This window comes from Pagrus pagrus (assembly GCF_965226575.1).
Source record: "Pagrus pagrus genome assembly, chromosome: 14".
NCBI lineage: Eukaryota > Metazoa > Chordata > Actinopteri > Spariformes > Sparidae > Pagrus > Pagrus pagrus.
The window spans coordinates 16597345-17164255 of record NC_140198.1 but is presented as its reverse complement, the minus strand read 5'-3'; the positions used below and the strand labels follow the sequence as shown (position 1 = coordinate 17164255).

Sequence of the window (566911 nt, the reverse complement as noted above, 5' to 3'; positions counted from 1 at the left end):
CTCAGAACTGTTTATTAATTACATGACTGAATAAACAAGCTTTTCTGAGAAGAAAATAAGGTCCCCAGAACACGGTTTGAAGCTAGAAAGGTGGCAGGGTCCGCCACATATAAACAAAGTAAAACAGTATGATATTGCATTGTCCTTTCAGGTCAGACTCTTTAAAAGATTTATTCAGTCATGAAAATAAATAGTTTGTTTAGGCATGAAAACCAGTCAAAGATTTTTCTCTTCTGATTAAAGGTACTTCCCAAAAACTACACATACACCGCCCCAAAAAGCAAAGGTTTGCTTTGAAGACTGTCCTTCTGATGATCTGAAAAACATCCTATTTATAACCATTTTATCTTTAAACACAAAGTTAATAGTTCAACATCACCAATGAAATGTTATTTTGAATTTATGAATCAGTAGTGATCTGTGTTTCTAGTGAGTAAGGAGAGAAGAAACACGTTCTCATTGTTCAGGTCAAAGCAACGTCGTTTCATATATTTTTTTAACAGACTCACAGCTCAGCACATTTAAATTGTACCTAACATCAGTGTTTTTCAGTGCTCCAACACACCTGATTCAAATGATCAGCTCGTCATCAAGCTCTGATGATCCGTGATAATGATGACCCACTCATCTGCATCAGGTGTGTTGGAGCAGGAAAACATCTAACACATGAAGGGCAAGAGGCCCCGAGGCACAGGATTGCAAAACACTGCCTCACATGAAGAGATGTACCTTTTGTGTTTCTGCCTTCAGCCACCAGGGGGTGCAGCTCAGCCGGCATCTCAGGTTCTCAAAATAAGGATGAGAGGATCATCCCAAAAGATTACCTTTCGGTGAATCCATTTATTGATGAAAATGTAATTGTGTTGCATGTGAAGTAACAGTTGTGACTTTTAAAGCAAAGCAGTGTCACATAGGGAACATGGAACCAGTGACAGGGACAACCAGATTTTAGCACCATCATGTGGTTGAACACCATTTTATATTTAATGTGTTTATCACAAAATGTTTCATATTTAATACCCTGCATAGTCGTGGTAAACCCATACAGGTGATTTTTATTAGTCTGCCTGATCAGGATTGTGTAGGCATGTAAACAATATATGATTGACATCTTCTTTTATCTTTGTTGCACCTTTTTAAAAGGCAGAACAAATACACCTTCATCATTCATCACATTAGTACATGGAAGTCCAGTGACCTCACTTAATCCCAGCGGCTCGGCCTGAGCAAAGACATGATCAGAAAGAAAACCAGGGGGTTTGGTGCATGCCTTTTAAAAAGTCATAAGACATAATAGTAATAAGACATTTATTTTGGAGTGTTGAGCTTAGACCCCCAGTAACAACATGTTCAAGAAATGTAGTTAAATCAGTCATTTAATAGTCACTTGTCAGAATACAAAGAAATGAAACAGACTGAACTGAGATCAACGTATTTTATTTTTCAAACAATTCTGTATTAAGACATGAATTCATTCAACACAATCTTTTGAAAGTTTAAAGTTTATCAGTCTATGAAATACAATCTGGAGTTAACCTCTCACAAGTAACACAGACGCGCGCACACACACTAAAACATTGCAAAGATGTTCACCGTCTTAAAAAAAAAAAGGTTATTGAAAAAGAATAATAGATATTGTAGTTCCGTCCAAAGATCCACGTCGCTTTAGAGCTCCCCAAGTTTGATCTGCCTCACTCCCAGCTACAGCTGCTAATCCATTCATACGTCAATGATTAGAAATGTAAGCTATGAGAGAGGAGTGCCTCGTCAGAATATCTATTATCTATATATCGATGGTTCAGAAAGGCAGTTTCTGGGATTTCTTTACAGCAGAACAAGAAGAAGCTTCCCCACAGGTGATCGTGTTAAACCGACAGAGAAGCAGTTGTTTCTTGTGATTACAAATTAAAGTACAGAACGATTTCTGTAGCGAGCAACACAAAAACCTGCCGACATTCAGTCTGCCAAAGGCCACTGAAGAATCACCTCCTGCAAGTCCCGCTGAGAGGATTTGTTCAAATGCTTGTATTGCTTCTAAAAAAAACTAAACGTCATCACGTTACAGGACAGCTGTCTCTCAGGACGATGCTCTACACCTTCAGCAAGCCACCTGCGACTCAGTGGTGCGTCCTTTTGTCTGATAAACTTTGTGTTACTCGAGTTACATAAATTCAGCTCTCGAATGTGTTCATGACACAAAGTTTCCCTCATGAGTTGTGAGGTTCAGGTCTTTAATGGCTCTTGGCAAAAAAAAATAATTAAAAAATGAAATAGCACTTATACACCTTCAGGTGCTTTTAGAGAAATAACCACCCATAACTACTCTACTGTGATACAAAGAGCCCATTATCAGAGTATCTGCTGCATAAAATTAGACAACAAGCTTAATATTTGGAAGTGACTGATGATGACCTCACACAGAAACCAGAGGCAGAGACTAATCACAAGGCTTTGAGATCAATATTTATTACATTAGTAAAATGAGTGTGTTCTTAAAATAAACGTGTCCGTTTTAACTGAATCAAATGATCTGCTTTCAATGCCGTTCAACTGTTAACACAAATCAGCCGATAAAGAGGATTAAATAATTCTCATGTCCTTCTATTTGTTCTATATTTTTTTTATAATGAACATCTGAATATCTCCTATGTATTTTAGACATTTTATCTTCTTTAACTGCAAATGTAGTAGTCTGATGTGCCACACTGAGCCTGTGCAGCACAGCCGAGGTAGAAACACATTGAAGTATTCCAAGTAAATTTTATACTATGCAACTTATTATGCAAGTATGTGTGTTAAAGGAGAACTCCACCCATTTCTTTCTGATCAAGACAGAGCTGCTTGAAGTCTGCCTCATGTGATGTCACTTAAGGCAGTGTCATTAGGAGCTGATGACTACAAGTTGTTGGACTTTACAAGACCACTGTAGGCCGTTTCTCATCTCTGCCAAAAGATTGGGGCCACAAAAGCTCCTACTCGCATGACACAGCCAAAACTCTGAAGTCAGCAGTCACATTGCATTGTGGGTAATGCAGGCGCCAGTTTTTTCTTTCAAACTATTCGAGAATCCGACCATGTTATACAAGTACAGTTCTAAATCGGTGGAGTTCCCCTTTACAGACTTTTATACCTGGTGACAAAAATGCATAAAACTTAAACTTCTACAAAAATTATAACCGACTTCTTGTCTTCATATTCTGGAATTATCACTAATCGATCAACTCACTTTTCACTTTAATAATGTCGTCTTTGATCAGAGCCCGACAGATACTTGATGTCTGGGGCTGATGCTAATACCGATATTAGGGAGTGAAAACTTCCGATATCAACTTATGAGCTGATATGCGCACATTTTTTGCAATTATCCCTTAAAATGTGGTTATCAAACAAGTAAATTAATCAACACACTGAGCTAATTAGCTTCTCTTGTTAGTTTATAATCCTAAATTACCCCAGGCTTCTTTGTCTGCATTATAATTTCAAAAGAAAAAAAAAAAACATGTAGGCCAATACTGATATATCTGTGATAGACCAATATTGGCCCATGATATCGACCAACTGATATATCGGTCGGGCTCTATTTTTGATACCAAAGCCAAGAGCCAATGACCTCACATCACCACTGCACCCCCTGTCATCACCTGAGCATATTAACAGCCTGTCTAACCCCACATAGGCAATTTACACCCGAGGCGAGATCAAACACCAATCTGTGAGTCACCACGTGTCTGAATCACAGCCGCAGTCGACTCTTCTTACAAGAAGACAGTCTGTCTTCTTTACTGAAACGTTGCAGTGATGTTTGCACCGTCCACATACAGGCAGCTGCCTCAGCGGACGACTCGATTCACTATAACCTACTACTTGGACTGATTACATACCGAGTGAATGAGGAAAAAGAAACTCCATCTCTCTGTTACGCTCACCTATTACTTTGATCTCTCTGCCTTAAAATACATTGTGCTTTGATTAATAGAGCGGTACACGTTTTTATATAAATACAAATCTGTCTTATAGATGTACATTCACTTTTTATTTCTCAATATAGACTAATTTACATATTTTATAAAATAGGCTTCTCAGAATATGTCAAGCTAATTTCCTCACTACTAAGATCACACAATCAACATCGTTAAAGAAGAAGCGCTTACCTCATCTTTGCTGCAAGAACCTACATTTTCTGAGCAGACGTCACACACAAGATTTAATCTGTACTAAGTTTTCTCTACAAACACGTTTTATACGTATGGCTTTTCTCTATGCTGGCTCCCACTGTCAGTAGATCCTTAACATGTCACTCTGGATTAGTTGGACATGTATTAACTTCTTTGTTATTGCAACTTCCTAGATGAGATTATCGTCCGTTGATAATTTGTGGTTATTTATGTGGTGCCAAAAAAGCATTTCAAGTCCATCTACAGGGAATTCTGGATTTGACTTAAGTGCACTTAACTGGCACAGGACATAAATCATATGATCAGAATGAGGGAGCAAAATATAGTTGTGCCTCTTCTTTGTGAGATTTCAAGTAAGAGACGTGTGTGTGTATGTGTGTGTATATGTCTATGTGTGTGTCTGTGTGTGTGTGTGTGGGGGGGGGGCTCATAACCCATCCTCAAAACTTTCGCCTTCCCAACTCCAAGGCACTGCTTAAACTGTAAACATGGCAGATTGATAAAAAATGATGATTTGACCATAAAAAGCATGAGTGCCAGAGCTCCTGGTGGATTGTAACTGTGATGTCATGGCACATAACAGATATCTAAGCATAAAAACACATTCGCTAAAGGGGAGAAACAACTTTGATACAGTACTATATACTCTATTTCAATGGCTTACATGCACACCAAAAGGATCTGCTCGAGATCTATCTGTAAATGTATGTTTACTGACGTGAAAGTGCTTTCCATGCCCATTTACAGCTTTTTTTTAATAATCTCACCATAAAATTAGCCATCTCTTTATATAATCTTTGATTAATCGCTCTCTGCCCTGACTGTATATACTGCATTCTTAATAGCTTTCCTTTGAACTGTATAAAATATACCTCCTTAGCTCAAAAAGCATCTTTCAGCAGACTATCCCACTGATCACCAACCAAGATTCCTTTCAAAAATACTAAAGCTTGTCATACTTGCAGTTTCACCGGAATACCACCGAGGCATTCTCTAAACATCAACATGTCAGCATTTATTTATAAGCAGATGAACTAACTTCACACTGATATGAGTGGTAAAACCACCATGACTGTAAATATTAAAGTGCTGTGGCAGCATGTTGTTGTTGTAGCCAAGTGAATCATGTGTTGACCTACCCACTGCTGACAGAAGCTACTTCCTGGTAATACTTCTATCGTACTGCCTAGTGTATGAAGACGCACCTAAATTCCCCTCAGAAAGGGGGGAAAACCTACAAACTACTCAAACAACTCACAACAAAGACTGATGATCTATAGGAAATCCAAAGAAGCTAAAAAAAGCAGTCAGTCAGCTGAATTTTGGATGTATACATTGAAAGGATCATTGGTTGGCGATCTGTAGGAAGAGTTCTCAAATCTCTTGTGTCCCCCTTTGGCCTTGACTAATACTCCCCGTTGCAGAATAATGCTGTGAACTTTGGCAGAATGTATAGATACAAAATATATTAAGTCTCGTGTTTCCAGCCGTGTTCTCCAAAGTGCCTGATGAGATGGAGCCCTCTGTGGTATTGTAGAGTCACCCTACTGACTGTACATTAAAATCTTTCCACTGGCCCAAGACAAATATGAACTGTTCCACACCAAGAGCTGTTCTACTGTAATCCCCTGGACAAACACGTCTCACACAAATATCCACACCAGCGAAATAGTCTAAGAACTGAAATATGATACAGTAGAATAGATCACTGTGGTAAGAGGGTGAAAGGCCCCCTGAAAGTGATCCCCCTTAATCACTATAATCTCAGAGACACCCTACTTTCATGTTTTCCTAACGTTCCCATTTGTCATCACTACCAGCCAAAAACATGAACTCCCCTCTTCAAACAAAGACTCCACAAGAATAGCGTATATTGCAATATAATAGCAATATAATTACAGTAAAATTAAGGATAGCAGTAGGCTAATACCAATACAGAATCACTACATATAAATAACAAATTTTTGTATTCTGTAAATCTATGAAAACAAAGTTTAGATACAAGCCTGATGGTTTTCACTTGAACCATAGAAAAAAAGGCAAAGCAGAAGATTTCACAGTACTGATTATGTGTACTGCAAATGTATGAGACGTCTGATTGTTGTTTTTTTTTCATTATTTATTCATTTTCAAAATTTATTTTGAAGCATTCACTTGCTGTGATTAAGAGTTGCAACATCATTTGCCATTCAGGTCAGGAAAAGTTGGCAAAAAGCAGGACTTCAGGTTACTGTCTAGATAACTAAAAATATTTAAACAAGCTACTTTGTCCTGACTTCAGTGTCCCTTTGTAATGTTTTTTTTTTTTTTTGCACCAAATCCTTCCTTTAAGCCTCCCTGAAACAAAACAATAAGGGGGTCTTACAAGCCACTGCCGATGGACGTTCCAGCATTTCCTTGTGTGACGTCCATGTGTCAGGTGGCAACACACTGAATGGAGGCTATATAAGAGGCCTGCAAATGATTCAGATCTAAGTGTAAGGTGCTACCTATTTACAGCTTCATTTTCGACATACAGTATTGGTAAATAATGCCTTCTTCAAAACCTACTGTAGAACCATCACGGAATGTTTTTAACGTACTTCACAATTAGGAACTAAATAGTCACAACTGAACACAGGTCCACCAAGTAAAGTAAATCAAGACAAGGATATATACAGTACAAATTAAGAGATGGTATTAACATGTGAAGCTCATCAGTGATTTTTCATGATGATTCAGGGGACAATGTTATCAGAGGGCCTCAGTAGAAACTGTATCTTAAGGAGTGCAGGCTGGAATGAATTTAGACATTGTGTTTGTGTTTGTGTGTGTTTGTCTATGAGAGTTTGCGTGAGTGAGAGAGAGCTGGAGAGAAAGATAAGAGAGCTGTTCACATTTGTGTGCATGCGTTTTGTGAGAATTTCAGATGCACTTCGTTCTCCAAACCGTGCGGGGTTCCACACACTGACCACAGCAGCTGTTCCTTCACCAGTTCATGATGCAGTTTCTGTTCAAGGTCATGAAGTACACCTGGCTGCTGCCTCCGGACCGAACTGAGGCAAAGAACACCTGAGGAGCAGCACGCACACCAAGGACATATGTGTCAGTAACATTTTTAAATCCACCTGCTATTACTGACCTGACTGTCCTGAATCTCTCTTACCTTGTCATTTCTCTCACAAAGGAACTTCAGCCTCTGAGCTCTTTTGTGCATGAAGACACCGTCCAAGTGGCCGGTCTCCACAGAACGGATCTCAATGGCCTTTTCTCCCCATCCCATGATCTGATTTGAGCAGATATGAGCTGCAAGGCAAAACAGTATTATTAATATTAGCATTAGGCAAGCTGATTACAGTCTATTAGAGATGCACCAACTGTGAGATTCAGTGCCGAAACCCATATTTATGAAACAATTTGACCTTTAGCCGATGCTGATACTAATGTTTTTTTTGTTGTTGATTTCATTGTTTTTCTCTATTTAACTGTTTAAACTCATTCAGGCCTTCATTAAACCGTCTTTAAAATAGCATAAATTTGCTTTTCCATATTTATGAAACAACCTATATAAATCTAATAACCTAATATAAACCTTCCTTCACAGGAAAAAAGTAGCAATCTGCCAGCACAAACTGATGCAACATAACAGGTAAACATTGGAAACTGCTACCAGTTAATGTCAACCTTTTTTGCTGTTAGCAGCCAATAAGGCAAATATCGTCCGATACCAATGTTTGGCTGATAAATTGGTGCATCCCTACAGCTTCTACACATAACACATCCATTTTTATGTATTATTATCTGTTTTTGGATTAGACCCCCACCAACAGATGTGGGCATCTCGCCCCACTGCAGGACCACATCCTTGATGATACGTCCATAGGTGTTGACGTAGACACCCTCGTCCTCGTAGCACAGCAGCATCTCCATGCCGTCTGAGCTGGGCAGGAACACAATTGCGTGCGGTGTCACGTGGCTCTGGATCTGTTTGACACAAAAACAGAAGGGATGAGCTCCCGTAGGCTTCGCATCACACAAAACACTGCCATCTGACAGCTGCACAACTTACATGAACGGGGATATAAATGTCATAGTTGTTTCCAGAGTCCACGTCGATGGCATGGAAGCCAGCACAAGAGCCGTAGATGACCTTCAACCTCTGACCCTCCTCCACTGTCAGGTCGACAAGCACAGGCCTGTGTGGCAGGTCTGCAAAAGACTGGTTTCAAAGAAGGGGAGGGGGGTGCGAGCCGAAAGTGAGTGTGAGAAGATAATCGACTTGAATGCTCGTCTGGTTGACTGATCTTGCATAAGTAATCCAGCTCGCAGGAAAGGGGAGACTTACCTTGAAGGCCATGAATTTGTGATAAGGCTTAGGCGCCCAAGCATACACTTCCACCGCATTCTTCAAAGCAATCACCAGGAACTTTATCCTCTCATATTTCACTAGACAGAACAACCACAAGGCCATCTGACATCAGATACTTGTAATCAATAATTCAATGGGCCAGATGCATTTATGAGAGTTGATCTGACATGGAATAGACAGCGGCAATAAATAGCCATTATCTGTCACTCACCAACTTTGTAGTGCACACAGCCCTCCATCTCCCCCACAGTGGTCCAGCCTTGCTTCTTCTCCACCTCAGGGTCATTGTGGAGGATCTTGTTCCTCAGCCAGGCCAGGTAGTAGACACGCACCTTGTTTTTCTTGCCTTAATAGACACAGTGGATGATCAATTACAAAGAAGATTCAGTTGAGTAATTATTTAAATACACCTAAACTGGTTTAGACCATCATTTATATGGTTCATCCTTAAATATGGCTTAAACCATAATAAATATATAAAATACAGGATTTTCCTAAGAAAAAAACAATGGATATACTTAAAATGTTGTTATATGTAATATCTGACAATAGCATCCAATCATCATATCTGGTAATACAGTATATTGCAATTGATATTTTGTACCATTTTTAGAGCTCAATTGGCTTGACACCCTGATGAAAAGGAGTAATTGAAGTCCAAAGTCAAAATGCGATGCAAAGTCCCTCTAAAGGCACAAGCATAATTTGGCATCTAGTGTTTGGCATCCCATTAAAGACAGTAGTCTTTTGCCAAAAGCAGAGACAGCTTTAACCAACTGTAGTAGTGAGAGCAGACTGGCAATGAGCAGCAGTAATGACCTGATATGGTGATGAGCAGGTTGAGGCCCTCTAGGACGTCCATCTGTTGGAACCTGCGAGAGTTGATGAGGGGGTAAACCTTGCCCTGACCACTGCGGTCCAGCAGCTTCAAACCGTTCTCTGTGCCCACCAACAGGTTCACACCTGGGGGCACACATATGCACAATTAAATGTTTTTTTCATTTTGCATAAAATTAATGGATTTATCGCATTTCCTTGAGCCACAGCTATATATTTATGTAGTATATGCTGCTACAATTTTCCAATATTATTTCCACACCAGAACTCTAACGCCATGACATTTCATTTTCTTTGGAGGAGAAATAAAAATATAACTTTAATGAACGTTAGTTGTAATTGTGTGATGTCACCCGTTGACTCAAAATCGCTGTTCGGCACATGAAAACACAATTTTCAGATAACTTTTTTCCTCATTAACGATGCAAAGACACCTTGTGAAAAAAGACTGGAAAAGCAGCAGTTGATTTGACAAAAATAGTGAAAGCAGAGACACCATGTTCTCTCCTGAAGAGTTATTAATGTCACACACTGAGACTAATTGAAGGTACACCAGTGGCCTCAAATCTAATTTCCATGTGACAAGTTTTCAGTTTTGGTCATGTTTGCAACCAGAGCACTGCCGAAGCTGACATTTGTCAAAGACTAGGCTCTGACACAGCAGCAGGAATCTGACTGATTTCTCTGTACACTTAGTTTTCAACCCGAGTCTGGCAACTCCAAACATAAATCATATTTTGAGTTATAAGTTAGTTTCAGGTATCTAATCTTGCTTGGTGTTTCTTATTTTTTGTGTTTACACACAAGTATCGAATCTGTTCTCACCCCAGAGAGCAGCACACAGGATCTCAGAGTTGAACCTCTTCTTGTACTTGCGGATCTCAGGTGTGTCATTGGGAGGGCGCGTGTTGGTGGGATTGACATTCACCATGGATCCTTTCCTCACCTCCATCTTCAGCTGTTCAAACCTGGAGCCTACATAGAGAGGTAGCAATAGAAATGGCTTGAGTAGGAAGGAATGCAAAAAGTTGATGAAAGCACACACAAAAATGTAAACACTCGGTGCTGGACAGAAGCAAAAGTAAAAAAACATAAATACAGAGTCTGCACACTAAATAATGCTCCCATGAATATTTATTACATTTACATGTGACGATTTGGGCTGAAGCCCTTCTTCAGATTCCTATAATGCCCAAAACTTCACAAGTGGAGGTAATAAATATTAGTGGGAGCATTATCTAGTATACAGACTTTGTTCTTATATTAATGACGAGGAAAACACAACCAGGGCAACATATGGCATACGTTTTGGAACTAGACACAAATCTCCTATTCATTATGTTTTAGTGGAAACTACAGTCGATTAAAACATGAACTATATAATTCATGTTGTTGTGTAAGAGAAAATATTCTCTAATTCTTGAGCAAAAACTGCATAATTTCACTTTTACGAAGTATTTCATTGTACAAGAAATAATGTCAAGGGTTAAGATTCTGAATACTTTTGCAGTCAGATGTAGCTGCAGTTGCAGATGCTGCTGCAAGTCGGAAAAAGATTCTGACTCACCAGTGACGGACATGTTATCCCCTGTACTTCCTGGTGACTGGTACATGCCCAGATCCACAAAGGTGGTGAAGGAGGACTTGCCCGATGCTTTAACCAAACCTCTGGACTGATACTGGTGAAGCAGAGAGGGTGTATGAGTTGTACAGTGTAGTTTAAGTCAACATCATGTCTATGGAGTTTTTATTTTGTCAGAAAAACATTTTAAATACTGATGCTTATGTGGCATTTAGCAGTTCTAAAATCTGTGTTTTTTCTTATGGTGTTATAGTGCGCTGTTACTGGACTGTTCGGTTGGAAAGATGGCAGAAAGGGAACACATAAAAATAAACCAGGAATTCAGGACTGATATACTTAGCATCAGTAAAACTCACATCATAAACAGAGTCCTTCCCAGGGGAGGAGTGAGTGGCTGAATCAGTGGGGGAGTGGGAGGGCTGAACCACATCTGGCAAGTTAGTGTACCCATTATGACTCCTCTTCTCTGGGGTCTTTCAGGTAAAAGACAAACAAACACACACACACACACAAACACGTATTACATAACGTCAATGACGTACTTGGATCTAGGCCAATCTGCTGCACCAATTACCAGGATATGACCTGCCACAGTAACCACAAGAAGTAAACTGACAGTTTTGACCAAACTTGCTTTAAAAAGTCAAGCTTGTGTTGTTAAAGGATTAGTTTGGTTGTTTTGAAGTAGGGTTGTACGAGGTATCCACAGTCGGTGTATCGGGACGCCTACAGTTTGGAGAAGCAGACATAAGCATCGCTGTTGAATCTAGGTGATGTACTACTGTCGATGGGGGCAGCAACAAAATGTGTTTTAGCCACCTTAAAAAAAGGCCCACGTAAAAACAAATCAATATCAGGTTAAGTGTTCGCTATATTTAGAACATATTCACCACTTTACCTTGCCATCAGACAGCGCTTTATGATGGGAACCTGAAGGCGTATCCATCTATTGTCTCTCCGAAGTCACTTGACTCATTTGACATTTTACCTTGTAAAACACAGGATTTGCTGGTATACCACTGCTTTAAATCAGTTAGTTTGTGTTATTATTTCCATTTGGTGTTTTAAAGGGCTAGTTAAAATTTGACCAAAGTCGCATAATTACACAAACAAACAGATTCATTGAGGCAGCAGCAGACCTACAACTCATATGTTGTGCAAGGGAAAATTAATGGTTTTGTCGCAAAAGTCTGGTGGCTTTGGAGAGAGCGATATAAGGGCATAGTTTCCCATCGGAGATGGCTGTCTGACGGCAAGCTTAAATGGTGAAAATATTCTAGATATAGCGTACACTTGATATTAAGATTTTAGGGCCTTTTTTAGGTGGCTAAATTTGGTTTTACTGCCGACCTCATCCACAGCAGTACATCCCTTAAACACCGGGAGAACCAGCTACTTTTGTCTAGCGTCACTGATGCTTCACTGTTGATTTACACACAGCAGAATTTGGTTCTGCTTTCTGTCACCATTGTCTAAAGGACTCCCAAAAGTTATTTGACTTGTCCAGGCTCTAGCTGCTGCGCACAAACTAATGTCAGTGGATACTTCCCAGCCACATATCTTATAGCGAAAACTGAACAGGCAAAAGTTTGAATGTCTTACTGCCAAATCAAAGAAAAAAGGGGGAAAAAAGTGGTATTGATAATCTGAAATACTGGTTTTTACACTTACTGGTGCTCTCTGCTAAGATCTGTCTCCACAGCTTACAAAAGTCCAAATAAAAAACTTAAATAACAGCAAAAAGGTCACCAATTTGTCAATTCTATTGTCAATTCTCAGTTTATAAATACTAATCATGTGACCAAAAAAATATTCATGTCAAATGTACTGTATATGCCCACAGTAAATGATGTTCTGAATCTCCTGAAGATAATTTACACCCTCTATTAGGCTCAGTTAAAACCACATCTAAGGCTAACTGAGTGGTAGAGCTGAAGCGATCAATTGATCAGTTGTCAACTATTAAATTAACAACTATTTTGATAATCAAATCATTTGTTTGAGTATTTATTTAAGAAAAACAAAATTATCTGATTACAGTCCCTTAAATGTGAATATTTTCTGGATTATTTACTTCTCTGTGACAGTCAACTGAATGTTTTTGGGTTGTGGACAAAGCAAGACATTCGAGGACCCTCATCTTGGGCTTTGGGAAACACTGATTGAAATTTTTCACCATTTTCTGACATTTTGTAGACCAAAAAACTAACTGATTATGTGACAAAATAATCAGCAGATTAATCGACTATGAAAATAATCATTTGTTGCTGCACTACTCAGTGGTAAATGGCATGCAACTCATTTGTACAGTGCTATTACACATGCCCTCCTGAAGATAATATTAATTTTTCTATTAAGAGGGTGACATAAATGTAGGACTGCCACTGTTCTAATGTCATGCAGCTGAATGTGTGTGCTGTCAGTGGGACACGTTTGAAGACTTGCTTGAAAGACAGACGGCATATTTACTGATTGTGTAAAAGTAATCGAAATTCTTCTTCTTTGTATGTACTTTATAATCATGGCTGATAAATTAATAACTCCATATCTTTCTGATATTCCATAATGTAACTGTAACTAGCTTGGCACAAATATTTGACGCTTCTTGCATATTCAAAATACACACACACACACACACACAATTGCACTTGAAGGTGACACTTCCCACATTCAACTAATGATGAGCCACCTGCAAGATGCATGCCGTCTGTCACTGAATCATATTACTGTCTCTCCAAAATGTCAGACATTTATGCCAACCCAGCACAGGGTGGCTTCAGGCAGTTTACAAAATAAAAACAATATTCAGCTGCAGCATTACTGACACATACACATTTACAGTGCAACTATGTACGACAAGCTTGCAAAAAGTTCTCATGGTCAACCTTGGGCCGAGTTCCTGTGATTTGCCCAGTCCTGTTTTCAGTCACACGGCCAAAATGGGAGGAAATACCAAACTCAGATCTTCATGTGAATGTTGTTTCAGCTATATTCTCACACAAAATGTCCCACTTTATTCTAAAATTATTAAAATTTCCAAAAACAGATTTGCAATACTGAACCTGTGGCCATTTAACATTATGGTCCGTCAATGGCAAAATTGTGCTGAATTGTATGTCTGCCTCTCCTGTGGTTAATTTCTTCCTGTGCCTGTTGAACATTGGTGAAAAATGTTGAATCTGCTCTGTGGCTTTCAGTGGAGTGAGCAATCTGACAGTCATTGCTGATGGAAATTGGCTCCACATAATGTCATGTCTTCCTCATTTGGTCAGCCAAAAAACAAAATGGACCCAGTGCCTAGTGTCTTTCTGCTCTCACATGTGTTGTGTTGATTTCCCCATCAAGTCACAATGCATTTTAAGCATCATTATGTATACAGATGACTCACCCTCTGCACCAGCATGGTCTGATCCCCATAGCCTCCAGCTTGCTCTGCCTCTCCTCCTTCGCCTTCATCTTCATGAACCACCATGGTGTTGACCGAGTCGGTGTCTGCATCCCTGTGACTGAGATCAAATGATGCAGAGACATCAAGGATGACATACAGGAAGTATAAGTATATTTAATTTAAAGTATATAAAAATACATCTTTTCTTCCTGAATTGTTAGTGTTTGTAGGTGTTAATGTTACCGATCTGTGGGGCTTTCTTCCTCCTCTGCTCCCTCGCCACTCTCGCTCTCCTCACTGCTCTCGCTGCTCTCCGAAGAGGAGGAGTAATCGTTTGCCTTGACTGGGGGCCTTGGCTGCTCCTCAGCACGCTCTTTGGCAAAGAGGCCATGGTCCTACACACAAACACACCATCATTAACTTTAAGAATGAACTCCAAAAAAGTTTTAATCATCATCTAATCTACTTAAGAAAGTAGCCAAAAAGGAGAAAAATTTATGAAAAAGTAATTTTAGAAACAATCCAAACACAGCTGAAGGCGAGGGATGGATGAGCTCAAAAACTGAATACTGTCAGAATTCAGAGCCTGCTGCCTGATGATTTTCTGGGATGATTTTGAGAAAACGCCTGTGTTGGGGTGTAGGATGTCCACATTGTAACAGAACCAATGTAAACGCATTCAAAATGATTTTATGTAAAGAGTGGAATTTCATTTAAAGACAGAGCATGATTAACCCAACAAATGTAAAAGGAAAGTGTAGAGCATGCAGTTCAGTCGAAAGTCATGCATAAGTCAAAGACGAAGACACATTGATACTAACCTCCCCTATAGCTCTCTTGTAACTCTGCATTTTTTGAGGTAAAGCCAACAAACAGGGATTTGAGAAGAGTAGAAACATGAAGGGAAACAGTAGTGGAGTACATATAGTGTAAAGGAAAGGTAACGTCAGGAGAAAACCTTCAGTTAGTAACAGGTGGTTTTGAGTACAGTAAGTTAGTGCTTTTCATCTTGTAACTTCTAATATTATGTATTGCATGCAGCCCTTGACCAATGTTAGGGCTAGTTGTATTTGTGAGAGACACAGCCAACATACTGTCTGTTTTAAAGAACCACTTACAGCAGGGCGCCCAGGGCGTGAGGACGTGCGAGACTCCCCTGGCTTATGGCGACTATCATGGGATAGAATGGGTGATTCCATTTTGGAGGAACCTGCAAAAAGCAATATTGTAGAGTGTAGTTATACTTCTGAAATCAGACTGCAGAAAAATAGCACTGGGGAGGCAGAGACTCACTGATGATGCGATGCCTCTCTAGAGAGCCAGTCTGGGGCAGATTGGATATGATGCTCATACTGTCTCCTCTCTCCCAGCGATCATTGCGGCTGAGATCTGGATTGCTGCCATGAGGATACATTGAGTAATTAGCCCGGGTTGTCATTAAAACCTACTGCCATTTGGGAGGCACTAATTTAAGGAAATATGTGATCGAATCATTCAGCTCTCTCTTTCATACCTGGCTCTTACTGGATGCCTTATGCCGGAGGTCAGGTTGGTGTTGAGAGCTGTGGCAATGGACGCTGTCCTCTGTGGAATCTAAAGACAGCAATGTATGTAATGTATTATAATAAATATTGTGTTTTTTGAACATTGAAGCATGAACAGTTTCTAGTAGACACCCAAAATAAAAGTATGATCCTGTAAATGAGCGTAACATGGGACCTATAAAATAAGACCTCAATGTCAGTTTACTAACTGTAGTTCAGCTATCTTTGTATCCGTGTGAAGATATGGGAGTACTGTTTAAAACACAAGTGCACTTACTACCAATTCAAAACCAGTCACTAGATCTCACCTTGGGTGGGAGTTCCACATCTGGCAGGCGGATCCAGGGGCCGCGATCCTCTCTGATTTGGTGTGCCTGTGGTGCAGGGGTTTCAGAAGTAGGGTCTGAGTTTTGACGAACCAGCTCTCTAGAGTGGATGGGGCGGGGTGTGGGGGTAAGCGAGGGATCCTGGGTGGGGAAGGCGGACATGGTCTTAGTGGGCTGGTCACAGAGGGACTGGGAGCGAGGGACAGGCGCAGCGTAAGGCTTCAGTGGAACCAAGTGAGCCATCTGGAACTGCAGAGGACAGCAGCAGCACACCAGGAGGGAGGAGCAGCCGAGCAGAAGGAAGAAGGTGCAAGACAGTTGGAGGAGCAGGCCAAAGTGGAGAAGAATGCAAGGTTGTTTTTGTATTCCAAGGTGATGTTTGTGGTTTTTTGTTTTTTTTTCATTTATAAGCGATTTCAAAAGGGAGGAGAGGGAAAGGAGACACAGAAGAAGGACAGAGAAGAAAAAGAAGGTGTGAATAAGGTAGCATAGACAATAAAGGGTAAAGCAGCGTAAGAATTGGGGGGAAAAGGCACAAGCTGTTGTGTCTTCTCTCCTATATTTAGGAGGATTTAATGAACAGAATTTTAAACACTTGTTAACACCCACCTTGCCCTGCCCTCCTTGGGGTTCAACAGGCCTCTGCATCGGTGGGGTCTGAGCAGACTGGACCACTCCTGATTGGCTGATTGAGTCAGAGCGTGACTGGATGGCAGTGTCAGAGACAGTGGTGCAGATCTTGGGTGAGCCCTGTCTGTTGAGCTTACTTCGCTCCTCCACCTGAAATAAGGACGACAGTGAAAGAGTGTTTACTCTGTAGGCTGCTGCACAAAGGTTTCATTGTGGTGTGTGCGCGTGCTTCAAATGCAGGCAGCATCGTTACCTCACGGGCCCAAGTTGGTTTGTTGTTGGGCTCCAGGTTTTTGTTATAGTGGTAGAGCTGGGGCTTCTTTTCTTGCTGCTGTTGCTGCAGAGACACCAGGTAGGCATGCTCCTGCTGCAGCTGCCTCTGCAGCCGCTCTGACTGACGTTGTTCCTCCAGCTGCTTCCGCTTATATTCCTGAGAAAAAGCAAGACACTGCTGTCAAGATTGGACAACAGGCGGGCCAGGCTGGTCATAAATGAACCACTACATCTGCAAAACAGCAAGTCTGCATTCAGTGAAAATCGAGGCAGAGGTTTACATATTTAGCTGACCTAATACTGATTTCATCCACTGAGATAATATCTGTTTTGGGCAGATCTTATCATCTCTAGTGTACTCCTATTTTTAGTGCAGCGGCCAATTACCAACCCACATGAAAGAATATTGATCTACTATATTGTGCTGTATATCAAACAAGTGTAAAAGTGAGTCCGTTGACATATAGACTTGTTTCATTGTTAGTTGTAGGCACACTGCGTTTGTAAGGAACAAGAAATTTGATAAAAATGAAAATAGCTTCAACCATGAGTCCCTTACATGTAGACTCATTTCACACAGTTTTTTCTAACAGCAGAGATTGGTTTTACAGAAAGTGGAATACTTGTTGTCATTTGCTCTTCTTCTTCACTGCTTAGATTGCAAATCACTGTGGGCCACAAAGCAAGCACTAGATTTCAAAGTCAATCTTCATTTTGATGCTCACATATGGCCCACATGGTCTGGGTAGAGAGTGAAAGCAAACAACTGTGGATACAGACAACCAAAATATGTTTGTGTGGTTTTTTTTTATAAAAAGGATCTTTTTCGAGAAACCACTGTGGTGTTCCTCCACAGTGAGAGAGCACTGTCTGGCACCTAGTGAGGATAACTCAACCAGGTGCTTCCCTGTGTAGGAGGAGACTTAAGACTCGACCAAGGACACAATTGACGGATTACAGTACAGTATATCTCTCAGAGGGACACTGAATAAGCTCCTGTGGAAGAGGAGATAAAAGCTTGCTGCCCTGCTGTACAACATGGATATATTCAATTTCAAGTTAAGTTTCAGAGACAGGCTAGTGATTGTATTAACTATTTTCATGTAAAAATAAATCAATCAAAACAAAGGCCCAAATTATCCTTTTTTATTGATAGATTATGGCCATACAGTGGCTTCATTGTCTTGAAATGTACTTACTGCCTGACAGACAGCAATACCAGAAAATGTCAGAATTTAGATTTAAACCAACTTCTATCAGCGATGAATTGTGTGTGACTTCACACTTCCTGCAGTTGCCCATCAAAGCTATCCAGCAGTTCCTTTTTCATCATGCCTTTTGTTATATGTCCTAAGATTTTCACAGGTGGTTGAGTTCAATTCTACTCACAATTTGCTTCTCACCCTCTACATAACATCTAATGAAAGGCACTACAAGAAGGATTTTATTGTGAACCAGCTGCTGGAAGTGTTGAGTTTGCATGAAAATATTTGATTGAAACAACAGGATTCATTATTACAGTTAGACACATTCGACAAATCAAAATAATCATTTTGGGGTGTTTGTGACTGTCAAAAAATGTATTCCTGTTGAAACGACTGTATATGGGATATAGCTTTCATCCATTTTCATAAGACCCTGCAATACCAACCTAGGCCACAATGCCAACATTTTCTCATCTTGGAGAGTTTGCTGCACATGTAATCTCTGTCAATTGCCCCTTGAGCATGGCACTGAACCCCTTAAACTACTCCAGGGATACTGCCTTTTGAGTGTGCTCTGGTCTTAATGAAGATATGCATATACACAGAGATTATGTGTATGTGTTACCTACCTGTTAGAAGGATATGTGAGAAACTATTGGAATTGTCACATGTATACAGTAGTGAGGATTTAGCTCTTTCTCCCCACCGATAAACAGGAACAAAAATCTAATGCTATGGCTCAATTCTAATGATAGCAACTTCTATGCTCCACAGGAGCTAGCTCAAACATAGATGACTGAAGTGTGTAAACTCTTCTGAAGTCAGCCCAAAACTGCCCCCAAAATCTAGGTCAGTGCATGCCTTTTCAAGATATGCAATATTGTGGGATATGCACCCACACTCTGCATAATGTAGAACATATCTACATCAAGAGGCTGCACATGTACAACCTGAATATGCTTTATTTTGTAACAATACAACTAAGAGCTGTAAAAGTATTCATCTTGTTGCCTCATACCTTCGGTTTTGACGTAAACAGAAACAAGCCACATTGTTGCAAGTATACACACAGTGTTCTCCTTTACGGAAGAGTTATAATAACCTATAGGACATGGAAGCTTCTGCAGTCACAGCAAGAAATGATAAAGGGAGTAGTTATGACTAGTTACCATAAGCAGTGCTTGCTCCTGAAGCAGCTGCTGCTGGAGGATTTCTAACTGCCGCTGCTCTTCTTCTAACTTATGTCGGATAAACTCCTGTGGAAAGGTAAGAAAGCAGGAATGATAGACATTAAGGTGGGAACAAGGAAATGAAAATATACAGGGGAGAGGTAGATGATAAGGGCTGTTATGTACAGTTATGTAATGTCATTCCAGTAAACAACAGAAACTATGCGTTGCCCTGATAGCAATCACCACTCTAACACTGAAATTTCCTGACAAGACATGCACCGTCCCTGTTTAGAAGCACAAGAGACAGATAAAAGTACCATTAAAAACAACATTACTGCGCAACACTACATAGAAATTGTGAGACATTACTTTATTAAGAATTATTAAAATGTTTAGCTGTACATTGTGATTAAAATAAGCTAACATACTAACATAAAATCAGTATTTGGCACTACAGGTAATGGTGCTCTGATGCCAGACTCTTGTGTTACTGAGGGGAGACTGGAAACAGAGCATAAGAGACGCAGAGAGCTCACCCACAGAAAAACTCATCTCTGAATAAATACACTAATTTAGACCCTTGCTGCTATGGCAACCTACTCGTGGAATTTCACCACCAGAGCAACTTGCACTGTGTTGCCGGTGGACACACCCACACTTCACACCGATAGGCTGATTGTAGCCCCACGTCTCCTGTGGTTGGTTACCTGCTCCCTCTCAGCCAACCTTCTATCTTCCTCCCGTCTCATATCGTCGAGTCTCCGATGGGGACCCTTTTCTTGCTGCCTCACCATCTCTCGCTCTTTTCTCTGTTGCTGGGAGAGAAGGGTGACAGGAAAAAGAGAAATGAGCACAGAGGCTATGTTTGCACTGGGGAATTTATAATGGATAGCCTGCTTATAAGCAAACCTTCGCTTGTTTTCTGTGCAAAGAGCTGTAAAAAAATAAAAATAAATAAAGGAAGGAAGCAGGGTTGCAGGGCTGTGAGTCATTCACACACGCACACGTGTGCGCACACACACAGACACACAGACACACAGACACACACACACACACACACACACTGCACACACATACCTATTGCATCCTAATTATCTTCTGACTGCTGCTTTGATTTAAACTCAAACTGATCATAGTTTTTCACTTTTGGCATGGACCAGTCTTTATCTGCCGTTTTAAGGGACATGGAAACAACACAGTTTCTTCTTAGTGGTGAAATGAGAACGTCCCACTTGGTAGTGACACAAAACACTCAGAGCTCTATTGAGTTCACTCAACTGTTGTTGGCACTTAGCAGTTGAGCAGGAGCCAGAGAAGAGGAGGTGGAGGTATATTAGGGGAGTTCAGTCTCACTGCAGTAAAATACCTTGCCGATACTGCACAATACTTGCAATAGTGTGCGCTTCACTCAAATTACCTAAAACTCCTCAAACACTTCACAGCTGCACCAATGAACTGAGTTAAACAGGTACTGTACTGTATGTCTTTCGAAATCAAAAAACAATTAAATCACAGTACAAACACAAAATCTTTATTTTCATTGTCTTCACTTCTGCATCAATATAAACTAAAATACAATATGGAGAGTGACATTGTTGTAAAGTTTGTTTGTTTGATGCATGCGGTAATATGGCCACCGATATTATCTGTTGGCCGACATTATTAGCCGATGTTGGCCTATCATTACCCTAACCCTATCACAAATACATCAGTATTGGTGTACATGTTGCCTGATATTTGCTGATATGAATGCTGTCTTTTTTACAGATTATAATGCAGAAAAAGATGCTTTAGATAGTGAATACAAATGTATTTCCCAGTAAGTAAACTGTTTCTGGTGCCATTTTTAGTTTATTGCAAAATATCCTTCCTCCGTACATATCTTTTCGCAAGTGTTGAGAACCACCTTTGAAGGATCTGTACAGCAGAGCTTTCAACAAGGCCGTTTTTCTTCACAATTTGTCACTATGATGAGACTTTTCTTGTCAACTCTATTAGATACAACTTCAAAGCAAGTTCAGTTTCCTTCTGGGCAGAGATATATATATACATATATGACATGTTGATACACATTCAAGGGTGGTGAAATATTACAACATTTCAAGTATACATTAAGGCTTTGTGTCAACTGTTATAATATTGCTCCAATAATTGTACTTTGCAAGCATTTTACTCACTAAAGTCAGTGGGAATTTGTATTCATCTATACAGTGGGGTGCTACACAGTGTTACACATTGTACATACACAATGTACAAATTAACTTGTCAAGTAAAAGATTGCTTTGGGTAGGAAGTTTGCTGGTAAAGGGTTATAAAAGATATTAACATATGAAAAAGGATAAGCTGATTATATTTCATACGTCTCACTCTCAGCATGTACTTTTTAACTGTGAAAGTAATATAAATTGTATCTGTATCTTGGTTACACTGTTTTTATTCGTAACTTCACTACAGCTAGCTCATTGGTCTGCTTAATATCTTTAGAGGGTAGACTGAACACCTTAAAAACATTATTTAGATGTTATTATATTATAAAACATAGCATGCGTATAGTTGTTATGCATTATGTTAGTCAAATTATTACATGGAGTCTCCAGTGCTGGTTCACAGCCTCAGAACAAAAAGATTAGTGGTCTTAGGTTGGCGAAAGTAGGAATCTTGAGCCACTAATACAACTCACTAATCTCTGTACTCCTTAAAAGGTAAAACTGCCTTTATACAGTTTCCATGCTTTTTACAAACTTCAAACTCACAAAACATCTCATTCTGGGTGAATGTTTGCAGAATTAATAATTCATACTGGAGTTGCAAGGAGCCAGACTTCCTTTCACTTTGAATATTCTCACTCTGTTCCCCACTGTTTACATATTTGGGCTGACAACTGGATAGGTTTTACAAGCCCTGCACAGGCTTCATTATCAAATTTCACAATCTATGCTAAGTAAACGTTGTGACTTCTACATGCTACAATTTATTTTTCTTTTAATTATTACTATTATTTTAATATTTACAGTCATAGTTTTAACATTCACATTATCTTATATCAAAAGGTTTACTAGAGCACACAATAGAATCATAAATGCTGTGACATGAAACTGACATGAGGACTAGAGATTTGATGAATGTCAAACTACAGGGCAACAGCAAATAGTTTAGTGGCTGAAGGTAGGATAAGAGCAGACACATTACAGACAAGGAACCTGAGATTTTGGTTGCTTGGTGCAGCTTTGCTTTGAACTAAAAATGTACTGTCGTGTGTTGCATTATGTAGTAGTATCATGAGCCTCTGGCAAAATGTGCAGGATTATAGCTAATTACAAAAACAAGGTCAACGATGGGAATAAGGTCCACGACACCACTGATCTATCTGGCAAAATCACATATTCTTGCTTTTAATAAGTGAATGAAAACCAACAACAGGAAACAAAAAGACGAACCAAGACAATAAGCTTTGAGAAATGTGGGGCAAATGTAGTATCTGATATTATTAAGTGCGCATGCACACTAAAGACATCCAATGAATGGCTCTAGCTTGATAATTAGTACACAGATATGATATGAATTCCCTGGTTGATTCATACCTCTTCAAGTCGGCGACGCTGTTCCTTCTGCTCTTCAATGCGTTTCTGTCGGTCATGCAACAGTTGCCTCTTGTGTTCCTCGGGGTCCCTACGCTGAGCAGCCAGTTGGGCCTGCTGCCTCTTGTGAGCCTCCGAGCGCTCTTTGTTTTCCTGCTGCAGACGCTGGAAGTCCCGCCTCAGGGTGGACTCACCAGGTACATTGAGGATTGAACTGATGAGGGAGAGGATTTGGGGGATATTTATTCACACAGAGAACACGAGTCAAACATACATACTTCTTTGATAGAGACCATAAATTGTAATTACCTTGACTCCCGGTCATCTCCGCGATTTTCATCCTCTTCATCACTACCGCTGTACTCATACTCTGTCTCTTCTATAAGAAAAAAATGACAATATGCTTCAGTTGATCACTGTCCATGACAAGACAACATAAGCTGGCTTTCAATCTCATTTGCTTACCTTTCTCTCCTCTTTTCTTGCGCGTACGGTCGATATGGTCTTTGAGCTGGATTCGGACCTGCCGCTCAGTGGGCTGATCCCTGATGAAGGAGTGCTTGAGCAGCTGCTCTGTGGATGGTCGGCTGGGATATGTCTTCACGAGACAGCCCTCTATAAAGTCAATGAATTTCTTGGACCTGGGATGAAGGGGAAGTTTAGAGGATGATAAACTAGTGAGGGAGAGTGGGAGGGTGGGGAGGCATGGAACAGTTGGCAACTGGGCTGTGATTGCCCAGAATCCTGATCCAACAACAACCAAAGAGATTCAAGTGGGACAAGGTCTGTCTTTAGCCCCTCTCACATGAGGAATGTTGTGTGTGACATTTGTATTAAATACAGTTGCTAACTAAAGCCATTAAGGTTCCCAGTTCCTTCTCACAGTCTCATGTCGAACTGAACAACATCACAACATTCTGCACCGACCCATTTTATACAGTAATGTCTTTATGGAAATTATTTGATTGACAGGGAAGCTAGGAGCTGCCAGCACACACAAGTAAACTGAGTGAACAGTACACTAACAATCTGAAGTACTTTACTCCTATCTGTTACTTTCTTCTTACTTAATTTCTCTGAAACTGGAACTAAAATGTGAGCACATCATCACCATCAAATACAATTCAATGCATTACAATAATCACGCAGGAATATCACCTGTATGAGTTCAACAATGTTCTTGCGTCCATTGCTTACTTATGTATTTGAATAATTGTTTATTGTGAGTCACACCATATTGACTAAAAGCTTCTTTAGGATTAGAATTATATAAAACATTGTGAAAGAAACAATGCATTCTGAATGCAGTGGGAGCATAAACTCTACTAAGTGGGTCCATTAACGAGTAGCAGGGAGAGTAATAGGAGCAACAACACAGGGTAGGAGAAAGAATATGACAAATTAGTTTAAATGTCTACAGCTTCTTGTCTTTCTCACAATCATATCTGTCTCCATACTGGAACAAAGCACATGACCTCTCATACTAAGTGAGGGACAGCAAACTCAGATCTCTTTCCTAATCGAGGGACAAATACAACCAAAGTAAGCCGGAGCACAGCAGCTGCTTTGAGAAGTCACACTTCTGTAATTCTGCATTGGTTCTTGTTGAAGCAGCATTCTTTCCATTCAGTCCTGCTCTCATTAAGCGTCTTTTTTTTATATGCACATAACCTGGTTATTGTTGCTCTGCAGTAACCTGTTTTCTCAAACATCAAGTAAACAGAGCAACCAAGTTACTACACTGCTTGTAAATGTGCTCTCCAGCCATGACCCGATTTTTTCCACTTTGGTATATTGCATGTTTTTGGTGGATTTAGCTAATTGATTATTGCAGAACTTGTGTTATTTCAATACAAAGAATTATATTCTTCAAATGTTTGTCTGATGCACCACATGCAATGGTTTCCATGTAAAATGATAGGGATAAACACTGGAACAGAACTTATCTACTACTGTGTGTAATGTACTGCACAGTACCAGAAAAAGAAAATTATACATTCATCATTGAATTAAAGTTCTACTTACCACATTTAGTCATATCTGCTTGTAGTCAAAACTAACAACTTAAAATGTGTACTTAATATTTTTTATTATGAAAGGAAGAAAGTCTTCTGGGAAATATCATTAATGTTTCTGCAAACCACTGATACATTCACATTTGTACTTGTTGTAGGCCAATGGACCATACTGGCATTTTTACAAAACATGCCATATCACATTGACATTACATGTGTATAACTTGAATTTCAGATCGGGAGGTGGAGGGGATGACGAGAAGGGGTTGTGTTTGTGGCAATGAAACCAGATAATTTTGACAAGAAGTTGATACATCTCCAGCAGTGTTTGTGGTGACAAAACCTCTGGAATGCTCCTTTTTCTCTCGGCCACCTTGAGGGGCGTTTTGCAGTCTGTGTTTTATTGACAGAGACTGGCATGTGGCCAGCCCGTGCTACACTGTAGGAAACGAGTGACAAAGTGAACAAGCTTGTGTTGCAGCTACATGTACTGAAGAGTACTAGGCGTACAAAGTGGTTTTAGCTTTGAACTTTAAATGTTTGCTTATCTGTATGTTGCAACAAGCTAAGGTGCAGGGCAAGACGTGCATTGATGGTTGAAGGTTTGTGGTCTGGCTCAATGTCACTGTCTGCTCTGACTATGACAGAAAGTGGACAATACTGTTGCATGCAAGATTTGATTGGCTGAATCAAAATAAGGCCTTGATGTGCATCGATGGATAATTAATGGTATTTGCTTGAATTAATGCATAACTAGGGGATGCCATCAGAAAACCAAAGTGTTTCAAATAAAAATAACTCCCACATGACGTGTGATTTGCAGAGCAGATATGTATGCTGCAGCAGACAAAAAATACATTTCAGTCACGTTGAGGGTTTGAGGCTTTGAAACACATTTAACACCATGTGAAGGAAGCCTGTGTCTAGGTTATTACACATGCAAATAAGACTTTGGGCTCAACGAGACAGCAGGTTGGTTGATAACTCACCATTTTTTCGATTTAAGTTTGGGAGGGGGATTCCTGGGAATCAGGAAGAGGGCTCTCATCGGGTGCATGTCACACAAGGCTACAGAGATAAAGAGATAGTGAGAGCTGTTAGGTATTATTAAATCCACCTACCCAAGCTTAGAGCTACAGCACTAAAAAGAAAAACAGGAACATCAAAATAAATTATATGTTAGACAGAATACGATATATACCCACACGGCAGTTTGTAATACTATCCACCATTATACATACTTTTTGTATCAAACATGCTGTTACCCAATATTTCCTGGTGCCCCAGGCTTATGTTGCATTGAATGTAAGAGCAAGGCCTGTGAGTCACTGTGTTCCCAGCGTAGGTAGCTAAACCTGACTGGTTAGCTTTACACTTTGACAGTGAATAGGCTTTTATAACGCAGTCTTTAGGCCATATGCAACGTGACTGAGAGAGCCAAAGACAAGAGGAAATTTCATTTCAGCATTTTAAAAGGGCCACATTAAAACAGAGGGCTGTTTTAATTTAGCTGTACTGATAAAGTGTGCTTCAAATAACATGCATGTTCAACATGCATGACACATAATAATAACGTTCATACAAAATTCCGATTTGTTTAGTTGGGATGAATGTTTTTTTTTCCATTTAAAAGGAATGGATCACCCACTGACAGGATGTTGGCAGTTGTGTCAACATCCTGTCACTGAAAAGGAGCAAGTACACAGAGTTACATTCTGTACTGCTGTCTCATTTAATGTTTCATTAAACACCTGAGGTGTTTTATTCTGTTTGTTTAGATTTTAGCAGTTCAATTGTACAGAGTCCAAAAGCTTTAAGTTCTTAATGTTTAAATCTGTTTTTGGGGGCTTGTTGTGCAAATTATATGTGGCTTGGTAGGAAATATGTGTCCTCATACTTTTAAGTCACATTTTCAAAACAGTGTTGCACTAACACCTTTTGCTAAATAACACAATTTGGAGAAAGCTGAAACAAAACAACTGGACAAATCTATCCAAAACACTTCCTCAAAGTTAAAATACATAAAACTTACTGTGTGCGATGTACAAACTATTTTAAAAATCAAGCAGAAACATGCTAAAAAATTTGATTAGCTGAGATTTTATGTGACATGCTGACAAGCAAGCAATGTTGATGCATAACTGTAAGGCTAATTAATACATTATTGTAACTGGTACAATGACACATCTTAATTAAATTGTGACAGATATCACATATACATTTTGCTCAGTCCTGTCTTTTTATATTCTATAGATAAACTGACATCTTCCCCAATTCTATCATGGAGGACACAAAGGAATTTTCAAAAAATGTAGGAGGTCTTGTGATCAATACAGACATTCTAAGGAATAATTTTACTACAGATAGCAATTGCAGTTGTTTATTGAAAATTGACTAATGCTATAACTATATATACTCAATAAAAAACAACCATTGGTTGTTATCATTGTCATCATGGTGATCATGGTGATCAAATAAAGAAACACAAGAGAGAGGCAACAACTAAGGTTGCACCTAATAATGATTGTAATCATTAAACTGATGAATTAACTATGTAATACTCAGCTGAAGTTATCTGACACAAATGTGGTGTCTGGACATTGCTTGTTTTGTCTGACAAAACTGTTTTCCATTGTTTTCTGTTGATCAGTGGATCAATTGATTGGCAAATGGTTTCAGCATCACCAATGGGGATAAAAAGCATGTCCAAAAACAACAAACATTGTAACTTAGCAGAAATATACTTTAGTAATGAGACTGATGGAGTGAGTAACTAACACTGCATAATTTATGATGACACATCAACACCAGCTTGACAGTTGGCCTGTATGCCTTATGTCATTCACAGCAGCATCAACATGGTGAAAAAAAGAACATTAAAATGTTTGCAAGTGTCAGTGGTACAAATTTATTCTGACTCAGAAAACCAGACTCCACTTGACCTTTAAGATTAAAGATCCCCTCTGGGAAATATAAAAATACTCGCTGCTTGGAATAATGATTTGTGTCTGTTATGTTTTTTTCCATTGCCTGAAGAATTCTTAAAAATACATCTACCCCCTCTCACTCAATGAGAAATATATAATCTAGGCAGATATATATTTGTTATTAAGTTTAACTACTAAACAAAAGGTTTTCAGTGTTTGTTAAGTGAAGGCAAAATGTTTCAACATCACTCTTGTGTAAGTTGCATATTGGACCATGATTGGCTTCCAAACCAGTTCATCATAACTGTAGGCTGATGCCTTAAACTCAGACTAACGTGAAGTTTCCTCCATCAACAGATTAATGCGAAAACAGTCTTTTAGTCTTAAACCCCGCAAATATATCATTCTACACTGTAAAGTATCAAAAAGCAAAGGTTTTGAAAGATTTAAGTGGAGGAGGAATATCAATTTGACTTTAGTGTAGTTACTGTTCAAAAAAGCACACTGTGTCCCCAACTCAACAATAAGCTGCAGGCGTCTGTAAAACTCAGACAGAGTGAAGACACATTCTGTAACAATGCAGAGCTCATAAACGTCAGCTGCATATTGCAAGTGTTTTTCTGCTACTACTTTAATCTCAAATGCAATACTTAGTAAACCAATAGGTAAAGAGTGCAAGTCGAATCTTGCTGCAGGGAGGGTTATAATATTCTTATTATAACAACCACCAGCTGGTCAAATGTAGCAGTATACCAAGCATGATAAGTCACTGATGGTGAACCACTGTTTAACATGAATTTTCTTTACCAAAGCTGAGGTAATGTATTTTGCTTCTACTCTTAAGGGAGATTTTCTGTTTCTTAGTCAGATTTGACACCGAATCCCAAGGCAGACAGACCAGAGAGAGAGATCTGTGCAATCAGCCTCCACACACCAACTGCCAGCTCACGACTACACTACCTTGATTACAGTGAGTCAGCTGTCCATCTGAAGGCACAGACAACAAGGCTGCGTATGCAAGACAAGACTCATTCATGAGGTCTTTCAGAATGAATTTTGAAACGATGAGACACGATCTGTTGCCGAGTACATAGAAATGCATGGTATAACCAAGAACAAGTAAAACAGGCGCACTTACGAGGAGCTCCCTCAGCCATCTCAATGGCTGTTATCCCCAAGGACCAGATATCACTCTGTAACACACACAAGGAACCAGGTCAGTCTGTCTTTCATATGGTCTCACAGTATAGTGCTCTCAAACACAAACACAGTGCTGCTGTTACCCTGTAGTCATAGGTGGAGTCAGGGTTCTCATCACAGGCAATAACCTCAGGTGCCATCCAGTAAGGTGTGCCGATGAAGGTGTTCCTACGCCCAACGGTTCTGTCCAACTGGGCACTCACCCCAAAATCAACTGAGTATCGACAAAGGAATCAGACGAAAGGAAAGGGTGTGAGACAGTGAGGGATAGCATGCATTTTGCAACCAAACGACACAAGACCCTCAACATACCAAGTTTGACCTCTGCATTCTCTGTTAGTAGCACGTTCTGGCCCTTGATGTCTCTGTGGATAACTTTATGGGCGTGGAGGTGAGAAAGGCCCTGCGAGACAAAAAAATGCTCAGTAAAAGGCAACCTTTGCTTCAGATTTGTTTTGACTGACAATTTCTCACCCTTAGAATCTCTCTGCAGATGTAAGCAATCCAGTCCTCCTTTAGAGAGCTGCCCTTAGTGTTTTTCACAAGGTCGGTCACTGATCCCGCCCCACAGAACTCCATCACCAGCTACATGCAGACAAACGCAAGCTTAGTGAGCACAATCAATCAGGCATATTTTTTTAAAATGATCAGACCAGGCTTAAGAGTAGACAGACCCAAAGTTGGTCATCATGTCCGGGTGGACTCTTCTTGACAAAGGCACCATAGTATGTGGCTATGTTGCGGTGGTGGCTGTATTTTTTCAGCATGTTGATTTCTGCTTTGATCTCCTCTTCTTCCTCCTCTGTAACATCCATCACCTTGATGGCCGCCAGCTGGCCTGTCTTCACATGACGGCCCTGATTCAACAACAATTTGGATCATGGTTAGAGTGGTCAGCAGTTTAAAATTAACCTGGGACCGTTTCTGAAACTCTTTGAATTTTGCCTGTTAAGTGTGGCTAATTGCTTTATCACCACATTTCACCCTTCATATATTACATTTTCTCCAACTGGAGTCTCTTATCTTTCTGACACAGCCACTTTAGACTTTTCAGTCTGACACCTGAAAAATGCACTGACGTAGCAGAGAGATAAATCCGCTGTAATCTGAGAAATTAATGCACAGAACATTTAACAAAAGAGCAGGCAGTAGGGTGGGCTTAATAGCCACACTCCAGCCCGCTCAGTTTTACAGCAATGCATCGCACAAGTGACAACTTATGTGTTTAATGCTTCAATCTCCAATAAAAATCCTACATCATCCAGATGTGACACAGGCATCAGGTCTCACCTTGTACACCTGCCCATATGTCCCATTGCCGACGACCTCGACGAGCTCAAAGATTCCTGCCGGATCCTTTGAAAGAGAGAGGAGACAGAAGAGGGTCAAATACACAAGGACATTGATGTTTTCTGCCTTGTCGTGCCACATCAACTAAATGTTTTCAAAAAATAAAATGCTGCATATAAAAACAGCATTTCATTTTTGCCTTCTTTATTGCAGATTTGGGGGTAAAATTAAATGAGACTACACTCAAAAGCACACTATATTTATTTTTGTTTTCAAGTGGGTGATGATGCTTTGTTCTTTTTTGAATCCTACACATCTACACTTCAATGCCAACCCTAAGCGGAGGTCGTATTTCATGTTGTTACACTCATGTTTCTTCAGTTAAGAGTGGTCCCTGACTACTCAAATCCTACTGAACTGCACCTGTTCTGGTAATTGCTGCAATCTGGCTTTCGTAGTGTTGGCACAGAGGCTGAATTAAAAAACATGTCTGAATTGAAAAACACTGTTGAGGACACACACACACAAAACAGGTCAACATAATTTGAGTAATTTTTCTGTCATTTAAATTTTAAGGTGGAACAGAAACATTTTAAATATTTTTATATTATTTTTATTTAATACAGTATTTAGTAAGACACACTGTTGCATTTAGAATTATTCTGTGCAACAGATGTGTACGTCCATTAGAAAAAGAGGATAGCTGCTATAAATATCTATAGACTCCCTCAAGAACACTGTCATATAAATACAAAGATAAACATCAGCCTCAGTAGAACATAAATTATACATAAAAACATATGAAAAACAAATAGCAACCGTTCCTTAGCAAATTTATATCCAATACTACAATTCTGAATTTCCATACAAATCATCTGAACTCAATCTTCCTAGCCGCCCACCTACTAACACACTCACCGCCCACCCTCAAGACAAGAAACAGACAAGCAGATACACTAAACATTGATAGTAGATTAGATATACAAAGATGAATTCAAACATTGACAGGACATCTGGCCTTTTCCAGATGTGTTCATTTGACGTGTCAATGCACTGAACACATATTACTTTAATAATGAGCAGGTTGCTTTGAAATAATTATGCAACCCCCTCCCCCAAAGACAAGGGAAAATGACAAGCAGTTCCACTTTCATGCAATTTCAATATGGCTTTAAGAAGATGTGTGGGTGGTGAGACTGCAGCTTTAGGTTTAGAATGTACAGCATGACCTATCCTGCTTTCATCTGTTTCCAATGATGGGTTTTCTGCCTTCAACAAGGAGGGGAAACATTCCTTTGAGACGAGGAAAACGTATGAGGAAAAAAGCATGTATATATTTGTGCAAAGTCTGGCAGTAAAAGTGGGAAATGACAACACTTTTGCTCATATGATGACATAAACACACTGGCCAAATTTTGAAGCATGTTATGTAGAAGGAAACAAAAGAGGGGGGACCGTGACGTCAAGTAGGAGGCAGGAGAATGATGGTATGAAGAGAATAATGTAATGATAGTGTGGGTGGCGAGGCAGGGGCGGTAGCTTCACCCACGTCCAGCGTGGAGAGTGGGATGAGAGGAATGAAGTGAGAGAAGGGGAAGGGTACAGTTATGTTACAGGAGTAACACAGCATCAGCAGTCAAACCAATCGTCGGCGATGATTGCAAAAAACGCGAGGAAGCAGTAAAACTACTGGAGGAGAAATCCACAGGCAGCCTGCTTAAATTATCAAAGTGGCAGCTCTGACACTTCTTGTGGATATCATGCTGCTGTGTTAATGTGTAAACTCAATATATTAGAGAACATCTGGGAATAATGCTATGAGCGTTCAAAAAATGTCCAACATGCCTGTCAGTTCAACGAGGTATGAACTCTAAAAGACACTGGTAATAGCCCATGGGGACGCTGACCACACAGTTCCTGCAGGGGTGTCAACTTAGCTTACAGAGGAAGTCTTTTTAAAAAAGCCTGCCATATCTGTGGTTACACAGCTGCAACAATCGTCAAAATCAAAACTCAAACACAGCATTCCCTGTACATCATCAGAGCACAATTTTCTAGTAGACCTTTCTTTCACGCCTTCATAAATAATTAAAGTATTTTACTAACAATAAAACATTTACATTTTTAAACTCTTCAAGACTGCCATAGTTGAATTATGCTACCATTATGGGCCTTGTGTCAGCAAATGGCCTACATTTCACCAATCCAAACAGTTTGATACATGACACATGATAACATTCACGATTCATCAATGTGAAATAAAGCTAACATGGAAGAAAGGTAGTTGTAGGCATTTAATATGCAATGTTTTACTGGTAATTACAGTGAGGCTTTGTAAATCTTAGTCAGAGCTTCTCTTAATATTACACCATTCACTTTTCTCACACTTATGTAAGGTAAGTTATTCCAAACATAGCAAGGATAGGCTGTTTCACTGCAATAAAACAAAATCACAAGACTACATTTCTCATGAGGTTTATTTCCAGAGGGCATGTGTCCGCTAAGCAGCATCCAAAATTCATCACACTCTCAAAGTTTCTATTTTAAAAACCGAAAATAATCATACAAGTAAGTTTCCATTTGTTGTAAATTTTCAGCAAAACTGTGAAATTCAGCAGACATTTTTATTGGACTATGGCCTTGTCACTTGTGTTTTAGTCCTAGGGAGCTTATTAGGCCTTCTGTAATCAATACAATTGTGCAGGGGGTTTGGTTTTATCCAATTCTACTGGCGTGAGAACAAAGTGTCTGCACAAATGATTTGTTGCTGCCTGTGTTCATTGGACTGTCATTATGTAATGCTGGAGTCCTTCTGCACTCTTTAGCAAACTTGAGAAATGGTGTGATTGAGCCACTTAAAGGTTCCCTGAGGAGTTTTTGTACTCTATTAGTGCTATGGAACTGTTTTTCTCTGGTTGGTCTCCATTTTGTTTATCTCATGCGCGCGCACAAGGACGCACATGCATGCACGCACATGTAGGTGACATGGTGCACAGTCCTGCAAATGGTTTCACACTATTCCACTGATCAACAGGTGGCAGTAACAGCCAAGATATGCACCAACAAAGACAGAGAAGAAGAAGACTGCTCGCTCATAAACATGGATGTAAACACTGGATTTAAATTTAGAAAATTGCCTTTGCAAATGTTTTATTAGGAGGGAAATTAATTCAACACATTTGTTAGTGCTCAATGATACATACGATGCATTTTTTTGAGTAACACTTAACACAAACATAAGTTTTGTTTGTTTACAAGAAAACTCCACAGAGCACCTTTAAATGGTCAGTTCACCCACATCACAAAGACAGTTTCACACTTATCTCTAGCAGTTGCTGGCCATGCATATTTTGGCATTGAAACTTTTGCCACCTAAATATAAAAAGGAGGTAAAAGGATTTCCTTAACTCAACAGTAATTTCACTTTGTAACAACAGCGCCTTGACTAATCAGGAGTCGCCAGTGTAGCAATGAGGACAAGATCCCCAACCTGTTTCTCAAACACAGACACAGTCAACTGTGTTCAGTGGACTGTCCAGCAAAGCCGCACGTAACATTATCGAGTATCTAACCCCAAACCACTGAAGGGGTGGGCAGTAACTACCATGTCCTCTACCAAACTGCCCTTATAGACATATTGTTAACCAATAGAAATTACATTCAAACATTACTCCAAGTTAATGTACAATACAGCAGTACATAAACTGCAATGCCATTTGACAAAAGTCACTAAAAAATGCAGTCACTTCGGCCAAAATATCCAAAACAAAACACTGTGACAGGGAGATTCCAGACTGATAATCCAATTTCCAAATTCAATCAAGTGAATGTACTTCCATTGAAGACAAGTGGGCTATATTCACAACTTGCCACTTTATACAGATGTATTATAAAGAACTGGGATTTTAAAAATTGAGGGATTCTCAGGTGAGCTCTCCTTTGAGTCAAGGTAAGAGGTAACACCAACCCAACAAACTAGGATTTGGATAAACTACCCCTGATCTCCTGTTAAGCCTCACAAATCGGTTAAAGCTACACCAAAGTGCTGCCAAGTTTCCTGATATTTTCAAAGGGTACAGGGAATTTCAATTTTCCTCTTGTATATTTCTTGGAATAGCTTGTATTTTCTGATATGTTTTTAATTTCAACAGCACAATTTCTACCTGCGATTTCCTCATTTTGGTGATGTTGTCACAATTATAAACTCAGGTTCTTAGTTCTTACATTAGACTTGGTGCCAGATGCACATTTTCAGAAACATTTTGGTCTTTTTAAATCTAGACAAGAGATTTATATAGGCTATCTAATATAAAAGTGAATGCTATGGTTATGTTTAAAAGCTGTACCTAAGAGGAAAGAGACAGGGCTGTAATCCATGCAAAAAAACAGTGACTGAATGCATAAAATATGTCTTTATAATGCTAATACGGTTCTGTCTTAAGGGAACTGACTGCTGCAAAATGTTTTATTTTTTTGACACCTGCCTTTGAGATGTAGGGATACATCAAAAGGGAGTAAAAGATCCGTGGTCGTGATTCAGAAACTCTACCCTTTTTCAACAAATGGGAATAGTGGCAAGCATGTTTGTTTTTTTTCCATCTGACTTCATTTCTTGCCAGGCAGGGCGGTTCTAATGTTAGAGGAAGGAGGTCAAAAGAGCCAGGTAGATTTTTTTAGACTGAGGCCTTCAAGGTGGACCACTGAAATCACAGGGAACGAAGTCCAGGACCTCTTTGTTCTATCCTTGACAAAGTCTGATTTGTTGTTATTATAGACATGCAGCATGAGAATGCTGCCAGTAATCCAAATCAAACTCAACTAAACCAGAAAGACCAGATCCAATTTTCCAAAGGGATAGTTACAGGATTTGTCATTCAAGTTGGGATCTGTCAGGTCCCCATATGAAAAAGCACTTCCAAAACAACAACCACATAAACAAAAGGGACAGTGTTTGTGCATTGCTATCTATAAAAATAGAAAAAACAGCCAAATCAAACAAAAAATGTTCAGCATGTTTGTGTACATAATAAAAAAATAACTAAATGGCAATCACAAAGTGTTAAGCCCTAGAGACAGGAGCAGCCATGATTTCATTCATGTATTTTGATATTAACACAAGAATCACGAAAAGTTGGTAATACTGGAGAATGTGTCTCTTTGTTAGATGGAGAAATCAGACAATATCTTTGATGGGAATCTGTGCTACTAAAACAGCACAGCTGCCTACCAGGCCAAGGGATGTTTATCCCACCTCAACTTTGTTGCGTGGGTGTGATGTGGTCGTGCTTGTATCAGAGACAAACTGACACTCTGGTTCATATGACATAACATCTACTGCGTCTGTCTGCCATAATTTTACATGAATAGAGTGCAGCACACTTATCTTGTAATAATACTCACCCTGAGAGCGGCGAGGTCTATGTCATCCAGGCTTCGTGTGGGGGCGTTTTCAGACATAGCTGGCGAAACTTGGAACGTTAGCTAACAAGTTAGCCAGTGATTTGATAAGAAGTACTTGGGCTAAGTGGCTGCTAAAACGAGCCTATACGGGCTTATCTATAGAGGAAAATATAGCAAGCGGGCAGTCCAGTATGGTGAAACTGTTGCGGAACAACACGGTAGCACTTAGATTAGCAAACACATCGCAGATAGAGCTGCCACAGACGCACCCAGCTGACTAGCTCACGTCAACTCCGGCCGAGAGCTATGTTATCCGCAGTTGTTTTACAGAAAAGCCGGCTGCAATTTGTGAGCAGAACACGTTCAACTTAAAATAAAAGATTTCAACAAACAGTTAACGTCACCGTTAGCCGGTCGTCGGTGCTGTTCTAACAGCTGGCAGGTTTTCAATGCGATGCACCTCCACTGTTGTTGAACACCTTGCTGCGTTCATTTTGACAAGACGCCGCGGCTCTGCTGCTGTACAACATCCCAGCTAATCTTATATTGATCAAAACATGCGTGTCGCGGAAAAAAAACTACCACAAACGTCTGGTGTGCCACTGAAAAAATCCTCGCTGGACTGATGTGATGTAAAATATCATTTACAGCTCAGCAACGCAGCGGTTGTTTTTGAGGAGAACGCAACGTCTGATGTGATGGCGTCCGGGTCCGTCCGCACCGCACCAGAACCGACCGTCAGGCTCTCATTACTCGCCTTTAATTAAGTCCCACCTGAATATTACTGTGGGGTAAGTGCGGAAAATGAAAATAATAGCCTCGTTTGAAATATATTTCTTTGCGACCTCAGTTGTCAAACTTGTTAACACGACTTAAATATTCCTCAATTTTGGCTCGAGCGCGCTGTAATCCGAATTCCGAGTCAGGTGCGCGTGATCGATCCAACAGTAACTGGCTAGCTAACGCAGCTAAGCTAGCATGCTAAATTGTCTTTTTCCAGAATAAACTTTCCGTCTTCATCCATTTTCTGTTGACAGTCGCGCCTAGCACTGCCAACCTTCCGGGGAAAACACAGGCAGACAGGCAGGGACTATGTTCTCTCCGGCCACCGTAATACTTGTAAACTGTGGCCCTCGACTATTTAAAGATAAACGTTGTTTTCGTAGCCCAGCGTCCAGATTTTATGAACTTGTAGTTGTAGTTCCAACACGACAGATAAGGTGCAATTTCAAACTGCAGCTAACAGCCAAACTTGTTATTTCGCCATGTTTTGCTTCCCAAGTCCTCCCTCCCACTCCCAGCCTTGTTGTAGTCTTGCGGAGTTGGTACTGACGATTGGCTGCACAGAACACTCCTCAAGTGGTTTCGCCTCTTGGAGGGCTACGGTGCTTCATATGGGACAAATTACCTGAAAAATTACAGTGGACTCAACCCACGCAACTGCCTGTCTGCTGTGAGCAGCACCGCTGAGGTCATCCTCTGACATACCTGTCCTGCACTGACCTACGTGATCAGTCAACGCACACCATAAACAAAGTTCAATCGAAATTAAAATCCGGAAGAAAAAAAATCAGTGCAATATAAAATGACTCATGTGTCTTTTGTCACCTCATATCAGCTTAGAGTGCTTCCTGTTTTTGTTTTTGCCCTCATGTGTCTTCCACTCTTACAGCTCTATGCTATACTAATTTTTTCCATTAAGGCAGGCCTACCTTATCTCCAACAGATCAAGATGCTTGTCAATAATACATGATTCACTTCCAAAGCTGTTCACCAGGAGCTCAAGAGGATAATCAGGTTTGTCATAAGAAAACTGAAGCTACTATATGGCAATAACCTGAGGATCGCAATGGAGTTGTAATAAACATTTTAGTATTTGTAAAAATTGACTTCATTTCATTTTTGTGGTAAATAATGTACACTTCCTGTAAAATGTTCAGTCTCTGTGTTCAAGTCTCCAATTTGTTCTCTGAAAAAACATTTTTATTATCTAAGAATATACAAACAGCAAAGGATGTTGCAGTAACTTACATGAATAGTGATAGTAGTGGTTTAGTAGATTTAGTACAATAACAGAGAATTGTTTTTCTCTTGCAAATTGTCCCTAGATGATATCAGTTTTCTGGCAGTGAGCAATTTTTATTGATAAAAAAAACAAAAAAAAACACACCTAAACAGACACTATTGTCAAGATCTTAGGAACATCATGAATATCATTATTATCTATGTAATATTTTAAGTAGACATACCATAGCATAAAATGTATCCTTACTTTCATACTTGATATTTAATTGTCTTTAAACATGTTTATATATTTACTCACAATCATTACAATTACAATTATACTTTAGTCTTATAGAAAGACTACATGGGAAGTTTGCTATTTTGAAGAACCATTTTGACTAATTGACATTTGTTAAATCAAAGCTAATTTAAAAATCCATTAAAAAAAAAGAAGTTTCATGAGGAAACAAGAGAAGTAACATACGTTTAAGTATAAGTTCTTCACAATTGTTCTCAAGCAGTTCGGCAAGAATATTCATTATCTCTCTACCCCTGAGTGTTAGTAACTTATACATCAGCAACTTTAAGGTAATGACCTACATCTACGGATTTGCATACACACAGGCTTTCACATGGTGAATGTTAGGGATTATAGGGATGAGTTAAAAACACAAAATTAGAATATTAATAATATATACATACAAATATACTGGTAATGCTGTTCATTGGTCTCGTAAAAATAAAATTCATGATAGAAACAGTATAAGGTCACTTCTCAGTACATCACAGACAGTTCAGCAGAATCTTTAAACAACGAATATCCCTCAAGGCGACCATTTTGTGCTGTATTCCCAGCTTCTAGTGTGCAAGGGCTCATGGTGTTTTTTTTAATATCCTCCAAAGGAAAGTCTGGATCATTCTGAAGTCAGCAATGCATAATTTCTAAACACAGATGGTTTTTACTCGCTCCTCTGTAAAAGGTGCTGCATGTTGGGCAAGATGGTGATCATGTGGGACACTCGTCGTCTGTCACATTCACAGACAAGTTTGCAAAGAAACAACTTATGAGGCAGTCTGTACAATTTTACTGGCTCAAACACAATTTGAGCCAATCTGTCAACATGCAGGTCTCTTTCAAATAGATGGGACGAGGTTTTTTTTCCCAACTTGCATCATCCGATGAGAACACCTCCGAAAGGCTAAGAATATAAAACATTAGGTCCAGAGGCACTGCATGCTGCCTATTGATGCTTCTCTGCTGGTTGCTGTCTAAAAGCTTTGGCACGACACCGGTGTTTTACAAAGGCACTGATAAAACGTGTGCTATGTAAGAAACCTTCAAACATGTAAAAATGCTTGAAGTAAAATAGTTTAGCCCAAGTGTTCAATGTCGGGTTAAAGAATTAATATTTTCCCCTCATCTTGGTCAAACTCCATTCCTGTCATCCATCTCTTACAACTAAGGATCGTAGAACATTTTGTTACTGCATAAAAATAACCCAAGTCCAGTTTCTCTACACAAGGAATGTTACATCTTCTTTTACACTCTTTTGAATTATTACATGATATTTCCAAATCAGTTGTTGCCAGTCTACATCCGCCACCTATGCTACATATTTGTCTAATGCAAGACTTTTTCAGATTGCTCAATAATAGTCACTCAGTTCCTTATGGCTCAGTAAAGGGAATTAACAGGTGTCAAGAGAGTAACTGATTTGGTTTTACATCAAACTAAACCTAAAAATATTATCTCAAAATGTGTCTTGATTATGGGAATTGCAGCATGAACAAAAGCCACATTATATCACTTCTCAGTTACAGTGTTATGGCTGAATGTAATGTGTCTAAACAATTGCCAAGGACGTTAACATAGTATAGATATGGAAAACATTCATGGCACCTGGATACAGAATTGTAAAGCCCACATGGAAATATGCAATGGTCAAACAGTCTGTGTCTCTGCTTCACGCAGCTTTTTCAAAGCCAAGTGGATAGTCGAATGTTCTGTTCTCGACTGCTGACAAATAATAATTCACTTGGTTGTCATGGTGACTTAAAAAAAAAAAAGCAACAATTAACGGTAAATCAACATAACACCCTTGAATTATCTTGTCCTCCTTTTTCTTTCCCTCCCACACTTTTCCCACCTGATCATTTATCCGAAACTATTAAAAATGACTGACTTCCGGAGAAAAAACTGCCAGTCCTCTTTCAACATATCACCTTCTATCTCCCGCTTCGCCATCCTGATTTAGTAACTTATCCCTCTTATCGGTACTCTCCCTTCTCTGCCCCATCCAGTCTTTATTTCAGCTACGATCCAGTCATCTCTTTATATCCCGTCACCATAACAACCACAATGTTCTGACAGATTTGCTGGCACTGCAGCGAGAGGTGAAGCCTCAGAGGGAGAGAGTGAGAGCGAGCGAGCGTGAGAGAGAGAGAGTGAGAGCGAGCGTGAGAGAGAGAGACAGAGAGAGAGACAGAGAGAGCCACCCACCCACCCAAAAACCTTGCACCAATAACTGTACACTATGTTCCCAGATCATGTGAGATGCTTGATTTCCAATACAACATCGCCATCCTCTCCTGACTCATACATTCATGTCGTGTTGCAGACTCTGCCATTGTGAATAAACTGGCCTGTGCATGTTCATGTACTGTTCTAACAGATAGTCATCATAAAATCTAGATTTCAGTGGTTATGTTTCGAGTATGCCATTGTCAGTAAAAAAGACAATATAAAAACATCAATGAGTAACAAATAAATTGTGTTAAAGTGATGTCTTTCCCTCACCAATGGAGTGCCAGTGCTCTAACTGTGCTGAACATTAGGTGAACTGGACCTACAGGAAGGAGAATGTGGTGCAGCAGCCCTGTAGCTGTGACGTAGTGGTCTGATCTGGGCTGATCTGCGGTTATGTCCACAGCCCTACAGGAGCCATGCCTTCTTTAGTGGCCAGTGGAGGCAGCAGGTTTTCCTCACACAGGAACTTCAGGGGGAAGTAGACCAACAGACCTCGGACGGCCTTCAGCTCCTCTATGGCCTGCTCCGGGTCGGTGTCGCAGAGGCGTTCCTCGGCAGAGTAATCTTTCAGCTCCCGCATGTTGTGCACAGAGTCGAAGGGCAGACATTTGAAGACCTGCATCGAGAACACAGGAGGGGTGAGAAAACTGAAACTACACATTTCAGCTGTAGGGAATAAGCTCTAAATGTAATGAGTTACTGTATGATACACCATTTCTGCTTTAGATTATACCTTGTCATAAATGGTGGCATTCAGTTTAGCAGCTGCGTTCCAGGACAAGAAGAAGAAATCGTCGCTGATTGGATCATCAACATTGATACTGGGGTCTGAAGAAGCTCCAACAAGAACACTGGAAGGGAAAATAAGTAATGGCCATAAGTTTAGCAGTAACAGTGTATTCAAACAACAAAAAGGCTCTGTTCCTGTAGACCGTCACAATATGGTTCTTATCAGTTCTTAAGCAAAAAGGAAACTATATAGGTTTTTGATAAGATGGGTAATAAACTACACATTTTGTCCTGACCTGAAGCACTCTTTGCGCAGAGCGAGTGTGAGAGGTCCTGCCTGGTACTCCTCCCCTCCCATGACCGATGGTACCCGCTCTTCATCTTCCACAAACACGGCCATCTCGCTGTCTCTACTGCCCAGCATGCTGCGGTCATTGATGTTGGCTGATCCTGGAGCACACGTGGAAAGCACAAGCGTTTACGATCTGTCCTTTCAGAGGCATCATTCTTGTCAAACCAGCATTTATGGAGCAATTATCAGAAGGAAATAATGAATGATATTGAAAGTATTCTGTAGAGGAAATTCAACCTTGGCACACAGAACATTTTAATCTAGTTTAACAATCAAAATTGTGCTTTAAAGTTACGATCCCTCAGATGTGAGTCCTGGCTGCATTTATGATGAATAATTGCCATCAACGCTAATTTGTTTACATTTCCTGTCATTGCCTCGCAATAAAACCCACCTGTTTTACCGGTTAAATGAGCAGCAGTTAAAAAAGTAGTATCTGCATTAGAGTAACAGTGAGACTTTATGTCAATAAAGTAAAATTGCAAACATTAACACTGGACTACATGCATCCATTATTTTCTGTGAATCCCTTGTGCGTGTAACGGCCATTTTAATCCAGTACGGAAATGGCGGACCCCGCCACTAAGAATGTAATACTATAAAATAATTACAAAAGTTGCAAATACATTGCATGCCTTGCTGAAAAAAAATTACATAAAATCAAAAATGGGGTTTGATTAAATAGGTAAATGAAATACCTATATTAACGAGAGAATCTTCTTTCCTATTAGTGCAGTTTTTAAAAATTCATATTCTGTCATTAACCACTTGATCTACTGCCCTCCACCACTGTTTGTTAACTTGCATATATTTAATTTGACCACAGGTGTATCTGTCGGTTTTTAATGGTGTTAATATGTACTGATGTGATTTCATAGTTTCATTAGAAGCATAGAGTACATTATAATACATCAGTTTAAATATTTCAACAGGAGTCTGCACTCCTGTCAAGCAAGTCTCAGTGCTGTGGAGGGGGATAAGCTATTTTGCCATGGCGCTCGATGATGATTCAAGGTGACTCACCAATGATATAGCAGCGGTCGTCAGCAATTAGGGTCTTGCTGTGAACATAGATGAGCTCTGTGACGAGCGACTCGGAGAGTTGAGAGTGTGTTCTGAGACCGCAGAGTGTGATGTATTCTGTCCACTTGTCCTCAACTGGGGAGGAAAACCCGGATCACATTATTCACAAGAGACAACACAGAAATAGAGTGAAGATTTATTATTATCTCACACTGACATGTAGCCTGTCAAAATAGATGTGAAAAGAAGATGTACAAGTAAAGGATGAAAAGGGATACTGGGCAGATACCTAGTACCAGTGGCTTCAGTTTAAAGGAGCAAAGTGAGGAGAAAGAAAGACACACGTCAGAGAAGAAACAGGTGGAATTATGTCACTACTGTGATTTTTTTGTTGAAATGCGATAGATGCCGAAAACTCACCTTCACGAAGTCTTGACAGGATGGAGTGCTCTCCTCGGCACATGGTCCTTAGACATTAAAATTACATTTAAAATGATAGGACAATGACATAACAAAAAATAATAGAAAGAATTAAACATTTATGATGGAGAAACACCTGTGTACTTGTATAACAAAGTAATGGAATAAACCCTCAACTTTTGTATTTAGTACGTAAATAGAATAGATAGGTCTATAAGGACTATATTGGCAACATGCACTGAAACAAAACAAAATAAATATGTCGTAACAGTCTCTGAAAGGGTCTCAAGGACACGAAACATGTGATCCAAATAATTTAAGCACAAAAGCAAGTCAGTGACAGAGCTGAAGAAAATCTATTTCAACTACAACTCCACATGATTGGAAACATGACTGAGCTTGATGAAAGTTCAGAGGTTGACTTTTCCCATGGCTGTCATAAGTTGTTGTGTTTGTTCTGGTCTGTGGGCTGAGTGAAGAAGGTAATGGGAGGAAAAGGTTCTCACCTGTAAGTGAAGTGCAGAATAGCTTGGATGGCATTTCCACCTCCTGCGCTGATGTCTCCCTCAAACCCAGGAAGCAGAGGAATCACCACAAACACCCTGTACTTCTTCTGCTCTCTGCAATAAGACACAATGTCAACATGCACACTGTTAACAAGTGGACTTTTCCTTTCACTCATATTTCTATTCATTTTCATATTATGTTTCACTTAAAATGGACATATTTTGAGCACAGGTTTCATGAATGGGTGCTTTATAGCTTCAAGGTTAAAGAATGTGTGTATAAAAAATGAAGCGCCACATAAATCTGGCTACTATACTCAAACCAGACCTGTGTGCACGCAAGATTCGGTTCACAATTGCATCACCGATCCCATTGTGGACGGTCTTTCCATCAGCACAGCTGATGAAGAACTGGTTCTGAGGGCAGAGAGAAAGCAGATGGTGGCTCGGCATGAGGCGAGGGCTAAAACAGGTTAGGTAGGTAGCTGGCAAGGCAGGGACAGAGCTGAGATTGCATTCAGACTCATGAATCCTCATGATTAGACACACAAATATGAAATTAATGAGTCAAATGGTGCGTAAATAAGTAAGAATCACATGCTGAAACATCAGAAATAAAGTTAGAGGGCAGTATACTTCAATTAAAGAGTCCCATCTTAGGTGTTGATACTAAAACGTTACAAGGTTACAATGACAGTTTTTGCCATGCCTGCCCTTTAATGTATCAGTTCTATCATGAGGAGGACTATGGGAGCCTAACACATGGCAGACTCAAATGGTTTAAACGGGATTTGACTGTTTACTTGTTGATATAGAACATATATACAACTTGTTATAACTAAGCTCATTCTACACTAAAAAGACACATATTTGTCTGTAACCAACGGTGCATTCCTGTGTTACCTCGATGTAGACGTAGTGCTCGCTATTCTCGATGGTGTGGACGTAGGCGTTATGGATCGAGCTTTCACACGTTCCGGTGGACCAACGATCAGCAGAGCGCAACACCTGTAAAATTATATTTATGGTGAATAATTTCACCACATTTCAAATGAAATATCCTACAGTTTTGCCTTTCCTACAGTTTCAGCCCAGTGTTGTGGAAGCTAATTTGGAAGAACTACAGCAAAGCTACCCAAAGGAGAAATCTAATTTGGCTAACTTAAGCTACTTAAATGGACTAAATAGTAAATGGACTGTACCTATACAGAACCTTTCTAGTCTTCTAGTCTCTAGGCAACCACTCAAAGCGCTTTACAGCTCATGTCAGCATTCACCCATTCACACACACATTCATACACTGGTGGCAGAGGCTACCATGCCACTGCTCAGCAAGAGCGGTAACCATTCACCAGCCCCCAGAAGCAATTTAGGGTTCAGTCTCTTGCCCACCGACATCATCCAACCACCGACCTTTTGACTGGTGGTGGACCCCTCTCCCTGCTGAGCCACAGGCGGTCCTCAGAAAAAGCAGTTCAAACTACTTCAACTTGCACGTATCATAAAAAAAATATTTTAAAATGTTTATAATCCAAAAACAGTCACATGCTAGCAAAAAATGCCACTCAGTTGAATTCATAGCAAAAAGTGACGACTTGCTCACAGGTCATACATATATATCAAATATCCCACTATTGCAAAATGTAGTTAAACTACTACAGTTTTGAAGTGTCTTTCAACTCTTAATTGTTTTACACTTTATATAAATACAGTATATTATAAGTAATTTTTTAAAGCTTCAGCTGCATTTTATACTTGCAACAAAAAGAAACCTGAAACTGCTTTTAAGTTTTTTTAACTTCTACTTCACTTGCACTTTGTAAGCTCTATCATAGTATGACAACTGAGGCAAGTCCCTGAAGCCTAAATAAGGGATCAACAACACCTGATAGGAAAGCTAGGGCATAATAGAGAGTGAGCGCTGGTTAGGGTTACAGGCCACCGCCCGTGATAGAATAAGAAAACAGGCAAAGCAAAAGCTATTGTTACCCAGCACTCACTGTAGGAACACTTCAGAGCCATAGCATATGATATTCAAAGAGAATGGACCACATTTCCCATGAAGCCTGTTGCAAAAAAGATACTACCACTTGTCGTCCCTCCTCGTTTTTGGCAGGGCATTTGTTTTCTCTGGCTTTACTAAACAGGACAAACATGTTGGAAGTGATTTTTCTCCACAGGCTTCACTCTTGTTCCACCATCTGCCATTGCAAAAAACACCACTTGAAAAGCCAGAACAGTGTCTCTTTGTTGTACTGGAGAGAAATCCATCTGATTTCCTGCTACATCTGACTTGGTGTCACACAATGTAAAGCGCAGTGCTGAAGCCAGTGGGGCTTTCAATCCTCCTGGCAATGGTGTTGTTTGTTTACAGTAATTACATTTCACTAATTCCTCTAAATTAACACAGAGGTGACCAGCAGTGTGATTTCTTTTATGAATGCAAAGTGTGTGAATGTACCGAACGGCCACTTTAAAGATCCATAAATACTTCTGTGTTGTCATCATGTGTGTAAAAGGTCGATTCTCTATGCAGCACAGGTATCTGGCGGTCTCTAGTGTGAAGCCTATCTCTGCCGTTCTCTTTAATGTTTGCTGAGCTTGTTTCACAACTGGTAACTGTTCTCCGGCAAAGCTGCCGCCCACGGTGAATAGAGAGAGAGTCTGATCACGTGGGAACAGCTTTGGTATAAGAGACGGTATGTTCTGTATGTGTGAAGGCTAAAAAGCATGTTATCCCAAATAACTGCATCTGGCAGTGTTGTGAGTTCTATACCAAGAAAAGCACTATAACTTACAACAACAACAGGCAAAGACAATCTCTATACTTTCATCTGGCTCAAAGGCATGTTTCCAATCATGTCGGGTTATAGATGATATAGATATATTCAGATCACTGTCACTACCTCCCATTTGTGCTAAAATGATATAGATCACATATTTCATGTCCTTGAAACCTTTTCATAGACTGTTTATACCTATATATTTATTACATTATTTAGACTTTAAAGGGACAGTTCACCCCAAAATCAAAATAACATCTTCTTCCTCTTGCCTGCAGTGCTATTTATCCATTTAGATTGTTGTGGTGTGAGTTGCCGAATTTTGGAGGTATCGGCCGTGCAGATTTCTGCCTCTCTCTAATATAATGGAACTAGATGACACTCGCCCACACGCCCAAAGCGCCACTGTGCAGAAGGAAGCACCTACTCATGGACGAAAGGCTAGCTAACTTGTCTAACTCAGCTAGCTAACTTTACACCTTGCCAAGGAAAACGAACATGACAGCCTCTCATCCTTGAGTAAATGCATTTCCTTCTGTACAGTGATACAGTTGGCGGGTGTAGTTTGGTGGAAAGAAAATAGTTCCCACATAGAATTGCTCACAACAAGGTCAAGGAAATCCATCCAAGGAAATCAAGATAATCCATCTTGACTAACTGGTCAAGATTTCTGGAAAGAGACATTGCTGCTGAATTTTTTTAATGTATTTCTGGTGCTTTGAGCACCACAAGCCGAGCGCCACTTGGTTCTATTATGATCAAGAGAAGGCAGTAATCTCTGAAGCTTGGCAACTCACACAAAAACAATCTAGATGGAATAATAGCACAACAGGTAAGAGGAAAAATATGTGTTTTTGATTTTGGGTGAACTGTCCCTTTATATAGCATTACTTAGCATGCACATTGTCCATTATTAACTGATTGTAAGATTTACATAACTGTTTTTTTCTGTTTTCCTAATGACATAAAGCATTTTGCACAGATAGTGACTTGATCTTTCGTGAATGTGTGTGCATAAATACCTGCACTTTAGCCTTCGTGGACCCAGGCACAGTGTATGACAGCGAGTCGGCAGTACAGTGAGACTTGGTGAGAAGGTAAGGGTAGAACTCGTCCTTGTACTTGTTTTTGAAGATCTAGAGAAGACAAAACGAATGAATGGAAGCCAGATTTTTGACCTTCCTTTAACTCATGTTTCCTACAGAAGCATCGTCTAAAAGTTAAAATAAGATTATCTTACTACTAACTACCTGAGACAAATTGTTGTAGTTGCAGCTAATTAACCAAAGAGGTTAGCATAACATAACATATTAGAGAATGTGGACAAAGGCCTACAAATTCCAACAGGGCCATAGCAGATTTCCTTAGCTCTATGTGATGACAATATGAACAAATATTAACTTTTGTTCAATTTTAATTATAATGAGAAGAAGACACTTTATTTAATTAGCGCTTTTCATGATACTCAAAGACACTTTACATTATCACATTTTAAAAAGGAACAACACATTTAGAACAAGTGGAAAACATTTTTTTACTTTGATTAGACCTTCAACTGACTGCTTCGGAAGATTCATTTGTAAAGCTGATTTCAGCAGAGCACTCATGCTCCAGTCTCTTAAACAATGAGGAACACCATGCTAACAAAACATTGAAAATAAAACTCAGGTACAGTTGCTTTATAAAGACACAACAGTCGAGTCTTACCTTGGTGAAGTTCCAGCGCTGGATAAAGTGGCGGGCTACATCTCTGGCAGCATGGCCATGAACGGCTGCAGACAGATCACGCCACGGCATGCGAGGAACTTGAGTACGGTCAATGTTATCTGAAAGAGTATCAAAAGCGATCCTTTGAGCTCTGCATACACAGCCTCTCTGTGTATCTGCATGAGTGCATGTGATACTGAAGGAGATTTAGATAATATACCTTCAAACGGTTTGTCCAGTTGGACCCAGTCTTTCCTGATGAAGTTGCTGTAGTCTTTGCCAAGCCACAGTTTAGTGTTGCCAGTCAGATTATCAGGCTCCTGCTCTGCTTGTGTGTCTGGATCTGACGGTTTTGGACCATCAGCCACACCATTGTCCTGATAGACAGAGACATGTGACATATTTAAAGCACACTGGTTCATGACCTCCTGTAAAGGGCTTTTTAAGAGTCAAATTCAGGCACTTTTCAAGCATTTTCAGGGCATCTTAATCAAAAGCCAAAGCCTTTATCATCAAATCTAAACTGCTACTGTAGATACAATAGTAAAACAAAAAAAACTTTTGTTCTATACCTTTATATTCAAAGCAATCAATGTTTACTGTGACTTTGTTTTGGTTACCAGCTGCTGCCAAGACACATACAAATATGATGAAGGGTTCGTTTTATTTAAAACAATTAGAGATTTTGGTTCGCTTGTGAAGATGAACCACCAGATTATGTTGAATATTCACCAATTTTCAAGGCGGCTAGTTAATTCCAAGCAAATTCCTGATATACTGGCTATGAGTGAGCATTTTCCAAAATTTCCAAACTTTGTATGAACCCTGTAAACATTTCCGTGCTTCATCGTTGACAATTGAAAGACTAAACAGAACATTTTCTTACTACTGTATCTCCTTTGGGCTCCTCCTCGGTTACACCGTTGGCCATCTCTTTCAAACCCAGATCGGTTAGCCGGTAGTGGCTGTCATCCCACCTCCCAAAGGCCAGGTCAATCCCCCCTACAAAGGCTACTGTTTGGTCAATGGCCACCATCTTTTCATGGTGAGCCCACAGGAACACCACAGACGACACGTGGTCAGGGTGTCGCATCACCTGATGGTCAATGGGGGATGGAGTCAATGTTAAAACATGAGACAATGCCTCTGTTAATTGCATAGTCGTAGCTTGTATATCAAATCAAAAAACAGACCTTGATGTTTGGGTGCATATTCATAAGAGTCCTCTTGCTGTGCTCGCTATTGATGCCGAGTGCCAGCTCCACCTCTTTGTACAGCAGAATGCACACTTTGACTCCTTGTTCCTGCAGGAAAAGGTTCAAAGAGACAAAAATGATCAGCACTGATAATGTGAAATTTAAGTTTTAATTAATTTAAATTGACTAAAAGAAAAGAACAAGACAGGGAGAATCATTACTGCTTTGCGTTTGAGTATCTCATCCAGGCGCCAGTAGTTCTCAGTTGCTGGTCTCTTTAGGAACACTTCAGGGCTGAGCCTACGAGGAAGGACAAATATCATTGACATTATCAATACACTTTATATGTAGCTTAAATATATCAATGGAGCAACCTCTGTTTGCTAAAATTAAGCATCTTCATCACCACATTACACTTACCACCAATCTGTGATGAAGATTTCATCCCTGGCTTGTTCGAGAGCATCTGCCAGGTCTGCAAAGTAGCCTTTCCCATTCACATACCTTCGAACAACGATCATGAACCATAAAATGTTAGTAAATGAGAATGAAACCTGTAGACAGAAGGATGTAACTCTCAGTAACACTACATATCTTACCATTTAGTGAGTGTGTTCTCGCGTGGTGGTGCGAACCCATCAAAGCGCTGTACTTTGAGGAAGTCACAGGTTTCTGCAAGCCGGTTGATTTCATGACTCCACCAATGAGCCTGTCTGTAGCTGCTGCACTTGATGATCAGACTCCTGAACAAAAAACAAACAGGCCAGGCATGCATCACAAACACAAAATAACCACAGGCATAAATCATACTCTGGAGCTGTCAGTGCGTAGGCAAACACTTAGGTAACCTACCGAGTGAAGTTCTCGATGCAGACTCCATATTTGGTGTCTGTGTAAGCCGAGCCCACTTTCACTTTGAACTCCGGGTCAAAGAGCAGCACAAAGTTGATCCTGCCGTTGTCTCGGTTCATATACATCAGGAAGGAGTCTTTCACTACCAACCAGCGCCGTGACCAGCGGAAACAGAACTGATGATGGCCAATGCAATTCAGACCTTGGATCCGATGGCCCCCCGACCTCTTGAAGATTGGTCCCTCCCTGAGATAAGTTGACACATAAAAATTGCACAATAAAAATCTATCACACGCCTTATGATTTACTTTTCCTCGTGTCTCATACACTTAAAACGTTTGCTTACAGGCCTTTGGGTCCCAGATCGGTGACGAAGGAGAGAGCACCGACAGAGAGGAACTCCAGCTGAAAGAGAAGGAGATGAGAAAATGTTATTATGCTTCATGACATCCACTTTGTGTGTGTGTGTGTGTGTGTGTGTGTGTGTGTGTGTGTGTGTGTGTGTGTGTGTGTGTCTTTGTTTTGAAGCTGTTACCATGCTGTGATCATTCTTGCAAAACACATTCTCCAGCAGGCCATTCAGGTACTCCTCGAGGTATTTCTGCAGTAGAAAAGCAGTTTATAGTTTTACATTTTTCATCACACAACAGTCAGTTAAGTCATGTGCAAGAGCTGTTGTGTAGAGCTAATTTGTTACAATATATTCATGATATAATTCAAAAACTATTATTATTTACACTAAAGATCCCTTTTTAAAATACTTTTTTTCTTTATATGTAGTTCTGAAAGTACACCAATCTTCTTGAAATAAAATGTATTATATAATTTAAAAATAAAAGTATGTACTGTATATATTACATATGTATTGGATTGGTTTGTTTGATACCATTTTACTGGAGGTCCTTCTGGTTCGTTCAGTCCCGTGCAAGCTGGGCATTTCCTCTGACATGGCTCTCAGCTGCTGCCTCTCCTTTGAAAACCTTTGAGAGAAAATTTGAATATTCAAACAACTGAATACTGACCATGATAAATTCAATGCAACCTGAGAGATGCACGGATTGGATCACGCATCCCTAAGAGAGATTGAGAGGTTTATTTACATGGTTACGACAAACAGGCCTGTACACCGACCTTCCGATGGGCAGCAGGTGAATCATCATCTTGTGCTTGTAAAGGTCTCGATGCAGCTCCTGGAAGTGCTTGTACTTCCTCTTCACTGTCCAGTGGAAGTGGCCGTGTGTTAACCGCACTGTGTACAGGGTGCCTACATGGACCTGGAGGGGTATTATTGAAAGGATGTAAAAGCATGTTCAAAGTTCTAGTTTTGATGAAAATCAAAGGACAGAACAGCAGGATTTTAAACTGTTATTTCACCCTTTATTACCAAAACCTTTATCTAATGAGCCTGGGTATTATTTTCATAGTTTTTTGCTTTCCTTCTTATCAGTTATGGACACATTTTTCCTCTATTTTTTGTTGGGTAACACCACTAGCCACAACTTTACCTCAATGCCCGATAAGTGAACAGGTCAGGAAGCCAGACGGTTTTATCTCTAAAGAACTTCTTTAAGAGTTAGAAATGAAAGTTAACACACCAAAAGCGTCAATTATACTGTAGCTGTCCACTGCCCTATAAACCTGCATATAGTGAGTGCAGCGGATCAGGGTTGAACTGTAGTTCTTCCAGACCTAATGGGCACTTATACTGAACAGTTTTAGTAACATTTTCTTTACAATAGTAGTTAAGAGAATATTGTTAGCATGCGGACTTGTTACGAACACAATCACATGGGGATATTTCTAGGTTACCAATTCCCCTGACATGAATGTCTTTGGACTGTTGGAGAAACAAATGGAGAACTAAGACAGAGGACGGACATAAAAACTGACTGAGCTACTATTTTTCTCAGCTGTTACCAATTAGTGCACATTCTTTCGTGAGTGACCTAAAAAGTGCAACGTGTGGTGCTTCTCTGGTTCCACGCTGGATACCATTACGCATGATCTTGTTTGTTTATGTAAATACCCATTATATATGTAGCATGATCGATACAATACTGGAATAACAATCTTTGGATAGCAAGACAGCAACACATAATACAATGATCCTTTTAGTAAGAACACACAGTACACATTGCTGGTTAAGTAAATGTCACTGAACAGACACCAACACATTTTTAATAATGTCAGTGGTTACTGCAGCCATAGGTTGAAAGCATTGTTACTTTCCATACTATAGAATGTGCACATCAATTCAAATCACACTGTATTGAGAGAGGATCGAAGTATCGTTACTTTTGACAGCCTTAATGTGTCGAAGTTATAAAGTGTGCTCCTGATAACTCACATACTTTGTGAAATGAGGCCCCTGCCTGCAGTAAAACCTGGCATCCCTGAAACACCCTCTTCCTCAGATGCTCTCAACACTATACTTACCAGTTTATACTTAAACTCAACACAAAGAATCTTAACATGTCATTTTCAGTCTACTTCTCTATCTGAACTACAACAGGCTAATACAACAGCTGAGCCTGCTGGATTAAAACAAGTAGCAGTTCAATATGACCAATCATCACAATAAAAACCACAATAATGCTGAGTAAAGTGTGATATGCATATTTCACTGCTTTCAAAGTTTCAATGTGACAAAGTGTCATCATGGTAAAGGGCAGTCAAGTTTAACTTCAAGGGGTTTTCAGCCAGGATTGAAAAAAACACTGAAATCAGACATTAAAAAGTGATCACAAGTCTGACGTTTAACTGTAGAAACCGGTTTCACGTGATCATAAAGAGTGACTAATAAAGTTAACGTGTCATCTGAAGCTTTCTATAAATATCACAATCCTTTACAAACACCAAGAGAGAGAATATAATTGATTTTCTAGATACATAATAAAAATAAACTTATGTACCTTTGAGCGAGTCGTGTATTTCTCTGTGTTGTCCACTCTGCATGTAATGGGAATGCCAGGTATTAGGTAAGGTATACCCTGCTCCTTTAGTTCAGGAAGATGGTGCACCACAAGGAAAGGACGACCCTCTGTGATTTGGGAGATTAAATCATTTCAATTACATTTTTATGATACAGCTATTACAGTTTCAATGGGCAGCCCATACCTTTAAGTTAATGTATTCATAAAAGGGACTGCTTTCTTACCACTGCTGGACATGAGCCCATCTAGCTCGTCTGGACTCAGATCATGGAGGTCTTTCATGTAACGCCGTCTGCCCAGGTTTTGGGCTGTTGAGCTTTGAGCCACTGGCTCAATCACATCCTCTGGACTGGCCATCGCACGGTTGTTACAAATGCCAGCTGCCCTGCTTCAAAGACAAAAAACAAAAGATAAGGGGGGTTTACATTTCCAGTCCAGAGTTTGCACACCTTCTCACCACTAAGCATACATAATGTGCACCACAGTGGTATGCATGAGAAAAGTAGTGATCACACAAACGTGAAACTGCGACCAATCTCTTCATAAAGACCACAGCAGATTGAGATTTTAGAGCACTGAACTTGAAGTTCACATCAACATCAGACAAACAACAAAGTGCTTTATTGTTCCAGTAAAGGCAAAAGTGCCACAGTCTGCAGGAAGCAGGACAACTCATAACAACCACCCAATAGACTGAATGTTTAAGGTGTCAGCTGCATTAAATAATAAGATTATATTTTCTGTACAATGGTTTCATAATGCCTGATTGAAGATTCTGTTTACAATAAACTAATACAGGGCTCAAAAGTAGCACCAGCCAAATGCTGTTAAAATATGAAAATGGCTAGTAAATTTACTGCACTCACCAGCCAAAACAAAAACCAGTGGCGATGTATTGTATGGCTGGCAACATTTGACCATTCACTCGCCGTTCCGTAGTGGACAAAAAGTTAATTTTGCACTGTCCATCTTTACTGGCAGCGCTTGTCAGCGTGTATGCTAGTGTAGCTAAAGTTCAGAGGGCTGTTAGCAACTTTCATGTATCAATTCCACTGCACTGTTCATCGATATATTATGTTTTAAAACATGTCATGGCATAAGTCATTTTAAAGTCTCTCTTTTGCTATCTGAAGCAATTTATTTATGGATAACATGCTTATAGTAATCATTTAATTGAGGAAAAGTAGTAGTGCTTTTGGTGGTGCCAGTACTACTATAATGAGTATTTAGGCCTGTCACGATAATTACATTTGTTGAATGATATATTGTCCCCGAAATAATTGAAACAAACGATAGCATCGTCATGTTAAGACCATTTTATTCCACTGGCAAAATGAGAATATAATAGCATAATAATGCTAGTACACCCTTTCAAAGGGAAATTACTTTTAATTCTTAAAAAATATTCATACATTTGTATTGGAATGTAAAATAAATACCAAAATGTCCTAAATAAATAAAACATAAATAAAGTAAAACCACACAACCAAAAAAATACATAAAATGCAGTTAAAAACGATAAATACAGTTTTTAAAAATTGCACCTAAATAAATATTAAACATTTGGCACATGGGCATAGTTATTCATTCCTCAAAAGGCATCATACTGCCAATACAGTTTATGAGTCCTGACTTGAACCCCATCGAGAACATGTGGATATGAAACAAGTCCGTGCCAGAAAGCCAACAAATTTAGTTGAACTTCACCGATTCTGTCAAGAGGAGCGGTTAAAAATTCAGCCAGAGGCCTGCCAGAACCAAATATTAGAATTACTAATGTATATTTTTGAGCCAGCAGATTTGGTCACATTATCAGAGGACCCATAATAAATTCAGATTTGAAGCAAACTTCATGAATGTTTTTTTGTGACAAGGGAGTATGTGTTCCTCTCATTTCTTAGCAGAAAAATGAGAGCTATAGAAATCAATGGAAGTGAAGACTGCCATGAAATACATTTTCTTTAGTGTATGTAAACTTTTGACTGATAAGTTGATAAGACACGTACAATAAGTTGATAGCGTAATTATCATGACAGGCCTAGTGGTATTTTGTGCAGATGTGGGTGTGTTCAGATTATCTTTGATGCAATAAAAATGTGTTTCTTCCAGTACGTTTTAGTGCCATAGTTTGATGATTACCAGGATAATCTAAGATGAAATCTTCATACCATCCCATGCCTAGTTGCATAATCAGCAGCCACAGCAGTACTTGCATTAGTTGTGTTAGTATCAGCAGCTGCGGTGTCAGTTGCATTAGCTGTACTGAGTAGCAGTAGCGACAGTAACACTTGTAGGAGTAATAGTAGTTGTAAAGGCAGCAGCGATACAATAATTAAGACAATACAAGCAAGAATATTTATAATATATTTATATATAATTAATAATAATACAGCACAGTCTGGAGATACAGTTAGTGTCTGAGGAAGCCGAAGAGTTAGTGAAACAATCAGCAGTCAAGCAGGTTTCTGCTAATCCTTGAGGAAAGCAACATATCACACCAGTCAACAACAGACTGGGTAATGTCAGAAGTACCACTGATAAAATGCCACAAACAGAGAGCATTCATACACTGCAGGCGTCTTGTGCTGTTTACCTTTTGATCAGATCATCGACATTGCGACATATGAGAAGTCGAGGAGACAGCAACCGGTGAGAGAAAGTGTGTGTGTGTGTGTGTGTGTGTGTGTGTGTGTGTGTGTGTGTGTGTGTGTGTGTGTGTGTGTAAACCTTTTTGTATAGTGTGCTGGTAGGCATTTCAATGAATGGCTGAATGTTTCCTGGGAAACAAGTAAAAGGAGGGTGTGTGTGTATGTGTGTGTGAAGAGAAAGAGAGAGAGAGAGAGAGAGAGAGAGAGAGAGAGAGATATTGAAAATTGAAAGCACCCAGTAATGTGAGGCAGTAATAGTTTCAGAAAACAATTGAGCAAATTTCAATGCTTAATTTTAAAAAATACCTGTAACAACCATTTGTACTATGTAACACATTACTTTTTGTTTAACTGCAGCGGCAGCATTATCGCTGAACTTGCCTTGTTGCACTTCTACTAACACGTATAACTGAAACTTCCTAATATTAGTGCTGGAGCTCTGGGTCGAGATGTGTGACACTTGTCAGCACTACATTGAATAAACGTCAGCCAGTTAGAAAGGTTTGAGAAGTGCTTGCAAAAATGATGTCACATGGATTATACAGAGAAGGAAAAGAATCAAAAAACGTGAACAAACCAAGGCTTCACGGAAGCTAAAACCGACTTTAATAACTTTAATTTTGTGCATATAGGCGCATGTAAAATCAACTTTATGCTGCCTTTCCAGAGTGTTTCCCATCTGCACCCAGCATGCAGGAGCAACTACACAAGAGCCTGAATGATGGGTGGGTACTTCACCTGTACTGTACGAGCCAAAGGCTATTGGCAGCATCTAAAGACTCAAGGAGTGGCAATAAAAACAGACTGGAATGAAACAATCACCAGTCATTGTAAACACATAAATCTCATTACAAATGTTTTGTGGTTGTTTTTGTTATGGCACTCTAAGGTGACCACAAATCGAAAATGTTTCCTCCCAGATTCCTTGCTGATGTACTGTAACTTATCACAGCCTGGAGCCAAGTTCAAAACATCAACAGAGAGTTTTTGGGAAACTTCTGGATCTTTTGAGAAGCTACAAGGCGCTAAATCTAGAGCTGCAACAGTTAAAGGTGCAAAAAGTGATTCTGGAGAAAAATAGGTGATCGTTGAGTCTCACTGATGCTGTGTGTACTGTAGGTCGTGCCAGCCCCCAACTAAAAACATCAGTATGTGACAACCTGGAGATGACACTTAACAATTAACCATCTTACATATCACACTTTCAATCAATTAGCTGTGAACTATTAAATTAATCGGCAACTATTTTGATAATGGATGGATCGATTTGAGTAATTTCTAAAGAAAGAAACAAAATTCTCTGATTCACACTAATTAAATGTGTTCACTGCTTTGTGTTTACTTTACTACTCTATGACAGTAAACTGTATGTATTTAGGATGTGGACAAAACAAGACATTTGAGGACATCATGTTGGGCTTTGGGAAACATTGATCAACATTTTTCACCATTGTCACAATTTATAGACCAAAAACTAATTTGAGGCAGTAATAGTTTCAGAAAACAACTGAGCAAATTTCAATGCTTAATGTTAAAAAAAACTGTTACAACCATAAGCACTTTATAACACATTACTTTTTGTTTCACTGCAGCATTATCACTGAACTTGCCTTGTTGCACTTCTGCTTACACCTATGACCAAAACTTCCTAATATCAGTGGTGGAGCTCTGGGTCGAGATGTGTGACACTTGTCAGCACTACATTGAATAAACGTCAGCCAGATAGAAAGGTTTCAGAAGTGCTTGCAAAAATGATGTCGCATGGATTATACAGAGGAGGAAAAGAATCACAAACATGTCAACAAACCAAGGCTTCACAGAAGCTAAAACCGACTTTAATTTTGTGCATATATGCACGTTAAATCAAAAGTATGCTGCCTTTCCAGAGTGTTTCCCATCTGTCTATGACAGTAAACTGTATGTATTTAGGATGTGGACAAAACAAGCCATTTGAGGACGTCATGTTGGTCTTTGGGAAACATTGATCGACTCTTTTCACCATTGTTACAATTTATAGACCAAAAAACGAATTGATTGGTTAAGGAAAACAATGGAAAGCTTAATCAACATTACTTTGAAAATCAGCCCTCAGTGCAGCACGGATGCTTCCAGTTCTGCAATAAATTTGCTTTTTAAAAGTAATCCATCACAAAGGATGGACATGAGAAGAGCATTTACAGCTATAGTTTGCTGGATTTTCCTTAAAAAAAACAAAAAACGAATTGACTCATAGCTGCTTTTTGTTGGCAAAACAGTATTTTTCCAAATAGGCTCTTTGGTCTGTTAAATGCAATGAAGACTAAGTTTTTCCCTGATCCATCTTTACTGTCAGATGAAAGGCAGAGATAATGAGCAGTACCCTGGCATGCATGATAAAAACCGAATACAATCAAATAAAAAGATGAAGTCAATATCTTCATATGGACCACAGCCAACTGAGATTATCCAGAGATAATATACTTTTACTCTATGACCTGATAAGATCTTTTTGTTTTTTGCTTTTTGGTGTAACTGTTTTGTCTTCACTATTCACTCAGTCCTCCACAACAGAGGCCAAACTGCCATCTATCACTGCAAGCCACACCTTACACAACAAATAGTCACATGAATGTAAATCTGTGTGTGTGGATCAGTGGTGCTGGATGAGGTATAGTACCACTTTATGCCGCGAGTAGCAGTGACTGACAAGGCCATGAGAGATTTAAAGCCCCTTTGTGAAGAATTTGAAGATTTCAGACTTAGATAACTGACTGACACGAAGGGAATACAGATGGTGACAGAGAGAGATACCGAAAATGATCAAGCAATGCACAGACTAACCCGTTTTCATTGTGATTGTCTATTTTTTCAACAAACAAAAAGCTACACCACCATCATAATTAAAGTTTCTATAATAACATGAAAGATATAGGGGCTTTCAAGAGCGACTTTACACCAGCTGAAGATTTTGTTGTTACTGCTAACCAGATCTCTAATAGTTGTTCTCACGTTGCTGCAGTGATGTAGAGGTGCACTCAGGGTGTGGTTAGTACACCTTTACATCATTGCTGGGTTACAGGTGAAACTGAGCACCTCTGACAATGCATCACAGAGGATGTCATTAATACTGTTGCATAGTGGATTGTTTCCATCACAAAACGTGCTCCATTTAATTTATTTAGCCATTTTTTCACAAGCCACCATGACAAGACTTAGCGGAGATCTGAATATGACCTAATTCATTTATTGTTATAATTGATCTGAGTTATAAAATGGTAATGAATCTAAGTGACTGCTCTGTTTGCACATTCTTGTAGGGGCAACATGGTACAAGCACTGCAACACAGATTAAAGGATTATCTTGACCTAGACTTGAGTTTATGTTCCCAGCTATAAGGGAAAGTTATGATCTTTAACAGAAAACATACAGTCCTTCATGGGGCCTTTAAAGACAGCAGAACATTTGGCACCAGACCCTGAAACGTGCCAAATGACAATTGACAGGATCTGAGTGTGTCATAAATTCCTACATGACTAAAACAACAGTGCTGCTGAGTCAACTCCTGCTGCGCTGGTCCCCAGCGGATTTCCCCAAATGTGCACAATTGTCGCCTAAAAGAAGGAGTTTTCCCCTCACTGATACAACGTTTGACGACATTATTAACCCCTTTCAAGTAAACATACTATAGTTTTGTAAAGTTTAAGACACGCATTTGGAGACAAACACGCACGTTTTTGAGAGTTGGTGTAAGTTTGGATAACGTGGTGGATGTGTGGCGTGCTGCTCCACCAGGACACGTTTTCTATATATTATATGTATGAGCCACTTTGTTAAATGGAGCTGTAAAGTCGTATTTTAAAAAACCTGAACATCAAGGTTTACTCGCTGTGGAGGTTGAAAATGCTGAAGGCTCAAGTTTTCTCGTCTCCACCCATCCCCTGGTTTCATACAGCGGCGCACGTCACAACGAAAACTACACCTGAATTAAAATTAAATAAATAAATAAGTACGCCACAAATGTGACAACGCTACTGAACGTACACATGACCCCGGCATTGTGGTGGTGTCCGTGCCTCAGGGATGTTAAATATGCTGCTGGGCAGTCTTCGGTCGGCAATGCTGCGACAGCTCACACGCACACACAGGAGAGAAATATGCGTCAAAGTTAGGCCTAAAAATACTTACTCTCACTTCAAGCAGCACCGCGGCTCAGCATACACAGATATCCCAACCGTTAAACAGGAAGATGACACGTAAATCCAGCTTAAAAGTACTGTTTCATCGTTTTCCAGCCAGAGGACCTCATTTGTATTCCCCGTAGGTGATGTGCACTTAAGTCCCTCCCATCGGGTGTCCAGTGGGACAGTATGGAGGAAAAGAGAAAGTCAGGAAATGTCTCCAAGTGTCGCAGTTTTGTCGCCAGAGGCAGGTGGTGCCCTGCATATTAATTCTCGTCTTTTTACTGGCATTGTGTTTCATTTGTTTTTACTAAATCAAGAGGTTTTATGGTCAGTTGTGTAGTAAAATAGTGCAGATGCCCGTGCAGGAAGCCGATAAACGGGTAGGATGAGATAAATGGCTGTTGGTGTGGATAAGGGTCTGCCTGCGCTGCCACGACACGACAACATGAACTTTTGTTTTCAGGGGACAAGACAAGTCCAGACTGGGCGCCATCAGGTTCATCACACACAGGAATGTAGACACTCACGGGGAGGAGGACAGGGGTGGAAGAGCGGCGGGAATCACGCAACATATCACGAGATCTCCGGTCAGCATTTTCAAAATAAAAGCCTTGTTCGCGAAGATGTCACGGGATATTAGTTTAAACACCAAACTCACCTCTGGTATGTGTTTATAGAAACAGACAAATGTTTTGTGGCAAGGAATTTTCATAAACGTTACCCACAATCCTTCAATAAAAATAAAAGACACCGCCATCGGAGGCTTTTAACGTTGTAAGAAGTGGACACACCGGAAGTACATATCGCGCCAGCTTCAGGTACCTTGAGCTTTTCCTGGCTCGTTTGGTCAACTTTAGACGCAAGAAATAGCTATGTAGAAAGGGCTGTAGCTGTTATTTTATACGAGATGTATATCAGTTTGAGTACTGATCTAATCACCGCGCACAGACACGAGAGAGCAGACTGATAAGTGCTCTGTCATGGATGTGATGACACATGCAAACTGGCCTAAATCTGGGTCGTGATTTGCATGTCACCAGTCTATCAGTGGCAAAACACACCACCTCCAACCACACCCATATCAAGACCATTGTGCAGCATATTGTAACATAGATACAAAGGATTTAGGAACCTTTCACAAAATATGAATTGTTTCACAGGTTACCAGTGAAATACTGTGACTATTACATGTTTGATCTTTGATTGCATTGGTACAACTATTTTCTGGGACTCTCCTTATTTTATTGAACATGATATTTACTATCTAATCCTCCTGACTGAATCTTTCTGTTGGCCTCATGTGAGCTACAACATTGAGTAAATTTGTTTGTAATTACCCATTTCCTTAATGCATAGGACCACGTCCCATATCCCCCCTCCAGATTTCTCACATTATTTCTTTATCTGACCAAATTGTTGTTGTTGTGTGATCTTTTTTTACCTCTTCCTCTTAATGAGTATTTTTGTTTGTTGTTTTTTGGCCTGCATACTGAATGAGATCTATTGTATAATTTTAGACTATACCCACAAACTGACATATTTATGAGTGTGAAATTGTGAACATTCACCAGATATAAGTAAATACTTACATGACATAAGTAAAAGCTGAACAGTTTGGTGACAATTGAGTCCCTCAGACAATTTACACTTTACCGGGTTATGAAATAAGGAAGTAAGCCCTACATTGGTGCAGTACCTTCTCACACCACATGGAGATGCTCAACCACCATGACACTTTACACAAAGGTATAACTATGGACTTAAATCAAGATCCTCAAGAGAAAAATAAATGTTTTCTTAGTTTTGTTTACCTTTTACATGTCCAAGGATATATTGTTATGTCATCATAAAGTCATGTGTTATATTTATTTTGCCTGTATTAAATTACAAGACAATCAACCTTATGTTGTGTTGCACTTACAATGAAATACATTTGTTGAGTATCTATTTTATATACACGTTGTAACTAATGATAAAACCTGGTGACAAATACAAACTCATTCAGTGCATGTAAGCTCATGATTCTCACATGAACAGACTGTAAATAGCATTTATAATTTATAATAAGAATGTCCCTCTCAAGTTCCCACTGATGTAGCTTTGAACACAGCTGGACATAAACAGAGTGAAGACGATGAACTTGAAAAAGTTCTTCAACGAAGAACAGCAGATGACTATTATCTCTCTCTGAAAACATTTCTGAGATGTGTGTGGTGCAATCAGATGTAAGACGTGTTCTCTAACACTCAATTCAAGAACAAAACACATTTCCCTAATTGTATGTGGGGTTTTCACACTCACACTTGAAATAAATTGACAAAGCAAGTCTCAATGCACAAAATAAAATATTTATTTAAAAAACATGGTACAATGAATCAAGACAATATGCCTCTGAGCCATCTGACCCTAACAAGACTTCCTAATAAATAAGTCATAGTAAGAAGAATAAGGCTTTGATTCAGAGTCACTGGCTCAAGTTGCATGCACAGTTTCTTCACATAAGACATAGTACATGCAGGGAAACCTATCCAGACATCAGCAGATGTGTTTCTCAGTTTGATACATGGATGATTCTTGTGAGCCCATGAACGATGAACAAGTTTTGCAGACCTCATGTAAATAAAATCAGATCATCAGTTTATTCTTTTTTTTTTTTTTTTTTACTATTTATGAATACACACAGTGTATGTGTGCTTACGGCATAATGATGCTGCAGCAGTTTTAATCTGAAAAGTTCTTCAGTGCAACAGCAATAACTTTCATAGCATGGTGGTGAATTGCCTTGACCTGAACATTGTTTTATAGCCCAAAATAGACAAATATAATTAAACTTGGTATGATTTAAAATATGATGATGACAATGATGGCAATGATTTAAAACATACATTTCTTAACTACACCTGGTCCACCCATTCAATATACACATCCAAAGGACATACATTAACACAGAGAACGCAGAACTTACTTGCAAGTTTGAATGAAAACCCTCGGCTGCTTGACAAGCGCTCACAAAGACAAGTCTGAGCCTCGAGTGTGAACACTGATAGATTTGTTGTTACATCTCTGTCAACTCAACCCTGAATCTGAGCCTTGGACTCAATGAGCAAGACCGCTCAGCTGTAGGGACAGCATGAGGCACAGTGACCCTTGGTAATGTTTCATTACAGCGAATATATTTTTTTTAACTGGGGGCATATTTTTTGTTCTCCCCAGGAAATGGAAAATCAGGTGCCCGGTTGAAGTGTCCTGTTAAGAAGATCCCCACTGTGCCAATGATGAAGAGGAGAATGGCAGCCCAGAAGCAAACCTTGTCAATCATCTTCCCGATCAGGACCCAGCTTTCAATTTCCTTTAGACAGAAGTAAAGTGAATCGAGATTAAAACTTACTAAGATAACAATTTGCCTTAAAAATATAGACAGGAAAATATGTAATAAGTAGACACATCCAAAACATTAATTATACCTACAAATTGTTGGCTAGGCAGATATGTTTAACACTCACAGATCCAATATCATTTTGTTGTCTTGTACTCTCGGCAATGAAGTTGCAGGCATCCACACATTGCTTGATCTCAGGTGCAGCTTGGGCCAAACTTTTATACAAGTTGGCTGTGCTGCTGACATCTATGTTATCCACTAGGCGGAAGGAAACGCAGACAATTAGACAATAGTATGCCACTGCATTATCTGAGGCAAACACAGGCACCATAAAAGGTGCTGAACGACACGTAATATGCATTTACTACACACATGACTGGCTAATATAAGGGATATGATGCATAGTTTAAACGTAGAACTTTATAATAATGGAACATTTCTTTAATTATCATGAATTATTGCAGTAATAAGCATTAAATAATAGTTAATTAAAAGGGTTAACTATGTCTATACAGTATACAGTATATAACTATGTATAATAAGAGATGGCTAAGTATTGTCAAGTAATGCTTATATAACCTGATTTATAGGTGAGGCTTTAAGTTAAGGAACGTCTACAAAGGAACAAGTGAACATAAAAACCATGGAGCGTCTCCATTGATCTCAACCTTGACCAAAAATAAGTCAGCAGACAAACAAGTAAGTGGATAATCATTACCCTTAAATAAGGATTTATAGAAACAGTTTTCACTTATCAATAATGAAATGGCTTCGCTGTGAACATCTTGATCACCCATATGCTTATATTAGTTAGTACCTTAATTAACATGTAAACCCTTAATTAAAGTTCATATTATTAACATTTTAATGTAGACAAAGCTCGTAGAAAGGCACAGAATACAAACTTTTACTTACAAATATTATTATGATTGTTATTCACGTTTGTCGGCTCCAAAATGATTGTTTTGTTTATCTCTGTGTATTCTGACAGATGGTTCCAGCCTTTTAGGAGGTTTGTGAGCCAGTAGTATAAAGCTCTTGGTATCATGTGGTATCTGTGTTTTGTCAGTGGTAGTTGCCAGTTTGTGGGAACAAAATGTAAAAAAGGTTCTACAGTATGCACCCAGCCAACTGTGCTGACCAAACGTTAGCCAGCTAGCTGCCTTTTACTGTATTACCTAACAGTTAATTAATGTACCCTAAGTGCAAAGTGGTAAAAATAGTTTTAAAAATATATGTCTTACCAACTGATCTTGTCAGACCATGCCTCTCTCTCTGTTTGTCAAACATCATTTCACTGCGAGGCTGTTTCAGTACATATTCCTCTGCTCTCTGCATGAGGCCAAAGGAGCTGCGCCGCCGCTCCCTCACTCCATTTACCTCTGCTGTCACCTCACCCTCTTCCACCAGAGGGGACATGCCTAGGAAGCGAGGTACCATTTCCAGGAACAACTGGAACACAGGGCAGAGAAGATAGCAGTAGTTAGTTCACGTAAAGTAACTCTTGAATACACATATTTGACGCAACTGAACATGATGTACTTACATGTTTGATGGTATAGGACATGGTATGAGTGCTTGGGCTGCGCAGGGAGAAGTTCAGCACCACAATTTGATTAGTGGCAATGAGAGTAGTGACACTCATCACAAAGATCAGGTACCTGAGGAAGACATCAGAGAAGATCTGTGTTGGACAGGGGGCTAAAGCTGTAATGATTAAAGACTAGAGGCCCCCAGCAGAGGTCAGCATAGAACACACGCTGACTCACTTGCCGATGAGAGGAACAGAGAGAGATGTCTCAGGGATCTTCTGAGCAATAAGAAAGAGGAAGACAGTCTGAGCCAGCAAGACAGAGATGGACACAGTCAGCTTTTGTCCCCCAGCTGTGAAGGCGACAATAGAGACTTAAGAGAAGGACCAGACCAAATGCAATAATCATACCAGTTTTAGGACGAAATACTTTCGGTGAATTCTCCATGCTCAGGCACTATACAGTATGCAGTAAATAAGGTTATGTAGTACAATTAAAAAGGGCTTTGGTCAAGGATAGGGGGATAAAACAGTACACTGAAAAAAGATTTGGTCTTAGAGATCTCTCAACTGAGCTCCATTTTAAAGGAGACATATTGTGCTCATTTTAAGATGCATACTTTTATGTTGGGTTACTACTGGTGCTGACTTAATTTTCAAGACCTTTAACATGCACAAGAATCTATATAAAACACTAAAGGAAAGGAAAACTAACAAAAAAGCACAATAGGTCTCTGGTCTTTAATAAATGAGTGGCATAAGAGTCACTAAAATGCATTATTTTTTATATTTCATTATGAGACTAATTCAATAATAATGCCCTTTTTGAAACAATAATCTATGAATAATAGCTTGAGGTTGTTAAACAACTACTAAAGACCTTGTGCAGGTAGAAAGTAGGCCAGTACGACCACTGAAGAGATGAGGGAGCAGGGCAGGATGATGTTGATGATGTAGAAGAGGGGCTTCCTTTGGATGATCAGATTGAACGTGATCTCCTGGTACTCTAGGTCATCTGGGGAATACCGTTTGTTGATCATCTTCCTGGCTGGACGATGGACGATGGCCCACTCACCGTTCTCTGAAGGGTGAGAACATAACAAGCTGGAGATGAATTGCGCGTTTGAATATTGGAGTATAATGATCGTGGATGAACTGTACCTGTGAAAGCCTCAGGATCGATGTCCACCCACTCAATAGTATCTCCTGTCTCCTCAACAGCCAAGATGAGGTCAACCTCATTGGCACTGTACGTCTGGGATCTAGAGGTCGTGGCAGTGACGATGGATTAGAACAGAAAAAAGTGGCAACCTGGATGTAACTCCAGTTCTATGAGCAGGTTTCTTGCCTTTAAATGGGGCAAATCACTAGAAAAAGCCCATTATAGGGCGAGAAATGTACGAAATAGAACAAACTTATAAATCAGCAATTATCTATAGTACATATATTTTGAAATTATGTAATTTTACCACACCTGAAAGCTAGCGTGCAGTTCTGATAATCGAATGGGAAGTAGGTGATCTCTATGGCACAAGTGCTGCGATAGATAGCAGGTGGCAGCCAGTACATCCAACCACTCTTGTCTATCAACACATTGGCATAATAAGCCACATCAAACTTGCCATCAATGCTGCAGAGATTGAGGATAAGGAACAGAAACTGTTAATGCCAGACAACAAAAAACAGTATAATGGCTCTTTGTTACAGCCTTACTTGTTCTCAAGGACAATGTCAGGAAGCCAAACAGTGTTGCATGGGACACGAATAACCTCAATTCCATAATAATCGGATGCGTTCCAGGCAAGACGATAATCAGTCCATTGCTGTAGATGACATTTGAGAGAAAGGTCACCTGTGTCATGAAAACTAGACACAGCCAAGGGCTGAAAAAGTGAGAAGGACCAAGTCCTTTGGACAAAATTGTCTTTAAAGGAGACATATTATGCTCATATTCAGGTTCATAATATAATTTACATGCTTTAAATCTCAAAAACAGATCAGTTTTCTCATGCTTGTCCCCCTCTCTCTGAAACGCTCGTTTTAGCTCCTGTCTCTTTAAGGCCCCCCTCCTGTATACCCAGTCTGTTCTGATTGGTCAGCTTACACACACCTGACCCAACATCGCTTACTTTGTCACACTGTACAAATGTGTGACAAAGTGACATAGTGTGATGTCACAAAGACTTGGAGTTAAAGGCGGGACTTCTGACGAGGTGTCTCAGGCACTTTAGGAGCAGTGTTTTTCTGTGGGACAGAGGAGGTCCCATTGACACCGACTTTGGGCTTTTTAACTTTCAAAACCTTTACATGCACAGGAACCAATGTAAAACACTGAAGGAAAGGGAAATAAAACAATAAAGCATAATAGGTCTCCATTAATACCAAAAGTCTTGTCAGAATTTGTACACACAAAAACAAAATATGAAGAGAGGAAAAACTCACAATCTCAATCCACACATTGGTCGTAAGAGTCTCCTCCTTTTCGTTCTGTGGTATAAGTTCAGAAGAAGCATGAATATTTGAGCACTGCTAAGTTAATACTGCAGTGAGCTAACAGCATGATCATGTTCATATCTAAACCCACCAAGAATCATGATTAATGCTATTGTCCTATGGGAATAATGGTGAACTTGCGGTCATGCACCTATCTTAAAATTGTGTGTATTTGCTGTTTGGAGCAGTTCCAGCCAAGCTTTGATGGCAACAAGTACGGGTGAGCCCTCACCAGAGAGATAAGGTTTGTGAGGGTCAGCTTGATCTGAACCTGCAGCTTGTCTTCAGGATGAACCACCGGGCGAATATTCTTGTTGTAGCCTTGGAACAAGTGTCTGATCAGATGTTTCTCCTCATTACACCGCACTGCATGGAAAAACAGATGAGAAATGGAGTTAGTTTATGTGTATATGTGTTGGAATTATGCCTGATTGATATTTCATAACAGGAGCGGGAGAAACATTGGAAATAAGCAAAACTATGCCAACTACTAGAACTACTGCCTCATGGTTGTATATGGTTGTATAAATAATTTGACCGTATTAAGTTTGTTGGTCTGCTGTTTCATGCGTAATCAGCGTATGACTCCTTGAGCTATGTGAGGTCACAGTGACATGTGACCTTTGACCTTTAAACACCAAATTCTAATCAGTTCATCCTTAAGTCCAAGTGGACGTTGTGCCAGATGTAATTAAATTCCCTCAAGGCATTACTTTTTTTTCTTTTACTATTGGTTAATCTCTCTAAGACGATATAGCCTTTTCTGTCTTAAACATTTTATTTAATCTTTATAGCAAATATGACGTGTATGTATCTATCCGTGTATCTATAAAGATTTTCCAGTAGTCTAAAAACTAATAACCAACCCAAAAATGTCACTTCACAGCCTGTTACCATCACGCTGTCCTTCTTGGTTGCTCTTTGTGTCAGTATAAACTCCAAGAGAGACTAAGAGAGAGAAAGGCAGCGGTTATTTCCGACTTGTTGCCTCTTCCCTCCCAGCTGTCACGATCCATAGCTCAGATTACACAGCAACTGGGAAACTCTAAGCCCGCACTTTAAGTCACACTCAGGTCATCTACAATAATCATCAATATCACCATTAGGCAAAAATGATGACAGTAGCATGAACTACAAAGCAGTAAAGGTGTCGTCTCCCATGATCGATTCATTTCCAGGCCTGCCGGGTCCAATATGTCACATAGATATGAGCTGTAATCATAATTCTCCCACGAGACAATACCTGTTGTAGGCTGTGTAATGCTGTTGATGTCTCACTTCCCAAGGATTTGTCAATTGTTAATTAATTGTTCTCAAATATTACACTGAACACACGGATGAGAAAACTGATGACAGTCATTGAAATTTGAAACGTGAGAATGCAGAGGTATGCTGTGTGTCATTCCCTTCTGATCTGTTTGTCAACAGTAGTACTTCCTCCAATTTCATCACAGAGGAAAACAAAGACATATAATAAGGCGATTATACAAAGAGAGTATGAAAGTATATATCTTGAAATGGAGACTGCATACTGACAGCATGCACTACTAAAATAAACTATGTAAAATCAGCGTAACATTGCAGTTATTCTTTGGTAGGTAACGATAATAACGTGCTGACCTCATGGCACCCTGCAGACTGTGTCTCTTTGGCTTTACTACAATATTTCCATAAAATAGCACTCATGATTTTGTATTTATCTACAAAAAAAACAAAAACACAATTATTAATAAGATAATTATCAAGATTATTAGGATAGGATAGATGGCTGCAAGCAATAATGGTGCTGCATGTGTTTGTACCAGAATTCAGACAAAATAAATGTAAGTACAATAAATAGTATGTCATGTTGCAACACAGAAAGAAATACACTGACTCTGACTGTACTCCAAACTAATACGAGGCAGCATATTACCTTAGTAACTGCAGCAAGCAGCAGTTAGGGGTCCAGACTGGGAGCTCAGTGTGGTATTACGAAACAGGACAGGCCTGGGCTAGCTTGTTAGCATGCTAACTTCAGTAGATATCTCGGCAACACAATTCATAGACCTCTTTGACATGATGTCAAAACTCCCAATTCTTCACATTCTGTTGATAATTTTAGTTAATTCTTACACATTCTTACATAATGCACCTTTAATGTGTCTCATTTATATCTGTCTAATTTCTTGTCAAAATATATCAGTACACTTAATATAAGACCTAGTAAGTGACAACGCAGTGAGATTAGGGGCTTGTTTTTAAACATTTTCACTTGCATTCACTCGCATATTAATTCTTTTAAGCTTACTTTTAAAGTGGCATCTTTTTGCACCGTGTCGTGTTATTCTAAATAAAGTTTGGTCAAGCAACTTACGTGGATCAGTTTTATTATCATGTGGATCCAAAGAACAGATAATGTTTGGAGGGGAACAGGGGAGTGATGACTGGAGACTAGAGGCAGAGCTACAAGTGACCACTGAGGGCATGTGGGCTCTGATCTTTAAGTCATTAGACAGCACAGGCCAAAAGTGAAAATAAATTGTTTTATTGTGATACAGCTGAGCTGACCCTTTGAGGTGACCAGATGGCAGTTGGCATTATGGGTCAGAACAACATGGCCACACAGGTAAACATTGCACCATCTCTATTTGACTGGGGTAAAAGCAAGCCAACCTTACCCCAGCTGACCGTGCCCCTTCGTCCAGCTCGCTCCTGCTAATGTCACCACTTTTGAACATGAGATGCATCCTTTCTTTCAGCCCCACAACACAGTCCTATTATCAGTCGTTTGCATTCCAGTTCACATTCTGATCATCATAACTCGATGATGATGACAGACATAATAAAATAAATAAAACTGTTATAGATAGCAATTGTGGTGTGACTGTTTCTTGTGCTGACTTTGTATTATTGTCCTGCATGTGTGTAACTTATATCTTCACACTCACACTCTGTGTTTGTCAGTGAGTGTGTAAAAAGCAGAGAGAAGTGCTGTTCCTCTTGGAAACTCGATATGATATTCAAGTGAAGTGATAATGCTCAAGACCTTGCCACTGGGTGATTTTAAACTACCCCACAGTGACCTCTACCAAGGAGATGGAAGTATTTCCCCACAACTGTTGAGATCGACCGGTCATCCTGTATGACCGGTCAGTCAGGGAGAGGAGAGGTATTAGTGACCAAATGGATTTGCAGACTCATTTAAGCTCACACAAATCATATTTTTATAATCTTATCAGAAGCTTTTACTTCTTCTTCCACTGCAGTTGTAGCCTTCCTGCCTATCAGAACAGCTTTACACACACCAGAAGTACTGCTGCTGTCATGACGAAGCACAGATGACCTTCTGCCTTACTTCATGCTGACTGACACTTCTCTGCCCATCTGAAAACACATCACTACGCTCAAAGCAGTACTAAATCATGTGACAGTCCAGGAAACCGATGATCCTCCTCAGCATCTACAAGTGCACTTAGTGTATACAAGCAGACAAAACCACAAAATGCTTTGTAATGGGTTACCCTTTAATGCCAAATTGAAAAAAGCCCGGCAAACTTAAAGTGAAGCAGCGTGTACTGTACATGTATACTACATATCAGACCTACACAAATGGTAGCCTGTGGGCAGGATGCAGCACTTTAACAGCCTCTTTCTGGCCCATTGATCAATAATTAGTTGGCTTATTGGCTGTCGTTGCCAAGCGCGGAAATTTCATCAGGGAAATTCAAACCCAGGCTGTTTAAACAGTCAATCCTACTTCTAGGATTTAAAAGGTGTACTGATTTCTTTCCACTTATATATATACACATAACAATTGTGATAATGCTACTTACTCTCGTACTTAGTCTGTCATATTTAATAATTGTGAGAACTAATAAAGTAGAGAAAAAATAAGAATTGTTTGCATTGTTTTAACACATTTAATTCCTATCTTTAGAGGTCAGATATGCTCTCAACAGTAGGAGGAAAGAAAATAAACTTTTCAAAATAGGTTAAAATCCAAGTAATCTACATTAATTTGATAATTTACAACTGCATGTTGTTCTTGTTTTTGCAAGTCTTAAGGAGGTCTAAAGTATGTTAAGTTTTATCTGGCATGACACTTAATGTAGTGTTTTAGAGCTGCCCTTGCACACGACATGCATGAGATCATTTTGACAGATAAGGCATTCAGCCAGTTGATGAGGGTGTGCCAAAAGTTTGCCACTGCGCCACTTACCCTGAACCACTAAAGTCCCGAGAATAGCCACAACTCCAAAAAATATCCCAAAACTGCGCGCTGCCATCATGTTTCCAAGACCTCTCCACTGCACAGCACTGCACTATATTTAAATATTAAGTCTGAGAGAGAGAGAGAGTAAAGACAGAGAGGAAGAGCCCTAAATCCCTCCACCAAACACCCCGACTGTCGCCCACCCCGGCTGTCGCTATCCATGGCTCAGATTACACAGCAGCTGGGAAGCTACTAAAACCAGGACTTCAAGTCACACTCCGGTCACCCACAATAACCATCATCATGATCATTAGGCCACAGATATCTGTGGTGATGCCAGGTAGGTATATGAAGGTATTTCTTGCACAACTATGAGACCCTGTGCTTGTTTTTTCTTCCATACATCTCCAATATACCTGCAAAAATATGTTACAGATAGTAATAGTTGATATGAAAGACTGTAGGATTACTGTGATTGTTTTTTTCTTGATAAATCTGTCATTTGTCAAGCAAAAATGTCGAATATCTGCTGGTTTCAGCTTCTGAAATATAAGGATTCTGCTCATTAGAGTGTTGGTTGGACAAAGGAAGCAATTTGAAGAGTTCACTTTGAGCTTTAGGAAACTGTGAAAAGCATTTTTTCTTTATTTTGTTGACATTTTATAGACTAAATTGTCAAAATAATCTGCAGATGAATCGATGATGAAAATAATCATTAGCTGCAGCCCTGGTGTGCAGGCTATGCGTCCAGGGTTTTAAAACATACAGTGGAGCCTTGCCACTTCAACAGCTGGAAAGTGTGCAGACCAGAGTTCATGGAGACAGAGACTTGTATCTGCATCAAGATAAATCTTCCAATGCTCCAAAGAAAAGTCTAAAAAGTACAAACCAGATTGTAGATAGAAAGATATCATAATTAGTGCTGTGAGTGATATACGTAGTGTCACCGTGCATTGACAAGGGCAACACACTGATTTCAGGAATGTGCCATGTGAGTTGCACAGTATGTGATGTACTTCTAAATATACATTTAGGGAAACAGAGATGAGCTTCTTTAAGGTAACTGGAGCCTCCAGAAGGCAGATTATGTGTTTCACACTCGGGCAGAGCTCAGAGACAGAAGGAGGGCTGGATCTGTCCTCCTGACTTCTCAGAGACACAGAGCAGAGCTGCTGCAGCAAAACAAGACGCCTTTTAGATTTAGCAAATTAAAGATCAAAGGTGAAAAGTATTTTTGGGGACATTTTAAGATAATGGGTCATTGGTATTTCCTCAGGACATCCAGTCCAGGGTTTGTTTTTCCAGCGTCTTCGCCAAAAGCTGGAGCTTTTTCTCTCTCAGCTCCAGCCGCTTAAATTAGTCAGTCGTTTATATTAACTCGCATGGAGGTCTGTCAGTGTTCAATGTTCAACAGACATGTGTAACTGTTTTCATTACAAGTGCTATAAATAAAGCCACAGTGAAGCAGGGGGTTCAGACCGGCGTAGAGTTCATTCAGTGTGACCAAGAATTGTACTTGAGAATGTAATGACAGCAGATATTTAAATCAGCAGTGCCTGTAAATGCAAATAGAGGAAATTTCATACCAAGGGTGTACTTCAGCCCACGAGCCACCAGGGGTCACAACCACAAGAATCAAACACAACACCTTTCAGAAAACAGACAACAACGTTTCATTCTTGCTCAAATCTGACATGCTTACATCCTTTTGTTCTTACTAATTTTAAGCTGATGTTCATTAACTTGCTCCTTTCCCTATCAAACAAACAAACAAACAAACAAACAATGTTGTGCATGTTTTCTGGTTTTCACAAATGTCTGTGAAATATTTCCAATATCAAGTCACAGCTTGATTGTGATGAGAGGATTAGACATCAGCTAGGCACATCAATATTTTGACATAATTCTGATAGTTTTGTATATATATATATATATATATATATATATATATATGTACATATATATATGGTTGCACTTGCCATAGGAGAGTGGACTATTGGTCTTAGTGGAGGTCTGTGCTCTCTGAAGGCCCTCATTTGCCTCTGCACCATTGCCATTATATGAAATTTCTAGCTGTGCAGAAATCTGTTCTACTTAAATTTGAGCTTTAGACTTTCAGACAATTTTAAGAGGCGACCAAACTGGATTACAGAAGTGTAATCCTGGTACTGGGGTTTTTAATCTCCAGATGGAAATTCCTGTGTGGCGGCATCTGACAGTGACAAAATACCTCTTTCCTGCTCTGCTGAACTCACATACATAAACATGCTCAGGCAGTGTGAATTGATGCCATGTGTTTTAGTGTGCGAGTACAGAGTATTTGTGCACCATGGCAAGAATCAACTGCAACTATATCTATTTTAAAAAGAGATTGTGTTATTTCATTAGAACATTAAGTGATGAACTACCAGCTGTGTGGAGTCAATCACTTCGAGTCGTCTGAAAGGGTCACATGTTTTCAGAGGTATTTAGTCTCCCCTTTGACAGCCTGTTTCAGACGGGATCATCCATTGGTCGCACAGACTAAAGGCCTCATGACCGGGCCCCTCCCAGTCCCTGCTTTCACTATTTTCCCGCTCGTTCACTGCAAAATACCATTGTTAAGTCCCTATCCGTGAGCACACATGTGGATCGGCTTGAGTGTTGAGTTCAATGTCTGTTCAGCTCCCCCCCACAGCAGCATCAGCAAAGCCAGTGATAGTGACTAATCACTGTGTTTTCCCTGATAATGATAATCACATGAACTGCATCACTCCTGTTGCTTTACTCTCAGACTTTAGACTTTAGATAATCCAATGAAGTCATGGGATAATCAGCATTTAGAAATACAAATTGTTATTAGTTAGAGAATATCAATACATTTTTAAAAGAAAATGATGACAAGAGAGAGGAAATTATATTTTTAATACAAAATAGATTCATTATTTTGTAGAGCTGTAGATGTCTTTGTCATATCTAGAATTAGATTACCACGAATAGGCATTTTGTACCTTTGCAGTCTCAGCGAGGATAAGCTTTGTTAGACTGTTATTCATTGACAAACATGGATTTGGTATCTCTGTTCAGCCACCAAAATGAGATTGTGCTATCTCTCAAATTAATCAATACAGAGATGTATTCTAGTTTGTAATGACTTTAACAAAGTAGTACATATAAATGCTGCGGATGAAAATGTTTTCAGAGCAACATGCTTTCAGAGATGTGTGTGTGCAGCACTGCTGTCGTGGTTGCGGTGGTGCTTTCTAATGGTGTGTGTGAATGAGAGGGGGGGAGGAGGAGGGTGGGTGGTGGTAGTGGGAGGAGAGGAAAGGAGAGGAGAGGGAGCATGTGTTTACTCGAAGCTGACCAGGAATATAGCGCAAATCTAGAAGATGAATCTGGAGGAAGGAGGTTACTGGCGGACAAGCTGCATTGGCTCTGCTTTATCAGCCAGTTGCTGCACCCGGCTGATCTCTGGACCCTCAGATTGAGCAACACAACAGGAATCAGGCAGCTCCCAAATCAGTCAGAAACAAAGGAGGGATAGAGGAGAGACGTGAAGCAAGGAAAGTCCAAAGAAGACACAACAGGCTGAGTAGTAGTGGTAGTAGTGTGACAGGGGGAGAGCAGCAGCTGTAACAGAGAGTTAAACATTGATAGAGGCTCTGCTGGGTGTAATGGTTTACAGAACTTTTCATTTAGGGTTTTTGGGGCGATTATGAGAGATTTAAGAGGACAAGGAGGGGTCAGAGGCAGGGGTTTGGTGGTGAGTGATTGTGGTGGCAGCTGGTACAAGGGGACAAGGACTCATGTGAGACACAGGAATTAAAATATAAGGACAAAGAGAAGGAAAGGCGAGGGACCGGCAGACCCAACGCTGGACATCAGAATGGGTGTGAAGAGCAAAGCTGCTGCTGCTATCGTAGTCCTGCTGCTGTTCCTCGGCTCCCTGTGGCTGCGTGAGTATTTCTGTGTGTGTGTGTGTGTGTGTGTGTGTGTGTGTGTGTGTGTGGTTTCTATGTTGTCCTAACAATCTATACAATCCCTCCCTTGTTTGAAATGCATGTGCTCCAGATCAGGAATGTGTCACATGGTGAGGTGGCTGAGGAAGCAAGCATGTTGGTCAGATCACTTTCTGCCCATAAAGGATTTTAACAGCATGACAGAAACATGTGTGTGTGATCTGACTTGTGTGACTGAATGTGAGAAACCAAAATGACTCGTATTTTTTTCATCTAAGCTATTTTCAGTCAAATCGGATAAACTATAACCTAACAGAGGTTTTTGTCTCACACGGTTTTGTTGTTTTAGACAAAGGAATCTTTGTCTGTTTGAATAAGCCTCCCAAAAATATTTAACTCTATCTTCGCTTGCCTTAAAAATATAATTCAACGATGTAAAATACAGCACGTGAGAAAAAGTAAAGAAGTTGTTTAGTATGTAACTTCAATGGTTTAGTCCCATTTCAATCCATAACTCAACAAAACATTTTTTTATGAGGGGGAAAAATGCGCTGGTAAGCAGTGTAACAATTTTCAGCTGTGACCATGTGATCTTTTCCTCAAGCTTGGATTAAATTCAAAGATTTGAGATGTGAGTCAGAGAGCAAACTGAGCAGAAACGCTCTCACATGGAAACATGAACAGCCAGCTCTGCCTCCTCATGCAGAAAGAACTCAGTTAAGAGACTTAAATTTAGTTTTGTCGTGGCAAGACTTCACATCCGTCTTGGCATTTTTGGCAACGTCCACATTGGGTCACTGTCAAGTCAAAATTCATTTCTGACAGCTGTTAGACGAGCTTTCTGTTTGACGTGAACCGAGGGAGTCTGGTAGCTCAGTGACAGGAAGCTCAGTGGCTCAGGAAAGTCTTCTAGGATCATTCGGGGTCTTTCTGGGACTCATCTGTGACTCACTGCTGCAGTCACTGGCAGTATCTGTTGCTTTTGGTTGCAAGGTGCTAGGGACCACCTTGTGTGGTCTAGAGACCTGCAGGGGCCTCTGAGGGAATGTCAGGAGGACCAAAATAAAACAAAGAAATAGTTTGACTTCAGTAAGATGGATTCTCTCAGACATATAACAGACATTCATTAAACAAAGCATTCTGGGAAATTTACAAGTGAAAGTTATCGTGCTGAATAGTATAATAATGGGCGGCATGTAATTCGTCAGGGCACAAATGCATCCACATGTGTGCACATGATGTGTGCTGAGGAAGTTAGTGTATTGAAATCACAGGGTTTGCTTTGTCACAGGCCGGATTGAGTTCATAAAGGATTAACGCTCACCATCACAGTCTGCTGTCAGAGGAATGTGACTTTCTGCCTTAATAATACATGTCTTTGTGTTATATGCTGCACAGAATGATCTTTAAACTGACTGGAAATAATCAAGAATGTGGGACAAATAGAGTCAGACTTTCATAATCAGTTTCTCATGATGACAGGATAACAGTCCTGACAAGCACATGACAGAGGTGCTTGTTAATGAGCCATTATAACATAAAGTATACTCTCATCTGATTAAAACAGCTGTAATTCTTATCTTCATAATAGCAATGTATCAAATTAGTCAAAACTACCAAACTAAATAAGTGTGTCAAGTTAGCACACGTTAGCAACCAGTTAGTGAACAGTTAGCAAACAAAGATAGCGAACAAATATAGTGTGAAGTTAGCAAATGTTAGCGACAAGTTAGTGATCAAAGATAGCGAACAAAAAACGTGTGTCAAGTTAGCAATGTTGGCAACAAGTTAGTGAGCGGTTAGCAAGATAGTGAACAATGATAGTGTGAAGTTAGTAAATGTTAGCGACAAGTTAGCGGTCAAATATAGCGAACAGAGAGTGTCAAGTTAGCAAATGTTAGCGACAAGCTAGTGAGCAGTTAGCAAACAAAGATAGTGAACAAAGATAGTGTCAAGTTAGCAAACGTTATCGAATTTGGCATACAAAGGTTGTGCTCACAACTTCTTCCAGCTGCACTCAAAGGGCAAAAAACAGCTACTGCAGGTCTAATGTGCTTGTTAGTCCCATCAACCCTTAATTCTTTGTAATTAATATGGAGATGAAAACCTATAGATATACCTAACAGATATTGTATTTCTCTGTGTTAATGCAGAATTTCCTTGTGTTTGAACCAAACATTGTTTTTTTGTTTCTCTCTACAATGTGTCGCTGCAGAGGGAGGTTTGGATTACCACTGGGATTCTTGTTTAAAAGGTTATAATCAGGAGAATAAGGTAAGAGCACTTGCAAATTACAAAACTGGTCATGACATGCTACATCTCCTCTGTATAGGGCCGAGTCTGTGAAGCAGATGGCCGACTTGAATGTGGCGAATCACTTCCGCGTTCTCTCTTTCTTTGTCCCCCTGTCAATGGCCCCCCCAAACTCACGCACCTCCCATCCCCCTTCTGTCAGCTACCCCAGCTGTACAACAGCAGTGGGGTCGACGGGGCTGAGGGTCCACAGGTCCTGGAGGGGTGCCCTGGTCAGACCTTCCAGGTGTCGCTGCTGCTTTCCCACCTGCTGGCTGCTCCAGCCGACACCTCCGACGTGCTGCTGCAGCCGTATCTGTCCAGCTGGGATGAGCTTGTGAAGTAAGATCATCAGCTAAAGTAAAGGTTCAGTGAGAGAGTTAAATTAAAGGATAGGTTCACCCAAAAAATTTAATTCTGTCATTGTCACTCGCCATCAAGACGATGGAAAGTTGGGTGAAGTTTCGTAGTCCATAAAATATTTCTGGAGTTTCAGAGCGAAACAGCGGCACAGCATTCTGCTAAACAACTCAAGTATATGAGGACTTGTTTTAAAATGTTAAAAAAACAACTTGAAATGGCTCCATACAGCGTAAGTAAAGTCTTTGGAAGCACCGATATCCCAAACTGATGTGAAAAGACTTCATTTATAGCAGCTACAGCGAAGGTTTCGGTTTAAAAACTTCGCTGCAGCTGCTTAGCTAAAAGCGTTCGCACCGTCTGAAGTGGATGCACAAGTATGAAGGTGTAATTAACGTCTTTTCAAATCAATTTGGGATTTTAGGGCTTCTGGAGGCTGGGATTACGAGCTGTATGGAGCCATTTATGTGTTTTCTTTTTCATTTGAGTTGTTCAGGGGAATGCTACAATGCTATTTTGCTGTGATGCTAAATGTTTTGTGGACTACAAAGTTCAATGGCTTTAATTCACAGCCACTAAAAAGAAGGAAGTCAGTTATGGTTTATGACATAATCTGGACTCTGTAATGTGATTCATCCTGTTTTATGTTACTCCTCCAGGTTTATGGAAGCTCTTGGCCCGATGGTGGGACTGATATCTAGCGAGATAGAATCCAAGACCTCTATAATCCGACAACTGGCCCTGCTGTCTGAGAAGAACCCTGAAGCAGAGCTCAGCCCAGATGAAAACTCGATAAACACCGAGAATGATCCTGAGGCCTCTCAACACCTCGGTCCCTACCACTCTCTACGCTCCATGATCTGGATGGAGATGAACAAAGGACTGGTGGACTTCCACCATCAGACAGACTCTGGATGCCGGACTATTCTGCGTCTGCACCGTGCTCTGCTTTGGCTGAAGCTCTTCCTGCAGAAGCTGGCTGAGACGCCGGTGGCCGGCCGGCTCCGGAGCCCCTCAGAGCTGTGTCGCGAGTCCTACCAGAACACCCTGGCGAACCACCACACCTGGCTTGTCCGCAGGGCCGCCGAGCTGGCCTTCATCGCTTTGCCGGAGCGGGGTTACTTCTACAGGCTGGTGTGCGTGCAGAGCCAGGAGGAGCTGAGCATAGTGCTGAACAAAGTAGTTCAGGCTATTGAAGAGGTTTATGACAGGACGCAGAAAACTCTGGAGGAAAATGGCATGCTGGACCTGCCATAGAAAAGGAGACTATCAGACTGGACATACAGCCTCTACTGTCTTAACATGTTTTGCACTGTCCTCGTGATGTCCTCGACAACACACAGAAACTTCTAGCTACAAACAAGGTTTAAACTCAAAGAAACATGAATGGACTAGAATTCCCCTGTGCCATCTCCTCCCAACCAAAGTGCTTTGTCAATCAACTAACACTGAAAGCCAATCCGTAGACATTCCTCCTTAAATTTCATGAGATCATGTCTCACCTTAGAGGCATTTATAAGGCAGCTGATGATGCATTTAGGCTGGCCTGACACAGACTGTGAATTATTTAAGCAGGTTGACACAATAACATGAACGCCACACATCTAAAGCGACCCATTGCTAACGGTAAACACAGCATTAGTGAAGCTCATAATGTTCGTTGTAATGGATTGCATCAGATAACACAATTCGTGTTTTTGTGCCAAACCCCACCCACATTTTATTGTCTTTTTTTTTTTACATTCTGTTCAAAATGTCTGCTTTTTTAATTGTAGTTAGTGCTCGGTGATTCAGTACGCTACCTCAACACTGATGCCTTGTAACCCTGAAATCTGGGACCAATCTATCCTGCCTATAAAGACTGACTGTTTCACAGAAAAATCAATATGTGCTGAACAAAGGGCAATATGGTGCTCCTCAGTAACTGTGGTGAGAGAGTGTCCGGAGTATTAATTTCTCAGTTTTACACTGTGCGCTTTTGTACCATGTTCAGAATGATTAAATATCTGTAAAAGAAAGAAAGCCGAGAGAATCTAGCTGCATATTTTCTGATGTTGTCCCGTCCAGTAATGTGAGAACTCTGACATTTAAATGCCACTGTTGTGTAATGTTATCCACCATCCAGCAGAGCTTCCAGTGCCAGAGGTCCACTTTCCTAATATCATAATATGCTCTGTGACGGTCTTACCTGGACACATTTTGTGCAAGCAAACAGGTTTTTCAACCTAAATGCAAAGGTTTCCCCCCTCAAAACATGAAATGTCATTGCTTAAATATTTCGTAAAAGTCATGATCTGAAGAATATCAAACTGTAGATTATTCAGGATGATGATACACAGGACGTCTGTGTGTAACAGCGAGAATAGCATGTTCAAGTATCAGACGCCGGCGCTACTCTTGATCAGACTATTTTAAACCCGCAAATACCTCTAATGCTACGTAATCCTGGCTTTCTCTCTTTTCCTGCACTGCTCTGTCTCTATCTGAGGAGGAGACGGTGGAGAAAGGAGAGAGGAGATAAGGACAGAGCCTGAAGCCACGGAGAGAACAGGAGACAGGAGAGCTGGCTGAAGGTCAGTCGGAGGAAGTACACTTCGCCTGTAATCTCGTCAAGCAGTTGGCAGCAGACTGTATTAAAGCATCTCCTGCAGGGAAAGAACTAAAACGACATCCTGATATTTCTGAACCTGGACCGATCAATATTTATGATTATGCTCGACTGTTCTGTTGTACATGACGCCGCCGAGTCTTCAATCTGAGACCTTTGACCTGTGATTTGTTAAAGAGGATGACGTGTCGCTGCTGGTATTTGCACTACTTCCTCTTCATACTCTTGAGATTCTCTCTAGTTCATCTCTCACTTAGTGACTATCACGTCACACAGCACGATGGATCTCATCTCTTTTTGTGCTGCTTCTCCTTCCACTTGTTCCCATGTTCCTGGTACGAGTGCACAGGTTAACGCTGACGTCCACTGTAGGCTGTGGGGATTACAGAGAATGAGATTACATATATCCACCTAATGCTGCTTTTCACAATGGTTGCCCTGTGCCTTTCTGTCCACCACAAAGGTCAAACTACATTTAACTACATTCATAGTCAGCCATAATAACAGGAACTACTGTACGTTGGCGTTATGGCCATGAATATAAATCCCCTCTCTCATCCAATGATGGCACCAAACAAACAAACATAATGCTCCTCGACTTTGTGACTTTAAGCAGTTTAATGCATATTTTCCGTCTAATATTTAATACAAAGGTTTGCTATCATGTTGAGTCAGTACTGATAAATAAATAAAAAATGTGTGATTTATAACAATTTGAAATACATTGCTTTCATGTGTAATACTCGACGCACATTATGTTTGTGTAGAAGTTTCCTTTAACTTCATAACTAACAGCCTAACTGAATGAACACAGAAGCTTTATTTATAAGTCTGCATTTAAGGTACCACAAGTAAGAATTTTAGTTTAAAAAGAAATTACTAAAATGATCAACAGAAAGTAAATGAGAATAAAAGACGTCTATGTATTGTGTTGCAGAAATATCTACTTAAGTTAGCATGCTAACCAGCTAGCCCTGGTCTATCCAGTGTCATAATATTACTCGGAGCTCCCAGTCCGGACTGCTAACTGTAGCTGCCGTTAGCTAGTTGGCTCAGTTAGCTACGGTATTATGCTGCCTTGTATGAATTCAGAGGGTGGCCAATTCTTACTTATTGCACCTTTAATTTAACCAGACAAAGTTATTCAATTTATTCAAATCGACAGTAAAACTTGTGACACTTTTCATTCAACTCGTGATTAAATTAGATGGATGTGACTAAAATACACTGTTTTGAGGCAAATTATGTTTTAAGTGGGGGAGGTAAAAACAAAGTGTGAGTCTGAGTTCCCTTAAATGACATTTATTTATTTCTCTATCTTGGTTTGCAGTAAACATGAGCAAAAATATACATACAGTAAGAGCATAAAATAAAGATCCAGAACAGAATTATCATCCATTGGGGCGAGAGTTATCCCAACAAATTTCATGAATTTCATTCTTCAGCTATCCTTGCACCACGGTCTTAGGCAATAGTACGATTTAAGACGAGGGGGTTAGGTGGGGGTAAAATATCCCTTATTTAAAACATGAATATTTGACTCTCTCTAACGTTTGCTTTGGGAACTGTTGTAGTATTATTCTGAAAAGTTTCTGAAGGTTCTGCAGTTGAAGGCTCTCTGAAAGCGCCTCTCGTTCTTTTGATTTCCTTCAATGGCTTAATTCTGATACAGCAGACCTGGACCTTCAGAGAACGTTCACTGCAAGCTTAATTTTGGAAAGCAAAAAGGACTCAAACGATGACAAAAAAATGTTTTGACATAAAAAAACCCAAAAAACTTCTCCAATCAAGCTGTTAACATTTTGCCATTCATTGAATTAAAGTGATAAAAACCTCTCAGATATCTCCCTGATACAATCCAAGCTTATACATTCTTTCCTCTTTACAACAAAATAGCGATAAAAATACTCTTTTATAAACAAAAAACACTACTTTTTATACTCTTGCATCATGATAATGCACACTGGCATAACTGCCTGAATGCAATATCTGCACTTTCCTTTCTTCTTCTTCATCCTCGATGATACACGTTGCACTGATTTCATTACAGCCTTTCCAGTAAATACATCATACAGCCACAGAAGAAATAAATATATTGCTTTTTGAGGACATCTCCAAATTATCAGAGAAAGGGGGAAAAAAAACAACAACAGATAAATGGAGATAATAGGAAAAAACATTCTGTGACACTGGGGGAACGACACTGTCTGTCCACCAGGAGGCACTGTCATGTTGTAGTGAAACATGTTCCTGTTGTGCGTATTATTCTTACATAAGAGCAGGCCTTTTAATAACACAGGGTGTTTCGCATGAGATCCTTACTCTGCTGAGGATGTTTCAGTGCAGCACAGACAAATAAAACTGTCATGAAGATCTTTGGTTGAAGAACTACTCTTCACATGCACATGAGTAAAACAAGAATGTCCAATTGAGCGATGAAGCAACACATTTTTATTTAGCCGTGTTGCCATTTAGAAGGGCTTCGATTGATTTAATGACGAATAGGGAAAGCATAGGATCGAATGCAATGGAGGGGGATAAAAAGAGAAATGAACGAAGCTTGCTTTATCCATTTTGAGCACGCTGACAGTGAATCAGGCGTTTGACACAAGGAGGAGGAGCGACAAAGTCGGGTAAAGAAGTTCAGCGTGCCTGCTCTGGATTAGCCAACCAGATTAAGAGATTACAGCGAAATTAAGTAACTGTTGCAGGAATGGCCAGAGGAGAAATGCATGTGAACTGTCAGTGGACTGTCTCAAAAAGCAAAAAATAAAGAGGCTTGGATGCCTGTTGGAGCACATCCTTCATAATGAATAACCCCTCTGATAGAGATCAGATAATCACATTAAATCCAATTGTCTTTCCCTCTTTCTGGATCAGATATCCTATTAAGACCAGTGTGAGATATTTGCGAGCATACTCTGAGAGAAATTACGTGGTGGAAACGAGCCAGGTCTTAATGTGAATGAACAGATGCTCGTGTTCCACATTCGCTGCGATGACATGGCACGATCGCAGTCGCAATTGGTACAAGTTTGTAGCCGTGCCAAAAAAACGTGCCTGAGTTTAAAAAAAGTGTGACTCTGCCTACGACTGCAAGTGTTTTGTACAATTATGTGAAGTAAAACAGCTCCAGCACCAAGTTCAGACCTAATGTGTGATCGTTTTAAAGAGGTGTGTTAGTAAAACTGGTTGTCTAGATATCGCGGTGACTTTACCTTCAGACTGATTCAGTGGAGAACACTACAACAATAATAAGAAAGGTTTTTTTTTTTCTAGGTGGAAGCAAATCTCCAGTTTTGTTCATTTCCTACAGGCCTACAAAACAAAACCCTAACAACTCACATTCTCAAAACTCTATTAACCTTTGAAAGAATATGTGAAAGATACATTTCGATACCGTGGATGAATATTAAAGAGGACGATAATAGATTTGAATGAAACAAAGGGAAAAAAAACTAGTGTTCTACATCCTTTTCTCCCAAAAATGTACAGTATTCACCAAAAAAAAGGGAAAAAAGCACACTTCCAGTGCAAATCAATACAAAATATGACAATGGCATCTATTTCTGATACATGAAATAGATGCAATACACGCAAAAAAAAACAAACCCACCTCTAAATATTTAAGTTTAAATTACTTACAAATTGAGACACAAGAAAATGGCTGTTTTGGAACAAGGTGACGGACACAGTGATGGAGAGTGTAACTGCACAGCACGAGGATCACTTCTGCTGTTTTCATTTGATATTCACATGGTTGTTTGGGAGCCTGGAGGCTATAAAGTCACTAACTGACAAAAAAATAATCATGTTTCATTTAATTTGACATCCCAAATATGAAACCCATCTGTTTGACAAGCTGTTCTGAGGTCAAACAACCAGCGTGAATATCAAATTATCCTAAATAATAATCATTTAATAAAGTCTTCAGATGTGAAGACTGGACTCAAGCATTCATAAAGTACGCCACTTAATGAATATTGCACTTTGCATGCAATTTCCCGACCTACAGTATGAAATGGGATCTGTGAATGGAATACACACACACACACACACACACACACACAAACACACACGAACACACACACTCTTAAAGGTTTTGACCTCTACCGTCACTTTGGAGATTGATTGTTGTTATCGACACACACACACTTGCTGTGCGTGAGGTGTAGTAGATTACAGTGTGGTCCCTCCTGGTGGTCAGTGGTTTAACATAACCTTATTTCACACTCAGCAGAGAGGTGGGACATGAGGGGCCTCCTGCCCTCAGAGCACACTAAAGACAATACACATGCAAAATGGCTTCATCTCTGCATCCATCCGTCAAGATATACGCGAGTCTGTTGGATTATTCTTTTAAGTGCAACAAAATAGACGTACTGATATAAGGTTATGATACCATATAAATACTGTAGATATACACATCTTGTATTGTAACTTGTGTATATTCATATATAGAGGGATACTCTATAAGGAGGCAGCAGGAGGGGAGCAGCAATAACGTGGTAATGTTGCTGATCCTTGCAATCTCTGAAAACACATGTTCACATCCTTTGACATCCCCTAGTTTGTCATCATGCAGTATAAATAGACGTCACCTCAAACTAATTTACAGAAAAGAATTTGTCCCAAAGCTCACAGACAGAAATAATGACAGGATTACCACCCTTTTGTTCTCGCCTCGTCTCGTCACACGGCTAGACTAACGTTTTCCCCAAAAATCCGGGGGTTGTAAACAAATCGTACAAAGGGTGTGAATACTGAGATTTGTTTCTGTGTATGTGCAATGTTGCGGAGAATGGAGTTTTCAGGAGAGGGAAGAGGGTCAACCTAGTTGGGGTTAGTGTTGATCCTCAGCTTGAAAGACACTCGTCCGGCAAACTTGTCCCTCTCGCTTCCGATGGGAATGTTGTTGGCGTTGATCTTGCACTCGATGTTGACATCCTGATTGGTAGTTATGTTAAGGAACTTGACAGCAACCAAAGGCTGAGAGTAGTTCACCTGCGAGAACAGACCCAGGGACATTTTCAAACACAGGAGCCAATGCGTTCTGCCTAATGCATATTTAATAAACTGCAGATGCATTACACAAACTGCTCAGTTATTAACAGCCATGTTTACCAAATTAGCTCTTATATATTTGGATTTAAAGGAAACCTATTATGCTTTTTCGTCTTTTTTCCTTTCTTTCAGTGTTTTATATAGATTCTTGTGCACGTAAAAGATCTTGAAAATTAAAAAGTCTACTGAAGCTCCTCTCTCCCACAGAAAACACTGCACCTGAAACACCTCGTCAGTAGTCCCGCCTCTAATTCCGTGACTTTGTGACATCACACTACATCAACATGTCACACACTTGTATAATTTATGCTAAGCTGCTAGTTCGGCACCTAAGAACAAATTTAGGGAAACTGCTCTATTGTTGTTAGCAGTGCTGGCTCAGGTGTGTGTGTGCTGACCAATCAGACTAGACTGGGTATTCGGGAGGCGGGCCTTAAAGAGACAGGAGTGTTTCAGACGGAGGGGGAATACAGCGCTGCAGTAAACTGATGTGTTTTTTGAGCATCACAGCATATAAACCTATTCTAGAAGTAACCCAAAATTAAATTATGAACCTGAAAATGAGCATAACATGTCTCCTTTAAGACACAGTCTTACCTGAGCTTTCTTGCCATAGTAAGGGTAGTACATGAGGTTGAAAGTGCCATTTGGAGGGAAGAACATCAATTCTCCAATTTTGTCAGTATCTTCTCTCTGAGGGGGTGAGACAGCTTCGTCAGAGATCACTTCATATATGTAGAAGAGGATTAATCTCTTTTCTCTAAATCTCATGCCTACACTCTACCTCAGCAGCCTAAGCAAAAGACCTCATCTTGCACACACACATATATATAGACACAACTACAATTTACACTACGGCTTTGCATGTTTAAACATAATCTAAAGCCTAAAAACACCGACTCTGACTCGTTCTTACCCATTCATCTTTGCCAACTCTGTATCTCTGAGAGTGGACACATTAATGGAACACAATGGGGGGAAAAAAAGGAGACGAGCAACAAAGACAAGTGGTGTAAATGACATGCGGCATGCGATACAGATATGAGAAGTTGAAAGAATATAAGCACAGACATGAAATGGGAATGGAGGTGAGTGGTAGGTGGCATGTTGCAGATGAGAGTGAGGGACAATAGCTATGAATGGGCTGAAATACAAATTGTTGTGTTAAGCCTTTCATTGTGAAAGACAAAAGTGGATTACCTTTGCACCACAGGTGACAAACGGAGCTTGTCCATTCGTTCCTGGCAGCATCCCAATCACCTGGGGAGATAGAAATTCACTCTTACTTCAGCCACGCTTATGCAAGAGGGATTGGAAATCATGTTTAAAATGGCAGGAAATCAATGATAACTGATATAATCTTGATACTTTATTTCCTCGACTGGGATAATATTTTCCTCATTCCCAACCAGTTTCATTTTCTCAGTCACTCCATGTCTCCTAGCAACAGCATCCCTTTCCCTTTCCCTCTTTCATACCCGATTCAGCTTGATGATGATGCACGGCTTGCCCTCCTGGTATCCATAGTAACGGTCATTGATGCCAGAGCAATCCTCCAGAAAGGTGCGGTTGAACTGACAGGAGCGCTTTGGGTTGTTCTTGACGTCGCCGCTGTCCTCCTGCAGGAAGTGCTGGTCTGGGGTGCACTCGTCATTTTTCTGGGCCTGTACACTATTGTTGTAGGCTGCAGGGGGAGAGGGTGAGCCCGGGTTGGGGTTTAGTTTGTATCTAAGGGCTTATGACTCAACTGAAACCCCAGGCAATTTGCTAACCGCTGACTTAAAGGAATTATCTCTTATTAGGTAAAAAAAAAAACAATTCAGTCTGGATGGTTGGATAATCCACAGCAGTAAGCTTTTTTTGAGTACGAGAGAGTCAGACTTACGTGCCAGGAACTTGTCCAGGGCCTGAGCGTACATGTCCCAGCTCTCAGTGTTGTGGATGTTGTAGACAATCTCAAAGGTCTCATCTGCTTTGGGCCTAATCACCATGCCTGTGAGTGACAGAGGGACAGCAGAGGTCAAGACACTGAGGCACGGGCCGTGAGCTGTCGTCAAAGCACTTTGTGTCATTAGTTACTGCACCTGGTGTGGAGAGCCGGTCCTGCCAGGTTGGTTTGTGGTCATCCAAGGTCTGCAGCATGACATACATGGTGAGGGTAAACAAGCCGGCCAGGAAGATGTAGAAAACTAAATAGAAGAGAAGAATAAGACCTGCAGACAGAAAGAGAAAGAAGAATTGTATCAACCGTATGCAAACTCAGTGAGAAATTGAGCACTGTCACAAAAGTATTAGATTAAATTATTCAGTTTAAAGGTGCAACGAATGTGAAGAATAACAGTTTTGACGTTATGACGTCTGTGTATTGTGTTGCAAAGCATGTTTAGCATGCTAACCAGAATATACAACATGTTTTTTGAAGTAATATCTGACTACATCAATGTGGCTAGTTGGTAGCTAGTTAGCTAAACAGCCACGCTAACTATTGTAAATGCTAATGGTTTGATTTTTATAAATGTTACTTTGGATGAAATACAATTATGAAACTATGATGTACTCCCTCAAGTATTAACATACTATGGGTTTGCAATCTGTATTTATATCTGTAGCCTAGAAATAATTCAATTAAATTCAGTTCAACTCCATAACTCTGGCTTTTTTAGTAACTAGCATAATTATCTAAGATCAAAATGTCAATGTATTACAACAATTTTTTTTGGAGAAAGAAATTGAACCCTTCTTTGTTCTTATTTCCACATCCTAATGCCAAAGACGCACTATAAAGCAACACCCCTTCCCTTATGATGAGATGTGATCAGCATGGATATAAACACGCAACATTTTCGCCCATTTATTTCTTTGCGATGATTGCTGTGTCCTGCGACTTCGTTGCTGAGCTGTGCGTTACAATGGAAAGCTTTCTGATTTATGCATGAAGGCTGCATTAGACTGAAAGCTGCAACTTTAAGTAAGTGCAGCCCATTTCATAATTACCGTAATGCGCAAACACATCCTGAATCATGAATAATCATGCATTTGAATTGATAATGGCTCGGTTTTAATAAAATGCTGCGGCTGTGTTGTGTTGTGTCTGTGTGGTCACTTTCCGACCAAACATTTCCGACCAGGAGGCCAGTTAATCCTCATTAAACTGGGACTGCAACATCTGCCTCTTTTTTCTCACTCACACATGAACGTCCTTTAGATGCTTAAAATACGATAAATTATGTTCTAAAATGGGGTTATTTTTATCACTTCATAGCCAAAACAGGAACTGTATGCTTGCTTTCCCACATTCTCATACTCATGACTCAGACGGGACCGTGGTCAGTCCCCAGGCATGAAAGCGTTTGAATTAGACCAGGATTGAATGGCCCGTCTCTGACCATTTTGAGTATAGAGGGGGGAGGAACGATGACAGAGAGGGATATAGGAGGAGGAAGAACAAGAACCCCCTGGAGACTGGGCCGCAGGGTCAGGAGATTACAGGCCGTCATAGACGAGGACTATTCCTGACAGTGTAACAAGACCATGGTGATAATGTAGCCACATCTACTTATTAGTTTGTTGGGATTATTTCTAATATATTGATATTAATATTCTCCATCGTCTGTTTGCTTGTTCTGTCCAATCAAAAGTCCAAACTCAAAAGACAGAACATTTCTAAAATGTGAATCACAAAAGCAGGAAACATTCGCATTTGAGAAGCTGGAACTTTTGCGCAATTAACAGCAACAAATAACCCTCTATGAGAGAGTATCAGTCAACCCAACTACACAATGATGTGCTGTTTCCTGCTCGGAAATATCAAATAGTTTTGAAGCAGCTGTTTGTTCTCAGCCATTCCCGTCTACATAGAGAGCAGGAAAAACATAAATAGCATTTTCAGTGACACATCCCTCATTTCAAGCATCAACACCTGAGGCCAGCACTGGGTAGCAACTGAGCGCCCTGACCCTGTGCCTCTGCTGGATGGCCCCCAGCGTGGAGCTCCTTCGCCCTGTCAGCGCTGCATCTGCCTCCCCACACGGCCAGGCTTACAGGAATCCATAACAAAATGTCAAGGGGAAGCTGCTCCAGAGGGGGTAATTAGAAAGGGGCATCTCGATGATTTAGAGCTTTTCTGTGTGCGTGCATTATTTTTTCCTCATCCAACTGTTCCTAGAATTATTGTAATCCAAGGTGAATTGAATGAATGGTTGAGTGAGATGGCAGAGAGCATCCCGTCTGTCGCATGGAAAAGACCCAAGCTGAGTCATTAAATATATACAGAGTCAGCTCTCCGGGCCCCGGACCAAGCCGGAGGCACTACAGCAAGGGAGGCATCAGAAATGAGATGCGACAAAACAAAATGTTTAAGTGTTTTTCTCTGTCATCCAGAGGGGGTGTTGCGCTAACCGCAAATATGACACCACCCAGGGGAGACTGGATGATCACACGTGCATGCAGGGTCGAGCGTGCAGGCGGGCAGGGTGGCTTCCCCCCTGGCAAAGAGGGTGTTAGGTTTACAGTCTGCCCTCTCTGGCCGCGCTGATGATGGACAGTGGAGCATCTCTCTTTCGCCCTGGTTTTGTTTGCAGACGGTGGCTGAAAGCGAAGAACAAAAGGCCGGTGCGCGCTGGTCCGGCATCCTGTTCTAGCTCCAGAAATAATGGCAGGAGGTGTCTCTTTTCTTTCAGAATTAATTAGGAGGACATGCGGCTCAATTGCTTTGTAAATTGGTGATCAAACAGACCTCTAGAAAATGAAATGCTCCGGAGGACGAATTAATAGCTGCGAGCTGTTGTTCTTTTAATCCAACCATTTATTATCTTGTATATGGTCTGAACTCTTACAGCGAAACCAGCATCACGGTGTTGTTGAGGCCCTTTGAGGCTCTATTCTGTAAGAGCCCTTTGTTGTTTTTTGGAAGTGGGAGGTGCAGAACACTTAATTAGCCCTATTTTAAATAGAGGTAGTTGTTTGACCGTGTTTGCCTGGTGTCAGCTGGTGGCAATGTAACATCAAAATTGCAGGACTGCTCTACTTTATCAAGGCTATTTCAATATCATTACAGCTCTTTACACAAAGCAGACGTGTTCTGTGTTTCATCCTCAAAGGAGCCTTTGATCTGACGCTCTGAACATACATTATACTGCGTAATTATAAGTGTGAACAACAAATTTGCTTTTTAAAAGAGACTGGACCCCCGACTGGGCTGTTTTCTCAGTGCATGTAGAGATAAGCAGATATAGAAAATGGATGCATGGGCTTTAGGTAGAGCCACACACTCAGACAACTGGAAGCTAATGCATAGAGTGTGTGTGTCATTCGGAGAATGAGAAAGTGCGAAGGTGAAATGCCAAGTTTAGCAGACCTACATGTAGTGACAAACTACAAAAATAGCCTAATTAACAAGCCTTAGAGAGCACAGCTTAAAAAGGCCACCAGACCTTAAAGCACCTGGGACGCACTGAGCTGGATTAAGTCGTACACTGCGGGCGGATTCCAGCAAAGGGAGCTACAGTCAATGATTCCCAGCTCTGCATTAATAGTAATGTCCATTCATGAAGGATAATCACAAGAAAAGCACTGCAAGAAGAATCAATTTCAACATTATTCCACCCAGACACTCTGTTCCCACTGAGAGAGGAGAGGAGAGGAGAAAAGATAAAAAATAATCAGAGTTCCTGAAAGTGATTCTACTTCCTGAATTGATACCTTCCCCAACAGCCAATGAAGTCATTAGATTAGGATTAAAGCCCTCAGTGATTTACACTCACTGGGAGGGGCCGGGTTGGAGGTGATACAAATAGCATTTGGCTCCCGGCTTTACCCAGATTAAAGCGCTCCAATGTCATTAGAACAGAGCCATATGCGCCCTATCATTTCATGAATCTTTGAAATAGTTGCAGGCTGGCTATCTGGCAGAACACAGTTATGGTACGTTACGGAGAGGCTGGGATTGGATCTTCCTTCAAAATCTCCTGGGGGGTGGGGGGGAAATGCCTGAAAATGAATGACATCATGTAGAACCTCATTAAATAAAGCTGCAGGCGGACAAACCTATTTCTGCTTAACTTCAGCAGCCCTTCAGCTCTGCCTGCAAAAAAAAGTCTCCTCTGCAGCAGAATTCATGTTCCAGCTAACTACAGCACCGCACAGTCAGGAGGCTGATGATATGCACTTTGAGTTGGACACTGTCTCAGCACTGCTGCAGTAATCTGCCTAATTCAGATGTAAAATAAGACCATATGCCTCCACCCTTATGTTGAGCGCACTGCGCAAGGAAAGCTGTGCCATAAATTAATAAATAAATAAAGATAGAAGGCAGGAGGAGGATTTTTTTTTTTTCTTCCATTTTCTTTTTTTTTTTTTTTTCTTTCATTTTCTTCCCAGGCCGGCTTCTACTACAGGAGCGCTGCCGCATTCAGGGTCCAGGTAATAGAGATAACATCTCATCTCATCACCTGAACACTGAGGGGAAAGATCTCGATCAACGTACATTCACATTACATATCACACACACACACACACACACACACACACACACACACACACACACTCATCCCTCTCTCGGAGCACCTTTCGTGCAGACTATGACAGAGACCTGTTACGGAGCCCAGGGACCGGGGGTTTGCTGCATTGCTGTAGCTGGACACTACTACAGTACTCACCCCAGCTGCTCGCCGTCCTGCCCAGAAACTCCCTCGTCCTCGGGTTCCATATATATTCCTTCCATTCGCCTTTTTCTCCATCCTTTGCCATTTTGTCATACAAGGTGGGACCCGGACGCCTCTGATAAAGCAAACACGCACCGGAGACTGAAACAATTAGCCAGACAGCAGAGAGAGAGAGAGAGAGAGAGAGAGAGAGGGAGAGAGAGAGGGAGAGAGAGAGAGAGAGAGCTACTGTACCTCCGTGGATATGTGGTGAAGAAGAAGAAGAAGAAGAAGAAGAAGATAGGCAGTTAAACACTCGGATGAATATATAAAGTTTAAAGCACCACTGCAGCCTGTCTGATAGCTGCAGAGCGGACAGTAACAGTAAGAGGCAGCGACCCTACACTCGGCTCGGACCTAGTAAAGTGCCCTCCCCCCAAGCTCTTGTCTGCATGCCGCAGAGTTTTGATGAGTGGTGCAGAAATCTAGTGATACTGCGGTAAAGCACTCCCTCCGCCTCTCTCTGCATGCACCCCCCCTCCCTCCTCCACCACCACATCCTCATCCATCCTCCATCCCCCCCCCTGGCAGAGATGCTCCCTCCTCCTCCTCCTCCTCCCTCTCCTCCAATCGTCTGCGCCGCATCCTCCCTCGCGACGCGTGAGAGACAGCCCTCGTGGCGAATCGCGTGCTGGCTGAGGGCAGCGTTTTATTGGCTCTCAGGCACCGGATCGTCACCAAGACAAACCAATTAATATCCCTCTGATGTTCCTAGAGGACTCTCTCAAGTGTCAGTGATGGATAGTTGTCCCCGTTGTTGCGTTCAATGATCCGTCTGTAAAATCTACGTCGTATTCAGAGTATAAGCGCACAGGGGCGTCATGTTTTGTGTCATGTTTTGTGATTTGATTATATGTTTTCTTTCTTTCAGCCACATTAAATGAGTGTGACACTTTCCCCTCAGTATGGTGTGTTTTCAAGTGATTTTGTTTTACTCATAATTGGGAAATTGTGAGACAAATACTGTATGTGCAGAATGTAGCCAATATTACAGTTCAGCATTGGTTGAATATTTGAAGCTACAGATAACAAAACATTTTGCTAAAGATGGCTTATCCTGGTTGCTGTTAGGATCCCATTTGATCACCATTCAACTGAGCTTTTTTTCCCCGAATAATAACTAACCCTAACCCTGACCTTACCAACCACACACCTAACCCTAACCAATTCATACATCTCTATTTTACTGATCTAACCTGTACAGTCTAAACATCTCACATTTGAAACACCATTACAACCACGTGATAATAACATATACCCTCTCCCACCACATCTATATTTACCTTAACCAGTCAGCCTGTGCCTAAAACCTAACCATAGCACTCATCCCAACCCCGCACCCTCACCCCATTTGATCTTGTCTTTGTCTTCACATCTTTTTAATCTGCTCTTCTGCCTTTTATGTAGGCTACAACATGAGGATGACTAAACAGATTACCAGTGCCTTTGCACCCTTGGGTGTTGGGCAATACGTCCCCTAACCTAACCCTGACTATGAATGCTGGATAAAGTATCCCTAACCCAACCCTAACAATGAATGTTGGATAAAGTATGATGGACTATCTGAGTCTGTATGCAGGTTGAAGCAGTGACTGTATTATCCTGCATGAAGCCACACCAGCTGCAGCAGCAGCAGCAGCAGCAGTGTGGAGTGAAGCTATCGCCCTCACATGGACACTGAGGGTGCTGCAACACCTGCTGCAGAAGTGCAGAGGGAACATGATGTCCACTTCCCCACCGCCTCCTCTGTAAAACCACAGGAGGCATGAAAACATGCAACAGCTCTGTTTGTTGTGTAAAGTTCATTATATAAAATTTATTTTTAATGACAATATCAATGCAAATATAGCACTACAGTGATTTCCAAGGTACACCGTATCTTACCATATCAATATAGTATGGCACTCATATAATGGCCACTGTTTCAGAAGACACACAAAACCAACAGCTTCTGTAAACTAGTTTGGAAATGATACCTAGGGTTCCACATCAGTCTGTGAAAGGAATAAGGTGATGACTCGGTATCTGAAATTAAAACTGGGCACGATAGTCAGTATCATTGGAACATTTTTCAGTGTAAGGAATCTCTGCATGCATTGCACTTGCCCATTTCCTTCACCCTGATCTGTGTTTGTTTGAAAATGGACTCAGTGAGCTCGAAAAAACTTCATCCCCCAAACACGAGCAGGTGGAGCTTAAAAAACAAAAAAAAGGCCAAGCAGTGACTCTCAAACATTTTAGATAGGTCTTCTTTTCACTGAGTGTACTGTACTGTACAGCTTGGTGCTAACTATCATAAAAACAACAACAACCAAGAGACATTCAAGTGCCTTATAATACTATTACAGAAGGGCTCACTCTTCAAGGTACAAACTTCATTTCACGTGGCTTTCAGAAAGAAAACAAATATGTAACAATAACCACTATATTAATAATGTTTGTCATGTAGTTGAATGAACAACACCAGTAGTTCAGGATAGCAGCAAAGTATTCAAAATGTCAAGACGACGAGCTGTTGAAATCTGTACATGAAATCAAAATGGATGTAGAAAACAAAAGAAAGGCATAAATAAAATGATTAACACAGCTTAAAGGGAGTCTTGCATAAATTTAAATAAACAACTGTTGGACTGTGCCTTTCTTTAGAGGGCTTACCATTTATTAGTAGAACTATAAGTAATGCATGGACTGGCTGCAGCAGATAAAGTACTTAATTCTTTTAGAAAAAACAAGTGAACAAAGTTATGTTTTATACAGTATATGCTACATAATATGTATTGATTACAAGTATGAAAATGGAAATAATTGCTACATTTTCAATACAGTTGTACATATCTATTTACAGTACATTAGGGTTTAATTTCTCCTAAGCATATACCATGTTTTTGTGCAGATTGTTCCAGCATTCTGTTTGAGGTGATCAATACTCACAGTCTTATCAGTTGCACCATATTGTACAGTCTGTGTTGATGGGTGTCAGTGCTTGTTTTTCTGTGTGGTGGAACAATCACTAATGTGCAACTGTGGATAAGCATGAGTGATGAAGTCTTTTTGTACCATTGATCTGTATCTATATTTGGCTGGATCTGTCACACCACCTTTACTAATGACACCCCCCCACCCCACCCCCGCCCCGAAGCGATATATTCATCTTTTTGTACAACCACGTGTTATCATAGTGAAGATCTGCTGTATGTAAAAGTCGGACATGATCATCTCTACACATATTCTTTTACAATACTGTATGTCTATCGTGACATGCAGAGAATGACACAGTAAATATGACTTATTCAAGTCTTAGATATGTATGTTAGGCTAGTTGACACAAGTTTTAATTATGTTGCTCCGCCATTTGGGAGCATATTGCTATAAAACTGCAGAAACTTTGAGAAAGTAAATAGATTTACATTACAAATATGCAAACAGATACAGTAGGTAGCTTTAACTCCTCAGTGATGATTATTTGCATCCACAATGACAATCTATTGATACCAAGACATCTCATATGCATTCACGATTTCAAGAAACACTTCGATAACTTATCAATGAGCCTCGCCTTCAGAGCAGTTTCTACGCGTTGGACAACTGTGTGTTGGAGAAAATACATGGTTCTGTTTTTATGTCTCAAGTAGTCAGGAGGAAATTTGGCAACACCAATCTCAGAAAACATCCCACCCATTATTATTGTCTTTGTTTTGTGGCAATAATACTGGTGTTTTTGTGGCAAAAGATCATTGGCAATTAGAACACATCAAAAAGGACGTAGTACAGAGCAAGTACAAATCACCCAGGTGAGAGATTAATTTAGTCTGATTGTAACATTCCCTCTTCTTCACTTCTTTTTTGTTTTTCCCAAACAAGTTCAGTCCTCAATAACCTTCTTTACTGTTCTCAAATCAGTTTATCACACAAGTAGAGCACATTTCACTCTACTGAACCTTCTTATTTATTGTCCAACCATCTCCAGCTCCTCTGTGTGTTCATTCTCTCTTCAGTGCGGTACTTGCTAGCCTGTCTTTCCACCTCAGATAGCCGTGTCCCACACCACGGCCTGCGGCCTTTGGCAGGGTGGCGTGCCAGTCTTACGAGGCTCAGGTGTCCGTCTCCAGCTAGGGAGGATGGGCATGCTGTCCTGCTTGCACAGGCTTTTGTCAGGGCGCCTGTGGGCCTTGATCTCTTTGCACAGGCAGCGTTTACGCTCAATGACTTCCAGCAGCTTGCCGTCTCTCTGGGTCTGCGTTGCGGACGGGGTGGTGCCCCCGCTGACAGGAGGCTGTCCCTGTGCCAGCTGGGCAAGCTGCTGGAACTGCAACTGCAGGTGGTGCTGTTGCTGGAGCTGCTGCAGCTGCTGCTTTAGCTGTAGCTGCTGCTGGTGGAGCTGAAGCTGCTGCTGCTGCCGGGACACGCTGGGACTGCTGGGACTGCAGGGCGCTTGAGACTGGGCCAGACCATGCAGCTGAACAAGAGGGGAAAAAGGGAAGTCAGTGAATTAATGCAGTGTTTATGATACAATTTAAATAACCTGCATGATCACTGCAGTGCTCAGCAGAGACAGCACATGTTGAATAAAACTGTAGTTCTTGTGGACAGCCACCAGGATGCAGCGCTGCTTCACGTATTACAGGTTGAGGGAGGGTCAACCAGCCGCATGAAGACAGTCTCTGCAGCACACTCAAACTGCGTCAGCACTTGCTATGCAGCCAGAATCTGGGCAAAATGTGCTGCTAGAAGACTGCAGCTCATCACTCCAAAACACAGAACAGCATGTTCCCTCATCCACTATTCTGTCTCATTTCCTGATTACATATTAGCCTACGTCATACACCTTTGTGGCTCTTATTCTTTTGAGGCAGGCCAGAACCTTATTCTGCTCAGTGGGCATATCTAGCAGCTATAAATAGATGTGCTGGAGCACTGTCTCTAGCAGAAGGGGAAGTAATAATGAGAACAATATTAATGTTCACTCCCAAATCTACCATGAATGAAGTTAATAGAGTCTATAGTTATGAGGCTGGGTGTTAGTAATTCACCTGATTCAGGGCTTCTCGTGCTGGTAGGCTGCTCTGTCTCTGGACATCTCCTCCACCCACCTGTCTCACTCCAGCAGCAGAGGAGGAGCGGCCCAGCCGCCCCACTTCTGGAAGGAAACAAACATTACACTGTGTGCCTGCTAATGAGAGCAGAACTTTTCATTTTAACACACAGAGTAACACTCATGTGAGTCGAGACAGAGCTTTTGTACATTATGTGCTCATTATATTTTAACCTACAAGATAATTATGAAATTAGCTTATTCTTATGAACAGTGGATGTTGAAGAAACGCATTTTATCAATAATAAGGTATACTTAGAGATCTGCTCTTTGTCTGTTTGTCTGTCAGCTAGATATCTTACATCAGCTTGTAACCAGATTTTCATAAAATTTACTGACTGGAACACGTAATATAATTTAGGGAGCAATCCCAATCTGTAGCTTCCACTGTGCAACAATTACTTTATCCAGACTTAACCAGAGTAAGATCTTCATTCGATTTTCTAAAGAATATATTTGCACAGTTAAAAAATAAGTTTAACACTGAAGTGACTGAAGTGAGTGAAATTAAGTCTAACTGTTTAGCATTGGTGGGGCTTGCACTCCTAATATCATGTTATAAACTGCACCCTGTCTGTATATGTACTTAGCTTAACTAAATTCAATTTTAAAGTGTTATACAACCAGGTTGGTCACGATGTTCATTGTAAACATCACAAAATGGGACCAGGGCTTATGTGCACCTTCTGTTACTGGCTCTGCTTCAAGGAAAGTATTGCACATTCTCAAGGTAAGCTGTGTCTCTGTGTTTCTGGGGAAAGGCCCTGAGCGTCCATGCAAAGAGACTGACAAAGATACAAAGAGCTTCAAGGCTAGTTTCAGTAGAAAGGATGTAATGGAGGTCGTCTCTGCTGGTTTGATTTTTCACCAGAGCTGAATAGGAACTTTAAAGCAGGTAACTATCTTTTCACTAACTTGGGTTGACAGTCACATATGAAGTCAAACAAGGGCAAAAAAAAAAGTAAGCTGTCCATGTTTAAGATACAACAGCAGAGCCAGCAGAAGGATCCCCGTGTGAATGCAATGCTATGGTTCCTTTCTAAATAGGATGCTGTGGTTTTGAACACTAAGTGTTTGCCTACCTCCATTGCGACAGGCAGGGAAGGTCTGGCAGGGAAGAGGCAGACCAACTCTGGGCAGGGCTCTGAAACCCGGGCTATCCACACCGGCCAACGACTCACTATGCGCCCTGCTGCTGGCACTGCTGAAGTGGACTGGGATGCCTGAGTGGCCTCCTCGTGACCCCATGCCGAGGTCCTCCTTATCCATCCTTAACAGAGCGTCAGCACTGCCATTCCACGCACGCCCTTCGTCCTCTGAGACAGGAGAAGGAACAGAATGAATATTTCAAAGCATATTTTACTTAAAAGACTTTGCACTTTGTATTCAAAATGACCTCTGACTTACTCTCTGTCTCTCTGCTCCCATGACTGAAGGACAATTTCCTCTGCATAGGCCAGTAAGATCCCTCATCTGCAGCTAAGCTGGCACTGCTATCCCAAGGCATGAAGCCAACTTTGGACTGGAGGGACGCAGCAGACCCTCCGTTACTCTTGGATGCCCCTTCTACGCCGGTGAGACTCGAGGGCTGTTGCAGAGACGGCGTATGAGAGCTCCCTCTCAGGCTCTCGTAAGCCGGCGGTCTCCGGAAACCACCGGAGGGGTAGGTCCACAGCAAGGGGCTGTCCGAGGAGGGAGGCTTATATGCCGGCAGGCCGTGTGGAGTGTGAGAGCGGAGATGGGGACGAGAATGAGGACGCTGGGATGAGGATAATGGCGTGGGGGTTGAGCTGGTGCTGCTTTGAGATGTGGAGGGAAGGTGATCCAACTGTAAGGAGTACGGCCCTCCATCCCTGTCCCTATCTCTTTCTCTGTCTCGGTCCCTATCTCTTTCTCTGTCTCGGTCCCTATCTCTTTCTCTTTCTCGGTCCCGATCTCTTTCCCTGTCCCGATCTCTTTCCCTGTCCCTGTCTCTTTCTCTGTCCCTGTCCTTATCCCTATGTCTGTCACTGTCCCGGTCCCTGTCCCTGTCCCTGTCCCTATCTCTATCTCTATCTCTATCTCTATCCCTATCTCTGTCCTTGTCCTTCTCTTTGTCTCTCTCCCTGTCCCTGTCTCTACCTCTATCCCTATCCCTTTCTCTATCTCGGTCCCTGTCCTTATCCCTGTCTTTGTCTCTGTCTCTGTCTCTGTCTCTGTCTCTATCTCTGTCTCTGTCCCTATCCTTATCCCTCTCTCCTTTATCAGACTTCAAGAGGAAGCTCACAGACTTCCCTTCCTTTCCTGTACCCGAGGTTTGCGTCTGGACCGTGGAAGTCTGAGAGCTGCTCTTGTTCGGAACAGGCGAGTCTCCTCTCTCTGGCTTACGATAGTGGTGGTAGTGCGAGGGGCGGTGGTGAGGGTGGTGGTGGTGATGGGAGAAAGGGGAGGTGGATTTGGAGGAGGGGGGCAGAGGCGTGGAGTGGCTCCTGGCTCTCAGTCCAGGAGCAGGACATAACTGTGAATCTCTGCTGTGTTTGTCCTGCTGGGATGCACTTCCTCCTGATGACTCCTTGGAGCCAGACAGGGACGTAGGAACATTAGAAGAAGTCGAGGAGGAGGTGCTGGCTTGAGTTGTCACGCTGGATGTTTGAGTTCCCATTTTAGCAGAAGATCCCTTGTTTTGCACTCCTACCCCGCTGGAGGCTGCTGCCGGCTGAGGGAAGGCCAGCAGCGGGGGTCGATGCTGGAGAAGATTGGGGAAAGGGGCCGGGATCTTTGTGTTGGTCTCTGGCTCGGATTTACTCCCCTGCAGCAGGTAGGGAGTAGGAGCTCGTGGAGTGTGTGGACTGGCGGAGAGGACCTGGGGGACAGGGGTGGAGGATGCGGAGGAAGGCAGAGGAGACGAATGGGAAATCGACACAGTAGCTTTGGGTTTGGAGTAGGAAGGCGAGGAGGAGGAGGGGCGTGGCAGAGAGGAGGAGGTGCTAGAGGAGGAAGGGGTGACGTGAAAGTGTTTAGAGTTTCTCAGTTTCTCGTGTTTTGGGGGGAGGTGTCTCTGGGACTCTCTGTCCTCTTGCAGTGGGTATTTCATCTCCTCATAGATGGCCTCACTCTGGTCTGAGTCAGAGTCAGGCGTGGTGGCCACAGGGGTGACAGGGTGGGGGGTGGCCGTCTGGCTGTCTCTGGTGAACACTTGGCCCACCATCTCTATATAGACCGGCTCGTCCTCCCCATCTCCTGTCTGGATCTGAGAGTCTGCTGCCTGGAAAGGCAAGGATGCGGCAGAGGGAGGCACACGTGGAGGAAGAGGGTCAAAGGAAAGCTGGGTACTGGGGCTTCTCTTGGGCTTTAAAGGAGGCACCTTCTTTGATCCGATCTCTCCAGAGTCAGACTTCTTCATGGCTGTTGAAGAGAACAAATGCAGTTCAAGAAAAAGATCATTTTAATCTGTAGATTATGCAACCGAGAACAAATTTCTCACCATTTTTCTTCTCTGAGTGTTTAGACTGTGAGTGACTGGACTGAGGAGGCGGCGTATCGGGAAGTCCTCTGCTGTCGGCGGATGAGGAGCTGAGGCGTGTGCTGGGGTGACGTTTGGGTTTGGCCGGCGGGCAGCGACCACCATGTTGGGACTGGGTGTCAGAGTAATCTCCATTCTCCAGACTCGTATCTCCGGCGCCGACAGCGTGGCAGGACTGCGAGCGTGGCGCCATGGCGGAGGCACAAGAGTGAGGGGACAGGTCCTGGGAGGCCGGCATGGTCATGAAACCCATTCGGAAGTGCCGGCGGAAAGAAGCCAAATCTCTGACTTTGCCAACAGTGGCTGAGGGGTCGTTTTGGGTGGAGCTGCAGTTCAGGAACAGGGATGGGAAGGAAAATAATGAAGCATGACGGAATCATAGTTAAGAGCAAAACATTCATGTACAAGCCTTTATATTGACCTCCCTCTTTCCCCACTCTCTCTTTGCTCTTCAAACATGGCCTGTGCAATAAAGAAATGCCTGCAGGGTTTTTTCCCTGCAAAAGTGAAAGCCCTGGAGGCTCCTCCGTCGTTCGCATTCGCATATCTTTCCATCTGAATTCCTCCACATCTGCTTCCACCTCAAACACATTCAATTAGGAAATCAATTCCCCTGTCAGAAACACTCTGTGTGTACTCTGTGCTGCTGGAATTCCCTTATTCTTCATATCTTTATATCCTCAACCCACATCTGTAGTCTGCTCTCATGATCGCCAGAAGCCTTTAATCCGTTACCATGGGAACAGTTGTGATTTTCATGTATTTGATAGTTTTTTTCTTTGAAAATCATCAATGATATGAGCTCCCACAACAATAAATAAAACTGTCAAAGAGAAAAAATAACAAAGTGTTACAAACTGAAACCGCACAGTAGTCGGAATTTCATCTGTTATATTCTCATTGGGCATGTTAAATGTACTTTATACATTTTATTCTGTTTACGATATTGGATCCAGATCCTTATTATTATCTCTAGTGATACTAGCATGCACAGAATGCTATGGTCCTGTTTGCAGTTTACAAAAATTCAAATAAGTTATATGAAAATATAAAAAATTAATGTTGGAAGGCATCGTATTTATACAACCCAGACCCACAAATTTGGTGAAATAATTATTTTAAAATGACGAACAGGAAATCAGAATAAACAACACATTTGAGGCATCAGTGTCAGCTTTCCAAGCTGTTGACATAAAACTGTGAGGGCCCTGCTGAGTTCACCAAAGCCTTACAAAATTGCTTCTGATAACCCTCTGCTTGCTCCTCTGCTTCAGAGATGTGTGCTGCAATGGTGTGATGCCCTCTCCAGGGGTGTTATGTTGCTTCACCCCACAGCAACACAAGACAAGCTCCTGGCCTTTAAGCTCACTTCGATTGAATAGGGTTGACTTACTTTCCCTGTACGACAGACTTTTCCTCAACATGGCTACTATGAAGTTACTATACTGTAGACTGTCACATCTGTGTTGGAACAAGCCATTAAAAGGATTAAAAAGATATGAGCGATAAGGTAAGTATCCACATTTCATCAGGGTGATTCCTATTCTACGTTTGTGTTGATCATATCTCAGCCACAGGGACTCAGGGAGCACATCTGGATATCCACATCTGTGTCTACACATTTGAGGCTGCAAGAAATTGTGTTTCTGAGTGTGTAATTAAATAGCTCAAACGCACGATTATTCGGTGTGTAAAAGATTCATCATGGCGACATATGACTACGGGTCATGCAGCGCTCTCTTTTAGATCAGTTGCGGCCCCCGTGAGGCAGTGAAGCACAGAAGGAGACAATTGGAGCTTACAATTTGCAGTCAACATGGCAGGCAGCAGAAGCAGAGCAGAGGCCGCTCATCACTGGGAACACAGAGGCTCCTATTGGCTCCCTTGTCAAATCACTGTGTGTGAGGCAGCGGCTGTGTGCGCCTGTATATGTTGTTTTTATGCGTGTGGTATAGCAACAGAACATGCTTGCATCTGCACAAGCATGTGCCCTTGAATGTCTGTGGAGATGCGCTTGTGACTCCTCACAATCGACATAGTTACTACAGGGCCAAATTTAGCCCAGAACAGAGGCTCAGCAGCTCCTTGAAGTGCTCTGTTTGTTTTTTTCTCATTTCTTATAGGGCAGAAGAAGCTCTAAACATCTGAAAGCCAAAGACTCTGAGAGTATCTGGACTCTTAGCCTTTATTCGCTTCTCTTTCTTGCTACTCTACATTGTATGCCTAGTTTATAGCAATGGGCACTAAAAGCAGTAGTTTGACATTTTGGGAAATACGCTTCTCTTCCTGAAGGTAAGACTGAAAATGGGGAAACTGTTAGCCTGACTCCATCGTGCTGGACGCTCGTAAATTGCATAAAGAGGCACAGTGGACCCTGTAGATCCTGTGGACACGTACCACCATTCGCCCGCTCACCTGTTTATTCCCCTCATCAGCCCTGGTCGTCTGCATTTGGGTCGACTGTCCCTCTGCCCTACAACTCCTCAAATTCTGCATTTTCTCTAGTGTTTCATGGTTCTTGTGCACTGCTTGAATAATAATTTGAAGAGGTTGAGCCTTGATAATTCATGACAACATGAAAAGCTCGTTAATTACTTGTATGATCTGATTCCTGTGCAAATATCCATCTTCACATGATCTGATGTGCTGTTTTATTCATGAATAGAGCCTAATCAGTAACAATTAATCCACCAGAGTTAATCAATGAGAAATAGTTCAAGGAAGTTTCCTCTCCTCCTCTTGTGCAAAGTTCAAGTCTGGAACTTACTTATCTGCATACAGAGACACACATACACTCGAGAACAAAAACAATCTTTGTGCTGTAATAAAATCTTGTCTTTTATATCTTCAGAATCACAAGACTGGCAGCAGATGAAGGTTCCATATTCATTGAAACGAGCACTAGAAACAAGCAGGGAGGATTGAACATCATTGCCGCTGCCAATCAAACCATGTGAGGTCACCCGCTGCTCCTCTGTAGCCTTCTGAACAACACCTTTGGTATATTTATCTTTGGACAGACTCTTGAATACCACCTCTGCCTCAGAGTGCCAGATATTCTCAAGAGCTTGTAAGACTGTGGTGATAAAGGTTTTGCTGCAAAAATCCAGTTTAGATAATTCTGCCCCCAGCAGCTACCGTCCTATTTCTAATTTACCTTTGTGGGCCAAAGTTTAAGAGTAGGTTATGTTTAAACAGTGAAAAAATATTATCTTTGGGAACATGCATTCTGGTTTAAGGGCAAATAAGAGCAGTTAAGTCATCTCTTGTTAAAGTCTGAGATGGGTTAAGGTTGAGCAGCTGACGTTGGGTGTGCAGCTGCCCTCGTTCTGTTGGACCTTACTGACATATTTGACACAAGACATGACACTTTAATTGATTGCCTTAAGTTATGGGTTGGCTCTAGCATGGTTTTAAATGGATCTGGGAGAGTCAGGAAGAAAATTACATAAAAAAATCAAACCGCCTGGTGGTTTGACTCAAAGCAAGAAAGCACTATTGATTTTTCTAACAGTATTATTGTAGTACTGTTCACCAGCATGTGAGTCACATGTTGTAGGTGCCCTTTAAGCAACCAACATACATGACTACATCTCCACAATGAATACTTGTCTTTGTCTGCCTGAAATTCAAGTTTAGATTTTACCTCAATTTTGGGTTTTTTTTATTTACATGACAAAGACTTTTCTTCTCTATTCACACCATAACTGAATGAACTTTACAGTAGAGTGGGTTTTGGCAGTGCTCTGAATAATGATGAAATACCTCTCATCTGTGGGTTTGATGGACGCTTTAAAGGGACAAAACAGGAATGTGAATCTTGGACTGACTCCCCGTTTATCTAAATATATAGCAGGCAATTCAGAAGTGACTCAGAGTATCAGGTCAATGATTTGATACAATTGCATAAAGTTAAGACTCGATCTGAATTTGGACAAATTTGATGGAACAAATGTTACTTCTTTGTTTTAAATCCCAAGCTTGTTGTAGAACAGCAACATTGTTTATATATTAACAGCATGCAACGGCATGACTAATGATCACACTCAGACAGTGCTATCCAATCAGATCAATTAAATAATGTATCCATCTCCTGGAAAAATACAGATCATGACTGAATTTTCATTTTTGGGTGAACTCATCCTTGTTCCTCTAGCTGTTAGCCTCCTTGCCACTGGGTTCTCATCACTGAAAAGTGTGCTGATGACACTGTATGTTGGATATATCATTATGGATTTACTGTACAGAGACCCCCAATAGACACCCGACTGCCAGGCTGGATTATTCAGCTTCTCAAAGAGCTACGATTATAGTGAATAGCTCATTGGAAAGCTCTGGCTTTTAGCCTCCTTGCTAGCTGGGTCTAATCGCCGACAAGAGGACAGAAGACACTGTATATTGGATTTATTATTATGGATTCACTGAATAAAGACCCTCAAAAGACACCTGAATTCCTGGCTGGATGATAAAACTGCAGTAAGAGTCGCATCAGAGGTCTCGCTGGAACAGCACAACCATCAGCTTCAGGGAGCAAAAATAAAGTAAAGGAGCTACGACTTATGGTTCAAAAGTTATGAAATCATTCCTAAATGATGCCAAGTCTCGTCATAGACGACAACGCCGGTAGCGTTAACTGTGACTTAAGCGCAAAATCATGTATAAGTACATTATAAGACCTTAAGTTTGAAATCCAAATTATCTTATTTCTGAAGTCTAGACTTCACACAAGTGATCTTCCTGCTGGCTATGTAGGGTTACTGCAGTTTGGGATGCATGTGGCATTATTTGTCAACCCACCATTTAATCCACCATATAATATATGTTTCCTGGCAACGATCTAACCTAGCTGTGATCTTGTCTTCCAAAAAGTAGAGTTTCTCTCTTCCTCCATGCCTATTCTTGGCCAAATCCTCATTTTTGCTTGCAATACAGGGGAAATCATAAGGCAGGTTTCCATCAATTAAAGTTTATTTGAGATGTATTTATTTTCTTTTATGATCCATTTATGATTTGATTTATGATTTATGATTTATGATTTATGATTTATTATCCATATCTGCATTGTTTCTTTCAAATCTTTTCTTTCAAATATCAATACAAAACTCATACACAGTGTCCTTCCCAGCAAATACATCTTATCACTTCACCGCTGTAAAGCCAACATGACCTCTTTTTAAATCCCGAACAGACTGCAAGTTGTTTCTCCAAACCTCCCTGCTTGGCTTTGGACTTGATTATCTATGGAGGACCAAGACAGACTAAATAATTGTCACAAAACAATTTGTAAACATTGATAAATTACATTCTGACATTCTTCTAAAAAAAATAGGGCAGCAAATTGGATGTATTTTGACAGATTTTATGATTGTGATATCATTCATGTTCAGTGGGAATTTTTGTATTTTTACCGAAAAAAACTACTAAAATCATAATGATGAGACATTTGTTTGGTCTGTACCAAACAAACATCTGGATATCAAGATTTGTTGACCATCTCTGCAGCACCACAGTACTTCATTATACAGTCATTCTGTTTTTCTCACATATTTTACGTTCATGAAAAAATACAGCTTCTTGCAATTTGGATATTGCACTTGGCCACATTGCATTTTGATAATATTCTGATTAATTGTGCAGCCCTTTAAAAAAAAAAAAAGAATCCTCTTTTAATTATGTTTACATGTGGATTCCAACATTTATTTACCTTTAATTAGCTGTACGGTCTTTTTTCAAAATTAATTGATTGAATTTGATTTGTATTCTTAATCCTTTTCCAATTTCCATGATTGTAATGATTTCTTTCATTTATCTTTTATTAACCCTCTTTTTGAAATTGTCAATCTGAACATCAGTTACTGAACTGCCTTCAACGGCTTTAATTTGCAGGTCTTTTTCAGTCCTCCATATATCTTTACATACACTGGAGGTGCCAGGCTCCACCCATGGCAGCCCATTCACTCCGGTCTCATAATTCTCTGTAAGAAATAATAAAAGCCTCAGCTGGCAGCAGGGTTTTCTGCCACCAGTCATCACTACTGGGAATAGTCTGTCTGCCTGTGTTAGCGCCACAAAAAACAGTCTCTATTTTTAAAAACTCATATTGAAACTCACCTATTTACCATTCTGTATCTCCACAGCCGTCTCTGCTTTTTAAATGTGATTTCTCTCCTGAGGGCCTCGAGATCTCAAACTGTCTACTGGTGCCCTTCATACCTCTTCCTCTGTCCCTCCACCCTGCCTCACTCCCAGCAGCTCTGCGGTCGCTGTCGGTCCTGCCTCGAAGTCTGTTTGGTTTCCATCCCCTTCATCCCTGTGCGGTTTCCTCCCTGACCCTGCCCTGTTCGTAATCATCACTGGTCATGTCCTGCTTCTCACCTCTGCTGCTCTGACTCTGCTTTCATCGCTCATCATGTCCCGCTGTCCCACTTGCTGCCCTACACCTCCACTGGCTTGAAGCTGCCATGACGTTGATCTCTGCTGCCAACACGAGTGCCTCCAATTACTGCTGTGAGTCAGAAAGCAGCGGACGGTGCCTCTAAACAAACTGAATTGTTGTCTTTGATGCTCTCCTTCTCCTCTGCGGCACAAATAGGCCTGTACACAGTGTGGAGTTTGGTGAATTATAGGTGACTCACTTTTTGAACAGTACATCTCTCCGCTGTCCCTGAAACACTCGCTCAGATACACAAAATCACGGGCTTGCACACACTTCACATCAAAAAACTGTCACCAAACTGTGATGATTTATTGCTGCCGACACCTGTTTTATAGAGTGACTGAATTACCTCTATAATGAATAGTTTTTTTAATGCTTGAGTTTCTTTCCGTATGTCAGTTTAAATAAATTAGATTTCAATCTAAAATCACATTAAATGTTTATCCAAGACTTAATTGCTATTATCCTTATTATCATTATTAATATTATTGACCAGCACTTAGTCTGCGTTGTGATTTATTATGATTACTTTTCCCCTCTGCTGGAAGACGTCCAAAGAGAGAAGCTGGAGCTGATGCATCAGCAGCTAACTGTGGTGTAATGGTGGAGAAATTAGAGCCCTGAACACACACTGCACCCTGTTTAACAACATCTCTTCAATCCTACTGAAACAGCGCTGGCAGGGTGTGGTGGAGGAAGTATTCAGATTCTTTTACTTATGTAAAATTACTTATGTAAAAGTACCAATACATCCATCTCCATTATATGCAAAAGTCCTAACCAAGGGTAGGTTAGTTGTTGTCGGGTAGTTTAGTCCAGTGGTTCCCAACCTGTGGGTCAGTGCCCCTCCAAAGGGTCACATGATAAATAAGAGGGGTTGTGAGATGATTAATGGGATAGGACAAAACTAAGTTATGATATATAAGTTTATGATCATTTTTAAAAATTGTATCTAATCATAGCTTTTTTTGGAATATTGGATAATTCTACGCATTTGGGCATCAACCAGTCATTTAAATGAAACTCTCTATAAAGTTTACAGGGTAATTAATTATTTGGTGGAACATCTGAAACATGACAAAGAGCCCCAACTAACTTTTTTCATAGATGTCACAAGTAAAAAAGGTTGGGAAACACTGGTTTAATTCTCAATATAGTAACAGTAGTATAAAGCCTTTTGTGGCTCCAGAGGAAACTGCATGTGCTCTTATAATTTGCCTCCAGTGACATCACTCAGTGGGTAGGCTGCATTGTGGGTAATGTAGGCAACAGATTTTAAAAAGAAGAATGTGTGGAATAAAAAGGTGATATCTCTGGAAATACTGTATCAATTGTCATCATTTGTTTAATTGTCCAAAACGCGTCCAACAGTTAAACGAGTCAAAAGCCAAACCAGGCACCACCATTACCCATAATGCAATTTAACCACTGAGTGGTTGATGGTTATTTATCAGATTACATGCAGCTTCCTCTGGAGTCACAAAAGGCTTTATACTAATTTTCTAGATGAGAAGTACTCCCCAAGACCTGTAAACACACTTTAACGTGAAAATTGGCGGAGTTACCCTTTAAGTGGCATAAATTGGAAACACTAAAGTAAAGTAAAAATACATCAAAAATGTATGTAAGTATAGTACTTGAGTAAATGTATTTGCTTTCCACCATTGATGACAGGCTGAGCTTTGGACCTGCACTTCCTGTTGTTACTAAATATTCCATAAAGAGGTTTCTTAATCCACTTCCTTTTGATAGAAAACAGTTTGTATGTGCTTGAAATAAACTTTTTGGCAACCTACACAGCGCCTGTCTTCACTGATACAACCAAACTTCCATTTTTGAATTCTTCTCACTTCACAGGACAACTGGATTTTCAAGTGTTAAAGGAGCAGCTGACCCACATTCCTCCTCCTGTTCTGTACTGTATTCAGAACAAACTGCCTCACTGAAGCTTAAAGGTAAGACCCTCCGAGGAAAATACACAATGCAAGACAAAATAATCACACGTGTACTCAGATCAATGTTTCTTCAGTTTTGCCCTCTGACATTTTGCCTTACATTATAGTAGTTTATCTCAACTACAGAACATATTAAGTTCATTATGAAGCCCTTCTATGCAAATTTGCCCAAGGCGCGAACCCTTCTGGCTTCATGAACTGTGCTTGGAATTAAGATTTTGAAATTAAACTCATTCACGCTGGCTAAGAGGTTTATATCCCCGGTGAACTGAACCCTAATGTAATCCTATACATGCAGAGCTCCTGTGAGCTGATCCTCTCACCTCTTTTTACTGCCCTCTTGGTCCCTCTGCCGCCAGTCCAAACGGCTCTTACGATACAGCAGGTTCATGTCGCTGCGGGGTCGCTCCTCCTCGCAGCCTATCACAGCGCAGTGTAGCCGCTTGCTTCGCCTCTCTATGTCACGCAGGAAATGCTCGACTGCCACATCCTGGGCAGAGCCAGAGCTCATGGTATAGAAGAAGACTCGGGAGAACGGGACGTATGTCACAGGCAGCCTCCTCCAACTCACCTAAACAAGAAGAAACAAGGGCAACGTTTGAGCTCATTAATCTTTAAAAAATGTGTTCAACAGCTTCCCAGCCTACTTGCAGCTGACGAGATTGACAGTGATTACTTTGTGATGTGGAGACACACTATGAAACCCAAATAATCAAACCCAAATTACTGGCAGAACTTTAGGGGAGTCATTGCTTATCATGCCTGCTGTGTCAGAGCGAACAATCCTGCCCATTACTCCAACTGGCAGCCTTCAAAGCACAGACACAGTGATGCATGATGATGGAGCTTGCAGTTTTGTTTACCCCAACCTCTAGCGTATCACATGAAAACTATTTATATTTTCATTATCCAGTTATGAATATTTGAGTAAGCATGGTAACTCAGCTGCAGAGCGTCTCTGGCTGCAGGCCCCGGGATGGCCTAGCTAAGCCTGTCTGCTAGCCAGACAGTAATGTGGTTTGTCATATGTAGCGCATGCACAGCTTCCTACTCACGCTCACCCCATGAGAAGTCAGGCTTGTTGTGGGGCAGATATCGGAGGGCCCAACTGTGTTTCCACATTGGAGAATGTGAGTGTGCAACGCAATTGGCTAAGAAAAGCGCAGCTGTCAGCTGATGCACGTTTCCAGTGTTTTTATAGAAACAGATTGAATGTTTTTTATTGGTGGACACTGGAGCATTATTATTGGTGCTTTGGCAACTGTTTGTTTTGAGTAGAGCAGCATTGTTGGTGACCAAAGCTGAATCAGTGGCTTCATATGAGATGCATTAAGCTCCACAGTTTCATATATTGTGTTGGAGGAAGTAATCAGATCTGTTACTTAAGTAAAGGTACAGATACATGCTGCATTGAAAATGTCAATCATTCAAATAAAAAGCAGCAATTGGCAAATAATTTTCTGTCAGTCGAATAATTGATTAATCCACTGAATATTTCTTGTATAAAATGTTTGGTAGTTTATGAAAACATCATATTTTATAATCTCATCATATGTTTTGTGTGGACTTGTGCAGTACAGTAAGTAAACTAAAATAAAATTTGTACTCGGTATTTAAAGAGTCTTCTGTCTCACAAAAGCAGAAAGTAAAATGAAATATATTACAAAACTAATCATGCTCTCTACTTGATACGTTTTAAAACCACAACATGTTACAATGAAACAGCCCATGAATCCAGTTTAATGAGCTCTAAATTATGCTTTTATACTCCTTGACTAAGGATGCGAGCAGCATAAAAAGGCCATAAAAAATACATGACATTTACACATTCCAGCAGCATAATAGCTCTCCTAATTCTGTACATATTCAGGACCATTTAAACCACATTTACCACCAACTGCACAGCAGCCTTACTCTTAGAACAATATCTAAACCGCATCGCACCATAAAACAAACTAGAATTACTGCCTTGTGGATTTACGCCTCTTCATAGTCAAGCTGGGGTTTACATCCATGTCGGACCAGCTTTGTATAAAATACGTAGGGAAGACTTTGAAGAAATGTAATTAAAGGTATTAAGTGTAATTCTTGGCGAAATAGAAGTTATCACTTTATACACATGTATGATTTCAAAGGATAATTTCCAGCCATAAACATTCTGTCTTCACTGAGAGTGGAGAGTCACATTCATCAAACCCATGAGCTTAATGCTGGTCTGCTCTGTACAGATCCCTCCTCTGTTGCTCTTCCAGAGGTTTCTTCCATTTTGCCCATAAATGGAAGATATTCCTCATCCAGGTCAAGGGTTTAAGATGGATGATGTCATTTGCTGTAAAGATTGTAAAACCCCCCTTGTGATTTGTCATCAAGAATTTGACTTTGAATTGCTTTGTTGTTCTTGTTCTGCTGTATGTGTAAGGTCTTTAAAAAAATAAAAACAGAGTCAAATTCCTTGTACAGTATGTGTTCACATGCTTGGCCAATAAAGCTGAGTCTCATAGAGCACAAAGTTGTAGCCATGACAGTAGACAATCCTTCAAATGTTGATGTTGCTGCAAAGAAGCGACAAATTCTAAAATGGGGATGCTTCACACCAGACATGCGTCGTAAGTCATTTGGTTCAAGACGCAAACAAGTCCCAAGTCAGTTTTTCCTCGGCGAGTCTAGTCCCAAACATCGAAACATTGTGAATAAATGTATTCTTGCCAGTTAGACAGTGTATGGGAGTTCGCTTTTTGCAACATATAAAAGCTTCTTTGTTTCCTAATTTCATCTCAATAAAAACAAAATCCCCTCCCCATCACTCTTAAACAGTGAAATACTGACAGCCAGATTAAAGAAAAACTAAACTGAAACCAGAAAATGAGCACAGCCATCCCGAGTCTCAAGTCATTCATTTTCAATCAAGTTACAAGTTACAGGACCTCAAAACAGTGACCTGAGTTGTCACAATGACTCGACTCGACATCCCTGCTTCAACCCATCTTCATATTTTGATTGCATAGTTCTTCCTGCAGCACGAGAGCTCAACAATTTCAAGGTTTCAAGTTATTGCAGAACTTTATGATGTCACAGAGAAGTTGACCTTTGACCGTTTGCATGGAGAATGTCATCACTTCATCATGTTATCCTATTACAAATGTATGTGAAATTTTGTCATGATTAGCGCAGACATTCTTGAGTTATGGCCACAAACACAAAAACGTGTTTTGTGATTTCACAGTGACCTTGACCTGAAGACATTTCATCATTCATCAGGCATTCCTGAGAGACTGCATCCACAAGAACGGGATGGACGGACAACCGAAAACATAATGCCTCCGGCTATGACTGTTGCCAGCGCGGAAGCACAAAAAGCCACAGTGGGAGCATCAGGCGCTGTCACCTGGACGAGGTGGCATGTCGAGCTGTGTAGCAGTGTGTGATTCTTTTGTCACAGCCCAGTGTGTCATCCAGTGTGTCAGCGTGGCTACTGCTATTCTTGTATCCCACAGCCCTGACCACAACCTCGACCGCTGCTGCCGCCATGCTTGCTGACTCAATGTTAATTAGGTTAGGGAGCTGCGACTGTAGGTTGGGCTTTTGTTAACTGGAGCTTTGATTTGGGTTTCTAGGATCTGGCAGCTTGAGCAGGCAGCCCTGCAATTGCCGCATTACATGCCGTGGGTTGGTGTGCAATTAGCCGAGTAAAAGAACCAGGAGACCCTCGTGTTCCATCTACAGGCAGGTTTGTCTCATCAAACTGAGCTACAATCTTTTTTACAGGCCGACACAAAACATGTAGTGCGCTCATATAGGCTGGCTGTGATCAATCCCTGGAGTCACTTTAAATCTTAAATAAATTCAGAGCATTTAGCAAGTTGTTTCAGGAGCATCTGCAGGGTCAGGAGTCGCTTGAATTCCTCTCATTAGAACCAGGAGGCAGATGGAGCCATGATTCATGTCGCTGGATCTGCATGCAACGCTGCAGACTACTCACTCATGCACATAAGCAAACAGATCACACACGCATACTCATATCCGCCGCACATGCTAAGCACACACATAGGGTGCGCGGCGGTAATTGCAAATGCACAGCAGCTGATTTGTTTGCGGGTTACTGATGACGGAGAATCTAGATCATGATCGACAGAAAAAAATCGGAAATGCTCTAAACATTCGAGAGAGTCGAGTTATGAGTAAAATATTACGCAGTCAAAGGACTTGCTTCCCTCTGTCTAAAATGGTCTTTCACTGCCACTTATTTAACACTTCTGGAACGCTGTGTGCTGCAGCCCGCTGCCATTCAGCCTCCACCTCAGCAAGTGGTACTGTGGTGTTGCTGCAACTCACTGTGAGTGAGGCAGTAACGCTGCAGAGCGGAGGCACACATCACAGCGCTGGCCGGGCCTCGATGTCGGGGCAATATTTCTATGAGACATTTTCAAAATACACATTCAATTACTTCGGAGTATGTAATCCCTTTGTGTTTCAGACAGACATCCACAAAAACGGTGATTTGAAACAAGATATTGTTACCAAAACCTGCCTGCCTCCTTCTTTTAATGACAAAGAAAGAGCATTCATAAGATGTATTTGCCTTCGCAAAGCAGCTTGAACAGAAGTAATTAGATTTAGAGGGCAGATAGAACATCTTGTTCATTATACACATCTTATTTCTTCTGCACAGCCAGTCCTCGGACTGACATGCTCTCATATGTAACAGGATGTTCAGATTTGAATCCCTTCAAGGCTGAATTAAATAGAAAGTAAGCACAATTACACTTTGTGCTGAGTATGCAACAGTAAGTGGGAAAGAAATCAGTGGGACACGTGTTTACGTCTCATTTAATGAACGGTGTAGGTTCTAGAGCTGCAAAATTAATCGATTAGTTTTCAACTGCTAGATTAGTTGCCAACTATTTTGATCAATGATGAATCTGTTTGAGTAGACTTTTAAGACAAAAAAGTCTAAATACTTTTTAAACTTAAAGGGGCACTATATAGTTTTGGAGAAGAAATTCAGACTCAGATTCTTTTTATTTATTTTTTTCCATAACTGAATAAATAAGAAGAAAGGCGGCAGGGTCGGCCAAATATAAACAAAAACAGTATGAAATTGTGTATTTAGTTTGTTCAGGCATAAAAAAATCTTCTGATTAAAATGTCTTCCCCAAAACTACATACTGTACCTTTAATTTCTTTGGGTTGTGGACAAAACAAGACATTTGATGACTTTTCTTCTACAATTTTCTGACATATTATAGATCAGAGAACTAACCGATTAATCGAGAAATAATAACCCAGCAGGTTCCATACATTTGAAGACCATATGCCACATAACCTACATGAGTTTATTCGATTCCTCCCTAACACCACAGCATATTCCTGCCCACTGCTGTACAGTGTCATATATTGAACCCACAGCCACGCGGTACAGCCCGAGCCCGACGCACAGCGATGCAGAGAAACAAACAGAGAGAGAAGACGAGAGAGGAAGCAGTGGATTGAGTGAAACGTTGAGGAGAAGAACGAGCAGCTTGAGATGCACACAGCTAGAGAGGAGGAGGCAGCAGGAGGGAGACAGAAGGGGGGGGCACGGTGAAAAACGGGGGAAGCCAATAAATGGAGAGTCACAGAGGGATCAACGGGGCTGAAGATAAATATGATTAGGCGGAAAACTGGAGGCAGACTGATGGAGGAGGAATATCGAGGAGGGCAATATGAGAGTGGAGGGAATAAGCAAATGGAGGCGAGCACGAGGAGGAGAGGATAGAAAAACAGTGAAAGGCAGCCAGACTACAGAATGGGGGAGGGAGGTGAAATCAAGCCTCTCACACTAGTCGCTGTGTGTGGTCTCCTAGCAACACTGTCAGCCATGCATCTCTTCCTTAGCTACTGAATATGCACAAAGCAGGACGTCAGCCTCGTCATACGTGATGATCCCGGCGTTGAACTCCACTGCTGCTTCGTGTGTACCTGATCCCCCAGAAACGACACATCTCATGTATGTTAAATGGAGACAGCATCTGTTTGCTGCTAACATTCATGATGCTGAGCCGCACACCGCACACTCTCTGGAGCTGCTACTTTGCCATAAGCAGTCCACTCCACATAAATCTGACTAATACACTCAAAGGAATAGCATGACATGTTTTTAATGAATGCTTTCAAGGTAGATGTGAGTTATTTTCTTTGAATCCCTCCTCTCGCTTCAGCCGCACGTTTGGATGGAAGATGCCAAATGCGAAGCAAGAGAATCAGGTGTAAATCTTTGCAGTGGTAACATTTTATCACCTGTCAGAGTCGGAAAATGAGCATTTGAAGGGAAATAAATATTAACATTAGCTCGGAGAGTATATTCACCAGCGGGAATACTAAAGCAGGAGAACTATGAAATCACAACCTTACAGAAAAGATCCTGTTTGTCCGACCTTAGGATGGAGACAATCCAGAAGCTCACTATCCTATCTGAGACCTCGTATCTTAACTTAAGAAATCCCAACTATAATTGTAAACTTAACTTGGTCATGCCTGTATCTGTGTTGAAAATGTTCATGAGACTGCCTGTCTCCATGACGACCACTGTCTCACTTCACTTGTCACTGGCTAGCTGGACAAATAAAGACAGATGTTCAATTTCAGCTTTGTCACGTTGGTGGAGGAAAGGATATATAAGCCACCCACTGATATATGGGACATTTTAAGCTAACAGGCTAACATCAGTGTTAGCTTCTCCTAAAGGCTAAAGTCATTGTTAGCTTCACCTAAAGGCTACAAGCAGGAGCCTGTGTGACCTGACTAAAACGTGTCATTTCATCACTGTTGAACAGTTGGCAAAGCAAAACCAGCTTTCAGAAGATCAATGCCGACCAGTGATGAAGGCCCACAGAGGATTCATTAAATTCCTCCTTATGACCTTCATCTGAACATCTGGTTTAAATCGACTCTTTCACATCCAAATACACAACTAGCATGTTGTCAAACTCTTGAAGGGGAGTGACTGACTGACTGTGATTATGTCTCATGATAGCATCTGTCCACTGAAATCACTAATAACTAATGTATAATAATTACGTTTGTGAGCTGCATTGTAAAAGAGGGAAACTAAAAAAATAACTCTGACAAAAGCGACAAAGACTAGTTCATACTTTGTGCTGACACAGTACAAACATGCTGACAAAATACCAATGGCCAGATGTCACACACTTTCTGTGCACAGAAGCTCAAGTGACAATGAGAGAAACTATCTGAAACATTTAGTCAGTCAGATAATTTATGTTGCATCACATCATTAACCATTAATGTGTTCAATTTGGACAAGAAATCCCCTCGCTGCTGAGCAAGGGAACACTGACGCACTCAAACCTTTCATAACATCTACATCATTATCGTCACAAGTGCAGTGAAGAGTTCACCTGTTGTCTGTACATTGTCATGATCCCTGTATGGATCCACAGATGATGTTTATGATTGTCTGTTTAGTGCCTGACCATTGGGATAACCGAGTAGGGCGGTTGGAAAAATGATCAAACACCTCACCTTAAACGTATAATATGCAGGATCCTCTGACAGCTTTATTGCATGTGTGCTGTGTGCAGACTGAAGAGATGCTGTATGTCTGCCTTTAAACCAAAATCCTTGAAAAGCTTGAACTCTTCCAGGCTGAGCTGCAGGTCAGAAGCACTTTTCCAGCAACAGCTACAGCGCTTTGAGAGCTTTTACACACAAGTTCAAACTAAATTAACTGCAGTCTTCCTCGCAACAAAACGGTCACCTGAGGTAAACCCTGCTGCCGCTCGAGCCCACCGCGCTGTAGCGTGCTCGACAATCAAAACAACCAGACAGATGCTACTGGTAGTTTGACCTGAGTCGTCCTTTCCCTCGCGTACCTTCTCTTCTTCACTATCGCCTGCTCTCCCAGAAATTGTGAATACGCCACATATTCTGATCTGCTCACCAGGCTCAAAGGCGCCGTGTGGATTTTAAAATATGGATGGTAAAAAAAAACCTGGGAGCAGATTTCTTTTCTTGCACATTGAGCCTAATTAATATGTATTTTGAAGTGTGTCTGCGGTAAGAGGAAAAGGAGATTATTCAAATAATTCCCTCATTGTGCATCACTAAACCAGAAGCCACCATTTTCACCTTTGGGTTACACAGAGGGGCTCTGTGCTGCTGCTCAAGCATGCCCCAACTTCTCTTCATGTACTGCTGTTGTGTGCTGCTGAATGCTCGACAATATTGCATTGTGCAGTGAAATGCCTGTGGCTGATGAGAATGGACAGGAGGAGGAGGAGGAGGAGGAGGAGGAGGAGGAGGAGGTGGAAGAGGAGGAAGATGTAGAGGCTGATGTATCACTCCAGGCCAGGGATGGAAGGCACATGAGAGGCGTAGAGGAATTTTGCTGGATTTTTTTTCTCATGACCTCTTTTCTGATGTTTTGGACACAAAACAAATAATAACCTCAGTATTTTATAAGTAAGGTCACCGGGAATAAAGCAAACCGAACCGCACGCTGCATCGTTCTTTTTTAAAAAGGTCAAAAACCCAAATGCATTCACTTAAATATACATATACAAGACACTTTGCCCTCTCCGGATTCTCCTCCTTCGCGTTGTACGAACTGAGTGACCGCTAAATTTTTCATGGACTCCAACCAAAAATAACCGACAAAAAAAGCTTTCCGTGTTCCCCGTCACCCCGTGCTGCCAGGACACAAGCCTTGAGCCACAACAAACTCGCAGAGATGCTCGATGTTTGCCTCACCTACAGTGCGCACCTTTTCTGCCAACAAATTACTCCTATTATCGGCAGCGTGTGTGTGCATAAGCAAACACGAGCCCGATGAGCGGATCATGAATGGCTGAAAATGTGAAGAGCTGCAGTCAGAGAGTGCTACCTGCAAAAATATCAAAGAACACAACACTTATCATTAGCTCTCTGGTCAAAAAGAGGCGACCAGTGAATGACCTCTCAATCCTCGTCTCGCCCTTGTCCTCATTTTCTTCTGCTGGAATCTGCAGTCACCAAGGTGACCCAATGCACTTAGCATACATGGACACTTAGCGGGCTCGCAGGTCCGCCAGTCTTTACACAACACTGGATGCGCTTTCATTCAGTTTGATGTTGTTTACCTACTCTGGCGCACGTTCAAAATGTGGAAATACCACATGATATCTACAGACAAAAGAGGCACCCAAGGCAGACCTCGCCCTGGGAATGACATGTGGGGAGAGATGAGGGGAAGAAATGAATCCGAATGTTGGGATGCTCAGGATATGTTTCGTATGAGAGCTGTCAGTAGATGTGATAGATTTTTCTGCAGGGTTTCTTCAAGATAACCGGCCTTTCAGACACATTATTCAGCGATGTGTGTAAGTAAACTCTCTTGTCCATCACATACCAAAAAAAAAAAAAAAGAGGGAGATCACATCATATACAGAGAGAAAGTCTCTATTTTGTGTGCTCTTTGTATTTGGCTACTGAATCCCAGACTGTGAGGTACAGCGCTGCAGGGAAAAGAGTGAGAATTGAAAAAAAAGAAATGGAAAAAACCTCCATGCTCACGCTCGTGCACGAGGGGAAGAGCTCCACTCTGCAGCTGCACACGCTTCACTGAGCCAGCATCCCTCTCTAACCAAGATCTGACTTTTTTTTTTTTTTCAGATGTGGATTACCCAGCAATATTGCCTCCCTCCCTGTTTGTTTGTTCACTTTGAAGTCTTTTTGATCATAAAAAGAAAAAAATCCAGTCTGTCTGTCACGTAGAAGTGATGGTGCTCTGTTGAACTATTAAGCAGGACTACATGTTTAACATTAAATCTTTATACAGTACATGATGTTCCTTCCTCTTACAGAAGTGAGAAATGACTTATCAGAGTTGACAACGCTGTACACAGGCTGTGGACAGCACGCATGATCTCTCTGAGCCGAGTCAAACCCGGTTGAAGCTATTTTATAATCCAGAACAGAACTACAGCCCATGTGCTCACTGACTACTGATTCTGTTTCAAACGTTTTGTTTTTTTTGATTCACCTTTTAAAAAACAAAACTAAAAACATCATTGCCTGCAGCACTTTAGGCTGTCCCTGCCCCAACATGACAAACCTCATAAACTATTCAGCAACAATTAAGCAAAGCCCACTTGCCCAAAGCAAAACAGGGATCAGCTGAACATCACTGTAAACTAGACATCTGATTTGCCTCGCAGCGGCTTGCAGTGGGCTCTACTCACGTCCTTGCAGAGCGAGTATGTTTTAAATTGCCTTTGTGTGCAGAGGCTGAAGAAAGAGAAAAAATGGACACAGATAACCTCTAAAAATTGCTAAGGAAAATCCAAGGCACTTTCTTTTAAACTGTTCAAATGTCTTTATTGTCAAAACAAACTCCAACACATTTTGGCATCAAGCCTTCGCAAAGGGAGTCGTACAGTCTGACGAAGGCTCGATGCTAAAACGAATAGTTGAGGTCTAACGTGACCATGCCGAGACAATAAAGGCATTTTAATAGATTTGAGGAGCTATATGTAAGAATTTTAGTTTAAAGGAGACCTGTTATGCTTTTTTCCTTTCCTTCAAGGTGTGCGTGAAAGTTAAAAGGTCACTGTCTACACCAACAGAAGCTCCTCTCTCCGACAGAAAACACTGCTCCGGAAACGCCTCGTCAGTAGTCCCGCCTTTTTCTGTGACTTTATGACATCACACTATAACATTTACATAATTCATGCCTAGCGGTCGGTGGCTCAGGTGTGTGTGAGCTGACCAATCAGAGCAGACTGTGGGGCCTTAAAGAGGCAGGAGCTAAAACACAGTATACAGTGCTGCAGCAGTGGATAATATGAGAACACAGATGTGTTTTTGAGCATTAAAGCATGTAAACATTCTAGTAGTGAGCTTTAATGGAAATGACGAGCCTGAAAATGAGCATATTTCTCCTTTAGGACATTTAAAGATCAACAGAATGCGGAAAAACATTATATCAAAAAGTCTAAGTGATTGAAGTGTAGGTAAAACGAGACCAGTCCAGGATGTGCTCCTACCCTTGTTTTTTTTTCATTAACTCAGATTACCTCTGTTCAAAAATCAATCCAGACATTATGGAAAGACAAATCAAAACACACAAAAGAAAGTACTATAACAAATATGCTGCATTTGCTGAGCCGCCTTTTCTTCTGACTGTAAGATGGAGAAGCAGCAGCAGCAGCGTTGGTGTGATTAGCAAAGCCAGGTAGGCCACAAGTGGTCTTCCAACATTCGAATCATCCTACTCCTTGTGCACAAAATCCCCCGATAAGCCAGTCATAGCGTAGGCTGCGTAGGATAAGCACGCACACACACACACACATGCCCACACAGAGCTCTCCCACTCATTCATCTCATTACATACAAATCATGTCTCTCATGGCTCGGCTATTTGCACCCCACAGTGTTTCAAGTTTCTGGTAAAACACACACACTGCCACCTCGAAAGGTTTTTTTTTTTATATAGGCACTTTCGAGAGTTGTTGAAAATCAGTAAGTCAGACATGTCTAAGAGCATTTCAAGGGTCTGCAAGCTGAAAACCAAGAGAAGTGGTAAAATGTACAGGCTTGTTGGGCTTACAGGTGTTATTGGCAGGTTTTCAGCTCAGGGTCTCACTCGAGCAGTTCCCATTGCTGTCATTCCTGCTGTTCGCTGCACTCACGGTTATGAAATGAAAAGGCACTAACTGGGGCAAATGGCAGGTGATAGGAGATAAGGCACTGTAGGGTGTCCGATTCAGGCAGTGTTTTCTTACATTGTCCTCCTCCTCAGGACACATGGCCAAAATAGCAGATGGAGAAATGTCGCTGACTTTAACAGGATGATTATGAGTGGCTTGTGCGGAGACCTGCTTTGGCCCAGAGTGGCTCCCATCCAAAAACATTTGTACAGTCTCACCTCTGATATATCAGGTGCAACCGTGTCATTGTTTTTGATGAACCAATGTCTTGTTCCCCACTCTGAAACGGCTTTGTTAATTTACTAGTAATTGTGCACAAAAATTGCAATTCTGAAACCTTTCAGTCAGATTTTCAACCTAATTCATCCAATATTGAAACTAAATGTATAGTCTTATAATAAAAACATTGCATTGAACAGGCCTAGAGAGGATGAACATTAAAATCAGTGTTGTGTTCCTTTACCTTAAAATAAATATGTATATCTACAGAGGGAGTGGGTCCTCTTCCAGAGTCTGCCAAGTTGCTACAGTAGCCCAGAAGGGACAAACCAAACACCGGCTCTGGAAAGGGCCTTTCAAGCTATTCCCGTTTTCCGCAGCGACCACAGGTGAGGGTAAGATGAAGGTTGTTCAGTTGGTTGCAATCAGCAACCACATTGCTAGATTCCACTAAATCCTACGCACTGGTTCTTTAAATATGGTTCACTGCAAATATACTATGTTTGAAGAATAGCAAGTAGTCACACAGTGAGAAAAAATAAATCATGTATAGAATTTTAAACATTTTGATGAATCAAGATGCATTAATAATAGAGATGCATCTGAATAAATACAAATCACATTTACCTTCCATTTTTAAGTGTCATTACTACAGTATTTCTTGAAATCTGTGTAATGATAGCCGATAAATATCAAAGATAACACAAAGTCAAATTGCTTTCATAGACTTCACAAGCATGGCTTGTTGTTGTGTGATAAACACAGGAAAAAAAGATGAAGAACAACTGCAGCACACAACACATGTTCTACAAGAGAAGGGGAAAAGGCAAATCTAGTCTAACAAATCATAGACCGATTATCCATCTTTGCTCACTACATCTCAGCCTTAATCACCCTAAGGTGTGCATAAACTACAGGCTAGGAACTTCTTTTTAAAACACATTGGTCATCTTATTAGCATCGGCGAAGAGAAGCATGTAATTATAAGTAATCTGTATCGGCTGAAAAATTATCCATCTTGTGCTCCTAATGGATAATCATTTTATGATCGTGCCTTGAGATTCCCATCGCTACATGAGCTGCATGAGGTTTGTCCCCAAAATCCCACCAACCTGATGCCTTATAAACCTCCCGCATCTTTGTGGATCGAGTCAGAAGGTAAAACGTGTTCCTTCTGCTGCCGCCCGAGCAGCTGGGATTCTTACCAGCACAAATGAAGATTGCTCTGACATTTACAACACATACTTAAGTCACCCTGCATTCACATTTGCATTTCTAAAGTCACTGTGTACACTCACCTATTTCACACGCCGATGCTGAACCCTGAGTTTCTGCTGGATTACTGCGACCTTTAGGAGTGTGGCACACAACGAATTACCACTGCGAGGTACTTCTGCGACCACTGTGCTCCACATCAGTTTCAGACCCATGTATAGGGAGGACACAGTGACACGCGAGGGCAACAATATTTGTGGAACATATACTTTCATTGTTTGTGCCAAGGAAACAGCATGTTACAGCCGCCTAATGATTATTGACAATATTCAAGGTCTTTTGAAGGGCTTTTACACAAGTGTTGCACATTAATGAGGGAACATTAACGACTATTCTGGCACACTTTGGTCCATTTATGCATGCCTCAACATGTATAATTCAAAATACATCTACAATGTGCTCCTCTGGTAATTGCAGATCTTGCCAATTACTGTTCTCACATAATGATGCTGAAATGACTTTGCTACGGGCTTCTTGAGACGAAACAAAAGATAAATGGCGCACAAACATATGTAAACATGTTTGCTCTCTGTCCTCAAATTGCATGTTTATCCATGTGGAACATCCAGCACAGATACAGATAAATAGTTGGTGATTAACATGGCTTGAGACCGCGCTCTCTGTGCCAACAAGAGAGGAGTAACTGTTTGGCTCCTAACTTTATTTATTTTGCACGGTACCATGCAAATGGCTTTGAAAGGTTCAATGAGAAGAAAACAGAAGGGAAATGAACAAAGATGAGTTGCCCCAAGGAAATCATTACCACACATCATTACTCTTGACTACACACTGCAATGAAGACTGGATGCTGTAAGACGCTTACAGTCCAGAAGGAAAAGCATTTAGAGGGAGCGTTTGATTTGAGGTTTTTCTGGTTAATTTGGCCGTATACATCCCAGACATCCTTCGGTCAGACGAGGGACACGCATGTTATGATCCTTTAAAGTGTGGAGCACCCAGCGAGACGACAGCATCTGACAGCGAGGCTGCAGCAGAGGGAGCTCCCGAATAAAGCACCAAGAAGTCAACGGTCGTTTGTAGGGCAAAATAATCTGCTCTTTCCTCAGTGGGTGCAGGGGATGTCGGCCCGTTTAGATTTTGCCTCTGCATCAAGTGCATCACGTAAAAAAAACAGAAAGTTACGATGAGACAAAATAAAGTAGACATATCCAAAGGAGAGCGGGCAATCTGTATGCCTTTATGATATCTATTCAGAAAGAGTGTGAGCTGAAAAAGTCTAATGGGATTCAAGTCTGTTTTTTTTCTCCCTCCCTCTCTTTACTGGTCCAGCCTACGAGCAAAGAGCCAGAGAAGACAGAAGACAAAGGGGGATGACATCTAACAATGTCCAAGGGAGGATTTGTACCCAGGACATCGCTGGTAAATGGCATGCCCTTTAATCAAGGAGCCACCCGAGAGAATCCCTACACCTTTCAACCTATTTATAACTCAACACTGTGACTGACTCAAGTGCATGAAAAAGTTGATTTGATGTGTAAGAAATGCAGAGTTTAGGTTCAAGTCTACAGGAACTGGTGACGTGATATTAATTTAAAATTGAACCAACAAAATGATGAATTCATGTGAATATACGATACAAATACAATACAGAGGAGGTTGTTCAAGTCATTAAATCAATTTGACCTACATTAGTGGGGCACGCTTTAAAGGATAAGTTCACCCAAAAATGAAGATTCATTCATTTTCTACTCACCCTAAAACATTTCTGGAGCTTCACAGCAAATCAGCATTGCAGCATTCTCCTAAACAACTGAAGTAGATGGGGACTTGTTTTAAAACATAAAAAACTATGAAAAAAAAGAACATTAAATGGCTCCATATACCTTGTCCGGTGTGATCAAAGTCTCCTGAAGCTTGAGATCCCAAACTGATTCGAAAAGATTGTTATTTACATCCTCGATGCACCATCATTGTGCACCCACTTCAGCCCTTCAGGGTGCTTGCTAACGCTTTTAGCTTAGCTGCTACAGTGAAGATTCAAATTTTAAAAGGGTGTAAATAACATCTTTTCTAATCACTTTGGGATCTCAGGGCATCAGAGGACTTGGATTACACCGGACAAGCTGTGTGGAGCCATTTCATGTTAATTTGATTTGGTTGTTTTTTCAGGTTTGTCCAACAAGTCCGCATCTACTTCAGTTGTTCAGGAGAATGCTGCTAAGCTGTTGTGCTGTGAAGCTCAAGAAAGGTTATGCGGACTATGAAACTACACCTGACTTTCCATCTGTATGAGGATAGGTAGATAATGACTGAATTTTCATTTTAGGCCGGACTTATCCTTTAAGGTTAAAGGGGAACACCACAAATGTCCACAGTTTCTGTGAAAACAACTGTATGATGACATCTGTTGCTCTCTGAGGAGCTTTGTCAAGTCTCAGAAAATAACCCTGATGATGTCAGACTGATGTCACCGATACAAACTAGGAGAAACGTTTACAAGGAAGGGAGTGTCTAAGTCACAAGATCTTTTGTAATCTGTCTCTTACAAGTCTTCCAATGTTGTGGAGGTGTAGTAAAATCCAGGATTAGCCATTTTTCAGCTTTACTGAGTCCCTTACTAAAGAGTGTTATACATTTTGTTCACAAGGAATTTTAAAAGCAAGATACAACAAAGAAAATACCAAAGAGCCATCTGGCACTTTATCAATAGATTTAACAGCCTGCTGATTTTAACATAATGTCATAACACTCAACCAACGCCTCCATAATATATACAATTTCTAGATACCAGCCTCCAACTTCTACGCACATGAAAAGAAATAGTACAAACTTTACTCAGTCACAGAGTGTCATCTGGGCGGCTTCCCAGCGCGTCACAGATGTAAACAGACACACACATGATTAGCATGATTGGCGGTGCGGATTTTAAAACACAGACCAGTTGTGTTGTCATTTCTTAAAAGACAACACAGATGTTGGGCTGAAGCTAACACCTGATGATAATGTCTTTCTTTTTTGATTAATCATTCGGTCCACGAAAGGTCAATCGCAACTTTGCAAAGCCTGACGTGACGTCCTCAAATGTCTTGTCTTGTCGGACCAAAAGTCCAAAACATAGGTTATTCATTTTACAATCATATTATAAAAAAAGAGAAGCAGCAAATCCTCCCATTTCAGAGGCTGGGACATTAGACTCTTGTTCATCTTTTCTCTATTTCAGCTTGAAAACTGACTGAAACTATTATTTGATTATCAGAACAGTTGCTGATTAACTGTCTCGATTAATTGGCTAATCCATTCAGCTCTAGTGGGCTGTTCAATCACTTTTATTAGTGTTATTTACTCAGCATGAAAGTACAGGAAGAAGTGAAGCAGAGTGATGGGAGAGGAAACTGTGGCAAGATTCAATCCAAAAGCACAAGAGACAAACTTTAACTGCCTCTGAGCTAAAAATGTCATCTTTTCTACGCGGAGTAAACAAAGCAGACTACTCCTTCGACCAAATAACATGACATTTCTCGACTGTGATGATCAGGATCCAGACGTAAACTGAATATCCAGGAAGCCAGAAGCAGATTTTATAAATCCTTCATTTCTCTACTGATAGCAGTCACTCACACTGCTCGTGTGCTGCAGCAGAAACAGTCGTCCTCCGTCATTTCTGATGCCATCTCTCTCTGACGGAGCCGAGAGATTCAAGATGGTGAAACCACAGATGGAGGAAGCACATGCTCTCCCTTTAAGAATAAATAACAATGCACACTAAAGCCAGCTAAACACAACCACGGCAGTATTGATTTAGAAATACCTGCCCGACTGGCCGGTGGCAGCCGTTTATATTACTTTTACTAACCTATTGACCCGCTGCTGCTCAAACTCAAGGGAAACAACCTGTTTGGCTGCTCCATGAAATCCACAGAAAAAAGAAAAAAAATCCATTACTGCTCACCCAGACAGGGGTATCCACTCGACTAGAGAAATGGGCTTAAAATGTCAGCATCTGCCACGTCTGTCGCACATCCATCAGTCCCTTTCTCCTCTCTGGCCCTGTGTGGGCCTTCCCTCGCCCTCTCAGTGCATTTGTGTATTCAGTCTTCCCTTCTGGAATCAGACGCTGCCGGTCAGAGCATCTGAATCATCCACTTCCTGGAGAAAAGCTCAGATTTAGTCAGAATCCTTTCTCTCTCAGTGAAAACACTCAATAATATCTCAACCACGAGCTCTGCCCTATTTCATTAACTCTCAACCAAAGTCGGTGTATTTTGATTATTCTACAGGCAGCACGTTCTGATTTATTCTCAAGGATTAAAGGTTTGCAATGAGGCATATTCCATTAATTTCCACGCTGCCACACACATCACATTTCTGCTCTGAGTTCGGGATCACCAGGTGAGCGCCGGCAGTTAGCGGCAGCTTGTGCGAGCCCCTGGTTTCCTTCTGCATTCAAGGCACGCTGCACGGTATGTGTGGCTCACAGCCTGCACTCAATGACCCCCAAGTCACAGCTGCTCTCACCCATCCCTGCTTTCCTCTATCTGTACCAACATAAAAACCAAACAGCACAAGGGACGTCTCAGATCATGTTTATCTTCATCTGTAGCCCGAGGAGGACTTATAGCCATGCACAGGAAGATTTTTGTCATGTTCAGCTCCAAGGTCAAGCAAAACTGGCTGGTGATTAGTTTCACTTTTGATTTCAGCTCAATTTCGGGCAGATAGTAAAGTCAAATCATGTTCGATATTCAAATGTCTGTAATATTCAGCAGGATTTGCAGTCTTCTGATAATTGCGCCCGATCCTTTCCCGTGCTCCTGCTGTATTTGTTTTGTAACAGATAGCCTCATAACTGACATGACTGCTTCTGTCAAAATAAAATGTCCACTCAGTATTGATGGAACGTCTCCTGCCAAGTCAAACAGCCTCCCCTGATTCATCCAAGTCCTATTGGAAGAGGCATTAAAGCCAGTCGGGTAAAGAAACAACTAGCATTTCAGCAGCTTAATAAAGACTGTTTATTGAAAATGCCATAAGCATGTGGTGGAGAGGTGAGGGAGAAATCTCTAAGTGTGAGTGATGCTCGTTTTGAGTGGCTGTCACGCCCGGAAAAAAGGGGGGGAGGAGGAGGAGGAAGGTGGTGGGGAGGGTAAAAAAAAAAAATCAGTGTTGACTACCTTTAATTTCACAACCTCTGGGCCCTTATGGATGGTCTCGTAAATGATGGGATACTGCGGCAGTTTATTGGGTCTGATCTGATGGGTTTTCCTTTAAAAACACACACACACACACCAGATGAACTGGCTCCCCTCATCCAGACGCCTGCCTCTCCCGCACCTCAAAGACGCGCCAACACATCCTCACCTGGCTGCGAACACACGCACACACACACACACGCCACCAGTGTATTCACCGCCCATTCACACACACACTGCTGCACACTTATTATCCGTAAACATGCAGATGTTTTCCATCACGGCCTTGCAGAAGGAGCCTGACTCCGCCGCTTGTAGATGTGATGCTGACGGTGTGGGCATTTGATTAACAACGCCGTGCATGCTCGGGTCCAGCATCACCAGTCAGCTGATGGAGGCTTGTTTTTCTTTTTCTTTTTTTTTCTCTGGGTGAAATATTTATAAGCTCTTGTCACGACTGAACTCAAACACGGGCTTGTTTTGGGGGGTGTTCACGCCGCGCGTCCTGCCTCCATACCTCCCCACGTCTCCTTTTGTGTTTTGTGGGCTCAAACACAGGCCCTTCACTCACCGTCACGGGCTGCGAGGCTTCAAGGTTGAACAATTTGGCTCGTGGACGCACGGCAGCTCGCTGTCACCCTTGTATTTCTCGAGGTTTGCACGCGTAAAAACGCCACCAGGCCGACCCCGACGTCTCCTCCGCAATACAGCACCATATTTTCTGCTGCTAATTAGGCAGACAGTGCATTTACGGCTGTGACAGCTGGGTGATGTAAGCGACTGATGCGGTGATTTATGGAGCAGAAACATAATATTAGGCTGGTATGAAGGTGTGAAACCTACCTTAGTAACCGGGTAGCCTATGGCTGGCGCAGAGGCAGACTGTGCCGATATCCAGTTGCCCAGGCTCGTAAAAATCAGACAACAACAACACCACGCCGGTTGTTGATGACACAGCTGTCTTGGTAGACGGCAGCGGAGAGGGGGGTAAAAAAACAAAAAAGAAAACGCTTTCCCAGATGTGTCAATTGACGTGGAGATGAAAAATCAGATATTCAGACGCATTTCACCGGGATGACGCCTTTTCTTGACGCGAAAGGTCTTCCATTTTTATGATAAACAGCGCACTGTACTACCGAGGCTCGGTGCGTGGAGCTGGCCGGGCTGAGATCTGATTGAAAACCATGATGCAATTCAATGCGACGTTACAAAATGTTCCTCTGCAAACACTCAGGTGAAACGCCATCCTCGCGCGTGTGTCCAGAAAGCCTCCCACACGACCCCCGCGAAAAGACAAACATGCTCTCGGTTCAGTCGAGGCATGAGGCGGGAGGGAGAGGAGAGGGGAAAACGTCAACAGAGAAAATGCGCAGATATCGGCGCGCTGGGCATCCTCAGTGTGTTTGCATCCATATTAATATTCAGACAGGACTTCCTGAGAGCAGAGCAGCGGCTGTTTTTAGGAGAGGGGAGAAAAAAAAACGCATCCGAGGTGGTTTTGAGTCCAGCTGCGACGAGAGGCTGTTTTTTTTTTGTTTTGTGGCTGTTATCAGTGGGGCGAAATGAGATTTCCCTTCAACAGTCATAAGAGCAGGAGATTCAGCGGCAGGCTCATTACATGTCCCGGATGGCTTCTTCATAAAGTGGCGGGCGATTTGTTTAATTTTTTTTTTTTTTTTCAACTTTAATAACCCGAGACTAGTATTTTTGATTTAATGGACAAAGGCAAAACTGTATGGGGGATGTTATAGGCGCGTTATGGTGATGTAATAGGGGATGAAATACTATTAAGTATAAAACGCGCTCGAAATAAACCCATGAGCACCGCAGACATAAAGTAGGCTAAGCCCTCATAGGAATATTGGTATGACATCTAGTTTGGAGTGTATCTGGATGACCAGTCATTTCAATCACAGCCAAGGGGAAGAGACACAATCACATCTGAATGATGTGTTCACTGTCCATGTGGGGAAACACCCCACTGCCTAACAATGTATTTTATTTTAAAATGGTAAATTATAACTTAACTTAAACATATACATTATGTGGTGTTTTTTGGGAGGGGGAAAGGTGTCACATGACCAATAGACAACACATGGCCTGTGTGAAGCTGACACGCCCCCTAAAGTCTATGGGAGATTGTATAGGTGAGGACAGCTGAGAGTGAGACCTTGACTTTAAAGGGGAACTCTGCCAATTTGACACATTAAAGTGTGTTTACAGGTCTTGGGGAGTACTGCTGCATATGTGAAAAAAGTAGTATAAAGGCTTTTGGTAATGTGATTGATAGCCTCCAGTGATGTCACTCAGGGGCTAAGCTGCATTGGGTAGTTGCCAGGTTTTGAAATGCAGTCCACTGGTCTCCCACTAGACTCCTACGTACTGTTGGACTCATTATGGGCTGTTTAAAAACAAATGATCAAAATCAATACAGCAGAACCAGAGAAAATCGCAGTTTTGCGCCTGGTGCCTACATTACCCATGATGCAACGTAGCCACTGACTGACATCACTGAAGGCAATTAAAAGATATGTTCACCCAGAAATGAAAATTATCTGAAAAAAAGCTACAGATGGAAAGTCAGGCGAAGTTTCGTACTCCACAAAACATTTCTGGAGCTTCACAGCAAAACAGCGTCGCAGGATTCTCCTAAACACCTGAAGTAGACGGGGACGGCTGAAAAAAACAACTGAAACACAACATGAAATGGCTCCATACAGTGTGTCCATCGCAATCTAAGTCTCCAGAAGCCCTGAGATCCCAAATTGACTTTAAAGACATTATGAAAAAGAGGTAGTAGTGTGCTCCAGTAAACACAGACCGGTTTCAACCTTGAAAGTCTTATAAAGACTTTCAAGGTCGAAACCGTCTCTGTGTTGTTGTTCTGTAGCCATGTTTTGAATAAAGGCTTTTAAACCTGATTCAAGTGTTTTTGTTCCAGCTCTACGCATGAGTGCCTGAAGTTTGTTTTTTCCTTTAAAATCAATTTAGGATCTCGGGGCTTCCAAGGATTATGGCGGACGAGCTATTTGGAGCCATTATATATATTTCTTCCGCTGTGTTTTAAAGTTTAAAAACAAGTCCATATCTACTTCAGCTGTCCAGCAGAATACAGCAACGCTGCTCTGCTGTGAAGTTCCAGAAATGATACGTGGACAAAACTTTCCCTGACTTTCCATCGGCATGAGGGTGAGTAGATAGTGACTGGCTATTTTTTGGGTGAACTTATCTTTTAATCAGATTACATGCAGCTTCATCTGGAGGCACAAATGGCTTTAAACTACTCACATACGCAGAAGTACTCCCCAAGACCTGTAAACACACTTTAATGTGTAAGATCGGAGGAGTTGCCCTTTCAGGAGGAGATCACCTCTCAAGACACAAAGGCCTCTGATTATGCACGTTATTATCAGAGGAATCTTTGGACTGTCACTGCCACAGGTAAAGAATGCATGCAGCAGTGTGCAGAGGTCAATGACAGTTGGATCCAAAGTCTACATCTAAATGTTTTAGTGATTGATTCACCTTCCTTCACAGAAGGGTCAAAGTAATTAAGAGCAGATAACTGAGTTTATCATATTTGACCACTACTGCAGTGGTGTGTGGTGCAGCAAGTGCTGTTGGGGCCCAGTGTTCAACACTGGTCGGACCCACCTGGGGAAAGCAGCCACTAGGAAATACGAAATACATAACAACCACCTAATGGACATGCTAATGCTGTATACACTGTATTCAGTGGTGGAAATAGCCATTTTTACTGGTGTAAAGATTCTCTATTAACAAATCCTAAACAAGTGCATTTCATGCATTGCATAATGTATTTCTCTTAAAATCAAGAGCTAAATGCTAAAGTGTTTTTCTTATTGGTTTAACTCGTCACCATCACGGTTATAACCTATAAAAAGTTCTCACTAAAGTTACTTAAAGTGACAAAGATGGCAGAGATCGACTGATCATTTTAAATTGTAACTATGGCCTGAGTATTACAAGTGTACTTACTGCTGTTTGTTTTGTTTCCCTTGTTAGGGCGGGAAACCTTATGCTAAACTTTATAATGGCTCACAAAGGTCAGTGACATCACATAACACCCAGCAAAGCTCCACCCAAATTGAGCCTGACTAGAGAGCTAATTAACAGAGTAAATGAAAACACATGCAGGTGTGCGGGCCCTTGAACAAAATAGGCCCTTCCTCTTTCTTTTGGCCTGTCAAGCACAGGTGACAATAATAATATTGAGAAAAGGCTCCAGTAAGCTGTGTCAGTATGCATGCACAATACCAAAACCACCATGCAGCAGCTGCTGCTGCCGTTTCCTTGCTCTGTTTTAAATTAAAAGCCCTCTGTTGGTTCAGGCTGCAGAATTCACTTCCAGGATGGATTAAATTGTGAAACATCTGCAGGAAGTGGTGAGTTTCACTAACAGCAGCTTAACAGAGAGAAGCATAGAATTGATTGAGTTCAGATTGACTGAAATTGATCAGTGAGCAAGAACAATATTACTGTTTAAGTGAAACATTTTGTTCTGCTGAAACTAGAGTGTGAATAATATCAGCACAGTTTAAACAACTTATAGGAAATCCAAGAAAGTTTGTGACATGGTTGCCATGTTGTTCCAGGTCCCTTTAAGCTGAACAACATGAGCAGGACAGAGTGACACGTAACCTTTTCAACCACTAGAGTGACCAAAAGCAAAAGAGGCACCTCGCACGTTGCAGTGATCCGATCGTGACATCATTACATGTCCTCCAGAGGACGCTACGAAGATCCAATACACAACAGATCCAACTATAAAACTTTGTCATGTTTATCTCTGGCATTGCTTGCCTGTGTGTCAAAGTATCGGGGGGAGTGGATTTGTTATCAGCAGCTTTACATGATCTGGTCAAAGTGCATCCTGCATTTCGTGCTTTTCCTGCACTGGTGAATCTACATCTTTTTAATTTAACTGTGGAATAAACTCTAACAAGGTAAAGTGTAATGCTTTATGTTCAGGAGTATAACCATAAACCTTGTCTTATGTTGTTTTAATGACTTTTAGCCAAAGGTGTTCTTTGGTCGTACAAACTTGGCGGATAACTTTTATATTGAGCGAATTAAAAATCCTCTTGTCTTGGTTTGCCTGTGAGCCTGTTCACGAGTAAGTCATTTCATCATGCTGCCGCTGCATGCTTTGCAAGTTTTTAAGTTTATTACTGCCCTAAAGGAAGATTAACATCACAAGCTGTAGTGCTGATTATTCAGGGAATCTGATCTCTATTATAAAGACATCTATCATGAATGTATTTCAGATAAAGTTTTTGTCATTTCTTTAGGCATTAAGTACATAACCTTTACACCCATGACCTTTTACTGAATGAAAGCACAGTTAAAAATGTTATTGATTGCTAAGAACTGATATTATGGCCTCCAGGTTGCAGGGATGACTAAAGAGAAAACTCGGTGGAAGGAGTTTTTAGAGACAATAAGTGTTCTGCAATGGGTGCTAAGCTTTCTCCTCTTAGGTAAGATCCCACTACACTCACCCTTCATGAACTTGTATATCAGATAATGTTATAGTGATACTGCTACAGTTGCATTAGTTCACCTGTTTATTCACTGTGAAACAACACTGTATTCACTGTTATCTGAGCTAATTTAAGGATCTCTTGTTCCCCCGATATGTGGACACATCCACCTTCAGGACTGTCTTGTATTATCTTGATGGTGTATCTTATGTTTACCTCGCTGTGGCCGCTCTCCACTCTCTACTTCATATGGCTGGTGATGGACTGGGAAACCCCTGAGAGAGGTAAAGGAAATGACATCATTCAAGTATCCGTGAAAATAGAAGAATCCTGTACATATACAGGATTAGCAGGTTATGGACTGAGTTCACACTGGAGGAGTGACAAAATAAGAGTAAAGGAGTTTACTGAAAAAAGTCAGCATGTACACTAAATGACACATTGCATTGTGGGACATTAGTGCCCATCAACAGCACATCCGAGGGTTTATTGGTGTATATACTGCCTGTCACTTTATTAGCATGAACACACTTCATACACAAAGCCTGATTAGATTAGTTGTGTAGAGTTGGGACACAGTAAACTAACTGTAAAAACGGTATACTATGACAGTAAGTTGTACAGTGTATACAGTTAGTATAGGTGAACAGTCTGTGTCTCTAAGATGTATAATGTCTCCATCAGGAGGCAGGAGGACAGCATTTGTGAGGAAGTGGAAAGTATGGGAGCACTTCAGAGATTTTTTTCCAATCAAAGTAAGTTTAACCTTTTCTTATCTTCAGTGTCTAGATGACATGTGGTGTTCTGGTCATCATCTGATTTGATAAAATTAGGTTGGAACGCATTGATGTGAGTGATTCAATGTGGCCGGACGGTAGCAGAACAAAACTAAATGGTTTGTGTGGAATGATAAGCACTAACTAAAAATCAGATGGCAATTATTTTGACAGATATTACGATTGCAGTACGATTCACGATTAGTGGGAATCATCATTTTCGCATCACAATTTTAATTTTCACTGGAAAAACTGTTAAAAGTGTTAAAAAGCTTTGCCTGCCAGGGTATCCCTGCAGCACTACAGTGCTTAATTATAATGCTATTTATCACACATTTTACCTTATTTTACATTATTATTATTATTTGTATTAAATATTTAGATGTAAAACATCTACAAGATAAAAAGCAAGAGCATTTTATTTTGGAGGCCTTTAATCATACCACTTCCACCAGTTACCCAGTCAAATGTCTACAAGAACCAGTAAACACAAGTGTCTTTTTTTCCCAAACCTCTCATCCAATGAGATAATATAGTCAAAGTGGGTTTTTACTTTACTGTGATCAGCTCTGTTAATCCTCCTGTGAATTTTCTTGCTCAGTTGGTGAAGACAGCCGAGCTGAGTCCAAACAAAAACTACATCTTGGGTTGTCATCCACATGGTATCATGAGTGCTGGAGGCTTTGCCTGCTTCAGCACAGAGAGTTGTGGCTTCACTGACATGTTTCCTGGGATGCGATGCACCCTGGTGATACTGGCAGGAATGTTCAGGGTACCATTCTTTAGGGAATACATCATGGGTGCAGGTATTTATAACATGCTCATCTATCGACACCAACCATATCTAACACTTAAAGCCATCCTGTTCTTCCTGTGCCTTTAAAGAAAATACTCCTTCAGTTGAACTAAACTGTTGTTACCGTCTTACTTTGTCTGATCAGGTCTTTGTCCAGTCAGTAAACCGAGCCTTGCCCACCTCCTCTCAAAGAGTGGCAAGGGTAATGCAGTGGTGATTGTGATAGGGGGCGCTGCTGAGTCTTTGTCGTCCTCTCCTGGAGCCAACACAGTGGTCATGAAGCATAGAAAGGGATTTGTCAGGATGGCCCTTGAGTTTGGGTGAGAATACTCTTAAAAAAACACAGATGAAATAGCGGTCATCAGTGGCTATCATTGTTCTCACATCTGGCCAGAAGCCCACGGCAGCACACACTGATATAACCTCCGATGGTCCTCCACAGGGCTGATCTGGTGCCTGTTTACTCGTTCGGGGAGAATGAGCTCTTCCAGCAGGTGATTTTCTCAGATGGCAGTCTGGGTAGGAGGTTACAGGACCTGTTCAAAAAGATTGTGGGTTTCGCCCCGTGTCTGTTTGTTGGTGAGCGCATGGCAGTCATGCCCTACAGGACTCCCATCACCACTGTCGGTGAGTATTTCACTCTTCTCTTTACAAGCCTCACTTTGTGCACTGACCCATTTTATTCAAACACTCTGCTTCTTCTAGTGGGAAGTCCAATCTCAGTGCCAAAGCTTGTTACACCCACCGAGGAGGAGGTCGACCACTATCACAGACTTTACATGGACGCCCTGTCCAAGTTATTCCATGAACACAAGGTCAGCTGTGGACTTCCTGAAAGTCACAAGCTTCGGATTATTTAGACATTTTCTGTCATATCCACATGAACTGTGTAGCTGTTTCTTTGCTGCTTCATGTGGGGCTTCAAACCTGCAGGTTTCTTCATTCATACTGAAATTATTCAACATGAATATGTGCCTTTTAAAGGGATAGTTCACCCCAAAATCAAAAATACACATTTATCCTCTTACCCGCAGTGTTAATTATTCACCTTTTGTATCACAGCGAAGATGGAAACGTGTATCTACACATGGACGAGAGGCTAACTAGCCAACATCACAATTAATGTTTACACTCTGAGCTGTTATTAGCCTCTTGGCCAATAGTAGATGCTGCTTCCTTCTGCACAGTGATACGGTTGGCAGGTGCATTCAGTGGAAGGAAAATAGTTCCCACATTAACCTGCTCATAAAAAGGTCTGTGGATTATCTTGAGTATCCTGGTCATGATTTCTAGGAAAAGAACATTACTGTTGAGTTTTTAAATGTATTTTTTGGTGCTTTGAGCACTAGATGCTTATATAATTACATTATATTTGAAAGACGGCTGATGTCTCTATGTTGGATCTCTCTAAAACTCAGCAACTCACACCAAAACAATCTAGATGAAAAAGATAGCACAACAGGTAAGCGGAAACACATGCATTTTTGTTTTGGGCGTGAACTGTCCCTTTAAAATGATCATTAAACTGTGATGAGCTTTATGTGGACGTGTTTTCAAAGCAGTGTATACACTATTTTCTTGGTATGTTGTATGTGTATTGAACCCACCTATGATCACACTGCACATAAAGAAGTGTGATAAAAAGGCAGCTGCACATAAGAATAAATTATTGGTTGTCAAAATGTGTTTGCATTTTCATAAATTGCATAAATAAATATCACCCCGACAAACGTGTGCAGTTTCTTTTGTGTTTACACACAGCACGACTAGGACCAACTTCAAAATGGTAGCTTTTATATTCTATTTGTTAGTTTTAGTCCTTTAGGGGATAGATATTTTTACTCAAAACATATTAAACATATCAAAGAGGCTTTTTCTGATCCCTGTGTATAATGAAATGGCCAGCAGACAGTTGTGTAATTCAAAGGTTGACCCACTAGAGGGTGAGCATTCTTCACATCTGCTTCAATTCCTTCACAGGAAGGGGAGGGGGTCTTGACACATACAAGAGAGAATCAAGAGCGTATACATGTCACAATATCTTGTTGTAAATAAAAAAACTAATGTGTGTCTTTTAACAACATGCAGTTGTTCAAACAGTATCAGACCGTTTCTGGCTGCTGTGTTTGATACCAGCCTAGATCCAAGGCTCTTAAATGCAAACCTGACCACAGAAGGATATGAGGAGGCATCTGGGATGAATTCCCTCATCTCTATCTGGTCCTTCAAAGTCTGACTGGCTGCTTTTCTGTATCATTTGGCTGCGCTGACCTGCCTCAAGTCACACACAACTAGATTTTATTTAATAAATCATTAAATACATGTGAATGTAGTTGGATCACACCTTTATTGAGGAACCAGTTTACAACAGAAATTTGTTCTAGTTGCACAATAATTACAAAAAATTGTTTAGGGGGAAAAAAATCAGTTTACTACAGAGAGCAAGCAGAACACGACACAGGCAAAGAGCGGAGACTGAAAGGACCGAGTGAACTTTCTAAAAGAAGTCCATATCATCCGGAGCATCCAGGTCACGATATTCAATGATGTTGCGTGGGTCACCGCGTGACATTCTGAGATAGTTGAAGTTGTAAAGAGAAAAACAAGGAAAGAAGAATAGAATAGTTCATAAAGAGGTCCAGAACTCTACATTAGCCAAAAAAATGACAGCTTATGACAAAAAGAGATCACACGTACAGTGGTCTCACCTGATGTTGCGTGGCTTCCCCAGGTAGCCACCTTGTCCGCGGAAGTTGTCATAGTTGCCTCTCCCTCCTCCGTATTGGTTGGGGGGGTAAGGAGGTCCACCTGTTGAAAAAGGAGTTGCCGCAGTTAACACAAGAGTAGTTATATCTGGCTGACAAACACATTTCAAAGTACAGTCAGAGAACATACCACCATAGCCCATCAGTGGAGGACGAGGCTGTCCGAAGCTCATGGGACCCTGAGGACCCTGAGGAGGAAACGGCATGCTGGGAGAAAGCAAACCTGTAGGACAACAATGTTCATATGATTCCATTATTTAAGCCTCAGTGCAGCACAGTGAACGATTCATTCATTCAGTCTTTGTTTGAGTCCTTTATTATGATTTTCTGTGTTGATTAGATAGAAATTTTGTCTCGACCTTGACCTGGGCCTGGAAGAGGAGGAAGCTTCATCTCTGGCAGCGACGGTCTCTTGGCGTCCATCAGGAAATTGTTAAAGAACGACACTTCCTTTTTCACCTCTTCAATTTTGTCCCCGTGTTTGTTCAGGATGTGTTTCCGTACAAATTCTGGTCCCTTGAAATTAATTGGAAATGCAGAAGGTATTGGCATCACAATAAGGATCCAGTAGCATAACAGTGAATGACAATGCAGAAATGCAGCTAACGGACGTTGGAAAATCACATCACAACATCTCAAAGAGTTGTACAATCCCGAATAATTTGTTTTACGAGCCCTCACCTTAAATTTCTTGCCACTTAGAGGGCAGAGCCATTTGTCCTTTCCCAGCTCTTGAGTGTTGGCTGACACGAACTTCTCCACCTCCTCCTCAGGGTCCTTGCGTCCCATCTTCCCTGCCTCATCCTCAGACAGGATTTCTTTTAAACTAAACAAAGGACTCAGCTTCTCCTCCATCATCTTCTGCCATTGTTGCACTGTTTAAAGTTACAGATGTGACAACGGTTATAAGAATGATTTAGAGCCATAGTTTACAAAGAACCACAGATATTCCATATTCTTTTTTAGATAAACAGAAATTAGACAATACTACATCAAAATACATTATCAAAAAATATATGTGCAAGTGTAACACAAAAATTTAGGATGTGAAAAAGCTTGTGTTTACTGTGCTGTCAGAGCCTTTAGGGTAAAATAATGTGTAAGAAAACTATAGTTCAATCACAGCAAATGTTTAACTAGAAGAGATATAATGGTTAAAAGATGCTTTTAAAGTCCAGCACACAATGGAAAATATTTACATTTCTCTCATCCACTCCTCGATGTTATACAACACAAACAAGACACACTGACCTTCTCCATGTGTGATGCGGTTTGGAGGGATGGGTCCACGTACATGGATCATGCCACAGCGATTGGGCATTTCATCCTCACTGGGGTATTCACAGGTGTTGTAATAGTCGATTGAATGCACAATACGTAAATACAGGACAAGACGATCCAAAACCTGGAACAAGGGGGACAGCAAAAAAAAAGTTTTCAAAGACTGAATGCAAAGAGTTTATTTACTAAACTAGCAGGTTTTAGAAAGCCATCTCGATGACAGACAGGGACACAAATCATATCTGCTTTCAAATGAGGGCAGAGAATAAAGGGATGAAATACAATACATTGTTTTAAAAGGGAATTGTGCAGTATTTGTACTTATATCTAACCTTGGCTAGTTTGTCATCCCTCTCCACAGTTGTCTCTGCAGGGTTTCCCTCCTTGGCACTTTCCTCAGCTTCCATCCCACTCCCAGAGCCCAGGAGCTCCTCCTCCTCAGCACTCACCTCTTCTATCAGGTAATCTGTGATATTCTTCAAGATGGGGTTCTGAGCTGGCAACTTTTGAAATCACAAACAACACATCAATGAATAAATTATATTATAGCAAGACCACCTGAGAACAAGCTGTTTAAATTGTACACACACATGCAAATGCATGAACTTGACAATCAGCGCTGTACCTCTGTGCTCTGCCCCTCTTCCTGGAACTTGATGCTCCACAGGTCTCCTTTGTCGTCCAAGGCATGAATGAGCTTGGCAGCCAGCTTGATGTCATTGCGGAGCACCTGCTTGTGCTGAGTGATGCCATTAACATTACGCACCCTCCGGGCCAAGTCCCTGTTCACCCCTGGTGCCAGTTCACAGTCTCGCAGCTGTGAGGGGTAGAGAGTAAAACAGGGTTTTAATGGCCTCAGCTGCCATTTAGGAGATTATACAAGTAATAAAAACAGGTGCAAAGGACTATCCAAGGTTCCCCCAAGTCCAACATGTTGAGATGAGTTTAGATGTTTTTCAGCTAGTGACAAGAACAGTGACCTTATCATAATATAATGAAACAGAGGAGAAATACAAAATTAGTGTAAAGCCATGCATCTTGTATGAGAACAGAGTCTAATGCCAGCAACACATTATGCAGTACACTTGGACTGCACCTAACGACTATTTTGTTTTATTGATTCTTCTGTCCATTCTGTCCATGATTAATTGTTTAAATCTATAAAATGTGTTACACATTCTTTGCTACATATTACAATCGCCGTAAACAGGAGTGTCAGTAGCTGAGACTGGCACACTTACTCGAATATTCTGAAGGTTCCAGCAAACTTCTTTGATGTTGACGCTGCGGTCAAACGTCACCCAGCAACGTCTGAAAAACCTGCAGCAGCACAGTGTTCATTAAAACGTTAAACTGTGTGTAGTCTTCCTGCTTCACACAATGCGAATCCAACAAACATTTTCAAAGTGAGAATTTTTTTTAAACTAACCTGCGCTCTGGATGGGGGTCGGACAAGCAAACGCGCAGGAAGCCAGGGTATCGCCGACAAAGCTGAAAAGAAAAACAGATAAGGAAGCTGAGTTTAAGCAAAGATGCAAATTAATCAGAGTCCTCAGTGAGTCTTCATCTGCTGGTCCAGTTACACTGCCATGTGTGTTCAACTTACAGCAATAATCTCAGCCTTGGAAATGGTAGGAGCGATGCTCCGCATGAACAGAGAGCAGGTTCGGTGGAGAGGCCGCGGCCTGGGAGAGTCGTCTTTGGGCTTCTTTTCTTCTTTCTTGTCCTCTTCAGCATTCTCCTTTGGTTTCTCGTCTTCATCATTAGAGGAAACAGAGAGCAAAGAGTAGGGAACAACTCTTTCAGTTATGAATACTGGGAACATAGTCTTTCTGATTATAAAAACCAGATGATTGAGGTTCCATACCTTCGCCTTCCTCTTCCTCCTCATCCTTGTCTTCCTCTTCTTCCTTCTTCACGGGTTTATCAGAGCAGTTGGAATTTGAATCTGAATCAGAGTCGGATTCACTCTCTGAAGCGCTGCCTTCATCATCGCTGTCTCCACTGCGCTTCCTCTTTCTTCTCGGCTAATAAATGAGAACAATGAGGGCTATTTGGATCATTTCTGTCTCTTGTTGGCAATAATTTAAATAATGAAAGCAACACTTACTTTCTTGGGTTCAGGCATTTCTTCTTTGGCAGCTTCTTTCTCTGCCTCCTCTTTCACATCCTCCCCTTCAGTTGCAGCCGCTCTCTCTGTGTTGGCAGAGTCGCTCTCCTCCTGTGGCACAGTTTACTTTCATCAACATGGCACTGTGAAATCTCTAATAAACACTGACAGACAAGAAAACATACCTTCTCATTTTTGTCTTTCTCCACTGACGGTTTGCGGTCACCTTCCAAGGCTTTGAGGTCTTCTCTCTTGGGAGGTTCAGGGCCTCCTAAAACAGATGCAGACTTCTCCCTTTCTTCCTCCTCTTCAGATGGTAGGTCCAAGATACGGAGATCATGATCCGTCCCTCCCTCCATCTTGATCACAGCTGGGGGCAAACAAAAGGGAATATGGTTCAAGCTACAGCTGATGACAGTGTCTTGTCTTTGGGTAGTTACTAACTAAATCTACTTATCGTCACTACTGTTTGAATTGTTTTTGAGGTCTCACCTGCATCCAGAACCTTGATGATCGCTGGTGTCTGTTCAATGTCCAGGGAGACATTATCAAACCAGCTGTTCTCCATCAGGAACATGAAGACATTCAGACGGTTGTGCAGGGCACCCTGGGCCTCTGCCTTAAGTCGACTGGCCTCATCTGGGTGATACTTGGACCTGAACCTGTTTCCAGAATTGGGTCCACAAAAAAGTGGGCAGGGAATGACGGGGGTAGGGATGAACGGGATGTAAAAGTTAGAGAACAAATACATATCACATATTTATGTTGCAACTGTGGTGTCATACAATGGCGCCAACAAATGTGATTTAATTGCACATAACAATTTAACATATTTAAAACAAAATATTTTTTTGATCTTGATGGATGAGTTGTTTCTTGGTAAAAGTTAAAAATGCCAAATTAAGTCAGTGGAATTTAAGTATCTATATAGACGTTTATAATTCAGATTGTGATTTCTGTGCTGTGGACAGACTGGTCCTTGTGTTAGGTCTTTCAGTGTGTGCATGTTTTCATTTTGTGATGACTGTAGCCAATTATTGCACATTATTAGAAAGTTTGAGGTCAACTCACCAAAAAAAAAAGAGAAAAACACAACAGAGAGATTATATAATTAAGCATTCACATATTCAGAATTTCACATTAGAAATGTTGATCATTGAGTGGACTACAGTTACCTTTTGTTCTGCCAGTTTATTAACAAATAAATACAGAGAGGGGGTCTCTTCTGTGAAAGTGCGCTCCACTTCACCCCAATGGTGTGTCTGTATACACACAAATTCGGTTTTGGGATTGGATTTGATCCGAATATAAAAAGAAAATCGTGTAGAAAAAGCATAAAACAAGAAAAAAAAAATCTCCACGCGCAGAAGACTGCTTGACTGTCTATCTAAGCTCCCTGATACTGTGTCTCTACGAGCAACTGCATTGTGCGCAGTGCATGCCCTTGCTGTCTAAGACCGATTGTTGCTGATGAGTTCCACTTTTTCTCATCTTCGATAAAAACGTTGTCAACGTGGTAGTGGGAATGAAGGAGGGAAAAAATTGGTTATGGCAAAACAGAACAATTTTGCATGATACCTGTGAAATAAGTGTAATAAACATTAGCAGGCATTATATAACTGTGAATCTTGGAAAGGTTAAAATGCCAAATAGGAAAAAGGAAAATCAACCCAAACAATAACTTTGACATTTTGCCAAATCTTCATGAAACTGAACAAAAAACAACCTTTAATCTGTCAGTTATGCAATTGTGAATAGAAATGAAAGACAAATGCTTTTACTGATTTACTGAACAACATAATAAAGAAGACAGGGTTTATTAACACCTATCCCTCTGCCCAACACATTTATAATCAAACAGAACAATCTAAATGTAGCCTCAGGTTGCATTTGGGTTGATTTTCTTGTTTAATAAACTACTGTAACAAAAGTAATGAATAACAAACTGATTGTTGGCCTGGTCCTATGGAAGGAACTGCCCATGGGATATTTGGCAAGACACTGAAACTTCCAGTGGAGATACAATGTTATGTTATATTATATTAAATTATGTTATATAGCAATAAAAAATGACTACCTTACTGCCCCACGAAACACCCACCATAGGACCAGACCCAACCTATTAGATTGTTATTAAAAAAGCAACTGTAACTAAAATAATAATGACAAAGAAATTAAAGCCAAAGAAGAAGAGCTGTAAAAATTTGGTAGTAACAATCACAGATACAATGACTATAATAGTTTAATGAACAGAATGACTAAAGTGCAACTTCATTAAAACCTACTAATACTCATGATTAGGGCTTCTGTGATAAAGACAACTGAGATCGTACCACTCTTCATCTTTATGAGCCAAAAAGAAGTCCTGCATCTGCTGTCGGCGGAAGTCGATCTTGTACTCATTGTAGCGTTTCACTGCCTCAGTCTCATCCACAGAATCATCCAAAGACAGCAGGAACTCCTTAAAGCTCTTCATAATGGGAGGGGGTGGACCCAAATCCATGTCATGGATGTTGCCGAGCCTAACGGAAGAAAGATGAGTTGGATGGAGTTTCAGATGGGGCTGCATAACTAGTAGCTTTTAAAATCCTTCAATATGTAACACTCTTTTAACCCTGATTCCATCTCTTACCTTGCCTGAATGGGGATGCCATGATGAGGCTGCATGAGATGCAAGTCAGGATGGCCCCAGTGCTGCGGAGGGCCATAGCTGGGCCCTCCTCCACCCCCATAACCCAAGTCATATCCCCCACGGTAAGGGTCTCCACCATGGTCATCCCTGCCAGGACAGACAATATTGAGCAACAGCAGACACCAGCTGCAAAGATTGTGTATTAATGTTGCTTCTGATCTCACCAGTCTCTTCTCATGCGTTTCTGTTGGGGACTCATGTCATGCCTTGGCGGGGTGAATCTCTCCCTACGACCTCTGTCATAATCCCGGTACTCTCCACGGTTACGCCGTTCCCTGCCCCTGTCCCACTCCCTGTACAAGTGATTATAGGGAAAAACATGAAATAGGAAAGGGACACTCAAATAAAACAAACATTAGTCTTCAGAAAACCAAAGAGCCACCATTTAGTTGGATAGGAGGTGGCTAAGTGGCATTTCAACTGAATCCTCTTTGTGACTGATGTCTCTTGTTTTACCTGTCATTCCAGTCATCTCTGCGTCTGTCTTCTCGCTCTCTTGAACGGTCATAGTCACTTCTCTCCCGTCTGAATTTGTCCCTTCTCCTGCGATCGTATTCGTCATCACTGTCTCCCATCTTCCTGATGAAAAGAAAAAACCTTTAGGTCACGATGTGGTATGATAGGATAGGATTTTATTTAGCCTGCCTCTGAGTCTAATCATTGTACAACTAACCAATGTAGTCAGGCTAAACTTGCTGATTTTACTGACATAACATTGGTGTACATGGGGGCTGCTTAAGACAAGCACACAACAGGAAGAAATTACTTGGCTAAAATGTTGCTTTAATGGAGTCTTGTGCCTCTTGATCTGATAATTCAACCGCTTGAGGGGAGGGGAGAGGAACAGAAGAGGATACAAGAGTACTGATGTGAAATGCAAAATAGCTTCGGCTACCGCAGACTGTGGTGAGGTAGCTAGGCCAGGACCTCTATATTCAAATTACCAAAGAATCTGAGATTAAAATGTAGCACAATGGAAGGTAAATGTGTGGCTTCTCAAGTCGAAACAAAGGGGACGCGTTGTTGTTGTGGTGTGAGTTATCTTGCCAGTGCTAGCAGTGCTGCTAGCTAGCGCTTAGCTAAGAGGCTAGCTACATTAGCAAGCAAGGAAATAAACGTTCAAATCCTACTTATGCAGGTGGCCATTCGTTTTCCACACAAAAATACGATAGTTTTCTTTCTAGCTGAACGACCAACAATACAGTACTTTACAAACCAGCACAATGATACCTTAGTGATTAACTATTTGCTTGGGAGATGTTCCTCCTCGCTTCCTCTGCCTTCCGCTTCCCTGTCTTCTTCTTGATGTATTACGCGGCGGCGGCGGCGGGCAAACAACAAAATGGCGCATTACCGCCACCAATCGGTCTGAAGCTGAAGTGCGGATCAGAATTTCCCCAGTTTCGCCCTCTGGCTTCCACACTGTCTGCCAGTGTCTCAAATAAAACCCAAGACCCGTGTTCTTGAATCTCGATTTAGAAAAAATTATTTAATTGACAATAAACTAATTCTAGACAAAGATCTTGCCGCAGCCTGTGTAATTCATTAACCTGACCTGCAGCAACATTGAAATATGGTTATTAAAGGATCATTTTCCATGAAAATAGCTAATAAATGGTTGTGGCAGTGGGGTGTGGTTGAGGCGCCGGCTGCTGGAGGAGAGGGAGGAGTGGCTCAGCCGGTGCTCAGACAGCTGGACAGAATCAGGTAATCAATCACCAATATAAGCACGCTTGTAACCTGGTTCTGGTCTCTTGCAGTAGGCTGGGTCCTGGGAGAGGACCGAGCACCACAGACGACAGGAGACGGCAGGCAGTCATTCCCCTTGGCCGCGTTACCCTCAGCCGCGACGGCTGTTCCTTTCTGTTTATCTGTTTTTGTGTCTGCCGGCTGGTAAATAAAACTGTCACCATCTTCACCCCACGCTGTTGCCTCCTTCCTGCCCTTCCTGTGAGCACCGAGGCTCACAATGGTCTTGACAGTGATTTTTTTTTTTTTACTCTACTAGGATAATGAAGCCAGAATTAGATATTTAAAAAGAACATTTCAATCATAATGTTTCAATATTTGCAATTCAATATCAATTAAAAATAAATAAATAATTTTTTTGTTTAAAAAAATCAAGTCATTGCTCATTTAAAGAGTTATTATTGGTCCATACTGGCCCCTCTTAAAGTGATATGAATGTAGGCCTAAGTTATGGTAGCATTTTTAAGTTAATGTGAAGATTATATGAGACTTCAGCAGTCTGAGTTAGACAAATGATGTGGGTACTCTCTGGAAAACTCAAAATCATATTTTCTACACTGAAGTCTTTTTAGTATGAAAAAAGTCTCTTTTAGTATGAAAATCCCTCTTTGTATTTTCTCCAGACAGTGCTTCTTTGCTGAGCTGGGGCTGCAACAAATATGCAAACAACATAATATTGTACCAAAAACACTATCTTTGGAGCTTAATTTGTGAAAAAATGTTAACCTATCCCTAAAGAGGTCAGTTCACCTAAACTTTTTTTAAAAATGTAGCTTTAATGTAGCTTTACTTTGAGGTATTCATCGCTGACATTTCCTTTCATTATTTAACCTAATATTGCTTTTAAAAAGCAGGGTTTTAGTTGTATAACATGTATTAAAACAACCAATTTGGGGTCATTAAGGCTATTTGGAGCCCCTTGTTTTAAGTGTGTACACAGCATTCATATCTTCCACATTACTTGTTAACAGCAGACGAGAGGAACAAGTGTAAAATAAAGTCACAGCAAAAGGGTTTGACATTCCAACAATATTTTAATAGATATATAAGCTCTTATACTATTTCATTTTACTTTCATCCCCCAATTAAAATCTAAGTATTTCCTTTTTTTGTGCTTTTCTTTGTCCTTCCTCTGAACCTTAACTGGTGCCTCAAATAATCCAGGACAACACTTGGCCGAACTTTAGTAGACTGTGTTTCATCCTCAATGATAAATGCAGATTCCACTTGGAGGGAACGGCCATCACTGGATCCAAATGCAAAGTCTCCTCCGGGTCCCCCGTCGGCTGCCAAAGGACTGGAGATGAGGTGCCGAGGGTAGAAACTACGTGGGTAATCCTTTGAACGTGCAAACAATTATTATCTATAATTATTATTTATCATGAATGGTGATATTATTATTACTGTGGAGGAGGTGATTTGATTTTATTTGTCATTAAAAAGCCAAACTGTGTTTGATAATAAGAGTATATTTTCATGACTCCTCCATAAATATCCTTTGAGACCAGTTATATTTCAAATGTTTGTAAGATGGAAAAAAAGAACAAGAAAAAATTATTCACCATTTAAAAATGTTGACAAATATAGAAAATGTGTTGTTATGGTAGATAATAATACATCACAATGATTTATTTTTTCAGTGATGAAGGTAGAAAATGAAAAATAAACTGATAAGAAAAGAAAAATTACCTCGTTGTGGTCTTGAGGAGGTTCTCTTGAATCCAGCAGCATAAATAAAGATAAAGTCAAGAACAGCAAGAAAGACGTTCTCAGCACAGAAGAGCTTAGGGCCGGTGATACTGACATCTTCTCTCAGACCTGCATTGGCCAGTATCCAGAGAAAATTCAAATATATCTAATGTTTTTAAATATAGCTCACCAAACTCAAGCTTGAGTTTCTTTATGAAAAATAGCCTTTTTACAGATGCCACTACATTTATATCTCAGCTTGCATGGAGCAAACTATCCAATAATAGGACCTCACATGCTATAATCCAGCTAATGGTAAGCCTAAGTAAAGCTACCTTCTATTTGGTTAGTTCAAAAAGGTTAATTCAGCTTGAATATGAATGATCTTTTCTTCCAAGCAGCAGGTTTTGTGATTAAAGGCACAAGAAATCGAGAAACTGAAAAGACATGGAGCTCGTTAGGAAGGACTGAAAGGAAGTCATCATCTGCAGGAAGTCTTAATGAATCACCTAAAGGCAGGTAACTGTTTAAAGGCCCCAGAAGAAAAATGGATTAATTAGTGATATATAATTAATACATACATACATACATTAATAAGTTATTTTTTGTCCATTGATCCAAGTCTCACTCCCAATTCGTTTGTGACGAGACAATAATCTCTTCTTTTTTGTTTGTTTTTTTGTTTATTTTTATCAATTTACAAAATGCAAAGTGAGCGAACAAACAAAAACTCTAAATCAAATCAATATTTGGTGTTACTACCCTTTGCCTTCAAACCAGCATCAATTCTTATAGGTACACAAAGTCAGGGATTTTGAAGGCAAAGGGTGGTCACACCAAATATTGATTCGATTTAGATTTCTCTTCTGTTCATTCACTGCATTTTGTTAGTTGATGAAAATTAACTATTAAAACTTCCATTTTTGAAAACATTCTTAGTTTACAGCATTTTTTCACACCTGCCTAAAACTTTTGCACAGTACTGTATATGACAGGCCAGACATAGAGTAGTCTACAGGTTGATTTATATTCATCTGTATAAAGCAAGCTGTCATTGTGCTGCTGTGTTTTTCCAATGGTGTATTCACTGATGAAAATAAAGGGCTAAACTCAGCAGGGTGTCCCTGTTCCTGCCTAATTAGTTACTCATGCCAATAGGATCAGAGACCATGCATTAATTCCCACATTTTCTTACCTGAGACATGCTTTAGTTTTTACAGAAGCTAAATCCATTTATTATTTTTAATGGAAGCACCTGTAACCTGTAGTTGCTCAGCACACTGTGGGCAGCTGAAGGAGACGGTGCAAAATGCACTGAGTTTAAGGGTAACTCCACCAATTACTGTGGAGGTCTTGGGGAGTACTACTGCATATGTGAAAAAAGTAGACTCCAGGGGAAGCGGCATGTAATCTGATAAATTTGCCTCCAGTGATTCCCTCCATAGCTAAGATGCATTGGGGGTAATGTAGTCACCAGAGTTTTAAAAGGAAGGTGTGGGGAAAAAAGCTGTGGTGTTTCAATTATAATCACTTGTTCTTAAACCGTCCATAATGAGTCCAACAGTGTTACAGAAATGCAACACGGACCAGTGGACTGCTTTTCAAAGCCTGGCTCCTACTTTACCCACAGTGCAACTTAGCCAGAGTGACATTTCTGTAGGCAGTTTATAAGATTAGAAGCAGCTTCCTCTGGAGCCACAAAAGGCTTTATGCAACTTTTTTTTATTAACACATGCAGTAGTCGTAGTAGTAGTAAAATTGGTGGTTACCCTTTAAGTATCTATATAGGTAAGTGTACACTCTCATTGTAAATGTAGTATTCTGAGTAGAATGAACTAAATCCTTTGATTAAAAAAGGATAATCAATTATTTTATTCATAATTTCTGTTAGCAATTCAGCAATTTTATCAACATTCTGTATAATAATTATTTGATGTTAATTAAATATCTATACATATTTAAAAATAATAACATTATGCCAATATTTTCTTTATATTGGCTTATTGTATAAAGGCCATTGTAAGGAAGTGTCCGTCTTAATCTAAACAAAACAAAGTGGCACCACAGTCCCGTTTCAGTATCATTTAATCTTCCACAAATCACACATTAAATGCATCTTTCCACAGACTTTGTTTAGACATCCTAAGGATTCCCAAACCTGCATTATACATGGAAATTATACTTGACACTGTACATTTATTTAGTATTTAGTATTTGAATGTGATAAACTAGGCACATCCTAAAAGAAGAAGGGAAAAGAATCAATGAGTCTGGGGATTATATTTTTCCATTCATTTCAGTTAACAGTCTCTAAAATCGAGACATAGAGAGCAAAAACAACAAAAAAAGTACAGTACAAAAAGACATTTGAAGCATACTGTAAATAGGAAAACAGCTGTTCTATTTTACAAGACAGACTATTGCCAACAAGTCCCAATCAGACCTTGATAGTGTGGAGTCTTTTCATCGATCATCAGTCAGATATAAAGATGGAATGTATTGATTTCAGTCCTACTGCTTCAGACAAACAAGACATACGTATTGTTTTATCCTTTCCTCTGTTATCATACATAGTTATGGTGTTTGGGGGGAATATGTTTGTTCCCCTCTCTGATGTGGTATAGATCTGAGTTTATAGTTGAAGTGATACAGTAGGACGAGTTATTTCAATCGATGAAACAATTTTGAAAACATCTGGAGCACTTGTTTTTGCTGTAGAGGACAGTGACTTTAGAGTTCCACACCCCGTAAGGTTATTAAGCTATACATTAAAAACAAAAATTCCAGTTATGATTTTATGATAAAGGTAAAAGCTGTGCATTTATTTATGTGGAGCAGTGAAACAGTTTGGCTAAAACAACTTTTTAAGTTTTCTATTTGTACTGCTCTTTATACAAATCAACAGCATGGACCTCGCAAAGGTCATCTTATAAAGTAGAGAAACAAGCCATATCTTGTTTCTCAGCCGTCGAGTGAAAGGTGCAAATCAAGCAAAGTGTTGGCTGGCTATCTGTATCGTCACTAGCACTAAACATGTGGAAACACAGGCGTTCTCGTTCTTGTTCATCAAAACAAATCTGGAGCACAGTTTCAGACATGGAACTAGATCAGCAGTATCATCTACAGCTAGACAAGAGGAAAACAAAAGGAGTGTGAATCCTGTCCCTTCAATTTCCCAACATTTAATTTAACATACACATGTACATCAAGGCCAATGTAAGGCCAATGTAAGGCAATGCTCTTTTTTCCGAAAAACACCTCCAGGGTCCCATGAATCAACATGTTGTCATTCTGTTGTGTATAAAAATGGAAAAAACGCCTATTAAATATTCATGAACCTATATTGTACTGATTTAAAAAAAGGTATAACAATTCATAAAACCAAAACCTATTATTTATTCTCGCTATGTTATTCACTTACAATACCAACTGACCTTGACTTAGTTGCTATTAACCTGAGTTTGTTCAACTTGACAAACTGGATAAAGCTAAAAATATGTTTCTTAAACTGACCACACAGTATTTTCGATAACAATGTGAAAGCAGCAGAAATGTATAACATCTTTGCGATATCCTATGATTGCGTAATTTACTGTGGTTTTGAGAACAATTTGATATTTCAAAGAACTGAAATATAGCTATTAAAAAATGTGAAAAGAGAGCCGAGGGGATTAAAAAAATAAAATGAAGACAAGCATTTCCTCTCGACTTGCATATCGTTGTTAGGGAAAGAGTCGAAGCTGGAAAAAAGGTCTGTCAGATATAAAACAATTATTATAAAGACAACAGAGAGTCTTCAGACTGCACTAACCTTACTTAAAACCTCACATGGAAAACCTAGAAGATCCACTTTGAGTGCGAGCACAAAATTTGTTCTGTTTAGCAACACAGGCTTCATCTACTAGTCACACTCTTACTCTACAGCACATCATATTACTGAGATGTGTAAGTGGCCCATTTATTGTGTGCAGCACTAGTGGTTAGGTCAAGTTATGAATTAAAACATGCATTAAAAAAGACGGTCCAAGGACAAATATTGGAGTGAATGTGTGTAGAAGTAATTCTCAATGTTGGATTTCGGTAAAAATCGATCGATGCATGTGCTGCATGTGCTTTGACACCAACAAGTAGACCTCCTCTGGTTACTGGGTAAAAGATTCTGTTACTATAAATGTCCTAACCACAAATCTGAGTTTATCAGTGTGATAACAGTACGCCCGATGACAAAGACCCTTTTAAGTAAACCTAAGTATTCTCTTTCCAGTCATCAGATCTCCACTCTATCCCTACCAATGAGCTGAGCAGTGTCGTCGTCAGTGTGGTGCCTGTCCTCTCCTGCGTCATCGCTTTCTGAGTCTGTGTCCTCCAGGGGGGAGTGGTAGCCCTCAAAGCCCAGGATGGGCGAGTCGCAGTGTGCAGGAGAGGCGAGGCACTGGGCAGTGGTGGTGGTGGTGGTGGCTGAGTAGGCCCCTGGGCTTCCTGTGGGGGACCCCGGGTTGGAGGGCCGGAGCAGAGGAGTGCGTTCCGAGTCTGCTTCACCCTCTGTCCCTTCTTCCTCCCCACGACCCCCAGATTCAGACTCAGACTCGGACTCGGAGTGCTCTGTGTTGCTCCTAGTGACGCGCTGTTTGCACACAGGACACGTCTTCTTGGTCAGTGTGAGCCACGGGTCTACACACTTGCAGTGGTAGGCTGAAAAGCAGAAATGAAGAATTTATAGGTTTTTTGTTTGTTATGTAGAGTAAATAAACAAATATCATCAGAACAGGTTATTGAAAGGGCCTCACGTGATCTTTAAATTCAGCCTCAAGTTAAAGTATACAGTTACTACAGGTTGGGTAGCATACACTGCTCGAGGCGTCCAGGTGTCACAGAGGGAGATGTGTTTGACAGTGTTTTAAAAGATGGAAGCTCCATTGAACATACTTGCTTGTGTTCACTGATGGGACTTCTCCTGACTCATGTGTCTACAACGTCTCAATATATCTACACTGACCCAGGCCAAGATTTTTAGTTAACATCAAGGAATACGGAGCAGGAAATGGGGATTCAACATTTGGAGTAAAAAAGGACAGTTTTTGCTTTCTGAACATTTTGATCACTTTGAGTATCATATTGTACTTTTTTAAAGGTACATTAAGTACTAGACAATAGGGTATATTCATGCACTTAATGTGAAAATAGTACAAGGGCTTGTTGCTGAATGTGTGGTAGAAGTATTTTTCCAAATGTATCCTAACATGCAAATCTCATAATAACAGCATTTAAATATTTACCATGCGAACAAGGTAAAACTCGCAGCTTGTCTCCCTCTTCATACTCATCCAGGCAGATGGCACACACATCATAGTCATCCCCTGAAATAAAGGAGAAAAGATATCAAATTAAACCATTCAAAATTAAGAGAACGACTTTAAATTTAATTATTTTCCAAAATTAGTAACAATTCAGCATAAGAACCTGTTCTATGAGAAGAAATCGCCACGGATGATAGAGGAAACTTTATAGACTAAAAGCAAAGTAGTACAGTTCAGTAAAAAGGATACAATATTTTTACCTTTACGGAACCGGTGTGTTGGAATCCGCTTCAGTTGCTCCTTAGACAATCGATTTTTTCTCAGCCTCTTCCTGTACTGTACACATCGTATAATCTGAGCAATACAAAAAGACAATGTTACTGATGGCATCAGGATTACATTGACACTCAACATGGTTGGATGGGCCCTAGACCCCAGGGAAGTAAGTAAGGAGCTACAACATGACAACATGTCAAGGGGAATATTAGCAGCGTCTAGCTTTTTCTGAAATACCATTAGGAGATTATTTTACAAGACAAAGAGGCATATTCAAGGCTATGCCTCTGCTACCCATGGGCCAAACAATTTAAAGTCTTGAACAGCCTGTTCAAGGTGAGACTGTTGCACCACTGGTCCCCCTTCCTTTTCTTTATAAAAAGGTACAAAGGCAGAATGGGCTTTGTTGTTCCACCTCTAAGTTGGCAGTCGAGGTAGTAACAGTGCTGAATCAACGTCAGTGTAAAAAGAGTGAGCCAGCAAACCCAGAGGTGTGACGTTTGGACGAGGTGTAGTGTGCAAGACACACAACAGGGAGATTTCAAAAGCAGCTAGCGGCAGTTATCAGCTAAGTCAAAGAAGAACAGCAGCGTGCAAACAGGGGAGACAATACAAGGTCAGGGAGCCTCTTACCCTCTCAGCAGAGGACCAGATCAACCACCATATAACAGGGACAGTAGGTCATCGTTATTGCCATGTTATGATATTGTTATTGATTAGGAAGCCTTCTACACATACACATCGTGTGTTACATGTCAAATAGACACCAATGCTGTTGTGTAACACGTCATGACCATCATGCCTCGTGTGCTTGCCAACACTAGCACACTGCTTTATATCACAGACCGGAATAAACACAAAGCCAGCGTAAAGAAGGGTAAACCTTTTTCCATGGTAGCAGGATGCTAATCGTCCTTTGCAGAGCGAGAGGCCTTATCATTCACTAATGGAGAGCTAGGTTAAAGAATTTCTCAGTGAGTACAACTAACACTGATGTTTATTGCTTTTCCCACTTAGCTAATGCTAAGTGCCCCAGGTGCCTATACTTGTCTCCCCAAAAACCTCCCCAGGAAACTCATGGATAGAAATGATTGTCCTTTCAATTCCAAAAAGTGTAAACTTATTTTTTTATTTTATTTATTTTTTTTTTTTTTATGGCAGTATATTAAAGATGGGCAACATTCAGCTTAATAGAACTCCCAAGGAGGCACTGCATCATGTGCATACTTACCAGAACGACACACATCACAATAATGATCATTCCGACTACTCCAGTGAAGGGAATAAGGTAGTACGAGAGAGGAAAAGCAAACTCCGGCTTGAGGATCACATAAGCCCTGTAGGCCAAGAAGACAAACAAGGAAAAAGTAAATGTGTATTAGTCCATGCAAATCTAATGCTGACTGTTAAAGGTGGGTTTGGTCTTGATAATTGTTTAGTTCAAAAAGTTTTTCAGAAATCAAATTTTAAAAAATCGCAAAATGTTTCACTCACCCTTGTTCTGGAATTATGAACTTCCTGAGAATTTGGGAGGCGTAGTAGCTGGTGAATACAGAGGGGATCTCAATCTCCTCAGCAATAGTATCTGGAAAATAAAGAAACAACAACAAGAAGATTTTAATTTAAAGGTATTTCAGTAAGATTGTATGAATATGTAATGTTTGATATGGTGCACATTTAAGAAAAAAAAAAAAAAAAGGAGAATTACCATTGCTGTAGTTCATATTGAGCAGGGTGTCTGAATACATGTTGTGAACTACTGCAGCACTGAATCCGGCTTGCTGTGCATGCAACACCTGAAAAACAGTTCCTCACATTAGACCAGTTTCCCTCACTGACACTACAACATACTCAGTATCAGTCAGATATTACTACATTACCTTTAAATCAAAATTGCAATCATAGCGTTGAATGAGAGCAATGAATTTGGTGGTGTTGGCATCGTAAGATGGTGGCAATGGAGGAGGAGGGTCCATTGCTGTACAACCATTAAGTGGACGGGACACCACCAAAACTCCCTTTCACACAAAGAAAAAACAAAACATCATTATAAAACATTTAGACTGGTATTTTTCTGTATGCACTGCATTCTCAAATACTCTCACCATTAGTCCATCCTTAGGAAGTGGGGCGCCAAACAAGGCGGGCAGGTCCTCAAATAACATGGAGGTCATATTGCTATAATGCTGCCAAAACAATAAAAACATAAGGACCAACATAATCTCTCAGAAGGATCATATTACAGCTGAAGTTTTCACAGTCCATGAGCTAATGCTCCAAGGTTACTTACAGCATAGATATAGGCATGTGTGGGTGAGGGAAGCAGTACGCTGCAATATAACACTATAAGGACACTCCATCGAGCTCCCACGCACCACACACCAGTGTGAACCATCTTCAGTCACTCTCAGTTGCACTAAACTGTGGAAAAGATAAGACAGAAGCACATAACAATGAAGACGGAGTAGTCAGATTCAGGTCTCAGGCTGAAGCTGATTGTACAGTTCGATCGCAGCCTGGCATTAGCATACTAATGCTAAACAGACGATTCAGGTGTTAAGACTGTGTAAATGCATACATGAATATGCAAATAAGGGGCTGCAAACAGGCTCGTCGGCATGCACTGACGAGAAAACCTATGCAAAGTAGTTTTAGGAGTGATTGTTATTCTGTTACAATGAGAGAATGCAAATGGCCTCTCAAGACAAGGCTTTTACAAACAACAGGGCAAGTTAAGCATAAAACAATGAATGCATCGTATTGACTTTTGACTGTAGTCACCACAGATTTGCTTTTAGAAATGTTGTACAAAGTAACCCTCTTAATGTTGTTATCTAAACATGGTTAAAAATATCCCTTAAACTTTTGGCAAAGTGTATTAATTTGTTTTTGCGTTAAGTCTTTAATCGATCACCTGGTCTCCAAATCCTTGTATTTCCTTAGCTGAATTAAGTTTTCTTACTTTGGTTGTTACCAATATTTCTACAATTATATCCTCTTTAAATATCAATGTTGCCACATTTACGTTGAGTTCACCTCAAACAAACAAAATAGAGCGGCAGCCAATATACATGTTTATGTGCAGCAAGCTCTTCACCTCTGTTAGTCTGGATGACTTTTTTGGTGTTGTTGTGTTGTTTTTCTACTAAGTAAGCGTATAGCAATAATCTGTCTTTTACATTATTCTTTCAGGTTAATGCACACAGTCAGGAAACATTTTCTCACATAAAGCATAAGGATTTTGCTGCCAGCCTTCTTGTTCAAAATGAATACAACTTCCAAGTGCATAGTATTTATGAGCCTTACTCCAGTAGCAGTGTGAGGAAAGTGTTAACAAAAAACTTTCATTCACATTCCAGTGCATCTCGTGCTTTGCAGAGGTACTTACAGGTTTTACTACAAGACCTGACTACAACTCTGTTGGCCATTTTGTTTACAAATACAGGCAAATTAATGTGTAATTAAAGTCGATAAGATAATTCAGTTCAGCAATTGAGCATTACTCTCCTCCCATGTAAAGAGATCTCAGGAGAACCAGGGGTCTGAACTGAGTCTGCTATTACATGTCAACTTGATTTAAAATATCAATTAATAAAGTATGATGTGTTATATGATATGATAATAACAGTTCAGAAACTTCTTACCCCAGATCTGGTTAGCGCTGCGGTTTACGTTTGTCCAAGTAACTAACTTGTTTATGTAACGTTACAGATAATCAGGGTTAAGAAGCAAACTGCATTAGGACGAGATGAGGTTAAATAGGCGCAGTGCTCAGGTTATTTGTGCTTGGAGGCGAGATGCTATCACAACAATGAAGGACAAGTTCACGTGCCACGAGGACTGTAAATAGGCTAACTTACTTTATGGCCTTACTTATCAAGTTGCTCCATGTACTCTGCCTCCTGTTTGTACTATCATAAAGACATGAATTTTAAGCCGCCCGCAGAAAGTTAGCGAAGAACAAATCTGTTCCCGTTTTGTTGCATCTGTCGCAATGCTAAACCTGGTAAATATGTAGCTAAAGCCATTTCCACACCACATCCCGAGAAACATTACTAAGCTAGCTAGCGATATTATCTCGATTCCCGACAGGCGATTAAGTAGTTAGGTAACTTACATTTAAGTACCCTGACACGCTGGACTGCCATTAGTATTTCACTCAATTATTAAAAACCTCTGACTGTATTCTGCGAGAAGAAGAAAAAAAAACAAGAAAGAAAAGATATTACAAGTCATCGGGGTGATGTTATTGTGTTGTTAGCTAGCTACATACCGTAGTACGTGCTAAAATAGGGACCTCGAAGGTTGTAATCTAATTGAAGTTTCTCATGTGTGTCACTTCAGTTTCTTACATGTCGCCGCAAATCACTTTAAGTTTTCTTTACAACATCTCGCTACGTTCTCGACAATCCTTTAAATCCAACAGAAAACGACAAAAACAGGAAGGATTAACGTTGGCTAAGCTAGCCGACGTTTAGCTACTGTTAGCAGATGTTACGTACCAGTTAAGCAGTCACAGTGACAGATTCCTATACGTCTTCTTTGTAGTCCGTGTACATCGTATTATACACGGCTAGTGGTGTGTAAACAATTAATGTGTTTTTCCAGTACACCAGACACTTTTCCTGTATGATGATTTCTAAAAGTTGCGCTAGTTCGCTGCTAGGTTTGTTTGTTATTGCTTCTTGCTCTCTGGTTCTTCTTGCTGTTGTGATGGAGGATTGACTCACCAGCATCGTGGCCCACAGCGCCACCAGCGACCAAAAGGAGGTACGGCAAGGAACAAAATGTCCTGACCGGCAGGCCTCATGTTCTCCATGCGCAGTGCAAGCTCTTGGCTTTCCTTTGCTCACCTGTGGTTTACGTTATTGTGAAATGGCAAACCTAGTCGACACAAATGCACTTTTAAAAGTCTGTACTTGTGTTATCTTGTAGAGTATGTCTGAAAAAGTGAATGCACATATTCAGGATTGTCAGTCTGCATTTCATAGAAACAGAAGGGGACAGACAACAACCGGTTTCCCTGCATTCAAAGAACCAGATTACAACCAGTCAGTTCCCTGATTACAGAAAAGCATTCACGGGTCTCATGCATGACAGTTGCAAAAGATAGGACTCCTGCGACTAATGACTCAGTATCATTTAGAGGGCAACATTGCTGTCTGGAAAGACAGAACTCACAGTCATCAGGCCACAACTTCATCAACACTGCCCTCAAGTGGTAGTTTCACTGTACTATCAAACCATTTCTTGTCATAATACTGTCTGTCTTATTTCAACAAATGACAACTTAGGTACAAATGAAAAAATAAATAAATACTGAGCCGTGTAGTGGCACTAGTCTATCAATATATAGCAGTTGTAGTGTCAAGATAGTCAACAATTTATAAAAACATTTGTGCCAGTGCATCTCATCATTTAAATAGTAGTAGCAATAAGAGAGTCATCAAGAAGACGGTGAGATGATGGAGATGAAGGGCAGTGACATTACTGACTAAAGCGAATAAAAGTAGAGGATGCTGATAGTTTTTTTTTCCTGTGATGCAACCAGATAGCCGGTGGAGTAATCCCTGCTACTGCCAATGTCAAAGACTAACACTCACTGCAAGGCGCCTGTGATGCCCGCTGCTGCAGCTTTTGTTTCATGAGCAATACAAAATGTGCGTAGAGCTGTGGCCTTTTGTTTAAGAGACAAAGACGCTTCACAGAGAGAATAGACTAACCACGTGTTTGCTGTTGACCTGCTGATCTATATTGGCCTATAAATAAAGTCTCATAAAACATGATTAAACGTTTTAGGGCACAGAGGTTGCAATAGTCATATCCTGGAACACAAAAATGTATAGGATGGATCATACAACAGTGATGAGTTTCTGGGTCAATGTTTTCCTGCTCTCAAACTTCCCACCAAGGAACCACCTGTCTTTTGGAGTTATGATGACGTCATCAGGAAGTCAGAACACTGTAACAGTTGTAGTAGGCTCCCAGAGCTGGATATACAGACCCTGATCCACAGGATCTCTCTGCACCATCACATAAACATGTCTAATTGATGGAAGACGGATTATGTAAACATAATGAAAATGAATGTAACACCTGGATTTGATATCAAGCAACTAACTTTCCAGCATACAGCAAGATATGGTGCACACTGCCTAACGAATCAAAAGATCTAAAGCTAAAGATCTCCACCATGTGTGCTGTATATAATAGTGTTGTTTTTATTATGAATATGGATTTAGGTTAATGAATGACATACAACTGATGTGATTATGTGAAACAAACAGAAATGTAATCTCAACTTTTTCTTCTTCTCTTGTCTGCATTTCTGTAGCTTTCAGCTGCAGCCATCTTTCCCAATATGACTCAACATACAGCTCACCCTGTACAGGTGGTTAGGGTTGCTTTAGGGTCGGCTCTTTTGAAGAAGCATTTACAATATCTTATGATGCACAGCACCAACATAACCGGGCTATTAGTTGAGCTGGAGAGAAGCGGTAAACATTGGTCTTTTAATATCTCTCCTTTTTTAATAAAGCTGTGTGTCGATGTCACTCACGTTTGTTATTTGTTGATCTAATGGAGGCAAAATAAAAAAAAACATAAGGTTATATAAAATTTTAAAAAAACAAGTCAAGCCAGCCCTCCTTTTGTGTAGTTGTTCTTACTCATTTGCATTTTCTGAGAAGCCTGAAATGTAATTATGACTGGTGAATGAGCCTTTGTTGGTAGCCTTAATGGCAGCATATAATATAAGACATAATCACATAGAAAGTAGCACTGGTAGATATTTTTTTACTCATTACAAGCAAGAAACGCCATCTATGCACTGTTTTTTTTTTTACTTCAGAGCAGGCAAACAAAATCCATATGCTTCTTCTTCACCTTATAATTTTTACATTTTTAATGCAAAAATCTTAAATTGGAGATGCAAAATGTAATTTCAATGTGCCCATTCTAAAGTTACAGCTTGGACAATGGAAAATAAGTGTATTTCAAGGTGAAATTCAGAGTGAACTTAACTTAAGTCAGTTTGAAGGGGCTCTGTGGAAGCCAGCTGTTAGTTATGTTGGCGAGCTGCATTTCTGAAATAACGTTAGCTGCCTCTGCTCTCTGTTAGCAGAGTGGAGAGAGGCACTCGAGAACGGACTGTCAAGGAACCAAGTCTTTCACAAAGAAATCCAGCAGCATTAGGTCATTTTGTGAACAAAGTGATAAATCGATGTATATTACTACACATTGTTAAGAGATATATCTTTGAAGAATGTAAATGTATGAATCAAGAGGATCAAACATGGGTCCTTTTGAACAGTAGGGATTGTAGTGTATGCTGTGTCATTTGCCTGTAAGACATTTAGCTTGGTTTCTCCACTTACTGGTCATTATAGATACTAAAGTGCAGGGCCCCTGCATTCTTCCTCTCATAAGCATGCAGCTAAATTAGATGAATAGATGGAATTTGCCATGCAAGTGGCAGTCTTTCTGCCCAACAACATGTTTAGTGTGTACACACACGACTAAGCAACAAAGAGGATCTGTGATTGTAGATGAAAAGTTACATGTAAATAAAATACAAACAAGCAAAGAGGTTAAATGTAATTTTTTACTCCACCTCAGCCATTTCAGCTGCATTAAATCATTAAAGAAAAACCTACACGGAGTTAATTTAATGCTCCAACATGTCCAGTCCACCGTGTCACATCAGAGTAAAAAGCCAAATATGATCCTCGAAACAGTGTCTTCTGTCTGCTTCATCTTCCACAAGTCTTCCAGTGTTGGGGACCAGACATGCATTCCTGTCTCATGGCATTCAGCTCTCATAGAAAATGAGACACACAGCACCTGGGAAGTAAAAAAAACAAACAGTTTATTATATATTATGAGTGGATTAATGTACACAATATATCCACATATTGTATCTGAACATCAAAACTTACAAGAAGCCTTTTCCACAGCCCAGAGGTCCGAAGAACAGCTCTGTTGGGAGGCAGACCTTTCTACACACTCCACTCAGACTGGGGCAGGACCAAGGAAAGGATGCAGCCTCATTCTCCACAACTGTAATGATGGAAAATACTTCAGCAAAATACTTTGTGCTGTAGAATAACAAAATATACTATCCATGGAAGCAAAGAAATGTGCAGATTTGAGCCGCAAGAACATGTAGAGATATGAAATCAAGACTTACCATTAAGCAGCAGGACGACCAAGAGCGCCAAAACAACCACACGATAACAAGACATTCTTGCGTTCGATACTGTCGCTCCACAATGAGATCTTGGCCAGGTCTGTTTGTATTTTGGTCAGAGGGGAGGAGTGAGGATAATATGAAGCAGCATACTGGTCACTGGGTTTTATATTATGGAATTATAAACATCCTAAAGAGAACATGCTTCTCTTAATCTCATTTAGGAAACGTAAATTACTGTGCCCAACTCGTGACAGAGTGTTGTCATGAGACAAGAGACAAACATTCCCAAGCAGGGAATTTTCAGCTGATTTAAAACACATGCACATCCTTAAGCCTCATTGCTGTCTGAGATTGAGAACATGAGCCCAGGGGCCGGCTTTTTTAGCATCAGAGAAGGCATTTTCTCACAAATTATTTCTGTCGAGGAGAAAACATCTGCAGAGGTGAGCATTTTGTAAACAACATTAGCATTTCAATTTTGAGATTCAGCGTGTAAACTTTACCCAGACAGAATAAATCAAGACCATATTTTTTAAAAGAAATGATGGCAGGATCGAATAACTGATCTGATAATCAGTTCGATCTCCTTTAGTGGAAAAATCTGTCCGAGTGTGACACTGTCACATTGTTGTCATTTTCCAATTAAGTGGCTGCCAGATGTCATCAAGGAGCTTTTCTAATGTGAGCCTGGCAGAGGAAAACACATTCATGAAAGTTGAAACTATTTTTATTGAGTCTGTGGTGGACAATGAATGTCTGCCCTCATGAAGTAGGATATTGCTTAGTTTCCGTCTGCATCTACATGTGGCCCAAATGAAATGAAATAATAGAGAGCTACGACAACCGCACCGCCGGTCATCAGGCCGAGCTTCCACGACCCAGAGTCAAATTTGCTGGGGTTCAGGTAAGACATGTGCCCTTTCTTCAGAGACAGCATCCAATGGTTGGAACCTCATAACTATCTGGTGAACCAGTCTGCAGTTTCACCAGTTTTGAGCACAACCAATGTAAATAAAGATATGTAATCAACGAAAGCCACTATACAATGTACACTGGTCGAACTTCTCCAATCAGTTCCACAACACAAAGACCACCACCTCCCTGGTCAGTGGATTGTTCCTGCTACTGGCTGGATGTACATGAGCCCACTAGCATCTTGATTAAGTGGAGCACGACTGTCGACATCACCAGAGTAGCACTCAACATTGGCCTCTTGAGTCCACCAACTTGAGGACTATGGCCAGGGGTTAGAAGCAGCACACCCAAAAGCAGACATCCAACCGAGAGGGATGTCAGGATGCCAACAACCACTGCTGGAGTGGTAGGAGGCGTCTCATATCTATAAGAAAACCACAGCCAGGTACTTGCAGTGGCTCATCATCATACAGACTATGACTATGTGGCTGAGACCTGTTGTTGGAGAGACTATTATTGATGAGAGAGAGGGGTTGTCACTCTCCAAACTTAGATTACAATTAAAATACTTGTGCAATTGAATATATTCAGTGAACAACGTCGTGATAATATCTCATTTTGAGCAACGTTCACTGCCTCAGTGTTGAGAGACTAGAATATTCAGTGTTTCAGGGTAGAAACACATTGAAAGACAATACAGTCATCAGAAATCACATTCACCTCCTACTCTAACACTTTAGGGCAGATAAATTGCATTAATGATAAAAAATGTTTTATTCATATAGCACCTTTACAAACAGAGTGCTTTGACAGACAAAGCAAAATCAGGACACTCAGGAGGCAATATAACAACAGAGAGCCAAATGGAAGCAAGACCAGATTAAGGAAAGGAACAATGCTGGATGTCAATCTAAATTCATACAAATATGAATAATAAAAGCGATAAAAGAGATGAAATCATATAGATATATGTCATATAAGTTTACTACTGCCCACTAATTACCTCCACCAAGGACGTAATGTGTTCACCCAAGTCTGTTTGTTGGTTTGTCAACGGGATTACACAAAAACTGCTGGACAGATTTCAACCAAACTTGGATGGTGGATGGTGGATGGGTCTCGCCCCAGAATAGACCTCATTGACTGTTGGTGCTGACACAGATAAAGGGGCAGGTTTAGGAATTTTTCTCACACTTCTCTGTTACCTTCATGCTGTTTAGGGTCACCGGTAAAGTAGAGGAGCCGTATCTGAGTGGAGCTGTGTATCACACATTAAACGCCAGTCTACAATTTACATTTATTTACAATAGATGTTGGTCCCAGGTGTGATTGTTACCTTGCCAATCTATCCCACATCTTCCAGATCACAGTTCATCTATTTTAATTTTGCTTATTTGCTCCTAACTCACCACAGGCCACCCCACTGCACTCCTCATGAAGGACTTATATGTAAATCAATATTTTAGATTGGTGGGTATAAACCCATTTGATGAGATATGCCTGAATAAATTATTGCTGTGATTTGTTTTTTGAGCTCAAAGGTCACGACCCCTCAGACACAGTTTCATCGGTGTTGCATCAGTGCTCTCCAAAGGGAAGTCTGTTTATTTTTCACTCCTCGTCCCTATTCCCAAGTTGCTGTCCAAAGAGGTCTCACCAGTGGCAAAACAGTGGCGTCTAATTGCTTTCTAGAGGAATGGAAAAACAAGGTGGACTAATGACCTCCGAGAGTGTGTTTATGGCTTGCATCATTGGTGCTGAAAACTTTTTCTTTAACATGTGGATACAGTCTGTAGTGGTTCTTGCTGATAACACAATACTGTACCTCGACACATAAATACATTTTTAAGACATTCCGTGTAATTTAAATTGACGGTGCATAATTTTCTGATTTCTGATTAGTCGAGGTCACACAGAAAAAAATCAAATCCAAGATAAATTGTAACACTCGGAACAAATTAGAGTAAAAGTACGACAAATTTAGTCATTTTTAACACAAGCTAGTGAAGTTACGAACACCAACTTAACATTTAATCATCACTTTTCTTACCATTCTTTTCTTTTCTGCTACAGAGAGGCAGGCATGTCTGTCATTTGACGCTTACAGACACACAACCATGTTGTAATATGCAGTAGTGCACAGCCTGACAGTACAACTGACTTGGTCAATGTAGTTTCAGGGAGGCCTTGTCTCTGCCGAATGAGCAGATAGACCAGGTACCAGTTCTGGTGCAGGGCCACGTGAACTGAATCCTGAAAGGCACCAATGGAAGAATTCCCCGTCTTTAAAATATGTGTGAGTGCAGCAGCTGCACCACCCTTTAACTTTCTCACTATTTGTCCCTAACAACTTCCGATGCAACTTGATGCTTTTTGGCTTCCCTCTCATGTAGGTGAGATGTAGGATGTACAGTTCCCACAATGGCCTTTGAGTATTCTAAAAAAAATTGTCACAGGGCCCGGGTAATGCACACACAGTAGGTGTGTATAGAGTATACCGCACAATTATCTGATGATGTCAAACCTCAGAAAAGCTGCTATCCTGCAAACAAGGCTATTCTATGGAGTCAAAGGAGTGCCATAAAAACAAATAAATCTGTAGAAGAATTAGAAAATAAATGTGCAGATATAAAGTATTTTTTTAAACACAGTACGTATATAATAAATTGTGGACATATAAAGATAAAGGAACTAAATAATAAATGAATTAATAAAATGTAGAAATATTACGAAAAACGAATAAATAAATAAATGTTACAATATAAAGACAAAAATATAGAATAATAATTACAAGAATTGATTTATTTGTTGATTTATATATTTATGTTGTTGTTTTTTTTATTCCTTGAAGGGCCAAGCTGTCATTTATCTGGCTTTAGGTCTTTCTCCTTTCTACATTATAATAAGTTTTACACAGTCTTTGAACCCCGATCACACCCTAGGCAGCCATTGTTGCATTTTTTAGTTTGTCACCTGACACCCTGAAGTCTTTCTGCCAGAAAGCCTTTATAATGTGGTTAAAGTTGTAAAAGGGTCTATTTTAACCCAAACCCTGATCTAATCCTGAACCTAATCAAATCTTGAGTAAATCTAATTGAGCAGTTTTCTTGTTAAACCTGAGAAAGTGGTTTTGTCGCTTAAACTTGCAAGTGAAAACTTTTTTAAAAACCAACAAAAGTGAAAAAAGTAAATAAATAAGTATAACTAACTAATAATGAGTAAATAAGTCTAAAAAATAGTAATTCAACAATATAACAATACATTTCATAGGACACAAACCCCAGCCTCCGCAGTGAGAGTCGTGTTTAACCCATTAAGCCAGCATGACCTGTTTGTTGTTTTTTATACCACCTAAAGCCTTTCCTCCCAAAATATCAGCTACCTACCACACTACGCTACCTAGCCGAAAGAGATCCTGGTACTAAGAAGTCAGGGGGTGTAATAAACAGCTAAAAAGTAATTCTAGGGTGTAGGTTGTGGTGGCTGAATGGGTCAAATACATGGCATTAACCCACTAAAACTTGTGATATTGTTGACATTTCATGTGTGCAGTAATTGACTTCTCAGCCTGCCCCTGAAGGAATAGCCAAAGCAATAGTCCAAAGAAAAGAATAAGAAAAAATTAAGGGATAGAAATATCGTAAATAAATTACTTTATATAAAAAATAAATAAATTGTAATACAAAACAAGAAAAAATAAAAAGATATTTAGAACAAATAGAATAATCTATATACAAAACATAAATAAATATACATTTTTGAAAATATGTAAAACTAAATATACACTAATAAATTAAAATGCTTTTGTTAGTTGCCTTTATATTCTCAACATTTTGCACTCATATGACTCCATACAGACTTCTACACATTAGTCACTCATATGTGCTCTGTGTGAAGAATCTGTTTAAACCAGGATCAGCAAATTGTCCTTTCTTCACCAAACACTGACATGTTCTCTATTGTGATGGAGCTCAGTAGACGTAACACACTTAGGTTACCATGGGAACACCACTAGTCCGCCTTGAGCAATGTTAAAGAAGGCACCTCAAGCTTCGGCGGCGTGCAAACTCTGCTGTGCTGGGAGGAGCACGACCACTCAGGTAACTGTAGACACATGAGATCTCAATGAGTCTGTCTGTACTCTGATCCAGTGACACTTTCAGATAAAGTCTGGTCTAAATTATAGATGATGTTTGGTAGAGTCCAATCGTAAATAATATTTCTAGTGTTATAAAAGCATTGTTTTCCTATTTCTGTTTGATTTAATGAAACTGTTTGTCATATAATGCATTTATCTATCCATAAAACTGTGAAAATCTGATGTCTTTTCCTTTTCAGAGCTGAATTAAAACATGGACAACACAACAGCAGTAACATTCACAATGACTGCATACGCTATCATGGAAAACAGCAAACACGGGCTGTTTATTGTGTTCCTTCTGCTCTATCTTATTCATATCACTTTGAATGTACTGCTCGTTGCTGTCATACAACGAAACCAAGAGCTGCATCAACCTATGAATGTGTTCACATGTATGTTATCCATCAATGAACTCTATGGCAGTACTGCGTTGTTGCCCACAATAATGTCTGTGCTCATATCAGAGAAATATGAGGTGTCTGTGAGGTGGTGCATGGCTCAAGTCTACTTCCTTCACACATATGGAAGTGCTGAGTTTTGTATTTTAGCTCTTATGGGATATGACAGATATGTTGCCATCTGTCACCCACTCCATTACCACAGCATCATGTCTTATTCAAAGACAATCAAGCTCATTGCATTAGCAGCTCTGTACCCAACCATTTTGTTTGGATGTTTTTACTCACTAACCTTACGACTGAGCTTCTGTGGAAAAATCATACCAAAATTATACTGTGTGAACATGGAGCTGGTCAAGAATTCATGTTCAAATGCATCCTACATAAGCATTGTGGGACTGCTGCTTATTCTGGTGTTGATTATGCCTCAGGTAGTGATGATTGTTTTCTCTTATGTGCAAATTGCTAGAGTGTGTTGGAGACTATCAAGAGACTCCCAGAGCAATGCTCTTAGAACATGTATCCCACATTTACTGTCTTTGCTAAACTTCACAATTGGCTCCTTATTTGAAATTATCCAAACTAGATTTAACATGAGTCATGTGGCTGTTGAAGTACGGATCCTCCTGTCTTTATACTTTATCGTCATTCCACCTTTTGCCAACCCAGTGCTGTACGGACTCGGTACTCAAATCATAAGAGTTCATTTGCTGAAACTGTTTTTCAGACACAAGATCCTGTCAACAAAGTTAGCAAAGGCAGTGTTTGCAGCTTAAATCTATTTTACATTACAGTGTCGTAATAATTGTTTGTGTTTCAGGCACTAAACTAAGGGGTAAAACCTCCTTTTTTATCTTCCTCCCTGATCATATAGGATTGTATTTAAGTGATATTCAAGTTCATTTGATCAAACAATGATATTTATAACGGGCGTCTGGGTCCCCTCAAGTTTTGCTGCCCTTTTCCCCCCCTGCAATTGAGTCTTTATAATTATTTTTGAATGGTGCTGATGATAAAACAAATTCAACTGCAGATTCAAAGTCGTGGTTCAAGTTTGAAAGTTAAAAACAGAAATGCATATTTTTAAACGCTTGAATATGGCTGAATTGTATATTGCTTTTGTGTTAACTCATATTTACTGCAGGCAAAACTTATATGAACATGTACACTACATGTGTACATGTGATATTTCTCTGAACAGGATTGTGTTTGTTTTGTCGTATTTATAAATAAGACATGATTGTGCATTTTTAGCCATTACTGACATTTCTCCATGTTTGCATATATTATTTGTTACTACAAATGCTGCTTGCCTTCAAATATCAGAAATTAGGATGCTTTGTAAAAGTTATTAAAAGTTATTGCCTTCATTTAAATACACATGTGCCAAAATGTGTTTTTTGGATGACCATGATGTAATTAGGTAAAGGTACTTTAAAGTGTTGTCAAAATTTGACATTTACATATAATCTTAGGAGGACCCTTGTTAGATTATATGAATCTCCTCAATTTAATTCAAATAAGCTTTATTGACATGAATATTTGAAAAACAGTTTAACCATAGTCATAGTAACTTTGAGACATAAAGTGTAGAGTTTTATTCTCTTGGTTCATGAAAACATATTTTGCAGCTAACACTGCACACTTCTATAAAATTCAAATTTATAACGTGGAAAAGGTTTTGAGATAGTTGAACATGATAATAAGGTGAGGACTTTCACCAGCACATCACTTGTCCTCTTTACTTCATGAGTCATTCCACCTGACATTTGCTTGTAATTTGTTGCACTGCACCTGAAATAAAAGAAAATATATTCTAATTTTGTGACTTCTTTTTGTTATCATTAAAGCCAACACATGTATGAATAAAAGGGGTTTTAATTAGGCAATACCTGTATTTGAATACTTGTATAATACCACATTTTCTGAGCAGCCAGTTATTCAACAAAAACATTTTATACTTTTCCTTTTTTTCTATTTTTATCATTCTTGAAGGTTATTTAATAGTTTAGTTGTTGTAGTGTCACTCTGGCTGCAAAGCTTCAACCCTGCTGCTGCCAGTCAGTCATACTGTGATATGAATAATTTTAATTTATGCAGCACCAAACTTAATATTTCAGCTCAAGGCATGTAGTTAATATATGCTGTATTCATACATAATTAATATTGAACTGTTTCCACACAATCAATCCTAGAGTTGCATCATAAAGCCTAATTTTCATTATTTGAAAGCCTTAAAACATCTGCTGTCAAGCATACAGGAAGTTTAGTGTTATCTCTAAAGCAGTGCCGCCTGTCTCAGATGACATATTACGCTAACACACGTCCATTTCCTAACTACTATTTAACATTGTTTGCATTTAGAAATAATAAATAAAGCAACAACAAACAGTGAAAAACCAAAACATCATTCAGGGTCAAGTGGAGTGACAGCTGAAAATCGACAGACACGTGTGTGCAATTAATGGGGCACTGTGTAGTTTTGGAGAAGAAAGTTAAACTCAGAATTTTAATATTTCCAATATTAATGAGGTAATAATACAAACTCAGAAATATTTATTTTCTCCATGACTGAGTAAATAAGCTGTTCTCAGAGGAAAATAAGGTCCCTAGAACACTGTTTGAAGCTAGAAAGGTGGCAGGACCCTGCCACCTTTCTAGCTTCAAATGCCACATTTAAACTAAGTAAAACAATATGAAATTGTGAGAGATTGTTTATTTAGTCTGTTTAGGCATACAAAAATCAGTCAATGAAGACCTTTCTCTTCTGATTAAAATGTCTTCTCCAAAACTACATAGTGCACCTTTAATATATATCATCTTGTCATGTTTTAGTTTAGTTTAGTTTAGTTTAGCTAATCTTATTTTAGTTTCATTTTGTTTGGTGTTACTTGGCTCATTTTGTCATATTGTAGGCTAGTTGTCTTAGCTTAGTTTAATCTATATAATCTTGTCATGTTTTAGTTTTAGTTTTAGTTTTAGTTTTGGTTTTGGTTTTGGTTTTAGTTTCAGTTTAAGTTTAGTTTATTTAAGTTTAGTTTTAATTGTAGTTTAAGTTTTAGTTTTAATTTTAGTTTTAGTTTTAGTTTTAGTTTTAGTTTCAGTTTAGTTTGAGTTTTAGTTTAGTTTTGGTTAAGTTTTAGTTTTAGTTTTAGTTTTGTTTTAGTTTTAGTTTGGTTTAGTTTTAGTTTTAGTTTTAGTTCAGTTTTGTTTTAGTTTTAGTTTGGTTTAGTTTGGTGTAGCTCAGCTTATCTTATCATTTATTTAGGTTAGTTTGGTAAGCCTACATGTGAAAGACGGGTATGCCAAGAAATGGGAATGGGAAATATACTGGTAGGGCATGTTGCCTGTGACAGTAACTGTAAAATGAAACGTTAACAAGAGTGGATGTTAGTTGAGAAAAAGAATTAAGTTCCTTAAAAGCTTATCTTCACCTCTTGTGCTACTCTGTACAGCAGAGTGGACCAAGAGCTGAGGAACATTATTATCAATACGTGAAATAATACCAGGAATTATTTTAGCCTCACACACGTGTATAAAGTGTACTCGTTGTGTTCAGTTTACATTTAAACCTTGTTTTAACACTTTTGAACTTGTCTATCACTATTTGGAATTTTTCTTTATCATGAATCAGCGAGAGACACCAGGAAGCAGCTACATGGATCAACATGCTCATTAGTGGTCAGTGTGTAAAAATCCCTTTGGAAGCAATTAGGAACGACTTCATGATGAAAATGAGACCTACCTTGTTGTCGTGATGAAACAAGTGTAAAAACAGGTCATTATCAATATTGTTGGCTGATAACATTGATGAAAAAAAGATTTTTTTACGAAAGGATTTTCAAGTGATGAACAATTAGGGGTTAATTGTGTTTAATGTACGACCTCTAAGGAGCAGTTTAGCCTTGAACTGGCAGAAGAAACATGACTCAGAAAATGTAATCATGTTTCAGATCAAAGATTGAAAATATTTGCATAAAAGAAAATACAAATTCCTTTTATATCATGTATTCAGGAAGGTAGGTACATTATTAACAGCTCCGAAGAAATTTGTAAAAATCAACAGTGATCTGTCAAACATAACCATAGCCATACAACAGACCACCACTGAGTTTTAAACAGATGTGCAACAGATGTTTGTGTGAAACTCTGCAGATGGAGAACATTTAAAGGGGCACTGGAAGGCCCCAGTATTGTGAGGTGTGGTTGCCATAAGAAAAGCGGTATTAGACAATACGTTTTCTGCATTATGGTGAATTTTTATGAATTGTCAATAACCACAGCACCTACCTGACAGCCAATCAACTGAGGGCGCCGTTGTCTCTGAAAAGGGGAACACAAAATTCACATGCCAGACAACAATATTATTTATTAATTCATAAAAGCATGAAACTTAGTACTGTTGTAGAGTTTCAGCCCTGAACATTTTCAGATTTGGAGCCATCACAAAAACGCCTTATTGCGGCCTTTGAGACCATTTTACATTCTGCCGTAACTGAATTGTGTATTTTTTGTCATAAAATTTCTGCTCTAAACATGATAACAGAGAAAAGGTGATGTCTGCGTCCAGGTTTTGAGAATGATACCATATACAACATCATAAACTGCACAAAGATTCATGCTTTTATGAAAAAATGAACGGTTGACCTCAAATGTCACCTGGGGTATTAAGCAAACCAAAACTTTTTTTTGTTTGCAATGCACAACTCACTTAACACTCGAGTGTAAATTGCAGGATTTAACATACAATTCCTGTGAAATCATTGGCTTGTAGGTGTGACCACATGACTTCATCTGACAGGGGAAATGTACAGAGTATTAAAGCTGCTCAGTGCAGTTAAATGCACGTGGGGGCGGGGGGGCTGTACTTACAGGTAAACCTATTCCATCTCTGACTGTCGAGTGCATCTTTGTAGACTATAATTTGGATTACTCAGCTGCTTTAAGATAAGTTTGTGACAGCATGACAAATTTCTCTGAAGTGACATCTTTACACCTGTCTGTTTACTATGGAATGGGGGATCTGAAGCCGTTGTACTTCTGCATTTTCCTGATTATATACATAACCATTGTTGCTGAAAATGTGGCATTAATCGGAGTGGTCTATCGTGAGAAAAGCCTGCATGAGCCAATGTATCTGCTGCTGTGTAACCTGGCTGTGAACGGTCTGTATGGAGGCACTGCTTTGCTGCCAGCTTTACTGAGCAACATACTGTCACACTCACATGAGATATCCTTACCGCTCTGCCAGACACAGATCTATGCTATACACACATATGCCATCACTGAATTCACAATTTTGGCAGCGATGAGTTATGACAGGTATGTGGCTGTTTGTTACCCACTGCATTATCATACAATCATGTCAAAGAGACTTGTTAAACTTATTGTTTTTACGTGGCTTTATCCCTTGTTGGCGTTTCTCATTGTTTTAATTTTCACTGTTCGGCTGCAGATCTGTGGAAGGACCATAGAGCAGGTGTACTGTCTGAATTACCTACTGGTGAAACTTGCCTGCTCTGATTCATCTATTGCAAGCTTGGTTGGCTTACTATCTGTACCTCTATATACAGTTCCACAGATTATCATGATCTTTTATTCATATGCACACATCCTGAGGATATGTATATTGTCATTCGCCAAATCCAAGTTCAAAGCCCTCCGGACTTGCACCCCCCACCTGTTTGCAATAATCAACTACACTATCGGGTGTTTTTTTGAAATAGCACAAAGTCGATTCAATATCAGTCACCTGCCATACCAAACCAAGCTGTTTTTATCTCTGTACTTTTTGATATTCCCACCGATTCTTAATCCAGCAATCTATGGATTGAGTATTCAACTCATAAGGGTGCAACTGTTGAGGCTTTTCAGCAGAAAAAGCAGGCAAGTGACGAATATTGGAGCAAAGAGGGCTGTTGTTACTGCACATTGAAAGTGTCTCTCCATGTCGTTTAATCACATTTGCTGTCCCGTTTACTAAAGCACGACCAAGCCAGGCAGCATCGAGACAAACATTTGTAGTGTTGGATGCTTTTCAATGTGAGATTCCTGGAGAATTAGCAGGCTGAAGCTCAGGTTTTGTGGATAGTGAGTTTCAGTCAGTTTATCTGTGCCTCCCTGCGCGCTAGATAGTACTGCAGGGATGCTGTTAAGACACATTTTTTAATCTCTTTATTCTTTTTATTTGGTTTGGTGCAGTAAACAAACCTGTCAAAGTTATACACCTTTGTCTGTTGCACTTTGTCCTGCCTGCAGTTGCAAATAACATCTAACATTTTAAACTTGAAGTTTTTAGATAATAAATGTGTACTGCAGGGTTTTGGTAAGTGTATGTTATCCTTGTTCACTAAGACAGGGTCTATGTATGTATACAACTGAAAGCGTGTATATGTAATGCTGCAATTATTAAAGCATAAATATTTGAGTCACTACTTGACACTTTGCTTTCATTATTTCATTCTTCTGTTTTGCCTCTTGCCTTGTGTTGTTGTACTGACAATAGTAATTTGAACAATTCACTGAAATTATTGAACATTTGAATTTGTGTGAAATGTCTATATGTTTACTTCGAGGGAAAAGAGATTAATTTACTTATCGATAACTGATGTAGCCCATTACTAACAGTTTTAAATGACAATCTTCCATTCAAACAATCAAAAACATATATTTATGTGCCCAATCCTGATTCCTTTTAGATAAAATATTCAGTATATTACTGAACATTTGTTGTGTAGTTGTTTTATTTGGGGAGACTCTGATACTTTATTTTCAAAAGCGTCCAAATCTGCTCTTTAGCATAATTCTTCCATCAGCCCTTGTCCATACGGGACAACTGGGTAAAGAATGTGACTCTAAAACCACCTGAGGTCGGCGAACATGCCGAAGAACTCACACAGTACCATCATGTACAATATATATCAAAAGACATCATCAATATGGTGTCACAGTTTTAGAGAAATGAGGCTGTGGCAGTGAAAAATTGTATTTCTAGAAACAAGTTGTTTTTTTGTTTTTTTTACAAATAACACAGAGGAAAAAATCATATGGCATGTAAAAAAAAAACCTTGTTTCAACTGAGATACGACTCAATACAATGCTCATGTTTTTTAAGATTCTTTAACTTGACAGAACATTCAAGACAAATAAGCCTGTACAGCTCACTGAAATGTCACCTGTTTGTTTATTGTGTCTTATATTAAATGATATGACATATTTTGCCAAGAATTTAAACAAATATACTTGGTTGCCAGATTGTGCAGATTTAAAAGATTCAACCAAAGCAATAAACTGGCTACACAAAAAACTAAAGACATTGTAGGACACATGACGTGACACCCTTGTAATAATCACAATCTGTCTGCAACTATTTTCTTCTGTGTTTTCTGAATTACTGCAGGTGGCAGCAAAATGAAAGGAATCTGTTCTTCATGCTCAAGTCAAACACTTTTTGTCAACAAAGTAACGCCTAAAAACAAAGGTTATGTATCCATGAAGAGCATGACTTGGCATAAAAACTATCACCATCCTCTCTCACTAAATCCTTCGTCCCAAATATTTCTTGTAACCAGAATCACTTGCTGTCATCAAGAAATTCACAGAACAACAGTTCCCTGCCTAATGTATTGAAAAGTACTAATTCAAAGACAGGATTTCCAGGCCATTGCAAGGCCATCATGCTACGCAATTAAACTAGATCGTGAGCAGAGAAGGTGAAATGTATGTCCCCATACGAGTTAATAATAATATGTGTGGGCCTCACACGGTGCAGTTGTACTCTCATTATTTTTGTATCTCGAGTGAACCTTGCCTTACAGGACTGCGGCAAATCTTCCAGTTTTTCTTCTCACCTCACAGCATCTTAAACCGGCAGTGAAAAGATGTATTCCTGTTTACTGTTCATAATACTAGAGATATTTGTTTACATACTTACACTGCAGAGAGGGCACTAGTTTCCCGTTCTCATCCTCTTGTGTTATTCTTAATTACCATATCCTACAGACTAAAGATGCCTGAGGCTTCGTATACACTCAGTGCATGTATTTGCATATGATTATCATCCTCTGAGTCAACCTTTGTTGTGCCTATAAATAGGCATGTGAATCTAAAATGTGATCATGAGCAAAAAAAAACAAAAAACATTTAACAACGTCTCTTGCGTGTGCCCATGCCATACTTTATTCAATAAAAAAAGTAAAGTAGCTACAACGCGGCACACTTGTGCAATGTCAGTCAATTTTCCAGTGGCATGGTAATGTGTTTTAGTTATACAAAGCATGCTTGTACATTAAACACTTAATAATAAATACAGTTATTACTCATTATGTGGCGAACAATTAAAAAAATCTGGCAACTTGCTGGGGCAAATTGTAAAATAAGTCTTAAAAGCAAAATGTAGTAGGGGCAGGGGCGGGGGTTGGGGGGTCGACACCAGTAGTCTCCAGACCAAACGTACTTAGAAATACAAAACTGTTTTACAAACAATTAGGTAGACGGCATGCATACAAAAATAGACAACTATTCTCATCATTCCTTTGTAATTTACAATACTAGTTCATTATTGCCAACATTTATTTTTGTGCCCCCGTCTTGAGGAATAGCTTGCTTTCTTATATCTTCTCTCGTCTCTCTCGGAAAAGTACAATGTACATTCACAATCACTGAGGCACAGCACTTGATTTACAATTTGTATAAGTACCCCAAAACATTGTGTAGTCACTGTAGTAATGTAATATTAAATATATATATATGTATATGCTTAACACCCTGTACACTCATAAAACAAACACACCCTTGAATCATACACACATGCATAACAAAATGTCGTGTACATCCAAAATAGCTTCTCTGTCTGAGTGGCTGTACACAACTCCAGCATAATGTTCAAAACGGAAGCGAGGGGAGGCGGCCATGCATGTGAGCGATGACTTACAAAGCTCTCCAACAAGTCTCGGACACAAAGTGCTAAAACCCTGTCATAAAACCCTGTTATTTCAGCAGGCCACACATCTCTTTTGCAACAGCCCTTGTCTTTAAAAGAGAGAGCAATCGAGTGGAGAGGGACACCAAGTCTTTGTGCTCCTGCACGGTGAGCGAGGTTTAAAGAGCAGATAAAGGAAAAAGGAGAGCAGAGCGGGTAAAGGAGGGTGCCTTATATCTCCAGCAGAGGGATGCTGGCTGTGTGAGGCACAGGCAGAGGCGATACGCTTGAGGTTCCATCAACACACTCGTCCTCACCCTAAAAAGCCCAGTGACCGGTTTGTGTCTTGCAGAGGGACATTCTGTAACAAAGGTAGAGGCATCAGTTAGTGATGAAACAATAAACAACACACTTGTGCAAAGATGTGAATGCTCAAAACATGTTGGTGTACCTTGAGTGAGCTATGGAGGACCCGGAGGCGATGAAGCTTGTCGTTGAGCAGGGGGTCGTTGACTCGGCGGACAAATGAGCGCTTGTATTCCAGGCGGCTGGATGATCTGTGGTCAGCCGAGGTGGACAGACTGGTCTGCTCCAGAGCCCGGTACAAGTCTCCCAGAGAGTCTGCCTGCATCCTGCAGTCACGTCCATGGCCTGGCAAGAAGGACAAACAGAAAAAGGATGAGAATTCACACCTTTTCTTTTATAGCAAAATACAAGTAAACAGCCTTCAGAGATTGACAACATCCATTTAGCAGTGAATGTCTCACCACCCCACCGTATGAAACTGTGGGCAGTCTCCCTCTGCCCACACGTTCACACAGACCCATCGTATGCTACAGTACCTGCCCAGCATGGACTGGCAGTGAGCCGAGGCTGCTGTAACACCTGGCTGAGGAAGGGACTTGAAAGTTTTGCAAGTTGAGCGAGATCAGCGTATTATGTTGAGCAACCAGGACATTTTCCTGGAAAGAAATGTTGCTGTTGAGTTTTTTCAGATGCTTTGTTTTTTCATTATAAACACAGTTTTAGTGATTTGAGAGCCACAGCTGAAGACTGAGCTAACAGGACTGCAACTAATGACAGTTTCTACTCTGAATTAATCTGCTGATTATGTGCAATGCTTCAGAAAATCGTGAGATTTACCGAAAACCAAAGTGACACCTTCAGACTGATTGTTTAGTCAGACCAACAGTCAAATTTCTTAATTTTCTACATTTGTTTTGTGTTTTAACATTTTCACTGTCATTTATTTTAGACGTTTCCTGCTGCTCCAACACACCTGATTCAAATGATCAGCTCGTCATCAAACTCTGCTGACGCCTGCTAACGATGCATTCATTTGAATCAGGTGTGTTGGAGCAGCAGGGAAACATCAAAAACAGGCAGGACAGGAGGCCCTGAGGACCAAGACTGAAGAACAATTAATGTATAGCAATGTATAGCAAAATATGTGTTATTTGTAATTTAGGTAACACTTTAATTTACTTCTCGTGCAGAAAATGTTCTAAAACAAATAAAAATGTGAGGAAAGTGAGCTGAATTTTAATAATCATAATAAGTTTTTGCGTGTTTTCTGACATTTCTGTTCTGTTTAACCCCTCATTCTGTGGCTCATCTCTTCATTGCGGTCTTTATCTTAGGAAAAACTGACCTTAAACTTCCAACCATGAGTGCACAGCTCATACTTCACCCTGATAAACTACCAGGGTCTCTCTTGTCTCCTGTTTACATACACTGCCCTCTGTTGGCATCATCTAAACACTACACTAGTTCTCTGAATCTGTTAGTTGCCACTCTGTTTTGCGTTTTGGAAGCAGGGTGGCTCATTCTGCTTTGGGGCTGTGCTTTGAAATGTATCATGCTTTATTTGCCGCCTGTTTTCTGTGTCTTTCTCCTCTTTACAGGCAGCGGTGGAGAGAGTGAACGGTGGAGCGATAGATAAATGAGGACAAGAGCATAGGACCCTTAGGCGTGTTTCTTTATCCTGCTCAGGATTCAGCGCTAACATGGGCTGAAAGGATTCCTCCTCGCTTCACCATTCAAACACTCGCCGAGAGGCACAATGACATCTCGATCGGGCACGAGAGGGAGAGGGAGAAGAAAAGAGAGCGAAAAGGGGCGAGCGTGAGTGTGTGAGGGAGAGAGTGGACTGCCAGGATAAATCACTATCAAATAAGACACTAAATTTCATCTCACTTAGACAACTGTCCTGGAGGTCTGCGAGGGAGGCAAGTGGGCTGACTTCAGATCTCATCAAATAAAGCAATAATTGGGAGTGTTCAACCTCTGACATTCGCTGGCTCTGACTGCCTGTTAGCAGCTTTGATGAAATAACCGACGACAAAAGTGCTCTTGCTGAACATTATGAAGATTTATCTGCATGTAAAGTGGACAGGAGAGGTCCCTTTAATTGAAGACTTTGGTATGATTTGGGGGATATGAAATACCTTGATCTCCTGCAGTCGTTTCCAACCTTTTCTGTCCAACATTCTCACACAGCCCTGTCAGATTAGCCCAGAACTCTTTCATGTATTATATGAAAGTGGATATTATTACACTTTTTTTAATACAAGACATAGCAATCCTGGATTTGATCTATATTTAGACTTGTCCTTTCTTCTATAAATCTATTTTGACTTCTCTGATCACTTTGAAATCTAGTTTTTACAAAGTCTCAGTCAGAGCAGCATGTGGTGGTACAGGGACAGGCCGGCCCTAAATGAAAAAAACATGTTTTTCCTTACTTCCTTGTGGAGTTTTGGAGATATCAGCCGTAGAGATGTCTGTCTACCCTCAAATATAGTCAAATTAGATAGCACCAAAGCTAAATACATTACAATAACTCAACAGTAATGTGTCTTTACCAGAAATCATGAGCCGGTTACTCCAGAATAATCTACAGACCTTGATGTGAGCAGTTCCACGTGAAACGATTTTTTTTCCATATCGCTACTCAGGAGGAAGCACGCATCTACTCATGGATAACTGAGCTAGCTAATGTTACATCCAAGCCAAGTAGGACGACAGTAATGTTAACGTTCCGAATTTTCACAACATGATGAACAGCACTACAGGTAAGAGGAAAGATATGTATTTTTGATTTTTGGGTGGACTGTCCCTTTAAGGGGCTACATGCCCTGTGCAGCTGATTTATACCAAATATCAGTGGATTTGTAATCCTAGGTCAACAGCAGGAGCACGCCGCCCATACACATGAACACAAACAAGTCGTCGAGTGTGAGCACATTTCTGGTTTACGAAAGAAAAAAGCTCCATCATTACGTGAGTGATAGGGCTGCAACTAATAGTTACTGATATCTTTTTTCTGTTGGTTATTTTTTTTGCAATTAATCAACATATCCTGTAGTTCAAACATTTCCCACAGTGACCAGATTTTTTGATAAATGATTTAAACGCATAATTGATTCATCAAAAATGTTCAACTAATTGATTAGCCAACTGGTGTTTTAGTTTAGTCTAGTGTGATCCTAAATATACTGTATACATGAAATGTCAGTGAAGAAATGTGTCTGACCAGTGTCTCTGGGCCGGTCCAGGTGGTAGTGATGGGGCTCCCTCTGATCCGACGCAGCTGCAGTAGCAGCCAGGATAGCGTGCAGCCCGCTGTCCCTGGGTAGCGTGAAGCTGCGGGGTTTCCCTCCTGCATCTGAATCGATACTGGCCCTGAGAGGCAGAGGCAGGGCCCTGTACTGTTCCTGCAGCAGGCTGCGCTGAGCAGGCAGGGTGGACTGTCGGCGGTACTCCATTGCCAGCTGGTCTCTGTCCTCAGATAGCATGGTCTCCTCCACGGGAAACGTCTGGAGGTAGTGCATCCTCGCATTGCTCTCCATCTGGTCCTGCCATGAGTTTCTGTGGCTGCTCGTCTTCTGCTGCCCGGGGGAGATGCCGTTGTTGCTGCTGCTGCCGTCCAGAGGCTCTGAGTGGAACTCCTCATGAGAGGAACGGGACTGGAACGTGTCGGAGGAGGAGAGATGGCCACGTTTCGGCTCCAGGTATGGACTCACCTAAACACAACACACGGTTAGGAAGTGAAACATAAACACCATACGTTTGCTACTTATGGTGATATCTTTCTGGTAAACTACAGGCTGACAGACTCACTGAGGATGCTCTGGGATAGGTGTCGTAAGGTGGCGGCGGACTGTCCTGTTTGGATATCGAGGTCATCTCCATGTCCTCATGGTCACTCTCACTCCAGTAATCTGTCATGAACAAACAGACTGTGTCATGTTTTCAGTCAAAACCAAACTGTTTTATAACCATTTACTTAAAAAAAAAAAAGGAGGCAATCACACTGCAATCAGAATCTTCCCGCCTGGATTAAGATCCGGACTGAGACTTGTCATGGTTTTTCTGCTGGTTAAAATCATGCACACGTACAATTTATGATAGATTCAGCTTCCAAACTGCTGCGTCAGGTCAGAAACATCCGCTGTGCCCATATATGAGTGTTTTGAAAGGTGTAGCTGCAGTGTAGGTGTGGTGTGATGTAACTCCAGGTCTGACTACTGCAGAGTGTGAAGAAGGATGAATCTTAAGATGTGAGAACTTCCTGTTAAGTCGTCTGGAGGTGTTAAGGGTCCAATTTAGCAACTTGTCTGTGAAGGATGAAGCCCCCTCTTCATCAAACAAATGACAAACCCAATCTCACCCGCCCACCATGGCAAGGTTTCTACGTAAGCTCCTCGAAATAGCTCAAGGGTTAGTTACATTATTTCCTGTCCATTTGTAAGGAGGCAAAGAACACCAGAAAACGGAAATAACAAGGCAGCCTTCAGCCCCTAAAATTAGCATTAATGAAGAAGAAGCACAAAGAGGAGACGCTTGAATCATATGTGACGTAGAAGTGAAAATGAGAGGTGTTGAAAAGCCTCTGCCACTGATCTGGAAATAAGATCTATTTATTGAATTCTCTCTATCAGGACTTGTTTTTCCCGGTAATTGCATCACATCCCAAACTTCCATATTTATTTTCTTATAACCCTTTTAACTCTGACAGTCAAATAACAGCAAAGAGGAGGAGACGTTATTGATGAAACCTGAAGTAAAATAAAACGGTGACAGTCTGTCTAGCAACGGAGAGATTCAGGACAAAAAATAGCTTCCAAACTCTTCCTCCCACTTTAAAGGACACCTACTATACTTTTTTGTTGTTTTCCTTTTCATGTTTTGAAAGTTAAAAAGGCCATCTACATTACATTATCCCAAATGTTTCCAACAATGCTCAAACCCCCCCGACTGCTCATGCAGTAAAAGAGAAGAAACACTTTCTGGTGTCCCTGCCCACTTTATCCAATCAGGACAGAGAACTCCATAAAGAGGGGGTGCTGTCTGCATGTGATCGCACAGAGAGCAGGATCCTCCTGTTTGCTGCTATGTCTGGTGATTAATGCTCCACATTACATTATATACTACATTTAATATGTATATATCAATCATTATTTAGGGAACAGCGTTTTCTCGAGACATATAAGTCATTGTGAGCTAATAAGCTGATTTCCTTCTGTGATAAAACTCCTTGTTTGCAGCAGTATAAGATGGAGCTGAGGAGCAGATCATTTTTACAGGAAATGCACGGCTATGAAACTGTGATAGCAAATTAACACCTCGCCAAGTGAAGACTATGCAAAAATAATCATGCATACATTCGTCATTATTTAGTTATATATGATGCCTCAATCTAAGAGCGACAGCGTTTAGTCCGACTGTTTATATAAGTGTTGACCAGCGACCTGCAACAGATGATGAATCCTTCGCAGCACCGTGAACAGAGCCTGTGACTAATCTCACCTTGGTCCTGGCGAATTTTCTCCTGCTCCGAGTAGCCCGCCACCGCCATACTGAGACGACTCAGCCACCTGCGGGGGTGAGTAACAGTCATGACGCACAGCAGCTTGACAGCCAATACAACTCTGTGTGCTTTTGTGTGTATGTGGTTTCCCTGTTTGACCAATCACCTTACAAAACTGCTCTGTTTCAAGGAGAGGAGGCAGTCTGGTAGGGGAATTTAATTTCCGGCCAGCAGGAGTTAAAATGCGGCCGCAGATGTAGGATTGGGGGGAGTTTACAACATGACTATCACAGCCTCATTTACTCACCGGGACATGTCGTCTACATTTTCCGCTGCGAAGTAGAAGGTCTTTATCTTCGGATGGCAAGCCTTAAAGGCGCTGAAAGGGAACCGGGGGTATATTTAATCATATGTAAGCACAACAACAGGCACATATAGCGCACATTTACATGTGAATACAGAGGACTGCTGAGATAAACGGGCACGATCACACATATAGTCATTCAGAGTGACACAAAACAGCAAGAATTTGCATCATAAAATAAACTGCTCTGCTTTTTATGTGGAGTTGTATGTGAGTCTGAGTCACTTTATTTAAATATACTTGCAAACACGATCCTGAAACCAGAATGTTGAATGTAAAGCCATATTTATGAAACACAACAGTCTCCCAATCGTTTTGACGTTGTTGACTACTAGTGAACAACTAGTGAACAACAAACCCATTAAAGCACAATACCAGTATATGCAGTAAAGAAGCACATTCAGTATCTGAGCTGTATTGAACTGTCTGGATGGGATTTGCAAGAATCTTTGTTGGGCTTTCTGAATTTGAATCTTTAAAAGCAAGCAGCAAAAGATTAGGCTTCCTTTACCAAGATCAGAATAAAATTAAGTATTTAGAAGAAAACTCCACAGGGGACCTTTAGTTCAGCCTTCAGGACACTACAGCAGTATGCACCCTGAGAAAGTAGCTTTGCACTGTTTTCCCACAGATGTATCTTAAGTAGCGAAGGAGTTCCTGTCAAGTTATTGTTCTTTAGCTGGAAAAAAGACAAATTAACCGCAGTCACGTTTTCATGTTTTCCTGCTCTCTGTGTCTTCATAAAGTTACGTGTCTCACTCTTTCTTTTATAACCTCTCCGTCTTACTAAACCTTCTCTTTATCAACACTAATACTAAACTGAAACTTCTTACATATTGCACCTTCACCAAATAGTTATGCCACTGTTAACAAGCAATTAAATACTTTATAAAACATTAATCAAGAATTTGTTTATTGTAAAGCTACTACTGCTAACTATTAATTAAAGATTAATTAACAATACATTTATTAAAGGTAAATTTACCATTTATAACAATATCCATTTTCATTGTCTGTTATCCTAAATTATTCAATATATATACCAATATTTTATTTTTAAGAACCAGTATAGTAACTCTGCACTGATAATACATTGTAGGATTGTATCTTAACATGCAACATGAAGTCTCTGCTGTTGGTTTTGCACATTTTGTGAAGGAATCTGCATCAATATGTCTAATTTTGGGTCTAAATGGATCTAAGCAGCATGATCCTGGGTGTCCAGGTGAAAATCAGTACTCACTACTTCCTTCTGCATTCAGTGGCACGATCAATCTTGAACTCCGGGAGGCTGACAAAACCCTCTGCCTTCTCATCCTGTGACGAGCAGGACCAGAGTTAAATCCAAGTGCCACATAATAAATAAAGGCTTTATGATTTTATGTTAATTGCTCTTCTGTAAAATCACCATATTCACCTCCTCATTCATGTACCAGTACAGACATGTGTCCTTCAGGATGAACCAGTACTTCTTCCACTTCTGCGAAAAATAGGTTTTAGCATCCTTCTTTTTCCAGAGCCAGCCCTCGCAGTCCCCCTGACCAAGGTCCCTGCAGGAAATCCGCCTTTTGCTGATAGAAGACATAGGACTTCCAGCTGCAGGCGCCAGTGAGGGAGCAGAGCAGACGAGTGGGTCAGAAAACACTCCTCGCCAAACACCTGCTCGTGTTTGGGTTTGAGTACATGTGACTGCTCAAGCAAAACTCCTGAAACAGATGCTCTTACCTTTACTCTTCTTCTTTGACCTTGACAGCAGCGAGGATCGTTCAAACACCTGCAAGTAAAGAAAAAAGAATAAAGTTAACACTTTATATTAAGGTTCTTGTATTAAGCATTAGTTAACAAGGTAACAAGGCCCTTATGAGTCCTTATACTTATGCTTATTAACATTAATAAGATTATATATGTTTAAATAATAAATGTGATAATTATGCTATTATTTACCCTTACATAGTCTTATTAATGCTCATAAGCATCTTATGAGGACTTAAAGGGCACCTGTTAACCAACTAACCCTTTTTGCCACGCCCTTAATTGTTACCAGAATGACATCATACAGAGGATCCCAGTGCTGCTATATACTCCCACTTCTGCACTATCTTACAACTTCAAATTATTACAGATTATCACAAGGGACTGACATGGTAGAGGGACGCAGAGTCGGAGCTGGATGTGGACAAGGAGACTTCCATCTGGAGGGCGGGGACGAGCGTGTAATGGGTGGGGCTGCCTCCTCGCTCAGTCTTCCTCCTGTTCTGACTCAGGCTGCGTCCCAGCAGGAAGTCCTCCCCCGGGGCTTTATCTTCACTCGCAAAACGCAAGAGGGAATTCTCTGCAGGGACACAAGAGAGGCACACTCAGCACTGCACACACTTTATAAGATTAAACTTATAAAAAAAGGTATCATTTACATACTAAACACTCTGCATAAACCCACACAATGTATGTACATTTGAGGATACTGCATCGTCTCAGTAAGCTTATTATGCAAGTCTTTTTCCCTCTAGATTCTGGACTTTTAAGCACATATTAGTCGCTACAATGGTGACAACAATGATCAGACTTTTTTTTGTAATCCACTGTACGTCAGTTGCCTGTGATTGAACCCTCTCTCTCTGAGATAAGTGAATGCTGACGTTTCAAAGGACTATCAATTTGAAAGGCATTAAGAATCTACAGAGGAAGGCTGTTGTCAGGCAGGAAGCCCTCAAAACTTCCAAATACTGTCTCTTGTTGATAAATATAGCACAATCGCTTTTTCTGAAAAGCCCAAAGGAGCAACATATCACCACCATTCCCAGAGGAAACAAACACATCACTCAAGTCTTTCTTTGAGACTGAAATAAAGCGACTCAGTCTCCTCCCACTCCATTTACCACCTAACTCAACAGTCACCAACAAAATGTGAAAATCTCTGGATATATTTCTACGGTTGCCAAAGCAACAGTGTACTTTTTATATCCAAACAGAGAGAAACGGCACAGCTGAGAGCGAGGAAGAGAGAGACACATGGAGAGAGGGATGAAGGGGAAAAAAGGAGCAGTGATAGATTATGAACATATGGAGGAGATAGAGGCAGGAACTGATATCCAGCATGTTATCAGTTTTGACAGGCCAGCTCATCCTTCTACTTTTTGGCTCGGAGATCTGAGAGGGTGAGGATATTATGAGATATCCGCCCACTCACCTCAGCTCCCTCTGTCCCTCTCTGTCTCCCTCCCTTCTCTGCCTCCCTTTTCTTTTTCTCTCTCCCACTGCCTCCCACTCACCTCTCCTGCTCTCTCTCTTCATCTTGGCCAGGTCTTCGTTGTCTCCCACCCAGTTGTATTCCACCGGCATTGAGATAGGCCTGAGCCTGCCTGGAGCAAGGAGGCGCAGGGAACGTCAATATTACACAGCTGCCCCCCCCTCACACACATAAATACTCACAGCTGCAGACATCTCATAAACACCTTGAGAGCATGCAGACGTCACTTTGAGCTCTCACGATTACAGTAGCGGGTCTTCAGACGAGGATGAGGTCTTACCATAGGTGGGAGTGCTCCCCCTGCGGACTGATGACACCTCCTGGTTCTGGTCGTACTCGTAACAGTATAGTATAGCATCTTCCTCCACCAGGGGAAATCGCCCCCGACACTCCTGGTCCAGGTAGGAGTTTGGTGACTCGGACCTCTCTGCAACATGGACGTCCGTTTGAAGATCGTCATCCGGCAGATTTCCCTTGTCATCTCTGTCAGAAAGCCACATTTTCAAATTAAAGTATAAGATTTGTGAAATTCATTCAAAATCATTTTTGCTGTCAACTAATCCCACGAAAAGACCAAGGCATTAGTCAGTACTCTCACATGTCCAGCCTATCTGTGGCTTTTAGCATCAAACCCATTTGTTCCTGTTAAAGACATAAATAAAAAGAGACTAAAATATACCAATATATACCATATGTTTTTTAAAGGGCTAAATAACTTGGGTTAACAGAGGTTACCCAAACAGGAGTAAACTGTGAATTTGTTAGGGACCATTTTCAGCTGCGATTTAATATATACATGCATTTGGTGCTCTAGTGAGTCTACACAGTGTATGTGATGTCTGTATATCAAGTCAAAATAAAAGTACAGAGTCCATGTTCAGGGTAATGAGGGAGAATGCCTCTTTGATGCATTTATAAAAAATAAAAATCTAAAATAAATCTCTATGGAAAGAGGAATAGTTGACATGAGGCTTTGGCTACTTAAGAAATACTTGTTGGGAGGGTGATAGTTTTAGTCCTTAACTTTACTTTACTTTAAGTTAAAAATTTACAACAAGACCAAGAGTTAGTTGAGCGTGTTAGCATGCTATTCGTTATCCTGAAATTAGGACTAAACATATCGAGTGCAGCTGAGGCTGTTGGGAATGTCACTAGTTTTGGACAAACTGAGCTGTTGTCCAGATGATCGCGCCAGACAAAAAGTCAGGGGGTTAACAAGTAACTGTTTACATTCAGTTTGCTCATCTGAATTGCACCATAAATAATAAATAAATGTGTTAATTGAATTTGTCTCCCTATAAACACCTAGATCAACTATTTTTTAAATATTTCAAATCCTGCATTGTTTACGTCACTCTTTGCTAGCTACAGTACCTGTATTCTTCTTTCCTGCTTTTGTTGGTGCATTGCTACACCTCTTTATGTGTTACCACTACCAACTATATATAAGTTACTATATACATACTACATATAACGTCTCACGTCTTACTCCTTATCAACTTACTCCTTACTCCTTGGTGGTCATAAACTCCACGGGGTACCTTTAATATCTGGTGTTGCAAGTGAACCTCATGTGAATTTATGCACAATTTTGCGTTCACCTGGGGGTGTAGGGTTCTGCTGGAGGAGGGGGGATGTATAGGTCCTGCAGGGCGCAGCTACTCCTCCTGGATGGAGTGCTTAAAGTGCTCGTGGGCGTGGCGACGCTGCTGCTGGGGCTCTGAGGGAAGATTGGCTGTGTGAATGAGTATGTGTGTGTGAGCATGTGTGAAAGAGAGAGGGACAGGCAGACAGAGAGGAAGAGAGAGAGGAACAGTTACAGGGATTGACACATTGAAAATTTGGAGTTTGCAGCAGTTCAGTCAGTCAGTCAGTCGGAGAGCATTTGTTCAGTTCAGACTGTGCCGCCGAGCTTCTCGACCGTGAAATGAGCAGTGTACTGTACGTTTCTGATGCTCCAGTTCTAGCTGGTGCACACAGGAAGACGGGCCGGTGTGCAGTCTAGTCATCCCTCTCATTCAGGTCAAGGAAAATCTGGTCGTAGCCTACATAGTCTTTTAAACATGGAACATTAAGATAGACTGCTTCTTGTTTACTTGATACCTTTATATCAAATGATATCTTTTTGAATATGTTCTTGTCGCATTTATGATGTCAGAACAGTGGCATCAACTTAACTTGAACAGTCAGAGAGATGTTATCCAGTCACAACAGGCCTGTTTTTCAGTGACAAAACTTCCCAAAAACACTTGTTAAATGAGTAAGAAGTGAAATTCTTTCAACAATATAATACTAATTTGTCACTTCTCAAACTATGCTAATGTGTTGCATAACTCACAGCTGACTAATGTCAGTGATGTGCTCCATCATCAGACCATTATCTGTGTCAGGGCTACTGCAGCATGTTCTTCTCAATAACTTAACAGACTACCTTGACATTCTTAATTTCAGTCACATCTCAGAGCAGGAAACATTACAGCTTCTATGTCCTTTTCCCCCACTTTTCTGTCTTTAAAAACGCCAGCAGGAGAGCAAATTTGATTTAGGTGGAGGAGAGGAAGGATGGGGATGTGATTTGAAGTGGGGGGGGGGGCGAGCAGGACTGCGCTTCAGGGCCTCGAGGGGAAAGAAAACATTTTCTCTGGCCTGAGACTCAAAGAAAGGCTGGGCTACATTAATACGCATCCCTCTCATTTCCACCCATTCTGGCTCAGGCGAACGGTCCTAATAATGTAACTGGTTTGGCCGAAGTAGGACAACAGATGCCATGACGGGCTGAAATGTCAGCTTGTGAATGAATGATGCTGGAACCTTCAACCAATTAATGGCGAATCGTGGTACATAAAGGAGCTGGATGCAACAAAAACAATACCTGTACCACACAGAGAAAAGCCCACAGCTACACCAACTCGCTGCCAAGAATCCTCTCTCTAAAAAATTGAGCATTATAATTTTTACAAAGCTAATGTTTGTTTCAGGGCTCTTGTATTATAAAAGTGCTACTTCAATGTATCCTGATCTCCTTTTTGTCTTATATCTCGGCTAGTTTGGTGTCTTGCGTCCGCAGTCTGTGCAGTCTCATTTTTAGCACGAGTGAGGACAGAAGCACGGAGATACACACAGAAATATCTGCACACAAACAGACATGCACAAACATATCTGTGGAGGATGAAGATGGTCATCGTACTTGCAGAGCCAACGGTTTCCATCTCATGTTCTTGAGCAGAGCCGGGGTCGAGGTGAGCGTGCTCTGCGGGCGTTTCTTCAGCGTCAGGGTGACGCCCGCGGGGTCCCCACGCAACAAATTCACCAAGTTCTTCAGCTGCCAGCCCACCTAGTGAACAACAATAGCTTGATAAAGGTTTCCTCAACACACAGGCATCCCCGTGACTCAGACTACAGAAATAATAAGCAGATATTTCAATATGAACAAACAGTTAGTGACTGATTCAGGGATTCAACGTTCATTCCTTTCACACATGATTTGGATTATTTTTTTTTTATGCCTAATCCACTTAGTGCTGAAGTTTGCCAAATGGGCATTTTATTCAAGGTGCTGTTGTGGTCGTTATCCTAATTCTACTCGTGGATCCTGATGGTTGGAAACTGCAGCCTGTGAGGTTCACGTTGATGAGGATGTTGAATGCAAAGATGGATGCCAGGGGGCATCTTGTACACCTCCTGTTATATCAATCTGCGGGTGCTGTCATGATGTGGTAAGCCCGGATGTTGTGCGTCGTGAACAGCTGCACGCCTTGTAAATAGTCTTTAACCCAGTTTTAATGACATTTGGCACTAAAAAAATTCCGCCCAGAGAAACACGGTCGGCAGCTGAACTAAATATGCCAGGTCCAGTTTGGGGAGAAAATATCCTGCTCCTGCTCCGCTGGCTGCACTGAATTCTAGTACATCTTGCGTATTTCGAGCAGCCTGAGAAAAACGGGCATTTTTCAGGCACTGACCTAGCAATCACTTTGTTCCTTTCCAAGTCATTTTTCACCTTGACAGCCGCAACACAGAAATTCTTCACACGGAAAGTGCATTAAAGAGACAGACAGGCTGAAACAGACACTTTTATAATCCAAAGCATGCTTTACTCCTTGATGAAAAGATTGTGCTGCTGTGTCTGGCCAAAATGAAATGTGTGTATTTAAAGCAGTCAGACCCAGGATTTTTCAGCTTCTTTTCAACTAGCTACTGCTCTGCCTCGGTGTAGAAATGTTATGCTTTAATGTGTTTCTATTGAAGCATCATGCCACTGGTTTCTTCTTTTTGTTAATTTCCTTTCGGGGATCCTGGTAACACTCTCCAGTGTTTACTGTCCTGCATAGAGCTCTTTTATGTGTATGATGTTGACCATTCCTCCATCATTGCTGCCTTGAGTTACTTATTTCTTTGTTATGCGTATTTTTATCCAAGAAAAAGAGCATTGTTCACTAACCTTTACTGACAAACAAACATCCCTATAGGCAAAATGATCAGTGGTGGAAAGAGTACTGAAAATCTGTGCCCAAGTACAAGTACAGTTACATTACTGAAATATTACTCAATTACAAGTCAAAGTACTGGTATTAACATAATACGTAAAGCAACACTATATAACTTTTAGCAGAAAGATAATTGATTGTTGAATCTCCTTCTATCCATCCATCCATCCATTTCTGTAACCACTTATCTTTTGCAGGGTTGGAGGGTGCTGAAGTCTATACAAGCTAACATCGGGCAAGTGGCGGGGTACGCCAGTCTCATGCCCAGATCGTCAAAAACCAATCAAAATCAAATACCAAATTGGGTCTTTGGCGTTGGACCCGAACCATCAACCCAAAGCGTTGGTATCTGACGATCTGGGATGAAATCTCTTCCCAGAATGACTTTAAAAGTTACATAGTGTTCCTTTACGTAAAAGTACAAAGTGTTCCTCTCAAACACTACTCAGAGTATTAGTTACTTTTTAAATGTTGACGTTAAATGCATTATCAATAGCAGGCGTTCAATCAAACAAGTTTCTGTTTCTCCAAATCTTAAATCTAAATTACTCAGGGTTTTCATTGTGATCACCTGTGATGTGCCTGACTGGTTATATACATATTCACATGACTCAGCATTTGACTTCGAAAAGTATAGATATACCTACAATATACCATATACTTAGAAATAGAAATAAAATCTGTGGATGTTCAGGTATATAGGTTGATTTAGCATCAGTTGTTATCACCACCCTCTGTGTTGAGAGCTCAGTGAACAGTCCCTGTCTTTATTTTTACAGCCTTTCATTCTCATGCACAATAGCACTGAATAATGTGCCATTTTCTCTTCAGCTCACTTATTCTGCATGTGTTCAACATTTTCAAAGTTAACCACGACGCAACTTCTGCCTCGGAGGATTTTTCCTTCACTCACTTCCTTTGGTTGATGTAACTACTTTTGCCTCAGCAGCCGTTCTTACATCTGCTTCCCATGGAAAAGCAAATCCAGTGAACTTAGTTCATGTCTTACTGCTGGACTTCTCCCAGCTGCCTTAATTATAGATCCCTGAACTGTTTCAAGCATCTTTTCTTTCCTTAATGGTATTTTTTAAACCTTGACATTTGTTCTTCTATTTCTCTCTGCAGTAAAAACCTTTTCAGCACTTCTCTCTTATCTTCTAGGAGAGATGCTGCACAACATCCTGGGCCACCACGGACATCTCGTTCGTCTTATCAAATGTGCCCCTAATGGGATGTTCACGAACAACCAACCATCAATAATTTGTTCTTAACTAAAGGTCACACTGAATTAAACATATTAACAGTATTTAATCTTGTTATAGCAGTCATTATGAGTGACAGTGCAGCTTTGGATCAGCAGACAGCTGAGTCAACTGACTTTACATACCACCATCACCCACTTAAGCTGTCAAACTCATTCAGCTGCTGCTCATTTCGACAGCAGCCACAGCAGGACATCTTTCCGTCATCGCCACCTACTCCCCTGCTTCCACCTTTGTAACCGTGTACCCGTTCCATAACACGTATAAAACATAACTGATTTTTACAGGAAATGAACGTACTTTACTGTTGTGTGATTGAAATAAGATACGATGACGGATGTCAATCAAGCTACAACTTTGAGAAGCTGCTGTCAATCAGACTGCAAAAGAAAGCAAGATGCTTTATCAAATTCACAGGTGAAACAACTAACTACAACTATAACTATAAATCGTGGCTCTGCTCCATTTAGTCATTTATTGGTATTGCGCATGCATGGCCATCATTAATTACCCCTGTGCTTCTCCTGCTGTTACAGGTTAAAATATCTGCCACAAAAAAGGTCTGTGGGGATACAGTGTACTCCTTTGTGCACTGACACCTCCATGCTCCCACTTTTGGCAGCCTTTAAACTCTGCCTCACAATGAGATGAAAGAGTCTTGACGCCATAATCAACTCTGTATTTGCACTTATTCCCGAGAAAAATGGCTGCATTCAGTGGGTGAGATGACTGACTGAAATGAAGCTGACTTGAGCTGTGTAATTACCATACGTCTTGCTGTTGCACATACACAAGTAGCAATTATTTTAGACAAAGGGTGCTATATTTAAATGGTGCACCACTTGGAAGTTTTTTGCTTTCATTTCCACTGAATTCATACTATGTTGTGCACACTTGCGCAGTTTTGTCTCTTTGCAAAAAAAAACAGTGACAGGCCAATTATTTTGTCTGACTAGCGCTCTGCTCAGAAGATAAGTTGAAGTCGAGCACAACTGAGAATCATGTGAGGTCACTAAATCCCTTTATCAATATAAGAAGGATAAACTTGGGGTGCTCTGATGGTTGAGGGCTTTAAGTTGGCAACCATGGAAACATCCCCATCTTGAGTCCCAATTTCCTTTGTCTCCTGTTGTCTTTCTACTCCTCTGTGTTCGATAAATGCATAAATTACATCCCGAAAAATGGACATGAAAAAAAGGACACAGTGTGTATTGCTCTGACAGCAATGCAACTAATTGGAAAATGTAGGAGATGTCAATCAAGCGCGGTCCTGAGGAGACATCTATTTAACAAGTAGAAACACTTGCATGTGTGGGTGCATTAACAGAAATCACAATGAAACCGGTGCTGTTTTATCCACATTTTTTAAGAGCTCTAAGCAGGTACCTCGTGATCGACTGAAGTGCTCTCATGAGCACAAGTTCAACGATTTCGGCTGATCGTCCAGCTGACACCGTGACGAGCAAAACAACGCATCCACCCAGACAGGGTAACACATCCACATCCTCTAAAACTACCTACAAGAGGCTCTACATGCAGCCACTTATACAATAACAGATCCAGGCAGTCGCGCTGCAGTGGCCCACTGTGGGTGTGTACAAAGGAACTGCAAACACGTTCACAGCATATGCACAATCTGAGGCAGGTAGTTCTGTGTATGTGTGAATTAAACAGACATTTGCATAAAAAAGAGAAAGAAAAAAAACATATGCAAATTCAGACATCAAATATGAAAAAAAAAAAGCCTAAGAGCAAAAAACATGGACTCACCACTGTCTGATGATTGACCTGAATGACTTCATCTCCAGCGTGGATTTTCTTACAGCGGTCCGCCAGGGACTGATGGGCAGACAGAGAGTCATTAACTGCTGCTCCATTACACTGCCATGACACAGCTTCCTGTGATACAGCCACCTCACTCTGCATATCACGCTACAAGTGGATGAGCTGTGAGGCAATAATCTACACAGGTGAACACAAAGAGGCTTGTACTTACACCTTCTGTCGTCCCGGTGATTACGTGCAAACCGTCATATGTTGATTTGATATACATGCCCTGTTGGAATACAGCAGGAATATGAATTATTACATTTTTTGAATACATAAGGCTCATGTGAAACAAGGCAGCAACACTGCCATTTGCAGAACAAACCAGGGTCATTGCATACTCGAGAATCTTAGTATTTGTTTTAATCTGCTTGTAGTTCAAAATCTGAGGAATTTGGATTCATCTCAATTTTAGCAGCAGTGAATACCATGAGTGTTTTTCATATTGAGCTTGGATTTGCCTGAACGGACAAATAATAAAATAAAACAGGATGTACTTTTCAAACGTACACGGAACAGTCTGATTTAATATTAGTCTCCTTCAAGCAGACTGAAACAAACATGGAGGATTATTTATCTGCAAATACTGTTTGGGCTGCTGCAGAAAAGCTACAACTTCCACTAAAAGGGGTCTAAAGTGCACAGCAAAGACAAACACACAAACACACACCCAGACACACATCCACACACAGATGTGCATGAGCGCACATGTGCCCTCGCACATACACGGATACACAGAAGCAGCATGCCAGTCCTCAAGATGAGTGTAAGAGGTTTATTTTTAGGCCACTTGGCCCACTGTTGTGTTCAGGTTTCATTGAACGGATGAGAGAACTTCCATGCCCCCTTGGTAGCATTTATGTTGGGGGTGGGGCATTTATTGTGGCCCCGAGCAGGGCGCTCGTGCCTGAGTGTAGGTCAGCGCAAAGATGGAGTCCGACAAAGTGCTAATGGCGGCATAAATAAGTATATTCTCTGCCGATAAACACTGACTGACTCTGCTGATAAGTTTTTCCCAGAGGTAAGTGTACAGACGATCACTTTGCAGCATTTCAATCTGTATATTCGAGCATTTTGTATTTGCTAATTTCAACAAGGGCAACATGTTCTGTTCGTGTTGCTTTGTGTCAGCTGACTCATTTGCCCACAAGCTCAGCAAAACCCAGTTTTGCGACAGCTGCAGTGAGCTGCATTAGACACTGGACAATACAGCAGCACACACTGTTTCACCTCAATATTCTCATTATTTGGGCATGTGAAAAGATGGCTCATGTTTCGAGTGCCAATTTAAAAATATAACAGCCACTTGTCTTGCCAGAAACAACGTCTCTGATAACCGAATGAAAACGTTAACAGAAAGGTCTTCTTATTAACCCTGGTAGCGGGACACAGTCTCTGGAAAGAAATCTTTGTGAATTTTTTATGCAATTTTTCCAATGGTCTGAGCACTGCAGATGAAATTCCCTTCACCGACATGGTTGATATAAGGATATCTCAAAACCAAAACTATGTGCATCTGGGTCATCCAACCCTTTTAGTAAATAGCTTTTGTACTTGGTCCCAAAAAAGGTGTTTGAATCACGGGAGAAAGTGTGATATAGCTGCAAGAAACAAACCAGGCAAAGTTAGTGTTAGTTAACTGCAACTGATAAACTGTCTTTGCAGAGAGTGAGATTCATGCTGCAAGATGAGTTGCACATGCCATATTTGAATCAAACAGAAGTCAGAAATCATGCTGTCTGTAATTAGTAGGCTTCTCCATCATTCAGCATTATTAGTAGCTTTGTACTTTACTTTTATCGGTAGCTTTTTCCTGTGTTCATTTCATGAAACCTGGAAAACAATTTCAAATCTTCATATTTTAAGCATATTGAGCTGTTTTCAAGTGTACTGAATATAAAGTATATTGAAGGCCTGCTTATGTGCACATACCACAGTTGTGGTGGGTTATTGGGTTTGTGTGCATCTGCCAGATGGTTGTGTTTACCATGAAAGAGTCTGTGCAGTGTGATGTGGCTGAATAAATAAAACCCAGCAACAGCTTTTAGAGAGTTTGGTCCACAGTAGCTACCCAGAATTTGACTGGATGATCGACTCCATAGATCTATCATATCCCCAAATGAATTATGTACAATTATGTTTTACCGAGCACCAGTTTATTTTAATTAGACAGTGCACTTTACAGTTCACAATTCATGTCAAAGGCAAATGCAGTGAAACTGGTATTTACTATTTCTTATATTTTCATGGAGAAACTACCTCTATATTCAAATAAACGGTTCACATTTTACTTTAAAAGCTATTTGAAGGTCAATGTGTGCTTGCGTGTGCGTGTTTCAGGTTTATCCTTTTTTTTTGGGTTACTACTAGAATAGGTTTACATGCTTTAATGCTAAAAACCACATTAGTTTTCTAGGTCTCCTTTAAAATTAACACTTTAAAATTAACACTATATTTCAGAGAAATGATGCAAACTACACGATAGGCCATGGAAAGGTAATTACAGGTTAGTTACAGCGAAATATGTATATAGGTGTAATGGACGCATCATGTCAACCTTGTATTGGGCAGATATTATATAACCCAGTAAGAACTAAGCTTTATAATACAACTGCTGAAAAAATATATATATTAGCTTCTCAAGTCATAACCTAATATTTCAGGGTATCATCTTACAATTAAAGGACCAATGTGTAGGATTTAGGGAGATATAGGAGCAGAAATGGACTATAATATTCATAATTGTGTTTTCATTGGTGTATAACCATTCATTACCTTAGAATGAGCCTTTTATATCTACAGAGCGTGCAGGCCCTCTTCCACGGAGTTCACCATGTTGCACCAACAAAGACCAGAAGGCACCACAAGAGAGGGCGTTTTTGGCGTTGTTAGTGGCCATGGTAGGGGAGGGTGAGACAAGCGTGGTACCTTGTTGCAATCTGCAATCGCACTGCTAGATGCCACTAAATCCTTCACAATGGTCCTTTAATATCAATGCAATTACTTGCAACATATCTTTTTCTACTATAATTTTAAGTTCCGACTATCAACTCATTATTGCACAACAACCAATGTAACGTATCTTTTCTTTTAGGACATACTGGGAAGGTTGACCAATGAGAAACTCCCCAAAACATAAGTGTGTTTCTTAAAGTCTTACCAGTCCTTCAGTGGATTTTATGTTGGCTAGCTGAACAACCTCCAAATGTGCCGCCTGGGACACCATGGGATCCGAGGACAGAGAGATAATGTGGTCGCACACTCCAGACAAAGTTTTACACTGGGGAGGACATATTACGAATGAATACAATCTTTAATTGTGCAAATTACAGCTTTATTTACATCCGATGCAGTGTAATAAAGTCAGCAACTCACCACATGCAGGATTTTGTTTTCTGTCTCATATACGGAGCAGTCCTGGGGAACATTCAGAGAGCACTGTTACCTCAAGAGAATGTGTCAAAATGGAGTTATTATTGGCATTTCTGCTGTAGGTGGATATAAGCAAAAAAGCGAGCAGCTTGGCACCTATAACCCCCAACACTCCCACACAGGCATGCACAAACACAAAACAAATGAATCACCAATGCGGAGGCATGTCTCTCTCTCTCTATCTCTGCCAGTCTTCCTCTCTCGGCCTTCAACTCTCTCGCTCTCGCCCTCGTTCACTCCCACCTCTCATTTTTCCCACTTACATTTTTCTCTTAACTGCATATAAACATTATCCTCCAGAGACTGTCCAAAAACCTGTTCAGCATCATTTCTCTCATTACTTGCTAATCTTTAAGGGTCTTACAGGCCTGACTGTGATTGTCAGCATTTGCAGATCAAAGACAAATACACTGATATCAACAATAATTAATCATTAGTACTCATGTTTAAATATGGATGCAGATATCTGAGCTGTGTTGGGGTATAAAAGGAGAGGCTCTAGATTGGATGTGTGCACAAAGAATTGAGTGAACAGCTGCTTTAATTCTTTGTCTGTATCAAGCATAGATCAAACTGTTTCTGAACTTTTTTTTCAAAATATGTACCATGTACAGGTGTTTCTAAAACTCTCAAAACTATAAAAGCATTGTGGACGCTACAACCAAGGAAATGTAAATGCATTTTGGCATCACCGTAATACTCTCATGTGGAGATTCAGGTTTCTCGTGCTCTGTATTTTGATCAAAAATCGTCCAGTTGCCTACGATACAGCACTTAGAATCGAAAATGTAATCAGGACAAAAAAGTCTATTGGGCCTGAGCTGAATATCATAATATAATATCAAACAATTTATTTACCTGTTGTACAATTGTAGTGAGTTCGAGACACAGCTGGATAACGTTGTTTCTGGTCACGGAGTAATCTGCCACCGCAGCGAACGGAGACCTGAAAAAGAAGGAGCACCTGGAATGAACCATTAGATCATCCGTCCTTTGAGACTACATCATTGGTAAATCTGTGGGAACATTCACAAACGCAGGACTTCAGCACACATACACACAGATTACGATTATTTTATTTCAGAGAATCATATTAATGTTTCCTACATGTATAGTGTGTCATGTCTTGGTTGGCTTTTTTGGTTTAGTTATATTTTCCTCACTTCCTTGTTAAGGTTACACCCCGCCTTTCCAAAACCCCGCTGTTCCGAAAATAGACTTCTATTCTTCGTAATGGCGTGGTTTCCCATTTTTTCTAAAGATCCCGCTATTCTGTAAAGGCTATTGGGGAAACCTTAACCCTAACACTATTGGGAAGTAATTTGAAGTTGAAAGCCGGAACAGCGGTGTTTCGGAGTGGAAGGCTGTCCCCCCCTCGTTAACCATAACAGTCAGTCACTTATAAAAGGGAGTATGTGGATTAACATAAGGTGGTTAATGTACATAATGTATATAAACAGCATCTTCATTCATGAGCTGACAGTCTGTAAAAATTAGTCACTGTCAGCTTTTTTGTTTCATTGTGACATCAATACATACTGCACGCAGCCTAAAAATCGCAGTTTTATTCAAATTTCCCAATTTCTGTGCTCTACACTCCAAGGCATAGTAAACATGACTCTGGAGACATATTTAAGCTGCAAAATGTAGTTGTGTCAACAACGATGCATTCAAACATTAAGATGAAACACAATAAATTGAATTTTAATTACGACGGATGCTGTAGATTATGTAGATGATGATGTTATGGGGAAAAGAAACAGCGATTCACTTTGTTATTTCTGTCGAACGCTGTCTGCTTTGAACTTCCAAATTCCTCAAACACACACACAAACACACACACACGCACACAAACACACACACACACACACACACACACACACACACACACACACACACAAACAGACGCAACCACATTGGCACAATCCCACAGAGAAGAAGAGGATAAAGCAACATATAAATAGACTTGCTCAGTGCCTTTTTGGCCACCCTGTCAAAATCGACTTATATAAGGCCTTTACTCATCTTTTCTTGTCAGCTGATTGGTCCTGGGCAAAATATAAAAAACAAAACTGGTCTGTGTTGTGGGGAAAAAAAAGAATAGAATCCTGGAAAACTCAATACATGATAGTCTCAATCCTTTTTGAAGCCAGTTGTTATATCTTCAATCTGCCGCGGGTTATTTTCAACAAATGTGTTTAATTCATCTCATCATATTAAATCCAGTCATATCCAGAGTTCATATTTTTGCTTGAAAACAGAATCAACACTGTGATTAATATTGAGGATTGAGCAAGTACACCACTGAAACTATATCCAGTGCTTACTTTTTATATGAATACTAAAATCATCTGAGTAAAATATGTCCGTTTCCATACTCCTGGTGAAGGAAAAGCCTCATTGAACTGCTTGTTTAATGAGGCAGCCATCTTCCTCTGATATCAAGCTCAGGAAAGCTTAAATGCTGGGACGATGTTATGCTGCTGTGTTCTAAGTTGCAGAGCATATTAGTGAATCTGATGAATTGTTATCATGTCACCACTTCCCAATTGTTTATCAACTAAAGGGACGATATTCAATAGCCCATTAGCTAATGTTAACCTTGATGTTCAACCACTTGCTAACATTACTGTTTGAGTACATCTGGTGCATTTAAATTCCAGGCTTAAATAAATGTGTCCGAGATGTGTGTTCAGTTAATTTAATTTAACTGACAGAAGCTAACGGGTATCAAATATGTCGTTTTTATCTGAAGCTCAGTTCTCAGGCTTTTCTGCAAAAAGTTTTCTTATAAATAATAAATATACTTAACTTCTGATCACCCCAAATAAATTTCAGGCTTAAATTAACAAACACATATTATTCCTGCCCATGTTGGAACGAAGCACCACCCACTTCCAGTTTGAATCCCACTCATTCTGAGTACGGAAACAGATACAGATGATGGTGTACTTGCTCATCCCATCCCTAATAAATATGCACCTAAGATTAACTTCAGGGCTTCCCCAAGGACCATAATCTTAATCAAAGTGGTGCAAATTTGACACCATGTTAGTTAAGACCAGTGCTGCTACTGTAACACTGCACTTTGTGAATGACTCAGTGTGTGTGTGTGTGTGTGTGTGTGTGTGTGTGTACATGATTATGTTTTTTATGAATGTCTATTATCACCGTATATCACAGGTGCACCTCTTTGCAAATCTCACCTGTCGAGCCACGCCAGAAGGCTTTTGGCTGCAGCGATCAGGTCCACCACGGAGGTAAGAAAGTCGTTGGGCAGCTTGCGGGTGGCTCGGCCGTCGTAATGGCCGCTGCGCCGCCTGCCCGTGATGAAGTTCTGCAGGTTCTTGGCAGATGCATTCAGCTTGTGAGAAAGAGTCTTGAGATTCTCAGTCTCCAGCCCGTAATTCTGGAGGAGAGAGGAAAGTAAATTCTCTCTGTTTGACCAGTTTGTCAGTGTTTGTTTTAGCTGTGACGCATCCCAAGTATTTCTACCACTGTGGAGGCTTCAACTGACACTTCTCTGTGAAAACAAAGAGCGCTGGCAGAGGAAGCCACCTTGTCGCACTACAGACACATGTAAGGAGGGAAACCACTGACCCCTCCACCCTGCCCCGCTCACCCCCAGCTGTCACTTTGCATGTCGAGGGATTGCAGAACATTCATTATTACCCTGAACAGCGAACTGCACGTGCAGGCCTGTGGGCGTCTGTCACGTCAGAGTTTCTTGGGAGGGGAGAGCGCGGCAGGAGGGCCACTAATCATATTTAATACAGCAGTGCCTGAGAGACTTAAAACTAAATCCCAGTTACGTAAAGAGCTTTGGGGCTGAAGCAGGGCCCCCCGTGCAGCGATGCAGGATGAGAGGACTTTAGATTCAGATTGCATCTGTGACCTCAGTCCACTAAATCTCCATCCAGCCTCTCTATGTGTCTCTTGGGCAAGTACATCTTCGTCTCCGTTCCAGCCGCTCTCTTCCATTCCTACTTCTCATTCATCTTCTGACATCTTCTCCTTTTATATTTCCTTAGTCAAGCTGTTCACATTTAACGCCCCCATGGATGTGAATTGTTGGTATGAGAGCAGCAAATGTAATGACAAATACCACCAATGTGTACTTTTTATGATTGTCTGACTCTCCCCTCAGTCTGCTCAAATACAGCTCTGATTCAGCAGGGTACCACAGGTGGATGACACGCCTGCAACCAATTCAAAAAATATTCCTTTATACATTTATATTAACCATGATATTAGATTAGATTATAACTGTTGCTGTGAGGAACAAAATGAAAATTCCTTCTCTCCTGAGTTAATGTCTACTAGTTCTAAATAGACAGCATACAGAGCAAAAGAGCTGCAAATACTGATCGATTAATTGATTAGTTGTCAACTATTAAATTAATCACCAACTTTTTAAATATTCGATTAATTGGTCCGAGTAATTTTTGAAGAAAAAGTCTTCTTCCAGCTTTTTAAATGTGAATATTTTCTGGTTTCTTTACTCCTCTCTGCAGTGGCAGACTCAGAATGTTTGAGGGGCAGCGGCACAGAAAAATTAAAAGGGCACCAGCTGTTGCATTATTATCATTATTATTATTATTATTATTATTATTATCATTAGTATTATTATTATTATTTGAGGCCCTAATCTGAACTTTTGTGAGTTAACGGATGCCTGAATCAACTGAGAATGATCCCAAACTCTAAACAGGCGTAGGAATATAACACACCAGTGAGTAATGAAAAACAGTGATGCTGCAAATTCAAGGCAAAAAAAAAATTTAAAGCATTTTAAAAATGACTAAAAAGACTAATGCATATTCATATTCATAGACAAGTGAAGAGATTTGCAAAAAGAGAGGACATTTTGTGAAAGGCTCTCCTCTGGGAGAAGAAGTATATTCTTTGATTTAATCATTATGTTTTTGACTAAATTGAGTGTGGCTGCATTTCGCACTGGAGAAAAAGACTCTCCTGAACAGGAAGTTGCATTGTCTTTGGTTTCATATGTCTCTGCGATCCTGCTGACCTGAAGGTAACACAAGGCTGAGGTCGCTGCAGTGGCACGTGGAGCGCTACAAGCCACATAAACAGGAGGCTTTGACTGTTTGAGCAGCAGCACATGAGCCCAGTCAGACTACACAGCGGTCTATCATGCTGACACACGCAAAAGTTGTGTTTCTGAGACTAAGAGGAGAAATTACTTGAAGAGGACGCTGTAATCCTTGTCAGCACTAATGACAGCTGTAAGATTTGCCTGTAGAGGATATTTTGTCCTGATTATCAGCTCTGGTAGATTTGTGGTGATGTTTGAAAACTGAGGCAAATTAAAGCCTTTTCCCTGTTGTGAAGTTTAAAGCCGTCATTTGTAAGAATATTGTGTTTAAGACTTTGTGGGGGATGACTTTTTCATTTGAAATCTTACAAAATGTCAATTTTTCAGTCCCAAAAAAACCAACTTATTTTCTAGCTTGACGATGCCACGTTTTTGAGGTTAATCCAGTGAATTTTAAAAGTACTTGATTGGATGAGGAGGCACCAAATGTGCTACAGAAACTTCGTCCAACAGCAGTGGTCTCTTTGAAGTGACAGTACAGAGTGGTGGGAAGACAGCGTGGGAAGCTTGCACTCACCAGAGCACAGAGTAGATCCACAGCCTCCAGTATGAGCTCCTGGTGGCCGATTCTGGACACTCCCAAATCCTCCAGCTCCTGGTGGGTGATACGCAGCAGCTGGTCCCCCCCTACTTTCTCCCTCTCGAAAGTCTTGATGTACTGCTGCAGGCAGTCGTCCAGGCCTGAGGGAACCACAGGAAGACAGGAAAACTTTTCAGTACAGCAAGACAATTTTTGTTCGCTGTTGGTATCAGATTTTTGATTTCCTGTGAAACCTGTCATTTGCATAATGTGTTCTGATCGGGCTCAATATCACTTTCCTTGCCAGAATGTGCTGTAAATCTCTCGAGTGTGAGCACAGGTTGTAATTTTGTTATGTCCAAAGTGTGAAACAGTCTGTGTCAGATAAGAAATCTGACAGATTCCCCCTCATCAACAGTCCTTAGGTAGATGTTCAGCTTTAAACAAGAACAAGCTTTCAACTTGAAAAGGGATACGTGTCTCTGCTCAGCTTGGTTTAAATCTTCCTCTGCTGCAGCAGGTGTGAAGTCCTTTAGTGAGGCAGTTGATGAAGCGCAGCAGACTAGAACAAACAGACGGATTCTGCATCTCCTGTCTGCTCCGATGGTTTCTCAGTTTAGGTTCGAAACTGGAAATTATACCTAGGCTGGCATAAATCCATTATATACAGGAAAAAGACAGAAAATTGTCTTACAAAAGAATCAAATACAACAGCTTCACAAGAGTCAACAGTTACATGTAACAGGTGCTATTTATTTCACAAGTGTTGGAGGGGACAGCCTTTTCTGTTTAATGATATTGTGTTCACCCTCTGTACTTTTGCTTCCTATCACTGCCCTAACGATGTGTATAGGCAGGATGTCACATTGGTTGCTTCTTATCTGTCTACATCAGTGTCTTTCAAACTTTTTGTGCCCAAGACACACCAAAGGACAAGCCAAATCCGATCCGTCTTCATATCCTTGCAAAATAGCCTCTGTAACTCGTGTCGTCTAATCACTCTGCACACATTTCATTTTTATCCAAACATGCCGAATAAAATCTGACAAACAACTACATCCCTCATGAAATATTTATTAACAAAATGATGCAAGAATTCATTTGAAACTTGAGGGTTTGCTTATAAAAGCAGCAACACACGCATTTAAACCAGACAGGTCACGAAATCAAAAATGATGTGAACTGCTGCGCACAAGAAAGCGATCCATTTCCCCCCTTGTTATCCTCCTTCACACTGGCTGTCAATCAGGGCCTTTGATGTGTCACACACTTATCATATCCACCATGTTGCATGAACGCCAAAATCAAGGGGTTCTCCGGATTTTTTTTAGTATGGCTCCATATTGAGAAGGTAACTTAATCCTCATTGAAGTATATAAACTACATAAAGTAAATATACACAAAGACGTGGTGCATATTTGGAATTTTTGGCTGTAATTGTAAACAGCAGCAAAATGATGGTGATGATAATGTGGTCGGCATCTTCACATCAAAAGTTCGACATCAGGGAAACAATGTCCATCAACTTTGACTGTGTGTGAGCACCAGGCATGTGTACAAAGTACAAAGTACTTGTTTGGTTGTATGTTGAAATAATAATGTATGAACAAGCAGAATTAGGCAAAAAAGGGGCACAATGTGTTTTTGGAGACGGAATTCAAACTCAGAATTTTAAATATTTACAATATTAATGAGGTAATAATACAAACACAGAAATATTTATTTTTTCCATAACTGAATAAACAAGCTGTTCTCTGAGGAAAATAAGGTCCCAGAACACTGTTTGAAGCTAGAAAGTTAAACAGTATGACAGTCCTTTAAGGTCAGTTTGTTTATTCAGTCATGAAAACAAAGAGAGTTTGTTTATTGAGTTTGTTAAGGTATAAAAAATAATCAGTCAATGAAGATCTTTCTCTTCTGATTCAAATTTCTTCATCTTGCACCTTTAATTGTGCTGCCCCTCCTTTCTGGAATAATCTGCTGAAGGGCCTGAAATTGAAACTGAAGTTATTTTAAAATAGTGGTCTTGGTCAAAGAAATTGAAGTTGTCACTGAAACAGTTTTAACAAATTGTACCTGTTAATGCATCCTATTGGTTATACTTGTTTTTGTCCTTGATCTTGTAATGTACATTTTTGCTGAATGTCGTCTTCACTCATCTGTAGTGAGTGACAGCTTCACTTTTATTGTATCTATTGTTGTTAAGAAATGTCACACTTGAAAGGAGATTTTAATTTCAATGAGGCTTTTATCTGGTTACATAAAGGATATTTGTTACAAATAGCAAATTGATTTTATTCAAATTTTATTCACTTTCATATCAAGCAAACACAATATCCGAACTCATTTTAGGGCTGCCAACTGTTTTTTTCAGAGTCTTTTTTGTCCTTTTTCTTGCAAATGTTTGAAAATGGTGAATTGTTTTAACCAACCAACAGTCCAGAAACCAAAAAATATTCATGTTACTATCACTGATGGAAATGAAACCAGCGTATACTGACATTAGAGAAGCTGAAAGCTGTACATTTTGGGGATTTTCGTTTTAAAAAATGACTTAAACAACTAATCATTTTAATTAAAACGATACATTTTTATTTATTTGGCTGCTAATACAATTTCCGTCAATATAATACTCAGTTAATTACCTGATCATTTCAGCTCTCACTTATCTATACGAGTATATATATCATAGCTTTATGTCACTAGAAAGCGCTCTGCATGCTAACCCGCTATCCTTTTAGCACTGCAGACAGAGAGTAGCCTTTGTAAGGCTTTTTCTATACACTCGGTCTGTTTCCATCTTCTCAGTGAGCGAGAGGGACAAACACACACACACACACACACACACACTGACAACTCTTCCCTCATCTCGTCTTTTCATCGCCATGGACCAATCATGTACATGTGACTCAGTGCTGTGCCTGAACCTGATCAAGCATTCAGACGAGGTTTAGCTGGCAGCTAAACGGTGGCGAGGAAACGTAGGGGGTTTCATGGTTTTGCATCAAATTTAAAGGCTTAACTAATCAGCCTCCTTACCAAGTTAATTGAGACTCATTATGTCAATGAAGTATTCCCCCATGTTGCCATAGAAACCATGAAGCAGGGTTTCGGCAGGGATCTCCCTGACCGCAGGAGCACATAAAGAAATAAGTGAAGAGAAGATGCTTTCCAAAGAGTGACCCTTAGACATTTATCAAACGTAGCTATCTACTGATTTCATTTGCGATAATTCAAAAGCTCTGATAAGATTTTGCATTTTGAAAAGACATTGTAAAGCATTTTGTGGCATTCTTGATGGGTGCTGTATATATATGGTTATAAACTGAGACGCACATCAGAAAGTGTCACGAAATGTGACACGAACAGGCTGTTCGTGAATGCTAAACTTTGATATTTCCCCCTTTTAAACTTGAAATGTCATGTCCAATCTCATATCTGTCCTCGTCTGACTGTAGTGTCATGTAATGGATTGCTGACTGCACTAACTAATCTCCACGACGTCAATTTTCCTGTCCACTTTATGCACGGGTCAGATTAACAGGCACGCGGAGGAGAAATTAAAAGCGCAGTGCTGACACATCCTGATCTCCATCCTGGATAATCCACTGGTAATGTGAGGTTGGACCAGATATTCATCTGTATATTATATTATATTATATTCATTCAATGTGACTTGTCATCGATCACTGTCGGCGTGTCATCAGAAGAGGAGAGAGGAGAGTGTGTGCAGGAAAGATAAAACTGATAAACTTCACAAAACATGAATTATGTTAATGCACACTGTCAGGAAGAGATTACACTAAGCCTGCATTCGATCTGTGCGCCTCACATACAATTCATGAAAACAACACTGAAAATGCACCTATCGTGTGTGTTTGCACAGCCACCGTGCACTTGTCAAGAGCAAAATTTCCGGTCAAAGCTTGAATTCCTCTCTCTTTTGTGACCTCTTCTTTAAAGCGGCTTTGTCGCAGCTGGGAATAAGAGCATCTTGCTCACACAAAACACTAACTGGGGGGGGGGTTGAGAGAGAGGGATTGTGGGAAGGTCACAGGGTGCCCCTATTTGGCCTCCAGTGACATCACGGAGCGGCTATGCTAATAATGGAACCTGTGAATGCTTGCGACAAAACGCTGCCAGTCCTCAGGAGCTGAGAATGGATGTGAGACAAGAATGAACCCCCTCCTCCTCCTCTCCTCTCTCTCCTCTTGGTCTCTCAGTGCCACTCTGTCCCTCACTTTAAATTACCATTACTGGGCTCTGGGCACAGAATCGTCTCTGCTCCACTTGTCAGATGTGGGACACCGAAGAGCCCTCTCTCATATCCGATCTCCGCTTCTTGCTGCCTGAATCTCTCACTTGTGTGACCAGCTTATTTACAGCTCATCTTAGATCTCATGTGAACTGCTGTGGTCATTCTGTCTTTGCCTTTTCTGCACATCATATACCATCCTCACCCTCTCCTTTGTCTGTATGAAGCTATACACTTGCCTTTTGTGTCTTAACTCAGCTGACACACCCACAGAATCAGCCTGTTTCAAAGGCGGCGTCACATTCAGGTACAATCTGTACACACACAACTCACACCAAGAGAGGCCTGATCTTTGCAATCATAATATGTCTGAGCCAGCAGAAAAGGGCCTTCAGGCGCAGAATTATGACTAAGGCTGTGTGTGTATGTGTGTCAGCTCGTGTGTGTTTAGGCGGTAAAGATGTATGTTTCATCCGGAGCGTCTCTGACGGGCTGTGGCCTGACACGTGAGCACGTGGCTCTGCAAAACAACACACAATACTGACACAATCGCTGTGCTGACAGACAGTCTCGGATAGCATCTTCCTCCTGCTGAGTTTAACATCTCTCTACTCACATTTTGTACATATTTGATGGCAGCAGACTGCCGGTGGTGATCACTTTTAATGCAGGCAGACAAAAAGCAGAAAATGTAATGAGTTCTCTGTGCCCTGAGAGTCTCCTGACAGGCTTGTGTGGGCCCTTTATAGGTCTTGAGCAGACAGTTTAGCTCCAGAGGAGCCTTTCATCCAAATACCAAATATACTTATGAGTGATTAATTCAATGCAACAGCTGAATATGAATCTCTCATATTTAAACTGAATGTCCCGACCTTACATTGATTACAGTTCGGTATAGTTTTGTTTCAAATGCTTGGATCCTATCTGCTGAAAAGATTTTGTGATTCTGCTCAAATGCCTGACTATATCTGACTTAAATTAGGCTGCAACTTATGATTATTTTCTGATTAATCAATTAGTTGTTTGGTCTATAAAATGTAAGAATAATGGTGAGAAATCCGCAAATCAGTGTTTCCCAAAAACCAAGATGACGTCATGAACTGTCTTGTTTTGTCCACAACCCACATATATTCAGTTTACGGTCATAGAGCAGCAAAGAAACCAGAAAATGTTCTCATCTACAGGTGCACTGTGTAGCTTTTGGGAAGTCACTTAAATTATTATTATTATTATGATGTTTTTTATGCCTAAACAACTTAATGAACAAGCTCTCTTTGTTTTCATGACTGAAAAAACTGAACAAACAAACTGACCTTAAAGGACAACACAATTGAATGATGATTTACTTTCTTTATATGTGGCGGACCCTGCCACCTTTCTAGCTTCAAACAGTGTGCTGGGGACCTTATTTTCCTCTGAGAACAGCTTGTTTACTCAGCTACAGAACAAATGAACATTTCTGAGTTTGTATTATTACCTCATTAATATTGTATATGCTAAAATTCTGAGTTTGAATTTCTTCTCCAAAACTACATAATGCCCCTTTAAGAAGCTGGATTGTTGACTTCTTGTCAATTTGATTATCAAATATCAATTTAATAGTTGATGACTTATCGATTAACTCCAGCTCTGAACTTTAAGTCAGAGCTGATCTGCTCTTAAACACTGATGGATGTGTATTACCTTGGGTTTCAGTGCAGTATGAGGTGTTAAAACTACTTAAGCCAGGCTTACATGATGCTTTTCCAAGTCAGCTGTGACTTCTTAATGACTTACAACATCTGTGGATCAACATTTCTGCACAGATGGCTGCACCAGCTCTGATGTACAGAGCTGTGAGGGCTCTGATTTTACACATTGCAGATAGAAACCTTGCTCCTTTTTTCTTCCTTTTTTTTCCTGGAAATACAGATTGTGAGCCCAGATCCAGTGAGAAGGGTAATTATTCGTGTGTAATTACTGGATCTCCGCTGTGTTTCCCAGGCTTCCTGCGAGGCAGCCCCGCGTTAACAATAACCACCTCAGGACACAATAGAGGTTTTTAAAGCGTTTTGAATGTGCGAGGCTGTGGAGAACATGTTGGTCTGAAAGGACAAGTCGTCTCCACGCTGAAACTGCGCGAAAAAAAATCGATCAGTCGCTTTGGGGCTGTGATTTAAAGCCTTTTAAGAGGCGCATGCCGATGAGGCAGAAAGCCGAGGCTCAGCAGGTGTTTTTGTTCTCTTTGGGGATCTCGGCTGAAGCTGTGTTCAGAGAGTCGTCGAGCCTATATTCATGGCTATATAGCAGTTTGGTGTATCTGGTGCCTGAAGCCCTTACCTTTCATCCAGTCCACCACTTGACTGGAGCTCCACTTGCTCACTGGCTCCATAACCAGTGCCATGGTAGAAGTTTGTCTTGGTCACGCTTGACAAAAGAAAAAAAAAACACTCCCAACAAACCCACTCCCGCCTGAAAAAAAAAAAAAAAATTCAAAATAAATAATATAATAAAGACCAGGCAGTTAAAAGACAAATCAAGGGGCTCTCTCTATTCTTCTCTGCTGTGTTTACAAACAAAACGAGGTAGGTCCAAAAGGTCCAAAATGTCGCTCTGAGGAGCCTGAGAGCAGCCCAGCACACTTGAGCACATTCCTGTGCTATTTGCTCGCTTGAATGAGCTTTTACTTGTCATTCATGTCAGGCTCAGTGGCGGGGATGATGGTGGGTCGCTGCTGCCCGATCCCCTCCTTCCAAAATACATCCCAGTACCATCCGGAGCTGAGGAGAACAACGCGCAGACTGTCACTCCACACTGCTGTCTGGGAAAGGTTGGGTTCGCTCTGAGCATCCTCCCTCATACACAGACATGGAGTCACAGCCCTCACCGTGCTGAGTGTGTGTGTGTGTGTGTGTGTGTGGGTATGGGTATGAGGGCTGATTAGTGCCACAGAGAGGCAGGCAGCAGGAGTGAGCTGGAGATGTGTCTCAGCCCCTCAGATTAAGAGCTGAGTCTATGAAGAGCAGACATTTAGAAACACATCGATGATGGTGCTGAATGCTTCAAAAAAGAAAACACTTTTTAAAAAAATGTAAAATTTAATTTTTTTTTTAGATTTTTACGATTTGTAGATCATCCAGCCACTTACTGCAGTACAGGAAAGCAGTGGTGATAATACGTTAATGTACATCCTTTAAAAAGACCCGTGTTGATCAGAGGCTTGACAGTCCCACGTCTCTTTAAGTACCCGGTCCAGCCCAGGATTGGAAAGGTTGGCAGTGCAACCAATGCAGCTGCTCTAGGGCCTATGGTTGACGGCCCCTCTGTAGGCCCATCATGGCCCTCCAGATGAGGCCCTTCCCCCTCTCAGAATGCATATCATTGTTACTATCACATTTACAACCTGTATTCACCATTTGTAATTCATTTACTGAGCATGTGCTTACAAAAGGTGACACAATATTTTCATAGAGCAGTTTGTCTTTGTCAGCAATCAGGTGCTCCATGAAGAAATTGCTGTAGATTCTCATGATGCTCCAGTAGTTTTAATGCTGCCTGCCACACAGTCAAGAAGTCTCTCTGAACCAATTAGGTATTCAATTATTTCCAGTTATAGCTACTTTTCTAATTGATCTTTGTTCATTAAACACTGTGACAGTCTAATTTGAAACCACTGACATGTTTTAGAGCTTTGAACTGGCTTTTTGACAGCACAGGAGATGCATAAGAGATGTTGTTGTTATTGTGAGTCTGATTATTCGTGTACATGTGCAGTCTGTTTTCCAAGTAGTATTGACCGATCATGTTTCAGCAGGCTTAGTAGTTTACATGTGGCGAGCAACAGAGGTGAAACGAATTGGTCAAAATGCATTCATGGAACCTCTCTGGTATCGTCTGACAATGATTGAGCTCCTTGTTAGCTATTTTACTCATATGCAGATATCTGTTAGAGATCAGTTAAAAAAATACTGGTGCACAGAAGAAGTCTCGGTGCAGATATCTGTTATCTGGTGACTGTTATCCCTTAGCTACACCGAAAGCCCTGAAACACAGTTGTCCCCAGAAGCTAAATCGGTCTCAGACCATAACTGATTACTGCTGAGATTGGTGATAGTCTGACTTCCAAAACTTTTAGGTAACTGTGCTCATAGGACCATTGTTCAACCCTCCCAGGTTCCATATCCCTCCATTAAGGAGCCCCAACTAATCAGTGGGAGTCGCTAAAGCCACAAAAAGGCTAAATAACCGAGTTGGAAGCATTGCAATCATGGATTGGGTTCGGGTCTGTGTGGGTGTTCGTTCAATAGATTTTCAGCATGAACAACTGCACAAGCACACCTTTGTTTCTGCACAATAAACACTGATGGCAGATATGCTATTTGAAAAAAGAACGGTCCATTTATTCTCCGTACTGCATACATAAAACAACGTGAATACAACATAAGCCACCAATAAATCTATTCAACACAATGGCAATGCTGATACCCTCCTCCTCTGAGGCCTCGGGCACTAATCACCCCTCATACAGCCACTGTTTCCTCCTGCCGTCTTTGTCGCTGCTCACGCCTCCGTCACACAAAGCTCAGTGTAGCGGTCACTAACGAGACAAGGATGCTGACATGCTCCTCGCTTTTTATCATGTATTGGTAAACAGCTTCAGGGTCTGAGCCTATATTCACTGCTCGTACACTCACTGTACTGTAAACACCACATTTTAACTGAATGTCACACCAACCAACACTGATGAGTGCATGCACACGTCCTGTTTCTATATGTTTGTCAACCTATAGAGACAGCACTGTGATTGAACAACTCAAAATAACTAATGATTATTCTACAGCATAGATAAACGGTGAAAAGTGGCTTTAGAGAAGGAGCAGATCATTTAATTCACACTGGATCAAGAGGGTACACTAAAGTTTGAAACGCACAACAGCATTATGTGACTGAAAATAGCATGCCTGAAACCAATAACTAATACATTTGTCAAAAGTGTTGCCAACAATATCAAACAGGCAGGTGAATGAGAACAATATAGCAACAATAACAAAAACAACTCCCAGCAGTGCAAGCACTGACATTCAAGATAATCAATAGTCATACATCAGTCCAGGGACAAGAAGCTTTGCTGTGAGAAGCTTGAATTCAAACAAATAATTTCACGCAAAGGCACATCTTGTTAACACCAGCTGATTTTTTTTTTAAAAACTTATGAGTCAGTAGATATCCAGCCACAGACCATGCACACAAACTCTGATGAAGATGAAAAGATTTGTCTTGTTGAGAGCTGCAATAAATATTAAATGTATTACTTGAAAAAAGAAATACTCATGATGCTTCCTTCTCCTTTGTTTACTTGTTGCTACACACACAGTCATAAAGAAAGTTAAAGGGACACTCTGCCAGTTTTAAAAGTCTGTTCAAAGGTCTTGGAGGTTACTATTTGCATATGTGAAAAATGTTGTATGAACCCTGTTGTGGCTCTTGAGAGGATTCAAGTGATGTGATCAGTTGCCTCAAGAGATGTGACCTGAATCAGTGTCAGAAGAGGGTTGAAGACTACAGTGTGAAACTGAAAAATATGGGGGTGCAGGACTTAAAAAAAAAGAAAAAAAGAAAAAGGGAGCTATCGTGACTTCAGTAGCCAGCTCCTCCCTGATCTGTCAGTGTTTGAGTTGCATTGTGGGTAATGTAGGCACCAGGGTTTGACAAGGAAGAATGCATTTAATAAAAAAGATAATATCTCTGGTCCTGCTGCACTTTGTTTGAATTTTTCAAGGTGGCTATCGTGAGTCAAACAATGTTTTAGGAGTGCAGTACTAAAGTAGACAGCTATGGTAATAAGCTGTTCTTTGGTCAATAATCAGGCCGGATTTGGGCCGGTTATGCACCTTCTGATGTCACACATGATGTTCTGAGTATTTCATTTTATTCTATTTGAAAGTCAAAAAGTGAATCGTTGTTCATCTTTAAAATTATTATTATCATTTTTATTAGTTGCTGTAGTAGTGATAAAATAATTTACTTTATTTTTGATTGCATTCATTTCCTTAGGCTGTCCAAGGTTGCTTTGCCATTTTAGATTTATGAATTTAATAAACAGTAATTAAATGGCTTATAGACACAGACTAATAGGCTGGAGTAACCATTATCTGCACTAAGTCTGATGAGATGGTGAGCAGAAATTGACTTACAAAAAAACCTTTAGACATTGTTAATGTGCTTTATTCTCACAGCAGAAATTTGGACTCACAGCAGGAAGATCAGAGGTGTCGCTGATGACATATACGATGGCTCAGTTCTACTGTAGGTGTAGTCTAGTGTTACAGTGAGCTAGAAGGCCTATACACAGTCCCAAGACAATGAAACTGAAGCAACTAGATGAAATTTAGCCATCACTATTAGTCTTATCATTTACACGTGGGCTTTTCCTATGACTTGTAAAAATGTCTTTACTATGAAAAAACCCTATTGCTGTCAAAAAGTCCACACATTTTGCTACGGTTATTATGCAGTAAATTGAAGATTACTTGGTTCTGCATGCAAGTTTCATATGTATGTTGCAGAAACATATTCTTAAACCTTGGTTATTGTGGGCCTTTAAAATAATAATTTAGAATAATGAGCTTCAGTGCATATACTGTTTCACGTCAACTAAGCTTTAGACATTTTTCACAGAATTAAATCAGCATGCTTAAACCCAACAAGGATAGTCATTTGGCAGGATATAACTAAGTATTTTTACTCAAGTAAAATACTGATGTGCAATTTCGAGGTTGTTGTGCTGTACATAAGTATTTCCATTTTATCATATGTAATATTTCACTGCTTTTAGATGCAAATTTGGCACCCCTTTTTCCATTACAATCATTAGTCAGCTATAATCACTTGCATGTGTGACCAGCTTATAAAATATGATGCCTTGTTATAAAACAAACTACCCAGAAGGTTTTTGAAGTAAGTAAAATGAGCTCCCCCTAGACCAGCTACAACATTAAAATGCTGCTTATACATTTAGGCATCAGTATTAATAAAATAATAGCACACTATGCATAATAATTCAACATTACTTTACTTTTAATACTATATTTTCAATGGAACTTAAACATTTACCCGTCATTGACTGTTCATTGTTGTATTTCTTCTAGAGCACTTCCTCCACCACTGGTCGTGTTGGAGCAGACTGCGTGTACATCACACCTCCGGCCTGTAGGGGGCAGCGTCTGCTGTGTGATGCGTTTCTACTCACGCGGTTTGTCACGAGAGAAGAAGAAACTTAGGCTTCCTGAATCGAAGAAGTGAAACGAAGGTAAACGTGTTAATGTTTATGTGTCGTATACATTAGACAATGATAATAATGTATTTATGTAACTCCAAATGCGTTTATATTACATTTTTTTCCCAATATGAGAGTAATGTTGTAATATTACATAAAATTCTTGTCGTTATTCCTGGTTGGAGACTCTCTGGTCGTCCTACTGCGCCAGTCTGATGGCGTATCTTCACTCTCAAACTCAAAGTTTTAAGCTAACTAACGTTGTTTTTAAACCATGAACACGTCATGAAATCCAGTTGACATTAACTAGCGTTACATAATATATAATCAAATGACATGTGGAGATGAAGGTGTTGGTGAGACATTCAGTCGAAGCGGAAGTGAGAGGTTAAAATAGGAAAAAGTCCAACTAAGCCAATAACCATATAACATGTAGCTAAAGTTAGCACGATCCGTCACTCAGACTGAAGGTAATGCTACAGTTTTTACATATTAATACATGATAATCCCAAATATTTGCTTATTCCTACAGGTGGTTTATGTGTTATAATCTTCAAATTGATGTGTCTCAGTTTTCACAAAGCCACAGCAACAGACTTCTGTGTGTGGAAAAACACAGCATACTATTCTTTCAATTGGGGCTTAAAATCTTGTACAACAGCATGCAAAATGATAGTTACTATTGTATTATCAAACGATAATCACTATAAAGCTTCATCTGTTTATCAGAAACAAACAAATCGCATCAAGAAAATGTGCTTCTTAAAGTAAGATGTCCGTCTGTAAAAGGCTAAATGATCAAATGGTCACATTTCTGTGGTCTGGATCAACCACTAAGTGCCAAACACAAAAGTCTCCAACTCAAGAAACCTGAAAATCTGGTTTGGTGTAAAGTTCTTAATACACCCTGACAGAGATTGTGAGATCTGATCTGTTTATTTTCTCTCCATTGTTTTTATTCTGCAGGTACAGACAGTCCCGACAAAAAAGTGCGTTTGTCATGTTTGTTGATGGCTGACAATCTCAACAACATGATGGACGACAGTGATCTAGTGGACATGGCCACGCCGGCAGGCAGCTCTTCCATCGGGGATGCAGTGTCCGGTAGAGAACAGAGTGTGTCTGGTGGAGAAGAGGATGACGATCTCTACTACATCCCTGAAAGAAGACCCTCTCTGGACTTGGGACCGAGTCCGATGGATACCAGCCAGTGGTACAGAGATTTTTTTCACTTACTAGCCCTAGGAGTCTTCTCTTACACTGTAGGGTTGTAAAACTGCTGAGTAGTGACAATATATTGAATGTAGAAACACAACCAGCACTGTCATTTACTTTCTGCAGATGATACAAAACAAAGTGAAATATCACTTACACCTTATATGTAAGAGCAAGGGTGGTGTGGCAGCTCAGCAGTTTCCCCTAGTGGACTGAATGACAATAACAGAATGCGTAACTGAGTGTAATATAATTGGATTTATTGTGGTGAATGTATCACATTGAATCCCCCTTGTCCATCTAAATTGTATTTGTTTTCAATAAATGGTAAGTTTATACTTGTTGAAACTTTAGTTGATATTTATTACACTATTAACAAACAAAAAAATACTTTATGAACCATTTAATGAGCGATCGTAGAGGTTTTTTAACATCAGATGTAACTTTATAATGGTCACCTAAATAAAGTTTATAGATGAACTACAGAGTATTTATTAACCCTTTATAAAGTGTTATAAATATCAAGTGATGCATCAGTTGATTAATCAATGGTTTATAAAGCATTTCACTGTTTGTTAACAATAAAATAACTATTAACTAAAGTTTAACTATAAATGTATCGTTTATTAAAGATGATTATAAAGTGTTACCAAGAAGAAAAAAAAAAAAAGAATAAGACAAGAAAACAGCAGCACTTGAGTTATCTGGATATTTTTTGACAACAGTATATGTACAGGGTTTGAGCAGGCTATCTTTACCTGTCTAAGTCTGTTGCAGAATTATAAGCGTTGCCTTCCTAATTTTCACAGAAAGCCTAAGTGCTCACATGACTTCACAAAAAAGTAAATCAATTCAAAGCCCCAAAAAGGAAAATTATATAATAAAAAAACACAATGTGGGGATAAATCCATCCTTGTCCATCAACCTTGATAAGTCCTTGTAGTCACCAGTTAAAATACCCAAGACTTGACGGCCTTGATGCTGTATGAGTTGGAGCACTAAGCTTAAGATGTGCTGCTTATCTGGCTTGTACCATGGAATCCTGTGATTGCTTGTTACATGGTGACTTAGCAATTAACAAACTGTCATTCTGCCATCCATTTTTTATTTTTCAGGCATTATGTGGATCAGGCCTCGCCTCCAGCTCTGGGCTACTGGTCAATGACAAGTGAGGAGAACTCAAGCGACATGACTGACGAAAATGGATCCTCCACGAGGTACACACCAGACGAAGTATCAGGAAAAGCTTAAATCACCATGGTTTACTTGGTTCTCTAGGTTGGGGGGGGGGGGGGGAGGAGTGCGTGAGTGCGTGAGTGCGTGTGTGTTGATGAATGTTGTATGTGGTCTCATTTGTGTATATCTTACTGTTTATTGTTAAATGTTGTATGTTGTCTTATTTGTGTATGTCTAACTGTTTTCTATATGTCTATCTGTTTGTTGTATAAATCATAAAATTAAATAAAAAATTGATCACAAAAGGAAAAGCTTAAATCCGTCTATGAATTCAGGCATTCATCACATTGAACACAGGAAGCAGTTGTGCTTGTAATGTGTTCCTTCTAATATACATTACCCAGAGGTGGTAAAAGTACAAAAAATCTTTACTCAAGTAGAAGTACAGATACTTGTGGAAAAAAAGACTGGTGAAAGTAGACGTGCTGATCCAACTTCTTTACTCAAGTAAATGTAAGAAACTACAGGCTCTGAAATTTACTCAAAGTATAAAAGTAAAAAGTATCCCTCTTCTAGACTACTAAACTCAAAGCTAGAATCAATGGGATTTGTCAGAGGAGTTCATAAATGTACTAGAAAGATATTTGATTGTTAAGTCTCATTCCCTGGACGTCAAATACTGACAGTTTGGGTTGGTAAATCGTCCCGAACATGGTAAAAGAAAAATCAGAAAACCCAGGCAGAGGGCTTCAGGTACAGCCACCATACGCCATTTCTTCCCATTCGACTCTCCCTCTTCTGTCTGCTTCTGTCTTGCTACATCTGCCGTGTGTGATATGCATTGAAAGGTTGAAATCAGGTTGTGATGTTGGGAAGGCTGCGTGCAATGACACAACCTAAAAATAAACGATAATTCCCCTTAAATGCATTAAAACTGAAGTAACGAGCATGTTTAGAAAATGTATGGAGTAGAAAGTACAGATATGTTTGTTAAAATATTGGGAGTAAAATAAAATATCAGAAAAATAAATACTCATTTTAAGGACAGATACTTGAAAAATCTGCTTAGGTACAATAACAAAGTATTTGTACTTCATTACTTCCCACCTCTGGCTTTACCTTGTTGTTGCTTTCATTCTTTCCAAGGGAAACTGTAATGGCATCTTGTAGTTACATTGAATATGATTCGAGCCCTCCTGTCATCCTGTTTTTAGGGTCCAGCTGGACAGAGCTGATTCATTCTCTAGCTGCTACTCCATGGACAGCGACGACTGTGAAAAGAGAACCCCTAAGTAAGAAATACATCCAACACATGGCAGTTAAACATGTTGTGTGATTGTGATTACATACTAGATTGACACTAAAATATGTTTAAATCTCTGCTGTTGCCTCACCAGGGTTAAAAACAAAGATGATGCCGCCTCAGAGCCTTCTGACACACCTGAGTTAATCCACGACCCAAATGAGATAAGACATCCTTCTCTGACGGTGAAGTTCACGTTTAAGGTCAGTTCACCTTTTGTCTCTATCAGTTTTAAAGACATGAAGTAGAACATGCCTTCTTGTTGAAAACAACAGCATTAAATGTTGTCCTTTCTTTGGAATCAGGCTATTTGTACAACCCTTGGGAAGCTGTCAGAGGAAGACATCAGAACATTCAAGAGGATGCTGTGGAAGCGTTACCCGCAGTCATTCAACACTCCTCCCCAAGGCATGGACATGGTGGACCTTGTGGACCGGCTCCTTGAGTGTTTTGACCTGGAGGTGTCCTTACAGATCACCAAAACCCTTCTTGAAGCAATTAGCCAAAAGAAGTTGGTTAGGTTTCTTGAGACTTTGTGCATCAGAAGTAAGTAGGCTCCAGTATGTCTTTATAACTTATTACTGTTGCATGGATGAACTATTTACATAAGGCAAAGGAGATAATAGTCTAAGTACAGCAAGTGCTGATTCCAGGGTTGTCATCCAGTCCACTGTCCATTGAAACAAATAAGAATGTTACATAAATTTACATGCACATTTTTCCTTTTTCAGATGAAGTACGTCACGATTTATGCGAGACCCTGAAGAGTAAATTCGGCGAAGAGGATTTGCAGGGAGAGAAGAGACCCTTTGATGATGTCTTCACTGATCTCGACATACCCTCAACATGTGATAATGGCCCAAATATTGAACATGAGGTCATGACCATAGAAAAGCTGGACAGCAACCGCGAAGCAGGGAAACAACTTTCTACTAAAGATGTTATGAGCGCCAAAAGGCTGGAGCGCTCAAGCTTTAAGCTTATTTTGCTCATCGGAGTGGCAGGGTCAGGGAAGTCCTTTGCGGTCAGAAAGTTGGTCCTCGATTGGATGGAAGAGCGATCCCACCAACATGTGGCTTTCTTGTTTCCCTTGCTGTTCAGAGATCTCAAACAGTTTGAGGGTTCGAAGATCTCCGTGTTGGACATATTACACACACTCTACCCCGCAACGAAGAAACTGAGGGATGAGGATTTTACATCCGAGGACTGCAAAATAATGTTTATCTTTGACGGTCTCGATGAGTACAGTGATAACCTTGACTTTCAAAACACTGACATTCTCAGTGAACACACCGATGCCACCACCCTGAACGTAATCGTGGTCAACCTCCTCAGAGGGAGGCTGCTGTACCGCGGCCTATTCGTGATCACCTCTCGGTCTCAAGTAAAGCGCTACATTCCTTGGGACACGCCTTACGATGAGATCGACGTACGTGGATTCCGTGACTCAGAAAGGGAAGAGTACTTCAAGAAGAGATTTCCGGACCCAGATCAGGCAGCTCGGGTTATCGCGTACATCAACTCTTGCAAAACCCTCCGCATCATGTGCCACCTCCCCTTGTTTTGCTCTCTGGTTGCTGAGGAGCACCAGCGCATATTTAAGCAACAGGGGGCACAGGCAGAGCTGCCCAGTGGCCTCACCAACATTTACACAAAGCTGATGCTTGCACTCGTACGCCAACAGCGCAAATTTAGAGCTCCAGATCTTAGCCCAGATAAAGAGAGAGAGTTCCTCATGAAACTTGGAAAGGTGGCCTTCAACATGCTGGAAAAGAACCAGTTTAAGATCATTAAGACAGACTGGAAGGAGACTGGACTCTGCGCTGAGGAGGCGGTGATCAACAGCGGCCTGTGCATACAATACATCACAAAGCCATTCGTCTTATTTCAGGAGAAAGTCCTCAGCTTTATCCACCCCACCATGCAGGAGTACATGGCTGCTCTGTATGTGTTTCTGTCCTTTAGAAACCAGGGGAAGAACGTTTTTGAGCAGCACCTGAAACAGAAGGTTCGGGGGATCCTAAAGGGACACAAGGCATTAGAGCTGTACAAGAACGCTGTGGACAGAAGCCTGCTGTGTGAGGACGGCAAACTGGACATTTTCCTGCGTTTCCTGTTCGGCATGACTGTCAAGGCCAATCGGGAACTTCTCCAGCCATTCTGCACATCGTCTGCGAAGTGGTCAACATTCACTGAAGATGCTGCTGCACTCATCAGGAAGAAGATGAGAGAAAATCAGCATCCTGGCAGAAATAGCAACTTGCAGCACTGCCTGGAAGAGCTGGGTGTGTGAGCCTCAGAGGCGGCAGCGAGCTGATGTAACACTGATCACTGTGCAAAATCATTTTGATTCTAAACAAGTGTCAAGATGTCCACTGTCAGTAGGAGGAAATCTGTTCAAGACATGCTTCTGTCCTGATGATGAAACGTGTTTCTATTTCTAAAACACATGCACTAATGGAGCCAAACGTAACCACTTCTGAAGTTACACTCATGTGCCAATGACGTGGAGAAACTTTTTTGGAAATGGAGATGGAGGTGTGATTTAATATGTGTTTATATTACAGAAGCTGACAGATTATTATTTGTCTTGTTTTTATATGTTGCATATGAAATCAAAGATGTTTTCATATACATAAATTATTGCTACTGTTGCCAGTCTACCCTCTGCTGTGCTTCAAAATGTCTGTTAAAATTCCTTCAAATGACTTCAACTGCACTTATAACACAGTATCATGAATGATATGATTCCCTTGAGCTAAACTAATAAACTAATTGCTTGTTGGCTGTTTGTTAATGTTGCTCTGTATCCTAAAAAAGTAGCGGTACTCTAACTCTTGTAATCCTGTTACCTGTTTAAAGTAACAAACAATAAATCTCTGGGGCAACAACCAAAGGGTCCCATCAGAAAAGCACACTTGAGTTTGTGAGTAAATTGATTGATGCAATGTTGTCTCATTATGGAGTATATTTTATTTTATATTAGTATATATTTTATATCTGTTCAAAAGTATAGAGACACTGGAATGATACAGTATCATAGCAAATTACTGGTACAATATTTTCTATACATTCTGCAGTCAATCAATATTACATTTGTGTGGCACAGTCATGTAAATAACAGTAATTTAGACAGTTCACTAAAATTGTAAGCAGGGTGCATTCAGTTCCACATGAAATGTTGAATCCGGACATTGTGTTCCCCTGGATAAAGAAGCTACTTGTATTTTGTTCCCTTCCCAGAAGATCAGAAGGTGTCGCTTTCTACATTTTCACGCTACATTTCCTCACTGAGGTGAAGCCATTAAAAGAACATGTTGTTCCACTGTGGAACCGAATGCACCTCAAGTTTCACATTTCCAACTTTTCGTCAGCGCAGTTCTCCCACCCAACAGTATCACATCATAAATTCACAGATTTGGTTGACTCATGTCAAATATGAGTTAATTTGCGAGTGAAACATTGCTCAGAAAAAAAAAAAATCTAAATTTTCCTGCAGTAACATTCATTGCTTTCTGGTTTTTCCCACATTACAATTACTTCTTTTTGTTGCTAGTCTTGTGAGCTTTTGGGCTGTTCCATAAGCATTTGTCACCACGCAAGTGAAGGTGGATTTGAGGTCCTCTGATGTGACATTCTTCAACAGCAGACTCCTCTGAAGGATGGCACCCTCCTCCAACGTGGATCTGAAACAAACAGACATTACAGGTCAGCTGCAGGTTGTTATTTTGTCCTGCTTAACAGCACTGCACTTAATCGGCTAAGAGTTCATCCTCTGTAAAGGTAATTTACATTCAAGTTAAAACTCAATACTCACTCCTCTGACTCTAGTATTCGGCCACTGCTGGGTGTGTCTTCAGGGAAAGAGCCATTGACAAGCCAGTAGATGACTGTCTGATCAGCTTCAAAATTTGCAAACGCTTCACAGTGAAGAATCAGCCGCTGTCCTGTGAGGCAGAATACATCCAGACCCATCAATTACAGTACAGCTTTGATATGTATACAACAACCCTTTAAAATAGCTTCAAGAATCCACCTGAGCTGTCACCCAGAAGCAGTTTATGTGTTACCTGGCTGAGCTTTTATTGTGACGTGATGTGGCCCGATGATCTTTGGAGATTCATCCTCAGAAACTGTAGAAGAAATTTAGGTTAGCACAAAATAAAATCTGATTACTCAAAAAATTTAACTGTGTGACACAAAACATGCTGTACCTGGAAATCCATCTGCAAGCAGCAGACACAGAGATCCCAAAGCTGATGCAGAGATACAATCACAATCACATCCAATACCATAATACAGTTAAAGTTTGTTGGTATTAATGAGTGTTCCTACCTTTGACAACAGACGACAGCTTCATATTGACTCCTCCAGTGTCAGCTCTGTGCTGTTGGCTGTCGACTGGTGTTTGGCTTTACTATATATACACACAACTAACAATCCACTTCCCCTTCGCCAACTCATTACATATGTATTAGACACACAGTGCAAGGGGATTTCCTCAGAACCATGCACTGTCATGTACTCTGTTGAATTGTTGACACACACTTACAATGACATAAATCGAGCGTGCTGACTCATTCACAGCTCTCGCTCTTGTGACTCCAGTTATGTCAATGTATAGTGTCACCCGGGGAACAATCCCTTGGCTTTACACGTAGGAAACGTCTAGACATGATCTGAACCACGTGGCATTTATTCAATTGATCGCATTCAAAAACACTGACAACAAAACAGAATGATTAGGTTAGTGTTGTTGCACACAGACCCTTTCCTGTGTGACATGGTAGAGAGGCTCAAGAAAAAGACATTTGGTATTATGAAGCCAGCAAACTTGGGACTGGGAAAATCCACATAACAGATCATATAAATATAAGACTGGCACCATCAGCGCTCTCATGGAGTTAAAGGATCATTCTGGGTTGTTTATTATGTTTTTAGTGTTAACAGTCATTGTTTTAAGTCAAGGTACTTAACGGTATCAGAGCTTTGGAACGATCCCAAGTCAGATCAGTTAGAAGTTCACCAAAAATACAAAAACACGTTTTCCTCAGGAGGTCTCTAGCCATGCAGATAGTTTGATTTTAATTTGGCCCAGCATTGTGACATCTGTCTCTGAGATTTCTGCTCCCATCGCAAGAGAATGGAACAGAATTAAAGGATAAGTTCACCCAAAAATGCAAAAAAAAAGTGAAAAGTCATTATCTACTGCTCCATGCGGATGGAGAGTTGAGTGAAGTTACAGCAAAACAGCATTTCAGCACTCTCCTCAATAACTGAAGTAGATGAGGATTCGTTTTAAAAAATAACCGATTAAAAAAAATTAAATGTCTCCTGAAGCCACAAGATCCCAAATCCATTTGAAAAGACGTTGTTTATACCCTTTTTAAAGCTAAAATCTTCACTGTAGCTGCTAAGCTAAAAGCGTTAGCACACACCCTGTCTGACATGGGTACACAAGCTCAACTGTGCGTTGAGGGCGTAAGTAACGTCTTTTTAAATTGATTGGGAGTCACAAGGTTTCCAGAGACTTGGATTATGGCAGATGAGCTGTATGGACCCATTTAATGTTATTTTTAGTTGTTTTCTTTTACCATTCAAATGAAGTCCCTATCTACTTCATTTGTTTAGGTGAAAGCTGCAACACTCTTTTGCTGTGAAGCTCCAGAAATGTTCTGTGGACTACAAATCTTTACCTGACTTTTCATCAGCATGGGGGAGAGTGCATAATGACTGAATTTTCATTTTGGGGGGAAATTATCCTTTAAATGTTGTAAGTAGCACTCACAGCACTGAAAAATGAGGTTTAAAAATATCAACAGCGACAGCAACAAGGACTTCCTTTTTTTTTGTAAAATGAAACCGCTTGCATAGCCAAACCAAAACCATCATCATTGCTACATATTTTTGAATTTAGGAGAATTGCCCCTTTACACACAAATTGTGTGGGTGAAAAAGAAGATGGTGACATTATTCCGCATCACATCCTACAAGTGTAATGAGTTATAGTGTGAGGAATAAAGATCTAAACAAACATAACTGTTTTGCCAGTTGGTAAGGATGAGTGTCTATGAAAACAATTAGGGCATTTTAAAATGCGGTAATATTAAAAGTTCCATCTTAAACAAGCGCTGTATGAGGAATCCTCCGTTTGAATACGGTTAGCACTTCTTTCCTCATGGTGACGAAGTGAGAGGAGATTCTCACATGACGCACAACGGTCTGTGCTTAGTAAACTCTCTCAGGTCATTTAAGTTCAGAATATGATAGGGTCAATGTTGAGCAAGCCAAGCAGCCTTGTGAGCGATCACATTAAATGAAGCAGTGGCAAAATGACTCCAGAGGAATCTGTGGACACTGGAGGCACAGGGAGCGATTACTTGTGTTGATTTTCATTCAATATTTATTACTCATGTGTGATAGCCATCAGACATGAGGAGGAAAAACTCCAGCAAGATCCTTTAAGTAAGTGTTAACAAACATTTAAGACATAAATTAGTAAAAAGAATCTCTCTAATGATTTTTGACAACCGTTTTACTAGGCCATAAGATGCACAAACCAATTATTAGGATGTGTGAAGCAAATCCTGGAAAACTGACACAGACATCCAAATTCAAATTACCAATAAAATTCAAATAAACCGTAAATACAGATATTGTGTGCCTATAAATATATACAAAACGTATAGACACTTTTTATTGGTGTTTTAGTTCAATGTTAGGCCCTCAGTCCTTTGAGCCAGTGCATATCTTCTCCATATGGCGTGTGTATGTCCATTTCTGACAGTCGAGGGTCACTCCAAGCCCAGCACGTAGTTGATACCTTGCACAAATCCAATAATAACAGGCTGCCAGGCCACCAAGTACCGAAGCCAGTCTAAAAGTTGTCCATACATGACATGTGGCCTCTCCCAGCTGGAAAGAAAAGGTTAAGGAAAAAAACCCTCAACAGAAATCAAACATGTTCAATAAATAGGGGTAGTGGGTGCAAATATAAAGCCTAAATAACATATACAATTGATTTAACACCAACAAGATGTGAAAACTGCTTTCAGTTTCTCTAAAGGCTATTTATTTTGTTTGTGTTGCATAGGTTACAGTTTCAACTAAAGTGTAATCCCTGAACCACAAAAAAAGGAACAGGAACTTGTCACATAACCTATAAATGTTTCATATCTCGTTCCAAATAGCCTGCAGTGAGCAGCCGGAAAAATCCACCTAAACTTTACTGAAACTTCCTCTCTCTCTGTTCCAAGAAAGTTGTCTTTCTACCGTAACTTAGCATGACTGGGTTTCCTGAATGTTGTCTCTATGTCACCTGGGGAAATGTCATATGAAGCCCATGTCCTCCTCTATTGCATGCCAACATTTTTTGTGCATGCTGCGCATTGTACATTACTATATATGATCCCTGAAATTAGAAAAATTACCTCAGGAATTGTTAGGACATTCAGACTCAAACAGACTCATTAGCTGTGTTTCCATCCAATTGTCAAGAGAATTTGGAGCCGACTCTTGAAATGTTGCACAAAACGCACATTTCGTAATGCAATATTTCAAAATTCACATAAGAACACATCGATGGCAAAACAGGTTGTGAAACAATGCAGCACAGGAAACAACAACAGATTAAGGTCACATGTGAGCAGTACAGATCATAAGGATACGGGTTACTGAACATCCTCTTCAGATCCACTTTCTCTTTGCAGTACGGGCACATCTGCTTCTTTCCGACGATACACCATCCTCTTATGCAGAACTCATGGAACCTGGGTGTGGAGTTAAGGCTCGGCACTGCAGTATGTGAGCAACAGTTCAAACATATACTGACAAATGGCAGCTTATTGTCGAAATATGGAAACTTACTATATTTGTAGCCATTCTGCATCGACTGAATGATCAACATTAAAGGCCCGATTTAACCAAAGGCAAAAAAGACACTACGCTGGTGTAAAATCCATTAATATTCATTCAAACACATAGTTGTATTTAAAAGATCTAATAATGCTTTGTAAGGACAGAAAATTAATTTATACATTTGTTTAAATACCAAACACAGTTTCTGCACTGGCAGACAGTCAATAATTGTGGCCTGCTTATATGTGATTTGGGCTCTGTCATTATTACTCACAGCATGCATTTCTTAATACTTAGCAGTAAAAGTTTTGTAGGTTTAATTTGATTTGATTAAATTCAGCTGTACAAGAGGAGGTTTGAAAGAACAATAAGTTGTAGGAGACAAAATATAAATTAAGGTATAAACACATCTCTGTGGCATCAAATAAGGTTTCGTGTCATTTACAGTGTGCAAACAGCAGAAGATAATCACGGGGGGAAGTGATGCCAGGTCAAATGAACATACTATCAAAACATCAACAGTCTGATATAAAGGTCAAGTGGACTCTACCAATTCCCCTTTGGGCTGCTGACTGAGTACACGGTACAGTTCCAGCACAGACTATAATTTTAATAAACATGAAAATGCTCCATCACACTACTGAACTTCCCTTTTCACTGATAAGAGACAGAGAGAGAGATGGTAACAAGAAAATGTGTCTGTATTTATATCACAAGGAAGGATACACATGGTTGCAGGATAATCTGTACGTGTTCTCGATTATGCCCTCCTCGCTGACGTCTACAAGGATTGGCTGACCGCACACAGCACAGATATTGTCGGAGAGGTGCTTGGTTGGCATGCCGGATGCACTGTAATACTAAAATAAGAGAAAGAAAAACAGTCAAAATTGCATTTTAGCTTCCAGGCATCGCAGTTACATACAGTGCGCCTGCAATCTGTCCGCTCACCCCAACGGTTGAAGCCATGAAGTCTGCACACATCTCAGCGAAGTCTCTTCCTAGGACTCCGTAGTACAGCCCGTAGAATAGTAGAGAAACACCGAAGTCCATGGCATCCTCCGGCTTTATCCTGGACAGACGAGGCATGAGAATCATGGCTCAATTGGGGTTCAACATCAACTTCTATTAAGTTCACTACTGATGGAAATGCAAATCAGCGCGGCTCAGTATAACCAAAAGTACTAGTGGAAAAACGGCATTAAAGGAAGCTTTAATGTACATTCCTTCTTATCAGCCTACTTCTCTTTAGGCAGGGTAGACAATCCAGCACACTGTAACGTCAACTAATAAAATAATAATGATCAGAAGATGTCCCAGTTTTTAATGTAAAACGTTAGATATGTAACATTTTCTGTGTGTTTAGTTAAAAAAAATGCAAGTAGCTCCTGTTAAAGGTTCCTTGTCAGTAAGTTAACCGTCTGCTCAGTAGCTACAGAACCTGTTACAGCCAGCCCTTTGTTCCTTCAGAGGCTTTAGTCAGTGGACTGATTGCAGATTTAATCTAATCACAGATGGATTACATCTTAATCAAACCAAAGCTGTCAAATATTTGTTTTTTAATCAACCATTTATTTTTAGCACAGAGCCTCCTTTTCCAAATAAGACCTGGTCAAGGCATAAAAGTGACTGACAACGCAATACTAAAAACCCAGGCATAAAAGCAAAAACTACAGTGAACAGTTTCCACTGTCCCTGTAGAAGATGTGCCTGAAGCAGAAAACGTAAAAGCTTTCTGTAGCACTTTAGATCAGGGAACATATATTAACCATTAACTACGTGCTTAGCAAGCATATGAGGAACAGCCTGGCTCATTCTTAGTCATCATCCAGCTGCAAGATCTCTTTCTACAGCTACTAGACCATTAACTAAAAGTTTTCCCTCAATAACCCCCTAATTAAGGTTTATTGATATAACGTATATGGAAGTTGTTGGACATGAATTATGATCTTAATTTGCTTTGCTTAGTATAAGCCTCATAATCTGGTAGAACCACAAGAATATTTTCTCTCATTAACACTTCATAGTCTATTTTTTGTAACAAATACAAACTACAAGTGTCTATAGTGTCTTAAATAAGTGTTATTATCTACTTATCTACTTAATACCTAATACCTGATTCACTAGTAGAACCTGTGTGGGTTAGTAAGCGTTTAACTACTAACTAATAAAAAGCCAGTCTACTACTAATATGCAGTCTAATGAGTCACTAGTTCATGGTTAGTATGTGCTCCCTAATATAAAGAGTTAGAAAATGTTTTTTCTCATCTCCCTCTCTGACCGTTAGGAACAGACAGAAGAAACATTGTCATTTCCTCATCTAAACGGAAGTTCCTCTAATAACTACGCATGTTTTAACGTCATTGTGAGTGATAATATCCACTGTGACATGGTATTTTTAAACGTGTCATGTGATATTTACTTTCATGTCGTACGACCAGATTTTAACCTTAAATACATAGCACCCCTAGAGTTCAGCTATGGATTATGTAAACCCCATGAGACAGAAAGTAAAGAAAAATGGAATGCTACATGTGGGACAGAAACCAGTGAGACCAGTAAGAAATCCAAAAAGGGAAAGTCAACAGCAGCCTATAGTTTGAGGTTTTTCTTTTCAACGGTGTGAGCTAATATTCAACAACATTTTGGGGTTATGGTCTAGGTATGGTTGATACTGAACTGATAATACATACCTGAATATTAGGTTTATACCAAAAAGTGTAAACATGACGACACTGTAGCCAACTATTCCTGTGGCATAGCTGATCTTGTAGAGAAGGAGGAACCACTTATACACCAACCTACAGCAGTCAACAAGAAGAAATATGTTATTAATAAAAAGGCAGATTCTTTAATTTATAGGGTGTGATCATGTGTGAATGATGGTTATACCTCGGTGTGGTGCAGGCCAGTGGCTTGCGAGTGGCACGGTAGGAAATGTACGCTGTGATGACAGAGAAGATAAACCAGGTGGACAGGAACCTCCACCAGTGAAGTTTGGTAGTGAAGTAGAGAGGAACTACCCACATCTGGAACAGAGTCACCAGCTACAAGACAGCAGAGAGAGTGCACATGTTAGGAGATACGTGTACAGAAGGGACAAAACATCATCAGACAAAAATAGAGACACCACTGACAACATCTCATATTTGGATAGTTTGGGACAAGAAAAACAAGGAAAACCCCTGATTTCTCCTTATTTGAGAAGGCATGTATTGATACAGTCATGTGCTGCCACATAGATGGAAAATATAAGAATATGCAGACTTGTCAGGGCCAAAGCTGTGCTAGAAGAACGTTCAGAATGTGTCTTCACGTTATATTCTTCAACTTTCCAAAATATTTTGCTTGCACAGCTTTTGTGTCTTACATTGTATGACTTTGGATGTCTCTGTTTCCACTGCACGAGGACTAGCTGGGCGACGACAAGGGTCACTATGAGGATGAGCACCATCTCTGCGTGCATGGCCTCATGGCCTTTGTGTTTGGCATGCATTTTTGCATGCTCCACCCTGTGGAAAAAGAAGAACATACTCAACCATGTTATGTAGCTAAGAGACAAAGTATTTGTTGTTTCATAGCAATGCAGGATAGGCGTGTCCTTAAAGGTGCATTGTACAGCTCTATACACTGGTGTCTCCTAATGGCTATGACTGTGAACTGTTTGGTTTTTCTGTCTGAAAGCATATTCGAGAGAAAATAATCATAATATAAATTTTACAAAAAAAAAATACTTACCTCCACTTCTCCTCTGGTGAAAGCTTCGACACATCAAACTAAAGAAAGGAAAAGACAAAATAATGACTATTACTGTAAAAAAAAAAACATACGTCTTTCACACTGTATTTTAAGGGAAAACTACACACATCAAACTACTCTTAGTGTAGCTGACAAAATAATATAATTTGTTCTACTGACCCAGATTTACTAATAACTAACGAGTTTGGGTTTTTTTTAATTGTCGGGACTGCTTATTAAAACAACAACAAGCACCAAATTGCTGTGTTGAGCATCACCTCTCACACAGTTGGCCATAAAGCCCTAGATCTTACATTGCATACCAATTACAGAGACGCTAAAAGAACTATTTGAATTAAAACATTTAACCTCGGGTGAGTGGCAAAATTAAACACATGTTCGTCAAAGCTGGACGAGGCAAACCCATGGTGAAAATTTTCTTTGTAAGAAGTAATTAACATGCACTATGTGTGTTTAGCAGTTACACCCTCTTTAAGTTGATGGGCTTGTCTAGCTACTTTACATGATTGAAATTATGAGCCGGCAGCAAGAACTGATGCAATGCTCTTTGGTTATTGGAGTTTCCCATTTGCCAAAAAGGCAAATAAATTAAGGCTGGAGGGGACTACATTAACATATAACCTGCTACGGGTTCACAACGCGTTCTTACTCAAATAACACCTCCTGTACACCACAGTACACCATCATTCACAGCCATCATTTTAAATGTTAATACAATAGGCAGTAGTAGGACGAGATAATAATCCATGCTGTTGACATGTAAGTGAAATGCCTTGTTCTGTGTTTGATTAAAAATTATGTATTTTCGTTCAGGAGATTAATATATTTCTGAGAATTTTTAAGTTCTTCCATCACTTTACAGTAAGAGGCAGGAGAGAACAGGGAACATTAAGTCACCTACAAAATACAGATCTCCACTCAAACTACATACACTTAAATCATCAGTGAACTAAACACAAGGATCTATTGTGTATTTTGTCAGCCTGTTGTGATGCCAGTCAAGCAGATATTCTGCCTGTGCTGCACATTTAGTAATTACACCTCACATTGCAAACTGTAACACTCACAGCAGTTCACTCTGTGGTGTCTGGCACACTGTGAGCACCTGTTTGACATTAAGGTTTGGTTAGACCTGAACTCTGAAATGCCAAAGGAAGTGGTTTGATTGCCTTCACTGTCTTGATACTGATGTACCACTTGGCCTTAAGCACAGGAAGGACAATAAGTGACCTTTGACCCGATCAGCCACATCAGCGTTATTTGTAGCGTTAATAGATCGACCGATCAGACATTTCTAAACATAGCACTGAACATACGCGTGCGGAAATGCTCGTGTTAATGCTAACTTTATTTTTTTAATTTATTAGTTAACACCTGAGCTACTTTAGCCAGCTGAACGTAAGCCGGCTAGCTAGCTTAGCATCGCTAACTGGGTTCCAGGGCGTTTCTCGCCTGCACTGATGTCTTGTCGATCGTATACATTCAATGCACAATGCATTTTCTCCGGACACCATTCCTCTGCTTGGTAACAGATGGCTACAAGGTGGCTAACTGCTTACGGTAGGCTAAACCCGTGAGCAGTAGCTAAGCTAGCTAAAACAGAGTTCGGAGTTGGCAGCTAGCATCCCAGTAAATAATAACCCCCCATCTGTTATATCTGTTACATTATCCCGTCGTGGGGAAGTACTCTCACCTGGTTCGGTTCGTTGTGATGCTCCAGTCCATGGTCGTGCTCTACACCATCAACCTCCACCTCAAACACCCCGGCCATCTTCGGAGTGCTGCCTTACCGTTCCGGGTCCATTAGCATTAGCAACAAACCAAAGAGGGTCACATCCGGTCTTGTGTGGCTTTTTTTTTTTTTTTTTCAAAATAAAGCTCTGAAATGTAGGTCAAACAGTACAGCTGTGACTTCATGTATCAGCTCGTGTTTAAAGACAAATGTCAGACCAGTTGTGCTTAGCATGATATGTTCTGCTGATTTGTCCCAGAGAGGATGTTTTTTACATTTACACAGAGCTATTTACAAAGATTTACTGATCGAACTGGATCGTGAAGGGGTAAATGTGATTGGTCAATTAAAGAAATGAGATGCTTAATAATCTTTACTTTGAAAAATCTAGAATAGAAAACACTTATTCGCACTTACTTGATCTACGTGATTACAAGATGAGTAAAAAAGGAGGTAAAAATGAAGACAAACATTAAATGAAAAGGTGTTTCCAAACTTTTGTGTACACTGCAGTGTTTCCTTAATTGTAAATAAAGCTGTGCTAATTATAATACTCATAATTAAATTAGCAAACTTAATTATTTTATGTGCAACTTTTTTTTAAAATTACTAATGAAATTGGCTGATGATTATAATTATTATGAATGTCATCCATATTGCAGAACTTGTCTCGACTTGTTTATAACTTTAGTGACGTTCACATGTTGTTGTTTCTCGCCTTACAATGCTCGCTAATTTCCAACAAAACAGTCCAGTCCTGCGGCTAAAACAAAACTGATAATTACATCTTACTTAACCTGTTGTTTGGTAAATGTCCCGCCAGAATTCACCCAGAAACGACGACCGGAAGCTGTAAGGGAGACCGTGTCATGGATTGTGATTGGCTCGAACGCGTGTTGGGGTCTCCTCTGATTGGCTGAGCCGCTGTCACAAAGCAGTGTAACTGGCCTGTGAGTTGTTGGCGCCCTCAGTTTGAGATTCAACTGAGAAAGCCGGCTGTCCTCACAGTGTAATAAAGAGCAAGAACAAACTCCACTTTATCCGCTTAATTTAAGCGTCCAGCTGAGAAGATAACACCGACAACTGCTGACTCAGGAACCCTGCTGCTGTGTTGCCAACATGCATGTCATTAAACGAGGTATGTAACTTTATTATTCTTCTTGTCAAATACTGTCGGATAATGCTGGAGGTGATGTAAAGGTCCTAAAAAACGGTTATAATGCGTCTGTAAGCTGCTATAAATGTTAATATTACAAATAAATACCACAGTTAAACCTACAGCTCAGTTGCATTCATATTAAAATGTGCTTATTGTTTCTTTGTTTGCTGTGTTTCCGTTGAGACACCAAACAAAGACTTGACAGGACAAAAGCCTTTTCTCTGTTGCTCGACACTGTTTTGTCTTTTATGTGACATACAACAAATGGAGGCGACACCGCCGAGGCTTTAATGAATGTTTATGCTTGTTGACCCAGTTTTGCTCTCTAGCTTTCGACGTTTAAACTTTCCCTCCCCAGTTTTTTTCCACAGTAAAGTCGTTGGCAAACTTCCTCTATAAGTGGTGTGTAAGACAAGGGTTATTATAGTCATGTATTGGTATCTGTGGTTCTGGCGCGAAGCAGCAAGGTGCCTCCCTATTGTTGTTATAATAGCTGGTTAGACAGGTGTTCAGTGCGTGTGCATCCCTCTTAATTGATCATTGGAGGGAATCAAATTTACATCTATAGCAGTGATATTTCCTGAGTGGTCACTACTGCAGTTTTATTCATTATATCTCCTGAGAATTGATATCAGAAATTGATCCATTTTGAGGACTAATGAAGTTATATTTTTGTATTTCAGATGGACGTCAGGAGGCAGTCACTTTTGATAAAATCACATCTCGCATCCAGAAGCTTTGCTATGGGCTCAACACTGACTTTGTGGACCCTGTAAGTTCAAACCACTCTAAAGTTATCCACCAACATTTAAAAAAAGAAAAGACACATCAACCAATGGATTGACACCGTTGGCACATTCAAAATTTAGAGATATTCTACCATAATCCTTTATATCTGTTTCCGCAGGCTCAGATTACAATGAAGGTGATCCAGGGTCTGTACAGTGGAGTCACCACCGTGGAGCTGGACACTCTGGCAGCAGAGACAGCAGCCACCCTCACCACCAAACATCCCGACTATGCACTCTTGGCCGCACGAATCGCTGTGTCGAACCTGCACAAAGAGACCAAGAAAGTATTCAGCGGTGAGTGCAAGTTTGAAGTTACTGTTCTAATGCAAGTTGTGTGACTTTTGTGTATGTTATTAATCTATTACACATCTATATCTATGCTACTTTGTATTGAAATTAAATAACAGCATTAATGCGCTAGACAATATTGACCTTGTGCAGTATTCTTTGTAAATATATGGCACTGGCTGTGAAAAAGCACCCCTATAATTTTGTATTACTATGTGTATTGTTTTTTATAGTGTTGGTGAAGGCATGAATTATTGTACATAGATGAAGTGGTTTAATTATTGTTACTAATATTACACTTTCTTTCCTTTCTGCTTTGCAGATGTGATGGAAGACCTGTACAACTATGTGAACCCCTTAAATAAACGTCATTCTCCTATGATCTCCAAGGAGACCCTCGACATCATCATGGAAAACAAGGCTGTAAGTCACATTTGATGGTATATTTTGTGCATTTGATATCACTGTTGAGCATTATTTTTAACATGATATTCTCTGGTCTTTGCAGCGCCTCAACTCTGCCATCATTTTCGACAGGGACTTCTCTTACAACTTCTTTGGCTTTAAGGTCATTTTTTAATTTCATTTGACATTTACACATCTCATGCAGGTTCTTTGGAGTGTATATCTAATTCATCCTTTTGCTTGAACAGACTCTTGAGCGGTCGTATTTGTTGAAGATTAATGGCAAAGGTAAGAGTTGAAAAGCATGTTTATGGGCGCAGAGACTCACTGTCACAAGTTATTTGTTAAACGATGTATTAATTCATGAATTGATGGATTCATTGCTAATGTATCTCTTTCTGTAGTTGCTGAGAGGCCCCAGCACATGCTCATGAGAGTGGCAGTTGGGATTCACAAGAGAGACATTGATGCAGCCATTGAGACCTACAACTTGCTGTCAGAGAAGTGGTTCACCCACGCCTCACCTACTCTGTTTAATGCAGGCACCAACAGGCCACAGCTGTCCAGGTGAGGACTCTGAGCAAAGTGAAACACATCTATGATGCTTTCTTTTACATTTTTTTCCTAATTTAATTTGTGGGTGTTTTACAGTTGTTTCTTGCTAGCCATGAAGGACGACAGCATCGAGGGTATTTACGACACACTGAAGCAGTGCGCCCTCATCTCCAAATCAGCTGGAGGTATTGGACTGGCAGTGAGCTGTATCAGAGCAACAGGCAGCTATATTGCTGGGGTGAGTTAAATATGCAGAGATTAAAATCAAACAGGGATTAAAATCTGTGTCATTTTTTGTATTACTTACTGTGGTTCTTGTTTTTCAGACAAATGGTAACTCCAATGGACTGGTACCTATGCTTCGAGTCTACAACAACACAGCACGCTATGTGGACCAAGGTGGAAACAAGGTAAAGATTTAGAAGATTTACTAAGACAAACTATAACAGAGCATGATGTTGTTGACATTTCAGGTAGTAAGTTAATTCACCCTGCTCTCCTTTCGCTTATTCAGCGACCTGGAGCCTTCGCTGTGTACCTGGAGCCGTGGCATTTCGATGTCTTTGACTTCTTGGAGTTGAAGAAGAACACAGGTAAAGATGAGCAGAGGGCCAGAGACCTGTTCTTTGCCATGTGGATCCCAGACCTCTTTATGAAACGAGTGGAAAGCAATCAGGTGAATTTTGTCGGAAATCTTTAATAGGTTACAGTCTGAAGTAAGCTATATGAATGTTATCTTTTCTGCTGGTTTTGGGGGAAACTTATTGCTTCTCTCCTGCTCTTGTAGGACTGGTCTCTATTGTGTCCCAGTGAATGTCCCGGGTTAGAGGAGTGTTGGGGAGAGGAGTTTGAGCAGCTCTACACTCGGTAAGAGCAGCACACCAAACTCTGTTCTTAACAAATTACTCATTTCTCAGTGCTGACCCTCCCATGCCTTCTGTTTATCCTCAGATATGAAAAGGAGGGCAGGGCTCGGCGTGTGGTGAAGGCTCAGCAGGTGTGGTACGCCATCATTGAGTCTCAAACCGAAACCGGTACGCCATACATGCTGTACAAGGATGCCTGCAACAGGAAGAGCAACCAGCAGAATCTGGGCACCATCAAATCCAGCAATCTTTGCACAGAGATCGTAGAGTATACAAGCAAAGATGAGGTGAGGGCCAGGAGATATTATTTTACAACCTATAGGGTTTTTTTCTGTAATGTTATAATCCATTATATTGTCTAAATGCTCTTTTTCAATGTGGTTTGTTCGCAGGTTGCTGTGTGTAACCTGGCATCCATTGCCCTCAACATGTATGTCACCCCCGAAAGGACCTTTGACTTCAAAAAGCTTGCGTCTGTCACCAAAGTCATTGTCAAGAACCTCAATAAGATTATTGACATTAACTACTACCCAGTGCCTGAGGTTTGTTTTCTTCTCGAGTGTTGATTCTCTGCCGACCATGCAGCTGGGTCTTATGTGCTCTGTGTTAACAAATGGCTCCACTCTCCTGCTTTACAGGCTGAAAGGTCGAACATGCGCCACAGGCCAATTGGAATCGGTGTGCAGGGTCTGGCTGATGCCTTCATCCTTATGCGTTATCCATTTGAAAGCCCAGAGGCCCAACTGCTCAACATTCAGATCTTCGAGACAATCTACTATGCTTCCCTAGAGGCTAGCTGTGACCTGGCAGCCGAGCTCGGCACTTATGAAACCTATGCCGGCTCTCCTGTGAGCAAGGGGGTGAGTAGATTTCACAATGTCTCAAATCCATCCTGAGGTACAGTTTATCAGTTTGGGATCTGAGCCTAACTAATTTTGTTTTCCAGATCCTTCAGTATGACATGTGGGATAAAACTCCAACTGATTTGTTGGACTGGAAAGCACTGAAGGAGAAAATTGCCAAGTAAGTCTTCCTGAATGTCTTTCTTGTTGTTGATGCTTCGCAGGTCATATATAATGTATGTGGAGAAGGTAGCTCATCCTTGATTCAGCTTCTTCATTGCCCTTGTGTGTCCTCAGACATGGTGTGAGGAACAGTCTGCTCTTGGCCCCCATGCCCACTGCTTCCACTGCTCAGATCCTGGGAAACAATGAGTCTATTGAGGCTTACACCAGCAACATCTACACCCGCAGGGTGCTCTCAGGAGAGTTCCAGGTCAGCACTGAATGAAGTCGCTGTGTCTCCAAAATAGTGTGTCCAAAGAACAAATTGTCACCTAGAAGAGCTGCAACAGTTTGTTAATTAATTGAGTAGTCTATCAAAAGGAAATAAGGTACTATGTTCATAATTAATTACTTGTTTAAGTCATTTTTCAAGCAGAATGGTCAAACATTTGTCGGTTCCAGGTTCTTGAACGTAAAGATTTGCTGCTCCTGAACAAAACTAACTACTTTATCAGTCAATGAAGAGTCTTAGAATTTTGGATTGTTGGTTGAACCAAAGATCAGATTTGAAGACGTCATTTAAGGCTCTGGAAAATTGTGATGAGCATCTTTTACAATTTTTTGACATTTTAAACCAGAAGGTTAATCAATTAATTGTGAAAATAATCAGCAAGTTAATCGTCAAAGAAGAAAATCTTTAGTTAAAGCCCTGTTGCTGAGTGTGTTTTCCATCTCTGCCAAAGATTGTGAATCCTCACCTGCTGAAGGACCTCACAGAGAGAGGACTGTGGAGTGATGAAATGAAGAACCAGCTGATTGCTCAGAACGGGTCCATCCAGGTACAGAGTCAAACTGATTAAATTAATGTCACTATGATTTAAAATGTGCACTTTTTGGTGATTTAAACATGTCTTGACTTGTCCACAGGATATTGAGGAGATCCCCGATGATCTGAAGCAGCTGTATAAAACTGTGTGGGAAATCTCCCAGAAGACCGTCCTCAAGATGGCAGCAGATCGTGGCGCCTACATTGACCAGAGCCAGTCCCTGAACATCCACATTGCTGAGCCAAACTATGGCAAACTGACCAGCATGCACTTCTATGGGTGGAAGTTGGTAAGTCAAGACTCAGGGATTGCAGGTTTGATGCACCATAGCGCCAGGAAACTGCATCGTAATGATAACCTGCCTTCTTTTCCTGTGCAGGGCCTGAAAACTGGCATGTACTACCTGCGGACGAAGCCTGCTGCCAACCCCATTCAGTTCACGCTGAACAAGGAGCAGCTAAAGGAGGCCCAGACAACCAAGAATGAGGAGGAGGAGACCAAAGAGCGCAACACTGCTGCCATGGTCTGCTCATTAGCAAACAGAGATGAGTGCCTGATGTGTGGTTCATAAATGAAGTGTCGTTCACTCAAACACACTTCCCCTCATCCACCAGCATATACACCTGGTTCTTTTTATTTGTATATGATGTCATAATGTGTTTTACATATGCCGCTGAAAGTCACAAATCCTTCTGGTGCTTATTTAATATTTACTGGGTTTGTATCATGAATTTTGTATGCATGTTTGTATAGAATTAATAGTGTACGTAAGGAATTAATATTTGCCCTTTGTTTTTTATCAATGCAGTTTTGTAAGATGTGGGTCACATTAATGAACTTCATGATTGTATTTTTAGATGAGTGGAAAATTAAACTTGTACAATCATTTTTAACAAGTCTCATTAATTTTTTTCACAATTATCAAGACTACCTCAAAACCTGACCATGGTTATGTATACTTTGTTATTAAACACATTTAGACGTGCATTTATTGAGGCAAGAACAGCATATTTCTTTATATTTTACTAATGTAAAATATCTACATCCAGAGAGAAAATTGGCAAAATAAGAATGGGTAAGTAGTCAGCATGCTGTTCTTAATATTGTTTATCAGGAAATGAGAGGCAGGGAAATTAAGTATGTCTGTCACTGGGGATGCTCGTGCCTGCAAAACATTTTTTTATTTTTTTTTACCCGTGAATAATATTGTGAGGCTTTTGTGTCAGAAAACAAAGTATATTTTAATTCTCTGGTGAAGCTGGCAGATCAGGAGAACAGAGGAAGCTAAAAAAAAAAAATGAAGGTTAATGTGGTCATGGCATCAATTTTGCAACAAAAGACTACATGCCAAGCTGTTTTTCCAGTGCAGGCGTCTGGATGTGTTGTGTCTTGGGACAGGTGATGATGCAGGTGATGAATTAATGAACTGGTGTGTTCATGCATGCAACCTCATGGGAGGAGCATGTGTGAAACAAGCTGAGACCTGCACTGTCACACAGTTGCAGACTGTAGGTCTGCTGCCTACTGAAAAGACACATTAAAGTGTTCAAACAAGCACAACGTTATAACCTTAGTCAACAGAGACAGGGAAACAAGTCTATTTACAAATGTTTTATTTGTTTCACTGAACACAAGGCTATTAAGAGAAAACAGAATGACCAACAGAGGCTTTAGAAAATGGCTGAGTAGCGCCTGCCACACTTGCCTCACTCGACTGACCAATGAAACAATGTGAATGTGAGTGGAATAAGCCAGAAAGCAACAGGTTTTTGCACCCTGATTGACTACACTTCATGAGAAGTTTCTGACAGTAGTGATTGAGATTAAAGGAACTGTACAACCTTTTTTTTTGTGGAAAGTTACCACTCTAATGTCTGCACAGCAAATATGAAGCTAAAGCTAGCAGTTGCTTAGCTTAGCATTGCCCAGCTGAGAGATGCATTAATGAGTCCTACTGCTTTTCTTGCTAAGACCTGCCCTCCTCTGCCTCGTTTAGAAATTCCTGAATGTATCTGTCTCCAGACAAGAGGGCTCGTCAAGGGCTCGTAAAAATCACAGAATAATTCACAGAGGAAAATAAATATGGCAATCCAGGCTGTAGCTGAAATGTGTTGCTTTGGACCAACTTTTCGGATGGCCAGACTGACGGACATCAGTATCATCAAGCCCTGTCAGTAACAGAGCCAAAATTATGAAGCTGGAGACAAATCTCCAAATTGTCAATGATTAACTGCAGCCCTAAAACAAACCCTCTTGTCAGATATTGAATGGGGTGATTAAAGGGCCGAACCCTGTAAATGTCAGTGTGGTCCTTGACATGGGAAAACAAACCAAGGTTACGGTCTCACTAGCACCCCATCTATCGAGCCCTCTCCCTCCTGAGAACCAAAGCCTGTGTCCTGGGAGCTGCTGCTGCCTGTCGGAGAGGGAATGGTTTTCTTGGCTCCGGGTTTGTCGCTGCTCTCCCTTACGCCACACTTCTCTGCTACATTATACTCAACCTTCCTACCCTTCATCCATTTTGCGTCGACTTTCTTTTCCTGCAGCTCTATGTCTTTGAACTTGTTTGATACACTCTTTGTGTCTGTCTTCTCATTGTTGACTTTGATGCTTTCAGCTTGCTTGGGAGGCGTCTCTGTGTGCTTTTCACCCACCTTTGCCCCCGTGAGTATCTCTCCTCCCGCTTGTTTTTCTGCCTCAACCTGTGTGTCCTCGGCTTTTACCTTTTCTCCAACATTATTAAAACTTGTCCCTGCCACCACCTCCTCCTCTTTCACTTTATTGTCAGTATTTTCATTTTTGTCTCCTTCCACCTGCTCTTTTTTCTCAGCTTCCTTATGATCTCCCAGCTCTGCTGTAGCTCTGCCTTCCTCCATTTTCACCACATCACAGTCTGTTACCTGCTTTGATCCAACTGTTCCACATTCACCCTCCTGATTCTGCTGTGCGTCTGACTCCTGTTGTACATCTGAGTCAACCTTTTCTTTATCCGTTCCTTCCTCTCCATGCACAGTCACTTTAAGTGGTGTGTTGTCTTCTTGTCTGTCAGTAAAACCTCTGAAATTGTTCTTGGCACCTATGATGTATTTTCCTAGTACAGAGGAGCCATCCTTGTTCAGTGCATCGTTGCATCCATTGTGCTTATCATCCGTCAGAAGCTGCTGAACCACTTTCATATCACTGTGAATCCTGACGATCGCTTTGCTCAGCTCAGTAATCCGATTACCGATATCTGAGGAAAGAGGATACTCCAATCACAACACGGCACGCAGGCACTTAAATAATAAATAGTTCTATTCGGTCTCTACAGGTTTTTCAGGTGGTTCAGTTAATCCTTTAGAAAAAATTAATGATGTTTGTGCATTTAAACATTTAACACAATTTCTTGATCTGTTTTTTTATTTCTTATTAATTGAATATTGAACACTACTCACTGTATCACAATCCTAAAACACTCCAAACCACTCAAAAGCACAACATTTATATCATTTATAATTTAAACATTTTTATGAGATAGCCAGTAGAAGAGAAAGACTACAGCGATGGAGGAGAGACAGCGTTACTGTCTGACTCTTCAGCGCTGACAGAGTCCTACCTTTCCTCTTGGTCTCCTCAAACTCCCTGCGAGCCGACTCTATGTAGCGCTGCACCAGAGCTCTGGTCACCTGCTGCCGATAAGGTAACTGGCTTTCTTCGGATCCATTAACATTGTTCTTAAAACACACATTTAGCATTTAAGTGCACAGTACTTCTGAAATCTAGAAGATTATTCTTACTACAGTCTCTCCAACTCCTGTAACAGACACTTACCATAGAGGTTATTGGAGGATATTTTTCCTCAGGATTACAGTTGAAGCAGCAGCAGAGTCGTCTAAAGATACCCCTGGAACAGAATTTAAAATTAATAATTAAGTGTATAGATAAACATGAGATGTCTTTGCAGGTCATGCTTTGTTTTAGAGCTCACCTTAACAAGTAAAAGACAGCTTTGGGTGAGGGGATAATATTAAAGGGCACAGGCATGGTGAGGCCCTCTTTGAAGTAACTGAGGTACAGCTTTGACCTTGCAAACTTCCACTCAACATCTGCATCATCCTGAAATAAAGAAAATTAGTCTCAGGCTTCTGCTTTTATTGCAGGAGCGTTGCGAAAACATGTCGTTACCTCAATTTTCTGAAAGGAGTTGGTGATCATAGCAATGAGCATGTTGAGCAGGACGATGACGATGACGAGCGTGAAGATGCCGTAGAGAATCCTTCCTACAAACTCTGCCAACACATACTGCGGCATGTCCACGTAGTCCTGGTTGGCAACACCGAACATGGTCCAGAATAAGAAGTGGAACGTCTCATTAAACCTGCAGAAGTGCAGAGGAGAGTGTCATGACACATGTTTTAACAAACCATGAGGATTTGTATTGAATACGCTTATTTTCAGCAGCCATTCATTTCACTCTCTCATCTTAGAAAAAAAGTACTGTGACATCACTTCTCATCTTGTGAGATAAGATTTGTGGGTGCATCTCACAGCCTTTTCTTCATGCTTGGATGACAAAGTAAAGAGAGCTTGTTGTTAAGATTCAAAACAAGAAGGATGAACAAGGAAAATGAAAGAGAGATTTTTCTTCTTTAGGGACAAACGTTGCATGATTTGACGGACCAAAAGCACAGTTGCAGTGGTCAAACATGTCAATACATTTAATTTCATCACAAAATTACAGGTTAGTTGTCTTAAACAAAATATTCTGCCTTGGAAAATCAAATCTGCTGCAAAGTAATGTTCCCTTCCTGAAGCACAACTCAAGCTTTCCTACAATCATCCAGCTAAAAGAAATTAACATAAATAGAGGACATTTTACTAAAAGGTACATGTCCTTGTAGGGAGAATAGCAAAACAGGAAATAAAGCTCATTCTACATTTTGCCTCACAAAACAAAGTCTGTTCTCCTCTGGGGTGGCAGGATATGTATGCCAAATTGTTCTGGATTTCTGAAACTAATATTGACATTTAAAAATGACATTTACATTTAAAAAACACTCCATGTAACTCTAATACTCCACCAGTTTATACGCAGTGAGCTAATATCATCTGAAATACTGACCCAGGCGATTTGTCTGTCCAGCTCTAATATAGAACAAGTTTTATGTAGGCTGAAGGCTGAAGGCCTGAGGGGATAGTTGATATTTTGGAAATTGGCTTATGGTGGAAACACAGACTTCCTGGAGTCTTTGCTTGTTGCCTGGCATCCTCACAGTGATGAAAAGACTCCAAGAAGTCAAATGTTTGTATAAACAAACATGATATAACACAGTGAACAGGGTTGTATAAAGTACTCAAAGAGTAAATGTAAAGATATTGTGCTCACATGTAACTTTGGTAAAAGTGAAAGTAACCAATGTGAATAATACTTAAATTAAAAGTCTTTAAGTATCTGATATTAACTGTACTTAAGTATCAGGAGTCATTTTCTGTCAATAAATGTACTTAGATATCAAAACTACAAGTAAAAGTAATTGTTCATATATTCACATGTACACCGTATACTATGGGTCGACTGATTATCGTATTGGATATTCAGCATTTTTCTATTACAATATTTGCCTCCAAAATGTAGCGGAGTGGAAGTACAAAGTAGCAGAAAAAGGCAATAAGTCAAGCACCTTGAAATTGTACTTGTACTAGTTACATTTCATCACTGGCCATCAGTCTTCATGCTAAGATAACTTCATATTTACCATACAGCCATGAGAATGGTGTTGATCCTCTTATCTCAGCAAGTGAAGTGAAAAAAGCTAATTTGCCAAAATGTCACTACTCCATGAAAAAGGCCAGAGCATTTGTCACCAGCACATATATTTTTCAAGACTGAAAAAAAGAGAGCCCCATTTTGAAGCACTTTCATTTGCTGCGTGACATTGCGAGCTGAAGGTTCTTCTGGATCTCTCTCTTTTTCAGCCCACCAAGGTATCTTCTGATTAACCCATCCCATTGGCCAATGGGATGGGTTAATCTTTTTTTAAAGTCTCTTCTTATTGGCGACTAGAGAACTGGTGGATATGCTTGAATGCTTATATGAGAATCCCTGAGCTGAAACAACAATATTTCTGAAGCTGAAGATCCCATATTCTTACCTGCCAAGATGTGGAGAGATGACATAAGGAACGTAGACATTGTTGATGCCACAGAGGAAGGCTGTTCCAATGATCATCAGTATAAACATGAATCTAAAAAAACAGAAGAAACAACATTCTCACTGGCTCTGTCAATATGTGTGCAGATGTTCATACATAGGGCAAAATGAAGAGAGCCATTACCTCATCATGTCATCAATCATCTTCCCTATGGAGATCTGCAGAGTTCCCAGAGACTCATGGGCTGGCAGGATGTACGCCAGACGTGTGAAGCTCAACATGCTGGTCACTGCAAACAGCACCTCTGCAATCAGCTGGGGGTCCTCCTGATGCCAGTCCTCACGCACTGCAAAACAACCAAACAGAGCAGTTCAGCATCAAGAGCACTTCTGCAACAATCCTGAAATAATGATCTCGTATCATTTCCTCACCAGTCTGAGTGAAGTAGAAACACTCGTCTGCGCCGCCGTGATCTAGGCAGAGGAAGTAACCTTTGAGCATGATGAGAACACGCAACGCAAAAGACGCCAGGTACATGCTGAGCACCATCACGTCCAAGCAGTTCCACCAGTCCAGGAAGTAGCTCCGCAACCCTTCGAGCCACACTTCCTTACACTCATACCAGAAGAATCCTACAGGAGAAAGCATCATGTTATCCCTGAAACCTGATTCAAACCACCTCCAGGCATCCGTTTTCTATTTGTACATCATAGAAGGGAGTCAGAGTGAACCTACCAACCACCCACACCATGTGGAAGGAGCTGTGCAGGATGTTCTGCTGCCGGGAAGCAAATTTGTCTCGATACAGCTCCATCGTTATGGATTCTCCAAGTAGCGTGATAAGAAACCAGAGATAGGAGGCTGAGTGGAGGAGGAACTTGATCACAGGGATCTTTAGTATCTTTCCTACCTGGTGAAAACACAAAAGACGATGTGATCTGTCAGGGCCAAGGCACACCTCTCATTACAATAAGAAAACTCTCTCTACATAGGCCAATTTTTGCACCTTCGACCTGGGTGCGATCCAGTAGATGAGGCAGAGGAAAGGCATGGTGAGGAAGATCCCCACAGAGACAAACAGCTTCCAGACCGTGCGGCTGCCTCTCCAGCCTGCCAGGTGCCCACACCAGATAGATGACAGCACCTGCTGGCAGATTGGATGGGCCACAAACTGCACAAAAAACACAGAGAGGGAGAAACAAATTATAGATCAAGTATACATCTTCTTTAACTCATCTCTGGCTAACAGAAGGATTTAGTACCTACCTGCTTCTGGTTGTAGTTGACAGCGAGCCGCAGACGTGACAGGTTGGGTATTCCCTTCTCGAAGGCCTGCTCCTCGAAGTCTTCCTGGCTGTCTTCTCCACAGCTGTTCAAGATGGTGGTCACCTCGCACTGGTTGCGACACATGCCCAGCAACTCAACGGCAAAATCCTGACAAAGCTGCTCCAGGCCCAGGTACTGAGGCTGCAGGAGAAAGTGGCACCAGGGGAGAGTCAAGAAACAACCCACACACAAAATGGAACAATATCTACAGATGTCATCAGACCTTGAACTCTGGCTCTTTCTGCGACAGCATGCGGAGCTCTCTGCTGAGACCGAAAGCCTGGAGCATGGCATCTTCGGAGGTGACGGACAGGTAAGCGCGGCTGGCGATGCCACGGTAGGTGTTGATGCGAGACAAGGAGAACTTGAGCAGGTCGTACTGCCGGCCGTTGCGACACTCCAGACAGGCACAGGATATCTTATGAGGCCATGGGATGATGTGACCCTTTTGGGTGAGCATGGTGACTATTTCATACAGGTCTTTCTGGCAGGCTAATGTCAAAGGAGTGACGCCAGGGGCAAACTGGGAGTTGTCAATGGAGCTGTCAAAGATGGCCTGAGAGAAGGAGCGCACGTCCATCTTGTTGCCTTTCTCCTGGTCCAAGCGGTCCAGCAGACGCTTCACCACTCTGGGCTGGTTGGTGTCAACCGCGACAAGCAGGGCCTCGTGGATCTGCCGGAAGTCAAACTTGACCCCCTGCAGGAGGGCGTCCATGCAATCCTCGCTGCCCAGGCGGATGGACAGGTTGAGGGCTTCCCTCCACTGCCGGTCCTCAGACTCATCCAGCTGGCGGATTATGCCATCCCCGGTCTTCAGCAGTCCAGACAGCAGCTCTGTTTTCCCTTCCTGAATGGCAGAGATGAGCTCCGGAGGGAAGCGCATCTTCTTGTTCATAATCTCGCGCCATTGTTCTGGCTGAGGGACAGGACAGGACAGTTGGCAGGACTGTTAGAAGTTGATTCATGCATTTTTCATCAGGGAACAAAGAAAGTCTCAGAGAAAATTAAGGAATTTACCGAAAGAAAAAAATGTGGCATAATGCACAAAGGACACAAACACTTTCTGGCATCAAAGAGAACACACTGAGCCACATTTTTTCACTCCTCTCTCAAACTTTTTTAACTCGGATCTATTGAATGACAAATTCTACGGAACCATGTGTAAATAAAACTCTTCTTACCGTGAGGTTTTCCATTCCTGATGAAAAACAGCACAATTTTGAGCAGTGATCCTAAAGTTGAAGCGCAATCACATTCTCTTGAGACATGAAATATATTTTTTTGCAAGCTATTTTGAGCTCCAGCGATAAAGGAGAGAGATATCAGTTGATTGCACAAGCAGCTCCACTCAGAGAACTGAGCACTTTGGTGTCCTACGATCATGTGCTACCGGCTGACTGCATGGAATCAGTACCCACAAACTCAATAACACACTTCAATCCCCCATGGGGCAGGGCCAATTAAAACGTAACGGGTTCAAAGTGTTTCACGCTTGGCTGGGCCCAAACCAAACTGTTTCTGTGCTCAAACAGGAATTAACTCTGGTCTCCCCATTGGAAACAGTGCCATAGCACAATTAAGGTAGCTGTTACTGAACAGGCGGCAGCTGTCATCGTTTCCCCTAGAGGAGCTGGAAGGAGTTCACAGCAGTGAGAAAAACAAGGAGCTGCAAGGAGAAGACATTCTGATTATTTTCACTCCTCTTCAATCACGCAGTTCTCTTTGAAGCTGAAGCATCTCTGTCCAGTTACTAAAATTATACTTTTTTGTGTATTTTTGTCTCGGGACACAAATGTGAGGTTTTCTCTCCGTGTAGTTTACTGTCTATATTTAGATTTTTTTTTTTTTTTAATTTTGAATTTTTCGAGAAGCTTCTCTTCTTGGCTCTTCATCACTGTACAACAAGTCATATTACCTGTATGGTACATTTTCTTATGTGTGTACTTTAGAACAAATTTGAGGTACTTTGAGTATTTTCTTTTTCATGCCATTTTAGGCTTTTTCTCAACATCAACTCAGAGGGAACTGTACTGTTTACTCCACAACAACTATTTCACAGCTAGTTAGTTCACAAATTAAGTTTTTTGCACACAAAACATAACTATTTTGATCGTTTTCATGCAAAAAAGATCCAAATGTTTCACATTTCCAGCTTCTCAGTTGTCATGACTTTTCCCTTCAACTACTTTAATACATCTTATTTATTCTTAACAATGTTGGGGTTTAGACAAACATTGTGAGGGTGTCACTTTGGGCTCTGGGTGATTTTGACAGCATTTCTCACAATTTGGACAAACCAGCCAACCACACATGCAATCTATTGATGGAGAAAATAATCAGCAGAGCAATCCATGATGAAAATAATCTTCTGTTACAGTCCAGTCAAAATGAGCTCCGCCTCAACCAACTATAACAGGAAAATCCTGCTTTAACTTTAATGCATGAGTAATAATAAACAGTATGACACTGATGTTTTGGCACCAACCCAAAGCGTCACTATTTGCTGATCTGAGGATGAGACTCAAGAAGCGCCTACATTTTTCCATAAAGTTACATATTGTTGCTTAAGGTAAAGAATCTGAATACTTCCTGCACCCACTGGCTGTATGTGCACTGATGGGTTTGGGCCAAATTCCTGTCCACAGGACACGAGCTGTATTTACAGAGACCATGCTATCATCATTAGTTTGCAGGCTGTTGTACAATACAAATGTCTGAAATGTTTGTCTATCAGATTGCTGACGATTTCAGTCTCACCAAAGACATATTAAATTCAAAAGATGGCTGAAATCATTTTCCAGGGAGCAATCTTGAAATAAATGTCAATTTTAAGTCCTTCCCAGTTGATCATGATACTCAAGAATAAATCCAGTACATTTTCATCAGTCATTACTCAACTGTAATCTTGTGTAGAAGTGAAGCATGACCGGCTGCTGACTGTAAGCATAATATTGTACAGCAGAGGGAGGGAGAGAACCGTTGTAGACTTCAGTCTCTTTGTTATGACAGAAATTATTTTTGTTGTGATTGGATTCTTTACAAGAGGTAAAATAAAATACAGATTGCCAATTACCATCTATTTTCAGTGAATGTCCTGTTTTTTATTGGTTGGTAATCACTGCTCAAATATTTTTGTGATAACATTTTTTTCTGGTTATAAACACAGTGAGGAGAACGTCTTTAAATCTTTATGAATGATCTAAAGGATGAGAGTATGCAAGTGTTCGAAGCCAAGGTTCCTAGTATTGATTTTACAAGCATCTTGGTCTTGAGATGCTTTTGGGAAATCTGGCCAGGAAGTAATACATTTCTTTTGTCATAACTAAAAAAATCAAGTTATGTTTCTCCAAAGGACGTCATCACAAAAATCTTCACAACTCTCCATTAATCAAGAACAAAACGTTACAGCATGCGATGGTGTACAAAACTGCATCAAAAAAGAACAACTCTCTAAAAGCTGTGTGATGTTCTTCAGTCTACCAGCTGGTTACTTAAGGCATACTAGTACTAGCTACTGTTGGCTGCAAAGGGAAGAAAGTCATGTGAAAACTCTTAAGAAGTACAAAAACAAAATATTTTCAAGGAAATATTTACTACAGTTTCAAGAAAACTAATTCAATAAAGTACAATATAAACATTTTAATTTATAAACTCTGGTTTATATTTTTAGCAATGGTTTACCTGGGTAAATCTGTCTGGTAAACATATTCATCTACTCTATGTGGCATTCATTCATGCTCTATTCATCGCTCTAATTTGTTCCCCTTTATTTTCCTCAGGATCCAAATCCCATATCCAAAATTTAAAAATAAACCAAATTATGTGTAGAAAAATGTGACTGAGAACATGAAAAATATTCCTTTAGTTGAAACATTTGTTTGCATTTAATATACAATGTATATTTTTTACCATGTAAAAGTAAAACAACAGTTGCTCTAAAACTATATTACACCAAAGAGAAACATTTCCTGTAACAAAATCCTTTCAAACAACATGAATTTGGGTTGAGTACAAATCATGTAGGATCCTGGTGCTTGTTACTCAACCAATTATTTAAAAACAAGGAAACCAGCAATGGATCTCAACAAGGCTCTGAACAATTGAGAACATTGAGAGGGAAAGCTATGATTCCTTATACACACACCCTCAAATTAATAGCACTCTTAAAAACAAACACACTTTATCTCCAAAAACTCAAATGAAATTCAATGACGTCTTTCATTATTCAGTTAAAACACTCAATTAAAGCGTCAACAAAAGGAGAAGAGAAAGTCCTCTATATTCACATATGACTCCTCAAAGTTAAATACAAACTAAAAGCCAATCCTAAATGTACAGAGAAACTCGTGTTTCGCTTTGTGTGTGAACAAAAAGTAGTGTTCACGTTGTGATAAACAGTGCAGGCCAGTTCAGTAGGTTTTCGAGTCACTCCTTTCTCGATTCTGTGTCCTCCTTCATCTTCTGCTCCTGCATGCGACTGCGAGTGGAGCCTGAATGGAAAGAATTAGTATGTTAGAGGAACATACATCCAGTAGCCACACGATCGATAGTGACAACATGAAGAAGAAGAATTGAGAAAATCAAAAGGCAGTGTTCACTTACTCATCTCTGCAAGCTTCTGTATCAGTGTGGAATCTCCTCCAGATTTGCTGTAAATTAGCATATATAAAGTGAGCATCTTTGACTTTGAGGTGCAGATTATAAATCAGGCTGTTTACATGCCAATGCAAAAAAACACCATTTGTTACCAACCTGCCATCAGCTTCATCCTGCCCATCCATATCAAAGCGTAACCTCTTCAGAGGCTTTGGAGTGGCAACGAGATCTAGAGTCCTCTTCAAGGAGCGGTCGCTGCTGTTGACCATCTGGTTGATCTTCTGGAACCGGTTTGACAGCTGCAGATAAAAACAAACCAGACAGATAAAGTGAGTGAGGAAAAAATGACTGAAATGGAGATTATTAATATGCTACAATGCAAACAAAAAAGGGCTCTTACCCCGAAAGATTCACCGATTGATACCAGCATCCTATAAAAGGCAAAAAGCACAGATGATGAGAAAACAAAAGGATCATGCTACTTCACAGACGTAATTAAGCTCTCCAAGGAGAACAGCAGTCTGCCATGAAAATGGAAAACTCACCTAGAGCGAGGAGTCATGATCCCTGGGGACATGCGTGGGCTTTTCAGAGGGGAGATGTATACGTTGTTGCTGCCGGGCACACGCAGCGGTGAATTGGGGAACTTGTAGGGGCTGCGTGGGATTTGTGGGATGGGAGAGAGGGTGGGCGGCTACAAAAACAAAAACAGTAACAATGAGAGGGTAGCGCAGACATGCACACTTGTCTGATTGTGCATTTTCTTTAAAGTCCAACTGTAGATCCTTCAAGAGAGGTGTCTCACCCTAGTAGACGCATACTGCAGGATGTTGGTTTTCAGCTTCTGCATGAACACTTGGTTGTAGAAGACGATGATGGAGTCATAGTGGCCCTCAGTGATCAACACATGCTTAAAGGTCTGGAATAAACAGTGTGACACAGAGAGATGCAACAATTCAACACAATATAACAGTATAAGGCCTGGGCTTAAAATAAATAACTAAATATATGTCATATATATGTATATATATTTCTATAATTCAATTTATATTTTTAACAATGCACCAGGTTACATTACAAGTTCTCTCAGAATCTCTTGAATATTCAAGCAAAATTGGTATTGTAAGTGAAATAAACCCTAACCAAATAGATAGTGAATTTAATCAAATTGAAAATCGAAGCAAAACGGAAATTTGTGGAACAGAATCAAATTGATTTGGGAAATCAGTGGCTCAACAGCAAAAATACCAGTCATTAACAAAAGGCGTTACCTCCTGGTTGGTGTTGGGCATGTTCTTGTACGCTGTGACGATGGTCTTGAAGCGCAGATCGACACTCTTCACTTTACATATGGCGTACATGGCCGACATCATCAACTACAAGAACAATGAGAGCAAACAACAAGAAGACATGAAGAAAGAGATGTAGACAGAACAAGAGCGCAAGACACAACTTGAGTGAAAAAAAGACAGAGAAAGAAACTTAATGAGCTAGTGATAGACGGGTTACCTGGTCGAGGTGACGGTCTCTCATCAGCTCGTGCTCATGCTGCAGAGTGTGCTGGAACAGGGTCCATATGATGGGCTCCAGCTCAGGGTGGGAGGACAGCAGGTAAGAGCAGAGTATCTTCAGCCTCATGTAAGCCAGGCGGTACACTATGGAGAGAGGATTTTGTCAGAAGTAATCCAGAGAGACCTAGTGTTCTGTTTGTCCTCTGGAAAATATAACTCAACCAAAAGGAATGTGCATTGATTGAAAAAAAAAAACAATACGCGTGAGAGTTTGAATGACATCATACATTTTTTATAGAAGAGGCTGAGGGAGTTGGACTTGGGGGGTCGTGGAGTCTGGCCTGCAGGCTGGGTCGGAGGTTGAGCGGTGGCTTGAGAGCCGGGTGGGGCCGGGGACTCGGGAGGCAAGACTCGAAGGCCCGGACGCATTGGGGAGAGATATCTGTAAGAAAATGGAGAAACCCAATTATAAGATTTAGGGTAAACTAGAAGGACAGGTTTAAAGCGCCACAAAGTAAGCCTTCAGTCAGTGGAAAGAAACAGATTTTTTTTTATATCATGTTGCAAGCTCTGGTACAAATTACTCAACAGTGATTTCACAACTGCTTCAAAGGTTTTAGGGTCTAAGACGTCTCATAGCTCCTGCATACCAGCAACTAAAAGACTGACAGAGAGATTTGATTGACAGCGGACTCACAGGTCAGCTGCGGTGTGGTTGTGCTGCAGTGGTTGGCTGAAACTGGCTGGAGTCTCCACCTGCTCTGCTGCTCCACCCTCATGCTCCTGTTTCAGCAGCTCAAACAGCAGCGAGCCCTGCAGAGACACAAACATACAGTTAAACTGGAGTTCAGCTGAAGACAAAACATTTGAACAACAGGGAATAAGATGATATGACAGTTTTTCAACCCTTCAGTGGTGCACATTACACTTTTACTGACACCTGAACCTGAATACCTGAAAGTTTTGCTAATATCCAAAAACAAAGCAGAGTTTAAATATGAGTTTGTACGTGAAGACTTTTGCCACTCTGACTTGCATTTTTATCTGATCTAAGAGAACAAATTGATACAGTTTGTCATTTTAATCACAGCACCATCATCGGAGTAACTGTCTGTTCATCTGTCTGATAATGTCAACTCTGCAGTTTTACTGGCATGAAGAATCCACCGGAGGAACAAGAATAAGGGAAGTTATGAGAGTAATTTTTTATGAGTGGAGAAAATGAATATAATTGCTCAAAAGAGAATAAAATCAGAAGTGGGCTGTCAGGGCAATTGTGTAATATAAAATCTGAATTAACACTGACATTATGTAACATACATTTTTATATTAGTTGCAGCCCGTGTATATTATCCTACTAATGTCATGAAGAGCTGATCTAGAAACAAGTGCAGCATTGAAAAAATATCAGCGCAATCAGGAAGACCAAATCCCCATTGCAAAAATCTGTTCCTCATTTCATGTTGACCAATGGATGATCCCTATAGTAGATCCCTGATTTCAGTGATAATCATCAACAGTTCTCTCTACAGATCACGGCAGCAAAAGCAACACCTAGACACACATGTTTATCACTGTCAAACAGTTGATTCAAGACTCAAAGACATGCAGACCAGCGGTGCACGTGAACATCAGCATTCACACACCAAGAGAAAAAAAAGCCATGAGATCATACACGGAAGTGGGTGTGGTTACCACTCTGCTGTTAACACAGTGACTGCAGGTACAGACTTGCTATTAGCACATTCTTTATGTCATACGTGCCACGCCCGGCCGACGCCACTGACGCATTTCAAAAGTACACTCACTTGGTATTTGATTGCTGCAGCAGCATTCAGTGATGAATAATGGACTCCAGCAGTGCAATGTTTTATCAGGTGTAGTAAAATAATTGCGAAAGAGCCTTGTGTTCACTGTCACCTTTAGATTCACGTTGGACTTCTCTAAAGTTACATGATCATTTGTTTGAAAGCGTAAAGTGAGACAAACAATCAAAGTCAGTAAAGAAAGTATGATAAAGCTCTAACATATTGTTATATTGTTATGAGACGTTGGTCTAAACACATCTATAGCAGTCAATAAGACAGAAACCTTCATTTAAGTGGGTTATTTAAAATAAAAATAGAAATGTATGGCCCATGCATATGTCTGATTATTCAAATTTGAGATAAGTGCAAATGGGAGGACTCTGGCCCAGCTGCAGGCTCCTCCCTTTGTGTTTCAACAGTCCACTGAGTGCTTTGTGTTGAAGCCTCTGACTATCAGCCTGTTATGAGGCGTCTGATTTACGACCAGACAGGAACAGAGTAAAACCTCTAGAGCGTACGAGGAACGATCACCATGCACCCCCAGGGCTGCTGCAGGAACAGACAGGAGCACAAGAGAGAGAAAGAACCACTCAACTGTTCACAGAGCTGAGGAGAGGCACATGACTCTGCTCTCAAAAAGGGATAAACATTTCAGTCTGAGAAAGACAACTGGAAAAGACCGACAACTTCACCTAAATGAGGATTATTTGACGTGCAGGACAGCTTCCACAGACAGAAAACTGATGTAAAGGACTTTGGATACTGATACAGGTATTTTGTGGAGTTGCTGTATAATTTCCTTCTCAGCATTTCAGAACATTAAATGACACAAACTGAGGATTCTTCAATATTTGAGGACTGTTTTTCCTACCCAAATGATTAGCAAATGTTTCCTGCTTGCTGCACATGGTTGGATTAACAAGTTGGATTTTTACGACGGACCCAAGAAACAAAGGAGACCTTTTTCACTCTGTAAATGTTCCAAACTTTCCAGCCTGGTCTAAAAATGTATAACAGCACCATACAAACTTATAACAACAGCATAGTCAATCAAAATCTCATGAACTGCAACAAGAGTGATAACTTCAAGTACCCTCTGTATAGCGCAGTTTTCAGCCTGGTGTTTGTGGTTGGACTTATCTTCAACATGGTGGCTTTATACATTTTTGCCTGTACGCTGAAGCTGAGAAACGAGACCACAACATACATGATAAACCTTGTCGCTTCGGACTCTCTCTTCGTCCTCAGCCTGCCTTTTCGGATTGTTTACTTTGTTAAGCGCCAGTGGCCTTTTGGAAGTGTGCTGTGCAAGATCTCTGTGGCCCTGTTCTACACCAACATGTACGGCAGCATCCTCTTCCTCACGTGCATCAGTGTTGATCGCTTCCTGGCCATTGTGCACCCGTTCCGATCTCAAACTATTCGAAGTAAGAGAAATGCCAAACTGGCCTGCTGTGCGGTGTGGGTGATGGTTCTCGCTGGAAGTGTACCCACTGGGTTCCTTTTGGACACTACTTCACAGAAAAATGTCGACTCCTCCACACACTTCTGCTTTGAAAACTACTCCAGAAGTCAGTGGAAGGCTGAGCTGTCTAAGGTGGTGGTGTTCATTGAGACTGTGGGCTTCATCATCCCACTGTTGGTCAACTTCTTCTGCTCCGTCATGGTGCTACGGACACTAAGGAGACCACAAACCATCAGCCGTGGAGGGAACCTCAACAAGGCAAAAATCTTGAGGATGATCATTGTTCATCTGCTCATCTTCTGCTTCTGTTTCATTCCATACAATGTTAACCTCATGTTCTACGCCATGGTCCGCTCCAATGTCCTAAAGGGATGCTACGCGGAATATGTGGTCAGAACCATCTACCCCATTGCTCTGTGCATAGCAGTTACCAACTGCTGCTTCGACCCGGTCATTTACTACTTCACTTCAGAGACCATTCAGAGCTCCATCAAACGCAAGTCCACAGTGTGGCACAACGGGGCCAAGCTTTTCGACAGACTAAATCACGACAGCTCACAAAGCAGTCCAAATTCAACACCCAGAAGCCTGACTCTTAGGGCTCTGAGGTCCAAAGTGTTTGACAATGAGTCGACAGTCTAATGACAACTCTGTTATGTAACAAGATTAAGAATTCAGGAAGCATTGCTCGAAACTGGATTTGAATGGGAGGACACAGGTGGAAGCCGAATGGCCTTGAAGATGATAACAACCCATAAACAGACTGGTTACTATGGAGTCACTCACTCATCGACTGGACAAGAAAGAGACTTTAGACTGGGAGTGATCGCTATTCAGTCAATAAAAAAAGAGGAATTATTTGAATTAATACAGGGTGTTGCAGCAGGAAATCCAAAGGTGACAATTCACAACCCATAAGTTAGAAAACTCTTAAATCTGTTAGCGAATGAGTTTATAATGTGTTCTAATGGAAATGTCATAAGCCAGTCATGCACGGTGCTGAAATTGTAGTCATTTTCTCAGAGCAGATTCTCCTTCAAAAAAATTCTGCTTTGACAATGCTGAACCAGTATTACAGCTGTTTTTATGTGCAGTAGTTGTGGCCTCACTAACGCTTTTAAGCACTTTATAGAGCAGCTTGTTCTATAACAGCTTTTACACCTTATACTGAACGTGAATAAAGGAGTTATTAACTTAAAAAAAAGGTTTCTGAGTCTGATATTCACTACTTGTTTGATAGAGTGGGGCAGTAGCAGGTTATCAGTTGTTTGTATGCCATTCTCTTTGGCTGCTACCAAATCATTTGTCTTGACTGATTAGTCATACAGTTGCTACCAGCACAGCACCAGATGCTGTGATTGGCCAATGCCTTGCACAATGAGTCAATAAATTGCATAATGTAGATTACAGGTGTGGTCAATATTTAAACAGCTGCACGCACAGCAACGGCCAAAATGGCACCAACACTGCCACTGGCTTAGTTCTTGTGGAAAGTGTTGGGATGTTAAAACATATCAGGATATTGCTTTTAGTGTTTCGTGCAGTGTTTGGAGGATTCTAGGGGAACTGCGACAATAGGAATTTCCCCCCAAATTCAGTTCTTACTACATTTCGCAGTTACTGAAGTTTGAAGAGAATCCTTTAAAACAAATTCCAAGTCAGTCTGACAATGTGTATGTTTCCTATGAAGTAATAGGTGAAGTGAAAACACCTCACGGTGTAAAGGGAATATGGTGCCGCTTGAATATCTGTTCCCTCTTGTAAAAGTGGCAAGCCTCAAGACCGAGCGCTTCTGCATTCCTGTTGAGAGGCGTAGCCTGGGGGTCTGCACTGACAAGGGTCGACTCATCACCACCACTGCACTGATGAGGATTGTGAAAGCAAAGCAGACGGGCAACAACATGCCTCTTGAAGGAGAAGCACGTTTACAAAACAGAGCACAGTGGAGGCTGCTGCAATCCTAACACAGACCCAGTGAATGATCCAGAATATCCAGACGTTCCTGAGACAATTGAAACAATTTGCGGTTTTAAAGTCTTAACTCTCTTTTTTTGCATTCATTGCACATCAACATGGTATACAAACAGGCTTACATTCAGGAAGCAGCTGGACTTTCTCCACCCTGCTCAAATTAAATATCTGTACTGATATTTTTTGTGCAGAAAAAGTCATTCTGCATCAAATCAGAAATGAGAATGACATAGCTTGTGATGACATTAACACAGTATGCGCAAAGAGGGCTTATTGAATTAAACTGTAAAAACATACCATCTTATATCCGTTTTTAATGATAATCATAACTTGAAGGAAAGATTTATGTGCACTGAAGATAAATCTTGGAACAGTTTTTTCACGCTCATAGCATGTTTTGTCCTTAACTTGATATTTATATTTCTATCTACTTAAAAAAAATTTGTGTAGCTAAATTGTAATATGTGCCATATTAGCCTGATTTTCTCCAAATTAAGATGAATCAAACAGAAACTCAACTAGTTCAACGCTGCTTTCATTAAATCACAATTTGATTTGTAAGGTTCAGCTGTCTGGCTGTGGACTAAATAAATAAATGTGATGCAGGTAAAAGGTTAATTACTGCTTTTCTCAGGTACATTTTGACACGAAATACATTTTCAACAGCGTCAAAAGACTCGTCTCAATGGTTTTCAGTTTATATCCGACTAATTAAGACAAAGATTGCATGATTTTCTCTGGTTTTCTCCTGGGCTCATACATCTATGAACTGCGATCTACACTGACTTAGGGCGCACTCACACTAGGCAATCCGTACCGTGCCCAAGCATGTTTGACCCACTTCCTTGGTACTCTTCCTTGGCCCTGTCATGGTTTGAAGAGATGTGCTTCGGCATGGTATGGTTGCTCATGCACAAGCACAAGCACTGTTGCCCAACGTAAACATAGGTATAATCATGCTTATTACAATCGCCTTACATAATCAAGAAATCCAGGAATGTGAGAGGGCAGTCTATGACCAAAACATAACAAGATAAGCCACAAAAAAAGTCAGTAGAGTTACAGCCATGTTCTCCATTGTGGTGCGACCGCGCCACGATGTGATGACATATGTACAAGAGGTAACCGGTTGCGGACGGAGCAATGTGAGTGCGCGCCAGTGCGGGACTAGGAGGGACAGCCGTGCATCGGCACGATACGACTGGGCCAAGTGTGAGAGCACCCTACTCTTCTGGTCCAACGTACACTGCTGTATTAATGCAGCACCTTCTTTCTGTGAATTATTGCTATTCCCCTTTCAGTTGGCTGACAAATACGGTTAATGATTAACTCCAACCACTCGTGTAGGTTTTTAACAAGCAGCCATAAACACGACTCGTGAACATGAAGGTAATGAAACAACCTAGTTTAATTATCAGGCTGATCAAAAAAACAAAAAACAAAAATCAGTTCAATAAAAAAAAAACTAGTTGGTTAAACCAGATAACTGATCTACTCTAAAGGCAAAGTAAAGATCAGTACTTTTGAAAGTCATTAAATATTTTGACCAATTGAGATAAACTTAGGTGGTAAGAACAAACGACAAGAAGAGTGTGTAGGAGAGGAGAGAGAGAGACCCTGACTTGTGTTTGAGTGTAGGCGGGAACTGCTTCATCAGTAACATCTGCACCATTACAGCCTCTAACAACCGAACACTGTCACTGCTTCGACGAGATCCTGATGGTGAGTGATGACGTTTTTTTCTTTTCTAAAAATCTCCTCAGTTGTGAGAATAGTGCTTTGATTTACACTACATAACAGATTTAAGGTAGGCCTATGTCATTTTTATAAAATGAAGACAGCAATTTGCTGTATCATTTAATCAAGTTTTGGTATAAACTTACAATTTAAATGATAAAGGTCTACAAAGATTATCTGAAAACTTAACTTGATAAGGAATAATATATATTTTTTGTGTCATACTTTAGCCTTTAATTTGTCTTGCCAAAGCAAAAGAAATTCTCATTAAAAAATGTAATGTGATGAGATAAAGAGTAACAGAACTGCTACATGCCAATTGCAATTCTTCAAGATCACATTAAGATCAGTTGGACAGTTTGATACTCATCTGACACTTGATAACTGAATTATTATCACGAGTTATCAGATCACCAAAGCAGACGACAGAAGCAACTCAAACATGTCAGGAGAAACAAAAGATTCACTTAATCATTTACAGGATCGTGGATACTTTATCATAAAAAAATAATATATATGTCTCAAATAACGTTACTGAGAATAAAACATTTTTTATTGGGGGACGACTTGACTGATAGTGATGATAAATGGGTCTGTATTCAAGATAATTTCATAATTGTATTGAAATTAATGTTCAAACATCATGTATCATGATTCCATTAGTGTTAAAATAATAGTAAGAGATCCCTTTAATTCCTCAGTCAGCGGTATTGATTCAAGTATGCAGAGTTGCCGAGTTGTTCAACAGCGTAAATTCCCAGTGAATTGGTCACAAAAAGGATAATTATGTAAGATGACATAGGAAAAAGTCCTAAAATACTAAACCCGGGAAAAGACATTTGCAAAAAGTGTTTATAATCAGATCCTCCACAACGCTGAACATGCCTAACCTGATATTTGCTTACGCTTACTGAAGTCTTAAAAAAATGTGATTAACACCTCAGTCTCAATCAAAGATTAACTTTATGAGCCTCGCTAAATGTGTATTTACTGCAGTGCACTTGTATAATATTGTGGGGTGTTTCTTCTTCCCTCCCGTGCAAGTAATGAAACAAAATGTTTGCTTGTTTTATGAGAGCAGGAAGTTGCATTCTATATTAAACTGACAGCATTTGCCTGATGTTCGTCTTGCTTATGATATATTAATTCAGCCATGTTAGCTGTAGACCTAACATGGCTGTAGGAAGTGTTTTCATTGCACCTCAGCAAATTTACATTCCATAAAACAGCAGACATTTTGATTTTATTTATCTTTTACAAGCCACAAGTTTAACTGCTCCAGCAGATGCAAATGGACACTTCCTCTCATCTTCTGTTCACCTCACTTTAACCAACCTCATTTCCTTCAGGTATGAGAGCAACACAGTGATTTAAAGTGTCGGAGCAGCGGCTCATTCTGAGACATGGAGCTGTGGAATACGACCAACTGCACAGTGGACACCAGCTACCGCTTTACCTTCTACCAAGTGTCCTACAGTCTCATCTTCCTGCTGGGGCTGCTCACCAACAGCCTGGCTCTGCGCAAACTGTGTCAATCTCCCTGCCCAGTGAACAGTACAGCCATTTACATGATCAGCCTTTCAGCTGCCGACTTGTTCTTTATAATCTCTCTTCCCCTGAGAATCTACTACTACCACCAGAAGGCAAGAGCAGTGTCCTCCAAGACTGAGGACATGTCCAGTTGGACCTCTGGAGTTGTATTATGCCAACTCACTTTCACCCTAAAATACATCAGCCTGTATGGGGGCATCTTCTTCCTGGTGTGTATTGCTGTGGACCGTTACTTTGCTGTAGTGCACCCCCTGGCATCATCACTACGCAGGCTGCACGTTGCACAGCTGGTAAGTGGGGGAATGTGGTGCCTGGTGCTGGGGCTCAGTGTGAGTCTGCCTCTGCTGCGCTTTGCAGCCACTGACCAACACCAGCCCTGTCTGCTGGACCCGTCCTTGCAACACCACCGCACCATCATTCTGGTAGCTCTAAGCTTAGTGCTTGTGTCATTTCTGCCCCCCACTGTGCTACTTCTCTACAGCTACTGCAGGGTGCTGAGCGTGCTTCGCCAACCAAGACGGTGTTCCCGCAGCCAGCACTGCAACCGTCAGCACACTCTCAGAGTTATTTACTGGGTGCTGGGTGTCTTCCTGCTGTGCTTCCTCCCCTATCACATCAACCTCCTGGGATACACCCTCACACATGTGGGGCTGCTGCCCCATTGTGGCCTAGCCAAGGTGACAATGGCTCTGCACCCTGTGGTGCTAACGCTTGCAAGCTCTAACTGCTGCTTCAACCCACTCATCTACTATTTTTCCAGCAGGCTGGTGCACAAAGACGCGCCTGGTAGCAATGGCAGCCAGTGACAGGGATCATCCAAGACTACTTCTGCCACTGTTTCTTTAGATAGAATAGGGTCTTTACTTAATGTTCAGTGCACTGAATTGAATCACCAGGACTGTAAACCATACTGCGTCTACTTCTTTAGAAGTTAATCTGCACTGTATGTATTAAAAATAAACATTGCTCCTGTTGGAAATTGCAGCAAGAGTAAGCTTGATTTTGAAAGTAGCCAATTGTAAATATCCAACCCCTCCCTTCTGACCTGCGTCCAAAGCCACTCATCAAATATTTACTCCAAATATTTATTGTAGCCATTCATATGTAATCTGTATTTATGCATGAATAAAACATGAATATAATAATAACAGGTTTTGTGTGTTTACTTTAATGCATCGCTGAGGGCGGCATCAATGGACCAGTCTGGGCTTCATGTTAAGAAGCACAGCTTAACTTTTGTTAAGTGTATTTGGCAACACAACAATCTTTTTTTTAAAATACTGATGTGCAATGACATTTTTCATATGTAGTGCATGTTGAATTTACGTGGAATCATGAGTGTTTTAATATTTATCTCGTCTTTGTTATTCTTGAACTCTAGTAATAAAACGTTAAAAAAATCTTTTCCTCTCATTGACCAACAAGTAGATACATTTACAGTATCTTCATGAGGTTATGTTATCAAACTATTGTGACATTAAACTACTGTAATGGTGATAAGAGATCAAACTGACCGTCCTCCATGCAATCCTCTCCATGATGAGGTTTTCGCAGGTCTCCAGGTGTTTGACGATATCTTTGCTCAAAGTGGGGTCTGCCTTGATGAAGCTCTCGATGACTTTGTAAAAGTCAAAGGCAGCGAGGTTGACCACATCCAGTATCCAGGGGAAACATACGTTTGTTTCAGCTGCGTCACCACCGCAGCCGCCATGGTTGTATCCTCCAGTCTTAAAACTGCTCTCTAATTGTGAGGAGAAAACAAGATTATTGCAACTTGTGCATACTGTAAGTGTAAACATTTATCTGTTTAACACCTAAGATACAACACAATTATTTCAGATTTAGCTTGTAACTGCATCTGTTAGCAGGACGCACACACCTCCATACGTTGCCATGACCACCTCCAAAGCGCAGGCCAAAAGTGATGTGTGGAATGTGGAGTCGTTGAGGAGTTTACTGTAATGGAAATCATATGACTCAGCTCAACGCTTCACTTACATTGAAAACAACAAAAAGCATGTAGCACAAGTGAACAGAAACACAAATGACTGCTTTTATACAGTGATTCCATATTGCTTTAATAAAAACTGGGAAAAAAACACACATACCTGAAATTTTGAACTGACAGTCGCTTCTCTTCCTACAAAATAAAAAACAGGGAACAGGAGGTTCATGTGAGTTGCTTTCCCTTTGACAGATTTCATGTGCTCTCTAGTGTTACATAGATTATAAGGTTGTGGACATTGAAATGTAAAATGTGTTTGATAATATATGTAATATGCAGTACATTCATCAAATATGGTTAGGTTCCAATAAAATCAAACAAATCAAGTACCGATTTTAGCATTGCCTCCATGACTTTATAGTAAAGTTTGACACCAAGGTTAAACCTCTGAAAGACAAAAGAGAAACACACGTCAGACATAAAATCATTTCACCATGGGAGGTAGCACCATTGATTCTCATTGTTGTCTTCTTGTGTGTTAGTTTATACCTGCCGGCCGAGTACTATGCAGCGTGGGCCGACTGCCTGACCGAACCTTTGGCTGAACGCCTGTCCGAGTGTCTCCAAGCGCTTCAGCACGTCTTGCGTCGGGTCCACGGTGCAATTCTGATCGCAGGAAAGAAGAAAACAGGAAACAGGTCAATATAAGATGCAGTTTCATGAGTTGTTTTAATTAGTGACACTTCTAAAATGCTTAAAAGGCTTCTAGAGACCTACTTTGAAATATGTAGCCAGGTTAGTTGATGGCTGGTCCCCAGTGGAGGTGAGATCGCCCCTCAACTGCTGAATGGAGGTCATTGCAGCTCTGATGAGACAAAACCACAATCAGACAGTGCTGAAGACAAAACTATGAATAATTCACACAATGAAATTTCCCCAATAGTCTGCATACAGTACAATTAATCCTAGAGCAATGTCAAATGATTGGCTTTTAAATATTTTTCTATATTCATAGATATCGTTTTATGATTGAATATTCTGATAACCAAAATATTATTAACACCTATCACTCGCTTTATCTTTTTCCACACCAACACTGACCAAAAAAGGTTAATGTGTCCCATTTGGATTGTGATATGTTGTGTTATGTACCATTTTTGCATATGCAAAGACAAATGTCTGTCTTTCTGCACACAAAAAGTAGACAATAAACTATTTTCTGTTCTATTGATAAAGGCTATCGACTTAAAACAATATGCAGATACGCCTGTCAGATTGGAAAACTTTGTCTCTAATTAAGTGAATTCATAATTGAGTACATTATAGGGTACGATGCATGGATAAAAATTAAAACCCAAACAAACAGAAAAGATTTGATTTTCGCTGTAAAACGGTCTACTGCACAGTTTGACAGCTATAAAAAAAGGTGCTGCTAAAAGGGAACACGAGAACTGAGACCTTCTCCTGATAAACACTGATTGAAACAATGAAGATCAGGGACAGTTCACTGTTCACCTGATTGGAGTCTGTGGAGGGATGAGTACGGCATCTTCATCAGACAGGTTCTTCTTTGGCGTTCTCTCCACCTGTGATCTGAATGCAGGAGGAGATTATTCAACACTTTTCTCTAAATTCATCGTTCATTCATTTAAATTCAAAATCAAAACACTGAATAGTGAAGAAAACAAGAACTTACATCTCGACTTTAGGCGCAAGAACAGTCTCATCTCCGTCAAAAAACAGCCGTCCATCAAATTCTCTACTCTTGAGGTAGTGCTCTTCGTACTGTTGGTTGATGTCATTCACCTGTGGTGGAAATTAGAGCTTGAGGTTACTATTAGTTAAGTGCTCCCCGATGTACAAAATTAAACATCACAGTGCCCCACTTTGCACCAATGATATGCAAGGTTGTTAAAAGAAACAGGTGCACTGTACATATCATACAGAAATGGAATAGTTCTCCATTAAATTAAATATTTCACCTAAATCCAAATTTGCTTAATACTAAAAATGTATTGCTGCATTTGTTACCAGCGCTTTATCTGAGGAGGAGAAAATAACTTGTGGTCACAGACATGACATACTTTTGGAGTATGTAGGAAGGAAGTGCGCATTATACTCCTGGCTATCTTGAGCTCTAAACTCACCAAACCGCACCAAACTTCATTAGCTAAATGCAGCTTTTAGATGTAAACTTGAGCTGCAATTGTAGAAATCAGACAATCCAAGGAAAGAGAAACTAAAAAACATCTAGGATTGATTTCTAAAAGCCTGAAGACTCGTACAACTGTTTCATTACACAAACATAAAATCAACAACAATAATTTGGCTTTCATCTTTGTTGGCCACAGATGCAACACAACTTAAAACTCACTTCACACACTCGTGTGGTCTGGAGACCTTGTTGCACTTGTACTACAGTCTGTCTGCATCTGCTCAGATCTCAATCTTAAAATAATATGAACATCTCTGAAATAGGGCACGGCTCCAACTTGTCTGCCACTACTGTAGATTAAGACAACAGACTGAGTCTCAGACAGCTGTGTTTAGAAGATAATCCGGGCCAAAATCTCACTCAAAACTAAATGTTTTTTCCAATTTACCCAAGCCACTCATAGGTCAGATAAATACAGTGAGACTTATACATTATTTACATATGGCACTAATGTTAATAATACACATTGCCTGTCTGTTACTGGGGTAATGGCCTTTAAAACAAATATGTTCAGCATCCTTCTTCAGAGGAGTGTTTTCGTGTTAGCAAACAGTAGCATCCTGTCTCCGTTGTTTTCTCCATTATACTACCCTGACACACTAAAAATGATCCCATGCTTGAGTACACATTTCCCCAACACCATGTATGTAAAAACAAACATGTATGAGCTGCAAAGAGAACAACCAACAGCTGTCAGACACTCAAATATTCAACAAAGGCACCAGCCAGCAGGAAGAGAAAACTAATGGAAACAGTACTTGAAGAGAAGCCAAATAGTAGAGCAGGTGTTGTGACAATAAGCTCCCCTACCTGAGGAAAATCTGGAGATCTTGAAAGATCCAGGGAGTCCAGGAAAGCAGAGAAACTGGTCTGGTACACATTCTTCACCTGCAGACACAATTTGAGTGTCAATGAGGCCAAATACACACAAAGCAGAGACAATAATGCTGACAGTGAGATTCATACAAAGAGAGGGGCTCAGACCTCTTCTGCATTGCATTCATTCTCTGTGCACAGGGTTTTGAGAAGCTGCAAATCCACCTCCGGCACCGGAGGTCGGGATTTGGCTTTGCTCTGGTTGCGACGAGACGTTCGTGTTGGAGGGCTCTGAACTTTGCTGATAGCGGATTCTGAGAGAAAAACATTTCAAGGGATTAGAAAATCTCTGGGAGCCAAAAACAATACCAGAACATCCAAAGATGATACTCTGTTTTCTCATTTTGCATGGCTGGAAAACACAAAGGACAGATTTTACTCTGTGCTATACTACACTAAAAACAATACAGATGTATAAATAGCACTGCAGGTAAGAGGTAAAATATGTACTTTGGATTTGTCCCTTTAAGATCTGTTACAATGAGAAGTCCTTAAACTTAATTAAATAAAGACAGGTTGAAACTGACTGATACTGAAACTTACTGTAAAGAGGCTGCAGAAGGTCTGGAGGGCAGCGTTTGATGCACAACTCCAGCGTACAAAGCAGCAGCTGGAACGATATGACCAGGTCATCCTCCATCTGCAAGGCTCTTCCTGTAGACAGCAAAGATGCAGAACATGAGAAGCTCTAGAAACAACACAACCATGAGGAGCAACATTTTCCAATTCATTTGAGCTCTACAGCCGAGCTCAAAGGCCGAAAGATGAAAAGAAGAAAATGGAGCAACATGAAAACTATTCCAGCCAGAGAGTGTGTGAACAGCTTGATCCGACTTGTTTTTGTTGTTGTGGTTTAACCTACCCTTGGCCAAAAGAAACATTGTCCAGCAGCTGCGAATCGTCTCCCTCTCCCTTGGAAAAGAGACACTGAATGAATAATCAAGTATCTGTTTTACATGTTTTACTGAAAGCAATGCAATTATTAAACACAAGACCATAAAGATACTAAAATAGAATAATTACAAGTGGTAAATAATTATCCAACTTACTTGCCATCAGGAAGCAAAGCAAAGATTTTCTTGCATGTTCTGAAGCAAAAAAGAAACAAAAACATCATCAGTTACAATTTTGCCCATGAACAGATCTACATGAATCAAGCACCTTTACTATTTTGATGTGTTCACTTACTTCTCAAACCTCTGGTAGAGAGCCAGCGTCACATCATACTTCTTCTCCAGTCGTGTCAGCGCTGAATTCACCTTGGTGCTTATAGTATCCAAGTTCACATCCAGCTTCCTCACCAGACTTAAAAACTGCTTCACACTTCAAAAAAAGATTAATTTGTGTGAGGAATATAATAAATGTAACGAAACAGAACAATAAATTCAAGAATGAAATTGTAAAACTACACAGAGATTTTGGATTTAATTTTACAAATAACAAAAGCTTGTTTTGGACCACGGTGCGTACAGCAACCAAGTGTTTCCCTTTTACAGAGTGCATTACGAACAAGTGTTATTACATGCATTAATGTGGTTAGCCATTTGCCAATAACATGCTGTTCACATGGTGAACACTTACTTCAGACTGACTGCTTTCAAAACTTGAGTTAAGGTGAAGCAGCTGACATCCATGTCTGTGGTTGACACAAACAAACAAGCCCCCCACAGCCTTTTCTGAGTGTCCTGGAAAGAAATGTAAAAAGAACGAAGAAGATGTACAACTTACAAATATTTTAACATCAGCCACAGGTTGAGGGGCAAAAAAACATACTGTGGTTATTACACAATTACTTTTGAAGGATGAAATATTAAAAGTTTGATTTGAACATCTTGAGAGAGCGTCCAAAGACGATCACAGACATGGAGTGGATTTGGTTGTGAGGGCATCTTCATTTTAATGGTTATTTCTATTCTGGGTGTCATTGTGGCCATTTATTCTGACCAAACTGTATAAACAGTAGGTGACCTGTCGACTAAGGGGATACTTGTCTTCTCTCATTGGGTAGTTTTAATTTTTCCACCCATGGTTTTTCCTTTTTTTCCTTCAACAGGCTCTAAACATTACAAACCTTCTGTCACATATCTATATCAAAATACTTACAACTACTTCCTCCATGGAGTCTTGAACATTTTTCCACAGCCTCCAGGCACTGTCACACACCAGGTCTGTCACGTGAAGGCTCTTGCACAGGGTCACAAACTCAGCATCCTTGTCTCTGTGTCTAAAAGATGGAGACAATAAATCAACATCATGGAGAACACAAACACAGTTTCAGGTCATCACAACACGCTGCACAGATGACAACAGCCTCCCAGTGCAGGACGTCCACACTGTTAGCCAAAGTCAGACATGGGGTGTATGTTTGTGTTATAACAGCGTCTGTTACATCTTTTACTGAATGGGTTTACTCTGTGGTTAGCTGTATAGGCGTGAAAATACACAGATATTAGCTCTAACACAGGCCTGACTTCGTTTGAAACACCTAGCTAGTCAGCCTCTCGGTTAGTTATATAAGCTAGCTAGCAAGAGTAAAAGCACAAACTAGCTAAACATTTAGCTGCAGTGTAAACACTTCTTACAGAGTAACAACTACTTCACGGGTTGATAATATACTAGTGAAGCCTGGATTAGGAAGCATAACTTCTCTTACTTTTTAAGCGTTAACTCTGGACTCTCCTTCTTCTCTGGAGAGGCACTTTCAGCACTGGGCTTCAGCTCCTTGCTCTGTGGAGTCCCAGAGTTGCGCTTTTTAGGTGGCATCTTGCTGTCCGGTTACCTAACAGGCAAATATATTAATTTAACACAGAACTTTGTTTTGGGGGCGATAAATTCGGTTAACAAAGTTTAAAGCCCACTGCACACGTCCCGTGGCAACAATACAACAAAACCTGACCGACTTCCTGAAACCGTGCTGAAGTGGGTGCTCGTTTTGTGTCACCGAAGTGCGCGGCGGAGTGCCGGTGCTGGCGGTGTCTCAACTGTTAGACGCCCTCCAAAGTCAGTGTCCACAACCCCGTGTGCACTAACCTCTTCACTGGGCTTGTCTGGTCGTCTATCTGTATTTAAACCCAGTGCAGTCAACTCTTACATTAGATAAAAGGTGTATACTTATGATAAGCTCTCTCCTCTGTGATGACAAACTGAGCGCAGTGTCCTCGCATTGGGATCACGTGACACACCGCAAACGAACTAACCCAAACTCACGATGTGAAAACGCGGGAAAATATCTACGACACATCCGCTCATTAACATTTATCCCGCCATGAGCAGTTGCTGTAGAAAGAAAGTAGGCGACTCTTAATATAAACTAATCTAGTGTGATTATAAAGTCCTTACAATCAAATAGACCGTGCATGTTTATTCAGCTGGCCCTCTGTCTCTGTCCCTGTCTCTCATTGTTCGCGTTGTGTATGTTTGTTTTCGCTTGTTTTTAATATGTTAACGCACTAATTCTTCACTTTTTCACTCAATAACACCTTTTTCACAACTGTAGCCTACAATCAATTATATGTGGTCACTGCAAAATTATCTTCTTATAATAGTGACAGCAAATATGAAGTCTTAGTTAAGGACCATGGGTTTAATGTGCATAAATCTATGGCTGCACACAATTTCCTAATGCAACCATTGCCCTCTTGTGGTAAAGTTCACACATTGTTTTCTCAAACTACTGTAAGGTTTGATAATAAAAAAGCTTCTCTTTGGCTCCATCTTAAATGTAATGTCCTGTTTTCATTGTATGTATTTGTTGTCCTATCCTGGATGTGTGTCTAACCTCACTTAAAATGATCCCCAGCAGGCCTCCACATCACTGACTGTTTTGATCACCATTTGATAATTGTTTCCAAACTAATATTGTAAAGGCAACTCTGAAAATTCTGTTAAATAAATCTGATCTCATCTATATACTCAAATCACAGTAGTATTCACAAGACATCTATGAAAGAAAACTAATACATTGTAACTAAGGGAATGATTATATAAAGATATAAAGGCAATGACAATATTTAATCATTATGCACAGCAATATACAAATGAATGGCAACAAGGTGTACTAAGGCATAAAGACATTATCCTAAAACACAGGACAATAAAACGTTCTTAATCGAGAGGTCTAAATCTAAATCTACCTTAATCTAAAGGTAGTGATCCTGTCTGGAAGATGCTTTGAAAGAGAAAAACGGTAACTCTTATTATAAACACACACAAAATTAAAAGTTTCATGTGACGGAGAGGGTTTAAAAATGTGGACATTGCAGATCTGACAGGTTTCTTTTATCCATCATCATCATCTTATTTGCAACAGGACACAACAGGAAGCACATACTGTGTGCCCTGGAAAACAGTGGGGAATTTTCATCAATAGCCTCACATTCAATCTTTAGACATTCATTATCAAAACGTCAGTCCTCTGTGAGGGAAGTGCAACTAGTATGATAAACATGTTATTTATCTGGCTGTCTTACAGTCTATTTCAATCAAATCACTTCAAAGAGGTAAACGCATTCATGTGACCCGTGTGTCCAAGTGAGCTGTCTTTTTGTTATCTTCATATTAATCCAATATCCTTAATGTGTCACATTTAATATCAAGTCTAGTAAAACATACATAGCTCCGATTGTCAAGAAACATTTTTAAATTAAGTAGTGTGGCCATATTGCCAAGAAATAACATTTTAACAACTGACTTTGATCTCTTCTTGAAGCAAGCCCTCTAATCAGTGACATTTGGACCCAACAGAGTTGTGAAAACTGTTTGCAAGATTGACACCATGACAGCAAATACATTCAACCGATGAGTACCTTTCCAGATAATACATTTCATCACAATGACTTAAGGAGGGCTTTCTGCTAATAAATAGCAATGTTTTATTAAACATTAAAATCTAAAACCTACATAAATATGTGTACATACCCACTGACTCCTATCACTTTTTTCTAAAGATGCTAAAGGATGGTTACGATGCAATCTGCAGATATTCAATACTATTACAGACTTGTGTTGTAAATGTGACATACTGAGCAATAACTTTTTCACTAGGAGTGACTTTGACTTTGAAACGCTGAGTGTCTGCTATCATACCGACACAGGAAAAGTACGTAATAGTTCATTTGGCAAGTTTTTTTTTTTTTTTTATGTATTTATTTATTCTAACGATAAGTTCAGCAATTAATCCTCTTAAAAAGTAGAATAGATTAAAAGTATCCCTTTGTGCGACTGAGTCATCAGCACTATTTAGTCCAGCAGTCTGATGACTTGAGGTCACCTCTCCAGGTCCATCAGTGGCTGTTGAAGGTAACAGTCAAGCATCACTGTATGTTTTTGTTCCTTGTACGTGATAGATCTGGTACCTCAGCCGCTGTTGACTGCTACCAGTGAAAATTCATTCACTCTGCTACTATGATAATAAATAAGATCAGCAGATACACTGCTAATGTCTCAGTGGAGTCCTAATATGCATCTATGAACCTTATTTTCTATACAACGTAAAAAAACAAACAACAAAAGTTAAAAAATATACAATTTAAACATACATAAAACTATAAATAAAGGAATTAATCCACACTGCCCTGCAGGACACACAGTCCGGCCACCAGAACCTAGCTGGTGCACATATTAAATTAAGTCCTCTCAACAACTCAGTTTGTCCATCACTGCTCTCTCCGTGCCGTCACGCCTGGCTTCCCTGCTCCCACGTCATAGCAGTAAAGTCCATGTCTGTGAGCGTGACAGTGAACGGAGCCTCAACTCTCTCGGGCTCCATGCTCTCCTGTGCTCCGGCGGCACTGTTCACAGTGTTTACCCTCCAGGAGTTTAGAGGTCGAATTGATTTCTGGAAACGCTGCAAAAAAGAAGGAGGAGACAGTCATCAACCCTCCTAATGTTATATCTTTAAACAGATACAGCAGTGACAGTCTGTCTGAGCTGTGCAGTTAGTGTGGCAGACATGTAACCAGACCTCACAGTGACAAAAAAGCAAGAGTGGTGTTACTGACCTCTTTCAGCGTTCCAGTTTCCTTGCTGATGGCCACAATGGCCCAGATGAGGATCTGTAGACAGCAGGTCGCACCTATGCACACGCCCAACGCTTTGCCCCACCGTGGATACACATAGGACCCGTATTGGAGCGATGTGTTGTACATCTCAATGAAGATGTAGGTCAGGATGAACTACAGCCGCAAGGGGAAAGGCAGAGTGAGCAGAGGCTACAGGAGGGAAGTCAGATTGAATGTCAGTTTCCACTTTTAAATTATTCACAACTGTGTTTGTGAGATTTTCAGCACAGCTGGCTTTACTTCAAACACTGATGTTATTTCAGATGGTAATTGAGTTATCATCTTTGTTCACCCTCAGTATACGAACTCTTCAGTCGTTTAATGTGATATTTTTACCTCACTGGGGCAGCACAGTGTCTCAGCCCTCATCAAATTACCCTCTGCAAGTGCAACAAAACATGACAATAAAAGGTGACATCAGACAAGTGGCCTTACTGTAAACAGTAATTCTGCTTCTGGTCAGAGGCAGAAATAATAGAGGAAGTGAGGTAAAATGGGTTTTGTAACTGATACATACCAACGATACTGTGAGGCTATAATATGAGCTGTAGCCCAGCACCAACATGAAGGTCATTACATGGACACAGACATGAATCTTGATTACAATTGTTCATGTTTTATTTTTAATGACTCTTGGTCTGAAAAGTTTCTAATTCCCTCAAAAACAAACAAGACTTTTTAGTATCGGTGCATCTCTACTCCCTAGGCTCCGTTTATTTTCATCTAACCAAAAAAGCAGTCATTTGAAAAGGTTTTGAAATACATGAAGAAAATCAACAACAAACTCTTGCTAAATTAAATAAAGCAGAGAATTGCTAAGAACCAAATGGAGGAAAGAGGTCATTAACTATCTTGTGACCCCTAAAAAAGTTTTGCCACCAGAACAAATTAACCAAACTGTTAGACCATATAAAAATCCATACACTGTACTCCACTGCCATGAAAACATTGCATCCGACTCTAATGAACTGGAACAACCTGCCCCATTCCAGTTAAGCAGCCATATAGCCGAAACATGCTTTCTCTTTCATTCTTAAAGTTTAAAAAATCCATCAACATTATTGCATTTGGATTTTAGAAAATATAACAGACACAATAATACATATCAAATAGATATTCTGAAAAGCAAAGTTAGAGATAACCAGTGCTAATGTCACATTGTACCTGCGTCTAATAAAATATTGACATTAATACAGATTTGTTTACTCACCAGCAGAAGAAATGGCGTGCAGAACACCCAGCATGCTTTGAAGTAAAGCAGCACTTTGCCGCACCAGGGAGGGCAGTGGCAGATCATATCAAGAATGTCCTGACAAAACTGGTTGACTCCTAACAGAACAGTTCATTGAAAGCTGCATATTAGGAACAAGCAAGATCATCGGGACAACAGGGAATAGCAGAACATGTGGTGAATATTCAGCAGCTTAAAAAACTGTTCAATATCTTTGCATTTTTAAGATTTGACATAGACGGGTCAAGGAATGATGTGATGTAAGAGGTTTCATGTGAGGGTAAGGGGTGTGAGATGGGCTACCATAGAAGAAGGAGATGCCAATGCACATGAAGAGGGTGATGATGATGAGGCCGAAACTAGTGCTGAAGGAGTCAATGAGAGTGAACCAGTAAATCCCACCCTATAAGGACACAGACGGCATGAGGAATGAGTCACGTGATCACAGACGAGATGCAATTTGCAGCCGTGTTCCTCGCTCGCTAAAAGCACACTCACATCAGTCACTAACAGGAGACCCAACAGGTAGAAGCAGAAACACAGAGCACCCAGGAACATGGCCTTGTGCAGCGAGTTCAATCTGAGGTGCGGAAACTCGTCCAGCACGGCCGTAGTGATGCCCTCCATGTTGCCAAACTGTGAAGCAGCAGGGTAAAAGTCATTAATAAGGCAGACATGAGTATTTTTATTTCTGCTCATATCTTTGTGTGGTGTGTAGGACCTTACCAGCGTATCGATCCCCAGCATAAAGAGCATGAGGAAGAACATAATGGACCAGAACACCGAGCCTGGCAGCAGAGCGAGGGCCTCTGGGTAAGCGACAAAGGCCAACCCAGGACCTGAAGGAATAAAGGAATACATCAAGTTCAGGAAGGCAGTAAGTGGAACATAATTTGTTTTCAGAAGCAAATATTTTTAATAAAAAAATTAGACAAACACACACAAACGTCCCATTAACACTGCTATAAGACTAATTTTCTATGAGAGAAGGCCCCACAGAGAAGATTTTTTAAAAATTGTGCATACAACAACAATAATGTTGTTCAAAACGCTTTGAGTTAAGATGTCTGGATTGACGAAGATCCACATGATTACTGCAAAAAATGAGTTTAGTAACTACCTGTATCTGCCACCTCTGCGACAGGCACTCCCTTCTTCCATGCCATGTGACCCAGGATTGAGAATATAGCAAATCCTGCAAAGAAGCTGGTGCAGCAGTTTCCTGTGGTGATGACCAAAGTGTCCCTGAAATCCAAAGAACCATGATCAATGAAACTGAACCCATCATGGCTGCAACAACAGAGCCATCATTACAGCAGAGCAGAAACTCACCTGATGACGTTGTTGTCAAACTTATTGTAAGAGGCCATGGAGAGCAGCCCTCCAACTCCAATACCTAAGGAGTAGAAGATCTGAGAGGCTGCGTCGTTCCATACCTGAAATACACAGACAGAAATATGCTTAAAACAAGGAAAATGTCTTCACACACTCCTCAGCTTGTCCAGTGCACCATCCGAAGTACCTGTGCATTAGCTAATCGGCCCCAGTCTGGTGTGAGGTAGAAGGCGATGCCCTGAAGAGAGCCCTCCAGTGTGGCTCCTCTGATGATCAGGACAATGAGCACAAAGTATGGGAAGGTAGCCGTTACATAAACCACCTGAAATCACAGACAGTACAAACGTTAGTCCGACAGGGTTTGGCAGCAAAGGGCAGGTTCCTGTCTGTATGTGTGTGTGTGTGTGTGTGTGTTTTGTGAGAGCTGACAATAACAACATTGTGTTGGTTCACCTTGCCAGAGCTGCGGATGCCCTTGAGCATACACAGGAAGATGATGATCCAGGCAGCCAGGAGGCACAGAGCCAGGGGCCACCGGACAGGGCCCGGGTCGTGAAGGCCCTCGCTGTTTACTACACCCAACACACGCTCACTACAAGACACACAAGTCAAACACAAGGTGTTTAAATATTTATCTTACATCAGTGCATATTTTTAGTCCAACAGAGAAGCTCTAAAGTAGAGGAATAATAACACCAGTAACATTTTGTATGAAGCCCATATCTATAACGTACTGGCATAATGTGCTGTAACACTTACAGTACATAATGCATCATAAGAGCTGCTGTAAGCCTTCATAATGTAAGATACACAGTATAATTTAATATACAAAGTCTAAGCAGTCAAAGGGCCTTACATATACGATCACAATATTGTACAACATCGAGTGTCATAAATGCTTCAAACTGCTTAATCCATTTTGCATAAAAGGTTATAAAGTGTTATGAACACAGAGCTATGAATGTTTCAGAGTGTGTTTGGTTTTATGTTGTAATGCCTTCACAAATGGCTCAATTGAAACATGAAGGATAAAAAAACAGTAAATACGTCAGTCAGCAGAGGGAAGTGAGGAGGGGAAGTTTCCACAGGGTGAGTGGGCAGAGTTCAATACAGAAAAATGTCCTCTATCAATGCCTCTGAATGCCTGCCGCACCTTTTTTGAGTGTATGCTGTTGTGATAGGGTCAACAAACAGTCTTAATGAGATGTTGTGTCTTGCTGGAGTCCTTCGGTTTGTTTGCTGTATGTCAACAAACCTTTACTGTTACCCAAAGAAGCAGACAGTAAGCTGTCATCAAGGCCTAGTGGCTGACCAAAACAACCTTTTCATCGCGTTCATGACACTGTTCAAACTTTCATGCAAAAAGTATCCAGAGAACTGAGAAGTGACGGTGATAGTTAACTTACAGTATTGTATTTATAATGCCTAAAAATCTGTTGTAATAAAACATCATAATGATGCGGGTGTGATATTTCAGGAAGTCCTTGGTCATATTTACCGAAAAGGTAATAGTTTAACCAGCTTGAGGTGTCCAGTCGTAGTTCACAATACTTGTCTTTGTTGAAAGTATGTACACAAGGAGTGGTCACGTGTAATATATCATAACACTTGAATATTGACATGAATAAAAGTTGCATGGAGATGTACAGGAGACATACTACAGTCTGAAGAAGATGATGAAGGACAGAGTTGTTTTTATCATGTTTTTACAAATACAAAAGGTGAATGATTGTTTGACTTACTTCCAGAACATCTCTGTGGGGCTGAGGACTTTACCAGTGGAGCTATTACCAGTTGTGCTGTTACCACAGAGACCTGCATTGGCTATAGCATCACAGGACCAGGGCAGAGGGCTCTGGAAGGAGCTGCCCAGGTAGTAAAACGTCCATGCTATAATGACGTTATAGTAGAGACACACCAGCGTAGACACACACAGCATCCCGATGCCAATACCTATGGGAGGAGACACAACCTTAAGCCTTCAGATACATACTGTTGTGTAAGCATGCCGTGTGAGATATCAGTTGGTAAATTTGAATATGCAGATAGCTACGAAGCCATGACAATTAAATAGTCATCAACATTCAAGACACTTAAAGGGACAGTTCACCTCCAAATCCAAAATAAATACTTTTCCTCTTATGCTATTTATCCATCTGGATTGGTTTTAGTGGGAGTTGCTGAGTTTTGGAGATATGGACTGTAGAGATGTCTTCTCTCCAGTATAATGGAACTAGATGGCACCAGGCTTGTGATGCTTCAAGGGCCAAAAAATACATCCGAAACACTCAACAGCAATGTCTCTTTCCAGAAAACATGACCCAGTTACTCAAGACAATCCACAGACCTTTCAGTGAGCTGTTTCATGTAGGGACTATTTTCTCTTTGTGCCGCAGCGCTAAGAGGAAGCGTGTATCTCCTCATGGACGGGCGGCTAGCTAAATAAGCTAACTAAACTCACAACTCAGTCGAGGGGGACGCCATTAATATTTACATCCCGAGCTGTCACAAACATGAGCTTCTTATCCATGAGTAGGTGTGCGCGTCATTCTGTGCTGTGTTATCAAAGCTATAATTTGATATGACATAAACTACATTACTCTGTTTATGCCTGGGTGTTTTGTCCTTAGGATGGACACTGAGGCAGAAATATGTCCATCGTAAGGACAAAACACCCAGGCATAAGCAGAGTAATGTAGTTTATGCTGTTGAGTGCAGCCAGGACTGCACAGATTTGTACACTGGGGAGACAAAACAACCTCTCCATAAGCGAATGGCACAACACAGGAGGGACAACTCCTCAGGTCAAGACTCTGCTGTCCACTTACATCTGCAGGAGAAAAATCATTCCTTTGAGGACAACAATGTAAACATCTTGGCCAGAGAAGACAGATGGTTTGAAAGAGGAATAAAATAATCCATCTATGTCAAACTGGAACGGCCGTCTTCGAACAGAGGAGGTGGCCTACAACATTACTTATCACCCACTTACAATGCAGTACTGAGTTCGCTCCCCGGACAGCTGAACAACCATTCTCACCTGGGCTCACCTAGCCCTAGAAACCCACATGAAGGCCAGTTGAGTCAATGACCCACAAGTGGCCCCAGCGACTCTGAAACTCAGAGTTCACACGTGTCCTTAACGACTCTGTAAGGACACTCCCACACCGAGTTTAAAAGCCTGCAACTCCTCTCCAGTTAGTCAGAACTGAGGAGCCTCTTGAATGAGAGGTGAAACTGAAACAAGTCCAGTTGCCTACGAATCAGCACTTAGAATCTCTACATATGTACTTTTGATTTTGGGGTGAACTGTCCCTTTCATGTTGTGCTTGCTAACCAGAAGCTGCTCATCTCATCTTATTACACTTGAAACTCTCTTGCCCTCGCTGAGAACTCGCATTTCCAATTGTTTCCAAAATGACCGAGCCTTACGCCGAAACCTGCTTTTCTGGCTCTACTTTTGGCCGTAAGATAGTTCCTGCAGGTGTCTTCGTCAGGCGTTTATATTTAGCAACCAAGTTGCAGAGCTCTCAGGAATGCTTAGCGTTGACTTGTAGTGACGTACAGTATATGCACGACGACGTACAGTGGTGATGTGGCACACTGGTGTGAGTCAGCCAGTTATTTTCCTGGACTCTGAAGTTGAGTGACTGGTGACACAGGTATCAACCCCAGATCCTGCTGACTCAAATCATGACGTATGGCTCAAACTGGATGCTCAAGATTGCTGGAGAGCTACTATATTACTGTGATAGGATATTTTAAAATCTAACACCATATAGCTAATTAAAAGTCAGTATCAAGCCGCATTAAATCACCACACTGACTTAATTATATCTAAAAGGTTTCGAGGTTGTGCGTCTCTGAATAACAAGTGTATAATTACATTATAAAGGGCATTACCTTTGAGCAGAGGGCAACATTTCCATACGGTGATGGGGCCGGCTGCTCCGTACTGGCCTAAACTCAGCTCCATGAGGAAGAGTGGGACCCCCGTGAAAAACAGCATTATGAAGTAGGGGATGAGGAACACACCTGTGAAGATTAAACAGCTTGATGAAGGGTGGTGTGAGGTGACAAAACCAGTGAAAGGACTCGTTTTATGTGGGTAGACGGCCTGTAGAGGCAGGCTAACTTCTGTCTAGGTGGCAGCTTTATTGACAAATGTTTTTCCGCTTTACAGTGAGTCAAGCTCCAACATGTTTGATTTCAGATGCATAGCACGTGAGGCTGGGTTAGAAAGGCAGACCGTACGTCTGCTGTGTAATCAAGGAAAACTGTCTCTACTTATGGGATTAGTGGATGCTTTGTGTTCAACTCCCAGTACCAAAGGCTGCAGTGGATAGCTCTGGACTGTGTGTGCAAATAAGCCAGCATGATTAGGAGGAGAGCGCACACCCAAGGGCAGGGCGAAGAGTGCCTCCTGCCCAAACGGGTGTAACAAATCACTACAGACATACACCAAGGCATTTTAAGCGCTTGAGACTTCAGAGGGGAATGAACATGCCGGCAGACTGCTCACCTCCTCCATTGCGATAACAAAGGTAGGGGAATCGCCACACGTTCCCCAGTCCCACGCAGTACCCGATACAGGAGAGCAGGAACTCATACTTCCCTCCCCACTGCTCCCTCGGGATAATCTGGGTCGGAGTGAGCGCAGGACTCGTGGGTCGAGATTCAAGCTGTGGTGAAGGTGTGGAGGTGTGGCCATTCTGAGTGACAGTATGGCCATTCAAGTGAACCGAATTCTAGAAAAGGAAACAACAACATAGTTTTAAGACAGTGAAATGAGAGGAGTGAGGAGAGTTAGTCAATTCCCTTTGCTGCTTCATGACAGGGGAGTCAAGTTGTTTAGACGTGAGTTATAAAGAATATTAGAGAAAGTTGATTGTTGCAAAAAAGAATCGATTCAATAATTAATCACTGTTTGAGTACATTAACAGTAAAAACACCAAACATTGGCTCAGAGGTACTATAACTGTAAAAAAGCTCAATGTTGCCATGTCATGAGGTGTTCAAACCACCAAGCAGACTTCCTCTTCCTTCCTGTAGGTCATCTATCTCTAAACATGAAAGGACCTATTTTCTCGTGTCAGGTGGCGGAGAGGAAGTCAGATTCAGATAACAGCAGGGCTTCTGCTTTAGATACTGCTGCTGCCATTGTGATGTGTATAAAGATAGATAATTAATCAGTCATTCTAATGACACAAATACAATAAGCACAGTTATATCAAAGTTATGCCCCAGTCTTGTGTCATCCAAAATGTAACCTCTTTCAGATTTCTTGTATCTCTAGGTTTTACACGCACAACGAGAATACATGATCGTGAGTAGAAATAAGGAGGCATCGAGACATCGAGACATCAATGTCTGATACAGGAAGTTGGGGCACTCCACAATGTGTTGACAAGTTGGCTTAACAGAGGAATATGTCAGACCGACTGCAGCACTTAGCGAACCAAGTGTGGTTACAATGTTGTGGCAGAAAAAAAACTTGATTTTTTTCCAACAGCTATAATACTGTAGATTCAATACCTTAGATGAGCCACTGTACAAAGTATAACTGTCGACTTTCAATAACACAGCAACCCTTGAACCAAGAGGACTAGTAAGAATGAATGAATCGCATCAAAGGCTGTGCTACAAGTTTAATCATCAGCATTTGATAAAAGATCATTTGAAAATAAACAATACAAGGAACCTTACATTTCTACCAACTAACGATTATTGCCAATGTCGATTCATCTGCAAAAAATCCTCTGTTATTTTCTTGATAAATCGATTTATTCAACCAGAAAAGAGCTCTGATGAGACGAGAAAAAACAGCTTAACAAACATACTCATACTGTAAAACATAACTATCATTTAAAAAAACAGCAAATCTTCACAACTGAGTTGCTGAAATTAATGTTGGGGCATTTTTCTTGAAAAACTGACTGCAACAATCAGTCGGTTATTTGTTGAAGATGACTTTTTACTCCACTAATCGATATCGATAATCAAATCGATCGACTCATTTCACTTCTAAATGCTCTATTGCTGAAAATAAGACAAAAAAGGGGGGGCAAAACCATCTGCCCCCAGTAATGTGTCCATTTAACACCCGGCCCTGGCTACACCTCTAATCATCTTTAATGATCACTTGCTTTGATTATGTTAAATAACTGAATGCAACATCATGAGAGCAGCTGAGTGCAGCTTGTGTATGTGGTGGGAAACCCTGAGAAAAGTCTGGGCAGACACACGTGTCAGTGAGTACACTGTGGTGTATCTGTCCTGTGTGCAGTGTGTCTGTGTAGGTGTAGCTGAGGACTGAGGAGAGTAATGTGGACAGACAGGTTGGACGACTTCATCTCAAGAAATTTTATCTCTCCTGCCACGACCTCCGGGATCTCCGGAAGGTGAAATTAAACCTTTTTCTAAGTGTCCCACATCCTTTTCAGAGTATTAAACCCGCACAGACTGTATGTGTGACAACAACAAACCTCCGCTCCTGCGTGCCCTGGGGTCGCTCTGGATTCAGCGGGGCTCCCGGGTGCTGCTTTGCCGCTTTCGTCGTGCATTTCCCCGCGGCACAGGTGCTGCTTCACTGCTGTATCTGCCGCTCGTTAATCCACATTTTACACAGTGAGGTCCGCTTGAAAGTTCACCGCGCTGGTGTAGTTTCTGGTTGTGGTTGGAGACGTACAGCCGGCGTTTACCGAGTCAGGCTGTGACACAGCAGGGAGACATCGACGATGACGATAAGGAAGCGGGCCGGTGGGTGGCGAGGTGAAGGGCAGGAGGCAGGGCGCAAGTGCAGCTCAGACACGGAGGAGGAGAAGGCACCTCCTCCTCCTCCACCTCCTCCTCCTCACCTGGGCTTTGTTTTGTTTAAAGGGCAGGGTTGTTTTGGGTTGGGTTACTAGAGGAGGTAATACCTGGGATGGGTAATTTGATCATTTATAGGCTCAACTAAGCCAAACACCTTGTTGCCAGATTTGGCTTTTCATTTTATTTTGAAAGGAACAACAAGAGAGCTGCTTCATCACACCAGCAGGCTGAATGTAACTGAGTACTTTTACTCACGTGCTGTACTTCAGTACTTTGAGTATTTCTGTTTTCTGCGACTCCACTACATTTTGGAGGCAAATATTGTACTTTTACTCCACTATATTTATCTGATAACTTTAGTTACTTTGCAGAATGCATGTTTTTACATACATTTATTTAATCAGCAATTAGATAACAAAACAATAAAAAGCTGAATCAGATAATCAGAAACATTTTAAATATTGAGTCCAATGAGCCGTTGTGTCATAGTGTACAGAAGGCTACAGTATAATATATGTGTACTTTTACTTCTATTTCTACTTTTCATAATTAAGTACATTTACTGCCAGAAAATTAATTTTGATACATTTAATATTACATACTTTAAGACTTTTACTCAAAGTCCTATTCTGTTGGGTGACTTTTACCAAAACAATATTTTAACTTGATGTCTTTGTTTTTTGAGTACACTAAACAATTAAGCTTGATTGAATATTAATTGTATTTCATGTTTGTTTGTTTACAAAGTGCATTGACTCTGGTGTTTACAACACTGAAGTAGTGATGTGAGGTGGGGAAGCACTTTTGTACCTTTGTATAGCCTTGTTGGTGCAAAAGCACTGCAACAACTGTGTTCCTCTAGAATCAGTATTGTATTGGCCTCTTACACATTTGTTTTCCTTTCTGGAAGAAAGTGTTGATCAAATGTGACTGAACTGGTCTAAAAACTGAACAATGAATAAATTTCATGAGACACTCTCGAAATAAAGTGTTTGAACATGATGCGACATGAATAGTGTGTCATGTGAATGGTGGTATGTCAACATGTCAAAATGTATGTGCCCTAACCCTAACCCTGACCCTAACCCTGAGCTCAGCCAATTCCAAAAATATTACATAATGTAAGGTGTCAGTATCACTTGATCTCTGGAGTTTGGTTGAGAAAGGAGGAGAATTTGAGGTTTCACATTGTTGTGAGGGAAGCTGTAAATCTTGTGTTAATCTGCCTGTGTGTGTGAGACACAGAGAGACAGAAGTGGGGCCTGACCACACTTCTCACCCTGACTTCCTCAGGTGTGTTGAGTGACTCAGGCCTACCACAAACAACCACAAAACATTCAGCATTTAATTTGAGAACCAAACAGCTGCACATGACGCAGTATCTAAAGCAAAATGAACACTAACTGAGGCACTGTCTTGATGTTGGTGGTGTCTTTTTCTTTCTTAGTTGCAACTCATGGACTCTTTAATCCACATAAGCTCATGCTGCGTCTCTAAATCCATCCAATCTGTCGCGTGCCTATACTTAACAACCCTACTCAACAAACCGGGTCAATAGATGCTACAGTGAAGTGACACAGTTGCTGTTTGTGAAGAGCCAAATTACTGTAATTGGACCTTTAATTTAGCTCAGTTTGGTACGATTCCTGTTCGGCAACATCCTCATGATGGAGGGGTGAGGTGGAATAAAACATTAACTGGATGAGAGCCTGAAGAAGTGAGAAGATTTGAGGATTTCACAGAGAAAATGGAAGTCCAAGAGGAAATGAAGAGCGACTGGAGCCGGTATTTTTGCAATCAGCCATCACCACCAGTGGAATACGACACAAACCAGCTCTGCAATGAGTTGAACAGCAACTCTGCGAGGCTGGAGGGCAACTCAGATCCACTCTGCAGCATCTGGACCTACGCTGAGCAAGCACAAGGCAAGAGTTGTAACAGTCGGTCATTTGTCATGGATGCTAGAATAAGACTAGATAGTTTGAAGTCAGGGTGTAATTCACCCGTGACGCTCCGTGCCGGGGATGGGAAGTTGTTCAACTACAACAGTCAAGAAGACTCCTGGGACAGTGACGAGTCAGAGGAGGAAGAGTCTGCTTTGGACTTGGTGGATCTCCTCAATGTAGAGGGCGACGTGAAGGATGAAGAGAACTGGTAGGTCCGACTTTAGTAAGGGTGGGACAATGAGCAGGGGTATGATTGTTTCTTGATGAATGAAGTATTCCTCACAGGTTGTATGAGTCTCCGAAGAAGCAGGAGATTGTGGAGAGAAGTGAGTCTGCTCTCGGATGGTGTCGACACGTCCTGGATAACCCCAGTCCTGAAACGGAGGCGGCGTGTCGCTCACTGATAAATAAGCTTGATCAAAGTAAGCAAGTAGTGCAGAATCACTCAAATATCCCGTTTCCTGCAAAGGTCAAAGGATTATTTTAAAGGATAAGTTCTTCTTCTCACCATCAAGCTGATGAAAAGTCAGATGAAGTTTCGTAGTTCGTAGTTAGCATTCTACTCAATGACTAACATAGATGGGGACTTGTTTTAAAATGTAAAAAAAAAAACCAAATACATAAAATGGCTCCATACATTTCATCCAATGTAATCAAAGTCTCCCAAAGCCCCTAGATCCCAATTTGATTTGGCACTTACAGCCTGGACATGTGGTTAATCTCATGCATCCAGATGGTGTGCTCACTAACCCTTTTAGCTTAGCGGCTGCAGTGAAGATTTCAGCTTTAGAGAGGGTGTAAAGAACGTCTTGTCAAAGCAATTCGAGATCTCGTGGCTTCCGGAGACTTGGCTTGGTGGTGACTAGATGACGACTGACTTTTAATTTTTGGGTGAACTTATCCTTTAATTTGGCCAACTCTCTGTCTTGTCAGGATCAAGCAGCCACTTCTACAAACGTCCTGCAGTTTTCCATCGTACTGGTGATATGGCTGTGGGCTCTTCTATGGACAAAACATCTGTCAGCACGACGCACAAGGTGTCCGACAGTACAGGTAAAAAAATCATGTGTTTCTTTTGTACAAAACACCCTGAGAAATAGATCAGAACTCTTCCACTGATCGAGGAAACAAAATCATGAATCAAACGTTAGAAATTTTGCAAAACCTTTATGTTGATCCAATAAACTGTCTTTAACTTCTTATATTTTTTAACACATGTTTTGCGTTATTAATCTGCACAGACAACAATGAGCCGAGCAACCCCAGTGACTCTGTAACCACAACCTACAGGCTGCAGGACATCACAGATGTTCACATTATGGCTCGTTTACAGGAAGCCAGTGAGTATAGAAGAGCGTTTTTGATGATTTAGTCTACACTGCACACTAAATGGAGGTTGCAATAACTTTGGTGCATATTTCTCAGGTTTAAGGCAGGATTACGTCTCCACACCTGCCGCTGCTTCACCTCGGAGAGGCCCTGAGCCGACACTAAAGCTTCCATTTCATTTTAACACCACTGTTGAAAATACTGATGACTTCAGTCCAGGAAATCAAACTGAGGCGTCACCTTCCTCTTGTTGGCAGCCTGGTCTATCGTCACTTACCTCATCCTCTTGTCAGTCACCAACATCAGAAGCTAAGCATGGCTTCCAGAGTCCAAAGCTGGCCAGACTTCACCAGCAAGTCACACAGTTCAAGCTGCTTAAGCTCGCTCAGAATCAAGGTACACAAAGCTTAAAATATTCTTGAGAAACTTTAAGTTGAATGTCTGTGTGTGAACTATGACCCCTGATGTGCTTTGCAGCAACATCACCAGGCAGGACCAGGTCGCCCCTGCGGACCAGCCTCCGCTCCCTGCAGGCTGTCAGGAACAGCAGAAGTTTGGAGACAGACGACTACCAACCGGCTGAATCACAAATCACTCAACCAGCATCAGGTATGGATCTGTTTCCTCGCATTAAAGAAAAAAGAAAAAACCCACAAAACACGATAGACTGCAGATATACGTTGTCAATCCTTAAATGTGTCTCTTTTAAACATTTTTTTCACTACATTTTTCCTCAGGTGCATCACCTGTCAGAAAGGTGTCAGGGTGCTGGTCTCCATTACTTTCCATGAGAGATTCCTCAGACCGGACGTCCGCCATGAAGAGACTGCAGAGGTCTCAGTCTGCCAGCCCCTGCAGGATCCCTCACCCTGCTAAAGGATACCTGTCTGTTCATGGGCGTGTTTTTGCCACACCTGAGAGGTCCACCACTGTAGCTTGGGGCAGAAATGTGTCATCCACACGAAGGTGAAAGCTGTCACCAGTGGGTCCCTGACAGAACTAAATGGGTGGGGTAGATTTGAAACTACGTCATATGTTGAATTAACTTACTTATATGGGTGCCTGCATAATCATTTAAATAGCTTTAGATTGTGAAGGAATTAAAGTCTGTATCAGAATCCTTTATAGCAGGGTATGTGGCTCTGGGTAGGGATAATGTATATAGTTTCCATCTCATGGGCTGTGATCTGAGTCATGTTTGTTTGCAGTAAATTGAAGACAAAGGCGGCAGAATGTGAAGCAGGTACTGTCGTAAGCAACGCCTACAGAAGCATCCTGTTGGGCTGGATTTGATATTACTATGACATCCTGTGCTGTGAAATCAGACAGTAAAAACTCTAACAATGCAGACTATTGTAATTCATAAGAATGTAGAAGTGTCTTAGCCTGCTGTCTGGATAAAATCCCCAAACTGAGATGCTCTTAAAATCATGAAAGTGAAGAAGTATGCTCTGTGCTGCAGCAATCAGTATGTGCATGAGCTCAGCTACTCCTAACCACTGAACATGATACGCTTGGGTAGAGGTGTTGACACGATGTGAGCAACTAAACGTTTTTCATCACTGGTCATAACAGTGATTCATGTAGATTTCAATGAACTTTAGTGCAGCTCATTTGCAGAAACGGCTGTTTTCTGCAAATGAGCTGTTGCAACAGGAAGTGTGCAGGTGATAATATGATGTATGCTTGTTACAAGAAACAGAGCGTGGTTTTGGTGTGGTTTTCTTTCTAACATGCGGTGTCTTTGTTGGGGGTTACATTTTGCTGATGCTTTTATGTTGACAACATGATGTAATCTAACAAATTGTGTCCTCTTTCTATTCAAAACCTCCTGAATACTCCTCAAATAGGTGATTATTTAAGGAGAACATGTTTAGATGTTTACATAAAGCGCAGGTCTGACAGATATCATAACTCCTCTCATTAAGGTACATTTCTCTTATTGTGTTGCAGAGTGTCACCTGATATTCAATGCTGTTCACATTGCTGGGGTTTTCAATAGGTCTGATTCATAGCAAATGTATCAAAAGTCAGATTCTGTTCAGCTCTCTTTGATCTCATCTGCTCTTTGTGCCTGAATGTGATTCATTAATACTCCACATGCAGCACACGCTCACTGTTAAGCAACAAAGACATATTTAATAGTCTTTATACTGGAGGTACAGTTTGGAGATGGAAAACCCTCTATAGTTCATATTCAAGACAGAACATAACTGCGTATAACTGAGGAAAACACTAATGAAGAAATAAACTAATATGTTCTCACAGTGTTACAGTTTAGTCTTTATATTGATTAATAATACTGTTTATACCTTATGATTATAAACTGTATTATTTTAATGTAAGTGATGGACCACTTTACCGGTGTAACCAAAAACATTCATGATGGCCCCATCCAATTCAAGTGTCCACTACAACTGTTATTAAATTATTTGTTTAAGCTTTTTTCTATTCAAATCTTTGTCAATATATTTGGGTTTCTAACCATTTCCTGGTATTTTCTACATTATTATTGGAAACAAATATTTGAGATTGTGAAAAAAGTCTTTAGTTCATATGCGAGCCAACATGCCCAATGCCAAGGCTCTATAATAGGCTCATTTAAACAAAAAGCTGCCTTTAACGACATAACTTACACCTGTGCTGTTCTTGTGGTGACATTTCAAAATGGCTGACGTGATTTTCCTCCACTGAACACGGTCAACAAACGCAATCATATTTTACCGTGCATTTTACTTGCTAAGTTGCTATGCGCCTTTTGATTTGTGACTTCACACAAAGCATCTGTATTGATCATGGGTAAAATAAACTGAGGTCGTCACTAGTGGCATTTCTTCATCACTATGTAAAGACACATCTGAACCAGAATGGAGGAAGAAGTAGAAATAAAAGACACTAAATTATTAAAATGTGATGTTTTTTAAAGAAAGAGCTGTTTGTTCATTTTCAGTATGTTTAATTATTTTTTAATGAGTCAGTTTGGTAGAAACGACCAAGTCAATGAATCATTTATGAGCGCAGGGTATGAATGAATTTAAGCAGTATACGTCATGGTAACACAAGAATCACTCAACATATAAAAGGCAAACTGCAATGTACAATGTGCTGTCTTCTCACCTATACTGTAGGTACAGAAGGAAGCTATAAACATTAACCATCATTTACAAAATAATGTACAAAACATTCTTCTTCTGAGATATCTCATTTTCTCAGTTTTAAATCTGCAACTATAAACATTGTTTTCTTGATTCTACGTATATATATATATATAAAAAAAGGGAAAACAGAACTAGTTGTCAGAGTCCATGTCGCTGTCTCCTCCTATAGATCTGAACTCTTCGCTCTCTTCGTCTTCACTGAGCTGGACCTGTGAGAGCACAGCTGGTCCTCTCCTCCGAGCTTCATCCTCTTCATCTTCCTCCTCCTCCTCGCTGATGCCGTAGTCTTCTCCGTTTCCCATGCTAGAGGGCTGCATCTGGCTCCGGCTCTCTGTCTCCTCGTAGCTGCCGTAACTGAAACAGTAGAGCCGGAAGTCAAACAGGACGATAAGAAGCGTTTCAAGTTAGAATCATAGATTCTAATGATTTTAATGCAATCAAACCCCATTTTCTCTATTTTGCTATTAAACACCATTTAATGTATTTACATGCTGTAATAGCTTGTCTAGTGACACACAGTTATTACTCATACAAAGTTGTTTTACTAGATGAAGATAGAAATCTAAACGTTTACTTTCCATGAAGATGAATTCTCAAAAGAGTAAAAAAGCGCTTGTACGTTTGTGCTAAGCTTCAATGATCTGACTGTTTTTGGCTCCTGGACCAGTTGTACCTGACATTGCTGTCTTCCATGTGAGGCTCATCAGGCCCGTCCCCTTCATATGACATCATGCTCTCTTCCTGCTCCATGCCCATGCGAGCTGTGTCTTGAGCCCTCCGTGGGGGTGCAGGTCGCACATCCAACTCTCTGTCAGAGTCGCTACCGCTTTCCGACAGTTGTATGGCTGTAGAGGACACACAACGACAAAGTGAACATTTGTAACACAATAATGCAGTGGCCTTATATTCTCCTTTAATTTTCCCTGTTTATAAATCGCTCTATTTTTTAGTATATCTGTCACTGTTTCAGTGCTGCAGGCGGACTTACAGGAGAAAGGGTTGTCGCCTTCTTCTTCGCTGGCATCGTCCTCTCCGTCAGACATGAGCAGGTCCTGGTAGAGCACGCTGGCCTGGGCCGGGCGATTCAACCTTCCATCCTCTTCTTCCTCCTCCTCCTCTTCATCCTGGTCATGCAACCTCCTGCGCAGGGGCAGCAACATCTCCTCTTCGTCATCATCGTCCTCTAGATCTCCGTCTGCGTCCTCTGCCTAAAAAGACACCACAGACATATTAATCATTGACAAATAACTTTGAAGTAAGCAAACTGAAAAGTAAGGAAATACGTAAGTAAATAAAATTAAATATTTTTTAAGTTTTTGGGAACTTACTGTCTGACACACAAAAGTTGAACATTTAGAAAGAAAATGATTGTACAGTTGTATTTCCTAAAACGGAGTGAGAATTAAATAAATATACACAAATCATTTTAATAAAAAATCACCCATTTCAAATGAATCAGGTCACCCAACTTTTAAATGAGACTTTTAGGCCAAGACAATGGCATGACATGAAAATTCAAGTAATTATGATATAGTTAATGCACTTGGAAGCAACTTGTGTTTAACTGTACAGCAGTGGTAACTTTAGATCAACAGCATAACCTTTCAATAAATCAATATGGCCTTACAGGAGCAGGAGTCTTAGGTTTGCCATCATCTTCCTCCTCAAAGCCTTCAATATCCACATCTGACTCTTCCTCCCCGGGTCTTCTGAGATGTCGACCCTGATGTGTAAGATAATTAAAGTCTGAGAACACTCTTAAAACAAAAGAACTACTCTCAGTTTACACTGTAATGTTATCTGTAATTTTATTGTGTCAGAAACAACTATAACATGAGCCTGTAATGAAGCTGGGTGCTCTGAGCATAGTTTGAAGAGGGGTGGCATATAGTTGCAAGCCTCGTTTCTGTCTCTCTCCATACCTGCCCCCCTCTCTTCTCTGGAGCAACCACTAGAGGTCCCTCAGAGAACAGGCTGCTGGGCTCTCTAGGCAGACTCCCTGAAGCACCGCTGTCAAACAGATCAGCAGGCTGGCCAACACCACATAGAGCGGCACAAACACACACAAATGGAGAGACAGGACAAGATGGCAGGAGTGAAGGAGAAAGGAAACACTACAGTGAGGAAACTAGATTGTAGAGATAAAAGTCTGGAAAAGGAAAGTTAGTGCAGAGAACAGGTGAAGAGATACAAGGGCTGGGAGCACTACAAGGTGTGGCGAGGAGACTGCTCCAAGGGTAAGTGGCAAGTTAAAAACAGCTAGAGGCCTAAAGTCTATTGACAATGCAGCCAGACATAGATACCCAGGAAACCACCATTCGCCAAGCTAGTAAACAAAAACGGGGCCCTGGCTGCTCTCCTACCTGCGGTGTGTACGGTCCAGGTGTCATTGGGTCCAAACACTCCAAGTCTGCTGCATCAAGAGCTGCTTCTTTAGCAGTCGAGATGTCCTTCTCCAGCTGGGTCAAGTGCTCATCATACTGGAGGCACAAAAACAGGCAACTATTACAACATTGACTGATGTTTTTCCTGCTCATAAATATACTATGAATTATTAGAAAGTCCATATGGAATAATTTTCCAAATTTCACTCTGAAGAGATAAACTTCTTCCTGAAGCAGGGAAAAATATATGTTGTCATTGTCTGAAATTAATCTAAGTGTGTGTGCAAATTAGATGGGAATTTAATAAAATGTGTCACAAAGTAACAAACAAGTCTTCACTGCCAACGTTGCATTTTTAATAACGCTGCATTTTCATAACTAATAGGGTGTGTGAAGTGTGAATTTATTATAAATGTGCATTTTTACAAAATCTCTTCACATTGCTCGCATCATTGCTTTTGAACTGTTCTGATAACACTGTAAAGCCCATCACAATGCAACTTAGTGCATTAAGTAACATTAATAATTAATATGACTCTTCCCCTGCTATTTAAAAGGCAAACTAAAAGAAACATCATACCTCTGCCAAAGTTTGCTTGCACACATTAACGATGTCCAGGGCTGTCTTGGTGTACGGACTGTCTGGACCTGTGAAAGACACACAATGGGTGGTTGTGATTCAAACATCTTTACGACCACTTTTTATAAGACCAACCTCAGAGGTCACAGTAACAGTGATGATAACACTCTTACCATTGTACTTAATACTGTTGGTGTGGATGTGACTGACATCTGACAGGAATGCGTCTCGATTCTGATATTTGTGTTTGGAGATGTTCTGTTGAAACATGAAATACAAACAAACACAAAGGGATATTTTGTGTTAAATTTCTTTGTATTGTTGCTTTTTAAAATATCAAAGTGAGTATTTATGTTTGAAGGATGACACCTTGTGTGACTCTTACCTTGCGGATGCTCTCCAGATCCATGGGGGTTACAATCACCTTATAATAATCGGGCACAAACTTTTTGTTGACAGGATGGTGAAACGGCCACGACTGTAATAAAGAGAGACAGATCAGTAACTTATTCTGCATGTGAACTGATCAGCTTTCTCAAATTGATTGTTTGAAAAGGGTAAGGTGGGATGACTCACATCAGGCACCACCATCATTTTCTGGGTCACGATGTTGTCAAGGATGAAGGAGAAGGCCACTTGATCATCATCATCCAGCAAGGGGTTGATGGCTTTCTCCAGCCTCACCAGCCTGTCCTCTTTCTGCACACACAAAAACAGAGGGTTAATGGTTCATGTGGAGCGAAAAGGGCAGGAAGATGTGAAATAAGACAAAACATTCCCGTTAACACTCACCTCTTTTAGTTTAGAATCACACAGGTCGAGCATGGACTGTGCTACTTGTGTTATTGGATGTTTTGCACCTGGTGGATGGAAACACAAGAGTTTGTCTGAACACTTTGATGTGGGTTGATCGAAATTGATCGTCTAACTGACACCAGTGTAAGAGTCTGTTTTCAAGACATAAACATGTACTCATAACTTTACCATTGTAGGTGGCGCTGTTTTTGACGATAACTTCCACTGCTTCACGGAACTCCTCCCTAGACGGGTACATTCGCTTCCGTACATTCTCCCTCAGCGTCTGCAGGTCCATGGGCCGCGTGATGATCTTATAGTAGTCCTTCACCACCTTGGCATTGACTGGCGTGTGGAAGGGATACGTCTGCAGAGAAAAGGCAGAGGGAGTAAAGGTGAGACAACAGAAGAGTGAAGAAGACGAATGGGTACACTGACATGTTGTTGAGGCAGATGGATGTGTGCCTGATAGATCTTACGTTGGGGTGATCCCGCATGTCATTGATGATGCTCTCTAGCACAGAAGACAAGGTCACCATGGGGTCAGTGCGTCTTCGGTGGATGGCCTTGTGTGGTTTCTGTGAAAAAAAGTTTTAAAGATCAGCTTACGGGACTCTCAGTGTGAAGTGTGTTGGAACAGGCTGCGAAACACTGCTTACATTGAGGTAATCGCAGTGCACAGCGCTGCCTACACGTCTCTTCTTCTTTGGTGGGAGCTGCTGCTTGGGGAACTTGAGCACCAAAGACTTCCTGCGCACCTCATCAGCACTGTAGGAGAAATAAAACAGTAAAAAAACTGCAGGAGGTAGAGAACAAAGTGGACACATTTTTCTTTTTTGAATGCTAGGAGAGGAGAATTGAGGATAATCTGTTACCTCTCGATGAGCTGTTTGCCCAGCACGATCTTGGTGCCCTCCACCTTGATCAGTTCCTCATTGTCATTGTGAATGACTGTTTTTTCCAGCTCCTCCTCTTGCTCCTCTGTCATGGCGACTGGGTTAGAAGGAGGGGCGTTGGTCTGATAGTACAGCGGGCAGAACTTGTTGGTCCTCATGTGTCCGATGGCTCCACAAGCGCCGCACTTAAGCTAGCGAAAACAGGCAAACATTAAGGAACATGACCAATAATTTGCCTGTGTTATCTGATAATGATACTGAAAGAACTATACTATACATTGATTGTCATAGGTTTGCATTTAGCTGTGTACCAAAGAGCTGGTAAAGAAAGTAAAAGAGAGTATAAAAGCGAATCAGCAGGCTTACTTTTACCTTGAGGTCTGGTCTCTCTTTGACCTTCTTGGCCTTCTTCTCTGGGGGTCCCTTGATCTTGTCTTTCTCTTGGTTTCTCTTCAGCCTCCTGAGCTGCTCCTGAATACGCCGGCGCTCCTTCCTCATCTCCTCTCTGTGCTGCTCATCAAAGAGGGCGAACTTCCGTCTGCAACCACAAAGACACAAAGTACCGGCTGTTTTACATTCACTGGGTCAGCTGAGTTTGTGATGGACCCAATTAATTGGCACAAAATAAGCTCTGGTTTTAGCTTTAATAAGCTTAATTCATCTTCACTGTAGAAAATACAGCAACTTCAAGCTGACCTGCTTAAAATTTGATGTATTTCAGACATCCATACTCTTTTGAACCGTTCAGGCAATTTGGACCAAAAATCGATCAGTTCAGATGAAGAAAAGTTAATTCCCAGTTGGAACCATAAACAGCAGGTAGTTCCTTGGCTGAAAGTGCAAACCAAATTGGGCATATCCTGTTCTACAGGTCATTGTGTAGTGTGCGACACCCTCTGTTGATGGCGCATCTTTGATTACAACAGTTCTGCTCACATGAACATGTTGACATAGTTCAAATAATCCTGAATGGATTATTCGTTTCGAGGACCTAAGCTCTTTTGGTGGAAGAGGGGCCATAGAGAGGCACAAATTAAACATTTAACAATATGTTTTTAAATGGATGTTGTCAGCCGTATTAAAACAATTATAAAAGTTGCAGAGCAGACTTTTAAAAAATGTCTTATGACTCACATGAAATCATCATCCTTGGTGGTTCTGATCCTCAAGTAGGCGTCGATGACTGAAGCCTTGCGTACTGTCTCGCAGCGGACATATTCCTTGCCGTCCTCATCCTTGAAGGTGCGATAGATCTTCAGTCGCCGCCCTGTGGCCGAGGAGTTTAAGCTGGTGACAGAGGACGTGTCGTCATCCTTGTGGGAGCTGGTGGATAAGGCGCTGGCTATAGAACAAAGAGACATAAAGCTTACAGTTACAAACACAAACATTATAAACATGTCCTTAATGCACTCTGACTTTCAGAAACTCACACAAGCCTTTGCGCCGCTCCTTGCGCCCCTTGTTGTCACGATCGCTCTCCTCGCCCATCAGCATCCTCTGCAGCTCCTTCCGCTCCTGCTCCTCCCTCTCACGGGAAAGCTGCGAGCTGGTCTTCTTGTTTTGCAGCATGTTCTCAATGTTCTTCCCCATCTCCTCAAAGTCGCTGTCCTCTGCTGAGCTGCTGTCGGTGTCTGTGGAGAGCACCTCTGTCGACTCTAATACTCTGTGGTGGGGGTGCAACAAGGAAACAAACTCAAAGTGTGTTCAGACAGAATCCTTATTAACATATAAACCTGAATAAGTGTCTCACTTGTTCTGCAGGTCAAAGATCCGCTGACATTCTTCCTTGTAGCGCTCCTGGTGTTCAGCAACAGAGAAACGAGAGCCTCTGGCGAACTTGCTCATGGGTCCCTCGCCTGAACGCGCCTGCTCTGTGGACATGGTTCTCACCACGTCAATCACCTCCCAACGTGAGAGCTTCTTGATCTAACGCACATACAAACAGACAATCACTTTAACAAGCCTGAAAGAACTTTCTTGCATTTTTAAACATTAACAAACCTCCAAAACTGTGTAAACACATAACTGCAAGCAGAGCTTTTTCAGATGTTCCTGTCCGAGTAGATAAATGATGTCCTTCATCAGCATTTCACCTTCGTCTTAGTCTTACCTCTTCCTCTGGAACACCAAACTTGCGCAGCAGCTGCTTGGCATTCTTCAGTGAGAGTCTCCTCAGGTCAGCGTCTGTTCCCGTCACCGTCTTCTTGGCGGGCTGTGGCTCTTTGTCATCCTGAAAAAAAGCATAGGATCAAAGATTTCACCCTCTGTACTTACACAAAGCAGAGTATGTGGTGGAAGACCATTGATTTTAGCCGGTCAGACCTTCTGTTGAGTGGGCTTGTTGGGCACTTTGACGTAGGAGAAACCTTCTCCGCAGCCTGTAGGGTCAGCCACACCTGTGACCTCCAACAGGCACTTCCCCTTCATGGCAGAAATGAAGGCCCTTGTTGTGTTCCATGGAGCTGTCCGCACCTAGGATGTATGAGACAGGATTAGCATAGTGACAATCTTCAGAGCTGTTTTTTGTCTCAAGTCTGGCTGAAAAGGGTTTGGATCAATACCTCGTCATCAATCTTCATTTGAAAGTCCTCCTCGTTCTCTTCCTCTGGAGCAAAGAAGGATTTCTCACCGTATCCAGCATCCTAAAGAGGTAGAATAATTTGTAGTGAAGCCGTGCAACAATACTCTTCACTTCAATAATACTCTTTCTGAAATGATTTAGAGGAAAAAACAGTGTTACCTTGAGTCTCTGCTCTGCCACCAGCATGCTATAGTAAGCGCAGCACTGCTCCGGAGAGACCATGGCCCTGATCTCCTCCTCTGTCGGCAATCTGAAGTCAGGCTTCAGCACCCACCAGTTAGAGTCCATCCCTGGCAAGAGGATACTGTTAGACATTTTCTCTTACCTGCAACCTCACTCTAAGATTATTGACTGCCGTATTATAAGCAGTAAAGTAGAGAGTACTTTTTATTTGTTGAGTATGTAATTCAAAATGTAACAACAAAAAGGTCTTTCTGTGTGATAATTCTATATAAACTATTAATTCATTGAATTTAGAGGAAAAAGTGCCAAATCATGATATGCTTTGTTATCTGAATATGAAATTACCCGTATCAGGATATTAGATTTTGGTTATATTGCACAGCGCTTAATTATTGATGTAAACACAACACATTTGTGTCCTTACTGCCCTCAGACTACATCTTACCTGCACAGTAAAATCCACTGCAGGTGTAAAAAGCTCTTTCCCTGCTCAGATTCCTGTCTGTCAATTCAAGGCACGCACACAGCTGAGCTCACACGGCTTCAGACAACACTCTCTGTAACCTCAACATTGCCCTAATACAACACAACTGGGTTAAGGGTTAGTCCAGCAATGATAATGATTACTGCAATGGTGCATGCACAGGGCGGGGAGGTCTACCTGTACGTTTGAAGTCAGCACAGAGTTTTAGTCGTTTCCTGATGCTGCTCTCCGAATGAGAGGGGAAAGCTTTCTTTATATCCTCCATGCGGATTCTCCGGGGCCGATCTTTGCTCTTCCAGAACAAGCGGTAGATGAACACCTACAGAATACAGATGTGACAGGTGAGCACTTGCAACGACGGCAACTCAGGTTTCTGGGAGAGGTGAGGCAAATAAACATACCTGTAGGAAGTCTCGGATGTGAGTGTTTGCTCGCTTGGAGTTGGGCCCTGGAACCTCATACAACGGGCACTCCTGACCAACTACGATAATGTCCACAAGCTCTCGGATGTAGTAGCCGTGTCTCGTTCGCAGGACCAAGAAATCAGTTTCTGGCATCTTGTGCAGGTAGATTGGAGCGCGGAAAAGATTGTTTTCAAAAGCCTAAGCGAAAAAGACATAATGTCTCATTGTTAGCCATGATGACAAAACATTTTCCTCATTTGACATTTAATCTGATTTGTTTTTCTTTATCTCTCGTGTTGTCTAATGTATCTATGTTCTTATATTTTAAATCTTTCACTTTTTATACCTTATGTTTCCTTGTTAAAATGGTATTCAGAGTGGAAGTGCAAAATACATTTTCAAAAACGTTTTGACGTTGCTGACCTGAAGCAGCTGTCCAGGATGCAGAGAACCCAGGAACGGGGATGTGTGGCAGTACACAGTCTCTCCATATTTACAGTCGGGTGCTCCAGGATCCTTTCCAGGTTTCTGAAGAACACAGTAACACCATAATGTGTTTCAACAACTCTATCCAACAAACAAGTGACAAGTGGAATATACTAAACCATTCAGTTACTATTTCTAGAAAATACTAATTACAACATTTTTTTAAAAAGAAAAGGAAAAGAAGGAGAAGAGGAGAAATCAAGAGTAAAAAAGGACAAGGATTAGACTCACCCTTTTGTAGTAGTTTTTGATCTTGGTGGCCATGCCCACTTGCATGATGAGAGGGGCATATTCTTCACTGTACTCTGCCAGGATCAGATCTCCATCTTTTCCTGTCAAGTCCTGTGGAGTTCGCATGAAGAACATGTCTCCACCTCCTGACGCCTGCCGCTCCTGCTCTCGCATCTATAGACACACACAAAACAAATTTAACACATACACTCAGTAAACCATCGTAATAGAGTAATACTGCTAGTTGTAAGCAGGGCTCCACCTTGGCCTTCTTCTTTATGTGTTTGAGCAGCGGCTGGACAGCATGGGGACCGGGCTGAGCCAAAGCGCCAAACGAGTACTTCTTCAGAGTCGGTCGATGAAACTGCCGCAGCTTCATGGGCCCCATGTGAGTGGGGAAGAAGGGCTGCCTCAGCTCCAGCGCGGGGATGGAGTGCTGTTTTAAAGGACAGGAAATGAAATGACATTCTTCACTTCAACTTTTTACATTTCACAAGTTATGGCTTTGTTATGGCTCTCATCTACTCTAACTCTGTCTTTATTTTTGTGGGTACCTGAATGATGTTGCCACCGAAGGTCCCCCTCAGGCCCTGCTGTTTAGGATAGTAGAATTCATCATTGGAGAGGTTCCAGGGGTCCTTCACTTCAGGCTGGGACATGTTCTGAGTTGAGAAAAAGAAACCTTATTCAATAAAGGTAATGCTAGTCAAACATTTTCTATCTTTGAAATGAGTTATTAGAATACCAAAATTTCACAGCACTGATATTGAAGAATTTAATCGCCTCGGGCATATGTATTCTTTCAATTTCATTTCACCATAATCTGTTCCTTTATCATGAGGCCTTGATCTTCATCATAAGAGGCATATTTTACCATTTTCTGTTTCAAATGACCCACATCTCCACTGCAGAAGCAGCCCTTGTAATCTGCTATTTCATATAATCAAGCATGAGCCGTCGCCTACCCTGATCAGGCGGCGTACCTGCTGTGGCTCGTCTTTTATCACTCCAGTCTTCCCCAGCAGGATGCGGCTCTTTTTGATTGCCGTTTCCTTCTTGTTCTCCTTTGATGGGGAGTGCGACGTCATCTCCTCCTTTTCATTGGGCATCTCTACAATAGGAAAATAGTTTGTCAAAGTAAGCAGACTAAAAATAAAAACATGAACATGTATGGCTTGCAGCCATGCATCTCAGTGTAGTAACAACATGATTCTTTCAGGCACCAATAATACAGATCCCCTGTAGTCCCTGCAATACTGGTTTACAGAATTTGCACTTTTTTGAGATGATACAGGGGTGTAGTGTATTGTTTCCATCATATAAAAAACGAACGCTGCAAAATGAATGAAACATGTACGCACATAAATGTATATTTTGTTTGAAAATGGCAAAGTAATCCCATCTCCTTGTTATTGTTATTGTTCAGCTTCCAAAAACATGATGTCCCCGTAAGACCGTTAAATCTTCAGAAAGGTCACACTGTGTATTTTACATCAAATTCCAAAGCAAGATGTTTGAAAAAGCCAAACAGAAATGATGAAGCCCGACAATAAAGGAATTATGAATATACCTAGGATAATATTTTCATCATTGGGGTCCAGTGTGAGAACAGGTGGCATTAGCAGGTGATCCATCTCCTGGTCATCCCAGATAATGTTATCTTCCCAGCGACCGTACACCAACTCCTCGTTGTCAATGGGGAAAATGGAGAACCAGGGAGAGTCTTCTTCATGAGAGGCTGCGAAGGGATAGAAATCAAAGAATTCAGAAAATTAGCAGTCAGCTTGTGAGATAAAAAGACCTGGTGGATTTATTATTTGTAGTGCAACCTAAAAAAACCCCCCCACCTTGACTATCATGGCTGTTTTTTTCCCGCTTGGAGCCAGAGATTGAAGAAACTTTGGGCATGGGTGGAGGCGTAGGTGGCACCAACTGGGAATTACTTCTAGTCAGACCTGTAAGATTAAAACACATTAGAATATGTTTTTTAATTGATCAACAATTTTATTATGTTGATAGTCTGCTCTTTGTAAAAGTCACTTTTTAAACAAAATAGGGCAAACATTGATTGTTTAAACCTCTCCGATGTGGAGACTTTCTTCTTTTCCTTGTCTTACATACTAGTGAAATGACTATATTGGTGTTCTGGACAAAAAGCAATGTGAAGGAGATTGTGATGATAATTGTATCAACCAAATCCACGTTTAAACAAATTCTATGCAGAAGAATTGACAATGAAAATAATAATTAGTTGCCAAACTGATACAATTCTCTTGATGTATAGGCTACTCCTCAACTTTGTTTTAAGTATTTAAAAGAAGGATTCATTTTTGATATCGGCAGGGATCTTTTTTCTTCTCAGTCCTTTGGTCTTTAAAATGTTCAAAAACAGTTTCACATTTGCTCTACACACATGAAATATAACAGCACTCTGCTCCACCATCATTACCACTGTACACTGACACTTTGAGAATGTTGTGAGGTGTTAGCTGCCTATGTGTTTTGCTGCTACAATGTCTTTCAGGTTTTGTACACTATTTGCATTGCAAAAACAACAACAGCGCTATTTAAGTCTGTATTTGTATTTCCTGGTCTTACCCTGCTGTGCGTTATAAGCATTGGCATTGCGGGTCATGCTAGAAGGCAGCCACCCCGCCAGACTGGCTCGCTGAGTCTTGGTGCCCTTGTGTTTTATGTCCTCCCCGTTCCAGATGATATCGTCCTCCCATTGCAGTTGAGTGACCATCAGGAAGAGCTCATTCTCAAGGGTTTGTTTCTTCTTATCTCCATCTCCATCTTCTTCATCATTATTTTCATTGTCTCCATCATTGCTGTCTTGCCTTAGAATCTAGAGATACATCATGCACAATATCAGCAACACTTTCAGTGTAATTTTCGTGTTATGGCTGCAGATGTTCATGTGCATACCTCAGGGGCAGTCTCTATTATTTCTTGAGGTGCGTCTTGCTTCTCAGGCTCACTGGACTCCTCGTCTTTTAGCCTGAACCCGTAGTTGAAGTTGCTTCCGTCCTCAGAGACGCCGAGCATGTCGTACCACAGCTGGGCTGGACCGTATCTCCATTCTGCTACTTTAGGTCGAGACTCGGCCTCTTTGTCTCCATCACCACAAGTCTGCGAGAACTTCGATTCTACTGGAGCCATCATGGTTATCTGGGCAGCACAGAAAAGCGTGTGAGGTACCGGTTACGATTGCATATTGACAGAATACTACCAGCTAGTACTATAAAAACACTACCATGGGATATTTACCTCATCATCAGAGAGACACTGCTCTGGGGGTGGAGGGGCAGCGTACTCGTAAATCCATCCAGATGTCTTCTCCTGACTCTGCTCGGTAGGCTCTCCTTCTGGAGGAGGGGTCCCCGGCTGAGGGTCTCGGTGCTTCCGCTTCTTCTTCCTGCGGGCGCTCCTCCAAACTGATGGCATGTTCTTTCCAGGACCGAACAGCCGTAAGAACCTAAGCACCTGGTAATACATCCAACACAGTTGGTGTTAGCGAACCCCTTCATTTTCAAATGATGATGAAATAAACCTTTAACATGTGTAATGATACATTTCAGCTCAGGACTGTGTCTGTAATGATGCTTTACCCTTCCAGGCCTGAACTCTGGGAAGAGCTCTGTGACACCTGGCAGCGCTTTGGCGGCATCTTTCTGCATGATGCCAGCAAGAGGGAGGGTGAGTCTATCTGGGGGTCCTCCAGCCCCTAAGCCCTGACAGGGACGGTCAGTTTCTGACTCAGAGTCTGAGGAGCTGCTAAAGTCAACCTTATCAGCAGTAGAGGATGGCGCGATGATGGAGGGAAGGATGATGCCATCACCCTCTTCTCCAACTGTGATGAGACAGTGAAGCAACAGTAAAGTAAAGAAAATCAAACTTCATCCTCAGATAATTGTGATCTAAAACACTGGAACATACTATTGTTGGTAAATGATCATGTTTAGTATCTGTTCTTCAGAGTCAAACTAAACCTGTGTGATTTCACTTCCTTAAAGGCTCCAGAATAGCAGTTCTGTAAACAGGTTAAACCTCTGTGGAAAAGGGAAATTTCTCTACAGGGACTAATTATAAGTCAAAATGTCCTCACCATTTGTGCTCTGAGGGGAGGGTTCATCTTTCTTAGCAGATGTTGGAAGACTTGGCGGTGGTGGAGGAGGCATGAGCTTTGAATCAATGTCCTCGCAGTCTGCATCGTAGTCGTCCTCATCATCTAAGATAAAAAAAAATCTTAAAATAAATGATATACCTTAACACAAAGTTTAACAACATTTTGAATCCTTGGGAGGGATGAATAAAAGTTATGGTAAAACTGAAATGCTACACAGTGGAAAAAAATACAAAAAGAGTTGCTTGGACTAAAAATATCTTTATAAAAATGAAATTAGTTCAGATTTCTTTAAAAAAAAAAAAGGAAAAAAAGAGGGATGTAGGTTGATCACCTGTTTTCCTACTGGGCTGCAAAGTCCCCATGGCCTGACGATACTTCTTTGTCTCATCCTCAGCAACCTCACTGATGTCAGAATAATCAACTGCATCGTCAGTACTTTTCACCCAGCCTAGATGAAGAGAAATACCGAAAATGAAAGCCCATCCTGTGCCTAGCAAAATTACTGCAAAGTTGCCTTTAATATTGAACCTGACCTGCTGCATCCACACTACCAGAGTCTCTGCCTTCCTCTTGATCTTCCTCCTCATTAGCAGTGATCTCTGTGATGAGTGAGCCCAGACCCAGAGTACCCAAACCAGCCAAATGCTTTTTGGACTCCTGGGGTGATAAGACACAGAACAGAATGTAGATTTAAGTAATCGTACCAAGCGTAGAAAACAGTCCTGTGTATATAATTTAAAGCATGAATTCAATGAGTTTGGTGTACACCCACATTGTCCAGAACACTGTCATCCTCTAGCTGTCCATCTTCGTTGATGTTTCCAAAGAGGAAGCCAGTTAGCGAGAAAGGGCGACCTTGGTCGTCGTCACTGTCGGAGTCCGACATCCTAGATAGATAACAATTAGCTACAGTTTAGTCATTTGGCCCATCTTCTTATCCTGAATGGATTTACATGTTAGTGAGAGACATCACTGTGGTCCTTGAGTGATCCTGCATGTCTGACGCACCCACACTGAATCTCACAACATTGTAGCTACAGTAGTTGTGCTTTACTAAGGTTGCACCCTGCTGAGGTTTTGATAACGATATTCATTTCATGTAATTTTCCTCGATTAGAAAAACGTCTCTTTACAATAAACCTCTTGAATGTCAATTTCTGAACTTAAGCTCTGTAACGGCGAAACCTAAACATGTAACTGAGTGCAGCCTTAGCTAGCTTCGTTCGCTAACCTTTAGCTAGGTTGTAGCTACATGGTGAAAACAAACTATCAGACTTGTCTAAGATGCAACTTACACTTACCTTTCGGGACCTGACTTTCAGATATTGTAGGCTCGGGTTTTAGCCAGCTTGCTGTATCAGCTGAAGGCTAATGTTAAGTAACGTTACGATTCATTAGCAGCTCAGTCAAGCAAAGTTAGCTAGCTAATGTTAGATAGACAAAATAACTTGTAATACGTTAACTGAAATCTATGTAAACATATGTTCTGCGTGTGCCTGTAGCGACTCTGCGATGTCAAAATTAAAAGACGCATAGATTATTTTAATTCATTCTTTGCACACGCTGTTTCGATATAAACTTTTGTTTTTATTTGTGTATGTCGGGAGCACTTCAGTACCGCCACCGCCTGCTATGCTAGTTAGCTAGTGTTGAAATGACCCGGATGAACAGGGTGAGGCGTTCAAGCACTCCCCGTAACGTGGTAATAATGTCACGTTTAGCACAAAGAAGGAGATGCAAAGAAGCGGACTATCCAGACGTATTATTTTGCAATACAGCCTAACATAACAGAGCGCCACTGCATTTGGTGAATTTCTGCCCGCAATTGTCCTATAAAGTCTTTCATTTTCTTCTTTATAAAGTTGTATTTTCCCTAAAATCCTCCTGTTCTTCCGAGGTGATGCATTTCACGGTATGCTTTGTAGCTAGCAGTTGTGTTCAATGTCCAGTGAATGGTAACAATTCACTGTGAATTCGTGCACACATTGGTCATATGATGGGACGCCGGTGGTTGTAACTCAGCATACACTCAACCAAGTACTGCACTTTACTTGAGTATTTCAATGTTATGCTTTTTTATACTCCTACTGCTCTACATTTATCGTAGCCTACTTTTTTTTACTCCTCTACATTTGTCTGACATCTTTAGTTACTAGTCACTTCTCAGATGACCTTTTCCATCCCCTTTCTGTCCATTGAAAACCATGTATACACATGAACATCTTTAGCCATAACATGTATGTATCTCCAAATGTTGGGATGTTGAATATTTGTGATACACTGAAGGATGAAATGTTAATTTTAGGATTATAAAATTCTACTTCTTTAGCAAAGTAACCCTTTTCAAAATGCTCTTGAATGAGCCGGTCACATTGCTGAAAATAGGCTGATCTTTAAATAATGAATAAATGTGGTTACTGAGGGCACCCTCATGTGGGGATAAACTGAAAACTTTTCTTGCTGGTTGTTGCAGCTTTCCTTGTCTCGCAGCTACAGTAGAGCTTCTTTGAAATATTCCAGTGAGGATATTTTCCCCAACACATAATATAAACTACTTAAAAGGTATTTTTTCCTTATTGTATTTGTGCTTGTACTTGTAAAGTGCTAAGAAGCCCTCAACCTAAATGCACTAATTTAAAATATATTGGTTTGTTTACATAATATATATAAGAAATCTCAAATCTTTAGTCCTACTTCTTTAATTAACCTCTCTAGACTGAAGCGTGCGTCCTGAAGTAACATTATATTAATTGATAATAATAGTGAGTGTATATAACATGTTTGTCAGCCTATGGATCCAAAAACGATATTTTTATTTGGGAGGATTCTTACCAAAGTGCAATCTTCAAACACACATCTTAGTATTGAATGTTTGTTGTACATATTTATAATGTAAGCACCATGTTTTTACCGAAGATATATATTTATACTACTATATCATAACTATAGAGGTCCCAAACACCTAACATGTCACATCTAAAAAAGTTAAACAGCTATATGTTCAATAAAAACAAGCACACAGTAACAGTTTAGCCAGTTTTAATAGTTTTAAAACACTTGGTTTGGAAAAAAGTACAAAAGTGATCCTGGACGCCACAGTATGAAACCAGCCCAATAATGCAAGGTGACAGGTGTGTTCCTTTAAAAAGCATCTTCTACAGACATGTTAATTTCAACTGGCCTTACCATACACATACTGTACTCACTAAAACACATACAAGCAATAGTTTAAATACAATGGCTGACCCCAGTAATACATTTACAAGTGATTCTTAAAAAACTAATTACAAGGAGGGGAAAAAAGAAGTCCGACCACAATGCCAACCGGTGTCTGGCAGTAAAATCATGCAGTATTACAATCGTTCCACTAAAGAGAAACAGCAAAAATCTGACAGCCTTTCAAAGTGTTCATTGGTTGTTTTATGAATTGTTACTGAGAGAGTACTCTACTGTTGAGCAGCAGCTCAGTGGTCACCCTTCCCACGTTTGCATACATTGTAAAGTTGCGCAGGGTCTCCGTTGAGGAGAACTTGTCATCCACAATCAATTTAGAAAAATATAACTAATCACTATTGAAGAAAACCCCAAAATGTGGGATATTCTCTTAGTATGTTGTGAGGAAATAAAAAAGCTAAGAAATACATTTGAATAAATAAAATTGCATGACATCCATAAAAATGAAGTGGATACACTGAGTCGACAGAATGCTATCCACATATGCACACCATGCTTTTAGTTTTGGCCCGGCAGTGTTAAAAACGAGGGCTCCATCCTCCACCTCCACCCAAAGTCACATCCTAGGATCCAGTGGAAAAGTCGCCATAAAATATCTAAAATATGTTGACATTTAGAGAAAGGTTTCTTTGATTCAACGATTGCCATGTACAACATGGTCTCTTGCTTTACCAATTAAGAAATAATCGATGTAGATGGCAATGAGGAAACACAGGAGGGAGACTTTCACAGTGTTACAACAATGAAGCCGTTCTGTGTTGTTACCCGCTGGCCGGCCTATTGTTAGGGCAGCAGCAGAGAGCTTCCTGTCCGGTCAAACTTTTTTCCTTTAGAGAGGGCAGCCACTTGTTTCATCAGCTCCCTGTTCTTGGACTGAGGAAACAAATGATAAACTGTGTTAGAAATGACATGCATCATCCTGAACTTATTCTTAACACCGTAGTGTGGTATCACAATTCATAGTTACATTGCAGTTTACTTGAATTGGCTGTGATTTTAATGGCAGTAAGCACATTAGCTGTCTTTAGGACATTACAGTTTGAAAGAAGTTATTACAAATCACTTATGGTAGCCATCATTCATCAAGTGCTACAAGCTACATGGGTTTCCTTAACTGCTGACTGTACTTATATAAACCCATCTGGTGCGTCAAAGACAGAGCGCACACAGACCACATCCACCACAGAGTCACACTTACAAAACAACCACAATGAAAATTTACCTCTACAGAGTTAGACAGGAAATGGCTCAAATGATGCACCCATTCGTGTCCATAACAACAGACTGAAAACTTACGCAACAAGTGATTCATCCGAGTTTCACACTAACACATACATGGCACACAAGTGTGATACAGGACCAGACACTGATGATATAACTAATAATAATACAATGTGTTTTTATATACAAATGAATGTTGTACTTGAAACAATAATCTCATGAAGGGAGATTTAGATGGGACTAGCTTTGCTTGAGGGTGTCTGTACTGGGCTTTTAAGAGCAGATAAAATAGGCTGGTATTAGTAAGCTGGTGTTAGTTAATGTGAGAAATCATTTGGATTCTAAACTTCTTCAAACCCATATGACCTATAACATTGTACCACGTATATATAAAAGTATTTATAAATATAGAAATGAGTAGTTTGTAAAAACTTGGGTAAGACAGCTGCTGATTGAAATTTGATGTGCGTCTATTTGTGCTTTTACAGTTCCAGTGCTTGGAGAGGCCGAAAGAGATGCAAGATACTATATTATATTGTTATACGACATTTGTTTTAATTAATAAAGTTTAATTATATTTAAGAATCCCACATGTGGGGTTTCCAAGGTTAGTGAATCTTGATTCAAATTGTGTCATAATGGTGCAGCCCTACAGTAAATACAGATTGCATGTTTTTGAGTGCAGACTGATCATTCATTTTTTTTCTTTTTACACCACCAGTCCTGCACTTAAATAACACAAGATCTTTCTCCCCAAATATTCTACAGGCACTTTGCGACATGTCACTTGTGCATATGTAGTTTCCTACCTGCTGTAGCTCCATAGCATCTTTGTGTGATTTCTCCATTTGGTTCATCTTCACTCTCATGTTGGACTCCTGGTACTGAAAGTCGGCTTTGATCTCTGTGAGCTGTAGAGGAATTTAATAATCAATACTTCAAAAAAACGTAAGAAAACCAACAGTGATGACTCATTATTGTCGAGGTGCTACCTTGCGGTCCTTCTCCAGAATGGTCTGATCCCTCTGCTGCAGAAGTCTCTTCAGTGACATCACTTCCTCTTTCAGCTGGCTGATGAGGATGAAGTTGTCTGTTCCTCCAGAATCCATCGACTGGGTGATGGAACTACTGTTGGGAGAGAGGAAAGAGCTTGAGGCCAGGAGAATAAATGTGACACTTCGTGCTTTCCCAAACAATTACAATACTTATTGTACCTGTCCCCGTTGGATGGCTTCATCTCCAGTTTTGGTTTCTTCTTTGGAGTCTCCTTCTGGATTGAAGACGATTTATGGCTGCAAAGAAAATCAAAACGTCAATGTACAATTTGTGCCTGACAAGTCAATTGATGCTTTGTTTTCTGATGTATATTAAGTGGTTCAAATGAAAAGGAAGAGTTTTACCTCTGCTTCCACAGTCCCTGCTCCTGCTCAGGACTCAAGCTCCCACTCAGCCTGCGAACGATAAGTTAGCTGTGAGTTGCCTGGATCCAATTATCTAAGTTCATTACCACATAATGGCACAAAACAGACACAAATCTCTCCATTATTCTAAAAATCAACAGTCTGGCTCGGCATCGCAGGCACTATGAGGGGGAGAAGTGACACAACAGATGACATACTTGTGATGAGAACTGCTGTGTCTGTGTTGGTGGTGGTGGTGATGGTGATGAGGTCTGGAGTGGTGGTCTTTCTCGTTCAGGGAGGAGGAGTTGGAGGAGCCGAAGCCCTTCCTCTGCTCCTTGGTCTTCTGCAGGACACGGCGATAGGACAGAGTGCAGAGCCAGCACAGCAGTTTCCCATCCACCTGTAAGACAGGTAGGAGACAGTGGTTCATGAGACTCGCTTTAACACATCTGCTGTCAAATTATGTGTGTACGGTTCATACCTTTCTCCTGCCCTCTTCCTTGCGGTCGAAGGCGCACTGCTGTTTGCACTGCTCACAGGTCTGTGGGGGTCCATATTTCTTCTCTGAGTTAGTACAACGCTGGCACTTTGTCCCAATAAAAGCCGCAATGATGTTACAGTACTGGCAGGGTTTGGGCTGTAAAGACAGACAGAAGATGTGATGTTAGAGAAATTTAGACTGACAGAAAAATAGCTGGAATTTTAGTTGAAACCATTAAAGAAAAAAATCCAACGAAAGTCATAAACAGATTGTATAGAAATAACAGTTTTGACATTATGACATTCATGTTTTGTGTTGCAGATATCAACAGAAGTTAGCATGCTATCAAGCTAGCCCTAGCCCATCCTGTAAACAACAACAGTCCCTGGGGATCCGTACTCCTATCCTGGACTGCTAAATGCATGGCTAACTGTGCTAACTAACTAGCTTCAGTTAGTAGCAGTTAGATATTCTGCTGATTTGCAGCCCCCTATTTGTTTTCAATATGAATCAAGAGGAAGCCAATTCTTACATATACATATACATATACATATACACCTCTAAGTAGGCATTTTCATGCGAGAAGGCAGAAACACACTAACATGTTATATGTGCGACTTCTATCAGTGGATGAAAATCAGAGTAAAAGGTTTATCAGGGAATAAACTTGGTACTCACGGTTCCAAACTGTTTGACATTCTGGGCACATTTCTTGCAGATTGTATTGGTTTTGCTGTAAACAATAAACAGGGGTTAACATCCAAAGAAGTTCACTTTATTAGCATAAATAAACACTGAAATTCATCAGTGGGGCTGAATATATCTCACCTCTCCTGCTGGAACTCAGATCTGCAGTATGTGCACTTCACTATTGGATGTGCGATGCGACACTCCTGTGGTGACAAAGCAAAGGAATGTCAGTGTTCTCGTGAGCGTCTGTTGGCAAAGGCTGCTGAATAAATTCCAAAATGGACACATCGGAAAACCACAAGCTGTGAAATATAACCACAATCTGGACGTTTGTTGTAAAAACACCTCGTGGCTACAACATCTGTGGAAATACCAACACCTGATTATTTGGGTGAATGCAGAAAATAAAGACTACCATGTGACTTTAACTGCCATTCTCTAATATTTGAAAAACCTTGATAGAGAAACCGCACTATAGTGACTGTTCATCAGTTGACCTTGTGCTTTAACTATCCTGTGCAAAAATATTATGAGTATTCAAAGGGACAACTCTTTCCACTTTGTATATATAAAAAGAAAAATCAGTGCACACTTACAGTGAGGCAAAAAAAAATGTGGGAACAGAGGGCTTGTTATTGCATCAAGGCTCTGAGACTGCCCCCTCTATTAAAAATGTCTGTTCCTCAGCTGCAGCTCTTCATCTGAAGCTCCACAAGAGCAACAAGTTGGCAAGTATGTGCACTGACGGCAGTGATTTTAGTGCTTGGTGAATCCACATTTAGCAGGTGGTATTATTGTGTTATTAACGTTACTCTTGAATAAACAACATGGTCGGGAGGAATGATCTAAACAAGGTTGGTTACTGTACCAGCGCTTCCAGGTTGGAAAGATAAAACCCTGTTACATAACCTGAGCCTGCCTAACTTGCCGCCCGTCGTTACACCATCACATCCAGTCGAAAATAACACTCGGACACTTTCACTCTCTGGATTGTTTGTGGTCACACACAGACACAAATAACGTTACCTTGCACAGCTGCTGGCCCTGCGACAGCTCCTCGAAGGGGTACCGCTGGTTACACTTCGTACAGGCGTACAGAGCCGACGTTGCCATTCTCGCCCAACTAATGTCACCGAGCTAGAAGAGGTTAGCGGAGTCCGGCTGCAAACTGAACGGATTAACGGTGCCGTTTCCTTTCTAGCCGCTTGCTAATTGAGAGCTAAGAACACACACACACACACACACACACTATGTTGGCATCCAGCGTTAGCTAACGTTAGCTAGCTCGGCTAGGTAGGGCAACACAGAAATAGCTTAGCTGGAGGGAGAAGGCGAAGAACAATAAACTCAAAATATCTGGTAGCTCTCACTGCTCGGACGTTAGCCGCTCAGACTAACTTAATGTCGATCGTTGGTGACGCGGTCACATGGGCAATCCGTTCATATAGATCTGGCTATTTCTATTAAGTTTCCACTGTTCTCGCCAAGAAATGTATTTTCCTGTTTTCCTTCTCTCTTTTTTGTATCGACGCCGTCGCGTCGTCGTCATGTAACCGGAAGTGGCTGAGGGCTCCCAGAAGAAGAAAGGAAACCTATCGCGACAAAACATCCGTCCGCGGGATTCACATTTTGAAATGCGCAGAGCCAATCACATGTCCGGATTCATTCAACACAGCTCCTCATTCTGAATAAACATGTCATTAATTCATGCAGTTTTTAACTAATTTGCTCTCTAAACTGACGAATACACCAACTGAAAGTTCAGCCATACAAACACTGGACACGTATGTTATTATTCCACCAGGTTTGAGTCTTTTAATGTGTAATTATTGAGTCATTAATGTCACATTTTTTCATATTCTTATGAAGTCTGCTAATTCTCAAGTTTCTACAATATTTATACATTGCTGTGATGAATGATGACCAACCATGCTTCAGTTCAATTAAGGTCCCAGGGCCTTACACTGTCAGAGGATAATCACAAGTCGGAAAATACATTTGCAACATCTTTTAAATCCTACAGTACGTGGCCATGTAGATAAATTACCATTATTTTTCATTTTTTGATTCATTAAGGAAACAAACCATTAGTGCCACTCTGTTTTTACAGAACACATACCCGTTTATTCCATACATGCAGGGTACTTACAGGCCTATTGTTGATTCGTTTGTAGTTTTTAATTTATAATTTTGTCTGTGTATGGCAGAGCTTTTGTACACATCAGCCTGGCCTTTCCAGACAAGATATGTTAAATAATTTAGCTACTACTGGGTCAACAACCTTAATGTTTAATGTCTTGGTTAGCACATCATGCTTTTTTCAGCTTCCCCTCTCCCATCCGTGTGTGACTTCTTGGAATCAGTTGCTTGTTAATTAAAGTTGCATTACGTAAGAATTTGAGTTAAAGTCATTCAAAAGTTAACGCAAGTTATCAAGAAATAACGGTTTTGACATTATGACATCTTTGTATTGTGTTGCAGAGATATCTACTTAAGTTAGCATGCTAACCAGCTAGCTCCGACCCATCCTGGTCCAAAGCTCCTGTGCTAGCAGTGCAAACACCAACATCCCCCTGGTACCCGAGCCACAAGCCTGGGCTGCTAGCTGCACGGCTAACAAAGCTAACTAGCTAACGGCAGCTACAGTTAGTTATTCTACTGATATGCTGCCCCCTCTATTTTTAGTTTTAGATACGATTTCAACAGGATGCCAATTCTTACATATTGCACTTTTAACAAAACACACCCAAGGTATGAATGTGGGTTTTCATTCAAACACTTTTTTTGATAACACAATACAAACAGAAAAAGTTGACTACTTAATATCAGCACTTTTATTAATTAAACATTTTGACGTTTGACAGGACAGTTTGACATTGCTGTTGCCTGCAGTTGATCAATTTCCAAAATCAAGTTTTGAAGCAATGACATGCATACAGCATTGCAGTGTCATCTGAACCGTTTGGAAAAACAGTCATACTTTAAGAACTGTACATATTGAAAGGGCAAGAAATAAAAACCAAAATAAAAAGCGGCAGTACAACTTAATTTTAAACAGGCAAAAACTAAGAAGTCAAGGGAAGTATCTTAGTGTGTAAAGGATGCCTTACAGGCAATTTAAGGCTATAAGTCTAGTATTTATGAATGAGAGTTAAACAGCTTGAATATGACTATGCTAATGTTAAAGCCATTGCGGTCTAATATTACACTCCAGCACAGTCACACTGTAAATTTCAGACTTCTAAATCACTTTCATATTTCTTCAAGGCACTCTTTTTCTTATATTATGGCAAGACCATATTCATAATTAAATATAATTAATGCTAATGTAACTGGGATTCTGCTACCATTTGACAGATACTGAAACCAGGGTGTAGTGTTCACACCAGACTAATGTGACAAACCGTTCTGACTCCTTGAATTTGAGTCCTGTGTTATTGCAGAGGAAAGGATAACTAACACTGTATTAACTGTTTGACCTTGGCGTTTAAGGCGTACACATACATGCGCACGTTTCGCTAGTGTTTCTCCCAATCAGCTTTTCACAGCAAGTCACAGATTAGTTCCATTATTAGTTGCTGCCTATAAATTAATATTGGCTGACACTAATCTGTGAGAAATATCCACACACAAACATTTTGAGTACATGAATACCAACTGGAAATGAACTATTGCATATTCGGCTGGGTTATTAATATTGCATGGCGACATCTCTGATCAATGACATGAGTGTGACACGAGTGTGTTGGTGATCCATAAATATAAGTCTGGACTAAAAGCATAATAAATAATGTTAACTAGTTAGAAAAATGAAACTTACAAAACTTGTAACTCACTCAATGAGCAAAATGCCATACATGACACATATGCACTCGTAAACGAAAAAAAGATATTTGGTCACAACAATCTAAAACTTGTGGAGACAACGCACCAACATTTTTTAATGCACTCTATGACTATTTCTTAATATTAGAAGAAGCTAACATTACAGCCCTTTAGCTACATTTCTGATTATTTAACAACTCCCAAGCCATTTAGTTTTGTTTTCGTACTATATGTTTGAGCTCAACAGAATCTTTGCAGCAATGTAGATCTTCACAATTGGTTCAACGGTATTGCTTCAAATCAAGATCCAACAAACATTTGCAGTGTAGAGGAATGAAGTGAGTGTTCCTATAAAGTGTATAAGGCGTATATAATTTACCCGCGTAATATTTTAGTGTACTTACAAAAACGATCAACACTGATTGTAGGTAGTTTGATATGCTAAACAGTACTCACTATTCTGCATACATGTCCTCTTAACCGTGGAGTACAATATGGCTGTGGTAAAGCAGTCTGAGACAGACACTCTTCTTTTGCAAGCAGACTCTACATGACCTGTGAGAGATGCAAATACAGTGATCTGCTCAATTTATGTGGTAGTGTATGAACGCGGTGTGTCAACCAAAGAGGCAGTTTGGCGCGCAGGTCCGGCCTACTGATTACTACTGTATGGCACTTTCTCACAGGTGAGATTCAGCTTCTGCGACCGCCATGAGGGTCGACCTGTGTCAAACGAAGGTCTGCACCGGAGTGATGGAGCGCGTGGGGGAGCCCGCCCTTTCAGAGGAAGAGGAGGCCGAGCGATTAGTCACCTCTCGCTGTAACTCGTCCACTCTCTTCTGCAGCTCGGCACGCTTCGCCAATAGCTCTTTGTACCGCTGATGAACAGGTTCCTGGCCAAGATAAAAACATGTTTAAGGCTCAAGATTACCGACTTAACTGTAGCACGTATGGAGTGCAGAAAATTATCTTTGAAAACAGGTCTTCAGACACTTTAACATACCTGAGGTCTCATTCGAGGGTTCCAGCGAATGTAGTAGCCAACCCAGAGTTCAAGGTGACGTAAGCTGACTGCAGGGAACAGCACATGGTTGGAATAGTTCACATACAAAGGGTTGGTAAATTCCTCCAGCTGGCTGTTTATGTACGACCACAGCGACACTGTCCTCTTGGGAATCTCCTGTCAAACAAAACGTGTAGTTTTCATGATAAGATACATTTTATTGATACCACATCAGGGAAATTCATCTGTAACAGCACCTAAAGTGCCAAAAGCGGAAGGAAAAAGTGATGAATGAAAGTGAAGCAAGATAAAGACATGACAAAAATAAATCTTTTTTCAACAGAAACCGCAATCATGACTCACTTCCTTCAACCTCTGCTGTTCGCTGTTGCACAAGAATGTCCCAAACAGGCAGCTGTACAGGTGGTCCAGGATGGTTACCAAGAAGTATTCGTTGAACTCAAACGCTGCAGGAAACTTCAAGAAAAACAACTTCAGTAGTGTCCTTGTTGTTATACTGGAGAATTTTTTCACACGTCAGCAACACTTATTTCTTACCTGCCGAGTCAACTGCCACACACAGTCAATGAACTGAATGAAAACAGGTGAGCGGTCTGCGTCTGTGTGGTTCTTATCCCCATGACCGATACGCTTAGAGACAAGACAGAAGAAGAGAGGGAATCAGTGATGCAACTGGACAGGTACCTTGGGTGATTTCTGACAAAGTGCATTAAAGTTTGTTTACCAGCTGGAAGCGGTGACCGAAGCTCAGCCACTCCTTCTCGAGCAGCACCTCAAAACCGCGGATGGTGCGGTAGTAACCGTCCAGCATGAGCATGGCCAAGGACGTGAGCTGGCCTGTGCGGTCCCAGCCGTCACTACAGTGCACCACCACCGAGGTTTTCCCGGACTCCACCTTGTCTGCGACCCGCAGTGCTCCTGCCATGATCAGCTACAAACACACACACACCTTTTAATATCATTATGTTACTTTTACTTTATATTTTTTGGCACTAGTGTTAGCATTTACTCCTTCTTCACTCTACATTTTCTACTCTTTTGTTTCTTATTCTTTTGTTATTGTAATTTCTGGTAAAATAATTTCTTTCAGGATTAATACATTTCTATCTAATCTTATCTTACATACAACAATTTGGTCAACAGGCTGAGAATCCTCATTCATCTCCTAGTCCACAGTCGCAGTAATGCATTGTTAAGCTCACCTTGATGTGCTCAAGCCAGTGCGTGGACTCCAGATTGGAGAGCCAGCGGGAGTCCTCGATGTTGGGGTAGACCACATCCTTCAGCTTGCGGAGTGACTCTCTCATCACATGGATGTTGTGAATATCCAAGAACACCAGCTCAGCATTTTGATATGCATCCTCACTTTCATATCCACCACCTTTCATCTGAAGAAGAAAAAAACAAAATAAGTGAGATCAGGGTAGGAAAGATGGTTTTCCTTTTTTAAATATTCCTGTTGTTAATTAAGATCTGGAAACCTTGTTGGCAGCAGCGTTGACACTGGGCCTGGCATCAAAAATGAAGAGTTTATGAGACTGAGCATTAGCGTCCATGATCGCCTGGAGGTATTTCTCATCCTCTTTGCTGCGCTTCCCATTCACCCCAACCATGGGCTGACTGCAGCGTGTCACCGTCGCCTGGCTCTCTGGATGGATCCATGACAACACCTGAGAGAGCATCACATCATATTACCACAGGTAGTCAAACACACCAGCTGCACAGAAGAGAATAATGGGATTCATGTTAAAGACTCACAGGTATCCGTCCCTTTGCTCTGAAGGCAGCCACTCTCTTCAGCTCTTCGTCCGGTATGTTGACAGGCACCGCCAGAGTCGAAGGGTAGGTGTCACAAACCTCGTAGTGATCGTTTACTTTTGTTATCCTCCAGCTTTCATTGGGTATACCCTTTAAAAACATGCAAGCCACCCATGTAACAGGCTTTCACTACCATTGAGCAAAGCAGTTTGATCGTGTGATTTCAAATACCTGTCTTTTGTATTCTGAAACAGGGTCGTACACCTTCCATCCATTTTCAGGAAAGACTTGCCCGTATTCAAAGGCAAAGATTGGCTGTGGAGAGTGGGAGAGAAACTTATCAGTCAGCGCAGACAGTGCAGAGCTTTAGTGTAAGGGACAGTGTGGCTGAGTATCACTCACCAGCCCGTTGGAAACAGGAAACGCAAATTTCATCAGCACTTCGAAAATGGACTTCCTGAGTGTGTCCTCCATTTGCTTGTGTGCAAATCGTAGATTACGCATATCCTGTACAGAGCAGCAGGTCATGGTCAACTCAGTGATCACCAGCAGTATATGAATATGATAGTAAAGACACAACATGCAGGAAGTGGAGGTTCTTGTGATTGTAAACTTCTGATTTGCCATATAAAACAAGTGTAACTGTACTAGACCATTACCAAACATAACTCACCTTGCAAACCAGCCCATAGGACACATCACGGCTTGCATTTCCAATCTTTTCCACACGACTCACCACCCCGAGTGGCAGGTCCAGCACAAACGCTGGCTCCTAGAAACCAAACGATATCCGGTATTAACAAAAGAAATGATTCCTTCAAAATATTTGCAGTGCTTCATTAAAAAAAAAGTCCACTAAGCATACTCTGTCGATGCATTTGAAGAAAAGTCTGTAGTTGGTAACCGTCACTGTTCCCCTCATTGCTCCAATGAAAGGACAGAAGTAGGTAATATCTTGTGCTGAAGATTAAAAAAGAATATTGATTTAGCATAATATGGAAAATGTATTGTTTTAGTGTAGAAAAAAATGCCGTGCCTGCATACTGATGTAAGCAAGCTGTTTTTATTTGAGCTGTGATTGCAGCAAAGAGAGAACCTACCCATGTCTTGCACCATTTCATTTGGAAGTAACTGTGGTTCCTCTTTGTCTGAATCTCTGAGCACCTTCTGGAAACATTACACAAAAATAAGAGCTGAACATTGAGCAGTCTCTTGACCTGACCCATCATAAAACATTATTCACAGACACGTGTTGGTGTAGTATGTAATTCAAAAGATGGCATACCTTGGCAGTAGCTTTGGGCTTAACCTGAAGGGTGCAGAAAAGAGGAGAGTCATGTTTCGGTCATTATCATTAACAATTAATAAAGCAGCAGGATCTTAATGAAGTACTTGCAGGATACTTACCCTGAGCTCTGGAGAGAGCTCTGCAGAGGTGGACACAGAGTCAGAGGACATGGCTGAGGGTGGCTTGGCCTGGGCGGACCGGTCGGAGCGAGAGGTGGAAGTACTGGTGAGAGATAAGGTGACAAATGATCAGAGGAAATACTTTGTCTGAGCAGGGTGTAACTGCAGCTATTCCTCATTTCAACATTTTATGAGCGGAGTAGAAGCTTTTTTTTTTATTAATGTTATTCAGACTAAGTATGCAGACTAGTGCTTAGTTCTTTATTTATTTGTCACTTGAAAATTAATAATCAACAGTCCTGATAATCAATTTTTGTGAGCAATATATACCGTGGTTCCAGTATAGGGCTGCAACTAATGATTATTTTCATTGTCATCTAATCTGTCAGTTATATTCTTGATTAACTGATTAGTTGTTTAGTCTATAAGATGTCATAAGATTGTGAAAAATGACAATTAGTGTTTCTCAAAGTCCAAGATGACATCCCCAATTGTCTTATTTTGTCCACAACCCAAATACATTCAGTCTACTGTCACAGAGGAGGAAAGAAAACAGAAAATGTTCACATTTAGGAAGTTGAAATCAGAAAAATGTTACTTTTGTGTCTTGAAAAATGACTGAAACCACTTTTTCTAGATGATAAAAATAATGTATTTAGTGGTCGACACAAATCGATTAATCTTTGCAGCTCCAGCTTCTCAAACATGAGCACCTGCAGCTTTTCTCTGTTTGATAAACTTGTCAGTTGGGTATTTGAGTTTTCTTGACAGCTCCTCGGGCAAAACAAGCCATTTGAGGGCGTCACCATGAACCATAAGAAATTCTGATGAGCATTTTTTTTCATAATTTTGTGGTGCTTTGTAGTCCAATCGATTAACTGACTGGTTGAAAACATAATCAAAAGCTCAGTCGATAATGTAGCTACTAAGGCTTTAGCTGTTTTGGTCAGACTGAGTAAGCAAATGCACGACATTACCTTGGACTCTGATACATTCCCAAAGGACATTTGTTGTATTTTTCACCATCTCACAGTGTAAATTATTCTTCAAGGCTTCCTGGGACGACAGCCGTTAATGACAGCAGCCATTATATGGTGCCCTAATTTACTGTCAACATCAGTGGTCGTCTCATGACAGTTTGTTCACCAGCTCACGTTATTAGTGGTTTAACAGTCACTTCTGAAAAGCGTTTTAGGATTAGACATGGTCACGAAAAAAATAAAACACAAATAGATATCCTTGTGTTACTTTGAAAACTTTTATCTCGCTCTAAAAGCCGTGTGTTGTGGTGGGTTTAGCTACCTGGACAATGAATCAACACTCGGCTGTCGGGAAGAGGAGCGCTTCGAGCCCAAACTGTCGACGCTCCCGCTCTTCTCCATGTTCTCCTGCCTCAAAGTATCGGGATAAACCGCAGTAAGCGCTGGAGGACAGTGTATCCTGTGAAGAATGTCTTTAAATCCCCCCTCGGAGTACTGTAAATCCCCACACACAAAAGGAAGCTGCCATCTTTTCCCAGCAGTCTCCCAATCCCTGTCACAAGGAAGCGAGTGTCCGACATGGCGCCCCCTGCCGGCTGCCTCGGACATCGACCTGTGCCATGCCGCCTTCACTGCTCCTCTGAACGCCTTCGTATAATATGTTCCACCCGTCTGTTTTGAAACGGCGGATAATATTTCAAAAGGATAACTACGGGTTGCAATGCACTAAAAACTGAGCAACATCATATTCCTGCTTATTTTCTGATAACATCATAAGTACACATCATAACTTTGTACATCTTTGTAAGGTCTCAAAGTTCCCATTTCCATGATATTCAGTAAATGCGACATCTGTATGACTTCATTGTTTTAGTTTTTTCAAAAAAGCACAAAAAACTTTTTTGTATCTACTTGCTGCTGGATTACTACTACTACTACTACTACTACTACAACTACTACTACTACTACTACTACTACTAACACTATACTACTACTACTACTAACACTATACTACTACTACTACTACTACTACTACTACTAACACTACTACTACTAATACTAACACTACTACTAAAACTACCACGACGACTACTACTAATAAAACTACTACTTCTACTATTACTCAAAATGCGTTAGGGTTTATGGGATAACAGATTCTTATTCTCTATATTATTTGCATTCAAATATTAGAGGTTGAATTTGAGTATTTCATAAGTTTTTGGTTAATCCCGACATTTTTATGGAAACAAATCATTAAAATGAATTGTGATCATTCGTTCAGTGCGGCATCCAGTGCTGTACTTAACACACAAACTCTGTTTACAGAGACTGAAACATAGTTTATTCACCTTTTATCATCTTATATTGGCCATTTTAGCCAGTTTTAGACACTCATTGTGAACACACTTTTTTAACTACCTGTCCACCAAGGCCTGTGGTCTTGGGTAATTCTGTTATCCACGGAAAACATTGCAACAATTATTTTCTGTTCTTGTGTTTTGTTTTTAATTCCTCCATGTATAAACCATCCTCGAGTCCTTTGAAAGGCATTATGAAGGGTTCATTTTACATGATTTTACATACTCGTGGGGAAATGCATGTCATTTCCAAAGACAACGCATCAAAATTGCTCTGGATACTTAAAAATAATAATGCTTGGCATATTGTTGAATTAATCTGATTGGTAATCAGGGAAAATAATCTCAATGTACTTCCAAATTGTTAAAAAACGAAAAACATACAGCACGTGTACTCTGATAAATAGAGCAGCTACAAACAAAGGATTGTAATAGGGTTGTGATTATAAATTTCAGAAAAACCAGACTGGGTTTTACACCAGCACTCAACTTTGGAAGGTCACTAAAAACTTCTCATTCATCATTATTCAAATGTCAATCAAGAAATTCTTGTGAGCCATTTTAAACACAAATCTTTGTTTATTGAAATGAAATTTTTAAAAAATCCTACAGAAAGACAAGGATGGAGCTCACCAACTCATTTATATACAACATTTTGTGTGTTGACTGTACAAATACTAATGAATTTGAATACAGAATGCAATTGAATGCCATCTGTCATTCTTGGGACAGAGGGCTGAGACCAGAGAAATGAGACATAAAAAAAGAAGAAGCAATGAATGAAGACACACCAAGTCCTTTACTTTACATATTTCTCCATAAATTTCTTGTGGAACTCTGAGCGCAGCGTGTCATTGACAAAACGTTTCTCCTTTCGTGCTTCGTCCACTCCTTTGGCGCAGTTCTTGAACACAACATCATCATCCCACCTAGAAACATATTATCAAAGTGTTGGTGATTAGTGGGAAGTGAAGAGAACATCTTTCTTTAAATAAAAATCTTATATCGTGCATAAATATGTGTGTTTGTGAGATACCTTCTTTTCACTCTGAATGTGTTCTGAGTCGGGTTCATCTGTTGTTGCTGTTGTTGTCCTGCTAAATTAATCAAGGGATTGCCACTTAAGATATTCTCCATGCGAATCCTCTCCTCCTCTGCCTTTTGCTCTCGCTCCTAAAATGGCAGCAAAAGAAACAAATTCACTCAACACAACAAGGTAATATTTATTGTTATTATACACTGTATAACGAGAGCTCTCCAATCTCGTTATACAGTGTATAATGACAATAAAGACCATTCATTCGTCATTTATCCTCTCTAAAATCATTCTTTTGTTGATTGGGCTTTCAGCAGGTCTGAAATTAGCATTTACTTTGCGTTCTTGCTCTTCAGCCCGCTCCTTCCTGATCTTCTCCAGTTCTGCCATAAGAGCTGCAGTGTCATCGTCATCACTGTCCTCCTCAGAGTCCTCGTCCTCATCATCCTACAAACAATCAAGCATCATTGGCGAGGGAGTTTAATGAATGCTAATCACCACTAAGTGTCCACAAGGTGTTGCAGTGCACGCACTTACATCAGTGAGAGGGTCATCAGCGTCCAGGTTGGCTGCTGGGATCTGATCCAGTCTGGGCCTCTTTGAAGAGGATGACGAAGATGATGACGATGTGGTGTGCTCTGGAAAGTTTGGGTCAATGCACTTAGTATACATATGGATGTTTTGTTATACAGTATGCTCCTGACCATTCACCATTTCCTATCGTTTCAGATTCATTAACTTATTTATTCCGTGTATGTGTACAAATAGTTATAAACTTAAGAAAAGGTACAAACTTAAGATAACATAAGAGACTTGTTCACAATATACACATAAAGTCATTTTTAATAAACGTTACGTCGAACATCGGCAGTAAGACCAACCTCTTGGTCCCCTCTCTCTGGTCTTGTCACGTGCAGCTACACGCTCCCTCTCCTCCAGCTCTCTGCGGAAGTCACGGGCACGCACCTCCTCAGGGACATCCTGGGTAGGTTGCCTGAGAACAGGGTAGAAAATTTGGAGAGAAAAACAAATATATATACAATTTTACTTCCAGCATAAAGTGAGTGAGCAGATAGAAGATTTTGTAGAAACGCTTCAGAAAGTATCAAACTGGATCAAATTCAGTTCCTGGCTAACCAGCCAGCAGTGAACTCACCGGCACACTGCTTACAATCCAAAACTCAACTCTGTACTGACCTGTACTTGATCTTGGTGTGACCCGGAAGATCTCGACTGGAGTACTGCTTGGACAGGGCACTCAAATCACCTTCCCCTTTACCCCTCCCTCCTCTCGCTGGCTCAAATGTTGGCCTTGCAGCTGTAGTCATCTTTGATGGCTCTGCTGTGGCAAAACGTGAGGAGAAGAAACACAAGATGAAAACCAAGAAATGTTCAAAACAGCACACACCAAGTTCCCGACACAAACATAACACCAACTTATGAATTACTAAGCAGCTGTGCCCTCCTTTCAGTCTTTTATACTGCCATATGTTTTAACACAACAGAGATTATGGAGATTGGTCAATCATCATATATGATATATATATATCAACATATATGATTCTCCCATTACAGTCAGACAGGATTAATGACTTCTGTTGCTGAAATCACAGATTTTCCACCTGAAACATGAATTAATATTCATCATTGGTTCATATATTAAATGATGGAAGAAATTTCAGCAAAAAACTACAGCCAGCAACAAATTAAATCGGTCAATAAGCGTTTTGGCCGATGAGATCAAAAACTGTAACACCCCGGTTATTATTATCATGTCTTAGTGAGACACATACCCTCTATTATTGGGCAAATAATCTGTTTTCTTATTACTGATAAAGTACAAAACACAAGGTAGCCAGCTAGCCACTATAGCTAAGTGGCTAGCAGGCTAACCTGCTTAACATCGCTGTTAAGGAGGAAAACAATGCTATTTCGCCCCTCCGACTGATTGAGTACCATCAAACAACGAATACTTTTTAAAGTTGTTGTTTTCAAAGTTAAACTGAAATTCTAATTACTGTATTTTTAGTAATTAAGTTTGTTGTAATAACACTTACGACGCTGCTACCACACGACAAAAAGAAGCCCCGACACAGGGTGTGACGTCACTTCCCGTAGAAACCTGCCAGTGGAGAAGATGCATTCATGAACACTCGGAAATGTATAAATCTACTTACAAACTAAACGAACAATTCGTTTTTAAATTATTTCTCTAATTGATGCTCAAACAATGCGTTCCTGTGATTAAGGCGTAGAAGTCTTAATAAACGAAAATTCTGCAGTCCTAGATCTCACCAGGTATTCTACCTTTGCAAACATTTAGTGAGAACAAATAAAGTAAAGTAAAAATGTGCAGTGTTCAGGATCAGATGATGCATTAGAATGCAACCTGTCCCTGATGTTATCACCAGCTCCAGTTGAAGGAGGTCAGTAAGCACATACATGTCTGTTATGTTACCTTTAAATTATAAACCACAGTTAGTTTAAAGCATGTACATATGAAAGTCACAAATTATGTTTTGGTTGCATTGTAACCCTGACTGCCAGGTGTTCAAGGTTGTATTATGGTTCTTCAGGTGCGTGTCAGGCAATTCAGATGGAGTACACATAAGTACACATAGCCAAAGCAAAATGTCCACAGGAAAACAAATCTATAAAGTTGTCAGTACCTTTCAATGTAAAATGTATTGGCCACAAGGGTGGATTTGTATTGTAGCCATGTGAAACACACATAGTTGAACACAAGACACATAAATCATAATAAAATACATGAACAGACATAACAGAACAGTTGGAAGTCGGTAAAAACAATGCACACACAATTGTATTCCCCTGTGTTGGCACAATCTCAGATTTGTTAGTACAAGGAATTTCTTTTTGTTTAAAGACTCAGAAAGTTTTATTTCCTCTCCTCACTGTTGCCTTTGTACACAGCATGCAACAATGCGGTTAAGAACAAAATGTACCCTCATGTTCCTCTTAAAGAATTTACATTGAGCAATCCACCCAGTCCCATTGTACCGTGTCAGTTCTGTATACACTGCATGCGATATATCACTGTGACGACCTCCTTGTTGTTTTGATAGTGTGCTGTCGGAATACTAAGAATTTCTACTGAAGATGTTGGCTGAAGTTCAAGAATGCAAACCAGCTGGGAGGTTTTGCTGGATTCCACACAGCATCATCATCATGTGTATACAAGGTGTTATGGTAGGTACATATGTAAAGGGGAAGTACAACCAGACGATGCAGAACAACGAAACTATTTACAGTGCGACTGTGATTTCCTGCGAGCTATACTGTGACCTCTTTGTCTGAGTTGATCTAATTCATGTTATATAGGCACCTGTGTGTGTGAGTGAGTTATTGAGAAAGCGAAAGGATGTGTGCTGTTACCTTTCTGAATATGCCTTTTTCAGGTCAGTCCATCGTAACAAAATCTCATTTATCTCTAATTGAATCAAGCCATGCAGATAGTTTTGGTTTGATGTGTCCAAGTTTGGAGATATCTGCTTCTACAAATTGGCTGTGGTGCTTACGGCATTTAAATTTCATTAAGAATCAGTAGTCAGAGTCCCAGAGGCTGTAATTAATCCTCAGACCAAACATTTCAGTTTATTAAATTGTAAAATACTAAAATCACTCAACATAAAGGACTGAGTTTAAGTTTTGGTGTGCCTGTTTAAGTTTCACTGGAGGACATGCATATTTCACTTGGATGTATTTTGGTGTAAATGACAATGAAAGGTTCTGATCAGGGAGGAGATTAAATTCCAAGAAGTTTACAGTCAGGTCCCTCTTGATTCCTGTCAGCCTCCAACTGGAACAGCGTGCCTTTACTCGGAGCTAAGAGTGAAACAGCAGTCAGATGAAACTGATCAAATGTCTTCAGCTAATGAGCCGCAGGGTTTCATTTCTGGCCACATTAATAGTTTGATAAGCTTATTGTATGAGGAAAAAGAGCTCCACTAAGTAAAAGCCAGAAAAACAATGCATGAAAAAGCTGTGTTTTTTTTCTCCGTTTAGTTCGGAGGAAATAGTGTTTGTGACAGTCTGGTAGATAAACAACTCTGGAATGTAACATTTCACCATTGCAGAAACACGAAACTACTAATTAAAACAACAGCACCTGTCTCCCCCACTCTATGATTGTTATGAAAAGCAACCCACCCACTCGATCAACCTGCACAGTAGCATCCATGTGTGACACTGCAGTTAAACAAGGGGTGGAATTTGTAATGAGACGGGGGTGGGGGCTCAGGTTGTAGTGCCTTTACCTGTCTGTCTGTGAGGCAGAGAACCAGACGAGGCTTGACATCACTCCAACAGCGCTGACGCAGCTGACCAGAACAGGTGAGAACACAGCTTAGTGCAGGAATTGATTTCACACATGCTCTGATTTCAAGTTCATTGACTATGCAGGGTCACTGCAAAGTCAGAATCGCTTTCATTTTCCATGCATAATGAATTTGACCTGGTTAATTGGTGTTGGCACATCTCCAGCGAGGCTCATTATCGGAGATTAAAACACAGAGTGTGGGTCAAAATGTTAACAGGGGCTCAGAAGGGTGTGACAGGACACTGTAAACACATTTTGGGATACAATTCTGAGCAAATGACTGAACATGGAGTCTATATAGAGCAACATTATTGCATGAATCTGCCAGGTTTTGACATAAAATGTGGTGAAAAAAGCATACAAAAAATCGTATCTAAATATCTAATTTCAATGTTTCTATACATGTTCTTATGGAACAAAGCTGTCAGGAATGATTAGTAGCAGATGATAAATACTTAAATGTCACTTTTATGATCTGGTTGAGTTGTTTCCGTGCTGAATGCAGTATTACTGGTTGTGTCTGGGTCATTCAACAGACCTGAAATCACTTGTGAGAAAGATAGGAAGCAGATGTCGTGTGTCACTGTTCTGCAAACAATGAGCACTGTTTTATTTGTGTAAACGTTTTAAAACTAAACCTTGAATTGTTTTTTTCCTTTTGCATCTTCAGATAATCTCATCAGGTTGAACATATCAGCATCATGGCACAAGGTAAGTCACACTTGAATCCAATATTTCATCCATTTATCTGATTCAATTTGGTGTGAAAGCATTTCTGGTACCCAGTTTTAACAGAAAGTGTGTGTGTGTGTTGTAGATGTTGACAGGAACACAGTGTTTCAAACCACCAGGGTGCGGACTGCACTTAAGAACGATGTCAGTTGGATCCAGGGATCAAAACAAGGAAATAAAGAGCAAGACAATGCAAGGTATGCCAATAGCGATTAAGACACAACCTCAAAAATGAAGTGTTGATTTGAAACAATAATTCAATTCATTACATAAAATTAGAATCTGGTGTTGTTCTGCTTTCTTGCATTTCATGTCCTACGTTACATGTAGACTTTTAGAGAGAAATGTTGCAACAAACATGCTGCATATTAATGACAACTTCTTCTGTCTTGCAGGACGGAGCAGGCTGTGGAGACCAAACCCGCTCCAGTCAGACAGAATTCATACGTCCAGCTCACAGCCAAGAAATTTGAGTGAGTGTTACAGTACAAATATTGAAAGATGTCAATATTAATGCCTGTTCTAATTTATTTTAAAAGGACAAATGCCAAAAACCACGTGACCATCCCAAACAAGGCCTCCTTGTTTGTAAAACCTGTTTGATTATGGTCTCAGATTTAATCCATCCACACTGATGCAGTGCACGGTTTGGCCAGCAGATGTTGCCCTTTTTGATTATGTCAGATGCTTTGAAACAGTGAATCATTTTCAACACAATTGCTTCATAGTGATTGATGACGTGATGACATCTGATAAAGTGGCATTCGGCAAATGTAATTAACAAAATTGTGTCTGAAGCAGGTGCTCACTGAATTTGTAATTTCTTTTATATATTTAACTAGAAATCTGGCAGATTTTTTGGGTTGAAAATGCAGTAAATAACAGAAACAAATGTGATATTCAATTATTCAGTCTAGTGAATAAGTTGAGTCTCATTTTAATACAAGAAACAATGTGGAGGTAGTCAAACTGAAATGATCCTTTAACTCCCGTTGGGTTGGTGAATAAAAACAAAAAAACAAAAAATGGCTTCAGGCACAAATCACCATAAACATGAACTTAGCCCTGGGCAGCTCTGCCGCACCTATAAATTCCCACAGTACACTGCAGGCAGACCTGTTCTTTAGCTGGTTGATAAAGTATTAATCTGAAAACAATCCTTGCTTACTGAATATTTACCCTCAAGGCACAACTGACTTAACACTGGGATATTTGCCCTTTAATACCAAGAGAGTTAAGCCTTCTAGCAAACATTATAAAAATATAAATCCCCAATTTGAGTTGTACAAATATTTAGTGATCAAGTGTTAAATAGTACCCATTGTTTTGCTGAGCATAAAAACTAATTTTCTTTCAAATGGTTTTCAATGATTCAAAATAAGGCCATGTTCAAAGACACCTACTTTATGTTTAATAAGATTGTAAACATGTAAACATTCGTTAACTATTTACACACTAATTGATTAATACATGCAGCAGTGTTCCTGCCTGTGTATTGTTGCCAGCTGTACCTCTTGCATTGATATTACATCACCTGACTTGAAGACGTACATGACTCAGACAAACACACACATACTTGTACTTATGTACTTGTGAGGACCCTCATTTCCAAGCTCCTCACCTTAAATTAATTCTTACGTTACCTTTATGGCCAAGTATTAATCTTCAAAGAGTCCTTTAAAGCTGTGAGGCTCAGCCAAAATCCCCACTTTCCAAAAATCTCATCACTCTGTGAGGTTAAATGTTCTGGTCCTCACTATGTAGCAAATACGCATGCACATACATGGACACACACCCCTTTGGTAATTAATAAATGAGCTTAAGACAATTTGATTGTGCTGCAAAAATATTTCAAAAATACTTTTATTCTGTTTTTCTACCCAGAGCTCATCCTGTAAGGTCCATTCTTCTTTGTGAATACAAAACATTTCAGTAGGAAAACATCCCTCTCAAAATTAAACAAAGGGCTCAATTTTCCTTGATAGTTCTTCTGTTTTTTAGATAATATTCCTTTTCCAACTACTAAATGGGCCAATTACATTCAGAATATGTGAACAAGGACATGTTTTCATTTCCCCTCTATCGATATAAAAAACATTGTTTACCCATCAGTGCTTTCAGTGTTTCACAGCAGGCCTGAACACCACAAAGGAGAAATCACTTAGTAACAAATTTCACGAGTAGTTCTTTTGTTTGAAAATGTTCTGCATGGATACAGAGCCAAGACCTCACTACCTAACTACATTTTCACAATGTGCTAGTTATTTATAGTCAATTGTGAAGAATAATGTGGCTAAGATTTAAATCTGTCCTTTTATCTTCATAAGCATGTCCAGAAAAATGAGGTGAATCTGTTAATATATGAGCTGCATGAAAACAAACTGAACAAATAAACAGCTTGTTTGATCAGTCCAGAGCAGGATAAGAAAAACTCCCCCACAGCATACACTTTGTAGACTAGCATGGGGTTGGGCGATGTCTAATGAATTGGCTTAGGAAGATGCACGCAGTGAAACATCGTGATGGACGATGACACTGTCGTTGTTGCTCTGACGGCACCCTCCATCTGTCTCACACAGCAGAGAAAACTGTCTCCTGTCACCAACGAGGGGAGTTAGAGCAACTCTCTCATGCCTGCCAGGCCAGCAGCCGACATTCCCGTGTCGGGTCGAACAGTGTCTTCATCTCTGCACCACAAGCCCATAACTAAGCTGTGTTCAGGCTCAGAAGCTTGAAACAAGATTAGCTGGCTGGCTATACTCAGGAAGAAAGAAGAAAAAAACAAGAAAGCGCAAATAACGGCCAATTGATAGAAATAAACTAACAGCGGCTTGCAGAAAAAAACACCATGGCCACCAATGTAGTGGAGCGTCTTGGGTTCGCAGGTTTGATAAGAAAATTATAAATGGGACATGGAGGCGTCAGCCACTGGCAATGGATGAGGGCAGTGTCTATCAGTCCAACCCTACTAGCCTACCATCAGGCCAGACATATTGCTTTTAACAACGCGTTCAGGTATGCATGATGGCTGGCTTGCATATCCTCTGTCCGTTTGTAGCGGTGGTTGCGCATGCCCTCAGAAATTAACGCTATGCATCCACAAGATGCAATATGCACATAAACACTGGGAGTAGTGTAGCTCCAGTATGGGGGTGTGACAAGTCAGTTAGCACGTCAGTGGCAGCACAGACAACAACAGACACAACTTCCATTTTACTCAAACTTGTTAATGTGAGTTAGCTTAGCTAGCTGGCTGACCATCAATCACACACAAGACAGAAGGACAGAGCTTAAGTTCATTTGTTGTACAGCAGCAGTTCGAAATCTTTCCTGCTTCTGATCACTCCTCACAGGAAAAGACCCTTTTCACGGCAGACATTTTGACTTATCAAAGCAGGAAAAGCACAGGTGGGAGCAATGACATTAACGATGGCTCCATTCCATTAAGTGTCCCCATATGTCATGTCAGTAAGTGAGCATGCACAATACTAGAGCCTAAGAACTGGCGCACCTGTACTGAATGCAGCCATCATTAATTTATTGAATTTCACCTGTGCTTTTTCTACTTTGGCAATTGACACTGCTGTGAGTCATTTTTCTGCCTCAGCTTGTTTCATTTGAATGTTTTTTAGAGGCCTGAAGAGGTGAAAGTAGCCAATATTTTACAAGACAAATACAATAAATATAGAAGTCTTAAAGAATATAGAAATATATATTTTTCTTTCTTATACCTTAAATAATCTTTTGTCCTCTAGACCCCTAGTCGGGACCCTGGCCCGCTGTTGTGCAGCATTTAAAAATTTTCACTCAACAACACAATCTGAGCACGTTGAAATAATATCAACACAACCCTTTCTGGTGAACTCTGCAGTGAGTCTGTGGGAAGGTTTGCACGGTACTCTAGCACGAGTGTCCATTCAGTTTTTGTTAAATTATGCAGTCAGTCTCTTTCCTCAAAGCTACTGACTGGTAGTCTTAGGTAGTAATGAGTTAGGAGGAGGGTCCAGCAGCTGTGAGGTCTCCCACAGAGTGCATCCCCTGTGCTGATGTGGACAAGGAAGGTCCAGCTCCCGGGCCCATTGCGTGGGACGGCATTAAATGACCCTCGGTAATGGCGAAGTGGTTCAGTGGGTACATGCCACATTTCCTAAAGCCTTCCTTCACAGTCCTGACACCCTCCTCCTCCTTCACTACCTGATACGTCCCTTTAAATACACCTGAAAACTCCTTCTTGCTGACAGCAAAGTGAGTATCAGTGGCACAACCGTCACCTATTAGCGCTGCAAAGCGCTGCTTCAGGAGGAAAAAGAGACCCGCGTCAAATGGCTGCAGGATGTGAGAGCAGTGAGGCGGAAGGCACAGAAGGATGACGTCCTCCTTACGTGCTGCTTCCACCACCTCAAGGTTCACAGGAGACTTGTGGCCGTCAAAAATCAACAGCAGTGGACGCTCTTTCGGTGTGTGCAGAAGGAAGTGTTTGAGGAACCATTTCTTGAAAAGTTCAGAGTTGACACACCCCGAGTCTGACCAACCATAGAGGGCATTTGGAGGTCCTTGTGTCTTGTAACATACTCCCCCTGGATAGGCCTTTGAGTAGATAATGAATGGGGGAATGTCCACTCCAGTCGCACTAAAGCAAGCCAGGACGGAGATGTGGTCCCTCAGGCCTGGTGCTGGCTTGTAGCCCAGACTGGCAGATTTTGGGAGTATCACCCTCTTCCTGCCCAGCTGAAAGCCCGTCTCGTTGCAGTTAAAGATTTGGTGAGGCTTGTCTCTCAGTCCACGAGTGTCCACGACAGTGCTCAGCAAATGAAAAAACTGCTCCACTGCTTCCTTCCTCACACACACCGTCCTCCCACGGACAACATTGTCTGCTGGCTGAATGGTAATATTCTTTTCTTGCCGTTTTCTAAAATTGAGCCACCAGGTCTGGCCCAGTTTAGAAAACGCCACCCTCCGATGCTGCCGCTTATAAATGGACGATGCGAAGGACACTAGCTGTTGCTTGGTCAGTGGAAATCCATGCTTGGACATGTATAAAGAGAACTCTACCAACAGGTCCTCGTCTGCAGATGTTATAAGCTGGGCCGGCCCACTGCGACTCCCTGGTGCCACCCGTCCACTGACTCTGTCCCCCAGTGAAGATTTAGGGACTCCAAACTCCTTGGCAGCTTGTCTCACCGTGCACCTTCCAGACTTCACCTCGATCAGTGCACGCTCCATGGCTTCCTCTGTCCATTTCTTCTTCTTCTTCCTCCCGATTTTGTCAAGATGATTTCTTGATGGCATTTTTTTCTAGGATGGCACAGGAGATGCAGGAATGAATAATGCATTAAGCAAAAGTGATTCACACAGAAAGACTGAACACCTTAAGTGCTTTTCATCCTCCTTCGCCTACACTTTGACCTTGCCAGCACACAGCTCCGTCAAGCCGTTTTCCTGACTGATAAGGGGTAATACATAACTTCCTTATTCTGAGCCGAGCTTAGTTTACAAGATGGCTGTTTTTATTGTGGTTTCTCACAGGTGCAATGCTCAAAAACCAGAGCAACAGATATCCTGCACCCAGCATTCATTTTCACTTCATACAGTTGATTAAGTCTCATTCTCAGGTCACTAAATACCAAAGCTTCACAAAGCATCAGTATTTGGGAGTGAGCCTCAATAATTAGTTGTTGTTGTTCAGTCAGTACTTGGGGTTGACCGATATGGCTTTTTCCGGGGCGATACCGATTATTAGAAATCAAGGAGACAATAATTGGAGCGATAATTGGGGCTGATATTCATTTGCAGTTTAATTGAAACTCTGTCAAAATTTTGAAAAACCAGTGATAAAATAAATACAAGTACAATTTAGTCAAGTACTATTCTTAAGTATAATATTAAGCTACTTTACTTGAGTATTTCCATTTTCTGCCACTTTATATTTCATTTAATGTTTAAAGGCTATTAATTATTGTTGTGTGCGGGACATTGTGCAAGAGGATGCTGCAGCAGAGCCAAAGCAAAACATGTTTATTTTATCAGCAATCTGACAGAAAAATTAGCGATACCAATAATCTGTACAACAAAAACCAATCATACACCATCCCAAAGCGTTGGTATTTGAAGATCTGAAAATAAGACTCAACAATCATCTGTCTTTTTCACCTACGCTGATTCTGATTTATCAAACATGTAATAGAGAGACCCTTAGACCCTCTTTCTGATAATCCTCTGGTCAATTTGTCAAAAGGATCGTTGTGTCCCCCCAGACAAAAAAAGCAGCTCTAGATCTAAAGACTGTTCCTACTTCTGGAACAGGAAATAATGCATTTTTGCTGCAGGTGCATCAAAATACGAAATACCTACAATGCTGACCATTAAACTCATACTAGTCCAGGTTTTCTTGAGTGATTGGTCCATACATTGTCGTTTTTATGTTTTCAGAGTTAATAGTTTCAAACCTTGACCAGTATCGAAAACAATCGTTTTGCTCTTCTTACAGTAAGTTTGCTTGTGACTGTCGGACAATACTAAGAGCCATAATAACAAAGCATTAGCATAGAGAGCCTACTGTGAGCACGTTTCCCTTAAATTCCCCTTTCACTGGAGACCCAGGAGCTACCCTGGTGACATGTTGGTACTGAAATGATGGTCTACTTGTATTTTATTTCATGCGTAGGGAAACCAGTGAATATCCCATCTGACTTACTGGTTTTGGGGGGTCGTCGTGTTAATGTTGTAGTGGGGTTGTGACCACGCCGCACACCGTTACGTTACTGTTTGAAAACTAAGCTTACAGTCACTTTTCCTTGTGGTTTTGAGACTAAATTAGGCTTTAAAACACAGCGCAGGTGTCCGTGTTTATGCTCCTGTCGCTGCTACACGTCTGTCGGTCACAGGAAGCTGAAATAACGCGGTAACGTTTACTCAAAAAGCCGCACGCTTTCCTACTTGCTGCCTAGCATGAACCAGCTACATAACAACACGCCAGGGGACAGCGGAACCAAGCCGGAAGCTGGGTAACAGCGCCTTCAAAATAAACGCTCACAACTTCCTGTTACAAAAATAAGTGTCTAACTGCAGGGGCATTCATATAAAATCAATAGATTACATCACGGAGCTCAATGACGTGAAACTATAGCTGTAAAGTTGTTGGTAAATGTTGTGTAGCACCATATCACCTCATTAGATACAGGGCAGTTGGTATCAAGGCATTGGTGTACTTTGCTAAACTGATTAAAGCAAATGTCAGTGTAGCCAGGTGCACCATGAACATACAATATATTAAGAGCTATATCATTATCAAGGTGTTTTTCTTTTGCAGGCACTAGTCCAATTTTGTTTACCCCACATCTATTACCAGCAATGTTAATAAATGAGAGGCACAAACTGGGGCTAAATTAACTCACGCAATTATCTAGATCACATTTCTTGTTCAAGCAAACAGCAACACCCCGTCTCTTCACTGCGGCGTGTTTGGTGGTATTCACATTGTTAATAAAGATTGTGTTGACATTTAAGGTTGAATTTGTCTGCTTTGCCTCATGAATCAATGTAGCTGGCCCTATTTTTTAATAAGCTGGTGTCCTATATGTGTAATTTGTTTTACCTCCAGAGCAGGTCAGAACATTTTTTTGTGCAGATTATAGATGATCCCCTCACTGATATAAAAGAAGAAACTGAGTCATATTATGAACACCTGACACCCGACAATAACATTCTGACACTGCACTCAGAAAGTATATGCTACACAGAAAGTAAATGCTTTAAAAGTTGTCTGTCTTTATGTTGTACATTTACATTATCCCTAGTGTAAAAAAAGGATAGAAAAGACTCTAAACACTTTGTTATGGAGCATTTGGCTTTGACGGCAATTCTGAGCTATAACAGTTTAAAGCTGATGAAATCTTTCCCTGGTTGAGAGAAATTCATTAGCAAGACATAATTTTCATCAGCTCTGTAGTCAGTTCTAAGGTTATAAATGCCAAGGTCCTTTTCAAGGTGTGCTTCTTATTCTTACCCTGTAGATCAGTCGATCCTCCACCGAACCCTCCTCTGCAAAACACGGAGTTTATTCCATCTGAAGGGTATGTATGTGCTGAATTTGAATAAAAACTGTGCAAACTAATAGCTGCCCCTCTGCAAATCCACATGTTTTGATAATTGCATTGTTAATCTCAGTAATATCTGAACATGTAAAGCAAAAATTGACTGTTAGTGCTGGATATATAAATTCTGCAAGTCTATTATTTTCTGTTCTTTCTTTCAGCGATTCAGCTAATCAGGAAAATTGTGAAGTTGTTCCTCCTCATAAAGATGCTCAGCCTGAGGGGTCAACAGTGGAGACCACAGACGATACAAAGTTAGTATATGAGAGCATCTGTCTACTGTAACAGCAAGTACATTTAAAAATGCTGAGTGTAGGGACTTTTGTTGTTATGTCTTTTTTTGCATAGTTGGGGATAAGCAACTCCTTCTGTTACAGGTCCCAAGCAGTCACAGATATACCTATCCAAAATGGTGAGGCACAACCAGGCACATCTGTAGAGAACACAACTGCAGAAAACAAGGAAGAAAATGCTGATACAGCAGTTGAGCTGTCAAACGTAGAGCAGAGTGAGGGGGCTGCTGAGGTCTCTGCAGATGTCCATGTAGAAGAATATGTCCAAAATGGCGAGGCACAACCAGTTTCTTCAACAAAGGAAAATCCAGAATCAGTGTCTCCTGTGGCGCCAACTGAGCAACAACTCGTCAACACAACATCAGAAATCAAGGGAGAATATGCCAATACAGCAGCTGACGAGTCATATGTAGAACAAAATGAGGTCAAAGTCTCTGCAGATGCTCATGTGGAAGATCACACAGGGGAGAATAAAGATAGTGCTGTGGTCCCTGCTGTGCTTTTAGTCGAACCGAAAATTGAAGACCAACCTTCAACTGAAACAGAGCCAGCAAAAGCAACAAATGTGGAGAATTCAGGAGTAGAATCAACTGTACAACCTGCAGAGGGGAGTAGTGAGAAATGTCCTCCAAAACAGGCTGCAGGAGAAATAGTTAAAGCTGTAGATGTGGCTGTGGTGGAGTCGGCACCTGACAAGATTGATGTGATTAATACAATGCCAGGAGGAGAGGCTGTTCTTCAGGACAGTATTGAAACAGTCCCCAACTTTGTGGCAAATCCTGTATCTGAATCGCCCACTCATCCTGCTGCTGAAGCTGCTACAGACAGGAGTTGTGAGACAGGTCTGTCTGCGGAAACTGCTGAAGCTGTAGTTGAGGGTAAGGTGGAGTCATTGCCTGCGCCACTGGCTCTAACCAACACAGCAGGAGACGAAGCTGCTTCCCAAGACATTGTGAAAGAAGTCCCTGACTTAGTGGCAGATACTGTATCCAAATCGCCCACTCAACCCGCTGCTGAGGCTGCAGTCGAGCCTGTAGAAAGTAAAGTTGTGTCTGCCGCCTCAGCAGAGCCAGTTTTACAGACCAGAGCTGACGAGGTTGTTAAGTGTGAAGTCCAGCCTGTTCAGAGCACTGTTGCAGAGCAAAGTGTCCAGCCAGCAACTGAAAATGCATCAGCTCAAGTGGTGGAGCTAAGCATCATGGATGCACTTGAGCCTGGAACAGCTTCAAATGATAATTTATCTTACAATGCCATGGAACTGACGGATGCATTAGATATAGATGTGAAGCCACCTGCAAGTGATGCCGCTCCTGAACCTGCGGGAGATCCAGAACAAACCCACACCAAGGAGAAGCAACTGATCCAACAGTCGGATCATACCAACATGTGAGTAAGCCCTTATGAGAAGGACCATAATATTTACATGTGTGTGCATATAAAATAAAATGCATCTTATTCTTTGCTGATGACAATTTTTTATAGCTCTGAAATGTCTCAAAAGTCAGTAGAGGAGCAACGATCCACACGGACGCTGAGTGAACCCAGGTAATGTCTCATTTTAAAGACAACACTATTAAGAATTTGAAAAGTTCTTCGTCTTCTTCTTCTTCTTCTTTTTCTTCTTTGGTTTTATTTTTACTTTTGGACAGTCACAAAGTTCATAAAGTTCAACAAGATAATCTTTTCTCTCTAATGCAGGACTACCAAGTCTGTTTGTTCATTCTGTGACAAAACCATTGAGGGAAGAGTCAGGCTCATATTCAGTGAACCTCTGATGGACTGCCACCCCGACTGTCTAAAGGTTTGTTCTGTTCTCCTCTTTCATATCTGTGGGTACATATTGAATGACAGGCACATGTCATGTATAATGTTAATTTTCTGTGTGTTTCTGCAGTGTGGCGTGTGCACTAAGGCCCTGGGAGAACTGCTGACCCCCATTTTTTTGCGTAACCAAGTGATCCAATGTGATGGCTGCTTTGCGATAGCTCTCAAGACCTGAAGCCTAACTGGGACAAATATGTCATCAGACAAGACCCAAGGCATGCTGTGATTAATGTGTTGTTTGGACTGAGAAACCTCACCACTGTTGCCTTAACTCTGTATTCTGTCTTTTGAACCAATTTCTGAAAGTTTTTTAGGACATATAGCGTATTGCTAGGATTGAGAAATCTGTAATGAAAAGGTTTGGCAGCATATTTTTATTTAGTAAATGCTTCAATGGAATACAATTTTTAATTTTCTTTTGCTGTATATGGTTAAAATAAAATCACATATTCTTGCCTCAGATGTAAATGGTTTATTAATTTCAAATGAGCATACACAATGAAACCCAGCTCAGTAAGTAGCAGGGCTGCACATCAAACTCGAGTCACCTGGAGGCACATTATGGAAGCATCAACACCTCAGTAACATAAAATCCACTTATTTAATGCATTAACCTAAAAGAAGCTCCAGGAAAGTAGATACAGGTCTCTGCACAGTGGCATCTAAACAAAGCAAAAATGCATTATGAGCGAATGCAGAGTGCATGTGTTGTAAGGGAGGTGAGAGGGTACACCTAACCCTCGCTGAGAACTTTTGTACATTCAGCTTCACTTGCTTTAGTTCACAAGATGGTGATAATGAAGCAGCGGCAAAATCATATTCAATGTATGCATCAGTAAACACTAAACAGAGGGCATGCAGTTATGATTTGCGAGGCGAGCTGTCATTGCTCTTAATTATTCATGAAACATCATACATCGCGATCTGACGACAGCATCAGCGGCAGCGAAGCTTCACAACAAAAGAATCAAACATGAGATACAAACTTGCAAGAGAAAAAATGAACAACAAAGCCAAGAGAATCATCTGAGGGGAGGATTTGAGGAGGAGACCAGAGCTTGCGGCTGGCTGTGAACGATCTTCATCTCTCTGTCTGTTGTTCATACAAAAAGTGATGAGAAACACGTCTAAAGAAATACTATAGCAGGTGATCCAGGTTTGGAAGTTGCTGTTTCCAAGAGGATGAATGGAAATCTAGTGTTGCATGTGTCAACTGTCCATCTCATAGCCAGAGGCTGGGGTTGACCGGGTTGGACATGTTACACTTAGCGGATCCCTTTCCTGCCCAGAAACCGCAAGACTGCGTAGTTGTAGGTGGTGGCAACCATGTACACGAACTGCAAAGGAAGACATTGAGATGGAGGTGAGAAGAGTAGAAAGTAAAAGGGATGAAAATATGGAGGAAAAAAAAATCTTTTCAAGGGTCGGTTCACCCAAATCATAGAAAAACATGTTTTTCTTACTTACTTGGAGTGGTGTCTAGCTGTGCAGATATTTTTGGGTAGGAGTTGTTCAGGGTTTGAGAAATCTTTTTCAGAGATTTCTGCTGCCAGCCAATTGCAAACAAGTTTTCTGGAATTTTGTTTGTGGTGAAAACTGACTTTGATGGTGTTCCTGTTACTGCAGATAACCCACATACTTTGCTATACAAAGTGTTCGTAGGGAACTATTCCTTTGGCAAAAAGCATTTCCACTGAAAACTGTTCATAGAGAGGCACTAGTACCAAAAACTACATTCCATTCATTTCCATCGTACTTAGGTGGCAGCAGTAATCTCACAGACAAAACATCTCAAAACCTGGCCGACCAGATAAAACCAAACCAACATGCACGGCTAAATACAACTAAATGTGTAACTTTTTTTTCTCTCCGTAATTTAGCAGAACGGACCCTTTAAATGTGATTCCAACTGGACGTATTTAAAAGAAGAAGCTTAAATGTGACCACTGACGAAGCAATTGCTCACCAGTGCTAAGAGAGTGATACCGGCACCCGCAAATGCAGCAATGTACAGGTCATAGGTGACGTAGAACTGTAAAATAAATCAAACACAGGTTAGTTTAATATACATTCAGAGAATTTAACCCATCTCTTACATTATGGAAGCCTTGAGAGGCAAATAAAAAAAAAAAGGGCGATCCATTCTCTGATCGAGGTTTCTTCTGTATACTTAAGAACAGGTAGAAAAGGTAAAACATTTTCTGTTAGTTTATTTATTCTGCAAAAACAGGTAAGAAAAAGTTTAAAAAATATATTTTTTTGTTTTTTTCTTGCTTTAATACTTGTTTACTTATTTACCTCCTTACTTATTTAGGAGGCTGAGGCGCACCACTAACCCGTGCTCTAAACAGAACTAAAACAATTCATGTTTTCTTCCAGCTGAGTTTTAATTTCACAGTGCACTCTAAACACAAGGTGCATTAGTGTGTGTTAGCAAGTAATGTAGTGATGACATTACTGTGGAAGTAGCTGATAAGTTAGCCACGCTGATTCCTCCCTTCTAATTTTCCTCCTTGAGAGAAAATAAGAACAGGGGGCAGTGGTGCACTAAAGAAAAAAAAACACCTACCAAACCATTTTTTTCCCACCTGTTTATCAGATTAAATAAATACATAATGAATGAATGAATAAATAAATAAATAAATAAGTACATACATAAATTCATAAATGCATAAATAAATAAGGAACTTAGAAAGATTATCCTAGCAGAGAGAGAAAACAATTATATCAGACTCAGATCTTTTTTCCTCACTTGCCTTGGCCTTCCGTACTTGCAAGCGCGTGTCATAAAAGATATTCACATTCACAACCATTCAATTATAATTGAGAAGAGACTTTACATTCTTTCTGCACACTGGTTTTAATGTGAGGATGCTGACACGAAATACTAAACTGTGTAAAGTGGAGTATTGGATTCATCTACTCACTTCGCTGGTTTTGCAAATAGACGCCAAGGTCATTCCACAAGCCTTCCCTGGCATCGCATTCCAAGGGAGCAGACCTAAAATGAAGACATGACGTAAGTATCACTCACCATTGCTGAATCATGATGAGTTATTTTGACGCACTCCAGTTCCTTCTTGCTCACAGCATATCAGAGACACAGCAGTTAAGATTAAGATAAAAGTGTCATTATCTTCATTATTTCATAACTTATGCAACACCCAATTGTGCATCCACTCTCTGATGATTAATTCATTGCTTTCACGGGCGCATTAACATTCTCATCAGGGGGACATGCGGTCAGTCTTTATAAGAGCAACGCACCATACTGCCTGGCGTCCATGCAAATCCAGCCGTGCTGATTAATGCTGGGGGTTGTTTCAGCCAGGATGTTGATGTTGTGGCAGGTCTGCTCCATGTTGAACAGGAAGAAGACCGGTATGGCGGTGAAGGCGAACACGGCCAGCCAGATGAAGGCCAAGATGTACGTCACTATGATAAACTGTTGGAATGAGGAGTGCAGTACGTTAGGTCACAGAAATGTGGCGCTGAGGTTTCAGTGTGATGAATGTGGTGTCTTTAAATCAGGTGTCAACCATATTTCACTGGAGAAATAGAAGAAACAAAGAACATTTCATTGAGCTTTAAACAAACCAGCATTCAGCATCTTAACAATGACCTGACGTCATCTCCCCCCCTCCTCCCTGCTCTCACCGTCAGGCTGAGGCAGCGGCCACATTGGGTGCTCCTGAATTCACCAAAGGTCTGCTTGACGGCGCTCGTGGCGTAGAAGCCCTCAGCCAGCAGCAGGATACCATAGAGGAAGAAGAAGGATGCCAGGCCGTAGATCACGTACTGGAAATATTTGATGCTGGGACAGTCACAGGGAGACGTCAGGTCAAACAGCAAAATCAGGTAAAAAAATCAGAATTCAGAGTATTTATTGAAGCGTCACTCACAAGGAGGCCATGACCGCAAAGTCCTGAACATTGCGGGCGAAGTAAGTCTCGACCAGGACTTCAGTCTGGGTCAACGCTTCGTGCCCGCAGCCACAAAATAACGCCATGCCAGCATAGCATAGCAAGGTGGCCACCAAGGATGGATAGGGCACTGCCCCAATGCACCGGATACAGCAATCATAACAACCTGAGGGGGCATAATAAATCAGCACACAGGCGGCACACACCGCACATATAACCACACAACACATCTACGCCACGGCGGAGAACTCTTTCACCCTGTGGGGGAGCTATGAAAAAGGCCTCGCTCTGTCTGCAAATCCATGAGCATACACCAAAAAATACCCCACCAACAGGCAAGAAAGCAACAGAAGAAAAAAAATTAGTTCAAGCAGCGATTTCCCAATAAAGCGTCCCAACAAAAAGCAGTCACCACTGACTTCACGACAATCTCACACACTTCTTCCAGTGTAAGCTGCGCTGTTGAAGCAGGTAGCAAATATCCACAGTGTTAATAAAAGCATTGGCAGAAATGGGATAGAGGAAAGCACCTAAGGCTTTGCAAAGCCAAGGCTGCCTGACCGGAAACATTTGCTGCTTCTGATCCTGTACTCTCCCGCGACAAGAAAGATCCCAGTGCCAACCAGTGATGTACAGTGCTGCCTACAAGGTATTGCTATAGTATAATAAGCCTCCCTGCGCTGACTTCATCCGTATGTGAAAGCTGCTATGCTTCTACCAACACTACTAACTCCTGGTCCTGCCCTCTGTCTCCAGGCGTCACCAGGCGAGTGAGAGATGGTGGTGAACACTGGCTTCAGGGGTCTGAAGAAAGAGCTTCTTTTTGTGGCTGCAGATACAATATCCATTGTCTTTGCCACGATCAGGGTGGAACAAAGGGCAGCGATGTCAAACAAACAAAGACCATAGTGCCACAATGCACACACACACACACAAACACACACAGTAGTATGTGGTGGCAGAGTGGTCACCAGGACAGTCTCGACACCACTGGGCACCTCAGGCCATCCTCCATCCACAGCTGGTTGAGTGTGGTACCATGGCACTGAGTGTCAATGCAGGCGGGGGCTGAGTTCAAGTGTTCAAAGAGTGGGTGGAAGCATAATGAACGAGAGGGGCAATTTGAATATTTTCACAACAACAACAACCCCACTCAAAATTTGAGTAATGTCGCCACTCGTTCTGAAACTTCTCAATTTGATTAAACATTTGGATCATTTTTTTTACAGATTATGGGACTGTAGTTGGAAGGAAAAGAGCCAGTGAGTTAAACAAACTGCTACCAAAGTATAAATAGTAACAGCAGGAAGACTGCTAGAGTCCCATTAATGATACTGCCTGCAGACGCCCACACTTCAGCTCTGCCCTGCTGCAGTGGTGGTTACAGTGACAGAGTGATACAGGCCATCACGGCTTCTATGTGAAATCAGTGCAAAAAGGTGCATTTACAGTAGACGCCAATAAACAGTCAGATATTCAAGCTGTTAGGAAATGTGTGAAAATTAGCACACATGTTGTTTGCAAGGGAGGAAAAACGGTTAGCAGAACTTGTTTCGGTCCGCAGTTCTCATGCAAATGTGCTGATTTATACCCGTCACACATGTGGGAGTATCTGACCTCTTTCACACGAGTGACCTGGCATGACCTTGGCATGATGAGAGGCCGTCTGACTCCAGTCTGGTTCATGGTTAAAAGGGGTTAAAGGAGGTAACGAGGAGTTCTCTGTGTATTGAAAAGTAAGTAATCCTGGCTGAGACCATGTGCTGTTTTCTTTTCAGTCTTCAAAAATCATCACTTTGTGTTAAAATATGTCATATATTAGGACATAAGGGGCAAAAAGTGAATAAGTAGTACATCAATAATCCATATATGGATATTAAAATACTACTAAAAACCCATAGGATTAAAGCAGCAAATCTTGCCCACAGTGGGACAGAGGGCAACATGATGTCTAAGGACAGAAAGGACATATTAAAGGCAACATTAGTAAGTTATTGAAATTCACATTTTCAAATCACGTTAATAATAGATGATAAGAGTTATTAAAAATTCTGTGCACTCACCCATGTCCAGAAAGAAGTGCTGGGGTTATTGAAGTTTTGCTGCTTGGCTTTGTGACTGTGATATGAGGATATGAGAAGTTATTCCCCGCCACTCCTATATGAATCTGACTCGCGCTTTTGTCTCATCAACAATAGATAGACCACATCTCCCCGAGTCACATCTTAAAGTCACAAAGTCCCATTTCAGCTGCCAGTCATTATTTATAGAGCCGTGGGTCCAGGATTGGGGACAGAGAGCAGCTCACAAATTCAAATATGAGTTTGTTTCTTGGCATTTGGTGATTTTTACTGTGTTTTAGCATCTTTGACTATACTTATGGCTTTCTTTGATTACTCTAAAATATGTTGGTGAGAAGAGTTTCTGCACACAAACCTTATACAATATATCAGCCACAAAGATTGAAGATTAAATCAATTTATACAATTTGGCTAGTCTAAAGTAATCTATATTGAATTTTTAAGGCCAAATTTGCACTTTTTAGTTTAATATGCACAATGCTAATCAACTAACACAACTATAAAAGATGTTTTTTCATGTTTTTTATTATGCACATTCTTTCGGAGGGTGCATCTCATGAGCTTTCAATACCTCATCTGTCTATCGTCAACATGCATGTGCCGTGTGGCTGCACACACACACACATGCTAGATGTCAATGAACAGCTCTGAGGTTCCCCCAGAGCAGCATCACAGAGATGAGAGGTGTGCACGGACAAAAGAGCGAAATAAATCGAAACGCCAGTGACTGACATGGATGAAGTTGACTAACAAGGGTGACATTGACGGTCGGGTCCAGCTGCTGCCCTCCTTCCCTCCCTCCCCCATGTTTGACCCAGTTGATGTCAAAGCTGGGATCAGTACAAAGGAGCCAGTGTCGAGTGGGAGAAAACACCATGCTATCTTTTTTTTTTTTGGAGAAGCCCCTCATCCTATTTTTGCCCGCCATTTTATGGCCATCACAAAATGGAAATAACTGACATAGAAGACATGAATTATTACCTTATTATATTACGTTATATTGCATTAAATGAAATCCATATTTGTAACGATCACTTGCTCAAGGAGCTACAGCTGCCATTTTACCAGAGAGGCCTGATAATCGTCCATTTAACCACTGGTGGAGATTGCCCCCCTGGTGCCCTATGTTCGAAAAAAACAAAAAACAAAAACAAACTGTGAAAGTGTCCTCTTGGACTACCATAGAGTTGTCAGCTCTATGGTAGATAAAACATGGTAAAGTGCCCTCGCCCTCTGGAGTACCCCTCCAGTGGACAAAATGTGATAAGGTGCCCTCTAGGGTGCCCTTCCAGTGGACAAAACGTGGTAAACTGCCATCACTTCACTAAAAATATATCATGACTTTCTGTGTGCTGGCTCCCTAGCACAAGCAGCTGGTGCCCTTTATATACTTTTTGCCCCTGCCCCTCAAACAGTCCGCCACTGCATGTAACCATCATCTGGTCCCCTCGAAAATCAGGACATTTGAGGCACTGATCTGTTGATGAGCGTAAATTCACTCCTCTTTGGGGGGGAAAAGATAGCCTTGTGGATTTGTAAATTGTTTGGTTTGAATGCGAGCCTTTTGTTTGGTGGAAACCCACAGTAATAACAGATCAAGTAATTAGTATGTAGAAAGGATTAATGACATCAGCCTTGTTAAGCTGAATTGAAGAGCGAAGAGGAATGACGCCTTTGAAATCTCAGAGAAAACCATGCGAGAGAGGGAAAGAAAGAAGGGGGGGGGGAGAGAAGAGAAGCGTTAATTAACCTCTGTAGTGTATGTGAGTGTGTAGAATGGTTGTCAGCTTTACTCGGGAGATGTGAATTAGCAATAATGTTGACAATCAAAGGACAGGATTAGGTGGGAGGACAAGTCTAAGAGGCTCACTAGCCTGGGTGACATGAAGGGAGCAAATTCGTTAATTTATGAATAAACTTTGTTTCACAAAAGCTGATGCAGATGGTGATCGGGGATGTGAGCGGCTCGGGTGATGAATTATTGGGTAACACATAACAAGACTGCCTGACAGTCATTAGTTGATGCATGAACTGATGTTGAACTAACATGTTACTCTCCAGGCTTTAAAGTTAGCTGCAAGTGCTATAAGGATGCATATATATTTGCATAATCAGCTATCATATGGCACCTATATCATGGACAGCAGGGACTACACTGTGGTTCTACTATCAAAGCACTGTATGTGACTGTGTATGTGTGATGTTACACATTGCTCTATCTTTGACTCGTCTTTGTTTGCTGTGTGATTGATACACTCGCCAATATTTACGCACTGAAAGTGGTAATGTGCATGTGTTTATTCAGGGGAGGAGGGGGCCCTGGAAAAATATTTGCACCACATTCTGTCCCTGTTATGGTAATGTGCGTTAGGTTATCTTGTGACAAAACTAACAAACAGGCATCAAACAAACAAACAAACAAGCACTTGGAGGACAAAAACACATCAGGCTCAGTCAGAAGTGAATTGCATGGCAATGACCTCCTGTGGTGAGGGCCTAAATTATTTGTTTTACCGCATGATGAAGTTAAAGGGAGGACTGAGCCGTTCTCCAGCAGGGTGTTTGTTTGTCTTTCATGATAATCTCAGACTCTGCTGGCTGCGTGTTTGAAGCCTGGGGAAACTGCCACCAGGCACTGTGTCCAACATTTTTAAAGATTAACCCTCAAACTGCAGCAGCAATGAGGGGCATGTATGGACCATTATGAAAAGATGGACAAAGTATTATGTTGTTGTTGAAGGTAGCAGTCAATAGTAAAACAGAAAGTTATCAGTGATAAGTATAATAAAGAAACTGAGATTGGATTGCAAAGTCAGACACAACAAAAGCTGACCAAAAGTGGACATTTATGAGTATCTAAGGAATGTCGATGTTGTCTGATGATCGCCTCAAAGATTCTAGACATGAGATTTTGAACATTAATATAGCAACAGCAACTATTTGCTATGTAAATATATAGCAGAGTAATGGCCTCTGTTTGTGTTATAATCCAAGTTTCTCTGTTTTTGGCACTCTGGAATGAGACGTAAAAGAGGCTGGTGTCAAACCCGTCCAAAACCTGTTTTTTTCATCAGATTTGACTGGTAATACTGTACATGCAGTTTTTATGTCTCGTTGACGAGTGAAAGTGCAGTTGTGACCCGTGTTAGCCCGAAATCACTGCCCCGGGCTGTAGCCAAGATGGCTGCACGAGTGGAAAAACTGAACTAAAAGGAGTACAAGCTGCTAAATGGCTCCAACTTGACTCAGAACTGGCTTTTCTATTCCTCCATGCGTAAGTAACTTGATGGTTATATAATGTAACAAATCTGTTTTCATTAGTGCTTGAGTAAACATGACAGCTAACAAGCTGTTACTGATATTATTATATTGCTATACAAATGTTGCACTCACTATGTCCCCAACTGTTGTATTTGGCTCTTAACGCAAGACTTACTTGTGCTGAGCAGCAGCCACAAGTGTTAATTACATACAGTATTAACAAATGGTAAAACATAGTGTAAAAGTAGCAAAAATAGAGAATAGTCATGAAGTTTGCAGACAACTGAGTAGACTAATGTCAGCAACACAGCATTATATGTACTCTGAAACGGTAGCTCACGTTAGCTAACAGAAGTAATAAAAACCACTGCACAAAGTTAAAACACAAAATTATTTTTCCCCTTTCACTTGTTCTCCTTGTTTAACTCAAAGCAGTTACCTCTCATGACAACGGGGGGCCACCATTTTATGGAAGTTATTTTAAGTGGTTTTGTTTTTGCAAAACAATTCCACTTAAAACTTTATGTTGGATGGACTATAGTGTCAAACATGTCCTCCTCTCCCTGTAGCTCAGCGCTAGCAACTTATAAGCTACCGAATACTAGTGGTAATGCTGGTTACCAAATGTTAAAGCTAACATTATCAGACTGTATAGTTACTAAACATAATATTAGTAGTACTCAACCATATTGTAAATGCTACATTATTCTTGTAACATTATTATTCTACATTATCCTTATTCTTGTGTGTTTGCTAGTAGCTAATAGCCTAGAACCAGAAACTTCTGCTTTGCACTGTTGGCTGGCCCAGAAGGATTGAATGGTGCCAAACACTTGTGAAAGACATGCCTTTAATCACTGGAATGTTTAGTACCACAGAAAGACTAACATCTGTGGATTAATATGAGCCATGGTATATAATTATACCATTAACTAGCATTAGTATTAGCAAGATATAAAAACCCATCATTATTATATGAAAAACACCATTTTCTTGCTCTCAGGAGGGCGGCTCACGTACTCAACAACATCTTGTGACAGGAAGGACTATTTTCAAGTATACTCATGTAGACCTATCACTGATATATAAAATGTATAACATTTTGACTTTTTTTTAATCATTGGACAATGAATGAAAAAATGACAATCATACACTTTGGCAACTATGGGCTTAAGTGTTGTCAAGGCATTTCTAAAATATTGTCAAACTCATGATGGGCAGTTAAAAAAAATATAAAATTTGATGCAGCAGAACCAGAGAAGCCCCCTTTTTAATTCCATGCATTCTTCATCCTTCCCAAAACCTGGAGCCTGCATTACATTACCCCACATTGCCACGTGACCGCTGACACTTCAGTCAGAAAGTCGGTTGTGCTGGTAGCGGCTAATGTATCCTCGAGCCACTGGCTTCAAGCCGAGAACAGAGACAGGCTACAGAAGTCTGGTAAACTCACTTCTTTCCAACTCCACACCCCCGGATTTGATTTATTTCCAGAGTTTTAGCTCCAAACGATTTATCAGATTTTTTTATAAGGTCCCTCTGGAGCCACAAAAGACTTGATACAACTTTTTTCACATAGGCAGTAGTACTGCTCAAGACCTTTAAGTAGACTTCGCTGTGTAATTCTCATGTATTATGAACACATTTATAAATATCCCTTGAAACTAGTAGTTTTAAAAGGAAACAGTGTAGTTACTTATACCATTATTATGCAAATAAAGTGTGATCAAATCCCAACTTTTGATTCATCAAGACTCATCTTTAGATCCAAAAGTCTTTTAATAGCCGTCTCATTAAGATTAAACAACATTATGATAGGTTCAAAGAAATCAAAGCTTCATGTCCATCATGTCCGTTCAGTAAAGAGTGACCGCTGGATATATCTCGGTACGCACACCGGGGTCCAAACCACTCGGAGAAGGAGCAGTATTCTGTATGTTTCGTTAAACTCCTTTTAAAATGTGAATACTTGAGTTGGTATACATACAATTACAATGTAATTACATTTATCTTTCCGAAGACCTTACAGTATTCATAAACAAACGACAAATAAAATGTAGGTCTAAGTTTATTCTGTACAAAGAAGCCAAGCCAAAAGAACCATGAGTCGGTCTGAGTAGGAAAACACATTTAAAGCAATTCTATTTTTAGAGTGAAGCAGAAGTTATAGTCCTACAATGTATTAAGCAAAAGTATAGACACGTGAAATAAAGGTATTGCAAGGATACTCAAATAGACTACAATAGATTACACAACACTACATATGCAAAACTCAATGGTTAATTTTAAACAATGGCTAATTTACAGTTTTGTGGCGCACTTCTTAGCACACACACCCACGCACTCACACCCAGTCGCACACCCACACACACATGCGAGTGCTATATTTTGCACTACCAGATAGAAATATTTTGGATAAATTTTCACCACATGTGTGACCAGTAAAATTTCAATCCATTGTCGTAATGACTCCACAGTAATCCTTAGTGAGCGAGTTACAAGGCATTTTAAAGTAATTACAGTAAAAATACATTTTCATAATAAGCAATGTACCATGAGAAATATGTATAAAATAGCTTGATAATAATAATAATAATAATAATAATAATAATACTGCTTTTCAGCTCTTCCTAGATCTCATCTCCGTCCACCACGAGTTGAATGTCACTTTGTTCCACGAGATCAAAATAGATATCACAGAGTAAGAAAAAGCTTCCCATACAAATCCAACTGTAGAAACATTATACTAAGTTCTTGCTAGGTAAAGTTCCAAAAAAGCCAAAGTGGAAAATGAAATGCACTTTTTATCTTTTTTGACTGCCTCTGAAAATGATTATTATAAAATGACTCTGCAGTTAAGACTTCCTATTATGAGAGAGCAAAAGGCAGGATGTTGGCGGTTGTACACCTTTGGAAAAGACAGAACGAACATATTCAACCCTATTTTACCTACACATCCTAAATACAGCTTTACATTTCCGTGTTTTACGTACGCACAGTTCCCCTCGACATCTCCTCTCGCCTCCTGCCAGGCTATACCCGTGTGGTAGAGTGGGTGCTGGGCAGGCCTGCAGAGCTGTAACCGGCGGGGAAGGTGCTGTACGGACTCATGTTGGAGAGGCCCATCAGGGAGTTGGGGATCATAGTGATGTTGTTGGGTGTCATCAGGGGGATGTCGTCAGGGGAGCGGCGCTGGCTGAGTGAGAAGTCCAAGCTTGGCGATACGTGAAGGGGATTGTGAAGGGCCTCGCACTGGTTCCTTTGGGTCGACAGGGTCTCGTCTATAGTGTTGGTGTGGCTCACGTTGTTGCCCTTGGTGTCACACTGGGGACTGGGCTGCTGGGATGTGTCCTGTCGACTGCGCTTGTCCTTGCGGTAGTACAGAGCAGCGAAGGCCAGGACGTTGAGAAAGAGCAATGAGGCCCCTACAGCGATGGTGACGCTGAGCTCTGTGGAGTAATCTCTCGGGTTCGGCATGATCAGAGGACCCATCTCCCTCCCACCTTCACCATCGTGGGCAGTGGATACAGGAGGCCGGCCAGTGCTGCCGGGTCTCTTACCATTGGACTGCGTGGGATCCAGCGGGGTGACCTTGGTGGTGGTGGAGGAGTAATGGAACATGTCATGGAGGTTGTAGAGATGAGGCACCAGATGTTTCCAGAAGGCCACCTTGGTGGCGCGGTAGTGATCACGTATACGAGGCTTCAGGCCAATGTGCAAGTACAGCTGGTCGTATGGGTCGTACTTGGACCAGGCCACCTCCTCGAAGCGGTTGGCCTTGGTATGGATGAACTTGGTGTCCTGTGGCACCGGCTTGTTGGGATCCCTACAGACACATCAAAGACAGAAAACCTGAGTCCCAACAGACAAATAAGAAAGCTGAATTCCATTATGATTGTTCATCCAGTTTCAATATATCATCGTATTGCACTAAAATGATCTTATTAAGATATCAAAATAGAAATACTTTTTTCAAATGATTAATGGGTCGGAACACATTGTAATTACTAGAAAATGTGTTGCTGAATTTCTTTTGACACCCAGTGGAATACAATTAGTTTTTTTGTTTTCTTTTGCTTGAATTTGGCCTCAGATTATGTGTATCATTACTGATAAAATATCCTCACGCATATTGTAAGGATTTTGACCACATTCCTCAGACCTCGGTACAACCCCAATGGGATGCTGTGTAGAACATAAATAAAACGACTGTTTACCGACAACCGTTTTACAAAGTGTTTCTGAGCCCATGCAGTAAAAACCTTTATACAATCACGTGTGTCACAAATTATTGACTGAGTCTTTAGAGGATGCCCCTTTTACACCCAATCATGATACTATATACCAATAAAGCTGTTTACCTGTGGATTGTTCCAAACAGGTGTTTTTTGAGAAACTTTCCCAGTCTTTTGTTGCTCCTGTCCCAACTTGTTTGAAATGTGTTGCTGGCATCAAAGCATACATTTGCCAGTGATGGAAAAACAAAGTACATTAGCTCAAGTACTGTACTTAAGTATAACCTTGAGTTACTTGTACTTTACTTGAGTATTTCAATTTATTTGGAGGCAAATGTTGTGCTTCTTACTCTACTATATTTATTTGATAACTTACTTTGCCGATTGCATCCTGCATCAGAGCCAAAGCAGCACATTTTAAAATTGATTTCTTTTATCCGCAATCGGATACAAAAAAAACAAAACAATGATATTTAGAAAAATGCTGACTATCAGATCTGATCATTGACCAGGTCGATAATGCCAACGCCAAGTCAACACTGAGTGTACAGGTTACACATAGATGTTAATTAATGTTTAATTTACTTTTACTCGTACTTTTGATACATTTATTGCCCCAAAATTAGTACATGTCATATAAGATACATTAAGACTTTTAAGTACTAATTTAAGTACTGTTCGTATGGGTGACTTTCACTTTTACAAAAGTAATATTTTAACACAATATCTTTATGTTTACTCAGAAATGATGTAGAAGTAGAAACAATAGAAAAATAACTTCATCAACAGAAGGCCAAAAGGGAGGCCAACACAATGTAATATCACCATTTCTCCTCAAGGGCTCAGCATTCACTCATTCCTACTCACTACAATGACCTGTGCTGTGCATCCTACTCCTACGGTCATCGTCCACAAAGACTCACTGCAGCCGTGCATTCAAAATGCAGGAAGACTGCAGCAGGGCAGCAGTGCAGTGCAACTCACTTTGGTGTCTCTTATCTTCAGAAACACTCTGCAAATCTTTGCTTCTGTGTGACGTAAAACAAGCTGTCAGAGGGAGAGCAGCAGAGCTGTTGCACTTTCAACAGCATGTTTTTCCAGAGCTACTCAGTGTTAGGTTAATATCAGGTCAACATCAGACTATAGCCTGTTGTAGATAATGAACTCTCATTTGCTGCAAACTTAATTAAGCTGAAAAACATATCCAGGCATCCAGTCAAATACTTTAAAATGTCACTGCTTGTTATATTTAATCAAAATACATATATCATAGGTGCCTAACAGAAACCTATAGATAGAAGATAGACAGATATGTAGATGGATATTTTTTGTCTCTCCGTAAAACTGATACAAACGCACTGACAGATACACTGTCAGAAGGAAAGAGAGCTCCAAAGTTCAAATGCCTAACAGCACCCTGAAGGCTTCGTACTCAAATCTAATACAGACAGTGATGTACAGCAAACATGTATATGCAGTGTAAACATCTCTGATCTGATTATTTGTGTCATCTCTCACAGTAAAGTTGGCAGATGTTTATGGAATACGTCTTAACCACCGCTTCCCGCCTCCTCTTCAACACAACCTTTTTGTTAAACAGTGCTTTAAACATTTATGTGAATTAAGCTGTAAATTTTAAAAACCATCACCTTAAGGAAGTCTGGCCAAAGTAATGAAACGCTGTTATGTGTGTAAAGAAAGGTTATACAGATGCCTAAACTGGCTCATTAAGAGAGAGACATCTTGGCATTTAAAAAGAAACAGCTCTCATTAGATGCCGTGCGCTGTATATATTCTGCAGTTTCATTTTTTAATGCGACCATATAGTGAAGCATCACTTTTATGTGAGTGTAAAATTAAACTGTTCTTTACATGGATGGTGAGGTCAAATCTATTCAAGCAAAGGAGAGGCATACCTGACTTACAGGACGTGTCTGTGCATTAATGGTACAGCTATTGACTTTTGATGTGTGTTAATCGATAAAAACTTAAGCAGCACTTTGCATGTGCGAGTTGTTGTGAACTAACAAAGAAGATAAGGTAACCTAAATGCACCTTATCTAATTTTTGCTGCTAAGGGTATAATCCTTTGTCCATGTTAACATAACAAATCATGTAGTTTGATGACATTACTGATGAAAATGAACACAATGTGACAGAAATGTTCATGGATGCGCTAATCCATTAAATATTTATTCATGATACATTTCCCCGCAAGTTATAGCAACAGGTGACCAAATTACTGTTACCCTGAGCAAAATTACAGATTTCGTTGTTTTAAAAGGAACCTACATTATACTATTTTGTTTTTTCCTTTCCTTCAGTGTTTTCTGTGTATTCTTGTGCATGTAAAAGATCTTGAAAGTTAAAAGGCCAAAGTCTGCACCAACAGAAGCTCCCGTCTCCCACAGAATATGCACAGCTTTACTTTGGTTTGTGCCTGGATTTGCTGTTACTCACCCACTCTTGGCGAAGTTGGTCCAGTAAGTCATAACCACAGCGCTGAGCATGATGTCGTTCCTGGAGAAGTTGCAGGGGAACAGGTCAGTCGGGCCCACCATTGGGATGCCAAACACATATGGCACCTCGTCTCCATGCGCCGAGTCTGACCACACTGGCTTCATCAGGCTCTGGCAGTGGTGGTAGAAGGCGTAGAAGTATGTAGGCGAGCCGTAGCGAGCGTGCAGGTCAGCCGTCACCACTGAGGGCTCCACCCACTGGTGGTCGGTGAAGAGAGCCACCAGAGTCTTCCTCCTGGTCTCTGGGTTGTCCTTGTCAGCCCAGTCTGTGTACATGAATTTAATTGTCTCCCTCAGCGTGTCCTTCCCTTCTGGGTAGCCATACAAACTGTCCACAAAGTCTGACACAGCAAAGTCAAAGTCGCTGCCAGACACGCCGTCCTCCAGGTCCATCACGTTCTCCACGAAGCGCAGTCCCTCTCCCTGGTTGACACCCAGCATTATATCATAATTAAGGAACTCGCCCTGCTCCATCAAGATCTCTGGGTCGTCCGGGATGACGTCTCCGTCAATGACAGGACCGAAAGCCACGCGGTATCTGGCAGGCTGGATGTCTTGCTCCACCAGCTCCTTTGCACTCTTCTTTTGCAGGCAGGAGACCATGTCCACGGTGTCAAGCACGTTGCAGCCGACCCTCTCGGCCAGCATGCGGGTATACTTGACCGGTTGGTAGTTAACAGCCCAGCTGGATAGTGCTGAACCGCTTTGAATGATGGCTCTGTGGAACAAACCTTGGGACACAAAATTGAGAACAGAAACACACAGAAGACAACAGAAGCCAACAAAACAGTGGTTAGTACTTGGGCCCAACAAATCATTATTATAACTATTATTTTTCAGCATGGACGTTAAGGGCATTCTGGACTGCCCCAAGCAAATACATGATTCACTTTCACACTAATTGCTATTCACAATTAAAATCAAAGGTTTGCTGCCTACATGTGATGCACTTTGAATACTAGCCAGGGAGATGAAGCATTAAAGAGAGCGAAAAAAAAGCAGATAGTGGAGCCTTGCTGATGAGAAGCTGCTCAGTAAAGCAGCTGGTTGAAGAAATGAACTGGTGACAGGATGTTTGTTCATTCTTTTGTTATTATAATGACAAAAAAAATACTTGTTTTTCTCAGTTGATCCCCTTATTTCACGTGGTGTCATAACTGTATGCAGATGGCAGTGAATGCAAGTCAAATGAATGATCAATTTGCAGCACTGTTTCAGAGGAGGTGTTCTCTACACCAGTTATTTGTAGGATCGTTAATACGGTGTGTCTAACAAACAGTATAGCTTACATATAGACTGCTGATGCCAACTGTGCGGTGGAGGGTCTGTGCAGGGAGCTGAATATGCAGTAACCCTGATCCTTCAATGTTGATACAGTAAACATGCTGCTCTGTCGAATTGTTTATATGCAGTGCGTCACCTCTGTCTCTAGGGATTTTGTATCTACCACCTCAAAATGACAAGTGATATGTATCAACTCAAAAAAAATATACTCTGCTGAGGTTAAGGCATAGCAGTCGCTGGAGATAGAGGAGTGCAGGGACAGTGTCACTTTCTCCCTCCTATGCTGTCATTTATTTAAAAAAAAATTTTTAGGGCAGCAGCTAGCTACTCTACTTCAAAGACAGCCGGAGGTCTTTGTGCATCGGCTGCAGCCGAGCGAGGGCATCAAATACAAAGCTCACAAAGGACAGTTGCCGCAGCGTCCCTGGCATTGATGAAAACGCACAATTTCTGCCCTTCTTGTGATTCTGTCCAGCATCAACGGGAGGACCAGGGCAATAATAGGGCAAAGATAACAGGTTCAATTCCCTTCGGGCCAGCCATATTGAAATACGCACCTTTGATTCTTGCAATGAGATTCGAATAAGTGTTTGCCAAATTGCGCAATATCAAAAGGAAGTAGGTTGCTTTTCTTTTTTTCAGCTGATGGATACCAGATACCAGTTTTCTATGATATATATTGTCATTTCATAAATAATATAACAACAGTTGGTAGAACGACTTTGCTGTGGAAGCTGGACAGGAATGTGCGATATTCAACTAAAGCACTGCCAATTTATAAGGTAAGGTTTAGCGATAATAAACTTTCATTTTTCACAGAAAATATCTGAAGGTCTATTTTTTGTGTGTTCCAGCTTCCTCCCCAAACCAACCCTGTCTGTAGTAAACAGTGTCTTCACTCAAGGCTTTGCAATTACAGAGGACCAATGCAAACCACTGAAGGTCCATTGTGTAGGATTTAGGGGGATCTATTGACAGAAATGGAACATATTTTTCATAATTATGTTTTCATTAGTGTATATCTCCTGGAACTAAGAATTATTGTGTTTTTGTTCAACACAATAAGCATTTTATATCACAGAGGGAGCGGGTCGTCTTCCAGTCAGCCATGTTTCTACAGTAGCCCAGAACGCAGGGGTTGAAAATCTAATAGCAGCTTTGGAGGAGGCAACTACACGAAACACTCTGCAAACACTCCAAACACTAGTTAATGTTACTGTGGCTAGGTAGCAAACATTAGTAAATTGGAAATAAAGTAAAAAAATGTCTAATCAAGCTACTTACTGGAGGTCTGGAGGGTTGTGTCCCCCCCCCCTCCCGCTGGGATTTAACCTCTTTGCCACATGCCACTAAATCCTACACAGGTGACCTTCAAAGGTGTTTTATATATATATATATATATATATATTAAATTGTTTATTGTACCATACAGTGCATTTGGGATAAAAAGAGGGCAAATAAATCTGACACTACAAAAACTAAAACATTTGTCAGTCTGAATGGTAGCAACTGAGGGACACAGGTGAACGTGACAACACGGCGAAAACTTTCTAATGCCAGTGGGCTTCTTGAAGAGCTTCACATTTTAAGAGGCAAAGCTTTTAGGCTGATTAGATTGAGTAAAGGGGAACAAAAGCAATCACTTACTTAACGAACACCCCCTTTACCCTGCTCCCATATCATAACACTTCATCTCCCTGACAGACCATTTAGAGCTGCGCTTGAGACAAAGAACAATCTCGAAATGATTAAAACGTATTGTTCAAAAACTAACAGTGACATCGTCAAGATAAGAAATTAATATGATTGAGAAAAAATTGAATCTTAAATCTTAACTGAAATTACTGCTTTAATGACAACCTCGGCTTCAGCTTATAACTGAGCAGATCTGTTTGGATCAAAGTCAGAGATACTGAGATGGTAAAAGGCAAATTCTTACCCTCTGAGTGGTGGGACAGAGTTAGCAGGCTGACACAGGAAGCACCAATTCCAGATCCAAAGACCGTGATACGACCCGGGTCCCCTCCAAAGTAACCAATGTTCTTACTGATCCAACGGAGAGCTTGAATCTGATCCAGGAGCCCATAATTTCCTTTGGCTGCCTGATCACCAGTACTGAGGAAGCCTGAAGTTCACAGACAGACAACAGACCCAGTGCTGAAGTAGAGATCTACAGAATATATGTCACAGCTTTGATCTAAAGTTGTAGCTCAGCAGGGCATCTGAATGAACTGACACTTTTTCCCCTCGAGTGAAAACATGCCTTTGCTCTCTCCCACAGCGTCTTGACTACTTTAGTCAACTCGTTGTAATAGTCTCCACGCAGCCGCGCCCCTCCGGAAGAGATCAGGGCTCTGCTCATCAAATCTGAACGCTCTCCTTGTGAATGACTTCATATAATTTAAAGTGCATGAATATATAAATCCTTCTCGTGTGCTTGTTTCTTTACATGAATTTGATAAAACCAAACAGAGGTCACTGTTGCTCTTACAATTGATCCTATTACTTATTCCCTTGTCTGGTCTCATCTAAACAATGCCCTGTTTTGAATGTTAAACGCAGGGAAACGACAATCTCCTGACCTTGTGAATGCGACATTCCTCCATTGTCTATTCAAATCATTTTTTTTCTGTCAAGAATGGCACAGGCTGATAATCTTGTGCAGATTAGATAAATCAATCTAAAGGAAGATACATTGTGTTTTCAGAAGGGGTCTAAAACAAGGACAGGACATGATATGTATTTGCATCACTTTTCCTCTGAAGGCAACATTTGTATGCAAATCAAGCTATTCCAAGATCACTTTTGCCCATATTTTCTCATACTATTTCTCTCATGTCTCTACTTCTTTTTATGGGTTGATAACAGCAGCACAGGTGGAAATAAATGACCACTGAGACGGTTTATCTCCTCAGATTAAACCAGGGTTTAACACCACATTAAAAGTTACCACACAGAGACGCCGTCATCACCTAATATTCCAATTCTGTAGTTGAGCGTGACGACAACAACATTCCCATAACTGGCCAGCACGCTGCCGTCCATCATGTTCCCAGTGCCCTCCATATAGGAGCCTCCGTGGATGTAGACCATCACAGGTCGAGCTTCAGAGTCCCTTATATCTGCAATGTCAACACACACACACACACACACATGCTGAGCAAACAAATGCAACAGTAATGACACAGAGAATTAATAGAGCGCTGTTACTTCATCTTTATATCAACAGTATGAGCTCAGTATGAGGTATGGGTGCTTAGAAAAGTTGCTTAGAAGCAGTGGTAGGCCTGTGGTTGGAAGCTGTAATGACATTCAGAAAATGCATGGTAAATACACTCTGAGGAGGGGTGTATGGATAAAAAGGTCAAATATAATTAACAGCAGTTGCATGTGAGCGCTCAACCAAGCATTCTTTGCTTTGTAGCATATCTGAAATTCTCTACAGAGTTAGAAAGAGAAAAAAAAATATTGATTTGTGGTTTGATCTCTCTTAAGACATTAATTCTGTAAGATGGACTTTTACAGTTCAACATATAAAAGCATGCAGAAGAATGAAAGGCATGTTGCAGAGTAAGTACCGCACTACACTGAGCTCTTTGTTATCTTCTAGTGCGAGCTAAAATAGGAAGTTCAATAAGAATAGAAAATCTATATGTCATGTTTGTAGACCAATTTGTTATATTAACTAACAACTGTCTTTAAAAGGGACTATAAGACAGAGAAGTAGATAATGCACTCTCAGGATCAATGTGCAGAGAAGCAGAGATGTAGCACTTACTGAGGAGGGCTGCAACAACGCTCAGTTCAAGACATGAGGTGCAGGAGGAGCAAACTTATGTAATCATCAAATCAGAAAACAACATTTATCTCCTTCCACTCAAAATAAAAGAGCCCCCACACTTCCTCGGGAAAGTCAAAACTAAGGACTGTAAGATCTCCATCCACCAAACTCAAGCTAAAAGAATCCATGCATCAAGACTTTGAGCTCTTAAAAAATACCTTCAGATATATGAGTCTCAGCATGTGAGAAAGCCGCCCCCTTTTTCTTGTGTTGGCTCCCTGGGATTCACATAAGAAAAAAAAAAAAAACAAGTACAGAATTCAAAATAGCATGGTTCACTGTGCCTCCTGTTTAATATATGGTCCAATCAAACTGACAGAATCAGGAGAAAAAAGATCCTTGAATTATATGCAGAAATAGAAAAGAAAAGTCCATTTACATACAGTGTGAGAGCCCTGTAATTGCTTCTGACAAAATGAGAAATCTTTGGAGATGTATGACACGATTACATTACCAGTTAGAGTTACACATTAATCAGCATTTGGAATTCAGATTTTATCAAGCAAACAAATTATTTTTCCCTGTTAGATATTTTTAGGAAATGGCACAGTGTGTGTACATGTGCACATGCACGTACACACACACTGTTACCTTTGCATGGTTTATTATCTGCATTGTTATATTGACCCAGCTGCCTCGGATTAGACCGGAGTAATACATCTTTCGTGAGTCATCTCTTCTCTCTGGTCAATTATATCTTTACAAAAACTGTCAATTCTTCAGTTAAACCGCAGCAGGATAGCTCCTGAATAAGAGGTTTATGGTTTGTTGATGAATAATTTATAAACTCTGACTTGAGTGGGACACAAAAATAAATATAAGGAAGTGGGAATTTTGGAAACACACTCTTGAATTTGACATGGCAAAAAGACTACGGGAGATGAGCAGGAATGGAAACAGCAAAGGTTTCACACATCGGTGGAACAAATTATAAAGTCACAGAATGCCTTCGGTGCATTTTAAATAAACAATGATCACGTCGGAAGAAATAGAAACCTACAGAAGTGATGGGTTATGTTATTTACAGTGAAATGCAAATGTGAAATTTAATTAACCTGTTTGCGTGCCGGGTGAGGAGGCCTTTAGGCAGCACTCAGACTTTACAAAACGTGGGCTGCACCATTTTGGACCGCTACCTCTCAAGCAGGCTGTTTATCTGTTGTTGCTACGCTACCATAGAAAAGTCAGTCAAAGAGTGGCATGTTACATACAAAAGCTGAACACAGTCCAACTTTGAATGCTGAATGTTTTGTATTAGCCTGAATGCCTGTGGGAGGGAGGAAATGTATTCTCAGAAAACATGTTTAATTGGTGTATTGAACTTGCCAGAATTAGAGAAATCTGTTTGTCAACACTTAAGATTTAGAGGAGATACCGAATCACTGTGGTATTACATTGTTCTGCTTATCTACAGATTCACAGCAGACACACAAAATGTTCCCTTGCTGGTTCATTTCACAGTTGTGTTCGACACAAAAAGAGGAGGAATTCAGCAAGCAACAGACAGGAGTTGACTGTTGTACCTCACTAATTGGCCCCCAACAGACACACTGTCTGAACAAAGCAGAGGTTTGTGAAAATATAAATTTTAATTCTTAACAAACATGGAAAGCGCTGAATGCTAGCTTTTCTTGATTTTCTAAGTCATTCTTCATGTTTACCTTGATGCTCAGCCGTGACAGCCAAATATGCAATGCTCATCACTTTAAAGGCTGAAAATTATTGCTTAGTTTAGGTGGACCGATACTTGAACAACACCTTACCTCAGCAATATTAAACTGGATGTCACGGAAACAAGCACAACCTGGTGCATTAATATTTAGTTGTCCCTCTACAGTTTGTGTATCTGTACACAGTCAGTGGCATCAGGGTAACACCCTCAGTTGCCATGACTACCTAAATATCAATAAAGTCCTGTTTAACAGTGGGAACATGATTGTATTACAATATGACTGCAACGGGTAAAACAATGATGACGGTGCTTTGGATGGTAAATCAGCCCTTGGCGGCAGCAATGACATGAGCAGTGGTCACACACATGCTTTATGATGATAGCAGGACGCAGCCCGGTTGCCAGAATAAAATGTTGGCAAGTTACGTTTTGGCAAACCACGAATAACTTCACATTTGTACATTTCATACGTATTATATCAGCGTATCTGAAGTGACATACTGTACTTCAGATTACATAGGAGCGGATTTTCTCATCTGGCAAGTTTGAGTTTGTGGCAGCAAAGGCGGATATTTTTAATGAGATGTCGGAGACGCTCATACCAGATGTCAGGACAAACTCTGTTTGTGGCGACAGAAGCAGATATTTTTTAAGCGAGACATCAGGACTTTTCCAACTGTGTTTGTGTGACAGAAGCAGACTCTAACCAGCCCTTAACCACAGCGTAGAAACAACCTAAGATTTTAAAGTGAGACGTAGAAATATGAAATGTACAAATGTCACATATCCATGGTTTGCAGCAATGTTCAATGGCAACATTATTTCTGGCGTTTGGGTTGCATGACGACTTTGGGGCCACCATAAGAATGATCAATGGACATGGAAAGTCATTGCCGTCCATTTTACCACACCAACTCACCATCCTCTGTCGGAGCGTAGATGTTTAGATATAAACAGTCCTCGCTCTGATCCTGAATGTATGTGGCTACTGTGTCCAGGTTATAGGTGAACCATATGGGCATCATGATCTCTGGCACGGTGTTGTGGATGTTCTGAGGGCACACAGGCATGAAGTGGGTAGCATTCTTGATACCTGACCAAGAGGAGGGCTGCTCAGGGGGCATGAAACGCTTCTCGCCCACAGGCGGAGCGGCATAGGGGACCCCCAAATACTGATCAACGGGCCGGAGCACCTCGCTGGGCACAGGAACCCTGAGGCCTCGCAGTTTCCCGAACTGGGTGGTCACCGTCGGGTAGAATTTCTGGCTTGTTGCCTTTGTGAATGACCAGCAGGAACATAGTATCCACCAGAGAAGAGCACAGTGGGTGATGGTTACAGTCCCTTGCTGATGTAGCAGGTGTGCAGGCAACAGATGGTCTCTAAATGTAGCCAGCCACATGGTCTGGGCAGGACAGTGCCCTTGCACAGCACTTATGCACACTGTAGTGTCCGCTCAGTCCCTCTGCACTGACCCTGTCAAACAGACATCACTCACTGTGCCTTCGGCTCCAACGGTTATCAAATCCAAATGCGCCTCAGCCAGGTATGAACCGCCCCCACTTCCGCTTTTCATTGCAGTGCACACAAATCTGAAAACGAGATGATCAGAAAAATGAGATGAGAAAACATCAAAATGATGTCAAAATAGTGCTACATATCTGTATAACTGAATAACTTTGGATAAAAGGATTATCTCCCTTCTGTATCTTGGGGCTCTAGATACATACTGTTACATAAGCTTAATATCAGCCACATCCACTGTACCACTTGGACGCTAATAACCTTTTGGGATAAATTGCTGTCTCAAAAGAACAAATTTATGCTTTGACATGAACAAATCACTGAATACTGATCTCTGTGTATCTGTGGAGGAATCTGATAAATCCATCTGCTGTGATGTTGGAGTGATGCTGCGAAAAACATCTCAAGATAAAAGGTGTTAAGCGCCCCTCCTCTTATGTAAAAGCAACAGGGAACTGAAGAAAAAGACACATCTTTAATATGCGCCGAAGAGGGATTGAAGAGGACCACACTGGGAAAGAAATATCTTGACTCGATCATGATGTTTCTGCTTTCAGTATATTTCAGAAACAGCAAATACCTCACTTCATGATAGGGAAGTGTTTGTATTGTTTTTGCGTCTTACATTTAAGCAACACTGTCTGTCACATTATGGAGGAATCTCAGAAGAAACATGTTCATAAAGCAGAGTAATTGCAGGTTAATTGAAAGGCTTGGGGAAGGCTTCAAGACAGCAAAATACCATTTGGGTTTAATATCTGAGGGAAAGGATCCTTTGACACCTCTTCTTGAGGTTTCTTTTTAGTCTAGACAGGTTTTTTTTTCAACTCTTCACATCTTTCAACAAATACTAGAGCTGCATGACATGGTGAAAAAAAATGTGGCGACAGATATTCAATTGCAATACGCCTCACGATTGGTAGGACTGCTCATTTTTGGATCACAATTATCATTTGCACTGAAAAAACAATGAAAGCATGATGATGTGACATTTGCTGGGGTCTGCACCAAACAAACATGTCTTCTTACATCTTGAGAACAAGATCTGTTGACCAGAGGGCCTCTGCAGCACTACAGTACTTCATTATGATGCTGCTTTGTCACTCATTTCACCTTCATTAAAAAGTCTTCTGATTTGAAAGGTTAGTCTGTGAAACCACAAAGGTTGGGGGTTTTCTAATTCGGCTTTTATGCTCATAAGAAATCAGTGCAAACACTAAATCCACTAATAGTAACATGAAGTATTAATAAATACTGCATGACTGCATGTCATGGAAGCCATAAATGATCCTGTCAACTCCTCATTTTCATGTGACGCTAATGTCATGATAACCTTTTGTATCACATTCATTATGTTGTGGTTATAGTGGCGTTGCACTATACTGGTATGGACGATAACCATGATATTAAAAAATGTATTCTTGATATTGTGTTAGTTATACATAAATGGAATATAAGGTCAAAAACACTGATGTTAGGCCTTGTGGGTCCTTTGTTTGTCTGGTTGCCTTCACAATATTCACTGTAGTATTTATTCTTTTTGTACACATCTGACTCTCTCTCCACCTCCGTAAACTTGGATTTTAAGGGGAATTTTTGTAATTTATTTGCCAAAAAACAGACATAACACAGACATTTACATTTTCTATAAATATTGCGATCATATCGTTATTGAAAATCTGTTTGGTCACCATAATCATGTAGTGAAAATACGATATCGATGCAGCCCTGATTGGTTGTATTATTTCATTTTTCTGAAACTCGTTACTAATTATACTGTCTTATTGTTTCACCATTTCAGTTCATTTTATTTGATCTATTTCATTTATTCATGTTATTTGATCTACTAGATTCATCTTCGAGCTAGTCACCACTTTACGTTGTATCATGTATGATTGTGTATGTGACTATAAACTTGATTTGACTTGATTTGATTTTTTTTTGTATTTCTAAGTGAAAGATTCCTTGACGTTGGATCTGATATAGTATGGGTAATATAATATGATATGTAATATTGGACTGCTTAAAGCAGTGATACAAACTTTGACTTTGCATACACATCATCTGTTTTCCAACCCAACAGCCGTCACCAGAGTGTGTGCGATATAAAGTGACACTGGTTCACCAGTGTGCACGCTTCAGTAAACAGGAGAATACATATTCACACCTAATCACATGTGCATACTGTATGTCAAATAAGGTCTCAAATCTATGCTCACCCATGGAGAACTACACAGTACAAACTGTGTTGTGCTCCTTCCAATTAACTACTTTGTCATCCATAATACATCCTGTCTCGGTCCTTGTAGTCTAGGATTGCAGTTAGCATAATGTGCTCGCCATCAGATTCTCACTGGCTCATCAGTGAACAAAGCACAAACAAGCTTGTTAACCTAATCAAACTTATTGACGAGTGCTGCCTGGAGCATTGTGAGGGACTGCTGCTAAACAGCTTTCTTTCAAACTGATGGACCTATCCATTAAGACAGAGGACAACTTCTTCCTCCTAATATGAGAAACTAATTAACCATGGATGTGGTGCATTGGCTTTTTCTCTCTCCCTGCAGCATTTTGTTTACACTAGCAGGAACGTAAACACCAATAAAGGCAGCTCATTCGCTCTCTCTCCCACAGGTGTGCAGCAGCAGCAGCAGCAGCACATTACCTGATATGAACGTCATTATGATCTGCCCGGTTTTAAAGATTGGGACAAATCAGAGTAATATCACAAGGGTTCATTTGAGGAATATTGTACATCTCTGCCCAAGGCCAGCTTCGTCTCTATTAATTAACACTTATAAATGTTCCCCATAGCCAAAAAGGACAAGACTGTCTTCTGCCATCCCCTATCTGTTACTGTCTGTGACAATGATGTACAGCTCCCGAGACATTAAAATGGGAAAGATAGAGAACCAGATTTTTCGTAGATCGGGCCACATCTCCTGGTTTGAAACTGACACTGATAATAAATCATTTGGAAGTAAAAAAAAAGATTTTTTTTAAAATAAATCCTCTCTACTCGCACAACCTTCTGTGAAGTCCGTAGCAATTGTCAAATTAGCAGCATGGCCAGCTATAGAGTCGGTATCACCAATCAGACTTGGTAAGTTGTCTCAAGCAGTAAAAAATAAGACACATGCTGGGGCTGCTGTAGATCAAAGGGATAATATGAATTCTTAAAATGAGCGTCATTTCCTTTTTAAATTACACATGAATTCAGGTTATCAGTCTCAATTGATTTGCATTTTTTTTAAGCTACATGAAATCAAATCAAACTTCTGGTTCAAATCACGGGAACAAAGCCAAGGGAGTGTTTTTTTAATTAATTTATTTTTTTTCTAGGGCTGCAGATTGTCCAATACTACCTTCAGCTGCAGAGTATGCTTTCTGTGACTGCTCTGCGATGGGACAGATGTGGATAAAAGCTTTATAGCTCGCACCAAATGGGCTGTGTAATAAAAGAGAGCCATCACTCAGTCAAGTTTGATACACTGCAAGTTTTCAGGCAATTTAAGATGGCAACTGGAGAGGAGTGGGTGAAATACTTCTTGTCAATGAAAATGCTCGCAGTAAATCAGTGAAAAATGTTACGTTTTACAACCATTACATATTATTCTAATGGGCTACTTTGCAGCAGCCAGGTGTTTATGCATCACAGCGGTGGCAGACTTGGGTTTCCTGGGACCCACACACTTTAATTCCCATTTGACTGACTTGATCTCAATTACAGACCTATTAGAATGATTGCTATAATCACGTCCGTCTCCCACCTACATCATCGACAGGCACACAATTCAACACCAATTCAAGCACTAATAAAAATCTCTGGGACAACATCTTATCGATCAGTGTTCTGGTAGCCTGGGGGCCCTTAACATGAAAGCATTTGTGAAGGAGCCTAGTATGTCAGACAACAGTGCTGGGCTCTCAATGCCCTTGTAATTCGACTGGTGTGTGTGGATCAAAAGCGTTTTTAGCGGATTCCCCCAAATCCCCCTTAATTTAGCAGTGCAATAAAGAGGAGCGGGGACTGGTGCAGGGAAAACTACCTTATAGAGAACATGCAGGTAGCTCTCAACATAATGATCGGCGCTTTCATAAATGAATGCACGGTCGGATCCAAACCCACGGAGGAGAAAAAAAAAAGCACAGCCACAGCCCAGATAGCATCGACAAACTGCTGTAGTGTGTGTGCGCTGCCTGCCTCACGTTGTGACTGAGGAGCTTGTTTAATCTGGGTCTAGGACGGCGTTACATTGAATAAAATGGTAGAAAATAAAAAAAACAAGCCAACAAATGCTACAGTGTGCTCCATCGCTGAGCAATGGCTTTGATTTGAACAATCAGCCCAGATGTCAGTGATCAATCTGAACAAAGATTCGTCCCACGGAGAGGAAAAAAAAACACACACACACAAAAACCAGAATCATTATGTTAACTCACCTGCTTTTACACAAGCTGATACGCGCTCCATGTCGAGATCTCCTCCATAGCATGCCCGTCAGTCAGTTTGGCTGTGAGACAACGAGGCTGTGCGTGTAATATTTCCCCGGTTTCGGTATCAAACACACAGATCTTTACTCTTATCTCCTGCTTTGCACAGTCTGTGTGCTTTGCGCATTCACGACGCCAAGGTCAGGAGCGCCAACGGTTTTAATGGAGCGCCCACTGCCAGCGCGTTACTAGGCAACCACCGGGATACGCCAGTGCATTAAATTCACCCTCCAACAACCGACCGAGTCCCAATTTAGAAACCATCAAGTGACCACCTTAACCCCGGACAGCACTCACGCACACTCACGCGTTTTATTTATTTTTTTTTTTTTTATGCTCGAGCGAAGCCCACCTACCTTTGACCAGATAAACAAGCGTGCGCAAGGAGCGTGCACGCGGGCCTGCGTGCAGAGGAGAGCGAATGCGTTACGTTTAATTGGCATAAGCCCTTTTTAAGCAAATTGTGACAAGCACGGCAAAATGGGGGTAGCTATAGGGCGAGAAAGCGCCAGAAAACAATCCTCCAGCGTGTTTTCCCCCTGGCTTTGTAATATCTTTTTAAATTGCATTCCTAATCAGCTCATCTCCTTGTTGCAAAGTGTAAACAATACCCAATTTATACATCTGTTATCTCATCACTGTTGGATAATGTGTCTCAAAAAAAAAAAAAAGAAAAGAAGGGGGGGAAAAGCCTTGCTTTGACAGCTCTGAAACATCAGGCCCACACTTGTTTAACAAGCAGATTGCATGAGTAATGCGTGGATTCTATGTAGCCATAACAGTGAACTGCTATGAGGCGAAAAAAAATGACAACAGGTGGCAGGAAATTAGTCCAGGGAAGTGAAAGTGGGCACTCTGTCATTATGAAACGGAAAATCATTGAGATGATTGTGTTGTTGCCTCTTGTGCTCCTTCACTTGCTTGTTGGCTGATGTGTTTAAAGGAGCAATATGTTGAAAACATTGGAAAAATTAAGTCAAATTATCAACAGGAAGTAAAGAAATAATAGGTTCGACATGTGGTGTTGGAGAGATTTCTGCTAAAGTTAGCACGCTGATCTGCTATTCCTAGCCAGCCCTGTCTACTAACAGAAGCCACAGTTAGCATCACCTACTGGTTACTCTGGTAATATGCTGCTCCCATAGAGTTGTGTGGGGATGACGTACTTTTGTAGCATTGCCCTGGTTGACTCGACAAGAAGCCTGTCGGATTTTTGAATATCGCTAAGCTCCGTTGCAAACGCAAGCTTATGATACATGTTTTGTTCAGCAATATAATCTCCACAGATGATTGTAAGTGGAAAGCTAATGTTAGGCTATAGATAAACTACACTGCGCTTGCATGACTAAAACGTCACCACCACTAAGCGTCTTGCACAATTACTATACAGGTTTTCTTTATATTGATCAATCTACAAGTTGTAAATTCAGAGTTAGAATAGTCTGTACCTAAAGTTGGCTTGTAAGACAAACTGGTGAGTAGATGAGTCTCCGTGTTCGACATAGTGACGTGCTTTATAATTTAATTGTGGGACATTTAATGATGTTTTCCATGTCGTATAACAAAACATGTAAATCTTACAATTTGCTTCCAAGCTATTTGTGATGTCACAAATCTTGCTTGTAAAACCAGCCTCTTAAAGAAACAGTTCACCCTAAATGAAAAGTCATTATCTACTCAACCTCATGCTGATGGAAAAGTGGTTTGCAGTCCATTTCTGGAGCTTCACAGCAAAACTGTTCCAGCATTCCCCTAAACAACTGAAGTAGATGGGGACAAGCTCCAGCAATGTTTTGTCGACTATGAAACTTCCCCTGACTTTCCATCGGCAAGGGGGTGAGTAGCATTTTTGGGCGAACTTATTCTTTAATATCAGACTTTCAGTGAGCACAGAGGAAACCACAATTTCAGCAATTAATGTGAAAACAGCCTTCTAGTGTCAAGAAAAACACATTTTTAGAGCAGAGGGAAACTATAAGACATATATAAGATGTCACACTGAAATCTTCCCCCGCCATACTGTACACTAGAAATCCACCAACGTAGAGTCCAGACAGTTGCTGACAGAGCAAACATTTTCCCACATAAGCCTGTCTTTTTAAAAAAAAAATGCCCAGCAGCTATAGCTGTGATGCACTGATCTGCACATGTATAGAGCTGAGAGATCGTCTTTACAGTCCTGGAACAGATGCTGCCTTGTGATGTCTGTTTTAAGATGGATTACCAAAACAAGGGAAGCTTTTTATAATAACAAAATTTCATTATTTATTCTCAGTTGATGCTCATGCAGCGAACAGTTTCTGTTTGAGGCATCTATAGTAGTGGGTTTCTAACATAGATTATTTAAATGGAGTATCCTTGTGGCATGTGAGTTCAACAAGCACATTTTGAAAGGAAGACCTTTTAATTAAAGATACTCCCAGTCCCGATATTTGCAGTCATGGACAGATTCTCCACATGAACCTTAAGTGTATGCTGAATCAGCTTGATTGGGGATGAAGATAAAGCAGCTTCCGTGGCCATGGGTGTGAACAGGATATCCATTGTCCTTAAGTGTGAATATGAGAAATGCTTTCATTCTCTTTTATAATGAAGAGGATCTTGTTGATCTTTGATCATATCTTGGGTTGAACGGACGATGGGTTAGGCGTGTCTAGCTGTTGTTCTCTAAAGGAATGTTGCCACGGTGTGATGGGCATCAAAAGACAAACTGAAGTGAATCTGTCAGACACCATGTATTTAATCTCTGCATTTGTATTTGCCTCAGTCCATGTGTGTAGCCAAGGGTGACTCTTTCAGCCTGATTAGTATTGCGCTGAACCTTTAGGCCAGTCCTTGTGGGTGGTGGGACCATTATGTCACGACCCAATGTTGTTTGGTTGAGCAGAGACTGAGAGTTTGTTCAAGCATAAAGTAGTTCTTGAAAATTCCTCAATGGGTCAGGAGGCAGGGATAGATAAATGCAGCCCAGTCGCCAGGATACAATGTTTGTAGCTAACAAACCAGCTGCAAACCCCTGATACATTCATATTTGTAGGTGTCGTAGGCATATCACGTTCAGATTACATGTTTATGACCTGACTTTCATATCGGGAGGTGGAGGGGATGGTGATTTACAGCCAGTAATTGCAGTTCTAGACTCCCTTTCAACATCTGTATTTGTGAAACCACTGGATATTTTCGACAAACGACCACAGACTTTTAAGATTTATATGTGTGACGCCACAGGAAATTTTTAAGGAGACCTTGCAACAATTTCCGGCTGCGTTTGTGGTGAGAAAAAACTAATATTTTAAAGGTGCAATATTTAAGAATTTTAGGAAGAATAATTCCCAAACTAAAATGATCAACAGAATGTAAAGAAACAACAGTGTTGACATTATAATGGCCATGTATTCTATTACATAGATATCTATTGAAGTTTGCATGCTAACCAGCTGAAAACACTAGGAGTAAACTCCCCATGTCCTCAAGCTTCCTGTCCGTACCACTAGCTGCATTGCAAACTGAGCTATCGAGCTAATGGCAGCTACAGTTAGCAGCAGTTAGTAGTTAATCTGGGGATATGCTGCCCTTATTTGTTTATGTGTTTAAGTATGAATTTGACAGGTGGCCAATTCTTACATATTGCATTTTTAATCCAAAACATGGTCTTTTTCTAACCCTAACCAAGTGCTTTTTGCACTTAAACCTAACCTGAGCGTGAGTATAGCTTTGTCACAAGACACAATAGAAAGAAGTTGTGAGCACTGAGTTGTGACCAAAACAATATTATTGCTCTGCGTGAGGAAACAGTCAAAAGGTGCTGGGAGTAGAACTGCTTCCCCAGCAAATCGAAAGGAACCAGTTTAGGTGGTTTGGGCATCTGATAAGGATGTCTACATCCAACTGGGAGGAGATCCTGAGGCAAACCACTATGATAGGATTACATATGACCTGGGAACTCCACAGAATCCCCCAGGAGGAGCTGCACGATTGGGCTCTGATTGTCTGTGCTATATCCTGCTGCTACTGCTGCAACCTGGAGTCAGGTCAATTTGCCACATTGACCATTTTGGTAACATTTCACAAACATGTCTCAGCTGCTGTCTGCATTTTTCAAAATGTTCTTTTTAGCTGTCCTTTCAAGAACTATATGCAGTGAAGGGCCACCTTTATTAACACTTAAGAATCCTCAAAGACATGGAGCTGCATCTTAATTCTGCCCTCTTTCTAATAAGGGTCAGCGTTGTCTTTGTTTTCCGGATTCCCGGTGGCCCCTTCCGATCCCTCTTTTCTCTGCTTTGTTCTTCAGGACCTACTGCAGTGCCTGGCGAGTGCTGAGAGGATATGATAGCAACGTGCCAAAATAATGCACAGCACTTGCACTGTTATCCTCAAACTACTACTTCACTACATTAAATATATTTCACATGGTTCACCTTATGCTGCACTGGCAATGTATGTGTATTTTTAGATATTTTTGTAATTTGTTGAGACATTTATTGGCCACATCCACTGTCATTTATTATGTTCATGTTATTAGGCTGTATCGGTATGTGTAATCCTTTATGTAAATGAATACAACTATAATGTCTCTTTGTTCCTTGAATACACCATAAATAGATTACATTAGATAGGATGAAACTTTAATGAACCCCAGGGGGAAAGTGGGTCATGGCAGCTGAAGAGAAAGAGGATATACTCTAGGTAATAGCAAACAGAAACAACTGCTGGTGATACCACAGGAAAATATTGCAACAGGATATATGCAAATAAAGGGGTTTACACTGATTATTGCAATACTGACTAGTGAATATCATGCTAATTGTATAATGAGTAATGCAGTCCTTCATTTGAAGGCTGAGTGCATGCTTCCAGTTTATAGATTTACAGCACAAATGCAATGTGTGCAAATTTTGCATCACTGCAGATACAGGAGAGGAAGCACACAGAAATCTGTCAAATATGCAAATCCTTAATGTAAATTATTCAACCACTGATAATCTTACAGTTGGAGGAAACATATTTATAGATGCACCTCAACCCCAAAATTCAGTTACATGACCAAATTATCACCAATTATCAGTCAAACCTCCACTTAGTTGCTGCCCCAAAAGCATGCTCGATGCTCCCATCTCTGCAGGACCAGAGATATCATGCAGAAATGGTCTGGCTGTCAGACACCCCTGGGTCCTGCGGTGAGGGAGTCCCAGGCAAAGGAGGAATAATTTCAGGTTATCACTTCATTAGGTTTATTACACTGCACTCGCACACTCACACATCACAATTATGTCTCTCACTATCTCACTAATATCCGAACTAAAAATGCCTCATGGAACCTGTGTCAGAAGAAAAGAGTGGTACATTCCCTAAAATTGATCTCACATATAAATAAATCCCATGTGAATGCTCTTATTTATCAGAACTGATAGGAGTTTCTACATTAAGGGATGCGTTGGGAGAAATATAATTAATTGTTTTCACGTGGTATAGTATTTTGATCTCTCTGTTGTGATTCCCCTGCCAGTGTTAATTGTTTAATTTTAATATCTAACAACAAAAAAATGCTTTGTGATTTCTAATGCACTAAAGAAGGAACTTAAAGACCTATGTTTCCTGAAATTGGTCTATCAGGAAATCTATATTAGAAATCTATATTATATTATAATATATATTAGAGCCAATGCAGGGTTCCTGCGATGAGACTTCAATGAAGCCTTAGAGGAAGAACACCCTGCAAGACATCAGTCAGGGGAAAGGACTCCCACGGCGCTTTCAGGTTCCTTTCACTTTCCCGTGATGCACTGCGCGATTGTAATATATTGCAGTTATGTTGATAAATCATTCGATTTACAATAACTTCATGAACATACATTTTTGCCATTATGTTGCAGGCATTTGCAGGTTAACCAACGCGTAAATTGAGGATTAAAAGTTGGCTAACGTTAGCAAACAAAGTCGAATTGAGGAGCTTGGTCACCGCTTGGTAACCCGTAACTAAGGCAACGACGAATGACGTGACTCGCGGGAGAACAACCGTTAAGAACACCCAAACAACCTCGGACAGTTAGCAAAGTTTATGGTTTACAGTGATGAACATGGAGAGACATAACTTGGGAAAAGAAAGGCTCATAGTACCCACGGACTTTACCTCACCAGCGACTTCAAGTAAGTGGCTTTGTTTTCGCCGCATGGCTGGTTGACATTTTCTTGTAACTTCAAACGAATGTTAAGTTCAAGATAATGTTAGCTAGCTTACCTTAGCCTACAGTGTTTCGTTACCTGGCTCAACACGACTTGTCTGCATTTGTCAGCGTTAGCGTAAACCAACATTTAACAAGATGGGGTTGTATTCAGGGGAGTCTGTAAACTGTCTTGTTTATCTTTGTAACTTTCTTGAAAGCTCGTTGTGAAATGGCTCCGCTTAGGAAGCATCATTATCTTGGTACACACGACTGGACAAACTAACGCATGCGCACAAATAAACATTTATATTATGATATTTTCAAGGGACTGTCCAGGACGACCTGGTACCCCCATCGCACTTTGCATCGAGTGTCCCATTTGCTGGACCACACAGAGCTGTTCAAAAGCCAGGGGCAACACCACCCATCTCTTGGATAAGTCCAGGCGTAGCATCAGTGCCTTCAGGGGATCCCAGTCCTGCCAGTCCATGGCTTGCCATCAGTCAGGCCCAGCAGGAAATCTTGGAGCTGAGGAAGGAAAATCAGAGGATCATGATGTTACAAGGGGACAGCATAAGAGGAAGGATCCCTGTGGATGATCCATCAGACCCTAGGACAAGGTATTCTACAATATGCTTTCTCTTGTCAGAATTACCAGTTTTCACTGTAAAGTGGCATGTCAGGATCACAAAAAGCTTCTCTCCCTCAAATACAGATGTCTAGAAATAAGTGAGCAGTGGTCCAGATGGGAGTCAGAGTGGCGTCGAGAGGCAGAGAAGCATAAGGCGGAAGCTGAGAGGTTGAAGAGGCAGGTGGAGGCCCTGAAGGACACTGCAGGGAGACACAGGGAAGAGATGAGAGACCGAGACGGCACTGTGAACAGGTAGGAGATATGCTCCTGTTGTCTGACATTGTCTACGTAACCAAACATTTCAGAGTTTAGCGATGAATCATGTTGAACAATCTTAACATGGCATAACCTTTGTGTGACAGACAGAGCTGTGAGTTGGAAACAGTGCATGAAGAGCTATGTAAGACAAAGACTGAACTCCGCCAGATCAGAGAAGAGCTCATTCACAACAGTGCTCAGAAGGAGAAAATAAGTTCACAGGTAATGCTGTTTACTGACAAAACATTTCATTTCGACTCTGTTGTTGACAAAGATCACCTGAGAATTACAGTGATCCTGTAACTTATTTTGGCAGTTTGCAGTCTGGTGTTTTTGGTACACTCTTGTAGTTTTATGATAATTTTCACTCTTTAATGGAACCTCATACGCTTCCAAAGAGTAATTGCTAGTCTTCCTGGGGTCCTTATTAACATTTCAATGACCAAAAAAAATACAAATTACAATAGTATCAACAAAGCTAAGGATAAAGACCAGAAAGCAAGTGAAATAACACAAGACATAAAATGACAAACAACAAACACAGTTTCAGAAACATGATTAACATTTCAAAGACAAAAAATACAAATTAAAATAGTAAAGAATCAACAAATCTAAGTATAAAGAACTGAAAACAAATGAAATAACATAAGACATAAAACGACAAATCACAAACACACAGCTTCAGTGAACAAATATAACAAAATATAAAAAGAAGATAAAATATACCTTGCAGTTAACGGACAGTTTTAATTTAGCAAGTTTCACTATCATTAGTGTCATATATATATAAAGATTGTTTTATGTTTATCAACATTTTTATTTCTTGTAGCTTGAAAGACTAAAGGGTGAGTCCGCTGAGGAAGTTACAAGGCTGAGGAGAGATGTAGAGAGGAGCAAAGAGGAGGCCCAGGACCTTGCTCTGAAGGCCGAAATGGGCAGGTTACAGGCTGAGGAGGAGGCCAAACAGCAGACTCTTCGACTGTCAGAACAGCTGGAAGAAATGCACAAGAAGCAGGAGGCGGAGGTGTGTAGCACAATCTCTACAAGGAAAATGAATACCATCATAGACTAATCTGAGCGACTTCAGCTCAAGACCCTGCATCCCACAGCCCATGTCAGCAGGCATGTGCTCCGGCTGCTGCATCCCTGAGCAGGACGCAGAGCACGTAGCACAGCTTTTCTGTAATGGACACTTTACTCTGACCTTCCTCAGGAGGAAAACAAGTGAAAGGAGAACTTCTCCTTGGGGATCAATAAGGTATTACATCATTATTTGTATACGTCCTAAATTTCCATTGTTTGCTTCTATTCACTTTCAGCTGCAACAGCTGAATGCTTCCCACAGTGCAGAGTTGGCTGCAGCAAGGAAAACAAACAGTGAACTACAGGACAGACTTCAATCAATGACCTCAGAAGTGCTGCAGCTAAAAAGCACTCTGGCAGAGGTATCCACTGAGAGAGATGGGCTGAGAGAACATTTAAGGTGCCACAGTCAATCTAAAACTGAACAGAGCTGAAACATCTATAGCACTTTGTAGTCAGATTCACTGATTTTATTGGGGGATGGGGTTTATTTTTCAGCCAAATGGGACAGGCTTTTGAGACACAATCAGCAACGCTGCACAGCCTCAGAAATTACATCGGCCAGCTCGCCCCAGAGAAAGGAGAGAAGGAGCGATTAAATGACACTGTTGAGGTGAAGGCAATATAAACATTATTGATTGCAATCAGCCTACTGTAAAGTAATTGCATGAGAAAATATAACTTAAAATGTTGTTCTTTTTTGCGGCTTAAAGAAGAAATTATAAAGCAAATAAGTGTTAAGTGTAACGTGTATTGTAATAATCCTGTCTATTATAGTATTGTGCACTTTATATTCTAATATTCTCCATTTTGTAGAGGCTGAACAAAGAGAAAGCAGCTCTTCAGATGACAACAGAGCTTTTGACTGTCAGGCTCAACTCTGTGAGTGAGATACTTACCCTGCAAGAAGAGAAAATGGTGAAGAAGGTGACTGTTCCTCAAATAGTGATGTGTGATACAAGTCTATGCTGATAGCACGATGAGCAGCAGCAACACTTGCAGGCCGAGCCACTTCTCTCCTGTGTACACCAAGCAGCTGTCTGTCATTGTGTGCTGTAGGCTTTAAGTTGTGAAGTTTTCATATCCCAAAAGTCTGAATAAAAGAGAGAGAGGAGTTTGGCTGCACTTCATGGTTCTTGAAGACACTTATGCAGACCACAGGGTTTAAGATTGATGGAAAAGCTCCAGATAGGATGGTGAAGCCCTGCAGGAGCAATTCAGTTGACTGAACACTTCACCTAAGGTCTATCCAAATGACCTGCACATAAAGTATGACTCTGCAGGTGACATATTAAGCATTTTTCATCCCTTTGAATGGATTCTTCTTACTCTTGAATTGCATTTTGGTTAGTTTAGAATAAATGTCAAAGTGATCTTAGGAACTTGAAAGTTGTGTGATACAGGTGGTCACAATATGTTCATTAGTGTTTTTGCAGAGGTTACTTGGGGAAAAAAAACTCCTCTCTGATTGCTTTGGTTTCTGTGGGTTGACAGGAAAAAGCACTTATCATTTTTAAAAGCTTGAGAATGCTTTGGAAAACACCAAGGCTAATTTGTAAGCAATAATTACCCATGTGCATATGAAGCATTTATTGAATAAGTGTGTACATTTACCACTCATTTGTATGTATCCATAGATCTCAACAGACCCACTTGCGAAGAATGGATGTGACGGACTTAAAGTGCTTCAGCTCTGGAGAGAGAAAGTGTTCAAGTTATGTGTCCAGCTTCGCTCGAAGGACATTGAACTAAGAGGGGAGAAGGATCACCTTCTTTCAACAGTATATAAACTATCATACTTAGTTTACCACAGTACAAACATGCCCATTGTGTTTGAAACTGTTTTAAAGTGTGGCTCTGTGTTTTTAGGTCAGATCCATGGAGCAGCAGCTCCAGCAGGAGCAGCATCGTGCTAGTTTGCTCCAACACAGTCTAGATGACAGGATAGCTGAGCTGGACTTGGAGAGAGTGGAAAAGGAGGTTAGTACCAGAGCGAGTGATGTGATTTACGTGGCTGTCTGAAAATTTGATGATGCACTATAAATTTGGGGCTGCTTAGCAAAGTGATAAACGCTTGTACATTTGTAGCACCGCACAAAATGCTGACTATGTGAAAACTTTGCTAGGTTCAAGTTGTAGTTGTGGGTTTAAGAACAGCAGCTGGGAAAGGAGACATTCTCAAAACTGAGAGTCACAGTGGATTTGTGTAAGATACTCAATTATATGGATGTGTGTTTTATTCCCAGACATTAAAACAGGACTTGGTTCAAGCTCACAAGGAAATCTTCCAGCTGAAGTCACAGAATCAGAAAGCAGAGACTGAACTCAAAACTCTCACAGAAGCTGTGCACAGGTAAAATAAATGTTCTGCATTAAAAAATAGGAGAATTACTCAATCAATTAGAAAAGAAATGAAGGATAAAGCATGTTCAGTTTTCAGTTTTGTTGCAATTAATGCTGTATATTCACACATTCTGTGCCTCGCAGGTTCAGTCTGGCATTTGAAAGCAAGGTGGCACAAGTGGATGCAGCTCAAACAAAGCTCGGCACTTTAACCCAGAGGCTAACTTTTGCTAAAGGACGAGTGGAGACAATTCAAGGTGTGATTTAATAAGCATCTTAATGTGCCGATTGCAGTGCTTCAGTTTAAAATTAATATGCCTGCTGAAGACAGTACATCACAATGTTTTCCTCTGTCAGGTTTGATCATGAGGACGGCTGCTCTGCAGAAAGTTCAGCGGGCCAGTAAACAGGCAGAACAAGCTGCAGACAGGTATGAGGTTTCATACACACACGTCATTTTTACATGATGAATGCACAGAAAGGATTTTTACCCAACCTGGGTACAAGAAAGCCTTTTTTAGGGTTTGGTTTAACACATAATTAATCAACCATTACATTAGGAAAATAGCTATTCAGTCTCAGTGCTCGCTTGAAACAAAATGCAACAAATTCTTAAGTGGCTGCAGTGATTTAATATCTGTCAAAAAGTTTTCCAAACACACGTACAAATTCAAATATTCGTCATTATGTGTGCTCTGGAAGGTGTCACATTATGCCTGTGGCGGACTGCCAATTATTTTAAAAAAATTATTTGATCACATATTTACTCCAAAATGTCAAGGTTGACTCCAAATGCAGGTTGCAATTACAATAAAGCCTAAAGGGATGTCTCAAAAATGCTTATTCTGATCAACAGCCTCCAAAATCAAAATATATAATTTTTTAACATGAATTGAGGAAAGTCAAGCATGTTTTTTACATTCATAAGCTGTTAGCAGCAGGTGTCTTTTGTATTTTTACTGGTTAAGTTAAAATGCGTAATTACTGGTAACATTTTAAGCATAAATTTAATCCATCAACACTTGATTCAGAGAGTTAGTAGCCTGATTCAAAGAACCACTACAAACTTAATATTTGAAAAGGCATTTTGCTTTTCAAAATAAGCATAAAGGCACCTATGCAGCTTTGTTACGTTTTGATATTGGGCTGGATGACATGGTTGAAATCATATATGTATTTTTTTTATATAATTTGTCAATCCATCACAATACGACTCAATATGCAGAGTCATTAGGCCACATGTAAAAACAGTTGCTTTCTGTCTGTTTAGAGTCTGGCCTACTTTGCTATGCACTGTGCAGTTACTTCTTTACCTTTCTGCTTGACTCTGCTCCTTTATTTGCTCTGCCATCTTGTCTTTGTTGCCCTGCAGCATCACAAACCTCAAGACAGAGCTTAGTTTGGTGTGTGAAGAGAGAGACAAGCTGACACAGGAGCTCAAAAGAACCCCAGAGCTCATCGAGAAAACTCTGGCAGATCTGAAAGAACAGTGTGAGTACTCTTACAACTCCCAACACCTTATTATAACGTATTATCTGTTTATCTATTGGGTAGCCGTGTTTTGGCAGTTTAATGCACTTCAGTTTACCTTTGTACATCCTCCTCAGATGAGAGCAAACTGAGGCAGCAGCAGCAGGAGCTGGAGCAAAGCTGGATGGAGGTCCGGCAGGCTGCGGCTGGCAGAGAGGAGGCCGAGCAGAGCCTGCAGCAGATCCAGGCCCAGCTGGAGGAGAGCAAACACAACCTGGAGAAACTCCGCTCTGAGCTGCTCAGCCAGCAGGAGCACAGCGAACGAGGTGAGGCGGCGGCTGCGGTATGACTGTTTTTCAACCTTGACTTATCCAGGGGAAAGCAGACTGAGCTCTTTTTCAGAATTGCCCTTCGTCAGAGTCTCCACGTATTCACACCTGGCCACTCCTGTCTGCTCGGCAGCTTCACTGGAGCAGTTGGGGATTAAGTTCTCAAGAGCACCTTGACTGTAGTTGTTCAGGGAGAGTTACTAAGTTTCCCTAATATGTTTTTTCCCAGTTGGTGAAAGGATTTAAACTTGCCACTTAGGAAAAGGATTAGCTTGAAACAGCCAGGACAGGGTTACAGTTTTTCAAGTCTGTCAGGTGCCCATATGATCAACGAGACAGGGTTTTATTCATTCCTCCTGTTCATACTGGCAGTTTGGCGTTTTTCCTAACTTGAATTTAGGGTCTAAGGACAGAGGATGGCGTTCACTGTGCAGACTGTAAAGCCTACTGAGGCAATGTGATTGTGATTTTGGGCTATATAAATAAACTGATTTGGTTTGAATTAAAAGACCCCCTTGTAAAGCACTTTCAATCTAAAACATTGGGAGAACACTTCAATAATGAAGTAATATGAGGCTTTAGCAGTCTTAGTGAGCCAAACCACTTGGAGTATTTTTAGGACAATAGTTCCAATTCAATATTTGTGTTCCATGGACAGTTTCCCTGTTGAGCTGCAGTGGAGGGATGGATAAAAAAGAGGGGATGTTGTACAGTATAAACAGAAGGAATAATTAATGCAAGCAAAACCGGTTTTAATGCTTATCATGTCTTGAAGATTTTTTAGACTAATAGTGAATCTTTACCTTAAAGGTGCAATGTGTAAGAAATGGCCCCCTGTTGTTCATTCATATTCCACACACACACTGTGGGGCTAGTTGCTTAGCATGCTGACTTCAGCAGATACCTCTGCAAGACGATACACAGACATCTTTGACATAACCTCAGAACTATTATTTTGAGACGATATGGCAAACATGCCTCCAGCATCGCTCTTCAGTAGTTATGGTGCAACATTAACATTCATTTGTAGTTGTGTTTGTCCAAGTCCAGTATTCATTGTCTTTCAGCACTGTTTTGCCTTCCGCCTGCTCCTGAGGGAAATATCTAGCTCTTCAGCTGCTAAATGCTCCTCTTTTTGTTACCTGCTAGCTGCTACCATTGTCTGTCTGCCATTTGGTGCTGGACATGCAGGGCACGGTGGGTGGCTTAGAGCTTTTTAGCTAAAAAACAGCTTCCTGCGGCAGCCAGAGACGATGCTATGAGAGCAGTGAGACTGAACAGTAAAGTTGTGGGATGAAAAAACAAACACTATAAAGCTCTGCAGAGCTCAGGGTAACTGTAGAGTTACTGTAGGTGACAATCCCCCCCTCTGTCACAGTGAGAGACTCCTTTCATATACATGTCCAATTTCCTTTAAATGTCAGGTCTTACATTGCTTTGCTGTATAATCTAGTTCCTTTACTGAAACAAAGGATAAACGAATGTTTTCCACTTCATGTTATAATAAGAAAATAAGTAGAAGTGCTTTTTTCTGACCTTTAGGCTAATGCCAGCGTGCTGTGTTACGACCGTTGTTGTAAATGATGAGTCTCGAATTGACTCAATCTGCTTCTTGTTTGAGGAGGTCTTGCTGTTTATGAAAATTTGCTAACAGGTGCAATAAAATCCAGTGTGTATCCCCTGAGGTACAAATACAGCATTAGACTGTGTTTCTCATTGTGTGAGATACTGTATTGTGGAGTGGTGTGTTTGTTTTTCCCCTTCAGCCCTGCAGGAGAGAGTGTCTGAGATCAAGGACCGCTGTGCCGAGAAGCTGAGAGAGATGGAGGTTCAAGTCAATACAGCCAAGAGAGAGCACACTAAAGCAGGTAGCAGGATTAGAACCATGCTACCTTAGCCCACAGCAGCTTAACATAGGGTGCTGAAGTCATATCTGTAATGCAGTCTGTGAACTAATACGATTGAAATTGTTTACACAGTATATAGCAACATCTCCCCGTAGCTTTGATCTCTCTGTATTGTGTCTTGCAGTTATGACTTTGCGGCAGTTTGAGAGGGAGGCAGCAAGGAAACAGGAAGAGATGAGAGAAGGTCGTCACAAGAAGAGGGAAGTCAAGAATACTCAACTGAAGGAGAAAGAGAAAGACAAAAACCTACTGCTGGTAAAACTTTTTAAAGCAAAAGACAGTTACGAAAAATGTTGTTTCCGTCTTCATTTCTTTTGATGGCCTCCTATGACCCGAATCTGTTCCAGGCCACTGTTGCTGAGAGAGGGCTGGCGAGTGAGTACACAAGAGCTCACACAGCTGCTCTGCAAAACTTTGCTGCTCCTAGAGAAAAACCTTCAGAGAGGAGCTGCCCTGTGGGAGCAAAAGTCCAACTCCCTGCAGACGGTAACTAGTGTCCTAACTCTTCATGCGTCAGATGCTTATTTTAAGTCCTCACATTTACACAGACATGACTGATGTGGCCGATGGCCTGTCTGTATCCTGTCAGAGAAACTCCTGTCTGTTTTGGAGGAGCTTCATTCTCTCAGCGCCGCAGTGGTAAACAGCTCCGAGGACTCTGCGGAGGAGGAGGGACAGAGTGACAGCGTGGGACCATCCACAGGCAGTCCACACAGCTGATACCTGAAGATGACTCACCAGAGCCGGTGAACACACCTTTAAATTGTACAGAAGGTGGGCAGTGTTGGTGCTTTAAGATACAGTCAGGAAAGAATTTGCCAGGAAACCATGCATCTCACATTGCTACTGGGTGTATAAGAAGAATAAGATCAATCACACTCACAAACACAGTATGGTTGAGTTTAAATTCTTTCAAAACATCATCTTTGTCCGTCCCCAGGAAGAATACTTGAAATACATTGACAGACAAACTATTTAATATTTTGTGCTGCACAAATATTGGTGAAATCTACTTAAGTACTACTGGAATGAAAGGTTTAGATGTTTATGTGAATGTGTCAAGCAGGGCTTGTCAATTACTAATTCTGTTTGACCAGATTTTAAGGTGTAAATGTAGATGGTTCAGACATTTTCTACAGCCTGTTTAAAATCTCTTTTTGCTCTCGATAATGACACATTTGAACCAAATTCAAGTAAACGTAATAAAAATTAGTATTGTTCTTATCTGGTGGCTGATATGTGCATCACCACTTAAGTGTGTGAGACATACACGGACATACACACAATATATGAAGGTAATTATTTTAACATATATCAGATTTATGTATGCTGGGCCACTCAGAGGTTGCTTCTTGGGCAGATGTGGCCACCAATCAAAGAGGCATGGTCTAGATTTTCATTTTCAGAATAATCTCTTTTTTCATTCTCTTGCTTGGATTAAATCACCTCACCAGTACGAATGTGATCCAAACTTTCATCTATTTTACTTATTTAAATGATATTTCCCTTTACAAATTCGTCCCAATTAAAGTTTACGATGACGATCTTACTTTGGCCAAAGTGTAGACAATAGAATTTATGTTTATGAAAAATAACTGAACAGATGGTGATGAATTCATGAATACACATATCTTACTAGAGTTGTCAGTTTCAACGAGCTTTTCATCAAATGGCAAAGAGAAACCTGTCGGGTATAAATACAGCTGGCATATCCTGCTAATATGAATGGAAGTCCGTTCTGTTGACTGTGATCCTACATGTTTATGTGATGTTACATGTTTATGGTGTGTGTTCATTTAAAGTGTAACCTAATAAAGTATTTTTGTATCGCACTTCTGTGGCAGTATTTTGAAAGATATTGAAGAAGCAATTATTGATTTGGTATGAATCTCAGTTCAAATCACTGCTAATTGTCAGTAGTGAGGTCACAATCTATAAAATGACTAGACATTTTCAATTAAGAATTTGGATAAAAAAAATATACAAGTTTCTCACATTTATAGTGAACTGAGAATGTTGACTTTGTTATGATAAAAGTAGGTTTTAATGTGATTGGTGCATTGGACCTGTTTCTCTTCATGTTACATCGGAACAATTGGGACGACCTGCATGATTTCATATTGAAATAATCAATATTTTCTATTTGAAGTTTCTTTATGGAGGTCAATTTCAAAATGACGTTGCAATCACAGGATGGATGATGATAAACATCACGATGAACCAGATAATTGTGCTATTTGTCATGTTGTCACGAGCGCTAATAAATTTTGCAATAGTTTGAGGTTTCGAGCCTCTAGGTGAAAACATCTCATGCAGGGCACGAGGGAGAGCAGAGGGAAAATACTAATAAAGTCTAGACTTCCCCGCTCTGTTTTCTAAGAGCATCAAAAATAATTTGCAGGGATATACTCAGAGCTGGCGAGGTGATTTATCATGGCAAGCAGAGGATGAAAACATCAAGTTTAATTTAAAAAAAAAAAAGTATGATTGGATTTTAGCAGTGCACTCTTAATCTTGTAAAGCATAAAAACATTAATTTGTATTGTGCTGTATATTAAGCGTCTGATACAAAAATAAATTCGATCAATGACACTGAAGTTATCATGTGCAGTTTAAACTTAGAAGCATCGTGATGGACAATTTTAAACTACTGTGCCATCATTCCATCTTGAATGTGTGCATGCAAAGTCTGCAAAGGTTTAGGGTTGTCCCACTGTCAAATCATCAAGTACGTGAAGGCTAACATGAAAATACAACCTGAGGAATCCACAGTCCAGCAGCAGTAAACAACTTAAAGAAATTGTCCACAGGCTTGTATAAGAAACTGAGAGACAAATGGGGAAACCCACTAGGCAAAGTGAAATGTTGCAAAGTGCTGCCCCATTCTGATTTATATCCTTTTTGGCCCCTTGCAGCCTCTGTCACTCAAACACAGACCAGTTGACGTCTACTAAGTCTTTGAGGGTTCAGGGCGTAAGGCTTTAGAGGGGACATTGGGATTCGGCCGTGTGTCTTCATGTGCAGGTCTTGAACTACACATGAAGACCAGCAGAGGGCGATGTTGTCAAAGGTGAGAACTGCACCTACAGTGATCTCCAGTAGTCTTTTGGGTTGTAAGGTGAAGTTTCTTTCTTGTGATATTATTGAAGACAGTGAAGAACAGTAGGATTTCTGTGAAGTTTACAGGTGGTTCTTAACTGTAAGTGTAAAGCCACTGAGTGAGGGTGGATATGTGCACATGTAGTGAAAAAAAATCAGAATTTCACTTGTTCCTGTATCAATCTGAACAGGAAACCTGCCCAGAGGCATTTAATGCTTGACTGTGTTTCTCCACAAACACACATGAGAACAGGATTCTGGTGAAAAACTCTCAGGATGATGCAAAATGTTCTGCCTTATCCCATGAGTGTGAAAAAAAACAAGAATTTTACAATATACTGCCTGAATAAATGCCTTTATATACCTCCACTGCAGTGTGGAGAGAATAGCACAGCAGCCAGACAACACCGTGCTTAACTGATGAATAATTTAGCAGCGCATTGCAAGACGTGAAATAAATGAGGTAATAAAAAACAATCAATAAGCCCCAGACAGATTTTTATTAACAATTCAGAATTAATGGCATGTAAAATTAGTGGTTCACACAAACAAGTGAGTGCCAATCGTCTGTGCTTCCACACATCTGACACCAAGCAGCACTCAAGCTTAAAATGCATGAGCAGGAAATATCAGACGCGAGTGACATGAGCAAATCAATAACCGATTTTCTTAAATATATACATTTATGTATTTTTTTTGTTTGTTGTAACACCACCACTGTCCTTAATCCAGTTCTGCGACACTGGCTTCACCAACTGCTGATTTTTAATCGATAGACTGCAAAGTGCTTTTATGTGCTTGTGTGTGAACCCTCCTCCCTCTGGTTCTGAGGCTGATACTGTGCTGTCAGAGTGCAGCGTGTCAAATCACAACATCTGCTGTCATCGGCCCTGCCTGTCATCAAGTGTCTGCGTCAAGGCTCAGACGTAGACTTATTTTTCTGGTGTAAACAAAATAACCCAAACCTGCAGGTTCTTTCCACTGTTTGGATGTTGTCAAATGAATTGGGCCCTTTCGCTCATTGGTATTGGTTTATTTTCAAGAGATGATTAATGGCTTTATTATTGCAAAACCTTGTATCAAATATTTATGACACAACACATCGAAACCAATTCTTGCGGATTCAGTAGGATTGGAAAAAAGAGTGCTGCGTGTTGACCACATTGAGATTTGTTTATATGTGGCGGACCCTGCCACGCTTCTAGCTTCAAACAGTGTTCTGGGGACCTTATTTCCCTCTGAGAACAGCTTGTTTATTCAGTTATGGGGAAAATAAATATTTCTAAGTTTGTATTATTACCTCATTAATATTGTAAATGATAAAATTCTGAGTTGGAATTTCTTCTCCAAAACTACATAGTGCCCCTTTAAGTTTCAATGTAACTGATAATAACAATTACAATAATTGTGCAATACCGTTAATTGTGATATTTTCTGAGATGGTGATCGTACTGTGAAAATCCTGCACTGCTGCAACCCTTCTAACTTGTCAAACTGTGTTTTCTGCAATGCTAACTGGCCGTAGTCAAACTTCACATGTCTGACGTGTTGTGAAAACTTAATCCTCTGCCTGCGAATCATTCTGTCACACTTTGCCAAATGTCCCTGAAGTCGAGTCCTCTTGGGGCCAGTCCTCATTCAAGTTTGCTCCAGCCAGTGACTGGAATATGCTACAAAAATCCCTCAAACTGGACAGTTTTTACCACTGTATATTCTCTTAAGGACATGATAGCTGCTCCTCAATATGTCACTTAAAACATGCCAGTATCCTGCCTTGTGATTTGCTGCCCCTCATATTAAATAACTTGGAGGATTACAAGCTGCAACAAAAACAACTCCTACCTAATTCCTCAGATACAAACAACATTTTAGTCTAACTAACACAGCGCCTTGGCTCACGTGGCCTCGTCCACATCTTTGCAAAGTTCTTGCAGGCCGGAGGTCAGGGCAAACTTGAAGCAGTGCGGGAGGTTGATGTGATCCAGTAAGTCAGGGGTGTCGACCACCAGTGCTGCATGTTGCATCAGAGCCTGGTGGATGGTTGTGCACTGCTGTGGCAGGCCATGCTACAGGGTAGAGCAGCAGCCAACAGAGGAGCTGTGTTAAGAAAGGCAGCCAAGGAGCCCTATTTATAGATGTAGGCAATGTGGGGCATTGTTTGGGGGTTAGCAGTGGACTGAACTATCCAGCATAGCAAACTAAACACTTAACATTATTTTCCTCTCCTTGTGGAAATGAAGCAGAATTTTTGCATTCTTACATGACTAAGAGCATCAATTATCTAGATTTAGCATAGAAGACATATTGGGGCAAATCAACTACAAGCAGGTCTGTCTTTAAAGGTTTAAAGATCAAAGACTCAGATTGATAAAACACAAGCTCGAGGCCAGACATCTTTTACAGAAAACGTTGGAGCGTGGTACTCAACATATGGCTTCTTTTCGAAACAGTAACAATAATCATGTCGTCATCCATCCGTGATGAGGTCTCCACCTGTGCCAATCAGCCACCTTGTTTGGAGCTGTAACTGCAGTTCCCCTTTGGGATGATCAACGTAATTTGGTGTGCAGCGGTTGAAATGTTGGCAGTGTTTACAAGATGCATGAATGAATGAACAAGTGTTGTAAATGAGACGTGTCACCTTTTTATTACAACACCGCGACAAACGAGAAAACCCTCGGCCTGCGTGTGCTTTACCTGCTCTTAAAGCTGAAATATAAAAATGTAAATTGGGAAACGAAGGTGGACTAAGGTCTTCATGACACATTATTAAAATTATGCTTGGTGACTCATTTGCATAATTGATGTAGTTATATGCACATCACTGCATAAGATAAGATAAAGGTTAGATAAGATAAAAAGGATAAGATATAAAAGTGTACACCAGAGTATCATATAAAATAATGATGTACTTAATAACATACTTGGAAAACCGTTAAAGATTTTACCTGTTTTTCAGACTTCGAGCCACCTGTTTTCAAAGCTTTTATATAAGACAAACAGTGTGAATCCTTCAGTCTAAATATAACATTTATTTGTATCTGTGTAGGTTGAAACCGTCATCATATTTTGCCACTCAATCATCAGGCGTCAGTATCTTAATATCAGTGTCAGAGATGCTTCCTGTTCATCTTTTTTTTTTTTTTTTTTTGCATTTAATGTGCTTTGTATTTTGCGAATCTCGCTGAGGATCTAATCTGCATTTAAAAAACCATCAGAGGTCCCCCGTTTCTTTGTGTTTGTCTCATTGTGAAATGTTGGCAGTAAACATCGCATTCAAAAAGTGCTATGCTGTTAGATTAGATTTCACGCAATGTTTCTACTGAGATCACTTACATAAGCAGAATGGAGAGAAAAACGGCACCACTTTTCGAGCCATATTCCCAATTTATTTATTGTAATGAAGTATTTGACAGCACTGAAATGATCTCACAGGATATCCTGCGGTGTGTGTGTGGACTGAAGCGTACTCTAGAGTTTTAGAGGTAATGTGAACTATGGAGAATATCACTAGAAAGTCAGCCAAATGGCAGAAAGTCTAATGTTAGCTGTGTCCTTTAAAACATCTGTTGTTTAGATCTCATCAGGCAGACAAAGAGAGAAGGAACGAAAGAAAACAGAACATCGATAATTAAAATTGCCGGGCTAATTTGTTTTGTTCTGTAAGTGCTTTGCCTATGGGACATTCAGTTAAAGACGTGGGAATGTTTAATCAAATTTCCATTAATATTCATCTGTGCTGCGGCACTACCGTAGCTCCCTCTGGTTACCAACATGCCTCTCAATAAGACTCTGTAATTACCAGATTTTTAGACTTCTTATTTCACCATCATCATCATTTTCTCCATTTGCGAGCAATCTGTTCCACAAAATATAATTTGTGATTCAGATGTTGCTCTTTCTTCTAAAGACACTTAGATTGAGAGGATCGCCATGTGACAGTTTAATTACATGCTCAGTTTAGTAATGGACAAGTGGACTTTGCCCCCCAGTGGAACAGACTCTTTTCAATTATGTAGTATTGCAGTTTTTCATCATGTCAAGAAGAGAAGAAATAGCGGTGCTCTGAAGCAATTCTGCCATCTGCAAACAATAAATATCTCAGTTTTTGACTTAAAGAAATGAGCCTAATGATTACAGAGCACTGTGATTCATGCCTGTTCATAAAAGCACCGCCTGGAGCTTCCCTTCTTTCAACAGATATGCTAATGCTTGAGCTGGTAGTAGAACATATTAGGTGGAAGATAAACCTACTGAAACTCATTTTACACTCCACCTGACAAACATCTTTATGAGATAAAAGACCATGGCCCACTCACACACTGTGCATCATAGAAGGTAATATTAAACTGTATGTTATATGAAGATGCAGTAGGATTTTTTTAGGGAGTAAAGCAGTGTAATAGTTTGCATTTACAGCAAATGTATCAAAGAACAGATAGAAACATAACATGTCAAGCTCTTGCCGTATAAATGTGATTTCGAGGTGTCTGGCAAGCTTGTGTTGTTACCATAAAAGCTGAAACAATTAACTGATTATTCCATTTGTTGAATGACACAAGATAAATCAGCTTTTTTATATAATTCAGTAATTGTTTTAGTCATTTTTCTAAGCAAAAATGACAACTATTTGCTGGTTTCAGCTTCTAAATTCTGAGGATTTTATGTTTTTTTGTGATAGTAAACTGAATACCTTTGAGTTTTGGACTGTTGGCTGGACAAAATAAGACTTTTGAAGAGGTCACCTCTGGCTTAGGGAAATCACATCAGCCAATCTTTCTAATATTAATTAAGATTAAACATTTGAATGCACAATAATCAGAATATTATAACAATTATCAGCAGATTAATTGATTATAAAAACAATTATTAATTGCAGCCCTGGTTACGATACGATACGATATGTTATGATACGATATGATGCGATGCGATGTACTTTATTATCCCCTTCTGGCTCAATTTTTCTTGAGCTCAGTGTTGCTGTAATTGACAGTTTTCAAACTATGGTTGACATTCAATGATTACATACATACATTGTATGTATGTGCAACTGGCAATAAATGAAGAAAAAAAATTGCCAACACTCGACATCAACGTCTGGCAGGGACCAAAGCAGAGTGGCTACTTGGCACAATTTCAGCATTGATATTTTTGCAGCCCAAATACCAACTCAAGATTTTTTTTGTAAGGCATCGGTACAAAGTGAGGTGACCATTACATATTTCTGGCAGCTTTATTAAAGGGGCAGTATGTAAGCATGTAAACATAAAAAAAATCCAACTCAAATCAGCAACAGAATGTGAAGAAATAACAGTTTTGAGGTTATGACGTCTATTTTTTGTGTTGCAGAGAAGTTGGCATGCTGACCAGGTAGCCCTCGCCGGTCCCAGTCTAAGCTCTTGTGCTAGCGGTTTAAACGACCAAACAAATCTGGTCCCTGAGCCGGACCGCCAGCTGAACTAGCTCATGTTGGCTATACTTGGAGGCAATTAACAGTTACTATGGTGATATGATGCTCCTCATTTGCTTTGAGTATGAAGTTGACAGGTGGCTAATTCCTACATATTGCACCTTTTAAACAAAGCACAGCATTCAGCATTTGATTCAAATACATGTTTTCCACTGAATGCCTTTTATATGCAACACAAGCTGTGACTGCAGTTTTGAGTCTGTATCAGCTCGGTGCATTTAAAGTCTGGGATTATGCCCTGTTATTTGTTCCAGATCTGCTCGAGCTTAGTGAAGATGGATGGGGAGTGACTGGGATCAGCTACAGTATCTCTTCAGTCATCCCTGGCTTTCAGTGGAGGTCGTATCAGAGCCTTAGCTGGGTTATTCAAGGATTTTGTCATCCTTGCTCATGCCTTTGTCACATCCTGTTTAGATTATTGTGATGCACTTTGTACTTGCGTAACACAGTCATCCTTAAATCATCTTCAGTTTGGCTGAAATTCTGCTGCCAGGCTCCAAGCAAAGTCTCCTGACTCAGACTCTTATTTGTCCTGTTAAAACCTTTTAATACTGTCTCCCAGCACATTTCAGATTGATTGTTAAATCCTATAGCTCTCACTATATATACATATATATATATATATATATATATATATGTGATACAGATTCACAGTTTGAATCTAAGTATGTGTTATGAGGCAGTATATACACATCATTTAGTATATTTAACTTGCCATAAAATCAGTGAACAGTAGTGCACACAGCTTGGGAATTATCCATGCAGTAGATTTAACAGGTGGCATATAGACACTTTAGTTACTTCATTAGGCTCATAAACACTGACCTCAGCAATGTGTGACCAGTATTTTGTACATTTTGCTGCCTGGGTGAATATTTTTAAGACCAGGCCAAAATTGAATTCACTAAATCAACTGTTTGCAGCAGGATTGAAACGCAGTAGTGTTTCCATTGGACAGCTGAATCCATTAAGTGTGTTTAAATGTCATCCTTTATGCTAGCTGCATGGCTCTATGTCTAATGTTTGTCTGTGAGTCAGTCTGTGAATTTTTCCCTGACTTTTCCTCTAGCTTCATGTGATGTGTGAAATGTCCCAACATGTCCCAACACTAGACTCAAGATTACTTTATTTGTCCCTATAGAGAAATTTGTCCTTGACATAAAGGCTGCCACATAAAAATACAAACAATTATAGTGCAATAACAGGTATAAAGTGCACAGCAAATCAAGTGGATTCAAATACATGCAACACCCTCCTTATGTCTGGAGTTGAGGAGATTCTACTAACAGAGGGATAGAAATAGAAATTTCCTGTATTTAATTGGAACGCTCTAGTGTCTACCTGAAGGGAGCAGTTCAGATTACAGGACATGGGAGGGATCCATCTTTTTTTAAAGAGCATTTGGATGGAGGGACGCTCCTTCACCCCCATCTCGTTCATGATACACAAGAAGTGGAGAAATTAGACATTGACATTATTTTTAAATGATTCAAATTCAGAGTTTCCATCTTCCAGGAGGTTCTGTAGTTATTACCTGTTGGTCAAACACAGTGACATTATGCTGTAATGAAGTGATGACTCACTGAGAGCTGTTAGCCAAAACCCTCCTCATGGTAGGACACAACTGCACCCTGCTTTTATTCACTCTGCTGCTCCAAAGAAATATGTCGCCGTCCCTCTGCCCCCATTAAACCACAGCAAGCTCTGTATCCGACACTAACGAACTCTGATGAAATCACTGGCTCTGTAAAAAGTGATCATGATCTGGTTTATCTGCTTGCATTTCATGTGTGATATTTCTTCTGCTTGTCTCTTGTATTTTGGGCTGAGACATAAACCTCTATATAATACATCAGAACTGCCTCTAATGATGAGACTTGTAAAAGTAAAACATATCATTAAATAAGAATGGTAAAGATGAAACAGACAATAAGCGAAGAGCCATAAAGCGACAGCCTGAGTTGTAAGATGTGGCATGTTGAGAGGCTCAGAGCACTTACTGGAGCTCAAACTCTGTGTCGAGCCATAAATACAGGCCTTTTGCAGGAAGCCTTCCGAGAATGAAACATGAAAGGTTTTATCGTGGAGTTTTATGGCACTCAGCATGCTCTTTTTATCTCCCGACCTTTCTGCGGAGCTTCAGACCACTTATTGCAGCCCTGACCTTGGGTACCATAACACAAAGTACAATATCATCATTTCGTCTCAAGGATTTTACTGGCATTACTTTGACTGTTTAGTTACGTGGAAAACCTCTCTTGGGAGCAGGCAGGCATGCATGTTATATACCGTCCACGGTTTTTGTTTAGGTGCATGTATTATTAATTCAATCCACTGCACACTATTCCCTCAGGTTTCCCCTCTGTGTATTGTCTGATTGAAAGTTGTGATATAAAAGCAAAGTCTGCTGCAGTCTGATCAGCCGAGCATCCAGGAGAGCAACACGTTATCACACGTTATTAGATTGTATTTGCTACCTCTTGATCCCTGACCAGGAATAAATAATGGCGCCCGATATGCATTTCACTGTTTGGGTTTTGAAGGCATTGTTTACAACTGGATTTCTCATCTTTAATTATCCAGCGCCAACCCTCATTTACGTTATCTGCCCAAGGAAAATGAGGCCGCGCATGCATCAGAGCACTTCTGCTGCGCACTTTTCAATTCTCCCAGCAGGCTTTGGCCCATAATGTCATCTTTAATGTGAAATGCGGAGCCGTGCATGCACATGGCTGCAAACTTCCACATCCAATTTCACAGGTTCCAGCTCTGAGTAATGACACCAAAACAAAGACTTTGACTGAATAAACAAGCGTTCATTGTATAAATGAATAAACGAAAAGGAGTACAAAATACACAGCTCTGTTTTGTTTTACCATCTAAATGCGTCAGAAATAATGTGCAAATCAAGCCTAACAGATCTGCCTTTGCTGAAATTAATGCCTGTGACAGAATATCAGCTTTTTATGAAATGAAGTGACACTAAACGGTGCGAATCTGAGAGATGGATAGGTTTTTATTTCTATTTCAGCGTCTGTCATCTGTTTGACAAATGCTCACACTGCATTTTTAAGAATGTTTACCACCGAGTAAAAATCAGTTGCCTTTTTGATGACTTAATTACTGTGAACGGCTTACGTGTTTGATCGTAACTGTGTGCTCTCTGTTAACAGTGCAACGTGTAACACTGGATATGCCCGTATTTAGGCCACTCTGCTCCCTCAGGCTTACAACTTGTGTGCATAATTCTGTGGGTTATAACAAGCAATTGCTATATATAAAACAAGGTTAAGTTCACAGACTCTGATAGATTGGTATTGACAAGTGATTGATCGTGTGCTGTGAAAGTCTGTGGTTGGTTTGATGTTGGTCAGTAGACACATTCTATTTTTAAACCAACTTACAAATCGCCTAAAACATTGCTGACGAGCAGGGGTTTGTGGTTTAACATCACACTGCTCATTTTAGCCTCCTGGAGCACTGCCAGATCAACATCACGCTGTTAATTGCGCGTACCATATGGTCCACACTTCATAAATGCCATTTTTACTTAAACTCCATAGGAAGTTGTGGAAAGACCTGCCGACATCTACACTCAATTGAATCTTGCTAAAGAGGCCCTGTGTCAGACGGAGAGCGAGCGACTCCCTGAGCAGATCTCATTTGCCACCTTGGGAGGTGGGAGGCATGCCTGAGGTGTGCTGAAGAGGCAGAGCAGTCGTAGCCTGGATGCTCCTCTAAAGACTTGTAATGTCAGATTGTCGCTGGAGAACTTCTCACTAAGGGAAACTTCTATTGAAACCACATCCGGCTTTAGAGGCTGCAAAGTCACACTGGCATGGCGGCATCAATGGACCATATTCACACGGCGGCCATTTTTCTCTGGCATCCATTCAGGATGGGAAGCCGAAAATGTCGTTCTACTGAGAAATTATCACTTCATATCTCACTGATTTCTGAAATCAGCAAACTGAATAGACAATGGAAAGTGAAAATCTGGAGCGACATAGGGCCATATTTCAATGTAAAGGAACATGTGTGTTTGATTAGCTTCTGTTAGACAACAGCTAATGTTAGCATTCAACCACATCCTAGCTAATGTTACACATGATAAGATAGCAAAGGCTAAATTAATTCTTAAATATCAACACACATCTTGGACGCAATTGTTTAAGCCTGGAAGTGAATAGAACTGGATGTAATCTAGTGTTAATTAGGATGCGGTTGGATGCTAATGATAGCTAAGAGGTTAGTAAATATGTTGTTTTACCCTGATATGTGGTCTGATGTCCCTGCAGATTTTTAGTATCCATCATCTTGTCAATCAGGAAGCGTTGAAATGAAAACGATTTTTGTCAGATTCCCTACGTTTATACAACTTGCAACCTCCGGCATAACAGTTTTTGAGCTTCCCACCCTGAGCATGATGTCAGAGGGAAATGGCCTTGATGTGAATTTGGTCATACCAACTCATTAAGAGGCAGAATGAAAGGTATGAGGTATGTTGTAGTGAAGATGTTGAGGTGTTTTTTTTCAAGAGTCAATCAAGAGTAGGGTTTAAAGACAACAATACAATGCTGAAGGCTTTTTTTCTACAGAGTGAACATAAGCTTCAGCCCCCTCACCACACTCGTACGTTCATACAGTCCCTTAACTCTTCTCAATGTTTACTGCAGACTGCACTTTGGGCTGTGTTTTTGCATTCACCAGTTGATATAACAACACCTCTTGCATGTTTTGCAAGGATTTCATTTTAAATCGATGTTTAAGTGGACTGAAACTAATGGGATCGTTTTTCAAGTGGCGGGGGAACTGATATGTACAAACAGCGGTGTATGTCTGCGAAAAGGTCATACCATCCGGACGATGTTTTCGTTCATGAAATTGAACTTAATTATAGCGCAGTTGTTCTCCCTGCTGTGTCCTGTGAGAGATTAGAGTCGTATGCCAAGCATTAAATCACATCCAGATCAATAAGCTGCGACTCTGTAGCCTGTTCTGCTGCGCTGGTTCTGCAGCAGTCTAAATAGGAAGCTGTAATGATTTCTCCCACTCCAGCATACATATACTGTTTAAATATATAAATATATAATGCACACACACACACACACACACACACCCCTGTACCAACAAATCACACTGTGAGCATAATTGATATTGTATTGCTCAGTTAATCTAATGGAATGTAAGAGGCGCCCTCAGTGAGTAAGCAATACTGGAGTGAATAAAGTGCTTTGACTTTAATGTCTTGAAAAAGATAAATGGTTAAAGAGAATGAACTTCAGATGCAAGGGTGGTTGTCCCTAAAAAATTAAGTGGAACAACTGTATTTCAGTCGATTTAACAGAACAGAACTGCGGCAGGTGGTACAAAATGTGCTTTAATTTATACACTAATAAAAAAGCACCACAGACGACTGAAAATCACCTGTGCACTCGCTCCGGCAGTGTGATTTGGTAAAACCACGAGATGCTGCGCAGGCTGCAGACATTACAGACTATTGATTTAAGACAGAAGTAAATAAAGCTGCAGTGTTTTAAATGAGGAGCAGTAAGAAAACAACTTCAAGTTTACTCCATTTACTCCATTACTGGAGCATGTTTGAGATGTAGCTGCAGGATCGCTGAGCACCACTAGACTCTGTAGACTCTCTGCTGTCTGACATGCAGCCAAACGACTCATTATATGACAGTTAATAATGACCATAACTCAAGGCGTCTCATATTTTGTATTTCTGGGGGGGTCTGTTGGCTAATGTAGTGCTTTTTTTTTGACAGACAACAATATGGCACGGTGCCTGAATGTGTCACTTCTTTCATTAATTCAACTGTTATTTATAATCCAGTGATCATTCGTGAGCGGTGACCCTCATTTGCAATGAAATTGAGTCAATTACAACAACAAAGAGACATACTGACAAAGATAACGCAGACCCACAATTAGCTAATAATTATCCATTTAAGACTTAAACATTATGGAGGATGATTTGATAGGTAAATTAAGATAATTAAAATATAAAATAAAACAGTCATTTAAAACCCCTGAAACTTTGCAACTATGGTAGATAATTTAATTAGTGCCCCTTTTAAATCTAAAATAAAAATACAGGTACATGACAAGTGGAGGTTGGGAGCATTCAGGTCTAATCTAAAATGACCAAAAGGTATATGTGTATACACTTTATATTTGAGGGATGCTGTATATTGTTCCAGGAGTCAGGTGCACTAAAATGATGAGCATCAGTATGCTCTGCACTGATCTTCCACCACAGAAACTGGCCTTTGTTCCACATAATTCAATTGCACATTGTTAATAAGTTGGAACGTCCTTTCATAACATGTTAGCGGAAGAATCAACCTCTTTATGCATCTCTTTGTCCGGATTACGAATGAAAAACAAGGACAATTTGGAAAACTTACAGCAGATAAAAAACAATTTGACGCCGGCGTTGTCGGTCTAACCGCTGAGAACCCAAACCCACGAATAGCCCCGAACGCACCTCTGCAGTGTTGATGCTCCTCAAAGTAGGTCGCTGCTCCTGGACTCCCTGCATCATGCTGCCAACAGAAATGAAATTAAAAAGACTTATCACAAGCGAGCGGGTCAATTAGGAAACTAATATCTAGCATTAGTTGGGCCACTTGGCATCTGGTGATTAAACAGTGATAAATCAGTGCATCTGTACAGTGTGTGCACTCAAACACCTGCAGGGGACAGCCTAAGATTATGCTGCTGGTGTGTGCAGGACTGAGTACTGCTGCATGAGGGAGAGGAGATGTGTAGATAGATAGATAGATAGATAGATAGATAGATAGATAGACAGACACACAGATGCATATTTGCGTGGCCTATATACACACACTCAGCAGTATACTATTGGTCCACACTGACTGGATGCTGGTGTGTGCTGCTCTGCCTTTGCACCACACACACACCAAAACCCAGCAGAGGCTATACACACCGCCTCACACACACCAACTCTGCAGTGACGTGAGGAGGAAGACGGGAGGCTGCTCTTATTATAATTCAACGTCAGACCAAGTTTGATAAACGCCCCCCCTCCATCCCTCCATCCCTCCTCCCCTCCCCTCCTCTCCTCTCGCTCTCTCTCTCTCTCTCTGGCCCATTTCAGTGGTCCTTATCCACAGTAAGGAGATCCGCTTTCTCCTCTCCTCCTACACCACCACCATCTTTGAGATAAAACAGTGGCTTTAGGTTTCCAGCAGCAGCAGCAGCAGCAGAGGAGGAGGGCTGGCGCTGCAGTTGCGCTGGCACACATTCAACGTGGGAGCACACAGTGAGTGAGAGACACAGAGAGGCAGTGAGAGAGAGAGAGAGAGAGAGAGAGAGAGAGAGAGAGAGAGAGAGAGACCCGCCGCATCTTGTGGATTTCTTTGCGTACCAGCCCGTGTACATGGTTCTCCCTGCTGCTCTTCAGTCACATCCAGACCAGGAGTTGATTCCACTTCTCGGAGAAAATGTGGCATCGCACTCTCGCGGCCGCGCTTGTTTTATTATTGCATTTCTGCGGGGAGTCGCTGGCAGGGTTTCCAAATCAGATCAACATCGGTAAGTTCAACCGGGATGCTCCGACTAACGTGTCTTTGTTCACACAGTCTCAATCAGGACCACGTCTCATTTGCTTATTTGCATGATCCATCACCCAAGTTCACTTCTCGTAAAGGTTGCGGGATCCCGCGCGTGTTCGGTTAAAAAAAAAATCAAAATAAATAAAAAATAGTTGAACCAAATTGTCACAGGGCGAGTTTCAGCATCTGCCGTGATTGGCTTTCTCTCTTTCTTAAAAACGACCTGGTCCGATCATGTGTGCGGTGATGCGTAATTGTTGGCCACTGCCCTCGCGCTGTAAATAAGTCTTCTCCTTGATGTGAGCTGATCGCAGAACTGTTCTGTGTGACATCTTCTCTCCTGTAGGTGGACTGTTCATGCGCTCCACGGTGCAGGAGCACAGCGCCTTCAGGTTTGCTGTCCAGCTGTATAACACCAACCAGAATGTGACGGAGAAACCCTTCCACCTCAATTACAATGTTGACAACCTGGAGTCCTCCAACAGTTTCTCTGTCACACACGCCTGTGAGTACTCCTGCACACTGTCAGCTGGCTAATGCGAATTGTCTCTGCCTGGAAGACAGCGCCACAAATCTCTTGTCACTGCTGTTGGTATGAAAACACAATGCAATTATATTTCCCTAATTGAATCCAGAAGTAATGACTGAAGCAGCACACACACAGTATGTGAAATATTTTGGAGCTGCAGTTGTCTCGCTGGCAGGCCGATCCAAAAATGACACAGATGTTTATGAGCTGGGATTTGTTTTTTGAATAGATGTAACATTGCTCAAAACACACACACACACACACACACACACACACACACACACACACACACACACACACACCTGCCAACAGTCTGGCCAAACTCCTCAGTCATGCAATCCAAAATGCACCAGCTGGATGATGGAGCATGATGGCCTGTAATTGGTCAAACACAGTGATTTTGTAAACTGAGTAATTCAGTAATTCCAGAGGAGCTGATCTGTAGCGCTCAGATGATTTGCACTTGAACGTGGGGGAAATGAAACATTGCTCCCCGGGTCGTTGTGGCGACCGGCTGTGATGTCAGATAGAGGCTTTATGAGTGATGGCTGCGAGCTACAAAGCGTATTGTGGTGGCGGATCGCTGGTTAGGTCGGTTGTATCATGCAAATTGTTGCATTTTGGGTCGTCTTGCTCAGAGCTGCTATTCAGCTATTGAATGAATCTCCAACTTGTTTGTTAAATCGTTGAGTCGTTTTGAGTCATTTGAAAAAGAAAAGCTGAATTCCTGCTTCCTGAATGTGAACATTTTCTGGTTTATTTGCTCCTCTATGACAGTAAACTGAGTATCTTTAGGTTGTGGACAAAACAAGACATTTTAGAGACCAAACACCAAGAGCCCAACTGATATTCCTATTTTGGGGCCAATACAAACAGTGTTTTCAGTGACCCCTCACATGTATTTCTCAAAATATTTAACGAAGATATGTAATGGAGGCGAGATATTTCACAGTTTAAGGGGATCTATGGAAAAATTAGCATTAATTAACATCTATTATTCACTTTTTTATTGGCCATATGTGAGCAGGTGTTCCCCGTCCCGCTCAGCTGCCTATACAAGCCTGTGGGCGATACTTTGAGTTGTTTAATGCTGCTGGACTGTGGATTTCTTTGTGAAGGACTCAGGGCGGATTTGTCTGGGACAGTCCAATGAATGTGACTTTATGCACGTTCTCGAGTGCCTCCTCTGTGCCTTTGTCCGCTCAGCTAACAGAGCGCAACAGTAGCTAACGTCAGTTTAGAAATGGAGTCTGCTAACATAAGCAAACGACCGGCTTCGAGCACAACGCGGAAACTTCATTGTCTAAAATGACATCAGTGCACAGAAGAAGTAAACTTTAATTAGAACTGAAATTACCCCAAGCATCTTTTTCTGCATTAATAATCTCTAAAAGTATATATTTTCCATATGGGCACGTATTGAACAACATATATGCTGATGCATCTGTGATAGGCCGACAATAACAACCAAATGACAAATCAGTCGGGCTCTACAACCGACCGTGGAGATAATTATTGCGGCCCTTGTCTGGCTTCTCAAACTTTCCCGTCTCTCCACCGCCAAAAGAAAAACAAAAATGTTGCTTGTGTTGAAGGTTTGAAAGGTAAAATTGCCTTCCTAATTGTCATTCATTACCGCTAGCGATGCAGATTAGTAGCCATCTTAAGCCTATTACCCATTCCCTTTGACAATCATTTAAAACACATTAGGTGACACCAGCAGCGCCTCGGTGTCCATACTCCTCGCTACACTTTTGATGGATAAACAACCTAATGCATCAACTGTAACATGCTGTAATCCGCGTAGTCATCTCCACAAACATGATGGATTTGATAGGAAGGGCCGCCAAGTGTGAGATGGCTTCATAATTGGTCTACCAGTCAATCCTCTGCCATGTAGGGCACCAAGTTCTGTCTGGAGAATTAATTTGTTATCCTTCTTCCCACCAACTGCACTTCACACTTCACGCTTAAGGATCAGCCGCAGCTCTCCAAACTCTGTCAGCTACCGTGGAGGGAGCGGCTGTGTAACCTAATGAAGTGAGAAAAAGGGGCAAAAAAGAAAGGAATTGCAGCTCGTACATCACGGGCTCGGCTGATAGCTGATAGAAACGCAAAACGCCGTTGAGGTGATGCAGAAGGGAAGAAGAGGATGCAGGTTTACAGTAATTCACACACCCATGTCCACTACAGCCCTGCACTGTCAGCCACCGAGTGATTACGCTGGAGGGGCCGCGGGGTCAGTGCTCAGCTCAAGGGCACTTCAGCAGTTGTTACTGAGGAAGAGATGAATATTACATGCTTGGTTTGTCGCGATCAAGGATAAAGCACAAACTCGTCTTCTGGAGCTTGTTTGTCATTTCCAGGAGGTCAAAAGCGAGCCATTATGTGAAATTACTCACCCGGCACAAACTTTTTTTTGTGAGATTGTCAATGAGCTGCTTTTACTCAAGTGTCATCGTTGAGCCTTGGGTTTTTGTTCTGGCCACACTCAAGCAATTTCCTTTTTTTTTTTTTACGAATATCAATACATGTTTTGAGTCAAGTGTATTATTTTGCAGGTTTACGCTCCTAATGAGACATTTATAGATTTATTTTTCACAGAGTTTCTGTCGGGAGTTAAAAGGATGTGCTTCTGCCACATGTGGAGCGCTGTAGAGTGTACAGAGGCTTGCTGAATCGAGATTCTTGAAGATTTATACGAGGCTTCACGTTGACTAAACCTGAATCCATTGTTTTTCAAAGAAGCTTAAGGGTTTTCTTCCTTAAAGGATAAGAAGAAAATAACCGAGATAATCAGGGGGATTAATTTTTAGCGAGATAAGCTGATGCAAGCTGAGCTAAGATGCTTCCCAGTTGACAAAGACCAGTGAGCAGCTCATTATTGCAGACCAGCCAGGCCAGCTTGTGACTAAGGCGCTGCTTGAAAAATGCACCCAACTCCACGATTCTTATTTTTAGTAGCCTGGATTGCATAATGCCCCTGCTTGCCTGGCAGGTGTTGATGTAGAGAATGTTATGATTTATGATTTGACACATTTCTATTATGGTTAGTCATTGCTGTGACTTCCCCACAGCTCATATAGTTGATTTTGATAATATTAGCAAGTGTTGAGATGACTCAGATGATTTTAAATCTGCTAATTTACTTGCAATCTTCGGGATTGTCTACAAAACTAATAAATGAATGCATAAAATCGGTATATAAATGAGAAGGAGCTCTGAGCTCATTTGTTGCGTCTGTGGTATAGATCCTGAGTGGAATAAAGCAGGACAACACTGCTGTCCTCCAGCTGGGTCAGTATATAATGATTGTTACAAATCCCTGATGGCAAATGACTGTGTTATTGGCAGTGTGGATCAATAGGTGCAGGGCTATAGTCCAGTAGTAGTGTGTGTGTGGCTCCAGTTTGTTCTCCAGCATGGAAAAATCAATTCTCACCAAGCTTTCATTTTCTCTGTCTCAGTCCCTCTTTACTAATATATGGCCGTGCTCCAACTTCCCCTGGCCACAGACACTGAATCTTCAGTTTGATGCTTGCTTTGCAGCTATGAAAGTTGATAAAACAAACAAACCTGCAAACAGCCAACGATACATCGCAGCAAACAGTTTCCAGTCATTGCGACTTGATTGAATTGACTCCGACAAAGAGAACTTCGCTGCGCCGTCGTGTTTATTATCTCACCAATTTGTGCTGGCTGGAGTGGAGCTGCAGGATGTATTGATGTGACACCTTGCCCCGGGCCAGGACAGATTGTGTGCATAAATGCAGAAATGGGAAGGTTATATCCATTAAGACTGAGGTCAGGGCAGGAGGAGACAGCGGAGACTGAGAGCCGCTGGCCCGGCTGGACATTCAGGGGGGAGTTGAACCAAGTGCATGTGGGATTTTGGATATGTTGACAGGGAAGACAGCTGGAACAGACCACTGCATTTACTCCGTCTGTAATTAAGTGTCCATGTTCAGTATTAACCATCTCACAAAATATCATGGTATGCATTATTATTATTATTATTATTATTATTATATTATTGTCAGTTACAATTACCCTAAAACAAATGAAAACAGGGGGTTTTGGTTACACTTTATAAAAACAATCATTAATATATGGTACATTTATAGTTAATTAAACTTAAGTTAATAGTTATTTCACTGTAACAAACAATGAAATATGTTAAATCATTTATGAAGCAATTGTTATAAACATCAGTTACAATAATGACCATCCAGATAATGAAGTAAGTTATAGATGAAGTACACAGTATTTACAAAGTATTATAAACTTTACGATAAATAACTGCTTAATAAATGGTTTATAAAGCATTTCATTGTTTGTTCACAGTGAAATAATTTTGTTTGTTTGTTAGTGGGTTGATTTGCGATCAGGATTACATAAAAACCACTAACTGGATTTCCATGAAACTTGGATGGAGGATGGGTCTTAGCCCAGAATAGACCCCATTAACTTTGGTGCAGATCCAGATAAAGGGATGGATCCAGGTATTTTTTTCTCACTTTCTTTGACATTGTGAGATTTTGGCATTATTCAACATTTCTGTTAATTTCTCAGGATATAATGCATTGGTCCTGATGAAAACAACAGGGAGTATTTGGGTGGCTGTTATCGATGAGTGAGTACAAGATAAAAAAACCCTATTATTTTTTTTCTGCCCTCTGCATTGTTTTGTTGGTTGGTTGTTACAGATCTGGTGAGTTTAAATAATGGTTCAGCAGTTATGGATTGGTTTAAATTTAGAGTGATACAGGGCTGTCGAGTTTGGTATTGAATTAGGCTTGATTGAATTAAAGGAGACCGTTGGGCCTTGGTTGAGGTATGCGCTCTACAGCTGCTTGGGTAAAATGCTTGTACATGAACTCAAATTTCTGAAATCTTAGTGATTTGTAAGCACATTCGTATGTAGTTACAGTACAGTCTGTTATGCCACTGTGCCATGTGAAACAAACAAACCCTAAAAAGCCTGTCATGCATTTTTAAAGACTTTCCTCTTTCGCTTCTCTCGTCTGAAGCAGCAGCAGGATGGATCTGCTCAGATCAAACATTCTTCCAGAGATGAACTTTCATTTTATCCATTCAATTTAATCAAATGTCAATATGACAGTGTGTGTCTCTCATTAGAGCGTTTATTATAGCTACCTATCCTCCCTCTGCTATGACTCAACCAGTGTGATGCTGCTCAGACAGAGGCTAATGTTAGAGCACTTCACTGTGTAGGCAATGGACAGTCCCACTGATGCAGCATAGACCAGTTTGTGTAGCCAGATCTCCTCCTCCTCATCCTCCTCCTCTTTATCTTCTTCTCCGTCTTCTTCTTCTTCTTTTTCTTCTTCTTCTTCTACTTCTTACTTTTGCATTATTAAGGCTGTGGTGATGCGGTGACTGCATTGACTCACAAGCTGTGTCCAAATAAGGTATGCTTACCACAACAATGCTTCGAGTTAAACTATCCCATTATTTTTAATGCCTTGTTTTTACCGGCGTAGAAACAGTGCAGGCAGGGGGGCAGCAGCACACATTCAATTTCCAATATGTAATTTGAACAACTTCAAGATCAAATGTGTTTTTAATGAAGCAGAAGAAATGGAAAGGATCAGTCAGAAACTTAATAAGATAGATAAAAAAAGACAACATAAAGACAAAAATGATGACAATGACACACAATTAAATAGATTTAAAAGCTAACAACAGCTATAATGATGATAAATAGATAAAGTTAGATAGAAGCTAGACTGAAAACTAGATAAGATGTACACCAATTGTCCTATAGGTGTAGTATTCAATACTTTATTTAAAGGAATACTTCAGAATTAAGGGAAATGTCCTTATTTTGCTTTATTGACCAGAGTAAGATGAGAGGATTGATACCACTTGCATGTCTGTACTATGAACTGTGAAGCTACAGCGAGCACAAAGAGTGAAAACAGTAAGAAAACAGCCAGTCTGGCTCTGTCTAAAGGCAACAGAATCCACCTACCAACACATCTAACACTCACTAATTAACATGTTGTAGCTTGTTTGTTTGATTTGTGCAAAAAATGACACTGTGGTATTACAGAGGGATTAAGTGCCAGACTATGTTTTGGCCAGGTGCAAGGGAGTCACTTCATGCTGAAAAGTGGTGGGGATATAAGGGCTGGGGAAAATGTGCACAACGGCGCATCAAAAGGGCATAGCCTAAGCCACTACAGAGTCAACAGTGTGAAAATACTCAGCATCAAACACGCAATAATGTCAACCAGCCAATAATAATAACTCGCATGCGTCACATCTGCAACTTCAACACCAATCGAACAACGCCAATATTGCATCACTGTAGAAGGCACCAGTCCATATCTGTCAGCCATTTTCATTTGCTATCCAGGCATTCCTCGGTGCAAGCTACTTTTCGGAACATATTTAATAATTTATTCTTTAAAAAAGTAATGGGGACAAAATCTGGCTTTAAAAAAGTGGTGGGGACATGTCCCCAGTGTCCCCAGTGAAAATGTCAAACCATAAACTGGTATTTATGAAGATAGAATCTGTGGTGAAAATGTGTGTGAGTTATGCAAACTTCAGTCCATGCGTACACACATTTTTTAAGAGTTGGCTGCAGTTTAAATGAAGCGGCGGACATGAAATATAAAGTGAGAGGCGTAACCTTCAAGTAAAATGTTTGTTTAAGTTGTCAAATAATGTATGAGTGATGATTCTGGTCCTTCTTTTTTATTTGTTTTGGAGTCACTACTGTTTTGTTAATGATCTTTTCATTTGATCCTAATTTGCAATGAAGTCTGTTTCAATATGAGCTCCATAGATTAGTCATTGATCATAGTTCTGACATTTAGTTATAACGACTGAGAAATTCCCATAATGAGGTTTTACAGGTACATGTTTGCGCTATTTATAGGTACAGACGCACATAATGACAGCTGTTCTGATGCTGTTGAGCCTCGCTGATGAAACACAGTCGATTTAATTGTTCTTCTTCGTGTTCTTCAGCATGAATATGGATATGCAAACAGGTGTTTAATGGTGTTTCTACATCCATTTATGGATAATTGTTGCAGTAGAATTGAAGCTTGTGCACGTACAGTACGCCCATTTCCACAATGATTAAAATATATAAAACAGAATCAGGAGCACGCACAGCTTTATAAATCTGATGAAAAGAATGTGTATGCAAGTATCTTCCTTTGTGCGCACACAGTGTTTTAGACTCGTGAATCCACACAGAGTTTTATGCATCTTGCCCCTGGTGTCTTACCATGTCTGTGAGGTTTCCAGGCAACCATAAAAAACCTAAAATGTTAGTCAGCGAGCTTTAGAGGTGCTGGTATCTTTGGACAAAGCCAGGCTAGCTGTTTCCCCTGTATCCAGTCTTTGTGCGAAGCTAAGCTAACAGGCTGCTTGCTCTGAGTTTATATTTACAGACATATTGATCTTTTCTATCCAATTCTCCACAAGAAAACAAATAAATGTGTTTCATATAATGTGTAACTATTCCTTTAAGACTCTGCCACAGCCATCTTTTCAGAGGCTATGAGGTTTCTGAAAGAAATGGCTCAAAAGAGGATGATTTCACCAGTTGGACCATAAGAGCTGTAAAGCTTTTATAAATATTGTAATATCTAAAGTTAAATGTCAAATTGGCAATGCTCTTCATCAGGTTTGCTGTAGCAAAACAGACATGCTGGAATATAACCAAACAATATCTAACAACCTTGGATCCATCATAACTCTCAGAACTCATTTAAACCGACAAGTCATGAATGATGCATGAGCACCACAGACAAGGTTGTCAAATTGTTTGGCCTGAGGGAGCACATTCTGCATGATAGTTTCTATCTTAATCCACACTGTTTGGCCAGAGTAATAAACATGTTTCCATAAAGCAAATGGTTATTTTTGTATGGCAGCATAGCCAACGAGGTCACTGATAATGAGAGGAAAAACAAGTCCATGTGGCCCTGTGCACGCCTGGATTCAATTGTCAGTAATTGCTCAGCATAAAAATCCCATTCACCATCTTTGGTTAGATATTCAGACAATCTTGTGTGTTTTATTCGAAAGCTTTACATGAATCCTCTTGATTTGGGAGCCCTTGAACAGAAAGAGACACTTACCCCAAAAGCGTGTCCTTTTATCACGACGCACTGATAAAAATATCTGTGTTACTGCTACTGCAGCCAGAGTCCTGTCAGCTTGGATGACCTGCCCCAAGTTGACAAGTACTCATCCTCAGATTTGTCACGGCGCGCTCACTGGGAAGCATAATAAAAACATAAAAGCTTTCAGTATGTCGTTGTCTGAATTTGATCTAACTAAAGAGTCATTTGACTTGCAGGCAGCGCAGTTTTCTAACTGATACTTTCACCGACATTTGACCCTGAGTTTAATAAGAGCTTTTAGGGTGTATCGCTGTGGGGCAAGACAACACTCACGGATCATCATGCAGAATAAATGCATTAGCTTTCTTTGAACAAGGGAGCACTAATGCCAAATACATAACTACAGCAGGGGCTTTTAAACATCCGTTGACTGAGGACATCGCTGTCAGTCAAGTGAAAAATGTATTTGACCAAAAACCAGCCTACAGCTGTTGTAAGAAAAATCGTATATCTTGTTCTTCTCACACCCAGTCGCTCAAACCCGGCTGGACGTCACGCTGTAAAATGGCGGAATAGCGCCGAATAGGTTCAGGGGCAAGCCACTGGAGATGTGCAGTTTAGTCTTTCATCCTGTGCATCAGAATGTGCTTACATGTCAGCGCTGTAACGGCGCGACGGTGATCACTACTGACAAGCTACAGTGATGCTGCAGCAGTTTGTTGCGGTCTTACACAACGTCCTTCAGCGAGGCTGCCTCTGCAAAGCTCTGCCGTTATTCACTAAATGTTACCTGAGATTATCCAAGGACAACAAGCTGTGAACTACACAGGAGAAAACATGAGAAAGGCAAAGGTGCCGTCGGGGCAGTGAATAATTTAGAGCAGCTGCTTTGGAAAAGTTGTATGAGCCTCAGATGTTGAATGTAAAGGAGACGCTTTACAAAATGACCTCAAGCGCTTCAGTGTTTTCATGTTTTAAATTCACTTGAAACCAGAAACTATTCAAACTTCATCATTCATATCTGATTCATCATTGTCTTCGTTCAATCTGTTTTCAGTGTTGAGCGCTAGAACTTATGATTAGAGGTGATGAAATGTGAAAGTGTTGTTCATTATAAAGAAATTCAATACATAATGAATTCATTTTATGGACCAAAATGAAGAATTATGATATCGTATTGAGTTATCTTAAACTACCCTGCTCACACAGTCATCAAATGTTCCACTTTACTGCATAGTCCTGATGCATTCAGATGTGAATCCATGGTTCAGTGTCTTCTGCAGCATTACAACCTTTTTAAACACAGTGTGCAGTATTCCTGTCTCTTGTAATAGTGGTCCTTGGATGATGTTTTTGCAGTATATGCAAAGCATGTGTAGGTGGAGTGTTAGCAGCGCTGCAGTGAAATATTAAAGTGTATTCTTCCATACAAGACTCCAATAGCCATGGGCCTTGTCTCCGTACCACTGCCGTAGATTTTCCCTCTGTCATGTTGTTTTACCATGTGGGCTGAATCCAGTTGTATTTCTCAGATTAGGGCTAATCCAACCAGTGTTGTCCCGCTTTTTGCGTGTAATGAGTATCTGCTGGGGGTAGCCCACTGGAAGAAAATGTGTGCTTAAACAAAGCTGTATTCTGCAGAGATGAGGGAATTCCAGCAAACATGCAACCACACTGCCGGAGGAGAAACACCTACTCAGGCTTCAGTCCCTATATGCCCTCTGCTTTCTGTGTGGTTGGTCAACTGAGACGAATTGCACAACAATGCAGAGTGTAATGCGGATACAAATATGAAACACTTAAATGTCATAACACATAGATCATTTAAACTGTGCACTTTGCCTTCAGTGAGATTTTTATCCAAACAAACGTTACCGTTATTTCACTGTATGGGGAAATTGAACTTGCAGGTCTTAATAAGCCTTTCAGTAGAATGAGTGCAGCTTATTAAACTCACATCAGATGACATACAGTGATGAGTCACTATTCAAAGGTCATGCACTATTTCACAACCATGCATAATGTATTTGCTACGTGTTTTGATCTGCCATGTTAGCCTGTGGACTATAAATAGCCATGTCAGTGTGCCTGTCAGTCAGTCCACCACTTTTAAAGATTTTAAATGTATCTGAAAATACTCATTAACATACATCCAACATATTATTAGCAAAGAGGAATTTGTTAAAAAAAATAAACATTTGATTTACACAACAGTGATGTTAGGCTGTCCATGATTTCTCATGCAATCATGTGAATAAGCTAACCTAACCAATACTAAATCACTGTGCAGCAACTACCCACAATGGCAAACTAGTCAGATAACTACATGTTTGTGAGACATGTTGGCCAGTTTTCTGCGTTGTTGTACGGACATTCTTGTGGGCCACGATGAATTGTTTTGTAACGTACTGAACAAATGACTCTAATATATCCTCCACCTCGGAAACCACTGGAGAAATTGCGGAGCGTCAGGCTAACATGCTAACATTAGCAATGATGAAACTGCTGCTCACTTGTTTATACATGGGACTTTAGCACGTAATTGTAGCCCAGTTTAATATGCAACAGAATTTTATGCCATATATGTAGTAGGGAGTTTCTTTTCGTCTCTCTGTCCATAAAGGGGTCCTCGGCCTGAAAAGCGACATTAGGAAAATTTATATTATCGGCACTTTATCGGCATCTGTGAAAATATAGCTGATAATTAGAGTCAGTATGAAGCCAAATTGCTGTAATTAAATTAACAAGTGCAGCATCTCCACACAAAAACAAAAACAAGTTTGAGATTTGTAACAGATTTTAGAAGTGGGTCCATGTGGGGCACAACAAATCTTATTAGAGCTGCGGAGCATTAAAGGAGACATATGCTCATTTTTAAGTTCATCATTTTATTTTGGGTCACTACTAGAATAGGTTTACATGCTTTTAATGCTCAGAAAAACGTATCAGCATTCCCCCTCTGTCTGAAACACTCTCTTTTAGCCTGTAGGATGGATTGCAGTGAAATTGTGGTACAGACATTCATTATCCAGTCCATTGAGATTGACATTACCTGCAAATTTCCATGAGTGTCAGCTGCTGGTTTCCATTTGTGTTTTTGACTGAAATATCTCAACAACTTTGAGGATAAATTGCCATGAAATTTTGTTTGCAAAACTAATGACATTCCCATCAGCCTCAGTTGTACTTTGTGTTTAGCGCTAATTAACAAATGATAGCATGCTGACACGCTAATCTAAGATGGTTTAGCTCAAAGCACTGCTGTGTCAACCTTACAGAGCCCCTAGCGTGGCTGTAGACTCATTGTCTTAGTTTTACATAAAACAGTTTTTAACATTTCATGTTCAAAGTTAATTAAACTGATCTCAATCCTCAGGCCAAGGTAAATAAAATGGAGGAATACCGAAATACTCTGTCCACCCACACTACAAAAAATGGATGTGTTATTTAAATGAAAATGCCGAAGTCAAATCACACTACATGTTTATGTAGCAGCACAGTCCATTTCACATCAGTTTATATCTGAAGTACAGCAGAATGATGCTCTAGAGTACATTGTAAATTATATGCACGCCAGTGAGGTTTCCATTTTATTTTTGATAACTATGAAGCAATTTTAAACCTGGAATTGAAAACAGGATTACTGATATTTACTGTCAGGCTTGTCCTACACTGTAACTTACATGTTCTAACAAGATTAAAAAAGGTTGACGGAGTAAGCTGTCCATATAAAATGGGACACATTTATTCAATTGCAGCGTTTCTTTAAATCAAATCAAAATCAAATCAAATTTTATTTGTATAGCCCAAATTCACAAATCACAGTTTGCCTCAGAGGGCTTTACAATTTGTACAGAGACGACACCCTCTGTCCTTCGACCCTCGATTCGAGTGAGGAAAAACTTGCCCCAAAAAAGGCCCTTTTAACAGGGAAAAAATGCGGAAGAAACCTCAGGGAGAGCCACAGAGGAGGGATCCCTCTCCCAGGACGGACAGACGTGCAATAGATGTCGCATGTACAGAGCAGATCAACGAGATCACAATGTATTCAATTATAAGCGATGGTTGACAGGAGTGAAAGTACACAAAGATGTATTACAGCAATAATGATGAAATGCACATGGAAATGTGATTACTAGTGATAACAGTAGTAATGATCAATGGCAAGGATGGTATGTAGCAATGCAGTACGATAATAGTAGTGGAACGTATGTAACAGAGATGTGACTAATATTAGCGACAGTAGTGGTGGGTGTCAGGCAGGGTCATGGCAGTAGGTGCATCCACGATCAGGCAGGGCCATAGCAGTAGGCGCATCCACGATCAGGCAGGGCCATAGCAGTGGGCGCATCCACGATCAGGCAGGGCCATAGCAGTGGGCGCATCCACGATCCACGACCCGGGCGCGGCCAGGATCCAAGGGAGCCTGTAGGACTAGAAAGCACAAGGACTCCGGGGAAGAAGCAAGTCAGTGACATGCAGAGATGGGGCATGTATACAGGCATAATGTATACAGATGGAGAGGAGAGGAGAGGGGAGGAGAGAGAAGCTCAGTGTGTCATTGTCCCCCGGACTAGGCCTATAGCAGCATAACTAAGAGCTGGTCCAGGACAGGCCTGGGCCTGTCCCGGACCAGCCCTAACTATAAGCTCTATCGAAGAGGAAGGTCTTAAGTCTACTCTTAAAGGTAGAGAGGGTGTCCGCCTCCCGGACCAAAACAGGAAGATGGTTCCACAGAAGAGGAGCTTGATAACTGAAGGCTCTGGCTCCCATTCTACTTTTGGAGACTTTAGGAACTACAAGTAATCCTGCGTTCTGGGAGCGTAATGCTCTAGTTGGGTGATAGGGTAATATGAGCTCCTGGAGATATGATGGTGCCTGACCATTAACAGCTTTGTAAGTGAGGAGAAGGATTTTAAACTCTATTCTTGATTTTACAGGGAGCCAGTGCAGAGAGGCCAGTACAGGAGTAATATGATCTCTTTTCTTAAGGTCAAACACTGCAATGGATTCATGTGAAAGTTACAGGAGGATCGGTGCAGGACAGAAATCTAATCAACCAAGCATAAAAATACATTCACCATGTTTAGGGTAAGGTGGTGAGAATTTCTGTTCTTAAATTATCCTAAAATGTCTATCCCAGTCTAGCCAAAGTTAATTTCAAAGCTGTTGTTGAATCATTTAGAGTACAGGCATGGTTTGGGGCTTTTTTGAAAGGTTATAAGCTGAGTCGTTTTCCCAAGCTGTCAGAGGCTCTGTAAGTGCTTCTGGCATTAATCTAAAGGAGTTTGAACACACATAATTATTTATTTAATTTTCTTGCCTACATTTTTTTTTTGTGTGCAAAAATAAGCCTGAGATGGCCTGCAACTGCCTTTATTAGCTGGAAAACACAATGGGTCAACATCATATAGTCTTACATGGTCCAAGTTCAAATTAACAATATTTGATTGTTTGTTGATAACAATATTACTGAAAGTGAACACTTTACACGTGTTTTTCTAAGGTAATATTGGCAAAAAATTGCCCCTGCTTGAGATTAACAGAGGCAACAACTTATTATACTGTAGTTCATTTCATTATTTACACCAACTTTATGAATCTAAAACAGGCAAAAACACGTGCTTAGGTGGAAAAACTAATCTATTCAAAGAGCAAAATATATCAAACTGTAAACTTAATAATTTAAGTTAAGGGCTTTCAAAATGTATGTATTCGAAATCTCATTGGCTAAATTATGCTTCAATCATCCAGAGGCTCAGGAGAGAGGAGAAAGAAGAGCGGGTGGGTCATTTGTCTATGCGATCACTCATTGTTGTAGGCTTTAGGATGGGCATAGTGCACCACAGTTGCATTGGAAAGTTACCCTTACCACCTCAATTGGATGAAAAAACATAATTTAACCTCATGACAACTAGATTTATCAGGGATGTAAATCTTTTAGGTTTTTCTACAATATAAGATGTAAAAAAAAAAAGCACTGTTGTTGAACGTGTTTGCCTCTCAGAGTCCACAGACATGCAGATCAGAAAGTAGAAGCTACAGAATATAGTATATATAGTGAATATATGTGTTTATTCAACCTCATCATTGTCTCATTGCCCAGTGCATGCTGGGAGGGCTCGAGCTCCTACATGACTCTCTAAAAGCAGAAACAGAATTATTGAGGGTGAAAACTGTCTCTCAGTGAACTTCGTGAACTCTGATGGTAACATAACTTCAGCTGTGGTAATGTTTGGATATACCTACAGCCCTCTGAATGTGTCCTCTTGCTCAGCTGTCAGTCACAGACAGAGCCTTGAGATATTCCCTCAGCATCCCCGTACGTCCTGTCCAGCTGACACACTGAACAGCTGCTGGCAGAATACAGAGGTGCAAAGGAAACATGTTATCTGGAATGACAAGGGAGGGATGCTGCCCATGTGTTCTGACCCCGCAAATCATCATTCAGAAGCTGGCACAGCTCAGCCGCCCAGCTCGTTTCTACGAGGAAACACTGAATTTGCTGAGTGTCTGTCAGTCAGCACATTTGCAAGATTTGTTGGCATCCTCCGTCGAGCCTAGTAATGCTGTCTCATTTGACGAGCTCCTTTAAAACACAAGTGCAAAGAGATCTTGATTACTTTTAGTTTTGGAGTTCACAGCACTTAATTTGTTTCCTCCAAGTTTCTGACTCAACATTTTCTTTTCTAATTTGTAATCTGTAAATATTAATACAGTATATCAATATTGCATGTTTGGCAGAATTAAGGCATAAGTAGCCTTGTGAATTGGCTTCAGATCTTATGATGGGAAAATACACCATCCTGATTTACAGCTCATAGCTTTTCCCACGATTGTACAACATGCAGAGGTTACATAACCCCACATGTGACATCAGGGGTTAATGGTTAGGATGTCAAACATAAAATCTGATTTGCTGCACTCACTCTGAGTGAGGTCTGGTTCAGCTGATGTATACACTGACATGACATAAATCAAAAAAGATTTTTGTCCTGCTGTCATGTACTGTAGGGTTTATTCACCTACCTGCTTGTAGGCTTGTCTGCTTGATCCTGAGGCTTTTAGCCTCTCTAGTGTTCAGATCTATCAAGTGTCTATTAAATAATTGATCATCACAAGACAACATAGGATGCAGGCATCATGACTGTCCCCATTTTAGTAGCATTATTCTAGGATTGGTGGTGTCAGTCTGTGGGTGGGTAGACCACAATGGTCCGGACTGAAATATCTCAACGACCAGTTGATAGGTTGTCAGTAAAGTTGGTACAAACATTCATGCTGCCTAGAGGATGAATCATTATGGTTTGATTACTATTTTTCATTTAAAGCAACATAATGTTGCATCACATTCGAGCCCCCTGCAGGATTAATTATAATGACTTTGTAGGTTATTGACCCTTCAGATTTTCAACATTTTCATTACTTTTAAAACCAAATCATATTCCCATCAGCCTCAGCTGGTAATGATTTCAACTTGTGAGTCTGTGTGTGTGTGTGTGTGTGTGTGTGTCATGGCAAATTGTGTTTTTGTCTGTCTGTGAACAGATATTGTCTGTCTGATAGCGTCACAAACGTGTGAGATACAGTCACAAAACTTTGGTCTGTAATAATGTAGTAATGAGAACTGAGTAGTCATGGGTCAGAATGTGAGCATGTTGACAGGTGTGGTGGCTGCTGTGATCCCACAGCAAGATAATCTCTAGTTAGCCAATGTTAACATGCTAACATGCTAAACTAAGATAGTGATCATTGTAAAAGCACCAGTATGTTAGAATTTTGTCAATGTGATTGCATCATGTCAGAATGCCAGTGGTTGACCAATGTAACCCCTCTCAGAGCTGCTCACCAGGTCTAATTCATCATGAGTTAGCAAAGTTATACTGTAAATATAGAAAACATTTTGTATTTTATTTTTTACTTTTAGTATTATTGTGCACAAAAAAGGGTCCAAAAAGGGTTGAAATAGATTTTTTGGGGATTCGATTCCTGGCACCATAAAAAGCAGTCAGTGTGCTTCCTGCCTTCGAATCACCAATTTTCAACTTAACAATACAATACAATAGCTTTTTGCTTTTGGCCAATTGGCAACTATTAATTTTAAATTTTGGCCCTCTAAGAGATAAAGTTTGAGCATCCCTGCTGTATGACAAGGGAGGGATGCTGCCCATTCTGACCCCGCAAATCATCATGCAGTAGATTTTAGACTGCTGAAGACTTTGAGTGAAGGAAGGGAAGGAAAGAGGCCTAACATAATATAGTTAGTATCGTGTATATGGGGTATTTACTATATAAGAATAGACATGAATGGTCTTCATTATCATAAAGACAGGACTATATTCAGAGAAACAGGCTGCACAGTGGCTCAGTGCACCTTCTGCACCTGCTTTTGATGTCATAATAAAATAGTTGCTGAATTTATCCGGTGTTAGTCCTAGTTTCTGTTTGACCCCATCCTTTATAAGTTGGTGATTTTGGGACAGCAGCATCATGTTTGTGCTGTGTGTCCTCTGCCTTCTCCTACTAAACATGTGACCTCTGAACGGGACAGGTATTCCCATGTGTCTGAGACCAGCACGACCTGCGCCCCCCTTAGGAAAACAAACTGACGTCCTGCTGCTTTCTCCTCTTCTAGTATCGCTGCAGGCACTCCTCTCCATCACCAGAAAAAAAATGACTCCCCACCAGGCTGCACATACACAAACAAGTTATTTGTTATCGTCACGAAAAGTAGAGTTGTTGTTGTTACTTTGCTCAAGTGCGCTATCCAATTCCCTCAAACCTCAAGGCTCTCAGCAGTGACTTAGCCCAAGAATATTCACCTCCTCATCTCAGTGTGAGTCCTCCTCTATCCTTTTCCCTTTATTTGCACTTTCCGATATGCACAAAGTTCAATTTTATCACTGCGTTCGCTTTCAGGCGAGTGCTGCAGCCTCCCCTCTATCCCCCCTCAGCAATAGAGCTTTAAGAATTCACTTTGTAGGCTTGTCTCTGCGGTGCACACACACTACAGGTTCATCCCTACATCAGCGGGTTTTATGAAAGACTCAAAAAAAAAAAGATCCCCCTGCTGTCTGCAGGAGAGACCCTCAAAGCTGCAAAGCCCTGAGTTTCAGGGAGACGTGAGACAGTGTTGACACCCCTGAAGCTGCTGTGTCTACCTGTTTGGTTTGAAGAGGTGGTGAGAGCTGAGGAACAGCAGAGAAAAAGGGTGAGGGAGGACGAACAGAAAGCAACAGTAATGACAGTAATAACAGGCAGATGTGGGCGTTTGTTAGGCGATGCAGGAAATAAGACGGACAAACAGCGATGAGAGGTGGATTTTTCCAGTTGGATATTAATCATGTATAAATCCTGTGTTAGTATTCTGAACAGAAGCGCACAGAGCCCGCAGTGCACAAAAAAAAACAGCTCCACTTCCCCTTTGTAATAAAGTAAATGATGCGTAACTTCATTCCAGAGCAGGATCAGGGGAGTTTACTGTAGATGACTAGTGTTTACTGTTTCACAAGCCCAAATATATGATTTCATTAGTCCTTTAGGAGAACAGGCTGTCTATTTAACCTTGACAAACACAAAACTATTGCTGCCATTTTGAGAATAGAATCGGATGATACTGGATGAGCTGAGAAGTGTTAATTTAATGGCCGCCCTCTATTCTTCTCGGACAACATGAGTGGAATATTATGTGTTGCAAAGGAAATTTGTCAATGTGTAATTGGAGGAGGATCTGTGTCGTTTTGAAAAATGTTACTGTGAAGCCTGCAGAATGCAAAAGTGAATAGATTTGCTCTGACATCTGACATGCTCCTGTTTACGAAGGGGGGCATTTATTTAAGTGTTTACAGAAAGCCCATCAGGTCGTAGAAATGAAGGTTAAAGTGTCCTTCAGATATCAAACATTTTGCAGCGGCCACCCGAAGATTTCTCTACTTGATTACAGTAATAGCATTCAGTGGATGGCCTGTGTTTGTTTGGTATTTCTGTCACCCCAGCCTTTCACCGCACATCAGCAAATCTAATGTGTGCTGAGCTGAAGTTGAAGGCTGAGACGAGAGCTGGAGAAACAATGAAATTACTGAGAGAAGGACGACAGAACCGAGCTCTCGAGGATGTGAGGATGACTAATACAGAATGGATTATACATTCTGAAGGATGCAATTGAACGCCATGCTTGATTTCAACATTTCATACAGATGATGTTTGATTTATTTAAAATGTAGTTTTAAAACTGAGTGTACATAACATGAAGCATGAATTAATGAGACTTTCATTCATTAATTGATGATATCCATGAAGTGACTTGATCATTTGATTTTACACATCAAAGTGCGTTTGTAGGTCTTTGGCACTTCTACTGCACATACAGTATAAGAGTTTTATAAAGCCTTGTGTGGCTTCAGCAACCTAATTGCCAGAATAAATGTTCCCAGTGTACTTTTCTGTAAACCACAGCTATGTTGCAACTTTACGTTTCTTAGAGTTTAATTACCAATTTTATGTTTTCTGACAATGCCGTACTTGTTTTCTGGTTAGGTTTAAGCACAAAAAACACATGGTTAGGGTTAGGAAAACATCATGTTTTCGCTAACTTGGTGCTGTTGCCGCAAACATGGGTAGGAAAGGCCCTGATGTGTGAAACATCGAGTGGTTTCAAGCAAATACCAATGTTGAAACGCCATCTCGAACAGCGGTCTCATCTAGCTATCATGCTACCATCCTCCCAACATGAAAGTCAACTCATATACATGTAAAAAATCTGGATGTGGAGAGTTAAAAAGAAGCGAGATTACCAGAGCTGTGTGGCCCGCTGCTTATCTCTGCTTGAGGCTACATTAGCCGTTACTAGCCTAACACACCAGAACCTCTGACTGAGCTGTCCGGTGGTTTAGTTGCATTGTGGGTAAGTTTTTGATAAAAACTGGAATAAAAAGATGATTAGTCTGGTTGTGCAGCATAAATTGTGACTTTTTAAAAACTGTCCACTGTGAGTCTGACAGGGTAGGTTAGGAGTGCAAAGCTAACTCAGTGCTCCACTGGCACGTCTTCGCCTCATTAAATCCAGTCAGTTATTTAATACCATATTTTAACATTGATCAGAGATACTGAGCAGCTGCAGTGATCGGTGTTGGAGTCAGAGATATCAGAGCAGCTCCACTGGTTTGTCCAACATTTGCTTCTTATTACCAACATTAAGGCAAGGGTCATATCCCTGATTCAGTCCTTCTTGGTGTTATTAAAACCATTTATTATGTACAAATAAAATAAAATAGTTAACACCTTGTAAGACCAAGCGTGTGATGCACTGAGCGTTTATGACCGCAGCTCATTTCCGCGGGCCCGCAGATGGCAGCAGATAGGGCTTGTTATAAATCTTTTATACTGCAGCACAGCCCGGCGCTTGCACATTTGCATGCTCATGTTTCAGGGTATTTGTCCATTAAGAGCTGTGGCCAGTGCACTGATTTCCCCATTATTTCTAGTTGATTACCCAAGCAGTTGAATTTAGACCAAGGAGAAGTGAAGGGCACTGGGCAGCAGAGCATGGCTATGGGGAGCAGACAACCCACATGGCACCCATTTATTCAGATAGCCCCTGCTTTACTCAGAAGATTAATGCCATCATGGATTTACTCACATTTTACCCCTACATTGGCCATTAGTGCAATCAGCAATTTTAACTGTCAGCATGTGAAGAAATTTGGATCTTAACTTTGTTTGAAAGGCCAGCATGTGCTGTTTGTTTGCCTCGCTGCTGTCTGCAGGAACAGCTAATTATAAAGTCTCTGTGCTTGTCCCTGACCTCAACCTGCTCTCTGTGTCCCTGTCAACAGTCTGCTCCCAGTTCTCCCGAGGAGTTTATGCCATCTTCGGCTTCTACGACAGGAAGTCCATGAACACGTTGACCTCCTTCTGCGGGGCGCTGCACACCTCCTTCATTACCCCCAGCTTCCCCATCGATGCCGACGTGCAGTTTGTCATCCAGATGAGGCCCAGTTTGCGGGGAGCCGTTCTCAGTCTGCTGGCCCATTACAAGTGGGAGAAGTTCGTCTACCTTTACGACACTGACAGAGGTAAGAGCGGCCCTCTGGGAAAGTAAAACACACAATCACACACCGATGCAGGCTTTCAGCAGGAGACAGATGGGTAGTGCAGAACATCTCGGCGCTAGAGGAAGAAGTAATTGCCACGCCAAGCCTGTGTTATTATACAGTGTATATGATCAGTCTTTAATATGTAAATCCCTTATCCCCAATCCTCATTCTAAGTGGTCTGATACATTTTAATCTATGCCCGTAATGATCCTAAATTGCTTCAGTATGTGGCTGAATGTAGCTCAGTCAATAGCTCCCGGCTTCCGGGGAATGAGTCATTCACAGGTGCTGCTGATCCGCAGCATAGTGCGACTCCAGCCGCCTGAGCCTCTAATCCTTGCCACTCTCTGATTATCATTTAGCTCTAATTGGATTATATGACGGCAGAAACACAACATCCTGCAACTTCTGCGTCTTCTTCATGGCCTCCTGCTCCGTTCATGTAGGCCAACTATTTACAGACTCGGGTCTTTGTCGTCCTCCAAGGGTCAGCATCTGGAGAGCGCGACGATATGCCAATCAGCCGGCAAATATGTATGATGTGATCTCATTTGTATTTCAAAGTCATGTTAGTTGTGTACTCGGCAGATGTAGAGGTTTTCTGTGTGCAGCCTGTGCTGTTAAATGTGCCAAACTGTTCAGGCCTGTGCATTCCAAGTATTTTTAAACTGACATAGAGCATTTCTAGGACAAGAGCACTCCTTTTTCACTTCCCCCGCCACACTTTATATATCTCCAGTTCAGGTGGGTGTCTAAGCTAGTGCTCACTCATGAAACTGATTCCCACAGAGCTATTTTGTGCACTTTTACAAAACTTCGATGGCAGTTTTTTGTAATAAACGTATACACGTCTGGCACAAAGTAAGAGCTTCTCGAAACAATTGAGGAGTCTTTTAGCCTCTCCATGGCACCATCAACCCTTTCAGAAGTGCTTCCTGATGCGGCCCTCAGAGCTCCGCTTCACTCTGCTGGCGTCTTTCACCTGCTGTGCAGAGGCTGACAGGCCGCCATCTGTAATACTCTGGCCATTTCCACGGCGTGACACAGTGTAAACACTGTAGTTTAGGACAGAGTCCCACATGCTGTACAGCTTGTGTTTGCTGAGAGGCTAGTTATCCGTCCTATTTTGGCTGCCAGTCCCAGCCCGCTCCCCCTCCGTCAAGGCTCTGGAGCAACATAGCCAACACTCATCCAAATGTCACTTTAATCTTCATTATAGGAAGAGGGGCTCTATTTAGGTCCGGAGTGGGACTTGCGAGGGGGCCCTGCTTGTGTGAGTGACTGTTCATAGTTTGTGGGCGATATGACAGCAATATGCTGCTGAGGCATTTCACAATGACAAGTGTAATGCCTGTCCCTTAACGAGACACTTTCCACATACGAGCAGCGCCTTTTGTCAGAACAAAGGGCCTCTTACAGTCAGCTTGAAATGGGAAAAATCATTAAAATGAAACAGTCGATCCCCTGCTGTACATCTTGGGGAAGTGGACTCTGTCTTTCCTTTCATCATACACCATAAGAGGGATTTTTTTTTTATCATAGCCTGGAGGCATAACTACCATAAAAACTGTATCTGTATGATGGGGTTTTGACTGTAATGGAAAATAAAATGCCCAGAGATACAACTTAATGTCCCCATGCATGAAGTGCACATTTGATTTTAACGTGCGCTTCAAACTGGTAATTGTATTGACATCAAATAGGCGCAGCTCCACTTTCATGTTGGTGATGCCTCCCTCTGACAGCACGATGCGCTGATTTAAGCTGTTTTAACTGACATATTCATAATGATGAGGAAAAAACGAGTTTCACGCAGCTGCTTTCAACAGAATGGGAGTCTGTTACCGTTTCATGCAGCCCACTCCTCATTAGAAGAATTGATTGTTTGACAAACATAACTGATACAAACGGGGAAAAGTGAAGAAGGCCACGCGGATCCAAGAGAAGCAGAACAAAGAGAAGCACGCCTTCACACGCATGGGTCATTAAAGACATGTTTATCTGCTGCAGTGCAACATCACATATTTATCCTCGATGTTCTGACTCTGAAATGTCCTCATTAAGCATGCTAATGGCTGCTGGCAGGAAAGACCTCTTGAACTGAACAACATCTGGGCATTACCAGCTGGCCACCGAGAGTAGGGCCCCACTAGGTCCGACTTATTTACTTAAGTTATAACAAATTGCACATTATGCTTACGTATTATACAAGGGGCATCGTGACAGATATAAAGTCGTTATAGTGCAACTATCCTTATGACAGTTACAAAATAATCTTGATAATTAACCAGTCTTACAACAGAATTAAACAATACAGTTTTTCTTTTCTTTTAATCTGGAAGAAACCAGAGTGAGAGTGTTGAACTCACTGTCTCTGTGCCTTCAGCTGAGGAATCAAGAACGATTTCACAAGAAACTTCTGATGGAAAATTCAAATCAGGAAACATTTCTACAAGACATTTGGGTCTCAAGAGATAAAATCACTTCCTCTAATGTGTGTCTTGGGGGTGATTTTCAGAAACTTAGTTTCATTGAAGAAGTCTTTATAAAAGTACAGTATGTTCTCCTTTTAATACTAGACTGTGGTATTGCATTACAGTTTGCATCTTTATCCTCTCTCCATAATTGCTCCATAATTGTAATTTAGTTATTCTGACTAAGGCAGGAACACAGAATTATTTATCAGTGTGCTGAAACTTAAGAAGCAATGTTATTATTGTTTCAGTTTTAGCATTTAGTGTATTGAGATCAGTGGTGGATGAAGCACTCAAATCCTATAATCCAAAATAAAGGTAATGAGTAAGAAAAAGTTAAAGCAAAATGTACTTAAAGTATTATAATGCATCATACATACATGTGTATGCAGCATTCTAGCGTTGTAGCTTGTTGAGGTGGAGCGTTGGAGAGTTGAAAGCGACACTGTAACTTAAAATACAATACACAGGATTTTTCTCTTGAGTTCAAAAGCAGTTCAACGCATCCAGGAGTTGTTACTCGGAGCCTTACTCGGTCTGATATGATCATTAAAGGGTAACATTACAAATTTTACACATTAAAGTGTGTTTACAGGTCTTGGGGAGTAGTACTGCATACATTAAAAACGTAGTACAAAGCCTTTTGTGCCTCCAGAGGCAATAATGTAATCTGATAAATGCCTTTAGTGGCATTGGAGGTAATGTAGGCGCCAGGTTTTTAAGGAGGAAGAATGTCTATGATGAGCCCAACAGACTACAATAGGAGTGTTGCTTTTCAAAAACTGGCGTCTACATTACCCACAATGCAGCTTAGCCACTGAGTGACATCACTGGGGGCAATTCATCAGATTCCATGCAGCTTCCTCTGGAGCCACAGAAGGAAAAGAAACTGGTGGAGCTTCCCTTTAACATATGGTAGCTAATGTTAGCTGATGTTAGCTAACATTAGATGGATATGTTTTAGCATTTACAGTTATTACCTTACTGTCACTTGTTCCCACAGTGTTCAGCTAAAGCGTCGTACTGCAGTCTGTGTTTCATTTGATAATAACACAATCATGCATCATAATCGTAATTTGTAAAATAATCCTAGTATGCAAGTAGATACCGATACCTCAAAAATTATATTTAAGTACAGTTAGTGGCGTACTGTCTAATGTAGTCCTCCTGATTCATGAAGTCTACATAATGCAAACTAGATCTTTAATATCTTTTTTGTCGCCATCAAAATGAAGGACTACAGTCTAACAACCTTTACTGCAGCTTTTTTCCGGCATTCTCCTTCCCCTCTGACAAATGGGGATGGTCGGCATGACGGAGAATTTGCATTCGGCGCGCAATCACACTGCCCTGCTGCCGAATGTCTGGTCGGTTTCGTCTCCGCAAGGAAACGTCTGATTAATTGCACGCTGCTAAAGAGCTGCACTCAGCAGTCGGGCACACGGGCTCATTAACAGAGAGTGGGAGAGGGAGAGAGAGAGAGCCAATGGCACAAAGCAGCTGCTCCACTCTGTGAACACCTCACTGCACCTTTACTCCCAGATGGACACATATCAATAGACCTTGACCCCCCCTCTCTGTGGGTAAACACTGTTTTCCTCCCCGGCTCTAATATTGGGACTGTGGCAGAGATTTATCAATCACGCTCTTCTGCTTCAAGAGGGCTGTTCAGTGACTCTATTGTGCCTCACAGAGAACAGAGAAAGAGCAAAGGAGAGCGTAACTGGGATACACATGTAACAGAATAGCCAAGTAGTGACTGAAAGGTGCTTTTCTGTGAGACAGGCTTCAAAGGGTTGCGAAAAACATAGAGATGCAGGCGAGAAAACACAACGCTGCAAATTCAAAACATAAAATTCTCCAAGGTTACTTCAAATTTAGTAAAGTTTTTGTTTGTTTTCTTCTGGAAAAAAAGATATTCGTATGACTCCTTGTTTTTGAGAATCCTCTCCGACTCCGAGTTGAAAGAATTTAAGATTCTCCGTGGGCATCGGGTTGCCTGGGAATGGAGTGTGTTCAGAAAGCCAGTTTACATGCTGCAAGCGTGTGACTGTGTGTGTGTCTGCGTGTGTGCTGTGCAGTGACGTCATCGGTGAAAACCTCAAAGGGCGGTGTGCATTCAGTGAGAAGATACAGCTGAGGCGTTAGCTGTCTCTGAGTTTTTCTGCATGAACCAAACCTCCTCTGTTATCCGCCGCTCACTCCGCTCTGCCAGACGCCCAAAATGGCACCAACTGATCCATGCACGTCCACGCATGCAGAGGCAGTGCAGCTTTAAACAACATCAAACAGCATGTATGCTGCAGACTCTCTGCTCCACACTGCAGCACCGAGCACATTGTATCTACAATATCATACATGTGAATTATTAATGCAGAATAACCAACATTTTCTGGATAATTTGTGAATTACTGACTCAAATGAACACAGTCACTCATTAGGGACATTCTTGCTTTCCAACATTAAGACACATCTTCTCCCTTGAACAGATTGGCTGTCAGGATTGCATTGCAGAGAATTTAACACACTGTTGTAGCCAGAGAAGACATTACATAACTTTAAAAAACAGTTGCATCATTTTGTAAATCTTTGTTCTGCGCTTAAAGAGCTGAGTTGCAACGCTTGGCCTCATTGCAGACAGTCTTTACTCTGGGCATCTGTGTGTAAGCAGCTCAATATATGTGAACAAAGTCGTTACTGAACAACTCTAGGATGCGCATATTGCTTATCTGCCAAGAAAGGAAAGAAAATGTACATTTAGACAATTTCAAGTACAACTTTCTCCGGCTGTTTGGTAATTCCAGTGCAGAGATCATAGTTTCAGGACCTTGGACAGTTCCTACACCCCTGCCATCATTCTGTGAGCTGCAGGACTATTTTTCAACCACCCTTCATGTATTCTTCCACCCTTGCTGTATTTTTATACTTTTCTTAAGTCAACACAAAGTTGAGTCACTGACTGAAGGATACACTTGAATAAACGACTAGAGAAACATATGAAGATACAGAGCACTCACTGAACAGACCGTTTGATGAGAATGAAAGCGATGTGAATCTAATTATGACGCCTTCACAGTCTCAAATTCAGATCTTAACCTAAACTAGATAACTAAACATCTATGGGAGACTTTGGAGCAATGTGTTATAAAGCCCTCACCTCCATCATCATTATCCTTTTGGATAAATGTTGTGTGTTCCGCCTTTCAGTTTACAGTACAGTGGATCCAGAGCAAGCAGATCAAGGTTACCCGATGCCAATATAAAAGCCAGAAAATCAACTGAGAAATTGGTAATTCAACATCAAATCATCGACCAGTTACAGCAAACAGCTGCACAGTTTAATTTAGTGGAAAAGCCTCTGCTGTTTGAGCGGCCTCGCAATGAGTCTGAGCAGCAACAAGACAGCAACTCTCCCTTCGTAAACACATTTAAGATCATTACATCTCAGTGACATCAACAGTACCAAAAGAGGAGGCGGGGGGATGTGGACGAGCTGCTGCAGCAAACCGTGTTGGCATCAGTTACTGATCAGCATCAGTTTATAAAGCCTCCGTTGTACATACGTATAATAGACGATAAAGCAGTGGATGGTTTAGGGCGTGGCCACCTTGTGATTGAAATGTCGCTCACACAGTGTTGTTCACCACCCTCTCGTCCAAATATGGTCACTTCTGGCTCCAAAAACCCAAGACGGCAGTGGTCATTGAACTAAACTGAGGCTTTAAAACGGTAGTCCACAAACCAACGGGTGATGCCACTGTGGGTTTATGCTTACAATGATGAATTATGAAGTATATACAGAATGCCATCAGTTAGGTTAATTACGCAGACAGTCCTGTTACAACTGTATATGTTGCATTAATGGCTGACAAGCGCACAGTATATGGTCTCACAGAATCTGTTATATTGTCCAAGTCTACTCACATGGACGTTAACATAGTTTTAATTTTCTTATCCGTCCATCCCGGCCCAAAGCAGCTTTCCCACAACCATCCTGACATATGGTCATGGGTATGCAGTATAATGAGCTGTAGCCGTATATCAAACATCTCTTAATGATTGCCCGAGGCTGAGGTTGTCAGAATTAAAGCTCTTAAAAGGAGTTTGGGATTTTTGTGGACATTGATTGACCTCGGAACAGACAGAAAGAGAGCGCTGGAAAAACAAGTTTATCTGACGAGGAAATGAAAGTCCAGCTCCGTCTTACAGTTTTGTTAATGGTACAAAAGCAGCCTGGGCCAACCTACTGCAGCTTTGCATTTGGAATAACAAGCATTTTTTTAATTAATGCTCTTGCTTGCTTGTGTTTGTTAGGGAGTCCTTAAAATGAATTTGAGACCTGAGACATCTTAGATTCTCGTCAATAAGCAGCCTGAAGCTTGATCAATTATATCTGTTACTCCTAACAATATACAATCAATGCTCAGCCTTCCCCCCTTCCTCTACACTTATAATGCTGCCACTTAGAAAAATTGGAACTCAAGACACTGGGTAATTTCGGTCATCGATTATCTTATCATGATCTCAAACCGCCATCCGCTTATCCTGCTCTTATTTTAAGCATCTGTTCGCTCCTGTCGGCTCAAGGGGAACACGAGGGCGAGCAGTTCAGGAGCAGGAGGTTTATCCTGGCTAAAGAAAAGATTTTCCCCCTCCAGCTCAACGTGGTCGTCTCAGCTGCTCACAGAGGAAGGAGAAATAGCCAAATATTCAAATGAACGGAAACGAAAACGAAGGAGACGAAGAGTGAGGAGAGGAACAGAGGAGTCAGCAAAGCATTTGTGCCTCGACTGCGTCAGAAAACAGCAAATGGCACAGAAGGCCAAGCACTGTCAGACATGCTGTCAGATGCGGCGAATGTTTTTCATGAAATCGGAGCCCCCTCCCCTCCTTCTTCTGGAAGATCCAGCTTGTCATATCTAATCCGCTCTAACCTTACCACTTTACATGGCCGAATAACAAACCAGGTGACTAATCAAGCGCCCCTCTGCTTCATAGCCACTGCTTGGTTTGTGACTCGACTATCGTCTCCCCTCTGTGTTACTCAAACGTCTCTCATCTATTTCCGGACACTGGCTTTCAGGATAACACAAGGCCATTACAGCAGTAGTCTTTATGCATTATGAAAGAGATTGATGTGATGTGCTCTTCCCCGTTTGCCCAAGAGAAAACACCATTTTTATTTGCTTAAGCGACGGGAGGCTGTATTTTTTTATTTTTATTGGAGAGCTGAAAAAGAACAGGCAGTTAGTGCAGCTCTCACTGATGGGCAAGTGCCAGCCTGCTCCATTTCTCTGTATATGGTTGAAATGCAAATATCTATGCTTATGTATGATTTCTCTCTCTCTCTCTCTATCCATCGTTGTTCATATAGATGACTTCAGAATGTGAATCATCTTTAAGTGCAACGAAAGTTCATGAATTACCTGATGCAATGTGAATAAAAGTTTCATAAGAGGTGGAAGGAAACAGGCGGAGAAATGCTCAACAATCTGTTAGCGACTTTGCAGCTGTCATTAGATAAGGAATAATCTGTCTGATTAGCTCTGATCAGGGATTTGGCAGGAGTGGGTGGTGTGGGGGAGCAGGGCTCTTTGCAGTTCAGCTAATTTGGAACAGGGAGCTGTTATCTGCATTGGTCTGCATTGGGAGTAGGCGTTGTTAGGCTAATTGTACTCAAAAGTGTCCTTTACTGTCATTTGGCAGCTCTAATCCTTTTTTATTTCACTGGCTCTGTAGGCATTGCCCACTGAAAACAATCGTTGCGGAGCCACATATAAGCTTTGAGATTTTTTGGGAGATTTCTCTGAAGTAGGTTCACAGGCTTTGTCTGAGTTCCCCCCTTTGGTGTCGCCGCGCTCAGCTTTGGGCATCCCATGACAACGGCACGGTTCAGATGCCTGCGAGAGAATTTTAAAGAGGTCACCTTCTCCAGAGAGGGGGAGGGACGACTGAGTCACAGTTGAGACTGCACACCACGCTCGGCCGTCATGTGAGCCGCTGCCCAAGACAGACAAGAAGAAACACACGGCCAGGTGCCAGCAGAGCCTCGGTCCGTCGCCTTCTTCCAGCTCTGTCTGTCGCAGGGGAGATAAATCCCTTGGAGGATGCATTGTTCTACATTTGATCAAATATTTTTCCTTCAGGATTTAAAAAGATAAGCCTCAGCAAACAGATAATGAAGTAATTTGTCGGAGAAAAACAATGATAATCACCCATTTAGAAGACGCTTTATTCCAACGCGCTATACATGACTGTGAGTAACCTACAATATTATTTTGGTTCAAAGCTGGACCCAATAGCCAAATAGTGCTAAGCTCTACAAAACCAATCCTCTGAGCTGCAAAGAACTCCATATCAGAGGAGTACATACTGATCTCCTGGGCAGTGCTGTGTGGGCTACTAAGCTCATATATTCAAGAGAATCCCACATGCAGGCCAACTCCGCTTTGTGCCGTTCGCTCTAACAATTGCTGTAATCTTTAGGCGTTTCTTTGGGTTCATTTTGTGGACAAACTTCAAAGCAAAGTGTGTTTAACATTTTTTTTGCGCTTGTAGACTCGAGCATCAATGCAGTATGGAACATAAACTCAGTTTTTTTGCTTGTGGTAGCTTGAAAGGGAAACACATTTGAAACAGCGTTTTTCAGGACAGCAAAATGTACGTCGTTCTGTACAAATTAGGCTGAGTATTTTCACCCCCTTCTTCTACTAAAAACGTCCGGCTCATTTGCATGAAATTAAAACATTTTAACTATTGTCAGCGTGTCGCAGGTCTGGTTCATGTCAGCACTTATCTCTTCAGAGGACAAGTTGTTCTCTGTTCTTTCTCTCTGAGAAGCAGCCACCAAAACTGATTTCAGTTGTGAGTTGATGAAAGGCCAAGCTGTCTAGTTGAGTGCTGGTGCAGAATGAACCGCAGAGGAATCACATGTTGCAAAAACTCAAAGCTTTCTCTACCCTTTTGTTCTTTGCTCACAGACAGTGTGTGTTTCTGTGTCTCTCTGTCTGTACTTCTGACTTAATTAAATGTAAAGAAGCATCACATTAGATTTGTCATATCATTTAAATATGCCTTTTTTAATCAAAGTACTACCTGTTTTTCAGTAGTCACAGCCTGGCTTTCTACGTAAAATAACTGCCTGTTTGTTTTTTGGTTTTTTTACTACTTCGGGAGTGGAAACAAGCTGTAAACACACATTGACATTTAATCAACTTTTAAACAAATATGGCGAACGTGTTAGCAAACAGTTACCATTTAAACATCCAGCAGCTACCAAACAACATTAGCATTTATTCCGAGTCATGTTTCCTGCCAACTGCTGAATGCAAGTCCAATTTCAGCTCTATTTGTGGTGACCACTAACTTCTGAAGGAAATGTCTGGCTCATTAGCTGCTAAACGGACTGCTGTGCTTGCTAGCCAGTTGCTTACTGTGTCTGTCTGCTGTTTAGTGCTGAACATGTAGTGCAGAGGGGATCTTTAGAGATTTTTCACTCAAAACAGCATAAAAAATGACACTGATGAGAGCTGAGAGTGAACCACAACAGAAAAATTGTGGAAAAAGCTAAAATGTTCAATAGAGCTGAGTTGGATGATGATTCTCTGTGGGTTCATCGATAGAGACCCCCTTCACATATAACGTGATCGATTGTTAGTATTGATCACAACCACTATGAAGTAACATTCATTGATAGCCATAGAGTGCTGCTTGAATGAGTCCTACAACCAGGAAATAAGTCAGCAATTTTCTATCATCTTGAAGTCAGTGGGTTTTTTGAATAGGTTTTTGGTAAATGCCTAAAATAAGGTCTGTGGCTTAGGAGATTTTCACACTTTGTTCTAGTACATAAAATACAGCAGTTAATACTCCATGTTTGAATTAAAAAGTGTGTATGTGTCTTGTTACCACCAAGTAGCTACAGTAAATGAGACGACAGAGGTTGTCAGCGAGATTATCCCGAACATCGAGACTCATCCACTCGCACTCTCCCACTTGCAAATTGATCAATTTATAGTTAAGTGTTTACAGTATAGTGTAGGAGGAAGCTTAGGGGTGGTGATTTTGAAGTTTATGGCCTAATGTTAGCTTTTTACTTCTGGCAATGGTATTTATGCTGCACTTTGTGCAATAATCCAAAATGGAAAAAAAAAAAATCCAATTGAAAAATCCCATAGGCTTTTTGACGAGGAAACCAGGGCGATGCTAACTTCTGGGTTAGCCTACATTAAAATATGTCATCCCTGCTCTTTGGGTGACAGAGGAGCTTCGAAACAACCTGATGGATAACTGACACACAGCAACATTTGGCTTCCACCAGCTTCTGAGAGGAAAACACTCTTTAGCTTCAACTTTCTTCACTAGCTAACGTAAGCGATGATGCTGCTGCGTGCTCACTGTATTATATTGTACAGGTGCAGGCTGTGAAACTAAAACAGTGAGCTAAAAGAAGATCAAAGCTCTGCAGAGTATTTTGGAGTTTGTAACTTGACACACATTTCTACCTTTATCAGATATCTTTCCTGGGACTTTATTTCTGTCTTTATCTGAATGAAGTTCTGCTTACAAACTGACATTTAGCACCACTACAGTACACTTAAGTGATTCATGTTTTGCCTGACATTAGGGCTGTTTTTATAAAATATTTTACTTGTGTGTGTGAGAAATTAAATTATTGTCTGTGCTATTTATAGCCCTGTGCCAATATGCTCCTGATTTTGAATATGTATTATTTTTCAGGAGGGTGCTGAATAATTGACTCTGTAAAATGCCCTTGACGGTTGTCCTGCCTGCTGGCTGTTGTAAAATGTACCATCTGTTTACAAAGTCAACCAAAACTCTGGGACCAAAAGACATTGTCATTTGTGCACCGACTGATAAATCGCAGCGGTGTTAATATTCACCAGGAGACTCCGGGTGTCCTTTCACATTCACATTTCACATTTGCATTGTGGTTATTGGTGTTAGAATCGAGTAAAATGTCACTGTCAGACGACTCCTTTCGTTCAGGACGTCCAAACTTCAGTTTTTTATTTCCGCACATGTTAAATTGTGAGCGCGCTGAATAGCTTAACATCGACAGGCTCATACAAATGTTTGAATCCAAAATATCCAGCTTAGTTTAGTGACAGAAAAGGAACGAAAATAAAACTCTAAAGGGAATCATTTGTAAATCCCCCCAAATCCTTTTTCTTAAGCAGCTACTAACATGTCTCAAAATGTCATGCATATCCCAGCTTATGGTGTTCTACTACTATGTGTCAGAATACTGGGAGGAGAGCTGACACTCAGCGCCTGCCTTTTCATTTCCCCTCTGCCACCAGAGATATACTGCGCTGGATTCTTGTTTTGATATCTCCCAGCTGATATATAAAAAAAAAAAAACATGTTTCTGCCTGCTTGACCAGATAAAGTCTGGATGATGACAGAGCCAGATCCAGTCTCGGGTCAGCTCCGCAGCTTCTTATCTAAAATCCGACTCTTCGCGGTGCACTTAGACAGGACAGTCGCTCTAATACCCCTTTGAATTCCTTAACCTCCTCAAGAATCAGACATGTGGACACATCTCGTCTGCCTCTTTAGACTTCTGAGTGGCTAATGTGGTGGCGCCCAGCGAGAGCCACTTGTCTTTAAAGGCCATACCTGATCTGAGTGCTGTCTGCCGAGCACTTCACTGTGAAGGTCGCCAGCAGGGGGGTGGAGGGTGGACATGTCAGCTGAGTCACTGTGCTCTGAATACTCGATTGGGGACATGTCAGCTCACATGTCCATTAGTAACGGTCACCAGTCACCAATGTTTTTTTTTTAAATAATGGTTATGAAATGATGCACATTAGTCACAAGTGGAGGTCAGTGCTGTCTGACACGAGGAGTGTCATCTGTTTATTCTGGGTTATTTACACATGAATGATCAAGACACATCCTGCTTTACATCCACTTCGGGATAGGTGTTACTATAAAGTCAGATGTTTGTGGACTCAGGGGGCTCTCTTCTCGGTACATGGGAACTATTATATCACAACGTTTCCCGTTTTAAACCAGTTTTACACATCGAAGTCTGTTCACAGGTCTTGGCGAGTACTACTGCTCGTGTGAAAAAAGTTATATAGACCAAACCATCATCGCACCATCTGTGAGAGAGAATGTTCATTCTTCATTTTGGAATCAGGGTTAATTCCTTTTTATGACAATAAATGTGAATTTTAAGTGGATTATCATCATAATCCATGTTTCCGTCCTACTATATGTCAGTTATGAGTTACCATCGGAAAAAAGAGGGAACATGCTTTTTTCATTTGAATTATGCAGAATAAGAAACTAGGAAGAGCCACATTAATAACCAAGGATTTCACACTGAGATTTGCGGCAAATAAGATATGTGAATATTCACTTAACTAAATAATCCTATAGACAGATTACTGATAAATGGCTAGCTTGAGGCTGCTGGAGTACAACCGTTGTTTCCAACTAAATCTCAGCCTAGCCTTCAGTTAGCCATTAACAGGTTGGTGTTTTACAGACGACAGCCTAATGCTACCTTGTCATTCGATCAACTACTGTACGTATAGTAGTGTTATCATGATACTGGAATTTCAAATTTAGATACAACACATTGAAAAATAGCAGTTGTTTTTTCTAAAGTTGCTGTATAATACTGATGTATTGTGTAAATGGTTAATAAATGCTGTGTAGTTTATCTGTTAACATTTGTGGATGGCTGTTATGAAGTTGAACCACCATTGATTAATGGTGGTTATTATAAAGTGTTACTCATGTGTATAAAATAAAGGCTTATTTAATATGAGAGTCTTTTAAACACACTCGAAAATATCATCTAAACACACATTCGGTTTTCTAGAGGAGCAGACGTGATGTTTTGTGGAGCACCCTTATGTGCTGATCTCATTTATAAAGCCTTTTGTGACTCCAGAAGTTGTGCGAAAGTAAGCACAGAGAAACTTTCCCCCTTCAGCAAATTAATGCGAAAACAGTCTTCTAGTAAAGGTCAAACAAGTCAAGTACCAAAAAGCAAAACACATTCTGTGGGGAAGGGGTAGGACTTTAAAATTCAGGTCTAATAGCATTAAAAATTGAATAATTCAAGGAATGAGCAACTTTAATATTTAAAAGGCATGTTGAACAGTCTGAGGGGCTCGATGAGACTGTATAATACCCAGAGCTTTACAAATAATGCATGGAAAACTGTGTAACCCCGCCAAAACTCAGCCTAAAGTATCGATGGGCACTTTACATTTCTGCACAGCCTAATAAAGCAGACATGCAGGAGGTGATATAACAGCCTCAGTAGCCGTGATAATAAAGTGCAGCCTGGTCTGTGCTGCAGGGATGTTATGCATCACTTGACTGTGATACAGAGTGAGCACCAGTTTACATTTAGCCGGTGTAATGCCGGTAGAGAGGCTGCGTGGCTGACTTGTATTTACATAAACACACTTTACAACGGCTTATTCAGCAGCTGTAATAATACCCATTATTCTATGGAATCAGCAGTTTTATCTCTGCTCGGAGAGAAAAGGGTAACACAGCATGTGATGCTGCTTTCGCCCATTTAGTCCAGTCAGCTGTAGTGTGTTGGCTGCGTTCTCTCTGTCCCTTAGTTATGACCCGATACAGCATGTAATGAGCCCTTGCCACCATGCATTTCCACCACCACTCAACATATTCTGTGCACTGTTCTCCAGATAATGGAAATATGTAAATTTCAGATGTAGGCTGCCATTATCAGTCTCGAGGGCTGTTATTTATTCTGCTGTTTTACTGTTATTAATATATTTTCTGCATGATAAGATGGTACCTTTTCAGGGGTCACTGCTCCTTCTACATGATGCGCTTTTTAATGGCTGCAGTTCATCCCGGTTTATACTTAGAAGTTTTGTCTCACGGCCTCAATATACAATGAACTGGAAGTAAGTAAATATAGTCACTTGGGGGTTTTATTTCTGCTCTTTAAAACAAGCATTTTAATCTTGAGATAACATTTGAAAGCGCTGCTCAGCAAAATACAGTACGGCAAACATTGAATTTTGAATATACTACATTAACTCAAGTGACAATCAAGCTGAACTAAAAGAACAAACAAACAGAGCCAGTTTAACGTCTGCTGTTTCAGCACGGTGACAGATTGACGCTCGACAAGAGATTGATCACTTATAAAAGCCTCATGCCTGTGGCAGTGACCCATTTTCTGTCACCGCAGGTCAATCATCCAAACACTGTGTTTATAGTACCTGTTCCCCACGAGAATAAAAGTGATCTAAATGTAAACGCAGGCCTACTTTATTCACAATATCAACAACTTGTATTAAATAGCACTCATGAACATTCATAATGCTTTAAAACTAAAACTAAAACTCATTATTACACCGATGTATTAGTATTAATGTACAGCAAAGTTCTGTAAAATCAAAGTAATACATTCATTGTATGTTAGTACTTCATAAAATACATTTTACAGTGTTTTGTGTGTTGTTCACCTTCACTTCCTTTTAAACTCCACCAGCTATACATCCAAATGTGCCACGCAGTAGCTGAAAATATCACCATTCATTATACTAGAAAAGCATCAGATTAATGGATTAAAAACGTAGGGTTCTTGCTTGAAACAATAAGGTCAGCAGAAACAAAAGTTTATGAACACGCATTACGATTGAAGGTGCATAACATGTTGTTTCTGAAGGGAAATTGATAGGCTGAAAGCTGTTCTTGTTCATTTTCTAGCCAAAACTCTTGTTTGTTTTCCCTGAGGGGATGTAAAAAAAGAAACCACCGATGACTTCCCTCACCTCAAACAAATATAACAACAAGCGTTCTGGTTCCTTTTGTTCTCAGCGAGTCACTGTTGTCTCTGATTTAGAAACTGCCTTTGTGGCCCATCATGACCGCTGACCATGTCTCCTTAACCCCCTTAGTAAACTGTCAGTGGAGCGATCCAAATTCCTGCGGGTTTATCGTGGCTTTTCAGTGTCGCTGCTCAGCCGGGTTACTGTTAGCTCAGCTCCTTCCTTTCATATACCTCAGCTACTGATTCATCCCGTGACACAGTGAGCTCTGCAAAGTAAACTCACCATTGAGTTGCTTCGTTTGTGCTCGCTGAACTGCCTCTTTAGCGCTCCATTTCACAACATTTGACAGAGGACGTGCTACACGTCTTATTGTTGTGTCTCCTCTTGAGCCTTAAATGTGCATGTTTGATGTCCTCAGTGAGGCAGGGAAGAGATAAGTGAGGCGGCCTCCTGTGACACACTGCTAAGGCAGCATGGGACACTCAGCCTTTTCCCCTGTTAATAGTTGCTCTATTATGCTCTGCAACCACTCTATCTTTTTAATGGGTGCTACAGCTTTAACTTAATCTTTTTGGGGCATATCAACCTCTCTGTGGACTCTTGCTCTGCTTTGTCTGTCAAATTACCATCTTCCTAAACTTTTGTCAGGCTTCTCTCATAGTAACTCTAAAATTTAACCTTGCAGAAATGTTTAAATATACCAGTGGTGTAGAGTCCATACACAAAACAAATACAGGGCAACATATCACTAGAGTAACTGCTAACTGCTGCTAACTGTAGCTGCTGTTAGCTAGTTAGCTCAGTCAGCAATGCAGCTAGCAGTCTGGACCAGGAGCTTGGAGCACCGCTGAAGTGTTGGTGCACAGGAGCTCTGGGCTAGCTGGTTAGCATGCTAACTTTATATGTATATATCAATGTATATATCGTTGCAGCGCAGTGCATAGACGTCATAGCGTCAGAATTGTTATTTTCTTCTCATTCAATTTTTTATTTTAGTTTTTTACTAAATGTTTTCAACTAAAATCCTGACCTTCTGCACCCCAGTGCTGTATTTAGCAACAGTAAAAATATCATCACTATTACTTTGGTATAAGTCACCCATATGAATATTACTTGAGTTAAAGTCTTGAAGTATCTGATATGAAATGTACTTAAGTATCAAAAGTACAAGTAAAAGTAAAGTATACATGTATTACAATGTACGTATGCTACGGGCAGATTTCTGCATCCTGTATTCAACATTTTTCTGATGATCAGAGTCTGTGTGTTGTTTTTATCTGATTGCTGGTGAAATACATTTATTTAGAAGCTCTAATCTGGCTCTGATGCAGAATGCAATAATAGATGTAGTGAAGTAAAAAATGCAATATTTGCCTTTAAAATGTTGTTGAATGGCAGTATAAACATGGTATTACACTGCGGTATTCCTACTTTTCTCCACTACTGAAGTCTACATACTGTGAACATGTTCCATGTCACCTGGTTCGACACCTTGTTAACCTGCTGTAGTCATTTTCTGTCTCTATTTATTCTGGATAATTACTCTAAACTTTCATGACCTGCAGGTGTGTTCATACGAGAGGATTTTATTGTTCAGATAAACACTTCACTGGTGCACCACACGTTTGTTAATAGTTGTAATACAAAGCTGATTGAAAGCTTTTAAGCAGTTGTCAACCGTTGTTGAATGCCAGAATGCCCTCGCAGCTCCTCTTTACGGCTATTTAGATTCCCGGCACAACATTCACCTGCTGCTGCGCTCTAAAACGACTGAAAACACTTCTCCTTCTGCTCCTCCAGGTTTTGCCATCCTCCAGGCCATCATGGAGTCGGCTGTAGCCAATAACTGGCAGGTGACGGCTCGCTCGGTGGGGAACATCGTGGACCCCACGGAGTACAGACGCATCATCGAGGAGATGGACCGTCGGCAGGAGAAACGCTTCCTCATTGACTGTGAGGTGGACAGGATCAACTCCATACTGGAGCAGGTATTGAGTTCAGCCTGTTTTATTTGAGTAGAATAACACACTGAAAACATTTCCTTAAATACCTTTATTCAGCCTCCAGCTCTGCGTGATCCTTTCTCTCTTAACTATCTTCTCCTCACCATGTCCATTTACACACTTAGCGAAGTGAGGCACTCTGCCGGCTTGCTCTCACCCCCACTTTTTATTTCTTTTTCATCATTACTCTTAACACCTGGAGTGCATCGTGATTGCCACAGATCTCAGCTCCCTCATTTAGAGGACAATGTTAAAACAGGCGAGACGGGCACATTCAATTAAGACTTGTTATGTGTTGGGTTTTTTTTTGCGAGCGCACGTTGTTTGAGGTCACCTGGGCTTAATTCACGTGGCGGAATTAAACAGCCTCCTCGTCCTTGTTTCCTAGGTGATCATCAGCTCGAGTTTTCCCACATGAGTCTTGATTCAGATTCAGTGTTTGCTAATGCGTGCTGGCAGCAGTACTTTATTGTCAAAAAAATGTATTAAATGAAACTGGGAATTTGTTTATTTGCTCAGAAGATCATTTGTGTTCACATAAAGGATCATAAACTGTGTTGCAAGTGTGGTCACACTTTGACTTGAAAATGAATTTTTAATAGTATGTTTCTCATGATTGCTGCAGTTGAATAGATGCCTGGATTCCTCATCAGTTTTTCTTTCACTAGTGGTCGACTAAACATGCTTCAAACAAATGTATGGAAAGTTTCGTGATAATATCCCATTTCGGGGGGGTGAGAGTTATGTGTGAGAATGTGATAACACTTGGAAGTGTGATTGCACATTTATACCATATGTGTGTAAATGTATCCATGTTTCATGTTAGCCTGACACCCACCTATGAAATGTAAATACTACCTTACATATAAGGCGTTATGAAATTGCTTTCTTTAGTGTGAGATTGTAAACAAAACCCCCACAGTTTCACAGTAAGGTATGTTTAATGTGTATCAATACTAGTTGCTATTTAAGTACAAGAGTGCTCGTGCCATAAAAGTGACAGCATTGGTCACTTAAGCCAACCTTTGATTACATTTCTCTGACAGGCAATGTCAGCGACGTGCTTGGGGGGAGGTGGATTGCTGGGCATCCAGTGCGTGGGAGTTTGATACTGGAAGCTGCACTTCACGTCCAGTCAATGTGGATTTCTCTTCTCCATGAAACTGATCTTAACTTTCAGCAAGTTTAATAGTCTTCGGGCATGGTCACTCATGCAAGAAATCAACATTCACCTTACTTCCATTCTGTTTGCAACAAGGGGCAAATAAATGTTCGCATCCAGTACCGAGTTGAACTCTGGTTAACTTTGACCTGCGATGTCGCAGCCACAACCAATAGAAATTGTGTGTGTGTGGTTGACCTCACACAGCTCACATCCTGCAATGCTCACACTCAGCACATTTTTATTTGCACTGAAATTGTGACCTGCGGCCAATTGTGGCCCTCAGAAATGTTTTTTCTGTGGACCCTGAACGTGACAAGAAGTGTATCAATCCTTCTGTTTCAACACTTGAACTGTCTGTAGTCTACATTAAATATGTTACTGGGCTCCTGCCCCCTAAAATGCGTCAGTTAGGTTAGGAGTGAAGACTTGGAGTAAACTACCGGTTGCATAGCAACTAATGGCACTGTTGACAGTGTTGCTTCGCTTCAGTTGTGTTGTCAATGCTAGTACTGTGTTTCTGTTGACAACTCTGCTGTGTAATGAGTAGGTGAGATGGAAAAGCCACCGGGGAACAAATGCTTTATGGTTGAGAAAAAAAGAAGGTTTCAGGAAAAATGGATCAGCTCTTTCTTTGCTGCACCTGTTTGCTGAATTTAGAGGTGTTGTTGATAACATTGAGCCACTACATGTGGCATTACGTCTCCCCCTTCCAGTACACTCACGTCACAACACCCCTGTTGCTCAAATCATTCGCCCCCCCTCAAGTATTTGCTAGTTTGTTTAAATACCTAACGTTGCTAATGCTAGCTAGCTACCATTAACATTGGTGACGCTAGCTAACACTAACATTGCTAATGCTAGCTAGCTAGCGTTAGGGCAGTACAGTAAGTCAGGCGCATACCATAGAACTGAGCCATTCTTATGTCCAACTACCATTCACGATATTAATGTTTTTAAGGAAACCTTCATCCTCCTCCTTTCTACAAGCTGTAGATGCATTATTTTAACAAAAATGATTTGTCTGCATAAAAATGTTATCAATATGACCTTTAATGTTTGTGTAAACAACATCACGAGACCAGTTACAATCCTAAGTCCAATTCATGTTTTTCCTGTGTGGTGCTTAGTCATGCTGAATCAAACTTTGAGAACCTCTGCTCTTCATCTAGTGGAGGGGTTCAAAAACTCTCATTGTGTTGTTTTTGTTTGTCACAGACAAATGACCAGTCGTGTTGTTTAGGTATGAGCACTTGTTACAAATAAAATGTGACCACTTGGACAGCTAAAAGCTGTGTGTTTCCCTTCAGTTTGTGTTACTGCAGCTACTATAAATGGCTGCACAGCAGAGTAACATGTTAGAAAAACAGTTAAGCCCACGAGTATAGTCTGTTGTGTGTGTATGTGTGTGTGTGTGTGTGTGTGTGTGTGCACGCACACTCATTTGAAGCATTAATCTGGAGCACATCTTAACCTTCTGTTCTTTGCTGAGATATTTGTGTGCAAAGGCTTCTGCCCTCTACGTAATGATCTTCATTATTGCCGGCCTTATGAGTTTCACTCTGACCTTCACTGCAGATCTGTCTTGATTTCCTTTGACGCTGGGGAATATTTTTAATGACAGCACGGAGCATTTTCGTTAATTAAGAGAAGTGTGCTTTTCTCTGCCCTTCTCGTTAATGGTCAGGCTTTCTTCAAATGTTCCCAAATTCCCTCCATATTAGATTTAAGTTATCCAATCACATAATGGTGGCACTAGGTGTCACGTCAGGCCGATCCGATCCTAATCCCTTTACTGTGGCTGATTAATGTGAATGGTGGCCTCGCCGGCAGCGTCTGTCAGAGGAGTGTCTCCCCAGATGCTTGAGAACGGCAAGACATGCGCCCGTCTCTCGAGAACGATTCCTTATATGAGCTGTGACATCAACACTTGCTTTAATGTAATATCAGCTCCCGGTGTAAGTAGGACACGCTGTCCCATAACAGCAACAACAATGAGCCTACTATAAATAGCCTACCCTCCTAGCCTGAGGGAAGATCTCTCACAAAGGCAGGAGTGAGCAAACACAACCGAGATCAGTCAGGCATCAGAAAGCAACCATTGTGGACATGATTTATTTTGTAACCGGTGTCATCATAAACACTGTAATCAGCAACATAATAATTAAAATCTTTTTTATGCCTACATTCAAGCTATTATCTCTACATTATGAATTAATTTATATGACGTCTATCACTCATTTTGTGCTTTATGTTTTTGTCATCAGGGTATTTTCACTCCCAAGGCTGTTGATAAATGCACTGTGGCCTTTTTTTGCTCCTCTGCTGGCTCTCACCGCCTTTAAAAGTATCAGTCTGCTCATCCCTTCAGTAAAGTAAAGAAGGAGCGATAAACACCTTTAAGGCTTCTCATCAATAATAGAAGCACAGCGGATTTATAATCGCTGCCAGAGGAGCAGTCACCTCCAGCCTCCTCCTGCACAGCGGACAGACAGAGAGGAAAAGAGTCAGAGAGGGGGAAAAAAAAAAAACTGGAAAGACAGGGAGCTTGTGGGAATTGAGCCATGTAGTGTGAGTCTCCCTGTCTGGTACTGTGAAGGGAAATAGGAGAAGTGCTGAACACCCAGAGGTGCACTGGAATTCCACACTACGCCAGCAGCATAGTAAAACAAGATGCTGCTCTGGGATGAGATTACATCTGTGTGGATGTTATTTAATCCTGTGTGTGAATTGTAGTTTTGTCTGCTGCTTTGCGTGGGCATCGGTGACATTAAAAAGTAGTTTCTGTAGCGTAACTATTTTCTCTAAGGGGATCATTTTTAGCCATGAATGTGAGTTATGTGTTTGTCTCGTCCCAAACATACATAATATTTAAACAAGCCTAAGACTACAGCCATGCTACTGCCTGTGTGAGGAATTTGGCACGTTCACCATCAACATTCAGATTATTTGCAAACTAACATTTGCTAATTAGCACTTCACTCAAAGTGCAGCAGAGGCTGATGGAAATATAATTAGTTTTGGAAGAATTTGGGCGTAAGCCAAAGCACCAGGCAATTGAAATCACCTGCTGGTCGTGCTAGGTGAAAATAAAGGTGCGGTGCAACGCCGTTTTGCTGCGAAACTCCAGAAATGTTTTGTGGACTCCGAAACTTCACTTGACTTTTCATCATTTTCTTGGGGGTGAGTAGATAATGACTGAATTTACATTTTTGCGTGAACTTATCCTTTAAGGAATCAACAAAAAAAATCAGAATTTATCCTCCATGGACCTTAAAGTCAGCACCAAATTTCGTGGCAATCCATGCAGACGCGGTCGAGACATTTTGCTTAAAATCACAAAGGTGAACTGTGATGTGGCGTTAGAGGAAAAGGCAGGAGATCAGGTCATTAGGATTTATTTTTCTGGCACCCATCTTAAAGTTGTTTATATATTTCAGGACTGATCGACAGTCCTTGTATTGTTTTTATTTCATTTTTAGCGAGATGATGCAAATGCACCTGATGAGCACAGTGGGGTGACATGATGCACTTGTTTGCAGGCTGCAGACTGCAGGAATGAGTACAGTCGTTTGGTGGCTGTAATGCGCTGAAAATTTCACAGCATTAAATGAAAAACACTCAATAAAGGTTCCTTCTAATATTTTAGGAGGTACAAAACACATTTAGTGCGTTTGTTGAGCTTTATAGCTACATACAGTATATTATGTATCATTAATCATTTTGAAATGGCAGCAAACTAAAGACTAGGGAACGTTAAGTCAGGCTGTATTAAAATAATGTATAATAACAGTTGAAAGTGTTCATATTAGAGAACATATACATTTTATTATTCCTGTTTCCTTTGTTATTAAAGCTTTTCTTGCTAATTTACCATTGGATGCACACAGAATATGAAACCTCAACCAAACTCAACTTGAACTACAAGTAAAAATAGCGTGCAGGTTAAACTCTAGTGCCCTGTAAATAAACCACAACAACAGGACAACGATCTGTGCTTAATATCCTTTTTCTCACTATGAAGTAGGAAACATTGCTCCTGAAAAAAAGGGAAAAGCATTGACTGGAAAAGAGGTGCAGTCTTCTTTGTAGCCCATGCAGGCATCCAAAGGAAGCCCCAGAGAAGTCTGAGTTAAAAGCAACCCAAATGAAAATCAACATCAAACACGTGCAAGCAGGAAAGTTGGCAGGTGCACAACTGCATACAAGGATAGTAAGGACATTTCAGCTTCACACACATTCTTTTATTTTGTTGAAATTGGCATTCAATAAGAGGACTGTATGAAGTTCAGAAGTGTGTAGCTGACGGCTGCTGCGAGCGGAAGAAACGTCCATCTCTGGAACAAAAAAATGATCATTTACATGCTTTTATTGTACAGGATGAGTTCATTAACGGATGAGGATATTAAAACCTAGAACTAAAAGTCTAGAAAGGAGCAAGGACATGCAGTGTTTTCAAGGTTTTGTCAAAATCTGTCAAGATTTTTGATTTGATGGTGTTTAATGTGCATACAGGCATAAAGAGAGACAAGTTTCTTAATGAGGAGCAACTATTTTCCACTCAAACACTCAGCTTTGTGGTGAAGAACAGGGCCTTTGTAGTAACATCTGACTGATATACAGCCATGTCCTTCCTCTCTGCTATATTTTCATTTCTTTAATGCTCTTCTCTGACAGTTTAATCCCTCCTCACATTTTGCCCCGTTTCGAATAGCGTAACAATAATTAGTTGACTGGTGAAAAGGGACAGTTATCAACCTTAGGATGCCCGTTCCAGTTCTGAGGAAGGCAGATGACAAATCACTGTAACAAAGAGAAGCCTCCATCAGTGGAAAGAGAGTCAAATCCTCTTGAAGGCACTTGGGCAGACATCCAGCTCTGCACAGGACTGTGGCTCCCGTCTGCTTAATTAGAGTCGATTCCCGCAGGAATATTTAGGCTGATCGTCCTGCAGCTCAGCCCGACTCAGGCCTGCTTCAAACGGCACAGCACAGACCTGCTCGTCCAGACAGGAGGGCAGGAGGAGCCCGGAGGACGGACAAATAAAGATAATTGAGACTAGAGACAACTCACTCTGTCTGTGGTCTGAAGTTACAGCACTGGGAGATGGCCTCATATTTCTGATTATGTCCTCTACAAAGAGGTGAACACTAATGTTTAGATGAGCTGTGAGCTGGCTTCATTTGTCTGTTAGCTATGATTCATTTGATTGGAGTTTAAAGAGAGGAACAGTTTTGATTTGTGGTTTAGATTTAGGAATTGTTTTACATTTAATGTATGAGAGTTAGATAAGAGCAGCCAGTTAGCTTAGCTCAGCATAAAGACCTTTAAAGGTAAATATGTAAACCACGTTTTTACATATGTGTTTTCTAGCTTGCAGTCTTTCTCTTCCTTAACCTCAGCTGGCTCATCACTTTATTCATTGACGCCTTATTGGCATCAACTGGCGATTAGCAGGAGTGCATGAAACCATGCAGAAATGCAGTGATTGAAGTACATTTGCTTTGAGGTATTTGCACTATAGTTAAGTATTTAATATTTTCTCCTGCTTACATTTTGGAGGCAAATATTGTACTTTTGGTTGAAAACATTTTAAATTTAACAAAAACTATCAACAGAAAGAAAGAACAGTTTTGACGTTGTGACGTCTGTGTGTTCTTGTTGCAGGGGCATCTACGTAAGTTAGCATGCTAACCAGTTAGCCCCAGCCCACCCTGGTCCAAAGCTCATGTGCTAGCACTGTAGACACAAACACTTCCCCCGTACCTCTAAGCTCCCAGTCTTTACCACTACCTGCATGGCTACCTGCGCTAACAGCAGTTAGCAGTCACTCTGGTAATATGCTGACACCTATTTGTTTTGAATTCGACAGGTACATATTGCACCTTTTAAAAAGTATTGGGTCGACCCATAATATACAGTATGTACATGTGTACATGTAAATTTACAGTGTGTATAATTCACTTTTACTTTGAATACTTTGAATTTATTGCCAGAAAATGTTTTGATACTTGAGTTTATCTATATCAGATACTTTAAGACTTTTACTTAAGTACGACTTTTGGGTACTTTTGTCTTAATAGTGGTCAAAAACTCCACAGGGTACCTTTATCCTGAAAATATATTGATACCAGTAGTCCTACTCTCAGCCCATTGTTAAAAACTAACTTTAAAGCAATGTTGTTTATATGATTCAGCCTCCTTGGTCGGACTCCTCAAAGCTTTGGTCTGTTGCCAGATGAGAACATTAACTGTAGAAAACAGTTGACAGGCCATGTCACCCAGACTATCCTTTCCATTCAATGAGCATTAAAAATGCAGGAGCCAGTCAGTACAATCAGTGCTGCAGGTCCCGTCTTGCTTACAGGCCGCAGGTCTTCTTTTTCCCCGAGCTGTTTGAAGAAGCTGTTTTGTGAGAAATGGATTTTGTCAGAGAGGAAGATATGAGGCCTGTGACAATGAAAGCACATCAGTGACGGTAGTGCCTGACCTCATCCAGGTTCCTGGTGGTTTCACAGACTCACAAAAAGCGATTATCCCTGGGGACCATGAAACTGGAGCATCAGGATCCTAAAAATATTTGTTATGCCCAGATGCTACTTTTCAGAGCAGCGCTGCCAACAGGGAAAGAGCAAATCCCACAGCAAGCCAAATAAAATTAAACGATATGAGAACATGTGTAGCACCCGACTGCTGCGGTCTTCACAACCTTTTCAGGGGTGCCTTTTCCAGGAAGTTAACGGCAGAGAAATCTCTCCCGGCATGAAGCCTGTTTATTTTTATGCAAAAGAAGTCAGAATTTTCTGATTTAGTTTCTTTTCAGTGAGTTTACTGAACAGAATGATTTTAATGCATTACTTCAAAGGAGTCTGACAGCTTGGTAATATTTTTTTCAAGGTCCCATATTCTCATTTTCAGGTTCATACTCTTATTTTGGGTGGTGACTCGAAAATCTTAACACGCTTTATAGTTCAAAAAATAACTTTTGGAATTTTTCTTTTACTTCCCATTGCTGCGGCACCTCTATTCACCATCTGTCTGAACGCTCTGTTGAGTGCCTGTCTCTGTAAGACCAACAGAGAACCAACTTCAAAGAGCAGCGGCCACAAAGGCACACTCCTGCACCGCCTCTCGTCACCTGTGCCGCTGCCAGAAAGCTGCACTTGAACGAACCGCAATAACAACAGCTGATGGCCAACTAGCTTGTACGTTCGGTGCCTGCCTCAGAGGAATTAACACTCCACACCACCAGGTGGCAGTAGTCGGTATTAAGTCGGACACATTGTTCTAAAAAGGAAAACTGGAAGACTCAGGATCATTTGGACACCACTCTTGCTAATACAGCAACTTCTAATTGTTTGATTAAAAGTTGCATATGGAACTGGTGGAGGCGAAAAGGAGAAACCACGTTAAATGGGTGAAGTCACGTATACTACAGCAACAGGCTCAAGGGGCTTTCCTTCCCTTTTTTATGTTCATCTTCTCAGTCTATCAGATTGATTTCTCTCGCTGACGGGCTCCGCTGCCGATTCAATGTGCTCAGTCGACCAAAAAGCTGCAGACAAGGGTTGTCAATTGCCAACGGGGCGGGACACACAGCACAAACAAAGGCCGAAGATGCTTAAATACATACCCGAATATTGACCATCGGCCTGGTGTTTCAGGGCCCTAAGGCCACCCTCCCGAAAAGCCCAGTCTGCTCTGACTGGTCATTATTGAGGGCGATGTAGTTGTGACATCACAACCTTACGGTTGTCCTGACGGCTCGTTTTAAGGCACAGTTTCTGAAAACAGGCTGCGTGTATTTCAGCTATTTAAGCTTTCATATCATTTACATAGCACCTAGACCTGCTTTATAACCACAAAGACATGGAAATCTCACTTTCTACAATATGGAACCTTTAAGCTCAACCAATCAGTTGTACAGTCTATTTATGGTAATGGTCATTTTGCTGACAGTTACAAATTACTATCAATATTGTCACAATATTTTAAGTTTCCTAATTAACATCTGATTAAAACTAATGAATGGGTCATTATCAGGCTTCAGCAGAGCTCGATGACTCTGATGACTTGATTAATTTTTTTTTTTTTTTTTTTACAAGTCTTTCATTTTTAGTGCCTACAAAACAAAGAAATGCAAGAAATTTGTGACATTTCTTCATTTGCTTTGTAATTGATTTTGATTCACAGCTGATATTTGAATTTCTTCTGAAATAGTTATTTCATGCTTTGTTAAAACTCTACCTTACTGAGGTGAAAAAGCAAATCTGAATGAAAAACAAGAAATTGGTAAAAAAAAAATGATGTACATTTTAAGTCAACCGTTCACAGTAAATTTGAGTTGATTTATGTGTTTCACAGTCTGCCTCACAGAGCGGCTGCCTAAATGCAAACAAGAACCGCCTCCCGGATTCATCCCTTTTTCTGAATAACCAGCCAGATTTCCCAACTTTAGAAGAGTTGTCAGTCTCTGTGCTCACTGCCAACTCGATGACTACCAATGCAGCTGCCAGGGGATTTTCTTTTTTCTTTTCATGCAAGTCAAAACATTTCCAGATTGTCTTGAACAGAAATACTTGACACACAAGCCAAGCGGAGAATTTATCTATGAAATGTGCACGGAAGTAAAAAAAAACCTCAACAGTGGACGACTGTGAGGCGATGTTACCATTTTAGATGTGATATTTGAATAATGGCTGTAGAAGCTTGAAGCATTGAACATTAAGTAGTTCAACAAACCAAGAATCACACCTTGTGTTTATGAGCTGCAGTCAGAGTACTTTGCATTCACTATAATATCTACCTCTCTTGTTCTGTTCCTCCGCAGACAGCTAGAAAAAAAAGAAACCCTCAGTATTATTTGTGTTTGTGTTCCTTGTTGCTACAGTAAGCAATACATGTTTACAGTTGATTATTTCCTAACAGATAAACAAGGTTTCTGTCAGAAACAGCAGTTGAGGTGTCAGTTTTAGACGCTCATGTAGAAGTGTGAAGTCTTGTGCTTTCTGCCTGACTGTGCTGGTGACAAACGGGAGTTTGTAGCCACGTCACTCCAGGCACTGCGGCTTCATTAAGTGCATGCTATGTTCTTTACACTTGGGTCACTGCGGCTCCCTCTCACACGGGTGAATGGCGAATGAAAAGCTTTCTCGAGACATGTTGAAAGACAATAAGCAGAAATGCTTCCAGGAATTTTCTGCTGGTGAGGGAAAGAAACGAAAAAGATGGGAAGCTTTCAGTCGTCGGCGGAGGTGGAAAATGTCGAACACAATGAAATTAATTTCACATTTGCGATGAAAGGTAATTAGATTTATTGTTGAAATTTCTCAGACTGTGTAAGCCGGTCGTAGAGGGCCAACCTTGGAGCATCAAGGACATCCCCTCTCAGGAGACAATTACCAGACATTGAGGCAGGATTGAGCAGAGGGTTTTAAAGTGCAGAACAGGTGTGAATGATGAAAGTGTGACAGTATTATAGTATTATTAGATCAATGTTTGTCAGACTAGTGCTGGGTAATATGGCCTTGAAGGGTAATATAAAGGTTAGTAAAAAGCCCTTTTGTGGTTTCAGAGGGAGCTGCATGTAATCTGATAAATTGCCTCCAGTGATATCGCTCAGTCAAAAAGTTGCATTGTGGGTAATGACTGTGTTGATTAAAAAGGCGAACGCTGGTTCCGCCGTATCGATTTGGATCCGCTCTTTTTAAACTGTCCATAATGAGTCCAGCAGCGTTACAGGAGCACAAGGTCAGGCCAGTAGACTGCTTTTCAAAACATGGCGCCCACATCACCCACAATGCAACAGCCACTGAGTGACGTCACTGAAACTAAGTTATACGATTACAGTATTAGTACTACAAGACATGTAAACACACTTTAACGTGTCAAATTTGGGGAAGTTACACTTTAAGAGTTTGCCCCGTCATAAAGTTCAGTTTGGCCCGCGAGATGTTTCCAGCAAAAAAAAAGGAAAGTTAATTAAAAGATTTAATAATATTGATGCTCTTTCATTTTTGTGATGTAAAATGCTCTTTAAATATGAAAAATAACCTTTGTATTAATTATTTTTTAATGATCTTTTTCAATTAGACTTTTATAATTTATATTTTTATTAAAAAATAACTACTGCATGGCGGGCAGAGTGATACTTTGTGCAGGAAGTCAGTCAGCTAGGGGAACTTGGGATCTCAGTATCATTTTGCATTTTAACAAAGCCATACAATACAGTAGGTGTTTGCTTCTTGGCTGTCGACCCATTAAGTTTGTCCAACCCTGTTTTAAGATAATACCTTTATATTATTAGTGTATGTAGCAAAACACCATATATATCTTGATATTTTGAAAAAAACCTCAAGAGACAAAATCAAATTTCCATACCTCAATATTAGTATTATTAGGTTATATAAGATATTAATATCAGTAATGTGTATATGATGACTAAGTTGGTAAAGGCGAGTATTAGAACAAGTAAAATTCAGAAAATCACATCACTTTACTTTGATGCAGCTTTTAAACCAGGATAACACAACACTTATGCCATATCGCAATACAGCGATGTCCAGAATCTATGACAATAAATAGTCTCACATCACTATATAATGTTTATATATTAGTCAGACCGAAAAGAAAAATATGGAAATAGTACTACAAATGCACCACATGGATGCATTTCACATTCAGTTTCGGTGTAAAATTTCTCATCTATATTCAAGTCCTCCATAAAATCCCTCCAACATGATATCACTATCACTGTGGCCATTTAACATTTAGATGATTTCAGTGCCTGAGTATACTTATCAAAACTGTGTAGGAGTGCAGAAAGTGAAAAGACAGGAAAAAAAAAACAAAAAAAAAACAACCATCCACCCCCACAGTGTCTTTTTGAAGCTTCGTACTCTGCGATGGAGAATCAAGAACTGAAGGGAGATATGGAGAGAGAAAGTGAGTGCATGTGAGAGTAGAGAGAGAGAGAGAGAGAGAGGTTTGGCTGGCGAAGAAGAAGTTTAAAGATATCAGTGAGTGCAGCTCCTCTCTGCGTCTGCTCGCTCAGACAGGTGCTGTACAACGTTTTGGGTTTAATTAAGTCTAGTGTGCGACGGATACGAGCAGAGCAGGGCGAGGCAGACTGTGGAGCACAGGCGGCTGCAGAGGGAGAGGGAGTTTTGCCGGAGCCTTGACCTTATTTTACACGTTGAAGTTAATGGAAAAGAACAAGCGCTGTCATCACAGTTTCTCTCCTCTCTCTGCGTGTCTTGTATAAACACACACACGCATGTACAAATGTGCTCACAAGCTCCCTCTCGCCCTTGCAAATGTCGCTCTGCAATGTCTCCCTCTCTCTTTCTTTCTTTCTCTCTGTCGACTGCTCTGTGTTATGAAAGTGAAGGTCTTTGTCATTCCTGCATCTCAGCCCTCTAAATGTTCTCAACGTTATGAGATGTGACTCACTGTGTGTCTCCTCCTCCTGCGACTTGTAGGTGGTGACCTCGGGAAAAAACAGCAGAGGCTACCACTACATCCTCGCCAACCTGGTAAGAGCTCGCAACATGAAACAATCCAACACAACTCAGTAAGATAGAAACCCAGCAACAACACAGCTCAGTGTGATGCAATGCAGTGCAGAGAAATGCAACACTCCCAGTAGAATAGTCAAGCTTGTCGATACGTAGATTAGTGTCAAGCAGAACTAAGAAATAAGCCGGTGATGAGAAGCTAAGGCAGTTTTAAAATGTTTTTTTTCTTCGCCGCTAATGATCCCTCACTCCACCACTAACCACTTGTGCTCTTTGCTCTCAGGGTTTTTCCAACATGAGCCTGGACAGGGTCTTCTCGGGTGGAGCCAACATCACAGGCTTCCAGATCATCAACCCAGACAGCCCCATCGTCCAACAGTTCCTCCAGCGCTGGGAGCGCCTGGATGAAAGAGAATTTCCAGAGGCCAAAAACACTCCACTGAAGGTCAGCGAAGCAAAGCTGCCGATGCCGCCTCTACATTTTTATTTAACATCTTCAAAGATACCTCATCTCTCCCTCCTCTTCCTCTGAGTTTTAAGTTAGTTACTCTGCTGAAACCAGAGAAGATGTGTCAGGCTGAATCTTTTCAGCGAGACGTTGCTTAAATAACTTGTCACCTGCGTGTCCTTGAATAGAGGCTGCTTTCATGCTCGCGCAATTTTTATGTCAATCACGATGCAAGGCTTTGATTTTCTTGCTTTTTGCATCAGCAGCACTGCCGTCTGTGTACACCGAGTACGGCTGCGGAGATAATAACCTTGCTGTGATAGCAGTCGGGTCTGCATGATGACAGTGGTGCCTTACTGGGGTTTGCTGTGGCTTTTGTTTCAGTACACATCAGCACTGACCCACGATGCCATCCTAGTGATCGCTGAAGCCTTCCGGTACCTTCGGCGCCAGCGTGTGGACGTGTCTCGCAGGGGGAGTGCGGGCGACTGCCTCGCCAACCCTGCTGTGCCCTGGAGCCAAGGCATTGACATAGAGAGAGCCCTGAAAATGGTAGGACTGAGGCTGTCGCTGTCTCTGTAAAGAGCTCTGCTTTTTATTTTATTTACTCTATAGTTCAATCTCTCTCTTCACTTCACAAGTTATTGATCTGAAGGATCGCTTAGCCAAAACTCTACAAACCGTACCTATGAATATAGTCATTTAAAACCATTATTGGGTACAAATGCAACATATTTCATCCTGTATGACATGTAAGAACTGTAAAATATGTCCATTTTGCACTGTGAGCAATGTGAACAATATTGATATGAGAAAACTTGTTCATTCTGACCTAATCATCTCTTTGTCTCAATGTTTCTTGAAAAATCTGTCACTTACAGCATTTGTGCACAATTGTACAGACTCTCCCCATCCACATTGATCCGATTGGTCCATGAATAGATCAGGAATATAAAAACATAATGCTATTGACTTTGATATGACTTTCCAAAGCAAGTTACAGTCGTTTACGTACTAATATCTAGGCATTTTTCAGTGAAAGGCAGGTGTAATGCTATATTTCATTTACTGACCATGTAGTGTATTTCAGAGATATATATATTTTTCATTATTGCACATGAACAAAAAAGTAGCTATATTTTTCATTATTGCACATGAACACAAAAGTAGCTTGGCTACAACTATCGCCCGTTGGCACAGAGGAAGAAACTACGTGGGTTTTGCTTGACAAATCAATACTGCACAACGTAATGTTGTAAAGGCGTTCACTACGGAGCTCCTAAATGCCCAAACAAGAACTGAAAAGCTGAAAAACTCAGCTTCACATGAATCGTTTCCATTTTCATATGAATAGAATTAGCAATTCAAAAGTTATTAAACATTTAAGAACAATAGCCACTTTTAGCTGCCGCCATCTGTGTCGGTCTTTGAGAGTTAACAGACACACCTGGAAACCAAAAGGCGCCTGAGAGAACTTCAGACGGCGTATTTTAAAGGAACTTCTGTTCACTTATGTTAGCGGACCGCATTTCTAAATGTTAGCTAGGCCTACTGCTGCTCGCGACGAGGCACTCGAGAACGTGCATAAAGTCACAAAGTAATCCAGCAGCATTAAACAACTTAAACAAATTGCCACAGGCTTGTTTAGGAAACTGAAAGAGACAGAGAAGGTCTTATTTTTCACGTCACGTTACAATTCGCTCACATCTGGCCGATAAAGAAAGTGATTTATATGTGTACATTTCTACAAATTGTTGCAGAGAGTCCCTTTAAAATGTGTTTTTACTGTGGAGATTGCTCTCTTGCTGTATATTAGGAGCAGGTGTTATCATTCTTTTCTTGGTGCCTGGCAGGTCCAAGTACAAGGTATGACAGGGAACATCCAGTTTGACACATTTGGTCGACGAGCTAATTACACAATTGATGTGTATGAGATGAAAACCGGAGGCCCCAGGAAGGTAAGTGAGCTCGTAGCCTTGGAAACATCTTTCATAATTTAATTAATGTGTAATGAAATACCCTCACCGGGATTAGCATATGATAAAGATATGAGCAGTGTATATTTTGAATTCACTAACATAAATACAGTTTCAGTTCCAGCTCTGTGATGTGGATCGTACTTTCTCTTACTATGTTCGCAGTACGGTTGACTCTGATTCGAACGAAGCTGCTAATAGCCCAGTCCTGCAAAGCCAGCCCAAATTGTGCGAGCAGACGTCAGATTTTAATCTGGAAAACATTCAGAGAGTCAGTCGAGCCCTGCAAATGGATACTAAACCAATCTACAAACTTTTAGGCAGCGGTAGTTTAGAAGATGAAATGACGCAGAACCCAGAAACATCATGAACGTGAGGCAGTATGTTGCTAATGCAGGGCTTATTTATTCCCTCACACTAATTAAGAAACAGTCAACATGTACTGTTTCCAGAAGAGCTGCCATCTGATTCCAACTTTAAAATTTGATGCTTCAATCAAATGCATATGGAGTCTATGCAGGTAGCAACAAGCAAAGTTTAAGTCATGGGCTCACTTTGCAAGACTATAAGTAGCCTATAATCTGTGTATACGTATTGTATATTTAAATATGGCTTCTAAAAATTCATTTTTCAGCGTTTTCCTGAGGGAAATCCCCTGACATGGCCTTTAAATTCTCGTTTATAGTAGAAATCTTGATTAAACCTTCCTGTAATGTCCTTTTGGGGACTAAATGTATGTTTTTGGTCATACAGCCGATGAAAACATTTTACTTTACACTATATTTGACTTCACATCAGCCTTATCCACCGACAGAAAAGAGCTTAAGACTTTGAGATGCAGAACACTTTGGCCCTCAGCTACACTCAGCAGATTTTGTTTACAAGCATGGACACATTTATTTTCTTGCGCCTTGGCTTGTTAAATGAGCGAGCAAACAAACATCAACTGGGGTAGAAGTGCACTCACCCAGAAGACTAATTTAGCTAGTTAGCTGACAGCTGAAGCGCACGTCAGTGTCTGTTAGTTTAGATACTGAATCATCGTGTCATCTTCTTCAATACCACTAACAACACATTGTCTGTCCCCTTAATAGCTTTATGCTACAGTTAGCAGAGCACGTCTAGTCACAAACACAAACATCGACCCACCATTCAGAGCGTTAAAAGTCTGTGGGAGTTAAGCATCATTTAGATTCAGAAATCATCGTAGGGATTAGAAGTCAATGTCAGGAAGTCAGACGAGCAGCGGTTCTCTTTGACTAAGGTGTCGTCAGAAAGTCAGATTAGCTGACAGTCATTGTCTTGCAAAACATTGCCCTCTGATATCGTGTGTCCACCATTTTTCCAACTATGAATAAGAAAAAACTATAAACAAATGAGTTTAGAGCAAAAAAGAATACATTTTCTTATTTCAGTTGGACTTTTGCATTGATTCATCTCCAGATACTGGTGGGGAGTCTCTCTGCAGCCACATGAACCCTCAGTGCTCTGCTGTCATTTGACACGCCAAAGGCAGAAACAAAGCTTGTCTGAAAACACACACATACAATATACGTAGACCCACATTGCTGTGGCTTGGCTAGCTCCACGACCCTGAACTCAGCCAAGGTCCCCGCAAAGGCAGGCACCAAAAGGAAGTGGCCCCATACTGTCCACATAGTTCAGCTCACAAGGCAACATACATCACAGCGGCCCACACATCCAAACTCAGTGTGAGACACTCTGCAGTGACAACGGAGTGAGTACTGAGCACGATAGCGACCAGGAGTGGGAGACGTCGACTTCTTCTTGGCTGAATACATCAGAGAGTATCAGAAATAAACATAATGCAGCCACTGGAATCATCTCAGGTTCGGTAGACACAGGCCAGTGTTTGTTTTTGTGTTAGATTGTACTGCCTGTGCTATGTGTAGTATTAATAGAAAAGTAGAACAACCTACTGCACCGGCTAGATAAGGCACATTTAGACTATTAGGTTTGTCTTGCTGGTATTAATTTTATCAGTCTTCGAGGACTGTGTTGGTGCTGCTTTCTTGTTATGTAAGAGAACATTTGCTGAGCCAGGAATAGCTTACGCCTACTCCGCTGAAGTGTAGCCCAGGTGAAGTTAGAAGCATCGCTACAAGCTTTTTAATAAAACTGTACACCAGGCAAAAGCAACACTGTCTCCTGCTGTACAGATAGAGCCGACCAACTCACACGCACTTGGAGGCTCTGCTGTAAGGATGTCTTTGTGCTTCTTGTAATAACTGTGAACCTTTGTGTCCTTTTCAGATCGGCTACTGGAATGAGTACGAAAAATTTGTATATATTATGGATCAGCAGGTCACCAACGAGTCCTCTTCTGTGGAAAACCGAACAATTGTGGTCACTACTATTATGGTACACTCTCAAGCAGGTTTTAAGTGTTTCACCTTAAGATTTCTGCCACTCAAGGTCAAGGTGTCCATTGTTGCAATCTGTCCTGGGAGGGTAGAACTATTTTGTTTTTCAGTTGCTTTCCATCCACTCACTACATGTTGAAACAGTCGATTCACAAAGAGTGTTTCAACTGTATCCGTGTGGGTGCCAAAGCATTTTGGTTTTTTTATATTACAGTGGGCTGTTGTAGTAGTGACATCACAATAACGGCTTTGGTAACGATAACGATGTAGAGATTAAACACCATCGTATTCACATTGAGTGCATACGTAAGTAAAAGTGTTTCCCTCTCATGAAGTAAAGTGTCAGTGACGGCGGGGCGAATCAGCCGTGTCTCACTGGAGACATGAAATGATCTGCGCACAAGGAGGACATAAACAACCGAAGGCTGCAACCTTTGGCTGTTTATCCCTCAAACGACTTTAACTTAAAACTTTGGCACTGAATCGTAGTGTAAGTATCTTTACCAAACCAGTGCTCCCAGTATATCAGGTTACATAGAGCGATCGCAGGGTAGTCATCATCAGCCATTTTTAAATGTAAGATAAGGTGCTCCTTATCTTACATTTAAAACCATGGCCTCTCTCGTTCCTTCTGACTTTGCCTATTGTGTTTTCATCTTAGGCAAATTCAGAATGTAATAGTCACACATTCTCATTTCAATGTCTAGAAACTCATTATCCTCATGAGCAGGCAGGAAATACAGCAGTAATCAGAGTGAGGAAGGGAAAACAGGAGAGTAGTGTCATTGCATTCTTTACTCACTGTCAGGCATGCCTTTGGTTTGAGTAAAGACGACTCTTATTTTAGATGCATCAGTCATGTCATTAACGTCATGTTGCTTTTCTTACATCCCATAACTTTAAAGTATCATAATGAAAGGGCATCCTGTTATAGGGATGCTACGCTTTCATTTTGTCTTCTGTAACATTGCACATGACTGCAGAGTGGAAGAGGAGGTAAAGAAGTTCAAACAACAAAGGAGTCGAACTGCTGGAGACTGTGAAAGCATCACATGGCAGCCTCCTCTGTAGACGACTTGTATTGTAGTAGGGCTGGGCGATATGGACTTAAAATAATATTACTGTGTTTTTAGCCTATAACGCAATCCACCATCTCCATATGTCTCAATAGTTTGAAATCTCCTCAAAAGCACTTCAGAAATGCAAAGAGTGGGTGACAAAATCACATATTTAGATATTTGTTTACCAACTACCTCAATATCGATATTTTAACAGTATTGTAAGGATGATACTTTTACAAAATATAAACACAATGAGATTTTTGATAAATAATCATCTGTAATGTGGATAAACTGACTCGAACAAGTAGAACAGTCTGGTATTACATCACTTTACTGTAAGGCAGCCTTTAAAACCAGGAAAAACATGCTTTTACACACACGCCATTTTATATAACAATAGTACCCAAAAGTGCCCAACCCCCATTCTTGGGTAAAAGTAAAGATAATGTGTTAAAATATCACCTTGGTTTAAGTAAATGTCACCCATACAAATAATACTTAAGTAAAAGTCTTCGAGTATCTAAAATTAAATGTACTTAAGGAACAAAATTGATTTTCCGAGATTGTCAGATCCGATATTAAGCGATATTTTCTGAATTGTTTCTTTTTTTTATCTGATTGCCTCAACATTAAATTAAATTATTTTCAATAAACAAATTATTGGCTCTAAATCAAAAGGAATACATAGTTACTAGTAACTAAAGTTATCCAAAAACAGTGGAAGTATAAGTAGCTGAAGATGGAGATACTCAAGTAAAGTACAAATACCTCAAAATTGTACTTAAGTATAGTTCTTGAGTAAATGTACTTAGTTACATTCCATAACTGACGATATCCAAAGACGATATATATTCTCATATCGTGGTACAGATATGATATTTATATATTGCCCAGCTCTATTTCGTAGTCAAATAACCTCTGAAAAACATGTTTTTATATGACAAAGTAAATGATCATTGTTGAATAAGGTGACATCAGCTCATCTAAAGGAAACTTAATGGCAAACATGTTTTACTTTCTGGAGGAATTACATGATACCGTATTGAGATCCAAGGCGCAGAGGTGATATGTAACAGTCAAACAGTAAAATCAAGACAACAAGCAGATTATTTTATTGTCATAGCAGCAATGACTGAAAAGGAAATTGAATGAGTATGACGCTTTATTTGCTCATACAACTTTATCTTCTGAAGTGGCTCACATGTTTCTGTGAGGGTTAAACTCCATGTGCTTGATGTCTTTTATGTCTCTGCTGTCGCTGACGTTTACTTTATGAACTGGAAAAGTGCTCCATTCAGCTTGTCCTCCTCCTCGTGCCACGCTGATGCAAAGCACATGCAACCCCCCGCCTATCGCCCATTTCCACAGATTTAGATCGTGGATGAGGTTAGCATGAGGGAGTCCTGACATCCTGCTTTGCCTCCTCTATATGTGTTAGATGCTTAACTCTCCCTGCTGGCCCATTCGGCCTATTTACTCCTGCAGCGGCCCGCTTTTTTAGTCTGTCGAGTCCCTCAGTGACATGCCTGTAACTGATGCTGTGTAGATCCTTTTAGCTTCTGCTCTGTTTGTCTTTTTATGTTCCCCCTACGTCTGTTTGTTTGTCACTCCTGCATGCGTGCATGCTACAGTACCAGTCAAGGCCATGTGTGACCCTCGAGGTCTGGCCTTTGTGGATGTGTGCTGTCTTTACAATGTACTCAAAATTTTGTCTAATTAACAGGAAGCTCCATATGTGATGTACAAGAAAAACTATATGCAGATGGATGGGAATGACAGATATGAAGGCTACTGTGTCGATTTAGCTTCTGAAATTGCAAAACATGTGGGGATAAAATATAAGCTGTCAGTAGTTCCGGATGGGAAGTACGGAGCCAGAGATCCAGAGACCAAGACGTGGAACGGGATGGTGGGTGAACTGGTTTATGGGGTAAGTGTCAGTCCGCCCATGTAGCCGATAACTGTTCATAATTTGTCATTTAATGCTACGTAACACCTTTAGATCTGTTCAGATTGTTGTTAAAGATAGTAAATGTCTTGAATAGGGATGCACCGATTTATCTGCCCGACATCAGTATCAGCCAAATTTGCCTTGTTGACTACTATTGGCCATTTCGCAAATAAGATGACATTTACACATGGCGGTGGCCAAAGTTTATCTGTTGTGTCATTCAGTAGGTGGTTGTATAGCGGGCTAAAAAGACTTTTGAAGCAGTTAGAAGTTAGATAGTTCGAAGGATCTTTTTAATGCTGAAAGTGCTTGTTTTTGTCACTGAGTGGCTGAGATTGTTGTTCTAAGTGTGTTACTACATTACGGAAAAGTTTCCTACAAACATAGACCTCGTTGTTTCATAAAAAAATCCTATTTGTATCCAGAAACAGAAGTCTCTTTGAAGACCAAAAGACTATTATTTGTTTTTATAATGAAGATTTCATTGTTTTCCTGACAAGACATATTTGGTTTTGTTGTAAATAAATAAATAAACAAATAACAACAATACCAAATAAACCACAACAAAATAACATCGGCATCGGCTTTGCTATCAACCAAATTTTCGTTTTAGAAAATTGTATCAGCCAAGAATTTCACAATCGGTGCATCCTTAGACTTGTCCTTATCCTCTGTATTTGAACAGAAGAGAGGTTTATAAAACTCACTTAGTCCGTTTTCAAACCGAGCACATATAAAGAAAGATTAGAAAAATATCCTGCCATCATTTATACCTGTGTTGCGCCTGATAATTAAAAGATAATGATGTTAATCAGTCATGTTAAAAAAATAAAACAAGCATCCAATTTAAAATGTAGGAAAAAAGTGTACTTTTTGTTCAAAGTGGGCTGAGTGAGTCTTGGAAACCTCTCGGTCAACTGTGAAACCGCGGACTGCTTTTATCAGGCACCTTGTGGCTCACTCACACTTGAACTGGCTTTAACAAGATGATTTGCATCTTTTATGAGACCTCAGCTGCTGAATGAATAATGTGTCAAATCTCGCACACGGCAGACTGAAGAAAATCTGCATGCAAACCGCGTTTCAGTTTCTCAATTTACACCTGTAGTTTCTGCGGTTATGACTATTTTATAGGCCGCTCCGCTGTCCTGCAGCCCTCGCAGTATTAACAGCTTAATACAGAAAGAGATGACCTCCTCCTGTAATGTTATATTAATTAGCAATTCAGATGTAAATGAGCGAGGATGAACACTGGACACCTGCTTTGGCTCCTCCTAACTTTATCTAAGACGTGAATCCTTTGTGTTAAATATTTCCATATTTTTAAGTTCAGTTACAATCCCGCTGTCACCGCAGCGAGATGCTAATTGACGAGGCTGTCAGGCGTTGCAGAGGATCTAATGGAGGTGCATTTAACGAGGCTGATTCACATTTCATGGACTGCTTACATAACGGCTCCTCCACCTCTGTCTTCCAACCCTCCGCTTGATTCATGGAGGAGATTTGGATCGAGACAAAGACATTAGCCAACACAAATGCTGAGTGACTCATTTTCAAATGGCAGATTCCCTCTCCCAGGTCTGCTATTCAGAATCTGCTGCATTTTCAGCGTGTCCAATTTGTTTAGTCCATGAATGCACTTTAAAACTGAGTGCCTGGCCTTGTACTTGTGAGAGATATGTTATAAGACTTAGATATAGTCATGGTTTGACTTTGGCTTTATCAATAATTCCTTTATTAAATCAATATTAAACACTTTGGTTGGTTATTCATGATGTCTTCTGTGAGACTAACTCCCTCTGTGCCTGTTTTCATTTTCACAGAGAGCTGACATAGCCGTGGCTCCTCTAACTATAACGTTGGTACGGGAAGAAGTGATAGACTTCTCGAAGCCCTTTATGAGCTTGGGCATCTCCATTATGATTAAGAAGCCTCAAAAGTCCAAGCCGGGCGTGTTTTCCTTCCTGGACCCACTGGCATACGAGATTTGGATGTGTATAGTTTTTGCCTATATCGGCGTGAGCGTGGTGCTCTTCCTGGTGAGCCGCTTCAGCCCTTATGAGTGGCATCTGGACGAGAACGATGAGGTCAAAGACCCTCAGAGCCCCCCAGACCCTCCGAACGACTTTGGGATTTTTAATAGCCTGTGGTTCTCCCTGGGCGCCTTCATGCAGCAAGGATGCGATATCTCACCAAGGTTGGTTGTTGTGTTTCCACTCTTCCGTCACCTCTCAGCTGTCCTCGTCATCTCTCTGCATTTTATAGTCCCGTACACATACATCTCCACCCTGCCATGGTGCATATAGGTTATTTTGAGCTTTGCTGCTGTCCACCCAACCTCATGCTTCACTCCACTGCACTTCCCTCCCATTTTCTTTCTCTGAAACCCACTCTGCTGTGCATCCATTTGTTTTGAAGCTGCATGCTGGCAGTGATGCTTTGCATCCACAAAATAACTTATATCCACCATGCTGAGGGCTGTAAAATGCACAGGGGTCATTACATTTCACTCAAAGTAGCTGCTTGACTTCTTCATGACTCTTGGAGGGCTACCGTGTTTTTGCTGCATGTTCCATTTTACGGTCATCAACTTGGTGCATATAATGTATTGTGTGCGGAAAAAAAACATCAGCACCATAACTGCATTTTCCCAATACAACGGTCATCCACCCATCCCTTCTATTCATTCATCCATCTCCTAGTCATCACTGTTGTGGCGTCCCTGACCTTTTCTTCGAGGATTCTTGACTCTGTCATCGTTTCTTCGGGGACTTTGGAAGATTTTAGAGACGCTGATTGAAGAGCAATGACCGATAATATGAGAAGAGGTTTCATAGATTTGGATTAGAAAGCGAATGGAGTGATTAATGATGTGCTGATGGAAAAATATGGGTTTTTAATCGTGGGACATTCAGCATTCTGCAAGTTTTTTTCTTCTTTTCACAGAGAACAGCCCTTTTATTTTTAGTACTCATGAAGAAGAAACGTGATAGATAGGGTCAAAATATATGCAAGTAAAAAAGTTTATCGAATAATGCAACTCTAAAAATATACAGGATCATTTAACAAGAAAAATCACTCATCACTACAAAAACATCCGAAGATTGAAAACAAATGATAGCTTTTAATTTCCTCAGTTCCTCACTTAACCACCGTGTAGTTTCTTAATTAAAGTCAGTGAGTGATCAGTGCATCAGAATAGCTTTTCACTGTCCATACTCTGGATTCTCAGCCTCTCAGCAGATTGTCAGCATGGTAAGTTGTCCAGCTAACTGACTGAGACAGGTGACAGCTGCATCTGATGGTTACAGTTGTGATGGATATGGGCTCAGGTAGGCAGGTTTATGCAGTCGAACCTAACTTAACACAGTGCTGCAGTAGGAGCGAAGCAGCTTGTGGAGAGCTGGAAGACTCAGAGCTGTGGCTCTACACAGTACAAAAAATGAATGGAAACTGCTGACTCTATCATTTTACTCTAAAGCCCTGACATTGACAAGCAGCTTCCAGGTCACTACTGTCACCAGAAGAGGAAATGCATTCCCACTTACCGTAATCTCCACTTCTTCTTTTTGTGGCTAGAACCCACAACTTTGGCTCAACCATGTTTAGACTAACTCATCTCAAGTATGGTCGTACATATTTTGGTGTGTGAATGACTATTAGGTGACAGAAGTGTTGGAATCGGTCACCTCGGCTGACGACTGCAAAGCAGGCCTGCAGTGGTTGCAGTGTAATCCTTAAATCCTTAAAATAAATCCACAATAAGTGCTTCTTTTTGCCACTTTCAAGCTAAGATTGTTAATCTGGCAAATGATTGACTCCTCGACCAAATGTCAACTTGAACCAGGTTGGTTATTGTTGGAACAGTGGAAGGACGGAGCAAGATGGTTTTGATGACTTTCTTTTGTTTTTGAGTGTGAATGAAGTGATTACTGGTTCTGTAAATGGAGTCTGATGGGAGCAACGTAACGTGTTTCTGGTTAAATAGAAAGGATTTTAATTATTTTACAAAAATGTCTCTGTAGGGATCCTTTGCTGTAGGGATCTGAGTCTGTCAGTGGCAAAAAACAGTAACTTCAAGTGCATTTTTGCCCTCAAAGATTGCATTGCAGCTATTGCAGCCCGTGGACCAGTTCCGACATTTTATGTACTGTACCTATCATTAACACACGAAAATACGTAAACAAAGAGCCCAGGTTTAAAACAACAGAATTACACTTTAATGTGACATCATTCTTGATGATTATCCCAAGTATAAACCATTTATGATGAGACTTATAGAAAACCTGCCCAGAATAACAGCCTGTCTAAAACGTTGATGGTGGAGTCACACCATACTGTAGGGTTTGAATGCAGCCTTGAAAGACGAACAAAATATTTACAGCTTGAAAGCGCCCCCAAGGATAGCATGAAGACATAAAATAAGCTATGAAAACAATATATCAGGGGAAATCCAGAGCTGCACATCGGCAATGCAGCGAAGCGGTCCAAATGGATCCCCATTTGAAATGGGAAACGTGAGTTCATCTGCGAGCGGGACATTCAGAGGAATGTGTGTGTGATTGCAGAAGTTGGGGATGGTACCAGAGAGAATAGTCAAATTTAAATATATGAACCTAGAGTTGCACTGCTAGGCACGGATTTAAGGTTGGAGTCTTTGCTGTGAAGAATTGGTTAAGGACCAGTGAGCAGGATGGGGAGTATCTGTGTGACGGAGCGCCTTGGCTCATCACACCCTGACTTCAGTAGCAGACAGTCTCATGGATATTTTTCTTCAGACTTGTTCTGTCTGCTCTGGTCTGAATTTGTGGTGATGACGTAATATTTTTTAACATAAAGTAATTCCTGCACCAAACACTGGCTGCAGCTTTAAACCAACAGATACATTTACTACCTGAAACAACAAAATACTCACAGTTGCTTGGTTGAAGACGAGGACAGAAACAAACACAGTATAGTTGTACTCAGGCACAACTTAGCCGGTGTTGTTCCTGGAATGAACCCAAGTAATCTTGGACAGATTCGTAACAGGCCTGGCATGATTCTGCAGACTGCTGGGTTTCGGCTGCTGTTGGGCTGAGCATCTCTGGCTATCTCACCTGGTTGCTCACCTGAATAAGCTCCAAAACTAATTGTGGACACAGTTATATTGACTAAATGAGGCTTTTTAAAAGTACTTTGAAAGAATTAATCAGCTGTAAAGGCCGCTACATTAAGTTAATGATATGTAATTTAGATGATTTCATGCACATGTGTGTGAGCATGGAGCACATTAAAGTAAGTACATTAACTCAAGTAGTGTATTAAAGTGCAATTTTAATTTACTTGAACTGGAGTATGTTACTCTGTCCTTCTCAAAATAAGTATAAAGTTTCTCAAATTAAAGTGCTATCATACATCTGAGCTGACAACAAGCCAAACACAGGAGACACATTGGAAAACGATCCTTCTTCCCCACCCTATGTAGATTTGCTCTCTGTCTGCTATGTTTGCCCCTTTCAGGTCTCTGTCGGGGCGTATCGTTGGAGGAGTGTGGTGGTTCTTCACCCTCATCATCATCTCCTCCTACACGGCTAACCTCGCCGCCTTCCTCACCGTGGAGAGGATGGTGTCTCCGATCGAGAGCGCAGAGGACCTGGCCAAGCAGACGGAGATCGCCTATGGGACGTTAGACTCAGGCTCCACTAAGGAGTTCTTTAGGGTGAGTGTCTCAACTGGCTGTCGTCCATGCTGCCGCTGCATAACGAGAGCAGCTCTGACGGTAGTTAATGTTGGCCAAGATCACAGAGCTGAAGAAGTCTCTGGAGCTTCGCTGTGGGTTTTTGATTTATTACCTGCCAGGTAATAAATCGAATGATTAATCAATAGAATAATGTCTAGAATTGTATTTTTTCCCCTGATACAGCACTTCTAAAGAGCTAATACTACAGCTACACGCGATTAATTCAGCACATCATAAAACAGTGGTGCATAGGAAAAAAAAGGAATTAAGTATTACTACAGGAGCTAAAGGAAACTGCATACATTTGTTTTTGTTAAGTAATTTAAAAGACATTGCTTTGGGACGGATGGCCAAGATGAGCTCATATTTTTCAAGTGTCAGAGCAGAACATCACAAAACTAAATTATGGTATTAGGATGAGAGGAGAGATCGCCTGTTATCAGCCTGGTTGCGAATCCATTTTGTCCACAAAATTAACTTTGGTTCTCTCTGAAATCAAAAATGTGTTTTTCCCCCCAGCTTGATACTTTCTGGCAACAGGAAAAATTCTGTTGCGCGTCTGGGACAATTATGCTCCCTCGTTGAACCATCAATAGAGTCATAAACCAAATGTTGATTAGCCTCAGTGCGGCTCCACTAATATGCAGATTCATTTCTATCAGTGCTGCTCATAAGTGCTGCAAACGCAAGGACATAAATACTCTCATCAAGGACGCACAGCGCATTAACATCCTAATAATAAAGAACCTATAAGGTTGCTGTCTTAAAAACATTAAAGGAGACATATTGTGCTTATTGTCATGTCTAGTTACTACTAGAATAGATTTACATGCTTTAATGATGCTCAAAAAACACATCAGTTTTCTCTTACTGTCCAGTGCTGCAGCTCTGTATTCCCCCTCTGTCTGAAACGCTCTGTTTTAGCTCCTGTCTCTTTAAGGCCCCCCCTCCTGAATACCCAGTCTGCTCTGATTGGTCAGCTCACACACGCCTGAGCCAGCACCGCTAACAACAACAGAGCAGCTGTGCTAAATCAGTTCTAATGTGCCAAACTAGCCGCTAGGCATAAATTATGCAAATGTGTGACATGGTGACAGAAATTAAAGGCAGGACTACTGGTGAGGCGTTTCAGGAGCAGTGTTTCTGTGGGAGAGAGGAGCTTCTTTAACTTTCAAGATCCTTTACATGCATAAGAACCTGTATAAAATGAAGGTGACAGACTGTGTAAGCCCGTCAGCCTTTGAGTTAGTATATCATATACATCAAATTGATGGTCTGCCTCAAATTGTAAGGATTAATCGCAGCACACGTCTCAGCGATTCACAGAGAATTAAGTGAAATGAACAGATTATCAGGGTTCTTCTGTGTTTGCGTTTGAAACTTCAGGGAAAAAAACTTTCAAGAAGAACTCCAAGATGTCATTATAATTCCAATTTGTGGTCCTCTGTCACAAAACTGCAATCTCAAAGACGGCGTCCTATTCCTCGGAAATGGAAATGTCATTCACAACCAATGTCCGGCGCTGAGCTGTGTCTATTTTTAGTCCTAGTCGGTCTCTTGGTGTGATTGCTCCAAGCAAGTCTGAGACGTTTGATAAATACAAACGCTGGTTAGATTTGGTAGTGAACAGGGAGGGACAGTGTGTCAGTTTCAGTCTCTGCTTTAGTCCACGGGGAGTTACAAAATCACATCACACAATCTCTTCGGAGATTTACAGACAGCTTGTGTAAATACAGTCAGGATGGAACAGCATGTTTCTGTCTGTTTGGTTCGGTTATCTGCTCCATTTTACACTCACTTCTGGCAGGAGAGGACAGAGTCAGTCCAAACATAATCAAATAAAAGCAACGCGAGAAAAGACGACAGCATTTTTACCTCTGGGGTGAAATATTCTTGTCTGTGTGTGGAGAGGACTGATTTCGCAGGGGTGTGACCGAGCTGAGGCATGTTTAATGTTTCTGTGACCCGGCTCATTTATAAAGGCGTTGGAGCAGAATGGCGCGGTCCGCTGTGCCAAACTGAACCGAGGTCTAAAAGCATAGAAATGGAGCAATCACCATGATCGGTGTGGAGGAGGTCATTTGTAACTCGCTGTCTCCTGCACTGCAGTGCTTTAAAACATTACTTCAACTTGTGAAAACTGCAGCTGTTCAGACGAGACGGAGAATGAGAACTGCAGCATGTTGAAAAATGGAAGAGACTGCAGCACAATTAAAGGACACTGATAATAAAATTGAGACAGATTTGGTGATATAATATTTAAGGTGAATAAATTAGCATTCATATTAAATGTAGTTTTCTCTGAAATCCCAGATAAATGTGTTTAATACAGCACATACAAAGACTCTCTGCTTTTATTGTGTTGTAATTCAAACTTGCAGGACAAGCTCTGTCATAATGACTGCGAGGACAACAGATGCGGTGTTAAACAAGACACCAAAGTTTGTCAGAGTTGTGCTTGTTTGCCAATTTCACTTTGTTTGAACACCCATATGTTGACCTACGAGTGGAATGAGTTTATTAAGTGATAAGAGCGACAACGCAAGCAAAAGTTCGGCCGTCAAACAGAAACTTTTTTAGCAGACTGCTCCGTTTGTCCTATCAACTTAGAGAATCTCAAACTGGGGCGCGGATATAAAGTGAGTGATTAAGTTTAAGAGTGTGTCGATGCTCTGGTGTTGGCCTTCATTTCACTTAAATTCAGCTTGGATCCTGTTTTATTACTTGCTTCCCCTGCCTTTCTTCATGCCTGATAAAAGTTGTGGGGCGGGGTTGTGAACCACTGGATTAATCTTTATTAATCTTTTTATCAACATTATAAAAGAGATGATGATGTTGTAGGTGATTGGCACATGAAGACGCCCTTAAATACTCATTTGTCATGTCGGTAAAATTAAAATACATCAAATTTATCAAACTGATCATTTTTGAGGCTTCCTGGTGAATCACCTCAGTAACAGCAGCTCCATAAGCAGCGGCGGATGTGCTAATCCGTGATGTATTTGGCAGGCTGTGATTTGTCAAAGGTGCTCCTCAGGAGATAATTGACAGGCGTGGAGTGACTCCATCCTGACTGCCTTTCTTCCTCCAAACTGGAAATGTCAGCGCAGAGGAGCCACTCTGAGCAACGGTTGATGAAATCTGGTGATTCAAAGCGCGATTAATAAGAGCCGTAAATACCTTTTACAGTGATCTTCAAAGAAGGAGCGTCAAATAATCCAGATCACACAGCCTCCTCGATGCATGTAATATATGATGACAACTTACATGATCGTTTATCTAAACACTCACTTTTATTCTCTCCTGGTGTTCAGAGAGGATTTAGAAACACACTTTGAACATTTTAATGTTTTTTGAAAGTTAGATTAAAAAGATGAAGTACTAATATTAAAGATTATTATTTTAGATTAGCATAAAGATTAGAAGCAGGGCGGCAACGACTTGCATTTCTCTGTACAAAGTAAAAAAAAAAAAAAAAATCTGCCTTCCAGCACCTCTGAGTTCTCTAATTAACCTGATTTATCTCCTTTGTTTAATCTGCACACAAACAGAAATTTAAAAGTAGGATTTTCCGAGAGGTAATTGCTTCACGAGGAGTTGTTTACTGGAACCGTTTCCCCCATTGCATCAAAGTTTTCTGTACAGGTGAAAACAAACAAGACACAATGTGTTAATTAGCGAGCTTTAGAGGTTTTAGTGGGCAGATTTTGGACAGAATTTTTCACAATAACTTTCAACAAGCCGCTGAAACAGACAAATTAGCTGTTTGTTTACTTTCTCTTACATAAAAGTTGTTACAGGGATCGACTTTACTTTAATCCCAGCGCTGCTGCTAAATGAACCCCGCTATTAATTAGTTTATTAATTTCTTCCCACTGATCATGAACATACAGTAAATGAGTTCTGATTACATCCTCCACCAGGCACGTAAATAAGCGTCCCGATAAAAACAAAAACGTCGGGAAGATTGCACATGCTTTGTTTGGCCTGTCGTCTCTGTTTTCCGTATGACAGAGTGACAGACGCTCACAGAGGGCCGTGAATCACTCTCAGCCCTTCAGTCAGCAGCTGACAGATGAACTGGTAGCTCGAAGAGTTGAGACCAGTTTATTTCCAGAATGGATTGAGGGGCAGTAAAAGTTCCTCGCGAGTCAGAGGATTCGACCTGTTTGTCAGTTAAAAGATTGTCGCGATTAATTAAAGTTAATTTATTGAACAATTTGTCATCGTTAAGCCACGACTGCAGCAGCGAGTTATGACTCTGACAGCATGGGGGAGAGTTTTTTTTTTTAACAGATATCAAGAGGGACGACCGACCTGCTCCTGACAAGCATGCGTCTTCATCTAACTCAGAGAAAAATGTCTGTTTTCACACTACGGTCAGGCCTGTCATCAGCTATTATTGTCATGTTAAGAGTGTTTACATGAACACTCAGCTGAACGGAAATCGTGCATATGTCAAGAATGATTCACGTACTAGCCCGAGCCCACAATCCATTACTTCTGCGGTGAATTATTTACACAACACTCGCGTGCACACCATGGAGCTGACATAGTTTGACAATTTACTCCGATCTTTTCTTTTAGTTTCACCTGCCAGATGTGATGTGGGACTGAATCACACCGCTACCGGTCACGCACACTGGATTCCTCTTTATTAAATCTATAAATAAGCCAGGAAATACATGCAGTTCTGCCCTGTTGCCAAGGACAACTCAAATAATGAAACATGCAATATAAAAGCAATACACAAATAGCTTATTGTTGTATTTTCAAAATAGAGGAGGGTCATTAATATATGAAAATCAAATGTCCTATAGTAGAAGATAGAAAACAGATGTAGTTTCAGAGTTCTGACTTCCCATACTTGTTCACACTTCTACTTCCTGTTTGCCAGAGCGATTACGAAACCGGCCGTCAATCCCTAATCACAACCCTGACAAGCCGCCCCTCGCAGACATGTAAAAATATGTCAAAAATATCAAAAAGTTTCAACCCAAAGTTTCCTTTGAGGCGCTGCCTCCCTCACTGAGCTCAGCAGAAGGTCACGTTAGCCCAGTTTAGTGCAGCTTCTGTGTTTCTCCCCTCTATTGTAGACAGCTGTGTACTCCAGCTCCCCGGTGACCAGCGATCAGCCTCTCGCTGGCCATTTTTAGCAGTGTACTGAGTGTCAGAGCAGGGCTGCGCTGTGCGTGTCTGTAGCTGCTCCAGCTGGCAGCTGACTGGGCCACAGAGGTGAAGCCGTCAGTCTCGTAGTAAGCAGGTCAAATGTGTTAAAGGCAGCGGCGTTACACAAGGACTTCTACACACTGTCAGACAATGGAGAACATAAACTCCTTCAAATGGTGTTTGGCTTATCCATCGTGTGGATTCATGAAATCATGCTTGAACAAATGACTGTGATAACGAGGTCTGGTCACTCATGATTTTAACGATTATGTAACTGGATTGTTTAATGTGGAAAACCAAATTAAAGGGAAAGAAAGTAAGAAATGTATCACCTTTCCTAAAAAGTTAAAATAGGTTTTATTTTCCCAATTGTGAAGACATTTGGATATAATGAATACAATGATGACGATAATCGTTTTAAAAAAAGATGAATACATACTGACCATTTTTATGTATTTGGTGGAGGGTTAGATGATGCACAACAGGCCATAAACTCAATATAACTGCACAAACTTAAATAGTCAGATGTCGTTATAACATGGTTGTGTGGAACGATTAATTTGATATAACTAAAAATTAAAAACCATGGTGGTGTGACTCCAGCTGCGACCTGCTGGTCGGGGCACAAACTGAAGAGGAGGACGAGGTCACGTCTGTCTGTTAATATTGATATCAAACACGGTCTGCGTTTTGCTTCTGCTGAGCTGCCAGATTGTCAGACTTCAGGCTGCTGGCAAAAAGCCCACTACCTCTGCTGCACTGCTAACATGTAGAGAGTGAATCCACTCCGGATTACAACACTGTCCACCGCGCTCTGAGCGCTGACATGTGGGCCAGAAACTGTGATGCCAATGTGACGTCAGGGACTGAAGTGCAGCAGTTGTTTTACTTTAAAGGTTCAGTTTGACATTTAGGGAAATGCTCTAATTGACTTTCTTGCTGTGGGATTGATGAGAAGATCGACATCACCCTCATGTCTCTGCGTTAATTATGGAGCTGGAGCAGGGATTTGAGTTAGCTTAGCATAAACACTATGTTTCACTAGGTCAGCAGTTTCCCCTGTTTCTAGTGTTTACGCTCAGGGACTGTGTGAAAATGTTTCCAGCTGAAAAAAGACTACACCAGACTTTTTTGGGGGAGAACAGGGGAGCGCCTTTTTCTAATCTCTGATTTATATTTTATTTAATTCATCCCTTGTGAGATTTATTCCAAAAAAAAAAAACAACAATAACAAGATAAAACCAAGAACCAAAAACGATTAGAGGGCAGTGATGTTGGTCTTTATAGTTGTCAGTGATTCAATGTGAATCCTCCAGAGAAGGTGTCTTCATTTGATGGCAGTAATAGTTGTTTATTTAGCAGCTATTTTCTCCTAAATGGAGTGTTGTTTTTGCAATAAACATATTATTTTGAGGTATTGGCTGGAGGATGTCGCAGTTTACTTGTAAGTCAACGAGAGATACCAAAGAAAACATAAGTAACTCTTGGGAGGGTCCTGCTTTTTTAGAAAATGAAATATACAATCAAATTTGTAATGAGTATATATTTACAACAAACAATAAAGAATATTAAATATCTTGTTAATTAAATATAGGTCAAATCATTGCTGTCCATTTTGACTTAGGTAATACACAGCGTCTTCCTTCTGACCCGAATAACTTTCATGCAGTCCCTGAATGTAGCTAAGCTGACGGCCTCATGGCTCCAGCTCCACACAGAGTGATATCGATCCTCTTATGTAAGAAAGTGTCCCAAAATGTCAAACTTTTCCTTGTACTCAAACCCACAGCAGCTCACTGTGAATGTTTTTTATGCTTGTCAAAGTACATAACTAAACTGTCTCTATCTTCTCTCTGTGTCCTCAAATGCAGCGCTCCAAAATAGCCGTTTATGAGAAAATGTGGTCTTACATGAAATCGGCCGAGCCCTCGGTCTTTGCCAAGACAACACCAGATGGGGTTTCTCGAGTACGAAAGTCGAAGGGAAAGTTCGCGTTTCTACTCGAGTCCACTATGAACGAGTACATAGAGCAGCGGAAGCCGTGTGACACCATGAAAGTGGGCGGAAACCTCGACTCTAAGGGCTACGGCGTGGCCACACCTAAAGGCTCTGCATTAAGGTGGGTGGGATAATATAACAATATCCTCCATGTTGTTATAGTATTCCACCTACCCTGATGTCTCCTTTTGCCATTCTCTTCTTCCTCACTCCTTTAATTCTTCTTTTTTTTTCCAAGTGCATCAATGAGTGAAGAGTTTTATAAGTTTAATCAACACGTTTAGCCTTTTTCTGTTCTGTCCTGTGTATCTGGTTTGTGTCTCTGTTACTTTCTTCTCTCTCTTAAGGTTTTTGGTATATTAGTCTGTAAATCCATCTGAATGTGAATGTTGCACTCTCACCTTCCCCGACCTTGTTTGTTTTGCTCTTTTCCCTTCCAACCTCTCCTCCCTCCCGGTTTCTGTGGTGCTCTTTTGCATTGCTTCTAATTCAACACTGATATATGTCTTCTTTGCTAGTTACAATGCTGGTCTGTCAGTTGTGATGAATGTTAAGCCGCATGCTGAATGTTCTTACTTCTAATTCAACAATGACAGAATGTCCCCATCCCGCACACTTCAGTTACAAGCAATGTAACCCTCCATGCCACCTCTCTAATATTTAACATTTTCTTTGCTGTAAAAATGCTTCTTACCCTTCCACACCAGTGAAATTATTTACCAATTTGTTCCTTCCGTGCTCCCCTTATGAACCATTGATATTATCACTATTTTTTACTAATATTCTATATTAGATTTCTCACGGACCTGTTCATTTTCTTACAAGTTATGTTTTATCGTTTCAAGAAATGCTGTTAACCTGGCAGTGTTAAAACTGAATGAGCAAGGCCTCTTGGACAAATTGAAAAACAAATGGTGGTACGACAAGGGAGAGTGCGGCAGCGGGGGAGGTGACTCTAAGGTCAGCCTCAATGTCACCAAAGTCGGGTATCCTAGAACAGAGTAATCGGCAAGGCTGTCGTCACTGGCTGTAGTCTTTGGGCCCAAATACCTTTGTTAATCAGTTACAGATAAACATGTCTGTTTTTTACATTTTTATTATGCAAATGTGATCAACTGGGAACCCTTTACTTGGCTAATGGAGGAGAAAAAAAGCCCAATAATGTGAGATAAACCAAAGATTAGAAGTAAGATAGGAGAATATTAGAAAACTGCTTGATGGTGTATTTGTGACAGAGTAGTTGTATGTTCTTGGCTTGTAGTTATGAAAGATGGAAACCATCTTTCCCTCCGTTTTTTATATCTACAGGCCAACATGAAAGCTTTGAAGCATTCAAACTAATGCCAGAAGGATCTAATCCGATTTTATGATCATATCCTCCAAGTCGAGCAATGTATGCACTCTCCAATCTGCCGCCTGGGTGTTAGGGCAGGCACGGGGAACAGCGTTGTCTTGAGGGGACTAAGCATCGCAGGCAAACGTGAGAATTCTAATGGCACAGTGAAAACTAACGGTCCAAACTTTTTTGTCCAACATCCTCTCACCGAAATCCAGCGTAAGACTGACAGAACACCTTTGGTTGGTCTTGATCCAAGGCCAGTCAAAGTCTATCCATGGCCACCCTGACCTGGTAAACCCTGCAGTAGTAGAGTATAAGATATGACCAGGGGCCCCATTTGTACAAGAGGATTTGATTTGAATCTGTATTAAGATTGTTTTTCATATTGAGCATAAAGCTAAGTGAAGATGCACCCACATCTTAAAGTGAGACTATGTGACTTTTACCAAAAGTCACTAGTGGCCAAACTGGGCAGTGCATGACAATGGCACATTACATTTTTGGTATGTTTACTTTTATTTATTTATATTAATTATAATAAAACTATAGAAATGTTTAATTTTGACATGCTAAAAGATGGTATGACAGTATCACAAACAGTCATGATTCATAAAGTCAGTGAGCTAACTAATGTCAGTTACAACATCTTTAATTTAAAGTTAGCCTCCGTTAGCCACCGTTAGCTTGGCTACTGGACATATTGGACCAAGTAAGTCTGTAGCAGCAAAGAATACTGAGAGTCTTTCACATATCTATAATTTAAAGTTAGCTTATATTAGATATCGTTAGCCGCCATTAGCTGCTGGACATAGCAGACCAAGTTAGGCTGTAACAGCATTCTGAAAACTGAGATTCACTGCACATGAATTAAAAAAATCATTTGGTAAAAGGAAGATTTAGTTATTTATCCTTCCAACAGTCACATATCTATAATTTAAAGTTAGCTAACATTGCTACATTAGCCACCGTTAGCTACTGGACATGGCTGACCAAGTATGGCTGTAGCAGCAAACTGAATACAACTTTTATTTATAAAGGTAAGATTGTGTTATTTCTTCTTCCAAAAGTCACATAGCCTCACTTTTAATGTCATGTTTAAACAAAGAAGAGGAGTTAAACTAGACAAGAACTCAACTAATAATCATCGTAAAGCTTGTCTGTCATGCTGTGTGCACGTGCATAATCTATGCTTACTTTATCCCCGCAGAGCCGAGCACATCAGCCTCAGCTCTGCAGAAGAACTGGGACCTTTTTCCAGATCATCTAAAAAATATTGACACAGATGAAGACTCCTTGCAATTAAATCTGCTGCACAGCCTTTGTATAAATGAGGCCCCTGATCTTGTGTTTCAGACACCAGGGCGCAGTAACAGCCCCACTGTGGATCCATCTCTGCCTCTGCTCTTCAGCTTGCATCATGAACACAGTACACGTGGCAAATTGTGAGAGAAGAGACAAGGCAACCTTTGCTGTTATTGACTCGAGTCATCCATTCCTGAGTGAGCAGGATACATGGATACTGGTGATGGGATAACACAAAGAAGCCGTCTCCTCTCTCAGCGGCAACTTGCCTCGATCCCTCGGTTAGAAAGAGTAGATGATCAGTGTAACACAGTCACATCTGACTGCCACATTTCTTTGTCCTTATTTCGCTTTCAGAAATGCACGCACAGATAATTGAATAATAGGATGGAAATATATTGTATGTAACTACCACTGAGAAAATATGAGAAATCTCATCATTGGGCTGCCATAATCAAATTCAGCACTGCTAATTAACTTTCTTTTCAGACATTACTTATCTACAACTGGTAATTGTACTTTCATTCATCAAAGCTCGGTGATTTAAAACATTTACATCCTTGTGGGTAATTTATAGTTCATACTGTATGATGTTTGACATTATACAGTATGTGATTTATGTCCTAATTTGGCCATGGGAGTCAGTATCGTGCATGCAAGTTTTATTTTGTGTGCTCATGAATGCTTTTAGATCCTGTTTTCTTGTTTTCCAGAGAGACTGAAGGGTAAAGTTCTGATGTGACTTAAATCAGAGGGAGTGGAGGTTTGGTCAGCCCTTACACCCTGACTCTGAACAGGTGCAGAGGGTGGACACAATACCAGAAACACTTAAACAACGTATCATATCCAATACAACAATTAATGCGTTCTTTGTGAAGTTTAGAGGTCTCTTAAGATGCAAGGGAATACTTCAAATACTTGAAAAGTATATTTATCTGTAATGTATTCACATAGATTTGTCGCCAACTCATTAACATTATTAATAATAAGTTACCATTAAACTTTACAAATGTAATTGTTATAGCACTAGTTGTTGCATTGCGTTACAGTTGATTGCACATGTGTTTATGATATTCTGTCCACCCCCTGTACTGCGTTGGATTTGTACTCCTTTCATTCATCAAAACTAAAATCATATTTCATATTGTCATCCAAGTGTTTAATAAGTGCAGGCTTTTAAAGTTAGTAACCTAACAACATTTTACTTGTGCCCTCTGCGGAGCTGTATTCCTCGAGAGAATCAATGCACTTTAGATTATTATAATTAAATACGCCTATTATCTGCTTCCTGGAGAACATTACCTCAAACTCTGCCAGGCTTGAATGAAATCTGATTGGTCAACTGGATGCATAATTAATGAGCCTTGGCAGACAGTCACCAGAGAGAAGACAGAGGCTTCAGTGGCTTCGATATAAGCAGGTGACTATGTGACAATACTGTGTGTGTTTTTATATATATACATCTGGAACATGAGCTCCCTGTCGACCTTAGTACTTATACTTGACATGTAATATGACTCATGTATTTAAATTTCTTTTTCACAGGGTCTTTTGCCGTTAAAGGTATTTTTTTTTTATTCAGACGTGTAGAAAGAGGCACTGTATTAGCTGATTGAAGATTTCATTTGTCACATGCTCATACAATATGTGCTGTGATAAGAACAGGAGTTAAAATATGAATTACACAAATGAATATAATTCAAAGGTAAAGGGTCACGATATCACAATATACAGTCCAAATTTTAAAATCTCCTCATAGTACTAGTAGGACTCAGTGACAAATTCAAATATCACAATATTTTTCACCAGATATCTCAGTACTGACATTGCAGCAATCTTGTAGGGATGACGATCGGCACTTTCACAATATATTAACACAATGAGATTGTGATCAATAATCATCAGTAATGTGGATATAATGACTGAAGTGAGTAAGAACAGTCTTGTAAGTTAAAAAATGACAACACTTACGTCATATCACCATATAACCAAGTCCGAACTCTAGATAATGATATAATAACAATATATTGCCCGGCCTTAACATGTACTATATGTGTAATTTTTTTAGATTTTGCTCTGTGGACCGTCACAAACTAAAAGTTCAGCGTTAGTGTTGTTTTTTGCTTTAATTTGAGCTGTTAATTGTAGAAATGCCCTGTGTTGGTAAAACCACGTGTTTTTGTAATCTGTCTGAGTTCACTCTGCGTCGAGCTGTGAACTGCTATTACATCAGAGGTTCAGGACAGCTCACAGTGTTTTTCTCTTGACAGTAAATGTCAGGTGGAGTTATTCACCAGCACAGACTACACTGCGACGAGCCACAGAGCAGAAACACTTTGATTTTATGTCTCTCAGACAAAATAATTACAAAACCAAGCTGCTTAGAAAGGGCAGGGAAACAGATGTAGTTTTTCTCACTGTTACCTCCATCGAGCTGTGTTTCTCACCTCTGAAGTCCCTTTGATTCCTCTGAATTGTTATTTTGCTTTTCACCCTTTAAATCTCGATCTTAAATCTTTTGTGACTAAATGTAATATAGTGTATTTCTATCCACAGTAAATGACGAGTCCAAACATTGCTAGTGTATAACCAAACAACAAACCTGTCCTTCTAGCTGCTGCTGTAATCTGTTTCCATACACTGAAATTACCACACACACACATATAGTGTATATACTGTTTATATATATTTGAGTGAATCTAAACTATGAACCTGGACACTTCATTTCAGCGTATTATTTAAAAGTCCATGGCCACCACCTGGTGGTGTGTCTGAGGTCTGGGACTTTATCTGATGACCATCAATTGATTTTTTTTTCTTACAGCTAAAAAGAAACTGCAAATATATAATTTATAATAACATAAGAAAAGTCAAGTCTGTAGAGTAACTCGTATTTTTATGTGACTAGCAGTTATTAACTTGAGGAAAGGATGGATGTAAATGTAACACGGAAACAATTACTGTAGCCACATTTTATTGAGATGAACTACTGTTAAGAACAATTATGATGACAAATGTCTGATTATTAGCTGTTGCTCCCAAAACGAATGAAAACGACCCACTTGACATATTTTTTGTTTGTGATTCATCCTCATAGTGTCTCTGAGCTTAAGCATCCAAAACCTATTTCTGTCCAAATAATACAATTACAGATCGCTGTATGTAGGATCGTTACCGCATAAATCTTCACTGGTAAACAACAGTTTAGTTCATGTACAGTCTGTCGCTGCATTTTATCATCATAACTTTGCCTTTCAAAGAGCTCTGACTGGAGAACAGGACTGCAGATCATCCACTCAACATCATGCATGACTTTATGTTTGTTTTTTCATATAAATAATCTGAAAACATGATTTGCGTTCTGTTAGATATAACCAGGAGACAGTGGTGAATACAATATATTTGATGACGATTGCAAACACTGATCTTTATTTCTGAAAGGAAATGAGCCTGGGAATCTGTCAGTCAGGGAAAGTGAGCTTAATGTCTCGCAAAACAAACGCCCTGAAAAAATGTCTTAATAGACAGGCACATTTTTCAGGACCTTTAACTATGAATAGATAAACTGATGAACCAAGATCACTCTGACTTGATTCATGCACGTGAAAACGGTCTAAATTTGGTCCAGATGTTTCTGTTTTTAACAATTTTGTGATTTCGAGGGGCAGTTTTGTGAGACATTAGCCTCCAACTACTAATGAAACTGAACTGTTGTGTTTTGTCTGTTAGTCAAGAAAGGGTTCCTGTTAGATCCACCTTGCTAAAACATGAAAAAAAAGGCTGCCCATAGCAAAAAAAATGTGCCCTCAGCAATTACTGCCTCTTGTTTTTCTTCCATTCTGTTAAAGCTATGCAGCAGCTGCTTTATTCTGCAAGTTCAAATCTTTTTCTCTTCTTGTGATCAGTGTGTGCCGATTACTCAAAGCGATATAGGTGGGGTCTGGCATGCTAGGGTAGTCATGGATTATGAAAGGTCATATATTGATATATATATACTGTATATATACTGTAGTGTTGCTTGCTATCTGTGATGTGTTGGCCAGGACCCTACTCTATCGCTTTGCACAGTATAAAGTAGTTTAAAAAAGTTGAATAACATAAAATAACATAATATAATGTTATTTATGTTATTTCCCACGTGAAGAACTCCTGTAAACCTTGCAGTATTGAAACTCAGTGAACAAGGCATCTTAGACAAGCTGAAAAACAAATGGTGGTACGATAAGGGTGAATGTGGAACCAAGGACTCGGGAAGTAAGGTCAGTCGCTGCAGGTCTTTTCATACTGATTGCAAAATGCATTTTGACCCAACTGTTCATGTGCAAACATCTAAAGCACACATCCTGTCAGACATGTTAATCAGGACATGACATGAAAACTAAATCTTCGCACATAGTCGGATTTTTTTACACTCTGATCATGATCCATTTACATCGACATGACTCCATTTCTACGATTCCTAGATTTGTAAAATTGCAGCATGATCACACACATTTTTTGATCCATACCATAAAATTTTGAAAAGTTGAATCATAGAATTGAAACCATTATACTGCTGTTTTTCTCGTCCAAACCTTTATTGAAAATTAGTTTATTGGTGCTCTTCATCATTTGTATGCAATCTGCGTCTATTAACTCCGATACGAGCTGCTAGTTTCCCCCAAAGGCATCCTTATTCTGACTCCAAACTGACCTTTAAATACCATCTGAGCATAAAGTGGTCAAATGGTATTTAATAGTCATGTCTCATAGATGGAGTGTCAAAGCAAGGAACTTTTAATTACATATTTAATTAATTTAAGGAAGTTTATAAGCCAGATATTCGACTTTTTAAGGTAGAGAAAGTTGAATGTACTGGCTTCAGGATAACAAAAGGCCCCCAGGGTTGGAATGCAAATGGTAAAACTCACATAAATTAATTTCAATATGACTGTTTGGCTTTTAATAGCAGCAAAATGGTTCAATTCGCCCTCCACAGCTTGCCACTTTGATTGTACAGATGCAGTGTGTTGAAGTTGAGCAGCTATGATAGGTTTAATCTGTAGACCTGTACGACCACGACCGCCTTCCTCTAGATGTGTGGGCTCGTAAAGAGACCATAAAGCAGGACAGATAGCAGCTCTCTCTACATTCACCTTCTCAGCTCTTTAGAGTAGAAAGCAGACACATTTAAGTTGTTCTAATTTATGTCACTCGTAGGCTAAATCAGGCATTTATATCTCAGAGGGTTTTGTAGACACAATTAGCATCCTCCTCAGAGTTAGCCATAGTGCAGCAGGATGTACATATAGGATTGGTGTACATGTTGTTTGAGGTCAGCCTCGCACTGCCAGTACAAAGTGTCTTAACGGTGGTCTCTACCTCCCCCAGGACAAGACAAGTGCACTAAGCCTGAGCAACGTGGCAGGAGTCTTCTATATTCTGGTGGGAGGGCTTGGCCTGGCTATGACCGTGGCTTTGATAGAGTTCTGTTATAAGTCACGGCAAGAAACCAAAAGACTGAAGCTGGCAAAGAATGCCCAGAACTTTAAGCCAGCCCCTCCGGCAAACACCCAGAATTTTGCCACGTACCGTGAAGGCTACAACGTGTACGGGACAGAGAGTGTTAAAATCTAAAGGGTACGTCCTTTGTTGTTGTTTACATGTTGTGTCAGTTTAAACGTAATGTGAAATACAATACAGGAACCCAGGGGAATCAATCAGGATTTTATCATTAACTTAAAGGTGCAGTATGCAAGAAGGTAACCGCTTCGGACCAGCTAGCTGGTTAGCATGCTAACTCCAGTGGAAATCTCTGCAACACAATATTTATCATCATAATGTCAAAACTGCTATTTATTCACATTCTGTTGATGACTTTAGTTCATTTTTATTAACAAAAAATCTTACATATTGGTCCTTTAACCTAAATATATACATTTTATTAATTCAAGTTGATCCAAAGGAACATTTCCGGTGTTACTTTTCAGACCTTCTCTGAACGTACAAACATGAATTGTTTTTCGGTTCAGAAGTCCATGTTTCCAGGTTTGAAGTATTTGTAGTTTGAAACATTCAAAAATGTTATTTTTTTGTGCTCAAAGTCACAAAATTTAAGCAGTTGCTAATATGAAATAATGATGTTTGACCATAGTAGAATCTGGGAGTCGATCATCATCCTCCAGCAGCTAACGCTAATCCATGCCAGTGATGTTGATCTTGCCAGTGCGGCAGTGTGGTTGTGATGGTAATGAACGTTGAAGAGAAACTGACTGGAGGGGGGCTTTAAAGTTAGTACTGATGTCAGTCTTCACATCAGTGAACTCATAATGTTTCTGACTCTGATGGTTGTTATTGAACTCTCAAATTGAGCTAAATCAACTTAGCTGCACAAGTCATGAGAGGACTGAACTAATAATTCAGTTTAAGTTCCACTAAATTGCCTTTCCGAGGCTGCAGGGGAACTTGTGTTTTTTGAGTCGAACCAACCTAAACTGATTTAGTCCAGTGTGCCGGCAGCAGAGTGTGATCCTCATCCTTTGCACATCTCTTGGCTCTGCAGAAGTGAAATGTGTCAATTCCCACTGGAGCGTCTGGACGGAAACAGCCACTCTGTGTGACCCCGACACCCCGAGGCTGGCATCCTGGAGGCGACAGTCTTCTTTGTCATCAGCTTGGACACAAGCCTACAAGTCAACAAGTGCTCATTCTGGGTTGTGAGGCCCGTCACACTAACAGAGGGCAATGACGCAACAGGACTTTTTGCTTCTGGAAACATGAGATTTGCCTCTTGTAGTGCCTTATGGAGCATTTCAGCGTCATGGCAATGCAAATAAAATTGAATTCACTTGAAAAAATAATCTGTGGAACTATAGGGCAAAACATTGCTTTAAATGACAATTAGACGAACTGTTGTAATTTCCGTTGTTTTTCTATTTTGACGAAGAAGAAGAAGAAAAAAAAAGCCATGATTTGCAATCAAAACGTCCTGGAGTACTTACTAAGTCATTTGAATTCTTTACAGACATATTTTTGTGGTGAAATCTTAAGTTGGATAAATGTTATATTTAGTGGAGTAAAGTCATTTTCTTGTTTTACTATAAGACTATTTTTCGGTTTCATAATATTTAAGACAAGCATCGATCAATAGGGTTAAGCATCAATTAAAGTGACAACATTGTACCCCAGTTTTTACTCGGAAAATATCAATAATATGAAACTATGGTCATCTGAATCTGCTGCCTGCGACGGTGTTATTTTCAAAGCCTGTTGGACTTCATTTACAACTGACTGTGTTCACTTAGATGCTTCTTTTAAAAAACACAAGACTCTGTTTGTTTCAGCTGCCACCGTTTTGAAACAAGACGATTTTTTTAATTGAACTGAGGTCGGCTTTTAATCACTTAGTGCCATATTGTTGAAATCATTATAACTCGTAGGGACTAGGAGAGCGACCCCTTTTTATGTAACAGCATATTCCAATGGTTTAACTGAGCTTATGGTTTACACTTTGTACACACGTAGAAGCTGTTCTCATGTAAATGCAGTATCTGCAGCTGTGACTCTCAACATTTTTTGGTAACTGATTACACACACCATAGCTTCTTTGGTTGTGATAAGCTTTCTGTGTCTATGCATTATGCAGAAGGTGAGCTGGTGAACTGTACATTGAGGAAAGAGCTACAAATGAAACATTCGTCTGTTTGTATAAGTGAATTTTTTATAAACTGAAGGAAAAACCTACAATTGCTACAAACCATGTACGCCTACATTTGTTTAGTATATCAGACTTTCTCATCCTTTTCTCCCCAGATAAAGTGCATGTGAACTCGGTGATAGTTTTACCAAACTGCAACTCGAAATGGACCCTGGTTTAGTTTGCGTCCGATAATGACATTTGATCCAGTTTGGTTTTAGTTTTTCCAGTTCATTTGTAACAGTACCTCAACCATGAGAGTTGCATGTATGGACACAATGAACCTCTGTGGAGAGGCCATGTACAAAGGATTTTATTACATTTCCTTAATAAAAGCAGGTTTATATTCACCTTTCAGACTTTGAATTCTGTTTTCTATTTACATGTAAAAACAATAAACTATCACTACACACGTTGGATCATTCAAAAAATGGGAATAAGTAAATCTGTCATTTATTAATTAGTAGAATTTGTTTCCTCTGCTACGGAAGCCCTAAAGACAGAGGAAATGAAATGTATGAATGCATGGAAGCCCTAAAGGGCCATGCATTCATACATTTAATTTCCTCTGTTTTTCCGTGATAACGAGTTCATTTCATTTGTTTTCTCGAGATCTCAAGTTATTATCTCGAAATAACAACTGCCATTTTCCCGAGATAACGGGATAATTTTCTCGAGATCTCGAAACTTTGTTTTCCCGAGATAGCGATATAATTAATTCGAGATCTCGAGATAATGACTGTGATATGATAGGCCTGAGATTATGGAGAAGCCCGGGACCTCGTAGCTCGCCAGATATGTAGTTAACGACGACATCAGGCTCACTTAGATTACGCACACTAATGTGTATATTATCTGTAATAGCAAGGCATAATGCTATTTCAGCCTGCGTCAGGCTTTGATTGAAAGATATGTGACACGGTGACCGATATGTTCCTGCTCCTCTGACATTGCTACACTGAATGATGTTTCCTGCACTGATTTAATATACAACACTATCGTTTTGTTTTCTCAAGATCTCAAATTAATTATATCGTTATCTCTGGAAAACAAAGTTTCGTTATCTCAAGAGCTCGAGAAAATTATCCTGTTATCTCTGGAAAACTGCAGTTATTATTTCGAGATAATAACTTGAGATCTCGAGAAAACAAATGAAATTAACTTGTTATCACGGGAAAACGGAGGAAATAAAACGTATGAATGCGTGGCCCTTTAGGGCTTCCGTACTCTGCTGCAGGTTCACCATGCAAGCCTTATTTCAGAGTTTACTACGGGAACTTTCACACACATGCTGTTTGGTTGAGATTATCTTGAATTATGTTGGTATGGAAGCCAATTTGCGCCAGGCGAAAAAAAAAGGCAAAAAAGTTTCAAATGAAAATGACTCGAGCTAAATCGAAATTGGGACTTGCTAAGCTAAAATTGGGACTTTTTAAAAATTGGTATTACAAGAAACAGACACAAGGATGTGGTTATAATATCACCTAAACAGATAGTCGGGTAAAGTTTCGTGGTCCACAAAACAGTGTTGAAGCATTCTCCTAAACAACTGAAGTAGATGGGGACTTGTTTTAAAACATAAAAAATGACCCAAAAAAGGACATAAAATGGCCCCATAGTTTGTCCAATGTAATGCAATAATAATAAAAATTTCAAATGAATTTGGGATCTCGTGGGCTCCAGAAATGTTTTGTGGACTACAACTTTCCATCGGCATGGGGGCGAGTAGATAACCACATTTTCATATTTGAATAAACGTATTCTTTAAAATAACATCTAGTATTTTGCACGTTCAAATTTTGTTTATTTATTAAGTTGAATCTGTTGGATTTGACTGTAAAGTGCAGACACTGGGAACTAAAAAGCTGCTATATAATTCTCATTTAAACATGATCCTGGTAATGATCCGATAATAAATTAAGATATTTTTCTACACTCTTTCTGGACCATTATAATATGATTTTGAGAAATCTCTAACAGTTGGTCACTGCAGCCACACGTCTGCCTGTACAGTAATTAAAAATGAGGAGCTCCAGGCGGGACTTTTGCCATGGAGACTCTGGGAAGGAACAGGTTGGCACAGACGATCTGGAGGGAGTCGTTAATGTAGAGCGAGGTTTTAACTAATAATCTATATCTATTTAACTAACTAATCTAACTTGTATCTTTTCTATACTTTGCATAAATTAGTTTCCATACATCAGGTAAGTAAATAACTTTAATAACTTTACGGACTTAAAAAGAGAAAAACTTATCGGAATCTTTATTCCCAGCATGCAGTAACTATGTTTGCCTATAGACATTTTACATCTGAACATGCTGCTGACTACAAGAAGTAAAAGACTCATCTGTGTTCTGGCTCAACAGGTTACACTAAACAAACTGTGAATTGAGGGACGAGTGAGAGTTCAAAATGTTTCTGCGATACAAACAGTAACAATCAAACAGTTTCTGCAGCCACAGAGGATAATCAGCTTCCTGACTGAGAAGGTAAGAAAAGAAAGAAAAGAAAGAAAGGTAACAGATAACACAGAAGTGACACACTAGGAAAACTATGATTTATTGGTTTTTGTTTTTTTAAAAAAAGCTTACACTCATTGAGTACAGCAGATAAAATCTCCAAAAGTCATTTTTCGAAACAGTTGTATTTGGAGTACAGAGCTTCAGAATTTTTTTTTTTTACCGATTTTTCTTTACAATTCTACATTTGAATCAAGGTCGAACTGGTATTTTTATAAATTATGTAAAAACCTGATTAACACAAAATCACAGGAGGACTGTAAGGGACATCAAAAAAAGAAAAAAGAAATAACATGATGTGAATTTCATGTTACTCTCTTTATTATTGTACACAATATACAAACTGGTCCTTTGTATCATTTTCCTCACTTACGCCTAACTGTCTTACTCGGATTAAAAGGTGGAGATAAGTAAATAAAAGGTATCTAAGTATCTCAAAAACGATATGAGGTAAATGAGCATGGAAAGCATGTTAACTCCAATAAAACGAGCAAAGAGCAAAAGCCTGTGACAACATACAAAAGAGGGAGAAAGAAATTCAAGCATGAGTTAATTGAATCGATGACCAGACGCTACCAAGAGACCATTTCATACAGTAACTAGTTTTCCAATTAGAATGATGACAATGTGATCAGAGCGCCACACTGTGCCCCCCAGACCGAAGAATAAAAAAGAAACAATAACAAAACAAGTCTCAGCTGGCTCGCTGTATACTGAAACGGAAAAATAATGAGGTGATCTGTGAGTCGAGATAACTACAGCTAACAACACTTGGGAGGGGAGTTTACAGCAAAACAACACAGGCAGAAATGAGAGTACGAGTTAACAACATAGTACAGGTGGAGTTGCAGATGTCTTGCAGATAAAAACACAGCTTCTCCAGTTCTACAGAGAGGACGAGAGAAAACGCATGAAATACTGAGCACATACAGCACATGGATCAAGAGTGGTTTACACAGAAGCTGAATGTGTCTTACCTTCACCGGTTAGTGCACATTATCTGTGCTTGTCAGAGGATTTATGAGTATGATTGTTAAGGGAAGTGGTAAATTAAGCTGACTGAAACATGTAATGGATTATTGATTGTCAGAAACGTCTTGTTTTCTCGCAGAAGAGAGACGAGCTCTGAAGCATCCGGGCTGCTTCTGTGCTATTAAAAGGGCGTGATCCAGCACAGTGCAACGTGATGTAGATCAGGACCCCCAGAAAATAATCCGCCTGATTTCCATGACAGGAAATGAAAACTTCATTAGCTGCACTTTCTGAAGACAGAAATGAGCGTACAGTGAGATGCTCAAATTAGAAAAAATCCAATGGTTATAAGCTGATGATTAGGGAACTAATTATGTTTACAAGCAGGTCTTTGTGGCCGGCCTGTCAGCGCAGTACGGCATCTACTGCAATTTGGAACATTATTGCATCTGAGAGCGTTTATTGACACATAACAGATACAAATAGAGGCAATTATCTCATAATGGTCAAAGGGAAGCAAATGTATTGCAGTGAGTGGCTGAAACACTGGTGCACAACTGGACAACATTTACTTTAAACATGAGTTCATTCCTCCAAAACTCACTAAGTTTACATGCACATTAATGTTCCTTTGTTTTTTTTACTCTGACACTGGTCATGTGAGCAACATATCTCATTTGGATATCAAGAATGATTATGAACGTGTCTCTCGATCAGGGTTTTTACTGCAGTTTGTGAAAAACGGCCTCCTGCCTGTTAATGGTCTGCTCAGTGTTGCCTTGACAACAGTTTGCAAGGCCGGGGTAGACGTGATAGTCCCAAAGAAAAGCACACAGAAGAAACATCCAAGTCTTTGTGATATTTAAAAGTAGGTATGACAACCGTTTTTTTATATATGCACAAATATGGCAAAAGACTAAGAATATTTTGTGCGTGTAAACGTAGTCTTTGACATCCACACATCTGGCCAAAACAGGCAACCCCACACCTCTAAATATGAAAACACTCACATTAAACGGAAGAAAACACCCAGAGTTATGATTCAGAAGTCATGTTTAAGGATATTGCTTTTTCTCTTCCTTTCCTCCGCTGCTATCCCTCTTCTCTTTCTTTTCAGATTTCTCTTTGTCGTGTCTGGACTCCTGCAACACAACAACACAATAGACATACGAGTTAAAACAGCAGCTGTATTGAAAATAAAGCTTTATCTGTACATGAAAATGTGCCTTAACTGAAAAAGTTTCTTCAATCAGGTACAAGAGTGTGTGACACTGGTACAGGATGACAAACTGAGCTGACCTTTTTGCCTCCAGAGGACGTCCGCTCAGGTTTCACAGACTCAGCCTTCTCTTTACTGGAAGATTTGGATCTTTTGCTCTTCTCTTTTTCAGCTGAAAGCGGGGAGTCACAGGAAGGACTTGTGCTCTTGCTGTTTTTAGAGGAATCTGAGGAGAGAGAAAATTTAGTTTAGCTCTTTGTTGCACTTTGCTTGCTAGGTGAATGTCTCCTTTTGATTTGTCTGGAAAACACATACTGGTTCCATTCTCGTCCTTTTTACGTTTGGACTCTTGGCTCGTCTCACGGTCGTTGACAGCATGGTCCTAAGAGAGAGGCAACAGGACATACAGTACGTTAATGGTAGGAATTATAAATCCTGTAGCTAAAAGATGTTAGTCATGCATTTAGAAACAATAACTTCAATCTATGAAAATATTTAATCTATAGCTTGTTGATCCTTGTAGTCCCACTAATATGAACCCTGGCAAAGTTTAGAATAAAGGAAAAAACTTGGATGGACGAGTATGACCTTTCCAAAAACCCATTTCACAAAGTGCAGCGATCTTGTTAAATACTGACTCTTTTCCTCTCTTTCCGATCCTTTTCTTCCTTCTTCTCTTTGGATCGGCCTTGTGTGTTGTCTGAATCTTTCTTCTCCGTCTCCCTCTCTCTGCTCTTGGACCGGGCTACTGAATTGTAGTTGGCGTGGTGCTGCGAAGACAATTATACATGAACAGAGCAAGAAAAACAAAATATGTTTACGTTGTCAGGAGTGTGGTTATATTGAGTGTTGAAATCACGACAGATTTAAGGGCCCGGACACACCAGGCAGACAGAAAGCAGAGCTGACGACTGGGCCCGGCGGTGAGAGAAAGTGCTCCGATTGGCTGCTCAGCTCAGCGAATCAGCCCACGAGAAGAGAAACGGAAACAGAGAGGGAAAGTCCCTTGAGCCTGACTCTTAAGTATTCATTATTTCATCTATTAAGGGTTTCTCCTTATATCCCCGCCCGTGGCTCTTCGCCAGTGCCATCTGCAGCTTAAATCGGACATATTCTCAGTTAGAAGCTATTTAACAACAGTGGTGTGAAAATGGTCAGCAAACATTGCTTTATCATACCAACGGTTTGTAAGTCCCGTTTTCAAGTTTTCCTTTTCTGAATGACATATACAGACTACTGCTACCTCGCGGTATTGAGAGGTATTTTCTCTCACCCAGGCGCAAAATGTATGAGCTGGATGGCCGTCAATGTGTTCAAGTGCAGCTGTCTGGCCAAGACACAGGCGACGTGAGGAGACTCAACAATCAAGCTTTCGTGGCCTCTGGTTATTTGATGTCGGTTTGGTGCGTCTGGGCCCTAAGTTGTTCTGTTACACATAAATAAACCCCATCAGTAACAAAACAAGGGCGAGACGGGGAGTTTTGCAACCAGTATTGATCAAGCTGAATGATTGTGGTCAGAATTTCATGAATTACATCACTGCAGGGGCAGTGCTGTTTGACAAAAAACCTGACACAGATACAGGAGGAAACTTTGCTGCAACACTCACTGCAGTTGTCTATCCAAACTAACATGATTTTAACAATTATTACAACATGTTTTGAAGTCCAGTGGTCCTAATGGTACTGGAAGATTAGTGTTATCTCCAAGTTAAAGCAGGAATAAACTGTAAAAAAGGTAATAAATCACCTACTGACAGCTAAATCTCATGGCTCAAGATGAAAACAACTGGAACATTTATCTAACAATTTTCCATGATCTGTTATACACTATGTCAACAGTGTGGGCAACACTTCAGCTTATATTCCCTTGTTGAGCATTTATAAACATGATTTAAAAATAGCTTAAAAGAAACTATAATGCAGCTGGAAGAATTTGTCATCACCTCCAACTCCTATTCAAACGGTTAATAAATGACAATAAAGTTTTTAAAAAATTGTGCCAACATAAAATTTGTTTTCATCACTCACACAGGGACTTAAAGTAAAGTGTTACCGAACACTACATATACAGTACGAGAACAGTGAATATATACTGATGTGGGAGTAAATGTTTCTATATTCTGAAGATGAACATGATTCTCAGCAGGCACATGCTGATCAGTGACTGATGTTTTTCAAAATAACAGAGCATTCAGTGAAACATTTGAGTCACATTTTAAGATTTACCCCAACAGTTATTACAGTATACAACCTGCTACGACGTCATATTTCATTGTTTCATATCAGTGACTCACAGAGACAGTGATCGACAGACAGAAGTGCAGGGTGCAGATGATACAAACATATCCACATAGACACAAGCCTAGAGTAGCTGCCTCTATTAAATATTAGCTTGCAGGTGAAAACGCCAATTACTGCAATTACTTTGTTCCACTTGTGCTTCATTTCAGTCAATTAAAGCTCTGGTTGGTAAGATATACTAGAGGCATTTTTTGTTATATTTCCAGGAATTCTCTTAAGATCTTGACAGCAAGCAATAAATCAAATGTGGTGACAAATAAAAGAAAAAAAAAATCCAGTATGTGCAGCTGTCGCAGGCCTCTGATAAACCCAAGTGACTGAGAGGCTCCCTTGTCTCTCTCTGCCAGGGCTGGGTGGCATATTGAGCCCAAGGTACTGTATGTTCACAACAGCAATTTTTGAGTCGATTATTAAGTATTCATTAGACTAAACAAGCTCAGAGAGCTTATTGAACACAGCTACCCAGCCGTTAACATATCTTCCTGCTGGCCAGTTAGTGTCTGTGTAGGCAGGCAGCGGCGTGTTCATGTGTTTTGTAGGAGCGGCTCTGGAGGCATGAAGGGAGGAGGTGGGATTTTTTTAGGTTGGACGATTTCAGAGTTTAACATGCTCTTGCTGATTTCTCCAATCTTACCAACTCCAGCTTTAAATTCTGAATTATTTCACTTTTTTCATCGGTGTCAAAAACCATAAATACACCTAATGTGATTCAATATTGAGACAAACAAAACGTGATGAGACCCACAACGTGATGATTTTTGTTGTCCACAATGAATCTGTGTCAGCAAGTTACTAACTCAGAGGACAGAGCTTTAGTTTTTCATTGAAAGACGAACATCGAACCTAAACTAGTGTGTATTTTCTAATCAGAGTTTGGTCAACTGACTGTGTGTAATGTGTTGCTCGTAGTGAGGAAGCCTATGGAGCCTTTTAGCTTATCTTAAAATTACACATACAATTACACACACATTAACTATTGTTCATATATTTGTCTCCCTGTCTGCTGAATTTGTAAACAAGGGATTGTTTGCTAACAGGTTTTTGAAGGCGATGTATGCGAGATGTGGTGTTTTTCAGCTTCTTCCACTGCCTTCATGTGGGCAAAAAATATCGACTGATGCAGCTTGAAGGGTCGACTTTGGTAAAAGTGACACATGAATCAATCCACTTGTGCAAAAAAATGGACAGATGGAGAAAATCACAGACATGTAAAATGAGTTATTTCTTGTCAGCAGCTGTACACACAACAGATAATCTGTGAGAAGATACAAGTAGCAGAGTCAGTTCAAACCTTGGATGTGGACTCCTTGGGTTCGTTGTTATTGTCCTGTAGGGATGAATGGAGATGACAGATGAGCTGGGAGGGGGTGGGGGTTGGGAGGAGGTTGTCAGACAGCAGTAGAGAGTTGGAAGAAGGGGTGGGGGAGTTGGGGGAGCTGGGGCTGGCCAGACCAACAGCATACTTCTCCCTTGACCTCTGACCTTCAAGGACTAAGGCTTTGACAAGGTTATTACATAGAGGAGAGTTCATAAACTCAACATCTGGAATGTCAATACTAAGAATAGAAAAACCCTGAGCATATATGAAATTACTGCTAGTCATAGAACTACAGACATGTCTGCAATATCAGGCAGCATAATATAAAATTCCTACAGCACAGCTGGTATTCAATACATCTAAAGTGCAAGTGCTTTGTGTGTGTGTGTGTGTGTGTGTGTGTTTGTGTGTGTGTTTGTGTGCCTGTGTGTGCAAAACAAATCACTCAAATCTTGTGTACTTGACTGCATCCCTACATAGGTAACTGTTGCTGTCACTTACAGTTCAGGAATGGATAAGACACAGGGAGCCTATTTCTCTGGTGGAAGGGTAAAATAAAGACCTATCACAAGCTTCCAGTTGTTTGGGCAACGCTCCAGACGATTCAGGCTTCGCCCACTCTTTCCCTCCCTCTCTCTCTTTGTAGGGGCAGGCTTATTTTCCTCTGCATTTTTGGCTGATTCAAAACTGCGACATTCATTTTCTCCGTTGATCTCAGTTGCTGGTGGTGCTGATCTCTCATTGAACGCTTGCCAGGAGGTAGTACGACTGTTGATGCTGATGGCTGGTAGTTGTGGGGACAGCGTTGACGGGGCTGGCAGGACTGACTGGACACGTGTCTTGTGACGTGAAGGTTTGCATGCAGGCCGTTTTAACAAACGGAGATAGAAGGGGGGGCTGATGACTCAGCCGCAGCAGAGATGTGCTCCTACAGAGGAGGGGTTGCTGGACACCATCCGACTCTGCGCTGGTTCCGGGCACGTTGAGGGCAGAGTAAAATACTTTAAATCTTTAACCAGGAATTCTTCTCAGCTTGCAAAAACAGGGAAAATAATCTTGGGCAAGTAGTGAAACACTGCTCTTGGTGTTTAAAAAAAAAAATAAAAAAAAAAAATCTTTGCCATTGGAAAATGCGAAAGCTCTTGATCTGGCAAGCCATTTTACTTCAGGTGGATATAATTCTCAAAAAGCAAAAAAAAAATCCACACGGAATATAGAAATGCTTAAAAAATTTCTTTCTCCAAGGCACACTGACTGCTTTCATTAATATGAAAATAGATAAATATTTCAATATGAAAATACTCAATATATACAATAATTTCTTGGCTAAGTCCTTGAGGGGGTTTTCTCCCAATTCTGCAAAATATTATGCTGATGTCCATGGAATGCTTTCCAACTCCCATGGATTCGGTAGGGCTTTCCAGATGTCATGCATGCGCATGTACGACAACTCTCCTTGGTGATCTTCGGGGCTGCTGGAATGTGCAACGGCAGGGAACGCTCCGGCAGATAGAGAAGAAACGGGCACAGCCTTCCTCAAGCCATACTAACCTTAACAGACGAGGAGTGGGACGGAGAAGAGTGACTGTCGAGCTTTCGTCTTTTGTGATCTGTAAGGACAGGAAAAGGGAAATGTGTGTTTAATTGAGCTGCAGCATTCAACCTTAAAGAAAAGCTTCGATGTATCAAGTCAAAATGTTTCTATACTTTTAATGAGCCGTGTGGCGAACACCGCAGTATAACAGTTAACCAGAAAGGCTCCTTACCCCTCTCAGATTCGGCTGACTCCGATCTGGGAACTGGTGACTTGAGGGACCCGGCCACAGCGCTCCTGTCTCCTTTCTCCTTGCTCTTGGACTCCTTGATGGCATCGCGCTCCCTGGATGGCTCTACAGGCTCCCCGTTGCCGGCTTTGGCCTTGTCGTCTTTGCTGCTCTTCTCCTCGGCCTTCGCTTTCTCCCTGTCTGCCTTGGGGGTCTTCTCCTTACCCTCGCGTGCCGCCCGCTCCTCCTTCCCTGCTCTCTCGTCTCTCTGCTTCTCCCGGCGGTTCTCTGCCTTTGTCTCAGGAGTGCTGCCTGGTGTCTTTTCCTTCTTCTCCTTTTTCTCCTTCCCGCTCTTCTCCTTATCGTCCCGGTCTTTTACGGCTTTGGTGCTACAAAAGAGATGCATTTTTTTTCTTTTTTAAAACTCTGACATATTATATCATAAGACTTACAGACAATAACAAACTTGAGGTGCAGTTTGAGATAACTTTCTGTCATAGCAGCTCTCGAGATACCTACCTGTTGAGGGCACCGTTCCCATTGCTGGTGGTCACTTTGGCCGCTGCACTGTTGGCTTTGTTCACTGGCTTTGTGGTCCCCTGAGATTTATCTTTGCCCCGATCTGCATAAATTTAAAAAAAAAAAAACAAGCAGAGGATTTATTAACATTACTCACATGCATTTTATGATCTGTGGTGTCGCTGAAGAGTTTTGTTTAAGAATCACAATGTTTAATGACAATCAACTGATCATTTATATTTTTGTTGCTCTGTTTCTCTGAAACCAAACACCATCATCAGGGGGAAAATATTGCAGAGACACTTTTATATTTACAAAATGTAATGAAAGAAAATCTGTGACAGAGTGATTCAGCAATGGCACTTCAGATGAAACCAAGATGAAGGCTAAATCTAATAGAGTACAATAATGTACCTGGTTCTTTACTTATGAATGAATAAAATACTCCAGCATTGCGTTTAAAACAGCCGGGCTGTGATCCGAACCACTCACCGCCATCCTCTGATGTCCCCTCATCCGTCTTGCTCGTGCTGGTAGCAGGCTTGCCTGTGCTGCCGGGGCCATTCTGTTGACTGGCAGGGGTGGCACTGCGCGCTGGCTGCTCTTTGTGGTGAAACTCATTCTCAGGGACCATGTGCACCTTCTGGCTTTTCAACCGACCTGAATAACTGTAAGACGCATAAAGAGTTTGCACAGGGCAAGAGACAAAAAAATCGCAAGAACTTCTGAGTGTCACACAGTGTAAACAAAAGTAACCAACTTTCCCTGCAATTACAAATCCGCTGCACACTTGCCGATAAATAAACGCAAGCATGGGCACTTGTATGTGTTGATAAGTAAGTACAGACTTCGCTAAGAATGGATTTTGATTCAAGTCAATTGTTACCGCCTGAAGAAGAAAAACAAACTGTCTTGCATTTCCACTCTAGACTGAAGAGTACAGTGCACTGACCATCTGGCAAATTGTTACAACCTAACCATCCCTTTTCACAACAAAGCTCAAACAACTGGGTTATTGACACCACAGCAGATATCAAGAAGAAGACATACTAAACATAAAAAAAATATATAAATTAAAAAACTATATAAGGGGGGCTACACTACTCTTCTCTCAGGACCCATCTTCTCGTGTTTCCATTTTATTACCACACTTCATATATTACATGTCAACTGTATGCTCCACAGAGAGCTGTACAGCACACAATGCTGTGTTACCCCATTGCTAAGGCATAGAGGTCTGGCCTCTTGTCCTTCTCCTCGAGGCAGATCTTGTGGACACGGCACTCCAGCGCTTGGCCCAGGTTCAGGACCTTGGGGTAGCAGGGCAGGATCTTGGTGAGCACTATAAGAATATTCCGGATGTGGGTGTAATCTCCTGTCTCCAGACAGTGAACCGAAGCCTGGATAGAGCAGAGTTCGAGGACATGATCAGATAGGTTCACACCATCCATGGAGCTTGATGACAAATGATGAAGAAGGGCTGCTCACTTTAGTCAGCATGTAGTGCCACTTGTGCACCACATGCCTGAAGTTCTCATAATCTAGCTGATCCGCTTTGTTCCCTCCGTCAAAGCCTGTGGCTCTGAAGATGGTCAGGAAGCCAGGGTAATTAACACACTCCTACAACCACACAAAAAGAAGAGATGGGTTTAATTGCCACTCATCTTATGTCAAGATGCTGCAAATAAATAAATGTACATGGGGAAGAGAAAGTAAAAGTGGACACCTTCTCATAGATTGCACGGTCGCTATGCCAGCGGGTCACAGTCTCCAGCATGCAGCAGAGGAAACGTCCATAGCGGTGAGACTCATTCTCCGTACAGCTGGCCACAGTGTAAATGATAGCAGAGAACACCTGCAGAGTGACACAATGATTCAAATGACGTGTGTGGAAAAAGCTACACAGTGCAAGAATCTTTCCAGATGGTACGTCAAAGCTTTGATGCTAATTATCTCAGAGCTGCACTTGAATGGAATCTGACTCAATTTGACAAAAATTGTCTTAATTGTCTGGAAGTTATTAAACATCCTTTTAAAGCTTTAATTTGATGGTGCGCGTGGATTTTGACACTCACATTTAATCTTGGGTGTAATTCTAATGAATATTTCCACTACCGTTTTGCTGACTGGGCCAAAGTAGAGCATTCATTAACCACATTACTGATGTTAATTATTTTTCTTCGAAGGCACTTTGTAGCTTTAAGAAGGCTGCTATAAAAATGCAGTCTGATTAATTATCATCATCTCAAGTATATACGAATGTCTTACCCTGTCGTAGCACAGGAGGGTGCAGAAGTTGGGTGTTTTCTGCTGGTGGACCAGCTCAACAAAGCGGGCACAGTACACAGCATCGATAGAGGAGAAGATGCAGCGAGGGAACAGACAGAGCTGCAGGAACTTTGTTATGGTCTCGTTCTTTGTTGATTCTGTTGGTAAACATTAAAAGTTGTGTTAGTAACGTAAACATAGGAAATAAACATTAAAATGACCTCAAATATTGATGCTGTGATCAGTCATATTGTGTCTACGTGGAGTTAAAACTAAATGTGTCTTGTTCACCCAGCCTTCATTCATGTTCCTTCTATCATTTGGGAGAAAAATTTTTTTTTGTCTATATGCCTTCGAGTTTTTAAAAATCAGTCACACTAAAATAGATGCACTGTTTTCTTCTTCTTCTTCAGATACTTACTTGCCAACAACCAGTTGTCTTTCTCCAGTTTGAGGCGGTGGAGAACCCTTTGGACGTGCTCCAGCTGCTTCTTTTCCTCCTCCTGCAGTTTTTCCTGCAGGGCAGTGCAGCGTTCCTTCTCTTTCTTTTTCTTGTTCAAGGGCTACATTGAAAGGAAACCACAAAAATATTCACACCACTAAAGACGCACAACACTGGCAGCTTAGTTTAGCATAGAGTCGAGCACTTCTTTGCATTAGCTGCATTTTGTGAACTGTACAGGGACACTACAGATGCAGTTATTGTAAGCCACACTAAACAAATGCTTCAGTTAAGTGTAAAATGTAAAAATGGTCACAAGTGTTGTTTAGCAATAGCTGTGGTCCATCTACTCACTATCTCCGGGTTCTCCTCAATGGCTTTGATCTGGACCTTGAGCTTGTTGACCTCACGTTCGTAGGCCGAATGTGGAACGGCCAGGTCGTACATGGTGAGCGACCAGAAGGTGGCGTAGAATTGAGGGCGAAGGTCGTCCCAAACCCTAGCCGGATGGAGGGACACCACAGCCTCGTGCACTGGCGTCATCACCTGTTCGCAGGCTGCCACATACTTGTGTACCTTCTGCTGCTGCTTGTTGCCTTTCTCTGCTTTCTTCAGCTCATCATACTTAGACTGTGGGGAGAAAGCATTAGGGGCTCCAGTACATCCAAATTAAAACAGTTTATTTATAAGTGTTTGTGGTTAAATACATACAAATACAATACAGGAAAATTACACAAATGGCACAAACAGTAAAACAATAGAAAAAGAAAAAATGCAGGTTTACAGAAGCAACAATTAAGAACTGAACTACTCAATGAAAAGGACTACAATCTCTCTTGATAACAGAATTTTGGCTTATTGCACACCGAAAAGCCAACTCACCAAAATCTGATGGGCGTACATGGGGCGAGACAGGAAGAAAGCAGCATCATGTGGTGTGTGGAACTGGTTACAAAGGATGTCAATGGAGGGGACCCGCTTGATGTAGTCTTCTGTGCTTAGGTTGGAGGCCAGAAAGCCACCAAACTGCACCAGCGTGTCATGACACTGCAGGAATACAAATAATTATATCAGATAAACAAATTCAGGGATATTACTGCTGAAATAAAGTTAAGCAATAGGTTAATATATTGACGCAGAGTATGTACCTGGTCATAGAGGTGGCCAACAAGCTTGAGATGTTTCTCTCCACCTTCTAAGAAAACAACTCCATTCCGTTGCTGGGCCATTAGTAAACACAGTGGAAGGGCCAATTCATGGTCCAGCAGCACGTCCTTCAGACGTTGTGACGACTTCTTAGTGTTCCTGATCTGGCCGAAGTAGCCACCCTGTTGAGAGATGACAATGACCATCAGCTCAGGTGTGGCACTGGTCCAGGTTCAAGTTTTGCCCAAGAGACTGCATTATGAAATTATGACTGTACTTGAGTCTACGTACCTCAGCTTTGAGTTGCTCCCCTCCGGTCATGGCCTCCAACTGCTCTGAGGTCATCTCATCTGTGATCTCGATGCCAGCCATTTTCTGCACGACCTCTTTCAGTATCAACAGATCAAAACTGCAGGGAGAGAAAGGATGTTTACAAAAGGCACATTTCATGAAGTATTTGAAAGACACATGGAGTGAAACATTGGTTTGCTTAATTCCAGAGGCCAAACAGTGATTACATGGATTTCACCCAGTCAAACCAGTCAAACCGTTGTAATTTGGAACAACTTACCTCTTCCCTGCTTTTAGCTGATTGGTGACATACTGAAGAAGGCCAGCCAGCTCGATTGGGTATTTCCTGAACACGGCTCCACACAGGCTTGCCAGGCCTTGGTTGACAAGCAGAACAGGTGTAGGTTAGACACTTGTTACAACATCAAACAGTTTCTCTCCTTTTGCATGCAAATGAATGATGTGACTGCCGTACAGTAACAGGCCGGTAAACTGAAGCCACATACTTTGAAGCCATGAGGAGATGGTGGTGTCGTCATGCTTCATCTTCTCTTTCTCAGGATTGGCCAGAGCCTCAATGATGCAATCTGAAGACAGAGTTAAGAGGAACAGCATAGAAACCCCAGTGCCTCCAAGCAAACACAAACATGTCTGTTGTTGGCTAAATAAATAAAGAGGGATCAGTGTAGGATACAGGCCAAGACATCATAGTTGAGGGATGTGAGGTATTTCAAGGAGTCCACCACTGGAACGATGAGGTTGTCGTACCATTGAATCTGAGACAGCATCTGATACACAAACAGGAAAGAGGAGGGGATAAAACATCACCATCTATAGAGGATATACAGAACATCATACCTGGCCTGATGCCTTAACCTCGTTAAGTGGCAAACAAATCTGCTCAAGTCATTCTTATTGTACAAGTACATCAACGCTTCAATATCTACACATCAGGGGAGAGGCAGAGATGTGTGAAAATGCAGACCACTTCCATATTGTAATTGTATGTATAAAGCCAATAAAAAGAAATACAGAATAGTAGGAAATGGTGGGTAAGAATACATTATAGCCCAACACTTTGCTCCCGTTTAAAATGTTTCAACTGTTTCTACCGATTCATTTTATGCCAAAGAAGGAAGAATGCTATTGTTATGCTAAACTGACTGCAAATGCATCATACCAAAGTATAACAAGTGATTCTTTTTGTCAGTACGGCAGGAAAGCCGTCCCAGTTTCGTGAGGTTTTACCCAAGTGGCTTTTACTTTGATTCATGAATGTGTGATTTGTAAGCAGAGCTCTAGGTGTAAACAATTCCCAGAGCAGACGCTATTAGAAGGTCAGAAAAATCAAAAGGAAAGAACAAAAAAAGGACCGGTGTATGGAGTAAGCAGGGTGCTACATCCACCCTGATATCATTTAAAAATTAGACTAAAGCATAATGAAATAATCACAGCAAAATACACTCACATAATCAAAGAGGATGGTGGGATTGCTATGGCTCAACTTGCCAATCTGCCTTCCAGATTGTTTCACATTCTCTTTGGTCAACCGCCTAGGGAGGGGAAAAAGCACAAGACAGGAAACAGTGGATTAAAAACACAAGACGATGCAAAGAGTGCTGTAAGCAAAGACTGTCACTTCTGAGAGCTTCACAGCAATTGGAAAACGCTTTTATGGTTGTCAGCTTAAGATAAAAGTAGTGTCATTGATTTCTTCAACAGCAAAACAGTACTAGAATAATAACTCGAACAGAACAAGAACACAGTACTCCAAGTCCTATTTTTTATTCGAATGCTGTCCACGTTTGACTGTCATTTCAATACCGCTTAATGTCAAATGTCTGGTGAAAAAACAAAACATTTAGAACAAACTGCATGTTTTACCATCATATCTAGTAAATCCTACTGAGTAACATCTAATGAAGATCATAAAATGTGCGATGTTTAAGAAATAAACCTAAACATTACACCAGAGGTTATTTGCTTTGGCTTTATGAATGAATGTTGGAAAACAAAGGAAAGTAATATTCAATGGAATCTGGTCCGTATGTTTACTGTGAAGAGCATGAACTAACAAATGAGGTGGGTGCTCAGATTAAAGGTGGCGATGACGTTCTGATGGTAGTGAACTTCTGCTGATAGTGTGGTGTGTTCAAACCCCAAGTGACTTCCCAAAGATGATGTTATGGTTGTGTGTGAAGCTGTGAAAATACACTGCAGTATGTGTTGAAAACACTAAGAAATTTACTGGCAAACTGCAAAGAGACTAAATCTTGAAACAAATGGGAAATGGCTCCCCATTTATTTAAGGTTTACTTTATCTTTTCCAAATAACGCAACAGTCTGCAGAAAAAAGCAGGACTGTACAGTACGAGCGGTGAGAATGAATGGCTACACATTTTAAATAACCACATACACAATGAGGAACATGCCGTCTACTGGGACACGGTGCTGCTCCAGAGTTTGGACTGAAGACAGCAAAAGTCGGCCAAAAGGTAAAAAGACAGATGATTGCACAGTGAAGGTACACTGGGTGCTGCAAAGTAACTTACTTCATAATGTATTTGGCTCTTTCCACAGTTTGAGCTTTGACTTTGACCAACAGTGGATGGCTTGAATAGGTCTCATTCTTCCATTGTCCATATAACCGGTACCTGAGGGACCATAGATTGAGGAAGCACATTTAAACTGCAGCACTCGGAAACATTAGCAGGATTATAACAAAAAAAAGGGCAACAAGAAAGTACAATCTAACAGCTATAAAAACCTACACACTTGTCAAAGCAAGCTTTAAGGAAACAGGTTTAAAATAAACTTAACAAGTACGCTTACAAAGCCTGCAACTCAAAACAGTCCTTGAATAGTAAATCACCACCTCCAGTCCAGCATTATGTTAAACTGCTGTTGTGTGTGTGACTATTTGCCAGATAACAGCTGAGTCAGTTCCACCTTATTTACATTCAGCTATCCAGTTCAATTAAAGAAAGGTCTGCTTCTTAATGGTTGACTTGAAAATAAAGTAAGTAATTTGCTGTGTGTCATACTTGGAGCAGACAATGTTAAGGAGTATTTAAAAAGCCCCTTAAGATGCATCAACAGATTCAGCACAAAAAGCAACCCCACAGTACAATACCCTGACACAGCAGAGTATAAATTAACTGAGCTACTTGTGCATTTTGTACCAAATCCTTTCTTTGACAGTGTCGGCACAGATTGCTGTACAAGACAGCGAATTGCTCTACAAAGTGCCATTGTGTTCAGTAACTAAAGAAGGTGCATTATTAGCTGCGACAAACTGACACAGACAACTAAAGTAAAACAAAACCTTTGGGAGTGTGGAGTTGTCACTGCTCATCAGCAGTGTGCCAGATTATTCAAACAAAAGGCTCTAAAAATAAAACTCTGCAATTATTCAGGAGTGGAAAAGATGGTCTGTTTAACAGAAAAATGCGTTTTAAACAATCAAGCGCAGTTTGAGATTTTGTTGCTCATGTGAGATACTCTCTCGCCAGTTAGTAAACACTATCCTGGAGCACCGCCTGAGGGTTTACTATCCGACAACTCAATTAAACAGTGCCACATGCAGTGTGTGTGTGTGTCTCACCTGTGCTGGTATGGAAAGAGTTTGAAGAGGCCCCACACTTCCTCAGACATGCAAGCGTTACACTCCATCAGAGAGATGGAGGGGAGTAGCACCTGGTCTGCAATGCTCAGGAAACAACTCAATAGCGTGTCCTGCAAGGAACACACAAACAACTTAAAAAGGTCCTCACAGTAACGTGTTACAGAAATAAACTACAAGATCCACTGAAACAAAACATGTGTTTTCACTTGTTTAAATGTTGATCTACAGAATAGTCATACTGTCACAAACAAAGTCATTAGTTCTGTACATACCATTCGGTCTTTGACATCCGCTCTGCCATCATTTTGGTGCTAAGAGGTGAAGGACATCAAAGATGAGTCAAAATAAGATTAAGCTGTGGTGAAGATGTGTTAATATTAAAGTCAGGTTTTTTTTGTACCTCTTTCATGAAGGCCTTGCCCAGACGCACTATCTTGGCAAAGAGGATAGGGTCATGGGAGAGGTGAGGGCCAAGGTAGCCGAGCATGCTGAACGTGTCCCTGCGTAGGTCCTCAAAGCTCTCTGCAGGTCGAGGGGCCCGCTTGCTCCTCAGTGGATGCAGAACACATCCCCTCGCTCCCTTTGGGAGGCCAGCCCTGTGAGACACAGACCACTGTGTGAATTATTCAGCCTATGTTACTTATTTTTTCCTTTTTACTGAACTCCTATGCTCTAAATGTTGGTAGCAAGAAGAGGAATTAAAGAAATCAGAGGTTTGTGTGCTACACATAGTGGGCAGTAAATGAAACATGGAAAAATCAGCACCTTCTGTAAAGAGGCTCCACAGTCAGGTGCACGAGCTGGCACAGTGCCAGTGCAATGGCCTTGTGAGAAGTAGCATAGAAGGAAGGCATTTGGTCCATAATACTCTGGGCGTGGTGCCAGTCTCCAATTCTAAGCAGCGCTTCCAACAGACCGAGCTTCTGGTTATCAGGTGGCTGTGGGTACAGAAAAGAGCAGAAACAGAGTTATTAAATATGGTAAAATTCATTCAGTAGAGCAGAGTACAGTGATGTATAGATAGGATTTCAATTATACATCAACATCATGTTTTGAAGGCTAATAATAAAAGGTAAATGGGGTAAACAATGATGAAGCATCTGAGAGAAAAATTACAATGCAAGGATTCACGGGTTGATAGAGTGCAAGTTAGTATGTTTAGGTGTCATCTTTCCATATTTTACACCTTCTCAACCTCAACACTCATCAGCCATCATCTGACCATGACTTAGCCTCTGGGGCAGGAGCCAATGTTTTGGGGTTTCCAGTGTTACCGGCGGATATCCAGATAAAGGATATCTGGGCCAAGACCTCCTCTTCCGTGAGCCAGTCATTCTTACATTGCAACGTGAGACGGGAGAGTGCGAGTTGAGCGACGACAAATCTCTATTAACCGATATCTCCATATGAATGCAGGTAAAAATTTAATAAAGAGAATTAACTGATTGCAGATGGGGTTGGAGACTGCATGCATTCACAGCCCACTCCAACGTGGTCAATACTACTTAGACCAATCCTCTCATCTCTCAACATTCGTCCACAACAGTCTTATATTTACAAATGGTTCGATACCTTCTCATTCTTCTCCTCCTCCTTTTCTTTGTCCTTCTCCTTGTCTTCATTTTTCTCTGAGGGCAACACAACCATGACCAGCTTGCGGGCAATCTGCTTAGCCTCCGAGATGTCTCGTTTGTGTTCCTCTACGATGGCGGCATCTAGTGGCATAAGCTGGAGAGGCACAAAAGTTCAGTTTTCAGTCTGGGTGCAAATTATACAGCAGAGGCTTCTTGTATTTAACACATCATAGGTTACAGCTTCTAGCTCAAGGTTTGCAAAATTCATTCACATATTCTGACTGACACGTGGAAATTGAGCAGTGATATCTTTTAATTATTGTGACAATTTGCTGGAGTCGAGCTGTTCGATTTCCTTACATGTACGTAGAGATCTTCCAGCTCTATCAGGTTGTGGTGAAGCAGAGCAGCAGCAATGTGGTAAAGTGACTTGGGGGTTTCCTCGTTAGGCTCCTGAATAAAGACACAAGTAAAAATAAAATAAAATCAGATCATTATCGCTTAAATCAAACATAAACTGTTCAGCCACAACATGAAAACTACTGAATGTTGATGTGAGCAACATCGATCATCTCGCTACAATTCAAAGTTCTGCTGGGAAACCTTCGGTCCTGGCTTTCCTCCAGATGCCACTTGAAACACACCACCCACCCAAACACTGTTGTGGACCAAGTACACCCCCTCATGGTAACTGCACTCCCTGATTCAAGTGACCCCACCAGCAGGACAATGCAACTGGCCACACCACAAAAACTGCTCGGGAACGGCTCAAGAAACACAACAAAGAGCCCGAGGTGTTGACCCAGCCTCCAAAGTCCCCACATCCCAATCTGATCCAGCATCTGAGGGGTATGCCGGAACAAGTCCGATCCGTGGAGGCCCCACCCCCCAACATACAGGACCCATCGGATCCACTATACATGTCCCGGTGCCAGAAACCAAAGAGCACCCCCTTATGATCATGCCTCCACAGGTCAGAGATGCTTTGGCTGCATGAGGGAAACCTTAGTAGCTGGTTTTAATGTTGTGGCTGATCGCTTTAAGTGACAAATGAAATATGATGAATGCTGTAATCTTGGGATTATATTTTGGGATTGTTTGGACAGACTGCTTTCTGCAACTAAGGATACCTGGTCATTGGTTGGGAACAAAAGCTCTTACAACACACTAGAAAATAGCTGGGAAGCATTTTCAAACATATAAATAGGCTACAACATGAATATATCCTGCGTTGGATTTACCTGCTACATTTTAAATTATCGGGCACGTTTCTAGATTTTAAATTCTCACCTGGTAGAATTTGAACTTAAATCCCAGGATGTGGCAAAGGGTGAGTGGCTCACACATGTAGGACTTGATGAGAGACAGGAAAAATTCATCTTGGTCAGATCGGCTCTCATACACCTCCAGGATTATGTCCAAAACACGGTTAGGATCCAGGTTGAAACATCCTGCAGGCAGAAGAAACAGGAGGAGTCACACAGGGATTTAAGAATAAAATGTAGAAGTTAAGAGACCAGAATAAACAATAAATACCAGAATAAATAAGACGAAGAAAAACACAAATACAATACGCCTGAGTTCTTTAATGATTACAGTTCTGTAAGCGTCCGTCTTTGGTGTGGAGGTGTAAAAGACTACAGGTAGCATATGGTGATATACAGGTACCGGCCATGCAAAGCACTGTACACAACCTGGTGTGATACAATCCCCTTTGTATATCTTCAGACTCATATAATCCATTACTTTCAAAAGACAAGCCAAGCACGCTCAACAAGACTGTAGATGTAGGACTTGCAAGCATGTAGCTTCAAGATATCGACACAGTGGCACAACATTCAAACCAGTCGCCCTGAAACAGACTTGTTTGGTACCTATGAGGGACTTGATGCTCTCCAGGACAAGGTGGCTGGTGATGTTGCCTGAGAGGTCTTGGCCCAGCTCGGTGATTAGTTTGGCATAGCCCTCGTTCTCCTCCCTTAGCAAGTTAAACTTCTGTTGCTTGTAACTGAGAAGAAATGAAAAGATGACACAAATATTAGATCCTGATTATGAGGCACCTTTTCTATTCCTGTACGTCTACATTTCTACTAAACTACTTTACTTACAATAGTTTAGTCTTGATTTTTACAATCTTCTGATTGAACTGATGGGCTTGTTTTATAAGCCCAAGAGATTCGAGGGTTTCTGGATCCAGCCGCTCTTTCAGGATGGCCTCGGGAACAAAAAACTGAAATAAAAAATGTAATTAGTCAATTAAGTCATTTTAGTAATTAGTTAGTTAGTAGACACTGACCTGAATACCAACAGCTATTCATCTACAACACCAAATTAACTAAAACATCAACTACACTATGACACATTTTGGACGATGTCAGTGTCTGAGTATATAAAGTAACTGCGCAGCAACAGTGAGTACAAATGAGTCAAGTCCTCATACTCTGAAAGTACAAACTCTTTTCCTCAGTCCATGTGAGAACAATACACTTCAGACAGTAAAGGTATTCTTGTACCATGACCTACCAGACATGCTCCCACCAGCTGTGTGTAATGGTCACGTTTATTCTTTTCTTCCAGCGCACCGGTCTCTAAATCTGTGAAAAATATGATGTGAAAATAACGACGACATTATTATAATATAAAATACTGTATGAGAGTTCATTTAAATGCAGCACTTCAGATACAATAACTCAATGCTTAAAATAAAAACCCACATTTACCTAGTATACTGAACACATCGGCTAAAATTGATGGCATGTCATCTCGGAGTTCCTGAAAGCAAAACAGATGTTGACAACGTTTGAACTGGAACAACATCTACATCATAAGTCATCATCAAATCAGGCTCATTACTCATAATAACAACATTATTTTTGAAGGCAATGCCTTTCAACATTTTAATAACAATGTCTGATAGCTTATATGTCACACGATGGTCTGAAACATGAGGTGCCTTTACAAACAGGCTGAGTGCAAAGTCATGGCATTAAGAATAAATCAGCCGAAGCCCGGGAAGCAACAAGAACAAAATCATACAACATTCTGCATCTATGAGGTGTCAGAAAATTAAAGTAATGCAGAAACCGAACATGAAGGAATGAATAAAGGTAATAAACAAGGAATAAAAGGGTTGCATCTTTTTAAATTCACAGCACAGACACTGCTTTGTGCTTCTATCGGTTTAACCCTCAAGTAAAAAACATTTTAAAAAGGTTTTATACCATCATGTCCCCAAGGACGCTGGCGACAAGATCCAACTTGAGGTTCCCCTGTACAACTTGCCAGCAGAGCTCATATAAGGCTGCTTGTATGTCTGGAGGAGTAAAAAAGACACGGCAAAATCATTTTAGACTGAGTTTAACCAGACATGCAGTAGGGATCAGATGAGCGTCACAAGAGCCGGGACCACTAATGCACATTTGTTTTCTGATAACTTATCCAAAACATTTCAGTTTGCATTCACACATTTTGTTGTGCAACAACAAAGCCACAGTGACACCGATCAACTCATCACACCGGAGCAAACACATCGTTCTGACGGGGCCGTCTACAAGTCACAGCTTGACTGAATGACGTTATATTATGAAGACCTATCTGCACTGTGGCAGCGTTTCAAGAAGTTAAATTACACAATCTTCGGTGGTATTTGACCCTACAATTAAATTATTGGAGCAGATATCGTTTGAATGAGATTTGTTTAAGATCTACATGTGTTTAGTTCTGGTGATAAAAGCTTTGTTGCTCCCCTCTGGCACAAAAAGCGACATGTTATAGAAGCTAATGTGAACATTTATCTGTTAAAATAAACCCTGTAAGATAGTTGATCAGTGAGTTTCTCTCCCAAAACATCAAATACTGACACCGGCCACCGACACAAAGCCCATCGGTGTTTGATGAGGTGGGAATGAGACTCAACAATGATCTTCACAACGTTACATTAATAATACGTCTCACTGCTTTTCCATCTTAAACATTTCAACTGTAAATGGACTGGAGAGCGTTTCTTTCAGTTACACTGACATACACAGTGTACAACACATTTTGAAATGTTTCCTTTTCTTACATCGCTGATCAGTTCAAACCTCCCCAGTCCCTGTGATGGATGTGTGAACAACAATGGAGCGACTTACCTCTAACCTCACTTCCATGATCGGTTTTCTCTGTCAGTTCTTTGCAGAGTTGTACGCTGTGAAGAAAAAAGACAAAGTTCTGGTCAGTTTGGCTGCTTTAATGTCTGTAGTCTGTAAAACTCACTCTAACAAAGCTTTATACAACTTATTCACACCCATGAAAAAAAATGACTCAACCACACACTAATAGTTTAACATCTGGGTTACTTATGCATTTAAAACTATGCCACCTCATGCACAAAACCCCAGATAATATGAGAAGTCTGGATTAGATAGCTCACAGGAAACTTTTCACAATCTGGGTGTGTCAGAAACGACATAACTCAAGGCTGTCCTCGTTGACTGAGTGTCGCCTCAAAGTCTTCCTTAAATTGAAAGCACCAACAATAGACAAGTTGACCGCCTGTGCCACCGAGTCAACAAGCTCAATCAGTCGGAGATGCTCGATGGCACCAAACTCACCTGTGATTAATCCCACGAGTACGACTGAGTGATATCAGACAAACATACCAATGTCCACAAAAATCGTTAGCTGGCTTGTGCAGAAAAGACATTTCGCTTGAGAAACAGTGAACGTGTTATAACAATGTGACACTTTGATTATCAGCACACGAAAATGCCCTTTCACTTTCAGAGAAGTGTCACTGCACAGGACTGCACCCCTGAAGTGACAGGGAGGTATGTCTGACTGCTGAATTTTCAACTGGGATTTGTGATTTTTTTCAGCTGGTTTGTGGAAAAGGAAACTATCCGGGGTTATTTATTTTTTTTACTGAACATTATTGAAGCACTTGTTGTGGCTGCTGGATTGACTGCAGCTCTACAGCTTCATCTCAGCAGCTCAGATCACATTAAATATGAAGTGTTTGACAGTCAGTGCACAGGAGGAGGTCTGTGGCAGAGACAGAATAAGATGCATCATTTACATACATATGAGCTTTTCCTCCGGAGACATTTTGCCATTTTGCTGCAATTACTGAAACAATTTTCTAATACAGCCCCAAACACAAGCATCTCACTGCAGGCCTTACTTAAATATGCAAGGCCTACAACTACACATAGTGGCTGGTACTACGGATAAGCCTATTGTGTCTCCTGCATGTACATGATGGCTGCGAGCAAGAAAATGCCATTCAATCAGCGTTTTCCAATCTAAGACTGATAAAAAAGAGCAAACCTATTCTGCCCTCGGTTTTGGTTTCCAGCTGTTGTAAGGGCGAGCTATGTAGCTGCCTAGGTTAGTAGGTTTTAACGCTGTGTTGATAAAGTTGATGCTCGCTGTCCAGATATCATCGATTAGCACCGACCGCATGATTTAGTATGGAAATACAGTTTTGACTAAATTAAGCTAGCTACACTTTCAACCAGCGAACGGAGGGATGTGGAAGCGTTAACCAACTACCTCGCTAAACGCTATCCGACAAGCTAACGTTATACTGGACGTTAACACCTCTTCTCCAAGAAGTTTCACTTCAGAAGAGCAGCTTTATCGAAGAAAAATCACTAATGTTGAAAGTCATTGTCATTTTTTTTTTTAATATAATGCCAGTCCCAGGCAATTTAACGTCTAATAAGTCAGTCGACATCAAGGATGCTGTAGCTAGCGTTACAGCTAACTTGCTATAACGTTGTGTCAAGACCCGTAATTTCCCTCCACTTGATTACTATAACTGTTCACGCTGGCAGTGCAGTTCATTTTCGCCAATTGCTCATCAGTTTTATGTTGACAGATAACATTTACTAATAATCTGAATTTTAGCACCGAATTCACTTTATTTTGGACGCTGGGACAATATCGATGCGGCAAGAGAGTGAGCTCAATGGACTAGCTGAAGCTAGCTTTGAAAGCTACCGTGTTTACAAACGGTCAAGCAGGAGCGTAAGCTAGCCGAATTGCTAGCTTGCAGGGAACGTTAGCTAGTTGAAGCTAACTGGCTATATTTGAGTAACGACTGCGCTACATAGCACGGAGTAAATCGACCGCAATCAAATCCAAATGTCAACTACACGATATGCTTATTATTTTCAAACAGCGGCGTTAGCTATCGTTAGCGGGCCAACCGAAGCGATTTCTAGCTTGCTAACGTTACCGCTTCTGTTAGCCGTAGCTAACACACTTGAAAGACTGGCCTCAAATTGCAACGCTAGCTGCGTATTTTTTTATTGGTAAGCTCATATAAGCGAACAACTGATTAACCGCTATAACCTCTGACACCGTGTTGTAGTTCAAATGTACTCACAACTCGTGTTTTCCTGATTTTTCCCAGTTTTTGATCCATTCACCAGGGAGGATAAGTGTCGCCATCTTCCATACACACAGCCCGGATGTCTAAATCATCATGGCACACACAGGGTCAAATGTGGTGTTAGCTTGCTGCTGCTGCTGCTGCCGCTAGCTCACAGTTGCATGGTGGGACACGGAGGTCTTTCTCTGAGGGCTTTGTTACTACGGAACTTTGTGTTCTGTCCCACGAGTGGGTCCAGGTTTATAAGAAGAAAAGCTGCTTGTGTGGACTCTTAATATAACATAATATAAATCAAGCACGAGCTACGTTTATAAAATCCCCTCTGAACTTGTTTTGTGTGTGCAGGCAGCAGGCTGGTGAATCATGTGCAATGTTGTCAATTACATATAATATGAATTAAAATTAAATGTAAGTATTTGGAAGTATAGATTGACATCAGTGTTGTTAAATCTTCACACAGTCACTGGGTGTTTATTCTGATCTTCAGACATGAGTACAGATGTTAAAGGAGGCGACGGGCACTTTGAAAATAGAATAAAAACACAAATTTATTATACACAAATATTTAAATATGTGTAAACATACACAGATGTATGCACATTTTCAGCAGTTCAATGCAAAACAGAAAAAAAGGTCCAAAATGAAATGATTCATGTCACTTTACAGGCAATTCTAAGATGTGTTTGTCTCAAATGCCTCACATGGACATATCAGGTGATCTGTTTCTCCAGTTTATAGTGAGATTCTGAGGAAAGTCGGGGTTCGTCTCTAACTACAATATGAATACATCGTTTTCCATAAAATCTGCCAACCAGGCCGAAACACAGAGGTAAAGAAACATCGCTACGATCAACTGAAAGGCAAACAAAAGGATTTACTGTGTGTAAAACTGGCAGGTTAGCTAACAGTTACAATCTGTTTTATTAACGTTTCCCTACAAGTTCAAGCAAAACAGAAAATGCAAATATAAACTGAGCATCGAGTCACAATATATTACACATCTGTTACTGTATAATATACATTTCTGATACTATAATAGTCGACTAAAGATTTCTAAAACTTTATAATTCAGGATAATTCTATAACTCTTATACACTCAACAGTGGTACATCAAATAAAGTGGCAAAAAAAAAAGTCCTCTGCACACTTGCAAGCTGAAAAAGAAAAGAAACAACACTCCTATCTCATTTATCAAGTCCTTTCTGCTAAAGATTGTACTTATGGCAAGTCTGTTTTTATAGATATTATTAGATATTATACAGTGGAGGAAAATAATCAAGATATAAGAGAGATTACATGTTCAAGGTCGAGTCAAAATCGTATGCATGATGCTGTGAATGCTCCCGATATTACAAAATAACTGTAGACGCAGCCATCGATCTGTCAAATGATTATATTTCAGCGGTGCATCGCTTCTGCACCCATTCGTCACAGAGAGATGAACAGAAAATACAGACAGCTGGCCGTCTCTATAGTAACATAATCATCTTCATTAAAAAGGATTATTTCAGCATCTATGTGAAATAACATGATTAGAAACCATTAATTTACATTTTTGATTGTCATTACAAAATATCTATAAATCAAAGTCGTCTCTAAGGTATAAAAGCAGAACACGTACATTTCTAAAAAATACCATCACAAAGAAATCTGAGAATGTCGTATATCGTTTGTGGCGAAGGCCTTCGAACAGTATGAGACGCCAGTTCACATTATGCTTTACCGCGTACACGTTTTGATATATGGCTACATGCCATGCCAAAGTCTACAGCTTTAAAAGTACAGCAGGTGAACGCAATATCACTGACACACCTTTACGATGCGACGCAGTCCGGTTCAACAGAGCCGTGATGATGCACCTTATAAAGCTCAGAGAGGCGTCACAGATCGCTGCCTGTGATAATTTCAAAAAATATGGCTGTAAAATTATCATGGAGTTAAATCAACGCCTCTTTGACAAAGTGCAACGTCACGATCGTGGTCGACGACTGAATGCTCGCAGGATCATAAAGGTGGGATTATTCTGCAGGGCGGTTACGTTTCCGTCCGTGAGATTGTGTTCACCCCTCCTGTACGTTGGCCTCTATGTATTTACACCAGACACGTTCTGTCTACTGAATGAAAAAAGGTTAAAGGTATATATTATTCATTTGAATGTCAGTCTGTTATCCTCCCCTCAGCTGTGCTGCTTCACCTCAGTTGTTTTTAGATCAACTGAACAAAAGCAGGAAACTTTCTGGCTGCGGTGTGACAAAAGTCCGGTGTGTGAAAATATCAGAATGAAATTCAAATTCAGTCTCTCCCTCTAAATTTTAACAAAACGCTGAAGAGGCAAACGTTGGTGTCTCACAAACCAGTTATAGTATAGTAGTCCATTTCACCCAACTCTGATGTTCACAGAGGAGTCGGCCATCTTTCTTCTCCTTGATGCTTCCAGTTTGTTTAAAACATTGAAACATTGAGAACCTAAAGATATAAAAGACAAATCATTTAGAAATCCACAATCATATAAACAGGAAACACAAAGTTCTGGCACAATTTTAGCAACAAGTGTGGGTGAGTATGTGAAAAGCATTTAATTTAATAATTTAATGTCATTTTTGCCATTTGTTTTGTTGTTTTTTCGCCATTAAGGCACTAAAAATGTTAATTGTTGGTGAAGTATGATTTAATTTTTTAATATCTGACAGTATGATTATAATATTCTTAATCGTGACTTAACAAGCTTAAAAATGATAAGCAGCCATGGCCGCTCACAGCCTCCGTACGATACCAAATGTCACGCTACACTTTTAAATGAGAAAAAAGCAGAAAATAAACAAATAAATAAATGGTTTTACAAGGAGAGTAAAATCCTCACCGAGTCATCCATGATGGAAGACGGGTCAAAGTAGTCCGGCTTTAGTTCGGTTCTTTCTCTGCGATTCTTTGATGCCGGCTGAAATATAACAGCTCAGTCAGAACAATGCACCACAAAATGTGAAGGAAACAAGAGACAAAAGACTTTGTGAACTTCATGTGTCGTTCTTCGCTGTGGCAATCGAATGCTGACAATTATCTTTATGTGCAAACTTCTAACATTTGACATCACAGGGAACCAACAACCCTTTGAGTTAAAAATGTGGGTGAGGAACTTTCTTTTTTTTAAATTACGACACATCAAATGTCGATGACAATAATCTCCTGCCTCTGCAGAGCTTCACAGTCAGATCATAGTGTAATTTTCAGTCCCTGCAGCATCTGTTCACAGTGAAAACTCTCTCTGAACACCACCTGCTCAGCAGCACACAGTTAGCAACTAGCTCGTGAACAAAGTGAAACATGTAGGAGCTAAGGATCCAGATATTTCCCTCTGCAGAGGATGACTGCTGGACTTAAAATTGCCAGGTGGATACTAATATAAGCTAATTTCCTCCGTAACTGCTGGAAGCGTAAATAACATTAACTGTTTGCTGTGTTCACAGATTGTTTCCTCTGTCTGCAGGTTTAAATTACCAGATCGATGTCCATTGTGTCAAAATCCATGCCCTCATTGATGTCCTCCAAGCGGTCCTCTGATGACATCATCACATCCTCCACTATTGGCTCCTCATCATCCTCCATGAGTCCAGAGCCTCGACGACTGAGGAGCGCACACAGATACTTGTTAAGAGATTGTACTGTTTCACATGCTGGATGTCATTTTTACATGTTAAATGTTACATTCAGCAGCTTTCTCCCACAATTAAAACTCATGTAATATACTGAAGAGAAGTCGTCTCACATCGCTTGCTGCATGTGGTTCCTCATCTTGGCATAGTGCATGCTGACCCGCTCTTGCTGCTGACGGGCCTCAGCTTGTTGCCTCTGTGTCAACATCCAAGTAACCTGGGTGCTGTGGGACAGTGTTTGGTATTTAACATGACTTCACGATGGTCATAGTTTAACAAAAGTAGGACAAGGTGCTATAAAAAGATGCATTTGTAAATATTTACTTGAAGCTAAGTTAAAGGTTTAAGTTATCAGGAAGGTTTTGTACTTGTAATCGATGGTATCCTGCTGGTGATTGTGTTGCTGCTGCTGGGGAGGGACGGGCTGCTGGGGAAGCTGCTCTGTCGGCATGGCGTATGCGGCTGCGTAGCTGTCCTCCGGCCTCATCTTCTTCGGATCCCTCAGTACAGTGGAGGTGAGGTGCGGCGAGTGCATCATCACCGGCGTCTGCACGTTCTGCTCGCGGCTCATCCAAACTGCATCGGTGCTGCTGCAGCTGTTCTCCTCTGCTACACGAGAGAATTGATGTATTATATGTTATTATATGTAGAATATCTGTCACTACTACTCAATAACGCACGTTGTTGAAATGCACATATTTCCAACTTTGTGACTGTGTATTTGCCGTTTGCCAACTATTAACACAAGGGTTCAAGGGTACCGGCTGACTAACATTGGTACTGCACTTTTACAAACCAACACTCAAAACAGTATAAGATGTTTTAGTGTCCAAAAAATTAGTATGAAACCAATAATACGTTAACTGCGCGCTATTTCTATTTTCATGTGTTATTACATATAGAGTAAAAGTGGGAGTAAAGATAAAACACTGTTACCCAGGTTCAAATGTGAACAATACCCGACCCGAACTACCACACATCTAGCAACTTTAACAACTAACTGTTAAAATAAAGAGTGGGCACAGTTCACAGTAATGCAAGCAGTACATCAAGTATAATAATGTCAATTGCTCACCTTCAGGCAGTTTCCTTTTGCTAGCAGCTGCTGGCTTGGACTTCTTACTCCTGACGGAGGACCCTCGACTGCTGATCCCACTGATGACGGACACGGTGTCGTCATCCCCTCCAACCTGCAGGGAGTTCCGGTATGAGATGAGGGGCAGCCAGCAGTCCTCTCGCTGCAGGGCCATCTGAAACGTCATGAATCGCTCCAGGTACATGTGACTGTGGAAGCGTCAGAACAACAACAGTCAGTCAGTTTCACGTCAGACTCATTGCTCACTGTAAACAGAAACCACAGTACACGCCTTGTGGCTTCAACTCACACTGTCCTCTTGTCCTGCCGAATGAGTTTGCTGGAGAACTCGCTCAGGATGTCCAAAAAGGCTAAATTGAGCGGGGTGCCGCCCTCTCCTTGGGGACTGGGTTCCTTAAAAGCAAACTCAATTCCATCCCTAAAACAAATGCAGAGGGATGAAATGAATAGAAAGCTTTGCTCATTAAAACACCAATGTCATTGTCAGAAATTCGCAAAGTCTGATTACTTACTTATGTAACATGGCGATTGCCTCCCTGGTCTTCATCTGATCCAAGCCAAACGTCAAGGAGAAGCGTCGGGCGAGCTCTTTGATGCCACAGAAGGATGACGATGAGCGGTCGACGTTGAAACCAAGTTCAGACAACATGTCATTGAACAGCTGCAAAAGAAAACAACAAAAATACACTTTTTTTCCCACATTTCTTTACAGGTGCTTTCACAGACCTGTCCTGGACCTGTAGCCCAATTTATTTATTTGAATTATAAGCCAGTCTAACTGGAGCAACCATTTGTAAAAGTGTTGATCAACATGACAGTTTTTCAGATTTTGTTTAAGACCATCTGGAGGATACGCTGGCACCAAAGTTCTGCAAAAAAAAAAAAACTCAAACAAGGCAAAAATAAATGATGTCTTTTTACAAATGATCCCCTGCCGAGAATCTTACCATCTGCAGGCTCAATACGAGCGTCTTTGCACATTGAACTTTGTTGATTTGTCTCGTTTTACTCATCGTGTCCTTGATGATATCTCCATAGTCGTTATAATACTGGGGAGAAAGAGAAGGAAAACTGTTAAAAAGGAGCAGAGTAGGAGGAATTCCTCTGAATTGATTTTAAAAAGGGCTTTTAACCTACCCTCATATATTGTTTAAATATATCTGCTCCAGTGTTCATTTCTACGACATTGTAAATGATTAATTTGCAATAGGCAGCTAGAAGATTTCTTCGCTTGTGCAGAGCCTCGATTTTACTGGCTTCATCATCTTGCTGTCCGTCTAAAAAATACAAAATAATGCAAATATTACAAAAAATAAAGTGTTGGCAGCGTCCCCTTCATGTGGCATATTAATACATGGTGTTCAACTCTGACCTGTACTGTTGTTGTCATCATCCTGATCAATGAACACTTGATCCAGAATGAAGTTGAGCAGCTCTGCCTGCAAAGAGGAGTCTGGCGTGTAGACCAGAGGCTCCAGTTGTTCCCGGCCTGAAGACATAATTTGGTGACTGAAGATCAATAGCAGATCACATAGTATGGTGAAGGCCTGGAATGGACACAACACTTCAGCATTTTTGAAAATACTGACCAACCAAAATTGTCAAATGCCACTGAAGTGGTGGTACTGTGGAAAAGTGAGGGCCAAATCAGCATAATCCCACCTGTTCTTTAACTGCTGTGTTGATGCTGTTTAGGTAGCGCTGACACATGAGGCAGAAAGCTCTCATTTGCTTTCTCAAGGTCACCATATCACCCTGAAAGGTGCAAATGTTGAGTTAGACTGAAGTGAATAATCGGTATACATGTATTGGTTCAGTAGTCCACAGAGTAAGTCGTTTGTCAGGATAGCTAACACGTGATGGTGTGATACTGTATCTATTTCACAGACGTATGAACAGAAATCCTTCGCTTATTGAATTGAAGGCCTTCTTTCACCTTGCCTCATATACATGGTGCATTTTTTTTTATCCCAAAAAATGCATCATGACCAATTTATAAATACCTTTAATGAAGTGCCGTCTGAAACCTTGGCCAGGTGCCACAGGATGATGTAATGTGTGCACTGCATTGCATGAATCACAATCTGGGGGAAGGAGGCAAGCAGATCAGATGAGCTGCGAAAATCCACACAGTCCGTGTATTAACACGTACTTAAGTGACCATGTTACTCAGAGAAATCAGGTTACATAGATGACCAGAGAACTCATTCACACACACTGGAGTGACCTGGACGATCTGAAATCGCCATGTTGGTGTTGAACATCATAATTATTGATGCTCCAGAGCCATCATTGAAAACTGACGGATCACAGTTTTGTAATGTTATATCCTTTCAAACACGTGTTAAAAGTTGTGAAAGGGTCTAATTTGACCCAAACCATGTTTTCCTTAACCTAATTAAGTTTTTTTGGTGCCTTAACTGAATCAAACAGCAACAGAAAACTGAAAAGAAACAAAAAAAAGTGAAGTTAGTGTAAAAATAGTGAGTGAACAGCATAATGAAGCCAAAATGTGGACATTGTAATTTTTTTGTAATTAGAAAAATGGTGGTCCTGGAGCAACATTAATTGTGAGGTTATAAGAACAACACCTCCCAGACCTCATTGCAGTTTGCGTATAAATGCAGTAGTCATATTTCTTCTCTACCCCAACCTCACTGCTTTCATATTTTAACTGTATTAGTCACAGAAGATGCTGCTTCCTCACAGCACCAAGGTGTCTGGATTTTACAAATAGTCTAAAGTTTTGTTGTGGAGACAGACTTTAGACTTCTAGTGGTTACTTCGTGTTTCATTTTCAGTCACACTTTGGATGAAATCATATTAAATACAAGATACAAATGATTATTCTTTCCTTTCCGCTCAGTTACTTTCCCTGTCTGCAGTTTTTCTCATGTAAAACACAGAACCAAGATTTCTATAATCCCCCCTCACTGATTATGAAAAAGTTCCATGTTTTCATGATATTTAAGAAAGTGCTACGTGGATACACAAGTGTATGTAACAAACAGATCGCCTGAAATTGTTGGTTTGACATTCTGGGGACATTACTGACAAAGTTAGAGAAGACTCTGCTGTTAGGGCTGTGATACCTGTTCAGGCATATCCCCATTCTGCAGACCTGTGTTGAGTAGCCTGTAGTTGCTGGTGAAGAGATCCCACTTAGACAGGTCATGTGCACTGGAAGCAAAAAAAAAAACCCGATGATATATGAATACATAGTAACAAAATTCAGGCGAATGTCATTAATCACGTTGTTTCATAAAAGAAGACTAATGCTCCATACTTTTATGACAAATAGTAAAACCTTCAACAACTATCAATCCATTGAAATCATCAGCACAAACGTGGTAACTGCTTTACTTGTGGAAAGCGCTGATCTTCTTGAGTGTTGATAAAACCTGGTAGGCATCATCCTCATCTGGTTCTTCACCCTGACAAACGAGATATCGAACCCGTGAAAGCCCGGAAACCACCCATGCTTTCACACGATCCAAGCAGAGAAAAATTTTACAGCACCCACCTCTTGTAGAAAGTCCTCCAACAGTCTGTTGTACTTGTCTACAAGCTCATCGAGTAGCTGGGAGCGGGCGATGTCCACGCGGTTGAAGATGGTGAACTCTTCGTTGCAGAGAGAATGGTAGGTGGTAGAGCAGGCCTCCAGGACCTCCGTGTCTGTGTGCTTATCCTGGACCTCCCAGATTTGCCGCAACAAGGCATCCAAATGCTTAATGAGAAGATGGAAGCACGTGGTCATTGCTTGAAAATGCTGTGATTCAAGTTCAATCTAAAATTTAAAAAAAATACATTGACAAACCTTTTCTAACCGGCCAGTTGTGTAGATGTCAAGATCAAAGTACTTTGGTATTTGTAGCAAGTTGGTCACCTTATCAATATCAACGCAGTACTGTGACAAGAACAGAGAAGAAGTTAGGTTGAATTGGTAGGAATTAAAGCTGTTGCTCAAATTTACAAGTCGACTCTGACAGGAATCACCTTTGCCAGTAACAGAGGCAACGCTACTGCGAACATCTCTGTGATCCGAGTTCGATCATCCAGCTGTGTTTTCTTCTCCTTTGCACTCAGGACCTTTTTTCCCCCCACAAAAAGCAAACCATGTTGACAACATGAAGAAGGTCAAGAAGTCAAGAAGGTGAATACTCTCTCGATCAAGGACCACACACTCACCCTCTTCCCCGTGGCTCTGCCTACTGGAGGGTGGCATTCACACGCCTGCCGAACGGCACAGAGCATGATCTCGACCAGAGCCGTCTCCTGGCGATCAGTCAGGGCTACAAACCACAAGAACAGAAAGTTACTGACAATGTCATAAAAGATTTCATTTTCCTCATACTGGAGGAGGAAACTGTCAGCCAGTAATTGAGTGACCCTCACCCTCCTCGCCTGGCATGGGCTCATCCAGCAGCAGACTGATCATAGTTTCCCAGTCTTTCAACAAATCTGACGCACAGTCCCACAAGCTGTCCACCAAGTAGGCCCCATGTTCATGGAGCTGTAATACATAAAAAGTTATTGAATCAACTTAAAATATACTGAAGCAAGGTAAGATCACTCTTCTTGTATCGGGAGATCATTTGATTTGATCTATCTCATCCCATCCAAAACTAAAATAAGATTAACTTCTTAAAATGGACATTTTCAGGGTTAACACCCGGCAGTGAGACACAAAGGCCTGGTTACCTCACTCTCCAAGAAGAAGAAGACAGTGGTCTTGATAAGGCTGCCGTTGAGGCTCTGCCGGCCCCTCCTGGGTAATCCCTCCTCCTCCGGCGCTTGATGGCTGAAGAGCCTTTAAACAGAGCAATAAAACTGGCTGTTAAAAATGCCCCGTTAAGGCAGGTTGAACAAACAACTGCTCTGCCTGCAGTGACTTTGGAAAAGCTATGAAGTGGGACAAGTGTGGGGTGTCACAGCTATTACCAGATTTTATGACTTCCCATTAGATGTTATTTAATAATAAATAAACAACAACACAGATAACAACTATTCATAACAGCAAAGCTACAGGTTATAACTAAGTACATTACGCATTTATTTACAATGCTATACTATAAGGATACATCGTTTAGATCAGGGTTCAGCAACCTTTACCATCAAAAGAGCCATTTTTGCCCCCTCCCTCACCAAAAAACTCTGTTCGTCTGGTAATTTCCCTCTCTCTGGAGCTGCAAAATATATATTTGAGTCTTACATATGATGGTAACACAGCGCTAAAAAGTATAAATCAGCCTATCAAGATGCCTTAATATTTTCACATGGCTACTCTGCAGTGGGTTTCATGCTTACGAGGTACTTGAACATTGCATTTTCATTAAGATAATACCATGTTTCTGGTGTATTTATGAAATTATAGAATAAGCCTACAGTAAAGAAAACTGTTTACATTTTTTAAACATTTTATTGGGGCATTCTATAACCAACAAAACACAAACATTTGTAAAGTGAAGAAAATATCCACTGGCATGTGTAGGCCTGCTCTGACAGAGTAGCAACACAGAACTATATTCAAGCCCACTTGAGTCCTTACTATAATTTGTTAAAGAAAATGAATAAAATAAAAAGTAGTCTACTTTGATATCAAATAAACCATACAGCGACAGCCTACCTTTTAAAAACATTGAAAGTAATAAAAAGAAAAACCATTAGCCAATTTCAGACCAATCAAACACTTACTTCTTAAACAGAAATTCTCCAGCGGAGACAGCGATGGGTCGATGTGCTGAGTAAACCAGATGATAAACACTCTCACAGTCCTCTGCTGTCAGAACCTCATCACTGCTCCTGTTAGATGAATAGCATGCATTCTTGTGAATGATAAGGATGAGCATTTCAATTTAGACTTAAGGCTAATTGTGTGAAATTGTTTGTTTGAAAGGTTTAAGAGAAGATAGTGTGATGAGGGAAAATCTAGCAAAATGTGGTAACATTCTGCCCATATTACACCCAGTAACAGTCAGCTACAAACAAAAACGATGACATTTGTGAGCACGAATGGACAAAATAATACAGCTTCTTGTAACAAGATCAAATCCAGAATGATGCCATTCAAGAGGCGGTTACTCACTGTAGGACGAGTGTCAGTAGTTTAATGGCTTGCACTGCAACATCATACTCCTTGTCCAGAGTCATAGACACAATGCGGTCCTGTCAATGAGAGTCATTTTGTATTTCAGATACAGTATCTCAGCGAGACTATCTGCATAACATTATTGGTATAATAAAGTCAACATTATGTTATCACTCTTAACTTAGTGGCATATAAAGACGCGACAAGTAAAAAGTTTGTAAGTGTTCAACACATTTCAATAATGCACAAGGAGCCTCTACGACATACTCCAAGTGATGTAGCAGTTGGCTCACCTTGAAGCGACTGGTGAAGAGCTCCAGACGTGCGCCGAGCTCTCTGCTGTAGAACAGGCTTTGGAGGGCAATCAGGCACTTCAGCCGCACCTCACCTTGCTAAAGTCACAGTAGAAATACATCATATAATGAAAATACTTAAACGAAAACACAGGTGTAACTTTGCCATTAACCATATAAAGTTTGCGAGTGCAGGAAGTCTTGACGAAGTTTCATTTAAACTGAGGTTAGTTGGTCTTTGGACGATACATTTCAAAGGTTCTTTTATCACTTTATCAGCTCACCTTGTCGTGCATAGTCCAGCCGACATACTTCAGGTAACTGTCATTGAGGAAGGCGTCACTGTACAGCTTCATCCACACTCCAATCTCCTCAATGCAAATAGCTCGGATTTCAGAAATGGCATCACTAGAAAACACAAGAGTATCGATTACATTTAGACGTATGGCCTATGACATGTAAACTGTTCATAGCTGTAAGGTGTCAAACTAATTTCAGAGGGACACATTTTGGTGTTGCCATACATTTTTCACTAGAGGGCGCCCTAAAGCTAAAAAGAAAAGAAACAGTTCCTGCTTCTAGTGATAAGACTGAGTGAGGCACCTCAGTGTTATCCCACAGTCAACACACAGTATGTGGAAATCAATGAAGGACTCACGTACCGATATCTGTGAACAAACACTCCTTTGAAAATTGCATTCATCATGTTTTCAATTTCATCTTGATTTTCTTGAAGCTGGAAGAGAAACACAAAGTGACAAGTTTTTAATTATTTGCATGAAAAAATCCAAAACTCAATTCAGCCCTCAAATACAAAAACTAAAAAGTATGACTTTCAAGTGGTTTTGCAGGAAAAGCTCTGAAATCTTATTTTAGTTAAGTTGCATTATTCTATTTTTTTCTTATTTTCAACAAATTTCAGCGAACAATATGTTGCTCAGAAGGAACCAATGGGCTGGGATTGGATCCTTCTGAAGAAGACAACCTTTAAAAATGCCTTAAAAACTGTGGTATAAATACTGCATGTTTCTATTTCAAAGGGCTAAATCATTTTCCATAAAGAAATAATTGTAATGATTTTCAGTCATGGATTAATAAGCTTCACGAGGCTTTGGCTACACAGGCAAACAATGTTGGTTTTATAACCAGCCTTATCCTTTAACAGACATTTTAAAAAGAACATTTGCATACTTTTGATTACACATATGTTCAGATTCACCACACTCTCTTAACTTGACTTACTTGTCATAATTCACTTGTTTCAGCCTGATGAGCGCTAGCAGTTCATTAGGAAGCGCACAATCATGGGATTTCATCATTAACATAATCAACACCCCTAAAATTGAGTATCGTACAGGCTCAAGATGAGACTTAACTTTATCGTCATGACACTCAGTAGGTACTAGTTCAATAAAATGTAGTTTAGCATCGAAAAAAATGTAATGCAAAGTGCACATAAATAGACATAAATGAATTTACAGGATGAACAACACAAATATACATGTATGAAGTGAACGCAGCTACAATATGTCATTAATGGTCTGTGATAGAAATACAACCACACGCACAATCTTTGAGAGAGACACTTAACGCATTCCTAAAAGCTTGTGTAGTTGCTACAGTGTTAGACAACTTATCTTTCCTCTCACCTCTTTACGCTTCTGCAACAGCAGCTCCAACCTATCATTGGCCCTTTTGGCAACGACCTTGTTCCTCTCCGCCTCGTACTGCCTCTGCGTGTTGTCCATATTGATGCTTAGATTCAGAGCCACATTCACCAAGGCTGTCATCAACTTCATGGCTGGCAAAAAATGACACAGTTCAGATACACGCCTAAAGGAATAACAGCTTCGGGACGTTAACAGTGTGAGCATGCAGACAGGCATGGATGCAGAAACTCAGAAGTGAAACATGTTCTTTAAAAACTGACCTGCTAGTGTGCTTGTGTGTCTAAACGCCCTGACCTGTGAGTCAGACAGGCCGGTGAGCAGTGAGATGAGTGTGTCCATCATATACTCGTCGTAGATGATGCTGTACTGACACTGACGCACCAGAACCGCAATGAAGTCAGAGAAGCTTATCCTGAATTTCTTCCACTGTGGTCCTGACATAGTTAATGGATAGTCACCGCTGTCCTGTGAGATGGCAGCAGTGAGATGATCAGCTTCACGGCAAGAGGATCACATTGGTTACACACTTTATGTCTGCCACATTATAAACACATGCCATGCTGGTATCTGGTAACTGCACAGATTTATGGATAGATTGATTTATTTCAAATTATTGTAAAAACAACTCCTGCATCACCTCATCAAACTCCTCTGTCATTTTTCGGATGATTTCGGAGTTCTGCATGTTTCTGAACATCTCTCCGCTCACAGCGCCTACGTGAAGAATCACACAGTGGCAGCAAAGATTAATACCTCGCCTTCAGGCACCAAACCTGCTACATATTGACACACATTATCTCAGACACTTACCTCTACAGCCAGAGCACTGAATGAAGAAGTTGATTAAGTCCAAGAGAGCAACGTCTCGGTCATGTTTGTATGCCTCGATCCAGTCATCAACAACAGACTGAAAATAAAAACTTACCATTACAATGAGAAGAAACTGCAGAACAAAACATAATCTCCTGACCTAACTAGTGTGTACCCACCTGCGTGGCACTCTTCCCCACTTTAACCACCTCGAACAGGGTCATGTTCTCCATCCCGTTCTCCTGATGATGGCCATTCACCCGGCCAAGACCAGGGCCCCTCCCTGCTCCCACACCTTTGGCCTTGTCTCCAAGCGCCTTCTTCCCTTTCCTGGCCGCCTGCTGGGGAGAAAGATGGTCCATGAAAAAAAAAATAAAAATACTAGTCATGCGTAAAGCTAGAAAAAGATTATTACCTGAAAATCTACATAGGTAAAGACTAAATCCAGAGGAACACAGAGGGAAATTTGATTGTCATAGAGTAGTCCGTATGCACATTTAAAAATTAAGCCTACCCAAAAACTGCAATTCCTCTTAAGCCTACTTGAGGCTGGCTCCAAAAGCTCTGAGCAACCAGGGTTCATTTGGCCTGCCTCCACTCGACCACACTCCACCTCTTTGCCAATTTTTGAATTAGCCAGGAGTTAAGTGAAGTCTAGCACTAACATGGTAAGATGGTAATGGCCGGAGCCACCACACTGAGCATCATAATGGTTCTTCAAAAACCGATGGGTCAAGTCAAGGAGACTATGTCCATGGTCTATAAAGTCTATGCAAGAGACTAAATCACATAACATTTGATACAGACAGTAATGCTGGATTGACTTATTTTCTGATCAAACACATCTGCTGCACATTATCACACTGCTTCTACTCTCTGTTAGTCCTGTGACGTACTGAGAACCAGTCCAGGGTGTTTCATATACCATCTTCACATGACGGCCATTTTCCTCGCTCAAATGCTGGGATAATGTCATCCTGCTATGTTCCAGGTTGCAAGTCATAACATCGTCAGGAATCTGACAAATGCTTCCTGATTGATCAGCAACACAAAGGAGATGGCTAGTGAAAATCTAGAGGGGTTTTAGGCCATATATTTTAAGGTAAAGCAACATATTTGATTACCCATTAGCTAACGTTAGCATTCAACAACTTTGTAGTTGGGTTACCATTTAATTACATCCAGTGTGTTTCACTTCTGTGTCCAAGATGTGTGCTGATATTTTAGAATTAATTTACAACTTTCCTATTAATGTTAGCTAAGAAGTAGTTGAATGCGAACGTTAGCTGTTGTCTAACGGAACCTTGAAATATGTCCCGATATCCCCCTTTTCACCATCAATTGTCGGTTTTAGTTGCTGATCAATCAGGAAGCAGTTAAATCATAACAAATTGTCAAATCCCCTCCTTTATAGGACTTGTAACCTGGAACACAAGCAGTATGCCATTTTGAGCATGATGTCAGAGGAAAATGGCCACCATGTAAATATGGTAAATTGCCCGCTGGGATTGACTCAGGCTTCCCTGTGAACTTGATTAAACACGGACAGATATGGATAATGAAGAGGGGAGGTTAGAAAAACATACCAGGCCTTTTCCTGTCTTCGCACTTCGGCCATCAGGATCCTCAAAGTCAGTATCTGAAGACAACTGAGATTCTGTCTCTCTGTGCACAACACATGAAGTCATTACAAGCAGGAAACATGACTTGAAGAACAACACATTCAAAGACATGTTTAATTTAATAACACATTTCTGTGATGGATTGCTTACTGGGGAAATTGAAGCTCTGTGTGCAAATCCTGCGCTGCTATCATTTCTTTAACATTTTCTGGATCTGCTGGAGTAGGTGGCTTCTACTGCTCTGGACCCCAAGCACAATCTCTCAGCTGCACATAGAAAATAAGGCAATAAGACATCAGAGGAGTTTGTTGATGTGCGACAACACTTACTCTGGCTGCAGTAACTCACAAACAAATCACAGCACGTTTTATATAGCTCCAAATGTAATGCTCCACAGACCAACAGATGAAGAGAACGTTTTGTTTCTTTTGTCAGAAAAAGTGAGCAGTGCGTTAGAGGCACTGCACAGCTTAAAAATCTCAGCGATATGAATACTGTGTATAATCTTTGTATATGCCATGATGATGGTGACCATGCAGAGATAATGTGTTTGATAAAAGCCAAGAAAGAGTATTCGCTGCGGCTCATTTAATGTCACCTCAGTCATGACTACGCTGATAGAAAAGCACTTAAAGTCACTTTGAACCCTGTCCTGTTTTTCAGTGTTTCTCAGTGAAATGTATGTTTATTCTTCAGGACAAACAGACATGATGGGTGCTTATAAAACATAAAAGTTTTATTTTCAGTAGCTTAAAACCTTTCAAGTGTAGCTTATCTGCCTCAAAATCTACAATCATAATTCTACACAACACAAACATACAATAAACAAAGCAAAGATCCTGAGAAAAACATGTGACATGTGACAATATTTTCTGGTATTCTGTAGACAAAACAATTCATTGATTTATCTCAACTGATGAATTGATGAAGTAAACGGTCATTAGATGCATGCAGCCCTACTTCAATCACACATCTTGTTCAGAGATCTCCTCAACAACCAAGCTTTTGTCACAGGCTTAATGGAGGTACTTTCCTCAGTCGCTGCACTGACTCACTTCCTCATTTATGCACACTGACAGTTCACAAATCCCGCCCTTGTCTCCAACCGTGTAGATTATTCAGAGTTTATACATCAGTTATCTTTAACTCTCAACCTGCAGCTGAAAATACAGAAAGCATATTTTATAATCGCTGCTGTCATTCTCTGAATCACACACTTCTAGTTGTCTTTACTACCTAGTGCTGTTGAAGTAATGTCAACTATCAGTTGTGATGATTGATTACGATGATTGACCTTTCAGGGGACGAGCAACCGTTTGTTAGTCATCAAATAACGATACCAAAGCATGTTAAAAAGTCTGGGTTTAATGAATACTGCTCAGAAAGAATGAGATGTCTGAAGACGTAAGTTTGGATTCCAGTAACAAATAATGGGAATATATATTAGAGTTGATAACTTTGCTGACGGTGGAGTCAGTGTTTTTAAATGTTCAAAACAACAGAGAGTAGTACAAAGGAGGCGGTTGACAGGAAAAACAAATACAAATTCAGTACAGTGGTACTGCCAATTCTAATAAAGCACATTTTTATGTGAGGACAGACGGCACTGAGGGGGTTGCAGCTGGTAAGTAAAAACTCATTGAGTGACTCATCCAAAATCATTATTTTTTGATTGTTAAGTGAAAAGCTACATAAAATACAGTGGATATTAGAATAATGATTGTGGAGTGCTGAACTTGGTTAGCTCACAGGCAGGTGATGTGTCCTTCTATAATCCAATCTTGAGGTACTTGACTGGCACTCGGCTACATTTTGGAGGCTGGTATTGCACTCTTTACTTATTTATGTCATAATTGTAGTTACTTGTTACTTTGCTGGTTCCAATTATTAATCTAAAATAAGAATTATCTAAATAAATTGACGTACTATATTTTTTTTAAATTAAGCTATCCAGCTGTATAAAAGCAATTAAAATGAGCTCCAGCTGCAACATTAAAGTGTTGAACACATTAACGCAACAACATTTACTTCCTACTTACTTCTTTCTTCTGTATTAGTACAATTTAAATAATTGAAAACAACTAAAGGCTTTCCAAAGCATTTTGCTGTAATAAACACACATAATCGTGCTTAAAGGCATATGTCTGCCGTGCCGTCTCTCTTTTCTCTAAACCCTCATTGCAGATGTATCCACTGAAGATAAGGTCTTCAGCAGTATGTGCTGAGAGGATCCTAAATCAACAGCACGCTTCTGTCAGTCACATTGGATTAATATAAAATATAGTGTGTTCAAGGCTCCGTGCTCTCACAGTAATGTGAAATGACTTGACATATTATTATTTACAGGCCCACCTCAGTACACTGACACACTGCATTTCCCACGTGTAATAGATTATAGTAAAACATATATTTCCACAGATCGAGGTTTATGTTAGCTGTTAAAATGGTACACTTAAATATGATTTTATACAGGGCTTTGTAACGCGATGAGACAAATAAAGCTACGTATACAGTGTATCATTATGTTGTTGCTACGTTAACTATAACAGACAGTGAGAGAAGGGAAACCTGTGGGCGTGTGTACACTACACTCGCGCACTGTCACGGGTGATCCCAACATGCAGTGTAAACACAACATGGTTGCTCTGACTCCGGACTCCCAGGACCATAAATGGAAATGTAACGTAACACTCGGTTTGAGTACCGACATATCAACACTCGTTACTTTCTTGGACAAAATATCCTCACATGTATTTAGTGTAGTTCGTTGCGATATTAAACTCTAACGTTACTTAAAAACAAGTTGATCTTTTTAAACAATCCAGACACGCGCAGTTGTACACTTCCCGAACTACAAACGCATCTGCAGATGTTTCCGAGGCTGCTGGTTCATATCCACTCTCATCTCTTCCTCAAGTGCCGCCTGTGCTACGACGGCCAAGCAGCTCTGTGGCCAGTTCAAGCTAGCCGACATGTGATATGTTAGCCGAGACATTACCTTGTTAGCTACATTTAGACACCCTCTCTGACCAGTTTACTCGTGCCGAGTCACGAACGTTTGAACCCGAGCTCACTTGAGCACTTTAACGCATTTTCAGCATCGGGATTAGTTGCTAGCTTGGCTAGCATTGCCGCTAACGTTAGCTGTAGCTGGCTAACGTGACAGGGTTAGGTCGACATCGTTAATCACGTCAGGATTTATTCCAATGAAGTCGTATTTCCGTGTGAAAGACTCCTGTTAACAGTAATGTCAAGTGCTTGGCCAGCTCCCCAGTTTAGCAGCATCAATGACAAACTCCCTGGATGTTAACCTAGCTATCCGCCATTTTACAACTTACCTCGTTTTAAATCAAATAAGGGACTGAAGCCAAATAATCCAAACGTCGCGGGCTGTGCAAAGAAGATGTTTCCGTTAATTTCCTGCACCAGCTGTCATTTTCTAAATCTGAAAAATAGTTAATTTATCTGCTAGCTAACGTTAGGAAGCTCCTTGGTGGCTAACATAGCAAGGCACAGTTTGTATTTTCGTTATGCATGCAGCACACACCCCACCTGTCGGCGGCGCCGTGAACTGCAGGGAAGAAGGGTCATGCCTGTACAGAGCTCCTGACTCCTGATCACAGCTCCACTGACACAATATACAGTATACACATCACCGCGGAGCTTATGGGGCCCAAGTCTATTCAATGCAGGTCTACAAATTCATGCATGTATTTGCATTTAGTGAATTAAAAAAACTACATTACATAGAGACCTGTAACTTCAGATGAGCTGACCAGGCTTAATAACCTGAATCTCCTCATTTGACAAACATTAACCTATTGTACCCCCTCTCTGTGTCTGCTGGGATACATTTGATTACTTAAACTTACCTAATCACATTACCCATGCAATTATTGCTATAATATCATCATCATCATTTTATTAAGAGCAAGCTGTCCTCTTGTTTTATCTACTCTGTGTACTCAAATGAAGTATTGTAATAGGTGGGGATACTTTCACAATGCAAAGGAACGTATACTTAAAAACATTTTTGGTACCTAGTATCAATAATTGATAATAAAACATGTAATGATTTACATCTTTAAGACTTAGGTAGATGTTGACCATAATGATTAAATGTCCTGCCTAAGTGGTCTTTACCCCATAACATGGTGTCCTGTTTCAGTACAAATGACTCAGAACAAGCTCAGACTTGTCTGACTTATGAGACACTCATTATTCTGAACTGATTATGACTCAGATATATATAATATGCAGTATATTTGCAAAAGGTTACATACACAGACGAAGCAGCTTAAATTACTGTGTTTTTACCTTTGTTATTTTTCTTATCCCTGTTGGAGACCTTTTTCACCTGCTTCTGGCTGGGCAACAAAAAGAAGAGGTATGTTCACAATCAAAACAGTTTCTCATATACTTTCCTATTATAATTGGAAGCAGACAAAACATGCGCTACTGTACATAGTATTTTGTTGCGGGGCTTTTGTAACAGAGGTCACAGGAGTTCATTTTAGTAAATTATAAAGAGTATATAATAAATAGCGTTACCAATAACTTGTATACCTCTATGGAAAATGATTATAATCATTTTGAATCTCTGTATTATTCCCAAAATTACAGGAGGACCATGATCATCTCCTGATCATTTCTTAATGTTTGTTTTTTATTCTTGCATTTTGGTCACTTCTAAGTTCCAACTAGCCGGCTATCATCACTGCCTCCATGTTGGTATAAGCGTATCATACATCATAGAGAGGTCTTTAGACCAGAAAATTCTATTTAATACAACTCAGTATTAATACAACTATTACTAATATGCTCACATCGGTATTTGTAATAATCAAAGAGATCCAAACTCAAATATATTGATATTAAAGGTGCACTATGTCATTTTGGAAATAAAAAACTCTGAAAGTTAATATTTACAATATTAATAAGTTAATAATTCAAACTCAGAACTATATATTATATATATTTCCATATAAACGAGCTCTCCTTAAGGGGAATTAGGTCCCCAGAACACTGACGTTCAGTAAATTAGTATAAATTAAAGTGTTGTCCTTTGACGACAGTTTGTTTCAATAAGTAAAGATTGTAAGAACTACATAATGTGCCTTTAATAATATTCATATGTATATAAACAAGATTGTATGACTCTGTGTTAAGTTATATACTCACAATACTAAAATTGTGTTCAGTCAAATTACCAAAACAAACTGCCAGGCTACTGGTTCCTAACGTCTGCTTTCGCCCCAGATCCCTGTAGAGGATAAATCTGGCCATAGCACTGAAATGGTTTGCAGTTTCTCACTGAAAATCTTGTCCAAGTCGAACAAATAAGGAAATGCTTTCAGATGAAAAAACGTCTCTTCACACCTTTGACAGCTTTGACATTTTATTGTTCCATTAATCATATCTTACAGGTTTTGTAAGCAGAACCAACTTGAAAAGCCACCGACTGTTAGTAATTACGACTAATTCTATAATCCATGTCATGTCTCTTTCCCTCATAGCAAAATGTATGTATACAGTATGATCCATTCAAAGCCATATCTTCATAGGGGAGTGGAAACAGATGTGATGTAGTGCAGTGTCACACGAAAAAGTCGAGTCACACATGAAAAGGAGAGAAAAGTCTAAAGTTCTGGCAGGCCACACTTGGATAAGGGGTTAGATTTTCTGCTGGTGAGGTTTCATCTACATGAACTCGTTGAGGAAACTGTTTACTGTCCCTTCAGGTGTCTCCTCCAGAGGCTGCCCCACGCAAAAGGAAGGCACGGTGAGTTGATCGGGGTCCTTGATCTCAATCTCAACATCTGAGATGCTGTAAGAAGTGATACAAAAATTACATTACGTTCATTAAAGCCTGTGGTGCCAACCAATACCAAAAAAAGCTGCATAAATATCCCTGGAGTGTTTTCCTTAAAGGATTAGATCACCGTGAAATAACCACCATGCAGATGGAAAGTCAGGTGAAGTTTTGTAGTCTTCAAAACATTTCTGGAGCTTCAAAGCAAAACAGTGACGCAGCATTTTCCTAAACAACTGAAGTAGATGGGGACTTGTTTTTTAAAAATCGAAACAGAAAATGACTCCATACAGTTTATCTAGCGTAATCCAAGTTTCTGAAAGCTCCGAGATCCCAAATTTATTTGAAAAGAAGTTATTTACACTCTTTTTTAAACTAACATCTTAACTTAAGCTGCTAAACTAAAAGTTTTAGAGCACAACCTATCTTAAGTGGGTGCACACGCTTGATGACGTGTCGACGGTGTAAATATTATCTTTTCAAATCAATTTGGGAACTTGTGGTTTACAGAGATTTGTTCACGTAGGACCGGCAGTGTTTCTTTCAGAATCAGAATCAGAATCAGAATGGTCTTTATTACAGTGTTTCTTTCGTTTTGTCAGTCATCTTTTTACATTTTAAAAGTCCCCATCTACTGTTTTACTGCAATCCTACAGAAATGTTTTGTGTACCGCAACTCTCTATAGGCACGGAGGCGGAGCAGATTTTCATTTTGGGGGGAATTTATCGTCTATAGAGACATTACAGGTGAAAACATCCTTTTTTCATGCACTGGTCAGTTCTATAATATGTCCTCTCTTTCAGACTAGTAGAAAGAACATGTTCAAAATGCACATACTTATTTTAGTTCAAATTTCTGCTCTGGGAAATCATGCAAAGTAGCGTATAGTGAATTATATCGCCTCATTTGCATTTTTAAACATAAAGAAAACTTGTAATACAAAAAACTATTGTAATTAATGTGCCAAGCAATCAACAGGGAGGGTTTCGTGGTTATATCTGTTAGTTTAACTTTCTAATCTGTCCACTACTTTTTGTTTAAAATTTATGACATCTCCACTTCAGTATCGCTTACATGCATCAAACACTCCAGTTTTATCCTTATCTCTATTCTGAAGGTTTTTACAAAGGCATTTGTTCATATATCATTGTTCACTGACTGATTTATATAACATTTTATTCCAATAACATTTTTTTTCTGGCTCTTTACTGTAACCTACTTTCTGATGTATAGATTGATAACAGATAGAAAGATATATCCAGAGCTTCCTCTTCAAGTCTTTCATTCTGATGTATAAGCAAAATGAAACAAGGATTCTGGACCTGGCTTTATCGAACATGTGAATTAGTCCATATTTCATTAGATAATTCCCCATTTTCAGGAATCCAGAAAATGCTGTCATTTAAGTTATCAACTGGGGAAGTTTCATGGTGATATCTATTAGTTAACATTTTTACCCAATTCACAAAAATCACAAACCTGAATAAGAATGTTGTGGAGTCACAGATGTAGAAAGTGGAGATAGGCAGACATCCCATGGTTACAGACATGGCGTAATGGCCTAAAAAAGAGAGCAGATGGAAAACACTCAAATTAGAGTTTTGCAACTTTATCACAAACAAAGGCACGTGTATTATTTTCCGACACCTCCCTCACCTTTCGAGCCTGCCATTGACCCTGACCATACATTGACTTTTAACCCCTCTCCTTCGATGGAGGGACTCCCAGTGTTGTACGTAGAATGAAATGATGCATCGTCGGGAATATCCAGAGGGTGCAAGGTGCATTGCAAGGATTTCTTCTCACAGCTCTGGTTTTTGCTGTCAATCTCGTAGAATACCCCCTGCCAGGCGTTTGAGACAGATTCAGATGTCAAGGTGTAAAACAAAACAGCATGGCGTGAACATTTATCTCTAAAGAAAGAAATCAGCTACCTCATCAAAAAACATCAGCACATCCAAACCGATTGATGTGTTTGTGGGGGAGCTCTCGTTTGATCTGAACCGTAGTTTCTTGCCCATCGAATCGTAAGTGAATGCACCAAATGCCTTCACGTCACCCTTTAGAGTCCACTGGTTTCATTCAACAACATACATTCAAAGGGAAAGACACAGGATTAATTGCTATATTTTAAAATGCTACAAAAAAGTACCAGAAGATGGGTCTAAAAACTCACCACAGACATGAATCCTGTCATATTGGGGGAATCTGAAAGACAAAAATGTCAGTTAGATAGGTGATAACAACATATTAGAAGTTAGACACTCTTCAGACTTATACAACCTTTGAGTTTTCTTGACTATAACGTTGCACAACTCAAAACCAAACCAAAACAATGAAACCACAAATTCTTACGACAAGGCTGATGATGGTGGTCTGCATGGGTGGTGGCAGTCAAGCACATGAAGACGAAGAGCGTTACAGCTGCATACATTTTCCCGGTCCGGAGAGTCACAAAATAAAGATCGAGATGGCAAAAACAACCCAAGCGCATCTAGCTTTCAGTGAAACCGATTGCTGCTTTTATAGGGATAAAGACCGATTCAGTCGATGAGTGTTGCATAAAAAGACCCAGGATGCTGGACTTCAAACATCAAGCTGTCTAAACAAACAAGCCCCCGTCGCGGCTGGTGGTGACCCAATTAAAGAGTTTTTTCATAGGCTATCTTTTCTTCTCAGATTACGCAGCTGTCCTCAGATGTTTTTTTGCAATGTTTATCTCTGTCTGTCCCCACGCTTTCCAAAGCAGCTTTCAGACTGTTGTATGTGAAGAGGAGGTCAAGTTAGGACACTGTAGAGGATAATCGAGGCTCACATACGATGTTGATGTGGTTAAAGTATAGGTTCACATAGGTCGTCATATACACAACCCCATGCAGATGGAAAGTTGAGTGGAGTTTGTAGTCCACTGGAGCTTCACAGCAGCATTCTCCTGAACAACTGGCCACCACTGATGGAGAAAAAACCTAAAATCTAAAAAGCAACAGAAAAAAAAAAAACATAAAATGACTCAAGATTGACTGTAAAAGAATATCTACACCTTTGTGAATAGATAATAACAGAATTTTCATTTTTGGGTGAACTTATCCTTTAAGGGGCATGTACTGTAGACCTATATCAAAGTTTACCAAAAGTCCAGAATGGCCAGACATGGAAGCAGCCTGTGTTTGTCAGAAACTAAAACCTTTCTCTGGATGATGAATTGCTCAAACTGTGCTGCTATGTGTCAGCTGAAACTCTCCTGCATGATTTTCTTCTATTTATATGTGATTTATTTAAAGGGTTGAACTATAATGAAATGCAAAAATAAGGCTTTGTGTTTGGCATGTTGTAACCCTTCATATTCAAACATAAAAAAGACAGCTCATTAAGAAAAAACATTAATGACTAAGTATAATGTCTCACTATGTATTAGTGGACTCAAACCCCAGTATGTGGCTGAACAATGGGCTGAAGAGTTTTGGCCAGCAGTGAATTTGGCCGGCCTCCTGGAACACCCTTACCCTTTCTTTTATAAAGGTGATCCAAACTAAATAGAAAGCCCAGTTTGTTTATACCAGGTCAACTGCACAAGCCAGGACAGAAATGTGTTGTTGTCACAACTACACTTGGTGCAGCTGTCTTTTGTTCTTCTCCACATAAATTGTCCCTGTTGTGTCAGTGCTTACAAGCAAACAACTCAGTGCACTCAGGCAGACAGGTGAGAAACTTGTTTATCTCATGTGTGCTGCATTTTTGTTGGCCTGCCGTGACCTCTGATGATCCCGCAGTCTATAACTTATTCTTTCCGATTGAAAAAAAAAACATATACAGTATATGTAGAACTTCTCCATATTATGCCAGTGAGCAGGGTTATAAGTGGAAAAATGCAGCATTTATATACATGTAGCTCCTCGGTTAAAAAGCAAAAATGAAGTTTCCAGTTCACTGAATTTGTCTTTTTCTTTAATGTGATATCATATAATAACACAAGCTGTCACTCCTGTATTCTGTGAGGTTAAATTACTGTTTCTGTCAACAGAGTCTGGTGGCTTTGTAGAAAGCATAAATAGATATACATGTAGCAGTTTCAGTTCCCCATTTTAAACTGATTCGATAGGCCTTTTTTAAATAGCTAAAATAATTTTAAAATGCTGCAAAGTGCAGCCCATTAGCTTCTGTTTGACAGCAGCTAATGTTAGCACTTGGCCACTTTTTTTGCTAACATTACTGTTTGATAATGTAACACGATACAACAGGGAAGGTCTAAATGAATTCTAAAATATCAACACACAGCTGTTTTAAACCTGGAAGTAAGACTGTGGCTCTAGAAAGGATCTTTTGTGTTTTTAGCAGACAGGTTAGGTCGATGCGAGGGGTATTCAGTTGGTTGCAATATGCAACCTCATTGCTAGGTCCCACTAAATCCTGCACACTTTAATGCTTTAAATGGGTGAAGCTAATTTAAAGTTATTATTTGTGCCTTTCCTCGTGTGTCTAAACATTGTTTGTCCTTTTCAGGCTTTTAAAAATGAAAGTATAGCCCTTAAATACATACATATGAAAGTCCCAACAATTAATGCCTCAGAACAATCAGTCAAGAACATGTTATCAAAAACATACAGCATTTACAATAATCTGAATAGGAGAAGGAAGTGCATAACAAAACCAAAAGGGGGTCCCTTGAACCGCAATGAATGAGACTGAAAATAGAATGAGAGTATATTGGACACGTCATGAGGGAAATTCAACTTTACCGTATGCAGGGAATTGAAGGGGAGGAGGTAATGAAATGAGGGAAGCCCTTCTCCTCATGGACCCCTTCCTCTTCTACTGACCACATTATGACATTCAGCAAGTGCTGAGTGTTTTCTTTTTTGAGAGGAAGCACTCACCCACTCACCTACAGTTTGCACTTATTTCCTCATGTAAAGCGTGTATTATTGGAAGTGTCCTTTTTTTTTTTTAACATATAACGGCAACATCATATGATCCAACTGTTATTTAAGCTTTGTTTTATTCATGACGACTCAGTGAGATTATTGTTATAAGATGTCTTTCTGAGGTTTATTTCTCTGTCATGCAGGCAGGCACATCTACCAAAAACAGTTACAGAGAGCTGTCTCAGGTGAGTATTCACATCAGCAGGCTAATACCCTCAACAGACAGTTGGCTCAACCCTAAATCACACCCCGCTAGAGAGAGTGCTGAACTCTGAGCACGTAGAGTCGTGCCAAAAATAAGTTGGCCTTAGTTGGCATCAGTATTTGAAGAGCTGGGAATGAGACTCAACAATCGACTGTCTTTCTCCAGAATTGTTTTTTTGCACCTTTAAACAACTGCAAGTCACACAGTCCTTGTTTCTCCTACGCCCCATACAACACTCACATTTTGTTTACACGTCTTTGCTTAGCGTGCCTACTCTATGCTTGGAGTCCCATATCAATTTAAGCGCCACCAAACAGAGTCAATGAACTCTACTGAGAGGCCCTGACAGATTCAGTGAACCCAACTGAGAGAAACGCTATGTTAATTATGCTACATTTTTAATTCCCCCCCAGAACATAGAAACCTGTGACCGCAAAAAGACAACTCAGTCAGACAAAAGAGGACACACACACAAACACACAAATTAAAACATTTCGAAAACACAATTATGTTGACACCTTCTGAATGTCAGTGATGACCATCTGACTTTGTCACAAACACACAGAATTGAATTTGTATAGTGGCATCAGTGTGTAATATAGGAAATAGCATACAGGATATATCTCCATAATCCAGTCTAGATCATATAGTGGAGCTATATGAAGCTTGGTTACTCTAAGAATTCAATCTAAATTTTGAAAATTGTTTAGATTTCCATTGAGAGCACGAATTAGACTGGGAACTTAAAAGGTTTTTGCTGTGGTGAATACAGGTCTTTTATTTTTGGCAGACTGCAACCAGGAGGAGGCCTGGCGTGTAGTGGCAGACAAGATGGCACAGCAACATAAAAAATCATTAATAAATGGTTAACTTTAGTTAATTCACTGTTAGCAGACAATGAAATGCTTTATAAACCATTTATTAAGTGATAGTAAAGGTTTGGATATGTCAGTTGCAAATTTACAATAAACAATGGCTTGATAAATGGTTTATAAAGCATTTAATTGCAATAATTAACGTTTTTTGGCAGAAAAAATAATGTTCCATGAAAGTTTGTGAGACGTAAGAAAAACAACGTTGGCAGAACATTGTTTTTCACTACTTTCCAAAATTACAATCAGGGAACGTTCGCTATGGGGGTCTAGGGAATGTTCCCCTGCCTGAAGGCAACATTCGGGAAACGTTTCCCAACGTAAACTGTTGAGACATTTATCATCTATCCCGGGACTTGATTTGAAACCTTCTGTCTAAAGTCTATCAGAAATATATGATCTGAATCATGGCATTAATCAAAACTAGTACATAACTGCTTTGTATTCCCACTCTTAAATTCCAGGTAATCTCTTTTTTTTTACCCCAACAGCTATCCCAAAACAAGTGTATACGTATATTCCTTTTGAAACAAACAAAGAAGGCCCTTTAAGATTTGTATGTGGAGTGCAGTTACTCTTTCACAGGAAAAATCAAGGATCATCTGATTCTTACATACTGTATCAGGAAAAAGTAAAATGTGATGTAGGTCGATTGAATGAACTGGACCATATAAATCTTGAGTTAAGATTAGATTAAATTAGAGAGTCTTAATTGTCCCAGAGGGGCAATTTAGTTTGCAACAGTAGTCAACAAAATCAGTACAAATCATCCTAAAAAGATACAATACATAGTGACATAACATATAACATAACATACAGCAGGTCATCATAAAAATATACAGTGAGAAATAAAAAATAAAAAAATGTAATAAAGCTTGAAGAGTCAGTCAGTCCTTTGTTTAGTGCAATACCAACTAAACCTACAGCCTGTTTTAGGAACCCAACAGCTGATGGGACAAATGATCTCAAATATCTGTTTGATTCTGATTCTGCCCTCTTAGGGAAAGTATACCTCCTCCCAGATGGCAGGAGTTGAATCTCTGCATGGAGAGGGTGATGAGGGTCTGCCAAAATGGCCTTTACCAAATCACCCTGAAGTAGAGTAACTGCAATCAGAAAGTAATAAAATGTAAATCAGAGGCAGCAGTGTTTCTAGTTTATTGTGGCAGGCAGAATGAGCTTTGGACCCTACTGATCAACGCTCAGCTGTGCACAAGTAGAGACAAAGAAGCCGTCTAGACTTTCCTGCTGCCAAAAGCAAAAGTGCCAAAGAGGTAGGTTGAAACTACCAACTGTGAAGTCTTTCCAGGGAGAGGGAATTTCACTCAGATTTCTGTATATTTTGAAACTGATAGCATAGGGATTGTCTCAGAGGGATTTTCACAAAAGATCTTATCACAGCCTGGGCATTTGTGGCATCAAAAAATCACAGTGTGTAACTTTCCTTGATGTAGTGGGAATTGCGTGTTAAATTCAGAGGTGTTGCCCCTGAAGTTGATGTAAGCTGGTAGCTTTTGACAAACTGACTCATGCAATCATTATTATTAGCATGATAATGTCTTATTTTTCCACAGTGCAACAATAATTATCTTAAAAAGTGTTATACTACAAAATGTTGCTGTGGGTTTGATTTTGTTAGTTGTAATCAGGTAGAACTGTGAATGAGGACAAAAATTGACAGCTACTGCGTCATAACAATATTTAAAATACTTTCACATACAGTAATGTAGTGTCTTTAACACTGACAGTGTGAACTGGCACAACTGATCCCAGCAGGTTAATTAACAGCCCGTAGTGGCGAGTGACACTCTTGCATCATGTAAGCCCTTCTTCAGATAATATACATGCCTTTTACTCTGTGGACACAGGCTCAGTCGGTGGGGAGTGTGTGGGGGTGTGTGAAGAGACTCTTCACTGATCAATTAACACATCAGGCCATTAACTTTGACAGTATCACCGCAGAATTTGTCAGTTGCTGTTTGGAAACACACCATGCAAAGTTGGACCTAAATGAGCGAGACAGACAGCCAGAGAGCGCAGTGAAGGCAGAGTGGGCTGGAGAGTGACTGTAAAGAGGAACAGTGTTAGTGAACATGCCCACAACTCCGCACAACCCTCCAGGTTTTGTGTGAATGTGGCCGAAGTGCACACTTCATGCTGTCTGCTGTTTGTCTTTCTGCTCTGTGTGTGTGTGTAGCTCTGCCCTGCCCTCAGTCAAACAGACCACACACCTGCAGCTCTTCATAAATCCATGACAGATAGGGAGCAGACAGAAAGATGGAGGCTGCGTTTTCATTAGATGTCTCCCTGCCTGCTTATTGTTTAATGCAGCATTATTAAAGAGCATCAGTCGCCTGTACATAGATGAACAGACACTGGTACTGTACACATTTTCAATTAGTTTTGAGTTCACTGATCAATAAATGAAACCATCTGTCAACACTTTTACTTGTTTAATTTTCAGTATGATAATTGATGATCCCCCAGTTCAATTCCTTTGAATGCTGGGTGACTTCCCATATTGTACACATTTGATTTATTGGTTGGGAATTTACCTCCAAAGAATCATCAGCCCACTCATGGTTGTACATTTTTTGGAAGGGAGAGCTGTTCCCTTCCAATGAGGAAAACCACAAATGTATCTTCTCTATAACACTTTCAATTACGCTATCTACCCAGACTTCTTTGAAAGAGTACGGCAACGTTGGACTAGAAAAAAAAAATGTAAAGACTCAGCCTAGAGATATGACTGAAGGACGTATGAAAACACATAGTCAAATGTACTGCATGTAAAATTATTATTATAAGCTGTGTGTTTCATAATTTACTTCTTCTTTGAGCAGCAGTGACGCCTCAGGAGTCCAGTGATCAGCCTCAGCCTTTGGTTTCCCCAGGCCCAAAGAAACACATATATGCAGGGTCGGATTAAATGGACAGATTACTCTAGGCAGACCTTTTTTGGGGGCCCTCCTAAATGCACATCAAAATAAAATGCCACAGGGATTATTACTATACCCATAATCAATATATTCAAAAATCAGAATCAGAATCAGAATTCCTTTATTTGTCCCGCAAACAGGGAAATTTCTGTGTCACAGCAGCCAAAGGACAGTTCAATTTAACAATAAACAATAAATAAATAAACAGTATAATAAAAAAGTAAGAAATAGAAATAGACTTGTATATACATAGTGTGTACTATAGTATGTACAATATAAACAGTGTATTTATAAACAGTGTATTGTTGTTAATAAATAATAGATATGGGTATGACACATTGTCCAGTTAGTGCAAACCAAAATGAATGGTTAGTTTTAATATATATTCATATGCAATTAATTTAAAAGAAAGTATAGTTAATGTTGTGTTGTTTGAAAATAAATATAGATAAAATAGAGAAATAGAGATAGATAGATAGATAGATAGATAGATAGATAGATAGATAGATAGAGAGAGAGAGAGAGAGAGAGAGAGAGAGAACTTTATTAATCCCAGAGGGGAAATTAGATTATCATAGCAGCTGGTACGTTCAAATACAAATACAATCAAAATACAAGGGCAAATATAGAAACAATAAGAAACAATAAAGTACTTTATACAATAAAATGCTTAAGTAGTTATAAAATAGAATACTGAGGTAGATAAAATAAAATGCTGAGGTATTAAGGAGTAAAGGTAAGAACAGAAGGTGCAAGAGGACAAGGTGCAGTTTTATTTACAGTATATACATTGAAATCAAGTTTTATACTGGAGATTTCTGTAGGTGTTTATATTTTTTAAATATTTTAATGTTGAATGTGTATGTAAACAAGTATGTTAAATATTATTAGGTGGTTCTTTTCGCCTCTGTCTGGGCCCCCCAGGGGAAACAAGGCCCCAGGCATGTGCCTTCACTGCCTAGATCCTGCCCAGCATGTATCCGCAACATATGACGCATATAATAACGACAACATCAATAATGACATAGAATATATAATAATAATAACAACAACAACAACAACAACAACAACAACAATAATAATAATATCTTTATTTGAAGAGATTTTTTTTCACAAACAAGTTCACATAAGGCCAAACTCGAAAAACGATCAATGTTAAAAGCAAATAGAATAGCTTATTGGTAATAAAGATTTTAGAATCAAGTTCCAGTGAAATTAAATACAATATCTATTTATCTGCCCCCTCCAGTTTTGAGCTAATGCAGCATACTTAGAAGGAAGGAAGAAGACTACATCAGCAAGAGAGAGAGGGAGAGATAATAAATGAAGAGGAATAGAAATTGGCCGATATCAGGAATTCTGATTTAACAAAATCAACGTATTTCAAATAATGACTGTCAGGATTATGGGGGCCTTTTTGTAAGCTAAATTTTCTGTTTTGTTTCCAAGAGATTTGCTGAAACTGTGTCAGTAATCACACATCAACATCATGAGACTCAAGAAACATTCCCTGAAGATGCAGTCATGAGTGAACTACACTGAAGTTTCAGATTTTAGTCTTTTTTAACAGTTTGCCACTTTCACTACCATAGTTAAATAACCACGTGATGAAGCTGGTACAAAGTTGTTGTTTTTTTAAATCATTAAATAGGGATTGTGGACATCATCATTAATCAAACTGCTGTAATTGTACCATTAAAAAAAAATATATATATGTATATATATATATGTATATATATAAAATTCAAGTAGTTACTTGACGGAATATAAGCAATGATAAAAGTGACATTTAGATCACACTGATGATTTTACTCATTTACGTTCTTTCCCTATCCGTCTGTTGTGTTACATTTCACTTGTTTTGTTTGTGTTGATGCATGGTTGTCATTGTAAATAAAAAAAATGTTCTCAATGTCCTGCCAGGTTGAAAAAATAAATAAATAAATAAATAAATAAAAATTTGTTTAAAACCGACTGAAAGGTGAAGCATCTTGAATAGACAACCATACTCTGTATTAAAAGCCACAAGAGCATAATCATACAATGAGAGTAGAAACTCTCGCTACACAAGTTTGAAAATTACTTAGTAAATTACATAGGCTGCAGACGATGCCCATTTGCCACATGCCTATGGCGAAACAAAAACAAAAAAAACCCGAGAAAGAGTTAACCATAACACCATATTAGGTTTCATGTTGGGAAAGCTTCCTCACTTCTGAATGAATCGCATAATGACCTAATTTTGACGCGGTGACCTAGAGAGAGTGAGAGAGAGAGAGAGAGAGAGAGAGAGAGAGAGAAAAAAACTCCAAAGAAACCGAAAGCAAGAACCTGACAAATATATAAACTGTACTTGAGCCTCACTACAGTATGAAGGTATCTGGCTCCTGCTGTTTCAGCTCACTGGTCACTGCTCCTCCAAGGTAAGCCCATTTTAAGAATAATACACACTGTAGATAGGAGTTGGATTGTTTAAGTATTGGTAATCATGTCCTCATGGGAAATATATATACATATATATATAAATGTGTATATATATATATATATACATACATTTATATACTATATATTTATTAAATTGTTATCCCCATGTGAGCATATGTATAAAAAAAAATCATGCATTAATTTGTAGCTTGTTTTTATGTCTCAAGTAAAGGCTTGGCAAACAGCTCCAACAGATGCTTGATAACATCCAGCCTTAATAATCAGTTTATTGTACTTTTGTTGTCAATACTTTGAAGAGATCATGAGAAAACATTGTCATGGTTTCTTACTCATCAAGACTGTGTTTTGCCAACAACACATGATGCAACCTGATAAAATAGCCAAAATGAAAAGGAGGAGTTGCTTCTCGTTTCTACACATTAACCCAAGCAAGCCAGGGAGCCTGAAAGAAAAGGTGAAATTAACTCGTCCACTTTGCGTACTCCCTTGCAGCAGGCCTGCAGTGATGTGGCGCGCTAACACAGTCTGCAATCTGTCGTCTGGTCTTTAGGATTCAAAGACACTACTGAAAAAAATGCTTCCTTCCACACTGAAACCATTTAGAGGAATCAAGACACGCATTTTTCCATGCATGCGCAATTAGACTGTGTGACTGTGTTACTGAATTACATAAAAAGAAAGCATGTATGGGGATGCCATGTGGTGGAGATTGGAGGATGTGGGTTTGTTTTCTTTCAGATATATTAGTGAACTTCCTTCCAGATACTAAGTATGGAAAATTGACAGTCTAGTTCCCATAAAGAGAATCTGCATACTGTAATGCCTAAGTTTGTGTTGGAAGTGATACTGTAGGTCATCTGGTTGTTAGCCCTTTACAGTACTGCACACAGAAGTGATCCATGTTCGTGTAAACCTTAGAAGCATCTGAGCAGTTTTAATTCAAACAATAGATGATGATATATATATATATATACACATATATATGTATATATGTATACATATACATATACATATATGTATAAATATATATATATATATATATATATATATATATATATATATATATATATATACACACACATATATATGTATATATGCATATATATACATATATATATATATATGTATAAATATACATATATATATATACATATTACCCATTTTTCATAACTTATGTTTCTGTTTCAGATGGCTGTTTGGTTGCAGGCTCTCCTCCTCTTCTTCTGTGCACTGGACTGTGTCAGGTCCTCTGCTCTTTCTCCACTCGTCCAGAGGAATAAATACAACAACTCCTTTCGTCTCACAAGGTCCACTCGAACCCGTGTCCAGCAGCTGCAGAAGAAATATGTGAGTACTAAAACCTACTCCCAGCTTATGACTCTGACCTCTGTGTACTCATCAGCTGTACCTAACTTCAAATCTTTAATTGTTTACTCTGTTTAACAGACGGAGCAGCAGTTGGGAAACAAGCACTTTGAGGACAGAAGCCATCAGTTGAGCGAGCTTCCGTCCCTTTCTACAGATTTCTACAGCTGGTTGACGCTGACAGTAAGTATCTTCTTGAGTGTTTCAAAACAATTCCATAGAAAACCACATTTTCTTTGTTATTCTGCAAAGTGCATTGTCAAATTTTTCTGAGAATTTCTTTGGCTGTTACTTTTTTTCCATTATGGGGATTAAAAAGACAAAACCTGATGACATCATCAGAGAGTCTATTCTTGCAGAACGTAAATCTTGTAAAAATTTGAGTGGAAGTCCCCTTTTAGAGCTGCAAGCTTGGAAAGGGGGTTGTGAAATGTTTTGGCTATGTAATCATGTGGTTGAACGTTGTCAGCGGTGGAAGAAGTATTCAGATCATTTACATAAGTAAAACTATTAATACTTTAGAAGTAAAACTACTTCACTACAAGTAAAAGCATTCAGAAGTAAACGTATATAAGTATTATCAACATGTACTTTAAGTATTAAGAGTAAAAGTACTTGTTGTGCAGTAAAATGGTCCCTGCCATTGTTTTACTATTATATATTTTACATATCTTTTTAGATTAATGTGTATATTGCATTTAACTGCTGTAGATATTTCAGGTTCAGCTCATTTTAACTACTTTATATACTGTTGGTTAGTTTAAAAGGTGCAATATGTAAGAATTGGCCACCTGTCAAATTCATACCTTAAACAACTTCAAACATAGCCGCTAACTGCTGCTAACTTCAGCTTCCATTAGCTAGTATGCTCAGTTGACTCTGCCAAGACCACCTCCTGAGCTACAAAATAGCAAGGGGCTAGTTAGTTAGCATGCTGTCTTTAATAGCTTTATTGCTGCAATACTTTTTCATATTCCTTTGATAATCTTAATTCTTGAATGTTTTAAACTAAATTTCTCACATATTGCACCTTTAATGTATAGCGATGCATCATACTCTATAAGATTATCATATTTGTTTGTGGCGTCACTGTTCTGTGATGACCACATATCTCTTAAAAAGGAGCTCAGAAACACAGCCCTATTTTCAGGTTGACAATGTTTTCCAGCTAATCTGAGATGTTTTTTTAAAGAGTTTATTTAGTTTAAGAACGAGGAGAATTTTCAAAACCTTTTTTAGGGAAAACATTTACTTCTGAGGAAGTACAAAGTTGTGTTAAATTGAAAAACCTTAGTAAAGTACCTCAAATTTGTACTTAAGTACAGTACTTGAGTATATGTACTTAGTTACATTCCACCACTGTCTGTTGTTGTGCGTTCAGGACTGGGACCGGCTGCATGCTGCTTTCTGGGACATGCAGGCCTACTGGAATATGCTGGAACGGAAGAGAAAACAGCTGGAGAGAGAGCAGATGGGGGGGCAGGCGCTCCACAACACTTTACCTCAGAGCATCAAGCACATTCAGCTGGACCTGAGGGACCTGATGAGCCAAGTCAGCAATCAGGTATCCACATGCTTCTGACTGAAATCCACCCATGTTGTGTCCCCTTTTCAGCCCACGCAGAAAGCTTAGGAGGAAGTGAATCTAACGTCTGATAACAAAATTGTTTTGCTTTCTCCTCCAGATGAGTAACATGCGGAGCTCTTGGATGAAGCCAACCTCTCCTACGGCACGGGCACCCTTGAGCCCAGAAAACAGAGCTCAAACATTATGGGACAGTCGCGTGGAAGGTTACGTCATTCTGAGGGATCTAGACCTTTACCTCATTAAGCTGGCAAGAGACTTCCTCCTACTGGCTTCAAAAACGCACATGACTCAGCACTGAAAAACAGAGCGCTGGCACCATGACGACGCGCACACAAAATGAAGAAAAAGCTGAACTGACAATCAGTACTTGAAAGAAAATAATTGTGATAAGTTTAATCAGTGCTTTAGAGGGTGTTGTCAACAGTCAATATGGAGCTCTCTTTTTTTTTACAAGATGTTTAAATGAATATTTATGGGCTTTCTTGGGTATTTCCCAGAGTTTCTGTCTCACCTCTAACAACAAATGAGCAATAAGCTGCCAGAGCAGAGAAAGAGCACTTCCCAGTATCCTGTTTTTCCCCCAAGCCCTCAATCCACTGGACTTTCCAAAGATATATTTACTATTTATTAATATATTTATTAATGTACTTATTTATTTCAAAGTGGTTTGTTTATTTTTCTTACAATATAGAGATAATGTGTTTTACATTCAAAGACATTTTATATTTGATATATTTAAATATGTATGATTTGTGTGACTGACAATAAACAGATGAAGCATTTGGAACACTGACGACTTCATTATGATTTCCTAAAAAATGAGCAGGAATTATTGCAACGTTTAAGACATTCTTGTGATAATGATGATGGATATGAATTAATAAGAGTGCTTTCTTCTGTTGAGCATGTTTGTGTCTGCTTGTGGTGTCATCCTGCCAGCTACAAGCTAACAAATAACGACTTCTGAGTGGCAATCCTCCAGTTAGCTAAAAGGATTACTGTCTGGTTGCTGTTTTCTTCATGTGGTGTTGATCCGAGGGGCAGTCTGCAGAGTAAAATCAGATTGAAAACACAGTCAGCTGGATGAAATGTTTTTAACATTCATAAAAAAAACCCTTCCTCCCTGCAGGCTACACACATGACATCAGTACAGCCTCTGACTCACCACTAGCAGATGTCCTCGCTTGCCTTTGGCCACCTTCAGCTCTGAACCCCTGACGAAATCAATGATTCCCTCCTTGCCTCGAGCCACCGCAAACCTAATACTGCTCGCCGCACAGGAAGTAACAAATAAAAGGACATGATAGGGAGATGAGTACTGTTGTGTTGGCACAATCACCATAGAGAAGCAGTCAGACAGGCCTCACCTGCCCGGGCTGATGTTGACGTAGTTGACCTTGCTGGCCATCATGGCTAGTTTTGTCACCAGCTCAATCACATGGCTGCAGTGCAGCACCACGTCGCCCTGAGGGGGACACAGCTGTATTTAGAGTGGCTGCAATAGTCTGTACAATAACCAGTCATGTCTGCTGTGTTTTATCTCACCTTTTGCTTATTGTCCTCACTGGGCATGTGCAGAACAAACATCCCATCGCTGAGAGAGCTCACAGAGATACCTGTTTAAAAGAGAGAAACTGCCTTAGAGTCACAGAACACAATCAAAACCCAGAGAGCACATACCTCCACCGAAGCCCAACAGTCCCCTCTAATTCAATCAAGCCTAATCCAATATCAAACTCGACAGCCCTGTATCACTCCAAATTGTAAACTACCCATAACTGCTTAACCATATCCACATCAAACTGTAGACACTCATAGATATCAGCTGATTTTTTACATCAGGATCCATGAATTATTCCGAGAAATTCACGAAAACGTAAAAAACAAAAACGTCCTCTCTCACAATGTTAGAGAACGTGAGAAAAAATTCCTGGATCCGTTCCTTTATCCAAATCCATTCCAAAAGTTAATGGGGTCTATTCTGGGCTGAGACTCGTTCTCTATCCAACTTTCGTGGAAATCCGTTCGGTAGTTTTTGTGTAATCCTGCTGACAAACCAAGTAACCAACCAACAAATGACATGGGTGAAAACACAACCTCCTTGGTGGAGGTTATGACTTAATCTGTGACATTTTGGCCAAATTCTTTTGTTTCTAAAAGCTATGTTTAATAAATTGCTGGATCAATTAATTCACAACCAATCACAAATAGGACTGCAACTAATGATTGTTTTCATTACCAGTTAATCTGCCAGTTATCTTCACGATTAATTGAATAATCCTTTAGTCTAGAGAGAGCCTTGGTTGTCATGGCTATTTCTGCAGCAGTGCTCAGAAAGAGTACAGTGATTGAGACAAAATGAATGCTAGAGGTCAAAGACGAACAAACTTAATTTGAAAGCTGTCATAACTGCAATAAAAATTATAAGGAGATGAACATGAGCTCAGCAGTGATCACGGATTCAAGGTTATTACTTGATATCTTAACATAATGCATGACTCAAATCCTTAGTCCCCACTCAGGGCTGCTTTTCACCTCTCAGAGCTGAGTAGTCGATCCTCTGTTTGATCTTTGTCCTGTCCACAAGCACAGCAAAGGTGTTTGTGAGGAGCAGCTGGCGAGGGCGAGGCTTGAAACCCCTCCTGTCATACTTTATGACTGGGACACCATACTGGGAAGCGAAAGGAGACACATGACTGTGAGGCAGCTGAAAATTAATATTGCACTTCTGGTATCATCATAGAGAAAAACCCCATAAATCCCACCTGCACTTTGTCATTGCCGAGGGTCTGGACCACTTTGAGATTGATTTGCTCTCGTTCTATACAAAGCAAGGGGAAAACCTTTGTAAATTTTTTTTTACAACGTTTTTTTTTCGGTACATCCCCTGTATGGTTTGAAGTATGCGCAGAAGTAATAAATGCATGTATGAACATATACCCAGCCTGGAGTCCAAAAACAGCCTTCCCACACTCTGAGGGTAGCTGTCCTTCTGATCCTTGAAGATCTCACTGGCTACAACCTTCTGCATCATCTAGAGCAAAAGAAATGGAAAAATCAAGCAAAATGAAAAATTTGAAGATTTTTTTTTTTTTTAAGGTTCGAGGTCATGTCTTCTGTGTCAGTGTACCTGCTTCTTCCATTCAGGCTGGACCCTCCTGCAGTACTTCATGGTCATGTTTCTCATGTGCAGCCTCCGCAGGTGCTCGGAGGCCTGTGGGGCATCATGGAGTTGAAAGTGCAGAATTTGGATAAGTAACTGTAAATATTATTACTTGTATTCTATCTTTTATCTGTAGGTCAGTCAATGCACTCTGTATATAGGCTGTTTGTACCTCAACGACTAAGGGAGGAGGTGTCGGCCAGTTTTTGTCCAAAACACTCTTGGGCAGGTTTTGACGCAGATTCTTGAGGAACGAGTAGCGTACATGATCCACGAAATACTCATTCTCAGGGCAGTATTCCTCATGACGGTAGATGAAGCCTTTTATGAACCTGAAAGAATAAGATAGATACTAGGGAGTCAATTTATTATACATGCAAAACACAGCTGGAAAAATAGATCAAGAAATAAACGGTAACAAAGTATCAGTCAAGCACCTGCGTATTAACTCAGCAGCCTGTCGACGCCTCTTAGCCCTCCTGCGTGCTTTCATCCCTCGCCACCCAGACTGGATCACTATCACTACACATACACATACATGCATATATAAACACCAAGACAACTTCCATACACAGCCAAAGAGAACATCCCAAGGTTAGTATAGCAAACACAGAGAGATTCAGTTTAGGCCCAAAAAAACACAAGCACATCCACTCACCCTCAGAAAACAGCCATCCAAAAGCATGTTTTTGTGCATGTACATACATTCAACAGAGGTGATAGTCCCAGTGTAAAAGTGTAGAAAATCCAAAACAACATTTAGAGAAGTAAAAATGAAAGCAAAACTCATCTGAAAAGTAACTCAGACTAAAAGTAAATAAATATATAAATAAAGTATACAAATAATAACATTCATAATCATCTGTGAGTAGTTATTCCTGTTTTTATTTCAGTTTTTAGGGACACACACACACTTTTCTGTGATGGAGGAAACTGTGAGGGAGTCAACAGTAGGAGGTGCTCTGACCTGCATGTCTGATGCGTTGGTACTTGGCTCTCTCCCTGTAGCCTCTCCATGATGTCTGCAGGGTCAAAGCTGGAACACAACCAAGGAAAATGATAAAAGGCACATTTATGGTTTCCTGTTGTGATGTTCAAGAGATGCTGCTGATAAATAAATTCAGTGTCCCACAAAGGTAATATTTTATCATAATACTCATTTTAGCTCAATGTTTATAATCCTTACCACTGTTACTTACCAATCTCTGGCTTTTTTGCTTCTAATGCGTCCTCAGTGGTGAAGAGAGTTTTTGGGAAACGGATGAAGATTTTGGACCTACAGAAGGTAGACAAAGAAATGTGTACACTCCATTTAAGGAACACCCACACATCTAGTCTGGATGGTCCCATTATCTGTTGCACTCTCCTACCTTCCCAGTTTGTACTCCTCTGGTTTGTAGCCGAGGTGGTTGACCAGTGTCGAGACACCATCTGATAGTCTGCCATGCCAATTGGGCCACGTCTCCGGACACAGGGGCTTATACCTGACGCCATTTGCGCATAATTATAATGAGAGAACATAGAGTTAACAGAATGAACAGACACTCAGGCTGTGAGTCACTCAGACAGAAGGTCAGTCACCTCTGCAGAAAGGCTTCAAAGCGACGTCGATAGGCAAAGCCAGCTCTCCTGACCCTCAGGTTTTCCATCAGGCCCAGGTACTTCACCTGGTGTCTGACCAGAACTTCATCAAACCTTCCTGCAGGGAGACATCATATTCACTGGTGACGATAATACACTTATGAGAAATACAACACACACTATACTATGTGTTAGATTAAATACAGACTGGTGTCAAGAGCCCTTTATTTGCCTAACATGAAGAAACAGCCAGACCTTCATCTGTTTTATATACATTATTAGAAACCTGCCTCTATTTATAATTTGGCTATAAACTCTCTTTTTTTCTGATCATATTTCCTGTGTTAATGTGTTGCTGATGTACACACACCACTCCCTTAATCTCTTTCTCATCAAAATGCTTTAGAGGGCAGAATTAATGTATAACACTGACACCCAAACAGCTTTTATTTGAGAATAAAAGTACTATAACATTCAACACATTTTTATTTCAAGCTGCAAGAGTGTACCTGGCTGCTTGGCATCATTAGGTTTGATACAGCGCACGTAGGATGGTTCTTTAGACATGAGGATCTCCATGAGTTTCATCAGGCTGTTTTTGAACTGAGTGGCAGCCTACATGACAAGTCAAAAAAAAAAAACATGAAACTGTGGGAAATTCTCTGTATATTTCTGTGTGTGTGTTGGTCATGCCATCATGGAGTTATGAAGTCATTATTATAAGTAATATATAAACCACAGAGAGAGAAACAAACACACACGTGCAAGCACATGCACAGAAATTCTCACCATCTCTGGGCGTTTCTGGTCTATCACTTCCTCTCTGCGGAAGCAGTGCCGTAGGATCTGGTTGTCTGACTGGCACATGACCTGAACCAAACCAAACCACACAACCACATGTCAACACGGCACCACACCCCCACACCCCCCTCTTCCTTTCGCTCAACAATGGGAAGGGACACATAGGGATTTAATGGCTGTGGTGAGGTTAAATTATCCTTCCTCACCTCTTTCAGGTTCCTGTTCAGCGAATCATTGTTCTTGTCAAGGAAACCTGAAAGAGAAACAAAAACACAGCAGTGTGTCATGACAGCAGCTACAAGTAACTTTCATTCTTTGTTGATTCTGGCGACCTCTGGACAGAAGTGGTACGAGCACCACCGCCTTGTGTTTAAAGATCTTGATCTGACTAGCATGTGCATTTGTTTTGGAAGTAAGAGAGAGCTTATTCTGTGTTTCTGTTATCCTTTTTAAACACAGCTGTTTGCAGGATGCATGACGATGAGGTCATGTATCTATTTGGAAGATTACTCACTACAATAGGACAATGGTGAAACACAGTAAACTCTGTTTTAGTACTGTACCGTACCAACAGACTGCAGAGCAGCTTCTTTCTTCAGACTGTGAGACTCCTCGATTCATCCTCAGCAGTGTGCCATTAAAAGGCAGCATTCATAATAACTATAATAATTATATAGAAATAGCCGGTTGGTGCAAATGAGCATATGTAGGTCATACAGACGTATTATAAATAAATAAAGACTGTAACCAGTTAAATGTTCCTCGATGTACGTTTAAGGAATCAGCATGTTGTGGGACGCTCTCTGAAATAAATGTCAGCTCTCACAAAGGAATGAATGCATGAATAAAAACAGTCAACTGGTTGATCTAGTGATAAATAACAGCTTACCATTGACATTGTAGTTGACCTCTCCAGCATAATGCAGCAGCCTGAACTCCTCCCTACTCATCACCCTGCGAGTTTTTCCATTTGCCAACTTGTGACTGAAAGACATAAATATCGCAGACATGGATATTCACAAACTAACCGGCCTGCTGGTATAAGAGGCTGTAGTTAAAAGATTCTGTCTAATAATATCTGATATAAGATGATGCCTACGTGACAAAATGGGGATGGCCGCCCAGTGCGTCTTCCAATTTCTCTAAAAAGGAAACATCGCATGTCTCTCCAGGTCTCAGACACTCCTCGTCCTGAAAACAAAAAAGGGACACTACTTGACTTAACCTACAGCAACAGAAGGTAAAGCTACACCATATATGGTGAGAAACGCACCAGAATGGAGATGATGCCTTTGTGCTTCTCCTCAATCAGGTCACAAATGATCTTGTTGTCAAAGTACTGCACCGTCTCCCACTGAAATTAGAGGGAAACATTTGGAGCGGAATAATGTTGTGTGGCATGGAAATAAAAATATTAATAAATATAACTTGTTCATCATATAATTTATTTGTTTCAACTACCAAACCAACAAAGAACTCACTGCAATCCCCTCTGTCTCGTACTCCTCCTGCTCAGATCTCAGGGTGAGTTCAATGAACAGCTGCTGGAGCTTCTCATTGCAGTAGTTGATGCAGAACTGCTCAAAACTGTTGGCAGAAATATGAGTTTAAATGCATGCCAAAGTTATGTGCAAAGGTTCTGTGCATTAGGGACCACTACGAACAAAGAATCTGGTTTACAGAAAAAGGGAAATTGATTTGAACTCATACCTATTGTGTTGTAGGACTTCAAATCCATAGATATCTAGAAGCCCTATAACTGAGGAGCCCTTACTGCTGTGGTAGAGTTCGTCCTGCACAGCATATGAAGTACACAGAATGCAATCATTGGTAAAACGATGCAACAGCCCCACAACATGAAACACTGTTGTCTCTGAGTTGGTACTGCACCTTCAGAGCCAGCGACTGGTTGATTTTTTCCACCAACCAAGTGAAGGTCCGACCATACACAGCCTTAGCCAAAGCATCACGGGCAGACAAAGCCTGCTCGAAACTTAGTGGGCTGATCATCTGTGACAAATGCAAGGATGACACAAAATTATAAAATCGCACAAGACACAACAAACAGCTGAAAACATGAGCAGCGAGGACAAAGCGATCGTCACCTCCTCTCCTTTGGCAGTGAGTTTCTTGTGAGTGAGTGCCTCCCCGAGGGCCGAGCCATCGACACCCATCAGCTGAAAGCAACAACACATCTGTTCTCAGATTTGCCTTTTTGCGAGTTTGTGCGCATACTTGAACATCCAATAATACCTGTGAGACTGTTCTGACCTTTGCAAGATTGTTTATCTGGGTCTCAGTGGTGATATAAGTTTCTCCTTCCTCCCCTTCTCCAAACTGAGTGTTCCCCAGATGGAGAACACTGGCGATGATATTCAGCAATTTCTGAGGTCAGACACAGGAAAAACAGTTCACAGATGAACTACCCTTTATTTTTTAAACTAGATGCATGTAGGGACATTCAGTGAGAGTGTGATCATCAATATACATCAAGATTTTAGTTTTTGAGAGAAAAAGTTTCGAAGCCTCATATTTAAATGGTATCTTTACCGCATAGTCGAGCTTGTGCACAAACTTCAGCGAGGGTGAGTGCTAACGCTTTTAGCTTAGCAGCTACTGTAAAGATTTTGGTTTTAAAATAGTGCAAATAACACCTTTTCAAATCAAAATTAGGATCTTGGGGGTTCCAGAGACCTGGATTATTTATGTTTTAAAATTGTTTTTCTATTTTAAAACAATTCCCCATCTACTTCAATTGTTTAGGAGAATGTTGCAACACTATCTTGCTGTGAAGCTCCAGAAATGTTTTGGGGACTACGAAACTTCACCGGACATTAGATGGGCATGTGGCTGAGTACATAATCACTAAATCTGTATTTTTAGGTGAAGTTATCCTTTAAGGTTGTAACACTGTTTTCATATCACAATTTTATTATTATACAGTTATTCTGAATTTGTTCATGATGATTAGAAATGTTATGTTTACCAGTGTAAAATTTGTAGGATAGTAAACACACTATTCATAATGGAAAAACTTTAATGAAGCAAATGTGGTAAACCAGAGAACATCAGTGAAAAATACAACAGTAACGTTTTTCCCTACATTCATTACAGCTATTCAGGGCAGTTACTCACCTGCACTTCTTCTTCAGTGAAGCCAATAACAGGCAGGGCCTTCATCACAACCTTCCAATTATTCTTGTCACTGACGGAGCTCAGTCTGGGACAGTTTCCCTGAGCAAGACAATTAAATGTTACACCGCAACTCGTTGTATAATTGCATAAATCTTAGTCTTAAAACAAGTAATTCACATCTGTGCATCACACCTTGACCAGATATTGGTACTTCTGAGGGTTTCTTTCAAGGTCCAGTGTGATGAGCAGGTCGTCTTCCCCTCCATCCAGAAGCTGATAGAAGATGTGGAAGTTCCTCTCGCCATGGTTCTGGTGCACGACGCGTGATTTCTCCAGTAGGTAGTTCAGGATGTGACCACCCACTGGTGCTCCCTGGGAAAAGTTAGAGTCAAAGATGAGAGCAGAGGGCAACTGTAAGAAGCAGTTTTCGCAATCTAGAGGTTTAAATGTGAGCTTTTCAGTATCTTGTAAGCACATGGTATTCATATTAAGAGTGAGGAAGTCAAGAGGGGTGTTTACCCTAAAGTCAAACTGGACATCCATGTATTTTCCAAAGCGACTGGAGTTGTCATTCCTTAGTGTTTTGGCATTGCCAAATGCCTGCACAAAGGAAAAGAGCCAGGAAATTAGAGGGAGGAAGTGAAATCAAGACTAACAATAGCAACAATGTGAGAAGATAATTCAGATTTCTCAGATCAACCAGATAAAATATATTGTGAAAGAAAAATAAGTCTGTGATAGTGGCTGTTCAGTTTGAAGTAGCAACAGTTAAATACCTCCAGAACAGGGTTGGACTGTAGTAGGCGGTCACCAAGGGCAGCCATGTGATCATTAGTGGGGCAGGTGACAGCATAGTACAGCAGGATCTTCTTGGAGGCCTCTGTTTTACCTGCTCCACTCTCACCCGATATGAGAATACACTGGTCCTTCCTCTCAGTCCGCATAGCCCGGTATGTGTTGTCTGACACGGCGTAGCTGAGGGAAAACACAACAGCAGCTTCAGCTACAGATCAAGAAACAGCTGAAACATAGTGGTGGGATAAAATCACAGACATGCAGTACAATGCTTTTCAAAATGTACACATTCATTGGGGAAAATAAGAAAACTACTACTTGTTTGCCTTGTGTGCACACAAATAAAGTTTCATCTTATCTCCCTGTCACATCAGCAGAAATGTTCATTTAATTTCTAAGCCTTAATTGGAAGATACGGATGACGTGCCAATATTATCATGCATTTCTTATAAACATTACAAAATTTGAATAATAAAAATTGTAAATTAAATGACATCAGATGACTTTGCAAAAAAGCCAGTAGATAAAATTAACAATGAAAATTTTGCTCATTGCAGGCATTAAGTGATTCATTGTTTTACAATATATTTACTGAGCTATGTGTGAAAGCCTGTGTGGAGGTTTGAGTATTAAAGAATTATGATACACACATGCCATGTGATCATTGGTTGGGCAGCTGACAGCGGAGGAAAAATAAAAAATGTGTGAGAATTAAATGACTCACATGTGAGGTGATATCTCATAGAAGCTGACCCCTCTGTAGCGTTCCATCTGCGCCTTGGAGTAAATCTCCAGCTCTTTGTAAGGGTTCACTGACACCAACACTGAGCCGATGTACGTCTGAGCCAAAACATGAGAACACATTCAAATATGTTTCGCCACACAAAGTGATATGTTTTGGAACATATGAAAAAAACTGGCTTTATTACATAGATGAGGTTTTCTCTGAAGCGTCTCCGGAGGTTCTCTATGAAGGCTGCCTCACTGTTGTAATTTTCCAGCAGGACAAAGTCCTGCACCCCGACCCTGTCCCGGGCGGTTAGGGCGCTCTCCATCACCAGGCGCACTCTTCCTTCAACATCCACCTCCTGTAGGAAGAGAGAGGAGGCAGAAACATTAAAGACAGAGAAATGAAGCACAAGGTGGATGAGCAGAGAGGATTTATGCTCTTACTGATCCAATGGATGTAACTAGACTCTTGACCAGCAGGGGGCGAACAAAGCCCATTTCCATTTCCCTTGAAGCATGATACATTCACCCAGTTATGGAAGAATTAACATCTGGTGCTCAGTATAACAATAATTGCCAGATAATACATTCCATTTATGGAGAAAGACAAGACGTCTTTCAGAAATATCTTCAAAATATCTGTGCAAATGACTCGCGACTCACTGACCACATCACCACAACAACCCTCTGTAAACACACAAAGTAAGAACAGTTCCAGCAAGACTTGCCAAGATTAAACAATGAAGACATTTAAGGAATCCAAATGATAAACAGACAGGAGAGACTCTCCTATTATGCAATAGAGTATTATGATGTATGAACAGTACACACAGCTCTATATCACCAGACAGGATTTAACTCACACCATGGGGAGAGTGTGTGTACATGTCAACCTCACTGTGATGGCAAACATCATAACGCAGACAGGAAATAATTACAAGTCGGCAGAGTGAAATACTCAGATATGCCCTAAAGTAAGATATTACACACACGACCACATGCACAAGCATGCACACATACACACAAAGAGATAAAAACGTCAGCAGTCAATACTTACTGATGATAAATATCCAGACACACACTTAGGTGTGTAATCAATGCACAACAGCAGCCAAACCAGCTGCGCTCTATCTTCAGTATCACAGATACATCTATGAGAGAACTCCTGCTGTTTCTCTTTACGCATTCATAAAAACAACAAGCAGAAAGTGGAACAAAGGGGCTAGACTTCCACAGGACTTCTGTTTTTCTTGAATGCAAGAGGCTCTCAAGGGTCTCATTTGGCCGGTTAATGGCGGTAAAAGGTCATTATCTCTGGGCGCTGGATGCAGGAAAATCCTTAAAAAAACAGGAGGACAACAGTGGAAGATAGCCAAGAAGCGAGAGCAAAGGGAAGTAGCTTGATGCTTCCACTGCAGGCCCCCTCCTCTCTGTTTCACCTTGGAGTATTGTTCTTCCACTCCTGCAGGTGGGCTTCCTACAGATAGTAATTGCAGTTCACAGTCAGATTTTCCAAAGGATACAACTAAGGAATGTCAGGGTCAGGTTCAGGGCAGGCGTTCAGTGGATGCCACTTAATGTTTCTATGTGGGCGTCAGCAGCTGTGCTTGCTTTTATATTCAACACTAAGGATTTGAATTTATGCATGCGGGGTCAACAAGACATTTGCACTTCCCTTTATGACTGGATGGCAAAAGTGGAAAAATTATCCGTGGAGACCAGAATTATCGTTATATAGTTTTAGGATGTGGGGACACAATGAAGGTGCAGTTGTGGCTGATGGCACAAGAAAATGTACTTTAGTTTGACTCTTATCACAAATATGGGCTTGCTTGTTATGTTATGCTTATAATGAAGCTTAAAAAGCACCTCCATGCATTTAGCATACACATCAACCTTTCATGGTAGATGACACTGACCAGCACTGAACTGTAACAGACTCCTCTGGCGTGAATCTTTCATTCCATCTTCCTCAGATCTCACACCTTTCATGTTAAACTCTGATGTTCTTAAGATGTACAGTAGCTGCTGTTCTGTGTGGTAATCTTCTTCAGCTCTCTTGTATTTTCTAGACAGCATTAAATGTGCACTGACACGTAAGATTTTTGGGCAACAAAACTCGAACTAAAAAACACAGCAAACACTGTTTTTAAGGAGCGAACTCCCAACAGTCATGAGTAACATTTTCTGATTTTTATCACCATAACATGTGGGGGGGGGGGGGGGGAACACTTTTAATGATGAGAGGCCTCATAAAACATTTGAACAAAGCTACTGCTGTAGCGGAGGAGACACTGTGGCTGAGACACCGTAAGGGCTACAGGTCAGGGATGGAGATACAACAGGAATGCAGCTTTGTTGTCAGTGACCTGACCTGAGGCTTGGTTGCTAAAAGAGTGAGAGTATTTGGGTGCTTTTACTCTGCGTTCTAGGGAGTGTCAGTGGAAATCTGCAGGTTTGTAGGTGCAGCAGCAGTGACAACCAGCGAGGAGGCTAACCTTACAGTGGGACTTGGCTCCAGGCCCCCATGACTAAGCTCTGCTGGGCCGACTACATTCGGATTGTCTTCCTTATAAGGCATGCCCCACCACTCTGTCCCAGGGCTAGCTGCTCTGGTACCACAGCTGCCTCTCCACTGCTGATGTGCCAATAATGGATATGGTGGAAAAGTACCAAGTTCATCCTCTTTGGACTGCTTTGGTTAAAGCTTATACAAAAACCAAAATACACACTGACTCATACACAGGCAAAAAAAAAAAAAACTCAGGGTGACTCATTGTTCTGCTTTGCTTTTCCCTCTGAGGGTGAAAACAGTGAATTAGGGGATTTGATCTTGTGCTTCACTGAGATCAGATAAAGCACACACACATGCAAACACACGCAAATGCACACAAGAAGGAGCATGATGCTGGTCAGGATCTTACCCTGCCTTGGTACCTCATCCTGTCCAGTTGTTGCTGGAAGTCGGCTGAACTGGTGGTCCCCCCCCAGGCTGGTGCTCCTCCTCCCGTGTCAGACAGGGACTCCTCAACTGCAACTTCTCATCCACCTTTGCCCGCGGGCAACACAATTAGACAACTTATCCTCTTCTCAACCGCTTCACTTTCTCTCAGCTTTCGTCTCTTTCTCCACGTCTTTCCTCCTCCTCGTCTGGCTCCCCTGTGAGGACAAAGCATACGCGCTTGGGCCAAACACCAACAGCCTCTCTTGTTTATACCTTCAATTCATCTTCCCTTTGACAGGTCGAGTGAATGTCCGCCTCTCCGTGAGTCCCTCTCTCCTTCCTTCTAAACTATACGACAAGAAACAAGGGCAGGAACTCCTCTCGCACGTCACACAACTGGAGCAAAAAAAAAAAAGAGAGTCAAGGGAAAGTAAGCTGGTGGATAAGGCAAGAAAAAAAGAGTAAGAGAAGGAGAGAGCTGGAAAAAGTTGCTAAGAGCCCCTAACTGCAAAAACATGTAATCACTGTGCAGCAATATAAAAAGGGAAAAAAAATAGAATCACATGATGACATCTCAGTACATTCTTTCTTTCCTTCCCTCCCTGTTTAGTTTGCTCCCTCCCTTTTCGCCCACAAGCTGAGACAGATTCACATGGGAAGTGAGTTATGGGGGTGTTTCACCAGCAAGACCGCCTGTCTCCTTGTGGTTGATGAAATCACTTGCATCATAATATCACTGCTTCTATTTAAAATGTGAATAAAATGATGCATGGGCCATCGGAGTCCTCACTTCTCTCGTTCACTCCTGTTCAAGGCATTTTCGGGGAGCGCAGTAAAGGCCACATCGCCCCCGTGAGAGAACAGCGCCCTCCCCTGGTTTTCCTTCCCACATCTTCCCTCTCACCCCATTTTCCCTCGCTCTGTCTCCACGCCTCACTCTCCTTCCTCTGCCAGCATCATCAAATATCCAACACTGAGGAATCTGAATAATGTTACCCAGATGGAAAAAAAAGCCTCTCGCCCTTTTTTTCTCAATCTCTGGCTGTCTCGATAGTTCTTAAAGTGTGGAGGGAAAAATCTCCAGGCTGCTCCCTCCCTACCACTCTCACATATAGTCTCGATAACTGTGGGAGATACGACACTTCCACATTCATTATAATATGTGATGTTGTTCCAGCCCCTGCCTCTTTTACTATAAGTGGTAAGCAGTCCTGCCAGGTCTACCATATGTTCGCGCACTTGAACCTTTTCAGTCAAAATGTTTTCTCACATTTCTTTCCGAAGATGCAGCCCCAGTACCCTATTAGTTCACTCACTTACAGCACTGCATTTGAATTCAATGTGCTCTGTTCACACCAGCATCACCCTGAATGATCAGTCACTGCAGATCAACTTTGTATAGAGCGCAAAATATCAAAAGAAAACTGTACAATAAGATCAAAGTTGATCATTTAGTTGGCACGGAGAGGTGGACTACAGTAGAATGGGGGTATTGTTGGGTTCCCCTATCAAAGGCATACAGCGCTCAGAGGAAATATTCTGGACAAGAGGTTAGGTGGTCTACATGCTTCAGGATGTGCTGTATTTGGGTTTCAAATGCATCAGAAGTAAACATACAAAAATAAATTCATGCTGAACAATTACGCGTATTGTTGGAACTTTTGTGTCTTGAAATGTGAGTACAGTGTGTTGAATGAACTAAAATGAGTTCATGTTCACAGGAGCATCATGCGTCCATGTGCTCATGGTGCTCGTTTGTGAACTCCGCCTCAAGTACTGGCTTCAGGTTCAGGTTTCTCTCAACCAAAAACCATATTCCCACCAGAAAATGCAGGAACTAGGAACCTTTCGGGGAACTTAGTTTGTTTCTACTGCAAAGATCAGGGTCTAAATCAAGTTCTGGGAACATTATATCTATCCCGCAAAAAGTCAGAAAATCTATTCAGTAGTTTTTGTGTAAAAAACTATGTCAGCACACTAGTTGGCCTAATCTTCGTTCCATGAAAAGTCATTCCTGGGACTAAGAGTTTCTGGCACTTTGGGTGGAAACGTGGCTAAGATGTCATATGGGTCTGTATTCTGGACTGTCACTTGAGATACATTTCGCAAGGGAGACTTTGACACAGCGACAGCCTTCATTAATACAGCTCCAGGAGTCAAAAGGGCAAAAAGCTCACCACCACTGTAATTATCTGGAAGACAGCAGCTGTGTAAAACCTAAAAATAAATGGATAAAAAACATCATTTTTAATTACACTACGCCTTTTACTCCTCTGATTCCTCAGTGTTTGAAACCTCACTTTCTGTTCAGAAATTCACAGTTGGGCATGTTTGGGTAACTCCTAAGTCCTGTTGACATCAGGAAAACTGTTATCAGAAAAGCGGGGGTGGAAGTAACTAATTACAACTATTCAAATTACTGCAATAAAGTCATTTTTTGGGGGTTCTTGTACTTTTATGAATATTTTTTCAAGTCTGTAATTTTACCTGCACTTAAGTATGCATTACACCATGTTATCTACTTAGTTACTTACAATTTGAATTAACATCTAAACCTTCCATCTGCGTTTTTGTAGCCAATAAGGTTATCTGATCACATCGTTATACTTGTAATTGCAGTAATGTAACTGTACTAATACTTGAGTACAGATTTTTAACACCGAGGTCAAAATAATGCACTGGTGTCTCAGACAGAATATAGTGTAGATAGACTGCTGGCAGCATTCTTTGGCTTACCTTTGAAGAGCATCCAAGACATAGCATGTGTCACCACATGAATGTGGAAAACATGAGGGCACTCTCCTTACACATCTGGTTTCTGTACTGAATACACATACTAGCATCTGGCACAACCTTACTGCTAATTAAATCAAAACAACAGCAAAGTCAATCAGAAACAAACTATAGTTCCACTGTAGAGGCCATCTTCACCACCTGAACTTACTGATGCTTCTTCTGCCTTATTTTCCAGCTGAGTTTTTTTCTTTTCAATAAGCGTTCCTATCTTTGTTTAGCAGTTCCTGTAAGGAGGATTTCCTTCCTAGCTGTTTCCTGATGTTCAGGGTCTTCCTTCATAACCGTTTGTTTGAGCTCAGTTCTGATGCGAACTTTACTATACCTACATTTTAGCTCCATCTCCTGCATGTGTTCATCTACCTGCTTTAAATGGTTTCATCCTTATATCGGTTTAAAATGCAGAGAATCTAATGTGTTATATTTGATCAACTGGAATCTAACACTTGCCGTGTAACGGTTATTAAAACATACATGGTCGGAGTGAGCTGATTTATTCAGACCGACTTCCTCTCTGGAGTTCACCCATTTACTTACCAAAACACTGTCAGATTTAATACTGAAAGAATATTTTCTTCTGCAGATGCAATCATTTGCCTGACTTCAATTTTGCATAATTATATTAAAACTCGAAGACTAATTCTGAACATCTGACACATATTACAGAGGAAATCCAAATAATCCTGGCATAACCTTCCTGTCATAAACTGACTGAGTATGAGGTATAGGAATCCTCCTTTTTCCTCGTTTTGTATTTAAATTGCTATGGCTTTCCGATTAAACATAACAATGAATCACAGAGGAATGATGACTTACTCGGGCGGGGTGGAAAATGGGTTGTTTCTGCTCTCTTCTCTTCCCTCCAACCAAAGCTCTCTCCTTCTGTATTACACACACATGAGATAGACTACTTATGTGACAGAAAAAATGAGATAGTGAGCATCAGATGTAATCTTTAGCACATATCTAGCTCATCTAAATCTAACTTTAACATTGTCAATTGTCTATTTTTTTCCCTCCTTGTCTTTGATGGGTTATGTTGGATTATTCATGCTTCAGTGTAAAAGAGCTACTATGAAGGTAACAAAAAATGAAGAAAATGTATGTATTTTGTTTAAGTTACCTGGCCTAGCTTTCCAAACTTGTGCCTATGTGCTTGGTAGAGATGCCATGTCCTACCTATTGTCCATCTGTGCTGAGCTCCCTCACCACCCATCTGCTGTCCCTCTCACCTCGTCCTCACCTCTACTGCCTCTCATCCCCCAGATCCCTGTTACACCACAGCGGCTACTTTATAGATTGGTCAAGGTGTAAAACAAAACCTCATGAATCAACAAGCTCTGGAAACATGTTTATATACTGTATGTTGCAGGGATTTAGAAACAAAGAGATCTGTAAGTAGACACCTTTATATCCACTGACTAATCTAAGGGCATCATTAGGAATGTGGTGAAGGTGGAGAGGCCACTGTGTTTAAATAGCTGTTCTTCTGTTTAACTGTGGATGTTAGTATGCCATGTTGTATATGTTAGATTTTACTATGTTTTGTTGCTACCTTGCCAGGTCCCTCTTGATCTCAGTGGGAGTTACTGGTAAAATAAAGGTGAAATAAATAAAATAACAAGGAGACAACTATCTATTCGGGATGCGGTTATCTTAAGTGTTTTTTCTTAATAATAAACACAGTCAACGTGAGGATGAGGACGAGGTTTCAGGTCAATAAGATGACTTTACTTGCATGATCACTGGAACAATATCAGACATTAGCTTATCACTTGATCAACTCCTCTTAATATTCTTAAGTGTATGAAGGCTTAGGGCTCTACCTAGTGGTAGTAACATAAATTACACTGAACTGGCTGTTATGCCTCTATTTTTTGTGAAAGGGGTAGATTGCCATTAAATTTGGTTCCCAGAAGATGAATCCTAATAAGTGTGATGGCTGCTTGACTTTTCATTTAGCTCCCAAAACAAGAATAATCCCACTGTCATACACTCACACAGTTTGTGACAGGATAATTCTTTAAAAAAAACCACATCATTTTCCTCAAAAGTGTTTTGACACTATGACAATTCTATTTTTATTTAAGCAGAACATTTTAATATTTCTTCCGCCAAGTCAAGCACGAAAGCTTCAATTACTTTAACTGAAAAACAGTTCAAGCATGAGAACATTGTCATATTCATGCATTACAAAACACAAGCATACACACATACATACAAATATACATACACATCTGTAATATACCATAACACACACACACACACACACACACACACACACACACACACACACACATATATATATAAACACATACATACTAACATACAAATATGCCTACCTTATCTGAGTTAATAAGCAGAGTGCATGAACAGCCTCACTGGAGTAGAACAGTGAACACTTTCTTCCTTATCCTTCTCCAGTAGCAGCCTGGTGGTGGCCACCACTTCGGTTACTTGTAACGCTGAAGGTGAAGCTTGTAGACTACACAATTAACTGGCAGGCGGACTTTCTCCTCCCAGAAGCCTATCTAAATGCACTCCCACTGGGAACCGCTGAATCCAGGCGGATAAAATAAAAGCACAGTAGAGCTACTTTCTTGGAAAAAAAACTTGGAATGTTTATAGAAAGTGAAAACTGTGGCCGCATTAAGCCTTCATTGCAAAGGTGATAGGTAATTTCAGGTAGTTTATAGCCTATAAATCCGCTAGGAGGCGGCAATGCTAAAGTAATCAGATATGATACTGATGACTGATGCCAGCCTCTGTTAAAGGTGGAAGAGCTAAAGTGTACTGTACTGTAAACTTGTGCAGCCAACTTATGAGAACATAAGACTATACTTGGTTGCCTCAACTAAAATTCACTGTCTGATGTTTTGAAATATAATTTGTATTTAAAGGTGCACTCTGTAGTTTTGGGGAAAGAAATTGTAATCAGAAGACAAAGATCTTCACTGACTGATTTTTTATGTCTTTACAAACTAAATAATCAAACTGAATAGCCACACTGACCTTAAAGGACAACACAATTTTGTACAGACTTCGCCACCTTTCTAGCTTCAAACAGTGTTCTGGGGACCTTTTGTTTTTCTCTGAGAACAGCTTGTTTATTCAGTTATGGAAAAAAATAATATTACTTAGTTTGTGTTTTTTCCTCATTAATATTGTAACTATTAAAATTCTGAGTTTGAATTTCTTTTCCAAAACTACGTAGTGCCCCTTTAGGTAATATACCTTTTCACTTTGGATGTTTTGGAAACTAAAGGGTCTCTTTAGGTCCCTCTGCATATTTCAGTCCTTTTTCCCTATTTGTTTTCTGTTTCCTAAATACAGTTTACAGGGACTTGATTAGTGGTGGAATGTAACTAAGTGTATTTACTTAATTACTGTACTTAAGTACAATGTTGAAGTACTTTTGAGATATTACAATTCAGTGGGACATATTGTACTTTTTCCTGAACTGCATTTAATGCATAGCTATAGTTACCTGTTACTTTTCAGATTAAAATTTTACAATTAAAACATGTTATCGTATAAATTAAAGATTATACCAATGTTCTCAACCTTTATGGCTTATGACCCCTTAGAGAAATTGGTGCCTACAGTAGTTGTGGCTCCTTGTCATGATCCAGATGTCGATAGTTGTTATCACCTTCACCAAAGAGAGATATTTCTCCTCTAAACCTCCCACTGGGATTAACAGTATTTCATTAACTGTTCCAGGGCCAGATAGTTCAAATGATCAAGTTTCAAGTTTGTCCTAATAATAATCTCACAATCCCTGAGATTTGTTTTGTGACTCTATTTAGGGGTCCAAACCCTAGATTGTACTTGGCTTTAAGTTAAGATAGCTCATAATATTGCTGTACTTTAGGTTAAGTAGGATTCTGAATGCAGGACTTGTACTTTGCACCTCTTCCACCTCTAGACTTTATCTGTCTGTTTCTGATATGATGTCAAATAATAACATATCTCGCTGTACAACATATTTCTATCTCATAGGTTAGAGATAACAACTAGTAACCACTCAATAACACTCAACCTAATGTATATTGTCCATTATAACCACACTTTGGTCTAAGAAAAGTGTAAATTCAAGGCCATTAGTGTGGCCGGTAGCATAACTGATTACATTTCTTAATGACTCAAAGAACAAGTTCACCCAAAAATGAAAATTCAGTCGTTATCTACTCCTGTGATGGAAGTCAAGTGATGTTTTGCTGTCCACAAAACATTTCTGGAGCTTCAAGGCAAAACAGTGTTGCAGCATTCTCTTAAACAATTGGAGTAGATAGGGACTTGTTTTAGAACATAACAAATAATTTATAAAAACATAAAATCCAAAGTCCCAAATTGATTTGAAAAACATTATTTAAACCGTCAATGCTGGTCAAGCTTGTGCACCCACTTCAGACAGGGTGCATGCTAATGCGTTTAGCTTAGCACCTTATAAACTTCTGGTCCTTTAAATCTTAATGCTATGCTAGCTAGTAGAACCCGACCAATACTTCAACTGATATTGGCACATCACAGATATGGTATTTGTGTCATTGGTACCAGCAAATATTTTGTCCATGTGCCAATATGAAATCTTTTTTTCGTTTTTCACAGAACATAATGCAGAAAAGTGTGCTTGGGGTAATGTATAATTATTAAATTCCCAGTCAAGTTTATTGTTTTAGAGCAGTGATGTCATTTCGGGCAATTGTAAACTATCCTCCCCTCCTCTAACAGCATATCTTTGTCACAAGTGACTGATGACAACATCCTCCGATATATCGATATCGGAGTTGTTTTACTCCCATATATTGGCACAGCTCTACTAGCTAGCATTAAAGTCATGTTATATCATGTCTGACTTTTCTCTTAGCTAGAGCACAGTTTAAATTTCATCTTCTCCAACAGCTGTCTCAATCAATTGACTTTATCACACTTTCTGTTGTACAATAACATTGAGATATCAAATCAAACACTAAGTTAGCTAGCTGGGCTACTGATTAAAAAACTTAATATCACATTATGACAACTACAAGTGACGTAAAATAAATTGTTCACTCACTTATAGTTGATTTAACCTTATGAAAACAGAGATTGTGTCGTCTTAAAGCCTCTACTTTCTGTAAATTACTGTTTCTAATGTAGCTTGAAACAACTTTGTGTCATACTGCTGGACCGTGGAGCTGACAGGAACGGCGGACATCTGTTGGCCCTCGACGTCATTCACAGCACGCGCAGTAACGTTAGCCAACATTAAATACTCCTGGACATTTTGTCAAAGGTCGCGAGACGTGATGATGCAACGTGACGAGAACTTGTCCCTGTAAAAACCGGCTGCGGTCGAGCCACGACGGAGCAATAATTGTGGCGATACTTTTTAAAATACGGACTGAGCGATGAGAAATCGATTACTTGAGAGTAACGAGCCCCGCATATGCAGTATACTGGTGAGCTAGCAGCAGAGAGCAGCGACCTGCTGCAATTGTGTGAGGGCGCCGCTGGGTGAGTCCCTCTCTCCGCTGCTTCTGTCTCCACAGCTCCCTTTTCCCAAAGAAAAGAAGAGGAGAACTAGGTCCGGGGAGGAGGGCCGCCGCCATTATCGGAAAGCTGGCACAAATACCACTTTCACACACGCAATCTGCTCACAAATTAACCGAGACATGAACCATTTCTGTTGCGGTAGAAGCGTATTTGAGACGAAACACCACGGCGATTGCAACAAACTCACCCGTTGTCTCGTGTGCGCGACCGGCCCAGCATTATGTGGGCACAACAATGGACAGAATAATTATTGAAAAAGCAACGTGGTGAAGCGAGGAGAAGACGGCTAAGCTGATTTTTTTTTAAAACGCCCGTATTTCTCGTGAAGGAAACCCCTTGCGAGAACACAACTGGATTGTTCTATCATATGGAGTATTTATTTCTTCCTTCCCCGTGTTTAATTGCAGCGAAAACAGCGGTGCTAAACAAGAGAATCCCGGCATGGGTGATGGATATTTAAATCAAAATCGCCCGATCGCACAAGTTGCAGTATTATCAGTGATATCTGTGAATTGAGACGACAAATAGTGTCTTCTGCGGCTTTATGCTTATGCACATCAGGCGGCGAGGGCTGCGGCAAGCGCTGGCCTGACAGATGCAAGAGGAGAAAGGGAGAAATGCGATGGTATGTACCCTACATGCTTCACTCCTCGTCTTTATGGGCTGTTTCCCGGTGAAGCTGTCGAGTGCTACACCCTAGACAGCTGGGTAAATACATTGTCTTCAAACATTGTCTGTCGGTGTGGAGAAGGTGGGCTATCCCACATTTGGGCTCTGCATTTTCATTATGTAGACAGCGGGCCTGGCGTGGTCAGCCCCTCTCTGTGCACCCTGAAGCCCATGTTAACTGTTAATCCTTTGCAAAACACATAACGTTACCACATTTATCTAAGTAAAGCAGGTTATGTAAACGAAATTGCTTGAAGATGCCTTTTAGTGAACTGTGTTTTGATGGTGATAGACAGGGCAGTTCATTTGTTTTTATTGGAAAGGAGAACTTGTCTGTTCATTTGGGTATCAGGCCTAGCTCAGCTGAGCGGTGTGGACTGCCCATGGTTGCTTTTGACCCTGCCTGAGCTGTTTGCTTCTGATGTGTTGTCACTTCATGTGACAGGATATCTCAATATGAGGCTATAATTCCTCCTTTTGGCTCAGTTGAATCACACGCACATGAAAGTGAAAGTCTGCAGTGGGTCAATTTTGTCCTTTTTTTTTTTATAGAAATCTTGAGCTGCAGAATTGCATCAGTGCTATAGTAATGGAGGCATTAGTCAATGCTATAATAATGGAAGCATTACCATTACATGTCTGAAAGGGTTGAGGAAGTTCAGTGTCCTTTGTCATAGATTGTACTTGTCCGACTCTGTCGATAAGTCCTGCATTCATTCATTCACTCATTCTCATTTGTCTTTGAGGATTGGGCTGATAGCTGCTGTTTCATTTAGGTTGAAGAAACTGAGGTGTCCACAACATGCCGGTAGTCATTTTCATGCTTGTCACCTAGATCACTGATCAGCTGACATGGTAATTTAAAGAGCACCACTCCCAACATTTCATGTAGGTTTAGTGTCATTGATTTTGATACTGGTTTGATATAGGAATTTATCTGCAGATGAGTGGACCAGAACAGAAGAAATGAGTTGATTAATCAATTATGTAAGGTTAATTGGCAACAGTTAGGTTAAAGTAATATTTAAAGTGAAGTACTACTTAAGCAAAAATGCCAGCTTCTCACATGAGTTACAGTATTTGCTGGTTAGCTTAGTTTTCTTTGATAGTTAAGTAACTTTGGGTTCAGGACTGTTTGTCAGTAGAAACAAGCAATTTGAAGATGTCACCTGTGATGGGTTTTCCAAAATAAACACAAAATCAGCAGATTAATTCAGCAGTGCCCTAGAATGGGCAATACATCATCAGTTTAATGAAATGTGCAAAAATCTGTGTGCTTCCTCATATTAAATTGTGTTAAGTTTGGCTGTTACTTGTACTGTAACTACAATCTATGCCCCCTGCCAGGAGATAGTATGAATTGTTGACATTGCTGCTCCTGTGACACTGTCTTCATTATGTTTTTATTGATGGCTAGATACGATGCCAAAAACCGCCCAGTGTTTGATAACAGCTCGGTGTGCTTTGTAATAATATTAATGCAGTGATTTCACACATATGACAATTAATTGCTTTTGATAAATGGTCACACTTGATACAAGATCAAGGCCGTAGTTGTGATCATGAATGGTATTTAAAGCCTAATAACCAGTTGAATTCAGAATCAAAGAGCAAACATTAGTTCCTCTTGAACATTATACCTGACCTTCAGGGGATTGAGAGAATCCATTGCATCAATATCATTTGGTATTCAGAGGCTATGGGCACAAAAATGAATAAAATGTGACTCTTGACATTCTCATAGTCTTATTTATTAGAGATCACTTGTTTGTGAAGAGGGATAGAAATGTATGCATGTTGACAGACATTTGTAACACCACAATAGTCCATTATCACACGAAGCGGCCTGTTTTACAGCAGTATGTTATTATTTTATATGTCGAAAGGTTAAGGGTCTGACATTTTTCCCATTGGTTTTTCCATTCAAAATGTGGTTTAGTTGATTGCCCAGTTTGTCTGATTTCTTTGTTGTCTTTTGTTTGTTTTTGACAGGATCTGATTCATACAAGGAATGAATGAAAGAACTCTCTGCTCATATCACTACGCTGCCATTTATTAAGATCGACGCCCAGCAGAAGAAAGTGAAATCTGATATCCACTGTGGATCAGCAACTTTATGGACAAATATTCAAGTGAACTCCTTTATACAGTGCCTGTTTATGGCAGGATGAGCGTCAGCAGACTATGATGGCGAAAAAGCAAGATGCCCGATCGCCCATTTACAACCTCATTGTGGTGGGATTGTCCGGAACAGAGAAAGAGAAGGGGCAATGTGGGGTTGGCAAGTCCTGCTTGTGTAATAGGTTTGTGCGGCCTAGTGCTGATGACTTCTACCTGGACCACACATCAGTGTTGAGCACCAGTGACTTTGGGGGTCGAGTGGTCAATAATGATCACTTTCTGTTTTGGGGGGAGGTGTCACGGGTTCTGGAGGAGGGACCTGAGTGCAGGATGCATGTTGTGGAGCAAACTGAATTCATTGATGACCAGACATTTCAGCCACATCGTAGCACTGCTATGCAGCCCTATATCAAACGAGCAGCCGGAACAAAGCTGGCTTCAGCAGAGAAGCTCATGTACTTCTGTACAGATCAGCTCGGCCTCGAGCAAGACTTTGAGCAAAAACAAATGCCTGAGGGCAAGCTGCAGGTTGATGGCTTCCTGCTTTGCGTTGACGTCAGCCGAGGCATGAACCGCAACTTTGATGACCAGCTGAAATTTGTAACTAACCTGTATGGTCAACTTAGCAAGACTAAGAAACCAATTGTGCTGGTCCTCACCAAATGTGATGAAGGAGTTGAGCGCTACATCAAAGATGCGCATACGTTTGCGATCACAAAAAAGAGTCTGCCAGTAGTCGAGACATCTGCACGCTCAAATATAAATGTGGACCTTGCCTTCCTCACTTTGGTTCAACTTATCGATAAGGGCAGGGGCAAGCCCAAGATCATTCCCTATTTTGAAGCCCTGAAGCTCCAGAGTCAGCAGATAGCGTCTGCCAAAGATCGCTATGAATGGCTAATAAATCGTATAGTAAAGAATCATAATGAAACCTGGTTAAACACCAGTCGACGAATGAACACCTCCCCAGAGTACAAAGAGTATGTGTTCCTGGAGGGAACGGCTAAATGCAAGAAGCTTTTTCAACAGCATGTCTACCGTCTGAAGCAGGAACATATTGAGAGGCGTCGCAAAATATACCTAAGCACTCTTCCTTTAGCACTTAGTTCTTTGGTGCCTGACCTGGATGAGATAGATCAACTGAGCTGGTCTGGGGTACAGAAGGTCCTAGAGTCTAAGCAGCACTTTGCCCACTGGTTTGTTGTTCTGGAGGACTCGCCATGGGAAGATACATCTCACATTGATAACATGGAGGATGAGCGAATCCCTTCAGACCTACTGGAAACTGGTGAAGCAGAGGATCTATTTAATGCCCACCTGGAACATCTGCGCAATGAGTGCAGACGGGCAGAGATGAGGCTGGAGTTCAAACATAAATTAGCTTCCTCTCCCTTTGTCACACCTGGCAAACCTTGGGAGGAGGCCCGCAGCTTTATCATGAATGAAGAGTTCTACCAGTGGCTTGAGGAGACAGAGTACTTAGACCTGTACAACCGGCATCAGAAGGAGATCATTGATCGTGCTAAAGAAGACTTCCAGGAGCTCTTACTGGAGTACTCTGAGCTTTTTTATGAGCTTGAGGTGGATGCCAAGCCAAGCAAAGAGAAGATGGGGGCAATCCAAGAGGTCTTGGGGGAGGAACAGAGATTCAAGGCGCTACAAAAGCTTCCTGCTGAAAGAGATGCTCTGGTATTGAAGCATATCCACTTTGTCTATCACCCTACCAAGGAGACCTGCCCTAGCAGTCCTCACTGTGGAGATTCTAAGATTGAACAAATCTTAGTGTCACGTTTCCCCACGTGTTACCCCTTCTTAGATGTGAAAGCTCATTTCGGGGACACCAAGGCCGACAGAATTAACCTTGTCATACTGGGAAAGGATGGACTGGCCAGAGAATTTGCCAATGAGATTAGGGCTCTCTGCACAAATGATGACTGGTATGTGTTAGACGGGAAGATGTATGAACTGACACTGCGGCCTATCGAGGGAAATGTACGTCTTCCAGTAAACTCCTTCCACACCCCCACCTTCACCCCTCATGGATGTCTGTGTCTGTATAATTCAAAGGAGTCTCTCTCCTATGTGGTTGAGAGCCTTGAGCGACTTAGGGAATCAACTCTAGGTCGAAGGGATAGCCAGCTAGCACAGCTACCAACATCACTGCTTTTAGTCACTAAAAGAGGCGTCGGATCATATGTGGATATAGGTGGAGAAACTGCCTTAAACCTAATAACACAGGGACAGCAGGTCGCAAGGAGACTGCAGTGTAGCTTTTTAGACCCTGCTTCCCCTGGTGTGGGCTATGGCCATAATGTCAATGAGACCCAAATCAACCAGGTGCTGAGGGGCCTTCTGGATATTAGGAGGAGCACATCCTTCAGTAGCAGCTCCCCACCCCTCCTCCCTGAGCCTCCAGGTCTCCGAGACTCTCCTCATCAGCCGGCTCCTGAGGCAGACCTTCGCATTGTCATGTGCTTAATGTGTGGAGACTCGTATGATATTGAGCAGCTCCTGTCCCCTTTCCTTATGCATCAGCACTGCAGGCCCATGTCTAATAGTGGCACCTCTGTATTGCTGGAGCAGACAGTTGGTGGACACAAGCTGGCTATAGAGCTTTCTCTGCTCTCATACCATGCCTCCTTCACTTTGCGGAAGAGCAGGTTAGTACACGGCTACATTGCTGTGTACTCTGTCTCAAGAAAAGCCTCCCTGGAGACCCTCTGTGCCTTCTTGTGTGAGGTTCAGGACATTATCCCAGTTCAGCTGTTGGCAGTGGGAGACAGCCAGGCAGAGCTCACTGACAGCGACTATGCCTGTGAACAGCTGATCCAGGGGGAGGAGCTAGCCCATGAGATTGAGGGTCGTTTCAATAGTGTGGTTTGTGGATCCGGGGGCGTGGTGGGAGGCCTGCACAGGATAGAAATGTTCCATTCTTTTCTGATGGAGGTGGTGGAGAAACGCAACATTGTGGAGGCCACACACATGTACGATAATGTTGCTGAAGCGTGCACCACTGAAAATGTGTACTCCCCACGCTGCAGTTCTCCCAGTCCTGTCACCATGTTCCTGGATTCAGAGGATGATGTAGAGCCATCACCACCATACTATGATGGCACACTCACTTCTCATAGTGGGGGCTTCAACCTGCCAGACTTAGACTCCAGTGACATCTCTGTCATCTCTGATATCAGAGACTTTGAGAACAAACTCAACAACAAAGTACCCCCTCAAGTGAGAGTTAAACCGGGCGTCACTTTTGACTTTCGGAAGGTGAGCCGCAACCCATATATCGATACCCTAGGTCACCGTCGCTCCCTCCCTTCAACTGTTACCTGGGTTCCCGGTGGGGATGTGGGCTACGATCCCTCAGACTATGCGGAACCCATCGATGCCGTTTCAAAACCCCGCCCTAGCAATGAAGAGATCATCTACTCAGTGCCACACGACAGCACACAAGGCAAAATCATCACCATCCGTAACTCTAACAGGATGCACTCCAATGGAAATGGCTCAGACAGTGAAGCAGACAGCAGCTCTCTGGAGCGAAGGAGGAAGTTCTCAGCAGTGGGGGTGAAGCCTCGTCTGTACCGTGATCGCTCCAAGCGGCTTGGCAAGTTCAGCAGCTTCCGCACAAGCTTCATAGGCAGCGATGATGAGATGGGAGCTCTTCCAAAGTCCAAGGAAGATGACTTTGGGACTCTGAAAGGCGAAAGTCTTGTTAACGAGGAGAGCGAGGACCCAAAAAAGAGGAACATTCTGAAGAGCCTGAGACGAACAGCCAAGGTGGGTATTATTATATCTCCTTTTTTCATTTTAATCCAGAAAAAGAACCTAGTTTTCATTTACTTGTCCATAATCTTATACACAAATGGTTGTTAATTCATTGCTATTATTATCTCTATAGGTGTAATAGTACTATTACAGAAAGAAAGTATAAAAACACTGAGGTGACTGTTAAGTGAGCATTTTTAAACTATAATGTCTGGGGGAGGATCTAGACATTTTGACTGAGTGTGAGTAACTCCTGATTTGCTGCTGATGTGGAACGCCACATTTTGAGTCCAATGAGTGCCACTTAGTATCAATATAATTACCCCTGTTTGAGACACTCAGTCCTCCGTCTCTCCTTCTTCGCAGAAAACCAGACCAAAGCCCCGTCCAGCTATTCCCAAGCCCCCGGAGAGCATTTACTTTGGGGTCCCCCTAGTGAATGTGGTATCCCCTGACAGACCTATCCCACTCTTCATCGAAAAGTGTGTCCGCTTCATTGAAACAACAGGTATGTTGTTCTGTCTTTTAACTTTACATTCATGTGATGCATTCAAATCTGATTTAATGTTCTCTCCTGAGAAATTGTAATTTTTCTGTGGGTAAACATGTTTTTATAAGTTAATGTTATTGATTAGTCATATAAACATGCTTACTTAAATCTAAACCAGTGCACCTGATCATGACCACAATGTGATGTTAAAGTAATACAAGTTCTCCTCTAAAAACTGCCAGCATCTGTATTGTCATGGCTGTTTGCAGCGGGGCTAATGAAGTGTTTGTGCTTTGCTTGTTTCACACTGTGCCCCCCCACGTCTTCCCCCTTTGCTCTGCTGCGCTCATCTTTCCTCAGGCCTGAATACAGAGGGTTTGTACCGCGTAAGCGGCAACAAGTCAGAGATGGAAAGCATGCAGAGGCAGTTTGAACAGGGTGAGTCGCTCATCAGACTTGTTTGAACCAGCTGTTTGACATGTAATTATGTGACTGTCTAATCAAAACATAAACAGAGTTAACAAAGGAAAGTGTCATGCAACTGATTGTTCGGTCCTGATGACAGCTACTACTGATGGGCTTGTTTTCTCTGATCTCTTTAACTCTCTCATTCTCCTTGTGTAGACCACGGATTAGACCTAGTGGAGAAAGACTTCTCCATAAACACTGTGGCTGGAGGCCTCAAAAGCTTCTTCTCTGAGCTGCCTGAGCCCCTGGTGCCTTGTGCTCTGCAGGTGGACCTATTGGATGCTTTCAGTAAGCAAACACTGCTGGGCTGGGAGGGTCTTTACTACAACATAAAAAGATTATTTCTTTAGAAGGGAAGAGGGAAGGGAAGGTTTTGGCAGACCTGAAGAAGACAAGAATAGTTTTCCTGGTAGTGGAGAGAGACATTTTAGTATTAAATTACTGTGTTCTATGATGAGCTCTCAGTATTAATGGTCACTTCTCCGCGTGTGTGCAGAAATCAATGACAGAGAACAGAGGCTGTACACCATGAAGGATGTCCTGAGGAAGTTCCCCAGGGAGAATTATGATGTCTTCAAATATGTACTGAGCCACTTACACAAGTAAGTTCCCTATATGCTGTTTAAATCACTTCCATGCATTTGTTGGTCTTTTGTGGTAGACACCCATCTGTTTTTCTGCACTGTATGAATAAATCGGTGTCTATTTGCGTGTTTTTCCCAGGGTGAGCCAGCTGAACAGGTTGAACTTGATGACCAGTGAAAACTTGTCCATCTGTTTCTGGCCCACTCTCATGAGGCCGGACTTCACCACGATGGATGCCCTGACTGCCACACGCACCTACCAGACAATCATCGAGACCTTCATCCACCAGTGTGCATTCTTCTTTTACAACCAGCCTCTCCTCGACTCCCCCACCGGCCTTGCGGGCCTCCCTGCCTCACCCACCACCACCCTCAGCGGGAGCTCTGCCTACTCTTGTTACCGCTCCTCTCCTCCTCACACCACCCCACACTTCAGCCCCCTGCAGCAGTCCCCTCCCACCACCCCACAGTCTCCCCTGCAGTCCCTGCTCCCTCCCCTCCACCAGCACCCCCACTCCCACCATTCCCCTGCCGAACAAGAGACACTGTGAGAGACGGTGAAACCACGTGTGCCCATGATGATGCTGGACCTTATCACCAACACACACACACAGACACACACATACACACACACAGACACACACTAAAAAAACGAAACATGTGCACTTGCACGCTACATCTTTGATCATGGACAAGCTAGGTTATGAAGAGGGGAGGTGGGAAGTATCTGAGAACCTTCCCTCACCTGTCATTTGTATCCATACTTGTGTGCATCAGGGCAGGCTACCATTATCAGTGACTCTTCCTCTGCCCTCTGAACCCCTGATCACCTGGAACAACAGGCCAGAAGTGGAGGACAGAGGTTGCCGTCACAGCGAGCCTCTCCTCTGTTAACAGCCACCACTTATCCTACACTACCAAGAAATAGAAACCTCGATGCCAAGCTGGAAGAATTGATTTGTGGCCACCATGTTTTTATCTGCATAAAACTGTTTTAGTTTATTTTCTCATGAAAGTACTGCCACTGGATTTTTAGACTGTTCCTCTGTAGGTCCTTTGGGCAGCAGTTTGCTCCATATAGCAGAGGTTCCTCTGTCTGCCTTTGGGGTTTTTCTCCCATTGGCTCTACTTGAGGGGGTCAGCATGGGGAGGGAAGTGGAGGGAAGGCAAGGGAAGGAGGGGTGGGTTGGGTTCACATCCAGGGATGCACTTTAATGATCACTGTTGATTTTCCCTCGAAAGGGTTTATTTTTTGTTGACATACTGTTTTCTTGAGTGTTTTTAATTTCACAGCTCAAACAGCCATACCTATTGCCTCTACAGAGCTCTGGCAGATCAAACTTTGTTTACATCAAACTTGTTTTTTTGTATCCACAAACTTATCTGAAGCACTTTTTTGATAGTGTAGTGTTTAATTAGAAAAAAATGCCACATTGATAATTGTTCATATTGTTTGTTTTAGTGGTTGAGTGTGGCATCAGTGCAGGCTTGTGAAACAAGATCTTTTTTGTAAAAACTTAAGTTGTTGGAAGTTGATCCAGAGGTCCCATTTTTGGATGGGAAGTCTGAATCCACTCATGTTCCTCATTCATCCAGCCATGTGAAACTAGGTTTCTTTTAGAGTTTGTCCTCTTTCTAGCTGTCGGTTGATCAGAGTGGATGTTTAGGGACGTTGGGGTTAATTAGACCATTGTAATATCAGAGAGGACTTTGCCTGCCATCAGTCAAGTGAAGGAGAAATCTTTGCCATTTTTGAATGTGTAACGTAGTCATACCATAACTCTACATTGCAATCTGGTGACCATGGAAACCAAACGCTTGAAACATGATAGGTTGCTGGATGTGTCGCTGTGGCTATCTTATCAAACCAAGCTCTTTGTACTCATCTAATGTTAAGGACCTTTAACTCCGAAGGTTTAGTATTCTCAACGCACTGTTACCGCTAGTCCTGCTATACAATACAATGACCAGTAGAAGTTAAATGTTTGTGAACGGGGCACATTCAGGAAGCAACACCGGTCGTTTACCTGCTCTAGTGAATTAGTTTTGTGCTGGCATATTGTCCTCCCTTTTTCATGGAAAACAAGCAGCACCGTTTCAGTGGTAGCACTGTTAATGAAGACATGATGATTTTAACCATTAAACCTATGAGAGGAGGCAGAAGTGTAAATGGACGCCCAGACATAAAGGTTCTGGATGATTGTGGCTCTGTTATGGTTCTTGGTTGCAACAATGAGCAGACTAGTTAGATTATTGGTTGCAGTAGTATTTGGGATCATCACTTACTGGTACTTTTGGAATCACAATGCTGTTGGAAGTCAGTCATTTTACTTCTTCATCGGGCTCTTGTCAAACTGCTCCAAGCTGTTAGCTGTAACATTGCAACTGGCGCAGAAACAACCAAGCAACTGTCCCACTATTAACGCGATTCCTGGGAGTATATAACCGTACTGCATTACTTGACTTCTGACACAACTTTGGCAAATCTGCCGTTCGACGAGCAAAAAGTGAGTGCATACTACTCTATAATGGTTGTTTATTTGTATGTTGGGGAACACCACCCTTTAGTCAATGGTAGAAAACATTTCTAGTGTGTATTTCAATGATTGAAAGTCCATTTTTACAATTTTTGTGAATGGTTCAAGGCCACTTAAGTTTAGTGCATGATTTAAAAAAAAAAGAAAAAAAGAACACACCAAGGGAGAAGGATGAAAGCCTCTTCCTGTTTTAAAACATGAAATTAGTACGAGAACAAAACAAATACTAAAGAGAAATAGCTGAAACGTGAAAGTTTATGTACTGTGCACCAAGAGCAAACCATGGAATTTGTCTGACTGAGAAAAGTGTTTGAAGATGAAGGCCTTATGTGAACTGTATAATAGTTAATAAATTAAATCTTGTAAAATTGTCCTCAGCTTTCTTGTGGTGCATGTGTTTGTGTTTCTCATTGAGCCTTTTACATTCTGACACCTACCTGCGTCCATTAATGTCCCAATATGTTAACCTCAAGTTTGACATGAGATTGGAAAATCATTGTAAAAACTGCATTTTCTAATTATAATTTACAAGGCCACACAAAAGCAGCTGGATAACTATTGTCACAACAATGAATGGGGTCCAGGGAATCAAGAATATCAAGCGTATAATTTTGTGGGTTACAATTTTCAGTATAATGTGAAAATCGAGGAGAGGGCCTGTGACAGTTTATCTGAAAAGCCCCATTGCGCCCTGCTGTCATCTGAC

The 566911-nt window shown here is 40.7% G+C and overlaps 38 protein-coding genes across 81 annotated transcripts; 14 read left to right on the top strand and 24 right to left on the bottom strand.

Moving 5' to 3' along the window:
* Positions 1-1421: 1421 nt before the first annotated feature.
* Positions 1422-37250, bottom strand: mink1 (misshapen-like kinase 1). 2 transcript variants are annotated; one of them, XM_084374389.1, is made up of 32 exons: positions 35891-37250; positions 30491-30556; positions 29875-30057; positions 29675-29785; positions 29513-29603; positions 29284-29414; positions 29139-29193; positions 26063-26141; positions 23524-23699; positions 23368-23437; positions 23062-23272; positions 20188-20295; positions 19478-19564; positions 17084-17260; positions 16810-16980; positions 16183-16449; positions 15844-15923; positions 15624-15727; positions 15449-15540; positions 15152-15175; positions 14574-14725; positions 14331-14448; positions 11299-11415; positions 10928-11039; positions 10186-10335; positions 9343-9486; positions 8735-8869; positions 8500-8600; positions 8224-8373; positions 7979-8138; positions 7321-7460; positions 1422-7226 (listed from the first exon to the last, which is right to left on the bottom strand). In XM_084374389.1, the coding sequence occupies exons 1-32, from the start codon at positions 35945-35947 to the stop codon at positions 7143-7145; spliced, it is 3903 nt and encodes a 1300-aa protein (XP_084230515.1). In that variant the 5' UTR covers positions 35948-37250; the 3' UTR covers positions 1422-7142. The 2 variants fall into 2 exon arrangements, with proteins under 2 accessions (XP_084230515.1, XP_084230516.1); XM_084374390.1 differs by lacking the exon at positions 15152-15175 and having other exon boundaries at positions 35891-37249.
* Positions 37251-38153: 903 nt separating this feature from the next.
* On the bottom strand, positions 38154-60196 carry pld2 (phospholipase D2). 3 transcript variants are annotated; one of them, XM_084373488.1, is made up of 24 exons: positions 59736-60196; positions 53147-53307; positions 52902-53029; positions 51121-51263; positions 50876-50969; positions 50525-50590; positions 50336-50394; positions 49990-50235; positions 49737-49880; positions 49558-49641; positions 49359-49437; positions 49135-49245; positions 48828-49037; positions 48162-48318; positions 47942-48060; positions 47257-47370; positions 44355-44459; positions 43780-43868; positions 43452-43565; positions 42946-42992; positions 42526-42660; positions 41447-41600; positions 41155-41272; positions 38154-41037 (listed from the first exon to the last, which is right to left on the bottom strand). In XM_084373488.1, exons 2-24 carry the CDS (start codon positions 53277-53279, stop codon positions 40813-40815), a joined length of 2874 nt encoding a protein of 957 aa, XP_084229614.1. In that variant the 5' UTR covers positions 53280-53307; positions 59736-60196; the 3' UTR covers positions 38154-40812. The 3 variants fall into 3 exon arrangements, with proteins under 3 accessions (XP_084229614.1, XP_084229613.1, XP_084229612.1); XM_084373487.1 differs by having other exon boundaries at positions 53147-53310; positions 59736-60195; XM_084373486.1 differs by lacking the exon at positions 59736-60196 and adding an exon at positions 55516-55598 and having other exon boundaries at positions 53147-53310.
* A 1863-nt stretch (positions 60197-62059) lies between these two features.
* Positions 62060-71520, bottom strand: chrne (cholinergic receptor, nicotinic, epsilon). Of its 2 annotated transcripts, XM_084374386.1 has the most exons (12): positions 71336-71520; positions 67367-67500; positions 67084-67128; positions 66355-66464; positions 66116-66271; positions 65803-65903; positions 65522-65722; positions 64880-64994; positions 64657-64771; positions 64355-64562; positions 63235-63368; positions 62060-63080 (listed from the first exon to the last, which is right to left on the bottom strand). In XM_084374386.1, the coding sequence occupies exons 1-12, from the start codon at positions 71403-71405 to the stop codon at positions 62913-62915; spliced, it is 1557 nt and encodes a 518-aa protein (XP_084230512.1). In that variant the 5' UTR covers positions 71406-71520; the 3' UTR covers positions 62060-62912. The 2 variants fall into 2 exon arrangements, with proteins under 2 accessions (XP_084230512.1, XP_084230513.1); XM_084374387.1 differs by lacking the exon at positions 71336-71520 and having other exon boundaries at positions 66116-66224; positions 67367-67499.
* A 3161-nt stretch (positions 71521-74681) lies between these two features.
* On the top strand, positions 74682-83040 carry gltpd2b (glycolipid transfer protein domain containing 2b). The gene is made up of 4 exons (XM_084373797.1): positions 74682-75267; positions 77486-77544; positions 77726-77904; positions 78582-83040. The coding sequence occupies exons 1-4, from the start codon at positions 75198-75200 to the stop codon at positions 79177-79179; spliced, it is 906 nt and encodes a 301-aa protein (XP_084229923.1). The 5' UTR covers positions 74682-75197; the 3' UTR covers positions 79180-83040.
* Positions 81817-92719, bottom strand: atp1b2b (ATPase Na+/K+ transporting subunit beta 2b). Its single transcript, XM_084373798.1, has 8 exons — positions 92491-92719; positions 92251-92371; positions 87679-87807; positions 87480-87587; positions 87073-87278; positions 86795-86854; positions 86192-86287; positions 81817-85534 (listed from the first exon to the last, which is right to left on the bottom strand). The coding sequence occupies exons 2-8, from the start codon at positions 92339-92341 to the stop codon at positions 85364-85366; spliced, it is 861 nt and encodes a 286-aa protein (XP_084229924.1). The 5' UTR covers positions 92342-92371; positions 92491-92719; the 3' UTR covers positions 81817-85363.
* Positions 92720-94082: 1363 nt separating this feature from the next.
* nyap1 (neuronal tyrosine phosphorylated phosphoinositide-3-kinase adaptor 1) lies at positions 94083-128568 on the bottom strand. 2 transcript variants are annotated; one of them, XM_084372907.1, is made up of 8 exons: positions 128452-128529; positions 126369-126565; positions 109604-109851; positions 100851-101215; positions 98795-100771; positions 98470-98703; positions 97326-97432; positions 94083-96751 (listed from the first exon to the last, which is right to left on the bottom strand). In XM_084372907.1, the coding sequence occupies exons 3-8, from the start codon at positions 109789-109791 to the stop codon at positions 96320-96322; spliced, it is 3303 nt and encodes a 1100-aa protein (XP_084229033.1). In that variant the 5' UTR covers positions 109792-109851; positions 126369-126565; positions 128452-128529; the 3' UTR covers positions 94083-96319. The 2 variants fall into 2 exon arrangements, with proteins under 2 accessions (XP_084229033.1, XP_084229032.1); XM_084372906.1 differs by lacking the exon at positions 126369-126565 and having other exon boundaries at positions 128452-128568.
* On the top strand, positions 123750-136404 carry mogat3b (monoacylglycerol O-acyltransferase 3b). Of its 3 annotated transcripts, none has more exons than XM_084372908.1 (8): positions 123750-123838; positions 133019-133109; positions 133289-133396; positions 133797-133867; positions 134490-134694; positions 134830-135004; positions 135127-135311; positions 135390-136404. In XM_084372908.1, the coding sequence occupies exons 1-8, from the start codon at positions 123803-123805 to the stop codon at positions 135542-135544; spliced, it is 1026 nt and encodes a 341-aa protein (XP_084229034.1). In that variant the 5' UTR covers positions 123750-123802; the 3' UTR covers positions 135545-136404. The 3 variants fall into 3 exon arrangements, with proteins under 3 accessions (XP_084229034.1, XP_084229036.1, XP_084229035.1); XM_084372910.1 differs by lacking the exon at positions 123750-123838 and adding an exon at positions 131898-132014; XM_084372909.1 differs by lacking the exon at positions 123750-123838 and adding an exon at positions 132304-132575.
* Positions 136405-137012: 608 nt separating this feature from the next.
* On the bottom strand, positions 137013-144862 carry srrt (serrate RNA effector molecule homolog (Arabidopsis)). 6 transcript variants are annotated; one of them, XM_084373130.1, is made up of 20 exons: positions 144763-144862; positions 143989-144111; positions 143697-143825; positions 143473-143619; positions 143174-143362; positions 141333-141502; positions 141026-141210; positions 140841-140951; positions 140598-140757; positions 140337-140485; positions 140160-140221; positions 139972-140050; positions 139356-139547; positions 139063-139233; positions 138701-138854; positions 138131-138324; positions 137809-137965; positions 137580-137672; positions 137382-137492; positions 137013-137257 (listed from the first exon to the last, which is right to left on the bottom strand). In XM_084373130.1, exons 2-19 carry the CDS (start codon positions 144105-144107, stop codon positions 137389-137391), a joined length of 2565 nt encoding a protein of 854 aa, XP_084229256.1. In that variant the 5' UTR covers positions 144108-144111; positions 144763-144862; the 3' UTR covers positions 137013-137257; positions 137382-137388. The 6 variants fall into 6 exon arrangements, with proteins under 6 accessions (XP_084229256.1, XP_084229253.1, XP_084229257.1 ...); XM_084373127.1 differs by having other exon boundaries at positions 137393-137492; XM_084373131.1 differs by having other exon boundaries at positions 137815-137965.
* Positions 144863-149037: 4175 nt separating this feature from the next.
* On the bottom strand, positions 149038-157260 carry rnf167 (ring finger protein 167). Of its 2 annotated transcripts, none has more exons than XM_084373702.1 (10): positions 157046-157260; positions 154834-154964; positions 154649-154729; positions 154424-154561; positions 154252-154339; positions 154038-154128; positions 153775-153880; positions 152528-152621; positions 152247-152327; positions 149038-151662 (listed from the first exon to the last, which is right to left on the bottom strand). In XM_084373702.1, exons 2-10 carry the CDS (start codon positions 154936-154938, stop codon positions 151238-151240), a joined length of 1209 nt encoding a protein of 402 aa, XP_084229828.1. In that variant the 5' UTR covers positions 154939-154964; positions 157046-157260; the 3' UTR covers positions 149038-151237. The 2 variants fall into 2 exon arrangements, with proteins under 2 accessions (XP_084229828.1, XP_084229829.1); XM_084373703.1 differs by lacking the exon at positions 157046-157260 and adding an exon at positions 156404-156566.
* Positions 157261-166001: 8741 nt separating this feature from the next.
* Positions 166002-166964, top strand: LOC311269430 (olfactory receptor 52D1-like; the record flags this gene model as incomplete). Its single annotated transcript, XM_084373569.1, has 1 exon — positions 166002-166964. The coding sequence occupies one exon, from the start codon at positions 166002-166004 to the stop codon at positions 166962-166964; it is 963 nt and encodes a 320-aa protein (XP_084229695.1).
* A 4187-nt stretch (positions 166965-171151) lies between these two features.
* Positions 171152-172123, top strand: LOC311269067 (olfactory receptor 52Z1P-like; the record flags this gene model as incomplete). The annotated part of the gene is made up of 1 exon (XM_084373046.1): positions 171152-172123. One exon carries the CDS (start codon positions 171152-171154, stop codon positions 172121-172123), a length of 972 nt encoding a protein of 323 aa, XP_084229172.1.
* Positions 172124-174343: 2220 nt separating this feature from the next.
* On the bottom strand, positions 174344-208249 carry LOC311269855 (connector enhancer of kinase suppressor of ras 2-like). 5 transcript variants are annotated; one of them, XM_084374337.1, is made up of 22 exons: positions 207750-208249; positions 201173-201336; positions 198746-198948; positions 196398-196503; positions 195483-195524; positions 195268-195387; positions 192277-192336; positions 192051-192119; positions 187719-187865; positions 186133-186266; positions 184812-185014; positions 184554-184643; positions 183426-183616; positions 183010-183058; positions 182702-182880; positions 182528-182601; positions 181228-181299; positions 180920-180987; positions 179231-179331; positions 178644-179133; positions 175560-175759; positions 174344-175469 (listed from the first exon to the last, which is right to left on the bottom strand). In XM_084374337.1, exons 1-22 carry the CDS (start codon positions 207811-207813, stop codon positions 175422-175424), a joined length of 2874 nt encoding a protein of 957 aa, XP_084230463.1. In that variant the 5' UTR covers positions 207814-208249; the 3' UTR covers positions 174344-175421. The 5 variants fall into 5 exon arrangements, with proteins under 5 accessions (XP_084230463.1, XP_084230464.1, XP_084230465.1 ...); XM_084374338.1 differs by having other exon boundaries at positions 186133-186251; XM_084374339.1 differs by having other exon boundaries at positions 196398-196485.
* Positions 208250-212614: 4365 nt separating this feature from the next.
* On the top strand, positions 212615-219294 carry nlrc3l1 (NLR family, CARD domain containing 3-like 1). Its single transcript, XM_084372789.1, has 7 exons — positions 212615-212718; positions 213652-213898; positions 215016-215117; positions 216291-216368; positions 216474-216582; positions 216685-216925; positions 217111-219294. The coding sequence occupies exons 2-7, from the start codon at positions 213696-213698 to the stop codon at positions 218670-218672; spliced, it is 2295 nt and encodes a 764-aa protein (XP_084228915.1). The 5' UTR covers positions 212615-212718; positions 213652-213695; the 3' UTR covers positions 218673-219294.
* Positions 219295-219376: 82 nt separating this feature from the next.
* LOC311269427 (interleukin-1 receptor accessory protein-like) lies at positions 219377-220758 on the bottom strand. Of its 2 annotated transcripts, XM_084373567.1 has the most exons (5): positions 220715-220758; positions 220594-220635; positions 220450-220512; positions 220197-220326; positions 219377-220065 (listed from the first exon to the last, which is right to left on the bottom strand). In XM_084373567.1, exons 1-5 carry the CDS (start codon positions 220737-220739, stop codon positions 219885-219887), a joined length of 441 nt encoding a protein of 146 aa, XP_084229693.1. In that variant the 5' UTR covers positions 220740-220758; the 3' UTR covers positions 219377-219884. The 2 variants fall into 2 exon arrangements, with proteins under 2 accessions (XP_084229693.1, XP_084229694.1); XM_084373568.1 differs by lacking the exon at positions 220594-220635 and having other exon boundaries at positions 220715-220755.
* A 299-nt stretch (positions 220759-221057) lies between these two features.
* rnf121 (ring finger protein 121) lies at positions 221058-229825 on the bottom strand. The gene is made up of 9 exons (XM_084374557.1): positions 229689-229825; positions 227975-228012; positions 227607-227748; positions 227129-227283; positions 226930-227037; positions 225188-225308; positions 224963-225096; positions 224047-224148; positions 221058-223294 (listed from the first exon to the last, which is right to left on the bottom strand). Exons 1-9 carry the CDS (start codon positions 229764-229766, stop codon positions 223174-223176), a joined length of 999 nt encoding a protein of 332 aa, XP_084230683.1. The 5' UTR covers positions 229767-229825; the 3' UTR covers positions 221058-223173.
* Positions 229826-230682: 857 nt separating this feature from the next.
* Positions 230683-236510, top strand: LOC311269719 (ribonucleoside-diphosphate reductase large subunit-like). Its single transcript, XM_084374065.1, has 19 exons — positions 230683-230865; positions 231570-231658; positions 231794-231971; positions 232288-232388; positions 232474-232533; positions 232619-232658; positions 232775-232937; positions 233022-233163; positions 233252-233335; positions 233440-233601; positions 233713-233792; positions 233877-234078; positions 234184-234333; positions 234430-234651; positions 234738-234814; positions 234931-235066; positions 235539-235634; positions 235723-235911; positions 236002-236510. Exons 1-19 carry the CDS (start codon positions 230847-230849, stop codon positions 236191-236193), a joined length of 2382 nt encoding a protein of 793 aa, XP_084230191.1. The 5' UTR covers positions 230683-230846; the 3' UTR covers positions 236194-236510.
* A 708-nt stretch (positions 236511-237218) lies between these two features.
* Positions 237219-244275, bottom strand: LOC311269066 (short transient receptor potential channel 2-like; the record flags this gene model as incomplete). Its single annotated transcript, XM_084373045.1, has 13 exons — positions 237219-238854; positions 239218-239335; positions 239433-239505; positions 239590-239717; positions 239787-239979; positions 241754-241846; positions 241937-242099; positions 242185-242385; positions 242489-242663; positions 242760-242924; positions 243020-243220; positions 243303-243995; positions 244261-244275. 13 exons carry the CDS (start codon positions 244273-244275, stop codon positions 237959-237961), a joined length of 3114 nt encoding a protein of 1037 aa, XP_084229171.1. The 3' UTR covers positions 237219-237958.
* Positions 244276-247341: 3066 nt separating this feature from the next.
* rb1 (retinoblastoma 1) lies at positions 247342-265676 on the bottom strand. Its single transcript, XM_084372883.1, has 27 exons — positions 265408-265676; positions 264858-264978; positions 264336-264439; positions 263943-264077; positions 263804-263842; positions 263617-263666; positions 263298-263408; positions 262863-263008; positions 262689-262766; positions 261360-261469; positions 261179-261256; positions 260441-260528; positions 260213-260329; positions 260054-260110; positions 259827-259858; positions 259598-259674; positions 259233-259459; positions 249884-249999; positions 249474-249628; positions 249185-249330; positions 248947-249051; positions 248481-248594; positions 248221-248369; positions 248076-248106; positions 247832-247974; positions 247682-247728; positions 247342-247569 (listed from the first exon to the last, which is right to left on the bottom strand). The coding sequence occupies exons 1-27, from the start codon at positions 265515-265517 to the stop codon at positions 247505-247507; spliced, it is 2751 nt and encodes a 916-aa protein (XP_084229009.1). The 5' UTR covers positions 265518-265676; the 3' UTR covers positions 247342-247504.
* Positions 251508-253696, top strand: lpar6b (lysophosphatidic acid receptor 6b). The gene has a single exon (XM_084372884.1). It carries the CDS (start codon positions 251971-251973, stop codon positions 253099-253101), a length of 1131 nt encoding a protein of 376 aa, XP_084229010.1. The 5' UTR covers positions 251508-251970; the 3' UTR covers positions 253102-253696.
* LOC311268984 (lysophosphatidic acid receptor 6) lies at positions 257519-258524 on the top strand (the record flags this gene model as incomplete). The annotated part of the gene is made up of 1 exon (XM_084372972.1): positions 257519-258524. Exon 1 carries the CDS (start codon positions 257571-257573, stop codon positions 258522-258524), a length of 954 nt encoding a protein of 317 aa, XP_084229098.1. The 5' UTR covers positions 257519-257570.
* Positions 265677-266746: 1070 nt separating the features above from the next.
* Positions 266747-278173, bottom strand: slc6a7 (solute carrier family 6 member 7). Its single transcript, XM_084373069.1, has 14 exons — positions 277865-278173; positions 275902-276127; positions 275283-275414; positions 273122-273332; positions 271833-271971; positions 271567-271701; positions 271377-271480; positions 271165-271289; positions 270771-270883; positions 270543-270680; positions 270348-270447; positions 270024-270142; positions 268754-268927; positions 266747-268599 (listed from the first exon to the last, which is right to left on the bottom strand). The coding sequence occupies exons 1-14, from the start codon at positions 277940-277942 to the stop codon at positions 268429-268431; spliced, it is 1965 nt and encodes a 654-aa protein (XP_084229195.1). The 5' UTR covers positions 277943-278173; the 3' UTR covers positions 266747-268428.
* Positions 278174-279939: 1766 nt separating this feature from the next.
* Positions 279940-282437, top strand: LOC311269065 (SLAIN motif-containing protein-like; the record flags this gene model as incomplete). Its single annotated transcript, XM_084373044.1, has 7 exons — positions 279940-280346; positions 280424-280560; positions 281072-281191; positions 281380-281478; positions 281564-281863; positions 281945-282076; positions 282205-282437. 7 exons carry the CDS (start codon positions 279940-279942, stop codon positions 282435-282437), a joined length of 1428 nt encoding a protein of 475 aa, XP_084229170.1.
* A 1980-nt stretch (positions 282438-284417) lies between these two features.
* Positions 284418-299408, bottom strand: taf1 (TAF1 RNA polymerase II, TATA box binding protein (TBP)-associated factor). 9 transcript variants are annotated; one of them, XM_084373661.1, is made up of 42 exons: positions 299080-299408; positions 298551-298665; positions 298312-298435; positions 298110-298226; positions 297758-297880; positions 297261-297502; positions 296920-297135; positions 296578-296820; positions 296248-296497; positions 295497-295604; positions 295220-295387; positions 294615-294760; positions 294204-294311; positions 293912-294085; positions 293650-293823; positions 293356-293460; positions 292930-293130; positions 292706-292847; positions 292490-292546; positions 292021-292151; positions 291842-291922; positions 291603-291752; positions 291391-291510; positions 291031-291206; positions 290711-290943; positions 290415-290622; positions 289647-289818; positions 289260-289471; positions 289044-289152; positions 288864-288962; positions 288574-288751; positions 288382-288449; positions 288166-288288; positions 287975-288067; positions 287763-287847; positions 287590-287657; positions 286989-287105; positions 286548-286655; positions 286253-286348; positions 285614-285833; positions 285299-285470; positions 284418-284979 (listed from the first exon to the last, which is right to left on the bottom strand). In XM_084373661.1, exons 2-42 carry the CDS (start codon positions 298662-298664, stop codon positions 284757-284759), a joined length of 6054 nt encoding a protein of 2017 aa, XP_084229787.1. In that variant the 5' UTR covers position 298665; positions 299080-299408; the 3' UTR covers positions 284418-284756. The 9 variants fall into 9 exon arrangements, with proteins under 9 accessions (XP_084229787.1, XP_084229788.1, XP_084229789.1 ...); XM_084373662.1 differs by having other exon boundaries at positions 289653-289818; XM_084373663.1 differs by having other exon boundaries at positions 294633-294760.
* Positions 299409-300800: 1392 nt separating this feature from the next.
* fam76b (family with sequence similarity 76 member B) lies at positions 300801-306382 on the bottom strand. The gene is made up of 10 exons (XM_084374571.1): positions 305834-306382; positions 304946-305010; positions 304796-304850; positions 304118-304273; positions 303852-304036; positions 303634-303684; positions 303448-303525; positions 303226-303361; positions 303043-303144; positions 300801-301885 (listed from the first exon to the last, which is right to left on the bottom strand). Exons 1-10 carry the CDS (start codon positions 305918-305920, stop codon positions 301796-301798), a joined length of 1005 nt encoding a protein of 334 aa, XP_084230697.1. The 5' UTR covers positions 305921-306382; the 3' UTR covers positions 300801-301795.
* Positions 306383-306596: 214 nt separating this feature from the next.
* Positions 306597-314405, bottom strand: mtmr2 (myotubularin related protein 2). Its single transcript, XM_084374346.1, has 16 exons — positions 314124-314405; positions 312822-312924; positions 312700-312723; positions 312515-312581; positions 312280-312374; positions 312088-312186; positions 311817-311921; positions 311646-311729; positions 311415-311564; positions 311138-311326; positions 310859-311044; positions 310381-310587; positions 310194-310286; positions 309999-310112; positions 309636-309812; positions 306597-309525 (listed from the first exon to the last, which is right to left on the bottom strand). The coding sequence occupies exons 1-16, from the start codon at positions 314201-314203 to the stop codon at positions 309361-309363; spliced, it is 1938 nt and encodes a 645-aa protein (XP_084230472.1). The 5' UTR covers positions 314204-314405; the 3' UTR covers positions 306597-309360.
* A 1313-nt stretch (positions 314406-315718) lies between these two features.
* cwc15 (CWC15 spliceosome associated protein homolog) lies at positions 315719-318320 on the bottom strand. Of its 2 annotated transcripts, none has more exons than XM_084372956.1 (7): positions 318253-318320; positions 317393-317537; positions 317077-317189; positions 316733-316833; positions 316532-316642; positions 316196-316332; positions 315719-316088 (listed from the first exon to the last, which is right to left on the bottom strand). In XM_084372956.1, exons 2-7 carry the CDS (start codon positions 317521-317523, stop codon positions 315959-315961), a joined length of 723 nt encoding a protein of 240 aa, XP_084229082.1. In that variant the 5' UTR covers positions 317524-317537; positions 318253-318320; the 3' UTR covers positions 315719-315958. The 2 variants fall into 2 exon arrangements, with proteins under 2 accessions (XP_084229082.1, XP_084229083.1); XM_084372957.1 differs by having other exon boundaries at positions 317393-317534; positions 318253-318316.
* A 2178-nt stretch (positions 318321-320498) lies between these two features.
* On the top strand, positions 320499-331932 carry LOC311269704 (uncharacterized protein). Its single transcript, XM_084374047.1, has 10 exons — positions 320499-320548; positions 321205-321245; positions 321352-321463; positions 321662-321739; positions 329279-329338; positions 329521-329613; positions 329737-331038; positions 331135-331197; positions 331351-331453; positions 331547-331932. The coding sequence occupies exons 2-10, from the start codon at positions 321236-321238 to the stop codon at positions 331649-331651; spliced, it is 1926 nt and encodes a 641-aa protein (XP_084230173.1). The 5' UTR covers positions 320499-320548; positions 321205-321235; the 3' UTR covers positions 331652-331932.
* LOC311269611 (uncharacterized protein) lies at positions 323095-328236 on the bottom strand. Its single transcript, XM_084373845.1, has 2 exons — positions 327961-328236; positions 323095-326561 (listed from the first exon to the last, which is right to left on the bottom strand). The coding sequence occupies exon 2, from the start codon at positions 326553-326555 to the stop codon at positions 325257-325259; it is 1299 nt and encodes a 432-aa protein (XP_084229971.1). The 5' UTR covers positions 326556-326561; positions 327961-328236; the 3' UTR covers positions 323095-325256.
* Position 331933: 1 nt separating the features above from the next.
* On the bottom strand, positions 331934-337597 carry plp1b (proteolipid protein 1b). Of its 2 annotated transcripts, none has more exons than XM_084374049.1 (7): positions 337463-337597; positions 335379-335565; positions 335134-335290; positions 334744-334921; positions 334404-334477; positions 333443-333508; positions 331934-332813 (listed from the first exon to the last, which is right to left on the bottom strand). In XM_084374049.1, exons 1-7 carry the CDS (start codon positions 337464-337466, stop codon positions 332742-332744), a joined length of 738 nt encoding a protein of 245 aa, XP_084230175.1. In that variant the 5' UTR covers positions 337467-337597; the 3' UTR covers positions 331934-332741. The 2 variants fall into 2 exon arrangements, with proteins under 2 accessions (XP_084230175.1, XP_084230174.1); XM_084374048.1 differs by lacking the exon at positions 337463-337597 and adding an exon at positions 335930-336178.
* A 4904-nt stretch (positions 337598-342501) lies between these two features.
* On the bottom strand, positions 342502-360673 carry nlgn3b (neuroligin 3b). Of its 4 annotated transcripts, none has more exons than XM_084373110.1 (7): positions 360258-360673; positions 355212-355882; positions 352779-352838; positions 351752-351901; positions 350719-350904; positions 347437-348226; positions 342502-344567 (listed from the first exon to the last, which is right to left on the bottom strand). In XM_084373110.1, the coding sequence occupies exons 2-7, from the start codon at positions 355690-355692 to the stop codon at positions 343775-343777; spliced, it is 2460 nt and encodes an 819-aa protein (XP_084229236.1). In that variant the 5' UTR covers positions 355693-355882; positions 360258-360673; the 3' UTR covers positions 342502-343774. The 4 variants fall into 4 exon arrangements, with proteins under 4 accessions (XP_084229236.1, XP_084229238.1, XP_084229237.1 ...); XM_084373112.1 differs by having other exon boundaries at positions 355789-355882; positions 360258-360668; XM_084373111.1 differs by lacking the exon at positions 352779-352838 and having other exon boundaries at positions 360258-360672.
* Positions 360674-366106: 5433 nt separating this feature from the next.
* On the top strand, positions 366107-376328 carry cchcr1 (coiled-coil alpha-helical rod protein 1). Of its 2 annotated transcripts, none has more exons than XM_084373458.1 (19): positions 366107-366458; positions 366801-367095; positions 367191-367358; positions 367469-367586; positions 368194-368388; positions 368684-368847; positions 368946-369060; positions 369264-369329; positions 370085-370228; positions 370317-370427; positions 370694-370800; positions 370935-371047; positions 371148-371220; positions 372163-372281; positions 372398-372586; positions 374356-374457; positions 374621-374751; positions 374844-374982; positions 375086-376328. In XM_084373458.1, the coding sequence occupies exons 1-19, from the start codon at positions 366383-366385 to the stop codon at positions 375214-375216; spliced, it is 2556 nt and encodes an 851-aa protein (XP_084229584.1). In that variant the 5' UTR covers positions 366107-366382; the 3' UTR covers positions 375217-376328. The 2 variants fall into 2 exon arrangements, with proteins under 2 accessions (XP_084229584.1, XP_084229583.1); XM_084373457.1 differs by having other exon boundaries at positions 366108-366458; positions 369264-369374.
* Positions 375172-472722, top strand: LOC311269353 (glutamate receptor 3). 5 transcript variants are annotated; one of them, XM_084373455.1, is made up of 16 exons: positions 375172-375242; positions 391001-391159; positions 411129-411368; positions 428467-428654; positions 441312-441365; positions 441631-441792; positions 442180-442347; positions 443649-443753; positions 446046-446153; positions 448940-449146; positions 450991-451364; positions 454670-454868; positions 461930-462177; positions 468842-468956; positions 470068-470316; positions 471239-472722. In XM_084373455.1, the coding sequence occupies exons 2-15, from the start codon at positions 391012-391014 to the stop codon at positions 470311-470313; spliced, it is 2562 nt and encodes an 853-aa protein (XP_084229581.1). In that variant the 5' UTR covers positions 375172-375242; positions 391001-391011; the 3' UTR covers positions 470314-470316; positions 471239-472722. The 5 variants fall into 5 exon arrangements, with proteins under 5 accessions (XP_084229581.1, XP_084229580.1, XP_084229582.1 ...); XM_084373454.1 differs by having other exon boundaries at positions 375190-375270; XM_084373453.1 differs by lacking the exons at positions 375172-375242; positions 468842-468956 and adding exons at positions 390195-390634; positions 462902-463016.
* A 2186-nt stretch (positions 472723-474908) lies between these two features.
* On the bottom strand, positions 474909-498897 carry thoc2 (THO complex 2). 3 transcript variants are annotated; one of them, XM_084373109.1, is made up of 39 exons: positions 498703-498895; positions 496463-496518; positions 495554-495645; positions 495053-495104; positions 494856-494926; positions 494441-494562; positions 494207-494340; positions 493623-493783; positions 492693-492785; positions 492331-492486; positions 491524-491696; positions 491159-491354; positions 491031-491069; positions 490738-490868; positions 489686-489787; positions 488602-488686; positions 487828-487921; positions 487640-487720; positions 487414-487510; positions 487134-487251; positions 486845-487024; positions 486579-486743; positions 486051-486326; positions 485676-485817; positions 485255-485412; positions 484713-484841; positions 484475-484606; positions 484202-484386; positions 483479-483654; positions 482987-483089; positions 482471-482856; positions 482256-482314; positions 480678-480713; positions 477722-477853; positions 477399-477465; positions 477164-477309; positions 476930-477006; positions 475870-475916; positions 474909-475777 (listed from the first exon to the last, which is right to left on the bottom strand). In XM_084373109.1, the coding sequence occupies exons 1-38, from the start codon at positions 498765-498767 to the stop codon at positions 475889-475891; spliced, it is 4695 nt and encodes a 1564-aa protein (XP_084229235.1). In that variant the 5' UTR covers positions 498768-498895; the 3' UTR covers positions 474909-475777; positions 475870-475888. The 3 variants fall into 3 exon arrangements, 1 of the variants encoding a protein (XP_084229235.1); XR_014624039.1 differs by lacking the exons at positions 474909-475777; positions 475870-475916; positions 476930-477006; positions 477164-477309; positions 477399-477465 and having other exon boundaries at positions 477758-477853; positions 481206-482314; positions 498703-498897; XR_014624040.1 differs by lacking the exons at positions 474909-475777; positions 475870-475916; positions 476930-477006; ... (2 more) ...; positions 477722-477853; positions 480678-480713 and adding an exon at positions 480802-480883 and having other exon boundaries at positions 481206-482314; positions 498703-498897.
* A 341-nt stretch (positions 498898-499238) lies between these two features.
* stag2a (STAG2 cohesin complex component a) lies at positions 499239-517508 on the bottom strand. 4 transcript variants are annotated; one of them, XM_084374107.1, is made up of 34 exons: positions 517276-517508; positions 514088-514203; positions 513902-513980; positions 512495-512653; positions 512316-512412; positions 512143-512219; positions 511766-511970; positions 511485-511636; positions 510498-510571; positions 510120-510243; positions 509836-509934; positions 509540-509619; positions 509149-509256; positions 508156-508264; positions 507850-507967; positions 507643-507746; positions 507451-507543; positions 507272-507361; positions 506978-507181; positions 506818-506888; positions 506547-506634; positions 505458-505538; positions 505117-505209; positions 504827-505001; positions 504592-504731; positions 504402-504503; positions 503967-504115; positions 503744-503872; positions 503434-503642; positions 502727-502964; positions 502472-502582; positions 502204-502330; positions 501569-501646; positions 499239-501174 (listed from the first exon to the last, which is right to left on the bottom strand). In XM_084374107.1, the coding sequence occupies exons 2-34, from the start codon at positions 514129-514131 to the stop codon at positions 501151-501153; spliced, it is 3831 nt and encodes a 1276-aa protein (XP_084230233.1). In that variant the 5' UTR covers positions 514132-514203; positions 517276-517508; the 3' UTR covers positions 499239-501150. The 4 variants fall into 4 exon arrangements, with proteins under 4 accessions (XP_084230233.1, XP_084230230.1, XP_084230232.1 ...); XM_084374104.1 differs by having other exon boundaries at positions 502727-502967; positions 512495-512656; positions 517276-517507; XM_084374106.1 differs by having other exon boundaries at positions 512495-512656; positions 517276-517507.
* A 1809-nt stretch (positions 517509-519317) lies between these two features.
* Positions 519318-522206, bottom strand: epd (ependymin). The gene is made up of 6 exons (XM_084373991.1): positions 522106-522206; positions 521927-521958; positions 521685-521822; positions 521407-521593; positions 521230-521311; positions 519318-519764 (listed from the first exon to the last, which is right to left on the bottom strand). The coding sequence occupies exons 1-6, from the start codon at positions 522182-522184 to the stop codon at positions 519638-519640; spliced, it is 645 nt and encodes a 214-aa protein (XP_084230117.1). The 5' UTR covers positions 522185-522206; the 3' UTR covers positions 519318-519637.
* A 9609-nt stretch (positions 522207-531815) lies between these two features.
* LOC311269064 (uncharacterized protein) lies at positions 531816-534384 on the top strand (the record flags this gene model as incomplete). Its single annotated transcript, XM_084373043.1, has 5 exons — positions 531816-531851; positions 532406-532480; positions 532580-532681; positions 533880-534062; positions 534184-534384. 5 exons carry the CDS (start codon positions 531816-531818, stop codon positions 534382-534384), a joined length of 597 nt encoding a protein of 198 aa, XP_084229169.1.
* Positions 534385-534450: 66 nt separating this feature from the next.
* On the bottom strand, positions 534451-555224 carry myo1ca (myosin Ic, paralog a). Of its 3 annotated transcripts, none has more exons than XM_084373625.1 (35): positions 555087-555224; positions 552370-552583; positions 550844-550909; positions 547215-547630; positions 544491-544649; positions 544286-544401; positions 543543-543741; positions 543286-543366; positions 542959-543138; positions 542767-542865; positions 541903-542016; positions 541737-541808; positions 541522-541641; positions 541342-541424; positions 541113-541218; positions 540905-540985; positions 540731-540822; positions 540521-540615; positions 539838-539884; positions 539620-539700; positions 539340-539445; positions 538831-538948; positions 538620-538733; positions 538449-538525; positions 538217-538285; positions 537687-537771; positions 537422-537581; positions 537217-537300; positions 537027-537120; positions 536852-536907; positions 536622-536757; positions 535632-535702; positions 535454-535551; positions 535252-535351; positions 534451-535131 (listed from the first exon to the last, which is right to left on the bottom strand). In XM_084373625.1, exons 4-35 carry the CDS (start codon positions 547230-547232, stop codon positions 535105-535107), a joined length of 3138 nt encoding a protein of 1045 aa, XP_084229751.1. In that variant the 5' UTR covers positions 547233-547630; positions 550844-550909; positions 552370-552583; positions 555087-555224; the 3' UTR covers positions 534451-535104. The 3 variants fall into 3 exon arrangements, with proteins under 3 accessions (XP_084229751.1, XP_084229752.1, XP_084229750.1); XM_084373626.1 differs by having other exon boundaries at positions 552370-552458; XM_084373624.1 differs by lacking the exon at positions 555087-555224 and having other exon boundaries at positions 547215-547449; positions 552370-552483.
* A 142-nt stretch (positions 555225-555366) lies between these two features.
* arhgap35b (Rho GTPase activating protein 35b) lies at positions 555367-566578 on the top strand. The gene is made up of 7 exons (XM_084373622.1): positions 555367-556190; positions 558227-562138; positions 562493-562634; positions 562977-563054; positions 563241-563372; positions 563581-563686; positions 563808-566578. Exons 2-7 carry the CDS (start codon positions 558419-558421, stop codon positions 564217-564219), a joined length of 4590 nt encoding a protein of 1529 aa, XP_084229748.1. The 5' UTR covers positions 555367-556190; positions 558227-558418; the 3' UTR covers positions 564220-566578.
* The last annotated feature ends 333 nt before the right edge of the window (positions 566579-566911 follow it).

Excerpts from the sequence above, each read along its gene's own strand:
- rb1 (XM_084372883.1), bottom strand. The coding sequence starts at position 265,517 with ATGCCACCTAAAAAGCGCAACTCTGGGACTCCACAGAGCAAGGAGCTG. Across the intron at positions 262,767-262,862 it reads ATGAATGCAATGCAGAAGAG|GTGAAGAATGTGTACCAGAC; the intron begins GTCTGAGCCCCT and ends TTGTGTCTGCAG. Across the intron at positions 248,107-248,220 it reads ATCATGACTCCTCGCTCTAG|GATGCTGGTATCAATCGGTG; the intron begins GTGAGTTTTCCA and ends TGCCTTTTATAG.
- lpar6b (XM_084372884.1), top strand. The coding sequence starts at position 251,971 with ATGTTCCAAACTTTCCAGCCTGGTCTAAAAATGTATAACAGCACCATA.
- atp1b2b (XM_084373798.1), bottom strand. The coding sequence starts at position 92,341 with ATGGCAAAGGATGGAGAAAAAGGCGAATGGAAGGAATATATATGGAAC. Across the intron at positions 86,855-87,072 it reads TCATCATCAAGCTGAATCGG|GTGATTGGGATGCTGCCAGG; the intron begins GTATGAAAGAGG and ends CTATCTCCCCAG. Across the intron at positions 86,288-86,794 it reads TTGTCACCTGTGGTGCAAAG|AGAGAAGATACTGACAAAAT; the intron begins GTAATCCACTTT and ends TCACCCCCTCAG.
- srrt (XM_084373127.1), bottom strand. The coding sequence starts at position 144,107 with ATGGGAGACAGTGATGACGAATACGATCGCAGGAGAAGGGACAAATTC. Across the intron at positions 141,211-141,332 it reads CATCAAGGTTCTGGATGCAG|CTGTGATCAAGATGGAGGGA; the intron begins GTGAGACCTCAA and ends GTTTGCCCCCAG. Across the intron at positions 140,486-140,597 it reads GGAGGAAGAGGAAGGCGAAG|ACGAGAAACCAAAGGAGAAT; the intron begins GTATGGAACCTC and ends CTAATGATGAAG.
- rnf121 (XM_084374557.1), bottom strand. The coding sequence starts at position 229,766 with ATGGCCGGGGTGTTTGAGGTGGAGGTTGATGGTGTAGAGCACGACCAT. Across the intron at positions 228,013-229,688 it reads ATCACAACGAACCGAACCAG|TTTGATGTGTCGAAGCTTTC; the intron begins GTGAGAGTACTT and ends TCCTTTCTTTAG. Across the intron at positions 225,097-225,187 it reads TCATGGCTTCAACCGTTGGG|TATTACAGTGCATCCGGCAT; the intron begins GTGAGCGGACAG and ends CTCTTATTTTAG.
- slc6a7 (XM_084373069.1), bottom strand. The coding sequence starts at position 277,942 with ATGCACGACGAAAGCGGCAAAGCAGCACCCGGGAGCCCCGCTGAATCC. Across the intron at positions 275,415-275,901 it reads TTGTTATCGCAATGGAGGAG|GTGTGTTCCTCATCCCCTAC; the intron begins GTGAGCAGTCTG and ends TAATCTTCACAG. Across the intron at positions 271,972-273,121 it reads CCCACAGAGATGTTCTGGAA|TGAGCGTGTGTTGGGTGTAG; the intron begins GTAAGTCAAACA and ends TGTGTCTTGTAG.
- nyap1 (XM_084372906.1), bottom strand. The coding sequence starts at position 109,791 with ATGAGCTCTGGCTCTGCCCAGGATGTGGCAGTCGAGCATTTCCTGCGT. Across the intron at positions 98,704-98,794 it reads TGGGAGCAGAGAGACAGAGA|AGGACGAAGGGCGTGCGTGG; the intron begins GTAAGTCAGAGG and ends CTCCTGTCTCAG. Across the intron at positions 96,752-97,325 it reads CACGAGAAGCCCTGAATCAG|CTGCATGGTCTGGCCCAGTC; the intron begins GTGAATTACTAA and ends CCTCTTGTTCAG.
- chrne (XM_084374386.1), bottom strand. The coding sequence starts at position 71,405 with ATGATGGCAGCGCGCAGTTTTGGGATATTTTTTGGAGTTGTGGCTATT. Across the intron at positions 66,465-67,083 it reads CCAATGTGTGGATTGAGATT|CAATGGACTGATTATCGTCT; the intron begins GTGAGTTTTTCC and ends TGTCATCTACAG. Across the intron at positions 64,995-65,521 it reads CTACTTTCTACCTGCACAAG|CTGGGGGACAAAAGCTGACT; the intron begins GTCTTTAGTAGT and ends TCGCCTTCACAG.
- LOC311269855 (XM_084374337.1), bottom strand. The coding sequence starts at position 207,813 with ATGGCACTGGTTATGGAGCCAGTGAGCAAGTGGAGCTCCAGTCAAGTG. Across the intron at positions 198,949-201,172 it reads TGGATCTACTCTGTGCTCTG|AATTACGGGCTGGAGACTGA; the intron begins GTGAGTGCAAGC and ends TCTCTCCTCCAG. Across the intron at positions 195,388-195,482 it reads AAAACAAAATCCTGCATGTG|TGTAAAACTTTGTCTGGAGT; the intron begins GTGAGTTGCTGA and ends TGTCCTCCCCAG.
- pld2 (XM_084373488.1), bottom strand. The coding sequence starts at position 53,279 with ATGGCCAGTCCAGAGGATGTGATTGAGCCAGTGGCTCAAAGCTCAACA. Across the intron at positions 49,881-49,989 it reads TGCATCGAGAACTTCACTCG|GAGTCTGATCATCAAGTGCA; the intron begins GTAGGTTACCTA and ends TTTTTTGTTCAG. Across the intron at positions 47,371-47,941 it reads AGCGCTGGAACTTCACCAAG|ATCTTCAAAAACAAGTACAA; the intron begins GTAAGACTCGAC and ends TGTCTTCTCTAG.
- stag2a (XM_084374104.1), bottom strand. The coding sequence starts at position 514,131 with ATGATAGCAGCGCAGGATTTGCACACAGAGCTTCAATTTCCCCA. Across the intron at positions 509,257-509,539 it reads CTACTGACACTCGTCCTACA|GAGCAGTGATGAGGTTCTGA; the intron begins GTGAGTAACCGC and ends TTCATCTAACAG. Across the intron at positions 505,539-506,546 it reads ATGGGGATATGCCTGAACAG|ATTGTGATTCATGCAATGCA; the intron begins GTATCACAGCCC and ends TCCTTCCCCCAG.
- nlrc3l1 (XM_084372789.1), top strand. The coding sequence starts at position 213,696 with ATGGCTGACAATCTCAACAACATGATGGACGACAGTGATCTAGTGGAC. Across the intron at positions 215,118-216,290 it reads GAAAATGGATCCTCCACGAG|GGTCCAGCTGGACAGAGCTG; the intron begins GTACACACCAGA and ends TCCTGTTTTTAG. Across the intron at positions 216,926-217,110 it reads TGAGACTTTGTGCATCAGAA|ATGAAGTACGTCACGATTTA; the intron begins GTAAGTAGGCTC and ends TTCCTTTTTCAG.
- gltpd2b (XM_084373797.1), top strand. The coding sequence starts at position 75,198 with ATGGGTGTGAAGAGCAAAGCTGCTGCTGCTATCGTAGTCCTGCTGCTG. Across the intron at positions 75,268-77,485 it reads CCTCGGCTCCCTGTGGCTGC|AGGGAGGTTTGGATTACCAC; the intron begins GTGAGTATTTCT and ends GTGTCGCTGCAG. Across the intron at positions 77,545-77,725 it reads GTTATAATCAGGAGAATAAG|CTACCCCAGCTGTACAACAG; the intron begins GTAAGAGCACTT and ends CCCTTCTGTCAG.
- nlgn3b (XM_084373110.1), bottom strand. The coding sequence starts at position 355,692 with ATGTGGCTGGCTACATTTAGAGACCATCTGTTGCCTGCACACCTGCTA. Across the intron at positions 351,902-352,778 it reads TGAGACTCATATATCTGAAG|ATATAAGGGACTCTGAAGCT; the intron begins GTATTTTTTAAG and ends TTGACATTGCAG. Across the intron at positions 344,568-347,436 it reads ACCAACTTCGCCAAGAGTGG|GGATCCCAACAAGCCGGTGC; the intron begins GTGAGTAACAGC and ends ATGTGTCTGTAG.
- LOC311269719 (XM_084374065.1), top strand. Across the intron at positions 231,659-231,793 it reads ACACTGACTTTGTGGACCCT|GCTCAGATTACAATGAAGGT; the intron begins GTAAGTTCAAAC and ends CTGTTTCCGCAG. Across the intron at positions 232,534-232,618 it reads ACAACTTCTTTGGCTTTAAG|ACTCTTGAGCGGTCGTATTT; the intron begins GTCATTTTTTAA and ends TTGCTTGAACAG.
- mtmr2 (XM_084374346.1), bottom strand. The coding sequence starts at position 314,203 with ATGGAGAAGAGCGGGAGCGTCGACAGTTTGGGCTCGAAGCGCTCCTCT. Across the intron at positions 312,187-312,279 it reads TCTTCAAATGCATCGACAGA|GAGCCAGCGTTTGTGCTGGA; the intron begins GTATGCTTAGTG and ends TTTGGTTTCTAG. Across the intron at positions 310,113-310,193 it reads TGTGGCAGTTGACTCGGCAG|TTTCCTGCAGCGTTTGAGTT; the intron begins GTAAGAAATAAG and ends TTTTTCTTGAAG.
- LOC311269427 (XM_084373567.1), bottom strand. The coding sequence starts at position 220,739 with ATGAAGCTGTCGTCTGTTGTCAAAG. Across the intron at positions 220,513-220,593 it reads GCTTGCAGATGGATTTCCAG|TTTCTGAGGATGAATCTCCA; the intron begins GTACAGCATGTT and ends TTTCTTCTACAG. Across the intron at positions 220,327-220,449 it reads CACAATAAAAGCTCAGCCAG|GACAGCGGCTGATTCTTCAC; the intron begins GTAACACATAAA and ends TCTGCCTCACAG.
- cchcr1 (XM_084373457.1), top strand. The coding sequence starts at position 366,383 with ATGAACATGGAGAGACATAACTTGGGAAAAGAAAGGCTCATAGTACCC. Across the intron at positions 367,359-367,468 it reads CGAGACGGCACTGTGAACAG|ACAGAGCTGTGAGTTGGAAA; the intron begins GTAGGAGATATG and ends TTTGTGTGACAG. Across the intron at positions 367,587-368,193 it reads AGGAGAAAATAAGTTCACAG|CTTGAAAGACTAAAGGGTGA; the intron begins GTAATGCTGTTT and ends TATTTCTTGTAG.
- arhgap35b (XM_084373622.1), top strand. The coding sequence starts at position 558,419 with ATGATGGCGAAAAAGCAAGATGCCCGATCGCCCATTTACAACCTCATT. Across the intron at positions 562,139-562,492 it reads GCCTGAGACGAACAGCCAAG|AAAACCAGACCAAAGCCCCG; the intron begins GTGGGTATTATT and ends CCTTCTTCGCAG. Across the intron at positions 562,635-562,976 it reads CCGCTTCATTGAAACAACAG|GCCTGAATACAGAGGGTTTG; the intron begins GTATGTTGTTCT and ends ATCTTTCCTCAG.
- mink1 (XM_084374389.1), bottom strand. The coding sequence starts at position 35,947 with ATGTCTGAAAACGCCCCCACACGAAGCCTGGATGACATAGACCTCGCC. Across the intron at positions 30,557-35,890 it reads TAGACCTCGCCGCTCTCAGG|GATCCGGCAGGAATCTTTGA; the intron begins GTGAGTATTATT and ends TCTCTTTCAAAG. Across the intron at positions 14,449-14,573 it reads GAAGAAAGCCCCACAGATCG|TCACAGGGATGCAGACACCG; the intron begins GTAACATTAACA and ends ATTTGATCTCAG.
- rnf167 (XM_084373702.1), bottom strand. The coding sequence starts at position 154,938 with ATGGTTCACACTGGTGTGTGGTGCGTGGGAGCTCGATGGAGTGTCCTT. Across the intron at positions 154,730-154,833 it reads CACATGCCTATATCTATGCT|CATTATAGCAATATGACCTC; the intron begins GTAAGTAACCTT and ends TTGTTTTGGCAG. Across the intron at positions 154,562-154,648 it reads TTCCTAAGGATGGACTAATG|GGAGTTTTGGTGGTGTCCCG; the intron begins GTGAGAGTATTT and ends TTTGTGTGAAAG.
- mogat3b (XM_084372908.1), top strand. The coding sequence starts at position 123,803 with ATGTCCAAGGGAGGATTTGTACCCAGGACATCGCTG. Across the intron at positions 133,397-133,796 it reads CTGGGAAACCCCTGAGAGAG|GAGGCAGGAGGACAGCATTT; the intron begins GTAAAGGAAATG and ends TGTCTCCATCAG. Across the intron at positions 135,005-135,126 it reads AGGATGGCCCTTGAGTTTGG|GGCTGATCTGGTGCCTGTTT; the intron begins GTGAGAATACTC and ends GGTCCTCCACAG.
- myo1ca (XM_084373625.1), bottom strand. Across the intron at positions 543,367-543,542 it reads AGTCCAACCCTGTTCTGGAG|GCATTTGGCAATGCCAAAAC; the intron begins GTATTTAACTGT and ends TCCTTTGTGCAG. Across the intron at positions 539,885-540,520 it reads GGTCAACTACAATGTCAATG|GTTTCCTTGACAAGAACAAT; the intron begins GTAAGCTGTTAT and ends TTTCTCTTTCAG.
- LOC311269353 (XM_084373453.1), top strand. The coding sequence starts at position 390,544 with ATGTGGCATCGCACTCTCGCGGCCGCGCTTGTTTTATTATTGCATTTC. Across the intron at positions 441,793-442,179 it reads CCAAAAACACTCCACTGAAG|TACACATCAGCACTGACCCA; the intron begins GTCAGCGAAGCA and ends CTTTTGTTTCAG. Across the intron at positions 451,365-454,669 it reads GGATGCGATATCTCACCAAG|GTCTCTGTCGGGGCGTATCG; the intron begins GTTGGTTGTTGT and ends TGCCCCTTTCAG.
- LOC311269611 (XM_084373845.1), bottom strand. The coding sequence starts at position 326,555 with ATGCCATCAAGAAATCATCTTGACAAAATCGGGAGGAAGAAGAAGAAG.
- LOC311269704 (XM_084374047.1), top strand. Across the intron at positions 321,464-321,661 it reads AAAGAGCAAGACAATGCAAG|GACGGAGCAGGCTGTGGAGA; the intron begins GTATGCCAATAG and ends TCTGTCTTGCAG. Across the intron at positions 331,198-331,350 it reads CGGACGCTGAGTGAACCCAG|GACTACCAAGTCTGTTTGTT; the intron begins GTAATGTCTCAT and ends TCTCTAATGCAG.
- taf1 (XM_084373661.1), bottom strand. The coding sequence starts at position 298,664 with ATGTCGGACTCCGACAGTGACGACGACCAAGGTCGCCCTTTCTCGCTA. Across the intron at positions 290,944-291,030 it reads ATCTTTGACCTGCAGAACAA|AGTATTAGAGTCGACAGAGG; the intron begins GTGAGACACTTA and ends CCCCCACCACAG. Across the intron at positions 289,819-290,414 it reads ACCAAGGATGATGATTTCAT|ACGGAAGTTCGCCCTCTTTG; the intron begins GTGAGTCATAAG and ends TTGTGGTTGCAG.
- thoc2 (XM_084373109.1), bottom strand. The coding sequence starts at position 498,767 with ATGGCGACACTTATCCTCCCTGGTGAATGGATCAAAAACTGGGAAAAA. Across the intron at positions 495,105-495,553 it reads GCGTCCTTGGGGACATGATG|GAACTCCGAGATGACATGCC; the intron begins GTATAAAACCTT and ends TTTTGCTTTCAG. Across the intron at positions 477,007-477,163 it reads CGTCCTCTGGAGGCAAAAAG|GAGTCCAGACACGACAAAGA; the intron begins GTCAGCTCAGTT and ends GTTGTGTTGCAG.
- plp1b (XM_084374048.1), bottom strand. The coding sequence starts at position 335,969 with ATGTTTCCGGTCAGGCAGCCTTGGCTTTGCAAAGCCTTAG. Across the intron at positions 334,922-335,133 it reads GCCGCTGCCTCAGCCTGACG|TTTATCATAGTGACGTACAT; the intron begins GTGAGAGCAGGG and ends TCATTCCAACAG. Across the intron at positions 333,509-334,403 it reads CTATTTGCAAAACCAGCGAA|TTCTACGTCACCTATGACCT; the intron begins GTGAGTAGATGA and ends TTTATTTTACAG.
- cwc15 (XM_084372956.1), bottom strand. The coding sequence starts at position 317,523 with ATGACTACAGCTGCAAGGCCAACATTTGAGCCAGCGAGAGGAGGGAGG. Across the intron at positions 317,190-317,392 it reads CACACCAAGATCAAGTACAG|GCAACCTACCCAGGATGTCC; the intron begins GTCAGTACAGAG and ends CCCTGTTCTCAG. Across the intron at positions 316,834-317,076 it reads CAGAGAGAGGGGACCAAGAG|AGCACACCACATCGTCATCA; the intron begins GTTGGTCTTACT and ends CAAACTTTCCAG.
- fam76b (XM_084374571.1), bottom strand. The coding sequence starts at position 305,920 with ATGGCAACGTCGGCTCTGTACGCCTGTACGAAGTGTAACCAGCGGTAC. Across the intron at positions 304,274-304,795 it reads ATGTCAAACAGTTTGGAACC|CCCAAACCCTGCCAGTACTG; the intron begins GTGAGTACCAAG and ends CTGTCTTTACAG. Across the intron at positions 301,886-303,042 it reads ATGCTATGGAGCTACAGCAG|TCCAAGAACAGGGAGCTGAT; the intron begins GTAGGAAACTAC and ends TTGTTTCCTCAG.
- epd (XM_084373991.1), bottom strand. The coding sequence starts at position 522,184 with ATGTATGCAGCTGTAACGCTCTTCGTCTTCATGTGCTTGACTGCCACC. Across the intron at positions 521,959-522,105 it reads CCACCATCATCAGCCTTGTC|ATTCCCCCAATATGACAGGA; the intron begins GTAAGAATTTGT and ends TTTGTCTTTCAG. Across the intron at positions 521,823-521,926 it reads TGACAGGATTCATGTCTGTG|TGGACTCTAAAGGGTGACGT; the intron begins GTGAGTTTTTAG and ends GAATGAAACCAG.